This window comes from Musca domestica, unplaced genomic scaffold, assembly GCF_030504385.1.
Source record: "Musca domestica strain aabys unplaced genomic scaffold, Musca_domestica.polishedcontigs.V.1.1 11, whole genome shotgun sequence".
Taxonomy (NCBI): Eukaryota; Metazoa; Arthropoda; class Insecta; order Diptera; family Muscidae; genus Musca; species Musca domestica.
Genome location: NW_026712133.1, coordinates 13,988,971 through 14,511,092, shown reverse-complemented (window position 1 = coordinate 14,511,092; position 522,122 = coordinate 13,988,971). Strand labels below are relative to the sequence as shown.

Genomic DNA, 522,122 nt, shown 5'->3' with positions numbered 1-522,122 from the left:
TAGAAAACATCACAGTGCTACGGCCATGAAGCAATATTTTCAGAGTATTCTAAAGTTTGTTTGCCGGCGCTTACAAACGCCACTTGGCAGAAAATGATATTTTAAATTTTCGGTTGCCAGCAAGATCCAGCTCAATTAAAAGAGTTTTTGTGTTTGTTTTCTCTTTCGAGACGAGCTTAATGATCTGAAATTTGCAGTGAAAAGGAAAGCCAGATAGACACTATCACACAATCACCACTATGCGACGCGTTTCGCCGTTGGTTAAGCGGCTCATCAGGCATATTTGGTGTGGATGATGGCTTACAAGGGCCGTTCTCTGGAAAGTAGTATATATTTCGAACTTATTACAAATTAGCATATGCGAATTATACACTAGAAACTCTCCAGGTTCGACTCAAGTTCTATTGGCAGATCTTTTTCACAGCAAAGTTTTGTTTTTGTAGTGATGGATTTTTTGTCCACAACAACTACAGTGCTTCCAATGCATACACTTGTTTTAGTGCTTCTTTAGGAAGACGGGTTAATGGCTCTGAACGTAGAGACGGCAACTTTTAGTTGGCTGCACACCGAGGTCCGCGGTTCAAATCCCACAGCCAGGCTCGGCTGAATTTTTGAGTTTTGCCTTGTTAAGGCGAAACCATTAACCCGTCTTCCTAAAGAAGCACTAAAACAAGTGTATGCATTGGAAGCACTGTAGTTGTTGTGGACAAAAAATCCATCACTACAAAAACAAAACTTTGCTGTGAAAAAGATCTGCCAATAGAACTTGAGTCGAACCTGGAGAGTTTCTAGTGTATAATTCGCATATGCTAATTTGCAATAAGTTCGAAATATATACTACTTTCCAGAGAACGGCCCTTGTAAGCCATCATCCACACCAAATATGCCTGATGAGCCGCTTAACCAACGGCGAAACGCGTCGCATAGTGGTGATTGTGTGATAGTGTCTATCTGGCTTTCCTTTTCACTGCAAATTTCAGATCATTAAGCTCGTCTCGAAAGAGAAAACAAACACATAAATCATAAAACATATGATCTTCGCCTTAACAAGGCAAAACTCAAAAGAGTTTTTGTTTTTACTTTTGTTGACATCGTAAAGCCAGTTAAGGCTCTTTGTAACTTCTGAATTTCATTTTCAATATCATCGTACTTATATATAAAACATAACGGTACTTAATCCTAGATTTTGTTTTCTAAATCTATCCTTAAAAATAACAATAACAATCCTTACAACGACAGCTGTTAATCAGCTAAGCCTATTGATAGGTGATCACTATTAGGGTAGTTCGATTGCATAAATTTATATCGAATGGGGAGTCATGGCTAAAATAATTGTTTTTATACCACCTGTCCTTTCTTTCGCATGACTTTAGCCTCTTCATTTGATGTGACAAAATGTTAGACAGGGAAGGCACAGGCGATGATAGGTCCAATTACCTCCCAGTAATTCAAGAGCCAAACATACTCTAGATTCCAAAATATACGAAATACTGACGCTTGGTCCAGGACAGGACGGTTAACATAGGCAGATTGGCTCAAACCTAACTGTTTTATAAATAAACATGCATTTATTCAACGCCTATGATGGCAAACCAAATAGAGAAGGCACAGGCGTTGAGAAGTCCAATTACAAGTGACCTAACATCATAGGAAGGTTCTTCCCTCTATGGTGAAGTCTATTATGCACGACAGGGTGCGTCTCCACCATGCCTTAAGAATCACCCAGAGTTCTCTTAGGTAGTGCTAGCCCTCCACAGAGTTCCAAATCTATTCCGCATGTACCAATTTAAAGATTACCTGTATGGTCTTTACCTCTTTCCTGGTTAGGGGCCGAGGTCTATCTTACACCTCCGCTGTCGTACGCCTAATAATAAACATGCATTTATTCAACGCCTATTTCACAATAACTACGGATGGGATGCCGGCCTAGGCGAGAAGTGAGTCGTTCCTTTCGATGGGAGAAAATGTCAAACTAAATATAGAAGGCACAGGCGAGAGAGTTCCAATCAGAAGAGGCCTAACATCTTGGGAAAAACTTGCTCTCTAGGTTGAAGTCTACTATTATGCAACGGGATTACGATAGGACGTGTCTCCATCGCTCCTTTAGAATTACCCAGAGTTCACCTGTATGGTCTTTACCTCCTTCCTCGTTAGGGACTAGGGCTATCTTACACCTCTTCTGTCCTATGGATCACAACACGCGGCTGAGAATGCAACTCCACTTCGAGCCGAAGCTATTCCCTGATTTTAGGTATAAACCACAACCACCGAGTTGCGCCCAAAAAAAGGCACCCAACATACTCTGACTAGTTCAAACGATCTATGTGTCCCTGGTCTCCAGTCAGACTTCGTAATCGAAACTGCTAAAAGTTTTTGTTCCATATAACACGAGATTGGTCACCTGTAATGATAAATAGATATAGGCACGATCAGGGAATAGGACGAGATCAACACAAAAGTGTTACACTGATTGAGCAGTCTAAACACTACGTTCACATGGATCTAGCTTTGCCAACGCGAAGGGCGATGTGTATTATAGTTTTCCGCTCTAACGCTGGCCAGCAACAACATATTAATTTGAACGTACCACAGACAAAGATCACAAACATCTGTGTTGATAAGGCAGAGTGCTGAGATTTCCTGGGAATCCCAGCTTCTGCGGTACCAGAAAAATATCTCTTTTCAGATCTCGTAACCGAGTTACTTCCAGTTTCGGTCCCATGCAACCAAATGACTGATAACCCTCCGTGGCAAAAAGTCCCCCAAAATAACATAAACACAATACGACCTGCTTAAATCTAAAGGTGAGAATACATATAACGCTTATTTGACTGACTTAAGTCATCGGCTGTCTTCTTCGTAGAGGATGAAAGGAGTTTTTGGTTGACTTAGTTCGATTTTGGTCCTACGCTCCTTTGTTCTTTTCGGATGAAGCCAGCCGATGACTAAAGCCAGTGAAATAAGCGATTCTCACCTTAAAGGTGAGTGTACATAAGCAGCTTAGCATCATGGCTAGGCATATAAATGTCAAATTATAAGGCGCAACGACGACATTATTCGAGTGCGACTCTGGCATTCCTGTATAATATGTCACAAAATATGCCATGCAAAGACTTCAAGCTGCTTATGTAACCACACCTTAATGTTTTGCGACATGTGCACGCCCTACTTGCAAATTCTCCAAGACTAGCAAAAGAGGAGGATGAAGAATGCTCGACTCACATCCCATTGGTCATCAGCAGGGACGATACCCATGGAATTCAGATTCCTGTGATCCTCATACAGAGGTCACGAAACAGCACATGCAACCAGTCCTCGACTGGATCCCTACTACTAGACGCCTCAGTGACAAAAAGATTTCACCTATGTAAAAATGCATTGAGAGGCCCATTCCCGGCCAACAAATATTCAAAACGAAAATCGGTGTTAGTCGCGGCAAATGTAACATCCGGGATAAACGCAATAGTTACTCATATTCTACCGCCCAACCTGTGAAGATTGATAGACCAGAATTGTCATCTTATCCGAAAAAGGAACCTTTTTCTAAACCAACTTTAGAATCGGATGAAACATTCCAAAATTAGGGTAGATTATGCCTGACCGACAAAAGAAGTACATAGCACAACATTTTCCTACATTGACCTTAGGCGACATCAAACGAAGTACAGATGGAGTGTATAGAGATACACTTTAGAGCGTCTGCTGACCGATCTAGCAAGAGTAGCATCGAAACAGGCCTGGAGAAGAGTGCCAGAGAGAGAGAGAGGAGCCGGAGTGTCACAAGAAAATGATTGACTGTCAAAGCCAAACAACTAGAGTCAATACGGGTCAAAAATCCTGCCGATATCTAGGGTGACGATTTTATATCCACACTTTTTGCAGAAGCTTTTGTCACTTTTTATGTGGGGATACGATCCCTAAGAGAACTAGAGACCATTCTACAGGTTTGACTGTTAAAGTCAAACGACTAGAATTTATATAAAATTCCATTATGCCACACGGAGTCTGGCCACATCTAGAGAGACGTTAATATATCCGTACTTCCTGTCGAAGCTTTTCCCAACAAATCATCCCACGTGGAAAGAATCTCAAAGCCGGTTCTTGTAACCCTCACCAAAAAAAAGTTATTCGAATTACTTTCCTATAAGAACTATAAAGGACTTATCACAAGCTGTAGAAAGTATCCTAAATTCAGGCAGTGGTTATAGAGGAGAGGAATTTTATCCATACCGCAGAATTTACGGACTGGCCATCAAGAAAGTGCTGAACATATCGTCCTGGAATCGACTAACCCACCACCTTCTAAACAGGAATGTTGTCCATACAGGAGCCATTTGCAGTGAATTAACTGCTAAACCTACTTAAACTAAACCCTGCGAAAACTAGCGACCATTCTACAGGCTTAATTTCAAAGCCAAATAACTAGAATGGCACACACAGCCCTAGCCCGTACTTCCTGTCAAAGCTTTTGCCAACAAAACCAATAAAAACCGGTTTTGCATAGGTTGTGGGGAAACCAACCCTATAATCAATCTGACAATTCCATAGAATCCTCCTTTCTTCCACGGTCTTGAAATCCTCACCAAGATAAAAGATTCGAATTACTTTCCTATAAGAACTATTATTGCTTTCTTCCAAGAGCTATCATGGCCTCCTCCTAAGCTGTAGAAAAAAGCCTTGATTCTGGTAATGTTTGAAGAGGATAGCCAAAAGGACTGAACTACATTTTATGCCATTTTAAAGATTATGTCCATAATATTTTTTCTCACAAAAAATATGTTGTCCACTGAGCGGCCATTCGCAAGCCTTTATAAGGACGTCTACTTTCCTTCTATAAGAGATCCTTCTACAGATTCTTAATCAAATTGTGTATTCGAAATTGTTCCTCTTTTTTCCGCTGAATACAGTAATGGGGCATAACCATACATTGCGCACATAAATATTTAGAATACTATGAAAATATTTAATTTAGTATGTCTGTAGCATCGTGATGCCATTTCGGTACTGATTTAAATTTGTGCAATATTATTAAATGTTTCTTTGAATTTTATTATATTTAGTTATTTTTCTAAACGTAATTGTTGTATTTTGTTGTATGGCATAACTAATTTTTTAATAATTTTATTATTTTTATGTAAACTTAAATCAGATAATTGTGTCAAAATTATTTTTGACATGAGGTGGATGTACATTTGTTCCATTCCGCTTTTAGTTATAACTTATATTTACAAAAAAAAAAAACAAAATAGTAAAAAAGAATAAAATAAATCGGTGATATTTTTAAGTGTATAAAACCAAAATGTTATATTTAGAACAAAAATAATTAATAAATAAAGAAAACTTAATCGAAAAGAAAAAAATGCTACAATGTGGTTTTAATTAGGTTAAAGAGTCAACAAAACAGGAATTAAGTAGTCATGTTCTTGGTACTCTATATTCAACAAGTAAGCAAAGGACTTCAGTCGAGCGGGGCCGACCGTTGAATACCCTACAACACTATAATAAACCATACAGTTTATATAGGCGAGATACACGGAAGAATTCCACAAGATATTGTGACAAATAATAAAAGAAAACCATCAGGTCGCGTTCTCTAATTTTCGAATAATAGCAACTTTAACTAATTTGCTCATTTCCAATTTACTGGTAGATGTTGCACTTAAATGGTCTTCCTAGATCTGGAACAAATATTTCCCAAAGACCTATAATCTCGCAGAAGTGGCAAAAGATTAACATTTATTATTGGTTTTTGATTGAAACGCATCTATATGAGATACAGACATTTGACTATACTCTGCAACGAAATCAGCGTTAACGAAATAGTCAGAAGTGCATCTTTCCTGTATTTGTGAATTCTCCAAAAAGTCACTGGAGTCGACATTTTCGTATTTTGTCTACAAAAGTTGGCAAACTATTTCACACATTGAATATTTTTTGATGGCCATCCGAAACTGCTTGGCTTTTGCAATGTGCGGTAACCCCTATTCAAATGTGCGTGGGGATCGGGCGATAATTACGACCTGCTGACAATTCTGACCCTCATCTTATCCCCATGCAAAATTTCGTAAGGATCGGGCCATAAATGCGATCTGTATATGATATCCTGATATCCTAACTACTTAGTTTTGTTAGCTGTAGAAATATTACCGAATGTTTAATTCAAAATGAAAATATGCCAAAAATATGACAAAATTGAAAAAATATGAGAAAATGTTACAAATCCAATATTTTCATCTTTAGAGAGATATTTTTGTGTGATTTTTTAGACGCTTTTTCTTTCCTAAAAAGAGGCCATTCTGAATTAATGAGAACTGTCGAGATCAGTTCAGCCGTTCTCGACATATAAGAGATCTTTCAAGCATATCTTCTTTGATAGACATATATATCGCACATATTTTGCTATATATCCGATTTTTTGGATGTTAACATCAATGTAAAGGTCAGAAGTAACCTTGTCATGGCTTTGTGATTTCGACGGGATTTAAAATATTCACGGTTTAATGAAAAATGTTGAATTTTTTCAACACAAAAAATATTGTCTATTTTACCCGTTAAATATTATCCGATGACCACCCAAATTGGTAGGCTTCTTCCCCGCACTAAACTCTAGCTACATGCGAAATTCCGCGTCTATAATTGCGACCTGTATAGCTACTGCAAAATCCGACATTTTTTCAGTATTTGGTCCATTTCACCCATGGTAGAAGAATATAGGTAGATGCATCAACGCTTGGGAACATTGATATGTCAAAAATTTTAAAATATTTTATGAAAAATAAGTGGATTTTTAAATGTTTTTTTATACGGCGCGAATCAGAGATTGTTATAGTATGAATTTTTCAACAATTTTTACAAATTTTAATATTTTTTCATTCAAAGTTTTCAATTCCAAAATTGGTTTGACAGTTCATTGTCCCAGCACCTGTGTCGATGCGACTACCTGTATTCTTCTACCATGATTTCACCCCTAAACATTTGGCGATCATCTCCAAAAGAAATAGGCTTCTATTCTGACCCTAACCCCACCTTCGTGCAAAATTTCGTAAGGATCGGGCCATAATTGCGACCTGTAGCGTGTTTACAAAATAACATGGACAGACGGACGGACGGACATACATAGCTAGATCGACTCAGCTCGGCGAGCTAAGAAGATCCATATATACTTTCCTATGTGGGAAACCAATATTTCGAGGTGTTACATAAATTCTGGCCCAATCAAACTTATAATACCCCCAACACATAGTGTTGTAGGGTATAAAAATGGTAAAATTTAAAGATTCTTGTATGTAAATAAACAATGCTACTTTGTGCGCTCCTATGTGTTGTGTTCTATAAAAATGTGAAATGAAAACTTTTACAAAGGAAGGAAATGTCAAATGAAAATATTTTCATTACAAATGTTCATAAAACGGCAAGAAGCCCCTGCACTCAATAGCAAAATAATGTAAAAACGGCCTATGAAGCAAAATGAATAGTAACCCTGAAATACTGTTGTAAATGTCATATCTAATACTCAAACCTACACCGCAGACACAAACAATTAACAGTTTACACGCCACGTATTTATACGGTATTACCGGAGGAAAAGGTTATTTTTCCCCCTCAGATGTCGCCTCAATTGCTTTGCACACTTAGACCAAAAGATTGTGAACAAAATGCATTTGGCCTATTATGGTTTTGATGAGCCAATAGGCGCCCGACGACATGACACAAATGCATTAGAAAAAACAAGTAAAAAAGCTGTAAGTTCGGCCGGGCCGAACTTTTAATACCCTCCACCATACGGTACAAATTTGGCAATTTCCAAAAAACAAAAAAATAAATAAATAAAATAAAATCCGTTCGAAATTCTGTTAAAATCTTAAAAATACCGAATGCCTATACGACGACGTGGACCTGCATAGACAACTTTTGTCATAAGTTATTACAATATTTAAATGCGAAACTTGAAGAAAAATCTAATTATAATGTAGCTAATATCATCAAAATACTGAATATGGGGGTGCCGTTATATGGAGGCTATACGAAGACGTGGACCTGCACAGACAATTTTCTGGCATGGGCTGAAGTATCCATTACGGACTTCACACGCGAAATTTGAAACAATCCCGGTAAATAATGTCGCTAAAATCATCAAAATACCGAATATTGGGGGTATATGGGAGCTATACGAAGACGTGGACCTACATGGCCCATTTCCTGTTTTATGCTGAAGATTCTATTACGAACTTCAAATACAAAATTTGGAACGATTCCGTTAAATAATGTCGCTAAAATCATCAAAATACCGAATATCGGGGGGTACCGTTATATGGGGGCTATACGAAGACGTGGACCTTCACAGATAATTTTCTGTCTTAGGCTGTAGTATCCATTACGAACTTCAATTGCCAAATTTGAAACAATTCCGGTGAATAATGTCGCTAAAATCATCAAAATACCGAATCTCGGGAGGTACATTATTAGGAAAAAATAGAGCGAAATGTAAGAAGAATTCTGAATCATGAATGAACAATATACAAAACAGAACGACGAGAATTCGAAAATGTTTTCTTATTTTACAACTGAGTTTATTGAATTAAAGAGAAAGATTTGGACCTTCAAAACCGTATGTTAAGTAAGCCCTATTTCTACTTTTATTAAATTCTTAAATTGTTTAGCTACGGCGTTTAAAAAAAATCATCCCCATGATAATGCAAAGACATTTATAAACATATGAATATTTAAAATTTGTTTTTCAAACTAACGAGTTCATTACAACGTTTTCCTGGCACAATATGTACCAAAATACAAGAATATGTACTTTATTAGGTTCCTTAAAGGTTTGTATCTTAGTGTTTTAAACTATTTGATAATGTAGATCTTTTTTATTTCATTTTAATTATTTAGTTGCGGCATTGGAACACATTCCGGGAACAATGGAAGTACCATAGAAACACAAATTAAACATTTGTCAACTCGGCTAAAGATCTACTTAACAAAGGGCTACAATTTAAACGAAAAGAATGTATTTAAATTCTTTTAGAATTCATATGAAAGACTTTAATATACACTGAATTATAACTTTTTATGTTTTTTTATATTTTAATTTCCTTATTCCTTATATCGTACAAAAACAAAAAGGCAGAATAAAAATTAACTATAATTAAATTGAACAAGTTGAAAAGCAGTAAGTTCGGCCGGGCCGAACTTTGAATAACCTCCACCATTTGGAACGAATTTGGAAATAAAGTCCTGGCAAAACTCTGTTAAAATTTTAAAAATACCGAATATTGCCGTTATATTGGTGCCTATACGACGTGGACCCACACAGGCATTATTTGTCATAAGTCATTACCAAATTCAAATTCGGAACTTGAAATAAACGGTGTATAATAAAATCATAAAATATAGAATATAGGGAGGTACCGTTATATCGAAGCTGTGCGAAGACCTGAACCATGCGTAGACAATTTTTTATCATAGGCTGTAGCATCCATTACGAACTTCAAATACCAAATTTGAAACAATTTCGGTGAATAATGTCGCTAAAATCCGAATATCGGGAGGTACCGTTATATGGGGGCTATATGAAAACGTGGACCTTTTAGCCTCGTATCTCAATTCGTTCGAAAGATAGCGTGAGTACAACAGACAGACAGACGGACGGACATCGACTAAATCTAAACTAAATCGACTTAGAATTTTACGCTGATCAAGAATATATATACTTTGTTGGGTCTGACATGAGTATTTCGAGGAGTTACAAACGGAATAACAAAGTTATGTATAAACAATTATTTAATAAAAATAGATCACGTTTTAGTACTTCAGAAAAACCATCCAAAAATATTAAAGTTTTTTGATAATTTTCCGATTTTCGAATGAATTAACTTAAATTCTTCCCGATTTTCGGATAAAACTATTGAATAAATTCAAATTTTTTGCCGAATTTCGTATCAATCATCACAAAATCTTGCGAATTTCGTATCAAACATCCTATAATTCTCCGAATTTTTCTTTAGCAAATTCTATACAAATTTCAATTTTTTTTCAGAAAAATCTTTCAGAATCTTGGGAAATCTCACACAATTTTTGTTCGAGTTCGTTCTGAATTCGACATCAAAGTCGAAAACTTGTGCAGAGTTTTTTTCCGAATTCGGAGAAAAAGTATTAGCTGGGTACCATAATAAAGAGGTGAGGGTGTGGGTTCTTCAGCAAAGTAAGCTTGAAAATTAATCCTAAAGACCATGAAAGGGTGGTCAAGTGCGGGAGGAGAAACACCAACTCTACTTGTCTAAGTAGGTGTTGTCTTTGTTTAGTAATGTGAAAAGTTAAAATTACGTGTTCGCGGTTGAGAACCAGAGCCCGGCATTTCTCTCAAAGTCCCTAGTATACAAGTGTAAAGTTTGTCTCAGATAGTGGGATGTCAATCAATTTCTTTTATTTTCTTTACACAACTCATTTTTTCCCTTTTGAATTTGCTTCTTGTTGTTATACAAGGCAATTTTTGATTTGTCCAAGATCTACAAGAATGTAAACCTTTTTACTAACATAACCGATTTTCACTATATGAGACCCGTAGATTCTTGCAGTTTCTAGAATAGAGCATTGGTTTTATATCATTGTCTTTTCTTATATTGTTATTTATTGATCTGTTCCATGGTAGAAAAATACAGGTAGTCGAATCGACACAGCTGCTGGGACAATGAACTGTCAAACCGATTTTGATATTGAAAATCGTGAATGAAAAATTATTGAAATTTGTAAAAAATGTTGAAAAATGCATATCATTACAACGTCTACCTATATTTTTCTACCATAGTCTGTTGCAAAGCCTGCAAGAATCTGCAGTTCTGAGATATATCATATATTTTTGCATTAAAAAATCAATTTTCAAAAAGGGGTTTATAATGGAAAGAGGTAAGAGCATTTAACTCACAAATCCCATTCATACAAAAGACTCTCATCTCCACTGTAATGTCATCCCTCTATTTTCGGACAATGTAAATGTGCTATTATTTACACGAATTAATCGATATATCGATATTATTTCGATTTTTATTGTCAGTTCCGTTATGTACCACATTCTCTTGTTGCTCTTTTGCTCTCTGTTTTTAGCCTATCTCACAGTCTCTTCTTAGCTCCGCTTTGACCCTCATTCTTATTTTGGCCGTAGAACGAACAACAGCGACCAGCGCGAGTGAACAAAAATTAAAAACAACAACAACAATGTCATTTACAATTACATACCAACATCCATTACACAGATGAAATTGCAATATTTATTTTGTTTTTGACATCAAAAAGCAAAAAAAAGTCAAATTGGAAAACAAAACACACTGTGTGTGTGAGAGAAAAAAAACGACGTGAAAAAATTATAATTATGCAAAACAAATTGTGTTTGTGCAAATGTTTCGAGAACAAAAACACATGCGAGGAAAAGATTCGTTGTTGAAAATTTTTGTGAAATTGTGAAAAGAAACCTCGAAACAATTATATTGGATGTCAATGTGCTCTCATATTGGTTCGGTTCGTGGCCACATAATGCATACTGAGTAGAAACGCAGAAGAGGAGCCACAGTGCACATTTGGTGTGAAGGTGTCAATGAAAAAAGAAATTGTGTGCAAAAATTTCCGGGGCAACATCTTTCGAAACCAAACGACGATCATTGTAAATTTTTTCTTCGACTGCAATTACATAACTTGTGTTCTTTTTTCTAATTCGCATGAAAAAAATTACAAAATTTGCAGATCTCATCAACAATTCGATTTTGTTCATTTTTGTGTTTTTTGTCGGGTGCTCAAAAACGGTTTTGTGGTGGCGAAAAACCCTACCCCATCATCCAGCTCTTGTGTAATAACATTGAATTCTGATCGCAAAAGGAGAATTGTGACAATCGTAATCGAAAATAACAAGCAATCAAAACAAATTTAATGCAATTGGATTCGTCCCTCCCATGTAATTGGGAGTAAATTGATTTTCGGTTACTGTTGCCTCTGGCTCATTAATCGACCGTGATTTAGCAAAAAACGACGACACACGTACATACATTTTTACTTCCTCGTTGTCGCCTCCCCAGCCGAACCTTCTCCAACGTTATAAGTGAATGACAGTGTTTGGCTGCTGTTATCAAAAGAGGGTTACTGCGTATTTTCAGATAAAAACAAAACAACAAAAACAATCGTAACTCTTAACGTGTGCCGCCTAAAAAAATAACAACAACTACATTTTGGGCTTCCAAGCCAGGCAATTAACTTGTGACAGATAAAAACAAACAGCAGAGTAGTAGATTGCAATTTTGCCGTCGTCTATTTTGATTTCTTGTTATCGTAGCTGAAATTATTCCATCTTCTCAAGAAGATAAAGTGTCGTTTTAAAAATAAAAACAAAAACAACCTCAACACCACTAGAGTGCAAAAACAGAGCCCCCAACACAGCCACACCATAATAACTCAAATTTTTACCGGTTTTTTACAGTGTGTTTTGATTGCACATTCTTCTTCATCCCCATTCGTTGGTTTGTGTCGTTTCATTCGTTCTATATTTGTTGTGTGCGCAAAGAAGAAAAACAGCCGGTCGTCAGTCGTGCTTTTGTTTTCGATTTTGTTTTGCTAGTTGAAAACATAATAAAAATATTACGCATACCATCACCCAAAGTTAAAGTGCAAACCTACTCACACATATATATACGAACGCTCGCTAACGCATTCAATTTTGATAGTTCTTCGTTGTGCTTACTCGAAAGGAATTCTAAAATAGTAATAATAACTTTTGGAATTTTCATTTGGTGCTGGAATTTCGTTTTTCATAATCTTTGATAATGTCCCAAGGACAAAAGGATACCATCATACATTTGGTTGCTGGCGGGTAAGTAAACGAGAAAAATGAAGTAAATAATAATTTCAAAGTTTTGTGAAATAATTTACATGTTTCAACTTTCTTTCGGTTTAGTAAAATCTCAGAATTTTCCTAACAAATCAAATAATAGGTCATCTGATGTTGTTATGGTAACAGGAAGTTATATCGGTTTTTGGACTCGAAGAATTAATAAAACCCCCCAAAATATAAAAGTGGGCCTATTTTGGAAAATAATAAAAAGTACTGCAAAATATAACCATTCCAAAATGGTGATATAAACACAACAACACAGTTCACTGTTATACTGATTTGGGGAAAATATTCTGCAAAAATAATAAAATTTAAGTTCGCTGAACCGGTGTTGGGCACATGTCAGAGAGGACAATTTCAAAAACTGGCCAATGTCTTGCTATTTAAAAATAGTATGAAATTTAGAAAACTTTTGTTCCCTTAGCGCATGTTTGACAAATCACAGTGAAGAAAATAGCAAGTCATATTTTTTTTTAATATGTATATCACATAAAGAAGGGATTTGGTTTAGTTAGCTGGAGTTGGATATATCCCACTAAGAGAAGACCGACCTACTAGAGAATAAGTTATACAGGGTGAGATGGAAAAACTGCAACTAACTTTAGACCTCTGTCATTTCTAAGCCACTCGTCCGACAGCTGTTAATATTATTCCAGTGACAGCTTATTATATTGTTTACAAGCGTGCAAAAGCATTGTGAGAGTTTTTGAGAATTTTCCAGAAAATAAGTTATTCATCATGGAATTCAAGCGTGATAGTGTGATTTCTTTATATTTGACTGGAAAATAAACAAGTGGCTATCGTTAGAGCACTCCCTGTATGGTTTTTGCTTTTATAATTTCCCTCTTTGTAGACAATGTATTGTAGTCATGGCTCTATGCAAAAGTGGTGCAATTCCCATTCTCTATTTCAGTTTAATTAATATGACATTTTTTTTTTCAATTTTATCTTCAGATTTACACCAACTTGTGCAATTTGAGTGTTGTAAAAGTGAATTTCTAGAATGTCATGCCCTTTAGTTGTCTCATTTGAACAAAGGTATTATGTAAACAACATTTCTATTTAGATAATATGATATTATGTTTTCGTTTTACCTATGATAGTTGCACTTTATTGAGACACATTCTTATCTGTAGTTGTTTACTTTATGTGGCAATATTATAAATATTTACATTGAGAGATTAAGATAACATGACATATTAATCCTAAGGGAATTGAAATATTAACATTAAATAAATACATTCTAGCACAAAATAACACATAGAAAAAGGTAAATAAAGTGAACTGAGATAAGACAATTGTTTTTGGATTTTTTTTTTATTTAAAATAGTATCAAGTGTTGCAACGATAAGACGGATGGGAAAATATGAAACAGGGTAGCCAGTTTTGAAACTTTAATGGGTCCTGTGGCAATCTATATCTATAAAAGAGGAAAATGTTTGTTTGTTTTTAATTTTTGGACTCGAAAACCGCTGTACAGATTTTCCTGAACATTTCCAAGTATTTTACAACGTCGCATGAAAGTAACATAGGCTATATAAATTTTTGAAATTCCACTTGGAACTGGAGATATAGCAGCAGAATCGGAGGTACCTCCCAAAAATTTAGATTTTATTTGCACATATCTTGTCATCGATTACAGATACAGTCTCCAAATTTGGAATGCGTAACGGAATTTAAAACGAACATACATCTGCCAAATTATATAGAAATCGGTTCAGATTTGGATATAGCTCAAATATATATTTTCGGACGATTCCATGTATTTGAAGCATTAAACACGCTGTGTACGCCAAATTTGTCTAAAAAACTTACCAAATTATAATTATTATTATATAATTTGGATATAGCTCCCATATATATTTTCGACCGATTTCATTTATTTGATGCAAACACGATATCTATGTTCGATTCCAATGAAATTCAGTATGAGTGACTAAATTTGGTACAAAAATAAATTTGCAAATTAAATTTAAATCGGTTTAGATTTTTATATGGCTCCAATATATATTTTCGACCGATTTCGTTTATTCCATGCACCAAACACTATATGTATGTTCGATTCCAATGAAATTTGGAATGAGTGACGGGATTTCATCAGAAAATAAATTTGACAAATTATATTCAAATCGGAACTGATTTGGATGCAGCTCCCATATACATTAGAGGCCGATTTCACATATTTGAAATTCAGCAAATCGGTTCGACAAATGCGGACAGTGAGACGAAATTTGTTACCAAAAAAGATTTGCCAAATTATATTGAAAAATATTGCACAAAACACGATATGTATCTCCGATTCCAATGAAATTCAGAATGTGTGGCTGAATTTTGTTATAATAATAAAATTGGCAAAATAATTATAAATCGGGAAAGATTTGGATATAGCTCCCATACATATATATTCTCGGCCGATTTCACATATTTGATGTACGAAACACGGTATATACCAAGGCTAGGCAAAGAGTATCCCTTGGGATATCTGTGTGTTCACCAACACAACTGTAAAAAATAAATTGTTTTGAATTTTCTGTCAAATTGGTTTTGGGAGAATATTTAGTTTTATTCGAGCAGTCGATGAGGAAAGTGCTGTCGGATATTTTTATGAATACACCGTAAGAAATATTGGAGCACTATATATCTTACTACATATTCGGAACAAATATTTCCGAATTTGTAAAAATTATAAATTTTAATATTTATCTTTTTTAATTGAATTCTATTTGACAAAATTTGCATACGAATTCACATGTTGGAATAGAAATTCATTTCATATTGTTAGACAAATTTATTGTGCTTTTTTAAATTAATGGACATTTTCATATCCCTTGATTTCTCTGAAATGACATGTATTATTACTTTTTAAAGGGTCAACATAGATGGTTAGGATTTTAAGTCCAGAATTATTAAACACATATAACATCAAAATTATATAAAATTTATGAAAATGTCAACTTATAAAGTTTTTTTTTTATTTTAAATGAATCATAATTGACTGCAAAAACTGTGCAAATATATCTCCGAATTGTCTGATCAAAATATTAATTTTTACCATCGCAGTTGTTTTGAAAATAGAAAATTTTAAATTGAAAATTTAAAATTTAAAGATACCAATTATTTCTCACTCTGTAAAGAGAGGCAAAAAAACACTTTCAATATTTTGTTATTTCAAAACACATACAATCACAAAAAATTTTTTAGGCTCTCTGCCTAGCCCTGGTATATACCATGGTACAATGATATCAAGGTAGGGCTATGATACCATATGATTTTAATTTTTTTATTTTCTTGGCCTAATATGTCATCTTTATTTGTTTATGTATTTGTTTTATTTTCAATAACAAAAAAATTGTTCAGAAAAAATTCAAATTCGGGTGTTTTCAAAATGTTCATTTCAACGCATGCATCGACAAAATCTAGAGTTTTTGTAGCGAAATAATCCTTTAGAGATATATAGTACATGATTTTGAAAAGAAGTGTTGACCTTTCATTCAGTTATCGCGGTTTTCAATTATTTATTCAAAACAAATGCAACAAGTTGTTTGATTTTTTATTGTTTTGATACTAATTCTGACATTACAAGCCAAACAGGTAGACCTCTATACTTGCAATTTTTTCAAAGTTGACCTATCTTCTCTTCATTGTACCATGGTATATACCTCCAATTTCAAAGAAAAATTGGAAGATGTGACTGAATTTGGTGTAAAATGAATTTTGTCAAATTATATACAAATCGATTTAGATTAGAATTGATTTTTTTAAGAAGCATTGACCGACAACGCCTTTGCAATGGTATTAGGCAAACAGTAAAAAACTACACAACAATTTAATTGAGGGTACGATTGTTACGGGGAAATATATTGCTTCCTCGAAGTCTCTAATTACAACAGAAATGTCACTCATCTTCAAAAGATTGCAGTTTACTGGACGCTTGGCATTTGCTATGAAATTAATAAATCCGAAAGACAAACCCTTCGTGTTGCGGACTAAATTTGACATGTTCCTGCTTTTCTCATGATCAGCGCATTAAAGTATGACAATAATTATGTTTTTTAAATTCTTGATTTTTTTTTATATTTTTTAAATCAGTACATCCAATAGTTTCCCAGACTCAGTATTGTATCCCATATGAGTTAGTTGAAAAAATTTACAGAAAAAATGAAGAAGAATATATACACTGGTGGCCAAAACTAAAGCAACTTAAATCGCAAAGACAATAAATGTCCTGTAACTTTTACAAAAATGAACAAATCGTAATTATTTTTCCAGTTTTAAATGAGGAATTTAATTCACTTTCAAGAAACTAAAAATAAAAATACAAAAATAATTTTGTACGAAAATAATATTTGGAAAACTAAAATGACCCAATTTTTGCTTGGTCAAAACTAAAGCAACTTTTGATTTTTTATTTTAAAATAATTAAATTTTGGCTAGTAGTCGATAGCATAACCATTATTTTTGATAGCAGCTGCACACCTACGAGGCATTGAATCTATAACACGCTCAATTTGATCATTGGGTGTGCTTTCCCAGGCACCCCGAATTCTTTAGAAAATGTTGTGCTTATTTATTTCCGAATCTCTCTTGATCTTCCTATCTACGATACTCCAAAGGTTTTCTAAGGAGTTTAGGTCAGGTGATTGTGCCGGTCTTAACAAAACATGATTTTTTGACTCCCGCAACCAATATTTGACAAGTTTTGATACAAGTTTGGGATCATTGTCAAGCTGAAACACCCAAATCAGCCGAATATTTTACTCAGCGTAAGTGAACAACGTGATGTCCAACACATCTTTGTAAACAAACCGATCCACAACTTCCTTTATTTCATGGATAGGCCCAAGTTCATAGAAAGAAAAATAGCGCCACGCCATTTTTGACCCTCCCCCATGCTTCACTGTACCTTTGCAACACTGCGGCTTGAGTCCTTCATTTTTTGGTCTTCTCGCCGTAAAATTTTTCACGTCTGAGCCTTTAATATTAAACGTAGACTCATCCCAGAAATAATGTTTTTTCCATTGAGCTTGATTCCACTTAATATTATCGTTTCCGAAAGCCTTTTTGATTTTTTAAGATATAAATGGTTTTTTGATGTCTTACGGGCACGCAGACCAGCTGCCACTACTCCTCTACGCACTGATCTCGAGCTTATATCCAATGATTGCTCTCTCACCAATCCTGTTGAACTCTTAAATAGTTGTTTTTTATTTCAATTTGTGGATCAGTATGGGCTGAAGTTCTTCACGGCCTTCATCCGTTATGGACTGTTACTACTGATCCAGTTTCAAAAAACCGACTTAGTGCACAGACATAATTATGAAATCACATAAATATTTATGAAATATTTCTCGGAAATCATTTTCTGTGATATGTTGTTTTGATAATCACTGATAATTTGCTGTTTTATTCAGGTACAGTATTTGCTTCTAGCCATTTTAAATTTTTTTTTGGCAGTACTTAAAAAACGAAAAGAAAAACACATACTGTTGTAAAAAACTTCTCAAAAAGGATTTATGACAAGCGAAATTGTCGAAGGAAGCAAAAAGCGATAAATATCACAGTAAAAACCACTGAAATTGCAGCGGTTATATGAATGTACAACAGAGTTGCTTTTGTTTTGTCCAAGCCAAAATCGGGTTAATTGACTTTACCAAACATAATTTTTTATATAAAAATGAATTTTGGTTTTATGTTTTAGGTTTTTAAAAAGTGAATAAAGTACCTAATTTAAAACAAGAAAAACTTTCTCATTTTCTTAATTTTTGAAAAAGTTACAGGGCATTCATTCTCCTTGTAATTTCAGTTGCTTTAGTTTTGGCCACCAGTGTAGGTATTCAACAATTTCGCAATAGCCATTGTCGTCATTTTGATTATCCATCGGCAATAGCATGCGTTCTTCACGTGCGTTTTTCGTGAGATTATTTTCTTTTGTGTTCTTTCTTTAACATTTTGCCCGATAATAATAAACCTCAAAGAATAAACGTCAACAAACCAAATAAAAATAAGACGACTAACGCCGACGAGAAATACGCCACAGGCAACTAGGTATAAAAAAAGAAAACAAATTTCAATATAGAAAATCAAAACGAAAGCTAATAATTTTTTTGGCATTGAACTTTAAACGATTTCTTCTCTTCTGAGTAATATCTGAATGCTGCTATTATTACGTACAACGCTCAAAAACAACATATTTTTTATTTTTTCGTAATACATCTTGGAATGAAAATAATCTATAGATATTTATTGTTGTAATCTCTTTCTTATTGTATGTATGTAAAACTTTATTGTTTTGTATGAACGGATAGTTGTTTGAAAAATAAATATGTTGCTTTATGGTAGTTGTAATTTCAGAAACAAAATCAATCCATTATATTGTTGCAGTTTACCGGATTTAGGAAACCCAGCAAATTTGGCTATATACAATTCCTTTGCATATACGCATTTTGCATAAATTCTCATAAAAGATGTAACCCGAAAACGAAACCAAATCATCTGTTTATTTGTTTAATCCAAAATATGTATATTTTTTTCTTGTTGTGTCTTCTTCCATCGAGAATGTTTGGTATTTTGTTTGTTTTCCCACATTATTGTTTATCGGTGCAGTTGGCGACGCCGATGTCGACTTCGACGCCATGTGCATAGCCTATATAAAATTAAATAAAAAACGCAAAAAATTCATCAATAAGCAGCCACTCAAAATAAATAAAAAATAATTCGTTTTAAAAATAACTTGAGAATGCCGTGGCAAAAAAAAAAAAAAAAAAAAAAAAAAACACCGACAAATCAAACAAAACAATAATGAATACATACATATGTATATTCTGGTACAACAGTAATAGCTGAAGAAAATGAAATCAATTCATTGGAATTGTTTCTGGATAATTGAAAATGAACAAATATGTATGGAATAATTTGGATTATTTGTTTATTGTACAAATTAAACTAAAGGAAATTTTTTGATTAATTTTATTGATTTAGGAACCTCAAGCCCCCATTGGAATTCGCAATCGGCGACATTAAAAAACTAACATTTCAAAAGGTGCAATGTTCATATTTTGAAATTGTAAAATCTTGACATTTTGTCATGGTAAAATTATTCATTTTGTAACCATTCTTGGGTGGCGCGTGCTGAGTTCGATGGTGCTGAGAACTGTTGGAATGTCCAAGGTCTGCGACCAAAAGGTTTGCGTGTCCAAGGCTTTAATACACCCTTCAGAATATGTTCGCGATAATATTCTGCATTTATTCTTATGCCGCGGTCGATTAATACGAGCGGAGAGCGAGCATCGGCTGTTATGACCGCCCACACCATCACCATGGCCTCCGCTTGTGTTCTGGTGGCCAACCGAAGGTGCACATTTTTGAGCTGACCTCTTTGGCAAGTAAACACGACCATTTTGTTTGTTTACAAACTGCTGTTCAACGAATGTTTTCTCATCGGAGAAAGCCAAATTTGGCAGTTCACCACTTTCGGCCAAGCGAAGCAACTATTTAGCTCTTTTGAGTCTATTTTCTTTCTGTTGCGGTGTAAGTTCTTGCACTTTTTGAAATTTCAATGGCTTTACCTCGAGCTCATTTTTTAATATTTGCGGAATGGAATATTGCGCTATATTCAGCTCAAGAGCCATTTCCTGACCACTGCGACGCGGGTTTCGAAAAATTCGCTTCTTTGCCTTTTGAACCATTTCTGCTGATGTTGCTGTTTTCTTCCATCCACTTCCTGTATCACGATAATGAGATATGGTACGAGACACAAAAGATTTATTCACATTTAAAAAATTTTCACCAAAATGCTTTTGTACGATTTTAAACAATATGATGCTTTCATTGGAAACATTTTAACAGCTGTCGGATGAGTGGCTAAGAATTGACAGCAGTCTGAAGTTGTTTGCAGTTTTTTATCTCACCCTGCATATATAGATTTTTTAATGTAAATATCTGGGATTTGATACATGAAGTTCCTAAAACGTATTAATTGCTCTGACAGAAAATGAGCAGTTCTTAACAAAAATAGAATCTTTTTGCAATAATGAATATAAATTATCTATTTTAAATGGATATTTTTGTACTTATTACTCAACTGGTTTTTACTTATTTTAGTTAAAAGAATTATAAAACTATTTCTAATAATTTTTATTAAATAAAACTGGAATCTTCAAATTGACGAAAACCAGACCTGTATTACTATATGGAGACTATATCAAATGGTAGACTTTCATTGATTTTTTCCGTTAAGAGCCTTTATGCCTAATTAGAATCCGAAATGTAAAATTATAACTGATTCGTTTGGAAATCGTGGTTGAAACCTCCATAATGCCCTAAATAGGGAGGCATTTAAGGATGGTTATTAAGCAAAAAATAAAGTTGTTTCTTATTGCTTTATGAACAACTTACTCCTTCCAAGAACTATTTTTGCCAATGGAAAGTTATCAGAAAATACAAGGACGTTTGTGCAATAACTCTAAATTGGTATTAATCTATTCACGCTGCTTATTTCCGAATACTATACACTTTATTAGAATATTGCCTTTAATCTTAATCAATATTTCAATTTCATTTCATTCATTTCCCTAAACTTCCCTCTCCCTCTACTCCCCACTATATATACTTTCACGACTTCGCGGAGGGTGATATCAACAATAATAATGGCATTCTTGTGTCGACGTTAAGTGGAAAATATTTTACTTTAATTGAATTGATTAGCTTGGTTGGGTTAGGCGGTTGCAATATCACCATTGAGATTATATAAAAAATAATAATTCCACTAATTGGAGGCAGGATATGACGAGGATTGCAGTTTACAACAAAGATACTTGTATTACTCACACAGATGGCACCCACAACGACGACGACATTTGCCATGGCAATACTTTGTCTTGTTATTTCATAATAACAATTGGTAATTCCATCATTTATATATCCTCCTATATGTAATTTTATGTAATAACATGTAATGTTTTATTGTCATTTGACTAGGGTTGCCAGGTGTAGGGAGAAAATCATCAAAAATGTGACATTTTGGCAGAAGATAATAGTGCGTTTATATTTTACCGGATCTGGTACACTCACCGGAAATTTCATTGACTTGAAAATTCAATTATATATACATCAAAAAATCTGCGTAAAGTAGGGGCCCATAATGTAAACATACTATAACATTTTTTCAATATTGGACAAGTTTGCATTTTTTACCTATAGCGGGAGCTGACATAAAAAAGTCCCTTTTTAAAGAACTACTAAGATCTTAAAAAATCATTACTTGTTTTGAATCCTGGCAACCCTATTGTTGTTGACAACCAGCTAATACTATTTATACCCTCCACCATAGTATATTAAGTTTGTCATTCTGTTGGTAACAACTCGAAATATACGTCTTCGTATAGGCCCCATATAACGGCACCTCCGGATATTCGATATTTTGATGATTTTAGCGACATTATTCGCCGCAATTGTTTCGAATTTGGTATTTTTAGTTTGTAAATTTGGTATTTGAAGTTCGTAATGGATACTACAGCCTGTGACAGAAAATTGTCTGTGCAGGTCCACGCTTTCGTATAGACCCCATATAACGGCACCTCCAAATATTCGGTATTTTGATGATATTAGCGATGTTATTCACCGCAATTGTTTCAAATTTGGTATTTTTAGTTTGTAATGGATACTACAGCCTATGACAGAAAATTGTCTGTGCTAGTCCATGTCTTCGTATAGCCCCAATATAATGGTTCCTTCCTATATACGGAATTTTGACGATTTTAGCGACATTATTCACCGATTTTTTTTTTCAAATTCCGCATTTGAATATTGTAATGGCTTATAAAAAAATTGCCTATGCAGGTCCACGTCGTCGTAAAGATGGCTACATTCGGAAATTTTAAGATTTCAACAGAATTTTTAACGGCTTTTATTTGTTTTTTTTTTTATTCGTTCCAAATGGTGTAGGGTAATCAAAGTTCGACCCGGCCGAACTTACAGCTTTTTTTCTTGTTTCCTGTATATGAATTGTTTATATTTATATGGTTTTGGGGAGCTCTGCCTGCCAACCAGGCTGCATGTCATTTTTACATTTTTATCTCGTAATGCCAAAGAACATTTTTGCCCTTGAAACATTGCCAAGTTGTAAAGAAAACAAAAAAACGGTCATTTGCCATTTAAGTTGTAACGAGGAAAGGAATTAATCTATTGGTAGACATGAGTACCATCTTTTGTATTATTTATACGTACGATATGTTTGCGTCGTAAACGAACGTTTGCATTGGAAGGAGGGGAAACTAATACAATACACTTATGGAAATTGATGTTCTTAAGTTTATATCACACGAATAGATTAGTGATATGTTTGAAAAAGTTCAAATTGAATATAAATATAAGGATTAATTTTGATATTATATTTCTATGATATGTTTTCGAGTGTTACAATAGCTTTGTGAATTTAGTTAAAATTTTATAAATGAATGATTTAAAAATGACAGATTTCTTTTTATCATTGTCTCTTTATTTAAATACAGGTCTACAGCCTTGCTCTCACTTGTTTACATTACATACATACATATATTGTTTATGATGGGGGGAGAATTTATTATTTGCATTTAAATCCTGCGATGATAAACAAACATGGCAAAACAATTTAATTTTATTATATTTTCAATGAATTTTCCCATGAACCAACCAGACAACAACAATCAAAATCATTTTTTTTTAATTTATCTACCTTTGAATTGAATGCTATTTTTATAGACACAGCTTACGAAATATTTGCGAGCACGCAACAGCTGTTATATTTGCATTGAATGTGATGATGGCTTCTTTGTCGAATCATTTGTATTTAGATGATGAGGAAATGCCATTATTTTGTTGCCTTGATTTTGTTGTTGCATTTTTGTTAATTTTCACTCATCAGTGATAAATCACAGAAAATGTTTGAAAACAACACAAAATTTGCGTTTTAGAATTATTAGATTTTTTTGTTGTTGTGTCCACACAAAAAAATGTTTGGATGTGTTATGATAATTATACGCTCAGTCATATGGCCACAGGGGGAGGGGGTATATATCATTTGATACGACCAAAATTTGCCTCATCGAAATAACGGCTTTAAACCATAGGCCTCTTTGGATTAAATCCGTTTCAGGATATTTGCAGTTGATCTAGCTTGTCCGCCTGTCCTTCCATCTTGCTGGAGCACACGAAAACTCTCGAAATGCGAATGCAAACTTAGATCGAGTTCGGAAATAGGCAATAGGTCAATATTTTCACAGAAAATAATTGGGATTAAGAAGGAATCATCTAATTTTTGGCCAACTTTGCAAGTCCTAATATTATTTATCAGTGCAAGGTCATGTGTAAAAATTGGCTAAGTAAAAATGGATCGTGTAACTTCCCCACAAAGGTTCAAAATTTCGAAAAATTGTAATTTCTATAAAATGTAAAATAAGAGTCAGATTGTCTATTTCACACTTTTCAATATTTCTACCAACCCAAGAACTGGTATGAAGAACGAACCTCTCCTTCTGGTATCTCCCCCACAGCGATTCAAAATTTTGAATAAATAACTCTCGTAAAATGGGAAAATTTTAGTGTTTTATTGATTTAATTACTAAATTACAATCTATATGGGTTTAAATGCGACAATAGGGTATGTTGGCGAATTGACTTCAGAGATACTCGGTAATTCAATATATTTCAGGTGTAATTGATGATCGGAAATTCGATGTTTACGGCGGTCGAGAAGGTTAGTGTTGAAACTTAAATTCCTGACGATTGGTAGAAACACGGGATTGGTATGAAGTAGGGATGCCAGGTTGTCGACGATTTGTTGCGGGTAATCGGCTATCATGATGTTCATACTCGGGTTTTAGGCGAAGTGTAAGTGATCGAGGATAGCGCTCGGGTTTAATACGAATTTAGGATAATCGGAAACTAATGGGTGTTCGTTGGATGTTGTCGAAATTTGGCTCATCGGGGTATGCGATAATGACAATTTGTGAATAATCCAGAACTACGATGTTCGGGTTGTAGACGATTTGAAGGTAATCGGAAACTCTGATGAATCGATAATGATCTTCGGGTTGCTGACGATTGGATGATAATCGGGAACTCTGATAGATGGTGTCTGGGAATTGCGGGTCGTGGGCGATTTGAATATAATCGAAAACTCTGGTGAACGGTCGTCGGGACCTCGATGGATACCCAATTACATTTTAAATACTTATATATACATATATACAGGGTGAGATAAAAAACTGCATCCTCCAGAATATTTTCGCGATAATATTCGGCATTTATTCTGATGTCACGGTCGATTAATACGAGTGGAGAGCGACCATGGACTTTTATGGCGGCCAACACTATCACCATGGCCGGCGCTTGAGTTCTGGTGGTCAACCGAAGCTGACCTCTTTGGCAGGTAAACACGATCATTTTGTTTGTTTACAAACTGCTGGAGTTGTTTCTCATCGGAGAATACCAAATTCGACAGTTCACCACTTTCGGACAAGAGTTGCTTCTCTTTAGCTCTTTTGAGTCTATTTTCTTTCGGTTGTGGTGTAAGTTCTTGCACTTTTTGGGATTTCAACGGCTTTTCCTCGAGCTTATTTTTCAATATTTGCCGAATGGAATATTGCGATATGTTCAGCTCACGAGCCATTTTTCTGCTACTGCGACGTGGGTTTCGATCAAAACGCTTCTTTACTTTTCAAACCATTTCTGCTGATGACGCTGTTTTCTTCCGTCCACTTCTTTGACGTCGGGCTACGCTACCAGTATCGCAGTAACGAGGGATGGTACGAGACACAAAAGATTTTTTTCACTTATAAATGCTGGATTGCTCTAACGATAGCCACTTGTGGTTTTCCAGCCAAATATAAAGAAATTAAAGGAAATAATTTTAACAGCTGTCGGACGAGTGGCTTAGAAATGACAGCAGTTTGAAGTTGTTTGCAGTTTTTTCATCTCACCCTGTATACCGATGAATTTCCAAAGTAGCATTAGTTTTGACATAATAATGTTTACCCTTTCTAACCTTATCACCCCTTTAAGCTGTTATAATTTTCTTATTGATATTTTCTTATATATAATTAAATATAATCAATTGTTGTTGCTTCAAGATGCACACACTGTACGAACATCCCCATGATTTTTTCGTGAGTTTCTTGGCAAGTGTCGTTGTTCGTTTGCATATTGGCTTAAACGATTCATAGTTTTGTTTTGTTATATAGTCGCCGTAAACAAGTGCCGAGCCAGCGGAGGGGTACAAAAAACTATAAAAAGAAAAGGTTCACAAACTTTTTCTAGCACACTGACTTATTTCAATGCAATCGATGTGACAGACAGACAACATTGAAACAGCAACAACAACCGCAGAGCAACCAAAACAAACAACGGCAATACTTGCGCCAACTGTTAGCCCCTATGTTGGCGCTGACTGCCACTGTCGCAGCCCCATTGCCATCTCTCTGTCTTGGTTGGTCGCTAATAGAAACAAATATAAAAATAAACAAATTTAAAACAACAACAAATACGATGGCAGCAGAACAACAAAAACAACGTGCAGTATATAATTATGTACGTATGTATGAATATTTGTAAAAAAAACAATGTCAACAACATTTTATGTTTATTTAAAAGAGACTATCTTATTATTTGTTCTTCTTTTTATCGCCAATTACCGGTGGGGAAGAATTTCCCCCTTGTTAGGATGAAATGTAAATATGACAAGAAACTGGAATTGGAACCTCCATAGCATTGCCGGGGTAACAGGTCCCCGATAATAATAATAATTTTATTATTAATAATTATAGTAATAACAAGTAAAAAAACATTAAGTTCTGCCGGGCCGAACTTCTAATACCCTCCACCATTGGGTAATGAAAATATTTTTACACAAAAGTATCTGGATTCAAACCTGTTTCCACTTTAAACTACAAACTCCAGCAATGTGGGTAGATGAATGCAGTAAGAGTTTTCAAAAAACAATATAGTGGTTGGAGCCGTTATATGGGGGCCGTACCAAAACCGGAGCCTATATAGACGATTTTATACTACAAAGATTGTAATCTACTGAGAGTAGACATAATTTCGTGGGTAAATGTGACTAGGATTATCAAAATACCGAATATCGTTCTATATATCAAATACCGGACCGTTGTATGGAAGCCGTTGACCAATATATAGGGTGAGATGAAAAACTGCAACCAACTTCAGACTGCTGACATTTCTAAGCCACTCAGTCGACAGCTGTTAAAATTATTCCAGTGACAGCTCATTATATTGTTTACAAGCGTACTAAATCATTTTGATGAGAATTTTCCAGTAAAAAAGTTATTCGTGATGGAATTCAAGTGTGATTTCTTTATATTTGTCTTGAAAACCACAAGTGGCTATCATTAGAGCTCTCCAGCATTTAAATGTGAATAAATCTTTTGTGTCTCGTACCATCGCTCGTTACCGTGATATTGGTAGCGTAGCCCGACGTCAAGGACGTGGAAAATAGCAACATCAGCAGAAATGGTTCGAAAAGTAAAGAAGCGACTTGATCGAAACCCACGTTGCAGTGGCCGGAAAATGACTCGTGAGCTGAACATATCGCAATATTCCATTCGGAAAATATTGAAAAATGAGCTCGGGGTAAAGCCATTGAAATTCCAAAGAGTGCAAGAAAGAAAATAGGCTCAAAAGGGCTAAAGAGTTGCTTCGATTAGCCGAAAGTGGTAAACTGCCGAATTTAGTTTTCTCCGATGAGAAAACATTCGCTTTTTCAGGAGTTTGTAAATAAACAAAATGATCGTGTTTACTTGCCAAAAAGGTCAACCGAAAATGTGCACCTTCGGTTGGCCACCAGAACTCAAACGCCGGCCATGGTGATGGTGTGGACCGCGATTATAATAGCCGATGGTCGCTCTCTGCTCGTATTAATCGACCGTGGCATCAGAATAAATGCCGAATATCATCGCGAAAATATTCTGGAGGGTGTATTAAAGCCTTGAGCACGCAAACATTTTAGCCGCAGACCTTGAACATTCCAACAGGACTCAGCACCATTGCACTCAGCACGCGCCACCCAAGAATGGTTACAAAATGAGGTTCGTCGTTTCATTTCCAGCGCACAATGGCCACCAAAATCTCCAGATACCAATCCGTTGGACAATTGTGTCTGGAGTATTTTGGAAAACAAGATTGGCACTAAAAAATACCAAAGTGTCGATCACCTCAAGCAAGCGCTTCGCCGGGAATGGGCCAAAATACCGCAGAGCATCATTCGGGCAGCGTGTGATGGTTTTATTGGCCGTTTGAAGGCCATAATTTGTGCCAAAGGAGACCAATTCGAACATATCTAAACTTATTCCAAAATTTGATGCTATTTCCGACATTTTTTGGTTTTATTCAATAAAATTTAAAAAAAATGTAAAAATTATGGCTTTTGACTATGTTGGAGTTTTTTTATCTCACCCTGTAAGTACAGTTCCCTGCAAGGATGTTTCCTACATACTGGGAAAACATACTCCCAATTTACAGCAGATTCGGTTTGAAATTGTGACTAAAAACCTAAAAAACAGTACAGTTATATCCGGCCTGTAGCAAAAAGTAGAACTATATAGCGCATTTGTAATACCGAAAGTCCTGCAGACCTAAAATACATCTGAGTAAAACTTTATCAACCTAATTCATTTTGTTCCGAATCTAGGTTATTTTCCACAAACGTACGGACAGTGCTAAATCGACAGAGAATTTTATGCTGTTCAAGAATATAGATACTTTGCGGGGTCTAAAACGTATATTTCGAGGTGTTACAAGAAGAGAGTTTAAGCTTCCTTTATTTTTGGCCTTGAAATAATCTGTAATAATAACTTCATTGTTCTTTTTTAAAAAATAAGTAACTGAAATTCCAGAAAATTATACATCAATTTTAAAATCGTTACTAAATCCTGCAAATATGCAACTTCCTTTATGAAATAAAACCTTTCCCACTACATCTACGCATCAATCATTGTTCAATTTGTCAATTTTCTGATAAATGTAAACTCTCTCATCGGCAATTGTTGTCATCGAATTTTTAGCACTTTTGTGTAAATTGCGCTTATTTAAATTTACAATTACTAGTTGCAATTAAGCTAGAATACAACAAAGCTTAAGTAATTATGTAAAATTGTGAAATTTGCAATAATTTCAATTCAAATACTATTTTGACGTCATTCACATTTTACACTGGCCGTCCACAGACGCCGTAGACTTATACTTAAGTTTGCATACGGCAAACAGAAATTATTAGTCACATGCCGGTCCGGTCGGTAGTTCGGTCGATCACACCATTATCAAGAACCAAGCCAAGAGAAATTCAAATAGAAATAATTAGCAAAGTTCCTCTAACAGAATTTCACAAAAATGTGTCAAGGTTAGATAAGGCTAAATAAAAAGAGGGGGAGGGGCACGGAAATAGGATGATGAAAAAAAGCAGCAACACAAATAAGGCGAAGCTGGTTACCAACCAACAAGAAACGTTTCTCAGACATTATAGAATCGAAGTGGCTTGAAATTATTTATTTTTATAAAAATATCACATGATAATTAGACACATGTGATGGATTTGGATTAGTTCAAATGCTATGTAACATATTCAGGGTCATTATGTGGGAATGGATATTTTTATTCAGGATGAGGGAGGGAGAGGGAGAAATATTTTCTGGAAGACCATTGTCGACTTCGTCGGAGACCCCATGGAGTATATACAGGGTCAGATAAAAAAACTGCAACAAAGTCAAACGCCATAATTTTTACATTTTTTTTTAATTTTATTGAATGAAAGCAAAGAATGTCTGAAATAGCATCAAATTTTAGAATAATTGGTCACCTTTTGCACGAATTATGGCCCTCAAACGGCCAAAGAAACCGCTGCCCGAATGTTGCTCTGCAGTATTTTGGCCCATTCCCGGCGAAACGCTTGCTTGAGGTGATCGACACTTTGGCATTTTTTAATGCCAACCTTGAATTCCAAAATACACCAGATACAATAGTCCAACGGATTGGTATACGAAGATTTTGGTGGTCATTGTGCGCTGGAAATGAAGCGAGGAACCTTATTTTGTAACAAATCTTGGGTGGCGCGTGCTAAGTGCGATGGTGCTGAGTCCTGTTGGAATGTCCAAGGTCTGCGGCCAAAATGTTTGCATGCCCAAGGCTTTAATACACCCTCCTGAATGTTTTCGCGATAATATTCGGCATTTATTCTGATGCCACGGTCGATAAACACGAGCGGAGAGCGACCATAGGCTGTTATGGCGGCCCACACCTTCACCATGGCCGGCGCTTGAGTTCTGGTGGCCAACCGAAGGTGCACATTTTCAGCTGACATCTTTGACAAGTAAACACAATCATTTTGTTTGTTTACAAACTGCTGGACAACGAATGTTTACTCATCGGAGAAATCCAAATTCGGCCGTTCCCCACTTTCGGCCAATCGAAGCAACTCTTTAGCTCTTTTGAGTCTATTTTCTTTCTGTAGCGGTGTAAGTTCTTGCACTTTTTGGAATTCCAATCTTTTGTCTGCAGGCAGGTAAAGTTCGAAGATGAGCTATACCGGTCCACGATATCGTATAGCCCCTATAAAACGGTACCCTCGATATTCGGTATTTTGATTATTGTAGTCAAATTTGCCAATGAAATTGTCTGAAAATCCACAAAAGGAATCGGTTTTGAGTACTTTACCCCCTGGAAGAGAATTATCTATATAGGTCCACGATATCGCCTACCCCCCATATTAAGGTAGCTCCCTAAATTCGTTATTTTGATGATTTTAGCTAAATTGTTCAATGAAATTGACTAAAAATCCATACTAGAAGTTCTTTCTAAGCACTTTACCTGGAAGTGAAATGGGTATATAGGTCCATTATTTCGTATAGCCCACATACAACGGTACACCCCGACATTCGATATTTTGACAATTTTAGGGACATTATTCACCGTAGTTTTTTTTTAAATTGTTGTTTACGTTTCGATTTAGAGCTCGTAATGGAATCTGCAGTTTATGGCAGAAAATTGTCCATGCAGGTCCAGCTCTTCGAATGGGCCCGATATATCAGTACCTCCCTATATTCGGTATATTGACGATTTCAGGTACAATATTCACCGAAATTGTTAAAAATTTCGCATTTAAAGTTCCTAACAGGTATTACTGGCTGTGACAAAAGTAGCCTACGCAGGTCCACGTCTTCGTATAGACCCCTATAAAACGGTTATATTCGGTATTTTTAAGATTTTAACAGAATTTTTAACGCACTTTATTTTTTTTTCCTAAAGGCGGAGAGTATTCTTTTTACTTGTTTTACTTTAATAATGATGTGTTTATTTTCTCGTAGTTCTGTCAATTTACCCTTTGTCACCCTCTAATAACTAAGCATATTTATTACACACAGCTATGTTTTTACCATAATCCTCGTTTTAAACTCTTTATATTCTCATTTCCATCTTCAAACGTCAACCGTGCATGGCTCAAATCATCGCTAGACTCCCTCGCAAAAGCCCCGTTCAAGAGCAGTTCCGTTTGCTGCCTTGAATTCCTCATTATGTACTGTCTGTTGCTGAGACATAATTTGTCTGTTTTGTGTACTAGTCAGACGGAGTTTTTTAAATTGGATCTTCCTTATAGAAAAGAAATTCCTACATTCCGTTATCTTGTGCCCAAATTCATGGCAGACAATGCACAACTCCTGTACATGGTTGAGTATTTTTTCGAAGTTCGAGAGGCGGTCATTTAACCGATTCGTCCTCATGGGGATATTGCTGTATAGCCTCGCCCCTTCTGTCTGAATATAGAGTCGTTGAATTTTTAGTTATTTCATGCGAATCCACAAAGCTAAAATCGTTAAACCTTTTAAGATGTTTTTTTTAGAAAATCCGTTAAGTTGACATTCCGATTTTTGTATATTTTTTCAAGGACAGTGTTGGTATGTTTGTTCGGGATATTTTGTTCTTGCAAAATGGTCAGGCTTAATCCCTTTATTGATGTTTTTTAAAAACAACATTCGTTTATTAGTGTTTCATAACAATAATAGTCGTTTCGTTGAGAATATTTATTGGGAGATTCTACTCGTACGAATCTGCTCGATTTCTGCTACCACCCAAAACCGAGGAAAATATGCTCACTCATATTCGAGCGACATCGAACAATTGAGATTTCTCAATTTTTTTTCTGCATCCTAGCTAGAATTAGTTTGAGTTTCACTCTTTACACATATTTGAGCGAGTTTTTCAGAGGCATGTATTTAAGGTCCAACAAAGCTAAAATTCACTGTGCAATTTTATCATGAGCGTAAATTTTTAAAGATGGACTATCAGAGATAAAATCTCAGAATTTTAAGGATATTTTGTAAAAGCATTATCTTACATATAGTCGTGGATTTTAAGAAAATTTTGAAGCTCTATCAATACCAAAATCCTGAACATTCTTGAACAACTGAGAGAGCTGTGCTTTTTTGTAATTTTTTAAATGTTCAAAAAAAATGTGTTTGGAAAACGTAATAATGCATTCGAAATTAAAAACCTTAATTTTACCCACGACACAATTATTTTGGTCCAAAAATTCATTCTCATACCAGGTGTGAATTTTTGGAATATTTTTAGAATTGTATTTACATAACCTCAAGTAAAAATGAACTCAAAAAAATGAAATAAACCAAATGAAATCAAAAACCTTCATTACTTTGCATATGTTGCAACCGCTTTCCATATTCCGTATAAATTGTTGTTTGCATTTCAATTATCACAATAATGGAGATTACTAATCATGAGCCGTCTCGCCGGCTGTTGTTTGAACACATGTTTAATGTTTTAATTAGTAACACATATATTTTGTTTTTATTTTTTTTTTAATATAAAAATAAATTCCGGTATATCGTATTAAATGAATTCTTGAATCAGTCATCTGATATAATTTTATGCAGTGTTAATTCAAAGTGGCAGCTCAATACAGGGTGAGGTAAAAAACTGCAAAGTCAAACGCTATATTTTTTACATTTTTTTAATTTTATTGAATGGAAGCAAAAAATGTCGGCAATAGCATCAAATTTTAGAATAAGTTTAGATTTGTTCGAATTGGTCACCTTTGGCACGAATTATGGCCTTCAAACTGCCAATGAAACAAGAATATCTTCGCGATAGTATTCGGCATTTATTCTGGAGAGCGACCTTCGACTTTTATGCCGGCCCACATCATCCGAAGGTGCACATTTTCAGCTGACCTCTTTGGCAAGAAAACACGATCATTTTGTTTGTTTACAATCTTCTGGACAACGAATGTTTTCTCATCGGAGAAAACCAAATTCGGCAGTTCACCACTTTCGACCAAGCGAAACCTCTTTTTAGCTCTTTTGAGTCTATTTTCTTTCTGTTGCGGTGTAATTTCTTGCATTGTTTGGAATTTAAATGGCTTTACCCCGAGCTCATTTTTCAATATTTGCGAATGGAATATTGCGATATGTTTAGCTCACGAGCCATTTTTCGGCCACTGCGACGCGGGTTTCGATCAAGTCGCTTCTTTACTTTTCGAACCATTTCTGCTGATGTTGCTGTTTTCTTCCATCCATTTCCTTGACGTCGGGCTACACTACCAGTATCTCGGTAACGCGCGATGGTACGAGACACAAAAGATTTATTCACATTTAAATGCTGGAGTGCTCTAACGAATAGCCACTTGTGGTTTTCCAGCCAAATTTAAAAAAATCACACATCCATCACGAATAACTTATGTTCTGGAAAATTCTCACCAAAATGCTTTTGTATGCTTATAAACAATATAATGAGCTGTCACTGGAATAATTTTAGCAGCTGTCGGACGAGTGACTTAGAAATGACAGCAGACTGAAGTTGGTTGCAGTTTTTTCATCTCACCGTGTATTGAAATAACCATAGAGTCTACAGGTTAATACATACATATATAGAGCTTACCAATCTGACTGATATTTGTCTATTTTTGGGAAAAGTCTCATGACGATACCTATTCATTTTCTTCATTTTAGAATGGAGTTCAGCCATATTTTCCATGCAGAAAACGGCCAACACATAAGCATCATCTAGAAGAATTTTATTAGTATAAAGAGTTTGACCGCAGTTATGCCATTGAATATTAAATAAACAAATATTTTGTCATTCAATGACTTTATGTTTGCCGTTATAGGATTTTTTATAAAATGTACTCGTTGTTTGTGTATTTTGCTTTAAATAACAAGGAAAACAAAAAAATATGCAATTGAAGCCAACAACCTTATAATTCATGAAATATGAAAAAAAAAACAAAAATAAAGAAAAAAATAAAAATAATTGTATAGAAACACAAAGAGATGAATGAACGTCGCAAAAAAGAATTAAATTCACTTTATATTGTTACATTTGAAAATGTATTTCTTTTTAATTATTGAAGATGATTTCCTTCGTTGCATTGTTCTGCTGCAAGAAGTTAATGTACCGAGAATAGAATTTTTGTTGACAATTGCCATTTGTTCAATGATTTTATCAAATCAACATATTCATATATTTATCTTGAATTAATTTGCAGGCCATTTTGTGATAGATAATAATAGACTTAACGATGATGTTAAAAACAACGAAAACAACTTAAATGGAATCAGTCGGTATTGCCGACAGCTGCATACCCTCAGCCAATGTTCGGCTATTTAAATATGTTTTGACTTGCGTTATGATTATTCAAACTATTGACCCTTCATAGGAGAGGTTCCGAAGGAGCGGACCAATATTTTCCATTTCGCATCTGACATAAGTCTGAAAAAACGTATCACATTTGGATTTTATATCGACTACATGCTTCTCTTTATATGAGATATTTGATGACATATCGAAAAGTTCGCGTTTTATGAGAGTCATAATTATTTAAAATATTGATCCGTTGTGGGGTCCGATATTGTCCATCTTCACAACACATTTTGTGTTGGGATGTGCTTAGTTTGAAGATAATCAGATGCTCATTTCACGGCTTATGTGCATAATGGTTATTCTAAATTTTTACGAGACGGAATGGTCCGTTCAATCCGTCCTTCATACCAGACCTTGTGTTAGTGGAAATATTGAAATGTGCGAAATTTAATGATAATCGAACTTTTACTTCAAATTTTATAAACGTTATAATTATTCAAAATTTTGACCCTTTGTGTGGGAGGTACCAGAACGAATGATCCGATATATTCCATCTTTACACCATCTTGTGTTTTTAGAAATATTGGTATGTGCCGAATTTAAAAACAATCGAACGCTCATTTCGCGTTTTACAAACTTCATGGTAATTCAAAATTTTGACCTGTTATATCCCATCTTCAAAACAGGTCTTTTGTTAACAAAAATATCGAGATGTGTGAAATTCGAAGACAATCGGACTGTTATTATAGCCATATAGGTAGGGTCATGTCAATATCAAAATGTCAACATTTCCAAAGAAAATAATTTTCTGCTCAGAAAGAGAAAGGATAACCCGATTTAGCTCCAACTTTGCAAATATTAATATTTGCGTCAGGCACGGAAATGTATAATATTGGTCCACTCCATGAAGTACCTCCTCCACAAAGGGTCAACATTTTAAATAATAATAATTCTTATAAAATGTGATTGTCTTCAAGTTACGCACATCACAATATTTTTATTAACCCAAGATCTGGTTAGAAGGTGGAATATATCGGTCCACACCTTCTGGTACCATCCCCACAAAGGGTTAAAGTGATGAATCATCCGATTCCATTTAGACTTGGTACATTTCAATATTTCCATCAACACAAGATTTGTTATAAAGATAGTAGAGATCGGACCATTCCTTCTGGTGTCTCCCCCACAAAGGGTCAACATTTTGTATAACCAAAATTATCATAAAATCCGAAAGAAGCCCTCGGTTCACTTCAAATTACGCACATCACAATACTTTTATTAACCCAAGATCTGTTGTGAAGATGATATGTATCTGCGTACTGGTACCTCACCCACAAAGGGTCACAATTTCCAATACTTATATCTGTCATAACTTGCGAAACAAGTCAGCAATTCTTTACAGCTTTCTACATCTAAATATTTCTCTTAACCAGAAATCTGATATGAGTATGTAATTTATTGGAATTTATTATTTCGTATAAAATTGGATAAAAATACTCGATTTTCTTTACATTTTACACATATCAATATTATTATCTGTTTAGATGAAGTATGAAAATGGAATACTTCGGTCCGCTATATCTGTTACTCATGCATATTTCCATATTTTCCAAAAATTTGCACATATCTCAGGTAAAGTATAAGAAGTAGTCGATTCAGTCCAAATCTGTCACGTTGTAATAATTATATCAATCTTATATCAGATAGGAATTGGTCAATATTGGCGAACTGTTGCGGAACCTCCCCCATAAAAGGTCAACAGGGGTATACATCTGTCTTTTGTGGGGGAGGTACCAGAAGGTGTGGACCGATTTTGCCCTTCACCGAACACGATCTAAGTTTGACCACAATATTACGATGTACTAAGTTTAGACCAAATCTATTAATTTTATTTATTAATATTTATTTTTTTTTTTTTTTCATTGAGCTCATCACGTTGTTAAGATCTATAGGATCGTTTTTCAAAACAAAAAAAAAAAAAACAATTGAAATTTAAAAAAAAAACGTATGAAATCTTTATTTGAAGTGGTTTGATGCAAATGTTGACCGAGACTGCGCCTCAAATGGTATATCTGCTCAGAGTGAAATAAAAATGTTCGCCGAACTCGCCACTCAATAATTCCATTGTTACGTGGGCTGCGTGGCATGAGGTACCATCTTGCTGGAACCACATGTCATAAAAGTCAAGCTCTTTCATTTGGACAAAGAAAGTTGACGGATATCAACTCACGGTAGCACTCACAGTAACGTTACGGTTCGCAGCATATTTGAAAAAAAAAAACGGCCCATAAACCGCATCGAACTGTGACTTTTTAAGCATGCATTGGTAGTTTTTGCAATGCTTATGGATGATCTTCATTCCAAAACTCAGCCAAAAATGAGTTACGTCGCTGAACACAACTTTTCGGAAAAAAGTGGAACTTCGGATCACTCATTACTTTAAATGATTAATGTAAGTCATAATACCTAGTGATTTTTTGTAGTCTCCTGGTAAAGCAGGGGGTATATAGCTGTCTTTTATTACGGCCTACTGGTAATGATGGGTATATTTACATTTTAATAATAAATTGTCTGGACTACGTCTCAATAAAAATCCAATCAATTCTGGAATTTGTACTATATATTTTTATTTATATCGCGTAATAAAATGATTTTTCTGTCATAAAGATAATGCTATCACTATCTACCACCATTTCGAAAAAAATATTTCAAGGCTCCCTACGTTACTAATATCAGAGATTTTGTTATCTCAATTAGCCAAAACATGCAATAGTAATTAAAAATAATCAAATAAATATATTTTTGCTAATGATTTAGTATCGTGATTAAATAAAGGCCTTGAAACTTCAAAATGTACCAAATTCTGAAATTACAAAATAATTTGCATACAAATGTGGCTAAACATGGAAACTATTCGCAAAGGCGATATGATCAAGTTTTATACTTTCATTATAAATTGGTAGGTATACCAAATTTCTCGTCTCGTGAAATGTTGGTTTTTGAAGTGTTGAAAATGGAATATATCCGTCCACGTTTAGTTGTTTTAGTGCCTCCTGGTTTTTAGTATTTTTAGGGTTTTCCCACCCCTTCTAACCAAATGAACTGTTTTTTACACCCTACACCACATAGAGGTAAGGGTATTATGTCTTTGTGCATTTGTTTGTAACATGGAGAAGGAAGCGAGATAGACCCATAGTTACTTACCATAGGATCTTCATAGAATCTATTTCTGAGTCTGTCTGTCCATGTATTCTTGTGAACAAAATGCAGGTCCATTTATTAACCGGTTGAGATGAAATTTTCCAACCAATATTTGCTTGGCCCAAGGACGAACCCTTTTGAAATTGTTGAGAATCCATTCAAATTTAGATATAGCTCTCATATATACCTGAATTTTGGTACATCCGAGCGAATTCAGTCTAGAAGCAGTACATCAAATTTGGAGAAGATCGTTTCAGATACAGCTATAGCTTCCATATATGTGTTTCATCCGATTTGGTCTTTAAGTCCCTTACATTCGTAATATGACATTCGACAACAATTAACTTTGGTACCAGATATCTTATAGAGCTCGGAAATACCTTTGCCAAATTTTATCAAGATCGATTTAAATTTAGATAAAACTCTCATATATATCCTTAGTCCGATTTCAGGTTCATTCTGGAAATAATTAATAATATCAGCCCAAATGGAATGAATTTCGGGACGTAGGTTCCATTTGGCACCGATATATATATTTTTTAAAATGTGAACCTTCTCGAAGTGATATCATGCACCCAATAGCTAAGGTTATTTGGTGTAAACGATAAAAATGTCTCCGTCAAATTTACTGAAAATTGATTCAGAATTGGATATGCCCCCAAATATATTAGTTCCCTCTGAAACCAAATTATAGCTGCTCTAAAGCCAAATGTTGATAGGTGGTATGATCTACTTCAAATACATTATTTTGCTAGGGGAGCTCTACTAAATATGCGTAGTGGTGTAGCGTATTAAATAGTCGGCACCGCCCGACTTTTGACTTTTCCTTACTGTTTTTTTTTTTCTGACGTTTAGAGTTCGATTTTTAATTTACGTGACTTTTTTAGGTATAGTCCCTATATTACGCTACCTCCTAATTTTCTTTGAAAGTTTCTGTTCAATTTTCAAAAAAGCCAGCTGAATATTGGCATTTCAGCTTATCTGTGGGTAGAATTACTTCTCCTACGACGCATGTAACGAAACTTTCAAATTTTAGAGACGTTTTAAAATCTTTACAAAATTTTTGATCAACCAAATAAATTTGAAAGTTTGTAAATTATATTTATGTTAATACGTCTTGGTTTCTTTCTAAAATATTTTCAATTGCTGGTACATGAATCATTGACCCCACACGAATGAGTACAAGAAAACATCTCTGACACAGAAGTTAAACTCGCTTGATTAAATTGATTTATATATTTTCTTAACCCGTTTAAACCGGCTACCCAACTTAGATCCCATTGTCTGTGGCTAATCAATCATTCTATATTTTTTGTTTTGTTTTTTTTTTTTTTTTCTACATTTCATTAAAAAATGATTTTGCTTCTTTTCATTCTTTGTATAAAAACATTGTGTTATAAACTTTGCAAGTGTCTCAATTCCCCAGCATAACAACAGCAGAAAAGCACAATTTCATAATTTCAATATTATTTTTAATAATAATTTCAATGATTGTGAAAGGTCTTCGGAGGTTATCATTCTTCCCTGATGTTTTGTGTCAAATAAACTAGTTCAAACTGGTTCCGAAAAAAATTAATCAACAACCAAATAGATTTAATTTTTATTTTAGTTTGAAAAAAAAAATATTTCTTCGAACGAGGACTTTTTTCAAGAGAAAACTGGAAATTCTAAAGAAATGTAGAAAATTCTAATATAATTTCATATTTACCGACAGATGTATACCCCCAGCCTTGAGTTATTATTATTCAAATTGTTGACCCTTTATGGGGGAATTTTCTAAGCAGTTGGATAATATTGAACAATTCGTATCTGTCCCAAGACTGATAAAAATATCACAACGTACCAGGTTTGGGCTTGGTTTTGGACTATATCGACTACTTCCTATACTTTAAGTGAGATAAGTGCAAATTTTTGAAAAATGTGGAAACATGCGTGAAGTAACAGATATAGCGGACCGAAGTATTTCATTTTTATACTTCATCCAATACAGATAAAAATATTGGTGTGTGCAAAATTTGAAGGAAATCGAACATTTATATCCACTTTTATGCGAAATCATAAATTTCTATAAATTACATATTCATATCCGATTTCTGGTTATTTAAATATAGCAAGTTGTAAAGAATCACAAGTTATGACAGATATAAGTATTGGAATTTGTGTCCCCTTGTGGTTGAAGGGTCGGCTGATATATATGTTTGTTCGTATATGTAAAGTTTGAAGAGAATTGGATGCTTATTTAGCTTTCTTTGAGCGTTTTGTTTTCCAAAAATCTTGAACCCTATGTGAGAGAGGTACCAGAAGAAATAGTCCGATCCCTCCCATCTTTATAACAGATCTTGTGTTTATGAAAATGGATGTTAATGATGTTGTGGATGTTAATTTCTCGTTTTATAAGCTTTAGATCATTTGTGGGGAGGTACCAGAAGGAGTGGACCGATATATTCTATCTTCGCTCCAGACCTTATATTAATAAAAATATTGTGATGTGTGTAATTTAAAGACAATTGGACCCTTAAATCACATTTTAAAAGAGTTATAATTATTCAAAATTTTGACCTTTTGCACTTGACCGAGTGACCAATATTGTCCATCTCCGAACTTGATCTAAGTTTGAGAATAATATTATGATGTACCAGGTTGGATCAAATCAGATACCCACTTCGAGAGTTATCGTGCACACCAGCCAACCAGACGGACGGACATCCTAGATCGACTTCAAATATCCTGAAATGGATTTGGTCCAAAGAGACCTAAGGCCAACAAACGTTATTTCGATGAGGCACGTTTTGGCCGTATCAAATGATATATACCATCTTTAGCCGTATGGCTGAGGGTATAATAATAGTAGTAATAATTATAACAATTATGTGTGTAATCATTGAGCCGAAAATAAGCTGACCATAAAATGGAAGAAGCGCGCGTTAAACTTTCTTGACATAGCACGCATTTTGATAATAAAATTAAGTACTTGCAAGCATTGTTCGCTGGTAAGACGATGCATGGTTAAATTATAGATCAAACTGTTGAAAGTGAAACAAAACATGAAACGTGTGTGAGCTGTTTAATCCAACCAGTGTTATTATAAAAAATCACCCTTTAATTACAATAATAATTTGCAACGTCAACGTGTCTTCGAAGACAAGCTGCATACTATTGCTACAAAATGTATAGGCTGGAACCCCCGTGCCCTCCTCCTCACCTCTAGTGCATTGTTTTTTTTACACCACAGATATTGCAAACTACTTGTCATCAATAAAAAAATAAAAATAACTTTTTATTGCTCAAATTACGATGTGCACATATCATTTTTTTATATTTACGCTTGAGACACATAGAATTGCGATAATAGCTTAACTTGTAATACGTTGTGTTCTTTGTTTAGTTTTTGTATAAATACCCCGCCTCTTTGTTGTTCATTTATCAGTCTAGATTTCAAGCAAATTGGTATGAGGATTTGAATTTAAAAAAAAATGAGTCCCACGTTTCAGTATACCGTTGAAAGGAATTTCGCCGTGCAAAATATTGAATCACAACTGCCGTGAAATTGAAGACTTATTTAAAAGATACACTTCCTTATTAATATATTCAAATTGTGAACGGACTGTTACATCCAAATGAAATCAAAGTTGAAGGGGGTATAGAATATCAAAAAGACAAATTATTTAATATTAATCTGTAATACTTTCCCTATTTATACCGTACACCACATAGTGGTAAGGGTATTATGTCTTTGTGCATTTGTTTGTAACATGAAGAAGGAAGCGAGATGGACCCATAGTTACTTTTGAGGATCTTCATAGGATCACTTTCTGAGTCGATTTATGCATGTCAGTCCGTCCATCCGTCTGTCCATGTATTCTTGTGAACAAAATGCAGGTCGCATATATTATCGGATTGAGATGAAATTTTCCAAACAATATTTGTTTTGGCCCAAGGATGAACCCTATTGATATTGGTGATAATCGGATCAGATTAAGATATAGCTGCCATATATCTTCAACCGATTTCGCGTTAAGTGTGCACCAAATGGCTAATATAAGTTCAAATGACCTGAATTTTGGTTCAAATCCCAGCGAATTCCGTCAGAAGCAAGTAAATCAAATTTGGAGAAATTGGACTCAGATATATCTATAGCTCCCATATATATGTCTCATCACGTGCGTAATATGCACTCCAGAAGAACCTCTGTCAAATTTTATCGAGATCGGTTCAGATTAGGATATAGCTCCCATATATATCTTTATCCGATATCAGGTTTATGATGCACCAAATGGCTAATATCAGCCCAAATGGCAACTACGACTTAATTTATCCTATAAACCAGTACTTCAAATTTGGTGATCGGTTCAGATATAGCTATAGCTCCCATATATATATATATATATATATATATATATATATATATATTTCGTCTGATTTGGTGTTTAAGTCCCTCACATTCGTTACATGCATTCGACAATGATATTTGGTACCAGTTATCAGATACAGCGCAGAAAAACCTCTGCCAAATTGTATCAAGATCGGTTCAGATTTGGATATAGGTCCCATATATATCTTAATCGGATTTCGGCTTCATTGTGCACCAAATGACCACTATCAGTCCAAATGACCTAAATTTTGGCACATCCGACCCATGTATATTATAGAGCTCGGAAATATCTTTGCCAAATTTATCGAGGTCGGCTATGATTTGGATATAACTCCCTTATATAACCTTAATCCGATTTAAGTTTTATTGTGCAAAAAATGGCTAACAGCCTAAATAGAGTGAATTTCGGGATATACGTTTCCATTTTGTGGTACTCGACTCCGATATATATGTTTTTAATATAATACTTCTCAAAAGGATCATGCAATCTATAGCAATATTATTCGGTATAAAATACTAAAATGTCTCCGTCAATTTTAGTGAAAATCAATTCAGAATTGGATATGCCTCCCGTATATTAATTCCCTCTGAAACCATACTATAACTGCTCTAAAGCCAAATATTGAGAGGTGGTATGATCTACTTCAAATAAATTCTTTTTTACGGAAGCTCTACTAAATATGTATAGTATTGTAGGGTATCATATAGTCGGGCCCGCCCGACTTTTGATTTTTCCTTTCTGGTTTAGTTTACTTGTAATGCATAGAATACTAAGTTATTATTTTTTTGTTCCACTGGTGGTATAAATTGAAATAAAAAATATTTATATAAAATCATTGCTGTTATTATTCTTAATTTTATCAAGGACTAAGGCTGGAAATACATAAAGAGCATATTTGGATGGCTTAAGTCATCGGCTGGCTTCTTCGTAGATGAACAAAGGAGGTTTAGGTTGACTTAGTTCGATTTTAGCCCTAGGCTCCTTTGTTCGTTTCCGAAGAAGCCAGCCGATGACTCAAGCCATCCAAATATGCTCTTTATGTATTTCCAGCCTAAAGGATAGCCATTAAAAACTGATTATCACTCATTTAATTTATGAACCACAGCCTATCGTTTATTTATTGTTTACAAACGATAAACAACATAATATGACATTTGAAGTTATTTATTGATCAAACTACACAAAACTGACATATTAAATTTCATTATTTTTTTTTGTCTTACAAATCAATTTTAATAATAACAATTATGAGAAGGGTTATTATTACGTCTAATATACGTACGTGGACTCTATTTTGATTTCAACCAGACGATTAAAGAGTGAAACTCGTTCGAATTCAAGCGGGAGCACTCCTGGTATTTTAAAAATTCGGGTACATTCCATTTTTCGATGTCGCACGAATAAAAGCGATAACACTTTACGTTTTAGAGCAAAATTCTACTCTGGAGCAAATTTTACTCTTGCCTAGTACTCTCTTAAATTGTGATTTTTCAGGAGCTATAGGAAGCATTCAGAAAAATACATAAACTCTTTATTTTAATTGGTAGTACGGTCCATATAATTTAATATTTGAGGATTATTTCATGCCAATGTTGACCACGACTGCGCCTCAAATGGTGGTCCATCGCCTTAGTCCAATTTGGGCCCGTCGCAGTCCACCTTTCCGCGGCATACCTGCAGAACGGGTGCTGGAGTGTGACACTCTTTATGTTCGGAAATCTCAAAAAGTCAAAAAAACCATAGACGTATTGTTCACGAGGAATAACGTTAACGGTTCGGTAATTATATATGTCGATAGCCAAGCGACATTGATGGCTTAAAAACTTTCTACTAAAAGCGATGCAGAATCTGTCAAGATGAAGAAATTGAGACGATCGAACATTTGCTCTGTCACTGTCCAGCACTCATTGACGAGACATAGGTTAGTGGGGGAACAACTGTCACACGATCTGTTGTCTTCATTCTCTAAGACTGAACCTGCAGTAATTTCTCAATTAGCCAGAAGATTTAAGTGGCTAAAGACGATACGAAAGTTTCTTAGCCGTGGATTACCCTTATCATTCTTTATTCCTACTAATAATTTTCCTTTTTCCCCCAACCTCCTTCATTCTACTCTCCTCACTTTAGGATGAGCACAACGAACCAGCAGGTCTCTTTTTTAAGGAATTTGGACACATTTTTAAACGAAAGTTTTTCAAAGTTAGATTTTAATGCGGCAGAAAATTGTCTACATGGGTCTGCGTTATCTTATAGCCTCGATATATAGCAGTTTTCAGCGAAATTCTTTCAAATTTGGTATTTAAAACAATGGCATAAAATTGTATATTCAGATACACGCTATGCTACGGCTATCATGTACTGCCCACTATATGACATTTTGGAAATTTTACCCACATTCTCCAACCGATTTCACTGGCATTTAAATGGAATTCGTTTAAATTCTTTACCTCGTAATGAAAGTAGGGCATTAAAACTTCTGTCCGGCAAAAATGTACCCCTTTTTACTTGTTTTCTACCATTTTGATTTTTTTCGATCTGTCACTAGAAAACTTTGTATCTATATCTATTCAATATAATTGTATATACATCAAATACCTTGAAGAAAATATATTTATTGTGCCATTAGAATAATGTGAATATTATTCCAAGACCATGACCTTGTTCAATAAACACATTAATTTCCTCTTCGCTATTTAATGTTTAGATACTATATATTTTCCTATGGCTGTTAATATATAGACAACAGACATACGGCATTACTTGATTTGTTTGCAAAAAAATAAAGAACAACAACAAACAAAATATAGGCAATATAAATATGTATATAGTTTTTTTCTTTATTTCACATTGAACTTGCTACTAGAAAGAAAGTTGGTGGCGGCGGCATACGTTTGTTTCTGTGATTCAGACACGCAAAACGACGTTAGGCAAAAAACTCTTATCAAACCAAATTTGGCCAATGGAAATTTACACAAAATTTTCATATGTTTTGGCATTTGATAAGACGAACGGACGAACGACCAACAACATATGTTCCGATGACTGGCAGCGTTAGTTTGCAAAAAGACTATTTGCCTTTTTGCACACACACATATAAACATTTTTTATAGAAATATTTTCATTTTATTTTTTGATTAATTACCGTATTAGAAATTTGACTATCATGTGATATGAACTAAGTGCAGTATTTTTAAACTATTTAGGGAGTTAGTGGCGCCCAATAAAAGTAATAACCGGAAATTTTAAAATTACTTTCATTATTGGGAATGCTGAACTCACTATGAAGTCGTAAGGCATGCCTGAGTCCAGAAAAGCCCAGGAATCAATTTTTACTCGGTCTTTTTTCTAGCTCACGCCTAATAGTAATATAAAATTTCTTTCTACATAAAACCTGGCTGAAGAAGAAAAAATCTACACAAAACTTTCGCCGTATATTTTTGACCTTATATTTATAGGAAAAATTGTGGAAAATTCCAAGGGGAATCGATAATACTCGTTTAGAGATCAAAACCCCAAACAAATCTGAGTATATACAAAGGGATCCCCTATAGTTGGAGATATACTTCGAAACCTTTATGATAGAGCTTTGAAATTTTATAGAAATCTTTGGATTACATCAAGAACCATTGGTATAGAAAATGATCATATCGGCCCACTTTTTGGTATGGTAATAATAACTCCAACTCCGACAAGTATTTTTAACGTTTTCCGACAGAAGATGTTTAATATAAATATAATATAGAATATTATTCTATTGATACCAATATTATTGTCTGTGACAACAAAAAACTTAACCAATGTGCTAATTTAACCCTACAATGACGTCATTTAGAATTTTGTAGACTATTTATATTAAAACCAGTAAAGAAAGCCGGGCTGGACCGACTTTATGATACCCTACACCACTTTGCATATATAGTAGAGGTACCTAAAACAATTAAATGTTTTTATTGGGAATTTATGAGAATTAAAACATAACAACTAGCAGATATAAATTAAAGTCGAAAGGAACTAATATATGGCAGGCTTATATCGTATTCTACTAAATTTGACTAAGGCATTTGTGTCTGAAACGATATTCATTAAAATCCATCCTATTTGAGCTCATATTGCACTTTTTAATCACAACAAAGATGAAATCCGATGAAGATATATATGGGAGCTATATCCAGATCTGAACCGATCTCTAAAAATTTAACAGAGATATATCTATGCTGTATCTGATAGTAGGCACCAAATATCGTTGTTGTGGAGAGTATTTTACGGGTGTAAGGGAGTAAAATACAAAATCGGATGAAACATATATATGGGACCTATAGCTAACTCTTAACCGATTTTCACCAAACAAATGTTTATTTCACCTTGATCGGACTATAAATACGACCTGTACTTTGTATACAAAAAAACTTGGACAGACGGACGGACACGCATAAATCGACTTAGAATGTGATTCTATGCAAATCATCAAAAGAAACTATATGCCTGTTACAATAAATGCACAAAAACCTAATACCTTGACCACCTTGTGGTGTAGTGTGTAAATAGAGCAAAAGAAACCACTTTGTTGACTCGCTTTAGGGTTAAGATTTTCAACCAAAACAATCCTCGCATTTTTATCTACAATATTTCCGAAGACTATATACGTAAAATGCTCAAATTTCGAGGAATCTTAATCCGAAAACTTTCAAAAGAGGTAAAAAGGGGGGAGGGGACTACTCCTCTATTTAGGTTACTTTGCGACATAAACTTTAAAAACGCCGAAACGTGTGTATTCTATTTTTAAATCTACTTTAATAATCTTCTGTATTTCCTTCGTGGTTATTGAACGTGAAGTTTGTCGCACATTGTAATTGGCCACGTTTTGATATAGCCGGTATGTAACTGTACCGGCAGATTATTTCAAATTTGGACTGTGAAGTTCGTTTGTACAGATCCCATAAAATGGTATCTTTTTTACTAGTTCTATTTTACCAACAAATTCTCTTGGACTTTGGTTCCGTATAACTCATTTCCCACTTTTTGATACAACCAATCAAATCTTATCTGGAAACTACCTAATGATATTGGTTCTCACAAAAATGCATGTAATGAAGTTCAAGTGGCGCAAATTGTAATACTCTATTACATGGAAAATCATTGTAGTTTTATTAGCCGCCAGTCATTTAATTTTAAGTATTCGCATGCTGCTCATACGCTTCCGCGTTTATGGCTGAAGTGTGTCACCTGTTAATTGGGTGATAAAACACGTGAGATATTCTCATGATTATGAGAAATGTGGAACGTGTTATGACATGTGAATAAAATCTGAATATTAGTCTAAAGAAGCTGTAAATTTTTTTCAAACTAATTTTTCTATATTAGTCAATAACAACGCTTTTGAGTTCTACAAAAAAAGGGAAGGAAGGGCGGAAGTTGGTGTTTCTTATCAACTTTAGTTAGACATCAAAAATATGATTGAACAAAATCGAAAGAGCGTAAAGTAAACATTTTGGTTGAGTCGTCTTAAACTTAATTTTTAAGGTTTTAACTAAAAATAAATTTCAAACAAGGAAAAATGCGTCCCAAAATACAAAATCAAAAACAATATTCAATAGTCCATAACATTTTCTTTTTGTTAATTGCATAATTCAATGTTATTTTTTTTTTTTTTTTTTGCTTTTGATGACATAAAACATTATTTAGAATTTTCTTGTTTTTGCTCTTTTGCGGTACACGCGTGCCTCAAGATGATAATTTATTTTTAAAACACTTAAATAATCTTTGGGGGTACAAAACATACGTTGATAGCTACATTAGAATGGCTTTTTGAAAGAATTTAAAATATTTAAATTATTTGAAAAGAATGATTTTAATAATTTTAAATTTCTGTTACTAGCACTTGATTCTCGTTTTATGAAAACATTAAATGAAAGAAAGAAAAAGAAATAACTGTCAAATGAAAAATCCTAAAAATATTTTTCATTTCATATTTTTGCATTATTTTCATATTTTCTAAGAAAAAGGAACCACATCTTGGGACTCAGTTCTGATTGTATGAAAATGTAAAAAAAAGTTAAATGAATTTGAAATATGTTTTTTCGCTTTTTCATAGAACTATTTCCTGGATCTCTCAATCATTATTTGAGTTACCGATAAAAATCGGATCTTTGAAACCAAAATGTTGATATAAAAAACCAGTAAGGAAAAGTCAAAGGTCGGGCGGTGCCGACTATATAATACCCTACAACACTATGCATATTTAGTAGAGCTCCCGTAAAAAAACAGAATTCATTTGAAGTAGATCGTACAACCTATCAACATTTGCTTAAGCCAAAGCAGTTATTGTTTGGTTTTAGAGGGAACTAATATATGGGAGGCATATCCAATTCTGAATCGATTTTCACTAAATTTGACGGAGACATTTTAATCTCTTATACCAAATAACATTGCTACAGAGCGCATGATGTCACTTCGAGAAGGATTATATTACAAAATATTTATTGGAGTCGAGATGTGCAAAATGGAAACGTACGTCCCGAAATTCCATTATTTGCACAATAAACCTGCTTGAGGATATATAATGGAGCTAAGTCCAAATCAGAGGTATGTCGGAGTTTAATCTGTTATCTGGTACTAAATATCATTGTTGTCGAATGCATGTTACGAATGTGAGGGACTATGAAAACCAAAAATATATGGGAGCTATGGCTATATCTGAACCGATATTCGCCAAAATTGATGTACTTGCTTCTAGACTGAATTCAGTCGGATGTGCGAAATCTCAGTTCATTTGTACTGATATTGACCATTTTGTGCACAATTAACCCGAAATCGGTTGAAGATATATATGGAAGCTAAGTCCAAATCTGATCCGATCTCCATAAAATTTGACAGAGGTATTTCTGGGCTGTATCTGATATCTGGTACCAAATATCATTGTTGTCGAATGCATATTACGAATGTGAGGGCCTTAAACACCATATCGGATGAAACACATATATGGGAGCTATAGCTATATCTGAACCGATTTTCCCCAAATTTTGATGTACTTGTTTCTAGACTGAATTCGGTTGGATGTGCCAAATTCAGGTCATATGGACTTATGTTGGTCATTTGGTGCACAATTAACCCGAAATATATATCAAAATCTTATCCGATTATCGCCAATTTTAATAGGGTTTGTCCTTGCGCCAAACAAATATTGTTTGGAAATTTTCATCTCAATCGGATAATAAATGCGGCCTGCATTTTGTTCACAAGAATACATGGACAGATGGACGAACGGAGTGACATGCATAAATCGACTCAGAAAGTGATTCTATGAAGATCTTCAAAAGTAACTATGGGTCTATCTCGCTTCCTTCTCCATGTTACAAACAAATGCACGAAGATAAAATACCCTTGCCACTATGTGGTGTAGGGTATAAAAAAAGAAGTTAAAGTTGAATACATAGGTATCTATCGGTAGGTTTTAGCGACTACTTTGATTTCGTCGCTAACTTTCCGAATATTTTCTTAATTAAAGAAATTATAAACATTTGAACTTTATTATCTTTTGTCGGTAACTCAAAAAATGAGTTAGAGAATTCCTCTACTTGATTCTTGCTCTATAAAAGTTTAAAACAAAAAATATTTTCTTAAAAAAATTTTTCATTTGTTATTTTTTATATCCTCTATAAAAGTCTTCATTTCTCGTTTTCATAGAACGAGAAATGAAGCCCTGAGGTTGGATTCTTGTTCTATGAAAATTTTAAATGAAAATATCTTCTTTATAATTTTTTTTTCTTTTCGTTTCTTCATAAAACAAGATTATTGGAAAAATTTGTCATATTGGTATTTTCTCTTCATTTTTTAAACATTGACTTCTCATTTTCACAAAAAATCTATACCTTGATATTTAGTTATTGGTTTAAGTAGTAATTGTTACAATGACGAAACACATTATTAACTTAATTTAAAATTACTATATCTACATATTAAATCCACTATAAAAGTAAGCAATATGCAATATTCAACGATTAAAAATTATATTTGAAATCCTTTTCAATTTACGATCATTTTTGTTCTGCATTCCCACATCAATCGACCCACATTAACGTACCCTTTGACGTTAGCAAAGAAAACATTCTTACCAAAATGTTATTTAAGTCCAAGCCCAATTGATATGCGGATGATGTACATAAAACTTTTCAACAACAAATTTTAAGTGAAAAGAAATAAATAATTTAGTGGAAAAATACCAAACAAATTGTACAAAAACAAATAACAGAGATGCTTCTAGTCGCCGGATATTGCATTAGAATATAATTTTGTAAAATTTATTATCGTCATGCATTTTGCCAAAAATTCAATTATACTAATGAATCAAAAGTATTATAATCTTTAGATTATTCCAAATGCATTAGATGAGTGTTTTAAAGAAAATGTGGTATTTATTTTTGATAATGTGATGGATTGAAATATTACTAATTTCCATCAGTTTTGTAAACATTGACCAAAAACTTAATGAATCTCAACTCAATTAAATAAATGAGACAAAAGTGTCATTATATCTATTTTTAGACAATTGTCTTTGTAAATATTATTATTTTTTTTAATTTTATTTAAATAAATGCATTAAATCCCATCATTTTTTCCAATATTCAAAATAGATTTGGTATTTAATTTATAAGGCATGGTTGTGGTTGGCTTTAAGTAATGTGATAGCCTTGATTCCAGGATTCACGGTGGGCGGTTGGGCCACATTTTTAGTACCTTTTAGAAAAAGTAATTCTAAATGAATAAAAGTATCGGAACTCAATATTCGAAAGAACTCCATTTTAATCTGCAAATTTCAGTGAAATCGGTTGGAGAATTTCATAAAATTGAGGGGCTACGGTCCATGGGTGCTTTATCATACAACATACACAATTTTCTGTAATCGCGAGTTCCAAATTTGAAACAATACCGTCTGAATACCAAATATCGGAAGGTGCGGTTATATGGGGTCAATAGTTCATTTTTACCTATCATCCTAGATACATTGCGAACTATTATAACCAAATTCAAACTTATATTTTAGGGAAATTTTTCGTGTTTAATTTTCGTCTAGTTTTGCTAATTTTTGAAGCTAAAATGCAAGATTTTTTTTTTCAATAATCTTGGGTAATTTTGTACATTGTGTTTTACATAACCAACAGTAAACGAAATTAGGCTGTTTTGGTCCATTTATTACAATGAGCCTTGAAAATTCTTATGCATGGTGATGAAATTTGCAAACGTCACAGAACATTGCACTCCGAATTGTAAGCGGTTGTGTCTATTGTGGATACTGTCAATCAGACAACATAACGTCTTGTTGCCCATGGAAAGAACCTGCTTGCGACATCATACCATAAAATGATGAAGGCTTGAACTCCATGACACATCCGCCAAGTCTTTAGATGATATCGTGAAGGCATATAAGACGTTATTAAATCGGGCGTCAACAGCGAACACACTACGAAAAAAAGAGTAACACTTCCAAGCCACAAACAGCTATAAATGAAATAAAGTCCAAAACCAAAATCCTCCTGCAATATTAGGCAGCTGCAATTCCCTAGACATACAAATTCTATTCTGCCACAACTTCTTTCTGGATGTGGTAACGCCTTCTACGCCGGTAGACCTAACGCACATCTTGGTCAATTCGTGTTACGAACTCCAAAAACCTAATTTGAGATAATTCCATTGGCAAAATGTAGTTAAAAATCCTCAAAATACCGAATATTTTCATCACGAACTGCAAATACCAAATTTGAAACAATTCCAGTGAAAAGTGTGACACAAATCATAAAATACCGAATATCTTGGAGTACAGTTATATGGGGGCTATACGAAAACGTTGACTTCTATAATCATTTATTTGCCACGAAAAGCGGCGCCTATTACGAACTCCAAATACCAAAATTGAGATAATTCTCTTGAAAAATGAAACTAAAGTAATGAAAGTACCGAATATTGGAAGGTAGAAGGTAGGTGGAAGGTTTAAATATGTGACACATATTATCAAAATTCCGTATATCTGGAGGTAGAGTTATGCAAGGACTATATCAAAACTTGGATCTATATAGGTAATTCTACGCCAGGATGTTTCCAACATACTGGAAACACAAACTGCAAATTTAGAGCAAATTCGGGTTAATATTGTGACTAAAAGAACCAAAAGACTATAAATCTTACTGTACAGTTATATTTGAGTAAAATTTTATCAACCTCTGACTGTACAATTTTATCAGGGCTATACCAAAACGTGAACCCCCATGGTCCGTTTTCAATACAAAAAAATCTACGGTCCTAGAATACATTTGAGTAAAATTCTATCAACCTACTTCATTTCGTTCGGAAACTAGAATGATTTCCGCAGACAGACAGACGGACTGTCGGACATCGCTAATTACATAGATTTTTACGACATAGAATTTTATACTAATCAAGTTTCAAGTTTGTCGGGTCTAAAATGTATATTTCGAGGTGTCACAAATGGAATTATAAACTAAGTATGTAGGGTATATACTATGATGAATAATATGAAAAAGTGGTAATACAAGACCTGGGAAAATGTCACAAGATCTTTAAAATCCGTCCATAATATCAATATTTAGGTGAATTTTCAAAGCTTTGTTTAAAGTCTCTGTTTAGTCGGACATTACTAAATCGTTATATAACGTGAGTGGTTTATGAGATGTCCACATATATTTGCGTACAAACATTTCCCTCAATCTTATGGTGGAGGTTATACACCCACCATATCAATTGTATACATATCGTAGAACTACAATTATTTACAATTTGTATTTACTATGTCTGAATTTTATTTTAATCAATTTTCTTTTCTCCAATTTTTTCATTTTAGAACTGCTGGTACAGTTGGTGCTGTTGTAACATGTCCCCTAGAAGTTGTCAAAACCCGTCTACAGAGTTCAACAGCATTCTTAACACCGCCACGGATAGAACACAACTCAACGACAAATGCATCCTCCGAATTGCTGCGACCTGAACAAAGACGTAAACTTAGTACAACAATATTACGTAACAGGTCCCAACCACAGGTGATTGGGGGTGTTCGTAGGGTAGTACCAACACAATATTACATTATATTATATTATTACTATCAAATACATCTTAACTACTACCTTCATATTCTTGACAATAACTATCTATCTCTCTTTATCTTATGGCTCTGAACTTCCCTTTTTAAAAACTATTCTGATTTACTCTTTTTTTTTACATCTCTTATCTAAAACTGAATTTTATTTTTAAGCATTTGATTAATGTTGTATTTTATTATTTTTTAATTGTTATAGATAATGGCCATATCACACTGCGGCATCTCCTCAACATCCACCAAAAGTATGAGCATAATACAGTGTCTGAGGTAGGTCATGGTATTGAACGAAAGTAAAAAGGAAAAACAACATCTACAATGTCTGGTATTTAATTCCCAAACCAATAAGACCAATTATACAATGGTCTCAAGCGTAATAACCACCATTGCTCCATGAGGTGACAGTGGCTATTGTGGTCTGTGGTTTATGCCGTTGAGGCATATTGTAAGACATTTCCCTCGCATATTGTTACTAATTTCTCTATACATCTCGCATCACTTTTCAGACACATAGTACAAAATGAGGGACCTAGAGCATTATTCAAAGGTTTGGGACCGAATCTCGTTGGCGTGGCGCCGTCACGTGCAATTTATTTTTGCACATATTCTGAAACCAAAAATTTCCTTAATAAGTTAGGGTAAGTATGGCTTGGTATCCTTGGAATTTCTCTAATCGATTTACGTGACCATTCATTTCTCATTTCTTTATCCTATTGCTGTATTTTTAGATTAGTACAACCAGATTCTCCACAAGTTCATATTATGAGTGCAGCTAGTGCCGGTTTTGTTTCCTCCACCTTAACCAATCCAATTTGGTTTGTAAAAACACGTTTACAATTGGACTATAATTCAAAAGTGAAAATGACCGTCAGACAGTGCATAGAACGTGTTTATGCCAGTGGTGGCATAGCAGCCTTCTACAAGGGTATTACGGCGAGCTATTTTGGCATCTGTGAAACAATGATACACTTTGTTATCTATGAATTCATCAAATCCAAATTGGTGAGTATTGTTATATTAATATACCAGTAATGAGAACATTTAAATTTTGGACATATATTTTTTTGTAGATTGAACGACAAAATGAACGTACACCAGATACCACAAAATCCTCAAGAGATTTTCTAGAATTCATGATGGCTGGTGCCGTATCAAAGACTGTTGCCTCCTGTATTGCTTATCCTCATGAAGTAGCACGAACAAGACTGCGCGAAGAAGGCAATAAATACAACACATTTTGGCAAACATTGCATACTGTGTGGAAGGAAGAGGGTAGACCTGGTTTATATAGGTGAGTGGAAACAAGTAAAAGCGGCATAACTTTGAATAAGCGCTCATAACTTAAGGACATGTGACAGATGTAGTGACTCTGTTACATTCGAATCTAAGTAGTGTGGTGCTTAGGAATCAAAATATCAAAACAACTGTTCGAAACTGTTGTTTATCCTACAATAACACTGTGCGACACAAACAAATAACGACTAGGAAAATCGAATAGATTACGAAAATGGAACTAAAAATATTAAACATGTGTATCGTCTTTTTGACGTTCGAATTTTTTGTAAAACCAAATCGAGTCATTAAAGTTGTCTATCAGGTAATTTATTGCAAATTTTCAAAAACTCCATTAGGGTATGATCGTAGCAGATCAATATGATTATTAAAATTGTTTATCATAAAATTCTACTTTGGGTCTCACAACCAAAACTCCAAATCTTACGTAAACGTCAAAAATTGGTAAAAAAAAAACACGATATAGGGTTTAAGTTATAGTCTATCTAGAGTTTATGCAAAATTGTTCCACAAAACATCATTTTACGGAAATGACATTAAAGACAAAAATATTCTGTATAAAATTGCACTATAAATCACCCAAGACATAAAATCCATATCAACAAAGTATCCGTATCACACAGACAAAAATACTTCCTTATTTTTTGCTAAGAATTGAGTGGTAATTTTTGACTTGATACCTGAAAGTAATATAATAATTTCTATTAGTGATTTGACGCCTTTAGACTATTTATTGTGAGCCTATGTTAAATCTCATGTTTATAGAGACGAGATGGTTTTCTATTATTTCACAGAAGTAATCCTTCATTTTCCTTTACGGCTAGTGCATACAGGGTGAGATAAAAAAACTGCAACAAAGTCAAACGCCATAATTTTTACATTTTTTTTAAATTGTATTGAATGAAATAACATCAATAAGAAATAGCAATATATAGTTTAGATTTGTTCGAATTGGTCACCTTTGGTACGAATTATGACCTTCAAACGGCAATGAAACCGTCACACGCTGCCCGAATGTTGCTCTGCTGTATTTTGGCCCATTCCCGGCGAAGCGCATGCTTGAGGTGATCGACACTTTGGTATTTTTAGTGCGAACCTTGGTTTCCCAAATACTCCAGACGCAATAGTCGAACGGAGTGGTATCCGGAGATTTTGGTGGCCATTGTGCGCTGGAAATGAAGCGGGGAACCTCATTTTGTAACCATTCTTGGGTGGCGCGTGTTGAGTGCGATGGTGTTGAGTCCTGTTGGAATGTCCAAGGTCTGCGGTATTAAAGCCCAAGGCTTTAATACACCCTCCAGAATATTTTCACGATAATATTCGGCCTTTATTCTGATGTCACGGTCGATTAATACGAGCGACCATCGACTATTATGACGGCCCACACCATCACCATGGCCGCCGCTTGAGTTCAGGTGGCCAACCGAAGGTGCACATTTTTTGCTGACCTCTTTGGCAAGTAAACTCGATCATATTGTTTGTTTACAAACTGCCAACCAAAAAATTCGGCAGTTCACCACTTTCGGCCAAGCGAAGCAACTCTTCAGCTTTTTTAAGTCTCTTTCCGTTTTCTTTCTTCTTTCCGTTGCGGTATAAGTTCTTACACTTTTTGGAATTTCAATAGCTCATTTTTCAATATTTGCCGAATGGAATATTGCGATATGTTCAGCTTACGAGCCATTTTTCGGCCATTTCGATCAAGTCGCTTCTTTACTTTTCGAACCATTTCTGCTACGACGTCGGGCTACGCTACCAGTATCACGGTAACGGGCATTGGTACGAGACACAAAAGATGTATTCACATTTAAATGCTAGAGTGCTCTAACGATAGCCACTTGTGGTTTTCCAGCCAACTATAAAGAAATCACACTATCACTCTTGAGTTCCACAACGAATAACTTTTTTCTGGAAAAAAAAACTTTTTTCTTGTAAACAATATAATGAGCTGTCACTGCATTAATTTTAACAGCTGTCAGACGAGTGGCTTAGAAATGATAGCATTCTGAAGTTGGTTGCAGTTTTTTTATCTCACCCTGTAGTTCTTATTATTATTACAGCCACAAAGTTTTTACAAAAGGTGATAAAGTGACAATCCTTCCTTGGTTGAATAGAAATTTGATCATAACGGTTTTAATGGGGGACATTATTATATGGCTTAGACAATATATTTATTTTTTTTTTATTGTATTTATTGTAAGTAACCAACTTTCCTTTTTTTTTTCCTTTACAGAGGCTTAGCTACACAACTTGTGAGACAAATACCAAATACCGCTATACTGATGGCGACATATGAAGCTGTGGTTTATGTATTAACGCGACGTTTTAATAGTAAAAGTAATGAATTCTATGACTTTTAAGAAGGTTTATAATTAAGTCAACAACTCCCTACATCTTCCCCCTTCTTCGACCTAGCCGCCCCTTCTTAATACTGTAGTTAGGTTTATATAGTTATAGTTAACTAAACAAAACCGCAAAACAAATTGTTTATGTTTTAATTTTTTGTGTGTTTTCAAAAACAAACTTCTAAGGCCTGTTTTTAGAAGCTAAGCTGGTGTTTGTTCCGTATGGAAAATCCACACTGGCAAACAAACACTTTGAAAAAACAAAACATTTTAATAACAATTTTTTCGGCCTAATTTTAGGCCTTTCGAAACCAAAAAATTGAAACACCATTAAAAATTAAAACCCCCCTACCTTGTAAAAAATGAAAAATGAGCGCTTTGTAGTTTTAACTAAAACAAAGTTGCTATGCAACTTTAAAATTAAAAAAAATAAAACAATAAATTATTTATTATAAAAATTTTTGGAAAATTAAAAATTGTTAATTTCTAAACAAAGAAGATACTGAACAAAAAAAAAACAGAATATATACCAACGAAAATTATTATAAAAATTGAAAGATATTTGATTTAGGGCAGCACAAAACTAAATGCTTTTTTATGAACAACCAAAACAAAAACCAACACCAGCCTAAACGCACGAATTAAATTCTAAGCTCAAATCAAAGAAAAATCATTTTATTTTAGTTTCTCATAACATCCCACATTGAATTTGCGGACATCATTAAATGCGCTCTTAAAAAACAAATCAAATTTGAACATTTTGTGATTTTATCGATCTTTAGTCCTTATTATTTTTTGTTTTTATTATTCATTATTTCTAAATATAATGCATACAAACAACCTGTTATACATACTGTTACAATAAAATTTAAAATAAAAACAAAGTCTATGAACTTTTTGAATAAGCTTTTAATTTATAGAATAAACATTTTGATTTTTATTTACAAGAAAACTATGCATGTAGAAAAGGTTCCCAAGATTAAAATTTAAAAAAATATAACTGTTTGAATATCCTTGCATAGTCTTGTTTGTTATCTCTAAAATATGAATTTGGAAAAAAACTTTTTTCTATATAGCATAAAGTTCCTTTAACTTTAAAACATGTGCGCATTGATGCATATTTTAAGATGGATGATTGATATTTAACAATTTTGGGTATTAAAACTAAAAATTGCTTCAGAAACTACCTTTATGGACTTCTTTGATATATATTACACTACTTTCAAATATATCTTAACAAAAAAATAACAATATGTATTTCGAGGCTGTTTGCGTCCAAAAAACAACAACATCCAATATTTCAGTCATTAACTTTCATTAGGCTTTAGTTTTGATTTAAGCGTTTCGAAGAAAATAATTCATTTGTGTGTCATTATTCTATCCTATAGAAAACGAATATTGAAAATACGTTATGCTTTATGTAGATCATAGGCTTTTTGTTTATTTTACTTTTTCATTATAATAATTAGTTGATATGTTGTTAAGTTAATTTACGTATATACTCTGTTTCCATACTCCTTAATTATCATCTACACATATTGAACTTGTTTTGTTAAGGGAATAAACAATAAAAATCAAAACTGAAAAGAAATATATATTTGTTTGTTCTTTTTCTTTATTATTTCTAAAGAATTGTAAAAAATGTTAATATTATTATTATTTAATATTGTGAATTAAAAACATTGTTCACAAACCTTTGTCAAAATATTTTCACACGAATAAAGGTGAAAAAATAAAATACATATTATTAAAAAATACATATTAGTTTTTTTGTATTAATTAACTCCGTAGAAATAGTACAAGTAAGAAAATAATTCATTAAATTTCATTCAATTCAAAAAATAATATAGTTAGAGCAAAGTTTTGGAATGGACAATATGAGATATATAAAAACCGTTTTTTGCTGTTATAGCAGTAGTAGTTATAGCCAGGTATTACTCGAATCCTTAAGTTAAACTCGGCTGTAGTGGGAACAAATATAGTCCGTCTTGATATGTCATTGACATCTATAATCCTGAAGTATCGCTGACATCTCTAACCATCAAAGTAGGGTAATCGACATGAAGGCATTTAGAAAAACAAATTTACTAAGGAACAATTCCATTGAATTGAAAAAAGCTCAAATTGGTAAGGAAGTGCAATATAATTGTCCTCATGGTTAAAAATTGAAATCCAACTTTTGAGCAAATCGCAATCCCTGAAAATCACAACTACTATGGATGAAAAAATTATGACTAATTCAACCCAGTGCTCTTTGAAACGGTTTTCAAGTCGTGTTCAATATTCTTGTCCGCACCTCTCTTACCTAACTATCTTACCAAAGTGCGGGGTTGAAGCTAGTACATTTCTATATTTTTGGTTGAAATACTGGATTAGTATTGGGTTCGTGCTACAGGCCAGAGTAGAAATAGGATTATTATGATCGAACAGGGAAGTCTTATTTCCTCTTTACTGAAACGAGAACCCCACAGTAAAACTATAGGAACTAAGTTCACAGGTGGAAGGACCTTATCGGAGCTTGCGGATCACTATAGGCCCAAAAACACAATATTTCAACAATCTAAAATTATTGTCTAGTCATCGTGTATCAGCAAATGCCTACTTGAAGAAGTTGACATTTAATGTATTAGGTATGAAGATGGCATTTTTACCAGTCAAATTTATAAAGGGAAAGACAATGTGAACATGGAAAAGACACTGAAACGATTGAATTGTATCTATATATATCGTTCCTCAACCACAGAGACCCCGTACGTGATCAATAAAAAATTTAATATAATAATGTCCGCCAGTCTATCTATTGAAATCAAGATACAGCCCATATTATTTGACGTAGAGCTTTGGCATATAAGTCTGCATAGTGTCTAGAATGATTAATGCTGTAAATGAGCTATATCGGCCCACGTTTTCCTCTAGCCCCATACGACCGTACCTCTCGATATTCAGTATTCTTATGATATTAGCCGCATTACCAGATGGAATTGTTTAAAATCTGGTACTTAAAGTTTGTATTGGTTTCTACCAGGTTTCCTTAAAGCCACCATGTAACGCAACCTTCGAATATTTGGTATTTTGACGATGTACAGATTCCCACAAGGACGAAGGAGGTGTATTTTGGATTCTAAAGTACGACGTAATTTAAGCAAAATTTTCGAAAGGATTTTCGGTCAAAAGATACCAACCTCTGAATACTTCGACATATTTCGTTGACATTTACAGAATGTATACTGAATCTCGATACTTTTGTTTTTAAAGGTTTATTTTTTACCTCATGGTAGATGGTATTAAGAGTTCAGTCAGGTCAGTAATTTAATTTTACTTGTTTACATTGGTCTGCATAACTTCTAAACGACAATCCACTACATCACATAGTGGTAAGGGTATTATGTTTTTGTGCATTTGTTTCTAACATGAAGAAGGAAACGAGATGGACCCATAGTTACTTTTGAGGATCTTCATAGAATCACTTTGTGAGTCGATTTATGCATGTCAGTCCGTCTGTCAAAATCCAGGTCGCATTTATTATCCGACTGAGATGAAATTTTCCAAACAATGTTTGTTTGGCCCAAGGACAAACCCTTTTGAAATTGCTGAGAATCCGTTCAAATTTGGATATAGCTCCCATATATATCTTCAACCGATTTCGGATTAATTGTGTGCCAAATGGCAAATATCATTCTAAATGACCTGTACAAAAGCCTCCGTCAAATTTGTTGAAAATCAATTCAGAGTTGGATATAGTCCGAAATACGCATTAAAATAAGGTTCATAGTTGGTATGATCTACTTCACATTAATTCCCAACATAAACTTTTTTGTTACGGGACCTCTACTAAAGTTACATGGTGGTGTAGGGTATCATATAGCCGGCCCCGACCGACATTTGACATTTCGTCACTTGTTTTCTTTAAATACCGTCTCATTCTTTTTTCAAATATTCTATCTAGGAATGTCCCTACTTGTCAAGCATCCCGGTGAAAATCGTTCTGTTACGGCAAACCAATTATATCGGTGGTAATATATTAGGTTTTAAAGATGATGTTATACTGGGATGTTGCTAGTGTTGTTTTGCTGATATAGACTCCTCGCTATATAGAAGTTTTACATTTTTGACAATAAACATTAACAACGGCTCAAAATGCTATTTTAAGCTAAGAATTTCTACCACCTGGAAACAGTCGTTACTTGGGTAGCGGGCCACTATACAAAGGGACTCAAACTGTCAAATTACAGTCAATTCGGTTGAAACCCATAAGAAGCATTCACAATACGGACGACTTACTTGCTGATATTTTTACTAGTTTCCCCTTTGCGTTCTTTCTGGGTAAATCGCTTATTCAGAGCGATTTTTATCTACATATTATCTATAATGAAATTCGATTTAATACATTAAAAAAAATCAAACAGGTTTTTTTTAGATTTATGTAACAATAATATTTAATATTTAACAATAAGTATAAATCTAAACTTCATCTACCAAACGAAAACGTTGATGTTGTTTTTCAGGCACCACATTGAAGAATTTCTTATGAATAGGCTGACCTTCGCGACCAGCATAATGACGCTGCACCCACGTATGATCCCAGTTGGGATCTAATGGTTCACATGTAACGTAAACCTTACCATGATCCATTGCAAACAGAGTACCATTACGGCCGAAACCAACCTAAATAAGCAACAGTATCATATTATTAGTAGTAAGTCGTACAGAATAATCAATTTAAAAAACAAACATTTAAACCAGGATGAAATCTTGGTGTCAACTGTGTGGCCAATAATGTTCCCTGCGATACCCAATGTCCATCTTGCACACGCCATCCACGATGCTTTGGTCTGGGGTGGCCTTTCTTGTTACGAGTACTGCCACCGGTCTTCTTACTGGCGTTACGTATGGTGGCTAAGTAAAAATAAACATTTAATTTAAAGTACATTTAATGAATTAAAAACATTGATATTTACTTAGTAAAGGTTGCTCCGCCTTAAGGCAACCCAGTGAGAGTTTTTGCATTATTGTAAAGGACATGGTTTTGCCGAAATGTGTGTTTCCTTTATGCAAAATAAAATATTAGGAATTCTTCGAAATATCTGTGCACACAATTAATTAATGTCACGGCGATAACATTTTTATAGTGTTGCCGTATCTTTTAATGGCAATGACGTCCATACAAGGCAAGGGAACATTTAACAAGGTGGTTACACAATGAACTTCAAAAAAAAAATTAGGGTAATTCTAAACAAATATATATAAATGTAATTATGAATAAAAATGTGCTCAAATTTGAGTGTATTGTTGAAAAATGTACATAGTTTTATATTCTTGACATTTTTAAATTTTATTTTATAATTTTTCAGTAAATTTTTAATTTATTAGGGTTGTCATGAGCTGCTCAACTCCTAACGAAATTAAATAAAATATACCAAATAATGGTTATGGAACACACTGACATATCAAAGCTTTTCAGAAATAGGCGAGAGCTTTCAAAATTTTGATAAAAACCAAAAGAAGAGAAATAATGCGTTTGAATACGAACGATTCGAGTGAAAGTAACTTATTTTTACAAAAACAGGCCGTCATTCTTTAAAACGTTGTAAATATTAATTTTAAGTTGTAATATGACACTTAATTTCCAATTTTTATTTGAACTCCGTTTCAATACCCTAAAAATTAGCAATAGCTCTGGATGATTCTAATAAATTTATAATTTATATCATAAAGGGGAAATCGGTTATCGTAGTATTTTTTTTACATTCTTGCAGTTCTGGAACATACCAAATACCATGGTACAATGAAAAGCTGATTACATTTTTTCTAAGTGTGCCGGATTTTCTGCCAATTTTGTGTTTGTATTTATTGTTTTACAAAATATAAACAAAATAATTTTGAATAATTCTAGCAGAAAGCGGGCATGGATCATATTTTTGAGAGAAAATCCAGGCATTTCATTCATCATTCCCGCTTTTTAACACATTTTCCATATAATTTTGAATAAATCTGACAAAAAGCGGGCATGGCCTCAGAGGTGTATTTCTGTACTTTTACAAAGCTGTTTTACCTCCTTATTGTTCCATGCCAAAGAGTAGCAGACAAATGATCATAAAGAAAAAACGGTTATCCTAGCATTTTGGTGAGAATAAAGTTATTCGAGATGGAATTCAAGAATGATAGTGTGATTTCTGTATATTTGGCTGGAAAACCACAAGTCCACCGCAACAGAAAGAAAATAGACTCAAAAGAGCGAAAGAGTTGCTTCGCCTGACCGAAAGTGGTAAACTGCTGAATTTGGTTTTCTCCGATGAGAAAACATTCGTTGTCCAGCAGTTTGTAAACAAGTGATCGTGTTTACTTGCCAAAGAGGTCAGCTGAAAATGTGCACCTTCGGTTGGCCACCAGAACTCAAGCGCCGGCCATGGTGTGGAGCCGCTATAACAGCCGATGGTCGCTCTCCGCTCGTATTGATCGACCCTGGCACCAGAATAAATGCCGAATGTAATCGCAAACATATTCTGGAGGGTGTATTAAAGCCTTGGGCACGCAAACATTTTGGCCGCAGACCTTGGACTTTCCAACAGGACTCAGCACCATTGCACTCAGCACGCGCCACCCAAGAATGGTTACAAAATGAGGTTCCTCGCTTCATTTCCAGCGCACAATGACCACCAAAATTTCCGGATACCAATCCGATGGACTATTGTCTGGAGTATTTTGGAAAGCAAGGTTGACACTAAAATACCATAGTGTCGATCACCTCAAGCAAGCGCTTCGCCGGGAATGGGCCAAAATACCGCAGAGCAACATTCGGGCAGCGTGTGATGGTTTCATTGACAGTTTTTTTTATCTCACCCTATATTCTTACAAAATAGTAACCATGGCACAATTACAGAAGGTCGAAAAAAACTACGCCCTAAATACAATTTTTTGGTTCCGTTATTCTGTCAGATCACATACACCTTTTGTATAAGTGTGTGTATTGCCGTGAATTAAAAATACAATAATTTAAAATTATTCCAAATTCGGTTGCAAAATAAATGCATACTTTCGATTTTAATGGGCAATACATTGTACAATGTTGGAATAAAATTGAATTGTGGAATAACCCCAAAATTCCGTTCTTGTTTTGCGGGTTTCCCTTATTGTTGCCCATATTCGACGGACCCATGACTCTTTGGGCCCATTCCAATCGACGAGGCTTGTCCGCAGGCAACATTCTTTGCGTCAATTGAATTTTGTACGGGAACAAATGCAAATCAATGCGAATAATCCGTTGTAAAGTGGACCGAGCTATGCCCAACTGCTGAGAACGGCGTTTTTGGGCTCGTACGGCAGCGATATTCTCGGCCGATCGCCTTGTTCGACTTTTATATGGCCTCTTCGGATTAGAAAGAGCCTTACCAGTCGAAAATTTTTCGTATAAACGTTTAATGGTGTTCTTAGAAGGCGCACTTCTCACATTTTTTAATGTTTTAAAAGCACGTTGAGTTTTCACAATTGACTTCTTCTGTTGAATGTAAATTTCAACTATTTCGCGTGGCGTGTATTGGTTCATGGTAAAAATCTGCTTGGACTGACGCTTCAAACGCGGTATGTCATTAAGCGATGTGACATCTCTGTCAAAAGTTATGGCGTTGCCAGATGGGTCCGTCGAATATGGGCAACCCAGTATAAGAATTTTGTTAAAAAATAAACAAAACCAACTATTGCTTATTTAAAAGTATATTTGAGACTATGGCCCAATTATAAGGTCGACAAGTAAGACCAGCTACCTACCTACATTTTCTGTCGACATGATTTGAATTCGCCTGACAACTTTAATAAATGTCAATAAAACTAATCCTTTATTTTTTTTTTGTCAAACAATTTTTATTTGAAACAAAAACAAAACAATTGGGAATAAAAGAAATGAGTGGTCTTTGTTTTTACTTCGTAAAGAGCTGCTTGACAAGGTGAGGACCCCAGGTACAAGAAGCTAACAAAATCTATACACAACGTTATTTTAATTAACGATTTCAATCTTTGTATAGACAGAAAACCACCATTCGATATATGTTCTGAAGACACGACTGAATCTAACACCAAAGGATTCAAGGAAAAAGTTCAAAACCCCCCATACCTCCCATGTTTACAAACTTCTAGTGGTCACATGTGAGACACATTTCTAGAGCGCTAAGATGGCTACATGCTTGATTAAAAATACCACACTTTTTTCTTGGATGTGAATCTGAAAAACCGACTACCGCTAACTCAGGACAAACGGAAACTCCCAAAGCGTAAAACAATGTCTTCCTGTAACAATTTATGGTTTTAATTTTCATTAGAATCTTAACAATTTACAAAGAAAGATAAGCCCAGTTGTTTTTTTTTTTTTTCATTTCAATTCAATTCACTGTCAAAATTGACAAATTGGAAATTCGCTGCACTGTTATTGTGTCGAGGCGAAATACTTTCTTTTTCACTGTAATTACACATTTTGACAACATATGTAGATGAAGAGTTGTATTTAATTGGGAATTCGCTTTCTGGTCGACCTTATAATTGGGCCCAAGGTAGATCTACTAGGTATTCGCATCACCCCAGCTGACGGCACCTTTAAATGCCAAAACAAGTGGTTGTAATTCTGAATTCGCCTTAAATAAATGCAACGCAAAAACAAAGTTTGTTTATGCCAAGGTAGATGTACTAGGTAATCGCATCAGCCCAGCTGACGGCACCATTAAATGTCAAAACAAATTGTTGTAATGATGAATTCGCCCTAAATGAATGCAACAACAAATTTGTTTATGTTTTCTTCCCTAAATAATTTAATAATTAATTTAAGAGCAAGTTTAGAGTGAAACCAGTAAAAAAATTAAAAGAAAATGAAAAAGTGCTCGATTTGCAATAAGAAATATTGTGATGGAAATTTAACACTATTTAGTGTCCCTAAAGACAAAGGAAGGAGGTTAGAATGGAGTGCAGCTTGAGGAATTAAGTTAGCCCCAACATCTATGATTTGTATGGACCATTTTAATCCAAAGCACATCACGGGAAGTAGTGCAAGAATTCGGCTCCAATGAATTCTATCCAATTTTTTGCGATTCTGTTCCTGGATATTATGTTGTTGGCTATTGGCCAAATTATTGAGATTTTGATATTCATATCCTGCTGTTGCTGCTATTGAATATGTGGTGAATGTATGGCCATATGCTTCGGAGTGTTGGTACCCTGATTTTGCATAGAACGATATTGGTGCTATGTTTTTTTTTTTTTTTTTCTTTAAACCATTTTTTCTATATTTTCTATTGAATATAAATTGCGACGTTCGTTTACGACGAGAGGCACACAAAATAAAATGTAAACAAACACCTCGTTTCTGATTGGTTGAAACAAATTTGCCGCAACCTTTAAATGTCATGGCGAATCTATGTTTTTCGCCTTAGATGCCAATTTTGACATTTGAGGGGACCACAAAAGTTACTTTGTTGTAGCAATTCGCCGATGCGGTTACCTGTTAGATCTACCTTGGTTTATGCCTTCTTCACTAAAAATATTTTTTTCTGATATTTCAAAAGTTTAGAGCAAGTTTAGAGTGAATTATCAGCAAAAAAATTAAAAAGAAAATGAAAAAGTGTTCCATTTGCAATAAGAAGTCACGAGAGCTGTGACTCAGTTGGTATTATCCAAACTCCTACTAGCCTCAGCTCTCTGTGGTCTGTGAAAATTCTTTGTATGCTTTTGGGAATTTGCATCGGCTCTGCTACCAAGAGGGCTTTTAGTGGTGGCGGTGTAACCTCCCGTTACCAACAATAGCTGATATATTAGTGGTATTTGTCGATGACGTAGAAGATATTACAGTTGTAGGGGTTTTGAAAACATTTCGGAGGCTTACTATCAACTTGGGGCTGTTACAATGGTCCCTGAGAGTCGCATTATTATGCTAGGAACACAATTGGAGCGAACGACGAATTTTTTCGCGGCGTATGTTCGTCGTCAAAAATAAAAACCATGTGTGTATATGGAAGTGCACACAATCACGGCGCCGGCGAAAATTTCGTCGGTCGCCGCGAACTCAATTAGCTTTATTTCTATTTCATACGCCGGCGAACGGCGACAAAACAGTACAAGGTGGCCATACTTGTACGAATTTTATGTGTTTTAGTAAATAAAGTTACTTTTTACTTAAAAATTTGTTATGGTCACTCTACTATCTGTTATTCGTATAAAAAAACATAAATAATTTGTTTATTTATTTGTGCACTTGCGTCTGAGTGAAGATGGATATGAGTGAATTTATAATAGAGAAGATGGACATAACTGAAATTATAAAGAATTATGAGTTCTTGTATAATTTTCATTGTAGTCAACAAATGAGCAAAAAGTAAACAACTTCATCAGCTGTTTTATAATTTCGTCGGTATTGTGTTCCATACGACGAATTTTCGCGGCTCATTTTGTCGCCGCGTAGGGCGAAATTCGTCGTTCGCTCCAATTGTGTTCCTAGCATTACTTGTCTTAATTTCCACACACAACATAAAATGGAAACAAACACCTCGTTTCTGATTGGTTGAAACGAATTTGCCGCAAACTTTAAATGTCATGGTGAATGCATGTTTTTCGCCTTAGATGCCAATTTTGACATTTGTGGTACCACAAAAGTTGCTTTGTTGTAACAATTCGCCGATGCGGTTACCTGTTAAATCTACCTTGTGTTGAACTAAATTGGATATGTGGCCAATTGCCCTTTAAAAATAGAATTGCCAGCACCAAATAATTAGTGTTGGGAAATTTTTTTTTAGTTTATTGCAAGGCAGATCTACCTTGGTTTATTGTTTTCGGCCATATACATTTGCTCATTTTTGTAATCATGGACGCTGCACAATCAACATCACCGGAGTTATCATCCAACTCCCCTGAACCCAAACCATCCACTGTTCCAACTCAGCTATTGAGAGAAAAGATACGCGAATATACCAAAAAACATCGGGAAGCAATTCGCGCCGAAGTTTCAGACTCCTTGAGATTTCAGTTGGGCGAGATTAAAGAACGTATCCAAGAGTTGGACAATGTCACTGAGAAAGATGTTGCTGGTCTAGCTGCTCGCATAAAACGCAGAAAGCATGCCACAATCGAAGATATGTACAGACTATCTCATGCATTTCTACAGAATGTGGCCAATATACAAGCATTTAATAAAATTCCCGGTTCCATGCAGGTTCTGATCAAAGAACTTACTGGAAATGACTCGGAAAGACAAATGTCAGCTGCAGAGTGTCTGTGTAATCTTTCACTTGGCGAAGGACCGGTATGCGAGAAAATTGCATCGGCTGCGGGAAGTTATCTGGTAACCTATTTACATAGCACAGAATCTCAGTTGGTGCGTCTATGTTTGTGGATAATAGCGAATATTTTGGCAACAGGTCAAAAGTGTGCTTCCGTTCTGATGAAAATGCAATTGTTGCCACAATTATGGAAAATGTACTGTGATGATGAGATTGCAGATCCTCTGTTAGATTATAGAGAAGATGCTGCAATTTGTTTGCAACTTATGTCGTTGAACGCTCCAAATCTTATGACCCAAGAAGATCGCAACTTTGTACTGCAACAGATGGCCGATAAAAATCCAACTTGTGTGGCTGCTGAATATCACCTTTTCATCGTATTTCATATCCTTTTTACAGAACCGCATATAATTTCCACATTATATCCACCTGACGCTTTATATCTCCTGAACTTTTCCTTAATTAATTTAAACAATACCAACAATTTTCTCACCCAGCCACAACGCCTGAAGATCTTATATTCAATACGCGTTTTGGGTAATCTCTTAGTTGTCCAGCCCTTAATTTATTCAACATTATTATTACAAGTATCTTGTGTTTGGAAATCCAGCATCACTGCATTGTTAAATAAGCTGTTTGCATTCCATAATGAACATTTGTCTCAAGAGGCATTGTGGCTATTGAAAATCATTCTACATTTGGAAGAAGAAAATGCCTTTATGCAACCAAATATATTGGAAAGCATTCATATTTTTGAAGAGTGTATGCCATTTGATGATAAACCTATTGAAGAGGAGGCAGCGGCGGCAATGGCGGTTTAAATATTATGTTAATTGTTATTTCGTTTTAGATTTTTTGTATATACCTATGGTTAAAAAATAATTTATGAATTTGTTTGAAACAGAACTGAAGTTTGTATAAATCTACAAAATTTAAGTGAATAAATGAAAAATGATTTTTAATTGTAGTCTATAAATCTGTTGCAGAAGGGGAACTGAGAGCAGTAATCACATTCGGCAAATATTTTTCAGTACCAATTTAGAACATACCTGTCGACTAGATAATCATTTGGCAAATAAGTTGTGTATCAGACTTTCTGCATTCTTGATTCAATAAGATGCTTAAAACTTGAGATACGATTTTTAACGCTCCCAATTTAAAACACTTGTTGCATACTTATGTGCCCGCGCCCATACACCCACAATGTATCATGTTTTAAACCTCAAACAAAAGATAAATGCAACAATCAACCACTCGGCCATGGCCCAAACATTTTCAAAAAAAAATATAACTAGAACGTAATATCTTATTGTTTTTGCAAATCAATACAATATCCAATAAAAAAAACTGGTTTTATTCAATAACTTTATTGTTTTTTAAAATTCGACTGTTATATCTTACTAAAAATAAATGCATTCTTCCGCGAGACTTGACCCATAAGCAGCATCGATTTTCAGACAAGGATTCCCCAACTATGATCACCTATAAGCAAAAGAAAACATAATTAGTTTCTTTTTCAGTGCACTTATAAATAGAAGACATTTTTAAAAAAAGAGAAATGAATAATCTGAAAGGCTTTCGCTACATGGGAAAAGCAATTGTACGGTCGCATTCAGTCCGCCCGACGCCTTGTGGAATATCTTCATGCTGTAATTTTTCTCTTTTTTATGTATAAAATCTCAATTATTTCTCAACTTACCAAGACGATTCCATGTTCCTCAGTTGCTCGCCGCCTTATGACATCCACACCTTATTCTCCTTAAGACACATCCAGAACCTAAGATTTAATTCGGACCAAAATATACAAATATGCACAACACGCTCGTTGTTTAATTGTTAAAATGCTTTCTAAATCCTTGTAATTTACGGAAAAGCAAAACGTCTTTAAACAAACTTTTTAAGCAAGATATATCAAAAAATATTAACATACATAAATTATTAAATCAACGAGTGTGTTATGATATATTCATATATGTCGACATAATAAGTATTTAAAACAGCAAATCACAATTCATGTTAAGACAGTTTTTTTTTATTAAAAAACAAATACATTTTAGATGGTCGAATGTATTTCAAGTACTTAAGAGGTAAAAGTTGTGCTGCAAATAGAAGAATGTAAACAATAAAACTATTAGTAACCAGAATTGATTTTGCACTTTAAACATTATAAACTTTTAATATAAAACTCAGTTCAGTTATGGTAAAAACTAGAATCATTCAGCAAGGGTCTGACGCGACTAGTATCAATCGTCACTGTTTATAAACACTTACTTTTGCCTGCAAGATAGTCAAAAATATTTACCTTAATTTAAGCGACCAACAAACAGGCACCACCGGCCTTCTTGATTTTGTTTTCAGCCTTCTTGGTGAAGTATTTGGCCTTAACGATGACGGGCAAGTTGGGGAGGTGACCACGTCCCAACAATTTGTAGTAACCCTATATAAACAAAAGGAATTTATGTTTAATAAATGATAATAGGAAAAGTTTATAAAACAAAATTCCTTTTAAATGGAAAAAGTTATCTGAAAGGCTTTCGCTACATTGAATACAGCAATTGTACGGTTGCCTTCAGTCCGCCCGACGCCTTAGGGTATATCTTCATGTTAACTTTTTACATCACTATTTTTAAGGAAATTTATTTTAATATTAGTCACAAAGATATACTTACGAATTTGACCAAATCAATGACGGGAGCCTTAGGAGTCTTCTCCTTCTCCAATTCAGCTACTTTGTCGACACCGACCAAAGACCACAATTTGTCCAAGTTGAGGGTTGGGCAGAATTTGTGTTGACGGCGCAAGTGGAAGTTTCTCATACCAACCTTACCGAAGTAACCTGGATGGTATTTGTCGAAGTTGATGCGGTGATGGTGCATACCACCAGCGTTACCGCGACCACCAGGGTGCTTACGGTGCTTGCCGATACGACCGTGACCATGACTTACATGACCACGCAACTTTCTGGTCTTCTTCCTCTTGATATTCGACTAAACCGGATAAAAACAAAGCAAATATGAGTTTTTTTTTCGATAATTACTGAAGATCAAACACGTGTTGGACATTTTAACACGAGCCGCCACGAAAATGCATGCCAAACAAATTGCACAAAAACACTTCACGTGATTCACATTCTGCTCTCAGTGTAGCTTACATTTGTTTAATTCTTTTTCTAAAAACATTCCATAAATGTTAAATTTTATCGCTTGTCAATGTTTCTATTGTTTTTTTAAATAAATCACTTCATTTTTTCACTTTTGTGGCGACTCGGTAAACGAAAAACATCCACTCACCATCTTTAATTTTTCCGAAAGAAAGAAGTGAGCGAAGTTAGTTGCACACCCAAGTTGTCATCAATTTGTATTGAGCTGTGTTTAATACGCACATGGTTGTATTTGACAGTGCGACCTTCGTAACATCCGCCTTCTAGTATAAAATAATCTAATTTCAAAATACTTCAACTTGTATAAATAAAAGCACTGGTTATGCGCGTATTCTCCTTTCTCACTTTTACTCTGCTACTCTGAATTTATTAATAAAAAAGTTTTTATTACGATAACCGATTTTCCCTTTATGATATCCAAAAATATTGCAAAGCTAGTAGATTCTTAAAGGCTCTGGAACAGAGCATATATTAACAAATGCGACTTCACTTTTTTGGCGCAAAATCGGTAAAGGTAAAATGATAATTGGTAACGGTGAAACGATAATTTTCTCTATTCTAAAGGGATAAGTACATAAGAAGCTTGAAGTCATGGCACGGCACATTTCACAAAGGAATTACAGAGCCGCACTAAAATCCTGCCGTCGTTTTCCATTATAATTTGGCATTATTATGCCTAGCCATGACTTCAAGCTCTTTATGTATTTGCACCCTAAGTTCTGTTCCAGAACCTACAAATTAGTACTAATTCTGCTACAACGCGTTCCCGCAATCCAAAAAACTAGCAAAACTTGCAGCTCTCTCGAGAAAAAATGGCGCTGAGTGGTGCACATTTCTGCTTGTTTTAGCTACATGAATTTGGCCGAGCAGAAATGTGCATTTGTAAATTTGACATTTAATTGGCAGTGCTAACAAGGCTAACTAAAGATAAAACTATTATTTGTCGTGCAAAAAAACAAATAGAGAAAATATGGAGCAACTGATGTATTCACTTCTGGATGATTCCTGCAGTGAAGAATCTAAATAGAAAGAAATCTAAATAGAAAGACAATACAGTTTTATCACAAAATTGTACAATTTATTACCCATTTACGTCGAAAGTTTGCATTTATTTTGCAACCAAATTTGAAATGATTTCAAATTATTGTATTTTTGTTCAAAACAAGACACAGACATATACAAAAAGGGGAAAATGTTTTGACTGAATAAGGGCACCAAAAAAAAAAAAAGGATTTGAGTGATAACTTTGTTCTACCTTCTGTAATTGTGCCATGGTTGTATCTAAGCATGTGGTTACCTTTTATTATTTTACCATAAAACATCGTGTGAAGGTAAAGTCAAAACATATCCATCACTGCTTTTTATGTAATTTACCTTGCCAAATTTTACTGCATAAAAAATAGGCTCCCTTCTCTGATTTATGAAAATATAGTAGATTCATAAATAAACATTTAGACAATTTTTTTTCCTTCATGGTAGAATTAAGAAGTTAAAGTCATACAATCATATGTTTACAACTTTTTCAAAATTTATATTTATAAATCCATTGTAAAGATAGAAGTCAAAGATGGGAACCTTTTTTTCATGATAGAATCAAGGAGGCAAAAGTCATGCAATCATATGTTTACAAATGTTTCAAAAATTATTCATTTGAAAACATCTCATTGTCAAAATTTGTACTTATAAATCCATCGTAGATACACAAATCAGAGATGGTTTTTTGTGTACTGAAATGTGATAAAATAAATTACAAAAAATGCAGAGATGGGTATGCTTATTTGAAATGACTTTACCTTTTTAATTTTACCATGCTTTTTTTATTCAGTGAAATTTGACATGGTAAATTACAGATTATTTGAAGTGACTTTATCTTCTTAATTTTACCATGATTCTAGCGTCGTTTTATATATAGGATTTAATCATGGTCCAATTATAAGGTCGAAATGCAAGCAATCATCACAATGTTTTAAAGCTATGCAAATGACAACTACAACTACAACATCTCATTGCCAAAGATATATTTTAAGAGATATGCACCTGTTATCTATGCCGGGAAATTTGACTAGATAAATAACAGAATTTGACTGGGCAAATTATGTAAAATGCAGGGGTAAATATGCTTATTTGAAATGACTTTAGCATAATTTTAACATGGGTTTTTTACTCTGCGATAAAAATTCGACAAATATTTAATCTCTATAAAATAGTTATATTTTATTAATCCCCCTTCTTATCTGTATTCACGACCCATAAAAGTCAAGTTTTTATTCATAATTATAGAAAACTTATTTTACGTTTGTTTCTCTTTCAAAACGCTTGTTGGCACGTGTTCAGTTTTTCTTTCGAGTGTAAATACTCAAAACAGGTCGATTGATAGGTACCAATCAACATCAGCTGTTTTTTGTTGTGAAAGCAGAAAAAGGATAAAAAACTGTTGGCATAGTGACCAATTGACCTTGCTTAGGAGAACACAACTTGAAACAGTCATCAAATTTTCCTTAAACTTGAAACGAGCTGCAGGTCATCAAGGCGGTATCGTCAAAAAATTGTTTTTCCTATTACATACAAATAAACTTGACACATTTATTGCATTTGTGTCATACAGGCGCAAATAAAAAAACGTTTAATCATTCCCATTCAGTAGTTTCCGCAAACAACAGCGAAAACTTTTCTTCCGTGTTGTGTGTTACATCATAAGGCATAAGTTGAGTTTAGGGGCTATGCTTGGATTGACCTGAAATTTTTACCGCAGGTAGGTATTTGTAACCTGATTACGGCAATATAATTTTTTTGTGGGGGAAATACCCGGTTACCCGGTTATTCGACCCAAAAGTTCGGATACAACATCCGGTTTATATCCGGTTCTACGTAACCGATATCAATAATATGGGTATCATTTGAAAGCTTATGAAAATTCCTATCCAACAAGTGGTCATATGACGGGGTAACTGGAACCTGTTTCGGAGAAATTTAGGAAAATGTGCATTTTTGTATGAGTAATTTTTGAAAAACCCATAAAAACTCGAAAATGGACCCATTATAGGGTCTTAAAATCTATACACAATATTATAGCTAACACTATTGCCTTTCCAAAATGGTGTCATATGTGTTGATATCTTTTGTAGTTCCGAAGATACTGACTTTTAAAGTCGTTACTTATGAAAGCAGTTGAGTGAACCCAAGTTTTGTGTCGGGTTTAACGTTCTTGTTAATCTGCTTTGTTTTTAATTTGGTGTTGTTAGAATATTATGGATCGCGTAGTCGGTGTTGGACATATCCCAGAGGAGAAAATCTTAAGCCCCGGCCGAAGGCCGGCTACTTACAAAAATTACAATTTTTAGAAAAACTATGGATCGCGTAGCCGGTGTTGGACATACCCCAGAGGAGAAAATCTTAAGCCCCGGCCGAAGGCCGGCTACTTTCGAAAACTACAGTTTTTAGGAAACTATTGATCGCGTAGCCGGTGTTGGACATACCCCAGAGGAGAAAATCTTAAGCCCCGGCCGAAGGCCGGCTACTTACAAAAATTACAATTTTTAGAAAAACTATGGATCGCGTAGCTGGTGTTGGACATACCCTAGAGGAGAAAATCTTAAGCCCCGGCCGAAGGCCGGCTACTTACAAAAATTACAATTTTTAGAAAAACTATGGATCGCGTAGCCGGTTTTGGACATACCCTAGAGGAGAAAATCTTAAGCCCCGGCCGAAGGCCGGCTACTTACAAAATGTACAATTTTTAGAAAAACTATGGATCGCGTAGCCGGTGTTGGACATACCCCAGAGGAGAAAATCTTAAGCCCCGGCCGAAGGCCGGTTGCTTAAAAAAGCTATAAAGGTCAAAGTCAAATGCATCTAGACTGGAGAAAAATATAATTTAATGAATTCTATCTCTTATATCCACGGAACCACAAAAGATATCAACACATATGACACCATTTTGGAAAGGCAATAGTGTTAGCTATAATATAGTGTATAGATTTTAAGACCCTATAATGGGTCCATTTTCGAGTTTTTATAGGTTTTTCAAAAAGTACTCATACAAAAATGCAAATTTTCCTAAATTTCTCCGAAACCGGTTCCAGCAACCCCGTCATATGGCCACTTGTTGGATAGGTATTTTCATAAGCTTTCAAATGATACCCATTTTATTGATATCGGTTACGTAGAACCGGATACAAACCGGATGTTGTATTCGAACTTTTGGGTCGAATAACCGGGTAACCGGGTATTTCCCCCACAAAAAAATTACATTGCCGTAATCAGGTTACAAATACCTACCTGCGGTAAAAATTTCAAAATGATCCGAGCATAGCCCCTAAACTCAACTTGCTCCCATCATAATTACAATTTTCCATTAAATTTTTTTGATTTCGTATATCATCTCTAAGGATTCATTTATAAAATATGTCGGAAACGAAATTCAAGAAAGTAACCCACTGCATTTTTGATATGGATGGTTTGCTTTTGGGTAAGTTGTTTGTTTGTTAAATGAATCGGGTTGTTTTTTTTTTTCAATTCGTTAAGGACAAAGCCAGCAACAATGTACTTATAAAAATAACTTGTAGCGGCATTAGCCTTGATGTAATTTTGCCGTATATATGAAGATGTGCTTCTGTATGTAAGTATGACTGGGAGAATGTTTATTAGTTTTTCAGTTGTAGATACTCAAAATAATATGATATAATTTGAGTATCCGTTTACAAAATTTACTTGACGTGGCATATTTAATATAGTTTTGTTGCCACTATAGTCATAATGACGTAATTTAATGACCATATCGAAAATAGAAACAACATTGTTTTAGAATACTTTGACGTCTTAAAATTAGTTATATGCATGCGATAAACATTCTTATTGATTTGCTAATACAATCTAATCAAATTGGAAGGGCAAATTTTTCCAGTCCTGTTCCTTTACAAATCTTATTATAAATTTATTAAAATTTAAAATTAAATTATCTAGTTTTACAAAAATTTAATAAAATAGTAATTCAGTTCACATATGTCTGTAATTTTTACCATAATCTATTAAAGAATGGTTATCATGTTGGAGCCCATAACATTTGATTACCAAAAAAAAAAAAAAATTGGAATCAAACAATTGGAAACTGATTTATTATATTTTGAATACTACAGATACGGAACGTTTGTATACAGACGCCACACAACGAATCCTGAATAAGTTCGGCGACCAAGTTTATACTTTCGATGTTAAACTGTCTCTAATGGGCATGGTACATATGGATATGTGCCGCAAAATCGTTGATGTCTACAAACTACCCATTACACCGGAGGAATACTCCAAATTACAAAAGCAGATCAATTCGGAAATTATGACCAATGCCCAATTTATGCCAGGTAATTGCCAATAACAAACAAAACTAACATTTTCTTTGCTTTCTTTCTCTTTTTATCTATGCGGCGTGTGCTGTATCAACGATTACCAAAAACACAGACACTGAATCTGTGTACGAGGAAGTCATAAGGCAAATAGCACAAGAATACGATAAACCATATCCAATTGAAACACGTCTTAAGCTTTTGGGTACTACCGAACCACGTACAGCCGAAATTGTTGTAAACGATCTAGGTTTGCCCATAACAACGGAGGAATTTTTACAAAAGTTCCATAAGTTATGTAGGGAACGTTTAGCCGATTGTCCATTGCATAAAGGTTAGACACTCAAGGGATTGTGTTTATGATCGATGTAATTTCTTTTATATATTTACACATTGTTATCAAGCACGTTCTAAGTTCAATAATATTAAGATTGATAGGCTTATGATGATGCTTTATCAAGCTTAAAATTTGCATTTGCGTTATGTATTTGTAGTTTTAATTTTTAGTACACATACTATGTATATAGCTACCCGACTTTTTCGTGGATTTGGTTTGATTGTTTTCATTACTATATTTTATCTTGCAATGTAGAGACAAAGGTCTTGATTCTTGAATCTCTGTTTGCAAAACGTTATTTGCCTTTTGATTTCCATACTTTTTCTAACATTTTTTTGTAAAATAATAAGAGTATGTATAACAAGTAAGCTTTATACTAACTATAGACAAATATTTATACTATTAATTAATCTATATATAACATAACAGCATTAGTTTCAGTAGAAATAAAAACATCAAAAACCGACTATTTTTGATGTTTATTTGGCAAAATACAATATTATATGTTATTTTCTAAATGCATAATCAATAACAATTTAAAAGTAATAACAAATGTTCTGAGGTGCATTAGAATGTTCGTAGACATATTAGTAATACCCATTTACTGTTGCAAAGTTTGTCGTAGGGATAAGTGAGTTTTGTGAGAAAGAAAGAATTAAACTTTGAGCTTCTTTCTTCCGAAAAAAAATAAATTTTCCTTACGAAAAACTTGATTTAGTTTACAAAATCTAGTATATTCAGGTTATCTATACTTTCTAATTAGAATATTTTCTGATTTGATATATGATAGAGTCATTCAGTTGAACTAAGACAAAATGTCAAAAATTAGACCATCACGGGAATAAATTACCAAATTAATGGAAAGTGCATGCATTTTGTAAATCACTAAATATATTTCATGGTTAGCGTACTAATAGTGCTTGCAACTGACTATCGAGAAAAAAATATTTTTAAATTTTGAAAATTATATTTTAGTCACATACATGCTAATGTTTGAACAATTTTCTATTTTGTAGGTGCTGAAAAACTATTGCGTCACCTGCACAAACACAATATTCCATTCTGTTTGGCCACCAGTTCTGGCGAGGATATGGTCGAAATTAAAATTACCCATCACCAAGATGTATTTAAACTGTTTCACCATCGAGTATGCGGTTCTACCGATCCTGATGTTAAACACGGCAAACCAGCCCCAGATATTTTCCTTGTTGCTGCCTCGCGTTTTCCCGATAAGCCAGATCCCTCGCAATGTTTAGTCTTTGAAGATGCACCGAATGGTGTGAAGGGTGCCCACAGTGCCGGAATGCAAGTGGTAATGGTGCCTGATGAACGTGTACCATTGGAAATGTGCTCATTGGCCACACAAAGAATTCTATCATTGGAACAATTCCAACCGGAATTGTTTGGCTTACCACCATTCGATAATTAACGAATGATAACATTCTAAAACTTAAACCATAAATGATTTTCGACACTTAACAATTATTTTTTTGTGAAATTTCCATATAAGCTGTGTTTTTGGTGTCGTCCAACTAGTAGTGAACATTTTTAGAATGATGAAAACAATGTACCTTTTCTCAAAACTGGAATAGAGTATGTCAAGCTTAGCTTAACGTATATGTAAGTAGATATAATGAAATGAAAATCTATTGAATAAATAAATGTGCAACATAATATTTGGGTAAACATCCAGTTTTATTTATTTTTACAATATTATTGGCTTATATCGAATATTTCTTGTAATATTTAGAGTAGTTATTCTGCAACATTTCCCCAAAGCTTTATTTGCCTAGAGCTTCGACGTGTTTTTGGATATCCTGTGCAGATTGATTTGTCACTGGCACTGAGGTTTCTTTGCCCAAGGCTAAAAAGAATATAATAATAAATATGTATTATATCAAAGGAGTACTGTAAGTTTGAGATTACTTTAATACTTCTTATCGAATTTTTCATCAAAACATATATCAGTAAGTCTAAATTTGAGGTGTGAAGTAGTTTTCGCAGATCTTTGAAGACTGAAGCGACGTGCATAAGAACAATAAAAAACGAAGTGGGAAAATGTCATCTATCAGGATAAATATTGCAAGTTGAAAATGTATCTTATATTTCGTTTAAAGGGAAGAATGGGAAGCGATACATTTAAATATATATGTTATAATATATTTGTTCTGTTCCAGAAGTGCGAGAATGAAATACTTTTTACTACGATAGCCGATTTTTTCTTTATGATATCGAAGAAAATTGCAAAACTAGTAGATGTGATAATATATTTAAATATATTACTTTCCATTTTGTAAATTTTGAAACAAAACATAGGGTAATGCATTTCAAATTTGTTAATAAAAAGGCTGAAATATTGGGTACGGCCGAGTTTTAGATAAAAGTTATAACATTAAACGAAAACTAACGAATTTCAAAAAAATGTGCAAAACCGAGTTTTAGATAAAAATCAATAATACTAAAAGAAAACTAACAAATTCCAAAAGGCATGTAATTTTTTGGCCAAATACAAAGCTGTCTATGTTGATTTTATACGGAGTTATATCTGCCAATGGAAAAAGTAAGGAGAGTTATGTCTTCTCAGGATAAGGGCTTATTTATAAAGCTTTTTGGTTTGAATATAATCAAATAATGATGATACCGACCGGTTTTGGTCACCTGTACTCTGCAGCAACAAAACTCGAATTGCTTTGAAATGAACGGTTTGCGGGACAGCAGTTTTTTTTTTTACTATTGTCAACGATGCTCACTGCATCGAATACAAAATTGGGCATTAATAATCTGTTTATTTTTACTTTCAAGTCATAATGGGAAATATATATATATCGATACCAAGGGCAGCTACAGTAAACAGTTCATACCGGCTCAATACACGTCTACTTCGGTTTCACTCACTACATTTTTTTATAAACTAACACGCCAACTTACCATAACGAGCCCACAAACGAGGTTGAACACCTTCACATTCTCTGATCAAAATTGGCAGCTCAGGATTGCTCTTCTTCAACGCGGGATAAAAACGTTCAACATATTCCCTGGTAGTTTCAAGAAAAAGGATATTTTTCAATTGCTTTATTCAAACATTATGTAACCTCAAATTGAAACGATTTGCTGTGGCCAACAACTTACCGGGCGCCCTTTGAGGCTTCTCCAGTCTGACACAAATGAAGGCGCAACTCCTTCAATTTGGGACCCATTTTGGTCAATCTAGCAACAGATACACGCATCTTGTTAAGATTGTTTGAGAAATTGTCGCCTTAACGCCAAAGAAGGAGGATTTGTGTGTTCCTTCTCAGAACAGAAAAAAACAATATGAAATGTCAACTAACAGCTGTTAGCGTTTGTATTATTTGTGATGTGAAAGTATTCGGTGTAATTGCTAGATTACTTTGATAATGACAGGGGTGATTTAAAAGGTATTGAAATATGACCGTTATTTTGACGTTTTTTATAAGAAAAAAATGGCTCGTAGAAACCATGACAGAAACTGAGTAAAAAACTCAAAAAAGACAGCTTCAAAAAGCAGCAAAATCCATGAGTATATTTCTAAAGAAGTGAAATACGTTACTGAGAATCAATGCCCAGACGAAACGAATAAAACTTGACATTTTTCATGTGTGTCAGTCTTGCTGCGTTTTTGGGATATTCGACTAAAGGGTACGAAAAGTACTGAAATATACTGAATGCTGAAATATATATATATTGTATTGAACACTTTGTATAGGAAAAACTAAATGAGCTAAAATTCTGAAATTTGCAATGAGAGTCACTGATGGCGTGCAGGAAAGACGTACCAAAGGGGTTTTGGAAATTTTTAAAATTTGGTATAAGGATTACGGTGGGGAAAATACGTTTAATAGATGAAGGTGGTTTTTGAAATGTGCACTAAGTGGTTGGTATGAGAATCCAGGTCGGAAATAAGTTTGATGTATGAAGGTGGTTTTGGAAACGTTTACTAAGTGTGTAGACTGTTCTTAATGGTACTAAATTTAGAACCATTTTGTTTAGGGTTAATGTATGAAGCTGGAATTTTGAAACTTTGTATCGAAGTCCCTTGTGTAAAGTAGGTTTGTTTAAAAGTGGTGGTTTTGGAAATGTAAACTACAAGTACACGAAAAAAAAAACTAAAAATTACTATATTTGGTACAATTTCGTATTGGCTGAACTGATAGTACATGAAACCTGAAATTTGGTATTAGGGTTGTTGTTCGTGTGCAGCGTGGACATATGGCAGTATCTGTGTTTGAGATTTGGCGATGGTTTGGAAATGCGTCCTATATTTGTTCGGAAAGTATTATATGGTACTAAATTTGGGCGAAAGGATACGACTGGAATCCTCAAATTTGATTTAGAGATCTGTTTTGGTATGAAAGGAATACAGCTGAAATCCTAAATTTTATATAAATGTCACTGTTGGTGTCTGTGGTTGAGAAGAGTTGTTGGAAACGTGTAGGATAATTACTAAATAGTACTTAATTTAATATTAGTTGATTTAATAGGCCATGAATCTCGAAATTTGATATTGAGGTCTCTGTTGCTATCTGGCATTGGTTTTACAAATTCGTACTATAATTGTTCGAAAAATACTAAATGGTATATGTTTTTGGATCAGTGGATGGAGAGGTGTAGACCTCTTTTTGATATGCGTATTAGATCTTACCAAAATTGGGATGGGATTGGGTGAAGGGAAAGAGCTGAAATTTCAAACAGGTCATTGTTAGTTTCTAGGGTTTACATATGGAGAAATAGTTTGGGACATCAAAATTGGATTTGCACAATTGTTTTACTAATATCCTCCTAGGTAAACATCAAAACGAAATATTTTTACAATTTTTTTTGGTGTAAAAGATAAACAATTTCCTATTATTCTTTCTGAATAAGGAACAACTTAAATAATAAATGAAACCCATGTTAAAATTAAGAAGGTAAAGTAATTTCAAATAAGCGTTCCCGAAAAATAAATGAAATGAAGTTTCGATAAAAAAATATTGTTAAAGTGATAAAATTGCAATTTGCTGACGAATTAGCTGGCGCTTGTAATGGTATTCAAAATTTATTATTAACTAAGCAGCCCTTTAAAAAAAACAATCATGACAAAATTAACATATATTCTTCCTTAAACCTAAAAATAAAAGAGAAACACCTTGTTTTTTTTTTGTAATTTGATTATTATTGTTAAAATGTAAAATTTATTTGTTTGTGAAGAACCTAATATTAAATAAAATTAAAACCGATCTCAAATCGGTTGTCATGCATAGTATATAATAATATAACCATCTAAAGATTCAGAAAAAAGCAATAATTATTTGAACCTGTGTCACTGAATAATAATAGAATTTTTTTGTTTGAGAAATGTAAGTAAATGGTTTGAAATACTGTAAAAATATCAATAATTAGTGTTTCTCTTCGTCAGTGGGATCGCAATCCGCACAGTGCCAAGAGTAACCGCGTATTTTTGGAGATTTTTTGAGTGGCGGATCTAAGCAAGTAAAATGATAATGTTTGCGACATTCGTCACATGTAACCATATTCGTTGATGTACCATTCGTTTGACAGACACAGCAAGCGAGCACCTGATTAGAACTTTGTGTAGGTGTTGTCTTGGCACGGCAGCCGCCACCCGTACTTGCTCTACCGTTGCCGCCAAATGACATTCGCGCTTGTTTCGATTTTCGTGGACTACTTTTGCGTGGCGATGTTTTTATGGGAGAACTATTTGCTAATGTACTTGGTGAGTTTGTTGTAGTTCTTGTTGTAGATGTGTTAACGGATTGGGGACGGGTAGGTGTTGTATTGTGTTTAAGGGTATGTGCAGCAACAGGGTCATCTGGTAATGCAGTCGGAGTTAACTCTTCAATGGTTTCCACTGAGCCCGGTCGAGAGGCTTCATCAGCAGAACGCACCATATCGGCAGAAACATAAAAAAACTGTGCCTCCGGTGTTACTTCACCGGGTAGCGGTAATGTTTTGAATTTTATTTTTATTTTGGGAATCCCAGCCATGGTGTCTTGTGGGGCCTCCAAATCATGTTGTTTCTTTTTACGCTTACGTTTATGTTCCTTACTCATTGATCTTTCTGTGTCCGATGAAAGATTGTGTTTGTTTCTGTGTTTATCTTTCCGTTTTTGTTTGCGGGCTTGTTTACTATTTACATCTGTGGCTGAATCTTCATTAGTTGTAGGATTAGAATTACTATTGTTTGGGTTGATGGTTGTCGTCGTCGTACTACTGCTACTAGTAGTGGTTGCAGCACAAGGCAAAGTCAATGGGTCAGTATCGGCAATAGAAGGTATGGGTGTAGAAGTTTTAGATGTTTTAACTAATTCCAATGCTTCGTCATTATGCAATGATGTCTGCACCGGCGATGGCTGAGTATCTAAAATAAATGACAGTGTTAATTGTTTATTCGTTGTATATATCGTTATATTAATGCAAAAAAGTCCTAAATAATATTTCCTTAAAATAATGTGGAGGGAACTAAGTACTATAACTTTGTTATTTTGGTTTTTTTTTACCGGAGATGTAGAGGAGAGGATATTCTATGTATCATGTATATAAGAAAAGAGATTTGAAAAGCGACTTGACGTATCTTCGTGTCTCTCATTAGTCATACTTCTTATAACCCCGTCAGTTTTCAGCTCATATTTATAGCTCTTATAAACTCAGGCTGCTAGAAGGTCTCCAATTTAATTTTAAGTATTCACTTTATTCTATTTAATTTAAACATTAAAAAAGAAGTCTCCTATCTATCTGGAGGTAACTTACTTCGGTTTATTATAAATATTGGAATTATTGAGGGGATTTTGGCGGGAAAACGATATTACATTTGATTTTTTTAATTGGGAAGGAATAAACAAACTTTATAGTTTAGAAGGCCTATGACCAGCATCATTAACTTTCACACGTTGAGAGCAGGATATACGCGAGATACATTTCTTTGTATGTCCTTTGATTGAGGGATTAAAAAGTAAGTTAAGCTTGAACTATATAAAGGAATCTAACACATTCACTTAGAGAAAATAAAAATTAATTTATTTTATTTCATTTAATTCAAACAAATACAAATTATAATAAGAAGATAATAACATCCAATATAAGTGTCGTTTTATGTGTTTAAAAATAAATCAATAAAAGCGAAACAAACATTAATAAGTATATAGAAATGTGAATTATACATAAATAAGATGTGAGTAAATCATGTTTTAAAAACGGTAAACCCCCATATCACTTTAAGCGGGACTTCTCCGAAAGAGATGGCTAAGGGAAAGTGACCTATTTGCGATAAAAAAATCAGAAATAATTCGATGATTCAATAAACGGCCAAGCAAGTTTCCTACTGTTTACTCTATGAATGACCCAACATCAACAATCACACCCAGACAACAACCATTAATTTTCTATTTCCCTTACTCTTTGCGAGTTTTGAGATATGTTTTCCTAATTTACAATTTGTTGTTGTTGTTTTCATTAGAATTGCAGACACCTATATCTATCTATCGGGACATACCCGAAAAAATCATATTTTCGCGAGGTAATGGACTACTTGTGGTATTAATTTGAAAACAATTTGAGCTAAGTCCCAAAACTCCATGAAGGCCCTTAAAATGTTCATATAAAAATCAAACTCGTTCCAAAAACTAACAATTACTTGCCAGAAGTACACTTAATTCTATGACCCATCAACATTTGGATCCGTATGACAAGAAATTAGACAATTTTAATGGGATCAATTCCATTGCGGCTTTAAAAAACTATCAACTTACTTTCAGCTTTAGTTTTTGAGAGTTTTGAAATGTGTTTTTCCTTATTTACAATTCCTTGTTGTTGTTGTTGCTGTTGTTTGTTCGTTGGCGGGTGTAAATCCTGTTGAGATGCCGTTGATTTCGAATAGTTTAAACTTAATTTCGACTTTTTACTTAACTTCGGCGTAATGGAATCTGAACTGTCGTTATTATTATTGTTGTTGTTATTGTTACAGCCAATAACATTTTGTTCAGTACGTTCCGTTGCTGGCATTTCGATGGCATTCGGCAATGATTTGTTCAATAATTTCTTAAATGACGATGACGTCGGTGAACTCAGAGAATTTACATTTGTTGTTGTTTGATTATCTAAGGAACGTCTTTTAGCAGGACCAGGACCTCCAGTGGAATCTGTGTTAGCATGCTTTAAATGTTGCAAATAATTATCTTCATTAAATGGTGGCGGCGTACAACTTTTTGCTACGGGTACAATTATTCCGTCTTTATTGAAACGCGTTCTTGATTTCCTTGGTCCTTTGGGTAGTTCGGACAGACCATCCGATTGATCGGATTTGTCACATTCGGAACACTGCCAGCCATATAATTTCGATTTTTTAGGATGCCGTGTTAAGGGAGGATTTAGACAACCAAGATGATAGTACAATTTACAAGTGTCACATTTAGCCAATAAATGTTGATCTGTTGATTTTTTACATATGCCACAGTTGTGAGTTTCCACAGGCGGAGACGTTGACAAATGATGGTGTGGATTAGTGGTCTTATGTTTTTGACTGAGGAATGAAGGTGAGAAACCAGTTATAGGCGTGGAGTTACATGCAAGCGAAGGTGAATCCATTGCTTGTGTGCTGAGCAGTCTATTATTGTCGCCCTTAGTATTGGGATGGCCCAAACGAGCCAAAGGAAATCCAACTCCCATCTTTAAAGCCGCCGCTGTGGGAACACTAATCGGTCGATAAGGCGGTGTGCAGGCTTTTGCTTGATCTTCACTGATAGGTCTGCCTATATTTAAAGGATTCGGCAGATTTTTGTTTGGACATAAGGAGTTGATGTGCGTCTGCATTTGTGATATGGAATTAATAAGTGATTCGTGCTTCGCTTTCAGTTCTTTGTTTTTATCTAGCAGTCCGTCGTACTCCGAACGTAGATGCCCCTGTTCCTTTGTAAGTGTAGAATTTCTCGACATCATTTCCGTCAGCTGTTCTTTCAGTTCTTTAGAGCGAGATATGCGATCAATGTAGTATGCAACAAATTCTACACTAAAGGCTGGAGCTATGTGCCATTTCTTACGAATATCGGTTAGAGATTGGATTTGCATATCCTGTTCTTCCATAAGGTCTACATCAACATCCATAACCTTGGCTTTGGCTAAGAGTCTTCTACAGGCAGATGCAGAGGTAGTTATCATCCGCGACATTTTCTGAGTTGGAACCCAGGGTTCCGGTCGGGCCTGTTTGTGATTTGCATACTTTACTTGGTACTTTTGGAGTTTGCGATTTATCCGCATTTGTGCAGGACATGGATCATCAAGTTTGTGTAGCGTCTTCTCCCTCTGTTTTTCTTCCATATGCATGCGGAATGTATGGTAGTTTCTCTTTCTTTTTCGTATTAATTCTTTTTCGGAATGCACCTTACAATGGGCGTAGAATGGATCAGCAGCATCGGTATCCTCATGATGGGCCTCGGTTAGGAAACCAGCTGCTTGGGCGCAAGTAACATGGAAGTAGGTCTTACACATGCCAGCATCACAACCTATGCAAACGCCAGTGCGGGAAAATCGAGCATCGTCACACAGGGAGCAGACCTTTGCACCCCATTTACTGTATTGCATCTCAAACAGTGTTACGCATGACAACTGATCAACCTCACCAAACGCCACTCCTGGCACATATAGAGCACACACCAAATGTACCCATTTGCCAACATCGGTTTCCTTATAAATTCCACCTGTGTTGGGACATAATTCGCAGGTTGGTTCAGATACGCCAGCCCGACAGGCTTCGCAGAACCATGGCTCTGTTGAGCAGGTTGAGTTTGTACTGGATATACTATTATTATCACTAACGCCATAGCAACCTTCGTGGACAGAGACGCCACAACCATCACACTCCACAATTTCATTAGAATCATCACTACGATCACCCAAGCATACACAACAAATCGCCTTGAGAGGAATTTTCGAAACTGTAACCGGTTTTGCATCTAATTTTCGCAACACGCTTTCTATGTTGTCAACACCATTCACTAACTCCTCAGTTTGTTTGTTTGTTGTTGTTTTCTTCTTCTCATCGTCCTCCTTGACGTCTTCTGTAGCCTCTGCGAGTAATTGTTTCAACTGCAGCGTGGAATCATCTGTGTCACACTTATCATCATTATCCTCATCATCGTCGTCTTCGTCATCATCCGAGGATGAAGCAGAACTTGAATTATCACCACCGTCATCATCATCGTCGTCGTCATCTTCATCCTTTGGTTGAAAATCGCTGTCTGAAGAACTTTCGCCCAAGTCAAAATCCAAAAGAGCTTGTGTGGTCATTTTCGGTTGACGTTGGCGTTTAAACGGTGCCATCTTTGTACACACTTTTCTTACACTACTGACAATAATTTCATTTATACAATTTACAATAATTTCTCTTTATACAACTTATAAAACTTTTTGCAAAAAAGACACGGCGAAAAAATGTATGCAAGCTGATGCTGCTTCTTTTTGCAACTGACATTTGACAAATTACATTGAAGTGATAACACAACAACAAAAAACCGGTGGCCGTCACTACACCCTACCCTCTGACTGCAGTCAGCTGTTATCGTTGTATTTAATTGTATATTGTTGTATATCGTATTAGGGATATCTAGTCAATTTGTCAAAAATCTTAAATTTAAAGTTAGTCAACACATTATATATTATTTTGGAACAGACTTTATGCCACTACATACTGGTTCGATACATTCATGGTAAAACAAAACAATTTTGGAATTTTTTTATTTATTGTTTAAAGTTTAAATTGGAAAATTATTCAAATTTGCGCGCGTATTATTTTTTTATTAGTTTTGACATGGTCTTGAAAGGTCTTACAGTTTGGTCGATCATGGAAAATCCATATAATTCCTTCATATTAAATATAGCAAAATAACTTGTTGCATATAATTTTAGGAAGCTGTTCTACATCTTTTATGTACCATGGTTGCATCTATCTGTATTTTCTACCATAGGGACATAATATAATTTTTTTGAAGACAGTAAATGTTGTCAATTTTTGACATCCCAAAAAAGAAAAATCAAAATATTTTTTTGCGTTTTATGTAATTCACCTTGTCAGATTTCACTGAATAAAAAACATGTTCCCATCTCTGATTTCTGTGTATTCAATAGATTTACAAATATAAATTTTGACAATATGTTGTCAAATGAATAATTTTGAAAATTGTAAACATATGATAGCATGACTTTACCTTCATAATTCTACCATGAGAAGTAAACACGTATCTTTCTCGGATCATTTACCTGTTTTATTAAAACAATTGCCACATTATATCAAATAATGCAATTTATTCTCAATTAAAACACAATTGTGAAATATTCCAAATAAAGTCCATTTATTATTATTAACTTTAAAGTTTCTTATGCTGGGTTCAAAAATTTAATTTAAGAACGGATATTTCGCGACTTCGCATTATTGTATCTTTAAAAACTACTTCCATTAAAACTTGATGTGACTGTATAAACGTGGTAAGTCCTGTACTTATTTCCAGTCCCCGCACGAGTAACATCGTTAGGTATAGGCTTTTTTGTTTTACTTTTAAAAGTGTTAAAATTTGCAAAAGCAGTAGCATATAAACACGGCTCTCCATTCATTTGTGCCGCTACCTTGCAGAACTAATAGCATGTTTACATTAGAGCTTTTTGCCGAGTGATTCCCTCATGAGGATTTATCTGACGTATATGTAATGGAATGGCAGTTTACATCTCAACATTGTTAACGATTTGTTTATTGTATAATCAATCACAATATAATGGCATCTAATTAAGAAATTAGAGACTCATTGTTTGTTTTTTGAATATGAAACATTAAAACAAAGAAATTTCAGTTTAAGAATCTTATAATGAAAATATTTTTATGTGTTTGTTTTCTCTTTCGAGACGAGCTTAATGATCAGGAATTTGCAGTGAAAAGGAAAGCCAGATAGACACTATCACACACTCACCACTATGCGACGCGTTTCGCCGTTGGTTAAGCGGCTCATCAGGCATATTTGGTGTGGATGATGGCTTACAAGGGCCGTTCTCTGGAAAGTAGTATATATTTCGAACTTATTGCAAATTAGCATATGCGAATTATAGACTAGAAACTCTCCAGGTTCGACTCAAGTTCTATTGGCAGATCTTTTTCACAGCAAAGTTTTGTTTTTGTAGTGATGGATTTTTTGTCCACAACAACTACATTGCTTCCAATGCATACACTTGTTTTAGTGCTGCTTTAGGAAGACGGGTTAATGGCTCTGAACGTAGAGACGGCAACTTCTAGTTGGCTGCACATCGAGGTTCGCGGTTCAAATCCCACAGCCAGGCTCGGCTAATTTTTTGAGTTTTGCCTTGTTAAGGCGAAGATCATATGTTTTATGATTTATGTGTTTGTTTTCTCTTTCGAGACGAGCTTAATGATCAGGAATTTGCAGTGAAAAGGAAAGCCAGATAGACACTATCACATGACTGCATAGAAAACACGTTTCCATATCTGATTTGAGTGTATACAATGGATTAGTAAATATTAACTTTGACAATGAAATGTTGTCAAACGATAAAGGTTGAGAAAAAATTGTAAACATATGATGGCACAACTTTACCATGTCAATTTCAAATAATTTTAAAATTATTTCGATAATTATTTATAATTTATAAATGAAGTTATATAATGTTTTCATGTTAATTGGAAAATTTTCCTTTTTTCATACGCTTCTGTCTATTGACATTAATACAATAAAAAATCTGCTTTATCGGTTAAGGTAAAATTATAATTCTAAAACAAACTGCCAATGTACAACAAATTTGGATAAAAATTGTGTCCAGAACAACCAAACACAATAAATCTGTTATCTGTCAGTCACAAAAATGTGATCCTAAATGGCCCATTTTCAATACCAAAAGTTCTAAGAACCTAAAACAAGTCCATGGTACAATAAAATCAAGGTGGGCTATGGTACCATATGATTTTAATTTTTTATTTTCTTGGCCTAATATGTCAACTTTACTTGTTTATGTGAGTGTGATTTTTTTAATAATAGAAATTTTTTCAAAAATGCTCATTGCAACATATGCATCTACAAAATCTACCTCTATCTGCTTTTATAGCGAAATACACCTTTAAAGATATATAAATCATGATTTTGACCAGAAAATTTGACCTTTTATTCAGTTTCGGCGGTTTTAAATGATTCATTCAAAATCAATGCAACAAGTTTTTTTCTGTTTTGATAGTAATTCTGACATTACAAGCATTACATTAGATCTCCATGCTTGCATTTTTTTTTCAAAGTTAGCCTACCATGGTAGAAGAATATTGGCAGACGCATCGACACAGCTGCTGGAACAATGAACTGTCAAACCAATTTTGGAATTGAAAATATTGAATGAAAAATGATTTAAATTTGTAAAAATTGTTGAAAACGCAAATTATAATAACGTCCGAATGACGTCGTATTAGAAAAAATATAAAAATCTTCTTACCTTTTAAATAACATTTAATTTTTTTTGACATATCAATGCTCCGAGACGTTGATGCATATACCTGTATTCTTCTGCCATGTAGCCTACCTTGTCTTCATTGTACCATGTACAGGGTTGCCCATATTCGACGGACCCATCTGGCGACGCCATAACTTTTGACAGAGATGTCACATCGCTTAATGACATACCGCGTTTGAAGCGTTAGTCCAAGCAGAATGAACCAATACACGCCACGCGAGCGCTCTGAAATAGTTGGAATTTACATTCAACAGAAGAAGTCAATTGCGAAAACTCAACGTGCTTTTAAAACATTAAAAAATGTGAGAAGTGCGCCTTCTAAGAACGCCATTAAGCGTTTATACGAAAAATTTGCGACTGGTAAAGCTCTTTCTAATCCGAAGAGGCCATATAAAAGTCGACCAATGCGATCGGCCGAAAACATCGCTGCCGTACGAGCCAGTGTTGAGAGGTCCCCAAGAACATCCCAAAAACGCCGTTCTCAGCAGTTGGGCATGGCTCGGTCCACTTTACAACGGATTATTCGCATTGATTTGCATTTGTTCCCGTACAAAATTCAATTGACGCAAGGAATGTTGCCTGCGGACAAGCCTCGTCGATTGGAATGGGCCCAAAGGGCGCAAAGGTCCGTCGAATATGGGCAACCCTGTACTTGAGCCTATATCTACAGTTCTATACAAAAATATTTCCTATATATTAGGATCACAAACTGCCAATTTACAGCGAATTTGGATTAAAATTTTGACTAGAAGCACATTGAATCTGCTAGTACAGTTATATGGCGTCTATACAAAAATGTGATCCTGAATGGCCTATTTTCAATACCAAAGGTTCCAAAGACCCATGGTAGAAGAATACAGGTAAATGCATCAACCCTTGGGAGCATTGATATGTCAAAAAAAATTTAAATGTTTTTTTTTTCAAATATAAATAGATTTTCAATGTTTTCTTATACGACATCATTTGAAAGTTATTATAATTCGTGTTTTTCAACAATTTTTACAAATTTAAATAATTTTTCATTCAACAATTTCAATTTCAAAATTGGCTTGACAGTTCATTGTCCCAGCAGCTGTATCGATGCGTCTACCTATATTCTTCTACCATGTAAAGACCTAAAACACATCTGAGTAAAATTGTATCAACCTACTTCATTTCGTTAGAAAACTAGAGTGGTTTCCACAGACGGACGGACACCATCAAATCGACTAAACTACGTAAAAGTACAGCCCTGAGGCTATGTCCGCTTCCTGTCGAATTTGCATGCAAACGAGTTGTTTTCGCTTATTCAATCTTTTTCCTCATTTTTAAAATCAGTTAAACGATGAAATGCCTGGATTTTCATTCAAAAATATGATGTAAATAGCTCGATCTTTCAATTCCATGAAAAAACTGGTGAATAGCTTAAATGCGCGTCCCGCAATGTACGCCTCTTCTAATCAATGATTTTGAAAATATTTTTCAACACGATAAATACATACACGAAATTGGCAGAACTCAGGCACACTTAGAAAAAATTGTAATCAGCTGGTAGTTCTACCTTACCTTTTTATTGTACCTTGCTTCTACCTATATTCTCATGGTAGAAGAATACAAGTAGTCGCATCGGCACAGCTGCTGGGACAATGAATTGTCAAACCAATTTTGGAATTGAAAATATTGAATGAAATTTTTTTTAATTTGTAAATAATGTAGATAAACGCGAATTATAATAACCTCCGAATAACGTCGTATACGAAATCATATAAATATTTACTTATATTTGAAAAAACATTTAAAATGCAGCTGTGTTGATTCGCCTACCTGTATCATTTTATTATGTACCATGGAGGTAGATTTCAATAGGTATTACAAAAGGAATGACAAACTTAATCGTGTAAACCTTCTTTTAGAAGCAATTCCAGCTATCGTTAGATATGTTTTGTTCTTCAATTTCTATTTAAACAGCTGTTATGCTTTCCAACAACATTCGTAACACGGAACATATTTTTTATTTCCTCTCTCTGCCATTCGTTTAATGAAAAACGGTCGGTCGTGGCAATTCTCGAATTTCTTGATATGAATTGGCAATTGTTTTATTAAAATAATAAAAACTGGTCTTAGGAAGTTATTCGAGGCACCAGTATTAATCTATAAATAAAAACCAACACATTAATATATATTCTTGAAAGGTGCATATATACAAATTTTTGAAAGTGTTTTGTTAAAATGTTTCCTTGCATCCTGAGCTGACCAACAAAACCCTGACTGAGATTGACTTTGGGAACCAAAGCTGCTAATTTTGTTGCAGAATAAGGCAGACATCATGAGTATGGATGAAAAATTGAAATATTCTCTTTTAAGAAATGAATTAGTAGATACTCAATCGATATGGACAAGGTAATTATATTACTTTGCTTATGACGATTGTCCGGCGTTTATCAGTTCTCATCTTTTTAGACACGAAAAACGTATTTGGTTTATAACTCTAATCACCGGCACATGTATGCTGTACTCAACACGAACCACAATGCCTTTACTTGTGCCCGCCGTGGCAGGAGAAATGAAATGGAGCAAAACTGATTCGGGAACAGTATTAAGTTCATTTTTCTGGGGATACACATTAACGCAGGTGGGTTATCAACATAACACAGGCTAACAACATAAGTATTGACTGGGAATCAAGCTGAATTGGTTTAAATCTCCTGGGACCGTTCCATAGATGTCGAAACATCGGATAAGAAATAAAAGAGCTCTAGCTAGATTTTCAGAATTAATCCAGCCAATATCTGCTTAAATGTAAACTGCCATATAAAACTGTACCTTTACCATACTTCCTTCAATCTTTCAACATTGGATCATGCGTTACTGCGTTGCTTAATAGTATTTTTTAAAGAAGTAATTAATTAATTTCCCCCCCTCTAGGTTGTTGGTGGCTATTTCAGCGATCGCTTTGGTGGCCAACGAGTTATTTTGTTTGCAGCAATCGGTTGGTCACTAATAACATTTTTTATGCCCAACATAATATGGTGGGCACCAAATGCAAAAGGTTATGCCATTCCATTTATTGTGACTATACGTATTATTAATGGAGCATTTCAGGGTGTTCATTTTCCCAGTATGATAAGTTTAACAAGTCAAGTAAGAATTTGTTGAATGATTTGGTTCCTAAGAACTTTCGTTTTTTACATGCTTTCTTCTTTTCAGAATCTTTGCTCAAATGAACGCACAAGTTTTTTTGGTCTACTGACATCTGGCTCTGCCATTGGCACCCTACTGACGGGGATTCTGGGCTCGTTTGTTTTGGATTACTTTGGTTGGTCCTATGTATTTCGTGTCATTGGCTTTATGGGCATTGCATGGGCTTTAGTGTTACGTTATTATGCCATGGCTGGGGAGCGTAATCGCATTATTAACGTTTCGTTGCCTTCCCGGCTGTGCGTTAATAAGGCCAATGTGGACACTGTGCCATGGTTAAAGTATTTTAGTAGACTTTCATTCTGGGCATGTGTCCTAACACATGCCTGTGAAATGAATTGTTTCTTTGTATTGCTCTCTTGGTTGCCAACATATTTCCATGATGGGTTTCCCCACGCCAAGGGATGGGTGGTGAATATGATTCCCTGGTTGGCATTACCTCCAAGTACATTTTTTGCCAAATATCTAACTGGAAGACTGTTGGCACGTGATTGGTCCATGTCGGCGGTAAGGAAAATAATACAAAGCTGTTGTTTTGCTGCACAAAACTTGGCTCTTTTTATAATGAGCCGAACTACAGATTTTCATACAGCCTTAATATGCATGACAGTAATCATTGGTAAGTAAATCCTTTTTTAAACTTTATATTGTATTTTACAAGTATTCTGATTTTAGGTGGCACTGGTTTTCACAATAATGCTGTGACTGTAAACCCCCAAGACTTGGCACCTTCTCACTCAGGCAGTGTATTTGGCCTCATGAATACTGTGGGAGCCATACCCGGCTTTTTGGGCGTATATTTGGCTGGTCATATTCTCGAAGTAACCCAAAGTTGGCCAATGGTATTTAGTGCAGCAGCAGGCATTAATCTCGTAGGCTGGATAATATTTGTGGTTTTTGGCTCAGCTGAGGCTATTGTGTGATTTAATTTAGGTTAGCTTTATTTCTTGAGAAACGTTCCGCTGCATCACAATGCGCCCATCAATTTGTTCATTGTGTAAAATATTAGGATTTAATGTAAATGACTATAATAGCTTTCTTTAAATTATGTCACAAGAGTTAAGTATATCCTGATTTTAGCTGATATCTACTATGAATCTTTGTTTACCAAACTCATTTTTCCAATCTATCCACATTCTTCTTGATATAGAGTTTTACAAAGTATGTAATTTTACATTTTAAGTAGTACATAATATTTAAATAAAAAAAATTCAAATCACAACCGACAATTAAGCGATTTTCTTTGACATGTAGGGTCCATCTAGTTCATAACCCATTTTACGGTAGTAGTTTCTGGTTCCAACACCAGATATTACTGCTAGCTTTGTGCTGCCGTGTTCTTCACGGGCTATTCTTTCAGCTTCTTCCATTAGCAGCATACCAAATCCCTGACAAATTAAGAATTGAGAATTAACAAAATACAATTAAAGTAACGTTTTTAATCACAAAACTTACTTGATGTTGGAACTTGGTGGGGTCCCTTGCGTTAACTGGTACCACAGATCCATACACATGTAATTCTCGGACTATCGAACATTGACCTTCTTTTAACTCCGGCCTAAATGTTTCTGGTGAACATTTACGTAAACGTAAAAGCCCCACGAGTATGTCTTGCGTCGGATCCTCATATGATAGGAAAGTTTCCCAACCACCATTGGCCACATAATCCCGACGAATTAGTTCGATTTCGTACGGACGCACTTTGTTGTGGATTTCTTGAATGCCGACCTCTCTGGTACGCACATCTCGACATTCAGTGCCTAGATCTTTCATGCGAGCCAAAGCCAATTCTCGTAAATTGCCATGTTCAACTCCAGAGCTGTGAAAAGTAACCATGCAACCAAATTGTCTGTGACATTTCTAATGCCGTTAACTTACCTGACTAATGGCATAGGAATATCGCGCTGTACACGATATACACGCGTCCATGGTGGAACCAAAGCTAATATCTTGGCAACCAAATCAACCAACATTGAAGGTGGATATGACTTATAACGGCCAGTCTTCCACAACTCGTACAATCCAGTACCACGAATTACCAATGTTGGGTAAATTTTTAGACCATCTGAACGGAAGGCTGGATTCTCAAAATATTCCTTTAAACAAACAAATTATTAGCTTCAAAATGTTTTGTAATTAATCATCCGTTTCACTTACAATAAACTGTTCAATATCCCGTTCAAAGTCGACATTTGGCAAATCAGGCATCATGTGGGTTACAATTTTATAGCCTGCATCCTTACCCAAATGAAAACTTTCACATACAGCCTTGACGGTGTGACCACGATTTGTATCCCTGGCCACATCTTCGTACACCGATTGAACACCAATTTCCAAACGTGTGCAACCGTAGGATAACATATCCGATATATGACGTTTTAGACAATAATCTGGCCTTGTTTCAATTGTAATACCAATACACTTGGTTCGTGATTTTTCCGAATAACGAACAGCTTCAGCAACATTAGCACTTGTGTGACCCGACAAGGCATCGTGTAAGTTTCGTATGAAATAGTCACGATAATCCTCTGGCAAGCACATGAATGTGCCTCCCATAACAATGAACTCCACCTTATCAACGGAGTGCCCCAACTGTTTTAACTGTTCCACGCGATGTCTTGTTTGCAAAAATGGATTGTAGCGAGCTCGTATGGCACGCATAGATGTTGGCTCATAGCCTGTATACGATTGTGTCGAATACTCAAAATCACTGTCTGGGCCACCTGGGCAGTAAACACAAATATTGCCGGTCATATTGATATGGGGACAACGATGAGGTTTACACATTACAGCAACCACGGCAATCTACGGCAACAACAAAAAATGTCCTTATGTATGTCAAATGTTTACATTCTTGTTGCATACTTACACCACTAGCTGTTCTTATGGGCTTGGCCCTCAATTTAGGTAACAGAATTTTCTTGGCTTCTTGTGGCACTGCTGCAATAATATCAACCAAACGCGGAGAGCTTTCCAAACCATATTTGGATGATATTCGAGATTTCATGCGATTTAGATTAACATCCTTTTTATCTTCGTGTGCCTGTAACAGCTCCTGTATTATTTCACCAATAACGATAACCTGTCGCTCTTCTCGGCTCAATCCAACACCTGTTAAAGATGGTGGAACTTGTAAAATACTCGTTTATAACAAAATACACTGCGAAAGACATACCTAACTTCTTTTTCGGCTTCATTTTTGTAAATTAAAAGGACTTTTTCTTAAAGAACACACGTGTGTTCACAACAAACCGTTTGTTTTGTTTTCGTTAGTTGTCAAAAGCAGCTGATATATTTAGGGCTATATAGATGTTATTACAACAAATATATACAACTCTGCTTTAATTGGCTAGGCCAATTTAAAAAAGCTGTGTTCCAGAACTAAACATTTTCTACCATGGTACAATAAAAATACATGTTAGAGCTACCAACTGATTAAATTTGTTTTCTGAATGTCTACCAATCTTTTTGTCTATATTTATATTTTAAAAATTTCAATTACAGTAAAAATAAATGAAAATAAAAACCATAAATTAGCAATATCTTGAATGGAACTTCGGGGGTGCTCCACAAGATTGAATCTAAAATAGGACGACAATACAGTTTTGTCCCAAAATTGTACAATGTGTTGCCCATTATTGTCGATAGTATACATTTATCTTGTAACTAATTTCAAATTTTTGTATTTTTTATTCAAAAAATACACACACATACACAAAATTTGTATATGTTTTTATAGAATAATGGCAAGTAAAGTAAAAATTGTAATTAGGGGGTAGCGTAAGATGAATGAAATACCTGGATGTTCTTTGAAAAATATGATCCTAAGTGTTCAATCTATGGTAAATCTGGTTAATTAAGTAATATTAGTTTCTTTCAATCATTGATTTTGAAAATATTTTGTTTTTATTTTTTTTTTTTTTTTTTTTTTGTACTTCATACGTTGTCAAGTGTGTTGGTGGAACACGAAGTGTTCATTCACCAGTGCTAGTTGTTGGTTACTTGAAACCATATAAAAGTACTCTCTTTATTTCTCTTCTTTTTACATGAGGATACATATGTGTTAGTGCATCTAAGTATACATGAATATACGTATAAACAAAGCTTTTGTTTTTTTTTTTTTTGAAAGGAGTGTAGCAAAACAAAACAAGAAAAGCAATATTTTGATTTTGACAGGATAAAAAGATTAATTGATTTCATAAAACAATTTTACATTTGCTAATGAAATTCAGGAGATCATCTATGAGTTGAAAATCTTTGGCCATGAGGACATCCGGTAAGTTATTGTGTGTTTTAAAAAGGTTGTGTTCATTTCTTTCTCTATTAAATTTCTTGCAGTGGAAGATAATGTGATTTTCATCCTCGATCACATTGCAGGTCTCGCATAAACTGGAGTTGGAAATACCAACACGGTGAAAATATTTTTTGGTATATGTATGTCCAGTAAAAAGTCTATTAATGATTTTTATGTTTTCAGGTTTCATGCTAGAGTTTTTATACCATGGTTGTTTGGGAGGATTTGGGAAGAAGCGGAAGAAATAAGATCCTTTGTGCAGAGAAGTTTCTTTGAAACGTTCAACAAAATCGTTCCAGAGATTTGCTTCAATCTTTTGGATTGCATCTGTGACCGAGAGTTCATATGGTATAACACATCCAGCTTCCGTAGCTTGTTTTGCATAGAAATCGGCAGTTTCATTTAAGGAAATTCCAACATGTGATGGAACCCAAATAAAAGTCACTTTGCATATAGATGAGTTATTAATTTTTTGTATTATGTTGTATGTGGTGTAATTGTTGGAGGAGTTATCTTGTAAAAGAAGACACGCATTTTTACTGTCTGTGAAGATCGCAGCCATGCTGATTCCGTCTTCAATTATTATATCTATAGCTTTTTCTATAGCTCGTAGTTCTCCAGCTAGAGAAGATAACTTTTCTTCGATTTTAAATAAGAAGTTCTGACTTGAGGATATGTTACAGACAGCGCATCCTGTGTTATTATTTGTTACCGAGGCATCTGTTGCCCAAATGGAAACCCCTTGAGATTTTAGCTCGTTAAACATTTTGCGAAAATGAGATTGTATGCACTCAGAAGCAACATCATTTTTTGAGAAATTAAAAATGTTTAGTTTTGTCTCAATTTTTGACGATTTTACGTTGTAACCAATTCTTGTTTTATCAAATATGTTTTTGAAATTGTTGTAGACGTATCCAATGCTCGTTTTCTGAGATGAGTTCGTTGTGAAGTAATCATATAGAGAAAGATTATAAATTTTTAATCTTAACAACTCTTTAGCCGCAAGCTGTTGGGCTCTTAAATCCGTTGGAAGAATACCAGCGAGAGCACATACAACATGATTTGGCGTTGATGGCACCAGTCCCAAGTTTCTTCTTAAAAGTTGATTTTGAAAAGAAGTTAATTTTTTATTTATGTATGCTGGTCTGTGAGCCATTGATGATATTGCATATTCTGTCTTGGAAAAAATCAGAGATTTACTTAAATTTACTGCTTTTGCTGGATGTAATCCTTTCTTTGGGCCAGTTACCATCTTTAGAGCGTTTAAAGTGTTTTTGCAAGATAGTATCACCTCATCGTAATGTTCTTTCAAGGACAGACTGTTTTTAATGTGTCTACCCAAAAATTTTATGGATGTTACAACTTTAACCTGGTTTCCATTGATCATGACATGAGGTTTCTTACGGCCTCCTTTGGCAACATACATAACAGCTGTTTTTTCTATATTGACGCTAAGGTTTAATTTCATAAGTAAGTTGACGAAATTACTTGCTTTTTTTTGTAAAATTCTATTTGCCAGATCAAAGTCGAAGTCGTGAACTAATAGAATGAAGTCATCAGCGTATTGAAAAAGATTAGTGTTCCCATCTGAAATACCATGCAGGCCTAGTGTGTATAAATTAAACAGAGTTGGGCTTAAACAACTTCCTTGAGGAATGCCATTGTAAATATTTAGCAGGGAGTTTCCCATTCTGAGTGTTCTTTTGCATAGAAAGTTTAGGATCCAAGTTCTGATTTGCTCGGGAATATCCAATTGTTGCAAGATCATTCGTAGACAGCTGATGTCTACACATTCATAGGCCTTAGATACATCCATTGATAGTATAACAACTTTCTCATTTCTTTCCTTGTGAAAGTTTATTGTGTGAAGAATGTCGTTGATGCATGTTGATGTAGATACGTGTTTCCTATAGGCATATGATCTATGTGGAAGCAATTTGTTATCATCCATATAGAGATTTAGGCGTTGCTTTACCATTAGATTTATTATTTTTGCAAAAACAGAAATCAAGGCAATTGGCCTGAAATTAGTTGGAATATCCAGATCTTTGTCTTTTTTGGGAATGGGCACAATTTTGATTTCTCTCCATTCATCAAGATAATTGCAGTTTCTCCATAATTTATTATATGCGACTAAAAGATGGTGTTTGGATTGTATGGAAAGATTATTTACCATTTCATATGTTATGCCATCCAGGCCAGCTGCAGATGGCTTCTTCTTCATATCAAGAACTTTTTGTAGCTCTGCAAATGAAAAAACATCGGATTTTTTTAAGTATTCGTCATTGAAAATATTTTGATTGTTATTTGGAACTTGGTCCTTCAAATGTTGTAGAAAGACGATATTGTTGTCGGAACACCACTTTGAATGAGTTTGATTTTCAAAAAAGGACTTACATCCCTTGATGTAGCGGAAAAGAGACTTTGAGTTTGAGATGGTGTTTAACTCATTGATTTTGGAAACTTGTGCAAGGGCTTTGGCTTTTTTAACGGCATTTCTGAAATTATTTTTAGCTTCTATAGCATTTAAGGCATTTTCAGTATTTTTATAGCTTTCGAACTTTTTCTCAGCGGCATCTTTGAGACGAAGTAATCTTTTTAGATCCTCGTTCCACCATGAATTGAATTTTGTTTTCGGTCCAATAGCAAAAGTAGAATTCTTTACTTGATGACTTAACTCTGATTGTATTGTATGCATATCCGTTCCTATATGAAGATTGCATATATTATTCAAAAGGTGTTTTTTTGCAAGAAAGGTTTTTTCTTTATGTTTAATATTACTAATATCTAGTAGTATTGGCTTATGATGACTACCACCGATAGTAATGTTTTGCACCTTCCATGTAAAATGGTATGCCGAGTTAGTAAAAGTGAGATCCAGGACAGAACCAGGAGAATTGTCATACAAATTTTTCTTGAAAGTTGCAGAACCATCATTAATGCATCGGAATATTGAACCATCAAACAAAGTTTTCACAGTCGAACCACGAACAGTGTCAAAGATATCTCCGTAATCTCTGCATCTTGCATTAAAATCTCCAGCTATGAACACGTTTGGTTTTCCTTCAAGCAGTGTAAAAAGTTTAGATAATTCTCTCTTTAAATGATTGGATTTAACAGAATGAGGAAAATATACTGATACGAAGGTGAAATTGGGGCATAGATTAGTGGTTTCACAGACCAAAATGTCCAAATCCGTATTGAAAGAGATTTTTTTCATAAAAATATTGTTCTTATGTAAAAAGGCTACACCACCATAATTATCGCTTCGTTTTTTGCAAATCAAATTGTAATTCCTTAGGAAAGAGTTGTTATTTTTTTCGTTGACATTAAAAATTTCACTTAGTATACAGATGTCCACTGATAAATTATTTATGTATAATTCGAGATAGTTTTTGTTTTTACTAAGACTTTGAATGTTGTACTGCAAAATTTTCATTGTTTTTATTTGGGGGAACTTCAGAGTTTCCTTCTGAAGCTATCTTTAGTGCACTTGCAAAACAGTTTAACATGTCTAATCCTTCACTGCAATTGGCCTCTGATAAAATAATTGCCATTTGATTTGTAAAAGATGATATCATTTTTTCATATTCCGTAACTTTAGAAAAATTTCTAAAATCATATGATGGTTTGCTGGGAGTTATATTTTCTTCGTCTCCTGTTACGTGGATCCGTTTCGGAACCGAAGATACCACTTTACTATATTTAGTTTTTGTTAATTTCCGATTTAGCTCCTCATCCAGTGATTTGCGTACAGGCTTAGTCATTGTAGAAATCAAAGGAAAATCGTTCTCATATTGTGGGTCATCAAAAATTGCATAATAATTGGGCTTGCTTTTGCGAATAATTTCATTTCTGGACAAATTTGAGATAGCCATAGCCTCCCTAATATTTTTTTCCTCGGTGTACTTGGGACATTTTTTTGATTCCATGGCATTATGTTTATCGTCGTTACATAAAATACATCTGGGCATAGAACAAAAGTTATTGCATTTAGTGGTTGAGAGACAAAAGTCGCATTTTAATTCGCCACAATTATTAGGACAATCTATCTTCCTTCCACAGTGAAGACATCTTTTATATGATCGACATCTAATTGCAATGTGGCCCAGGCGGCCGCAGTTTTTGCAAAGACGTGTAGGTGGGGTATACAATTCACATTCAGCTAAACAATTGAACATTCGTATTTGTTTTACCATGAAGTTCGCTACAATTCCTATTTTAATTGTTTGTGATGGGACGTATTGTCCATTTTCGTTCTTATAATTGAATCGGTATACAGACACCGCTTTAAAATCATTATCGCTGTTATTGATTTGATCTATGATCATTTTGCCGCTGAAAAAAGTAGGTACCGATTTTACAACATAAAATTTTTGCACAAATGTATCCGGTATAAATGCATTAAGGCCAATTTGCTTTACTTTCGAATCCAAAACAAAACTATTCGCTGAATCGCTGTTGTTGAAAGTTAAACGGAAAGTCTTGTATGCTATGTTTTTTGAAACAAAATGATAATTTATGTTTGCATTAGTTAGCTTTGCATATAAATGAAGCTCAGAATTTTTCCTCTTTGAGCTGATGGGTTCATCAGTCTTAACTAATACATAAAAAGGACCAGGATGCAGTTTGTTGTAGAGAATCTGTGTATTTTGATATGTTTTGTAGTTGTGAAAATCTTCTTGATTGGTGTTAGTTGTGGCCGCTATGGGAGTGGGATGGTTGGAGTGTGAGTTGTTGGGATGAATGGATTGTGAAATGATGGATTTATCGGTGTTGGCGCTATTGTTTGGATTATTGGGATTGGATCTATTTGTGTTGGAAATAATGGTATTGGGATAATTGGTAGTGGGGTTATTAGTATTTTTAGAAATAATTTCATTTGTATCATTGTTTTGATGACTGGTGTCTTCAGTAACTTGTGCAGCTGTAGATGTTGTTGGTGTTGGTGAACTCGTTTCCGAAACAAAAACCATTTTGTTTTTTATTGTTGTTGGTGTTTGAAGATTTTTAAACTTCTTGCTGTCCGGGTTACTTCCAGCCTCATATTTCCTCCTCGGCAAAAAACGAGGAGGTGGGTCCTCGTCATCCATCCGGTGAGTTGGAAAAACACTTTTCTTCAGAAAAAGAAATTGTTTCAATAATATAAAAAGAAACCAAAAAACGATTTGTTTTGTATGAAAATGTTACTGCAGTGTGTGTGTATGTGTGAGTAAACAAAAGACAAAGCAAAAAAGTCTTGGTTGCGACCGGCGCGAAAAAGTCTATCGTCAACAAAAGTTGAATAGCGACTGGTTTTTATTTTTTAAAACATTTAGAAAAAAATTGTAATCAGCTGGTACCTCTACCTTACCTTTTTATTGTACCATGGCTCTACCTACGTAATTGCGCCATGGGTATAATCACACCCGCTCTGTTCCAGTACCTTTAAGAATCTACTATGTTGGCAATTTTTTTCCGATAACAAAAACGTAAAATCGATTATTGTACATTCACTTTTGTATCGTCATACATAAACAGGCCTTAAGTGATTTATTTTACTTACATAACAAACTTTATATTTTCCAGACAAATAAATAAAAACACATCAAAGGTTTAAAAACAAAAACAATTCTTTCAAACGTGAATTTTTCCAAGTTCAGATAATTGCAAAAAAAAATAAGAAAAAGAGTAAAATGAGTCGAAAAGCAAAACAAACAGATTGCCACATCCAAAATAAATAAGTTTTAAAATTGCTTGCTCAAATATAAATCCCCAGGATGAGAAGAAGAAGGGTTGCAGTTGATTGCATGAAGAAACTTGTCCAGTAAGAATTGGCAAATTCTCAGTGAAATAACTGTAAAAATTTTGCAATACTTATGTTCTAATGCAAAAAATATAATAATGTCAGATGGCCTCTTGTCCTTCTGTGTATATTTACCGAAACTTTTATCGGGTCACCAGGCGTTGTGCTTCAGTTATCTTGTGTTGTGAAAGCGATCTATAAACCCCTTATCGCTATCTGTTGGTCTCTCCCTTGTTCTCGATCTATGGAGCTCTTAGGTCTGTAGGCCATTCTGTTTTGATTCTACATCTTTATTCCCCATTTTCTCATGTTTTATTTTTCGTTTAGCAATAGCAGAGATGCCATGTCTCTGTCGATGAGTCGTTCGTTCAGTGGTGGTCGTGGCGTTCTTGAGAAAAAAAAATAACAAAATAATTTTAATTAAAAAGGAAGAGTATGGCATTTTTTATGCCATCGAACAAATTGCATGAAAATATAGTTCAACATTTGGAAACTGGTGCCGCGTAATTTTATTTTTCAATCAATAAACAATTGGAGAATACAATCAATAGTTGTTGTCCTGAAAACAACAATAAGCAATGGCATCATCTTGTATGCCGGACCATCAAGTGCCACAGAACAATATGGACAATAATAATATGGATATATCCGATGACGATATGGTGAATTCCGATGATGAAGATCAAAGCAAGCCAGAACAGGAGCATCAGGAATTACATGATGGCCACTTCAATTTTCCTGTAATTGTGAAGATATCTTTTCAATGTTGGGAATGTTCTCTCTAATGGTTTCCTTTTTTTATAGAACAATGCTACATGTTGGGTTTGCAATGGTTATTATGGACCTAATTTCGGTGAGCCTCTGTGTGGAACATGCCATGCCTTTCTCTATAATACCGAGCCTACAGAAGAATTGGAGACGACAATATCGGATGATGAAGATTCGGGCAATGATGAGCCTCCGTTTAAGGACAAAACTGAAGAAAATGACGATGATGAAGATGTCGATGTTGACGTTGATGTCGATGATGATGTAGAAGAAGAAGATCCCGATAATGATGCTGTTGAAGAAGATGTCATGGATGACGTTGAATTGGAGGCCGAAAACGACATGTTGGAAGTACGGGAGGATCAGCCAGAATTGCCTTTGGACAATGAAGTTGTGGAGAGACCACAAGTAGACCTCGTACTTCCTGTTGAAAGACCACGACCATCGGCTCCTCGCTCTCTGCCGCAACTTATGGAACTATTGTCGGAGGCTAGAGCAAATGCAAATGAAGTGGGTGTTGGTGCAATTACACCATCTCTAAGACCCTCAAACCATATTCTATCATTTCCAGTGGAGATAATGGTCATTATATTTTCTTATCTCGATGATATGTCCATGTGGAAGGCAAGTGAAGTTTGTAAACAGTGGCACGACATTATTGCCCAAAATACTTCACAACAAATGTGGCGTAAATATTTTAAGGAACGCTGGCCATTGTTTCAAAATCTTGTGGAAATACAGGATTGGATGAAACTGTATGGAGCTCTGATGAGTTCTTGTTTTTGCCGAACATGTCTTTTACAGATGGCGCTAAAGACACCACCAAGAGGACGTCAAAGTGCCATTAGAGCAAATTTCCTTATAAATGATTTTCGACTTCTTAATAGTTATGCCACTGAGGGCATAGAGGCTATACCATTGGATAAACAGAATACATACTGGCAGGCCAGTATATTGGGACCTCCAGGCAGTCCATATGAGGGTGGTAAATTTTTCATATTTATTTTCTTTCCGGAAAGGTAAAATTATACATTTCTTTAGAGTATTTGAACCATTCAACTAGGTTTTACTCATTCAATTGCAGATACCCCATGATTCCGCCTACAGTACGCTTTCTTACCAAAATTTTACATCCAAATGTTTCGCGGCACGGTGATGTTGGCATAGATATTTTCCAGCATAAATGGTCATTGGCATTGAATGTTTCCAAAGTTCTGCTCTCTGTACAAAGTTTGCTTACAGATCCTTATACAGAGGTAAATATATTTTCCCCTCAACTATCAAAATTTTTTTTTCAATCTCTGCAATAATGCTTTTAGGTTTGCATGGAACCAGACCTTGGCTATATGTATGAACACAATCGCTGCCGTTTTGAATCTTTAGCTCGTTCTTGGACGTGGAAATATGCCATGTTCGAACTAATTCCGCCACGTTAATATATTCAACTGTAGTATATAAAAAAAAAATAATTGGTTTGCTACTCCTGCTCCCAATTTTGTTTGTATTCCTTAAGCTTTAAAAGTATATTAACAAAAACAAAAAATACTAATGTAAGATTCCTTAATCTTTTCTCTTATATAATTTTTAAAAGTTAAACTTTTAACTATGACTTAGTAGTTACTATTAGTATTCATCTATTTGTTTAAGCTTGTATTAACATGTAAGTTAGTTTTCCACACTTCTCATTTTTCTTGATATGCTGTGCCATTTATTTCGGTTCCCAAAATTTATTTTCACAAATTTATTGCATTGTTAATTGAATTTCATCATTTATTTCTAAGTCCCATTCAAAAGTAAATTAGACATTTAAATTTATTAAATAATTTTTGCACAATGAAAATATCTCAAATAAATATTAACAACAATATAATTAAAAGTAAATAAAATAAACTATATGTTGAAAGCTTATTGAATATTTATTTAAATGTCTTGGTTACAGACAGTATTTTCTGGGATATGTAGGACCTTGAATTGCCATGACTCATATTTTAATGCAATGTTTCTTGAAGTAATCCAAAACCCTATACATTTACAAAGCTCTATATTTATTATTGCAGAATATAAGGTCGGCCAGTAAGCCCATCTGACAACTAATTTTGCTGTCAAAAGACATAATTGTGATTTGAAATTCAAATAAAGTCAAATCAAAGTAATAAAAAACTATTAAGTTTTGCTTCGTTAAAGAATTGTTTAAATACGCAACACGTCTTGGGTAATAATAAAATACTTGCATTTACGTATTATTTACATTACATTTTAAATAGTCGTACCTCACATAAAATTCGAAATGATTTCCCTGAAACGTTACTTATTTACTTATTTCAATATTTCTATTACCATTAGACATAAAAGGTGGGACATATCGGTAACAATTTCCGAAAAAAAGTCAAATATATCAAAGAAATCGACAATAGTATAGTAATATTTATACCAGACTTAGGTAAGGCGCGCAAAATGACAACATCGCCCAAATACTTCTAGGCAAGTTTTAGAAAAATCATAACTTCTAGAATGGCAAAATTATACCAGGTAATCTTATGCTAACATACGATATACTATTTATACCCTACAACACTATGTCTTGGGGGTATTATAAGTTTGATTGAGGCCAAAAATTATGTAACACCTCGAAATATTCGTTTCCCACAAAAGAAAGTATATATGGATCTTCCTATCTCTCCCAGCTGAGTCGATCTAGCTATGTATGTCCGTCCGTCCGTCTGTCCATGTTAATTTGTAATCACTCTACACGTCGCAATTATAGCCCGATCTTCACGAAATTTAGAATGGAGGTACGGCTAGGGTCAGAATAGAACCCTATTTCTTTTGGAGATGGTCGCGTAATATTTAGGGGTTGAAATGAATAATAAATCCTGATTTTTCAGTTGCTCTACAGGTCGCAATTATAGACCAATCAAAGCGGAAGTTAGCATGGGGCTAGAGCTTAGGGCTGGGCAGAAGCCTTCCAATTTTGATGGTCATCAGGTAATATTTAGTGGGTGAAATAGGTCACAGCATTTGTGTTAAATAAAAGTCAAATTTTCCATTAAACCGCGAATATTTTTAATCCCGACGAAATCACAAATAGACGAACAGGTCAATTCTGACCGTTACATAGATGCCGATAGTAAATATATCGGTTATATATAGCGAAATATATACAATGTGTATATACAAAGGAAGGGGATGTTAGTTAGAATGCTTATATCTCAAGAATGACTGGACCGATTTTGACAAATTTTGTCAATTCAGAATGTCCTCTTGACATAAAGGTATAAAATCTAAAAAATCGCAGAAAAATATGCCAATAAACATGTTAATATAGATTTTGTAGTATTTTGTGACATTTTTTTATTTTTTCATATTTTTATCGCATGCGATTTTTTCAATTTGACTTATAATATTTTGTAATATTTTTTCACCTTACAACACAGATTGGGGATATTATATAAGTATTGCAAATATCGTCCGATCCTCACGAAAATTTTCACAAGGGCAGGTTTGGGCTCAGAAGGATATCCGCAATATATTAGGGGGTTGAAATGGAACAACAACTAAAAATTTTCCTGATTTGACCGTAATAAAAGTCACAAAAGAAACCAAAGGACACGAAATCTCGCATAAAGTTAGAGTTAGGACAGCGGGTACAATGGACCACTAATTTTGTGTGAAAAATACCATCATTACTTACAGGCGATATCTGAAATAAACAAAAGGCGAATTTCTGGCTTTTTCATGCTGATTTTGTTGACGAATAATATAGCCAAATATCGTAGACAAGCAAATCTAAATTTGGAGATACAGAGGGGCTTCTTGCTTTTGGAGATGATTGCAAAATATTTAGGAGTTCAAATTAACCAAAAACAGAAATGTTTTTCCGATCACACAATTGAAGCCAATTGACACGCCTGTGAAGAGAGTTAAAGACAGGGAAGAATTCTAGCATTTTGGATGACCATTGGATTATATTTATCTGTAAATGTTGGGCAAATGTCCCTAGTCAAAATCCTAATTTCAAAAGTGAAATCTTCCAATATGGATTTGGACATAAGGGGGCTTCTAACATATTGTAGCGTTGTAGGGTATAACATAGTCGGCCCCGCACGACTATAGCCTTTTCTTACTTATTTTATTTATTATTTATAATATTTCAAAAATATTGCGAAACGTGGACCTATGCATATAATGTTCCACCACCGGAGTTAAAACCCATTATGACCTATAAATGCTAATTTTCAGATCAATCCATGGAAAAATGTGGCAAAAATCATTAAAATATGGAGTATCGGGAGGAACCGTTATATGGGGGCTAAACGAAAACGTGGACTTATACATAAAATATGTATTCCGCCACCGCTGCTAGAACCCATTATGATCTACAAATACAAATTTTTACACAAATCCATGAAAAATGTCGCGAAAATCATCAAAAGACAGAATATCGAGTGGTACCGTTATATGACGGCTTTACCAAAACGTGGATTAATATATCTCATTTTCAATACCAACCATCCTATACAATACAAATTGTTGTGCCAACAGGCAGACGGACGGACATCGTTAAATCAACTTAGAATTTTATGCTGTTACAAACGGAATGGCAAAGTTAGTATAAGGAGGGTATAAAAATGAAAACTTTCTTCTTCGAAATTTAGGTAAAGCAATACAACTGAAACTACATACTTCCCCGAAATAATCGTAGCGTCAATTACATTTCTGTGCAGTTTATTTTACTGTTAGCCTAATACCATTGTAAAGGCGTGGTGGGTCTATGTTTCTTAGTAAAATAATATCCGAATCTGAACTGATTTCAGTAAATTTGTCACTCATTTCGAATTTAGTTAGAGTCAGACATACACTGGTGGCCAAAACTAAAGCAACTGAAATTACAAGGAGAATAAATGCCCTGTAACTTTTTTAAAAATTAAGAAAATGAGAAAGTTTTTCTTGTTTTAAATTATGTACCTTATTCACTTTTTAAAAACCTAAAACAAAAAACCAAAATTCATTTTTGTATAAAAAATAATGTTTGGTAAAGTCAATTACCCCGATTTTGGCTTGGACAAAACTAAAGCAACTATGTTGTACATTCATATAACTGCTGCAATTTCAGTGGTTTTTACTGTGATATTTATCGCTTTTTGCTTTCTTCGACAATATCGCTTGTCATAAATCCTTTTTGAGAAGTTTTTTTGCAACAGCATGTGTTTTTCTTTTCGTTTTTAAGTACTGGCCAAAAAAAGTTTAAAAATGGCTAGAAGCAAATACCGTACATGAATAAAACAGCATATTATCAGTAACTATGAAAACAACATATCACAAAAAATGATTTCCGAGAAATATTTCATAAATATTTCTGTGATTTCATAATTATTTCTGTATACTAAGTCGGTTTTTTGAAACTGGATTAGTAGTAACAGTCTATAACGGATGAAGGCCGTGAAAAACTTCAGCCCATACTGATCCAAAGATTGTGAGAGAAATAAAAAAAAACAACCATTTAAGAGTTCAACTGGATTGGTGAGAGAACAATCATTGGATATAAGCTCGAGATCAGTGCGTAGACGAGTAGTGGCAGCTGGTCTGCATGCCCGTAAGACATAAAATTAAAGATATAAAAGCCATTTATATCTGAAAAAATCAAAAAGTCTTTCGGAAACGACAATATTAAGTGGAATCAAGCTCAATGAAAAAACATTATTTCGGGGATGAGTATACGTTTAATATTAAAGGCTCAGACGTGAAAAATTTTACGGTGAGAAGACCAAAAAATGAAGTACTCAAGCCGCAGTGTTGCAAAGGTACAGTGAAGCATGAGGGAGGGTCAAAAATGGCGTGGCGCTGTTTTTCTTTCTATGGACTTGGGCCTATCCATGAAATAAAGGAAGTAATGTATCGGTTTGTTTACAAAGATGTGTTGGACATCACGTTGTTCCCTTACGCTGAGTAAAATATTCATCTCATTTGGGTGTTTCAGCAAGACAATGATCCCAAACTTGCATCAAAACATGTCAAATATTTGTTACGGGAGTCAAAAATCGATGTTTTATCATGGCCGGCACAATCACCTGACCTAAACTCCATAGAAAACCTATGGAGTATCGTAGATAGGAAGATCAAGCGAGATTCGAAAACAAATAAGCACAACATTTTCTAAATAATTCGGGGTGCCTGGGAAAGCATACCCAAGGATCAAATTGAGCGGTTTATAGATTCAATGTCTCGTAGGTGTGCAGCTGCTATCAAATATAATGGATGCTATCGACTATTAGCCTAAATTTAATTATTTTAAAATAAAAAATCAAAAAGTTGCTTTAGTTTTGACCAAGCAAAAATTGGTCATTTTAGTTTTCCATATATTATTATACCCTCCACCATACTATGGAGGGTATATTAACTTTGTCATTCCGTTTGTAACTCCTCGAAATACTCATATCAGACCCAACAAAGTATATATATTCTTGATCAGCGTAAAATTCTAAGTCGATTTAGCGATGTCCGTCTGTCTGTCTGTCTGTCCGTCTGTCTGTCTGTCTGTTGTAATCACGCTATCTTTCGAATGAATTGAGATAGGTGGCTAAAATTTTGCACACATGTTTATTTTTCCAGTAGGCAGGTTAAGTTCGTAAATGGGCTATGTAGGTCCACGTTTTCATATAGCCCCCATATAACGGTACCTCCCTATATTCGGTATTTTGATGATTTTAGCGACATTATTCACGGGAATTGTTTCAAATTTGGTATTTGAAGTTCAAAATGGATACTACACCCTAAGACGGAAAATTATCCGTGCAGGTCCACGTCTTCGTATAGCCCCCATATAACGGTTCCTCCCGATATTCGGTATTTTGATGATTTTATCGACATTATTCACGGGAATTGTTTCAAATTTGGTATTTGAAGTTCAAAATGGATACTACACCCTAAGACAGAAAATTGTCTGTGCAGGTCCACGTCTTCATATAGCCCCCATATAACGGTACCTCCCTATATTCGGTATTTTGATGATTTTAGCGACATTATTCACCGGAATTGTTTTAAAATTGGTATTTGAAGTTCGTTATGGGAACTACAGTCTGTGACAGAAAATTGTCTGTGCGGGGCCAGGTCTTCGGATAGCCCCCATATAACGGTACCTCCCTATATTCGGTATTTTGATGATTTTAGCTACATTATTCACCGTTTATTTCAAGTTTCAAATTTGAATATGGTAATGGCTTATGAGAAACAATGCCTATGTATGCCCACGTCGTATAGACCCCAAAATAACGGCTATATTCGGTATTTTCAAAATTTTAACAGAATTTTTTAAGGATTTTATTTTTTGAAAATTTCCAAATTCGTTGCAAATGGTGGAGGGTATTAAAAGTTCGGCCCGGCCGAACTTACTGCTTTTTAACTTGTTTTTCGTTCAAAATTATTTTTGTATTTTTATTTTTAGTTTCTTAAAAGTGAATTAAAGACTCCTTTTAAAACTGGAAAAATAGTTACGATTTGTTTATTTTTGTAAAAGTTACAGGACATTTATTGTCTTTGCGATTTTAGTTGCTTTAGTTTTGGCCACCAGTGTACATATCGTGTTTGGTGCATAAAATTGTGAAATCGGCTGGCTCGGACTTTCAGATGATGCTGTAGTGTATGTGAAAAATTTCAGGAAAATGTGTTCATCAGTTTTTGCGTCTGTAAATTACAAACAATCAAACTTATATATAGATATGTTATAATCAAAGATAGATATATATATGTGATAATTTTTTGGAAAATATTGAAATATGCGTGAGGTACCAGATATATTGGACGAAAGCATTCCGCTTTATCTAATAGTGATAAAGACATTGCGACTTGCAACATTTAAAGCAAATCAAACATCTATAACAGATTTAGTGGGAATAAATGTTAATCATAATTTTGACCTCTTGTGGGGGAGGTACCTGAAGGTGTAAGCTAATAAATTTCATATTCACATCAGGTGTCTTATTTGACAGAAACATAAGGATATACCAAGTTTGTTTGGTAAGTGATGAGAGATGTTAATATCTCCAATTTGACCCTTTGTGGGAAAGGTTTCAGAAAGGCTGGGCCAATATCTAACATCTTCACTCCAGATCTTGTTTTATCAAAAATTTTGGGATATATGACATTTGAGGAGAATCGGATGTTTATTTCTTATCTTATGGGAGAAGTAATTATTTAAAATTTAAATCCCTTTGTGAGAAAGGTACCAGAAGGTATGGTCCGATATATTCCATCTTCACACCTGATCTTGTGTTGATGGATATATTGGTATATGTGATATTTAAATAGAGAATCGGATACTTATTTATCATTTTATGAGAGATAAAAGTATTCAAAATTTTGACCCGTGGGAAAGGTACCAGAAGGTATGGTCCGATATATTCCATCTTCACACCTGATCTTATGTTGATGGATATATTGGTATATATGATATTTGAAGAGAATCGACTACTTTTTCTCATTTTATGAGATATAAAATATTCAAAATTTTGACCCGTTGTGGTCTAGATGGATTGGTCCGACATATTCCATCTTCACACATGATATTATGTTGATAGAAATATTGGAATGCGCCGAGTTTGAAAATAATCGGATGCTCATTTCGCGTTTTGTGAGCTTCATGGCTATATGGAGTGAACCGATATATCGCATCCTCACACCAGATCTTGTGCTACTAGAAATATTCGGATATGTGAAATTTGAAGACAATCAGACGCTTATTTCACATTTTGCACAATTTCTGATTATTCAAAATGTTGACCCTTTGTGGTGGAGGTACTTTATGGAGTGGACTGAAATTGTCCAGTTGACCTAGCATTAATACAAATATTAGGATTTGCAAACAAGATTGAACGATCCTTTCTTTTTCTATGGCGTAAATTGTTTTCTATGAAAATATTGACCTTTTGTGGGGGACATACCATTAGGATTGGATCGATATTGCCCATCTCCAGACTCAATTTAAATTTGCCAATTATATTATGATGTACAAAGTTTGGATCACATCGAATGCTCCTTTCGAGAGTTATCGTGCGCACCAGCCAGCCAGACAAACAGATAGACGGATGGACGGACACCCCTAGATCGCCTTCAAATGTCCTGAAACGGATTTGGTCCAAAGACACGTAGGGTCTAAAACAGTCATTTCGATAAGGCACATGTTGTTCGTATCAAATGATATATAACCTCTGTTATGGGGTTAAGTTTAAAAGTATTAGAAAACAACAAAAAACACAGAATTTAATTTTTTCAATAAAAAATCCAGAGAGATTATGAAAGGAGAACTACCAATAGAAGACACGTTTTCAAACATTTATTGGAATTTTCGTATTATTAACGTATTACGCAGAATCTGTTGATTTTAAGTATAAACTGCCTTCGGCAGATAAGAATACGAGGATTATTTTTACACTTCATGCGATCCAACCAAGTTGTATATTTGGTTATGGTTAAAAACTTTAAACACTTATTGCGTGGCTTTTGGCAATTGCCGGCGCTTGAGTTCTGGTGGCCAACCGAAGTTTCATATTTTCAGCTGACCTCTTTGGCAAGTAAACACGGTCATTTTGTTGGTTTACAAACTGCTGGACAAAGAATATTATTCTCATCGGAGAAAACCAAATTCGACAGTTCACCACTTTCGACCAAGCGAAGCAACTATTTAGGTCTATTGAGTCTATTTTCTTTCTGTTGCGGATTAAGTCCTTTCAGCTCACGGTTTCGATGAAGTCGCTTCTTTACTTTTCGAACCAATTCTGCTGATGTTGCTGTTTTCTTCCGTCCACTTACTTGACGTCGGTCTACGCTACCCATATCACGGTAATGAGCGATGGTACGACACTCAAAAGATTTGCTTACATTTAAATGCTGGAGTGTTCTAACGATAGCCACTTGTGTTTTTCCAGCCAAATATAAAGAAATCCCACTATCACGCTTGAATTCCATCACGAATAATATTTTTTCAGGAAAATTCTCACCAGAATGCTTTTGTACGCCTGTAAACAATATAATGATCTGTCATTGTCGGGCGAGTGGATTAGAAATGACAACAGTCTGAACAGTCACTTTCTGCCCTGAACGACATTCCACGTTTTCGTATAATGCCATATAACAGTACCCCACAAAATTCGGTATTTAACTGGATTTTTCAACAAAATTTTTTGAAATTCTGCATTGTAAGTTCCCAGTGACAGGAATACTGGATCTCGGTACTCTCAAAATTATTATGTTCTCCTACCGAACTTAACTTCTTTTCACCCGCATAAGATTCATTTAATACTCATAACATATATTGGGCGCCAAATAACATTTGATGCAGAAGTTATCATTTCTTCAACTTTCACTGTAATAATAAAACACCTGCTGCTAACCGGAGATAGCTTTTAGCAAAAGCTCCATAAACAATGAGCATAAAGCTTACACTCTTCGCAGAAAATCAGCTGCTGGGAAAATTCTAAAGCGAATTGAATGCTCTCTCCTGGAAAAACCATGATGCCATTCAGGCACACACACGCACACCAACAGACATACACATGGAAAAACACACAGGTAGATAGACATGAAAACAAAATAAGCATAATCAGTACGAATTTGAACTTACATTGAATAGCGTCGTGTGGGTTAAAACGAATCAAAGAAAAGTGAATGTTTAACTACTCTTTTTTATGGTTGAAAATTTATTTAAAAGTGTAACTGAAAAAATTGTTTTAATAAAAAAAAATTGAGAAATAATAATAAAAAGTGAAAAATTAATGGCGTTTGCGAGTTGCAAAAATCAAATGTGCAAAATATTAAACGATTGAAAACGCGTCTCGGTTTCCAGTTTTCCTGTTCGTTTTTGGTACCTTTTGAAAAGGCAAAGGTGAAATTTCTGATACATTTCTTCTTGTTGCGCTCGGGTCTTTTGTTATGACGAAATTCACCACACTGAATTATGATTTTTTGATGGAAACTGGCTGTGCCACCTGATTCCTTTTCTCCAACCCCCCAAAATCACCTGCTCTTCTCTTCTCCGCGCCCCCCTTGTCAGTGGGTTTCAACCAATGCCAATTAGCAGTGATATGTGCGCTGATGTGTTTGTTTAGTTCTTACTTTCAAAAGTGTCAGTAGTTGCGAGAGATGTGGTGTTATTAGGTGTCTCTATCGTGTGTGTCTGTGTATTTTTTAAATATTAAAAATAAAAAAATATAAAAATGTGAAAAATATTCAAAAATATTCTTGTTAAGAAAAGTTACTAAAGAAAAAGAAAAGAAAACAAGAAAAAATAAATTCTATCCCCAAAAAAGTTAAATATCACAGTGCAAATAGTGTAACCTTAACATTTCATTTAATTAATTTATTCAACAGTTATTTGAATTCTGCCCCTCTCAACGTTTTATGGTTCCTGCCCGCTGCAATGGTATGCTGCTGTGGTTCTCTTCTGAATAATTAAACACACTTATATACCCATAAAGTTACAGTCATCTTTTACCTTTAACCATTACACCTATCACTGTAACAAAGTTTACATGTGTAGCTACTCTGCCATTCTCGCGCGCTCTCCCTCTCTCCCTCTCCCATCCATTCTTATAACCAACAAGTAACTAAAGCTTTCGGTTGCAACAAAAAGGTATGTTGCTTTTTCTAATACATTTTCACCTCAGTAGCTTTTTTACATCCTCTCTTACTCTCACTTTCACACGTCCTCTCTCTCTCGGTCACTTAACTCTTCTGCCAATTCTGTAATACATGTTCGCGAGACAAAGCACAAGGACTCTGGCTGGATAAATCCTCGTAGCATTTAGTTGGAGGGTTTCTTAAGGCACGAACATGTTTGTGGCAAATATTTATTTTATATTTCATTCGCTGTGTGCCAGTGCGAATGTATGTGTGTTTGTTTATGAATTTTGGTATGCGTATGTGTTTATAGTTTGGTGTAGTTTTTTTTCTTCTTCTTCCTTTTTACTAAAGCCGTTTTATTATAGTGAACGAACGAACGCAGAGGTCACCTATAGAGAACACACACAGTGTCAAATTTGTTTGAATAGGACAAAATTTGGTCCAGGTTGGGCGTATTTGGATATATCAGCAATACCTAACCACCCTCATCAAATAAATTCGAATCAATTCAAAGGTCAAGAGTTAAGATTTCAGAAGAAATAAGTGAAAAACGCGTTAGGTTCGGCAGGGTTGAAGTTTTAGAGGGAGTATCTACAGGGTGAGATAAAAAACTGCAACAAAGTCAAACGCCATAATTTTTAATTTTTTTTTTAAATTTTATTGAATGAAAGCAAAAATGTCGGAAATAGCATCAAATTTTAGAATAAGTTTAGATTTGTTCGAATTGGTCACCTTGGCTCGAATTATGGTCTTCAAACGGCCAATGAAACCGTCACATGCTGCCCGAATGTTGCTCTGCGGTATTTTGGCCTATTCCCGGCGAAGCGCTTGCTTGAGGTGATCGACACTTTGGTATTTTTAGTGCCAACCTTTCTTCCCAAAGTACTCCAGACACAATAGTCCAACGGATTGATATCTGGAGATTTCGGTGGGCATTGTGCGCTAAAAATGAAGCGAGGAACCTCATGTTGTAACCATTCTTGGGTGGCGCACTGAGTGCGATGGTGCTGAGTCCTGTTGGAATATCCAAGGTCCGCTGCAGTTTTTCATCTCACCCTGTATACATGGCATCTTCGCATTTTACTTAATTTTGATATATTTACGAAGTTTGAAGGAAGTTGGGTAGAAAGTATCACTTGGTCCGAACATAGGACTAAACATAAATCTGCTTTTGCTTGGACTCCCTTTTATGAATTTCTCAAAATCTTTAACGCTTTTTGGGTATTTATCAGAAGAAGTTGCCCGATATATAACATTTTCACACTAGATCTTATATTAATGAAAATGTGCAAAGTTTAAAGGAAATCAGACACTTATTCTACTATTTTGCGGAGATACTTTTCTAAATAACGTGTACTTTTTGTGGCATAATTACAAGAAGGATTGGACTTTAATTCTCGATCTATTGTTAGCAAAAATGGGCGAAATTTAAGAAAAGTTGGAGAATTATTTCTCATTTTATAGAAGTTATATAAAATGCTAAGCTTTGATGGGGAGGTATCCATATTCACATCAGATCCCTGATAAAAAATAATAAGACATACCAAGTGTGAAAAAAATCGTTGACTTGTTTCGCAAGCTATGAGATATATAAGAATTCAAAATTGTGATCCTTTGTGGGGGTAGTACCAGAAGGGTTGGGTCGGTATCTATTATCTTTACATCAGATATTGTGTATGCTTATTTCGCATTTTATGAGAGATAATATTATTTAAAATTTTGAAATCGTATGTTTTAAAGAAAATCCAGGCATTTCATTCATATTTCGGGAAAATATTTTATTATTTTAACAAGGGGATGTTGTCAAACGAATAATTTTGAAAAAATGCAAAACGTATCTAAGCGTGACTTTACTTGGTTGGAATATTTGCATTTTATACGTTAGGAGAATATTTGCAGTGATAAAGTTCAAATTTGTTGTATGCGGGGGGTTTGACTTTTTGTCACGGCTTAGGACAACTGTGCATTGCCTAAAATACTAGGATGCACTAGAGTTGTGTCAGTCTAGTTCATAGTTCAGTACACCAGTTCCTAAACGTATGAGTGATTTCATTTCTACTCATACGCAGAGTTTTCGGAGTCCACGGAATGGCATCTTTTAATACCCTCAGCCATATGGCTAGAGGGTATACATCATTTGAATCGGTCAAAACTTTCCTCATAGAAATAACGGTTTTCTTTGGACCAAATCAGTTTCAGGACATTTGAGGTGTACGTCCGTTCGTCTGTCTGGCTGGCTGGTGCGTACGAAGAGATTATCCAATTTGGTCCAAACTTAGTACATCGTAATATTGTTTTCAAACTTAGATCGAGTTCGGAGATGGGCGATTCATTCCCACTTCTGGTAACTCCCCCATAAAAGGTCGAAATTTTCAAAAAAGAAATTTCTTGCACAGAAAGATAAAGGATAATCCGAGTTTGCTTCAACTTTGCAAATCCTAATATTTGCATTAGTCCAAGATGAGGTGCGAAAATAGACAATATCGGTTCACTCCATTAACTACCTCCCCCAAAATAGGTTAAAATTTTGAATAATTTCTTATTAACTTTATTTTGGCTTAAGGTCAATTGAAAACATCAGTGTTTTATTTTTATAATTTTGAGACGTCGGTGAAACAAGACTGTTGCTTTTCTCAATAAAAATTTTTGCCTGAAGATGAGTGTCGAAGACAGTCGAAATGTCGGAAAATTAAAATATATAAATATATATATACTTAAATATATATATACTTATATCTGGCATAACTTGCTATATATATATATATATATATATATATATATATATATATATATATATATATATATAATTCTAATAAACTGTGACATAAGAGTCAGATTGTCTGCAAATTTCGCAAATCACAATATTTTTAATAATCCAAGATCTGGTGTGAAGGTGGGATATATCGGTTCACTCCTTCTGGTACCTCCCCCGTAAAGAGTAAAAATTTTGAATATCCGTGAAGCTCATAAAACAAACAACGGCACATCTCAATATTTCTATTAAACAAAGATCTCCTATAACAATGGTATAAATCGAACCATTCCTTCTGGTACCGCCCCCACAAAGGGTCCAAATTTTGAATAACCAAAACGAGTAACCAAAATCCGAAACAAGCATCAGGTTCTCTTCAAGTTTTTTATTCGTTGTGATGATGGAATACATCGGCTAACTCCTTCTGGTACCTCCCCTACAAAGGGCTCAACATTTTGAAATACAAAACGAGAAATAAGCATCCAACTCTCTTCACAAAAACTTCACACATTTTTGCTACCGGAAGATATGTTGTGAAGATGATGGATATCTGCCAACCCCTTCTGGTACCTCACCCACAAAGGGTCACAATTTCCAACACTTATATCTGGCATAACTTGCTATGTAATCAGGCGTAATTTGTCACAATTTTGTGATTCTCTATTCATTTCTATTTTCTATTCATTGTCTTTGACAACATCTCATTGTCGTCGATAAATCCATCCTGTATGTATATTATTAGAACTTGGAACCTGTTTTCAATGAAGAAAAATTTGACAAAGTAAATTACAGGAAATTAAGAGCTGATTATCCTTATCTGAAATTAGAATATCTTAAAATTAGTACCATGAGCATATACATGGTACAATAACAAGGGGTAAAATAAAGTCATCTCTTAAAAACAGTTCTAGTTAATACCTCAGCCGGAGAAGGAGATCCAACCTATTTATCTAAATTATTTACATAGTGTTAAGGGTAGACCCTATCAACCTATAGATTTTAAGAATGAAATTTCTATGCAAATTGCAAAGTTTTTTTTTATGGGCGAAAGAGAACAATCTCAATGCAACAAATCAAAATGCAAAATGGTTTTTGAGCCATTCTTATGTTGTTAATGTATCAAAAGAGCAAAAAACCTAAGTTATGCACAATTACAATGTTGTCATAATTTGTGTTTACTTTGTACTACAAATGAATTTAATTGTTGAATTATGTCGATTTGTTCCTTTTCAAAAAATGATTTTTTTTTGTGGTTTCGTTAATTTTCCATTGTTTATTTTAGCATTAATAATTGAGTTGAATATTTAAATAGTTGACAAATTATCATAAGCATATAAAATGGAAGTAGAAGGAAAAATTTGAAAATTCATTCAACTTCCATTCCTAGCTGACATTTTCTCTAATCCAGAAGCTGCAATTTTGTTTCATGTCAGAAAAAACTAATCGGTTATCATAGTAGCATTTTGTACATTATTACAGTTCTGGAACAGAGCATGTGGTGTGCGCCTTAAAAAGGGGTAACTATGAAAATAATTGATAGCTAGAAGAAGAAGAATGTTGCCAACCATTATTAGGGAACAGCTGATTATTCCAATGACTTAAATGTCAATAAGGGGGAATAATTTAAAAAGAAAATGGAAAAATTAAACGAGGAAAATGGCAGCCAGAATTTCCTGGCAGAAATTGTAAGAAAATTCTTTCCTTTTTATCTCATCAGCGAAGAAGATTGGATGCGTGGCTCCCAGCTCCCAGCGAAGTACAACACCCGGCATTTTTTGGCGATAAGTTCCATAAGTAAAAGGAATTACATTTATTAATTTGATGTGTTCAACAAAATAAATGAAAAGAATACAAAATCCAAACATTTTTTTAGCTAAAAAGGCTTTAAACAATCTTAACACAAAATATAAAATTTAAAAAGCTAAAATGTGAACATTTAAGAACTAAACCTGAAAGTATTCTTAATAATTATACGAAAACTAAATAAACATCTTAAAGTTTGGCAAAATTTTAAACAAAAAGGAAAGACTTGAAACTGAATTAAGTTTAAACAAAACAAAACTGAATTAAGTTTAAACAAAATGAAAATGAATTAAAGTTAAAACAAAACGAAACTGAATTAAGCTTGAAAAAAAACTTAATAAATACAAAGAAAAATCTTAAAAATTAAGTCCTGTCAGAATTTTTGGAGTAAAGAGCCACACCATCGCCCATCCAATCCATCGAGGGAGGCGCAGATTTTCCGTCACTGCTATTCCAGCGTGACTTGGTATCTTCCCTATAGACGTCACTATAAACTCCGGACAAACAGACGGACGACGAGGCGACATAATTAGATTCCGCGGTTTTCCTGAAAAGAAAAGTACAATTTTTAAATAAAAAGGGGTAAACAAAAGAAGTTTAATTTAAGATTTACTCGCCTGGTGTTGCAGTGCAGGAACCCTCGTTGAATTGAATTGGTGTCGACTTACTGCCTTTTGTTTGTCCTGGCCTGGAATTGGAAAATAAAGTATCATTTTTTAATCTTGAACCGGGAATGTAGTTATAAAGCTAAACTTCATACTATTACGTACTTACTCCTTGGGAAGAACCTTGTCCATTAGCTGCCATCAGTGGTCCTAACTCTTGATACCCGCCATCGAACCCTGAAAAGGAAAAAGAAAGAGAAGGAGCTTAGAGTTGGAATTAATTTTTTTATGGAATTAATAATTACGTTTCCTGCTTCTTTTCATTGATTGGTAGTATAAATCAATATGTAATGTACAATAGGTGTAATAAAATTGTATACTTCCAAATGAAGATGATGTCGTTGGCTTAAGGCCATTAAGAAGGTGGTAGGGATGGTTTAAACGGAGGTAAGTGAAGGGTCAAATTTGGGACGTCAGGGAGTGGTGACGTCATGGCGAGAGGTGTTCTCGGTGGGAGGGCTATCTCTTGGTCGGACAGCCGCCAAGAGAGCTGTTTCCGGAGGAAAGAATTGGGTTAAAGTGAGTTTAAGATTGAGTTTTTGGTAGGCAAGTGTAGTTTTTTTGTATTTTTAGGCATGTTTCAGGCTTCTAATAATATTCCCCTTTTAGATATTCGTGCAAGCCCGGTATGATATTTTTTTTTTGTGTTCAACCGAAAAGGTCTTCAAGTGGCAAGAACCACTCCTCACCCGACGAGCCATAGCCGCGCTAAACGCCAGCATACCGGCAACGCCACTTAAAGCCCAGTATTGCGATTTTTCGTCATCCTCGGAAAACGGTAGTTACAAGCATTTATGCACACATATACTTGTATAGTCTTAGTATATTATATGCTAACTTAGATAAAAAAACAAGTTTTAGACAAATGTATACCCTCAGCTTTGCGTTATGATTGTTCCAACTGTTGACCCTCCATGGAGTAGGTTCTGAAGGAAAGGGCCAACATTGAACATTTCGTTTCGGGCCTAAATAAATTTGATATAAATATATTGGCTACTTCCTTCACTTTATGTGAGATATGTGATGATTTTTAGACAATGTTTAAATGTGCGTCGGGTACCAGATATGGTCGACCGAAGTATTCCATTTTCATACTTCATCTAATGCAGATAAAAATATTGATATGGGCAAAATTACAACATCATCGAACATTTATATGCAATTTTATGCGGAATCATAAATTCCATATTCATCTCAGGTTTCTGGTTGAGAGAAATATTTAGATATAGCAAGTTGCAAAGAATCGTTGACTTGTTTCGCAAGTTATGCCAAATAAAAGTATTGAAAATTGTGACCCTTTGTGGGTGAGGTACCAGAATAGATATATATCATCTTCACAACAGAGCTGGTGTTCGCTAAAATGTTTACATGTGTGAAATTTGAGGAGAGTTGGATGCTTGTTTCGCTTTCTTTGGGGGTTTCGAAATCGTCAACTATATGCGGGGGATGTTTTAGACCCCACGAAAAAATGGTCCGATCTCTACCTTCTTTATAACATATCATGTGTTGATGGAAATAGTGAGATGTACCAAGTCTGAGTTGAATGTCTTGAAACAGATTTGGTCCAAAGAAACCTTGGGTCTACAATCATCACTTCGACTAGGCGCGTTTTGGCCGTATCAAATGATATATACCCTCTATTGTCATGTGGTGGAGGGTATAACAAGTTATAAAGTATCAGTCTGATTTGCCGACAAAAGTATACCCTCAACCTTGCGTTATGATTATTCAAACTGTTGACCCTTTATGGGGGAAGTTCCGAAGGATTAGGTCAATATTGTCCATTTCGATCTGATCTAAGTCTGATAAAAATATTACAAGATGCCAGATTTGGACTATATCGACTACTTTATTTACTTTATATGAGATATGGGATAATTTTTGGAAAATGTTGAAATATAGCGGGTCGAAGTATAGCACTTCATGTAATACTAATAAAAATGGTATGTGCAAGATTTAAAGAAAATCGAACATTTATTTATTTTATACGAATAATCAAAATGTAGAATTTTTGTGTGAGGGAGGTACAAGAAGGAGTTGGCTGATAAATTCCATAGTCGCTTCAGATTTCTGGTTGAAAAAATCGTAAGACACACCAGGTTTGAAAAGAATAGTTGACTTGTTTCGCAAGCTATGAGAGACATAAGTATTAAAAATTGTGATCCTTTGTGGCGAAAGTACCAGAAGGGGTGGTTCGGTATTTATCATCTTCACATCAGATCTTGTGTTAGTATAAATATTGTAATGTGCAAAGTTTAGAAATAATCAGATTCAGATTTCGCATTTTATGAGAGATACTATTATTTAAAATTTTGAGCACTTTGTGGGGGAAGTAGAAGGAGTAGACCGATACATCCCATCTTCACACCCGATATTTCCTTAGTAGAAATATGGGGATGTGTTATTCAAAATGTTGACCCCTTTGTGGGGAAAGTACCACAAGAAGTGGTCCGATATCTACCATCTTCACATCAGATCTTTTATTAGTAGAAATATTTAAATGTCTGACGTTTAAAACGAATCAAATGCTTCTTCCACCTTTTTTGTGAGATATAACTATTTAACATATTGACCCATAGTGGGGGAGGTAGACCAATATATGGGTATGGGTATGAGTGAATAACATTTTAAAAGATTTATAAACATTCTAAATGTTTACCCTTTGTGGAAGGTACTTGATAGATCGATATTGATAATTTTCGCTCCTGATGTGGATTTTCGGATTTGCAAAATTCGAACAAAATTGGATGATCCTTTCTTGTGCTATTAGGTAAATTATTTTCTATGAAAATGTTAACCTTTTGTGGGGGGGAGGTGCTGGAATTAGTAAACCAATATATCCGATCCGATCTTTTGTTAACAAAAATATTGAGATTTGAACACAATCCGACCCTTATTTCACATCTTATAAGAGTTATAACTATTCAACATTTTAATCCTTTTGTGGGGGAGTTACTTGAAATATAAATTTTACACACCACAAAGAATATATATTCTAGATCAGCATTAAATTCGAAGTCTATTTAAGGACGTCCATCTCTAGATTCTGAACGAATTAAAGTAGGTTGATAAAATTTTACTCAGATGTGTGTTTGTTCTGCAGTATTCTTTTTTTGGTATTGAAAATATGTTATATAGGGTGAGATGAAAAAACTTCAATCAACTTCAGACTGCTGTCATTTCTAAGCCACTCGTCCGACAGCTGTTAAAATTATTCCAGTGACAGCTCATTATATTGTTTACAAGCCTACAAAAGCATTTTGGTGAGAATTTTCCAGAAAAAAAATTATTCGTGATGGAATTCAAGCGTGATAGTGTGATTTTTTTATATTTGGCTGGAAAACCACAAGTGGCTATCGTTAGAGCACTCCAGCATTTAAATGTGAATAAATCTTTTGTGTCTCGTACCATCGCTCGTTACCGTGATACTGGTAGCGTAGCCCGACGTCAAGGAAGAGGACGGAAGAAAACAGCAACATCAGCAGAAATGGTTCGAAAACTAAAGAAACGACTTGATCAAAACCCGCGTCGCAGTGGCCGAAAAATGGCTCGTGAGCTGAACATATCGGAATATTCCATTCGGCAAATATTGAAAAATGAGATCGGGGTAAAGCCGCAACAGAAAGAAAATAGACTAAAAAACTAAAGAGTGGCTTCGCTTGGCCGAATGTGGTGAACTGCCGAATTTGGTTTTCTCCGATGAGAAAACATTCATTGTCCAGCAGTTTGTAAATAAACAAAATGATCGTGTAACTTTTGTTGGCCACAAAAACTTAAGCGTCGACCATGGTGATGGTGTGGGCCGCCACTCTCCGTTCGTACTAATCGACCGTGGCATCAGAATAAATGCCGAATATTATCACGAAAATCTTCTGGAGGGTGTATTAAAACCTTCGGCACGCAAACATTTTGGCCGCAGACCTTGGACATTCCAACGGGACTCAGCACCATCGCACTGAGCACGCGCCACCTAAGAATGGTTACAAAATAAGGTTCCTCATTTCCAGCGCACAATGGCCACCAAAATATCAGAATACCAATCCGTTGGATTATTGTGTCTGGAATATTTTGGAACGTTTTGGTATAGCTCCCATATAACGGTACCTCCCTATATTCGGTATTTTGATATCTTTAACGACATTATTCACCGATTTTTTTTTTAATTTCGTATTTTCAGTTCGTAACGGGTACTACAGTTTTTTAATTTCCAAATTCCTTCCAAATGGTGTAGGGTATTCAAAGTTTGGCCCGGCCGAACCTACTGATTTTTTACTTGCTGAAAGTAATTTGGATTTTTATGTTCTCAAAGACCATGAACCCATTTGGCAAAATGCTCTATTTATACCCTACACCACAAGGTGGTCAGGGTATTATGTCTTTGTGCATTTGTTTGTAACAGGCAAAAGGAAACGAGATAGACCCATAGTTCCTTTTGATGATCTGCATAGAATCACATTCTGAGTCGATTTATGCATTTCCGTCCGTCCGTCTGTCCATGTATTTTTGTAAACAAAGTACAGTTCGCATTTATTATCCGATTGAGATGAAATTTTGCACAAATCATTTGTTTGGCGCAAGGACGAACCCTGTTGAAATTGGAGATAATCGGTCAAAATTTAAATATAGCTCCCATATATATTTTCGTCCGATTTGCCTTTTATTGTGCACCAAACGTGTAATATCAGTCCGAATAGTATGGAATTTTGCACGTACGATCAGATTGGACCTGAAAATAAGTATGATAAATTAGATCGAAATCGGTTCAGATATAGCTATAGCTCCCACATATATATTTTTCATCCGATTTGTTATTTTTGTCCTCCGAAACCGTAATATGCACTCTGTAACAACAATATTTGGGGAAATATATCAAATACAGCTCAGAAAAACATTTGCTAAATTTTATCGAGATCGGTTCAGATTTGGATATAGCTCCCATATATAACTTCGTCCGATTTACTTTGATTGTGCCCCAAACGTCTAATATTTGTCCAAATGGGATGAAATGGCACATACGACCGAATTGAGTCTAGAAGCTAGTATGCCAAATTTGGTGAAGATCGGTTCAGATATAGCTATAGTTGCCATATATACTGTTTATCCGATTTGTTATATTTGTTACCCACAGCCGTAACATGCACTCCGTAACAACGATATTCAAGAAAATATATCAAATACAGCTCAGAAATATCTCTGCCAAATTTTATTGAGATCGGTTCCGATTTGGATATAGCTCCCATATATATTTTTATCCGACTTCAAATTAATTGTGCATCAAATGGGCAATACAAGTCCCAATTTAAAAGATACAAATGCTTCAGCATATTTAGTCCTTTGAACTTTAAATTATAATTATAATCATAGCGTGTATAATTGAATTCTCCCATAAAAACTTTTAATTGTTATGCGGAGGTCTACTAAATTAGCAAAGTGGTGTAGGGTATCATAAAGTCGGCCCCGCCCGACTTTAAGACTTTCTTTACTGGTTTATTCATGTTTTAGGGCCCATACAACGGTTCCGTCCACTTCATGGTATTTTGAAGACTTCAAACGATTAAAATGGTATTTGCAGCAATATCGATACTTTTATAAACAAAGTGTTTCTTTACTTTTTGGTGGAGGCTTATAAAAAGTTCGGCCCAACCAGACGTAACGTTTCTTACTGGTTTCAATATTTAAGAGAAAAAGGGTGATCGTGAGAGACACAGTGAAATATGTACTTATACATGTATGTTTCTTTAATATAACATTTTAACGTATTTTTTTAATTATTTAAATTTCCAAATTACTGATAAATAATTATCTATCCATTGCTTATTACAACGCCAGAGTTCTACAAGCACATATGCATGAATAAATTTCGAACATTTCAAAGGTCTGCAGGCATACATATATATTCGGACCAGAGCCATTTCTTTGTCAACATTCAGCTCATTTTCTAACCATTACCCAATTTATCAAAATCCTTTCATTCCTTTTACAATCAAAAGCAAATCAACAAAACAACTCAGTGAAATTATCAAATAAAAAATAAATATTTCAAGTAGGCCAGAAAAAAAAAAACAAAAGTCAATAAATAGAAAAAAAAAGTGAAAGTGAAAAACATATAAAAATTCAATAAGTGTTGGAGAAACCTAACCCAAGAGAATGAAAATTCCATAAGGCCAGGTATACAAAAAAGAATTCCAAAACCAACCAACAACAAATCAGGCAAAAAGGTGAAAACAACAATCATCTCAACCACAATTGAGAACGAGAAAACAAAATCTCCTTAGAGTGGCATTCATTTGTTGTGAAAAACGAAAAAAAATCACTCGGAAAAGTTTTATGGGAAAACAGAACAAAAAGTGAATATTACCCTACCTTTTAATAAAAAAAAACAACAACACGAATACGCACAATATTTGCGGTGGTTTCATTAAAATCCCTCTCTGCCGGCCCCGTTTTGTGAGTTCAACCAAAACAACAACAAAGGGGATTTATGGGGGCACGTGAGTAAATGTGTGTTTTATAATCAATTTAACTCAACCAACTTCAAAACTTCTCTTCAACGAAAGAGTCAGCAACAGCAACAACTTACACAATAACTCGACTAACGGCCAAACTGCCATTGAGGAAAATCACGCATACACACGCACGCAAACAAACATACCTGGGAGAACAAGGCGAGGAAAAACTATACTTTTTACCTCTAAACTTTATATGTTCCAGCAGCAGCAACAGAATCGGTAAAACAACATTCACAGCAACACTTGTGCGGTACTACCATCAGCATCAGCATCAGCAGCATCATCATCATCCTCGTCATTGGCAGTATCTGTAGTGGCTGGCAACAACAACAGCAGCAGCAGCAAGAACAACAACTCTAATACAAGGCATAAGGTAAGTTTCGGCAAGTCAAGTACAGTGAATGTTGTTTACACGCTATACGTATTTTTGCAAAGTATGTGAAAAAAAAAACATAAATAAAACAAGTGGTAGTAGCAGAAGGGGGGAGATGTAGGAAAGAAAGAAAAAGGAAATTCACAAATAAATATTGCTGCGAAACATGCTCGAAAAAATGTTTTGTTGGTCTCATATTGAGTGAAATATGAGGATGGTATGATAGGCCATATTTAAGGGGATTCTCATTGTTTCATAGATAAGAAGATCTTTGCCAGATCATCTATGAAGATAGGACCTTCAGTAGGTCTTCTATGGATAGAGGACCTTCAAGAGATATTCTTTGGATGGGAGACCTTCAAGAGGTCTTTTATGGAAAGAAGTCCTTTAGGAGGTTTTCTATGGATAGAAGACATTCACGACGTCTTCTATGTATAGAACACCTTCAAGTTGTCTTCTATGGGTAATAGACCGCCAAAACGTCGGCTACAGATAGAGGACCTTCAAGAAGTATTTTACTGATTGAATACCTTATGGAGGTATTTTATGGATAAAAGACTTTCGGGAGGTTTTCTATGGATAGAAGTGGTATTCTATGGATATAATGGACATGTATGGACAAAAGGCCTTCAAAAGACCTTCTATGGATACAACAGCTTCCACAGTTCTTCTATGGTCCTTCAAGAGGACTTCTTCAAGAGGTCTTCCGTGGATAGGAGACCTTCATCAGGTCTTCTCGAACAGAAGACCTACAAAAAGTCCTCTATTAATGGAAGAACTTCAAGCGATATTCTATGGATAGAAAATCTTCCAAAGGTCTGCTATAGATAGAAGACCTTCAGAAGGTCTTCTATGGATAGAAGACCTTCAGCATGTCTTCTATGGATAAAATACCTTCAGTATGTCTTCTATGGATTAAATACCTTCAGCAGATCTTCTATGGATATAAGACCTTCAGTAGGTCTTCTATGTGTAGAAAATCGTAATTAGGTCTTCTATGAATAGAAGACATTAAGTAGGTCTTCTATGAATAGAAGACATTAAGTAGGTCTTCTGTGGATAGAGGGCTTTCAAGAGGTCTTCTATGGATATAAGACCTTTAAGAGGCTTTCTATGGATATATTCTATGGATAAGAGACCTTCAAGAGGACTTCTATGGATAAAAGAACGCCAAGAAGTCGTCTATGGAAGAAAACCTTCATCACTTCTCTTATAGATAGGCGACCTTCAGGAAGCCTTCTATATGAGACATTCAGTAGGTCTTCTATGGATAGAAGCCCTTCAGCACGTCTGGGTATAAGGCCATCAAGAGGATAGAAGACCTTTAAATGGTCTGCTATGGATAGAAGACTTTCAGCAGGTATTCCATGTATAGAAGACCTTCAGCAGGTCTTCAATGGATATATCTTTTTCAAGATGTCTGCTATGGAAGGAAGACCTTCAGCAGGTCTTCCATGAATAGAAGACCTCTTGAAGGTCTTCCTTCCAAAGAAGAACTGTTGAATGCCTTATATTCACAGAAGCTCTACTGAAGGTCCTATATAGAAAGCTTGCTGAATGTCGTCTATCCATAGAAGACGTAATGAAGGTCTTCCTACTGAAGGTATTCCATACACAGAAGACGTCGTGAAGGTCTTCTATTCATTGAAGGTTTTTCATCTATTTAAACATCTATTTATCTTTTATCCATAGAAGTCTTCTTAAAGATCTTCTATCAAGGTATTTTATGGATGGAGGACCTATGGGTGGAAGACATTTAACAGGTCTTCTACGGATGGCAGACTTTCCGCAAGTTTTGTTTGGATAGAAGACTTTCAGCAGGTCTTTTTGAATAGGAGACCCCTAGCAGGTCTTCTTTAGATAGGAGAGCTTCAGCAGGTCTTCTATGGATAGAGTCCGTTAACAGCTCTTCTATAGATAGAAGTCCGTTAACAATTATCCTATGGATGAAATACCTTTAACAGTTCTTCTATGGAACGAAGGCCTTTGAGAGGATTTATATGGATAAAAACCTTCAATAGGTCTGGTATACGTCTATTGATAGAAGATCTTTTACAGCCTTCCTATTGATAACACGCCTTCTACAGGTGTCCTCGGGATAGATGACCTATGATAGGACTTTTATAAATAGAATATCATTACCAGGTCTTCTAAGGAGAGAACATTTTCTGTAGGTTTTCCATGAAAAGAAACTTCTTCACAAAACCCCTGCGACTCAAGGAGATTGAGAGGACTCTCTTATCTCTTCAAATTTCCGTTAACAACCCTCGTATACACTTTTTGTTCGGCTAATTTGTATGAGTAATACATTTGTTGCAAATACCTGTGCATATCTGCATACACAATCTTGTACACAGACATACCTACATACATACACCATTGTTAGAAATATTTACATTTCTTTTTGAAGTTTCGAGGCAAAGAAATGAATGCCGCAGAATGAAAATGAAATTTATTTCTCTCTTAATGATTTATATTCATAATCAGTGTGTTTCATTTCCATTTCCATATTCGTGGCATATTTTCTGCGTTTCTTTTTTTTCCTTTGAAGCCCATTTCCTTTGGCCTTTGTATAGACGGTTTGATGTGTTTTTTCCTTTGCTTTTCATCTTTGAGAAAAAAGAGATGTTCAGAGCCAAAGTAATGGTGGGAACCACGAATTTTCCCCGAAAACATAAAATATTTTCCAAGTTTCGAGGACTGAACCCCATCTTTATTACCTTTCCCACGCCCATGCCCAGGACTTATTGTTTTAACTTTGCTGACTTTTATTTGCTCTAAAAATAATAATAAATTATTTGTTCTTTTGTGTACTTGTTTTTTATATACAATAGTATATATGTGTATAGGCCCATTGCTTTTTGTACATTATGTATTATTCGTGCATTGTTACAGCGAAATTCATTCATACATCGTTTTGTTTGCCAAAGATTTGTTTTTGTTTATATTAGTTTTGTGATTTAAACGATTTCTTTTTTGAGTTTGCATTTTTTTGTTTCATTATTTTAATGACGCCAATAAATATTCATTAAAGTTCGAAATTTTTGTGCAGCGGATGGGAGAGGGAGATAAATTTTGGAGCATGATTAATTTCACCACATAGCGGTAAGGGTATTATGTGTTTGTGCATTTGTGACATGGAGAAGGAAGCGAGATAGACCCATAGTTACTTTTGAGGATATTCATAGAATCGATTTACGCATGTCAGTCCGTCTGTCGGTCCGTCCATGTATTTTTGTGAACAAAATGCAGTTCGCATTTATTATCCGATTGATTGAAATTTTGCAAACAATATTTGTTTGGCCCAAGGACGAACCCTATTGAAATTGGTGATAATCGGATCAGATTTAGATATAGCTCCCATATATATCTTTATCCGATATCAGGTTTACTGTGTATGTTATATGTATGTTTTGTCCGATTTGGGGTTTAAAGTCTCTCACAAACGTAATATGCATTTCATAACAATGATCTTTGGTACCAGACATCAGGTACAGCTCTGAAATAAGGGTATCAAATAATGTCAAGATCGGTTCAGATTTGGATATAGCTCCCATATATATCCTCAACCCTTTTCGGGTAAATTGTGCACCAAATGGCCAATATCAGTCTGAATGACCTGAATTTTGGCATAATCAATCGAATTTAGTCTAGCAAAAATTACATAAAAATCGGTTCAGATATAGCTATAGCTCCCATATATATGTTTCATCTGATTTAGTGTTTAAGTCCCTCAAATTCGTAATATGCATTCGATAACAATGCTATTTGGTACCGGGTATCAGATAAATCCCAGAAATACCTCTGCCAAATTTTATCAAGACCGGTTCAGATTTGCATCTAGGTCCCATATACATCTTCAACCGATTTCCGGTTAATTGTGCACGAAATTGCCAATATCTGTCAAAAGTCCTGAATTGTGGTACATCCGACCGAATTCAGTCTAGAAGCAAGTACCTCAAATTTGGAGGAAATCGATTCAGGTATAGCTCCCATATATATGTTTCATCCGATTTGGGGTTAAAAGTCTTGCACAAGCCTAATATGCACTCCACAACTATGATCTTTGGTACAAGATATCACATACAGCTCCGAAATAGTTGCATAAAACTTTATCAAGATTGGTTCATATTTGGATATAGCTCCCATATATCTTCAATCGATTTCGGGTTAATTGTGCACCAAATGGCCAATATCAGTCCAAATTACCTAAATTTTGGTACATCCGACCGGATTCGGTCTAGAAGCAAGTACATCGAATTCGGAAAAATCAGTTAAGATGTAACTGTAGCTCCCATAATTATGTTTTATCCGATTTGCTATTTAAGTACCTCAAATTCGTAATATTCATTCGATAACAATGATATTTTCTACCAGATATCTTATAGAACTCAAAAATACCTTTGCCAAATTTTATCGAGAACGGCTAAGATTTGCATATAGCTCCCATATATATCCTTAATCCAATTTCAGGTTTATTGTTCAAATAATGGCTAATATCAGACCAAATGGAGTGAATTTCGGGACATACGTTTTCATTTTGTGCAACTCGGCTCTAATATATATATATATTTTTCATATAATCCTTCTCCAAGTGATATCATACACTCTATAGCAAACTGTAACTGCTCTTAAGTCAAATGTTGATAGGTGGTAATATAGTCTTTTGTTACGGGAGCTCTACTAAATATACACAGTGGTGTAGGGTATTTGACTTAAATTCTTAATTATTTCATTTAAAATATTGAATTTTTATAACTTCTCGTATTTAAGAAAAAAATGCCCATATTCCTTATTTAAACGGATTTCAAAGCTTCTGCATCAAAATATGCCAACACTTTCAAAACTTTCCAAAAATGACAACAACTGAAACACAGCATTTCCTTTCAAAACTATAAATAAATACGGGACCGTTTAAAATTCATAGCTTAAAGTTTTGTTCCGAAACTATGACACTTTCATGATTACATGAGTCTACAAGTTTTAGAGGCGGTATATCATTTTCTCAACAACAGAGAAGCGTCGGCAACTATTCACTCCTTTCGCAATAAAACATATTTTGCAAATCTACGCAACTAGAAAACAATTTACGCGACAAGCAGCTTTGTTTTCTCCAACTTAAAATCCCTCAGAAACTACAACAACTTGCAGAACACGCAATGATTTATGGAAGTATGCGTTACCACTAGCTTGGTTACCATGTAACCATTCCATACCAAGAAGACTAGTACCATCACAGCCACATAAACAATTCGCTTTGTCTTGCCATAATAATGTAAAAGAAAAGAGAGCCACAAAAACAAGTTAAAACCAGTAAGGAAAAGTCAAAAGTAGGGCGGGGCCGACTATATGATACCCTACACCACAGTGCATATTTAGTAGAGTTCTCTTAACAAAAGAATTTATTTCAAGTAGATCATACCACGTATCAACATTTGGCTTAAGAGCTGTTACAGTTTGCTATAGAGTGTATGATATCACTTGGAGAAGGATTATATTAAAAAGTTGCACAAATTGGAAACGTAATGGAAACGTAATGTACCAGCAATATAAATATATATATATATATATACATAGATATAGATACCAACAATATTATAATATTATAGTACTCATTGGCACAAACAACTCCATATTATAACAGATTCACAGACACAGATACCAACCAACTGTGAAATCTATATCCAATTTCAGGATTTCAGATCTATTCCTTCATTCAATACCAAATTTAGAACTTCTCGTACAATTACAGTAAACGTTTCCAAACACATCCATATTTTAATTCCAGATATCAACAAAGACCTTAATATCAAATTTGAGGATCCCAGCTCTTCCCCTTCACCCAATACCCAATTTAGTAGCAATTATCGTCAAATGTGACAATTTTATCTCTGTCCCTTTACCCTATACCAAATTTAGTACCATTTAGTGCTTTTCGTACAAATATAATACACACTTCCAAAACCACCTTCATATGTCCAGACAACGTGAATTGCGACCCAAAAATACTAAGTTCGCACACTTAAAACATATTTCCAAAACCACCTTCACATTATCAAACTTACTTTACAACCTTTTTGGCTCTATTCATTCGTTCACTTGATACCAAATGGCACCATTTTAGAAATTTAGTGCCATTTTAGAACTTTTCGAAACCTTAAAGTTCGAAGTTCCAAGAACCCTTTAGAACATCTATCCTGCACTCCGTGATTCTCATTCCAAATTTCGGAATTCGTGTTCTATTAGTGCACCGAAATTCCAATTTGCACCAAATTTGGTATTATTTAGTACACATAAGTACAAATATCCATTACAACCTGCATCAACAATAGAAATCTTATTTTCCAAATTCTGGATTCCATCACATTTCAGGATTCTGGTTCACCCAAATCGAAATTGTTTCGAAATTAGTATCCTTTAGTACTTTTCGTGCACATAAGTACAAAATTCCAATCCCAATCATACACTCTGCCAATAATGTTAATTTAAAATTTCAGGATTCCAGCTCTATCCGTTCCTCCAAATTCAAATGTTACCAAAAATTGGTACCGTTTAGTACTTTTAGTATGGATGAGCACATACACCCAAAATTAACCCTTTACATCGACTCTACCTCACAATCTTGATTCCCATTCCAAATGTTAGCTCTAACCGTTCACATGATACGAAATGGTATCAAATGTAGTACATTTAAGTACTTTTCGTACACTTATAGTGCGAATTTCCAAAAGCCTTTGGTACATCTATTATACACTCAAATTTAAATTTTTTAGCTCTATCTGTTCACATGATATGAAATTGTACCAAATGTTGTACATTTCAGTACTTTTCGTACATTTATGGTGGGAATTTCCAAAAAAAACTTTGGTACATCTATCAGACACTCAATCAGTGATCCTCATTCCAAATTCAAGAGTTCTACTCGTAGCTCTACTGCTTCCTCAAATACAATGGGTACCATATTTAGTCCATTTTAATACATTTCGTACCGCTCTAGTACGATTTTCCAACAACCCAGCAATATTTAAAAAAATTGTTAGAACTACTACTAGAACAATGCAACCCATTGTCATTCTTCCACACGTAGGGTGTCACATGAAAAACAGTTAAAAAATGTCAACGTTTATTCCATGCTTCGCCCATACCATTTTTCAACACCACCAGTTGCCTGCCTTGCGTCTGCCTCCGTAGTTATCTAGATTTAGTCGAAACACTTAAAAAACAATTTGCAAATACAAAAATTACTCTTGGCTCATTAAAAAATATGAATGTTTATATTTCGTTCTTATTGTCGGGACTTTGTAGCGTAGCTTGAGCGCGAGAGAGAGACAGTCCTGCAAAACAACAAAATGCAAATGAAAGAAAAACTTGTTAAACACCAAACGGAGGATCCCTAAAGATTACAACAATACTATTGAAAGCATAAATTTCCACTTTGGAGGTGGGAAGGGGGTTAGAAAGACAGAGAGAGAGGCAAAGGAGGAAGAGAGTTCCATGACCAACCACTGCTCACGGTGGACGTTTGTGGTAATTACTTTTTAAAAATTATGCTGGACATTTTCTAATTTGTAGAACAATTTAAGTGACTTAGCAATAGAATTAGGGGATTAATTAAAACTTGAAGTATTTGTTCGAATGTTAATTTGTTGTAAGGCTAAACAACAATAGATTATTGAAATGAAATTGGCGGGGTGGATTTTTTTTTTGAGGTTTGGCAGTTTTGAACAGATTTTGTAAATTTATGAGAAATTAATAATGTCTTGTTAATCAATAAAACAGTGCCGTAAATTTTAGAGATTTTGAAAAAAAATGGCTGTCAAAATAATCTGTATAAAATATGACTACGGAGTATTTTACAAAAAGTGTGCTCGATTACACAGTGCAACACAAAAAATAATTACAGGAAAGAGAAGCTGAAACGGGAACGGGTATCGGCATTTTTAAAGTTTATATTGCAAAGTAAAACAAAAGGTGGAACCATTTTCCCATCTTTTTCTAATTTTTGGAATAAAGTTCCTTGGAGACCTTTTATTTTAGGTATATGGAAATATTGCTGACAACAATTTCAAGGATTTATTTGTACTATTCTAAAATATGATTTAAAACTTTCGTTAGACCAGAAGTCACGATATTAGAAACCAATTATTTGTCATAAAAATCTAGTAAAAACAGAATACATCAAAACTCTGAATTTTACTTATGCGCCTGGAATTTTAGGGTTAAATTCATACTTCAAAGTTCTCCCACAAACATTATTTTGGAAGGATGACGTCAAGGATAACCTGTAAGGGAACGTCAAAAGTTGGGCGATGTCGACCCTACACTACTATGCGTATTTAGTAGAGCTTCCGGAACAAAAAAGTTTTTATTGGGAATTTAAGTGAAGTAGATCATATGAACCTTAGACCTATGAAACTTTTTTGAGTACGTATCATGACTTTAGCCGCAATTTGGGAACTATATCGACTTCTGAATCGATTTTCAACAAATTTGACGGAGGCTTTTGTACCTCTAGTACCAAATAACATTGCTGTATAGTGCATGATATGACTTCGATATGAATTATATTAAAGAAGTAAAAAAGCAGTAAGTTCGGCCGGGGCCGAACTTTGAATATCCTCCATCATTTAGAACAAATTTGTAAATTTTCGAAAAAGATAACATTCGCCAAAAATTCTGCCAACATCTTAAAAATACCGAATATAGCCGTTATGTTAGGGTCTGTATGACGTGCACCTACATAGGCATTGTTTGTCACAAGCCATTACCATATTCAAATTCGAAACTTCAAATAAACGGTAAATAATGTAGCTAAAATCATCAAAATACCGTACATAGGGAGGTACCGTTATATCGGAGCTATGCGAAGATCTGAACCTGCATAGACAATTTTCTGTCACAGGCTGTAGCTTCCATTACCAACCCAATACGACATCTCAAACAATTTCTGTGAGTATTGTGCTGATATATGGGGCCTATACGAAGAATTGGACCTACATAGACTAATTTCTGTCACAGACTGTAGTTTCCATTACGAACTCGAAATACGTAATTTGAAACTACTACGGTGAATAATGACGCTTAAATCATCAAAACTCCGAATATTGGGGGTACAGTTATATGGGGGGGGGGGGGGGTTATACGAAGACGTGGACCTGCATAGACAATGTTCTGTCTTATACTGGAGTATTCATTACGAACTTCAAACACCAAATTTGAAATAATTCCGGTGAATAATGTCGCTAAAATCATCAAAATACCGAATATTGGGAGGTATATGAAAACGTGAATCTACATGGCCCATTTACGCCTACTGGCAAAATAAACATGTGTGCAAATTTTTTTTCCTTCTATCTCAATTCGTTCGAAAGATAGTGTGAATTTTACGCTGATCAAGAATATATATACTTTGTTGGGTCTTACATGAGTATTTCGAGGAGTTACAAACGGAATGACAAAATTAATATACCCTCCATAGTATGGTGGAGGGTATAAAATATTTATTGGAGCAATAGGTATACCGGACCGAATTTCACCAAAAGGAAAAATTTACTTATAAATTAAAAAAATCTATCCAATTTGGGCTGTTATTACATATATGGTGGACAATAACCGTAAAGTCGTATGAAGATGTATATCGTATGTATATAAAAATAACTGAATAGTAGAGGTATTTTCGAGCTGTATCTGATGTCCGGTATCAAATATCATTAATGTGGAGTGCATATTACGCAAGTTAAATCGGATGAAACTTATAAGTGGGAGCTATAGCTATATCCAATCCGATTTTCTCCAAATTTGAAGTACTTGCTTTTGGGCTGAATTACATCGGAAGTGCCAAAGTTCAGTCCACTTGGGCTGATATTAACCATTTGGTGCACAATAAACCTAAAATCGAATAAATATATGTATGGGAGCAATATTCAAATCTGAACCGATCTAATAGTAGACACTTATTTCTGAGCTGAATCTGATATCTGGTACCGAAGATCATTGCATATTACGCATGTGAGAGACTTAAAACCCCAAATAGGATTAAACATATATATACACCACCATGTGGTGTAGGGTATAAAAATAATCTTATCAAATCAAAGAACAGAAATTTTTAATTACATTGTATAGCACCAAAAGTATTTGATTCAAATTTGGCAAAAAACGCATAATTTTTTCATTTTATTCATTGATTTTTCCTCTCTATTTTCAAGTTGATGCATGAAAGTATCACAGGACTTCGTTGTAGACAGAAAACGTGAAAAAAGTAAATAATCTAAATTTTATATGGAGAACTTTAGGTAAGTCCAAGAATCATTGGTTTAAAAAATGGATTACGTCGGTTCATTTTTGGTATAGCATCTATATAAGTCTAAGCCCCGATTTAAGGTATTTCTTACACTTTCCATTTAATCTCGTCAATTGCCTGCATTTTTAACTCTTAATATAATGAAACAAGTAAGCAAAGGCTACAGTCGAGCGGGGCCGACCGTTGAATACCCTACAACACTATAATAAACGATACAGTTTATATAGGCGAGATACTCGAAAGAATTCCACGAGATATTGTGACAAATAATAAAAGAAAATCATCAGGTTTCGTTCTCTAATTTTCGGATAATAGCAACTTAAACTCATTTGCTCATTTCCAATTTATTGGTAGATGTTGCACGTAAATGGTCTTCCTAGATCTAGAACCAATATTTCCCAAAGACCTATAATCTCTAAGAAGTGGCAAAAGATTAACATTTATTATTGCTTTTTGACTGAAACGCATCTATATGAGATACAGCCATTTTACTATATTCTTCAACGAAATCAGCTTTAACGAAATAGTCAGAAGTGCGTCTTTCCTGTATTTGTGAATTCTCCAAAAAGTCACTGGAATGGACATTTTCGTATTTTGTCTATAAAAGTTGGCAATCTATTTCACACATTGAATATTTTTGGATGGCCATCCAAAACTGCTTGGCTTTTGCAATGCCCAGTTACCCCCATAATTACGACATGCTGCCAATTTTGCAGTTTTTAGGTCCATTTCAACCCCTAAATATATGGCGATCATCTCCAAAAATAATAGGCTTTTATTCTGACCCTCATCTTATCTCCATGCAAAATTTCGTAAGTATCGGGCCATAAATGCGATCTGTATATGATATCCTCATATCCTAACTACTCAGTTTTGTTAGCTGTAGAAATATTACCAAATGTTTAATTCAAAATGAAAATATGCCAAAAATTTGACAAAATGGAAAAAATATGAGAAAATTTTACAAAATCAATATTTTCATCTTTAGAGAGATATTTTTATGCAATTTTTTTAGACGTTTTATTTTTCCTGCCAAGAGGCCATTCTGAATTAATGAGAACTGTCCAAATCAGTTCAGCCGTTCCCGACATATAAGAGATTTTTCAAGCATATCTTCTTTGATAAACATATACACCGCACATATTTTGCTATATATCCGTTTTGTTGGATGTTAACATCAATGTGAAGATCAGAAGTAACCTTGTCATGGCTTTGTGATTTCGCCGGGATTTAAAATATTCGCGGTTTAATGAAAAATTTTGAATTTTTTCAACAAAAAAGATATGGTCTATTTTACCCGCTAAATATTATACGATGACCACCCAAATGGGTAGGCTTTTTGCCAGCCCTAACCTCTACCTACATGCGAAATTCCGCGTCGATTGGTCTATAATTGCGACCTGTAGAGCAAGTGCAAAATCAGGAATTTTTTCAGTTTTTGGTCCATTTCAACCATTAAATATTATGCGATCATCACCAAAAGAAATAGGGTTCTATTCTGACCCTATCCCCACCTCCATTCTAAATTTCATGAAGATCGGACCATAATTGCGACCTGTAGAGTGATTACAAATTAACATGGACAGACGGACAGACGGACAGACGGACGGATGGACATACATAGCTAGATCGACTCAGCTGGGCGAGATAGGAAGATCCATATATACTTTCCTATGTGGGAAACGAATATTTCGTGGTGTTACATAATTTTTGGCCCAATCAAACTTATAATACCCCCAACACATAGTGTTGTAGGGTATAAACATTCCTTGTGGAATATCATTAATATTGACTTAATTTTGATATAAATTTAATTTTCGATTTTTGTTACTTCGTGGATTTTGTTCCCATTTTACAATCAATTAGATTTTAACTTGATCGTAAACCACGACATCGCAATAAATTTCCAATGTAGGTTTATGTTTTTTGGAATTGCGCCCATGTAGACGATCCTCCTGATTTATGTGATTTCATAATCTTCTCGTTTTTATACCCCCAGCAATATGGCTAGAGAGGAGGGTATATATCATTTGATACGGCCAAAACGTGACTCATCAAAATAACGATCTTAGACCCTGTGTCTCTTTGGGCCAAATCTGTTTTAGGGCATTTGGAGTCGATCTAGTAATATACGTCCGTCCCCCCGCTGGCTGGTTGGTGTCCACGAATCTCTCGAAGGCAGTATCCAATATAGTCCAAACTTGGTACATCGTAATATTATTATCAAACTTAGATCGATTTCCTTTTAATACCTCCCCCACAAAAGGTCAAAATTTTAAAAAAAAAAAAAAAAAAAATACATATTTTATTGCACAGAAAGAGTAAGGATTATCCAATTTTGCTCCAACTTTGCAAATCCTAATCCTAATATCTTTAAGGGTCAAAATTTTAAATAATTATAACTCTTATAAAATGTGATGTCTTCAAATTACACACATCACAATATTTTTATAAACCCAAGATCTGGTGTGAAGAGATCGGACCATTCCTTCTGATTTAGAATTACCAAAACGATTATAAAATCCGAAATAAGAATCCGGTTCTCTTCATATTTCACACAACGCATTATTTCTACTAACACAAGATCTGCTATGAAGATGGAAGATATGGGTCCACTGTTTCTGGTAACTCCCCCACAAACTGGTCAACATTTTGAATATCCCTAAAGCTCATAAAAGGCGAAATTAACATCTAATTTCATTCAAACTTGCCACATCTCAATATTTATATCAGCACAAGATCTGTTATTAAGATGGTAGAGATCGGACCATTCCTACTGGTACCTCTCCCACATAGGTTTCAAGATTTTGAAAAACAAAACGCTCAAAGATGGTGAATAATGAAATATTTTTGCTAACGCGAGATCTGTTGTGAAGATGATGTACATCTGCCAACCCCCACTGGTACCTCACCCACAAAGTGTTACAATATCCAATACTTTTATCTGTCATAACTTGCGAAACAAGTCAGCGATTCTTTGCAACTTGCTATATCTAAATATTTCTCTTCACAACATATCGGAATTTATGATTTCGCATAAAAATTGATACAAGTGTTCGATTTCCTTCAAATTTTGCACATACCAATATTTTTATCTGTATTAGATGAAGTATGAAAATTTAATACTTCGGTCCGCCATATCTGATACCTCACTCAATTTTCCAATGTTATAAAAATTTGCTCATATCTCTTATAAACTATAGGAAGTAGTCGTTTTAGTCCAAATCTGGCCTCTCCTATAAAGAGTCAACAGTTTGAATAATCATAACTCAGGGCGGGGGGGATTCATCTGTCGGCAAAACCGGCTGATACTATTTTACTTGTTAGTACTATTTCGTAGCCTTCTCTTAGACATTTTAGTACACAGCGATGTGTTCGATTCTCTCAAACCAGAAAACTACATTTCCAATCTCAAAATTGTAGTTGTAACAGTACTAATTAAGTACCTCCCGATGCGGTTTTCTAAAAAAATAAGCTATAATTATCTTCAGTATCTTCATATTGCAATAAAATTCGTTTTTGTGAGGATAGATTTCCCTAATTTCTTAAAAATATTATTACACATGTGTTCGAAATGTCTTAATTGCCTTTATTTCGGTTTGACCATTAAACAAATAAACAAAACATAAAATAAAAAATGTTCATATTTATTTGTTTGTGGTTGGGCGGGCTGTTTGGCTATCAAAAAGCAAAATCATCGACAATTAAATCAATCAACAACAACGACATAAAAACAAAAATATGATAAATTTCTTTGTGGGGCGGGGATTTATTTATGCGGTAAACCAAATCATTTAGAAGACAAATCGACTACAAATTAATTACAATAATTATGATATCTGCGGAAGATAGATTTATAAATAACACTGGGCTACAATTTATATTAAAGGGGAGAGGTGAATTCAGAACATGGACGGTACTCAGCACATAATGTATAGATTACCAGAGAAGAAATAAATAGTGAATTGAAGAAACATCGAAATTAAAATTTAAAATTTTCGGAGCCCATTTTTATAGTTAGCCAGACCATAACTAAACTATATTCATGTTTTTAATGAAATATTATTTCAACCTCCTTAAAAATAGTACTTAAATTGAAGTGTAATCTATTAGAATATCGCATATATCGACTGTTGTGAACTCAAAATAAATGTAGAAACTTAATAATTTAGCATAACATCAATTTTAATTATCTGATATTAAAACAAATATCCGCTATGTTTTCTTTTAACGAAGTCATCAATTATGAACTGAAAAAGGCAACGAACACATTTTCCAGACACAACATTTGCACCATCACATCCCATTGCCCAAAATCCACGAATAATTTGGAAAATAATACAAATAAATAATTTGAAAAATGTTTTGGAATGTTTACATTCCGTAGACAAAGCAGAACCATTAAATAAATAAATCTAAATTTAATGTTGTACCGAAATATAACGCCGATAAAGATAAGCCGTGAATACATTTGCGGTCAAATAAAATTCAAGTTCGACAAAGTTCTGCGGTCAGGTTGTATGTCTTGTTTGCCTTTTTTCTGTTGTTTTTTTTTTTGGTGTATTCTTTGACCACAAACAAATATACAACACCAAATTTTATTATTGAGGAAGTGTGATGTTTTGTGTGGTTATTATGATAATAATACATACATATGGAAGTTTTGAACATTGCGAACGAATCGCCCCCCTCTGATAGAAACTTCTGATAGAGGGAAGTTTTTGTCGCTTTAGCTGAGGGATGACTGAATTTTTAGACATTCAAATGAAAAGTACCAAGAGGAATGAGACACCTGTAGATATGCATTGGAGACCCAAAGTTGTATATTATTGATCAGCATAAAATTTTATTAAGGTTAGCCAATGTCTCGGATGAATGGTATTGACGGCCCTGGTTTATGTATAGTCTCCATCCATAATTGTATACCCTCAGCCACATGACAACGGGGGTACATAGCATTTGATATGGCAAAAATTTGATTCATCGTTATTGCGGATTCTTAGCATGAATACCTTTTAGAACATTGGGGTTGAACTTGCCCACCACCATAGTATGGAGGGTATATAAGGTTTGTCATTCCGTTTGTAACTCCTCGAAATAGGCATTTGAGACTTCACAGAGTATATATATAAATATTCCTGTTTCTATGTCGATGTAGCCATGTCCGTTAGTAGGTGGAAAAAATTTCACTCAAATATGTTTTAGGTCCGCAGATATGTTGGTACTGAAAATTGGTCATATAGGACCACGTTTCGGTATAGCTCCATAACTATAACTGTACCGGAAGAATGAAGGTTTCTCCGTTTCAGTCACATTTTTAAACCAAACTTGCCGTGAATTGGAAGATTGTGTTCGTGTTACTACAGATCCAAGTTTGGGTATAGAACCAACTGTAACTCCACATATTTGGTTTTTTGATGATTTGTGTCTGACTTTTCACTGGAATTGTTTCATATTGAGGTTCGCAATAGGCGCTACCTCTCACGATGGAACATTGCTTATAGCCCCCATACAATAATGCCCCTATATTCGGCATTTTTATGATTTTAGAGACATTGCTCAACTAGCTGGAATTTGGTGTTGGCAATAGGTACTATCTCCTCTGATAGAAACTTATCTTCAAAGGTCCACATCTTCGTTAGCCCCTATATAACCGTACGTAACGATATGCGGTATTTTGATGATTTTTTATCATAGACGTACGGACAGACACCCCTAGATCGACTTCAAATGTCCTAAAACGGATTTGGTCAAAAGAGATCAAGAATCTAAAACAGTTATTTCGATAAGGCAAATGATATAGAGGGTCTATATCAGCCATATGGCTGAGAGTATAAAAAAGCTATAAAACATTACAAATTATACAGAAGAGGAACGGAAGACCCTCATCCCCGTGAAGCAAGTCCAGCTCGTTCAGCTTGAAAAAGTAGGTTGGAGGCAAATGTTTTCGAGCTCATAGCTGGTCTATGTTCTCGAAGCTGATATACTATTATCTATGAACTGGCATCTGTCTAAGAATGCCAGACCAGACGTTCTATTTTATATTTTTACGCCCTATCGTAGATTAGCCCACAGAAATAAACATATACAGGGTACAGATGAAAAACTGCAACAAAGTCAAACGCCAAAATGTTTAATATTTTTTAAACTTATTGAATGAAAGCAAAAATTGTCGGAAATAGCATCATATTTCAGAATAAGTTTAAATTTGTTCGAATTGGTCATCTTTGGCACGAATTATGGCCTTCAAACGGCCAATGATACCGTCACACGCTGCCCGAATGTTGCTCTGCTGAATTTGGGATAACCATGGGCGGCCCTTGAGGTCTGGTGGCCAACCGAAGCTGCACATTTTCTGCTGACCTCTTTGGCAAGTAAACATGATCATTTTGAATGTTTTCTCATTGGAAAACCCAAATTCGACAGTTCACCACTTTCGGCCAAGTGAAGCTACTCTTTAGCTCTTTTGAGTCTATTTTCTTTCTGTTGCGGTGCAAATTCTTACACTTTTTGGAATTTCAATGGCTTTACCACGAGCTCATGTTTCAATATTTTCCGAATGGAATACTGCGATATGTTGAGCTCACGAGCCATTTTTCTGCCACTGCAACGCGGGTTTCGATCAAGTCGCTTCTTTAGTTTTCGAACCATTTCTGCTGAAGTTGCTGATTTCTTTCTTCCACTTCCTTGACGTCGGGCTACGCTACCAGTATCACAGTAACGAGGGATGGTACGAGACACAAAATATTTATTCACATTTAAATGCTGGAGTACTCTAACGATAGCCACTTGTGGTTTTCCAGCCAAATATAAAGAAATCACACCATCACGCTTGAATTCCATCACGAATAACTTTTTTTCTGGAAAATTCTCACCAAAATGCTTTTGTACGCTTGTAAACAATATAATGAGCTGTGACTGGAATAATTTTAACAGCCGTCGGACGAGTGGCTTAGAAATGAGAGCAGTCTAAAGTTGGTTGAAGTTTTATCATCTCACCCTGTATATTCATGATCAGCGTAAAATTCTAATCCGATTTAGCCATGTCCGTCCGTCTGTTGTAATAACGATATCATCCGAAGGAATTGAGATAGTGAAACCAATTTTGTCACTATTGGTTTTAAAAACGACAAGAAAAAATGATTTGGTGTCATGAAAATCAATGTTATCAGTTTTATTTTCGAATTAGAATTTTATCGGATTTGGTTGTCATAGAAGCCAATGTTATTGGTTTTGTTATTGGAAATAAACCAAGTTGCTTAGAGCTGTCACTTTTCATTTGCTTTGGATTTTTTAAACAATATTTAACGGATATTCAAAGGACTAAAAAAATGTTTAAAACAATTTTTAAAGGATATTCAAAGGACTAAAAATGTAAATTATTTAAACAATTTTTAAAGGACATTCAAAGGACTAAAAATGAGAATTTTTTAAACAATTTTTAAAGGACTAGAAACTTGGATTTTTTAATGAATTTTTAAAGGACATTTAAAGGACAATAAACGTGGATTTTTAAAGAATTTTTAAAGGACTATAGACGTGGATTTTTTAAAGAATTTTTAAAGGACTATTGACTTGGATTTTTTAAAGAATTTTTAAAGGACTATTGACGTGGATTTTTTAAAGAATTCTTAAAGGACTATAGACGTGGATTTTTAAAGAATTTTTAAAGGACTATAGACGTGGATTTTTTAAAGAAATTTTAAAGGACTATCGACGTGGATTTTTTAAAGAATTTTTAAAGGACTATAGACGTGGATTTTTTAAAGAATTTTTAAAGGACTATAGACGTGGATTTTTTAAAGAATTTTTAAAGGACTATAGACGTGGATTTTTTAAAGAATTTTTAAAGGACTATAGACGTGGATTTTTTAAAGAATTTTTAAAGGACTATAGACGTGGATTTTTTAAAGAATTTTTAAAGGACTATAGACGTGGATTTTTTAAAGAATTTTTAAAGGACTATAGACGTGGATTTTTCAAAGAATTTTTAAAGGACTATAGACGTGGATTTTTTAAAGAATTTTTAAAGGACTATAGACGTGGATTTTTTAAAGAATTTTTAAAGGACTATAGACGTGGATTTTTTAAAGAATTTTTAAAGGACTATAGACGTGGATTTTTTAAAGAATTTTTAAAGGACTATAGACGTGGATTTTTTAAAGAATTTTTAAAGGACTATAGACGTGGATTTTTTAAAGAATTTTTAAAGGACTATAGACGTGGATTTTTTAAAGAATTTTTAAAGGACTATAGACGTGGATTTTTAAGGAATTTTTAAAGGACTATAGACGTGGATTTTTTAAAGAATTTTTAAAGGACTATAGACGTGGATTTTTTAAGGAATTTTTAAAGGACTATAGACGTGGATTTTTTAAAGAATTTTTAAAGGACTATAGACGTGGATTTTTTAAAGAATTTTTAAAGGACTATAGACGTGGATTTTTTAAAGAATTTTTAAAGGACTATAGACGTGGATTTTTTAAAGAATTTTTAAAGGACTATAGACGTGGATTTTTTAAAGAATTTTTAAAGGACTATAGACGTGGATTTTTTAAAGAATTTTTAAAGGACTATAGACGTGGATTTTTTAAAGAATTTTTAAAGGACTGTAGACGTGGATTTTTTAAAGAATTTTTAAAGGACTATAGACGTGGATTTTTTAAAGAATTTTTAAAGGACTGTAGACGTGGATTTTTTAAAGAATTTTTAAAGGATATTTAAAGGACTATGAACGTGGATTTTTTAAAGAAATTTTAAAGAATATTTAAAGGGCTATAAACGTGGATTTTTTTAAAGATTTTTTAAAGGATATTTAAAGGGCTATAAACGTGGATTTTTTTAAAGATTTTTTAAAGGATATTTAAAGGACTATAAACGTGGATTTTTTAAAGATTTTTTAAAGGATATTTAAAGGGCTATAAACGTGGATTTTTTTAAAGATTTTTTAAAGGATATTTAAAGGACTATAAACGTGGATTTTTTAAAGAATTTTTAAAGGACTATAGACGTGGATTTTTTAAAGAATTTTTAAAGGACTATAGACGTGGATTTTTTAAAGAATTTTTAAAGGACTATAGACGTGGATTTTTTAAAGAATTTTTAAAGGACTATAGACGTGGATTTTTTAAAGAATTTTTAAAGGACTATAGACGTGGATTTTTTAAAGAATTTTTAAAGGACTGTAGACGTGAATTTTTTAAAGAATTTTTAAAGGACTATAGACGTGGATTTTTTAAAGAATTTTTAAAGGACTATAGACGTGGATTTTTTAAAGAATTTTTAAAGGACTATAGACGTGGATTTTTTAAAGAATTTTTAAAGGACTATAGACGTGGATTTTTTAAAGAATTTTTAAAGGACTATAGACGTGGATTTTTTTAAAGATTTTTTAAAGGATATTTAAAGGACTATAAACGTGGATTTTTTAAAGAATTTTTAAAGGACTATAGACGTGGATTTTTTAAAGAATTTTTAAAGGACTATAGACGTGGATTTTTTTAAAGATTTTTTAAAGGATATTTAAAGGACTATAAACGTGGATTTTTTAAAGAATTTTTAAAGGACTATAGACGTGGATTTTTTAAAGAATTTTTAAAGGACTATAGACGTGGATTTTTTAAAGATTTTTTAAAGGATATTTAAAGGACTATAAACGTGGATTTTTTAAAGAAATTTTAAAGGACTATAGACGTGGATTTTTTAAAGAATTTTTAAAGGACTATAGACGTGGATTTTTTAAAGAATTTTTAAAGGACTATAGACGTGGATTTTTTAAAGAATTTTTAAAGGACTATAGACGTGGATTTTTTAAAGAATTTTTAAAGGACTATAGACGTGGATTTTTTAAAGAATTTTTAAAGGACTATAGACGTGGATTTTTTAAAGAATTTTTAAAGGACTATAGACGTGGATTTTTTAAAGAATTTTTAAAGGACTATAGACGTGGATTTTTTAAAGAATTTTTAAAGGACTATAGACGTGGATTTTTTAAAGAATTTTTAAAGGACTATAGACGTGGATTTTTTAAAGAATTTTTAAAGGACTATAGACGTGGATTTTTTAAAGAATTTTTAAAGGACTATAGACGTGGATTTTTTAAAGAATTTTTAAAGGACTATAGACGTGGATTTTTTAAAGAATTTTTAAAGGACTATAGACGTGGATTTTTTAAAGAATTTTTAAAGGACTATAGACGTGGATTTTTTAAAGAATTTTTAAAGGACTATAGACGTGGATTTTTTAAAGAATTTTTAAAGGACTATAGACGTGGATTTTTTAAAGAATTTTTAAAGGACTATAGACGTGGATTTTTTAAAGAATTTTTAAAGGACTATAGACGTGGATTTTTTAAAGAATTTTTAAAGGACTATAGACGTGGATTTTTTAAAGAATTTTTAAAGGACTATAGACGTGGATTTTTTAAAGAATTTTTAAAGGACTATAGACGTGGATTTTTTAAAGAATTTTTAAAGGACTATAGACGTGGATTTTTTAAAGAATTTTTAAAGGACTATAGACGTGGATTTTTTAAAGAATTTTTAAAGGACTATAGACGTGGATTTTTTAAAGAATTTTTAAAGGACTATAGACGTGGATTTTTTAAAGAATTTTTAAAGGACTATAGACGTGGATTTTTTAAAGAATTTTTAAAGGACTATAGACGTGGATTTTTTAAAGAATTTTTAAAGGACTATAGACGTGGATTTTTTAAAGAATTTTTAAAGGACTATAGACGTGGATTTTTTAAAGAATTTTTAAAGGACTATAGACGTGGATTTTTTAAAGAATTTTTAAAGGACTATAGACGTGGATTTTTTAAAGAATTTTTAAAGGACTATAGACGTGGATTTTTTAAAGAATTTTTAAAGGACTATAGACGTGGATTTTTTAAAGAATTTTTAAAGGACTATAGACGTGGATTTTTTAAAGAATTTTTAAAGGACTATAGACGTGGATTTTTTAAAGAATTTTTAAAGGACTATAGACGTAGATTTTTTAAAGAATTTTTAAAGGACTATAGACGTGGATTTTTTAAAGAATTTTTAAAGGATATTTAAAGGACTATGACGTGGATTTTTTAAAGAAATTTTAAAGAATATTTAAAGGGCTATAAACGTGGATTTTTTTAAAGATTTTTTAAAGGATATTTAAAGGGCTATAAACGTGGATTTTTTTAAAGATTTTTTAAAGGATATTTAAAGGACTATAAACGCGGATTTTTTAAAGGATATTTAAAGGACTATAAACGCGGATTTTTTAAAGGATATTTAAAGGACTATAAACGCGGATTTTTTAAAGATTTTTTAAAGGATATTTAAAGGACCATAAACCATAAATCTGCAAAGCAGCTTTATGAGTAATTTCACAATAAAAAATTTTTCTTACGCTATCTCCGGCAACTCCAGTGGGTTGCTGAAATCTCTAAGAGCTTTTCTCGTCACCTTTTCTTAGTGTTCTTAGTCCAACAACACAAAAACTACCACTGCTGATGCCATCTTACTTTATTTATAGCGACTTATTCCTTTTTTATTTACTTTACTTTTACTGATATTTCAATGACAAATAAACAAACAACACATGTAAGCAACAACAGCTGTTTCGAAAATTGGTTTTATTTGCATTCGAAATTGACAAAACCAAATTGGTTTCATGACACCAAATGAAACCAACATTGGTTTACAAAAACGACAATAAGCAAAACCGACATGGTTTCTGTGACAGCCCTGAGTGTGCTGAAATTTGGTACAGATTTGGGTCTGAAGCTTGATTAAGTTCGAAGAAGGGCTATATCGGCCATCTTTTTTGTACAGACCCCATATAACGATACCCCTGCATGGTTTTCAAAGGAATTGTGTGGAATTTGGTATTTAACATAGTTAATATCGGTCCACATTGTGCTATATCTCCAATATAACGGTACTAACCTATATTCCGTATTCTGATAGCTTTTTCAATTTTTTTCAACCGAATTTTCTGAAATTTTGTATTTGAAGTTTCTAATGTGTGTCTTACAGCCTTACAAAAAATTTGTTGATATAGGTAAACATTTTAACATTGTATATTTCATAATGGAGGGTATCAAAAGTTCGGCCCCGCCAAACTTATTACTTTTTTACACTTTTATATATACAGAGGATTTCTTGTCTGTAATAGTTCTATTTGAAATTCGATTGCATATTAATTCCAATTTACTCCAAGCGAAAGTTAAACTAATACCATTCCAATCTTCATGTCATTTGGGCCACATGCTGCTTTTGTTTTTCTTGACATGAAAACATGTTTTATTTTTCCCCGTCATAATGAACTCCCAAATCAATTTATGTTTTTTGTTCTATAGCTTGTTGTATTTTTGTTGCTGATCTTTGCAAATAAATAACCGATGGCCACTTTTAACAACAAGCTAATTTGAATAACAAAAGGTAACAACAAAAAAATCGCCAACATGACCATGTTATGACTGACCATCATAAAATAATAATGTAACAACATGAAGAAAAAAAAAACCAACAAAAAATGTAAACTATTCTTTGTTAACATTTACTTGACACTAAAAATTGCAAATTGTTTATCATCTCATTCATGGGGACATTGTTTAGGACAATGTATGGATAGAGCAGCTCCCATTGGCCACAGTAACAATTGTATCAAAAATGCATTCGCACAGACACACATACATATATGGAAAATACCCGTCACATAGTTCATCTCATATCCATACATGTCCCATATGTAATTTGACATTGTTTAGAGTAGTATATGTATACATTGCTGGTATGCAAGAGAATTGGGATTTCATGCTCAGCGTATTTGTGCAAATTTGCTAACATCTATTCATTTCATCTCCCTGGGGCCATAATATGTATGAAGTTGCACTTTTTAGTGCAACTTTTTTTTTCGATGAACATTGTTCGTTTGGTCGCCGGTTGTTGGCTGCATTACATTTTTTTATACCCTCCAACTTGGAAAGGAGGGTATATTAACTTTGTCATTCCGTTTGTAACATCCTTAAATATTCGTCGTAAACCCCATAAAGTATATATATTCATAATCAGCATAAAATTCTATATTGATATAACGATGTCCGTCTGTTGAAATCACGATACGCCAACATTTAGCAGAGCAATTTGTATTGTGCCTAGGATGGTTGGTATTGAAAATAAGATATATCAATATTCGGTATTTTGATGATTTATGCCACACTTTTTCAAGGATTTGTCTGAAAATTGGTATTTGTAGATCATAACGGGTCCCAGTTCGTGTGGCGAGACATTGCATGTACAGGGCCACGCTTTGGTATAGCCCCCCATATAAAGGTACCTCCGATATTCGGTATTTTGATTATTTTTGTCACATTTTTCACGGATTTGTCTAAAAATTGGTATGGGTTCCAGCTTCGGCGGCGAAACATTGCATGTATGAGTCCACGATTTGGTATAGCCCCCATATAACGGTACCTCCCGATATTTGATATTTTTATGGTTTTTGCAACATTTTTTTCACTGATTTGTCTAAAAATTGGTATTTGTAAACCAAAATGGGTCTTAGTTCGTGTGGCGAAACATTGTATGTATAGGTCCACGTTTTGGTATAGTCTCCATATAACGGTAGGTACCCATATTCGGCATTTTTATGATTTTTGACACATTTTTTCACGAATTTCTCTGAAAATTGGTAATTGTAGGTCATAACGGTCTTTAGCTCCTTTGGCGAGACATGCATGGTTCACGATTTGGTAAAGCCCCCATATAGCGGTACCTCCAGATATTCGGCATTTTAATGTTTTTTGCCACATTTCTTCGCGGTTTTTTCTAGAAATTGGTATTTGTTGGTCTTTTTGTATAGCCCCATATAGCCCCATTTCCCGATATTCGGTGTTTTGATGATTTTTGGCACATGTTCCCATGAATATGTCTAAAAATTGGTATATGTGAATCATAATGGGCTCTAATGTTTCCATTATTCTAAGGTGGAGGGTATTAAAAGTTTGGCCCGGCCGAACTTAATGTTTTTTACTTGTTTTGATATATAATCAGGAAATTTTGCATGAGGGACCCATTCAGGGAGGAGGGTTTCGAGAAGAATATATTTTTGGAAATTTGAACTAAAGGGATCCGAAAAGTACCAAAAGGAACAAAAAAAATTGGATGAGGGACCCATTCGGAGAGGAGGGTTTCGATTAGAATATATTTTTGGAAATTTCAACTTAAGGGATCCGAAAAGTACCATAAAGAAATGAAACGGTGGGACAATAGTATCTATGTACCGGTGATATCTAGAACTCTGAATGTGGCAAAAGTGTACTTTATCAGTATTAAACGTAGTATCGAAATAACTGACTGAAGGACCTAGAATCAATGTCCAGACAAACGAGGGCCAGCCTTGCTGCATAGACGTGTGATATGTTTTTTGGCAATTCGTACTAAAAGAGAATGAGAGTCACTGATTTTCTAAAAAGGTACTAAACTTCTAAAATGGTACCTAAAGGTATTATGAAATCTAAAAACTTGAAATTTGATATGAGAGTCAAGGTTGGAAACTAGCTTTGATATATGAAGGTGTTTTGGAAATGTCTACTAAGCGTGGGAACTGTACTAAATGGTACTAAATTTGGAACAGTTAGGTTTAGGGTGAACGGATGAAGCTGGAATTTTGTATTGTGGTCTCTTTTGGTGGTAGGTTTAACACAAAGGTGATTTTTTTCAGATTTTGGAGATTCGAACTTTAAGTTTAAGAAAATTTCTAAACTTCCAAAATGGTACCATTTTGTATTATGTGTGCAGATAAAGCTAAAAACTTGAAATATGGTATGGGAGTCAAGGTTGGAAACTAGATTTGATAAGTGGTTTTGGAAATGTGTACTATAATTGTACGAATAGTACTATATTTTGATATTGGGTGAACAGATAGTACTTGCAATCTGAAATTTGGTATTATCGTCGCTGTCCATGTGTAGCCTGGATGTATGGAGGTGATTTTGGAAGTGTGCTATGTGGAAATTTGTCCTATATGTGTACGAAAAGTGGTAAATAGTACTAAATTTGGTATTGGGTTAAGGGGTAGAGTTGAAATCGCGAAATTTGTTATTAAGGTGTGGAGGTGGTTTTGGAAATGTGTACTATGATTGTTCGAAAAGTGTGAAAGTGAATAGTACTAAATTTGGTATTGGGAGAAGGACAATTTTGAAACCGTGATATTTTATATTGCGGTAACTGTGGTTGTCCAAATGTGGAACAGTTTTGCAAATGGGTACTAAAATTGCACGAAAGGTACTAAATACGATATTGGGTGAAGGGGTAGGGCTGAAATCCTTAAAATTGATATTGAGGTCTGTATCTGGAATTGAGATATGGAGGTGGTTTTGAAAATGTGTCCTATATTTGTACGAAAAGTACTAAATGGTACTATATTTGGTATTAGGTGGTGGGATAAGTCTGGAATCCTAAAATTTGATGTCGAGGTCTCTGTTGGTATCTGGAATTGAGATATAGTGGGTTTTGGAAACGTGTACTATAATTGTACGAAAAGTACTGAGAAGTATTAAATTTGGCATTGAGTTAAGGGATAGAGATAAAATTCTGAAATTTGATATTTAGACTACTGTTGCTGTAAGAAAAGTACTAATTGGTACTTAAGTTGGTATCGGGTGAAGGGATAGGGCTAGAATCCCTAAATTTCATATCGAGGTCTCTGTTGGTAACTGGAATTGTGATATGGAGGTGATTTTGTAAATGTGTACTATAATTGTACGAAAAGAATTAAATAGTATTAAATTTGGTATTGGGCGAAGAAATAGAGCTGGAATCCAGAAATTGGGATATCGAGGTCTCTGTTGTTATCTGGGATTGTACGAAAAGTACTAAGTAGTACTAAATCTGGTATTGGATTGGATGAAATTCTGAAATGTGGTATTGAATTCGACGTTGGTCTCTAGGGCGTACATATGGAGACGTTGAAATAGTTTTGAGCAGAACAATTGGATGTTGGGGGGAGAACGACTCTGGTCAGACGTCCTAGCTTAACAAGTTCTTCGTTACACTATTTTTCTAGCTTTGATGTGACAATGTTTGAATTCAGTGCTAGGAGCGTCGCTTGACTGTCGGCAAAAATTTCTATTGAGTTTGGTAAGTGGTGCTGTAGAAGTATATTATAGGCTTCCTTTATGATTCTTTTCTACTTTGAAAGGCTGATGGAAAGTAAGTGCAGGTGTGCAGTAATCAGAATTTGTTGTTATTTTTCCGGGTAGTCAAAGAAGCATGCAGGTATGTCCCTAAAAAATTTTTACCAAATGTGGACCTTTCATAACAAATCCCATTTTTGTCGCCCCTTAAATTTTCCCTCATCACAGAAAAGTGTAAATATTTTCTGCCTTGTGGCGCCCAATTAATTCTTCGCTCTATTGTGTAAAATCCAATTGTAGAACAAAAAGTCAATCCCGTATCGCCATAGCCATTGGTGTCACTAATGTATTTATAGGACAAATAAATCCATTTACATCAAATTGTCCTTTACATCCGGTTGGTCTGGTCTGTCAACAAGTGTCGTTGCCATCGTCGTTTGTTGTTGTTGTGGCGTGGGAATATCTGTTGTTGTTGCTGGTGCTATTATTATTATTCAAAACGGAAAAGTTTAATGGGCAAGTGTTAATGTCATAAATATTCCCAAAATGAATTGAATACAAAGTGTGTCTGTGTGTGTGTCTCGAGGCGACAAAGGGATAAATGCAGCTAGGCTATGAAATTGTTCTTTTTGTTGTTGGGTTTGTCGCTGACAGCCGGTCGTTCGGTCGGTCGTTAGTACACTTGGATTTTATAAATTAATTCAATAACCATGTAAAATATCATCTCTGGGGATAATCTGCAAATAATTTGTATTTGTGTATGTATCGTATGGATGGATATGTTTGCAAACTGAACCGCAGAGAATATTACATTTTATAGTTGTTGATAGGTTAATTTGCAAATAATGGCGTAAGCGATAGGCGAGATAGGTTGTTAACGCGTATGGAAAACTATATGTGGATATGATATTTTTCCACGGAGGCCAGGACAGTTAAACATTTTAAAAAGTATTGCTCTGCAAATCTTATGAGGTTTTTGATCAATACCCTCTACAGAGATCTGGAATATTATCCTTTGGTGATCAGAGAAGGAACACTCAGAGAACTTCCGGTCCAACATGAGCGATTCATCCATGTTAGTAAAAGTGAGATCAATGACCTTCTTCCCGTCCCTATTCTGTTGAGATTCTATTTAAAAATACAACAAAAAGTGGACTGACCTTTGGTATTGGTATCCTTACTGCCCTCATTGAAAAATGGTGAGTTTGACATCACAATCATCAGTGAAGATGGCATAGCATAATCCAGGATCCTTATAATTATAAAAATAAGGTGACTTTGGCCTTTGTTTCACAGCTCCATGAACAGCCGCTTCATGGCCTGCCGGGTCGAATTGCGGGGAGATGAAGATAAGGATCCACCCGGAGTCCGTCTTTATCATCGCCGTTATATCTCATCTGCGGATAATACTAAGCTAGGTACGATACATGTCCTTACCTTATCTTGGTGTAAGTGATGTATCGCTCGCTACATAACCAAGACACCTTATTTTTATAAATATAGGGTTCTTGGACTAGGGCTATGTCAACTTCAGCCTTCGTGAGGGATAGGAGAAGTTCGGAAGTTACTGCAACGGCGTTAGACGAATCGGATTCGTCCTGTGCCGAAGTGCACTTTGCCCTCACGTGTCTACGGATATTCCTGGCCAATTATACTGAAATATACCTTTATCACCCTCCTTAATTGAACTGAACAGTCATCAGCTGTCCGTTCGGAGGTCGAAGTTTTTCTTACTCAATACTCATGTTGATATTCCTGCAGGAAATATCACTTTCTTTCCAAAGTCCGCAGAAGCCAACTACTGTGGTGACGGAGAAGTTCTTAGACTCCTCGTTTTCACAGCAGATGACCTTTAATCCTTGGTAAAGGGTGGCACAGTCGAACTGCAGGCTGTTAGGATCCCCTCCTCAAGAAAAATTATCTCCCTCAGTCATCGACTTTCGCTGATTTGGCCTTCCGGCTCAGTTTTATGGACTGCTCCCTTCATTGTTGAACGAGCGACTTTCGTTCGGTGCCCTTCGGAACCAACATATTGCCGATTGTCTCAGGTACCACCTTTTTCGACTTACGTCTTCTGCGTTTGTTAGCAATGGCTTTAGGTCCATGGGGACAGCGCCTGATTCCGATGCTGATACGACAGTGGAGATTCTCTTCAGCGGTAATATTGCTGGCCTCCACTCACCCTCACCAGAATGCTAGGTGGACAGCCTTTTTCATAGGTTGGAAAGAAGAGTGAGTAGTTCATTCTTAAGTTCCATCAAGCTTATTTTATATATTTGCGCCCTTATATCGACCTTCAGGTATAAGATCGATATGAGCCGTATGTTCTACTGGGATGTGGGCCCAGGCGAGAGGAAAGTATTTACCTTTTCCACAACATTATCCTTTCCATATGATAAGGCGAAACCAAATGGGGAAGTCATATGTGACAATAGGTCTGATCAGCTATCAGTATATCAGTAGCCTAACATCTTGGGAAAGACCACCTCTCATCCCCAAGATTCCACTGTATCCGAAATATAGAAGTTTAGCCCTAGACAGGACACATTCAGTTTGACGAATACAGACCATATCTAAATACTAACCCTAAGTATTTGTTTTATCCGAGACAGGAACCTGTTTCTAGCATTTCTTCAGAGTCGGCTGAAACCTTCTAAAATTACGGTAGGGTTATACAATTATATTATATACTTTGGACGCCATTTAACGAAATACCAATGTAGGACATGAAATTACTCGTTATTGCTCCTCTTGGCAAGAGAACCAGAAATGCAAGCGGGACATCATCGACATAGGTCAAGAGGAGACTGCCAGAGATGGGAGCCTTGACGTCACAAGAAAATATGTTGTAAAGCAGCGGTCCGAGGAGTGAAACTTGAGCAACACTGGATGGCGGCTAGAAAGTCGCTCACCCATTTTTAAACTGAAGAATCGATACCTAAGAGAACAGGCGAACATTCCGCAGGATTGATAGTCTAGACCAAACGATTGGAGTTTGTATAAAATTCCATTGGGGAAGCTAAAGCCCTGGTGATATCTGGGGACAGTGCTCTAGTTGCGTACTTCCTACCAGAGTCATTGCCAGCAAAGTTACTAAAAGCCGTCAAGCGATGGGTGGTGAAGATAGCAGACCTAAAACCGAACATATAATGCCGTTGAGTTCTTCTTTTTTCAGTGTTCTTTTTAACTTCGACAGAATAAAATAATTAGAATAACTTTCCAAACGAGAATAGAGGGAAAATAGGCCTATAGTTGCCACACAGAGAGGGATCAGAATCCCGCTTTGGTATGGGAACGATCATAGTGTCTCAATTGTCTGAAATGTTTTTTTTTTCTCGCGATATCAGCTGGTCACACAGAAACGCCGTAACAAAAAGGAAACACTTTTAACGCTGGGTAGCGGCTAGAGAGTCGATCGCCCTCTTTCATTCCGAAGAGTCGATTCCTAAGGAAACTAGCGAGTATTCCACAGGATTGCCTATTTAAGTTTGTATAAAATTTCATTGTGCCAGACAGAGTCAATGGCACCAACGATATCTAGGGAGACGGTCGAAACCTTTGAAAACAAAGCTGCTAAAAGCCCTAAAGCCATGGGTCGTGGAGAGATCAAACTTAACTTAGAACTTAATATCCGGTAGAATCCCCTTTCCTGCCAGGGTTATTATTCTAGGCTGAATATAGGATTTGAATAACTTTCCAATGGGGATGGAGGGGGTATAGGGTTATACGAGTAGTTACCATATTGAGATGTATCAGAATCCATTTCCTTAGGAAGAAGCCAGCCGATGACTTAAGTCAGTAAAAAAGTTGTTCTATGTGTTCTCACCTTTACTTAAGTAATGGTGAGAAGACTGCTGTCCAGATTAAAGTATTTTAGGACTTCCTGTTGTCTTGTACTGTTTTCAAAAATATCTCAAGCCTCCTGGCATATCTCAGTATTTCTTCTTATTTTTAGTAGACCTCCTATAGAACTACGTATTTATTCCTATGACGAACTTAATGTCATTTTAATTTTAAAGAATTTCCTCATTTAAATCATCGTCTACGTTATGACAGTTACGATTGACAGTTTGTTCCACGTGTGTACAACTTATTTCATATTCACTCTGTATATACCAAACGCGAGCACACATAAGGGCATGTTACTGCATACATACATCTTTGTATGTATTTGTATTTTAAAGTATCCTTTTTTTTTTCATTTTTGAATAATTTTTTTTTCGTAGTACATCCATTTGCTGTGCTGTGCAAATGTTTGGAAAAACATGACGAACTTCGTGAAATTGGATTTTCTCCGCAGTTCGCTTTTTTTTATTTGTATACCAAACAAAAAGAAACACACGCCCATACAAACACATTACCTCCAAAGTATGCCTATACATATATATGATAGCTAGTCGTTAACTTCCTTCCTAAATCCGAAAAACATTTTTTTTACTGAATAAGAGAATGTTGAGCACGAAGCAACCAGCGAATGGACCGAACAAAAATGGAAACAAGCCATGGGAAATTAGTAGTTACTCTGTGTTGCGAACAAAATTCGTACAATTCGTATTTTTCTTTTAATTGTACTTTAAAAATTGACCCATATTTGTCAGGGCCTCAGCGAAGCAGGGGGAAAAAGCCGCAACGACAGTAGTTAATACTGAAGAGCTAAAATGTTTTATTTGTATTGCCTGGCCGCCGCTAGTGGACAAAGGGTTGCCAAATGTGCAGCTTTGCATTTGGAATGGTGGAATCGGTTTGAGTACACACTTACTAGTATCGAAGTCGCACTAGTAAGTGGAATATTCAAAGTGGAAGATTAAAACGAAAATCTACATAACATGAGACTGATGAACCCCACATACTTGGTGACTATGATGAGCACCAAGCACGCACAAATCGAACACAGGAAATGAAATTGCATTAAGTATTTCAATCTTTACACGCTTTCGAGTGGTTAACTCTTCTTAGATAAACTCTTGGTACAAAATACTTTGTACATACCTTATGACATGGTTCAGGAGATTGAAAAGCTAACAATCAACAAGTAAGGAAAAGTCAAAAGTCGGGCGGGGCCGACTATATCATACCATACACCACTAGTAACAAAAGAATTTATTTGAAGTAGATTATACCACATATCAAAATTATATATATTGGTGCTATAGATATGTCTGAACCGATTTTCTCCAAATTTCATGTACTTGCTTCTAGATTGAATATGGTCGGATGCACAAAAATTGAGGTTATTTGGACTGATATTGGCCACAATTTATCCGAAATGGGTTGAAGATATATATGGGAGCTAAATCCGAATCTGAACCGATTTTGATAAAATTTGGCAGAGGTATTTCTGGGCTGTATCTGATATATGGTACTTAATTGCATATTACGCATGAGAGACACCAAATCTGATGAAACATATACAGGATGCGATAAAAAAACTGCAACAAAGTCAAGCGCCATAATTTTTATTTTTTTTTAATTTTATTGAATGAAAGCAAAAACTGTCGGAAATAGCATCAAATTTTAGAATAAGTTTAGACTTGTTCGAATTGGTCACCTTTGGCACGAACTATGGCCTTCAAATGTGATGTGATCGACACTTTGGTATTTTTTAGTGCCAACCTTGCTTTCCAAAATACTCCAGACACAAAAGTCCAACGAATTGGTATCCGGAGATTTTGGCGGTCATTATGTGCTGAAAATGAAGCGAAAAACCTCATTTTGTAACCATTCTTGGGTGGCGCGTGCTGAATGCGATGGTGCTGAGTTCTGTTGTAATGTCCAAGGTCTGCGGCCAAAATGTTTGCGTGCCCAAGGATTTAATACATCCTCCAGAATATTTAGGCGATAATATTCTGCATTTATTCTGATGCCACGGTCGATTAGTACAAGCGGAGAGCGACCATCGGCTGTTATGGCGGCCCACACCCTCACCGTGGCTGGCGCTTGAGTTCTGGTGGCTAACCGAAGGTGCACATTTTCAGCTGATCTCTCTGACAAGTAAACACCATCATTTTGCTTGTTTACAAACTGCTGGACAACGAATGTTTTCTTATGGGAGAAAACCAAATTCGGCAGTTCACCACTTTCGGCCAAGCGAAGCAACTCTTTAGCTCTTTTGAGTCTATTTTTTTCTGTTGCGGTGTAAGTTCTTGCACTTTTTGGAATTTCAATGGCTTTACCCCGAACTCATTTTTCAATATTTGCCGAATGGAATATTGCGATATTTTCAGCTCACGAGCTATTTTTCGGCCACTGTGACGCGGGTTGCGATCAAGTCGCATCTTTATTTTCGAACCATTTCTGCTGATGTTGCTGTTTTCTTCCGTCCACTTCCTTGACGTCAGGCTACGCTACCAGTATCACGGTAACGAGCGATGGTACGAGACACAAAAGAATTATTCAAATTTAAATGCTGGAGTGCTCTAACGATAGCCACTTGTGGTTTCCAACCAAATATAAAGAAATCTGGAAAATTCTCACCAAAATGCTTTTGTACGCTTGTAAACAATATAATGAGCTGTCAGCTGTCGGACGAGTGGCTTAGAAATGACACCAGTCTGAAGTTGGTTGCAGTTTTTTCAAACTAGAATTGAATCAACAGTCAAACAAGGCCCCCAATTCTTGTTCTATGAAAATATGAAATGAAAACTTTTATAAAGAAGAGAAATGTCGAATGAAAAATTTTATAAAGGAAATATTTTTCATTTCATATTTTCATAAAACCAGAATCCAGCCCCAGACGGCTTCCTTTCTCGCTAAACACTCTAACTCTGAGGGTTAAACTGCCTTAAAACTCGTTCTTTCCAAATAGTCCTTTCAGGGAGAATTTTTTCACTCGCTAGCAAATCCGATCACCTATTCATACCACGCACTCCTTTCCCGTTTCTTTTTTATTAAACAGTGGCAACTCTAGCTGACACGTGATAGTGCACAGTAAATAAAGGCCGGCCAGAGAAAGAACGAAACACATGCACATACTGTCCATGGAATTCTCACATAAATGGTTTTGGCCCAAAAACCAAACACACAAACTGGAAAGTAAAGTTTTGTCCATTGATTTTTTTAGCTGTCGTCGCTGCTGTTGGCCCTATGTTGCCTTTGTGAGAATTTGTGGAAATTGTCACTTAAAATGTAAAGACCTAGAGAAGTGAGTGGGAAGTGGAAAGGAGTGCATCATAAAATTGATGCCATTGACATGTTTTGCGTTGAACGGGTAGACTTGTCATGTGCGTACTCACGCCATCTATACGCCACATACCGAAACTCGTATAATTTTGTCTGTCACACCAAGTGACATATGGTTTGTTTATCCTGTCATTTCAAAAAGGGAAATTTTAAATGTGGAAAACATATTGGAAATAGGGAGCCAATAAGCCATGTAAAATATTCAAAGTTCTTTCTTTTTATTTCTGGAGTTCTTGGCAGCAGGAAGTGGATCGAGCAAAAAGAAAATAGTAAAGTTTTTACCCACGTTAAATACAACCGGTGTAATAATACCCGCATATCACAAAACAAAATTTTAAAAATATTTATTGCCTTTATTGCACGAAAAGAGAAAAAAAAACCTCAATAACTTTTGAACAAAAGGAAGTAATCCAGCACCAAACACCTTTGCCAGCATCGATAACGATATTTGGACCACCGATCCCGACTCCTCTGCCCATCGTTGGATACGCTGTTGAGCACCAGGCATTCCGCGGTGCTGAGGTACCTAAAAATAAAAGAATATAAAACTGATATGGTGTAAAACGAGCTATTGACTTTAACTCATTACTTACCTCCAAACTTATTGATAATTACTGGCGACGGACGGACTGCCCATAAACCTAGAATAAAAGGGTATAGAAAATACGTGGCCTTAAGGGTAGACATTTCCTTTTGTTTTCTTTATTATTCGAATTTTTATTCTCATATCCTCTCCGAATAGATAGAGCTCTCTCTAGGCAGGTAGGACAGGTTATTAACCACCAGGAGTTAGTTGCTCCCATACACAAAAGCTTAATGTTGTCCCTTGGCTTTTACTCCACTTAAAATAGAAGAAAACTTTTTATTCAGGGTTTGAACTATAAAACTAAAATACAACACTCATACTTACGAGATTAACTGACGGATAATAAGCTCCATTGCCAGCAATCACCGCCATAATAGGACCTCTGTTCAGCATCCCTGGAAAAGAAAGAAGAGCAGCCATCTTATATTAAATTTATTAAATAAATACCCAAAAGTGGTACTTACCTAAGTTTCGTTATTATGTACAACGTTCAAAATTATAATACTTACGATTTTCGAATATTTTACACTAGTAAAAACTCTTTGCACTAGTAATAACCTTTTTAACAATGTGAATTTCAAAGTTAAAATTATCCACAATTTTTTGTATTAAAAATTAAGAACCTTGAATTAAAAATAAAATTATAACGATGGATATGAATTAAAATGTCTTCTCCATAAGGAAATTTAATTGAAGGTTAGGAGGGTGACGTGCTAAAGAAGAGGTAGGTATGGGGGCAACATGAACATGTTTTGATTGCCAAGGTGGAACAAGTGTTCCAGTGGGAGGGAAGAGCTCGGTTTAACACCTGCCGAGTACTTTCATGATTTTTTTCCCATATAACTGGTTGCTTTTTCTTATTTATGCTGTGGTAAAAGTCATTAATAGTTTACTATTTCTCTCGGGCTCGGAATACCTTTTTTTTTAATTTTGATCAGTCTGGCATGATATTTTTTTTTGTTTAACGTATTGCCAACCTAGTCAATGTCGTCAAGAACCACCCCCATCCGGCGAGCACTAGCCGTGCAAAAAGCCAACATGCCAGCAATGACGATGTTTGATAGAAAACAGGAATTATGTGAAATCAACTGACGGTAGTACGTGACAAAATGGCGCCCACAACGTGGGGCCCGAGATGAAAGCAAAAAAATAATTGTAGCCATATATTATTTAAAGCAAGTAGGTCCCGTTTGAGTAACTCAAAGAGTCCTCCCGGCTGCCACTTGGTTTAAATAGTATACATTTTGAACGATATTTCTTCATTTTCAATATCACGGTCCAATGTTAAAATCTCAGTCCCGACCTAAAGTTTTCTAAATCGGGGTCGTGAGGTGGAGATTTAATTTTGAATCACCAAACCTTTAGGCTACATATAATCGTAGGTCTTATCGCCAGTGTTAGTAACACAACGCATTTAATTGCCACGATTGTGTGGAGTTTTTGGGTCACATCCAATTAGTTTTTCATTGCAATAGCCATTTTTAACAATCATTTTGTATTCGAAAGGAATTTCGTTGTCCGGAGTCAATTCTTAGACAGAAACACTCATAGTATAGTCAACGAGATTTCTTTCGATGTCACTAGGTTGTTAAACCAGATTTTCCATATCCACAGTATAAAAAGTTAAAGCACAGGATTGCAGGAGGTAATTATTTTGTTTACCTTATTTCTTTTAAATCTGAAAGTAACATCTACTCTTCTAATGGCCGTCACCTAGAATCCTACCTTATGATATATTGAAAGACTTTTTGATATTATTTAATACATCATTATTTTCCTACCTCGACAGAAGTAGAAGCATTACTACTAGTATATATGTTTTCTTGATTTTTAGTTTTTATTTTTAATATTTCTTAGGAACACAGTTATTAGTTTACTATTAATTTTGGAATGGTTTTGACTAGAAGTGGTAGTAAGCTACAGCCAAATAATATGGAAAACAACGAAGAAGCAGTTAATTCCGAGCCAAGGGTAGGGGCACAGAACACGCAAACTCAAGTTCCTACGAACAACCCACCAACTTTGCAAACCAACACTGGAACGGGAGGCATTGTCAGATCGTCAAGCGCTCCATCGATTGGCAGCGATGCATCGATCAGTCCGGATGAACTGAATAATACTATACTTTCTCCAGCATTTTCAAGTTTGACCGCTCAGAACGTAAGACGAGAATTTCGACAGGGGAATGGAGACGATAGATCGGAATTCAACCAGGCTAATAATCTACAGGAAATGATGGCATCCATTGGGTTAGCACAAGCTCAACTGATGCGCAGTATTGAAGTGATTCGGCAGGTTCAGCGTGATCTACAGCAAGCACGGCCAACCGTGAGAAATTCCACCGAGGAAGGTTTGTCGGCTGAACACGCAGCTGGGATACAGACTCCAGCTATAGCTCCAATGACGCGTGCGCCACCGCCACTAACACGTTATCCGACAGTTGTAGAAAACACTCAATCAATGCACGGAATTAGGGAACCTCCTCCATCGCAGGCAGTTCGAAATGAGGCATCAGGAGCCGAGAATAACAATCCTATCATTGCGGTGGATACCAGAGGTCAAGATTATACGGGGAATCCAACAGAAATGAGACCTCAGAAGCCGTCGAATGCATCATCCTATCACGGAAATGTAGCTCATCAAAGTAGCAATCGAAAATACAAAGTTAAAGATTGGGGAATGCGCTTCAATGGCAGTGAGAAAAACGCAGATGCTGAACATTTTATCTTCTGTTTGGAGTCTACGAGGCAAGACTATGGTTATCCATTTGACGAACTTCTCAGGGAGTTCCCACAGTTACTTGAGGGTAGTGCCGAAAGTTGGTACTGGCAGCAACGACGAATTGCCCCGTTTAGGCACTGGAATGAGTTGAGGGAAGCATTTTTAGCCCAATTTCGTCGGTACCAGAATGAATTTCAAATTCAAAAAGAAATTATGGGTCGTCGTCAGATGCCGAATGAAACATTTGATGAGTTTTTCGATGCCGTGCTCAAAATGAGAAACCAACAACGATCTCCATATGATGAAAACGACTTGGTAGAGATCATGAAAGGAAACTTAAAATCATCACTTGCTTCTCTTATTTTCCCTATTCAAATTAAAGGGTTGAACCATTTTCGGCAGGAGGTCAAACGGGCTGAATTGATGGTAGCTGGACAAAGACAAGCATACCAGCAAAGAACGTTTCAACCACAGAAAGTACACTAACTAGAATACACAGAGGCCGAATCTGAATTGGACGTAGACGCTTTAGCAGTGTCCAACCGCTACACGTGTTGGAATTGCAGAAAGGTTGGTCATAGTTACATTGATTGTCCTGTACCCATATCAAAGGTGTTCTGCTTCAAGTGCGGAAGAGAGGGAGTAGTTTCCCCAAAATGTCCAAGGTGCCAGGGAAACTTGAATCGGAGCGTTCCTCGAACTGGGGAGGCGCGCTCCACCCAGACGGAGTCCCAGCAGGAACAGTAGAGGGAAAGTGTAACGCGAAGAAGGTAATCTTATTAGTCAACGAAAACAAGAGGGTGAATGAAGAGAAGCCGATATTACGAGTGTTGAAACCATTGCATGTAAGGAAAAAGGAATACGAAGAAGCTAGGTCGAGAATTTTCGGTGTAGTGTCCAATAAAGTAAAACGGGCTAGAGAAAGATACAACAAGAGAAGGAAATTGAGAAAGGAAATTGCATCTACTACCCTATATGAAGGTGAAGATTCGAGATTTTACACCAAAATTCACATTAATGGCGAAGAAATTGAGGGTCTTCTTGACAGTGGAGCAACGGTGTCTTGTTTAGGTAAGGGTTGTCTAGATCTGGTAGGAAAAATTGGTTTAACTCCTCAAGATTTCTTTTCTTTTGTTAAGACTGCAGATGGAAGTCCACACAAGATAACCGGGAAAATCCGTGCAGATATTACCTTCAATAATATGACTCACCCAATAGATTTCTTTTTGGTTCCTACACTTAACCGACAACTCTTCCTTGGAATTGACTTCATGAAAACCTTTAAAATGTTTGCGTCTGTTGAGAGTCTCACCACCAACGGCGTCAGTCTTTGTGATGAGGCTGATAGTGGAACCAGTGATGACAGAACTGTTCATAAATTGTCTGATCCACAACGGAAACGTTTGGATGGGATAATAGCAAGATTTCCTTCTTATTCAACACAAGGCTTAGGCCGGACTAAGTCTGAGGTCCACACGATCGACACAGGTGACGCAACTCCAGTTAAAAGTAGACACTATCCTGTATCTCCAGCTGTACAAAAGCTCATGTATGCAGAGCTGGATAGAATGCTCGATCTAGGAGTCATTGAGCCGAGTGAAAGTCCGTGGAGTCATCCTGTCACTCTAGTCAGAAAGGGCGACAAAAATAGGCTCTGCTTGGATGCTCGTAAGCTCAATGCTCTGACGGTCAAGGATGCCTACCCACTCCCGCACATTGAGGGATTGCTTAGCAGGTTGGGAGATACCTATTTTATCTCAAGTGTCGATTTAAAGGACGCTTTCTGGCAAATCCCATTAGATGAGTCCAGCAAAGAAAAAACGGCTTTCACAGTACCGGGAAGACCACTCTACCATTTTACCGTCATGCCTTTTGGGTTGTGCAATGCGGCCCAAAGGTTGTGCCGTCTAATGGATAGAGTGATCCCTTCGGTACTGCGGGACCGCGTTTTTGTTTACCTGGACGATCTTTTGGTGGTTTCGCCAGACTTCGAAACCCACCTGGAGTTGCTGAAGCGCGTTGCCGATCTATTAGCTGAAGCAGGACTAACCATAAATGTAGCTAAATCTAAGTTTTGCTTCAAGGAATTAAGATATTTAGGCTACATCGTTGGAGGTGGTGAACTCAAACCAGACCCAGCAAAAATTGAGACAATAACTCGTTTTTGTTTTCCAAAAACCGCGAAACAGGTACGCAGCTTTACGGGGGCAACAGGGTGGTATCGTAGGTTCATACCAAATTACGCAATGATCGCCGCGCCCATTTTCGATACCTTAAAGAAGGGAAAAGTTTTCCATTTTACTGAAGAGGCAAAGATAGCTTTTGAAAAACTCAAGACTGCATTAATCACTAGCCCTGTCCTGACTCATCCTGATTTTTCTAAACATTTTTATGTGCAGTGTGATGCTTCTGATCTGGGAATCGGAGCAGTGCTATTCCAAAAAGATAGCGAAGGAGGGGAACATCCCATTGCTTACTATTCCCAGAAGCTCACATCGGCACAAAAGAATTATTCAGTCACGGAGAGAGAGTGCTTGGCGGTGGTTAATGCAGTAAAGAAATTTCGCCCTTATATCGAGCTTATGCCATTTACAATTATTACCGACCATAGTAGCCTGAAGTGGCTGATGTCGCATAAAGATTTAAGTGGGCGATTGGCTCGATGGAGTCTTCATTTACAATCATTTAGTTTCGATATAGAACATCGCCAAGGGTCCATGAACGTAGTACCTGATACACTGTCAAGATACGATATGGAAGAGTTGTCGGTAAATGTAGATGCTTTAATAGACCTTTCTTCATCAGCTTTTCAAAACGAGGACTATAAAGATCTTATAGATAACGTCAGTAAGAACGCGGATCGGTTGCCAGATATAAAAGTGATAGATGGATTCGTCTACAAAAGGACACAATTTTACGACGGCTCACCTACCAATGAAGATTTTGCTTGGAAATTGTGGATTCCATTGGAGTTAACCAATGGAATTATCGAAAAAGCCCATTGTCTCCCTGTGGCCTCACATGGTGGTTTTCATAAAACCCTAAAAAGAATCAAGGAGTATTTTTATTGGCCCCTTATGAATAAGCAAGTTAGAGATTTCGTCCTTAAATGTCAAGTATGTAAAGAGTCTAAATCAGCCAACATAACGCTACGTCCTCCCATGGGCAAAGAAGCCAATGTGGAGAGACCTTTTCAAAGAATTTTTGTAGATTTTTTAGGTCCCTATCCGCGTTCAAAGGCCGGCAACACTTATATTTTCATTGTCCTTGACCATCTTAGCAAGTACGTTCTTCTTAAGGCTATGAATAAAGCCAGTACTAAAAATGTGGTTAAATTCCTCATATCAGAGGTATTTCATAAGTTCGGTACACCCGAAGTACTAATTTCAGATAATGGACAACAATTTGTAGCAAAGGAATTTGAGGACCTTATGACAAACTTTGGTATCTCTCACGTGCGCACAGCAACTCATTCGCCACAAGCTAACTCTTCTGAACGAGTCAACCAAAGCATTTTATCAGCCATACGTTCATACTTAAAGGATAGTCAGACAGAATGGGATAAATATTTGTCAGAGATAGAGTGTTCTTTGAGATCATCGGTTCACTCCGCAATAGGTGTCACTCCATATTTCGCCCTTTTTGGAATGAACATGGTGAATCATGGTAGCGTATTTGCTCTAGCGCGAAAGCTTAAGGTTCTGCAGGATCCGGAGGCCAATGTCCTTCCACAAACAATAAAATTAGAAATAATCAGAGAGAAAATAAGAGAGAATCTCCACCGAGCATACCTAATAAATGAAAAAAAGTACAACGTGCGATCTAGGAATGTGAAATTTATACCGGGGCAGGAGATATATCGTCGTAGCTTTCAGCAAAGTGACTTCAAAAGGAACTTTAATGCTAAACTAGGACCTAAATTTGTAAAGTGCAGAATTGTTCGACCAATTGGAAATTGTCTTTATGAAATAGAGGATTTGAGAGGGAAATCCTTAGGAGTATTCCACGTGAAAGATTTGAAACAATAAGAAATGGTTTTTCTACCGCATCCCATAATAACAGAAGAAGTCCTCTCACGATCTGAATAACACCAGCAAAAATTTAATGTTTAATAATTATTCACGGAAAAATATTTTCCTTACGAGCTCATAGATTCATTTTCTCCTAAACTATATTTTTGTTATTATAAAGAAATAAAACGATTGTTCACTTACCGGCACAAATCCAAAAATAGATATATCATAAGATTACAGCGGCAAAGTAGAGATTTCTGCATGGTGGTTTTTACTCCTCATAGTTGGGCACAAAATCAGAATTTATTTGCTTTTCCACTTTAAAGTATAATCGCAACGTTGATTCGCCGTTAAATCCACAATCATTAACATTATTTTGTTTTGCTTTTATATTTCTTTTATGTTTTGATTCAAATTAGCCTTTGTTTTGATTTTGCTTCGCATTTGTTTTGATTCATTTCTTTCCTCACTTTCGTTATGTTTTTTTCCGTTAACCTTTTTGTGACTCTACACATGTACTCTTTATTCTCTCTCATAGCTGTATTTCACACTCTTTGATTTTACTACTCTTACACTTTTGCTTTTAAGAAATCATATCACAAGAAAAGTATGGTCGTATGCACAAATATTCCCACTATTACAACAACAGGAATAACGTAGGCTTTTAATTAATGAAAAAAACTTTTCTGATAGGCTTTTTTATTTAACAATGCTCACTTCTTTTGTTTTTCACTTGCATAGCCAATTAATACGCATATGAAAATATAAATTATTGGACTTTTATTGCATACACAGATTTAGTATTGATGAAAATTATATTAATTCCATTTATACACTTTTCAACATACATAATTTATATCTTTATTATTAATATAAAATTGAATTTCTATATTTTTCCTTAAAATTTATATTCTTAGGCAGCACACATTTATTTTAGTAATTAAACGATTTTCTTAACTTTATTCTCTATTCTTTTAGTTTTAGATTATTTTCTGTTTTTTTTTCAATTACACATCGCTTTGTTTGCACTGAAGATGATCGACGATTTCTAGAATGAAACGGTTATTTCAACCCAGCAACAAACCTATCACATAGTACGCAACTCGTTGTGGTACAGTCGTATGAAAGCACAGCACAGTTATATGACGCCAACTCGATATTACGTTTATAACACTTTTTCATTCGTCGTTTCTTCTTTTACCCGTTACAATTTTATCTTATTAGGAAATTTCAGATTTTGTTTATTTTAGGATTTATTTTTTGTAGCACATTAATATTAGTAAGACACTATTGGTAATCACAAAAAGTTTTTTTAAACAGCAAATTCTTGGTTTTTCTTTTATTCTTAATTGTATATATTTTTTTTTGAAACCCCGGTATTCAATTGTATCGCCCGCACTTCAAGAAATTCACTACATATGTATGGTCTGTCTATGATAACGTAGCCAGTTCAGTAGAAATAATGACGCAGGCATATTTCATTGACAAAGAAGAGCTGACAAGATCGACGTCCTATCGAAAATAAAAGCGCTCCATTCAAATGAAGCTTTCTACAAATCATCGAACTTATTTTTCGCACTTTTTCCCTCCCATCCTTTTACAGTGATGTACAAAGGATGGTTGGGTTTGTCATGTGCGTACTCACGCCATCTATACGCCACATACCGAAACTCGTATAATTTTGTCTGTCACACCAAGTGACATATGGTTTGTTTATCCTGTCATTTCAAAAAGGGAAATTTTAAATGTGGAAAACATATTGGAAATAGGGAGCCAATAAGCCATGTAAATATTCAAAGTTCTTTCTTTTTATTTCTGGAGTTCTTGGCAGCAGGAAGTGGATCGAGCAAAAAGAAAATAGTAAAGTTTTTACCCACGTTAAATACAACCGGTGTAATAATACCCGCATATCACAAAACAAAATTTTAAAAATATTTATTGCCTTTATTGCACGAAAAGAGAAAAAAAAACCTCAATAACTTTTGAACAAAAGGAAGTAATCCAGCACCAAACACCTTTGCCAGCATCGATAACGATATTTGGACCACCGATCCCGACTCCTCTGCCCATCGTTGGATACGCTGTTGAGCACCAGGCATTCCGCGGTGCTGAGGTACCTAAAAATAAAAGAATATAAAACTGATATGGTGTAAAACGAGCTATTGACTTTAACTCATTACTTACCTCCAAACTTATTGATAATTACTGGCGACGGACGGACTGCCCATAAACCTAGAATAAAAGGGTATAGAAAATACGTGGCCTTAAGGGTAGACATTTCCTTTTGTTTTCTTTATTATTCGAATTTTTATTCTCATATCCTCTCCGAATAGATAGAGCTCTCTCTAGGCAGGTAGGACAGGTTATTAACCACCAGGAGTTAGTTGCTCCCATACACAAAAGCTTAATGTTGTCCCTTGGCTTTTACTCCACTTAAAATAGAAGAAAACTTTTTATTCAGGGTTTGAACTATAAAACTAAAATACAACACTCATACTTACGAGATTAACTGACGGATAATAAGCTCCATTGCCAGCAATCACCGCCATAATAGGACCTCTGTTCAGCATCCCTGGAAAAGAAAGAAGAGCAGCCATCTTATATTAAATTTATTAAATAAATACCCAAAAGTGGTACTTACCTAAGTTTCGTTATTATGTACAACGTTCAAAATTATAATACTTACGATTTTCGAATATTTTACACTAGTAAAAACTCTTTGCACTAGTAATAACCTTTTTAACAATGTGAATTTCAAAGTTAAAATTATCCACAATTTTTTGTATTAAAAATTAAGAACCTTGAATTAAAAATAAAATTATAACGATGGATATGAATTAAAATGTCTTCTCCATAAGGAAATTTAATTGAAGGTTAGGAGGGTGACGTGCTAAAGAAGAGGTAGGTATGGGGGCAACATGAACATGTTTTGATTGCCAAGGTGGAACAAGTGTTCCAGTGGGAGGGAAGAGCTCGGTTTAACACCTGCCGAGTACTTTCATGATTTTTTTCCCATATAACTGGTTGCTTTTTCTTATTTATGCTGTGGTAAAAGTCATTAATAGTTTACTATTTCTCTCGGGCTCGGAATACCTTTTTTTTTAATTTTGATCAGTCTGGCATGATATTTTTTTTTGTTTAACGTATTGCCAACCTAGTCAATGTCGTCAAGAACCACCCCCATCCGGCGAGCACTAGCCGTGCAAAAAGCCAACATGCCAGCAATGACGATGTTTGATAGAAAACAGGAATTATGTGAAATCAACTGACGGTAGTACGTGACAGACTTTTACTCGTTACAACGGAGGAGTGCTTTAATTTGTACCGGAAGTTTTGCTGAAAGGATAACGGCCAATTCAATAAGGCAAATAAGGACCAATTAGTTGGAAATATGTGACAAACATGAGAAAATATTGTATAAGTTAGATACTTTACCAATCAGCTTCCCGAGTTCGGTCAATTACGGATGCTGATTGATATTACTGCCATTTGCTCTTTACCCTGCGAAAAAATGGATTATGGTTTGCCTATGAGCGGCGATTGTTGGTGTTTTGCTAGTCTTGATGTATACTTAATCTCTTCCACTTGGAAATTAGTATTAAAGAATTAGTAACAGACAAGAAGATCCCTTGCGATCAAAAAGAATGTCTAACTTCACTTGTCTTTCACTCTTGACAGCACCATAATCTAATTTATTTGTAATAGAAAAATGTAATCTGATACAGAGTAATGTCATATTAAGAGGTATTGCCAATGTTTGCGATTACTTAAGTGTAGGGAACTAACGACAAATGCAACCATGCACTAGTGACAGGGATTCTTAGGCACAATTAAAACAATGTCCAACAAAAAAGAAAAAAAAAATGGCAAAAATTAGCTTCATTTTCCCCTGTATAAAAGAGTAAAATACCTAAGGACGTAGTCAGTTATAAATTGGTACCCAAATTGTGAATTGTACGGTATGTTTTTTGGCAAAGAATTTGTTTCTTAATACAGGAGTTGATGGTCCGTGAAATACTGACGTTAACGGACATTCCTTCTAAACGGAATCCTAGAGCAATTACTGCTTGTGTGGATTTTCAGACAATTCCATTAAACAATTTTGCTACAATCATCAAAATACCGAATATCTGAAGGTACCGTTATATGGGAGATATACGATATCGTGGACCTATATTGACAATTCTCTTCCAAGGGGTAAAGTACTCAGAAAGAACTGCCGATTTAGTGTGGATTTTCAGACAATGCCATTGAAAATGTGTGTGATATGGGGGCTATACGATATCGAGGACCGATATAGCCCATCTTCGAACTTGATCTGCCCTTGCTTGAGGTGATCGACACTTTGGTATTTCTAGTGCCAACCTTGCTTTCCAAAATACTCCAGACACAATAGTACAATGGATTGGTATCCGGAGATTTTGGTGGCCATTGTGCGCTGGAAATGAAGCAAGGACCCTCGTTTTGTAACCATTCTCGGGTGGCGCGTGCTGAGTGCGATGGTGCTGAGTCCTGTTGGAATGTCCAAGGTCTGCGGCCAAAATGTTTGCGTGCCCAAGGCTTTAATACACCATCCAGAGCGGAGAGGGACCATCGGCTGTTATGGCGGCCCACACCATCACCATGGCCGGCGCTTGAGTTCTGGTGGCCAACCGAAGATCACGATCGTTCTGTTTGTTTACAAACTGCTGGACAACGAATGTTTTCTCATCGGAGAAAATTTTCAATTTCAACGGTTTTCCCTGGAGCTCGTTTTTCGATATTTGCCGAATGGAATATTGCGATATGTTCAGCTCACGAGCCATTTTTCGAACACTGCGACGCGGTTTTCGATCATGTCGCTTCTTTACTTGTCGAACCATTTCTGCTAATATTGCTGTTTTCTTCCATCCACTTCTTTGACGTCGGGCTACAAGTAGCGCAATAACGAGCGATGGTATGAGGCACAAAAGATTTATTCACATTTAAATGCTGGAGTGCTCTAGCGATAGCCAAATATATAGAAATCCACTATCACGCTTGAATTCCAACACGAATATCTTTTTTTCTGGGAAATTCTCTCCAAGATGCTTTTGTACGCTTGTAAACAATATAATTAGCTGTCATTGGAATAATTTTAAGTTTTTGTTTTTCATCTCACCATACATAGTGTGGAGGGTAAAAAAATGTATGTCGAGTGGCATATTTAACAAATAACATATTATTTTCGACGTTCCTTGGTCCGTAACTTAGTAGGACATAACTGAGTAAGACGCATTTTATTTATCTTTTGTTGCGCTTTATAAAAATATATATTTTATGTGAGTCTTTAAGGATCTAACCCCCTGAAAAATGTTTCCAAAATTTTTGAAATGTCTGTTATATAAATTCTGTGCTACAACGTAAAATTGACAATTTCACCAATTCGACTGAAATCTTCTACCAGTATTATGGCAAAACAAGGACGATATTGCCGATCTTTATACTTGCCCTACCTGCAGCAAAATTGTACTTTGAAACAAAATTCAACAATTCGATAATCAAGTCTCAAATTACTTATGCGGCTAATATTTTAATTTTCTGTTTTAAATTATTGTAACGGGACAGGTGTCATAAAGGTGCCGCGTACATACCGTAAAAGATACTAAATAGTATGTACATTTACAGCTTCATTCCTTGCATTGCATTTGACTGCTTTATTTATTGTGGTCAACTAATATAATTCTCATTCACCTCGTGTCACCTTAGCCTGTAATACTTTGGTATTTGCTACTTGATGCAGGCTACTGCTGTTATTAACGACTTTTTGGCGTCCCATGGTGGAAGCCTTATCAATACATAACACAGAGACTTCGGATTCCTGTATCACACGGGAGCTTCAGCTTTCCATCCCACTCAGAGACTTCGGATTCCTGTACCCCACGGAGACCTCAGCTTTCCCTCCCACTCAGAGACTTCGGTTTTCTATGCCACGAGGCGTCTTCGGTATTCCGTCCCATACAGAGTCTTCGGATTAGTGTACGAGATGGATGCTTCGGTTTTCCGTCCCACTCGGAGTCTTCGGATTCCTGTACCAGATGGAAGCTTCGGCTTAGCGTCCCACTCGGAGTCTTCGGTTTCCTGTACCACACGGAAGCTTCCGTTCGCCACAGAGACATCGGTTTACTGTACCCCACCAGCAACCACCACCTATATCATGGCAAACATACCTCGGTCTATCAACCCGTCGCATTTCACTTGACGTACAATTTTCTTATTCTTATATCAATAAACACTCATTTCTGGCCCCAAGAGGGAAAAATTTATTGTTTTATTCCGTGAGGTATAGTGGGTACTTATGGCTACCCCGGACAAAACCTCGTTATATTATATTCTTCCTTGAAAGGGATGAGAATAAAAATAATATTTTCTCGGAAGTAAATTAAAATATCTTGACACTTTAAGAAAAAAATTGAAAATATATGTTTGAAAATGCAGGGACATCAAATACACAAAAAATCGTGATCATATTTATTTGTACGAAAATTCTCAAATGATACAAAACTGGTATTGGTTGAAGGGATAGATCTGAAATCCTTAATGTTAAGGTCTCTGTTGGTATTTGAAATTGTTATTTTGGAAATGTGTACTAAAAATACTATATATTACTAAATTTGGTATTGTATAGAAAAAGCCTTAACCATTAAATTTGATATTGAGGTCTCGGTTGGTATCTGGAATTAATTATTCGAAAAGTACATAGTACTACTTAATTTGGAAATTGGTGAAGGAATAGAGCTGTAATCCAGAAATTTGATATATATGCTACTGTTGGTGTGTGCGGTTAAGATATGGAGGTGGTGTTGGAAATGGGTTCCATAATTGTTCGAAATGTATTGAGTGGTACTAAATTTGGTATCGGGTGAAGGGATATGGCTAAAATCGTAAAATTTTTTATTGATGCTACTGTTGGTGTCGATATTTAGGAGAGGTATGAAGGTGGTGTTGGAAATGTTTGTACATCCGGTAGCTTTATCTATCTGAAAGAGAAAAAGTTAAAAAGTATCAGCCGGTTGTGCCGACAAATGTTTACCCTCAGCTATTGTCCATTTATTTAAGTATATTTTGAATTCCGTTATTATTATTATTCAAAATGTTGAACCTTTATTGGGGAGGTTTCGAAGGACTTGACCAATATTGTCCATCATTTTTTGAAAATGTTGAAATGTGCGTGAGTTACCAGATATAGTGGACCGAAAAATTCCACTTCATCCAATATTAATAAAAATATTGAAATGTTCAAAATATAAAGTAAATCGAACATTTATTTCCAATTTTAGGCGAATAATTGTAAAAAAATTTGAATTTATTATCGAGGAGATACCAGCAGGAGTGGGCAGAAAAAATCCATATGCACATCAGATCTCTTGTTGAGGAATCTATTTAAATATACCAGGTTTCAGTAAGTTCGCTGACTTGTTTGGCAACTCCTGGTCCAATGTTGATAGAAATATTGGGATGTGCCAAGTTTGCAAATAATCGGATGTTCATGGATGTTTTATGTTCAAAATATTGATCCCTTTGTGGGGGCGATACCAGAAGGAGTGGATCGATACCATCTTCACACCAGATCATGTGCTAGTAGAATTATTTAGATGTGTGCAATTTTAATAGAATCGGCTGCTTATTTCGCATTTTATAGGAGTTATACGTATTCGACCCCTTGTGTGGGAGGTAAATGGTTGGAGTGGGACGATATTTCGCACTGATACAAATATTGGGATTTGCAAATTTTGCACATTATTGGATGACCCTTTCTTGTTGTATACGGAAAATTATTTTATATCAAAATTTCCTTTTTTGCGGGGGAGGTATAAGAAGAAGTGGATCGATATTGCCTATCACCGAAATCGATCTAAGTTTGCTTATAATATTAAGATATACCAAGTTTGGACCAAATCGGATACTCCCTTCGAGAGTTATCGTGCGACCTGCCAGACAGACGGACGGACGGACACCCCTAGATCGACTCCAAATGTATTGAAACGGATTTGATCCAGAGAGACGTAGGCTCTAAAACCGTTAGCCATATAACTGAGGGCACAACAAATTAATCCCAAATTAAATTTCGATTTAGGCCAAAAGTTTCTAAAGAAGAAACTTTCTAGACAAAATGTCACAAAAAAAAAAAAATAATTGCAAATTTTTATATTACTGTAGACAATTGCGGGTTTGCGTTTTTGTTGCTAATTGAAAATCTCTTTTAGTACTTAATTTTTAATGGAATAAATTTGTAAAATGAAACTAATTTTTTTCATAAATCTGAAATTTTTGGACACATTAGTCATTTGCTACCTTATGTTTATCTTAAAAACCATTTAAAGATATCCCAAGCATGTTTGTGTGTCAATCTCTTGTGTGCAATGATTTGTTTGACAGATCGATACCAAAAAAAGAAGAGAGAACAACAACAACTAAAAATCGTTCTAAGGTCTACTTGTGTGGTATTTTCTGACTTTTGGGTAATGAGGCCATGACACTGACAAAAACCATATGTGATGATGACTAACTAGTCAGACTGTATGTCTACGTCAATATTGCTGGCATATTTTGTTCTTACATACAAACATACGTATTTACTAAAATATTTGTAAATCTAAAAAATATCAATCGGTTTGCATCGATTATAGGGAAGATTAGAAAAAATTGTTTGGGGGTGGGAACATAAAATGTATTCCATGGAGGCAATCCATCAGCAGAACAAAATTTGCTATCTATTCATTGATGAATTTATTTTTTCATTCATATATTGTAGAAACCCGTTGCTTTGGAACAAATGAATACCTTAGTTGTTGAACTTTTAGATATGAGAGGCATAAAACATTGACTCTGATATATAAAAAAAGTGGCGCCCAATATATGGATGCAATCAACAAAAGGAAAATGATCTAAATATCGCATAAATTAGTCACACTTTTTTCGGTATCTTCTCATTTTCTTGGTAGGACGAATTCAGTCGGAACTGCCAAAATTCTGTCCAGTTGGGCCAATAAACCTAATATCGGATAAAGGTATATATAGGAGCTCTATCCTAATCTGATCCGATCTCGATAACATTTGATAGAGGTATTTTTGAGCTCCATAATTTATCTGATACTAAATATCATTCTTGTGGAGTGCATATTACGCGTGTGAGCGACTTTAAACCCTAAAAGGAATGAAACATATACAGGGTGAGATAAAACATAAAAACTGCAACAAAGTCAAAGGCCACATTTTTTACATTTTTTTTTAATTTTATTGAATGAAAGCAAAAAATTTCGGAAATAGCATCAAATTTTAGAATAAGTTTAGATTTCTTCGAATTGGTCACCTTTGGCACGAATTATGGCCTTCAAACGGCCAATGAAATCGTCAAAAGCTGACCGAATGTTGGTCTGCGGTATTTTGGCCCATTCCCGGCGAAGCGCTTGCATGAGGTGATCGACACTTTGGTATTTTTTAGTGCCAAATGTTTGCGTGCCCAAGGCTTTAATTCACCCTCCACAATATTTTCGCGGTAATATTCGGCATTTATTCTGATGCCACGGTCGATTAATAGGAGCGGAGAGCGACCACAGCATCACCATGACCGGCGCTTGAGTTCTGGTGGCTAACCAAAGGTGCAGATTTTCAGCTGACCTCTTTGGCAAGTAAACACGATCATTTTGTTTCTTTACAAACTGCTGGACAACGAATGTTTCCTCATCGGATAAAACCAAATTCGGCAGTTCACCACTTTCGGCCAAGCGAAGCAACTCTTTACCTCTTTTGAGTATATTTTCTTTCTGTTGCGGTGTAAGTTCTTGCACTTTTTGGAATTTCAATGGCTTTATCTGAACTCATTTCTCAAAATTTGCCGTTCAGCTCACGAGCCATTTTTGGCCACTGTGACGCGGGTTTTCCATCAAGTCGCTTCTTTACTTTTCGAACCATTTCTGCTGATGTTGCTGTTTTCTTTCGTCCACTTCCTTGACGTCGGGCTACGCTACCATTATCACGATGGTACGAGACACACAAGATTTATTCACATTTGAAAGCTGGAGTACTCGTGAGGTTTTCTAGCCAAATATAAAGAAGCCACACTATCACGCTTGAATTCCATCATTTTTTTCTTGAAAATTTTTTTTCTTGAAAATACTCACCAAAATCATTTCTACGCTTGTAAACAATATAATGAGCTGTCACTGGAATAATTTTAACAGTGGCTTAGAAATGACAGCAGTCTGAAGTTGGTTGCAGTTTTTTGCATTTCACCCTGTATATGGGAGTTATATATAAATCTGAAACGATTTTCACTAAATTTGATATACTTACTTCTAGAATGGATTCGGTTGGATAAGTCAAAATTCAGGTCATTTGGACTGGTATTGGTCATTTGGAGCTATATCTAAATTTGAATCGATTCTCACCAATTTCAATAGGGTTCGTCCTTGAGACAAGCCAATATTGTTTGGAAAATTTCATCTCGATCGGATAATAAATGTGACCTGCATTTTGTTCGCAAGAGTACATGGACAGACGGACGGACGGACTGGCATGTATAAATCGACTCAGAAAGCGATTCAATGAATATCTTCAGAAGTAACTATGGGTCTATCTCGCTTCCATCTCCATGTTACAAACAAATGCACTAAGACATAATATCCTTACCACTATGTGGAGTAGGGTATACAAATTCGAATCACAAATGAAATATTTCAAATAGAATTTTTAAAATTGAATTGTTACGAATTACAAATGGAATTCTGGAATTATAAATTAATTGCTCAGAATAACGACTAAATTGTTTTGAATTCTATCTGGAGATTTATTATTTATAGGTTAGTACACCATTTCCTAAACGTATGAGTGTCTTCATAAATTTCATATAACTCATACGCAGCGTTTTCATACAAACGACCGGAGTTCACGAAGCTAGATAAGGAACTAATTCGTTCGAACGAACGGAATTGGTTGCAATTGCCCATTTGAGTTCTTAATCTTTAGAAAGTTCCCACATGACTCATGGCGAAATAATCACCTTGCTCCTGCTTCCTTCCTAAACTAAAATGTAGATAACTCACCTCGTTGGATAATGAAACACAGATGTGTGCGTAATGAAAAAAACATTTTTTTTTCAAACAATAGATATCAGTTGATTGAAATTTGTTCAATACTTGACCCAAATATAAAACACTTAAGGACTTAGGGACTACAGACAAAGTACATATATGGTATATAACAGGTTTATGAGTCACAAAAAGCTTGTTATTTACTTAGGAATATGTGTATAACTGCAGATACTTGGAAAATCATTGTGTTAGAGAGGGGGAGGCAAAGTCCTCCCCCCTCTCTCTCTCTCTTTCATAACATAAGCCACAAGAGCTGCGTATGCTTTACGATGTAGTGTGTAGCCATAATAAAAACCACATTTTATTATGCTCGCTTCCCATGTGTCGGCCGCCCGTATGCCGTCCTGGCGTTTTATGCCCCAGCATATCAACCTGATTTGTGGTCACACGAGTCAATATTATTTACTCGGTAAATAATTGCTGGCCTAGGTTTCATGGCAATCTACCTGGAGGAATACGTGAATGCGCTGTGTGTGTTATGCCTTCCATCATTCGCTTGGATTAAATAATTCTAACTGTGTCTGTGTGAACGTGTAACTGTATGCGTTTATTTGCAATCACTTCAACAACAACTACCAAGGGGATGTGGCAATGGCATCGTGCCCTAATTGTTACCTTTATTGACTCCAAGGGCTTTTAGGGAAATTACGATTTCCTAATGAGTGATAGTTACACGTTGGGGAGTTTCAAATAAAAGTGCCGTCGACGACGCCACCACCGCCGCCGCCGCACTTGGCGTGAGTTCACCACTAAAAATCACAATCCAATTGAAGAGGTTAATAACAACGGCAAATGCAACAACAGCAATAACAACAGCAACAGTACACCTCAGAATTGTGGGGAGAATGCGATAGCTGCTTGTTAGTTAGTTAGTGATTTCATTGAATTAAGTAATTCAATTTTAGCAATTTGTTGATATAATCAAAATATGAATAAATGGAGAATAGGTGGGAAAACGGCAATGGAAAATTTGTGAAAGAATTTTCATGGTTGCTATGGTGAATTACCTTGGCAAGGGAGGTGAATATATTTATGTGCTTTATTTAAAGAAAGGTGAATAGAGATAAAGCGAAAATTATCCGCATTTTAAAAGTGAAGTGAAAATATTATTCAAACAATAAATTTATCCAAATGACTGGGGGAAATACTATCCACGTTGTCCAAATAATATGAAAGCATTATCCACATAAACCCAATGATAAGAAAAAAATATACACGTAATTGAAATAAAATGAAACTTTATCCTCATTATCCAATACTATGAAAATAATGCCCAAGTCATTTAAATGTCATTGAAATATTATCCACGTTATCCAAATGATATGAAAACATTATCCACGTTATCCGGATTACAAAGAAACATCAGCCACATTATCCAAATGCTGTGGAAACAGAAGAAAACGTTATCCACGTTATCCAAATGATAAGAAAACATTATCCACGTTATCCAAATGATAGGAAAACATTATCCACGTTATCCGGACGATATGGAATTATTATCCACGTTATCCAAATGATGTGGAAATATTATCCACGTTATTCAAATGATAAGGAAACATTATCCACGTTATCCAAATGATAGGAAAACATTATCCATGTAATACGGAAACATTATCCACGTTATCCAAATGATATGGAAACATTATCCTGGATATCCAAATAATATGGAAACATTATCCAGTGATAATGAAACATTATCCACGTTATATGGATGAAATGAAAACATTATCCACGTTATCCGGACGATATGGAATTATTATCTACGTTATCCAAATGATGTGAAAACATTATTCATGTTATCCAAGTAATACGGAAACATTATCTACGTTATCAAAATGATAGGAAACAAGTAAAAAAGAAGTAAGGTCGGCCGGGCCGAACTATGAATACCCTCTACCATTTGGAACGAATTAGGACATTTTCAAAAAAAAAAAAAAAAAAAAAAAAAAATTCATTAAAAATTCTGTCCAAATCTTAAAAATACCGAATATCCGGAGGTCCCGTCTATGGAGCTATATAGAAAATTCTTTTTCAGACAATTCCATTGAATAATGAGGCTAAAATCATAAAAATACCGAATATCGGGAGTCACGGTTATATGGGGGCTATACGGCATCGTGGACCGATATAGCCCATCTTCGAACTTGACCTGCCTGCAGACAAAATACAGATCTCTGCAAAATTTTAGCTTCCTATCTTAATTCATTTTGACTGTAACGTGATTAAAACAGACTGACAGGGCTAAATCGTCTTAGGATTTTACGCTGATCAAGAATGTAAACACTTTGTTGGGTCTAAAATTATTATTTCGATGAGAATATACAATGTATGGTGGAGGGTATAAAAATTATCAAAGATATCCAAATGATTATCCAAATGATATGGAAACATTATCCATGTTATCCAAATGATATTTAAACTTTATCCACGTTATCCAAAAGACATTGACAACAGACAACATTTGACAAATATCGCAAATATATTTGGAACATCGAAATGACCGCCCATTAACCTTACCCATCTTCCACTTGACCTAAAAACACCATACTCCTTATGCGGATTTATTGAAAATAATTTTTTTTTAAATAATATTTAAATGTCAAATTAAATTAAGAGAGAAAAAACTGAACCTAAATACCATCACACAAATGTTTGAAATACATGCGTGTGTCTTTGTGTGAAATTGTAATTTCTTTAATCCCAACGTATGTGCGTGCATGTATCGTTATGTAAATTGGTTGTATCGCTGCATTCATGTTATGTTGTTGCCACATTTACATACGAACAAATGTGTATTAATTTGTAAATAATGAATTGATGACCAGCAACATTATGAATGTATGCGCAAATTACACTATGCAACTAAAGGCAAACATATATGGTACATTTGTTTCTGGTGTAAGTCAGAGACTGGATTTTTAATGTAAAATAAGAAAGTAATGCAGGTCGATCTATTATTTAATTCGAATCGCAATTTTAACTGAAAATCCAGCTGATAGAATATGTCAGAAAAAATCGCCGATTTCTGCGAGTTTCGTTGAAGTTTCAGGGTACTTACATGTATTCACGAGACGGATTTCTGCAGATCCCTTTGCAAAAACAATCTGTAAGAGAAAATTGTTTATGCATCTCCAGGTCTTCGTATAGCCCCATATTTTGATGATTTTACCAATTTTTTTTAACGTGTATTTCTTTTTTGTAAATGTTCAAATTCCTTCCAAATGGTGCAGGGTATTTATAATACAACCCGGCCGCACCTTCTACTTTTTTACTTGTTAGTACTCAAAATGCGTAATTTATTCAGTTTGACCAGTATACCTTTTACACCACCAAGATTTCAAAATCTTTCATTGTAAAGTTTGTTGAGGGGGATAGCGGTACAACCATTGCACAATAGACGCGCATCTATTTTTCTATACAAAACTATATCAACGTCCCCATATGTAAAACCTTGAAACCAAGAGTGACCACAATACGAAATTTCAGAATTTTAGCCTATACCTTCACCCAGTACCCAATTTAGTACTTTTCGAACAATTATTTCCAAAACCACCTCCACATCTTAACCACAGACACCAACATAAACATTTATACCAAATTTGAGGATTTCAGCCCTCTTTCTTCAAGCAATACCAAATTTAGTACTATCTATTACTTTTCGAACAATTATTGTACATATTTCCAAAACCACCTCCATATCTCAATTCCAGACACCAACAAATGCCTCAAAATCAAATTTGAGCTGAAGGATTATCCCATACCAAATTTAGTAATATTTATACTTTTCGTACAATTATTGTACACGTTTCCAAAACCAACTCCATATCTCCATCCCAGATACCAACAGGAATTAAGCATCAAATTTAGGGATTTCCACCTTATCCCTACCCAATACCAAATTCAGTACCATTTAGTTCTTTTCGTACAAATATAGGGCTAGATAAAAAAACTGCAACAAACGCCATAATTTTTACATTTTTTTTAAATTTTATTGAATGAAAGCAGAAAATGTTGGAAATGTCATCAAATTTTAGAATAAATTTAGATTTGTTCGAACTGGTCACATTTAGCACGAATTATGGCCTTCAAACGGCCAATGAAACCGTAACACGCTGTCCGAATGTTGCTCTGCGGTATTTTGGTTCATTCCCGGCGAAGCGCTTGTTTGAGGTGATCGACACTTTGGTATTTTTCAGTGCCAACCTTGCTTCCCAAAATACTCCACACACAATAGTCCAACGGATTGGTATCCGGAGATTTTGGTGGCCATTGTGGAAAAGAAGCGAAGAACCTTAATTTGTAATCATTCTTGTGTGGCACGTACTGAGTGCGATGGTACTGAGTCCTGTTGGAATGTCCAAGGTCTGCGGCCAAAATGTTTGCGTGCCCAAGGATTTAATACACCCTCCAGAATATTTTCGCGATAATATTCGGCATTTATTCTGATGCCACGGTCGATTAATAAGAGTGAAGAGTGACCGTCGGCTGTTATGGCGGCCCTTTTTGGAATTTCAATGGCTTTATCCGGAGCTAATTTTTCAATATTTGCCGAATGGAATATTGAGATATGTTCACCTCACGAGCCATTTTTCGGCTCCGAGGAATCCTAATCCGAACATTTCTAAAAGGGTGGAAGATTCACGTGTAATTTTACTCGTATTTTTTGTGTTTCACAGTGTTATCCTAACCTCGAGACACGAGATATAAAAATTGTCCTGATTTGTGGACGAAAATTGTTGGAAAATATCGTTTTTCTCGAAGATACAGGGTATTACAAGTCAGTACAAATCGAGCTCAATTCAGCATACGGAAACATTATTTTGAAATTTGCTCTTTTGAATTTCTACAATTGCAATTCTACAATATATTCAAAAAAAGTAATTTATTCGAAAATTCTAAGAGAAAACCAGAGCAGTTTTCTAAATTGAAATTCCAAAAGACACCACTTTTTGTGTAAGGGGTCAGATTAGGCCGGTTTTTTGGAAATTTTCACTTAAATAGTGCGGATTGTAATTAAGATTAATTAATGTAAGAGACAGGGATTTTCGTTTTTGTAGGCAGTTCAATCCTCATGTGGATATCCCCATAAAAAGTTATTTTTATACCCTCCACAACACATAGTATGGAGGGTATATTAAGTTCGTCATTGTTGATCAGCGTAAAATTCTAAGACGATTTAGCCATATCCGCCCGTCTGTCCTTGTGTTGTAATCACACTAAAGTCAAAACGAATTAAGATAGCTAACATTTTGCACAGATCAGTCTTTTGTCTGCAAGCAGGTCAAGTTCGATGATGGGCTATGTAGGTACCCCCTCGATATTCGGTATTTCGATGATTTTAGCCACATTTTTCAATGGAATTGTCTGAAATTCTACACAAGAGTTCCTTCTGAGTACTTTACCCCCCTGGAAGAGAATTATCTATACAGGTTCACTATATCATATATCTCACATATAACGGTACCTCCCAATATTCACTACTTTAATAATTTTAGCCACATTTTTCAATGGAATTGTATGAAAATTCACACAAGAGTATCTTCTGAGTACTTTACCTCCTGGAAGAGAATTGTCTATATAGGTCCACGATATCGTATATCCCCCATACAACGGTACCCCCGATATTCGGTATTTTGAGGATTTTAGCTACATTTTCTATCCCAATGGATATTACAGCCTATGACAGAAAATTGTCTGTGCAGGTCCACGTCTTCGTATAGCCCTCATATAACTATACTCCCCTATATTCGTTATTTTGCTGATTTTAGCGACATTATTCACACATTATTTTTTGGTACTATCGGTAATTACATTTTTTGCCGAAAAAAGTCTACCCCATCCATTTGTAGCCTAGTGTAATAATATCCATATTTGCATATTCGACATTAAGATAATCCTTTTGCAAAACAAACAAAAAAGCGACAACAATGTTGATGGTGGTCAACCAGTATCAGGCCTGTTGCTGGCTAGGTACTGAGCTGATGTCCGTATTGATTACGACAATATAATTTGCAATGAAATTAATTAAACACAAATCATGAATGGATGGGCATTTGTCCATGGGGTACAATTAGAAATACATTTCCATTTTTACATTTCCATGTACATTATTAAAGCGGACACATACATGCACGCATGTTCATATACACATATAATGGATGTGGGTGTTTGTGAGTTATTAGTGTTTATAAATACATGCGTACAAAGAACAATTCAATTATCCCATTCCTGTTTAATGCTTGAGAGGATTTCTTGGCAGCAATGGTCTGGTATGAAAATGTGGTATTTTAATTTTTGACTATTAGGTATGTGCCAAAGTCGGAAATGTGAAATGTGTAGAAGTAAAAAATGTATAAAACTCAGTTATGTGGCTTTAAAAGGCATCAAATTATATTTTTGGTTTCCTTGGTGTTTGTAGAGAAAATTTACGCTGCTTCTCGAAAAATATAATCGATAGATTTTTGTGTAAACTTTATGACATCTCTAAAAATGTACAAAAATGTATGTCTACAAGTTAAAACGTATCAGTCGGTTTTGCCGACAGATGTATAGCCTCAGCCAATGTTCGATTTTTTAAATACATTTTGACTTCTTTTCTGATTATTCAAATTGTTGACCCTCTATGGAGTAGGTTCCGAAGAAATGGTCCACTATTGTCCATTTCTTATCTGACCTAAATTAATATGATACAAATATTGCGACGTGCTAGATTTGGACTACATTGGCTACTTTCTTCACCTTATATGAAATATGTGATAATTTTTAGAAAATTTTAAAATGGGTGTGAGGTACCTGATATAGTTGACCGAAGCATTCTATTTTAATCCTTCATCTAATACAGATAAAAATATCGGTATTGGTAAAATTACGAGGACATCTAACATTTATATCCAATCTTATGCGAAATCATAAATTTCATATCCTGTTTTTATTTATTTTCAATTTGTACAGTAACCTAGCCCATAGGGCCATGGACGGTTCTAAAAACTTCTATATTTCTATGACTGCTCCAAAATCGTCTCAGGTTTCTGGTTGAGAGAAATATTTTAGAAATAGCAAGTTGTAAAGAATCGCTGACTTGTTTCGCAAGTTATGACAAATAAAAGTATTGAAAATTGTGACCCTTTGTTTTTTGTGAGTTACCAGATGGGGTTCGCAGATATATGTCATCTTTGCAACAGATCTTGTGTTAGCAAAAGTGTTTTGTATACGTGATATTTGAAGAGAGTTGGATGCTCTTTTTTTTAATATATTTTTTTTTTAATATTGAACCCTTTGTGTGGGAGGTACCAGAAGAAATGGTCCGACCTCTAGTATCTTTATAGCAGATCTTGTGTTGATGGAAATATTGATATGAACCAAGTCTGAATGGAAACGGGTTTTAATTCTTCGTTTTATGAGCTTCAAGGACATTAAAAATGTTGTGGGGGAGGTACCAGCAGGAGTTGACAGATATATCCCATCTTCACAGCAGATCTTGTGTTAGTAGAAATAGTGAGATGTGTGAAATATGAAGAGAACCGAATGCTTACTTCGAGTTTTATAATCGTTTTGGTTATTCACAACTATGAACTTTTATGGGGGAGGTACGAGAGGCAATGGTCCGATCTCTATCATCTTTACAACATATCTTGTGTTGATAAAATATTGAGATCTATGAAGTCTGAATGGATTCGGATGTTAATTTCGCGTTTTATAAACTCCATGGATTTTCAAAATTTTGACCCTTTGTGCGGGAGGCAGCGTGACCGTTGTGCCACTAAAGTATCAATTTTGCCACCTTTTTTGGGCTTTGATACCTTTGTGCCACTTTTTTATTTTGATCCTAAATGAGCCACTTTTTTGAATTTTTGTGCCACTTTTTTATACATTGTGTCACCTTTTTTTAAACTACGTATATTTTAATCTAAATGCTGTATTTAAAACAATAAAATGAAATGAAACAATGAAAAGCGTCGTACGCTGCCATTTCCAATTTGCGATAGCAAATTTCAGAGCGAACGCTCTTATATTAGGTGTTTGTAAGTGGTTTTCGCATGCTCAAAGTTGTCAACATGGTTCTGTTGGTTTATTTCTGGAACAACTGTTAAGAGACATTTTTAATTACTTTACTACAGCCTATGACAGGTCCTCGTATAGCCCCCATATAACGGTACCCCCTGATATTCGGTATTTTGGTGATTCTAGCGACATTATTTACCGGAATTGTTTCAATTTTCGCATTTGAAGTTCGTAATGGATATTACAGCCTGTGATAGAAAATTGTTCGTTCAGGTCCACGTCTTCGTATAGCCCACATATTACGGTACCCCGATATTCAGTATTTTGTTGATTTTAGATGCAATTTTTACCGGAATTATTTCAAATTTTGTATTTGATGTTCGTAATGGATACTACATCCTGTGCCAGAAAATTGTCTGTGCAGGCTTATGACAAAAGTTGCGTATGCAGATCCACGTCGTCGTAAAGACCCTAATATCCGGCTACATTCGGTATTTTTAAGATTTTCACAGAATTTTTAATGGATTTTAGTTTTTTGAAAATTGCCAAATTTGTACCATATGGTGGAGGGTATTCAAAGTTCGGCCCGGCCGAACTTACAGCTTTTTTACTTGTTATACCCTACACCACAAGGTGGTCACAAGGAAACGTGATAGACCCATAGTCCCTTTTGATGATCTGCATAGAATCACATTCTGATTCGATTTGTGCATGTCCGTCCGTCCGTCTGTCTGTTCATGTATTTTTGTAAACAAAGTGCAGTTCGCATTTATTGCCCTATCCAGATGAAATTTTGTACAAATCATTTGTTTGGCCCAAGGACGAAGTTCAGGTTTGGATATAGCTCCCATATATAACTTCGTCCGATTTACCTCACCAAACGTCTAATATTTGCCCAAATTGGATAAAATTTGGCACTTACGACCGAATTGAGTCTAGAAGCTAGTATGTCAAATTTGGTGTAGATCGGTTCATATATAGCTATAGCTCCCATATATATATTTGTCATATTTGTTACCCACAACCGTAATATGCACTCCGTAACAACCATATTCAGGGAAATATATCAAATACAGCTCAGAAATAACTTTTGCCAAATTTTATCGAGATCGGTTCCGATTTGGATATAGCTGCCATATATATCTTTATCCGATTTCAAACTAATTGTGCACCAAATGGGCAATACAAGTCCGAATTTAAAAGATACAAATGCTTCGGCATATTTAGTCCTTTGAACTTTAAATTATAATTATAATCATAGCGTGTATGATTTAGTTCTCCCATAAAAACTTTTAATTGTTATGCGGAGCTCTACTAAATTAGCAAAGTGGTGTAGGGTATCATAAAGTCGGCCCCGTCCGACTTCAAGGCTTTATTTACTGGTTAAATATGCAATATGTACATACATATATTATTACTATATAGTATTACATATAGATGAATTTGTTGTTTTGTTCTAAACTGTTATTTTTTAAATAAAATGTGAAATATATTGTGCCACTTTCTGTGCCACCATTTAAAATGATATGTGCCACTTTTTTCAAGAAATGATACTTTTTGTGACACTTTTTGAAAATTTCCAGCGGTCACACTGGCGGGAGGTGCCAGAAGGAGATGACCGATATATCCCATCTTTACACCAGACCTTGGTTTAATAAAAATATTGTGATGTGTGTAATTTGAAGACAATTGGACTTTTAGATCACATTTTATAAGAGTTGTAATTATTCAAAATTTTGACCCTTTGTGTGGGTAGTACCTAATGAAGTGGACAGATATTGTTCATTTTCGCACCTGATCTAGCACTGATGCAAATATTAAGATTTGCAAAATTGTAGCAAAATTGGATTATCGTTTCTTTTTCTGTGCAGAAAATATATTTTTTGAAAATTTCGACCTTTTGTGGGGAGGTACCAGAAGGAGTGGACCGATATTGCCCATCTTCGAACTCGATCTAAGTTTGACGAAAATATTACGATGTATCGGATGATCCCTTATCGTGATCGACTCCAAATGTTCTGAAACGGATTTTGTTCTAAAATCATTATTTTGACGAGGCACGTTTTCAATTGATATACACCCTATCTTGTCATATGGCTGATGTATAATAAGTAAAATAGCAGTAACTTTGAATACCCTCCGCCATTTGGAATGAATTTGGAAATTTTCAAAAAAATACAGTCCATAAGCCATTATAAGCTAATATTCAAATACGAAACTTGAAAAAAAAAACCCGGTGAATAATGTAACTAAAAGCATTAAAATGCCGAATATTGGGAGATACCGTTTTACCGGGGCTATACGAAGACGTGGATCTGCATACACAAATTTTTGTCACTGGCTGTAGAACCCAATACAAATTCTAAATACGAACTTTTGAAACAACACCGGGGAATAATGTCCCTAAAGCTAAATTCGTGAAAATACCAAATATAGGGAGCCACCGTTATATGGGGAATATACGATATCGTGGACCTATATAGACTATACTCTTGCAGGGGGTAAAGTACACAGAAGGAACTCCTTTCGTGGATTTTCAGAAAATGTCATTATAAAATTTGGCTACAATCATCAAAATACCGAATATCGGGGGGTACCGCAATATGGGGGCTATACGATATCGTGGACCGACATAGCCCTCCTTCGAACTTGACCTGCCTGCAGACCTTTATTCGTTTTGACTTTAGCGTTTTATTCGTTTTGATTCTATTCGTTTTTACTCTAGCGTGATTACTACAGACGGACAGGGCTAAATCGTCTTAGAATTTTACACCGAGCAAGAATATATACACTTTGCTAGGTCTACAATTATTATTTCGATGAGTTACAAGCGGAATGACGAACTTAATATACCCTCCATACTATGTATGGTGGAGGGTATAAAAACCACAAGGTTTGCTACATCCCACATCTATCCCCAAAGCTGTCTATGACCTTGTATTCAACAAATGAATTGTCTAAGATGGATAATTACATACCAGTGGATATGGCCTCTCCCCAATATCCCTCTTCCTTGTGGACAAGTAATTGTTGTGCCTTGTAATTATATATCCCCATTTCGTGTCCAAAAAATTAATTTCCACAACAACTCTGTGCAGGACCTTGTGCACACACTGGACTACGTGTCCATTTGTCTAAGATGGGTAATTACATTCGAGTAGATGCTGGTCTTCCCTCTTCGTCATCGTCATCATCTTCTCCTTGGGTCTTGCTCTTAAGAATATAAATTCGCTGCCATGTGTATTTATGAATATTGTAATGTTAATAATCCAGCCTCATGTTTCTCCTTTACTGCCATTCATAATTAAGGCTTAATTAAATATGCATTACATCCTCTTTTCCGCCCACTCAATTTCTCTCCCTCTCTCTCTCTCTCTCGCCCATACTCTCCCACTTTGTCTTCCATTCAAATTAAGTCCGTATTAAAAGTAATACCTGTTGGTTGTTTGTGTTTGTGGTAGGTATCTGTTGTTGTTGCTGGTGCTGTTGTTATCTGAAAATTATGGGAAATATTTCGATTGTTTCCGATTGGAAATGAAACATGGTTTAGTGTATTCGAAACACGTACGACTTGTTAAAATTGATGAGGTTTCGCTAGGATAGGAGAGTATAGCTTTTTATTTCCCATCATTTCCTCGCACATGAAGTACAGGTAACATATATCTACCCAAATTGAAGAGGTCGAAATCTATTGATTACTAAATGCGATACATCTGGAATAATAATGAATTAACATAGGGATTTTCATAAGTGCATTTTTATTAATAAATTTATTTTTAGCTACGAATTGAATGACAGTAGATAGTGCCTAGTAAAAATAGAAATTAGGAGGCATATACATTAAATTCAGAAGTTTTATTTTTAGATTGGACTTCCATGGACCGTTTAGAGATTGAAGACTTTTTCGGGTCCCAAAAGTCCACTATATATTATCAACACATTAAATTATCTTCAAGATAGATGGTTTATGGGATGGCTGCTTGGTTTACGTTGTGGCTATGAATTTATGAAGTACTCAATTTTGTGTTAAATACTGTCTTTATAACAAGTCGTATGATGAATTTAAGGCTTAACTATACAATCGGGCGAAACATTTACAGAATTTCTTTAAGTCTGGAAGTTTTTATTGGATCATTTACTTCAAATTAGGGGGAAATGTATATAAGAGCTATATCCAAATCTGAGTGCAGGATAGTTGTACCAAAGGGTATTTGGAAATTCTAACTTTAAGTTTCAAAAAGTTCTGAAATGGTACTAAATTTCTAAAATGGTAGCATTTGAAGGTGCTAAGTCCATTCCATTCGTCTGTAAGACTTTTGGTATTGAAAACGGGCTATATAGGTCCACGTTTAGCTATAGTCCCCATATAACTGTAACTCCCTATATTCTGTATTTTCATGATTTTAGCGACGTTGTTCACCGGACTCGTTTCAAATTTCGTATTTGAAGTTCCTAATAGGTACACTGATCTATGATAGAAAAAGGTCCAGATCTTCGTACAGCCCCCATATCGTGCTACCTTTCTTTATTCGGTATTTTTATGATTCCACCGACACTATTCAAATTTCGTATTTGAAGTTCGTAATTCTCGGGAATTGTTTCAAATTTCGTATTTGCTCTTCGATATGGGTACTACAGCCTGTGTCAGAAAATTGCCTATGCGAGTCCACGTCTTCGTATAGACCCCAAAATAACGGCGACTCCCTAGATTCTGTATTTTTAAGATTTTAACAGAGTTTTTAACGGATTCTATTTTTTATTTATTTTTTTTTAAATTTCCAAATTCGTTCCAAACGGTGGAGGGTATTTAAATGTCGGCCCGGTCGCTCTTACTGTTATTGCTTGTTTTTTATTAGGGTTTCTGTTGATGTGTAGCCTTCACATACGAAAAGTACTGAATGGTACTATACTTGGTATTGTGTTAAATTTTGAAATTAGATATTTAGATTACTGATGGTATTTGTGTTTGAGATTTGGCGGTGGTTTGCAAATGCGTCGTATATTTGTACGAAAAGTACTAAGTGGTACTAAATTTGGCATTGAGTGAAGGGATAAAACTGGAATCCTGAAATTTGATATCGAGGTCTCTGTTGGTACCTTATGTTTAGATATCGTTGTGGTTTTGCAAATGCGTACTATAATTGTTCGAAAAGTACTAAGTGGTACTAATTTTTGATCACTGTTTATGTCTGGGATGGAGAGATGTAGTCTGTTTTGCACGTGTTTACCAAATAGTACTCAATTTGGTATTGGGAAAATGGATAGAGCTGAAATTTAAAAATTTAATATTGAGGTCACTGTTTTTTTCCAGGGAAGATGTTGAATCTTCAAAATACCGAATATAGCGAGATATCGTTATATGTGGGCTGTACGAATTTTTTGATGATTTTAGCGATATTTTTTACCGGAATCGTTTGAAATTTTGTATTCAAAGTTTGTAATGGGTACTACATCCTCTAACAAATGTATGTTCTCGTCATACATTTTTTAGAGGATGTAGTACCCATTACGAACTTTGAATACAAAATTTCAAACAATTCCGGTAAAAAATGCCGATAAAATCATCAAAATACCGAATATTGGAAGATACCGTTAAATGGTGGCTATTCTTAAACGTGGACCTGCATAGACACTTTTTTGTCATTCTTTGTAGTACCCAATACGAACTTAATCAAAGAAATTTGAAAAAAGTTAGTTAACATTGTCGCTAAAATCATCAAAATACCGAATATCGGAAGGTATCGGTATATGGGGGTTATACGAAGACTTGGACCTGCATTCGTGATTTTTTGGTATAGGCTGTAGTACCTATTACGAATTCAAAATAAGAAATTTGAAATATTTATGGTAAAAAATATTGCTAAAATCATCAAAATACCGACCATTGGGCTGTACCGTAATATGGGGGATATATGAAAACGTGGACCTACATGACCCATTTACGAACGGATTGGCAGACAGACGGATATCGACCTAAAATTTTACGCTGATCAAGAATATATATACTTTGTTGGGTCTGACATGAATATTTCGAGGAGTTACAAACGGAATGAAAAAGTTAATATACCCTCTATATGGTGGAGGGTATAAAAAGTACTAACATGAAGTGTTGGAACGAATGTGAAGTTTTTAGGTGGTAGCGGGCACTTACTAGTTTTATATATAATTTAATATCCTTTAAAGTCTTCCATTGAAGATCTTCTATTGGACGTAAGCGGCCTTTAAAATAATTCTACATTAAAGGAAGATCCTTCATATGGAATATAAGGTTTTCTATGGAATATAAGACTTTGGAGGTTTTGATAACATTTCAGGAATTATTAAAAGCAGCAGACCTCTGGATCATTTTTTAAAGAGTTGAGGACATTTTAAAGGTTATAAGGCAGAAGTGTGGTCTTCTCAAGAGAAGAGAATCCTTTAAAGGTCTTCCATAGAGTTGATGACTCTTAAAATTTCTTCTATGGTGTATAAAACCCTTTAACTGGTCGAGGACATTTTAAAATTTTGTAGATGATAGAAGACCGCTCAAAGTTTTCCCTTAGAGGAGATGAAACTTTAAAGGTATTCTTTAGTATAGAGTATTAAAGTTTTCTCCGGAGTAGAGGTATTTTATAGGATAGAATGCCTTCTGCAAAGAGAAATGTTTCGGCACAATATTCAGGTTTTGTTTGTATCGGAGAGCTATGAAAACCTATTTTTCCTCAATATTATGGTGCTAGTTTCTTAAAGGCTTTCCACAGCATAAAATCGTAGCAATTCTACTTTTTTATCGAAGATTTTCTAGGGGCCTTCAATATATTTTAGGTCTTTTTGATAGAAGATTTGTTACATTTTGAAAACAAACCCTGCATTTTGAATATTGTCCACTACCTATAGTTTAGTTTATCATTTATTCGGTTTTCCGTTGTGAAAAATGGTCTTTTCGATATGCTTTTTAAAAAAAGGTATCCGAATTCCCTTGGTCCTCGCTGAGAATTGGCGAAGCTTAACAAATTGTTTTACCATTCAATGAAAATAACTTCCATTGAGTTTTTTGGTGTCCGTGTTTTTTTCGGCATTTTATGACCATATGGGGACCACAATTTCCTAAATCGTTGTATACGCAACTAACATTTCCCATTTGTACATTGTTTTTTTTTGCTCCCTGCGGTGTACTACTACACGTTTCAATGTTGAGATTTTTGTTCGACTAGAAAATAGTTCCGATTCGGTTTTGTCATGCTTCCGGTGTAAGGCTTTTGTCACGGCGACCATATGGAAAAACATGTTCGAATTCATTAGTCATTTAATGGTTGGCATACATTTCAATAGATTTTCAAGACAGCAGAGGGGTGGGGGAGGAGGAGAGAAAGAAAAGGTGGGGGCAGAGGAGCGGCAAGAATGAAGCCATGTTCGCACACACCACTACATTAAGAGTCGAAGAAAAAAAAACCAATGAAGAGCGTTGTCCACAACAATGCCTTGTCCAGGCCAACATTGAATCAATGTGGAGTGGCAGCGGGTGTCAAATAATGGAGATGTTGTATACATGTATGGGATGGATGGTTGGTTGGTTGGATGGACGGATCATCAACATCCTTCGTCCGTCTACTGCTGCTCATTTTAAGGGAAGTGGTCAAAGTCACTCACTGACTACTGAATAAAAATGCGAGAGAATTGTTGGAATGTAGTTAGGTATGAGTGTGCCTCTCTCTGTGTGTGTATGTGTGGGTTTATCTTGGCAGCATATGTTATCACCAGTTTTGTTCATTTCAATTCGTCCTTTTTTCTTCTTCTTCTCCAGTTTTTTTTGTTTGTTGGTGGGTCGGTAGTTGCAAAAGTTCCAGTTACTACCTGACCGTGACCATTATTCACATATCAGAGTTATGTGTGTGTGTGTTTTTTTTTATTTCAGTAGCCTTCCATTCCATTCTTTTCATTATGAGATTTTTCTTGTTCTGCTTCTTCTTCATTTGTATTTTATGTCCATACACAGACTCGCATTGTATTCACATAGGTAGTAACAAATACAATGACTGTTGAAGAGAAAAAAACCTCCCCAACATGTCCTCAGATTACATTGATGACCGTAACATTGTGTGCGTACATACAATTGTTTACCTAACCCAGCGCCCCCTTGCGTAGGGCCACTTTCCATGGCTTTGGTATTGCATAGAATTTTATGAAAGGTCAGAATTTATTTTCAAATATTCAATCAATGTTTAAGGTTTGTAACCAAAATTCAACAGCAGTGTCCTCTTTTCATTTGGAGCTATTCAGGGTTATTTAAAAAAAAACAAGCTTAAAAGCAGTAAGTTCGGCCGGGCCGAACTTTGAATACCCTCAACCAGTTGTAACGAATTTGGAAATTAAAAAAAAATAAAATCCTTAAAAAATTCTGTTAAAATTTTAAAAGTACCGAATATAGCCGTTATATTGGGGTCTATACGACGTGGACCTACATAGGCATTGTTTGCCATTAGCCATTACCATATTCAAATTCGAAACTTGAAATAAACGGTGAATAATGTGGCTAAAATCATCAAAATATCGTATATAGGGAGGTACTATTATATTGGAGCTGTGCGAAGACCTGGACCAGCATAGACAATTTTCTGTCATAGGCTATAGCATCCATTACTAACGTCAAATACGATATCTCAAACAATGTCAGTGGGTATTGTACCTAAACTCGTCAAAATACCGAATATAGAGAGGTACTGATATATGGGGCCTATACGAAAACCTGGAACTGCATAGTCAATTTTCTGTCACGGATTGTAGTTGCCATTACGAACTCTAAATACGTAATTTAAAACAATTTTGGTGAATAATGACAACTTAGATCGACTTAGAATTTTACGCTGATCAAGAATATTTGTTGGGTCTGACATGAGTATTTCGAGGAGTTACAAACGGAATGACAAAGTTTATATACCCTCCATAGTATGGTGGAGGGTATAAAAATAAATGTTTTCAACTTGGTAACTCTAATATTAGCAATTGATTATTTTGTAGCATAATGTTGGGAGGAATTTTGAAAAAAAATTAAAATTATTTGATTTTTAGATATTTAATTCGACCTTTATTATATATTTTTACAAATTCAAATTTAATAAAAAATGAGCTCGAGGTCTTTGTTGTTGTTTAATTATTTATTATTTTCGATATTTCGTCCTCCAACGGAAGACATCATCAGGAACAATACTGTTTAAACATATAACAAAATTTTACAAAATATCGCTGAGCTTCGACGCCGACCTTGTGTTGCTGCCATCTGTTTTGTTATATGTTTAAACAGTATTGTTCCTGATGATGTCTTCCGTTGGAGGACGAAATATCGAAAATAATAAATAATTAAACAACAACAAAGACCTCGAGCTCATTTTTTTTTTTATTAAATTTGAATTTGTAAAAAAATTAAAATTTTTTGATTTAATATATTTATATCGAATATGAAAATTTTAATAATATTTGGAATTTATGTGCATCTATAATCGATTTAGAAAGTTATGAGAATTCCCGATGATACGTTGAAATCGGTTGCGATCCATTCATATCGAAACTGGGCGCAAACCGTCTTTATTTTGGACAAAGATACAGGCTTCATATGCAGAGTTAACTTGGTCGAAATCCGAAAGGCACTTTACAAAAGTGTTTCGGTTCAGGAAGTTTGGAGTCGATCTAGCGATGTCCGTCCGTTTATCCGTTCATCTGTCTGTCTGGCTGGTTGGTGCGCACGATAACTCTCGAAAGGATTATCCGATTTGGACTAAACTTGGTAAATCGTAATATTATTATCAAACTTAGATAGATTTCGGAGACGGCAATTTCGGTCCACTCCTTCTGATTCTGAGATTGGCATCATAGGAAGAGAAAGGATCATTCGTTTTTGTTTCAACTTTAGAAATCCCAAGATAGTGTGAAGATGGAATATAGCTGACCACTTCTTCTGGTAACTCATAAAACGGGACATCCAAATATTTCTACCAACACAAGATCTGGTGAGAAGATGGGATATATAACATCTCTCCTTCTGGGCCTTCCCCACAACGGGTCAACATTTTGAATAACGCATGAAACTCATAAAACACGAATTGAGTATGTTATTCCTTTTAATCTCCCCACATCGCCATAGATATCAGCCAATCTCTTCTGGAGCCTTCCCCACAAACGATAACAATTTTCAATACCTATACCGGAACTTGGAATATCTAAAAATATTTCTCAACAAGAGATCTGATGTAATTTTGGAATTTATCGGCTCACTCCTGTCTGGTAACTTCCCCACAAAAGATTTAAATTATTCGTAATAAATTCGAAATATATGTTCGGTTTTCTTTAAATATTTGTATCAGCATTCGATGAAATGCAAAACTATATCTGCTACCTCACACATATTTCAACTTTTTCCAAAAATTAACACATAAGATTTAAGTGAATACGCAAAACACTACTAGATCTCAACACCAGATACCAACAGAGACCTCAATATCAAATTTCTCGATTCCAGCTCTATACATTCACTCAATACCAAATTCAGTAGCATTTAGTACTTCTAAAACAAGTGTAGTACGCATTTGCAGAACCACCTCCATATCTTAATCATGGATAACAAAAGTGATATCTATATTCAATTTCAGAACTTTAGGTTTAGTGCCATTTAGTACACGCATATCGAAAACCAGCTCCTTCTCACAACCACAGACACCATGAGTGATACCCATATGAAATTTCAGGACTTCAGCTCCATTCCTTCGCCCAATACCAAATTTAGTAATATTAAGTTCTTTTCATACAATTATAATACATATTTCCAAAAACCTCCTCCACTTTTTAAACCCCATTTCCGACAGAGACCCTAGTAGCAGAATTCGGGATTTCAGCTCTATCTCTCTATAGGACGCACTTCCAAACCAAAGCCAAAGCCCAAACACAGATACTATCGGTAATCTAAATATGAAATTTCAGTATTATATCTGTATCCTTCGGCCAATACCAAATATAGTACCATTTACTATTTTTCGTATAATTATAGTACACATTTCCGAAACCATCTCCATATGTTCAGCCTACACATGAATAGCCACCTCAATCCATATTTCAAGTACAATCTGTCCACCCAATACGAAATAGTAGTACTATGTTTGGTACTTTTCGTACAATTGTATTACCCTTTTCCAAAACCTCCTCTTTATCACAAGCCTACCACCAAAAGGGACGCCAAACCATAATTTGAAAATTCCAGCTTCTTTCGTTTACCCTAAACAAAATTTAGTACCATTTAGTACTTAGTATACATTTCCAAAACCAGCTTCATATATCCAACCTTAATACCCTTACCAACTTTCAAGTTTTAAGCTAAGTATGGTACTATTTTAGTACCACTTCAGAATTAGAACGTAACCTTACGGTTTGAATTTCCAAAAACCTGTTAATACATCAATCATGTACTCCATGAGTTACTCTCATTTTACATAACAGTTAATTTTTTAGTTCGTTTTAGTACATTTCGAACCCTTGTAGTACTAATTTCCATATCACACGTCCAAGCAACAAAACTGACCCTTGTACAAAATTTCAAATTTCTAGCGTCAGTCGTTTCGTCTGGACGTTGATGCTCGGTCAGTCACTTTTTTCGAGTAATACAGGTTATCACATGGTTAATAGGATCGCCTATAAAAATCTTTTTTTTTTTACTTTCCTTGCTCTTTTCTATCACTCCACAATTTCCAGTCTTAGCCACATACACACATACTATCACAAAAGATGGAAATAACATGAATAAGGCAAAAAATGAAACTCAATTTTCCATGAAGCTACAAAATATTATTACTACGGATTAGGGTTATGACAATTTTCATCTGATGTTAGATACAGACACTCAAAGAGATGGGGGGAGAGAGAGAGGGACAAGAGGGATTTCCTTCGTATGTTTTTGGTGTAACAATGATTTCTAAGAAATCTACACCTTCTTCATTAAATTTGCCTTTTCATGCCGCTCTACAGTTTTTCTTTTATGACAAAGGTATTGCCGCTCATAGCAGCACTAGAAGTGGTAGTAATTTTTAATGTGAAATTGAATTGGGAAATTGCCTAAAATTACTTTTTATGATTTTGCGGGTATCAACATTACAAAAACCCTCGGTTAGGTTTGAGAAATTCTATACTTGTAGCTACAGGGGGAGAGGCGTTTTATTTTTGATGAGTACATATTTTTTTTATACCCTACACCACATAGTGGTAAGGGTATTATGTCTTTGTGTATTTGTTTGTAACATGGAGAAGGAACCGAGATTGACCCATAGTTACTTTTGAGGATCTTCATAGAATCACTTTCGAATTCGATTCATGCATGCCAGTCTGTTTGTCCGTCCGTCCATGTATTCTTGTGAACAAACTGCAGGTCGCATTTATTATCCGATTGAGTTGAAATTTTGCAAATAATGTTTGTTCCCACATATATGTTTCATCCGATTTGGGGCTTAAAGTTCCTCACATGTGTAATATGCACTCACAAGAATGATACTTGGTACCGAACATAATATACTGCTCGAAAATACCTCTGTCAAATTTTATCGAGATCGATTCAGATTAGGATATAGCTCCCACATATATCTTTATCCTATATCAAGTTTATTGTGCACCAACTGGCTAAAATCAGCCCAACTATACTGATGTATTTTGGCAATTACGATTGAATTCGTCCTAGAAACTAGTACTTGAAATTTGGTGTAAATCGGCGCAGTTATAGCTATAGCTCCCATATATATGTTTTATCCCATTTGGGGTTTAAAGTCCCTCACAAGCGTAATATGCATTCCAAAACAATGATCTTTGATACCAATTATCAGATACGGCTCTGAAATAAATGTATCAAATTTTGTGTAGATCGGTTCAGATTTGAATATAGCTCCCGTATATATCCTCAACCGATATCGGGTTAATTGTGCACCAAATGGCCAATATTAGTCCAAATGAACTGCATTTTGGCATATCAGACCGAATTCAGTCTAGAAGCAAGTACAGTAAATTTGGTGGAAATCTGTAGCTATGGCTACTATATATATGTCTCATCCGATTTTGAGGTTTTAAGCCCCTCAGATGCGCAATATGCATTCGACAACAGTCCAAAAGTCCTGAATTTTGGTACATCCAACCGAATTCAGTCTAGAATCAAGTACATCAAATTCGAAGAAAATCGGTTCAGATATAGCAAATAATGACCAATATCAGCCCAAATGGAGTGAATTTCGGAAAGTACGTTTCCAATTTGTGCAATTTGGCAACTTGGATATGCCTCCCATATATTAGTTCCCTCTGAGACCAAACTATAACTGATCTTAGGCCAAATGTTGACAGGTGATATGAACTACTTCAAATAAATTATTTTGTTACGGGAGTTCTACTAAATATGCATAGTTGTGTAGGGCATCATAAAGTCGGCCCCTCCCGACTTTTGACTTTTCCTTACTGGTTTTTAACATAAAATAACAAAAACAAGTAGAAAAGCTGTAAGTGCGGCCGGGCTGAACTTTAAATACTCTCCAACATGTGGAAAGAATTTGGAAATTTAAAAAAAAAAAAAGACAAAAGACAAAATCCGTTAAAAATTCTCTTAAAATCTTAAAAATACCGAATGCGGCGTAATATTAGGGTTTACACGAAGACGTGGACCTGCATAGGCAGGTTTTGTCATAAGCCATTACAATATTCAAAATAATATTCGAAACTTGAAAAAAAAAATCGGTGAATAATGAAGCTAAAATCATTAAAAAACAAGTAAGCAAAGGCTACAGTCGAGCGGGGCCGACCGTTGAATACCCTACAACACTATAATAAACCATACAGTTTATATAGGCGAGATACTCGAAAGAATTCCACAAGATATTGTGACAAATAATAAAAGAAAACCATCAGGTTTCGTTCTCTAATTTTCGAGTAATAGCAACTTAAACTAATTTGCTCATTTCCAATTTATTGGTAGATATTGCACGTAAATGGTCTTCCTAGATCTGGAACCAATATTTCCCAAAGACCTATAATCTCTCAGAAGTGGCAAAAGATTAACATTTATTATTGGTTTTTGACTGAAACGCATCTATATGAGATACAGACATTTGACTATATTCTTCAACGAAATCAGCGTTAACGAAATAGTCAGAAGTGCGACTTTCCTGTGTTTGTGAATTCTCACAAAAGTCACTGGGATGGACATTTTCGTAATTTGTCTACAAATTTTGGAATACTATTTCACACATTGAATATTTTTGGATGGCCATCCAAAACTGCTTGGCTTTTGCAATGTCCGGTAACCCCCATTCAAATGTGCGTGAGGATCGGGCGATAATTACGACCTGCTGACAATTTTGCAGTTTTTTGGTCCATTTCAACCCCTAAACATTTGGCGATTATCTCCAAAAGAAATAGGCTTCTATTCTGACCTTAACCCCACCTTCGTGCAAAATTTCGTTAGGATCGGACCATAATTGCGACCTGTAGAGTGATAACAAATTAGCATTGACAGACGGACGGACGGACATACATAGCTAGATCGACTTAGATCGGCGAGCTAGGAAAATCCATATATACTTTCCTATATGGGAAACCAATATTTCGAGGTTGTTGTAGGGTATAAATATAGGGAGGTACCATTATATGGGGGCTATACCAAAACGTGGACTTATACAGACACCTTTCTGTCATAGGCTGTAGTATCCAAATACTAAATTTGAAACAATTCCGGTGAATAATGTCGCTAAAATCATCAAAATACCGAATATCGGGAGGTACCGTTATAAGGGGGCTATACGAAGACGTGGACCTGCACAGATGTAGTATCTATTTCGAACTTCAAATACCAAATTTGAAACAATTCCGGTGAATAATGCCGCTAAAATCACCAAAATACCGAATATCGGAAGGGCTATACGAAGACGTGGACCTGCACAGATAATTTTCTGTCATAGGCTGTAGTATCCATTTCGAACTTCAAATACCAAAGTTGAAACAATTCCGGTGAATAATGTCGCTAAAATCTTCAAAATACCAAATATCGGGAGGTACTGTTATATTTTCTATATCAAAAGTTCTGCAGACATAATATTCATTTTAGTAAAATTTTATCAACGTACTTCATTTCTTTCGGTAGAGTGATTTCCACAGACGGATAGATGGACGGACCGACATCGCTCAATCGATATAGAATTCTATGCTGATCAAAAATATATATACTTTGTGTGGTCAAAAATGTATATTTCGAGGTGTTACAAACGGAATGACAAACATAATTACCCTTTATACTATGATGGAGGATATAGAAAGTAGGTGGTTTAGATTCTTCCCACTTTGTGGTTGATTTTATCTTGGCTCTTAAGTTTAATATCATTGTACTGTGTTTCGTACTTTTAAGTACATTTAGTACTCCTTTAATTTGTCTCCTTAAAATTGGATTTCGCCCCTTCATCAAATCAACAGTGACCCACCTACCAAATTCTAAGCTCGGTCTCGGCGTCCATATGCCAGCCGGTCATTCATTCTTTAGAGTTTTATATGAAAAAAAATTCCTGCAGATATTTTATATAGGACATACTTCTTAAAAAAACTTTTCCGGTCCTCTTCACTTAGTTAACTGTTATAAACGTCACACTGTGTTGTATGTATTTGTGTATGTATTTTATTCAATTTCCCTGTTTAACATTTTCTTCTCGAGTTTAAGGTACCAATACATGCCAACAAATACGCCTACAGTCTCGCAGGCAGGAGGGGGACAATCAAATGGCTTACTTTGCTTCCTTTTTTCCTCCTCCATCTTCTCCTTCGTGCCTGTTGCTTTTTATGTCCCCTTCACAGCCTTTAAAATTGTGGCAATCCAATTAGAGATTAACAAAAGTTCTTCGTCTTTTTTGTGAGTCGATGTTTTGAATATCTTTAGAATTAACCCCTTGAAATAGATTAGATGTATTATGTTGATAAGTAGGACGCCTGGGGATATGCTTCTGTGTGTGAGCGCTTTTACGACAAGCGTTAGAATGTGTATATTAACACTTTGCATACTTGGGAGTTAGAGAGTGAAAATTGAAATAAAAAATCGAGCTTGATAGTGACAAGCGGGGTAAAGAAAGGAAAATGTCTCCCCCCCCTAACCTCTCAAAAGAAAACTCAATATGTCTTTCATAAAACTTAGCATGAACCCGGAAGTATGTAAAAGTAAATTGGAACTATTCTTTATTTCAAATGGGTATTGCGGCTGGGTTCGAAATATTTTAGGCTAAGCCCAGGATGAACTTTGAACTTTGAATACTCTCTACTATTTGGAACGAATTTGGCAATTCTCAAGAACATTAAAATCCGTTAAAAAATTCTGTTAAATTTAAAAAAAATATTAGGGTCTATACGACGACATGGACCTGTATAGGTAACTTTTGTCATAGACCATTGCAATATTCAAATGCGAAACTTTAAAAAAATCGGTGTATAATGTTGTTAAAATCATCAAAACACCGAATATCGGGATGTACCGTTATATGGGGCTATACGAAGACGAGGACCTGCACAGACAATTTTTTGTCTTTGGCTGTAGTATCCATTACGAACTTCAAATACCCAATTTGAAACAATTCCGGTGAATAATGTCGCTAAAATCAACAAAATACCAAATATCGGGAGGTACCGTTATATGGGGGTATACCAATACGTGGACCTAGATGGCCCATTTTCAATACCAAAAGTCTTGCAGGCGTAATATACATTTGAGTAAATTTCTACATCAATTCGTTCGGAAGCTAAAGTGATTTCCACAGACGGATAGACGGACGGACTTTACCAAATCGACATAGAATTTTATGCTGATCAAGAATATATATACTTTGTTGGGTCTAAAATGTATATTTCGAGGTGTTACAAACGGAATGACAAACTTAATGTATCCTCCATACTATGGTGGAGGGTATAACAATATTGGTATGGGCAAAATTACAAGAAAATCGAACATTGATATCCAATTTTATGCGAAATCATAAATTCCATATTCATATCAGGTTTCTGGTTGAGAGAAATATTTAGTTGTAAGGACTCGATGAATTGTTTCGCAATGATTTTCGCTTTCTTTGGGCGTTTTGTTATTCTATTTCTATTCTAGAAATATAAAGATGTGCCAAATGCGAATGGAATTGGATGTTAATTTCGCGTTTTATGAGCTTCATGGATATTAAAAATTTTGACAGTTTATGGGTGAGGTACCAAAAGGAGGGGAGATATATCCCATTTTCACACCAGATCTTGAGTTAGTAGTAATAATAGGAAGTGTGAAATATGAGGATTACCGGACGCTCAATTCGGATTTTATAATCGTTTTTGTTATTCAAAATTCTGACCCTTTGTGGGGGAGGTACCAGAAGGAATGGTCTGATCTCTACCATCTTTACAGCATAGAAATAAAAAATCGGAAATCGGATGTTAATTTCCCGTTTTATGAGCTTCATGGATATTCAAATATTTCAACCTTTGTGGGAGAGGTACCAGAAGGAATGGTCTGATCGCTTCCACCTTTATAACAGATCTTGTGCTGATAGAAATAAAAAGAGGTGCCAAGTGCGAATGAAATCGGAAGTTAATTTGAGGTTTTATGAGGTTCATGGTATTTACAATTTTGAACTTTTGGGGGAGAGGTACTTGACGGAGTGGACCGATATATTTCATTTTCACACCAGAGAATGGGTTATTAAAAATATTATGATGTGTGTAATTTGAAGACAAGCGGACTCGTACAACACATTTTATAAGAGTTATAATTATTTAGAAATTTGAGCCTTTGTGGGAGAGGTACTTTATGGAGTGGGCCGATATTGTCCATTTTTGCACCTGACCTACCACTGATGCAAGTATTAGGATTTGCAAATTTGGAGCAAAATCGGAGTATCCTTTATTTTTCTGTGCCGTAATTTTTTTTTTGAAAAGTTCGACCTTTTGTGGTTGATGTACCAGAAGTAGTGAACCGATATTGCAAATGTCCGAGCTTGATCTAAGGTTGATACTACTATTACGAATTATCAAATTTGATACTCCTTTTGAGAGTTATCGTTCGCACCAGAGCAAAATCGGAGTATCCTTTATTTTTCTGTGTCTTATTTTTTTTTTTTTTTTTTTTTTTTTTGAAAAGTTCGACCTTTTGTGGTTGATGTACCAGAAGTAGTGAACCGATATTGTCCGAGCTTGATCTAAGGTTGCTACTACTATTACGAATTATCAAATTTGATACTCCTTTTGAGAGTTATCGTTCGCACCAGACTGACGGGCGGACGGTCGGACATTTCTAGATCGACTCCAAATGTCCTGAAACGGATTTGGTCCAAAGAGACCAAGGGTCTAAAACCGTTATTTCAATGAGGCACGTTTTGACCGTATCGGATGATATATAACCTCCCTAGCCATATGGCTGTGTTTATAATGACGATATGGTCCAAACTTGTCACATTGGCAATCTCTGTATTTCAAACCTTTCCCCAAAATTTCTAAATGTTTTCGCTATTTTAAACATATCCACACTACCCTAGGATGCATTTGTTTGTAACACGCAGAAGGAAGCGAGATAGACCCCTGGGTCAAATACTCACATTCTCGGTGCAAATATAGCTTAAGCTTCCATGTATATGTTTCATCCTATTTGATATTTAAGTCCCCCATAAAAATTATTCTCCGTAAAAGATAACAGATCTAGTGTAAAGGGCTGGACATGTTCTGGTACCTTCTTCACAAAGGGTATATATAAATTGTCAAACGCTAATGGTATATTTCAACTGATACTTTTTAACTTGATAAAAATAAATTGAAAATCAATATGTAGTTCTAGTTTCAATACAACAACAAACAAATAAAACAACAACAAAAGTTCTCAATAAAAATTCTCTTTTCATCTGAACTAAAACCAAGTTGACCTAAATTTATGTCAAACATAACAAGTTTATTACATTCACATAAGCATAGTCTTACATACACACTCTCTAGCAGTCTTACACTCACACACACACACACTTGCATACACCCACAGAATAATCGAATAACTTATTAAATAATTGACTTGTTAAACAATATGTTTCATATTTTATGGCGAAAAGGAGGACAAACACAACGGCCGACATTTTAATACCTATTTCTTAGGCAACAGAAAATATTCCTGTTCTGCTTGCCTTCTGTCGACCAATTGCCTTCTCTCCTCTTCCATCCATGTTTCAGCCAAACCTTGGTGTTATGGCTGTAAATGTGTTATTTAGAGTTATAGACCATAAAATAGGTTCAACAGACGCACCATAAAAATCCTGCTACACCTACAAAAATGGAGCAATGATGACGATGGCAAAGGGAAGGAACAACAACAATAACTAGGGTTTACATTAGTTAGCAACAGTTACACAAACACAACAATAATGGCATATGCCTTAAAATAGGCAGTGCCTCTTTTGTCACCTTCCTCGACAGCCCGTCCCAGCACCGAAGTTTGTTTGTTGAATGTCAACAGGAAAATGCGCAACAGCAACAATGAAATTGATGACTGTTATTGCTGTCGTGGCCATTACTGTTGTCGTTGCCGTTGTGTCGTCCTCGTCATTCTTGCCGTTGTTGCTGTTGTTGTTTTGTCGTAACACCATTCCACTCCACACTCGTAATGGCAACATCATTTATTTTGTTGGCTTTATCTGTATGTGTATGAGTGCGTATGTGTGTGTCTTCGTGTGGGAGTGTTTGCGTAGATATTTCTGTGTCGGTGTGGTTTACACCAAAAATTAACAACTTGTAGACGATAATTCCTTAACACGGAGGAGGTGGTTGACAGAAGAGTGCCTTGTTATTTGTTGTGCATTAAAATATAATTTAATGATGAAGATTGGACACGTTCGTATTTAGCATTAAACAAAAAAAAAAACGAAAAAATAATAATTCTCATTATAATTGAAAAGACTACGTGTTGTTGGATTATGGTAAATTGAAGTGGGTTTAATCATGGGAAAGGGGGAATCATGAAGGTATACCGGTCAAGTGGAGGAAAAATAAGGAAATATAGTTCCAAAATACACCTTTTTCAGATGTAATTCGAATAAGATGATGTTAAAATGTACCAGATATGGAGGGCTCACTGCTATACCGAACCAAGTCATGAAAAATAAAAAATGCCGAAACTAGTGCCAATGTCCCCGCATATGGCAACTCTGTTTACTCTGTAAAGCACAATGTTAAAAAGTGTTTCGTTCCAAAGATAACGTTAAAAAACCTAAGTCCACGACTGTCATTTTCGTTTTTATTCAAAGCAAAAATGAACCAAGTCAGTGTGTTTCACTTTGAATCAGCGTATATATAGATATCAGCAATGATTCAATGTCGATTTAGTGATGTCCATCCATCTGTCTGTCCATCTGTGGAAATCACTCTTGCTTCCGAGGCGTTTGTAGTAGGTTGATAAAATTTACTCAGATGTGTGTTTGGTCTACAGGGCTTTTGGTATTGGAAATGATCGGTATTTTGATGATTTTAATGACATTATTCACCAATTTTTTTCATATTTCGTATTCGGTATTATGATGTTTTTGCGATATTATTTACCGGATTTTTTCAAGTTTCCTATTTGAATATTGTAATGGACTATGACAAAACTTGGCTGTGCAGGTCCACATTTTCGTATATACCCCCATATTACGATAACTCTCTATATTCGGTATTTTAATGATTTTTAAAAGTATTTTTTAATATCCAAATCCTTTCCAAATGGTAGAGGGTATTCAAAGCTCGGCCCGACCGAACTTACTGCTTTTTTATTTGATATTATTTTTCCTAATACACATTAAATATTAGTATGGGCACAATTACAAGAAAATCGTACATTATTCCATATTCATCTCATGTTTCTGGTTGAGAGAAATATTTAGATATAGCATAAATAATCATCGACTTGTTTCGCAAGTTATGACAGATAAAGGCATTGAAAATTGTGACCCCTTGTGGGTGATGCACCGGAAGGGGTTCGCAGATTTATTCCATCTTCACAACAAATAGGGTAAGTGTGCCTATGTTCGGCATGTCCCAGTAGTCGGCACTTTTTATTTTTAAGCCCAAATAAATGAAACTATTATAACTAAATATATTTTGTTTACTTCAAATATATCGTCAGCTATCTTTGTGTACAATTTCGCTAAGAAAAGATTATTTATTCTAATAAAAATTAAATTTTTGTCTGTGAAGGTCCTCAACAATTCATATTCTTAAGAAAAGTACAATAAAGACGTCGAATCAGTCTAGCTAAACAAAAATATTGTATTTTAATGAATTAATTTATTATTATTATTAATTATTCTTACAAAAAAAATTGGTATGCCGACTGTTGGAACATGCCATACCGACAATTGGCAAGTGGTGCCGACTACTGGCAAAAAAGCATTGTTTTAATAAAACTACAAATTTATGAAATTTAATAAAAAGTTATTAAAACTTTATTTATTATTGCAAAAACAATACAAAATTTCGAATCTGAATAAATTAACTTTGTAATAATTGAAAAGTTCCACTCAGAATGGTGAGCGATTAAAAACGCGAAAATCCTAAAAGTGCCGACTACTGGTACACTTACCCTATTGTGTTAGCGAAAATGTTTGTATGTGTGAAATCTAAAGGGAGTTGGATGATTATTTCGTTTTCTTTCAGTTTTGTTTTTCAAAATCTTGAACCCTGTGTGGGAAGGTACCAGAAGAAATGGTCCGATCTCTACCATCTTTATAACAGATCTTGTGTTGAAGGAAATTTTTAAATGTACCCAATCTGAATGAAATCGAATAATATCGCGTCTTATGAGCTTCATGGATATTCAAAATGTTGACCCTTTGTGGGGATGATACCAGAGGTAGTGGAGCGATATATTCCATATTCACAGCAGAGCGTGGGTTAATAAAAATATTCTGATCTGTGTAATTTGAACACAATCGGAAAATTTCATCACATTTTATAAGAGTTATAATTATTCAACATTTTTACCCTTTGTGGGGGAGGTACTTGTTGGAATGGACCACTGGAGCACTGACCGAATAAGGATAACTTTCGTATATGTGATGAACTTAACATGAAAATAAAATTCGATGAAGACGAAAATACAAATTTAATTTGGCAAAAGGAACTTCACATAAAAGCAGCACAGCTAGCTCGAGACTCACTGAATACAGAAGTGCCATCTGATGAGCACTATTTCTGTACTTTCGACATTCAAAAAGCATTGCCTTTTCCAAAGCTATCAACATCAGTTGCTTATTACAAGCGGAACATCAACTATATTTAGTAATAAAATGAACAATTTATTTATTTTTTTGACTTGGTTCGCTTTAGCTGTAAAACCTTCAAATTTTATTCAGAGTAATAACGAACCAAAGCAGGTTTTTTGTTTTTGAATATTTTTTTAGTAATATATTTAAATTATTTTTCTTTTAACTTTATATCATTAGTTAATTTTGAATATAGACTTTTACATTTTCTTTTGGTAGACTAAAATATTGCTTCCAGAAATTAATTGCAGTACATTTACTTTACCTCTAAATATCTTGGAATTATGTTTTTATGACTTAGTTCGGTATAGCTGTGAGCCCTTCATATAGTAGATCGAAGTATTTCATTTTCACATGGCAAAATTACAAGAAAATCGAAAAATTATATCCAATTTTAAGCGAAAACGTAAACTTCATACTCATCTCAGGGTTCTGGTTGAGAGAAATATTTAAATATAGCAAAATGTAAAGATTGTGACCCTTTTGCGGGTCAGGTACCAGAAGGGGATCGCAGATACATATCATCTTCACAAGAGATTTTGTGTTAGCAAAAATGTTTGTATGTATGAAATTTGAAGAGAGTTAGATTCTTATTTCGCTTTCTTTGGCCGTTTTGTTTTTAAATCTTGAACCCTATATGGGAGAAGTACAAAAATAGTGGTCCGATCTCTACCGTATTTATAACAAATTTTGTGTTGATGGAAATATTGAGGCATACCAAGTCTTAATGGAATCCGATGTTATTTTCGCTTTTTATGAGCTTCAATATTCAAAATTTTGAGCCTTTGTGGAGGAGGTACCAGAAGGATGGACCGATATACAGGGTAAGATAAAAAACTGTAACCAACTACAGACTGCTGTCATTTCTAAGCCACTCGTCCGACAGCTGCTCATTACATTGTGACAGCTCATTATATTGTACAAAAGCATTTTGGTGAAAATTTTCCAGAAAAAAAGTTATTCGTGATGGAATTAGAGCGTGATAGTGTGATTTCTTTATATTTGGCTGGAAAACCACAAGTGGCTATCGTTAGAGCACTCCAGCATTTAAATGTGAATAAATCTTTTGTGTCTCGTACCATCGCTCGTTACCGTGATACTGGTAGCGTAGCCCGATGTCAAAGAAGTGGACGGAAGAAAACAGCAACATCAGCAGAAATGGTTCGAAAAGCAAAGAAGCGACTTGATCGAAACCCGCGTTGAAGTGGCCGAAAAATGACTCGTGAGTTGAACATATCGCAATATTCCATTCGGCAAAAATTAAAAAATAAGGTCGGGTTAAAGCCATTGAAATTCCAAAAAGAACTTACACCGCAATGGAAGGAAAATAGACTCAAGAGCTAAAGAGTTGTTTCGCTTGGCCGAAAGTGGTGAACTGCCGAATTCGGTTTTCTCCGATGAGAAAACATTCATTGTCCAGCAGTTTGTAAACAAAAAAAATGATCGTGTTTTCTTGCCAAAGAGGTCAGCTGAAAATGTGCACCTTCGGTTGGCCAGCAGAATTCAAGCGCCGGCCATGGTGATGGTGTGGGCCACCATAACAACCGATGGCCGCTCGTATTAATCGGCCATGGCATCAGAATAAATGTCGAATATTATCGCGAAAATATTCTGGAGGGTGTATTAAAGCTTTGGGCACGCAAGCATTTTGGCCGCAGACCTTGGACATTCCAACAGGACTCAGCACCATCGCACTCAGCACGCGCTATCCAAGAATGTTTACAAAATGAGGTCCCTCACTTAATTTCCAGCGCACAATGGTCACCAAAATCTCCGGATACCAATCCGTTGGACTATTGTGTCTAGAGTAGTTTGGAAAGCAAGGTTGGCAGCGTGTGACTGTTTCATAGACCGTTTGAAGGCTGTAATTCGTGCCAAAGGTGACCAATTCATACAAATCTAAACTTATTTTAAAATTCCATGCTATTTCCGAAATTTGTTGCTTTGATTCAATAAGATTTAAAAAAGATATCAATATTATGGCGTTTGTATTTGTTACAGTTTTTTTATTTCACCCTGTATTTAGTACTTTTCATACAATTATAGTACATATTCCCACCTACATATCTCAATTTCAAATACCTCAATGTCAAATTTGAGAATTTCAGAACTTTCCTTCACCTAATTTCAAATTTAGTACAATTAGTACTTTTCCTACAATTATAGTACACATTACCAAAACCACCTCCATATCGCAATTTCAGATAACAGATATATGGGAGCCGATCTTGATAAAATCTGGCAGAGGTATTTCTGGGCTGTATCTGGTACCAAATATCTTACGAATGTGAGGGACTAAAATGCCAAATCGGATGAAACATATATATGGGAGATATAGCTTTATCTGAACCGATTTTAGCTAAATATCTGAACAAATTTGAAGTGCTTCTAGACTGAATTCGATCAGATGCCAGTTTAGGTTATATGGACTGATATTGGTCATTTGGTGCACAAGGAACTCGAAATCGGTTGTATATGTATGGGAGCTATATCTACATCTGATCCGATTATCACCAATAGGGATCGTTCTTGGGCCAAACAAATATTGTTTAGAAAATTTCATCTCAATCGGATAATAAATTCGACCTGCAATTTGTTTACAAAAATACATGGACAGACGGACCAACAGACTAACATGAATAAATCGACTTAGAAAGTGATTCTATGAAGATCCTCAAAAGTAACTGGGGGCTATACCGCTCCCATCTCCATGTTACAAACAAATGCACAAAGACATTATACTCTTACCTTTATGTGGATTCCAGCTTAAGCCATATATAATATATCATACATAATTACATGAAGTATAATTATATGAAGTATGATTTAAGATTCTCTCTGTAAAATAATCTCTTGGCGACTATTTTAAAATTTATTTTAACTCCATATTTTTATCATTTCAGGTACGTTTTCCGATCAAGCCTCTTCGAAGGGTTACCGTAAGTTTATCAGAACACATTTTATACCAATTGGAAAACTTGAGGAAAATAAACCAATTAGAATTAACCGACCACTAAGTTATGACGGAGTCGCAACTCGACTCTAAAATTCTAAATAGACCACCGACTTCGTTAGCCACTCTCCTGGCCTCTCAACAGCTAAATAAACCATTTTTGAATTCAATTTAGTTCCAAATACCTTTTACTTTTTCGGAAAGTTCATTTACCTTAATGAAATCCCTAATAAACTCCCTAGTTCTCCACATCCTGGGCAAGAGACTCAAAGAAAATAATGTGTTCAACCTTTCTTTGCACCACTTTAGGGTAATTTGTAGTCACGAGACATGGCGAAAACAAAAAAGTACAGCAATAAATAGCAAAAGTTGTAGGAAAATGAAACAAAAAAAGAAGAGAAAGAGAACGCAAACCAAGAAACAAAAGTAAAAGTGTAATAAAATAAAAACAAATTGCCTTGCCAAATAAAAAGGAATTCTTAGCTCTTTTTTTTCTTCCAAACATGGCATCCTCATGGCAAGGGGACAACAACCAGAAATCATTAAGAATACCCACGACAAATATGCAAAGAACGTGTGTTAAGAGAGGGGTTGGAGGGGGTGGGGAATAGTAAGTGTCTTTGCGTGTTTACTAGTTAACAGCAGTAAAATAGCCCAAAATGGAACAACAACAAATTAATAACATCATTTGCAGAGGTCCCCCTATCTCTCTCCCCCTCTTCTTGGAAAGGAATGAAAGTATTTTCATTCCTCTTCAACATTTAATTAGGAATCTTCTGACAATTGCCAACTGCGTCACAAAAAAAAAAAAAAAACATAATTACTGCTAATGATGGCCGTCTCAGTGAATTGTGGCCACCAACAAATCTCAGATGCGAATAACTTTGTTAAGGATTTTCTCAAATAAAATTAGGACACAACAGGCCCTGGGGGAAGGACTAGGAGAAAATGTAGGTAAGCTGCTCTATTTTTTTGTACACAAAATTAGCGATGAAATTGGGATTTTTTGTTTTGCCTTTCGGGAATAATTTGAGTGTTGTAAATTTCTTGTTTAAAAATTTGATAAAACTCTAGTGAAAAGTATTTGTTGCAGACCATTGGTCTATGCTAATAAAAGATTTGAGAGAAGATACACTGACTGGATGGCCAGGCGAAATGTAGTGTCGTTGGAAATTCAATTTTCAAAAAAAGAAAGTTTTTCTAAAATCCCAAAAAATATTTGCGAAGATTTTGAGAGAATTGTATTTCCGTTTTTTTCCTCCAATTTTTCCCATTTTCGAAAATATGTACCACCTAAACTTTTCAAATTTCGAAAAAAAAAAAAAACTGAAGTAGTGGTCGGGTTAATGTATTTTAGTATCCCTACCCGTTTTCGAGATATATCAACTTTTCGTCCATACATCGCAAAGTTGTATCTGCACTCGTTACCGGTTAAAATCCGAAAAAAATGTATTGATGACGGAACATGGCTAAGAAACAAATAAAGATGGAAATGTATGGAAGAACAATTATTTAAGCGAGCACATCTCACCACAATTTTCATTTAATATTTATTATACCCTCAGCCATATGGCCATAGAGTCGATCTAGCGATGGCCGTCCGTCTGACCGTCTGTCTGGCTGGTGCGCATGATAACTCTCGAAGGGAATATCCGATTCGGTCCACACTTGGTACTTATCACACTTAGACCGAGTTTGGAGAAGGACAAAGGTCGAAATTTTCAAGTAAAAAAATTCCTGAACCGAAAGAAAAAGGATAATCCGATGTTGCTCCAACTTTGCAAATCCTAATATTTGCATCAGTGCTAGGTCAGGTGCGAAAATGGGCAATATCGGTCCACTCCATCAAGTACCTCCCTCCCAAAGGGTTAAAATTTTGAATAATTATAACTTTTATAAAATGCGATGTAAGAGTCCGATGGTCCTTAAATTACACACGGCACAATATTTTTATTAACCCAAGGTCTGCTGTGAAGATGGAATATATCGGTTCACTCCTTCTGGTACCTCTCCACAAAGGGTCAAAATTTTGAATATTCATAAAGCTCATAAAATCTGAAATGAACATCCGATTCCATTCAGTCTTGGTACATCTCAATATTTCCATTAAAACAAGATTTGTTATAAAGATGGTAGAGATCGGACCATTTCTTTTGGTACCTCCCCCACAAAGGGTCAATGTTTTGAATAACCAAAACAATCATAAAATCCGAAAAAACATCCTGTTCTCCTCATAATTCATACACCCCATTATCTGAGGGGGAGTATATTGGTTCATTCTTTTTGGTACTTCCTCCACAAAGGTCAAAATTTTGAATATTCATGAAGTTCATAAAACACGAAATTAACATCCGATTTCATTCAGACTTGGTACATCTCAATATTTCCATCAACACAAGGTCTGTTAATAAAGTTGGTAGAGATCGGGCCATTTATTCTGGTACCTCCCCCACAATATTTTGGAAAACAATACGCTCCAAGAAAGCGAAAGTAAGCATCCAAATCTCTTCAAAATTCACACATCCAAATATTTTTGCTAACGCAAGATCTGTTGCGAAGATGATATATATCTGCGAACCCCTTCTGGTACTTTTATCTGTCACATTTTCTGAAAATTATCACATATCTAAAGTGAAGGAAGTATTTGTTATAGTCCAAACCTGGTACGTCGCAATATTTATAACACATTTATTTAGGTCAGATACGAAGTGGACAATATTGGCCCATTCCTTCGGAACCTACTCCATAGAGGGTCAACAATTTTAATTATCATAACAGAAGTCAAAATATATTTAAATAATGAATGTTGGCTGAGAGTAGGCATCTGTCGGCAAAACCGACTGATACTTTTTAACTTGTTCTTATACCTTTCTCCTTGGTAAGGAGGGTATATTAACTTTGTCATTCCGTTTTTAACATCCCTAAATATTGGCCGAAGACCCCATAAATCCGTCTGTCTGTCCGTCTGAGGAAATCGCTCTAGCTTCCGAAAGAAATGAAGTAGGTTTATAAAATTTAATTTAAATCTCAAGTCTGCAGGACTTTTTGTATTGAAAATGGGCCATGCAGTTCCACCTCTCGACGTTCGGCATTTTGATTATTTTATCGACATTATTCACCAGAATTGTTTCAAATTAGGTATTTGAAGTTCGTAATGAATAATACAGCCTAAGACAGAAAATTGTCTGTGCAGGTCCACGTCTTCGTATAGCCCCCATATAACGGTACCTCCCGATATTCGGCGTTTTGATGATTTTAGCAACATTATTCACCGGAATTTTTTGAAATTAGGTATTTGAAGTTCGTAATGGATACTGCAGCCTAAGGCAGAAAATTGTCTGTGCAGGTCCACATTTTGGTATAGCCCCCATATAATTGTACTTCCCAATATTTGGCATTTTGATGATTTTAGCGAAATTATTCATCGGAATTGTTTCAAATTTGGTATTTGAAGTTCGTAATGGATACAACAGCCTATGCCAGAAAATTGTCTGTGCAGGCTTATGAAAAAAGTTGCGTATGCAGGTCCACGTCGTCGTAAAGACCTTAATATATGGCTACATTCGTATTTTTACCAATTTAGCAGAATTTTTAATGGATTTTAATTTTTTGAAAATTGTCAAATTTGCACTAATTGGTGGAGGGTATTCAAAGTTCGGCGCGGCCGAACTTACAGCTTCTTTACTTGTTTTTTTTTTTTAATAATTTTGAACTTCTGCAATCGACTACCTTTACCCATCTTGGAAATGCACCGAAGTTTCATATAAAAATTGCGATATATCAAGTATGGAATAAAACGGATACCCTCATGGAAAGTTATGTTTTGTACCAGACAGACATCGGTAGATCGACTCCAAATGTGTTGAAACGAGTTATATCGGAAGAGACACACAATTTACAGCTGTTATTTCGAAAAGAAACATTTTGAAATGATAAACACCTTCTGCAGTCCTCAGGCATATTGAAAAAGCAGTTCTCTAAATGGAAGTCCTCGTCGGGAGTCTCTTAAAGACTACCTAATTATCTCCCTCTGAAACAAATCCTCATTAAACCATTTTATTCCATCATCCACGATTATAGTGCGTATTTTTCGAGGGCCAATAAGCAGATTTAATCTCAAAAAACATCACGTTGACAATTTTTTTTTGTATGTCGTGTCACCAGTGATGCCGCTGTTTTTCTCCTTTTTTTGGATTTTATGCGTAATTAAAATTCAACAGCAACACGCTCTGAACCAAGCATAAAAATTATAATTTCAAAGAATTTTTAATAATATTTGAGTAAAAGTTGTTGTATTTCGTTTTCGTTTCTCCGAACAACAAAGCAGGGCATTTTAAATATTCATGAATTTGCTAAAGAAATACTAGAAGAAAGTTTGGTTGTTGTGTGTGTGTGTGTGAAAAAGTTTTTGCAAAACAGATTGTTTTTGTTGCTGTTAAACAAAGTAATTAGCAATGAAAATCTTGAACAAATTTTTCTTAAAGCTGCCAAAACAAATTTTCATTTAATTGAAGATGTTGTGAAAATAGGATAGCAGTTCATAGTAGAAATGGTGTAGATGGAAGGTTTTTAAAATCAAAATTAAAATATTTAATAATTTAATTTTCTAGGGAAAAATATTGATAAAAATAATTGTTTGATTGAATTCCGTTGACTTGTAGTTTCATTTGGGGCATTTGCGTTGTTGGTGTAATCCCCAACATGATCCGTCTTTATACATTTTTTGTACTTCATTTCAAAATGACATCTGTTCACATCACTAATTTGTGGTCCCTGAATGTGGTTAGGGTTTCGATACGAATTGAATGTGGTTGAATAGCTCTGGTTGGCCACAAAAACCGTTGAATTTAGATTTTAATTGCAATCAATTGGAAATTTTATTAATTCGATTGCTAAAATAAATTCCAATTCAAGTGTAAATTACAAAAAAAAGTATGTCAAGTGGTAGTATAGTGTACTTATCATACCCACCAATACAACTCCACATATACCATCATTCAAACAATTTATATATTTATAGCACTCATGTTTGATGAGTTGCAATTTTTCAAAATATCGATTTAAAAAAAAAAAAAAAAAACATATTTCTGCCTTAAAAGAAATTGCCCATTAGAGAGATGATAAAAAATACGTTGCCTATTTTAGGGCTGTAAAATTCCTTAAATATTGCAGTACTTAAATTTTATATTCCAATATTTTATTGGCAATCAAAAGATGACCCAGTTATGGGAGAATGTTTCTTTCCGACTTGAAGTGTTTTTTTGTAGCCGTTGAGAGATGGTGCCATAAACATGACACATCATTCCAACACTTAAGGCGACACTTGCTCCATACAAAGTATTTTGACAGTTGTCCGTGTCTGTCAATGCCAATGTCGTACATGGACACATACAACCAGTAAGGAAAGGTCAAAAGTCGGGCGGGGCTGACTGAGAATTTATGTGGAGTAGATCATACCAGAGATCAGAGGCATTTTTGAGATCCATAAGTTATCAGGTACCAAAAATCATTCTTGTGCTGTACAGTAAAAACCCCAAATCGGACGAAGCATATATATGGGAGCTATATCCGAACCGATTTTCACCAAATTTGAAATACTTATTTCTAGGATTAATTCAGTCGGGATTGCCAAAATACAATTCATTTGGGATGATATTAGCCATTTGGTTCATAATAAAACTGATATCCGATAAAGATATGTATTGGAGCTATATTCAAATTTGCACCGACTAAATCAAGTCAAATTATCCAGTGAAATTATTTGGACTGATATTGGCCATTTGGTGCACAGTTAACCCGAGATCGGTTGAAGAATATGCGGGAGCTATTTTTAAATTTTGAGCCGATTCTCACCAATTTCAATAGGGTTCGTCTTTGGGCAAAACAAATATTGTTTGGAAAATTTCATCTCATTCGGATATTAAATACGACCTACAAAAATACATGGATAGGCGAACGGAGAGAAGCACTGAAATGCATAAATCGACTCAGTAAGTGATTCTACGATGATCCTCAATAGTAACTATGGGTCTATCTCGCTTCCTTCTTCATGTTACAAACAAATGAAGAAAGACTAATACTCTTACCACTATGTGGTGTGGGGTATAAAAAAAACATACGTGCATACATAATGTACCCATAATAATATAATCCTAACTGAAAAAATTTCAGGGACTAGTAGGTCTAGAATCGTGGAATTCGTAAAGAACATTTTTCAGAGACTAGCAGAGGTATACTCGTGGATATTTTTTTAAAATACTAGCAGAGCTATAATCGTGGATTTCTGAAAGAATATTTATTAAGGACTAGTCGAACCATAATCGTGTATTTGTAAAGAAAGTTTTTTTTTTTCAAGGATTTGAAGAGCAATTACCTTGGGTTTCTTAAAGAATATTTTTCAAGGATTATCAGAGCTATAATCGGAGGATATTTTTCAAGTACTAGCAGAAATATAATCGTGGACCTCTTAACGACTGATAGAGTTATAATCGCGGCCACTTTAAAGAGTATTTTTCAAGGACTAGCAGAACTAGAATCGTGGATTTCTCAAAGAATATTTTTCAAGGACTTGAAAAGCTATGATTGTAGATTTTTTAATGAATATTTTTGAAGGACTAGCAAAGCTATAATCGTGGATTTGTTAAAGAATATTTTTCTAGGACTAGCAGTGCTATAATCATGTATTTCTTAAAGAATATTTGTCAAGGACTAACAGAACAATAATCGGGGATTTCTTAAAGAATGATTTTCAAGGACTAACAGAGCAATAATCGTGGATATTTAAAAAGAATATTTTGTCAAGGATTAGAAGATTAGAAAACTATTAGAATTATTATCGTATATTTTATAAAGAATATTTTTCAAGGACTAACAGCTATAATCGTGGTTTTCTATGGTCGGGGATTTTTTAATGAATATTTTTTCAGGATTAACAGAGTAATAATCCTGGATTTCCTAAAGAATAGTTAAATAATAATACTCCCGAATTTTTAAAAGAATATTTCTTTAAGGACTACCAGAGATATAATCATGGATTTCTTAAAGAATATGTTTCTAGGTCTAATAGAGCTATAATCGTGAATTTCTTAAAGAATATTTTTCTAGGTCTAGCAGAGCTGAAATCGTGAAATTCGCTAATAATATTTTTTGAGGTCTAACATAGTAATAATCGTGGATTTCTTAAAGAATATTTTCCTAGGACTAGCAGAGATACAAACTTGGATTTGTTAAGAAATATTTTTCAAGGACTTACAGAGCTAAAATCGTAGATTTCTCAAAAAATAGTTTTCTAGGACTAGCAGTGCTAATATCGTGAATTTCTCAAAGAATTCTTTTCAGGAATTACCAGGGTAAAGGTCCTGTATTTATTAAACAATATTTTTCAAGGACTAACAGAGCAATAATTGTGGATTCCTTGAAGAATATTTTTCAAGTAGGAGCTGAGCTTTAAATGTGGACTTCTTAAAGAATAGTTTTGAAGGACTAGCAGAGCTATTGTCGTAGATTTTTAAAGAATATTTTGTGGATTTCTAAAGAACATTTTTTAAAGTCTAGTAGAACTATAAACTTGGGTTTTTAATGAATATTTTCATGGACTAGCAGAGCTATAAACGTGGATTTTTTGAAGAATATGTTTTGAAGGACTAGCAGAGCTACAATCGTGTATTTCTTGAACAAGGTTTTTTTTTCAAGGACCAGCAGATATATACTTGCGAATTTTTAAAGGAATATTCCATTAAGGACTAGCAGAGCGATAATCGCTGATTCCTTACAAAATTATTTTTCAAGGAGTAGCAGAACTATAATCGTGAATTTTTAATGATTTTTAATGATGAAGAACAAGCAGAGCTATAATCGTGAATTTCTTGAAGAATAGTTTTTAAGGACCAGCTGAACTACAATTGTAGATTTCCTAGAGATTTTTTTAAACACTATAATCGTAGCTATTTTAAAGAATAGTATTCAAGGACTGGCAGAGCTATTATCGTATATTTTCTAAGGAATATTTTTGAAAGACTAGCAGTCCTATAAATGTGGATTTTTAAATAATATTTTTTCAAGAACTAGCAGAGCTATAAGAATGGATTTTTTAAGAGTATTTTTCGAGGACAAGTAGAGCTGTAATCGTGCGTTCTTAAAAAATATTTTTTAATGACTATTATCGTGGTTTTATGAAGAATAGTTTTCAAGGACTAGCTGAGTTATAATCGTGTATCTCTTAAAGATTTTTTCAAGAACTAGCAGAGCTACAATTGTGGACTTTTCAGGAATACATCATGCGTATAGGTATTGCCGATATTCATACGCCACATGGTTCGGTATAGATAATTTCTATTGAACTTTAATTTAAGAACTGCTCACCAAAAAGCCAAACTTATTTAGAAAGTGATCACATTAAATTATTGTTTTTCTTACAACTTTTGTTGCTGCAGAAAAGTTTTTTTTTAATACAAGTGTATTTTATTTTATTTTTGTAGACCTCTACCAAACAAATATTGTCTGACAAAAATTATATATAGACCATTTTGTCTATGCTGTTCTTTTCACAAAAAAACAACATTTATTTGCACACTTTACTTTGTCCCGCATTCATTTAAACACTTATTTAACCTTTGACCTTAGCAGCAATTTATTCATATTTGTCTTTGTCTAGAAACAAGGCGGGAGAGCAAGAGAAAAGAAACCCAAAATAAAACAAAATATTTTGTGGCATCTGTGTCGAATAGCATTTGAAGGATAAAATCTGTTTTGTATCACTTTGTGTTGTTGTTGTTGTTATTGATGTTGTTGTTTTCATTTTGCAAATAAACAAGAGTTGAATTTTAATGAATGGAAGCATGTACTCATCACATTCATTGTCCACTTGCGGTTGCGGCCATTGGATTCTTCGCTCGCTCCATTCACAAAGTGTAGACCATTCGCTCTGTTTTGTTTTTGAGGTTAATGCAAATAGTTCCCAGTAAGTACCACAATTTATTAAAGCATATTTTGCGGTGCGTTGGAAATTTCATTGATTATGGCATAATGATAATAAAGGTTGGAGTGGAACATAATGAGAAGTGAAGAGCTGGCAGAAGGGTCAAGTGTGGGTCATATTATTTGAAATATTTTGCAAATTAATTGTTTTGAAGGTTGGGGAGAGGTACATAGGAAGTTACACAGGAAAAGGGCAAGGACAATCTTAATAAAGATGTTTTGAAGAATTATACGAGCTATAGAAGTAAACTTTTTCAAGGACTATCAGGGTTCTAAAAATTCTACTTTAAATACGTTTTCGGACTATATTAAAGCATATTTTTTTAGGGGCTATAAGAGAGATAATCGTGTTTTTTTAAATATTTTTTAAGGATAACCAAATACATTAATGTGGATGTTTTAAAAATTTTTCGAATATGAAATTTTTACTAAATATTTTTTTAAGGATTTTTGTTGTTTTTATGGAATATTTTAAAGGATAATGAGAGATATAAACTTCTAATTTTTTAGACGATTGTTTGGACAATCGAGAACTTATTACATAATATTTTCTAAGGGCTATAATCTTCAATTTTTATAGCCCAATTTTAAAGGATTAGCAGGGCTATAAGCTTTTCTTTGGAATATTTTCAAAGAACCAACAGGGCTTTAATAGTAGATTCTTAATAGGAAATATTTTGAAGGACCATTATAATGTGGCATTGTAGAAACTTAGGTTTAACAGCACTATAATCACGAATTTTTTACAGAATATTTTCTAAGGACCAACAGGACTATATTTGTAGATTTTTATGGGATATTTTTTATTTATTGGATTTTTTTTAACAACTAACAGAAATATAGTCGTGAAATTTTCATAGATTTTTTTGAGGCCTAACAGGACTACATTAATCGTTTTTTATAGAATGTCTAAAGAGAAAATTTCAAAGAACTTACGTGACTATAGCCTTGGATCTTTTAAGGAATATCAGAGCAATAATCGTGGAATTTGTATAATTTTTTAAGAAACAACTGGGCCGATTGCATTGTTTTTTTTTTTTTATAAAATATTTTTAGGAAATAAGGAGGCTATAATTTAGGATTTTTTATGGAATAAGGACTAACTAGGCTATAATCTTGGATTTTTATACCCTAGATCATATAGTAGTAAGGGTATTATGTCTTTGTGCATTTGTAATAAGGAGAAGGAAGCGAGATTGACCCATAGTTACTTTGAGGATCTACTAAGAATCACTTTCTGAGTCAATTTGTGCATGCCAGTCTGCCCGTCTTTTCATGTGAACAAAATTCAGGTCGCATTTTTTATCCGATTGAGATGAAATTTTCAAAACAATATTTGTTTGGCCCGAGTTAATTGTGCACCAAATTGCCAGTATCAGTCCAAATAACCTGAATTTTGGCACATCTGACCGAATCCAGTCTAGAAGCAAACACGTCAAATTCGGTGTTTAAGTCCCCCACATTCGCAATATGCATTCGACTACAATGATGTTTGATATCAGACAAAATATACAGCCAAGAAATACATCTGCCAAATTTTATTAAGATCGGTTCAGATTTGGATATAGCTCTCATATATGTCTTCAATTGATTGTTGGTTAATTCTGCAACAAATGGCCAATATCTGTCAAAAAGACCTTAGATAATTTATGGAGCTCAAAAATACATCTTTCAAATTTTATTGAGATAAGTTCAGATTTGTATATAGAAGCCATATATATTTTATTGTTTATTGTGCACCAAATGGCTAATATCAGTCCAAACGGACTTAATTTTGGTAATTTCGACTTAATTCAATCTAGAAATAAGTACATAAAATTTGGTGAAAATCGGTTCAGATATAGCTTAGTTCCCATATATATACATTTTCTGATTTGGGGTTTTAAGTCGCTCACATGCGTAATATGCACTCCACAACAATGATCTTCGGTACCAGATATAAGATACGGCCCAGAAATAAGTGCCTAAAATTTTATTGAGATCGGTTCACATTTGGATATAGCTTCCATATACATATTTATCCGATATCAGTTTTATTGTGCACCAAATGGCAAATATCAGTCTAAATGGACTGAATTTTGGCATTTTCGACGGATTAAGTCTAGAAATAAGTGTATCAAATTTTGCGAAAATCGTTTCATAGTCATATAGTTATAGCATAATACCGGATATCAGATACAGCTCGAAAATACCTCAGCCAATTTTTGACGAGTTCTGTTCAGATTTTTTTTATAACATCGATATACATCTTCATCAGATTTTACGATTATTGTGAACCATATAGGTAATATAAGCCCAAATTGGATAGATTTTTTCACATTCAACCGAATTTTTCCACTTGGTGAATCTCTGTCCCGTATATCTATTGCTTCAATAAATATTTTTTAATATAATTCTTATCGAAGTCATATTATACTGGTTTAAGAATATTTATTTTAACGAAAGTAGAGAAATAATCATGATTTTTTGTACAATTTCTTTTCAAGGTCTAACAGGACTAGAATCGTGGACTTTTTAAAGGACTAAGAAGTCTATAAGCATTGACTTTTCATAGAATATTTTTAGGGACTAAGAGGGCAATAATCGCGTTTTTTATAGAATATTTATAGGAACTATTCGGGCTTCAACCTTGGATATTTTGAAAAAAAAAAATTTAAGGACTAGCAGGGCCATGATCGTGGAATATTTTTTAGCATTTTTTTCAAAGACAAATACAGGGCGAGAAAGCTTAAATAATATTTATAGGTATTGCAGAGATATAATAGCAAATTGTTATACAAAATTTTTAAGGGCTAGCTAAATTTAAATGGTAGAATCTTTAAAGAATATCTTGGAAAAGATTAATGGGGCTATAATCATGCACATTTCTTGAGGACTAACAGGACTTTAATAGTAGATTTCTCATTGAAAATTTTTTAAGCATTTGCAGAACTATTATCCAGGAATTTTTATAGATTTTTTTAAGAACTATCAGGGCTATGATCGATATTTTTTATAGAATATTTTTTATTGACTTAATGTGGATTTTTTAGGGATTTTTTTAAGGCCATAATCATTCATTTTTTAATCATCATTTTTCAAGGCCTATCAGAGCTTGAATTTTTGTGGAATATTTTCTAAGTAATAACAGGGTAATAATCGTACATTATTTATATACTATTTTAAAAGGTTTAAAGGAGCATAATCGTAGATTTTCTATTTTTAAGGACTTACAAGGCTCGCAGAATTTTTAAAGAATATTTCTCAAGAATTAGTCAAGGACATTTTTTAAAGAAACAAAGGTTATTATTAAAGAAACAAAGGTTATTATCTCGAATTTTAAGGAACCTAATCGTATATTTAAAAAAAGAAAGAACTTGCTAAATGGTCAGGCTTAATCCCATTATTGTTGTTTTTAAAAAAAACAACGTTTGTTTATAGGCAAGGCATAGTAAGGCAGGCAATACTTAGGTTTCGGAAAGAGCCACCAATCCTCACCAGTTCCCTTGTTTTTTGTCTGGGATATTCTCCACAGGAGTTATTTTAAAAATTAAAAAAAAAAGTTTTATAAAAACAACAATAATGGGATTAAGCCCGACCATTTTGCAAAAACATAATACTATGTTATACCGAACAAACATGGCAACAGAGTTCTACAAAAAGACATTTTTACAACTACTTACTGTGGATTTATCAACCAATATGTTTTTAAGAATCTTAATTGTGGAACTTTTAAAAAATTTATTTTTTCAAGGACCTTTATCGTGGTAATTTCAAAGAACAGTTTTGCAAAAAAAAAAAAAAAAAAAAAAAAAAACAAGGACTAGGTACTTATTGTAATTGATGTTTAAAAATTTTATTTTTTTATTTTTCGAGGATTTCTATTGTGGATTCATCAAATTTTTTCTTTATGGACCCCAATATTGAATTTATCAAAGTATTATTTACAAGGACTAGCATAGCTACAATTTCGATTTTTTTAAAGAATATTGGTTCAAGGACTGTCATACTTGTAATTCTGTATTTTTAAAAATTATATTCTATTGGACAAGCAAAGCATCGAACGTGGATTTTCTAAAGAATATTTTTTTAAGAATGATAATTTTTATTTGAAGGAGTAAAACATATGTTTATTTTTGAGGACTAGAAGGGCTGGGATGATGATTTTTTAAAGAATAATAGATGTGTTCTTGCGTATAAATATAGTTTTTTTTTTTTTTATGAAAAGAGTGTTTGTGCCATAAGAAGTGTTTGTGCCATAAAGGAATCTCCGTTAGGAATATAAATAAATCTATGGCAATCAGAGCTCTTCTTGTAGATTTTGTTAGAATGTTTTGTAATATTTTAGGAATATTTTTGAGAACTATGAGCGAATCGTATAACACGGTACAAAAAACAAAAAAAAAATTAAAAAGCAGTAAGTTCGGCCGGGCCGAAATTTGAATACCCTCCACCATTTGGAACGAGTTTGGAAATTTTCCAAAAATAAAGTCCTTAATAAATTCTCTCAAAATTTTAAAAATACCGGCTATAGCCTTTATATTGGGGTCTATACGACGTGGATCTACATAGGCATTGTTTGTCATAAGCCATTACCATATTCAAATTCCAAACTTGAAATAAACGGTGAATAATGTAGCTAAAATCATCAAAATATCGTATATAGGGAGTTACCGTTATATCGGAGCTGTGCGAAGACCTGGACCAGCATAGACAATTTTCTGTCACAGGCTGTGACATCCATTACGAACTTCAAACATGACATTTCAAACAATTTCGGTGGGTATTGTACCTAAACTCGTCAAAATACCGAATATAGGGAGGGACACATATATGGGGCCTATACGAAGACCTGGACCAGCATAGACAATTTTCTGTCACAGACTGTAGTTCCCGTTACGAACTCTAAATACGTAATTTGATTCAATTCCGGTTAATAATGACGCTAAAATCATCAAAATACTGAATATTGAAAGGTACCGTTATATGGGGACTATACGAAGACGTGGACCTGCACAGACAATTTTCTGTCATAGATTGTAGTTCCCATAACGAACTTCAAATACTAAATTTGAAACAATGAAAGTTGAATAATGTCGCTGAAATCATCAAAATACCGAATATCGGGAGGTACAGTTATATGTGGGCTATACGAAGACGTGGACCAGCAGATACAATTTTCTGTGATAGGCTGCGGTATTCATTTCGAACTTCAAATACCAAATTTGAAATGTCGCTAAAATCATCAAAATATCGAAAATAGGCAGGCTATACGAACGCGTGGACCTACATGACCCATTTTCAATACCAAAAGTCTTGCAGAAGTAATGTAGTAAATTTTATCAACCTTCTTAATTTCGTTCGGAAGCTAGAGTGATTTCCACAGATGGACAGACGGACGGACATTGCTGATTCGACATAGAATTTTATGCTGATTATAATATATATATGTACTTTGTGGGGTCTAAAATGTATATTTCGAGGTGTTACAAGCGGAATGACAAACTTAATATACCTTCCATACTATGTACTGTGGAGGGCATAAAAAGGGCCAAGAAGACCCATTTGTTGACTCGCTTGAGGGTTACAATTTTCGACCAAAGTTATCTTCGCCTTTTTTACTGCCGAAGGCACTTTATACCTAAAATCAACGGATTTCAATGAATCTTAATCCAAAAATTTCAAAACTTGTGGAAAATGAGGAAACTTTTTCTCCCTATGTTGGTTACTTTGTGACGTAAACGCCAATACACGTGTCTTCTATTTTTAGCTCTACTTTCATAATCTGCTGGATTTTTCCTGAAATTATTTTTTTGTGTTGCACAGTACTATTTTTACGAGAGACCTTTTAAAATGGATGTGTTTTTATTAAATATTAGTTACACTTTCAAAATTTTATCAGAATATTTTTCAAATAATTTTTCCCATATTTTCTCAACACTTTTGAAGTGTGCTCTGATAATTTTCCCTCCACCTAAGCTCGCACCACATCAGTTGGTTACTAATTATTTCAAATTCATAATACACCACGAACATAAAATCAAAAACTAAAAACACATCCCCATCCACAAATTGCATACGGATATGCGCGGATATTGAATGTGTAAACAGATAAAAAAAATGGTGGCAGATTCAATTGAATTGTTCAAACAAAATGAGTTAATTATGGATTTCATTTTAGCTCGGAATGCTGGCTAATATCTCCAAAAACCCCTCGGCACATGGACACCTAATACTGATGCGAGAGAGAGCCAAACAGGGCCAGTATTGCAATAATCACATGCCCCTTTGCTGGAAAGTTCATTTGCTTATGAGGGTCAATGTCGACGAACGAACGGACAACCGGTCCGGTGAACGAACAACAGAACAGATAACATCGCTAGCATCAGCAGCGTCATCACCATCTCCACCAGAAGCAATTAAAACATTACAAAGCAATAAATTGTTTGAGGCCAATTGTTGCTGACTTAATTTATGATCGCCTATCTACCTCTTCCACCTTTTCCAAAGCAAAAATAGAGATACTGTTAGATGGAGCGGAATATGTGCGGATGTGTGGATTTGATGCCGTCATTTGATATGGAAATTGACGAAATGAACACAACAAAAATTATGAATTTGAAAATTTCGCGATACACAAATATATATTATTCAATGAGAGGGAGAGGAATTGGAAGTTGTGTCTTTTTAAAACCTATACTAGAGGGCGTATAAGTATTGCGAACCGTGAACATTTGTGGGAGAGATACCAGAAGGGGACGGCCGATATCCATCATTTTCATTTCGCAACTTGCGTTAATAAAAATATTTGTATATATGAAATTGGAAGAGAATCCGATGCTTATTCCACAATTTATGAGAGATATAATCATTCAAAAATTTGACTCGTTGTGTTGGGTCTTGTGTTGATAAAAATATTGAGATGTGTCCAGTTTGATGCTCATTTCACGTTTTACGAATTTTATGGCTATTTTACATTTTGAACCGATTTGGACGAGTTCCCAGAATGATATACAGGGTGAGATGAAAAAACTGCAACAAAGTCAAACGCCATAATTTTTACATTTTTTTTTTTAATTTTATTGAATAAAATCAAAAAAATGTCGGAAATAGCCTCAAATTTCAGAATAAGTTTAGATTTGTTTAAATTTATCACCTTTTCACGAATTATGGCGGTCAAACGGCCCATGAAACCGTCACACGCTGCCCGAATGTTGCTCTGCGGTATTTTGGCCCATTCCCGGCGAAGCGCTTGCTTTAGGTGATCGACACTTTGATATTTTTTAGTGCCAACCTTGCTTTCCAAAATATTCCAGAAAAAATAGCCCAATGGATTGGTATCCGGAGATTTAGGTGGCCATTATGCGCTGGAAATGAAGCGAGGATGCTCATTTTGTAACCATTCTTGGGTGGCGCGTTCTGAGAGCGATGCTGCTGAGTCCTATTGAGATGTCCAAGGTGTGCGGATAAAATGTTTGTGTGCCCCACGCTTTAATACACCCTCCAGAATATTTTTGCGATAACATTCGGCATTTATTCTGATGCAACGGTCGATAAATACGTTCGGAGAGCAACCATTGGCTGTTATGGCGGCCCACACCATCACCATGGCCGGCGCTTGAGTTCTGGTGGCCAACCGAAGGTGCACATTTTCAGCTGACCTCTTTGGCAAGTAAACACGAGCATTTTGTTTGTTTACAAACTGCTGGACAACGAATGTTTTCTCATCGGAGAATCCCAAATTCGGCAGTTCACCACTTTCGGCCAAGCGAAGCATCTCTTTAGCTTTCTTGAGTGTATTTTCTTTCTGTTGCGGTGTAAGTTCTTGCAATTTTGGAATTTCAATGGCTTCACCCTGAGCTCATTTTTCAATATTTGCCGAATGGAATATTGTGATATGTTCAGCTCACGAACCATTTTTCGGTCATTGCGACGCGGGTTTCGATCAAGTCGCTTCTTTACTTTTCGAACCATTTCTGCTGATGTTGCTGTTTTCTTCCGTCCACTTTAGTCCAGTATCACGGTCCAGTATCACGGTAACCAGCGATGGTACGAGACACAAAAGATTTATTCACATTTAAATGCTGGAGTGCTCTAACGATAGCCACTTGTGGTTTTCCAGCCAAATATAAGGAAATCACACTATCACGCTTGAATTCCATCACGAATGACTTTTTCTGGAAAATTCTCACCAAAATGCTTTTGTACGCCTGCAAACAATATAATGAGCTGTCACTGAAGTAATTTTAACAGCTGTCGGACGAGTGGCTCTGAAATGACAGCAGTCTGAAGTTGGTTGCAGTTTTTTCACCTACTACCTTCACACCAGATATTGGGTTAATAAAACAATTGTGATGTGTGAAATTTAAAGACAATTCCAAATTGTGGAGTGAGCCGATATTTTCCAATTTCGCACCTGACCTAGCACTGACAAAAATATTGAAATTTGTTAAGTTTGAGCAAAATCGGATTATTTTTCCTCTTTTTTTTTGGAAATTTCGACTTTTGTGTGGGAGGTACCAGAAGGATTGGGCCGATATTGGCCATCTCCGAACTCCATCTAAGTTTGATAATAATATTACATGTATCAAGTTTGAACTAAATCGGATACTCGGTTCGAGAGCTATCGTACACACCAGCCAGCCAGACAGACGGACGGACAGACATCGCTAGATCGACTCGGGTAGACATATGGATGAGACATTTTTTTTTTTCTAAAAAATTCGGTCTACATTTGTGGATATCTCTAAAATTAGAGTAGATATCGGAAAAATTTCCGAAGGAGCATGCCAGAAAATTGTATACACCAGGAAAAGTAAAAAATTACATATGGAATACTTAAGTATGTCGCCGACGACAAATGTGTTCCAATAAGACATTTGCCTCCAACCGGTCAACACAATCGGAAATCGCGGTTGCATTAACAGTCATGTTTTGCACCAGAGACTCTGGAATGTAGTTTCAAACCATACGAAAAATTAGATAAAACATAAATCATCGCTCATAAATGACAACCTAAAGAATTATTTCCGGGAAAATTTTGAAGTCGTTTTATATCCATATCTTCCATCCAACCATATTTCAACAGTATTACACCTAAACTTGCCCACGACGTAGTTTAAAAAGTTAAATCCCCTTTTAAAATATTTTATGCAACAATTAAAATTTTAAAGAATATAAATGTATTTCAGTCATTTGCCAGGACCAAATGACTTCCTTGAATTTAACCTTTCTTTATGTGTGTGTGTGTGTGCTGGAAAAGAAGAATTACTCAAGAAGTCCTTTAAAGCCATTTCATTTACATTAAGTTTATTTGTTTTCTTCTGATGGTAGTGTTTCTTTTCTTTCCATTTGTGAGCATTTCTTTTTTGTTTTGCAATCTTCACTTTGTTGTTGCCAGTAAGACCGACCAACCACATACTTTGTGTGCACTTTAAGGACACAAGAATATGTCAGGAACAACAGCAACAGCAACAACGCCAACACCAACACCAGTAACAAGAACAGTCAGTCACAGCAGCAAGCGGTAACCTATAACAATAACAACAATAACACAGCACGACGATGGGGATGATGGTTGGCGGTTATGGCAATGTCAGTCATTCAGTCAGTCAGCATCATAACACAAATAAACAAACTCACACACACACACATACATGTGTGTGTATGTGTATCTGTGCTCGTGCTTAGCAAGAAACCAACCAGGCAAGCAACCAACACCAGCGTATAAAACAATTATCCTTGGCATTTAAAGTATTTGTGTATTATTCACAGTTTATTGTGTGTAAAACTACTTATGTGTGTGAGCGTGTGTGTGTTTTAATATATATAAACACACATATATATTTTTAATGGTTATTTTTGTAAGAGTACCCGTATTACTGGCTGCACTGGAAAAAACAACGCCATGACGAAGAAAATGAAGAAAAATAGATGACAAATGCACCCTGATGCATGACGAACACATAAATGTAAGACGTAATTACAAATACACACACACATGCGAGAGTCAGTGTATTAAGACGCCATACATTGAGAACTAAAAATAGATATAGGACAGCAGTCTTTTTTCTATAAATGAATTTCTTTTTCTTTATTGTCCTTCTGGAATGTTTCTGGGAATATTATTTTTACATCAAATAAGAAATTCAATTAAGAAGGTCGTTGATTCCTATTCCTGGCTCAAACTTCGTTTTGTACAGCCAACTAAGACAGATTTGAGAAATCAATGATCGTTAGGACCATTAAAACATTACGGCTTCACTTTTCACTTCCCGTCCGCCCACCACTTTTTATACCGTCCACCATACTATGGAGGGTATATTGAGTTTGTCATTCCGTTTGTAACACCTCGAAATATACATTTTAGACCCCACAAAGAATATATATTCCTGATCAGCATAAAATTCTATGTCGATTTAGCGATGTCCGTCCGTCTGTGGAAATAACTCTAGCTGCCGAACGAAATGAAGTAGGTTCATATACTTTTACTGGTATTGAGAATGGGCTATGTAGGTCCACGTTTTGGCATAGCCCCCATATAACGGTATCTATATTCGGTATTTTGATGATTTTGATTTTTTGATGATACAGCCTGTGAGAGAAAATTGCCTATGCAGGTCTGTCTTCTTTACTGAATAAGATATGAACAAGTAAAAAGCATTATGTTCGGCCAGGCCGAACTTTGAATACCCTCCACCATAGGGTAAAGGAAACATTTTTATATAAAAGCATCTGAATATCGGTTGTTCACGGATAAGTGAACATGTTTTTATAATAAAAGAGAATAGCGGGGCTAACTAGTGTAGATGAGAGGGATTTGTTAAACAGGGATCTTTTTAATACAGTCCATATTATATAAGATAAGAAAATGTGGTGAACAGACCTTTGAGTTAGAAATAAATAATTCAATTGCTGCATGTGGTATGTTTGAGTTAAATTACTGGATGAAATCTTAACTCATACTGATAAGGAAGTGCAGCATGTTTGCTTGCCACAAGTGAGATAGCTACGCATGTTTTATGACATCCCCTAGAATTTATGGCGGCATGGTGCACAGGCATGTGTAGATTTGTATCTCTCTATTTCTCTCTCTCTCTCTCTTACACTTTATGCTAGACTAGGTTAAGAAAAATTATCATAAGTAGAACTTAAGAATTATTTTAACTGAATAAAAACAGTGTAGTAACAAAAGTAAAACGGTGCATACATTTCTTCCGCGTACATCGGTATTGTTGTATGTGTGGTATAGGAAAATGTGCAACTAAATATTCAATGTTCTGTCACAGGGCTAGAACCCATTATGAACTACAAATACCAATTTTTATACCCTCAGCCATATGTCTACAGAGGGTATATATCATTTGATACGGCCTAAACGTGCCTAGTCGAAATAACGGGCTTAGACCCTACGTCTCTTTGGACAAAATCCGTTTCAGAACATTTGGAGTCGATCTAGCGATGTCCTTCCGTCCGTCCGTATGTCTGTCTGTCTGGCTGGCTGGTGCGCACGATAACTCTCGAAGGGAGTGTCCGATTTGGTCAAAACTGGGTACATCGTAATATTTTTGTAAAAATTAGATCGAGTTCGGAGATGGGCAATATCGATCCATTCCTTCTGGTACCTACCCCACAAAAGGTCGAAATTTTCGAAAAATGTATTTTCTGCACAGAAAGAGAAACGATAATCCGATTTTGCTCCAACTTTGCAGATCCTAATATTTGCATTTGTGGTACGAAAATGGAAAATATCGATCCACTCCGTCAAGTTCCTCTCCCACAAACGGTCAAAATTTTGGATAATTACGACTCTTATAAAATAAGATGTAAGAGTCCGATTGTCTTCAAATTTCACACATCCCAATATTTTTATTAACCCAAGGTCTGGGGTTAAGAGGGAGTATATCGGCCTTCCCCTCCTGGTACCTCCCCCACAAATAGGTCGAGATTTTCAAATAAAAAAAATATATATATATATATTTTCTGCACAGAAAATAAGCAATAATCAGATTTTGCTCCAACTTTGTAAATCAGTTCTAGGTCAGATGCAATAATGGATTATATCGGTCTCCTTTCAAGTGGTCCATCGTGTGCCTCCCCCAGAAATTGTCAAAATTTTGAATAATTATAACCCTTATAAAATGTGATGTAAAAATCCGATTGACTTAAAATTTCACACATCCCACTACTTTTATAAACCCAAGATCTGGTATTAAGATATATCGGTCCAATCCTTCTGGTACGTTCCCCACAAAAGGTCGAAATTTTGACTATCCATTAAGCTCATAAAACGCGAAATTAACACCTGATTCCAGTTAGACTTGGCACATCTGAATATTTCTATCAACAGAAGATGTGTTATAAAGATTGTATAGATCGGACAATTTCTTCTGGTACCTCCTCCATACATAGGGTTCAACATTTTGAAAAACAAAACGCTCAAAAAAGCGAAATATGCATGTAACTCTTTTAAAATTTCACATAACAAACATTTTTGCTTACACAAGATCTGTTGTACAGATGATTTATATCTGATAGGGTCACAATTTTCAATACTTATATTTGTCATAACTTGCGAAACAAGTCAGCGATTTTTCTAAAAATTATCACATATTTCACATAAAGTGAAGGAAGAAACCAATGTAGTCGAAACCTGGCACATCGGAATATTTTTATCATATTTATTTACGTCCGATACGAAATTAACAAATTGAAATTGTGGGGCGAAACCTTTAAAATACAGTACAGTTATATGGGGCATACACCAATAATAGTGTAGCAATCTTAAAATTATTTTAGCATGAAGAGATTATATCTACTCAGTACTTTAAATGTCAAGTTACGCATGATTTGGTTTAAAATCGTGGCCAAAACATTCAAAATACCAAATATCGGGAAATAACTCTATATGGGGGCTATACCGAAACGTGGACCGATATGTCCCATTTTTAATATCAAACATGCTGGGGGTAATATAAAAGTCTGAGCAAAGTATTAAAGCTATAGAATGCTTTCGTAAATTAATCTCCATTTTTGAGGATCTCCCCCACTGTGAACTTTTACCCTCAGTGGGAAGGAACAAGAAGTAATGGGACGACAAGTTTTATATCCACGCTAGATTTTGAACTATATGGCCGACGGTATAAATATATTTTCATATTTTGGACCAACCCATATATAACAGGAGCATAACGACATCCGTTATGTCTATGGGTTTCCCAATGGAATTGCCTGAGACTTGGTATTAAAATATCTTAATTGGAATGTAACCTTCTGGAATAGCCATATATGACATTGTGAATATTTTCTAATTAAATGTCTGAAATGTAGAAGTTTTTATATATTACCAAGTCCCCGGGAATAGCCGCAGTATACCATGGACAATGTATTTCGAATTTATTTTTCCATTATTTTTGGTATATCATGTCAGAAAAAAATAAGACAATGGTACAAAAGATTTTTCTTCCGTTTGGGTGGAGGAGATCTCAAGTTCGAACAAATTTGAAATTCAATACTTCCCATTTGCTCTTTCTTCTTTTTGTGTAAGATTTTTTACATTGTTGCATTCTTTTTGCCATTTGAGCATTTTATTGAAAGCGTGTTACTATCCAATTTCATGGACCTTTGTCTATAGACAGCCGTCAGTAAGAAACTACAAAATGAAAATGTGGAAAGCTAGAAGTGCATGTCATCAAGCACAAGGATGGTTACGAGAAAAAGAAACACAATTTCAGCGAAAGAGGTAACAGTTGCAGTAACTGAAACAAAAGTAAGAAACCATAGCAAAAATAACAACACTGACAACATGAAAAAAACCCAAGATATTACAGCATGAGTTGAAGGCAATTTTATGCATATTTTTTCGGTTGTCTCTCGAGATGAACAATTGTTCATATATAAACCAATAAGCAAATGTCAAAAGTTGGGCGGGGCCGACTATATAATACCCTATACCACTATGCATATTTAGTAGAGCTCCCGTAACAAAATAATTTATTTCAAGTAGATCATACCGCCTATCAACATTTGGCTTTAGAGCAGTTATAGTTTGGTTTCAGAGGCAACTAACATATGGGAGGCATATCTAATTCTGAATCGATTATCATTTGATGGAGACATTTTAATCTTTTATATCAAATATCATTTGTATTGAGTGCCTGATATCACTTCGAGAAGGATTACATTAAAAAAATATATATCAGAGAAAAGTTCCATAAAATGGAAACGTTCGTCCCGAAATCCACTCCATTTGGGCTGATATTATCCATTATTTGCACAATAAACCTGAAATTGGATTAAGGATATGTGTGGGAGCAGTATCCAAATCTTAGCCGTTCTCGATAAAATTTGGCAAAAGTATTTCTGGGCTCTATAAGATATCTGGTACCAAATATCATTGTTGTCGAATGTATTTTAAGAATGTGAGGGACTTAAACACCAAATCGGATGTAACACATACAGGGTGAGATGAAAAAACTTCAACCAACTGCAGACTGCTGTCATTTCTAAGCCACTCGTCCAACAGCTGTTAAAATTATTCTAGTGACAGTTCATTATATTGTTTACAAGCGAACAAAAGCATTTTAGTGAGAATATTCCAGAAAAAAAGTTATTCGTGATGGAATTCAAGCGTGATAGTGTGATTTCTTTATATTTGGCTGGAAACCCACATGTGCCTATCGTTAGAGCACTCCAGCATTTAAATTCTCTCCAACATAAATCAAATCAACAAATAAATCTTTTGTGTCTCGTACCATCGCTCGTTACCGTGATACTGATAGTGTAGCCGGAAGTCAAGGAAGTGGGCGGAAGAAAACGGCAACATTAGCAGAAATAGTTCGAAAAGTAAAGAAGCGACTTGATCGAAACCAGCGTCGCAGTGACCGAAAAATGACTCGTGAGATGAACATATCGCAATATTCCATTCGGCAAATATTGAAAAATGAGCTCGGGGTAAAGCCCTTAAAATTCCAAAAAGTGCAAAAACTTACACCGCAACAGAAGGAAAATAGACTCAAAAGAGCAAAAGAGTTTCTTTGCTTGGCCGAAAGTGGGTAACAGCCGAATTTGGTTTTCTCCGATGAGAAAACATTCGTTGTCTAGGAGTTTGCAAACAAACAAAATGATCGTGTTTACTTCCCAAAGAGGCCAGCTGAAAAATGTGCACCTTCAGTTGGCCACCAGAACTCAAGAGCTGGCCATGGTTATGGTGTGGGCCGCCATAATAGCCGATGGTCGCTCTCCGCTGGTATTAATCGACCGTGTCATCAAAATAAATGCCGAATATTATCGGGCAAATATTCTGGAGGGTGTATTAAAGCCCTGGGCACGCAAATATTTTGGCCGCATACCTTGGACATTTCAACGGGCACACGCCCCCAAGAATGGTTACAAAATGAGGTTCCTCGCTTCATATCCAGCACACAATGGCCACCAAAATCTGCGGATACCAATCCGTTGGACTATTGTGTCTGGAGTATTTTGGAAAGCGAGGTTGGCACTAAAAAATACCAAAGTGTCGATCACCTCAAACAAACGCTTCTCCGGGAATGGTAAAATTTGGCAGAGGAATTTCTGGGCTGTATCTGATAACTGGTACAAAAATTATTGTTGTGGAAGTAAGTACTGCTTTATAGGATGAATTCAGTAGTAATTGCCAACGTCCATTTGACTGATATTGGCCATTAACCCGAAATCGATTGAAGATTAAAGTGATTCAATTAAGATCCTCAAAAGTAGCTAGTGTTCTATATCGCTTCCTTCTCCATGTTACAAACAAATGCAGAAAGACACAATACCCTTACCACTATGTAGTGTAGGATATAAAAACGCCTTCGAGAAATGCAATTCACTGACTCAATCACTCACATATTCGCTCGTTCGCTCGCTGGCTCACCGCGTTCGTGGGCAACATGTGTTGGTAATAAATTTCACCCTGATTATATCTTAAATGGTCCCCATTCATGCCTGAGTCCTTCCACAGAAAGGGGCAGTGCGACAACGACAAAAAAAAAAACAGTAATTATTCGAATGTGGAAACGGCAAGCCATTTATGGATGGTTGTGGGTATTGTGAAGAGGTGTAAGGTAACAATAATTTGTCTGCAATTGTTGTGAATATAATTGTGTATAAATGCTTTTCTGAGATATTTATAGTTCTTTTTAAGGAAGCTTTTTTAAACATCATTTTTTTAAATGCAGAAGTTTTCAGGTGAAAATGTTTTGGAATATAAGACAAAGTTTGATTATAGTTCAGATAAACTGTTGTTATTTGGGACTCCTTTATAAGACGATTCATGGTTAAATTATACCCCAAACAAGATGTTTGACAGTGAAACAAGACCCGAAAAGTGCCTGACTTATTTAAACCAGTTTTGCAAACAAGATAGTAGCTAAAATCGCCCTTTTATAACGGAATAGGTTTTGATGTTCTCTGTCTTTTTTTTAGTTAAATTATTGTCTTTGAAATGTTTAGTCCTTTGTAGCGGATGTACCAGATGGAGTTGGTCGATATTGCTTAACTCGATCTAACTTTGATAATAATATTAATTTGTCAGGTTTGTTTCCGTGCCTTTCGAATGTTATCGTGCGCACTAGCCAACAAGACAGACGGACGGATATCGCACATCGACACTAAATTTTCTGAAACGTATTTCTTCCAAAGATACCTTGGGTCTTAAATCGTCTCTGCAGCCGTATGACTATCGTTAGCAAAAGCGGTAACACCTTGAGTTCTACAGATATCACCATGAAAAATAGAGTTGTGCCAATCTAGTTTATAGTTCAGTACGCCATTTCCTAAACGTATGAGCGATGTCATAAATTTCATATCACTCATACGCAGAGTTGTTCATACAAACGACTGGAGCGTACGGAACTACAAATGAAATGTCCCATCTCTATATGTTTTCGGTCATATTCACTTACTCGCAAATCTGCTTGTCAAAATCGAAATTCATTTACGTTAATTCCGATTTTAGCTACCCAACATACAATGTTTGTTTTCTTTCTATATAAAATTAAAAAACAAAACAGTAAATTTGAATTTGAATACCCTCCTCTACTTGAAACTAGTTTGGAAATATTCAAAAAAAAAAAAAAAAATAAAATAAAATCCGTTGAAAATTCTGTTAAAATTTTAAAAAACGCCGAATATAGGAAGTGGCCGTCACATTGGGGTCTATACGAAGACGTGGGCTTGCATAGGCAACTTTTGTCATAGGTCATTACAATATTCAAATACGAAACTTGAAAAAATTCCGCTGAATAATGTAGCTAAAATCATCAAAATACCGAATATAGGGAGGTACTTTTATATGGGGGCTACACGAAGACCCGTAATAATTTTCTGCAGTACCCATTAGGAACATCAAATATGAAATTTGAAACAATTTCGATGAATAATGTCGTTAAAATCATCAAAATTCCGAATATAAGGAGGTACCGTTATATCGGGGCAATACGAAGACGTGGCCTACGAAATTTGAAACCAATTCGGTGAATATTGTCCCCAAAATCATCAAAATCCCGAATATCGGGGGGGTACCGTTGTATGGGGGATATACGTTATCGTGGACCTATATAGACAATACTCTTCCAGGGTGTAAAGTACTCAGAAGGAACTTTTTGTGTAAATTCTCCGACAAATCCATTGAAAAATTTGGCTTAAATCATCAAAATACCGAATATCGGAGGTACCGTTATATGGGGGTTATATGCTATAGTGAACCGATATAGCCCATATTCGAACTTGGAGGGTATATTAGGTTCATCATTCCATTTGTAATTCATCGAAATAATAATTTTAGACTTAACAAAGTATATATATTCTTGATCAGCGTGAAATTCTAAGATTATTTAGCACCGTCCGTCCATCTGTTGTAATAACGCTAAAGTCAAAACAAATTAAGATAGGAAGCTAAAATTTTGCATAGATCAGTCTTTTGTCTGCAGGCAGATCAAGTTCAAAGATTGGTTCACGATTTCGTATAGTCCCCATTTAACGGTATCCCTCGATATTCAGAATTTTGATGATTTTAACTACATTTTTCAATGAAATTGTCTGAAAATCCACACGAGGAGTTCCTTCTGAGTTGTCTGCCCCAAGGTAGGATAAACGATATCGTATATCCTCCATATAACGGCATTTCCCGATATTCAATATTTTGATGATTTTAGCAATACTCTTTAACGGAATAGTTTAAAATTTCGTATGTAGATTTTGTTAAGGGCTCTACTTTATGTGGTACAATAGGTCCACGTTTTGTGGCATGATTTTAGCCTCAGTTTCCAAGAATAGTTTATAATTCGGCATTTCGAGTTCATAATGGATTACTGTCTATACAAGTCCACGTTTCCGTGCAGCCCTGATATAATTTAACGTGCCGATGTTCGGTATTTTGACTTTGCAACATTTTCTAACGGAATATTTGTAAATTCATCATTTAGAATTTACCTTATGTGACAGAATACCGTCTATATAGGTCTACGTTTTCATATAGCTCCCATATAAAGTTACTTCCCAATTTTCTAACAGAATTACTTAAAATTCAGTGCTTGGATATTTTTACATGAGTTAATTTTCAAATGGTGGAGTGTATAAAAAGTTTGATTCAGACGAACTTAACTACTTTTTTACTTGCTTTAATTGAGTTACGGCTTTAGGTTCGGTTTCGGTAATAAGTTGTATTTTGTTGTGGGAAAAATGTCGAAAAAAATTGATAATTTTTCTAATACACAGTCTTTATCGGTTTAGTAGATCCTGTTCTAACCAAATGAAATAGCCGGTGACCCGGGTCCATCCCCCAAGAAAAATACTCTACCGAAATTGGGTTAAAAATGTGTGACTCTTGCAAAAATTTAAAAAAAAATGGCGGGTTTTTGCTCCTTTATAGTTTCTCCTTCATTACTGTATAATGAAGAAATAACTCATTATTTCATAATCACCTGATAATGCAAGTTTATTAACATTACCTTGAAATGAGTTATTCTGCTCTCACAATTACATCTTATTAATTATTTTGACAAATTTTTAAAAATTTGCTTTTATTATACCCCCAGCTATATGGCTAAGTAGCAAATCCGTTTCAGGACATTTGGAGTTGATCTAGCGATGTCCATTCGTCCGTCTGTCTGTCTGTATGTTTGGCTGGTGTGCACGATAACTCTCGAAGGGAGTATCTGATTTGGTCCAAACTTGGTACATCGTAATATTCTTCACCCACAAATAGTCGAAATTTTCAAAAAAAAAAAAAAACTATTTTCTGCACAGAAAGAGAAACGATAGTCCGATTTTGCTCAAACTTTGAGAATCCTAATATTTGCATTAGTGCTATGTTACGTGCGAAAATTGACAATATCAGTCCACTCTTCTGGTACCTCCCTCACAAAGGGTCAACATTTTGAATAATTACAACTCTTATAAAATGTGTGTCCGATTGTCTTCGAATTTCACACATCTCAACATATTAATTAACTCAAAGTCTGGTGATAAGATGGGATATATCGGTCCACTCCCTCTGGTACCCAAAAGGTCGAAATTTTCAAAAAATATATTTTCTGCACAGAAAGAGGAACGATAATCCGAGCTTGCTTCAACTTTGCAAATCCTAATATTTGCGTCAGTTCTGGGTCAGGCGCAAAAGAGTCAATATTTTGAATAATTATAACTTTTATAATATATGATGTAAGAATCTGATTGTCTAAAAATTTCACACATCCTAATATTTTTATAAACCCAGGATCAGGCGTTGAGATGGAATATGTCGGTACACTCCTTCTGGTACCTCCCCAGCAAAAAGTCGACATTTTGAATACCATTAAGCTCATAAAACGGGAAATTAACATCCGTTTCCATTTAGACTTGGCACATCGCGATATTTTTATCAACATTGGATCTGTTATACAAACTGTAGAGATCGGACTATTCCTTCTGGTACCTCCCCCAGAGGAGATCAAAGTTTTGAATAACCAAAACGTTTATAAAATCCGAAATAAGCATCAGGTTCTATTTATATTTCACACATCCCATTATTTCGGTCCACTACTTCTGGCACCTACCCCACAAGGGCTCAAAATTTTGAATATCCACGAAGCTCATAAAAATACGAAATTAAAATCCGATTCCATTCCAGACTTGGTATTTTATTACACATACAAACATTTTTCCTAATACAAGATCTGCTGTGAAGATGATATATATCGGCGAACCCCTTCTGGTACATAACTCACAAAGGGTCATAATTTTCAATACTTTTATCTGTCATAACTTTCGAAACAAGTCAGCGATTCTTTACAATTTCATATATCTAAATATATCTCTCTTAACCAGAAACCTCAGATGGATATGGAATTTATTATTTTCCATTAATTGGATATAAATTTCCGATTTTCTTGTAATATTATTTTTATATGCATTTGATGAAGCATGAAAATGGAATACTTCGGTCGACTATACCGGGTACCTCACGCACATTTAAACATTTTCTAAAAATGATCACATATGTCATATAAAGTATAGGAAATAGTCAATATAGTCCGAACCTGGCACGACACAATATTTATATCACATTTATTTAGGTGCGATACGAAACGCACAATATTGGCCCATTCCGTCAGGACCTACCCCATAAAGGATCAAAAATTTGAATAATCATAACAGAAGTCAAAATATATATAATTAATCGAACATTGGCTGATGGTATACATCGTCGGCAGAACAGATTGAAACTTTTTAACTTGTTTTAGTTCCGAATTATAAGGGACTCTACAACAAATTCAAAAATGTTAATAGAATGTTTGTGAAATAAAAATTCAGTAAAAGCCTGTACCACAAGTACCTTCCCCGTATGAATGAGACCAATGCACCCTTTTCTGCGCCCACGGGTTCACAGAACAAAGAACTTGCCTCTATTTGTTACTGGGATCCCTTTCGATGTATTTCCCCCCAGATCTTATTGTTGGCAACGTGTTATTGTTCATAACCTGAGATATTTTGGTTACTTGAATTGCCTTGCCATTCGTGGCTAAGAGAGAATGGTTGGTTGGTCGGTTGGTTAATTTTAAATTTCACTTGTTTTTGTTGTTAGTGGTGTTGTTTTTTGTTTGGTTTGCCGGGGCTGCCAGCCAGGAAAGCTGCTTTTGTTCGCAATCAGTTGAAATTATCAGGATTTACCTTCCGTCCGTTTACTACCACGACCACTACAACCATTACTACTATAACATAAGTACAATGTTGTTATCGTCGTTACTACGATGAATAGGACGAGACTTGGTTGGGTCAGCACGTATTGTATTGTTGACTAGTTGGTGCTTCAGATGGCTGTTCGTTGCAGTCAGCCATTTGGGACGAGGAAGGGCTTTTGTTATTCTTAGAGTACAGGCAGTGCAACAGTAACATCATTCGCAAAATGTAGGCAGATGTGAGCTAAGGCCACCTAGACCACCTGCCTATCCACCCACCCATCCTCGATTGGTGATGGGTTGGTCCTTGTTAATAGCCTTCACATTGTTTTTGCCTCCATGTGTTGTTGTTGTTCCACGCAGATCGAAACGGTAAACAATATTGCACAGCTACATACATAGTTTACACAGTCCGCCACACATTTTGGAGAATACAACCTCCGACATACTTGTTACACAGCGCTTAGTGTTTTTCCTCTGATGCTTTTTGCTGTTGAAATGGATTACTTTCTAGTACTCGGTATTGTGAAAGAAAAGTACTCGATACCTCTTATCGAAACAGTTAAAAAGATATTCCAAATAGTTGCAAGAGAGAGAGAGAGATAGAGAGAGAGAAAGAGAGAAAGAGAGCGTAGAATGTCAAGGTTCTCACAGCATGGAAATCAATGGAATGAATACATAGATGTGAAGGTCAAGAGGTTTAATGTGTTATTGATTTGTGATTTTTGTAGTTTGCAGGTGGAAAATTTTTCAGAATATGAATATTTTCGATTTTGACATTCAAAATGTTCACACGAAGTGCAATTTGTGACATATTAGAACTTCTGAAGAAACTCAGTGTTATTCTTTATAGCCCTTTTTACACGAGACGGAGGGAGCTTTTTTTATACAAGCCTAAAGCGTTAATGTTTCAAAGAAGATATTTGCTATGTCTTTCGATTTTCTCTAAGATACGGTCTCATAATCTTATCAAATATATTTAAAAAACTACAATTTAATTACAAAAACTAAAGAAAAAACGCAAGTAATTTCAGGTAGCCACGGTTTTGTGTATCAATGCCTTGAAGGGGATCTTAAAGTCTAGATGAAGGGAGCAATTTTGAATTTAGGTGGATGGTATCTTTTTATAATTTCCATCATAGTATGGATGGCAAAATACGTTTGTCGTTCATTCAAAATATCAAAATGTCATTCATTTACATAGTATGATGTCCATCTGTATGGAGAAATCATTCTAGCTTCTGTACAAATTGAAGAAAGTTAATAACATTTTACTCAGAAATATTCTAGGTCCGTAGAATTTTTGGTTTTGAAAATGGACAATATAGGTCTACTTTTCGGTATAGCTCCTTCAGATATTTGGTATTGCATATTTTGATGATTTTAGCCACTATTCTAACCGGAATTGTTTTAAATGTGGTCTTTGGTGGCCGTAATAAAAACATCCTAAGACAGAAAATTAGTTATGCAGGCCCACATCTTTATACAGGGTGAGATAAAAAACTGCAACAAAGTCAAACGCCATCATTTTTATACCCTCCACCATAGTATGGAGGGTTTATTAAGTTTTTTATTCCGTTTGTAACACCTCGAAAAATACATTTTAGACCCCACAAAGTATAGTATATATTCTTGATCAGCATAAAATTCTATGTCGATTTAGCGATGTCTGTCCCTCTATCCATCTGTGGAAATCACTCTAGCTTTCGAACGAAATAAAGTAAGTTAATAAAAATTTACTCAAATGTGTATTATGTCTGCAGGACTTTTGGTATTGAAAATGGGCCATGCAGATCAACGTCTTCGTATAGCCCCCATATAACGGTACCTCCCGGTATTCGTTATTTTAATGATTTTAGCGACATTATTTACCGGAATTATTTCTAACTTTGCATTTGAAGTTCGTAATGGATACTACAGCCTCATACAGAAAATGAGTTATGTAGATCTACGTCTTCGTATAGGCCCCATTAAACGGTACCCCCCGATATTCGGTATTTTGATGATTTTATCGACATTATTTACCTGAATTATTTCAAATTTTGTATTTGAAGTTCGTAATGGATACTACAACCTATGCCAGAAAATTGTGTGTGCATGTCCACGTTTTATAACCCCCATGGTACCTCCTTATATTCTGTATATTATTTATTTTAGCTACATCATAAACAGATTTTTTTCAAGTTTAGCATTTGAACATTATAATAGCTTTTAACAAAAGTTGCCTATGCCAGGTTACCTATCCACGTCGTCGTATAGACCCTAATATACGGCTACATTCGGTATTCGGTATTTTTAACAGAATTTTTAACGGATTTTATTTTTTTTTGAAAATTGCCAAATTTGTACCAAATGGTGGAGGGTATTCAAAGTTCGGCAACGTTTTTACTTGTTTTTTTTTTTAATTTTATTGAATGAAATCAAAAAATGTCGAAAATAGCATCAAATTTTGGAATAAGTTTAGATTTGTTCGAATTGGTCACCTGACGGACGTGTGGCTTAGAAATGACAGCACTCCGAAGTTGGTTGCAGTTTTTTCATCTCACGCTGTATTTGTTTTGCCCATGGATGAACCCTATTGAAATTGGTGACAATCGGTTCGAATTTAGACATAACGCCCGTATATATCTTCAACCGATTTAGGCCAACATCACCAAATGACCAATATCAGTCCCAATGACCTGAATTTTAGCCCGTCGAAAATACCTCTGCCAAATTTTATAGAGAACGGCTAATATTTGCAATTAGCTCTCATATATATCCTTAATCCGATTTCTGGTTTATTGTGCGTCAAATATGTAATATTCTTCCAAATTGGCTGTATTTCGGCATATCCGACCGAATTCAGCTTAGAAACAAGTATAGCCAATTTGGAGAAAATCGGTTCAGTCACAAATGCCTCTGTCTAATTTGGCGGAAACCGATTCACAGTAGGATATACGTTCCACTCTAAACTGCTCTAAAGTCATAATATGCTTTAATAACGATCATAGTTGGGATTATCTACTATTCATAAATTCCCTATATTAATGTTTATTTATATTGCGGATAGCTCTACTTAATAAGCATAGTGCTGTAGGGTATACCGAATATCGGGAGGTGTCGTTGTATGGAGGGGGGGGGGGGGGGGGGGATTGTATACGAAGACGTGAACCTGCACAGACAATTTTCTGTCTTAGGCTGTAGTATTCATTTCGAACTTCAAGCACCAAATATGAGACAATTCCGGCGAATAATGACGCTAAAATCATCCAAATACCGAATATCGGGAGGTACCGTTATATGGGGGCCATACCAAAACGTGGACCTACATGACCCATTTTTAATACCAAAAGTCCTTAATAACCATAAATTAATGTTATCTCCTTTCTCTCTTCTTTTCAGGTAATTTTTTTTTTTTTGAAAATTAAATGAACCTCATGTAAGTAATGCCATGTTTACGTTAGAACTTTTTGTAGGGTTAACCTACTTTGAGAGGATTTATTTGAAGTAAAAGTAATGGATATGACAATTTAAATCCAAATGCAGTGGGTTAATCTCATATATATAAACGTACTGTAAGACTGTAAATTTCATATGATATATGACCATTTCTATAAAATATTGAAATACAGAGTATAACTGCCAAAATTTGTTGCCTCTCCCCTACCATACTCTGACATATCTGATTCAGTGAATCTGAACCCAATTGAATTAGAATTGAATAAATGTATGTTATAACACAAGTTGACACCTGTCACGCCATATTTGACATTAGAGCCAAAAATTACAAATTATAACAAATGCAATTATCAGCAGATTTTTGGCTAATTATCTATTTGCCAATAACACGACATGTAGCGATCCGCAAACAACCCTCCTTGCCAATTGGCTGGATGGAATAAAATGTTTCACCAAACGAAAAAAATGAACATAATTGTTAATTTTGATTTCTGACATCTCTTTTAGACATTCGAAATTGTTTCGGACAGAATTGTTGGCAGCAGGCCGTTTTGAGTTGCCTTCGCCTTCATTGTTGGCTTTGTGGCTTTTTGGGTATGTGAGTGTGTTTGCGTGTGCGGGCACTATAAATTTGTTCGATATTCGTTCGATTTCACAATTATTTACTCTCAGATTTTATCCATTTGGCATCTTTCCGATATCATATCGACAAGCGTACGAACCGACCGTCTGACAAATTCACATTCGTGAGCAGTGAAATTTTTGTGTGTTTGCTTTGCTCATTCGTCTATAAAAATGAACAGTAGAATCAATTGGTGTTTTTTTTTGTTGCCGATTTTGCCGGCTGCTGACTTTGCCGCTGAACATTATTTTGCCATAATTCGTTTAATAGACCAATAAAAAGTATAACAAGTAAAAAAGCTGTAAGTTCGGCCGGGCCGAACTTTTAATACCCTCCACCATTTGGTACAAATTTGGCAATTTCCAAAAAATAAAACCCGTTAAAAATTCTGTTAAAATCTTAAAAATACCAAATGCTTATACGACGACGTGGGCCTGCATAGGCAACTTTTGTCATAAATTATTACAATATTTAAATGCGAAACTTGAAGAAAAATCTGTTTATAATGTAGCTAAAATCGTCAAAATACCGAATATGGGGGGTACCGTTATATGGGGGCTATACGAAGACGTGGACCTGCACAGACAATTTTCTGGCATGGGCTGAAGTATCCATTACGAACTTCACACACGAAATTTGAAACAATCCCCGTAAATAACGTCGCTAAAATCATTAAAATACCGAATATCGGGGGGTACCGTTATATGGGGGCTATATGAAGACGTGGACCTACATGGCTCATTTTTTGATTTAGGATGTAGTATCCATTACGAACTTCAAATACCAAATTTGAAACGATTCCGGTAAACAATGTCGCTAAAATCATCAAAAAACCGAATATCGGGGGGTACCGTTATATGGGGGCTACAGGAAGACGTGGACCTGCACAGATAATTTTCTGTCTTAGGCTGTAGCATCCATTACAAACTTCAAATGCCAAATTTGAAATAATTCCGGTGAATAATGTCGCTAAAATCATCAAAATACCGAATATCGGGAGGTACCGTTATATGGGGGCTATATGATAACTTGGACCTACATGACCCATTTACGAACTTAACCTGCCTACTGGGAAAAAATACATGTGTGCAAAATTTTAGCCTTCTATCTCAATTTGTTCGAAAGATAGCGTGATTACAACAGACAGACAGACAGACAGACAGACAGACAGACAGACAGACGGACAGACAGACAGACAGACAGACACACAGACAGACAGACGGACATGGCTAAATCGTCTTAGAATTTTACGCTGATCAAGAATATATATACTTTGTTGGGTCTGACATGAATATTTCGAGGAGTTACAAACGGAATGACAAAATTAATATACCCTCCATAGTATGGTGGAGGGTATAAAAATGGCTAACGAATGAAGCAGAAGAAAACAAGGGAAAAAATGTAAGAAAAAAATCAATGTTACAACAAATGGCAATAAATATCGGATACAGATTCCCCAAACACCCAGTCGAGCAGAGGAGATGCAATAAATATTTGTTGTATCATTGACTTTGTTTGAACATCAAAAAAAATGAAAAAGAGGAGAATAAACGGAAAGAAATAACTAGTAAACAGATGAATGAATTTATTTTAAACATGCAATTCAGATATTCGGGGATGAATGGTTGGTTTGGGTATGTGAGCAACAGGGTAATTTAAATGGCTAGTAGAATCAAAAAAAATTCTTTGGTATATAGAAGGGTATGTTGTGGAAAGCAAAGCAGCAACCATCTGGGAAGGTCTTTAAGGTAATTTTATGTACTAGATATTGTATCTATGGAATATCGTTCTATAACTGTTATCTATTTCTTGTGTTTATATTGCAGGGTTTATGAAATATAGGATATCTATACCCAAACTTTTCTCGAGTGGAAGGCTTGGAAGATTTTTTTGGGTAACAGATAAAATGTTCATGATCTGTCGGACAGTCAACAATTTTCCTTAAATTTTTATTTCATAAAATTAGCACCAGTAATTCTTTAAACATTTGTGGAAATAGTATAAACTTAGTTTTTATACCCTACACCATATGGTGGTAAGGGTATTATGTATTTGTACTTTTGTTGTAACGCGGAGAAGAAAGCGTTAGTTACTTTTAGGGATCTTCATAGAATCACTTTCTGAGTCGATTTATGCATGTCAGTCCGTCCGTCCGTCTGTCTGTCCATGTATTTTTGAGAACAAAATGCAAGTCGCATTTATTATCCGATTGAGATGAAATTTTGCAAACAATATTTGTTTGGCCCAAGGACGAACTCTATTGAAATTGGTGATAATCGGTTAAAATTTAGATATATATATCTTCACCCGATTTGAGGTTAATTGTGCACCAAATGGGCAATATCAGTCCAAATGACCTGAATTTTGGCACATCCGACCTAATTTAGTCTAGAAGCAGTTTGTGAAAATCCGTTCAGATATAGCTAAAGCTCCCATATATATGTTTCATCCGATTTGGTGTTTAAGTCACTCATATGCGTAATATGCACTCCACAAGAATAAAATTTGGTACCTGATTTCAGATAAAGCCCATATATGCATCTGTCAAATTTAATCGGATCAGATTTAGATACAGCTCCCATATACATCTTTATGCGATTTCAGGTTTGAGTCCCTCGCATGCAAATTATGCACTCTCCAACAATTATCTTTTGTACCAGATATCATATACAGCTCAAAAAGAAGTGCCTAAAATTTTGTAAAGATTGGCCCAGAATTGGATATAGCTCTCATATATACAGGGTGAGATGAAAAAACTGCATCCAACTTCAGACTGTTGTCATTTCTAAGCCACTCGTCCGACAGCTGTTAAAATTGACTAGATGGAAACCAGTGTCGCGTTGGCCTAGAAATGGCTCGTGACCTGAACATATCGCAATATTCCATTCGGCAAATATTGAAAAATAAGCGCGGGGTAAAGCCTTTGAAATTCCAAAAAGTGCAAGAACTAACACCGCAACAGAAAGAAAATAGACTCAAAAGAGCTAAGGAGTTACTTCGCTTGGCCGAAAGTGGTGAAAACAAACAAAATGATCGTGATTACTTGTCAAAGAGGTCAGCTAAAAATGTGCACCTTCGGTTGGCCACCATACGCTCTCCACTCGTATTAATCGATCGTGGCATCAGAATAAATACAGAATATTATCGCGAAAATATTCTGGAGGGTGTGTTAATGCCATGGGCACGCAAACATTTTGGCCACAGATCTTGGACATTTCAACCGGCACTCAGCACGCGCCACCCAAGAATGGTTACAAAATGAGGTTTCTCGCTTCATTTCCAACTCACAATGGCCACCAAAATCTCCGTATACCCATCCGTTAGACTATAGTGTCTTGAGTATTTTGGAAAGCAAGGTTGGCACTAAAAAGTACAAAAGTGTCGATCACCCCAAGCAAGCGCTTCGCCGGGAAATGTGTCAAAATACCGCAGAGCAACAATCGGGCAGCGTGTGCCAAGGTGACCAATTCGAACAAATTTAAACTTATTAAAAATTTAAAAATTATGGCTTTAGTTTCGGGGAATAGTTTCAAATTTCGTATTAAAAGTTCGTAATGAGTAATAAGCCTATGAAGAAATTGGTCATCGTCTTCTTGTAGCCCCCATATAACGGGTTTCATTTAAACCGTATTTTCTTCTTTCCGCATGGTATTAAAAGTTCGGCCCGATCAAACTTAGTTGCTTTTTTTCTTGTTCATATTAGATTGGTTAGGTTGGGTTAGAGGATTTGCAATTGCTTAAGCAACCGCTCACTCGGAGACCCACTGGTTCGACCCTAATACCAAATTTCATCGTCCTTGTTTAGAGAGAAGGGAAAAAGGAAGCAGAGAAATTGTGGAAATTGAAAGGAACCCACGAAGTGATTATTGTGTTGCCTTTAGGCTATTTCGTCTTCTGGCTAGCTGCAGAATTACTGTTGGATCAGTTTTGGAGAGTTAAGAGATGTCACGCAGAATTTGCTTACCCGTGGGGCTCTGTCTAACTCCAAAAAGAGTTGGACAATGGCAGAGTAAGTGTTCCTATCTCTTCCTCCTCTTGACAAAGCCGACAATAGCCAGTATCGTCGCCCCACTTAGATGTCATGGCCCTAATATTACTATGATATCTTTTCGGAGATCACCGGTCAAATTTTCTTGGATGCATTGCAACCCCTTGATTTTAGTCAGTTATGTAGAAATCTCCCAGAATAATGTTTTGTGTATTATTTGGAAGAAGTGATACAAGGTTGGCTTCACCGAGCTCTTAATCTCAAGAACAGTTGAAGTCACGTCTTGGGTTTATGAATTGGCCCAGCTCTCTGAGATGAGGGTATGACGGTGACGTCCAGTTCCTCATAAGAGAGTGGTGAGTCATTTTCAAAGCCACATGGAACGCTGTCCTGGCTGAGCCTCAGGGTTTTAGTTTTCTTGAGAAAGGTGGACAACTGTTTACTCCGTCTCTGAATGGTTTCGCATACTACGTCTCTGTACGTAAGCAGAGTCGCGTCACCAAGCGTATTTAAAATCATGTCCGTGGCCTTTACCTTGATCGATGCCTCCGAGGAGGCGGTTGAATCATTGTCGGAAATTGTGTTGGTTTTTTCGTTGTTTGTTTAGTTTTGTTCTCCATTGAAAGTTTGGACAGTGGAGGTGAAAATGCCCGCCAGGACATAGCCTTGATATCAAGGTAAGGATTTGCCAACTAAGCTGCTACTCGTCGAGGCGTCCAAATATCGACGAGGCAACCGTTCGAATACAGTGGGTACCCTGATTGCAAACCTTGGAGCACTGATGGTTACGGTATAGTAACACACAGCATTAGGTAGTCCAATTGCGGTGGACTATTCCGCTCACTGGTTAGTCATGGGGCGCCAGTAGCTTGGTCTCGTCTAGTCCAGGTATCATAGGCACGAAGTTATTTAGTCCGTAACTCTCCCCACGGAAATCGCTGAGCTCTCCGCGACAGCTTATTTAATTCGCAGCTGCCCGATATATCTATCCGGCGTTCGGCTATCCGCAAACTGTGGCTGCGTCCGGTGGTACTCAGCTATGCATCCGCGAACGACCGGACATTTTAACAAATACCATGTTGACTTATTGTTATCAGAAGAGGTCCGTAGTTGATTTTGGATGAAGGCTATAAGCCTAAATGTTTAAATTTCATAGAGGAACTATGTTTTATCACCCATGACCCCAACTTCACAATTTTACATTTCAGCTGGTATTTTATTACCATGTAGATTTCAGGCAAAATATGTATTCTTTTCTTAGAAGAGCAAAAATATCAGCAAGAAATTTCCCATTTCCATTTTTTTTTTTGAAGTTGACGTTTTTCCACAGAAATTCATCTCACATCACTGGTGTTTTTTTTTTGTTTCTTTGGGTGGGTCAAAAAAGTAAATGTTATTGTATTTTATGAAATTCATTCATTCATTTATTCATTCGCCAGTATAAATAATTCAGTGTTCTTTTTTTGTATTCATTTTTACATCATTTCATTCTTTGTGTTCGTTTCCTTTGTTATTATTTTTTTCTTATTTTTTTGTGCCATAGATACTGTTGCTGTTCATGTTCTGTAGTTGTTCTTGTTGTTGTTATGCTATTATGGCTTCTGGACCATAAAACATGAATTGTCGATATTTAATGATAACCGAACATATCGTATAGTATTGGTTTGCAAATGCAATTCTTGCTTTCTCGGGCAAATGATATACAGTGGAACCCGATTTAAACATGATTTATCAAAATTTTAATAATTTTTGAAAATTTAATCGAATTGGTCTTTATTAATTGGGATAATATCGTGAATATTATGTGCACTTCTTATGTATGAATATAAAATCATACGTATCCACAAATGATACGTTTCACTGTACAAACACAAATGTCGCTCAGCGAACAAAACTGTCCGAGTTCGGTCCGATTTCGAACCAAAAATTTGGATGAAACTCCCGATGTCGGATGTGTGATTGACGTGTTGTCAGACCGAAGGGTCGGATGAAAGTCTACATTTTTGGCCAACTTTCGAAACAAAGTTGGACCGAATTCGTAACGAAGAGTCGACTATTCTTCAGTAATTACTGTTGAATATGTATAAAATGCATCGCTTCAAAAAAAAAACGTATGTCACAGTAAATCTTTAACAATTGACAAACTCATCGATTCCTCGACTGCTCGACAACGAAGTATAAGCACAACCTATAAGCAAAAAAATCTCAAAGAGAAACGCACTCTATTTATTTTCTTTTTGCTTGTCTACAACAAATGTTACTACACAAACAGAAGAGAAAGAAGTAAAAAAGCAGTACGTTCGACTGGGCCGAACTTTGAATACCCTCCACCATACGGGACGAATCAGGACACTTTCAAAACAAAACAAAACAAAAAAAAATAATAATAATAATAATAATAATAATAATAATAATAATAATAATAATAATAATAATAATAATAATAATAATAATAATAATAATAATAATAATAATAATAATAATAATAATAATAATTATAATAATAATAATAATAATAATAATAATAAAATAAATAAATAAAATAAAATCCATTAAAAATTCTGTTAATATCTTAAAATTACCGAATATCGGAAGGTGCCGATATATGGGGGATATATGATATTGTGGACCTTTATAGATAATTCTTTTTCAGGGGGAAAGTACTCACAAAGAACTCCTTGTGTAGAATTTCTGACAGTTCCATTGAAAAATGTGGCTAATATCATCCAAAAAGGCGAATAGGGGGGTACCGTTATATGGGGGCTCCACGATATCGTGGACCTATATAGATAATTCTCTTCAAGGGGATAAAGTACTTACAAGGAACTCCTTGTGTGGAATTTCAGATAATTCCATTGAAAAATGTGGCTAAAATCATCAAAATACCGAATATCGGGGGGTACCGTTATATGGGGGCTATACGATATCGTGGGCCTATATAGACAATTCTCTTTTCTTGGGGATAATCGTGGACCGATATAGCCCATCTTCGAACTTAACCTGCCTACAGACAAAAGACAGATCTGTGCCAAATTTTAGCTTCTTAATTAGTTTTGATTGTTGCGAGATTACAACAGACGGACGGACAGAGCTAGAATTTTACGCTGATCAAGAATGTGTATACGTTGGGTATATGTTGGGTCTAAAATTATTATTTCGATGAGTTACAAACGGAATGACGAACTTAATATACCCTCCATACTATGTATGGTGTAGGGTATAACAATTATACAAGATGTTTCGGACGTCCGACTTTTGGTTCGTTGGGTGATCATTCCTTTACATTCTGGGAATAATATTGAAATTTATGGACTAAAAGGTTTTGTTGTAGTAATTTAAATTTTTATATTTCATTGTAAACGTTTTGTGTGCATGCACAGACAAAGGAGCAATAGATGCTGTGTCATAAATTATATTTGTATAATTGTAGCAATTTTAAAAAATTATTATCAATTTCGAACATATTTATATTCAAAGTTTTTGCAGTGAAATTGAGCGTGAGGAAGATTTTTTTAGTTTATGAAAATTTTCCTAAAATGAAATCATTTTGTTCAAGGATCAAATTTTAATCTTATCAAATTAAAAAGTATGAGTCAGGTTTGCGGACAGATGTATACCCTCAGCCAATGTTCGATTATTTAAATATATTTTGACTTCTATTTTGATTATTCAAATGTTTCAACCTATATGGAGTAGGTTTCGAAGGAGTGGGCCAATATTGTCCATTTCGTATCGGTTCTAAATAAATTTTATATAAATATTGCGACGTACCAGGTTTGGCACTCGCTTTATATGAGATATGTAATAATTTTTAGATGAGTTTAAAATGTGCGTGAGGTTCCAGATATAGTCGACCGAAGTATTCCATTTTCATACGTCATCTAATACAGATAAAAATATTGGTATTGGCAAAATTAAAATAAAATCGAACATTTCTATCCAATTTTATGCGAAATCATAAATTCCATATTCATCTCAGGTTTCTGGTTGAAAGAAATATTTAGATATAGCAAGTTGTAAAGAATTGCTGACTTTTTTCGCAAGTTATGACAGATAAACATATCGAAAATTGTGACCCTCTGTGGGTGAGGTACCAGAAGGGGTTCGCAGACATATATCATCTTCACAACAGATCTTGTGTTAGCACAAAAGTTTGTATGTGTGAAATTTGAGGAGGATTGGATGCTGTTTTTGCCTTCTTTGTTTTTCAAAATCTTGAACCCTATGTGGGGGAGGTGCCAGAAACAATGGTCAGAGCTCTACCATCTTTTTAACGGATCTTGAGTAATACATTTTCAAATGTCTTTTCAAAATATTACCACAAAAACAATGAACTTTGAATCTATGCAAATACAAATGAAATTATGTTCCAACAAAACCATAACACTAATTCCATGTTACCGTCCTCCCAGTTCGAACATCAAAAACTTTATTAAAGAACTGGACTGCAGCATAAATAAAGTAAATAAAAAAGAAGACATCATATTAGTCGGCGATATGAACATTGACATCAACGCAAACACCAGGTCGGTTAAAAATTATTTAGACATGTGCGCATCCAATGGCCTTGAGTGTCTTGTAACTGGGATAACTCGAGAGGATGATCGTACTGGTAGTAAAAGTTGCATCGATCACTTGTTTATAAGACATAATGCAACAAACAATATTAAAACTGCCATAATAACCACAAAGATTTCGGACCACTTTTCAATATTTGGGAGTATGGAAATAGATGTTGTAACAACTAACAAATCTAATCATAAATCCATGAATGAAAAACCTAATAATAAAAAAGTAAATAATGAAATAAGGAAAATCGATTGGAACCAAATCGTAGTTGAAGCTAACGGGTCAAATGACCTTTTTAATAAAATTTTCAAGACATTTTCTGAAATATACGAAAAATCAACTAAACAAATGAAATCCAAAATGAAAAACAGAAATGGGCATCCTTGGTTGACTGATGAACTAATAAAATGTTGTTGTGTGAGAGATAAGTTGTACAAGAAATACCGAAAATCCAAAACAGTACTCAATCAAAGACTCTACAAAACTTTTAACAACCAACTTAATAAAACGATCATATTTGCTAAGAATGCATATTATTACAACAAATTCATCCAAAGACGAAATAATATTCGCTACACTTGGAAAACGATAAACGAGGTAATTGGAAAAAAAGAGTTACAGCATAGACGAGACCCTCAAAATTAATTTTGCCAATCAAAACACAGTGATAATTGCAGAAAACTTTGCAAAACAGTTTAAAAGAAATGTTGAAAACATTGTACACAACTGTACAAAGACTACACTGACATCGTTTGAAAATAGTGTACCAAATTCCATATATTTAGAAAATACAAATGTTGCAGAAGTAGCAAACGTTTTGAATAGCCTAAATACAAAAAAGGGTCCAGGTTGTGATGGTATAAGACCAATCGATCTCAAAAATAATTCTGAAATATTAGCACCTGTGATAACAGCTTTGATAAACAAAAGCTTCTTCGAATCAGTTGTTCCTGATGTCCTGAAAACGTCCATAATTAGACCTATTTACAAGAGTGGCACTAAATTGTCATACGAAAATTATAGGCCAATATCAATTCTCCCCATCATTGAAAAAGTTTTAGAAGAGATTGTGACACGAAGACTTAATAATTTTTTGAAAAAATATAGTATTATAAATAAAAGCCAGTATGGATTTCAAAAAGGAAAAAGCATTAATAAACTCTTGGGACACTTTTCAAACGAAATCAACAAGAATTTAGCTGAAAACAAACACTGCCTAGCAATGTTCATTGATTTCAGCAAGGCATTTGACACTCTGTCACATCAAAGACTACTGAGCATTTTAGAAAAAAACGGAATAAGAGGCCAATGTCTAAAATGGTTTGAAGACTACATAAAATGCCACACGTTTAAAGTCAAAATAGACAACACCACAAGTGATAAATACACCTCAGAGTATGGTGTCCCGCAAGGATCTAAACTCGGACCTATTCTCTTCATCATATACACAAACGACATGATCAAAACACTCAACGATAGCATTGCCTTCTCGTATGCTGATGATACTGCAATATTAGTATCAGATACATCCATACGTTCTGCAGAACGAAGGATGAAATCGGAGATGAATAAGCTAACCAGATGGTGTCACGATAATGGCCTGGTCATTAATGCTAGTAAGACGAAGCTTATGCACTTTCGAACGAGACACACACCAGGAACAGATATTTCAATAATATTTCACAATTATGAATGTATACATACAAATGATTCAACCAACGATCAATATGTCGATAACTGCACAACTAAGATAGAAGTAGTCGACACATATAAATATCTTGGTGTAATATTGGACACTCGCTTTAAATGGAAGTCACACATTGATAACGTCATAAAAAAGCTTAGAAAATCATCATATGCCATTTATCACCTAAGCAATTGTGCTCCATATCATGTCATCCGACAAGCATATTTTTCATTAGCAGAATCGTATCTGAGGCATGGAATAACTTCTTGGGGAAATTCAGCGAATATTTCAATATTACAAACTGCCCAAAACAGAGTTTTGAAAATACTTCAGAAAAGCCTTAATAAATTAAATTTATACGAACAACATTCAAACTCTGTAGGGAACGACATTACTCAACGATCCACAGCACGACAATGTAACGACAACAATATACATAAAAAGCTGCATATTCTCAACATAAAAAATCTCTACAAATGTGTAATCACAAACGAATTCTCTGATGATAACTCGCTGTTGAAACATATCGACCACAATATAAACACAAGAAGACAGGCAAAAGGAAGATACAAGATACCCAGTTTCAAAAACGAATATGGCAGAAGAGCTCTTGAGGTCAGCCTTCCAAGTGCCCTAAATGAACTGCCCCTGGAAATATTTAATATTAGAAATAAAATGAAAAGAAAAAAACTATTAAAAAACCACTTAATAAGCTTATAATTTTCGAATATAAGATTTTTTTTGGAAATGTTTGATACTCTACAGTTGAACTGCTGAAATGAAAATTGTAAAATGTATATATATAAATTATTACTAAGATCATCCTGCAGACAAGCTAAAAGCTTCGCGGGAAAATGTATTGTAAATTTTAATATACACTTCAATAAAGAATATACACTTCAAAAAAAAAAAAAAAAAAAAAAAAAAATTTCCAAAAATTTGGAAATATCTCATACAAAGTGAAGGAAGTAACCAATATAGTCCAAACCTGGCATGCCGCAATATTTATATCATATTTATATAGGTCCAATAGAAAATGGACAATATTGGTCCATTCCTTCCGAATCTATTCGATAGAGGGTTAACAATTTGTATAGACATAACGGAAGTCAAAATATAATTAAATAATCGAATATTGGCTGAGGTTATACATCTGTCGGCAAAACCGACTGTTTCTTGTTTCCATAATGGATTTTATCCAGTCTGAAAACTGTGAACGTTTCCTATAGCATTCCCTTAGGTGGTACATCTTTTAAAATACCCAAAAACCATGTGCAGAATGAGAAAAAAAAAAAACTGCAACAAAGTCAAACGCTGCCCGAATGTTGCTCTGTGGTATTTTGGCCCATTCCCGGCGAAGCGCTTGCATTAGATGATCGACACATTGCTTTCCGAAATACCTCAGACACATTAGTACAACAGATTGGTTTCCGTAGATTTTGTTGTCGAGGAACCTCATTTTGTAACCATTCAAGGGTGGCGCGAGCTGAGTGCGATGGTGTTGAGTCCTGTTGGAATGTCCAAGATCTGCGGCCAAAATGTTGGCGTGCCCAAAGCTTTAATACACATTCCAGAATATTTTCGCGATAATATTCGGTATTTATTCTGTTGTTACGGTCGATTAATACGAGCGGAGAGCGACCATCGGGTGTTATGGCGGCAAACATCATCACCATGGCCGGCGCTTAAGTTCTGGTGGCCAACCGAAGGTTCACATTTTCAGCTGACTTCTTTGGCAAGTAAACACGATCATGTGTTTGTTTTCTCTTTGGAGACGAGCTTAATGATCAGGAATTTGCAGTGAAAAGGAAAGCCAGACACGATCATTTTGTTTGTTTACAAACTGCTGGACAACGAATGTCAACAGAGAAAATCAAATTCGGCAGTTCACCACTTTCGGCCAAGCGAAGCTACTCTTTAGCTCTTTTGAGTCTATTTTCTTTAAGTAGCGGTGTAAGTTCTTGCACTTTTTGGAATTTCAACACCTTTTCCCCGAGCTCATTTTTCAGTATTTGCCGAATGGAATATTGGGATATGTTCAGCTCACGAGCCATTTTTCGGCCACTGCGACGCGAGTTTCGATCAAGTCGCTTCTTTACTTCTCGAACCATTTCTGCTGATGGTGCTGTTTTCTTGAAATGCTGGATTGCTCTAACGATAGCCACTTGTGGTTTCCAGCCAAATATAAAGAAATCACACTATCACACTTGAATTCCATCACGAATAACTTTTTTTCTGGAAAACTCTCACCAAAATGCTTTTGTACGCTTGTAAACAATAGAATGAGATGTCACTGGAAAATTTTAACAGCTGTGGGACGAGTGCCTTAGAAATGACAACAGTCTGAACTTGGTTGCAGTTTCTTCATCTCACTCTGTATATCTGTAATCGATCAATAGATATGTGCAGACAAAAACTAAATTTTTTACAGGGACCTCCGATTCTGATGCTAGATCTCCTATTCCAAGTGGAATTCCAAAAATTTATATAGCCTTTATTACTTTCAGGCTGTCCTGAATATGACGGCTGTTGTGCGTTTTTATAATTTTGTTAATTATTTTCAGCCAAATATTTAGAAATGCAAACACAATCGAATTAAAAATCAGTGTCATTTTCAGAAATCAAATGAATTTAATTTACATCACGTATATCTGTCCTTTTTACTTGAAAAGCAATTCTGTAAAAACTAAAAATTTATGTCAAAATCCATTTTCGATTTTAATTAAAAGCCCTCAGCTTAGATTTGCATTAAATAATTCATATTTAAATTGCAAACAGATTAAATCAGTTGTTTACTTAAATTACAAGTCATCCCAGGGAGTAAAACACATTTAAACGCCGCATGTCTAAAATTCTAAGCTGACAGTTTTGCCAATGAAAATGTATTCCATTATGGCCTGTAACCAGTTATTTTTCCAGTTTACCCCTTTTTTCCATTTATTTTTCTTCTCGCTGATAACTTTTCAACGGAACATCAATCATTCAAATGCGATAACAATGATAACAATGCGACCGGTAGGTCGGATGTCGGTGGGTCGGTCGGTCTGAACTTGCATAAAATTTCCATGCCGTGATTCCATTGACTTGAATATCGATAACTGATTATTTTATCTCCGTTTGTGCCAGTGGCAATTTTTCCTTGGGCCTTTGTTGATGTTATTGTCGTTCCTCTGGCCCCTTTTTGTATGTGTATGTGTGTGTAACTGTTTTTTTCTCTGTCTTTCCGTATCAAATCAATTTATATTTCATATGAAATGCAAAACATTTTTACAAACATAAACCCCCATCGTTATGTTCGGTATGTCGCTCTGTGGTGTATTGCCATCGCTTGCCATATGTGTATCGATATGTACGGCCCTATATGTGGTGGATTGTGTACACTTTGTTGGTTCAACAAATGGCGACCAATTTTCTACATCCTCTTTACAGTTTCTCTCGTTCATAGTTTGAAATCGTATCAGAAAAAAGCCATAGAAATGAAAACGTAGCAGACAATTATTATCATATTGAATGGAATATTCCCAGAAAAAACAAGTAAAAAAACATTAAGTTCGGCCGAACTTTTAATACCCTCCACCTTAGGGTAAAATAAACATTAGAAGAAATGTGGCAAAAACCATTAAAATGCCGATTATGGGGAGGTACCGTAATATGGGCGCTACACCAAAACGTGGACCTGTAATTACGATGCTTCGCCACACGAACTAGGACCCATTATGGCCCACAAATACCAATTTTTAGACAAATCAGTGAAAAATGTGGCAAAAACCATCAAAATACCGAATATCGAGAGGTACCTTTATATGGGGGCTATATCAAATAATGGACCCATGCATGCAATGTTTCGCCACCGAAGCTGGAACCAATTATGACCAACAAATACCAAATTTCAGACAAATCCGTGAAAAAAATGTGGCAAAAATCATCAAATTACCGAATATCGGGAGGTCCCGTTATATGGGGGCTATACCAAAACGTGGACTATAATTACAATGTTTCGCCACACGAACTAGGACCCATTATGACCCACAAATACCAATTTTTAGGCAAATCAGTGAAAAAATGTGGCAAAAACCATCAAAATACCGAATATCGGGAGGTACCGTTATATGAGGGCTATACCAAATCATGGACCCATACATGCAATGTTTCGCCACCGGAGCTGGAACCCATTATGACCAACAAATACCGATTTTCAGACAAATCCGTGAAAAAATGTTGCAAAAATCATCAAATTACCGAATATCTGGAGGTACCGTTATATGGGGGCTATACCAAATTTTGGACCCATACATGCAATGTTTTGCCACACGCTCAGGGACCTGCTATGACCTACAAATACCAATTTAAGACAAATCCGTGAAAAAACGTGGCATAAATCATCAAAATACCGAATATCGGGAGGTACCGTTATATGGGGACTATACCAGAACTTGGACCGATATATCTCATTTTCAATACCAACCATCCTAGACACAATGCAAATAGCTCTGCTAAATTTTGGAGCTCTACGTCAAAGAATGTGGGCTGTATCGTGATTTCAACAGACAGACAGACAGACGGACAGACAGACAGACAGACGGACAGACAGACAGGCGGACATCGTTAAATCGACTTAGAATTTTATGCTGATTATGAATATATATACTTTATGGGGTCTAAGACGAATATTTAAGGATGTTACAAACGGAATGACAAAGTTAATATACCCTCCTTCCCAAGGTGGAGGGTATAAAAATTGTATAAATATTAATGGGAGAGTATAACCAATGGGGACCTAACACGCAAAACAATAGCTTGAATATGAAAATTAGTTTGAATTGACAACTTTTTCATAGAATATTCAAATTTCTTGCTACATTATATGCTTTGAAAATGCAACGACTTGTGTTATACGGAGAAGAGGCTAGACGCAGCAGGATATTGGAATTGAGTTACATCGATCTGTTCTTTGGATATAGTATAAAATGAATCAAATGAATATAATAATAATAATAATAATAATATTAATAATAATAATAATAATAATAATAATAATAATAATAATAATAATAATAATAATAATAATAATAATAATAATAATAATAATAATAATAATAATAATAATATTAATAATAATAATAATAATAATAATAATAATAATAATAATAATAATAATAATAATAATAATAATAATAATAATAATAATAATAATAATAATAATAATAATAATAAAAATAATAATAATAATAATAATAATAATAATAATAATAATAATAATAATAATAATAATAATAATAATAATAATAATAATAATATTAATAATAATAATAATAATAATAATATTAATAATAATAATAATAATTTTTATTTTTTTTATTTAAATTTTTATTTAAATTCATTTTACAAACAATTTAAATTCATTTTACAAACAATATGTATATATAATATTTACAAAATGTATCTACATAATTTATTCCACGAAGCCCTTATTAGGCTTGTCTGTGGGAAATAATGTTGGATTACGTTTATCTCAATAGAATATATTTCATATAGGCTGTAGGCTTCCTTCACTTCTTGTATTATTATTTTTTACATATATTAACTTTATCATTTTTCAAAAATTATTATTAACAAAATAATTTTTTATATGTTTAATTTTTAATATCTTGTTTCTAATCTCTAAAATTTCCTTCGGTATATCATTAAGGATCTTTGGAACGGCCACTGCCAGTGCGAATTTACCATATTCATTTACGAACGTGGGTACTTCGTAGCATCCTTCGCTTCTTCTTCTTGTGCTGTACTGATGCCTAATTTTTCTGGCTAAGCTCGGATCTTCAGAAAATTCGCTTGCAATTGTTATTGCATAAAGCTGCTTAACGTTTAGTATCTTCTGTTGCTGGTATATATGCTTCACATTCTCATTGTGGTATTCTGTATTTTGTGATTTTTTATGTATTGATTTTAAAATTCTGTCTTGTGTAAATTGAAGTTTTTTACAACACCTCGCATTACCCCATGCAGATATACCATGCCGTAATTGCGATTCAACCAAGGAATAGTATGCTTGTTTTAGTACATTATAGGGTGCGCAATTGTTAAGGTGATATAGAGCGAATGAGGATTTACGCAACTTTTTTTCTAGATTTTCAATGTGTTTTTTCCACTTGAAGTTGTGGTCAAGGTGTACACCTAAGTACTTGTACTCTTCCACAAGCTCAAGTTGAGTAGTACATTTATCATTCGATGTCGGATTTCTTTCTCTATAATTGGTATGAAGGCACTCATTGCTATGGTAAATAATAGGTATGTTATGTTTGGGTACATGTCTGGATCTAAAGTGCATTATTTTAGTTTTTGAAGGGTTAATTATTAATCCCATATCGTGGCACCATTTTGTTAGGATATTAAAGTCTTCTTGCAAGAGATTTGTTGCAGTGTCGATATTTTTATGTGAGACTATGATTGCTGTGTCATCTGCATAAGAGAACGATGTGCTATTTTTAAGGATTTGCGTCATCTCATTTGTGTATATTAAGTAGAGTATTGGACCTAACTTTGAGCCCTGAGGTACTCCATATACTAACTGTTTTTTACTGCTGTTGATTTCATTTATCTTAACGCTGAATGCCCTGTGATTGATGTAATTTTTGAACCATTGTATGCACCGACCTCTGATTCCACTTTGTTCTAATACGTTTATAACTTTGTCATGAGCCAATGTATCAAACGCTTTGCTGAAGTCGATAAAGAGGGCTATACAGTTGTTATGTAGGTTGAGATTTTGGTTTATGTGGTTCGAGAAATATCCAAGAAGTTGGTTGATATTTTTGTTTTTTTGAAATCCGTATTGGTTTTTGTTTATAATTTTATATTTAGAAAGGAAACTAGTTAGCCTTCTTACCACGATTTCCTCTAGCACTTTCTCCAATACGGGTAATATAGAAATTGGCCTATAGTTGGCGTAATCCGATTTATTTCCACCTTTATATATTGGCCTTATTATTGATTCTTTTAATGTTTGCGGTATTGATGATTCCTTTAGGCTTGAGTTTATGAAATGTGTTACGATAGGTGTAAGAATGTCGGCATTGTTTTTAAGGTCGATTGCTCTTATATTGTCAATTCCGGCACTTTTTCTTGCATTTAATGTCTTAAGTATGTTATTTATTTCACTTTCCGTAGTGTATTCAAGATACATTGAGTTTGATATGATTCTTTGAGCCCGGGTTTCTAGAGTTGTTACATTACATGGATGCACAATGTTTATGACATTCTGATTGAAATTTATTGCGAATTTCTCTGCAATTTCATTCATATTTCTGTCGGTAAAACTGAGTTTAATCTGTTGATCTATGTTGTTAGTTTTTTTACCAATCACCTCGTTTATAATTTTCCACGTTCCCCTTATGTTGTTTTTATTATTCAAAAATTGTTGATATATATGCCTATTTTTTGACCTTATTATTTCTTTATTTAATTTATTGTTAAAATTTTTATAGATTATTTCGTTTGTCTTATTACTCTTATTTTGGGACCAATGCTTATAAAGTTTGTCTCTTATGTTGCATGAACGCAATATATTGTCGTTTAGCCATGCATGTGGTTTACGTTTTTTGTATTTATGTTTTTCAATTTTTGAATTTTCATAAATTTGATTGAAGATGTTATTTATGTTGCAAAAAAGTTCATTTGTATTTGTAGATTTGTTAATTAGTTCTTGCCAGTTTACTTTTATAATGCCATTATTTACTTTATTATTATTAATTTTATATTCTGTGTCACTCTGTATATTTTCTTTTGTTTTATGGCCTATTTCTGCTATGCTTCCGAAAATTGCATGATGATCGGATATATCTGTAGTAACAACTGCTGCGTAAGCTTCTTTTAATTTTTTGTCCCACCTGATAAAAAAGTGATCAATGCATGTTTTTGACCCGCTTCCTTCTCTTGTGGCGTTGTTCACCAGACTCTTTAATCCATTTGATGAAAGAATGCTCAGATACTTTGTTGTATTTGTGTTAGTTTTCTGGATATCTATGTTGATGTCGCCAAGTAGTATAATTTTGTTTATCTTGCTTACATGATATAGTATTTGCTCAATTTCATTTAAAAATTGTGAAATACTTTTATTTGGTGGGCGGTAAGTTGAAAAAACAGTCAAAGTATTGTGTGTTGCATATTGTATCTCAACTTGCAATATTTCGGCTGAGGTCATGTTTATATTCATAGTTTCATATTGCATATGATCTCTTATGTAAATTGCGATACCACCTCCTTTGCCTTCTCTGTTTAGGAATATGGAATTGAATCCATCAATTGAGTACAATTCATTTTCCTCATCTGCAATATTGGTTTCACATAGAATTATGATTTGAATTTTGTTTATGATACTATTAATGTTTGCTAGAAACGTAAGAAAGCTTTTTCTCAAAGATCGTATGTTTAAATATACCACGGAGAGAGAGAAATCAAGGTAATTTGGTTTAACTTCATTAAAATTTGTTAATATTTCTTCTGTGTAATTCATTTCTTTTAGTTGCTTTTAATTTTCAAATTCAGAAAAAAATGTATTTGCAATCCAATTTGCTTTAATATAGTCCACAATATTTAAAAAGAAATAGAAATTATAGTGTTTGTTTTTTGTGATTTATTTATAATTTGGATTTATTACCAAAAAATAAGAGACCGATATTTTGATTTTGATTTTAAAATGTTTTTTTTTTTCAATGACAAAATTTCTGCATATAAATTAAATTGCTTCGGTTAATTTATTTTGATTCTGGTTAGTAATATTTTCCAAATCAGCAGTGTTACGTATAATAGTGAATGGAGAATTTTCATTTTTCCTGGCGTATATGTTACCATTTTTCACCCATACGAATTTCCATCCGAATTCTTTTGCCTTAATCTTCGCCAGCCATAGCAATCTTCTGCAATGTGGTGTAAGTTCATCGTTTATGTATAAGAACGTGTTAGTACCACTAGATTCTCTTATTTCGACACGATGTCTCTTTATTTTATTCATAATCTCTCTTTTTTTTCTTAGCGTGGAGAATTCTACAATAATCTTGTTCTTCTTCTTCAATTTAAATGCTCTATCTATGTCATCTTCTTTAATATCAATTCCTATGGATTCGCTCATTTTATTCAACACCTCGCTCACCACAGCATTCTCATCTGTAACGTTCCCGATTTCAATGTTCCTAGCTATTGCTTTTTGTTCCAACATATCAACTCTTGTACATAGATCGTTTATCTGTTTATCTTTCTCTTGATCTCTCATTTGAAGCTCATTTATTTGAGTTCTGATTGTGGCTACATTTTTGCTAATATCGGCGATGTGTTCTTTTATTTCAACATTAGCATTGGTGATTTTTGTCATGTTTGCAACAAGTTCTTTCATACATATTTGGATGCTATTCACTCCTTCCTTTAGCTCAGCAATGTCTCTCTGTTGAGTTGATGTTTCTTGGCAGGCTTGTGATGTTGTTGGTGTTGACATATTTCGGAATCTCTTGCTTGCTTTACCCATATTCTCATCATCTCTTTGCTGTTTTGTTTGTGCTTGTTGTTCAATTTCATTTTCGGTTTCTTTTCCAAATACGTACGTTTTGTAAATATTGTTGGGAGATTTTGAGAGAGGTTTACACAAGTGACATTTCCATTCCGTTTTTCTTGCATGTCCCATGCCATTATACGTACTCTCCGCGAGAGAGCAGCACGGGCTAAAATGGAATTGTCTATTGCAATTATAACAGCGCACATATTGAATTGATTTTATTTGCAGTAAACATTGACCACAATTATTACTATTTGGCACTTCTAATTGCGACATTGTTCGGATTATTTTATTTGGAGTTATGGACGAGAAGTTTAAATAAAGTTTTGTATAAGATTTATTTACTTCCGATTTAACTTGTTTTACGATTTAAGATATGTATCGATGCGCTAAACAAAAGTACGTCCTTTCTGTTGAAGGCTACAGCGACGACTATTATAATAATAATATTATTATTATTATTATTAATAATAATAATAATAATAATAATAATAATAATAATAATAATAATAATAATAATAATAATAATAATAATAATAATAATAATAATAATAATAATAATAATAATAATAATAATAATAATAATAATAATAATAATAATAATATTAATATTAATAATAATAATAATAATAATAATAATAATAATAATAATAATAATAATAATAATAATAATAATAATAATAATAATAATAATAATAATAATAATAATAATAATAATAATAATAATAATAATAAAAATAGAACCACTGAAAATGAGATGTTTCCATTAGGTATGATGAACCATTTGAATTGGACGGTTTTGGCCAATTTACGACAAAAATAGATATACTTTGAAAGTTTGGGCTCTACTATAGCAATCCTCTAGAATTTTGATAGTTTAGAATCCAATTCAAACCAAATACGCTGCGATTTAAGAGTACGAATTTTAAATATATGTTGAATATTATCTAGATGTAAGAATTTTCAACCAATGTTCTTCTTCTTCTTACCCTTATTAATTAATTTTTTTTAAGCTTTCATGTCAGAATTTTCTGCCAATTGAGCTTATTATAATTCTTACCCACTTCTTTTTCAGAAGTCTCCTATAAATATCTATTTGAATGCATTTGTTTATACAGAACGATTTGTTTATACAAAAAATGAGTTAAAAACCATTAAGTTCGGTCGTGCCTACCTTTTAATACCCTCCACCATTGGGCAAAGAAAAAAAATATAAAATTTAAAATTCGTAATTATTGTAATACTTTAATGCGTAAACAAACAAATAGCTAAGCCTAATTAGCCTAATACAATTCCAAAGGCGTTGTGGGTCAATGCTTCTTAATAAAATCATATCCCAATCTGAACCATTTTCAATATAATTTGACAAAATTCACTTTTACACCAAATTCCGTCACACCTTCCATATTTCATTGAAATTGCAGGTACATCGGCCGAGAATATATATATGCAAGCTATACTCAAACCTCAACCGATTTCAATATAATTTTTTGGTACCAAATTTCGTCTCTCTGTCGAATTTCATTGGAATCGGACATACATATCGCGTTGAGTGCATCAAATATATAAAATCGGCCGAAAATATATATGGGAGCTATATCCAAATCTGAACCGATTTGAATATAATTTGACAAATTTATTTTTTGTACCAAATCTAGTCACTCATGTCGAATTTCATTGGAATGGGACATACATATCGTGTTTGGTGCATCAAATACACGAAATCGGCCGAAAATGTATATGGGAGCTACATCCAAATCTGAACCGATTTCAATATTATTTAGCAAATTTATTTTTGTTCAAAATTCCGTTATGCATTCCAAATTTGGAGACTGTGTTTGCAATCGATCAATAGATATGTGCATACAAAATCTATTTTTTTGGAGATAGCTCCGATTCTGATGCTATATCTACAGTTCCAAATGGAATCTAAAAAATTTATAAAGCCTATGTTACTTTCAGGCGATGTTGTAGTATACTTGAAAATTTTCAGGAAAATCTGTTCAGCTGTTTTCGAGTCCATAAATAACAAACAAACATACAAACATTTTAGTCTTTTATAGATATAGATTTCTGAATTCAAACGTGTTCCAGTAAGAACGTTCGGATAATGCTGTTAATCTTTTCAAAAAACCATAAAGTGGGTGAGGCCGTTGTTTGAGGGCCGTACCAAAACGGGAATATTTAAAGACAATTTTATACTACAAGTATTGTTATCTATTGCGAGTCTTACATACCAAATTTGAAACAATTTCGAGGGTAAATGTGACTAGGATTATCAAAATATCGAATATAGGTGGGTACCGTTATATGTGCGCTATAGGAAAACGTAGACCTATACATACAATGTTCTACCACCGGAGCTAGAACCCATTACGAACTACAAATGCCAATTTTTGGATAAATCCGTAAGAAATGTGACTGAAACAATCAAAATACCGAATATCGGTGGGTACCGTTATATGGGGGCTATACGAAAACCTTTTCAAAGTGGAGGGTATAAAAACGGCTCTTGTGTAATCTTACTAAATTATCCTTGAAAATGTAGACATCAGTCTGAAGGTCGGAAGTTGGCCTCGGTGAGATCACATCTGTTATCTTGGAAAACCATATTCAATTTTGAACCCTTCCACCATAAGATCTTGTATATACTATTTTTGTCTAGTAGAAATATTAGTCTGAAATCCCATGGTATATTCTTAATGACCAAGTATATATTCCCCTTTTTGGCTTACCTTATATGTGTAGGCATCATCAATCTATATATAAAAGGATAGTGAAATAAATGTCTGACTGACCGAGAATCAACGCCCAGACGAAACAGCTGATGCTAGAATCTTCAAACTTTCCACGGAGCCCGTTTTGGGGCATCGGAAGGAGTGGACCGTTATGGCTTTTCGAACTCATTCCAAGATTAACAGAAATATTACGATGTGCAAAGTTTGAACAAAATCCGAATATTGGGGATTACCAATCGCACTATTCTCTAAATGTCCCGAAATTGATTTCTTCCAAAGGAACACGGGTCTCGATCCATTTTTTCCAATGAGGTACATTTTGGCCGTATCAAATCATAAATATCCTCTGTCGCAACAACGCTGAGGGTATAAAAAGTTACACCGAACAGGTTTAGTGGATTTTTACAGAATATATTTCAAGGACTGTCACAGCTGTAAGTGTAGGAGTTTTAAGGGGTATTTTTCTAGGACAATCACAAGTACTTTAACGAATGTTTTGAGTGTTGAGACATATTTTTTTCGAGGTCGATCGCAGTTAAAGTTGTGGTTGTAAGGGAACATTTTCTTGAAGGACGATAGCTGCTACTAGCGTGTATTTTAATTTTTTTTACCCTCCACAAAACAAAGGTATATTAAATGTACCATGCCGTTTGCAATACCTCGAAATATTCGGCGGAGACCCCAAAATGTATATATATTCTTGACCTGCGTAAAACTTTAAGTCGATTTAGCGCAGTCCGCCTGTCTGTTGAAATCACGATAGAGTCCACATTATTTAATCTAGAGCCTTAACATCTGGTACAGAGCTTTATATTATACACAGGCTAATTGGTATTGAAAATGGGCTGCATGGGTTCACGTTTCGGTATAGGCCCCATGTAACAATGCCTCCCGATTTTCCGTATCTTTAAAATTTCTGCCAAAATTTCAAACCAAATGAGATGAAACTTGACATTTGAGGTTTCTGAAAGGTCTGTTCTCTTATTGAGAAAGATGTTTGATTCAGGTCAACTAATTGATATAGCCCCCATATAACAGCACCTCCCGATTTTCGGCATTTTGAAGTTTTCTTCCACAATTTCCAACCAAATTAGCTGGTACTTGACAACTGGGGTTTTCGGAAGGTCTGTTCTCTCCTTGCAAAAAATGTTCGGTATAGGTGAAACAATTGGCTTCAGCCACAACTCCCTTCTAAAAAAGATGATAATATGGGTTTCATAATTTTGGTTATTTTTATACCCTCGACCATAGTATGGAGGGTATATAAAGTTTGTCATTCCGTTTGTAACACCTCAAAAAGTATATACATTCTTGATCAGCATAAAATTCTATGTCGACTTAGCGATGTCCGCCCGTCTGTAGAAATCACTCTAGCTTCCGAACAAACTGATGTAGGTTGACAAGCTTTTACTCAAATGTGTGTTTGGTATGCAAAACTTTTCACATTGAAAATGGGCTATATAGGTCCACGTTTAGGTATAGCCCCCATATAAATGTACCTCTCTATCTTCGGTATTTTGCTGATTTCAGCGACATTATTCACTGGAATTGTTTCAAATCTTGTATTTGAAGTTCCTAATAGGTACTACAGCCTGTGTGGGAAAATTGCCTACGCAGATCCAGGTCTTCGTATAGCCGCCATACAACGGTGCTTCTCTGTATTCGGTATTTTGATAATTTTGGCTGCATTATTCACCAGAATTGTTTAAAATCTCGTAATTGCACTTCGTATCGAGTACAACAGCCTGTGGCATAAAATTGTCTATGCAGGTCCACGTCTTCATAAGCCCCCATATGTCCCTATTTTTGGTATTTTGATGATTTTAGCTACATTATTCACCGGAATTGTTTCGAATTTCGTACTTGCACTGCGTAATGTGTACCACAGCCTGTGACGGAAAATTGTTTATGCCGGCCCACATCTTCGCATAACCTACCTATATCGGTACCTCCCTATATTCGGTATTTTGATGATTTTGGCTACATTATTCACCGAAATTGTTTCAAATTTCGTATTTGCACTTCGTAAGTCAAACAAAGTCAAACGCCATAATTTTTATTTTTTTTTCGGAAATAGCATCAAATTTTAGATTTGTTCGAATTGGTTACCTTTGGCAGGAATTATGAACTTCAAGCTCTGTGAACTTCAAGCGCTTGCTTGAGTTGATCGATACTTTGGTATTTTTTAGTTCCAACCTTGCTTTCCAAAATTCTCCAGACACAATAGTCCAACGGAATGGTATCTGGAGATTTTGGTGGCCAAACAAGGAACCTCATCTTGGGACCATTTTTTGGGTGGCGCGTGCTGAGTGATGTTGGAATGCCCAAGGTCTGCGGCCAAAATATTTGCGTGCTCAAGGCTTAAATAAACCCTCCAGAACATTTTCGCGATAATATTCGGCATTTGTTCTGATGCCATGGTCGATTAATACGAGCGGAGACCTCTTTATCAAGTAAAGCTGACCTGTTTGGCAAGTAAAAATGATCATTAGGTTTGTTTACAAACTGCTGGGCAACGAATGTTTTCTCAACGGAGAAAACCAAATTGGGCAGTTCACCACTTTCAGCCAAGCGAAGCAACTCTTTAGCTCTTTTGAGTCTATTTTCTTTCTGTTGCGGTGTAAGTTCTTGCACTTTTGGAATGTCAATGGCTTTACCGGAGATCATTTTTCAATATTTGCCGAATGGAATATTGCGATATGTTCAGCTCACGAGTAATTTGTCGGCCACTGCGAATTTTCGAACCAGTTTTTTCATACCACCCTGTACAACCTTCTTTCTATGCAGGTCCAGGTCTTCCTATAGCCCCCCATATATAGGTACCTCCCTATATGAAGTATTTCTACAATTTTTGCGACATTATTCGCCGGAATTGTTTAAAAGTTCGTATTTGAAGTTCTTTATGGGTACTACAGTCTATGACAGAAAATTGCCAATGCAGGTCCAGGTCTTTCCATAGCTCCCATTGATCGGTACCTCCCTATATTCGGTATTTTGATGTTTCTGCGACATTATTCAAACAATTTCTTGTTGCTTTTTAATCCAACTATTTTAAGAATTTCTATAATCTATATCTATAAAAGAGGAAAATGTTTGTACGCTGAATAGATTTTCCTGAAAATTTCCATATATACTGCAACATCGCCTGAAAATAACATAGGCTATATACATTTTTGATTTTCCACTTGGAACTGGAAATATAGCAGCAGAATCGGAGGTACCTCCTAAAAATTTAGATTTTATATGCACATATCTATTGATTGGTTGAAGATACAGTCTCCAAATTTGGAATACGTAACGGAATTTGGAACAAAAATAAGTTTGCCAAATTATATTGTAATCGGTTCAGATTTGGATATAGCTCCCATATATATTTTCGACCGATTTCGTTCATTTGATGCCTCAAACACAATATGAATGTTCGATTCCAATGAAATTTGGAATGTGTGACGGGATTTAATCCGAAAATAAATTTGTCAAATTATATTGAAATCGGTTCAGATTTGGATATAGCTCCCATATATATTTTCGGCCGATTAAAGCATTTGATGCACCAAACACGCTATGTTTCCTCAATTTCAATGAAATTTGAAACGTGTGATAGATAATATCTAAAAAAATCGATTTCCCAAATTATATTGAAATCGGTTCAGATTTGGATATAGCTCCCATATACATTTTCGGCCGATTTCATATATTTGGTCGACCAAACACGATATGTATTTCCAATTGTAATGAAATTTAAAATAAGTAACGGAATTGGGAGCCACAATGAATTTGTCAAATTAAATTGAAATCGGTTCAGATTTGGATATAGCTCCCATATATATTTTCGACCGATTTCATGTATTTGATGCACCAAACACGCTATGTATCTCTAATTTCAATGAAATTTGGAATGTGTAGCGGAAATTAAAACAAATATACATATGTCAAATTATATTAACATCGGTTCAGATTTGGATATAGCTCTCATATATATTTTCGACCGATTTCATGTATTTTATGCACCATACACGATATGTATGTTCGATTCCAAAGAAATTTAGAACATGTAACGGGATTTTGATTAGAAAATAAATTAGTGAAATTATATTAAAATCGGTTCAGATTTGGATATAGCTCCCATATATATTTTCCGCCGATTTCACTTATTTGATGCACAAAACACGATACGTATTTCCGATTCCAATGAAATTCGGCATGAGTGGCTAAATTTGGTACAAAAATAAATTTGACAAATTATATGCAAATAGGCTCAGATTTGATTATAGCTCCCATATATATACTCAGCCGATTTCACATATTTGATGCACCCAAAGCGAGAGAGACAAAATCTGGCACCAAAAAAAAAATTGTCAAATTATATTGAAATAAGTTGAGGTTTGGGTATAGCTAACATATATATTTCGGCCGATTTCATACATGTTATGCACCAAACATGATATATATGACCGATACAAATGAAATTCAAAATGTGTGGCGGAATTTGGTTACAATAATAAATGTGACAAATTAATTGGAAATTAGTTAAGATTTGGATATAGCTCCCATATATATATGTTATCGCCCGATTTCACATGTTTGACGCACCAATTTCAATGAAATATGAAAGGTGTGGCGGAATTTGGTGTAAAAGTAATTTTTTTAAAATTATATTTAAACCGGATCAGATTGGGATATGATTTTAATAAGAACCATTGACCCACAACGCCTTAGGCTAACACTAAAAAACAAAACAACAATTGATTTGAAATACGCTTATTACGGCGAAGTATGTTGCTATCTCGAATTCACTAATTGCAATAGAAATGCCACTCAACTTCAAAAGATTGCATTTTACTGCACGCTTGGTATTTGCTATGAAATAAATAAATCCGGAGGACAAACCCTTCGTGTATGTATGTCATGTTACTGCTTTTCTAATGGTTTTGGTTATTTACGCATTAAAGTAGTGCAATATATATTTTTTTAATTTTTAATTTTTTTTTTTCAACCAACATATATTCGTAAATAAAATTTTGAATGCATATAAAATCAAAAGGGGTAGCGAAGCGCACCGGGTTCAGCTAGTATTTCCATAAATACAAATTCCACCACGTACTTTTATGACATCGATTTATCATCATTTACACTATCACTGTTATGTGTGTGTGTATGGGCATTTAACATAAACTCTCCCGTGTGTGTGTGTCATAGACACTGGGCGACACACATTGTGCCACAAAACGAATCAGACGTCCTTCGAAGTGGTGGCATGGTCGTCGCTTGCTGTTGCCGCTGTCGTCGTTGAGGTTGGTGTACAAATGAAAAGCCCTTGGGATGATTTTGTTTAATCGAAAAGCAGTAAAACCCATTGGAAGAGGAACCATAAAATACAATAATGTCGGTCGAGCATTGCTGTCACAGCGTTGTCCTCTTTTTCAATATCGAACAAGTGAATGAGCGAAAGAAGTGTGCAACTGAATTGAAGATAAAAGGCCGGAGGGACAGTTTGCGTGAGTGTCCCCATTCAATGTGAAGATGTGTGTGAGTGTGTGTGTGTGTGTCAGGGAAAGTAACTTGTAACAAACATTAGTGAAAGAGCGCGCGCGAGAGAGAGAGGGAGGGGTGGGGACTGCTTGATATTTAGATAAATCTATGGACAGTGGCATGCGATATGTATGCAGTGTTCTTGTCAACAACATTACTACAATAACCCAGCGTGTCCCGGTCGCTGGTAGCCCACGATAGCAAAGCTATTCAATGTGGTGCAATGCAGTGGCTGGCAATGGTCCACAATGAAAAATTACCCATTACCACCACTTTGATTGTCAATATCAAAATTGATGGAGTAGCTATTTAGTCGACCACCCTTCGTCCTGCTTAGCGGAATAGTTCTTTTTCAAACAACATTAGCTGGTCTTAACATCACGAACGACACTCAACAACAACAACGGCAACTACAGCCCGCACAGAAAAAGGAAAAATCAAACAAGCTTTTCATTTCATTCAAACTTTCAATCAAAACCTCAATCCAGCCATTCCAAGTATTCATTCCATTTATCATCATCATCGCCATCAGAAGCAGCAGCAGCAGCAGGACATGAAGAAAACATCCTTGGTTCGTTTGTTTGTTTTTTTATCTCTCTCTCTCTCTCTCTCTCTCTAGTGAAAAATGAAGAAAATCAAAAAAACGAACAAAAAATTGGGTGAACAACAACACCACACTCAGAGAGTGACACAATAACCTCAATGTTGCAGCCTGGCAGCCAGCTAGCCATCCAGCACACACACACAGCATCCAACCATCTAGGAATAGTTGCAATTCTTGGATTCCTTCCCACTTTATTTTCGTTTCGTTATTTTTGTTTCTTCTCCGAATGCCATTCAAAGTGCGTAACAGGTAAACATTTGGATAGATGAATACAAAAGAATGGGAAGAAAACTTCTTTTCCTTGCAATAATGACAGGAGACCAGTGCAAGTGGGTTAAGTGAATCATAAGATGACAATAAACCATTGCCGGGGGGAAGGAGGGTAGGAAGTAGATGGCAAGTTGTGAATGACACAAAGAAATGCCAAAGTAAATGGCAATGAATGTTGATTCAAATGCGCTTCCTGAAACATCAGACAAAGGCACAGTGAGATGCAGGAGAATATCGATTGGATAAAATAGGATTTGATTGAAGAAAAGTTGGAAGATTGGTTGACCTTTGTGGTGACCTTCAAATCTATACGAAAGAGGTAAACAATGCCCTTGAATGGTCAGAAAAACTGCTTAATTTAGAATTGCCAAATTTTGATTGAGTGTCTGTACTGGTGTGTAGGTATGATAAAGCAGAATTTTGGAAACATGTACAAGATTTAACAAGTAAGGAAAAGTCAAAAGTAGGGCGGGGCCGACTATATGAAACCCTACACCACTATGCATATTTACTAGAGCTCCCGTAACAAAATAATTTATTTCAAGTAGGTCATACTGCAAGTAAAGGGTGTTTTTTAAGGCCGATAGAAATTGAAATTGTAAAAAATAACACAAAAAATTAACTTTTAATCAATTTTTTTTATTCGAAAGATCCTACGTGATATTAACATTTGAAAATGATTTCGGGCATATGGGCACCGCGGCTGTTCTTGACGAAGTGCATTCTGAACGTCCAATTTTTGGCCACTTTTCGAGCACTGCTGGCCGTATGTCAAGAATAACACGAACAATGCTGGCCTCCAAGGCGTCAATTGTTGCTGGTTTATCAGCATAAACCAGTGACTTTACGCAGCCCCACAGGAAATAATCGAGAGGTGTCAAATCGCACGACCTTGGAGGCCAATTGACAGGTCCACCTCTCGCAATCAACTTATCGCCAAATTTTGATTTCAATAAGTCGATGGTTGTGTTCGCCTTATGGCACGTAGCGCCATCCTGTTGAAACCATATCTCCTCCAGATCAATGTCATTCATATTTTTAAACAAAAAATCATTGATCATGGTGCGGTAACGATCTCCATTGACGCGAGCTCCGGTCTCATTTTTGAAGAAATAAGGTCCGATGATGCCACCAGAGTGAAAACCGCACCATACGGTGCATTTTTATACCCTCCATCATACTATGGAGGGTATATTAACTTTGTCATTCCGTTTGTAACTCTCCAAAATACTCATGTCAGACCCAACAAAGTATATATATATTCTTGATCAGCTAATCACGCTATCTTTCGAACGAATTGAGATAGAAGGCTTAAATTTTGCACACATATTTATATTTCCAGTAGGCAGGTTAAGTTTGTAAATGGGCCATGTAGGTCCACGATTTCATATAGCCCCCATGTAACGGTACCTCCCGATATTAGGTATTTTGATGACTTTAGCGACATTATTCGTAGTGGAAGCTACAGCCTAAGACAGAAAACTGTCTGTGCAGGTCCACACCATCGTATGGCTCCCATATAACGGTACCTCCCGATATTCAGTATTTTGATGATTTTAGCGACATTAGTAATCAGTAATCACTCTACAGGTCGCAATTTTGGCCGATCTTCACGAAATTTAGAATGGAGGTGGGAATAGAACCAGAATAGAAGGCTATTGCTTTTGGAGATGATCGCATAATATTTATGGGCTAAAATGGACCGAATACTGAAAAATTTCCTGAGTTTTCAGTTGCTCTACAGGTCGCAATTACAGACCGATCGACGCGGAAGTTGGCACGGAGGTAGAACTTGAAGCTGCGCTGAAGCCTTCCAATTTTGATGATCATCGGGTAATATTTAGCGGGTGAAATAGACCATAACATTTGTGTTAAATAAAAGTCAAATTTTCCATTAAACCGCGAATATTTTAAATCCCGGCGAAATCACAAATAGACGAACAGGTCAATTCTGAACGTTACGTAGATGCCGGTAGTAAATACATCGGATATATATAGCGAAATATATACAAGTATATAAGCAAAGGAAGGGGATGTGAGATAGAATGCTTATATCTCAAGAATGGCAGCACCGATTTTGACAAATTTTGTCAATTCAAAATGCCTTCTTGGCATAAAAGTATAAAATCCGAAAAAATCGCATAAAAGATGTAAAAAATGATGTTAATAAAGACTTTATAGTATCTTGTGACATTTTTTGATATTTTCGTATGTTTTATCGCATGCGATCATTTTGTGTGAAAAAATACCAGAATTACATACAGGCGAAATCCAAAATACACAAAAGGCAAACTTCTGGCTTTTTTATGCTGCTTTCGTTGACGAACATAGCCAAATATCGTGGACATGCAAATAATATAGGTGAGTTCAAATTTGAAGATACAGAGGGGCTCTTGTTTTTGAAGTTGATCGCAAAATATTTTGGTCATTCATGACGGAGTGCGTAAATATTGGGCAAATGTCCCTGGTCAAAAAGCTAAGGGAAATATCTGGCCAGTACTCTATGACATAATTTCAAAAGCTAAATCTTCCAAAATGGATTTGGACATAAGGGGACTTCTACGATATTGTAGTGTTTTAGGGTATCACATGGTCGGCCCCGCACGACTATAGCCTTTGCTTAATTGTTTTGAAATAGGTTCGATATCGAATGTCTCTAATAATATTATGTTTTAAATTAAATACTTGTTGTCATGGTATACCCACCGTACACAACTACTCTTTTCATTTTCAATACGCGAACTGGGAATATCATTTACCAACTCAACTCAATTCAAATTAAATTGAATTGTTTTTGTCTTATCAGGGTATTTTATAACAATGAATGGAATGTGGTGCGCATTGTTGAAGAAATGAAAATGAATTCAATTGCTGTTTTTTATTCATTATTTTTTTGTGCTTTTTATATCAAATGAATTTATTTGGGTTTATTCTGTTGTTATTCCAATTCTACTTTACCTAAAGTGAACTATTTCGAGGGTGTTTTTCTGTTTTCACTTTGCACCTGAGCTTTGGGATGTAGTTTTAAATTTTCAACATTTTTCCAATTTGGAAATGAAGTAGCTCATTGATGATTAGAAATGGAAAGTAATGATGTTGTTTTCCATCGTCATGGCAATAAAAAGGGAAGAGCTTTAGATGGTATGATTCTAAAACAGAAGACCAAGATGACCTAAAAATGGCACAAGTTTCGAGTTGATGTCAATAAAGTTACAAAGAGGATAAGACTGACTAGCCAACAAGTTAAATGGTATCAGTCGGTATTTCCGGCAGCTTCATAACCTCAGGATATGTTCGCCTATTTAAATATATTTTGACATGACTGGAGCGGTTCCGAAGGATTAGTTCCAATTCGTATCTGACACAAGTCTGAAAAAAAATTGAAACGTATCAGATTTGGATTTTATATCACTTTATATAAGATATTTGATAATTTTTCGAAAAGTTCGCGTTTAATGAGAGTTATAACTATTTAAAATTTGGACCCGTTGTGGGCAGGTACCAGAAGGAGTAGTCCGATATTGTCCATCTTCACAAAAGATATTGTGTTGCCAGAAGTATTGGAATGTGCCGAGTTTGGAAGTAATCGGGTGCTGACTTCGCGCTTTATGTGCTTAATGATTATTTCAAATTTTGACCCGATGTGCCGGAGGTACTTGAAGGAGTGGTCCATTCAATCCGATCTTCATACCAGACCTTGTGTTAGTGAAAATATTAAAATGTGAGAAATTTTAAGATAATCGGAATCTTAGTTCAAATTTTATATAAAAGCTATAATTATTCAAAATGTTGATCCCTTGTGCGGTGGTACCAGAAGAAGTGGTCCGATATCTCCCATCATCATACTAAATCTTATTTAAGAAGAAATTTGGAAATAATCGGTTGCTTATTTGGCATTTTACAAGCATAATGGTTATCCAAGATTTACAAGCTTAATGCTTATATCGGTATACTCCCTCTCTCCCTCTTTGTGGGGGGAGGTACCAGAAGGAGTATACCGATATATCCCATCTTCACACCAGATCTTTTGTAACAAAAAAATTGGGATGCGTGAAATTTGAAAACAACCGGACACTTATTTCACACTTTATAAGTGTTATAATTAATCGAAATTTTGACTCCTGTGGGGGAGGTACTTGATGGAGTGGACCGCTTTAGCACCTGACCTAGGACATGGTATAATGAATTTGAAAATATCCAAATGAGGTGTTTGGAACCCTTAGGGTAACACCGAAGCTATTTTTATACCCTCAGCCATATGGTTACAGAGGGTATATAGAACCTAGGTCTCTTTGGACCAAATCCGTTTTAGGATATTTGGAGTTGATCTTGAGGTGTCCGTTCGTCCGTCTGCCTGGCTAGTGAATCCGATTTGATCCGAATATTATTATCAAACATAGATTAAGTTCGAAGATTGGCAATATTACTCCAGTACATCAGTACACCCCGCCCACACATACACACAAAGTCGAAATTTTTAGAGAAAATAATTTTCCGCGGGATGGGGCGGGGTGAGACGTTGGGACGATCGAAAAAATCAAAAACAGATTATCCAATTTTGTTCAAATTTTGCAAATCCCAATATTTTTATCAGTGCTATGTCAAAGCGAACAATATGCATCCACTCCATCATGTACCTCCCACACAACGGGTCAAAATTTTGAATAATTATATCTCTAATTATTTGCGAGATAAGCACTCGGTTCTATTCAAATTTCGTACATCCCAATATTTCAACTAGTACAAAACCAGGCGCGAAGATGGAATATATCGACTCACTCCTTTTGGTACCTCCCTACACAAAATGATTAAATTTTGATTAATTATTAGTATACACTTGGAAAGAAAAGTTAGATGCTCATCCCAATATTTATACCCTACAACACACAGTGGTAAGGGTATTATGTCTTTGTGCATTTGTTTGTAACATGGAGAGGAAGCGAGATAGACCTAAAATTACTTCTGAGGATCTTCATGGAATCACTTTCTGAGTCTATTTGTGCACGTCAGTCCGTCCGTCTGTCCATGTATTTTTTGAACAAAATGCAGGTCGAATTTATTATGCAATTGTCTAAATTTATTATCTAAACAATATTAATTTGGCCCAAGGACGAAACCTATTGAAATTGGTGAGAATCGGTTCAAATTTAGATATAGCTCCCAAATATATCTTCAACCGATTTCGGGTTAATTGTGCACCAAATGACCAATATTTGACAAAATTGCCTGAATTTTGGCACATCCAACCGAATTCAGTCTGTAAGCAAGGGCATCAAATTTGGTGGAAATCGGTTCAAATATAGCTATAGCTCCCACATATATTTTTCATCCGATTCGGAGTTTTAAGTCCCCCACATGTGTAATATTCACTCAACAAAAATGATATTTGGTATCGTAAGCCTTATCGAGCTTGAAAATATATCTGTCAAATCTCATCGGGGTCTGATCAGATTTGGATATATCTCCCATATATATTTTTATCCGATTTCAGGTTTATTGTGCACCAAATGGCTAATATCATTTCAAATATACTGAATTTTGGCGCTTCCAACGGAATTCGGCCTAGAAGAGAGTACTTCAAATTTTGCTGAAAATCGATTCAGATATAGCTCTCAGATAGTTCCCATACATATGTTTCATCCGATTTGGTCCTAAAGTAACATACACGCGTAATATGTACTCCACAACAATTATATTTGATACCACACATCAGAAAATACCTCAGCAAAATGTTATCGAGATCGGTTCAGATTTTTAGATACCTTCAAAATACCGATTTTACGGTTATTGTTCACCATATATGTAATATCAGCCCAAATTGAATAATTTTTTTCATATTTAACCGAATTTTTCCTTTTGGCGAAACTCGGTCCGGTTATCTATTGTTTCAATAAATATTTTTAATATAATCCCTATGGAAGTCATATCATGCACTATATAGCAATGTTATTTGGTACTAGAGGTACAAAAGTATCCGTCAAAGTTGTAAAAACCCGGTTCCGAGTTGGATATAGTTTCCAAAGCCATGATACGTACTCAAATAGGGTTCATAGTTGGTATGATCTACCTCACATAACTTTCCAATATAATCTTTTTTTGGTTACGGGGGCTCTACTAAATACGGATAGTAGAGTAAGGTATCATATAGTCAACCCCGCCCGACTTTTGACCTTTTCTTACTGTTTTTTGCAGTATTAGATGAAGTGGAATACTTAGGCCCACTATTCATAACGCACGTTTCTTAATTTTCCAAAAAAAATATTACATTTCTCATGTAAAGGTGAATGAAGTAGTCGATATGGCCAAAATCTGGCATAGACAACTTTGGGGCACTCCTTTGGAACCTCGCCCATAGAGGGTAAACAGTTTCAATAATCATAGTGCAATTCAAATAAACCAACAGTGGCTGAGAGTATTCATCAGTCGGCAAAATCGACAAATACTTTTTTACTTGTTCTGTCTCAATTTGACCTCTCAGATTCTCTGCATAGAAAAAACCCTCAAAATCTCCCATATTTTTCTAACACTCCCCATATATTAAATAGTTCCACTAACTAGGCGATAGATGACAAAAAAGTTTTCTTTAAAAAAAAACCTCCATATGAGTTATAGAGAAAAAATCTTCTTACCCGACATACATTTACACTCAGGTGTGAAGGTATGCCTTGAATGGTTGAATGGATTGGTGAAGAAAAAAAAAACTGAATATGAATTAAACTCTGGGCTTTTGTTCTTTCCTGCTCATTACTTTTGAGTGTGGGTGTGTTTGCTGGAGATAAGTATAAATTTATGTTAAATTATACCAATTTCTTTCTTTCTTTTTTCGTTTTGTTTGGCATTTTGGAAAGATTTTACTTGTATCCTTTTACGCTTTGTTTCGCTGTCTCACACCGATGTGAGAATAAATTGTGTAACTCACACACCTACACCCATCTCATTTGACATGCCGTATCCGTTTCACATACTCATACACACTTATAACTCCTTGAGCAAATTTTTATTTGTTTATGTAAATTACACAAACACATACACATATATAAACACACACCAAGTGCTATAACTTTGCACAAAGAAGCTCATCAGCCACAGAAGCGGCAGCATCAGCAGCATCGTGTGGCATGGAATTGTATACCAGAGCGCGATGTGTTCTTAATGTTGACGCGGCATGGTATTGAACTTAATTAAATACTTTTTTCCTCTTCTTTTGCTCGGCATATACAACTTATTATTTTTCTTCAAGGTTAGCAGAGGCGACGACAAAGACGGCGACGTTGACTGCAGTAAAAACAAATTAATTACAAACAACAATACCTGGCTGGCTGGTCTTGTGCTTGGGTAGCAAGTAAACGAAAATGAAACTTAAAATGAATTGTGAGGATAAACAAATGTTCCATGTGATCCACACGGCAGCCTCACAGAATCGGTGCTGATTTCAAACAGAAAGAAAGCGAAATTTGTTTTTCACATTTAAACGAAATAAATATCACCATATTCCAATGAATTTTATAGTTTTGCTTGGTTTTCTGCCTTGAAGCAAAAACATATGAGATAGTTCTAAAGCAGAGGGCGTTTTAATTTATTGGAAGGTTGCTGTGTTTTGAGGCATAAACATGATATCTATTAATTTCCGGCAGCTTTGTTACTACATCAACAATTAAAATAGTATCTGTTGGGTTTTCCGATAGATGTATACCCTCAGACAATGTCGGAAATATATAAATATATTTTTACCTGCGTTATGATTATTCAAAATTTTGACCCTTAATGGGTCCAATTTGCCTCTGGTAACGCCTTGTGGGGGAGGTACAAGAAAGAGTGGACCGACATCTTATAGCTATGGTTGGTAGGAATATCGAGAAATTTGATGAAAATCGCATGTTATAAGAGTTATAATTATTCAAACTGTTTACGTCTTGTGGATGCTTAATTCGGCTTTTATGAATGATTTGGTTATTCTAAAATTTAAACGTTTTGTGGGGAGGCACAAAAAGGATTAGGCTGATATATCCCATCATCGCAACAGATCTTATAATGGTAGAATTATTGGATTATGTGTGAACTTTTAGATAATCGTATGCTCATTTCGCATTTTATGAGAGTTCGGTATTGCCCATTTTCGCACCTGATCTTGCACAAATAAAATAATAGGACTTGCAAAGTTGAAACAAAATTCGATAATATTTTCCCTCTTTATGATGTAAGTTATTTTCATTGGATACTTTGTCCTTGAATACCCTCCACCATTTGGAATGAATTTGGAAATTAAAAAAAAATAATTTAATAAACAAATAAATAAAATCCGTGAAAAATTCTGTTAAAATCTTAAAAATACCGAATGTAGCCATTACATTGGGGTCCATACGAAGACGCCGACGGATAGGGCTATATCGTCTTAGAATTATACGCTGATCAAGAATATGTATAATTTTTATACCCTCAGCCATATGACTACAGAGGGTATATATATTTGATACGGTCAAAACGTGCCTAGTCGAAATAACGGTTTTAGACCCTAGGTCTCTTTGGACCAAATCCGTTTCAGAGCATTTGGAGTCGATCTAGCGATGTCCGTGCGCACGATAACTATCGAAGGGAGTATCCGATTTGGTTCAAACTTGGTACATCGTAATATTTTTGTCAAACTTAGATCGAGTTCGGAGATGGGCAATATCGGTCCACTCACTCTGGTACCTCCCCCACAAAAGGTCGAAATTGTCAAAAAAAAATATTTTTTTTTTGCACAGGAAGTGAAATGAAAATTCGATTTTGCTCCAAGTTTGCACATCCTAATATTTTGCGTCAGTGCTAGGTCAGGTGTGAAAATGGACAATATCGGTCCACTCCTTCAAGTACCTCCCCCACAAATGGTCAATATTTTGAATATTTACAACTCTCATAAAGTTTAATGTAAGATTCCGATTGTCTTCAAATTTCACAGATCCCAATATTTATATTAACCTCAGGTATGGTGTTAAGATGGAATACATCGGTCCACTCCTTGTGGTACCTCCCCCACAAATGGTCGAAATTTTCAAAAAACATATTTTTTGCACAGAAAGAAAAAAATAATCCGATTTTGCTCCAACTTTGCATATCCTAATAGTTGCGCCAGTGCTAGGTCTGGTGCGAAAATTGACAATATCGGTCCGCTCCTTCTGGTACCTCCCTCACAAACGCTCAAAATTTTGAATATCCTTGAAGGAGGAAGGAAATCAACATCTGATTCCATTTCAGACATGGTGCATCTAAAATATTTCCATCAACAGAAGATCTGTTAGAAAGATGGTAGAGATCGGACAATTTATTTTGCTACTTGCTCTACATAGGGTTCAAAGCGACATAAGAATCCAACTCTCTTCAAATTTCACACATTCAAACATTTTTGCTAACACAAGATCTGTTGTGAATATGCTATATATCTGCGAACCTCTTCTGGTACCTCACGCACAAAGGGACACAATTTTCAATACTTTTATCTGTCATAAATTGGAAACAACTCTGCGATTCTTTACAACTTTCTATATCTATATATATATGTCTCTCAACCAGAATCCTGAGATGAATATGGAATTTAAGATTTCCCATAAATTGGAAATAAATGTTCGATTTTCTTACATATTCATAATAATATTTATATCATATTTATTTAGGTCCGATATGAAATGGGCAATATTGACCCATTCTTTCAAAAACCATTCCATAGAGGGTCAAGAGTTTGAAAATAAAATATTTTTAAATAATCGAACATTGGCTGAGGGTATACATCTGTCGGCAAAACCGACCGATACTGTTTTACTAGTTTGGGTCTAAAATTATTATTTCGATGAGTTACAAACGGAATGACGAACTTAATATACCCTCCATACTACGTATGGTGAAGGGTATAAAAATATTGACTCTTTGTGGTGGAGTGGGCCGATATTGCCCATCTCCGAAATCGATCTATGTTTGGCAATAATATTATGATGTACCAAGTTTGAATCAAAACGGATGCTCCTTTCGAGAGTTATCGTCCGCACCAGCCAACCAGACAGAGAGACGGACGGACGGACGGACATCCCTAGATCGACTCCAAATGTCCTGAAACGGATTTTTGTTCAAAGGGATCTAGGGTCTAAAATCATTACCTTATTTAAATATATTTTGAATTCTGTGTTGACCTTTTATGGAGTAGGATCCGAAGAAATAAATGTGACATAAATATTGTGATGTGCCAGCTTTTGACTTTCGAAAAGTTTGCGTTTTATGAGAGTTATAATTATATAAAATTTTGACCCGTTGTTGGGCAGTAGTCCGATATTGTCGATCTTCACAACACATCTTGTGTTGATAGATGTATTGGGAAGTGCTGAGTTTGAAAGTAATCGGATGAAAATTTCGAGTTTTATGTGCTTAATGGTTATTCCAAATTTTGACCCTCTGTGGGGGAGGTACTAGAAGGAGTTGTCCTTTCAATCCGTTCTTCATACCAGAACTTGTGTTAGTGGAAATATAGAAATATGCGTAATTAAAAGATAATAGGACTCTTAGTTCAAATTTTATAAATGTTATATTTAATCAAAATTTTGATCCTTGTGGGGGAGGTACAAGAAGGAGTGGTCTGATATCTACTATTTTCACTCCAGATCTTGCTTAAGTAGAAGTATTGGTATGTGTGAAATTTGAAAAGAATTGGATGCTGATTTCGTATTTTACTAACTTCATGGTTATTTAAAATTTTAACCCGTTGTGGGGGAGGTACCATCTCCGAACACGATCTAAGTTTGACCATAATATTACCACGTTTGGACGAAATCGGATACTTCCTGCGAGAGTTATCGTGCGTATCAGCCAGACAGACGGACGGATGGACGGATGGACAGCGCTAAATCGACTCCAAATGTCCTGAAACGGATTTTGTAAAGAGACCTAGGTTCTAAAACCGTTATTTCGATGAGACACGTTTTGGCCCTATGAAATGATATAGAGGGTAGCCACATGGCTGAGGGTATAAAAATCCCACTTTTGTACAGAAAGGATAACAAAATTTGCTGTTCTCGTCTTAGCTTAACTCAGTCTAAAAGTAGGAGAGTGTAACTCTCATTTCCTTACTGGAGAACAAATATAATTATAATATATACGGATTAATGAGTCATTGAAGTCTCCTCGTGAGGTAAAACCATTTTGCTTCTCTTTTGACCCTGAATATAAAACACACAACCACACATTGAGAGTGGTCCGGGTGGGCTTGTCTTTTGCTTGAACTAATCACTCCAAAACAATGTTTTGAATCTTTGCCTTTCTTTTCTTTTTTATTTATAATACAGCTAATGCCACGGCATTCTCAGCGAGAACAACATTTCATCTCGCCACATCCGTTTCCGTTTGTTGGGTCGGTTGTTGCGGCTGTAGTTGTTCTTCTTCGTCTTGTTGTTGTTTTTTTGTGCATTCCAAAACAATTTAGCTGTCAGGGTGCAACAACAACAATTACAAAAAAAAAAAACACTTGGTTCATTGCTGCATTTGAGATGTAGTTCTGCTTGAATGTTTCGTTTTCGCTGCTGTATTTTGATTTTCCAAAAAAAAAAAAAAAAAAATAATTTTTTCTTTTGTTTTTATTTCCAACGGCAGCAAGTATGCCGTCATGTGTAAATTACCTTGGAACGTTTTAAAAACGTTTTGCTTTTGTTCTTGTTGTTACTGTTGGCACTTGTGTTTTTGTTTCTGTTCTTTATTTTTGGGTGCATTGTGTTGGGGAGTGCTGTTACGGATGTTGTTGAAGATTTCCATGATGATATTGTTCATCATTTAGTTTCCCCATTTTCTATTTGTTTCAGATGTTTGGTGGAAAGAATGCTTTTCCGACCTCTCGCTCATCCCTGCTGGGATTTCTGGAGGAGGATTGCAATGACTTTTGTTGTTTAATATTCAAATCGCTTACGTATTCCACATTAAATTAGCTGAGATAGCGCAAAAACAAAAATATTCGTGATTCTTTCAGAAATTACACTAGTCTACCAAACCGACATATTTTTCCTGAGGGCAGTGGAGATGAGATATTAAATTTCAATGTCCATTAACATAAGTGCTCAATGTTGACTCTGGATTTAGGTGAAGATAGTTTTTAAGTCTTAGGTTTTTTATACCCTCCACCATTTTGATGATTAAGCTACATTATTTTCCGGAATTGTTACAAATTTCGAATTTGCACATCATAATAGTTAGTACAGCCTGTGACAGAAAATTTCCTATGCAGGTCCACGTCTTTGTATAGAACCCATAATAAGGGTAATTCCCTATATTCGGTATTTTATAAGAATTTAACAAAATTTTCATTCGATTCTGTATTTAATATTTTATACCCTACATCATATAGTGGTAAGGGTATTATTATATCTTTGTGCATTTGGTTGTAACATGAAGTAGGAAGCAAGATAGACAAATAGTTACTTTTGAGGATCTTCATAGAATCATTTTCTGAGGCGGTTTAAGCATGTCAGTTCGTCTGTCCATGTATTCTTTTGAACAAATGCAAGTCGCATTTATTATCCGATTAAGCTGAAATTTGTTTGGCCCATGGACGAACCCTATTGAAATTGAAGGTAAAAGGATCCAATTGGCCAATATAAGTCCAAAGGACCTGAATTTTGGTACATCCCACCTAATTCCGTCTAGAAGCAAGTACATAAAATTTGGAGAAAATCTGTTCAGATATAGCTATAGTTTCCGTATATATGTGTCATTCGATTTGGTGTTTACGTCGCTCATATGCGTAATATACATTCGACAAAAATTATATTTGGTACCGAGCATCAGATACTGCTCGAAAACATAGGAGCTCGGTTCAGATTAGGGTATGGCTCCCATATGTATATTTATCCAATATCAGGTTTATTGTGCACCAAATGGTTAATATCAACCCTAATGGACTGAAATTTGACAATTATTCATCGTAGAAATTATTCATTGTTGGAAACAGTACATTAAATAGGTTCTGATATAGCTATAGCTCCCATATCTATATGTTGTATCCGATTTGGGGTTAAAAGACCCTCACATTCGTAAAATACATTGGACACCAATGATATTTGGTACCAGATATCTTATAGAGCTCGGAAATGCCTCTGCCAAATTTTATCAAGATAGGTTCAGATTTGGATATAGCTCCCATATATATATATATTCAATTGTTTTCCTGAATTTTGGTATATCCGACAGAATTCAGTCTAGAAGCAAGTACATCGCATTCGGAGAAAATCGTTTCAGATATAGTTCATCGGATTTGGTGTTTAAGTCTCTCACATTCGTAATATGCATTCGACAACTATGATATTTGGTACCAGATAGAGCTGGGAAATATCTTTGCCAATTTTTATCGGGATCGGCTAAAATTTGGATATAGCTCCCGCATATATCCTTAATCTGATTACAGGGTTATTTTGCAAATAATGACTAATATCAGCCCAAATGGAGTGAATTTCAGGACGTACGTTTTCATTTTGTGTAACTCGGCTCCGATATATACTTTTTTAAAATAATCCTTCTTGAAGTGATATCATGCACTCTATAGAAATGTTATTTGGTATAAAAGATTAAAATGTCTCCGTCAAATTTAGTGAAAATCGATTCCGAATTGGATATGCCTCCCATATATTAGTTTTCTCTGAAACCAAACTGTAACTGCACTCAAGCCAAATGTTGATGAATGGTATAATCTACTTCAAATAAATTCTATTTTGTACGGAAGCATAAATATGCATAGTGGTGTAGATTATCATATGATTGGCCCCGCCTGACTTTTGACTTTTCCTAACAGTTTATTATTATTTTTTTTTTGAAAATTTTCAAATTCTTAATTGAAGTTCGGCCCCACCTAATTTTCTGCTTCTTAACTTGTTATTGCAAGAATATACCCTCGTTATTGGGTCGATTATCTATATCAGTATATGGATCCTAATCTTTCCGAACAACATTGTCATTAAACTTTCGATACGTTCGTAAACTTTGAAATCTTGCATGCGGCGATGTTAGTTGGAATTTTGGGTCCTAATAGTTTAAGGGTACGAAAACTACTAAAAGGTAAGGTAAAAAATTGCAACAAAGTCAAACGCCATAATTTTTACATTTCCTTTTTTTTAATTTTTTTGAATGAAAGCAAAAACTGGCGGACATAGCATCAAATTTTAGAATAAGTTTAAACGACCAATGAAACCGTCACACGCTGCCCGAATGTTGCTCTGCGGATTTTGGCCCATTCTCAGCGAAGCGCTTGCTTTTGCTTTCCGAAATACTCCAGACACAATATTCCAATGGATTGGTATCCGGAGATTGTGCGCTGGAAATAAAGCGAGGAACCAAATTCGGCAGTTCACCACTATCTGCCAAGCGAAGCAACTTTTTAGCTCTTTTGAGTCTATTTTCTTTCTGTTGCGGTGTAAGTTATTGCATTTTTTTGAAATTTCAATGGCTTTACCCCGACCTAATTTTTTAATATATGCCGAATGGAATATTGGATATGTTCAGCTTACGAGCCATTTTTCGACCACCGAGACATTTCCGAGACACAAAAGATTTGTTCACATTTATATGCTGGAGTGCTCTAACGATAGCCACTTGTGGTTTTCCAGCCAAATATAAAGAAATCACACTATCACGCTAAAATTCCATCACGAATAACTTTTTTTCTGGAAAATTCTCACCAAAATAATAATTTTAACAGCTGTCGGACGTGAATGAGAAAAGAATACGACCGAATGGTTTGGTTGTTGATTCAATTCTGTTTTGGATCCTGCTCGGAGTATCAATGTTTTTAATGATAAGAATATAGTCCAATCTCCCTCTTCGATTGTCAACTCTATCCCTTTTTCTGTGAGAAAAGAAACACGACCGCTTCGTCTGTGTGTTATTTCAATTCTGATTTTATTTTTAAAATATGTTGCTTACGTACTACTGAAACTAATCTAACTTAACCTAGTCGCAGCCACACAATTGTTCTTATCTATTCTAATATTGAATGGAGAACATTGCAGGGCTGCTTGACATCTCATTCAAGTGGTCTTGTGCATCTACTGAGCGCATTGATATCTGTGCGTGTGGGTCATAACCTTTATTATCTCACACATTATCGTATGCGTCAGCACACAAGATCACCGAATTGTTCACATGTGGTATTTTATGGCGGCTGGGAAATATGTAATTTTAGAATATTTATTGTTTATTGCTAGATTTTCCCAGCGCCTCAACCGCACTCAAAAGTATGTACAAAGTATTTTGTACAAGACGAGTGGCTTTGAAATGACAGCATTCTGAATTTGGATGCAGTTTTTTCATCTCACTCTGTAATTAAAGAAAATTATTAATAATCGATAGAACTTAAATTTGAACAAGGTCATTATTCAGGTAGAACAATATTTTGGAATTTGTTTTTTTTTACAATTTTGTTCAAAGACTGCCTTTCAAATCTTTTTTTTTTTCGGTTTCATTGCCGTTTCCTTTATGCTTATGTCCGCCAGTGAAAACTAAATTAAGTTCTATTAAAATTATAGAATGAGGTTTGTTCAGCGGTTGAGTTGGTCTGGTTAATATCCAATATGTAATTTTTATCGAGTGTCCATTTATATTCATTTTTATGTTTGTACAGCAGTAGTATCTGACTGTTTGTTGAAAGTAAGAGAGAGAGAGAGAGAGAGAGAGAGAGGGAGAGAGCGCGAATGAAATTATATTGCAAACATTTGTGTAAACACGGACGACCAAACGGCAACTAGCAATGTGGGAACAAGTTGAACATTACACGAAATGTAAATATTTAATTGTTTCGAACAAATCAATTAAAAATTATAAAAGCCAAAACCTATTGAAAACGAAAAGCTGAAGAGTATTTTGTGGCCGTAATGTAAATTTGTTTATACGTACTTTCCTCAAATTAGTAGAGGGTCCCCTATTTACATTGGCAAAATCAAGGGAAAACTAGTTATTGGCCTTCAATACGAAGAAATCGCATTTTTATACCCTACACCACATGGCGGTATGGATATTATGTCTTTGTGCATTTGTTTGTAATATGGAGAAGGAAGCGCATAGACCCATACTTACTTTTGAGAATCTTCATAGAATCTCTTTCTGACGTTCTGTTCATGTATTTTTGTAAAAAAAAATCCAGGTCACATTCATTATCTGATTAATTGAAATTTTTGAGAATCGATTAAAATTTAGATATAGGTCTTATATATATCTCCAACCGATTTCGGGTTAATTGTGCACTTTATTGTGACCGAATTTCGTCTAGAAGCAAGTACATCAAATTTGGGAAAAGCGGTTCAGATATAGCTATAGCTCCTATATATATATGTTTCCTCCGAATTGGGGTTTTATGCACTTCACAAGAATTATATTTGGTACCAGATAAATTGTGGAGTGCATAAAATGAAGAATTCCAGCTCTCTTGAGAGAGTAACTGCTTGTGTGTAGAATTTAGTTATTTACGTGTTTTTGATTGAGTATTGTGGTTGGGCTGGAATTTTAAAAATTCGATATGATGATCACTGTGAGTGTGTAGAACTAGATAAGGGGTTGGAACGGAATGTAGTTTGAATTTTGAAGCAGGATTTATTCCGCATAGTATTAAAGACAATTGGTATTGGGTGTAGAGTTGGGCCAATCTAGTTTGATCGAACGAACTAGTTCCCTATCCAGTTCCATGGACTCCGGTCGTTTGTACTCTGCGTATGAGTGATGTGAAATATGTGGAATCACTCAAACGTTTAGGAACTGGTGTAATGAACTATGAATTAGATGGCTATTTCATATCAGGATAACTAAATGTCGTTCAATTGGTTTAATTAATAGTTCAACATTTCATTTCACATTTACAAAAAAAAAAAAAAAAAACAACAACTGAGGTCCCTAATTACTCAAATCACATACTCGAAAGTAGCGATTGTCTTTGTTTAATCATTTAGTGTTCTCATAGAGACGTGGATATATGGCGAACATTTTCTGCAATGAGGTCCTTAACGCCGTACGAGTTTTAGTCTGAAATTATATACTCGTTTTTATACCCTCCATCAGAATATGTAGGGTATATTAAATTTGTCACTTCGGTTGTACCTCCTCAAAATTTAGGCATCCGTTTCTCTGTCTCCCGAAATATGTGTGCTCAAATATATTTTGTGTCGTTAGAATTATTGGTATTGAATATGGACCATATAAATCTACGGTATAGCCCCATATAATTCTACCGGCAGAATTAAGTTGTTTGTGTGTTTTTTTATGTCTTTGTGCATTTGTTTGTAACATGATGAAGGAAACGAGATAGACCCATAGTCCGTCCGTCCGTCTGTCTGTCTGTCCGTCCATCTGTCCATGTCTTTTTGTAAACAAAATGCAGGTCGCATTTATTATTCGATTGAGATGAAATTTTCTAAATAACATTTGTTTGGCTCAAGGACGAACCCTATAATTGGTGAAAATCGGTCCAAATTTAGATATAGCACCCATATATATCTTCATCCGATTTTAGGTTTTTTGTGCCCCAAATGGCTAATATCAGTCCAAATGGTGTGAATTTTGGCACTTCAGACCCAAGTTAGTACAGAAATAAGTACTTCAAGTTTGGTGCACGATACAAGAATAATATTTGGTATCAGATATCAGATGCAGCCAAGAAATAGCTGTTTCCAATTTTATGAAGATCAGCTCAGATTTGGATATAGCCTCAATATATATCATTATTCGCACTAAATAGCTAATATTAGCCCAAAGGGAGGAAGAATTTCAAATTTCCTCCCATATATATGTTTCATCCGATTTGGTTCTTAAATCACCAACTTTCGGAATATGTATTCTACCATAATGATATTTTGTACCAAATATGTCATTGAGCTCAGAAATTGCAATATAAAATTTTCTTTAACCAGAGTTCTACTAAATATGCATAGTGGTGTAGGGTATCATATAGTCGGTTCCGCCCGACTTTTGAGCCTTCCTTACTGTTTTTTTTTTTGTTTTTTTAGTCATATTTTTAAATCGCAAATTGGGAGTTTGTGTTCTCAGCATTTAGGAAATATCCTTGCATACAGGATAAGATGAAAAAACTGCAACCAACTTCAGACTGTTGACATTTCTAAGCTGTTAAAATTATTCCAGTGATAGCTCATTATACTGTTTACAAGCGTACAAAAGCATTTTGGTGAGAATTTTCCAGAGAAAAAGTTTTTCGTTATGGAGTTCAAGCATGATAGTGCGATTTCTTTATATTTGGGTGGAAAACTGCAAGTGACTATCGTTACAGCACTCCAGCATTTAAATGTGAATAAATCTTTTGTGTTTCGTACCATCGCTCGTTACTGTGATACTGGTAGCGTAGCCCGACGTCATGCAAGTGGACGGAAGAAAACAACAACAACAAACAAAAATGGTTCGAAAAGTAAAGAAGCGACTTGATCAAAACCCGGTTCGCAGTGGCCGAAAAATGTCTTGTGAGCTGTTTTCCATCTCAAAATTACATTCGAAAATATTGAAAATGGTAAATATTGGTAAAGCCATTGAAATTCCGAAAATGCAAGAACTTACACCGCAACAGAAAGAAAATAGACTCAAAAGAGCTAAAGAGTTGCTTTGCTTGGCCGAAAGTGGTGAACTGCCGAATTTGGTGAACTGCCGAATTTGGTGTACTGCCGAATTTGGTGAACTGCCGAATTTGGGTTTCTCCGATGAGAAAACATTCGTTGTCCAGCGTTTTGTAAACAAACAAAATGATCGTGTTTACTTGTCAAAGAAGTCAGCTGAAAATGTGCACCTTCGGTTGGCCATCAGAACTCAAGCGCCGGCCATGGTGATGGTGTGGGCCGACCGTGGCATCAGAATAAATTGAGAATATTATCGCGAAAATGTTCTGGAGGGTGTATTTAAGCCTTGGGCACGCAAACATTTTGGCCGCAGACCATGGACATTCCAACAGGACTCAGCACCATCGCACTCAGCACGCGCCACCCAAGAATGTTTACAAAATGAGGATCCTCGTTTCATTTCGAGCGCACAATGGCCACCAAAATCTCTGGATACCAATCCGTTGGACTATTGTGTCTGGAGTATCTTAGAAAACAAGGTTGGCACTAAAAAATACCAAAGTGTCGATCACTTCAAGCAAGCGCTTCGCCGGGAATGGGCCAAAATACCGCAGGGCAAAATTCGGGTATCGTGTGACGGTTTCATTGGCCGTTTGAAGGCCATAATTCGTGACCAATTCGAACAAATCTAAACTTATTCTAAAATTTGATGCAATTTCCGACATTTTTTTGCTTTCATTCAATAAAATTACAAAAATTGTAAACATTATGGCGTTTGAATTTGTTGCAGTTTTTTTATCTCACCCTGTATGTGAATATGGGATTTATACACCAACATATATTGATGCACTTGTTCTAGTACCTGGTACCTCCGCACAAAAGTTCAAAATTTCCAATAAGAAAATCATATATCTCGTAAAAAGTGGAAAAATTAGTCGCTATAGTCCAAACCTGGCACACAATAATATTAATTTCAGAGTTATGGCATGTAAATGTAAAAATGGATTATATTGGCCTATTCCTCCCCAAAAAAATTAAAAAAAGAAAATGTAAAAATTATGGTGTTTGAATTTGTTTTTTTTTATCTCACTTCCTATATTGTAAATTTTTTCGTGGTGGCCCCTTTACCTCTTCGGCTTAAGAAAAGCCATACATATTTGTAACTTGATACGAAATCCTATTGAAATTTTTTATTATACCCTACAACACTATGTGTTGGGGGTATTATAAGTTTGATTGGGCCAAAAATTATGTAACACCACGAAATATTGATTTCCCACATAGGAAAGTATATATGGATCTTCCTAGCTCGCCGAGCTGAGTCGATCTAGCTATGTATGTCCGTCCGTCCGTCTGTCCGTCTGTCCATGTTAATTTGTAATCACTCTACAGGTCGCAATTATGGCCCGATCTTCACGAAATTTAGAATGGAGGTGGGGCTAGGGTCAGAATAGAACCCTATTTCTTTTGGAGATGATCGCCAAATGTTTAGGGGTTAAAATGGACCAAATACTGAAAAAATGTCGGATTTTGCAGTAGCTATACAGGTCGCAATTATAGACCAATCGACGCGGAATTTTGCATGTAGCTAGAGTTTAGGGCGGGGAAGAAGCCTACCAATTTGGGTGGTCATCGGATAATATTTAGCGGGTAAAATAGGCCATATCTTTTTTGTTGAAAAAATTCAAATTTTTTCATAAAACCGCGAATATTTTAAATCCCGGCGAAATCACAAAGCCATGACAAGGTTACTTCTGATCTTTACATTGATGTTAACATCCAACAAATCGGATATATAGCAAAATATGTGCGATATATATGTCTATCAAAGAAGATGGCTTGAAAGATCTCTCATATGTCGAGAACGGCTGAACTGATTTCAACAGTTCTCATTAATTCAGAATGGCCTCTTGGCAGGAAACAAAAAACGTCTAAAAAATCGCATAAAAATATCTCTCTTAAGGTGAAAATATTGATTTTGTCACATTTTCTCATATTTTTTCAATTTTGTCATATTTTTGGCATATTTTCATTTTGAATTAAACATTTGGTAATATTTCTACAGCTAACAAAACTAAGTAGTTAGGATATCAGGATATCATATACAGATCGCATTTATGGACCGATCCTTATGAAATTTTGCATGGGGATAAGATGAGGGTCAGAATAGAAGCCTACTCTTTTTGGAGATAATCGCCATATTTTTAGGGGTTGAAATGGACAAAAAAAAAAACGGCAAAATTGTCAGCAAGTCGTAATTATCGCCCGATCCTCACGCGCATTTGAATGGAGGTTACCGGACATTGCAAAAGCCAAGGAGTTTTGGATGGCCATCCAAAGATATTCAATGTGTTAAATAGTTTGCCAACTTTTGTAGACAAAATACGAAAATGTCCATTCCCGTGACTTTTTGGAGAATTCACAAATACAGGAAAGACGCACTTCTGACTATTTCATTAACGCTGATTTAGTTTGAAGAATATAGTCAAATGGCTGTATCTCATATAGATGCGTTTCAGTCAAAAACCAATAATAAATGTTAATCTTTTGCCACTTCTGAGAGATTATGGGTCTTTGGGACATATTGGTTCCAGATCTAGGAAGACCATTTACGTGCAACATCTACCAATAAATTGGAAATGAACAAATTAGTATAAGTTGCTATTGTTCGAAAATTAAAGAACGATACCTGATGGTTTCTTTTATTATATGTCACAATATCTTGTGGAATTCTTTCGAGTATCTCGCCTATATAAACTGTATCGTTTATTATAGTGTTGTAGGGTATTCAACGGTCGGCCCCGGTCGACTGTAGCCTTTGCTTACTTGTTTTATTAATGTTATTACTTGTAATACCTCAATACATGTACATAATGATATTAGCATTAAATTTCTTGAATTTTCAACATTGTAATAGCTTTTATTCTATTTCCTCCAGCTATTATCTGCAACAATGTGAATTTAAACACAATTTTTATTGCGTTTTATTTGTAAATTACAAAACTATCCCCGTTTTCATTCTCCATGAAAATGATATCATTATTTTAAAAAAAGGATTCCTAATTTCAATTCGTATCATGGAATAGTAGTTTTCAATTTCATCACGAATCATCAACTACATATTAATTTTAATCATTTCAATGAAATTCAAATTCAAATCAAAAATCCACATTGCCCTGGAGAGGCGGCATTCATTAACGCTGATGATTGGCGAACAATGATGGGTCATTGGGCTGGCCGAATGGATAGATGGACCGATGGATGGATGAATGGATGGATGTACACAAAACAATTAAGTTCAATTAAAGAGCCAAATCAACAAATAAGCCCCCCTCGGCCATAGGGAATTCTGTATTTTTGCTCTTTGTGCTGTTGCTGTTGTTGCTGTTCTCGTTGATTATTGTTGTTATTAAAAGTGCAGAACATTGCTTTTGTTATTGTTTAATGAAAATTTGTGTGCGTTAGAGTGTATGTTTATCGGGAAATTAGCAGCATCAGTACGCGGCGATTGCCACAGAGTAACCTTCATTTGTATTGGAATTTGTATTTAATATTTTTTATTTGTTTAAAATAGTGAAAGTTTATACATTGGGGTGAAACGAGCTATTGTCGGGGAAGAGAATTTAATAAAATGGAATTAACATTTCTGGGGTCCAATAAATAATTTTGAAGTTTTAGTTATCTGTTAATGATAATCTCTAAGATTGAAGAGTGAATTTTTTAAAGTTTTTTTTTTGAATTGCTTTGTGGCTGAAAGCTGTAAAAGAATAAAAAAATTAAAATTGGCTCAGTCAGATAGTTTTTATGAACTGATGCTATACTGCCGCCAATTTAGTTGGATCATGTGCAACTCTTTCCTCGTCTGATTGACTTCTCTCTGTATTCTCAACCGTTTTAGCCTTATCTGTCGTTTAGTCAATCCAGTGTCCATGTAAACCTCGAATTCACTTTTGAAGATGAACGTTGACATAAGAAGTTAGAATGCATCAGGAGGTTTTCGCAAACTCAGCCTATGTCCGTTTTTAAATATATTTTGACTTGCGTTAGGATTATTTAAAATGCTGACGCTATTATGGGGGAGGAATGGGCCAATATAGTCCATTTTTGTCCATTATAGTCTAAAACAATGGGGCTTTACGAAGTCCAGGGCCTATATACAACTTTTCTTGTCATAGGAGGTGGTTTCCATTACGACTTCCTAAATAAAGATTTCCCTGAATGTTATATCCTCAGTGAGGGTACAGGGTGAGATAAAAAAAACTGCAACAAAGTCAAACGCCATAATTTATAATAATTATCGGAAATAGAATCAAATTTTAGAATAAGTTTATATTTGTTCGAATTGGTCACCTTTGGTACGAATTATGGCCTTCAAACGGACAATAAACCGTAACACGCTGCCCGAATGTTGCCCTGCAGTATTTTGGCCCATTCCCGGGGAAGCGCTTGCTTGAGGTGATCGACTCCTCTTTCCAAAATATTCCAGACACAATAGTCCAACGGATTGGTATCCGAAGATTTTGGTGGCCATTGTGCTGTGGTGCTAAATTCCAAATACCATCATTGTAGTTATCAGAATTTTTATTTTTATTTGTTATACCCTACACCACATAGTGGTAAGGGTATAATATTTTTGTGCATTTGTTTGTAACAGGGAGAAGGAAGCGAGATAGATCCCTAGTTAATTTTGAGGATCTTCATAGAATCACTTTCTGAGCCGATTTATGCATGTCGGACGCACCGTCGGTCCATGTATTCTTGTGAACAAAATGGAGGTCGCTTGTGAGAATCGGTTCAAATTTAGATATAGCACCAACATATATCTTCAACCGATTTCAGGTTAATTGTGCACCAAATATCCAATATCAGTCGGAATTCAGCATAGAAGCAAGTACTTCAAATTTGGTGAAAATCGGTTCAGATATAGCTATATCTGTCATATATATGTTTCATCCGATTTACTGTTTAAAGTCCCTCGCATGCGTAGTATACACTCCACAAGAGTGATATTTGATACCAGATATCAGATACGGCTTAGAAATATCTCTGCCAATTTTTATCGAGATCGTATCAAATTAGGTTATAGCACCAATATATATCTTTACTCAATATTACGTTTATTGTGCAGCTAATGCCTAATATCAGCCCAAATGGTCCGAATTGTGGCACTTTCGACGGAATTCGGTAAAAAAGCAAGTATTTCAAATTTTGGTAAAAATCGGTTCAGATATAGCTATAGCTCCCAAATATATGTTTCATCCCATTTAGTGTTAAAGTCCCTCACATGCGTAATATGCACTGCACAACAATGATATTAGATGCCGGACATCAGATACAGCTCAAAAAATATTTTATCGAGATCGGTTCAGATTTTTATATACGTTCGATATGCATCTTCACCCGATTTTACGAGTATTGTCCGACATATATGTAATATCAGCCCAAATTGGATAGATATTTTCATATTCAACCGACTTTTTCCATTTGGTGAAACTCGGTCCGGCATATCTATTGCCCCAATAAATAGTTTTAAATATAATTCTTATCGAAGTCATATCATGCACTGTACAGCAATTTTATTTGGTACTAGAGGTACAAAAGCCTCCGTCGATTATTTTGAAAATCGATTCAGAGTTGGATATAATTCCCAATTTGTGACTACTCTAAAGCCATGATATGCATTCAAATAGGGTTCATAGTTGGTAAGATCTACTTCACATAAATTCCCAATATAATCTTATTTTGTTACGGGAGCTTTAATAAATACTCATAGTAGTGTAGGGCATCTTATGGTCGGTTCCGCCCGACTATTGACTTTTTGTTATTGGTTAAATAATAACAACTCATATAAAAAAGGAAATCGGTGTCGGATATTCTTAAAATTTTGTGCCATAATTTTTAATAATTTTCGGAAATAGCATCAAATTTTAGAATAAGTTTAGATTTGTTCGAATTGATCACCTTTGGTACGAATTATGGCCTTCAAACGGACAATAAACCGTCACACGCTGCCCGAATGTTGCTCTGTGGTATTTTGGCCCATTCCCGGCCAAGCGCTTGCTTGAGGTGATCGATTTCTCTTTCTAAAATATTCCAGTCACAATAGTCCAACGGATTGGTATCCGGAGATTGTGGTGACCATTGTGCGCTGAAATGAAATCAGGAACCTCATTTGCGATGGTGCTGAGTCTTGTTGGAAAGTCCAACGTCTGAGGCCAAAATGTCTGCGTGCCCTAGGCTTCAATTAAAAAGGAAATCGGTGTCGGAAAGGAAAGGAATTTTGTGCATCCTAATATTTTTGTTTATATTGCAGCTAGAGTGTAAATGGAATATATCACCCGCTCTTTATTAAGATAAAGGTCTTTACGGACGTATCAAATGATACAGTCATAATGCTGAGGGTATAAAAATATAAATTTGTCTTTGTTATGCATAGACTTCTGCCTTTTTAAATATCATCTAAAAAGGTTGTTTTTAAATTCAAATAATTTACAAATTATTTCTCTAATCAACCCCAATATTATTTCGACATCTATAATAGAGCGTCTAATAAAAAAAAAAAACTAGCAAGAATATTGAAAATAATATTTTACGACTTTATATATTATTCCAGTGCATTAAAATCAAAGTCAATTATAATTAAAAATTTTACGATCCTCATTGACTTGCGGATTATTAAAATGGAATATAAATGGACATCGTAAAACGCTTGAACAGAACGCAAACAGAATAGAAATCGATAATTAATATTTCATAAATCGGAGCGAAGATAAACCAAAAACAACAACAAACGTTTATTAAACCCTACCCCCCTGTTCTGGAATTTATTTTTGCAAAAAATAGAAAACAAAACCAACAAATATTTTACTACACTTTAATTTTATTTTTCGTTTGTTTTTAGTTTTGATATTTTAATAGCTGCAATGGCGTCACAGGACCGAAAAATATACGCCGCCATAGTCGATGAATTCGAATGAAAATATTTGGCATATCTTCCAGTCAGTGGATTTGCCATGGCATGGCATGGCATATTGCCGTACATACAGTTTTGCATAATTACAATTTCGAATGTTTATTTACTCAATTGTCAGCAAAAACGATGATTCTATTTTTCCATTCGATTTGAGTTTTTGTCGTTTTCTACCTCCTAGTTCTCATCCTCCTCCTCCTCCACCAAAATGATATTGAACAGGTGTTGTTTATTTACAGCCACAAGAACAACAATAACAACTGAAACTGAACAACAGCAGAACGTATGATAGTGTAGGGTTCGGAAATAGGTGAGAGGAAAAAAAGGGAAAGAGGAGGATACGGCAATGAAACGCATCGAGTTAATAAAATTTTCATTGGTCAGGGTTTTGAGTAGACAAAGCAGTCGCCATTAACTTGATTACCAGGTGTTGTAGGAAAATAAACAATGAGAGTGGAACCTCGTGAAATTGAAAAGGTGCAAAAGACAATGCCTAAAGCAAATCCTTTAAAAAGTCCTTTTTATACCATACACCACGTAGTGTTAAGGGTATTATGCCTTTGTGCATTTGTTTGTAACACGGAGGAGGAAGTGAGATGGACCCATAGTTAATTTTGAGGATCTTTATAGAACCACTTTCTGAGTCGATTTATGCATGTCGGTCCGACCGTCCATGTATTTTTCTTAACAAAATGCAGATCAGATTTATTATCCGATTGAGATGAAATTTTCCAAACAATATTTGTTTGGTCCAAGGACGAACCCTATTAAATTGGTGATAATCGGAACTATTTAGATATAGCTCCCATATATCTTCAACCGATTTCGAGTTAATTTTGCACCAAATGGCCAGTATAAGTCCTAATGATCTGAATTTTGATACATCCCACCGAATTGATACATCCCACCGAAGCAAGCACATCAAATTTGAAGAAAATCGGTTCAGATATAGCTTTAGCTCCCATATATATGTTTCATCCGATTTGCTGTTTAAACCCCTCTCTTGCGTAATATGCACTCCAAAAGAATTATCTTTGGTACCAGATATCAGATACAGCTCTGAAATAAGTGTATAAAAATTTGTCAAAATCGGTTCAGATTAGGATATAGCTCCCATATATATCTTCAATAGATTTCGGGTTAATTGTGCACCAAATAGCCAATATAAGTCCTGATGACCTGAATTTTTGTACATCCGACCGGATTCAGTCTAGAAGCAAGTACATCAAATTCGGAGAAAATCGGTTTAGTTATAGTTATAGCTTTCATATAAAGGTTTCATTAGATTTGGTCCCCACATTCGTAATACACACTCGACAAAAATGATATTTGGTAGCAGATAGCTCAGAAATACGTCTGCCAAATTTTCGGTTCCGATATGGATGTAGCTCCCATGCATATCTTCACACGATTTGGTGGAACTCGGCTCCAATATACAGGGTGCGATAAAAAAAAACTGCAACAAAGTCGAACGCCATAACTTTTTCATTTTTTTTTTTAATTTTATGAAAAATGTCGAAAATAGCATAAAATTTTAGAACAAGTTTAGATTTGTTCGAAGTGGTCATCAACCTAAAGTGCGCATTTTCAGCTGACCTCCTTGGCAGGTAAACACCATCATTTTGTTTGTTTACAAACAGCTCATCGAAGAATACTAAATTCGGCAGATCCCCATTTTCGGCCAAGCGTAGCAACTATTTAGCTCTTTTGAGTCGATCTTCTTTCTGTTGCGGTGTAAGTTCTTGCACTTTTTGGAATTTCAATGGCTTCAGCCCGAGCTCATTTTTTAATATTTGCCGAATGAAATATTGCGATATGTTCAGCTCACGAGTCATTTTTCGGCCACCGCGACGCGGGTTTCGATCGATATTTCGATATTCGATATTTCTGCTGATGTTGCTGTTGCTGTTTTCTTCCATCCACTTCCTTGACGTCCGGCTACGGTACCAGTATCACGGTAACGAGCGATGTTTCGAGACACAAAAGATTTATTCACTTTTAAATGCTGGAGTGCTCTAACAATAGCCACTTGTTTTCCAGCCAAATATAAAGAAATCAGACTATCACGCTTGAATTCCATCACGAATAATTTTTTTTCTGGAAGATTCTCACCAAAATGCTTTTGTGCGTAACAGAACAGGCTTAGAAATGACAGCAGTCTGAAGTTGGCTGCAGTTTTTTTAATGTAATCTTTCTCGGAGTGATATCATGAAGTCTATAGCAATGGTATTTGTTATAAAATATTAGAATGTCTCCGTAAAATTTAGTGAAAATCGGTTCAGAATTTTATATGCCTTCCATATATTAGTTCCCTCTGAACCAAGCTACTACTGCTATCATGCCAAATGTTGATAAGCGGTATGATCTACTTCAAATAAATTCTTTTGGGGAGCTCTACTAAATAATTATCGTGGTGTAGGGTATCATATAGTCGGCCCCTACCGACTTTTGACTTTTCCTTACTGGTTTATAGATATCTTTTTAATTTTTGTAGATCTGCTGTTTAAATTCTTAATTTTTCTTTGAAAGTTTTCCACTGTATCCATTATAAATTATTTATATGCACTATGACAAAAATAGCCACAAAATGTCATATTAATAGTTCTCCAATGAAATTATGCATTACTTCTCCGTGCTCGCCTTAACCCTTTTTCCACTGGTAGCTAATTCAATATTTCTATCTTTAGCATGCTTCCTATCATCTAAAATTAAATCTGACCATTATTTAGATTATATCCTTTCAATATGTCGATAAATGATGAGTATAAAATAAAATATATATTTTATGGCTACCCCATTTGGGGTTTAAGGGTTAAGAGGTCGTGGTTTTCAACATGGCATACATTATTTCTCCCTACCCACCTAACTTTGGCACAATTTATAATTAAATTGCAATTAAATTTACACTCACACACACTCCCACACACATACACATGGGAGAGCAATTAAACACGGGAGGTGGTATTCTCTTTGACTTTCGTGTAGGCAAAACCACAAAGCGCTACAGGTTTACAGCTAAAAGCTACCAGTTTATTTGTAGCACATTAAATATATAGTGTAGCGGACACACCATTATTATTTATATATTTATGTGTTATTTAATTTTATATCATGATTTGTTTGCATTATTATTATTATAACATCAATTATTTTACATTAACTTGAACTGTAATTTTGCTCGAGTGTTCAGATAATTAATTTTGTTATATGCCAAGAATAAGAGAATATGTTGTTTTGTGTTAAGTAACTGCATTTCGTTTATGATTATTGAGTGATGCTCTAATTGTTCTCTAGTGCTCTCGCATAAGTTCAATGAAATGAGTTTATTTTGACATTATTGTAAAATACCTATGAGAGATTGAGTGATTGTTTTTTCTTTCTTTCTTTTACAAGTGATATTGTTATTGTGATTATTTTGTTTACACTCAATCACGCTCAATATCATGTTTTAATCATTCCACGTGTTTATGATCTCGCCTATATAAGTACACGTATTAGGCTAAGTTTGTCATTCTTGGAGTTGCTTTTGGAAATAAAGTATCAAACACAAGAATATCATCGTCTTTTATTTTATAAAATCTCTAGTATTAAGTGGACGGCATTGGACATTTTGTGTCTGTGTTGACCCTTGATACTGAAAATATTATAAAGTGGATAAAAACGTTTCTAGACGGAAACGTCTGTCTCGTTATATCTACGATATAATATAAGATATTTTAATAAAATAACAAAGAGACAAAAACCCCTAAATATTAGGATTAGTGGTCTCCCCACGAACCCTACAAGTGGCGCCCAACAAAAAAAAAATATTGTTCCAGAAATTTAGCAGAAACCAAAATTGCCTATTTGACGCAAATCGTGTAGCAGAATCTATAATCTGTTGCATTTTACCGCCGGCAAACGCAAATTAGTACTGCGAGTGATTTGTTGTTGGTACACTGGTAAGGTATCATTTGGTTGTTGTTGTCATTCGGAATAATTGGGGAGAGAAGTTGCACCAGTTTTGTGAAAAAGGGTAACCAAGTCGGTGTTTTAAAAAGTGTGGAATATGAGACGAAGTCCCAGAAATACACCACCAGTCCGACAAGGTACTGTGAATCATATAGATGGTGAATTACCAGGTGTGTCAGGTAATGTTCAAAACTCTGTTCCTCAACAAAATTCAGATCCAATTAGAAATAGTGGAAATTCTAATGTGTCCTGGCAAAATGAAGCTCGAACTCCAACAAATTCCCCAATATTTTTTAATGTTACGGAGGAAATGTTAAGAAATCTTTTAGGTGGCTTAGCAGCTAGGGAAAAGCCAAAGAATAGTACTTTTAGCACATGCACATCTCGTTTTAATGGAGACAGAAATTCGACCAAAGTTGAAGACTTTATTGCGACCATATTGGTATATAAAGAATCCGAGAATATCACTGATGTCCATGCACTAAATAGCCTCCCGTTACTTCTAGAGGGTTATGCTTCCACGTGGTGGCAAGGTGTACAAGATGAAGCTAAAACATTCCCAGAAGCAATTGATCTTTTAAGAAAAGCGTTTGCTCCGCCAAAGCCAGATTGGCGCATATATAGCGAGATTTTTCAAGACAAAAAAAATGTTTGAAACTACAGATGCATTTGTATGCCGAAAAAGATCTTTGTTTGCTCAACTGTCTGACAAGTTGCCAGAGAAGATGATGATAGATATGATTTTTTCACAGCTAAATATACACATCAGGGAAAGAATACCCCGTAACAGTGTTTCATCATTTCAAGAACTGCTGGCTAAGGCCAGAGAAGTAGAGATGTTAGCCAACGAAAATAGAGAGGAGAAAATAGATCGAAAACTCGACATTGAAAATCCCAGTAAGAGGCAAGTGAAATGTTCATATTGTCGTAAAAAGAATCACACTGTTGAAAATTGCTACAAGAAAATTGAGGCAGATAAGCATTCTAATAATAAAGCCCCAGAAACAAAGCTGAATTGCTACGGGTGCGGTGCGGCTGGTTATTACCGATCTAATTGTCCTTTCTGTAATAAAGACAAACCCCGCGATAGTACTGGAAAATTGGATTTTAATTCTCTAAGTGTCGGAGTAGCAGGACGAAATATTCCAGTTGTAGATGTCAATATACAAGCCATGCAGGGAGAAGCATATTTTGATACAGCGGCGAGGACAAGTGTAGCAGGACAACTTTTGTTTGAAAAGTTTAAGGCAATCGGATTGCCATTTGAAAAAAGTATTGCTCAAATTGTCCTAGCTAACGGAATCGTCCGCAATGAAATCGTTTTTTCAACAACAGCTAGTATTATAATAGGAAAAAGGTTTAAACGTATTAAATTCATATGCCTGCCTAAAGCAAAAGGAAATAGAACTCTTCTCGGTATAGACTTCCTCGAAGAATGCGGTATTGTTCTAGATCTTGCACAAAGAGCATGGTATTTTAAAGATGAGCCTGGAAAATTTTTTCTTTTCAAAATGCAAGAAGCTGCTCCAATAAACAACATAATGGTTGAAGATCCGCAAAAAAAGTACAGAGATGATGTTAACATTTTTTTCAAGAATTTTGAAAATCTTAATTCTAACAATAATGACTACTCTCCAGGATATACAAACAAATTATTCGCTGATTCGCTTTCTGAAGAAGTAATTGTAGACAAGCCCTCAAATCTATTCCCTCCTATGAAAAAACAAAAGATGGAAGACTACTGTAAGGAAATTTTTGAGTCTTTGGAGCTAAATGCCATAGATTTTACTCTGAGGCATAATGAGGCAATTCTTCTTAATGATTCGGAAAAAGAATCTATTGAAAGTCTGCTTAAGGATGAGAGTCAAATATTTGAAGATATAGATGTGCCGATATCGGAGGTAGAACACTATATTAACACTAGCAGTCATAGTCCAATTTCAACAGCGCCATATCGCATATCCCCTAAAATGAAAACGTTGCTGAGACAAGAGCTGGATGAAATGTTGAAGAAAAATATAATAGCGGAAACGGAGTCTCCATGGGCATTTCCGGTTGTTTTAATTCCAAAGAAGGATAATAAAATTAGACTCTGCGTAGATTACCGACGCCTGAATGCTATTACAGTAACTGATACGTATCCTCTACCAAGAATGGATGATCTTCTACATACTGCGAAGACAACTCCATTCATGTCCACCCTTGATTTCAGATCCGGATATTGGCAGATTAAAATAGCAGAAAAGGACAAATTAAAGACCGCATTTACTACACCCTTTGGAATTTTTATCTTCAATAGAATGCCGTTCGGGTTAAAGAATGCTCCGGCGACTTTCCAACGCTTGATAGACAAATTTCGCACTGGTTTACCCAATATTACAATTCTGGCTTATCTCGATGATATAATTATATGCTCAAGTAGCCTTGAAGGTCACATAATCGATTTGAAGAAAACATTCCAGAGACTTCGAGATTTTGGATTCCATTTAAATCGTGATAAATGTAATTTTTGTTTACCGAAAGTTAAATATCTCGGTCATATATTAACAACTGAAGGATTAAAAGTTGACCCCGAGAAAACTCAGGCTATTATAAAACGTCCCAGACCTTTGAATCCTAAACAAGTCATATCCTTTTTGCAGACATGTTCGTGGTATAGACGTTTTATTCCAAATTTCGCAGACGTGGCGAAACCACTATCTGATCTCACAAAGAAAAATGCTAAATGGATATGGACGGAAAGGGAGCAAACTGCGTTTGAAAAATTAAAACATCTCCTAGTTTCACCTCCAATTTTGAAGCAAATTAATGAGACAAAGCCTTTTAAAATAATGACCGATGCAAGTAATTATGCCTTGGGAGCTGTATTGATCCAGGGGGAGAAGGATGAGGAACATCCTATAGAATATGCCAGCAGGTTGTTACTTCCGGCCGAAAGAAATTATTCAACCACAGAACGTGAAGCCTTGGCGGTGGTTTGGGCTATCCAGAAGTTTCGTGGATACGTTGAAGGGTCAGAAGTACAAGTGCTTACGGACCATCAACCATTGAAATGGCTCTTCAGTTTAAAAAGCCCCACTGGACGACTCGCCAGGTGGGCATTACAACTTCAAATGTATAATATTACTTTTGGTTATACACCTGGCCGCAAAAATGCTGTTGCAGATACGTTATCGAGACCACCATGTCCTGATGAAAATCACAATGATAGCACTTGTGAAATTTGTTCTATTAGAATTGATTTTCCGAGGAAAGGGGCTGAAGGGATTAGAAAGGCACAAATGGAAGATGAGGATATTAAGGATATAATCCAATCCTTCGAAAAGGATGATGAAAACGTGATTCGTTACATCAACAGAGGCTTCATCATGCAAGATGGAGTATTATATAGATTTTGTCATGAAGAAGATTCAGAAAATGGGCAACTGGTTGTTCCAAAACCCATGCGGCATATCATTCTTTATAATCACCACGATGAACCGACAGCTGGGCATTATGGTATTGAGCGGACTATAAATCGTATTACTCCTCACTATTATTGGCCAAAAATGAGATCTGAGATTCATCAATATGTAAAATCTTGCATAGATTGTAAAAGGTATAAGGCTAATAATATGAAACCTTCTGGCTTACTTCAGACTGTATCTAGTAACCAGAGATTTGAAATTGTTGCGATTGATCTGTTTGGGCCATTGCCTAGTACAAAAAGAGGAAATCAATGGATATTGATTGTTGAGGATTTGTGTAGTCGCTGGACTGAATTATTCGCTCTTCGAGAGGCATCGGCTGAAAATTGTGCCATTATATTATTAAATGAAATATTTCTGAGATATGGAATTTCAAGAAGGATCCATTCGGATAATGGTTCTCAATTTATTTCATCGGTAATGCAGAAGCTGACCTATTGCTTGAAAATTGAACAAAGTTTTACACCTGTCTATCATCCGGAAGCTAATCCAGTAGAAAGGAAAAATAGGGACTTAAAAGTGCAGTTATCTATTCACGTTGGGAAAGATCACACATTATGGGATACAAATCTTCCTGCGATCAGATTCGCCATGAACACTGCGAAATGTTCCACAACCAATTATACACCTGCATATCTTACGTTCGGAAGAGAACTAAGAACTCCACTGGATGTGCAACATGACCTCCGTGCTATAGTGAATGCCGAGAATTTTGTACCACAAATAACACCACACCTGCTTAGACTAGCAGATACTTTTAAAAGAGCTAAAGAGAACGAAGAAATGATGCAAGATAAAAATAAAACATACGTTGATGCAAAAAGAATCCCACAGAAGAAAATAAATATTGGTGATCGTGTACTCGTCTCAACACACATTCTTAGCAACAAAGATAAAGTCCTGACATCAAAATTTGTACCACGACGTGACGGTCCCTATATTGTCATGGAAAAGAAGGGATCTAATACATATTCGGTTGCAACGTTAGAAAATCCCACAATTCCACTGGCAACATACCATTCGTCGGATCTACTTTTATATGATGGACGTGAGGAGGTTCCAATATATCCCTTGCGACTAAGAGGAAGACCGAAGAAGTGCAACATAAACAATACCAATGATAACCAAACCACTGAAACTACAACAACCGCTAACAACACAACAACAGATGTAAATGCTCCAGATACACCAAACTTAGAAACTAATAATGACAATGTGCCATTGAGAAGATCTCTGAGAAAAAGAAAACATACAGGAGGTGTCTAGTACTGCCACATCATCAGAGACGATTTCTGAGGCAGAGGGGGAGGCTGTAGCGGACACACCATTATTATTTATATATTTATGTGTTATTTAATTTTATATCATGATTTGTTTGCATTATTATTATTATAACATCAATTATTTTACATTAACTTGAACTGTAATTTTGCTCGAGTGTTCAGATAATTAATTTTGTTATATGCCAAGAATAAGAGAATATGTTGTTTTGTGTTAAGTAACTGCATTTCGTTTATGATTATTGAGTGATGCTCTAATTGTTCTCTAGTGCTCTCGCATAAGTTCAATGAAATGAGTTTATTTTGACATTATTGTAAAATACCTATGAGAGATTGAGTGATTGTTTTTTCTTTCTTTCTTTTACAAGTGATATTGTTATTGTGATTATTTTGTTTACACTCAATCACGCTCAATATCATGTTTTAATCATTCCACGTGTTTATGATCTCGCCTATATAAGTACACGTATTAGGCTAAGTTTGTCATTCTTGGAGTTGCTTTTGGAAATAAAGTATCAAACACAAGAATATCATTGTCTTTTATTTTATAAAATCTCTAGTATTAAGTGGACGGCATTGGACATTTTGTGTCTGTGTTGACCCTTGATACTGAAAATATTATAAAGTGGATAAAAACGTTTCTAGACGGAAACGTCTGTCTCGTTATATCTACGATATAATATAAGATATTTTAATAAAATAACAAAGAGACAAAAACCCCTAAATATTAGGATTAGTGGTCTCCCCACGAACCCTACAATAGAACGGCTTGATCTAAAAAGGAGAGTGCTGGTGTGATTTTGTATTAAGTCTAGGCCATTTAAAAACGTTTATTATCAGGAGAGATTAAAATAAATTTGAAATTTAAAAATGGACATGTAAAGACAGTGTTACAGGGTTCTTGTAAAGTTGGGTCAAATAGAAGTCGTTGTCTAAAGTTAAGAAAAATCTTGATACAAATAGTTGATGTCATTCAAGTCTGATGGCGAGTTCCCAGCATGCAAAAATCGGTTATGTTTTGAATATAGACTTCCAATTATATGTTTCCCCTATAAAGCTCTAACTATAATTCGTACAGTTTGGAATGGTCTCATTCAAATTTAGAACGTATTGGATTTTCAACTATCTGGTAATTTTTGGAAAACCCCAGTAGATTATGAAAGTAGAGGGGTCGGCCTCAATTTTGTTTCCCAAAATTCTTTTCTCATTTGAAAGTGTAATCCTTCAGGTTGATAATGGAAAATAATTTCATGCCAATGGAAGGATGTGACAAAAATGTTTCTAAATAACTAATCGTTCTGGTTTTTAAGAGTAGCTTCGTAATGAGTAAGAAATAATGTAATGAAAAATATGTTTAGGCGTAGTCCCCACATAAGAGTCGAGAAATTTTAAGATTTTAAGTACATTTTTCATTGAAATTGACTGAAATTTGACATCTGGTGTATATATATAGAAAGCATTTCCAATTCTGAGTCGATTTTCACAAACTTTGACGGAGATATTTTAAATAACATTGTCATAGAGCGCATGATATCACTTCGAGAAGTATTAAATTAAAAAAAAAATATGTATCGGAGCCGAGTTTCACAAAGATGAAATTTACCCCGTTTGGAATGATAATGGCACAAAAAACTTGAAATCGGATTAAGGATATATATGGGGGCTATATCCAAATGTTAGCCGATCTCGATAAAATTTGGCAAATGTATTTCCGAGCTCTATAATATATCTGGTACCAAATATAATTCCTGTGGGGTGCATATTACGAATATTAGGGACTTAAATACCAAATCGGATGAAACCTATATATCATTTGGGTTTATATGGGCCATTTGGTGTACAATAAACCCGAATTCGGTTGAAGCTATATATGGGAGTTGTATCCATATCTGAACCGATCTCGATAAAATTTAACAGAGGTGTTTTCGATCAGTACCAAATATCATTCCTGTGGACTGCATATTACACATGTGAGGGACTCAAAACCTAAAATCGGATGAAACATATATATGGGATCTATATCTATAACTGAACCGATTTTCTGCGAATTCGATTTACTTGCTTCTGTACATCGGTCGGATGTACCAAAATTCAGGACTTTTGGACTGATACTGGCAATTTGGTGCACAATTAACCCGAAATCGGTTGAAGATATGCGAGAGCTATATCTAAATCTAAATCCGATTATTACCAATTTTAAAAGGGTTCGTCCTTGAGTCAATAAGTATTGTTTGGAAAATCTCATCTCAATCAATAATAAATCCGACCTGCATTTTGTTCACAAGAATACATGGAAATACGGACGAAGGGACTGACATGCATAAATCGACTCAGAAAGTGATTCTATGAAGATCTTAAAAAGTAACTATGGGTCAACCTCGCTTCCTCCTCGAAGTTACAAGCAAATGCACAAAGACATAATACCCTTACCACTATGTGGTGTAGCGTATAAAAAGTAAAAAAAATATATAAATATTATATAATGAATATTTTTTCTCGGATTCTGATCTTTAGATACGAAATCGTTTGCAAATTTTAAAATATTACCAAATACGAAAATATGCCCAAAATCTTAAAAAACAATTTTCCGGAGCATATTAGCTTTCTATGAAATGTTCTTCAAGGTCAAAGTAGCAAAAGAAAAAATCTCCAATCTTATACCCTCAGGCTAGAAAGGGTATACATCATTTGATACGGCCAAAACATGCCCCATCGAAATAACGGTTTTGAACCTTATATGGCGATTTGGAGTTGGTCTAGCGATGTCCGTCGGTCCGTCCGTTTGTCTGTCTGCTGGATTGTGCGCACGACAACTCTCCTAGGGAGTATCCGATTTGGTTCACACTTGGTACATCGTAATATTATTATCAAACTTAAATCGAGTTCGGAGATGGGCAATATCGGTCCACTCCTTCTGGTTCCTCCCGAAACCCTATTTTTTTGGACGGAAAGTGAAAGGACAATCTGATTTTGCCTCAACTTTGCAAATCCTAATATTTGCATCAGTGTTATGTCTGGTGCGAAAATGGATAATATCGGTCCACTCCATCAAATACCTTCCCCACAAAAGGTCAACATTTTGAATAACCATGAAGTTCATAAAAAGCTAAATTAACATTCGATTCCATTCCGGCTTGGCACCTCCCCAAAAAATCAGCGTTTTAAACAACCAAAACGATTATAAAATCCGAAATATACGTCCACTTCTCTTCATATCTCACTCATTCCATTATTTCTACCAACACAAGATCTGGTGTGCAGATATGATAAATCGGACCACTCCTTCTGGTACCTCCCCACAAAGGGTCAACATTTTAAATATACATGAAGCTCATAAAACGCGAAATTAACATACGATTCCATTCAGACTTGGCACATCTCAATATTTCCATCGGCACAAGCTTTGTTATAAAGATTGTAGAGATCGGACCATTTCTTCTGGTGCCACGCCACATAGGGTTCAAGATGTTGAAAAACAAAACGTTCAATGAAAACGAAATAAGCATCAAACTCTCTTCAAGTTTCACACATACAAACATTTTTGTTAACACCAGATCTGTTGTGAAGATGATATATCTGCGAATGCCTCCTGGTACCTCACTCACAAAGCGTCACATTGTCATTACATTTATCTCTCATGATTTTCGAAACAAGGCAGCGATTCTTTCTGATTTGCTTTATATAAATATTTTTCTCCACCAGAAACCTGAGATGAATATGGAGTTTATCGGAATTTATGATTTGGCATAAAATTGGATATAAATGATTTGGATTCTGTTGTAATTTTGCTCATATCAATACTTTAATTCTTAAAATTGTCACATATCTAATGTAAAGTGAAGGAAGTAACCAATATAGTCCAAACCTGGCACGTCGCAATATTTATATCATATTTATGTTAGTCCGATACGAATTGGACGATATTGGTCCATTGCTTCGGAACCCACTCCATAGAGGGTCAATCGTTTAAATAATCATAACGGAAGTCAAAATATATTTTTATAATCGAACATTGGCTGAGGGTGTACAACTTTCGGCAAACCCGACTGACTTTTTAACTTGTTTAGTCAAATTTGTTTCGGAAACAAAATGTAATATCAAATTTTAGAATCCTAGCTCAAACAGAACAAAATTTTAAACTTTCATATTCTAAATAACAACGCCTCATCTGATATCACGCACTGATGAAGATTTTAGGTGGAGTTGGGTGGATGGATGAAGAGAAAAAAATAAAGTTTTCAGTACTATGTTTGTGGTTTTAAGTTTTTCTTGTCCCCTCTCTTTTTTACAACCAAATTTACAAAAGACCCTCAAATACTATCCATCAACACACACACATATGGATGACAATTACCCAGAGCTCTGTTGGCAAACCAATCCAAAATATCCTCCACAATTCCTAGAATTCAATCCAAATAATTCGCAAAATATGTTCTATTTTGGTATGAAATGCAAAATAAATAAAACACAACACTCACCGCACTTTCTCTCTATCTGTCTCCCTCTTCCCCCCTCTTCTACTGCTCACGTGTAACGCATAAATTTCATTTGGGATCCCTTGTTGGGTGGATACATTAAAACAATAAATAAATGAGGTGCTGGCAGAAACTCTTAAGAATCTCCAAGTGGATGCCTATTTATTTACATTAACGATAAAGTTCTCGTTCGTCACTTTGCCTGTTTCTTCCCCAACTGTTGAGTTGAGTATTTTTCCTCAAGTATTTTTCTATCGACACCCTGAATTATTTCCAAGGTGAATCACACCTTGTCGTGATGAGAGGGCGATTGGGGATGGGGGGTATTGCCCTCGGCGTGATTGTGGCATTTGCCAATTCTTCGTCGTAGTTCCTAGACAACGTTGTAACAGATTCCGCATTGAGGCAGGTGGGGGAATGGGTGGGGAAATGAATAGCTGATGGAATATGGTTTACATTTCATTTGAATATTTATTTATTATTTGAAGAATTAAGTAAGTATCGAGTGGTGACTGTATGTGTGTATGTGGCTGTTGTTGTTTGGGGCCCTGTTAAGAGTGTTTTTTAAATGCCTGTTCTGGGAAATGAAACTCATGTAGATTTTTGCCATTCAAAATCAATGTTATTTATTTATTTATATTGAATTGTTAAGAGATTTACAGATTAGCTAATGTATTGCCATATAAAATTTAAAATAGTTTTTTTTTACAATATTTGTGTTTCACATGAGATTAGAAAGAAAAATTGCTAGATGTTTTGTTGAAATTATTTATGTGAAAATTTTATATGTTTAAAAAAAGAAAACAAAAAGTACTGTGGGTAGTATCTGATCCATAGCAAGATTCAGATCTTTGGGATATTATATGTTGAAGTTCCTTGAAATTAATGAAAGTTTCGCCTGAGTGTCATTTTTGGTGTAAATCTGTTTCATAAGACCAGCATTTAGGAAATTCGTACCTATGTAAGAAAAAATATGTTTCTAAAGACAACCAACCTCCTATTTAAAACAAATAAAAAAGCTATAAGTTCGGTCGAGCCGAACTTCGAGTACCCTCCACCGTTTGGGATGAATTCGGCAATTTAAAAAAAAAAGAAAAAAAATTAATTCGGTAAAAATTCTTAAATGTACCGAATGTAGCCGTTATATTAGGGTCTATACGACGACGTGGACCTTCATGGGCAACTTTTGTCATAAGCCATTACAATATTCAAATGCTTAACTTGAAAAAAAAAAATCGGTGAATAATTTTGTCTTAAATCACCAAAACACCGAATATTGAGAGGTGCCGTTATATGGGGTCTATACGAAAACGTGAACCTGCACAGACAATTTTCGATCTTAGACTGTAGCATCCATTACGAAATTCAAATACCAAATTTAAAACAATTCCGGTGAATAAAATCGCGAAAATCATCAAAATACCGAATATTGGGTGGTACCCTTATATGGAGGCTATACCAAAACGTCTTTGTGGGTCTAAAATGTATATTTTGAGGTGTTACAAACGGAATGACAAACTTAATGTACCCTCCATACTATGGCGGAGGTTAAAAAATACTAGCGATTTCCCGACACTTCGTCAGCGAAAAGCCCACCTTAAAATTTTAGATCCGTTCAAAAGTTCGTATTTGTTTTTTGTTTAAGTTTTTTCTTTTCCAGTAAGAATAATAGGAAAATATTTACCTTTTTCTCCAAAAAATGTTTACAATCTTTCATAATTCGAGGTTTACCGAGGAGTATATTCATACGAGTAAAGCCATTTTACAATTGACCCACATTCAATTTTTCTGTACAATTATACAATTTTTTTCGTACAATTATAGTATGAAACCACCTACAAATCTCAACTCCAGATACCAACAGAGACCTCAATATCAAATTTGAGGATTTCTGCTCTATTCCATAACTTAATACCTAATTTAGTACCATTTAGTACTTTACGTACAATTATAGAAAACATTTCCGAAATAACTTCCAAATCTCAACTCCAGATACAAACAGAGACCTCAATATTAAATTTCGGGACTCCACTCTATCCCTTCACAGAATGCAAAATATAGTACCATTTAGTAATTTTCGTACAATTCTAGTGCACATTACAAAAAAAAACACCTCCATATGTCCAGGCTGTCCACATGAGCAGTGACCCTATTACTAAATTTCAGATTTCAAGCACTATCTGTTCAACCAGTACCAAATTGTACCAAATGTAGTACTACTTAGAACTTTTATTGCAATTGTAGTACACATTTCCAAAACTACCACCAACAGGGACTCCAATACAAAATAAAAAAAAAAAAAAAATAATCTAATTTAATCTATATCGAAGTTTAGTACCATTTAGTATAGTTTGCACACATTTCCAAATTTGATACGAGAATCAAGGTTGAAAAGTAAGTTTGATATATGAACAAACTTACTTTTCAACCTTGATTCTCGTATCAAATTTCAAATTTTTAGCTCTATCCGTCACGGGAATCTAGCTTCACTACTATTATTTGCTTTAAATTTCGTACAATTATAGTTAACATTTCCGAAACCTCCTCCATATGTCAGACTGTCATGAGCAGCGACACTTATATTAAATTTCAGATTTCAAGCACTTTCTATTCACCTAGTACCAAATTGCACCAAATATAGTACTAATTCGTACTTTTCGTGCACTTAATACTAATACTACATTTTAAAATTCCAGCATCATCCGTTCACCTTAAACCTTATTGTTCGAAGTTTAGTACAGTTTGCACACTTAGTACACATTTCCAAAGCCACCTTCAAATATCAAACTTACTTTCCAACCTTCAAACTTACTCAAATTTCAAGTTTTTAGCTCTATCCGTTCTAAAACCCGTTTCGTACATCTAGCCTGCACTCAATCAGGGACTCCAATAAAAGTTATTCAACATTTTGCATATTTTAGCATTTTTCGTGCCCTCTAAGTATAAATGTCCAAAAACCCCGCCTTATCACACGACGCTTCCGCACCACGACTTCAATATTCTGCCTGCAGACGTGTCGCCTAGGCATTGATTCTTGGTCAGTCAGTCAGTTATTTCACTACTCTTTAATTGTTATACCCTCCACCATAGTAAGGAGGAGGGTATAAGTTTGTCATTCGGCTTATAACACCTAGAAATATAAATGTTATACCCACAAATTATGTATATTCTTGATCAGCATAACATTCTATATCGATTTAACGATGACCGCCCGTATGTCTCTCTGCCCGTCTAGCTTCCGAACGAATAGGTTGATAAAACTTTACGCTAATGTATATATTATACTATATAGGTCCACGTTTTGGTATAGCCCCCCTACGGTACCTCTCGATATTCGGTATTTTGATGATTTTAGTGACATTATTCACTGGAGTTGCCTCAATTTTAGTATTTGAAGTTCGAAATGGATACTACACTCTAAGACAGAACATTGTCTGAGCAGGTCCACGTCTTCGTATAGCCCCATACAACGGTACCTCCCGATATTCGGTGTTTTGATGATTTTAGCTACATTCAGAAAATTTCGGATTTTATTTATATTTTTAAAAATTGCCTCATTCGTTCTTAATGGTAGAGGGTATTTATACTTTACACCACATACTGGTAAGGGTGTTATGTCCTTGTGAATTTGCTTGTAACGTAGGGAAGGAAGCAAGATAGACCCATAGTTACTTTTGAGGATCTTCATAAAATCACTATCTGAGTAGATTTATGCATATCAGCCCGTCTGTTCGTCCATCCGTAAGTCCGTCCGTCTGTCCATATATCCTTGTGAACAAAAGCAGGTCGCATTTATTATCCGATTGAGATGAAATTTTGCAAACAATATTTGTTTGCCCCAAGGACGAACCCTTTTGAAATTGGTGATAATCGGATCAGATCTAGATATAGCCCCCATATATCTTCAATCGATTTCGGGTTAATTGTGTACCAAATAGCCAATATAGGTCCAAATGACCTGAATCTTGGTACATCCTACCGAATTCAGTGTAGAAGCAAGTACATGAAATTTAGAAAAAAAAAAAAACAGTTCAGATATAGCTGTAGCTCCCATATATATTTATTTTTCATCCGATTTGGGGTTTAAGTCCCTCACATATGCACTCCACAAGAATGATATTTGGTACCAGATATCAGATAAAGCCCAGATCGGTTCATATTTGGATATATCTCCCACATATATCTTCAACCGATTTCGGTTTAATTGTGCACCAAATGGCTAATATCAGTCCCAATGACCTGAAGTCTAGAAGCAAGTATGCCAAATTTGGTTTAGATATAGCTATAGCTCCCATATACACGTTTCAGCCGATTTGATGTTTAAGTCTCTCACATTCGTAATATGCATTCGACAACAATGATATTTGGTACCAGATATCATATCATTCACTCTATAGCAATGTTGTTTGGTATAAAAGATTAAAATGTCTCCGTCAAATTTAATGAAAATCGATTCAGAACTGGATATGCCTCCCATATATTAGTTCTCTCTGAAACCAAACTGTAACCGCTCTAAAGCCAAATATTTATAGGTGGTATTATCTACATGGAATAAATTTTTTTGTTACGGGAGCTCTACTAAATAATGGTGGTGTAGGGTATCGACTTTTCCTTACTACTTTTTTACTTGTCTAATAATGCTATATTACTATTGTTTTTAATCTCCTATAAACGTAAATAAGTTTTGCTGAGATATTCAAACACACAAACACACATTTATATAGTCATTGTTTTATTTTGCAATATTTTTGCTATGAACCCTTAATACAATTTCGAAAGCCCCTAAAGTCAAGAACAAGTACACATAAAAACCTTGTCATTTCCATCCGCTATGGTTTAAGACATTACAAGGTAGTTCTGCCTGGAAAGTGAAAACTATTTAATTACTATTTCTAGGAAAACAAAAGGCAAACTGCAAAGAAAGAAAGAAACACAAGAAGAAGGTATCTTTAAAATGATTCTGCTCCTTCCTCCCTTCCCAGCCTTTGCTTACCATTACAAAAATTAAATTGTTTTAGTTTTCTCCCTTCAACCAACTTTGTGGGAGTTTTCTAAGGTTTGCAATGAGCAGAGAAAAGAAAAAAAAAACGTTGAACACAAAGGAAAAACTAGAACAATGACTTTTGTGCCAAAGAAAAATCTTAAAATTTTGTCTAAACTACGAAGTTGTTTCTTTTTTTTTTTTTTCAACGAAAATCTCTGCTAAGACATCATGATGTGGCAACAAGTTAAGTAACATTGCCACAATATACGTTTGGGGCAACCAAAAAAAGTCTTCTAGTTGGAACTACTTTCTTTTTTAGAAGGGAAAAAGTTATGCTATTACCTCTAACAAAAGTGAGAACTGTGGTTGGAAATAGTGTAGAGATAAAATGTTTGTCTAAAAGTGGGTGTTTTATTAAATTCAAAATACCACATTTTTTGTAAAAAGACATTAGCTGGCGGAGAAGTTAACAAGCATTAAACAACTAACGTGCCTTTTAAAATTCAAAATCGTAAAGACAAGCAATTTTGGGTGTCTTATTTTAATGTTTTCCGACATTTGTTCCACCTTTGCCCCTTCACAGAATTTAGTGCCAGTAAGTACTCTTCGTATGCATCCTTTATAGAAAACGATGAACATCCAGATATATTCGTTCTCATATCACCAATATACACATTTTAGTACTATTTATTTCTGCTGGCCTTACATTAACATCAGGCAAATGCCCCCTATTCCGTATACGGAATAAGAATTTTACAATAAGTGAATTTATATAAATTTAGTACTGTTAAGTACATACACGTACCAAAGCTTCCTACATAACCCAATCTTACACTCAAACAGCAATCTTAATTCCAAATGTCCGGATTCCCGCTCTATCGATTCGCCTAAATCCAAATTGTGTCATTTAGTACACTCAAGTACAAATTTCACTTGTTTGCCAAATGTTAGCCTTCTATCTTAATTCGTTCCAAAGATAGCGTGATTACAACATACAGACGAACAAACATACAAACAGACGGACATAATATATATACCTTGTTGGGTCTCACATGAGTATTTCGAGATTACTATACTCTCCATAAAATGGTGAAGGGTATAAAAATCATGTATCGCATATAATATGTATGGTGTACCAAAGTTAAAGTCTCGTGATCTATTGAACAACACTGACCAACAATATCGTATCTATCCCATAAAAGTCCTCAATTTAGATCAGCTGTGGTCAATCTTGAAGGAAAAATATCAAGAAAGCACACGCACTCTCTCTCAATTTTCATTTACAATTGATATTGTCGGGCGGAAAAGTCTCTTACCATTACTATTGCATACAGGGTGAGATGAAAAAACTGCAACCAAATTCAGACTGCTGTCATTCCTAAGGCACTTCTTCGACAGCTGTAAAATTATTCCAGTGACAGCCCATTACTTCAGCAGAAAATGTGCACCTTCGGTTGGCCACCAGAACTCAAGTGCCGGGAATGGTGATGGTGTGGGCCGCCATAATAGTCGATGACCGCTCTCCGCTCGTATTAATCGACCGTGGCATCAAAATAAATGCCGAATATTATCGCGAAAATATTCCGGTGGGTGAGTTAAAGCCTTGGGCACGCAAACATTCCAACAAGACTCAGCACCATCGCACTCAGCACGCGCCACCTAAGAATGGTTATATAATAAGGTTCCTCACTCCATTTCCAGCCCATAATGGCCACTAAAATTTACGGATGATAAACCGTTGGACTATTGTGTCTGGAGTATTTTGGGAAGCAAGGTTGGCACTAAAAAATACCAAAGTGTCGATCACCTCAAGCAAGCGCTTCGCCTGGAATGGGCCAGAATACCGCAGAGCAACATTCGGGCAGCGTGTGACGGTTTCATTGGCCGTTTGAAGGCCATAATTCATGCCAAGGGTGACCAATTCGAACAAATCTAAACTTATTCTAAAATTTGATGCTATCTCCGACATTTTTTGCTTTCATTCAATAAAATTTACAAAAAAATGTAAATATTATTGCGCTTAACTTTGTTGTAGTTGTTTTATATAGCTATAGCTATAACTGAACAGATTTCCAACAATTGCGACACTGCCCTGTTCTAAAAGACAACAGGCTATGGAAGAACATTCGACTCATGATCTCAGTGTGCATTCAGAAACGTATAGTACCACTTCCGCCCGGCACATCGAAATCTATAAGCCTTTCTAATTTTCAAGGCTTCCTACCTTATAAACCATATAATCCTTGACATCATATTACAAATTCTTACTCTATATAAATGATCCGATTTGTTTTTTGAACCTTTAGACTTTTTCTTGATGTAGGGTATATGAAAATTCCCCATAACTAAACGGAACGCCGTACTTAGTTGCTACTTGTTATTACTGTTCATAATCTGAAATTCAAAACTACTACAAATTCGTTCTGCAACTGACCTTGTTGTTGTTGCTGCAGCTGTGGTTATGGGTCTGTTGCTTGTGGGTGCCGGTGGTCGACGACGATGTTGGTGGTGGTGTAACCAGTGCCAGTGGATTAAAAAGGAAACAATCATGCAATGAACAGCAGTGCCACAAGGAATGAAAGTAGCAAACGTCGACGGAACGAACTAACCAACTAAGAACCAGCATCAACAATAATTTTCAATGTCAAAGAAGAAGAGGCAAAAATAAAAAACACAAAAGTGGGTAATGGAAACACAGAGAGAAGCTCAAACCACATTCATACCCAGTAGCCAAAGTTGCTAACACATTCTGTGTTGCGTTTCTTTGTTTCACATCACATAAACCAGTGTGGGAACACAAAGCACTCTCACACATACATATATGAAACCCGCAAAATATTGCACAAACACACACATGAGTTTTATACAGGGTGAGCCAGTGAGAAGGTGACTATTGAGGTAAGACATATTTGGGCTTTGGTAGTTTCAGAGATATTTGTCTATAGTTGTCCAATTTCCTCAGAATGTGGATCAGATAGGCGGATTATTTGGTATGTATTAAAACTAATCAGTGACAGATAAGGGTGCGGGGGCTGATGCACAAGACCTTTCTGAATTGCATACTTGTCTGCAATTTTGTATATTTTCATGGAATTTTTTTTGTCTTGGGCCGCACCGAAATGGGTTCGAAACCAATTTCTTGGTAGATCATATTACAACTACACCTATTTCAGATTCAATTTGAATAAATTTAGTTGTTTTTCGAATTCCACTTGTAATTTGTAAGATTCGAGAGTTTCACTTGTAACTCAAATTAGTTCAAATCCTCATGGTGAAGGGTATCAAAATTCAGCCCACCTGAACTAAATTTTTTTAAATATTTCCAGCGACGTATATTATATGAAAAATATATAAAACCTTTCAGGATAGTAACCGTTTCCTAGGAGGAGACAGGACCCCTGTTCTTCTGCGTTTTTCCTGAAATGGTCAGGATTGGAGAGTGAATATCTCTCGGTATAGTGGCGTATTATGGCTCTAAAGCTGAAAGCGACTAATACGTGAGAGTTTTCTACAAAATTTGAAGGATGGATTTGTGTCTGAACTAAATTCACACTATCTGAGCTAATTCTTTCTCTCTGAAAACAAAAAAAATGTTGGAAATAGCATCAAATTTTAGCATAAGTTTAGGTTTGTTCGAATTGGTCACCTTTGTCTCTGCGGTATTTTGCCCCATTCCCGGCGAAGCGCTTGCTTGATGTCATTGACACTTTGGTAGTTTTTAGTGCCAACCTTGCTTTCCAAAATACTCCGGACACGATAGTCCAACGGATTGATATCCGGAGATTTTGGTGGCCATTATGCGCTGGAAATGAAGAGAGGAACCTCATTTTGGCGCATGCTGAGTGCGATGGGGCTGAGTCCTGTTGGAATGTCCAAGGTCTGCGGCCAAAATGCGACAACATGCTCGCGATAACATTCGACATTTATTCTGATGCCACAGTCGATTAATACGAGCGGAGAGCGACCATCACCATGGCCGGCGCATGAGTTCTGGTGGCCAACCAAAGGAGCACACTATCACGCTTGAATTCCATCAGGAATAACTTTTTTTCTGGAAAATGCTCACACAAAATGTTTTTGTACGCTTGTAAACAATATAATGAGCTGTTACTGGAATAATTTTATATAATTTCAGACGAGTGGCTTAGAAATGACAGCAGTCTGAAGTTTGTTGCAGTTTTTTCATCTCATCTGTATATGCGATCTATTTCCAAATCTTCCCGATCTCTATAAAATTTGGCAAAGGTATTTCTGAGCCATATTTAATATATTTCCTAGAATATCGTTGTTACGGGGTGCAAATTGTGGGTGCGGAGGACAAAAATTACAAATCGGATGAATAATATATATGAAGCTCTAGCTATACCCGATCCAATTTCCACCAAATATGGCATACTTGTTTCAGGGGTCAATTTGGTCGTATGTGCTAAATTCCATCAGATTTGGGTTATTATTACGCATTGGGTGCACAATACAAAGAAAGTCGGACGAAGATATTTATGGGGGATATATCTAAATTTCGACGGATTATCTCCAATTTCAATAGGGTTCGTCCTTGAGCCAAACAAATAATTTGTACAAAATTTGGACAGGCATAAATCGACTCAGAATGTGATCATCAGAAGGAACTATGGGTCGATCTCGCTTCCTTCTCAATGTTACAAACAAATGAACAAAGACCACAGTATGGTGTAAGGTATAAAAATCATCCACTCAATTTCCCCACCCTATACAATAAAATGTAAGACTATCGTTCGCATACATACTCTCAAAAGGAACTTGCCGTATAAAATATTGTTACTGTAACAGTACAAGCACCATGTTCCGTCTCGGTACAAAGTGTTATGTAAAGAACATGAATATAAAATCATGTTCTTGTTCCACCAACCTAACCTCAAAGAATGAGTTGTAAGTGTGAGAAATATTTCCACAGGCATAGGATACGCATGTACTCTCGCACATATTCGTATGCCAATTGGACAGACAATCTTTGAACCGATGTAAGTTGGCAATGTACATTTGTGGAGTTTCTTACTTCTTGTATCTATGTATGTGTGCGTATGCGTGTGTACATGTTAATGGTTGATTGTCTTTGGGGGGGGGGGGGGGGCAAGCATATAACATGGCCTGCTGGCCATTACATCTTCTGCCATGCAATATAAACATAATTTGGTAGATGACCCAGACACATTTTTACTTAACATCATTGAAAGTTGGTGAAATTGGCCGAATGCGAAAGATCAAATGTTTGGCAAACATTATTTAAGTGGAGTCTGGATGGACGATGCGGAGGAGCAGGGAAGATAACACGTGTTGCTATATTCAGTTTGGTGTACAATTTGTCTGCAAGCTATGATTTTAATTTTCTAGAATAATGTGTTAGAGACATGGAAAAGAAGTTTAGCTAGAAAAATTTAATATATTGGGTCATTCGGCGACATACTCAAAATAATTTTGAAAAATTTCCTTTCCCATGGTTTGGTCTTCTTCCCAGTTTAAGGTGATCGATAACTGAAACGAAGGCTTAGCTTCCTTTCAATTGGTCAGAGGTCAGAAATTTGAATATGAGTAGAAACAAATAAAAGAGCAGGTAAGTTCGGCCGCACGGAAGGAAGGAACTTGGAAAAATGTCAAAAAATTCCGAAAACTACCACTTAATAAAAAAACCGTTATATGGGGACTATACGAAGACGTGGACCAACATACGATTTTTTTTCATAGGCGGTAGCACCCTTTACGAAATTTATTACAATTACGGTGAATAACGTCGCCATGAAAATACCAAGTATCAGACATGGACCTGCATGCGAAATTTGTTGCCATAGGTTGTAGTACCCATTAAGATCTTCCGAAACAAAATTTGAAACGATTCCGGTGAATAATGTTGCTGAAATCATCAAAATACCGAATATCGGTAGGTAGGTAGGTGTTCTATGGGGACTATACGAAGACGTGGACCTGCATACAAAAATATTTGTCAAAGGCTGCAGTACCCATTACGAACTTAAAATATGAAATTTGAAATAATTCCGGTAAATAATGTCGCTAAAATCACGAAAATACCGAATGTCGGGAGGTACCGTTATATGGCGGCTATAGGAAAACGTGGACAGACATGGTCCATTTACGAACTTAACGTGCCTACTGGTAAACTATACATAAATGCAAAATTTTAGCTTTCTATCTCAATTCGTTCGAAAGACAGCGTGATTACAACAGACAGACGGACATCGCTAGATCGTCTTAGAATTTTACGCTGATCCAGAATATATATACTGTGTAGAGTCTATTATGAATATTTCGAGGAGTTACAAACGGTATAAAAATCTCCCCAATTTGGGCTGATACTACATATATGCTTAGCAATAACCATAAAATCGGATGAAGATGTATATCGAAGGTATAAAAAAATCTGAACCGATTTCGATAAAATTTGGCACAGGTATCAAATATCATTGTTGCGCAGTGCATATTTTACATGGGAGCTATAGCTAAATCTGAATCGATTTTCATTTCATTGCTAGGATAAGTTCATTCGGAATTGCCAAAATTCAGTCCATTTGGGCTAATGTTGACCATTTGGTACACAATAAAACTGAAATCGAATGAAGTTAAATATGGGAGCTATATCCAAATCTGAACCGATTTTGACAACATTTGAAACACTTATTTCTGGTTTATATCTGGCAACTAGTACCAAAAATCATTGCTGTGGAGTGCATATGACGCATGTGTGGGACTTAAACACTAAATCGGATAAAAAATGGATATGGGAGCTAAAGCTATATCCAAACCAATTTTCACCTAATTTGTACTTGTTTCATAGATGAATTGCCAAAATTCAGTTCATTTGAGCGATCTCAATAAAATTTGGGATGTAACTGATATCTGATACCAAATATCATACTTGTGGAGTACATATTACTCATGTGAGGGGCCAAATCGAGTGAAATATATGTATGGGAGCTATAGCTATATCTGAACCGATTTTCTCCAAATTAGAGGTACTTATTTCTAGGCTGAATTCGATCGAATGTGCTGAAACACAACCTCTTTGGACGAATATTGCGCATTTTGCGGACGAATATATATATGGGAGCTATATCTAAATTTGGACCTATTATCACCAATTTCAAAAGGGTTCGTCCTTGGGCCAAACAATTGATTTGTGGAAAGTCTCATTTCGAACTGTAATTTGTTTACAAAAATACATGGACATACGGATGGACAGGCATAAATCGACTCAGAATGTGATTCTATGCAGATCATCAAAAGGAACTATGGGTCTATCTCGTTTCCTTCTGCATGTTACAAACATATATGCACAAAGACATAATACCCTGACCACAGTGTGGTGTCGGGTATAAAAATATGGGAAAACTCCATCAAAGGTTTGAACACGGGGTAGAGTTCTAAGAAAGCTATATAAAATTAACTTTTGTTGAAGGAAATCAAATACTTTTTAAGAACACGAGAGACCAAATTATAGTCCATTTTACCAAAAGAAGCATGTGTATTAAATATTCGAATTTCTTAAAATTTTGACGGTATCTTAAAATTTATCTTCATAATTTGTTGGTTAGATCATTATAAAGCTTCACTAAAAAATCAGATTGATTAATTAATATAGAATAAATTTAGTCATACCTTGTCGTAAATGTGGGACACTGTACTGTGAGACGAAAGTGCTGAATGTTTATTCTTTTGAAAGTAATGGCGTATAATTTATGCAACTCTATTTCTGTTGATCATACGCAACCGTACTCTCGAGACATGCGTAAGACCAATAGTGGAATACTGGACTATATTCGTTGTTGATCAACAAATTTCGTTAAAAGAACTCTACTATGAAATAAGTAAAAAAGCTGTAAGTTCGGCTGGGCCGAACTTCGAATACCCTCCACCATTTGGAACGAATTTGGCAATTCTCAAAAACAATAAAATCCGTTAAAAATACTTTTAAAATCGTAAAAAAACCGAATGTAGCTGTTACATAAGGGTCTATACAACGATATGGACCTCCATAGGTAACTTTTGTCATAAGCCAGTACAATATTCAAATGCGAAACTCAAAAAAAAAAAAAAAAATCGGTGAATAATGTAGCTAAAATCATGAAAATACCGAATATCAAGAGGTTCCGTTATATAGGGACTATGCGAAGACGTGGACCTGCACAGACAATTTTCTGTCATAGGCTGTAGTATACATTACGGACTTCAATTTTCTCTGTAGTCAAGACAAAGCGATTACTTTATTTTCTTAGCTATTTTAGCAAATTTGTAACATATTAACGAAATTATATTCAAAAATATTTGTTTATCAAAAATTCTTTTTTCACCGGCTATTCACGTGCCAAATATTAATAGTTATTATTTTACTTAAATACTCTCACAAAACGTCCTCCTCACACATATAAACCTTGATATGGACGTCATAGGTCTAACAAATGTTTCCATCTCATGGTCATATTTCGATAGATATTCAGCCAAAATAAGAAATTCATTTCAAGTCAAAACATGATATCTTGAAAAAAATGACCTTTACACTTCGAATCACTCGACAAACTCAAATCCAAATAAAATGTAAGTCATAAAGATAACCTTGTATCTCATTAAAGAAATTCTAACAAAGGAAAAGTCTTGAGAAAAGGATTCATTTGCAAACGAAACTATTTACAATTCACAACACATTGCAAAGTGATTTGAGACATAACTTTTAAGGGAAACACCGGCAGAAACGAATAAGAAAAACTCGCGGATAGAAGTCGTTAAGCTGCAACATGCCATATTGATAGCTCACTGAGTCTGCCTGCCTGTTTGCCTACTAACCTACTACAAACTTTATTTTGTTTAGATGGATGTATGCCTTGCTGCCGTTATGGTTGAAGTGTTTTGCTTGGGACTTTTCTTTTGTTGACATTCTTTACTCCGTTCTAACCATCTTCGTTAGCCAACCAAGATATCAGTCGCTTTTTCGTTTGACTTTTTTTTCCCAACTGCTTTCATGAAGCTATGAGAGTAAATGCCTGGCTGCAACCAACCAATCCACAGAAAATTCTCCACACATACCAGTGGTTTATTTACAATAAATTTAGATACTTCAACTTAGACACAAATATGTGGCCATGTGTGGGTGTGAAGTAGTCACATTTTCTAGACGAACATCTTTTAGGAGACACGTACTAACCCTCTCATAGATACAAGCATATACGCACTCACACATTTATATGATCGCATTATTTTTGGGGGGCATTCTTGTCACGTCGTTTTGAATTCTAGCGTAACAACAGCAGTAACAACAACAATGTTGACTTTTACATTCTTCTTTGACGTGGAAGGCAAAACAAAGGTTAAACAAATGCCAAGCTGCCAGTAAGCGGCTCAAATTACTGTTGCCAGTTTGAAGAGGTATTATGACAATGGTGGACGGCTCGATGCTGTAAGGGATGTGTTTGAGACGATGTGTGAGGGAGGAATTCATTATGAAAGGTTGTAACATTTTTCCACCTACCGCAACAATTTTGATATCCCTTATAAGCGGCTAAGTTTGAGTTTGCACGAGGTGTCGCTTAAGTTGAAGAGGTATAGAGACAAGTCTAACTATAAGAAAAGGATTGATATCTGAAGTATAATTTCATCAGCCAGACGGACGGTAAGATACCCCAGATCAACTGCAAATGTCCTGAATCGGGTTTGGTCCAAAGAGACGGTTGAGGATTAAAATAAAAAAAACTCAAACAACATCGGTCTAAACAGCTCACAGACATTTCGTGTTTTGTTTCACTGTCATAAATCTTTAGTTGCAAATCATGTAATTTTCTTATCAAAATGATTGATCATTTTGCGACTATGCTCCTTATTGGCTCGGTGGGTACATAAATAAACAGAAATATCGATTTTGGAGTGAAGATCTGTCATAAATTTTGCAAAATCTACCAATGTATCGGGAAAAAATCGCTGTCTGGGCTCCTCTATTCAATTGACGCATTAGAAGGCAATATTGAAGCATTTAGTCCTGAGATACCGACAGAAATGCTGGAAAGAGTATGCCAAAAGTGGACTAAGCGGATGGACCATATGATAATTTCTCGTTTTTATACCCTACAACACTATGTGTGGGGGTATTACAGGTTTGATTGGGCCAAAACGTATGTAACACCTTGAAATATTGGTTTCCCACATAGGAAGGCACATATGGATCTTCATATCTCGCCGAGCTGAGTCGATCTAGCTATGTATGTCCGTCCGTCTGTCCATGCTAATTTGTAATCACTCTACAGGTCGCAATTATGGCCCGATCTTTATCGAAATTTAGAATGGAGGTGGGGCTAGAGCCAGAATATAAGCCTATTGCTTTTGGAGATGATCGCATAATATTTAAATGGACCAAAAACTGAAAAATTTCATAATATTGCAGTTGCTCTACAGGTCGCAATTATAGACTAATCGACGCGGAAGTTACCATGGAGCTAGAACTTAGGGCTGGGCAGAAGCCTTCCAATTTTGATGGCCATCGGGTAATATTTAGAGGGTGAAATAGGCCACAGCATTTGTGTTAAATAAAAGTCAAATTTTCCATTAAACCGCGAATATTTTTAATCCCGGCGAAATCACAAATAGACGAACAGGTCAATTCTAACCGTTACGTAGATGCCGATAGTAAATATATCGGATATATATAGCGAATTATATACAATGTGTATATACAAAGAAAGGGGATTTTAGCTAGAATACTTATATCTCAAGAATGACTAGACTGATTTTGACAAATTTTGTCAATTCAGAATGCCCTCTTGGCATAAAAGAATAAAATCTAAAAAAATCTCACAAAAAGATGCAAATAATGATGATACCATAGATTTTGTAGGATTTTGTGACATTTTTTTATTTTTTCATATATTTTTATCACATGCGATTTTTTCAATTTGACTTCTAACATTGAAGTATACATTTTGTAATATTTTTCCACCTAACAACACAAGTTGGGGTTATTATTACAGATTGCAATTATCGTCCGATCCTCACAAAAAATTTCACAATGGTAGGGTTAGGCTTAGAAGGGCTAGGCCTATTGTTTTCAAAGAAGTTCGCAATATATTTAGGGTTGAAATGGACCAACAACTAAAAATGTTCCTGATTTTGCAACCTCACAAATAGAAACAAAGGACACGAAATCTGTGGATAACAACAACTAATAGCACGACGGAGTGCGAAAATATTGGGCAATATCTGGGCAGTGATCCGTGACATAATTTCAAAAGCGAAATCTTCCAAAATAGATTTGGACATAAGGGGGCTTCTAACATATTGCAGTGTTGTAGGGTATCACATGGTCGGCCCCGCACGACTATATCCTTTGCTTACTTGTTTTTTTTTTTTAATTTTATGCTTTTTTTCTGTGGAAATCACTCAAGCTTTCATAAGGAATGCTGTAGGTTGATGAAAATTTTGTTGGGAAGTGCTTTAGGTCCTTAGAATTTTTCGGTATTAAAAATAGGCTAAATGTGGATCCACATTTTCATATCTACCCATATAACTGTACCGCCAGATTGAAGGTGTTTTGGAGGTTGAAGTCATATTTCTAAACAGGATTTGCATTAAATGAAAACTGATGTCCATAAAGAACCAAGTTTAGGTACAGTCTCCACATAAATGTACCCCCGATATTCGGTGTTTTGATGATTTCAGTCACATTTTTCACCGTAATTGTTTAAAATTTGGTATTTGGAGTTCGTAATGGGTCCTACCACAGAAAATTCCCTGTACAAATTATGTTTTCGCATTGCCCCACACAACGGTATTAACCGATATTCGGTATATTTTTAGCTACTTTTTTCAACACTTTTATCAGAAGCAGGTGTTTGGAGTATAATTGGCTGTAGAGCTCCACGTTTTCGTATAGCCCCATATAACTGTAACACCTGATGTTCGGAAATTTTAAAATTATAACGGCACTTTTTCATTCAATTCTTTATTCGGAATTTAGACGAAATTACTTAAAATTCGGTATTTGATTTGGATTTTTATATAGGTCAATTATTTCCAATTGACCAAATCCTCCCGATATTCGGTATTTTGATGATTTCAGCCAAATTTCTTATAGAATTCTTTGAAATTGGATTACATGTTCCTAAAGACACAAGTGACTCAAACTCCTCCAATACTAGAATTTTGACATTAACAGACATATTTTTACAATTTTTTAATTGTTTCATTTCAAACAATCGGGTATACAGTTAAGTTAAACTTATATGTGTTTAATTTTAAGACGATCCAATCAATTTTTAAGGAAAGTTTTTGCAATCTCAACTGTAATTGATGTTTATTAATTTTGTATTTTTCTCTCTAATTTTAGGTCAGTATAAATTTACCTGCAGAAATTTTTAACGCCTACGTCTGTAAGTATAACTATTTGTGTGAAATTGTAATATATTCGGTCCAACATTTTCATATATTGATATATTTATAAAACCATACTGGGATGGAAGATGGACTTGTGGTCTCATTTCTCATCTGAAACCTTTCCGACGTTGAGTTAATAGTTCGAGAAACCATTAACATTTGGTCGAAATATGGACGAAATATCACAAATCTCTTACGAAGCGAATGTAATACATTGAAACGATCTTGGTTTGTTTCTCCACTTCCGTAACCATAAAAACACTGACATTTAAAAAAGTTAAAAAAAAAACGGAATTCTCTGTTATTATTAAACTTTCCAAAGGTTTTCTAAATTGTTTTAAGCTAAGCGCTGTCTCTATTTAGTGCCACTAACGATTTTAGTTTTACACACGAATTACCAATGCCATCAAAATTTGCAAAATTGTTCGTACCACGCAGAGTATTGCAATATTTTCAACATCAAAAAATATTTTATTATTTTGTTCTACGTCCTATACGACAATGCTTGCAGAGTCCTCAAATTCCAACCCTTTAGGTGGTTTAAAATTTGCCGGTGTTCCTGTGTGAGTGCGTGTTTTTGTGACCATAATAAACCCAATGAAGCACTCTTGGCAATGGTGTATGAACAGTATGATATTCTATGTTTTTTTTTCCACATCTTGGCTTCCAGCCAAAAAATGTGGTTAATTCCACACATTTTGTGCTCTGCAATCTTGTGAATCCTTAAGGCTTTGCACAATTTCAACGTAAATCGAGCGATGTGAGTTTTTTCGTAATGAACATTTAGAAAAAAATCTTGTTAATTTTTTTCGTCTTAAATTTAAAAAAAAAAAAAAAAAATGTTTCAATGCTTACCGGAAGTCGACATGGCGTCAACCTTTTCCAACATTCCAAGGATTTTTGTTGTCCATTAATGCTTCCTCAATTTATTTTCAATTTCTGTTGCTGCCATCTCTCATCTCACTCCTCTGCACTCACCCAGTCAATTTTCATAAATTGAAAAAAAAAGGAAAAAAAAAATGAACAGGTGAGAAGTAACCCGTTTAGATTCCGAGCAATGGAATGGCATGGAGTGGAATGTCAAAGGTTAACATAAATGTGCCACTTGTTAAATTCTAGTAACGTGAGTTTTTGTACGTCCTCTCCCGCTTCGCTTTTCTTTCTCTTCCGAACTGTGGAAATGAATTTTGTGTTTGATGGTTTTGACAAGGATAAGCGTTTGACCTTTGGCAGTAATATTTGTAGCAACAATTATTTGGGTTCCATGTATTGTGAAATTCAAAACGTATTTAATCAATTTGAAATGGTAATAGAGAAAATGTTCAATACTTTTACAAATATTCCAATGTAAATAGTTGTATTGATTTATAAATAAAATAGTAAGTGCCCGAAACTTCGCCAGAGAAAAGTCCATCGTAAAAGTTTAAATCCGTTCCAACAGTTTATATTAGTACTCAAAAAGAATAATTTGTTCAATTATACAAATTTTCTTAATCAAACCCGTACTAAATTTTTTAAACTTTCAATATTTTTATATATAGGGTGCAACAAAGTCCAACGCAATAATTTTAACACTTTTTTAAATTTTATTGAATGAAAGCCAAAAATATCGGAAATAGCATCAAATTTTAGAATAAGTCTAGATTTGTTCAAATTGGTAACCGTTGGCACGAATTATGGCCCTCGAGCGGCCAATGAAACGGTCACACGCTGTCCGAATGTTGCTCTGCGATAATTTGGCCCATTCCCGGCGAAGCGCTTGCTTGAGATGATCGACACTTTGGTATTTTTTTAGTGCCAACCTTGCTTTCCAAAATACTCCAGACACAATACTCCAACGGATTGGTATCCGGAGATTTTGGTGGGCATTGTGCGCTGGAAATGAAGCGAGAAACATCATTTTGTAACCATTCTTGGGTGAGTCCTTTTGGAATGTCCAAGGTCTGCGGCCAAAATGTTTGCGTGCCCAAGGCTTTAATACACACTCCAGAATATTTTCGCGATAATATTCGACATTTATTCTGATGCCACGGTCGATTAATACGAACGGAGAGCGACTATGGGCTGTTATGGCGGCCCACACCATCACCATGGCCGTCGCTTGAGTTCTGGTGGCCAAACGAAGGTGCACATTTTCAGCTGACCTCTTTGGCAAGTAAACACGATCATTTTGTTTGCTTACAAACTGCTGGACAACGAATGTTTTCTCATCGGAGAAAACCAAATTCGGCAGTTCTCCACTTTCGGCCAAGCGAAGCAACTCTTTAGCTCTTTTGAGTCTATTTTCTGTTCTTTTTTTCAGTTGCGGTGTAAGTTCTTGCACTTTTTGGAATTTCAATGGCTGTACCCCGAGCTCATTTTTCGATATTTGTCGAATGGAATATTGCGATATGTTCAGCTCACGATCAAGCCGCTTCTTAAGTTTTCGAACCACTTCTGCTGATGTTGCTGTTTCCTTCCGTCCACTTCCTTGACGTCGGGCTACGCCACCAGTATCACGGTAACGAGTGATAGTACGAGACACAAAAGATTTATTAACATTTAAATGCTGGAGTGCTCTAACGATTGCCACTTGTGGTTTTCCAGCCAAATATAAAAAAAATTACCCTATCACACTTGAATTCCATCACGAATAACTTTTTTTCTGAAATATTCTCGCCAAAATGCTTTTGTACGCACGTAAACAATATAATGAGCTGTCACTGGAATAATTTTGACAGCTGTCGCATGAGTGGCTTAGAAATAAGAGCAGTCTGAAGTTGGTTGCAGTTTTTTTTTATCCCAACCTGTACATATTTTTCTTTTTCCTTTTCGGGAAGATTAATAGGAAAATGTTTACCTTTTACACCAAAAAGTATTTTTGAGGATACCCACATCCACATTGTACCCACATCCAATTTTTCTGTCCAAAACTATTTCTACGTTTCCATGTGTAAACCCTAGAAGCCAACAATGACCTCAATATCAAATTTCAGCTCTATGACTTCACCCAGTACCCAATCCCAACATAATCTATATTTCTCCATCTTAGACACCAACAGTGATCCAAAATTAGTGCCAGTACGCATTTGCAAAACCTCCTCCATATCTCAATTCCAGTTAACAACAGAGAGCTCAATATCAAATTTGGTAACTTTTAGAACTTTTTGTATAATTTTAGTACTCATTTGCAAAAGAATTCCATATCTCAAGCCTAGACATCAACAGTTATCGGAAACTTAAAGTTTACGCTATCCCATCACTCAGTACCAAATTTAGTGCTATTTAGTACTTTTTTAGAACTTTTTGTATAATTTTAGTAAAATTGCAAAAGAATTCCATATCTCAAGCCAAGACATCAATAGTTATCGGAAAATTAAAGTTTACGTTATCCCATCACTCAGTACCAAATTTAGTGCTATTTAGTACTTTTCGTACAATTATAGTACACGTTCCCGAAACCACATCGTAATCTCAATTCCAGATACCAACAGAATCCTTAATACCAAATTTCAGGGCTTTAGCATTATTTCTTCACCCAATACCAAATTTAGTACTAATTGGTACTTTTCGTGCAATTATAGTACAAATTCCCAAAACTACCTCTATATCTCAATTCCAAATACCAACAGAGTCCTCAATATCGAATGTCAGGACTTCAGCACTATTCCCTCACCCAATACCCAATTTCGTACCAGTTAATACTTTTCGAACAATTATAGAACATATTTCCAAAACAACCTCCATATCTTAACCACAGACACCAACAGTGACATCCAAATTTGAAGATCCCAGCCATATCCCCTCACCAAATACCAATTATAATACCATTCAGTACTTTTGGTACAATTATAGTATACATTTTCGAAACCACCGTCATATGTCCAGCGCAAGCTGTTCACCTAATACCAAATTGTACCAGATATAGTACCATTTAGTAGTCTTCGTACACATTTCCAAAACCAAGTTTAATTGTCAAACCTACCACCAATAGGGAACCCAATACTAAAACCTCGAAATTCCAGCCCTATCCCTTCACCCAATAGCACTAATTTCCGAAACCACCTCCATATGTCCAGGCTATACATGAACAGCGCCCGTAATAACAAATTTCAGATTTCAAGCAGTATCTGTTCACTCAATACCAAATTGTACCAAATGTAGTACTATTTAGTAATTTTCGTGCATTTGTGGTACACATTTCCAAAACCACTCCCATATCTCAATTCGAGATACCTATTCCTTCACCCTATTCCTTAGTACAAATTTCAGATTTCCAGCTTTTTGGTTTACCTAAATCTAAATTGTGCCAATTTTAGTACAGTTAGGTACAAATTTTTTTCAACTACCTTCATCAAACGGTCCAATAGAAATCTCATTTTAAAATTTCGTGATTCCGACTCTACCCAAAATTTGAATTTTACCAAATTTTTTACCATTTAGTACTTATAAGTACGCATTTCCAAAACTACCTACATACCTCAGTCCTACAATGCAACAGTAATCTAAATTCTAAATTTCAGAATTCCAGCACGATTGGTTCACCCAAATCTAAATTGTACCAAAATTTATTACCCTTTAGTACTTTTTGTAGACATATGTAAAAAATTTCGAACATTTCCTCCACATACCAATGCTACACTCCGCCAGTAATGTTAATTTTAAATTTCAGGATTCCAGCTCCATCCGTTTCTGCAAATTCAAATTGCACTAAATTTAGTACCGTTTAGTACTTTTCGCATACATGAGTAAATACTTCAAAAACTACCTCCTTACATCGGCTCTACTCATCAACCTTGATTCCCAATTCAAATTTTAAGTTTTAGTTCTAACCGTTTACATGATCAGAAATTGTACCAAATGTAGTACACATTTTGTACACTCATAGTACGAATTTCCAAAAACCCTTTGGTACATCTATCATACATTTCATCAGTGACCCTCAGTACAAATTTTAGCTCTACTGTTCCTCAAATGCAAAGGGTACCATATTTAGTATCTTTAAATACTTTTCGTATTGGTCTAGGACGAATTTCGCAGCCTTATCTGACCCATTCGGACCAAGAGGGACCCTAACCTAAAATTTCAATATTCAAGCCTCAGCCTCAGGCGTTGATGAATCATATAGATTTACTTATTTATGAATTTAATTATTTATTACCCTCAACAGCATAGCTCTCAATCTGCCACTCTAAAAACGTAATTAAGTGATATCATAATTGCTCGTAGTGAGAAAATGAAAACCCAACTTCTCATTATAAGTTTTTCTCGAAACTTTATTAGTTTCGAAAGGATTGATTTTATTGTCTCCTCTTAATATTGAAAAACTGAAAACTTTTCGTTATGCTATCAAAGTTGTGTCATGGCGCAAAAAATACACTTCTCCTTCTTCTTCTTCTTCTTCTTCTTCTTCTTAATGACATCGGAAATCGTTTAGGCAAATCGAAATCGAAAACAAATTTGTTAGAGACACTTAATTTTAAGTTGAGTATTCTACTTCACTGCACTGCCGATGGGCGAAGGATGCAGAAAATGAAATCGAATGCACGAATGCTTGACAACAAAACAAATTAACGCAACAACTTATTTCCATTAACTTCGGATAACTTTGTTGCCAGTTCTTTTATTGGAAAACTATATTGGCAAAACACCTTCATGGGAAGAGAGTACTGAATTTTACAATGGCACGGATGTAGGTTTATACATGGCTCCCATATTAAAGGATACATGGCTCCCATATTATAGAATCCGCTTCACATTGAAGGCTTAGGTAATTCGGATTCTTCCTGTTTTTAGTAAAACGTGAAACTATATCATTATAGCGTACTGTTATAATATACTTGGGCACCGTAGACAGTTGACAGAGTTGATATGCCTGCGTTTAATTAAAATTTAGGAAACTTAATGTCTGTAATTTCTTAAGCTCAATACAGAGGATCTTACAGTTTTGCATGGAGTAGCTAAAAAGAAGGAATTCAACCATCTCAATATTATACCATTTAAGTTCATTATGCCTCATGGCTATGGCTAGAGAGGGTATACATCATTTAATACGGCCAAAACGTGGCTCATCCAAATGATGATTTTAGAACATTTTATGAGCCTATTCCTAAATTGTAAATATACAATATATAATGGTATGATATATGGGAAAATACCAATTAATGAACGGTTACTCAATAGTAATATCGAGCATTGATTTTTATCTGATCTCGATCTTTTTTAACGAACCCGAACTTCAAATAGTGCAGATAGAGTGCAATTGTGCTTTATTAAATATTTTAAAAACATTTTAAAAACCAAAGGCCTTTTAAATGATTTAAAAAACTCAATCCCGAGTTGGAAGTCGATTGTCTTTAAATTACATACATCCCATTATTTTTACTAACACAAGATATGCTGTGAGAATGGGTTCACTTTCCGCAGAAAAGGATCATCCGATTTTGTTTAAACTTTGTATATCCTAATATTTGTATCTGTGCTAGGTTAGGTGTAAAAATAGACAATATAGATGGACTACTTTCAATACCTCCCTCACAAAGAGTCAACATTTGGAATAATCTCAACGCTTATAAAATTGTGCCTCCTCCACATTGGGTACATTTGGAACAATTTTAACTGTTATAAAATGTGAAATATGAGTCCGATGGTCATAAAATTACTCACATCTTAATATTTCCACCAACACAATATCTGGTATAAAAAACCGATAGAACGGACCACTCCTTCTGGTAACTCCCCCACAACGGGTCAAAATTTTGAATAACCATGAAACTCGTAAAACGTGAAATAAGCATCCGATTTCTTTTAAACTCGGCACATCTTAATATTGTTATCAATCCTAGATGTGATGTGGAGATCGGATATATCGGACCACTAATTCTGGTACCTTACCCACAACGGGTCAAAATTTTGAATACTCAGAGAGTGCGAAATAATTACCGATTCTCATTAAATTTCACACAACCCATTATTTTTACTAACGCAAGATCTAGTGGAAGATGACAGGTATCGGTCGATACCAGATATAGTCGACAGAAGTAATCCATTTTCAAACTTCATCTAATACAGATAAAATATTGGTGTTGGTAATATTACAAGAAAATGGAATACTTATTTCCAATTTTATGCATAAATTCCGTATTCATCTCAGTCTTCTGATCGAAAGAAATATTTATATTAGCAATTATTAAATAATGGCTGACTTAATAAAAAAATATTTAAAATTTTGATCCTTTTTTGGGTGAGGTACCAGAAAGCGTTCGCAGATATATATCATCTTCACAACAGATTTTGTGTTAGCAAAAATGTTTGTATGTGTGAAACTTGAAGGGATTTCGATGCTTATTTAGCTAATTTAGCTTTCTTTGGGTGTTTTGTTTTTTTTTTTTTTTTAAATCTTGAACCCTATGTGAGGGAGGTACCAGAAGAACAGGCCCGATCACTACAATATTTATAACAGATCTTATGCTTATGGAAATATTGAGATGTACCAAGTCTGAATGGAATCGGATGTTAATTTCGTGTTTTATAAGCTTCGATAACTCTCGAAGTGAGTATCCGATTTGGTCCAAATAAGATACATCGCAATATTTTTGTCAAATTTAGATAGAGTTCGGAGATTTTTATCAATACAATATCTGTTATAAATTAACATCCGTTTCCATTCGAATTTGGCACATCTCAATATTTCCATGGAGACAACATCTGTTTTAAAGATAGTAAATATCGGACCATTTCTTCCCCATACCTTCCCCACATAGGTTTCAAGATTTTGGAAAACAAAACTCACAGAAATCGCGAGATAAGCATCCAACTCTCTTCAAATTTCTCACATACAAACTTTTTTGCTAGCACAAAATATGTTTGTGGACATGATATATATCTGCGAACCCCTGCGGGTACCACACCCACAAAGGGTCACAATTTTCAATACTTTTATCTGTAATATCGCATGTTATGACATATTAAAGTATTAATCCTTTGCGCTCAAGTCAACGATTCTTTACACCTTGCTATATCTGAATATTTATTATTAAAATTAGTTATAAATGTTCGATTTTCTTGTAATTTTGCCCATAGCAATATTTTTATCTGTATTAGATGAGTTATGAAAATGGAACACTTCGATCGACTATAGCTGGTAACTCAAGCACATGTTAACATTTTCTAGAAATTATCACATATATCACATGAAGTGAAGGAAATAAGCAGTGTATTCCAAACATGGCGCGTCGCCATATTTATATCATATTTATTTAGTTCCGATACGAAATGCATAGAGAGTCAACAATTTGAATAATTATAATAGAAGTCAAAATATATTTAAATAATCGAACATTGGCAGAGGGCATACATTTGTCGGCAAAACCGACTGATACTTCTTAACTTGTTTTTCTAAAAAAATACAACAACTAACTACTCCAGATCAGCAAATAATCCTTCCCTCTTAAAAAAATATCGATTTGTTGTAGAGAAATAACTTTTGGCGTTGCCGTTCGTTCTGTTTGGTTTCTTTTCTCCCTTTCCGTCTCGATTCAACCTCGCATAACTCAAATAAATTACAACAATTTATCACCGATATTTGCCACCTTTATTTCTTGTTTTTCCCCAAGTCGTTCGTTCGCCTGCACAAAATTGAATGTGTAATTGTACTTCAGAAACAGTTTTTTTCGGTTTCACTTTTTTCTGAATCGTTTTTTCAATACTTTTTTGTTTACCCTTAACCTTCGATAACAACAGCTGTCAATAGTCGTCTGTATGATTTTTGTTTCTTTGTGCGGAATATACATATTTGGAAAGAATGCAAAGGTGAAAAAAGGAGAAACACGACAGACGACAAGGTAAAATAAACGAGAATCGGAACAAGAAAACAATGGAAAAGAGATGCAAAGGAAGAGAACACAAATCAAACTAAAATAATAATAAATTTCGTTTATTGAAAGTTCCACACAAAACAAGATGTATAGATATGTGTGTGTGGGTGTGTGGGTATCCAAAGTTTTGTTACAAAGGGAAATCGTATAAAATTTTGCCAAATGACTTTTGACTTGTTTGAACAAGTCTGCAGACTGTCACGTCTGTGCAAGCAATCCAAAAAAAAAAAGCCTCATGCCCAAATGAAAACACATTTTCTCTTTCTGTTGGCATGGTTCACTTTCAAAGTTTGTTGTGGCAGTTCACCAGAAATATCCTTGATTTAGCAAATTATCAAAGACGACTTTTTAAATCAATAACGAATTTCATGTTAACGACATACACACACATACATTTGTACTTGTGAACTTGGACCACATTCACTTGCGCACACACACACCCTCATACCCATACATTTACACATACTTGTGTATGAATTTACACAACTTTCCGAGACCAACATTTGTGGTTACTCGATTTACGACGAAACGAGAACATCGGAAAGTAAATACGTTGAAAAGAAAGTTTTTAAAAAGTAATCAAAGGTTTTGGGTTTTAACTTTGACATTATCTTTGGATTTTGTTGCAGTTGACAGAGAGGGAAAGACAGCGAGAGAGGGAATCGAAAAAGCTGTGATTTGCATTTCACATTCCTCCTTTCATTAGAACAAACTTTTTACCAATGGGTTATTTAATGCAATCATGTTAACCTTTAATGGATTGCAATGGAAATTGTATACGTGTATATATATGTAAGCATAAATAATCAAAAAAAAAAAAAAAATCATTTCCAATGCATTTATATACTTTTATCACAATTTTTCTCTCGTAGCTTTCAATTCTAATTTGGCTAAAAACCATGTATACGTTTTAAATGACTTGCTAATTTATCAACATCCCATTTAGAAAACATTGTTCAAAATAAAAAATCTTTATTTTTTTGTTGTTTAAAAATCCATTGGATTTTCAATTAGTTGTAACCAAAGCTAATTAAATTAATTAGCTATAGTATTTTCACTTTATTATTATTATGCCATTTTAGCCAGCTATGCATAATTTTGCAACAGTTTTTATTTATTAATTTTTAATGACATTTTTCATTGTTTCTTTTTTTCTTTGGTCACTATTGTTTGTTTTATACTATGTTTGCATTACTTGTGGACAATATGACACCGTGCAGTACAAAAAAAAAAAAAAAAAAAAAAAAAAAAACAGTAAGAGAGGTCAAAATTAAGGCGGGGCCGACTACATGATATTCTACACCACTAAGCGTTTTAATAGAGCTCCCGTAAAAAAAGAATTTATTTGAAGTAGATTATACCACCTATTAACATTTGGCTTTAGAGCAGTTATGGTTTGGTTTCAGAGGGAACTAATATATAGAGGCCTAACCAATTCTGAATCGATTTTCACTAAATTTGACGGTGACATTTTAATCTTTTATACTAAACTAGCTGAACCCGGTGCGCTTCGCTACCCCTTTTGATTTTATATGCATTCAAAATATTATTTACGAATATATGTTCGATAAAAAAACAAATTTAAAAATTAAAAAAAATATTGCACTACTTTAATGCGTTAATAAACAAAACCATTAGAAAAGCAGTAACATGACATGCTTACACGAAGGGTTTGTCCTTCGGATTTATTTATTTCATAGCAAATACCAAGCATGCAGGAAACTGCAATCTTTTGAAGTTGAGTGGCATTTCTATTGCTATTAGTGAATTCGAGATAGCAACATACTTTGCCGTAATAAGCGTATTTCAAATCAATTGTTGTGTTTTTTTAGTGTTAGCCTAAAGCGTTGTGGGTCAATGGTTCTTATTAAAATCATATCCCAATCTGATCCGATTTAAATATAATTTTAAAAAATTTACTTTTACACCAAATTCCGCCCCACCTTTCATATTTCATTGAAATTGGTGCATCAAATATGTGAAATCGGCCGAGAATATATATATGGGAGCTATATCCAAATTTTAAATAATTTCCAATTAATTTATCACATTTATTATTATAACCAAATTCCGCCATACATTCTGAATTTCATTGGAATCGGTCATATATATCGTGTTTGATGCATACCATGTATGAAGTCGGCCGAAATATATATGTTAGCTATACCCAAACCTCAACTGATTTCAATATAATTTGGCAATTTTTTCTGGTGCCAGATTTCGTCTCTCTCGCTTTAGGTGCATCAAATATGTGAAATCGGCCGAGAATATATATGGGAGTTATAATCAATTCTGAGCGAATTTGAATATAATTTGTCAAATTTATTTTTATACCAAATTTAGTCACTCATGCCGAATTTCATTGGAATCGGAAATACGTACCGTGTTTTGTGCATCAAATATGTGAAATCGGCGGAAAATATATACGGGAGCTATATCCAAATCTGAACCGATTTTAATATAATTTGACTAATTTATTTTCTAATCAAAATCCCGTCACATATTCCGAATTTCTTTGGAATCGAACATACATATCGTGTATGATGCATAAAATACATGAAATCGGTCGAAAATATATATGAGAGCTATATCCAAATCTGAACCGATTTTAATATAATTTGACAAATGTATATTTGTTTTAATTTCCGCTACACATTCAAAATTTCATTGAAATTAGAGATACATAGCGTGTTTGGTGCATCAAATACATGAAATCGGTCGAAAATATATATGGCAGCTATATCCAAATCTGAACCGATTTCAATTTAATTTGACAAATTCATTTTGGCTCCCAATTCCGTTACTTATTTTAAATTTCATTACAATTGGAAATACATATCGTGTTTGGTCAACCAAATACATGAAATCGGCCGAAAATGTATATGGGAGTTATATCCAAATCTGAACCGATTTCAATATAATTTGGGAAATCAAATTTTTACATAAAATCTATCACACTTTTCAAATTTCATTGAAATTGGGGATACATAGCGTGTTTGGTGCATCAAATGCTTGAAATGGGCCGAAAATATATATGGGAGCTATATCCAAATCTGAACCGATTTCAATATAATTTGACAAATTTATTTTCGGATTAAATCCCGTCACACATTCCAAATTTCATTGGAATCGAACATTCATATTGTGTTTGAGGCATCAAATGAACGAAATCGGTCGAAAATATATATGGGAGCTATATCCAAATCTGAACCGATTACAATATAATTTGGCAAACTTTTTTTTGTTCCAAATTCCGTTACGCATTCCAAATTGGAGACTGTATCTTTAATCGATCAATAGATATGTGCATATAAAATCTAAATTTTTGGGAGGTACCTCTGATTCTGATGCTATATCTCCAGTTCCAAGTGGAAATTCAAAAATGTATATAGCCTATGTTACTTTCAGGCAATGTTGCAGTATATATGGAAATTTTCAAGAAAATCTATTCAGCGGTTTTCGAGTCCATAAATTACAAACAAACATACAAACATTTTCCTCTTTTATAGATATAGAAGAAGATAACATTGTCATAGAGTGTAGTAGAAGGATCATATTAAAAACAAGGAAAAAACATTAATTTCGGCTGGGCCGAACTTTTAGTACCCTCCACCTTAAGGTAAGGAAACGTTAGAACCCATTATGACCTACAAATACCAATTTTTAGATGTATTCATGGGAAAATGTGCAAAAATTATCAAAATACTGAATATTGGGAAATACCGCTATATGGGGCCATACAAAATCGTGGACAAATGTAAACAATGATTCGCCAAAGAAGCTAGAATCCATTATGACCCACAAATACCAATTTTTAGATATATTCATGGGAAAATGAGCCAAAAATCATCAAAATACCGAATATTGAGAGGTAATGTTATATGAGAGTTATACCAAAACATGGACCCATACATACAATGATTCGTCAACGGAGCTAGAACCCATTATGACCAACAAATACCAATTTGCAGACAAATCCGTGAAAAAAATATCGGACGGTACCGTTATATGGGGACTATACCAAAACGTGGATCGATATATCATTTTCAATTCCAACCATCCTAGATACAATCCAAATTGTTCTGCTAAGTTTTGACGCTCTACGTCAAATAATGTGGGCAGTATCGTGATTTCGACAGAAAGACTGACAGACAGTCGGACACCGTTAAATCGACTCAGCATAAGATTCGCTGATTATGAATATGTGTACTTAATGGGGTCTGCGACGAATATTTAGGGATGTTACAAACGGAATGGCAAAGTTAATATACCCTCCTGTCCAAGGTGGATATTAGCCATTATTTTCACAATAAACTTGAAATCGGATTAAGGATATTAAGGAGCTATTTCCGATATATAAATGGCTATTACTAATTTGAGGTACTTAAACACCAAATCGTATGAAACATATATGGGAGCTTTAGCTATATCTGTACCGATTTTCTCTAAATTTGATATGCCTGCTTCATTTCATTCAGGACTTTTTGGCAGATATTGGCCCTTTTGTGCACAATTAACCCGAAAACGGTTGAAGATATGTATGGGAGCTATATCCAATCTAAACCGATCTTGATAACATTTGGCAGATGTATTTCCGAGCTCTATAAAATATCTGGTACCAAATATCATTGTTCTCGAATGGATATTACGAACGTGAGGGACGTATACACCATATCGGATGAAACATATATATGTGAGATATAGCTATATCTGAACCGAGTTTCCCAAATTTTATGTACCCGCTTGTAGATTGAATTTGATCATTTGGGCCGATATTGGCTATTTGTTGCACATTTAACCCGAAATCCGTTGAGGATATATATAGGAGCTATATCTAAATCTGAACCGATTTCGATCAAATTTGGCATATTTATTTTCAGGTCCAATCTGGTCGTACGTGGAAAATTCCATACTATTTGGGCTGATATTACAAATTTGGTGCACAATATAAGGCAAATTGGACGAATATATATATATATATATGGCAGCTATATCTAAATTTTGACCGATTATCTTCAATTTCAATAGAGTTCGTCCTTGGCTCAAACAAATTATTTGTGCAAAATCATCTGAATCAAGCAATAAATGCGACTACAATGTCTACAAAATTACATGGACAGACGGACGGACATGCATAAATCGACTCAGAATGTGATTCTATGCAGATCATCAAAAGGAACTATAGGTCTATCTCGTTTCCTTTTGCCTGTTACAAACAAATGCACAAAGACATAATACCCTGACCACCTTGTGGTGTATGGTATAACGATGCCAGGCAAAGTTCATAATCAAATTTCACAGTTCTAGCTCTAGTTTAAAATTTAGCACTTTCTAGCAAAAGATTTAGTTATTTTTGGACCTTATAGGTACACATTCCCCAAAAAGTACTAATACTATATATGGAGGGTATATTAAGTTTTTCATTCTGTTTGTAACACCTCGAAATATACCTTTTAGACCCTACAAAGTGTATATATTCTTGATCAACATAAAATTCTATATCGATTTAGCGATGTCCGTCCGTCTGTGGAAATCACTATAGCTTCCCAACGGTTGAAGCTAGGTTGATAAAAATGTACTCAAATGTATATTATGTCTGCAGGACATTTTGGTACTGAAAATTGACGTGGACCTAGTCTTCGTTTAGCCGCCACACAACGGTACCTCCAGATATTTGGTATTTTGATGATTTTAGCGACATTATTCATCGGAATTATTTCAAATTTGGTATTTGAAGTTCGTAATGGATACTACAGCCTGAACAGAAAATTGTCTTTGCAGCTCCACGTCCTCCTAGACCCCATAAAACGGTACCTCCCGATATTCGATATTTTTAAATTTTAACAGAATTTTTAACGCATTTAATTTTATTTTATTATTTTTATTATTATTATTATTATTTTTTTTTTTTTTTTTTTTTTTTGAAAATTGCCAAATTCGTTCCCAATGGGTATTCAAAGTTCGGCTCGGTCGATCTTACAGCTTTTTTACTTGTTAAATATTCAATTTTTTTTTCAAATTTCCCTAGCCGTTTTTTTCTCGGAACTGATGAGCAATAGATCAGTCATCTTTTGAACTTTTTACAGATTAGGGAAAATCAGTGGTGATCCTCTCCAATCGACGAAATAGTTTTCAAAACCTATTCAAATGTGTGGGCCTGTGGTGACCAACTCCAATTATGGGCCAGTCGCGAACCTATTCTCTGAATAATTTCGCTTACAAATTTTTTTTATTTATCATCCCGCATAATCTACGATTTTGACCAAAAGAAAGTTGTGGTTTCCTAATTATCAAAAATAACCAATATTTTTTGGAGATTATTGTAATTCTGACATTTTCCTATGTCCAGTGGTGTACACCTGCGGTTGTGTTCGGCAGTTTTGTTTACTTTTTCGAAAATTGTTCATCATTAATTTTTCAAACAATTCACATGGATGCGGTGTAATTAAGTTGGCTGGTATTACGTTCAGGCTTTTGTTGTTCTTGTTTCTCCTGTATTTGCAGGCGTATATTTTAATGCAATTTTGTGTATGTGTGTGTGTGTGTGTGTGTGTGTGCACGTGTGTCTGTACGAGTCTGTGTTGTGCTTTTAATTATTTACATAAAATTAATTGATTTAGAACGAACATCCCTAATTGCCCCGTCATTATAAACTGAACAAATAATGAAAACTAACCAACAAAACAACAAACTTTGTATAACCAACAATTAAATGGTGAGCTTTAATGGAAACAAAAAGTATGAACATTTTGAAAATAAAAACGTTAAAGTTAAATTTTGCGGCCATGCGGGGATAACGGAAATGATGTCCGAAAATAAAGTGGAATTAGAAGGTTGATAGCATGTTATAAATTGGGAGTTTGGTCAAAAGCTCCCAAATTTTGTTTTAATGCAAATAAATTTTATGTGGTTCTTTTTCAAGGTGGAGAGAGGTTATTCCAAACTTCCAATGGAAAAAGCCAGGGACATAACTTCATCAATCATATTTGGGGCGGTTGGATAGTTGAATAACGGATGGCTTATTAATTGCTCGTAGAAAATTCAAAAATAACCCGTCGATAGCTCCTCGATAACAAGTTGATATTTTTTCGATAGTTCGTCTTTAACTTGTTGATAACTAGTCCATCGATGTCTCATTAAAAGCGGTAGATCGTAGATAGTTAGAATCCAATAGCTAGTATATAGCTTTATGATAGACGGGCTTGTCGATAGCTCTTTATGAGCTCAAGAATTGTTGTAGTTTATCTCTTGTTCTTCGATGGCCCTCGATATTTTATTAATAACTCGCCAATAGCTCATAAACAAAACAATCGATACATATTCGACAAAATAGCTATCGACATCCCGTCATAATTCATCAGAACGTCATTATAGTTTTTCGATAACTCGTCTATAACTCAAAGACAGCTCATCGATGGTTCATTGATCGTAGATGGCTTGGCTCGACTTTGGCTTGTCGATAACTCGCCGTTAACTCATCAATAGCTCGATGGTAAACGTCCAATAATTCAGAAAATAGCTCGTCGATAATTCATAACTAGCTTGTCGATAAATAGTATAGTCGATAGCTCTGCGAAAGGTCAATGGTAGCATAGCTGTAGCTCATCGTTTGTTTATCGATTGATCGTCGATGTTTCATCGATAACTCACCAATTACTCGTCGATAGTTCATAAATAATACTAGTCCACATGTCTTCAATAGCTCAGCCATACCTGCGATACCTCACCACCAGCTTGCGAATGGCTCATGGAAAGTGGTGATAGCTTTTCATTAGCTCAACTTGGGATTGCCGATGCCTCGTTGATAGCTTATCAAGAGCTCGACGATAGAATATCTATAATTCGTCGATAAACCGTCAATAACTATTTAATATCTCGCCGATAGCTAGTCTATCTTAATACCTAGTAAATAGTTTGGCGATATACAGTGCCACACATAAGTATTGGCACAATCATCAATTTTTAACTTGACCGCTATTTTTCAGCACCGTCTCCCAGTCTACACAAAAAAAAATATTTTTCCGAAAGAACCCATGTTGTTACTTAACTAATGCAGAAATTTTTATTAATTTTTTTTTTTTAACTTTTTTTTATTTTATTTAACAAAAAAATAAGGCAATTTCAACGCACAAAAGTATTGGCACACTTATATTTATATCTTAAATATATAAAATATTTGTCTATTTAGTACTTTGTTGGCAAGCCCTTTTGCTTGATTACTGCGTCCAAACGGTTTGGCATGGAATGCACTAATTTCTTGGTAGTTTCCTCCCCTATTTTTTGCCAATCTTCTATAAGTGCCTGCTTAAGTTCTGACTTATTGGAAATGGGCCGCCTTTTTACACGTCTGTCCAGTTCCTCCCACAAATGCTCAATGGGGTTGAGGTCTGGAGATTGCGGTGGATGTGGCAGGACATGTGCGATATTAATTGTTAGCCACATACGCACATCATGAGCAGAATGTTTCGGATCATTGTCCTGTTGAAATGTAAATGACCTCGGTAGATTCAGTTTGTCCGCGCTTTTTTTACGTTTTCCCTTAAAATATTTAAATAAACTGTTTTGTCCATAATGCCATTTTTGAAGACCAGCTCACCGACCCCCGCAGACGACATGCAACCCCATATCATAACTCCTCCTCCACCGTGTTTGACAGTAGGTGCAAGATTTTTTTTTCATATGCCGTATTGGGCTTTCTCCATACAGTAGAGCGGCCATCAGAACGGAAAATGTTGTACTTACTCTCATCCGAGAATAGCACTTGGTCCCAGAAGCTGTTCGGTCGGCTCCCACATTCTCTTGCGTAGGCTAGGCGCTTCTTCTGGTTCTTTAAAGAAATACGCGGCTTACGTCTAGCAACTCGGGCACTGTAATCAGCCTCATGGAGCACTCTTCTGACCGTCATGGGATGAATTTTCTTTCCAGTCTCCTATTGAACTTCAGCTGTTAATTGTGTTGATGTTTTTTTGGGGTCCTTTTTAATTTATCGCATTATATTTTGACGCTCCCGGTCACTTAAAACTCGTGGACGGCCAGGGCGTTTTGCGTTTTGTAAATTTGATTCGCCTTTAAACCTGTTGACGATGCTTCGAATTGTGAAACGGCTTCTGTCCATCATTTGGCCGATCTCAGCAAACGATTTTCCTTGGCTGTGAAGGTGCATTATAATTTTTCGCTCAGATACACTCGTTTCTTTTTGCTTTGGGACCATTTTTTGTATTTTCTGCATTTAATTTTACTGTTTTAACAAAAAACTTTAAATAACGGTAAAATGACACGGTAGATAATTTCAGGAACAAATTGCTACGAACAAAGCAACAGGGTAGACAATTTTAGGAACCAATATTTTTGCAAAAAGAGTTGCCAACTGGCACAAATTAGGAAAAAATATAATAGATCATGTAAGTGTGCCAATACTTTTGTGCGATGAAATTGCTTTATTTTTTTATTAAACAAAATATAAAAAAGTTTTAAAAAATTTTTTTGGAATAAAAATTTCAGCATTAGTTAAGTAACAACATGGGTTCTTTAGGAAAAATATTTTTTTTTGGGTAGACTGGGAGACGGGGCTGAAAACAAGCGGTCAAGTTAGAAATTGATGGTTGTGCCAATACTTATGTGTGGCACTGTACAGTGTAGTTGATAGCCCTTCAAGAGCTCGATGTTAGCATAATTGTAGTTTATCTCTTGTTCTTTGGTAGTCCGTCGATATTTTATCGATAACTCATTAATAACTTGCCGATATTTTCACATAAGCAAAACGGTCGGTACCTATCTATATTTCGTCGATATTTAAGCAATAGCTCATAAATTACTCGTCGATATCTCACCTGTAGTTCATGGATAATTTGTCAAAAACTGTAGCCTAACGAGCTTTACTCATCGATAGCATACAGATGGACTGTTGAAAGCACACCAATAGCTAGTCGATGGCACATAAAACGATAACAAGTCTATATTTCACCGATAACTTATAAATAACTCTCATATAACAATAGCTATAGATATTTGTCAGAAACTCATCGATAGCATCGCATCGAAACTCATCGATAGCTCGTCGATAATTTGACAATTGTAATCGATAATTTATTGGTAGCTCGTTTACAGCTCTTTGATAATTCGCAAAAAGCAAGTCGATACATAATTGATCGCGCCTCGATATCTGATCGATAGCTCATAGACAACTTTACTATACTATAGCTAATAGACAACTATACTAGTCGATAGCCCTTCAGCAATTCGTCAATAGCTGGTCGTCGATGGTCGTGAGAAACTCATCTGTAGCATGCTGGTAGCTCGTCAATAGCTCATGCATGGACTTTTGAGAGCTCATCGAAAAAGTTAGCAATAGTTAGGCCAGTAGAAAGCTGTTTAGGAACACATCAATAGCACAATGATAGATTATTATTAGCTTTTCGATAGCTCGTCGAAATTTCACCAATAACTCATCGATAACTCGCATACAGTCTACAGCTTGTCAGCAATATGTTAAAAGCTTGTAGATATTTGTTAGAAGCTCATCGATTGATTAGCAATAGCTTATTCAGCTTTTCTTATCGAGAAATTCATCATTCCGTTTCCAACACTTCGAAATGTACATTTTAGACCCCACAAAGTATATTTATTCTTGATCAGCATAAAATTCTATGTCGATTCAGCTATGTTCGTCTATCCGTATGTGGAAATCACTCTAGCTTCCGAACAAAATGAAGTAGGTTGATATAATTTTACTCAAATGTATATTATGTATGATGGACTTTCGTATTGAAAAATAGCCCCCATATAATGGTACCTCCCCATTTTCGGTATTTTGATGATTTTAGCGACTTTATTCACGGGCATTGTTTCAAATTTGGTATTTAAAGTTCGAAATGAACTACAGCCTGAGATAGAAAATGGTCTGTGTAGGTCCACGTCTTCGTATAGCCCCCATATAACGGTACCTCCCGATATTCGTTATTTTCTTGATTATAGTGACATTATTTAATTTGGTGTTTGAAGTTCGTAATGTATACTAAAACCTATGGCAGAAAATTGTCTGTGCAGGTCTACGTCTTCGTATAACCCCCATATAACTGTACCTCCTTACATTCGGTATTTAGATGATTTTAGCTACATTATTCTCCGATTTATTTTTTTAAGTTTGGCATTTGAATATTGTAGTGGCTTATGACAAAAGTTACCTACATACAGGTCCACGTCGTCCTATAGATCCTAATATAATGGCGACATTTGGTATTTTTATATTTTGAAAATTGCCAAATTTGTTCCAAAAAGCGGAGAGTATTCAAAGTTCCCATCGGCCGAACTTACAGCTTTTTTGCTTGTTATTAGCTCGAAGATAACTCGACGGAAATTTTTTGATAGTTGGTCTGTATGCTATTCATAGCTTGTCAATAACGCGTAGTCGACAGCTTGGCCATATTTAATAAAACTATCGTCGATAGTTGATAAGAAGCTCATCGACAACTTGTCACTGACATGTCGACCCACGTCGATATCTCATAACTAACTTGTCGGTAATTAGCAATTAGTTAGCCAATAGCTCGCCGATTACAAATGTTATGCTCATCAATAGCTAGCATGAGATGCTAACGATAGCACATCACCATAACATCGTTAACTCGTTGATAGCTCTTCGGCAAAGTTAGTAGCTAATCATTAGTTCGAAGATAACTCGCCAGAAACTTACTAATAGTACGCCGATATTCCATTTATAGCTTTTCGATAGCTTGACAATATTTAATAGAAATTTCTTCGATATTTGTTTATAAGCTCATCAATAGTTCGTCTGTAACTACAAAGCTCAACGATAGCTCGTTGTATTGGTATCATGGTAGAAGAATACAGGTAGATGCATCACGCTTGGAAACATTGGTACGTCAAAAAACATTTTTTTTTAAACAATTTTTACAAATTTAAATAATTTTTCATTCAACATTTTCAATTTCAAAATTGGTTTGACAGTTCATTGTCCCAGCAGCTGGGTATATTCTTCTACCATGGTATCAAGGTAGATCTACTAGGTAGTCGCATCACCCCAGCTGACGGCACCTTTAAATGTCAAAACAAGTTGTTGTAATGCTGAATTCGCCCTAAATGAATGCAACACAAAAACAAAGCTTGTTTATGTCTTCTTCACTAAAAGTTGCTTTCAAAATTTAAGAGTTCAAGTTTATAGTGAATTGCCAGTAAAAAAAATTAAAATATGAATTTAAACTGCAATGTTAGGGAAACCAATGAAACGTGAGAATTGTCCATAGCTTGGAGCTGTATTCCAGAATCACTGTAATCAAAGGTTCCTTCATTTAGCAAATCTTTGATGGCAACCAAGCCGCGGCCACGAAGGCTTGCAGCATTGTATGGGTCCATGCAACCCCTTTACGGTCTTACTCTATTTTATAGCCATTTTACTTTGTTACCTTAACTTCTCATGAGAGCTATCTCAGTGGTCTTATCCAAACTTTCAGTAGCCGCAGCTCTGCCAGCCTTCTGTGGTTTGTGAAAACTTTGGTATCCACCAAGTGGCTACTAGCTTGATTGCTTGACATTCTTAAAGGGCTTCTAATGTTGGCTATATTGGTGCTATGTTCTTTCTTTAAAACCATTTGATCGGGAACATTTGCTACTGTTGTGCCATGTGCTGGAATCGGTGTAACCTCCGGTTACCAACATTGGCTGGAATATTTGTCGATGACGTAGAAGATATTACAGTTGTGGGCTTGTATAAACATTTGGGGGCTATCTATCAACTTGGGGCCGTTGCAATGGTCCCCGAGAGTTGTAATTACTTGGCTTAATTTCCACACACAACATCAAATGTAGACAAACGCATCGTTTCTGATTGGTTGAAACAAATTTTTTTTCGCCTTAGGTGCCAATTTTGACATTTGAGGGTACCACAAAAGTTGCTTTGTTGTAGCAATTCGCCGATGCCGTTACTTTGATTGGTATTGAGGAGTGTTCAGCTGTTTCCTCTCCTTCAGCGTCAAATAGATTTAGCATGGAATGAGAGAGTGAAAGACTTGACCTATTTTCCACTGAGACGCTGGTCACTTGGTATCGAAAAGCGATAAATCTTAACCGATTCTGTAAACGTAGGATGAATTCCCCTTGTGATATCCGACTTTGAACTTGTTTGCTTCTCCTCTCAATATCTGCAATATTTGCTAATTAAATTCAAATATTTTCCAATTCTTTACTCCCATTTTCTCTTACCTCCAACATGACTCAACATTTATATGTATATCCCGGGATACCACAACACATTAAGCTCAAAGTTCGCTAGATTTTTGTTCAATGCTTAGCATCTGTTTACATTGCACTGTTGTGTGTTGTAATCGAGCATCGAGCCATTGTTTGCTAGACCTTCCCTGTTTTGTGTTGTCTTTCGGAGAAGAAAAAGTTTTATAATTAAATTTCGCGTTAAAGGCAGAAGTTAATTAAGTTAAACATTAACGAGGATTATACATTGTTTTATTTTAGTCATTGTAGCAGTTGTTGTTGTTGTAGGTATACAAAATAGAATATATGTAGCTGGTTATTCGAACAAGACAACAGACAAAAACATGATATAAACATAATTATCTCTTGTATTTCTCTCTGAGATCTGATATCCGTTTAATTACAGAATCTACATGTGTGATGGCTAACCAGCAGGATATGTGAACAAGAAGGATATGCGGGTCTTTCTTTCTTTGTTTTTGAAAGGTTATCTCAAAAAAATACTTTTTGTGTATGCTCTAGAGCCACAAAATTATTAATATTTATTGGATGAATAATTTTCTTAAAGACGTCTGGGAAAGGGAAAATTTGGGAAATTTATATTAAAAAAAAAACTTAAATGTTGGCCGTTAAAGAAAATGTGAAATATTCTTATGCTGTTGGTTTTTTAATGGAATTTTCTTTGAAACATTTTAGAAATTGAAACAAAAGAAATATGCTAATTAAATTCTTAAAATTGTTGAAATATATTAGAGGGCTACTTAATTGAAAATATAAATTGAACGCATGAATGAACGAACGGTCATTCATACTTGCAATGGAGGGGTTTATTATTTTTATACCCTCCATAATACTATGGAGGGTATATTAACTTTGTCATTCCGTTTGTAACTCCTCGAAATACTCATGTCAGACCCAACAAAGTATATATATTCTTGATCATCGTTAAATTCTAATTCGATTCAACGATGTCCGTGTGTCAGTCTGTCCGTCTGTCTGTTGTAGTCACGCTATCATCCGAACGAATTAAGATAGAAAGCTAAAATTTTGCACACATGTTTATTTTGCCAGTAAATGGGGCATGTAGGTCCACGTTTTCGTGTAGCACGGATATAACGATACCCCTTCGGTATTTTGATGATTTTAGAGACATTATTCATAGGAAATGTTTCAAATTTCGTATTTGAAGTTCGAAATGGATACTACAGCCTATGGCCGAAAATTTTCTGTGCAGGTCCACGTCTTCGTATAGCCCCCATATAATGGTACCTCCCTATATTCGGTATTTTGAAGATTTTAGCGATATTATTCACCGGAGTATTTAGAGTTCGTAATGGGAACAACAGTCTGTGACAGAAAATTGTGTATGCAGGTCCAGGTCTTAGTATAGGCCCCATATATCAATACCTCCCTATATTCGGTATTTTGACTTGATTTTAGGTACAATACTCACTGAAATTGTTTGAAATGTTGTATTTAAAGTTAGTAATGGATACTACAGCCTATGACAGAAAATTGGCTGTGCAGTTCCACGTCTTCATACAGCCCCCATATAACGGTACCTCCCAATATTCAGTATTTTTATAGAGACCCCAATATAACGGCTATATTCGGTATTTTTAAGACTTTAACAGAATTTTTAACGGATTCTAATTTAAAAAATTTAAATTCGTTCTAAATGGTGGAGGGTATTCAAAGTTCGGCCCGACCGAACTTACTGCTTTTGAACTGGTTTTTTTCTCGTTTTGTATGGTCAAATAGGATCAAACCCTGTTTTTCGTGAAATTGGTAAACCTTTGGTACTTGTAGACAAAAAAAAAATAATAATAAATAAATAAATTTAAAAAAAAAACCAGTAAAGAAAGTCTTAAAGTCGGGCGGGGCCGACTTTATGATACCCTACACCACTTTGCTAATTTAGTTGAGCTCCACATAACAATTAAAAGTTTTTATGGGATAATTCAATCATACACGCTATGATTATAATTATAATTTAAAGTTCAAAGGACTAAATATGCCGAAGCATTTGTATCTTTTAAATTCGGACTTGGACATTTGGTACAAAATTAATTTGAAATCTGATAAAGATATATATGGGAGCTATATCCAAATCTGAACCGATCTCGATAAAATTTGGCAAAGATATTTCTGAGCTGTATTTGATATATTTCCTTGAATATCGTTGTTACGGAGTGCATATTACGGTTGTGGGTAACAAATATAACAAATCGGATGAATAATATATATGGAAGCTATAGCTATATCTGAACCGATCTTCACCAAATTTGACATACTAGCTTCTAGACTCAATTCGGTCGTAAGTGCCAAACTCCATCCCATTTGGACAAATATTAGACGTTTGGTGCACATAAAAAGGTAAATCGGACGAAGTTATATATGGGAGCTATATCCAAATCTGAACCGATCTCGATAAAATTTAGCAAATGTATTTCTGAGCTGCATTTGATATATTTCCGCAAATATTGTTGTTCCATAGTGCATATTACGGCGGCGGTGGACAAAAATAACAAATCGGATGAACAATATATATGGGAGCTATAGCTATATCTTAACCGATTTCGATCAAATTTGGCATACATATTTTCAGGCCTAATTTGGGTGAATATGCAAAATTCCATACAATTCGGGCTGATATTACACGTTTGGTGCACAATGAAAGGTAAATCGGACGAAGATATATATGGAAGCTATATCTAAATTTTGACCGATTATCTCCAATTTCAATAGGGTTCGTCCATGGTCCATGGATCTTTGCAAAGTTTCATCTGGGTCGGGCAATAAATGCGACCTGTACTTTGTTTACAAAAATACATGGACAGACGGACGGACGGACGGACATGCATAAATCGACTCAGAATGTGATTCTATGCAGATCATCAAAAGGAACTATGGGTCTATCCCGTTTCCTTCTGCCTGTTACAAACAAATACACAAAGACATAATACACTGACCACCTTGTGGTGTAGGGTATAACAAGTTAATAAGAATGAGTCGGCTTAGGCGACAGATGTATACCCTCAGCCAATGCTGGATTATTTAAATATATTTTCACTTCTGTTATGATTATTCAAATTGTTGACCCTCTATGGAGTAGGTTCCGAAGGAATAGGCCAATAATATCCATTTTGTAGTGGACCTAAATATATATGATTTAAATATTGTGACGTGCCAGGTTTGGAATATATTGGTTACTTACTTTTCCTTTATATGACATATGTGATCTTTTTTAGAAAATGTTAAAATGTGCGTGAGGTGTCAGGCCGAAGTATTCAATTTCCATACTTCATCTAATACAGATAAAAATATTTCTATGGGCAAAATTGCAAGGAAATCAGCCAGTTATATTCAGTTTTACGCTGAATCATAAATTTCACATTCATCTCAGTTTTCTGATTGAGAGAAATATTTAGGTACAGGAAGTGGTAAAGAACCGCAGACTTGATTCGCAAGTTGTGACAGATAAAAGTATTGACAATTGTGATTCTCTGAGGTACCAGAAGGGGTTCCCAGATATATATCATTTTCACAACAGATCTTGTGTTAGCAAAAATGTTTGGATGTGTGAAATTTGAAGAGAGTTGGATGATTATTTAGCTTTCTTTGAGCGTTTTGTTTTTCACAGTTTAGAACCCTATGTGGGAGAGGTACCAGAAGAAATGGTTCGGATGTTAATTTCGCGCTTTATGAGCTTCATAGATATTCAAAATGCTTGCTGTTTATGGGGGAGGTACTTGATGGATTGGCCCGATACTGTCCATTTTCGCACCTGACCTACCACTTATGGAAATATTAGGATTCGACAAGTTGGAGCAAAATCGGATAATGTTTTCTCTTTCAGTGCGGTAAAATATTTTTTTTTAAAACTCTTGCATTTGTCGGTGAGTTAATATAATAATACGATGTACCAAGTTTGGATTAAAACGAATATTCCCTTCGAGAGTTATCGTGCTTACCAGCAAGACAGACAGACAAACGGATAGATCGACACCAAATGTCCTGAAATGGATTTTGGTCCAAAAAGACCTAAGGTCTAAAAACATTATTTCGATGAAGCAAGTTTTGACCAAATCCGTTTCAGGGCATTTTTAGTCGATCTAGGGGTGTCCGCACTGTCTGTCGATCTGCGTGGCTGGTGCGCACGATAACTCTTAAAGAGGGTATCCGATTTGGTCCAAACTTGACACTTTATTGCCAAGCTTACATCGAGTTCATAAAGTTCACAGAAAATAATTTACTTTATAGAAAAAGAAAAGATTTAGCAATTTTGAGCAAACTTTGCAAATACCTATATTTTTATCAGTGGTAGATCGAACGAAAATTGATTATATCGGTCCACTCCATCAAGGACCTCCCCCACAAAGGGTCAAATTTGTTAATACTTATAACTCATATAAAATGTGAAATAAAACTCCGATTGTCTACAAATTTCGTACATCTCATGATCTTTTGAGAAGATGAAATATATCGGCCCATTTCTTCTGGTACCTCCCCCGGATAAAAACTTTGTATAGTCGTCTCTCTTATAAAATGTGAAATAATAGTCCCAGCATCTTCAAATTTTACACATACCAATAGTTTTACCAACACAAGACCTGGTATCAAGGACATATAGAATTGACTTCTTTTTCAGGTATCTACCCCACAACGTGTCAAAATTGTGAATATCCATGACGCTCATAAACGGCGAAATGAGCATCTGATTTCTTTAAAACGTGGCATATCCTAATATTCCAGCAACATAAGATCCAGTGTGGAGATTGGATACATCCACTTACCCCTTTTGGAATCTCCCCCACAAAGGGTCAAAATTTTGAAAAATTATAAGTCCTATTAAAGGTGAAATAAAATCCTATTGTCTTCAAGTTTTGCACATCTCAATATTTTTACTAATACAAGATTTGGTACAAAGATGAATACATCGGATTACTCCTGTGGTACCTCATAAAATGCAAAATAGGCATCTGATTCTTTTTAAACATCGCACATTCCAACATTATCCAATAACACAAGATCTGGCATGAAGATGATATATATCGGCCAACCCTTTCTGGTACCTACTCGGCGTTAACAGTTTTTAGGCCAATACTTCTATATTAAATTTTGAAGGAATGAACTAATTTTTATTTCGTTATACGAAGTTATTCTATTTCAACATCTCTTTATTAGACCTACAAACTTTAATTTCATTAAAATTAAATCCAATAATTTTCTTCACTTTGCACCCTGAACAATTAAATTTTCAAATTTGCTTCCCAGTAATTTGAAGCAGCCACCTAAGTAGCCAAAACAGAGTAACAGACAAAACCGCTGACAGCAATTTATGCAATTTTCAACCAATTGCGAATTCTTTCAACATCTATTTTAAGAAACATTCAAATAAATAATAAAACATTCAACAACAATTAAAATGATTAATTACGCAAGGCACCCACGCTACTGCGTGGCAGCAAGGCAGTGAAGTGAGTGATGGCTGACGGGGGGTGGGCGAGTAGGGAAAACAAACGCACAATTCATGGGGCACGCAATAGATGGACAAACCGACGGTCATACGGATAGATGGACAAACAGACGTGCAAATTAATGGAACGCAAACGAACGAAATTTGATACAAAATGTTTGCGTATGACTCACCTGCCAGCCTTCTCTCAGTCATACCCTGAGAGTAATACAATACGAAAAGCGTGGTGAGTCCAAACGGTTGTTAATGAACGATTTCTGCGTAAAAATACCAAAATGACGAAGTAGAAGAAGCGATAGCAGACAAAAACAGATGCTGTCATTGGCATTGCTGTCTGATATTTTAGCAGAAAAAAATAGTCTTGTCGAAAGATATGATGTTTGGGATGAGATGGGGGAAAATGTGAGGAAAATTTACGCTCGATTTAATGTTTGTCAGATTAGCCAAGGTGTTTTGCTTTAAAAGGATTCTTGACGGGGGGTGAGGGTCTTTGTCGAAAATGAAATGTGAGGAAATCATCGCTAATTGGTTGAGTTAAACGGAATTGAAACAGAAATAATAGATTCATAGATATTTTACATTGTCAGGAATAAAAGAATCATGCTATTTAAGGTAGTCAGAGAGATAAAATCGATAATTTTTATCAGTTTTTTTATACCCTACACAACATAGTGGGAAGGAAGCGAGGTAGACCCGTAGTTACTTTTGAGAATCTTCATAGAATCACTTTCTGAGTCGATTTATGCATGTCAGTTTTTGTGAACAATGGCATTTATTATCCGATTGAGATGAAATTTTCCAAACAATATTTGTTTGGCCCAAGGACCCCAAATTGGTTAGAATCGGTTCAAATTTAGATATAGCTCTCATATATATCTTCAACCGATTTCGGGTTGATTGTGCAGCAAATGGCCAATATCAGTCCAAATGAACTGGATCTTGGCGATTTCAACTGGATCTTGGCGATTAAATTTAGTGAAAATCGCTTCAGATATAGCTATAGCTTCCATATATATCTTCAACCGATTTCGGGTTAATTGTATGCCAAATGGAATATCATTCAGTCTAGAAGGAAGTAAATTAAATTTGGTTAAAATCGGTTCAGATATAGCTTTATGTCTCCCATATATATGTTTCATCCGATTTGGCGTTTAAGTGCCTCACATTCGTAATATGCAATCCACAAGATTGATTTTTGGTACCATATATCAGATATAGTCCAGAAATGCCTCTATCATTTTTTTCGAAACCGGATAAGATTGTTATAAAGCTTCTATATATATATATATTTATGCGATATTAGCTTTATTGTGCATCAAATGGCTTATATGAGCCCAAATGGGCTGAATTTTGACAATTCAGACTGATTTCATCCATCGATAGATATGTTTCATCCGATTTTGTGTTAAAGACCCTCACATGTGTAATACGGACTGCACAACAAGGATATTTGATACCGGAAATCAGATACAGTTAGAAAATACCTCTGTCAAATTTTATCGAGATCCGCTCAGATTTTTATATAACTTCGATATACATCTTCATCCGATTTTACTGTTATTGCCCACCATAAGTGTAATATCAGCCCAAATTGGATAGATTTTTTCATATTCAACCGAATTTTTCCATTTGGCGAAACTCAGTCCGGTATATCTGTTGCTCCAATAAATATTTTTTTTTTAATATAATTTTTATCGAAGTCATATCATGCACTATACAGCAATGTCATTTGGTACTAGAGGTACAAATTCCCATTCAATTTGTTTAAAATCGATTCAGAGTTGGATATAGTTACCAAATTGTGACTTCTCTATAGCCATGATACGCATTCAAATAAGCCCATTCCCGGTGAAGCGCTTGCTTGAGGTGATCGACACTTTGGTATTTTTTAGTACCAAGCTTGCTTTTAAAAATACTCCAGACACAATAGTCCAACGAATTGGTATTTTTGACCCAAGTTCTCTTTGAACTAAATCCGTTTCAAGACATTTGGAGTTGACTTAGGGGTGTCCGCTCGTCCACCTGTCTGTCTGGCTGGCACTACAACTCTCAACTTTAGTATTACCAAGCTTTGATCGAGTTCGGAGTAATTTGCCTGATAAAACAATAAAAGATCATCCATATTTGTATCTATGCTAGGTCAAGTGCGAAAATGGACAATATCGGTCCACTTCGAAACAAGCCCCGAATTCTGTTCAAATTTCATACCTCCCAATTTTATTAACTTTATTAACAAAAGATCTGATGGGATGGGATCTGAAGATGGAATATATTTGTCTGCTACAGCCGGTACACCTCCCCCACCAAGGGGTCCAGGATTTTGAAAAATTATATTTCTCATAAAATGTGAAATCAGCATCTGATTCATAAAAAAAATCGTCGAAAAATACCATCCATCTATGGGGGCTATATGAAGGCGTGGTCCTGCATAATTTATTGTCATAGGTTGTAGTACCGATTCCGAACTTCAAATACGAAATTTGAAACAATTTCGGTGAATAATGTTGCTAATATCATCAAAAACATAATAAGGCGATGTACCGTTATAGAAGGGATTTTCGGTTCCAAATATCGGGGATACCGTTATATGGGGGATATACGATATCGTAAACCAATGTAGACAATTCTCTTGCAGGGGCCAAACTACTCAAAAGGAACTCCTTGTATGGATCTACAGACAATTCCATTAAAAACATTTGCCTACAATCATCAAAATATCTAATATCAGGGCTGTACGATATCGTGGAACAATATAGCCCATCTTCGAACTTGACCTGCCTGCAAAAAAAAAAAAGATCGATCTCTGCAAAATTTTTTGTTTAGACTCTAATGTGATTACAACAGATGGACGGACGGGCAACCCTAAATCGTCTTAGAATTTTACGCTGATCTAGAATATACAAGGTGAGAAGAAAAACTTGGAATTCAAGCGTGATAGTTTGATTTATTTATGCAGCATTTAAATGTGAATAAATATTTTGTGGTTCGTACCATCGCTCGTTACTGTGATACTGGTAGCGTAGCCAGACGTCAAGGAAGTGGACGGAAGAAAACAGCAACATCAGAAGAAATGGTTCGAGAAATAAAGAAGCGACTTGATCGAAACCAGCGTCGCAGTGGCCAAAAATGGCTCGTGAGCTGAATATTTCGCAAAATTCCATTCCGAAAATATTGAAAAATGAGCTCGGGGTAAAGCAATTAAAATTCCAAAAAGTGCAAGAACTTAGACCGCAACAGAATGAAAATAGACTCAAAAGAGCTGAAGAGTTGCTTCGCTTGGCCGAAAGTGTCAAACTGTCGAATTTGGTTTTCTCCGATAAGAAAACATTCGTTGTCCAGCAGTTTGTAAACAAACAAAATGATTCTGTTTACTTGCCAAAGAGGTCAGCTGAACATGTGCACCTTCGGTTGGCCACCAGAACTCAAGCGTTGGTCATGGTGATGGTATGGGTCGCCATAACAGCCGATGGTCGCTCTCCGCTCGTATTAATCGACCGTGGCATCAGAATAAATGCGGAATATTATCGCGAAAATATTCTGGAGGGTGTTTTAAAGCCTTGGGCACGCAAACATTTTGACAGCAGATCTTGGACATTCCAACAGGACTCAGCACCTTCGCACTCATCACGCGCCACCCATGAATGGTTACAAAATGAAGTTCATCGCTTCATTTCAAGCCCATAATGGCCACCAACATCTCCAGATACCAATCCGTTAGACTATTGTGTCTGAAGTATTTTGGAAAGCAAGGTTGACACTAAAAATTACCAAAGTGTCGATCACCTCAAGCAAGCGCTTCGCCGGGAATGGGCCAAATTACCACAGAGCAACATTCGGGCAACGTGTGACGGTTTCATTGGCCATTTGAAGGCCATAATTCATGCCAAAGGTAACAAACTCGAGAAAATCTAAACTTATTCTATAATTTAGTACTATTTCCGACATTTTTTATTCAATTTAATAAAATTTAAAAACAAATGTAAAAGTAATGGCGTTTTGCTTTGTTGCAGTTTTTTCTCCCACCCTGTATATACTTTGTTATGTCTAAAATCATTATTTCGGTGAGTTACAAACGAAATGACGAATTTAATATACCCTCCACACTATGTATGGTGGAGTGCATAAAAATTATATAAAATTATAGTAGTTCAAACCTCAACACGAAGCGAGAAAAATTATGCAGAATTCCTATTTTATTAGAAGCAAAATAACTAAAACCGTATATCTTCTTGAACTGATAATAGTTACTACTTTTGACTAAAGTCTCAAGTGATTATATCGTATGTAAAGCAAATATGAGTTTAAACGCTTGTCTGAATTCAAATCGCCATCAAACTTCTTTCAAATTCAATAAGACAATCTATTCGCCAAAAAATGTGTACAAAACTTGCCTGTTTTACATCCGCCTACAAAACACATTTTTTCTTCTGTCAAAAACAAAAACAATAGAAATAAACCACAAAAGTTGTTGGCAACAATTATAATTTACTCTTTTGCAAAAACGTTCAAGTTCAGTTTAGTTTAGTTTCGGCAATACATGAAATAGAGTCTGTGAAGTGTAGTACAACGTGTCGTATCACATTGGCATCAAAGGCGAAGGAAGAACTTTCTCTGCTCTAGCGTTGGCCAGACTGGAAACGAGAGAGAACGGAAGAGTGAAAGAACGAACGGACGACTGAACAACTGGCTAGATGTACAAGACGGCCATGATAAATGGCAACAATAAAAGTTCATTAGAAGAAATTTTTCGAGAGGAGAACAAAAGTTATGAAGAATGAAAGTGAAATTGCCAAAATTGCATTTTGGCTTCGTTGATAGCACCCAGACACACACACACACTCAAACGACGACATACATCGATTCAACCATGTCCGAATAATAGGAAAAATAAATTTCCATTGTGGCAAAAGTCATCATTGTTTTGATGCTGTGAAGCTTGTCTACGGCAGAATGACATGGATGACACTGCGAAATCAGCTGCCGCTGCTGCTGATGATGATAGGAATGATGACCATTGAGTGTAATTGATTTAAATCGAGCATTGTAGGAAATGGAATATTTTAAGCAAAATGTGAAGAAAGGGGGGTGGGCTCTTCTTTGAATAGCAATGGAAAAGGAGAATTTTTTGAAAAAAATTGGAAATCAAACAGAATTTACAAATGTTTACGGATGAAGACAAATCAAAGGAATTAATTTAGGCATGGGGAGGGGTCGTATTTGAACAAAATATATAAAATTACATCAATGATTATACGATTTTTTCTAAAAACATGGAGGGAGAAGATTCCAATTCGAATATTAGAAAAAAAAACTATCTATTCACTCCCTGCAGCTAATGGAGACAAGAAGAATGGATCTTCCATGGGTCAAATTTGAATCTAGTAGTTCGTAATGAAAATTTGGAGTTTGACTTCGTTTGAGTTTAGATCTCCAAACACTTTACTCACAAGCGAAACAGTGAGTGGGAGTGCTTTAACAGTGCGAGTTTTCAATTTTTTTTTTATGTGAGAGCGATTACGAATACTCCAAAATAGAGTAACATTTTACTCCTAGAATGAAGTCGGTTGGTGATTTTTGTTTGATTGTTGTTATGTATTGGCGATAATGCTCATCAACGCATTTGTTTTTATACCCTTTACATTAAGAAGGAGGGTATATTAACTTTGTCATTCCGTTTATAGCATCCATAAATATTCGTCGTAGACCCCATAAAGTATATATATATATATATTCATGATCAGCATAAAATTCTAAGTCGATTTAAAGATGTCCTGCTTTCTGTCTGTTTGTTGAAATCACGATACAACCCACATAATTTGACGTAGAGCGTCAAAATTTACCTCCCGATATATCCGGCATTTTGATGATTTTATCGACATTATTCACCGGAATTGTTTCAAATTTGGTACTTAAAGTTCGTCAAGGATACTACAGCCTAAAAGAGAAAATTGTTAGTGCAGGTCCATGTCTTCGTATAGCCCCATGTAACTGCACCTCTTGATATTCGGTATTTTGATGATTTTAGCGACATTATTCACCGGAATTGTTTTAAAGTGGGTATTTGAAGTTCGCAATGATTACTACATCCTATTACAGAAAATTGTCTGTGCAGGTCCACGTCTTCTTATAGCCACCATATAATGGTACCTCCCTATATCCAGTAGTTTGATGATTTTAGCTACATTATTCACCGCTTTCTTTCACTTGAATATTATGATAAAAGTTGCCTATCCTGGTCTACGTTGTCGTATTTTTAACGGTTTTTAATTTTTTGAAAATACCAAATTCGTTTTATACCCTAAAATACATAGTGGTAAGGGTATTTGTATTTATGTATTTGTTTGTAACAGGGAGAAGGAAGCGAGATAGACCCATAGTTATTTCCATCCGTCCATGTATTTTTGTGAACAAAATGCAGGTCGCATTTATTATCCGATTGAGATGAAGTTTTACAAGCAATATTTTTTGGCCCAAGGACGAACCCTATTGAAATTGCGGATAATCGGATCAGATTTAGATATAGTTCCCATATATCTTCAACCGATTTCGCGTTAATTATGCACCAAATGTCCAATATAAGTCCTAATAACCTGAATTTTGATACATCCCACCGAATTCAGTATAGAAGCAAGTATATCGAAGTTGGAGAAAATCGGTTCAGATATAGCTACAGCTCCCATATATATGTTTCATCCGATTTGGGGGTTTAAGTTCCTCACATGCGTAATATGCACTCTACAAGAATGATATTTGGTACCAGATATCAGATACAGCCCAGAAGTACTTCTGCAAAATTTTAGCATTTTGGTGATAAATTTCCAGAAAAAAAGTTATTCGCGATGGAATTTAAGCGTGATAGTGCGATTTCTTTATATTTGACTGGAAACCCAAAATTGGCTATCGTTAGAGCACTCCAGCATTTAAATGTGAATAAATCTTTTGTGTATCGTAACATTGCTCGTTACGTGATACTGGTAGCGTAGCCCGACGTCAAGAAAGTGGACGGAAGAAAACAGCAACATCAGCAAAAATGGTTCGAAAGGAAAGTAGCGACTTGATCGAAACCCGCGTCGCAGTGGCCGACAAATGACTTGTGAGCTAAACATATCGCAATATTCCATTCGACAAACATTGAAAAATGAGCTCGGGGTAGAGCCATTGAAATTCCAAAAAGTGTAAGAACTTTCACCGCAACAAAAAGAAAATAGACTCAAAAGAGCTAAAGAGTTGGTTCGCTTGGCCAAAAGTGGTGAAATGCCGAATTTGGTTTTCTCCGATGAGAAAACATTCGATGTCCAGCAGTTAGTAAACAAACAAAATGATCTTGTTTACTTGCCAAAGAGATCAGCCGAAAATGTGCACCTTCGGTTGGCCATCAGAACTCAAGCGTCGGCTATGGTGATGGTGTGGGCCGCCTATGGTCGCTCTCCGCTCGTATTTATCGACTGTGTCATCAGAATAAATGCCGAATATTTTCGCGAAAATATTCTGGAGGGTGTATTAAAGCTTTGGCACGCAAACACTTTGGCCGCATACCTTGGACATTCCAACAGGACTCAGCAAGCGCCACCCAAGAATGATTACAAAATGAGGTTCCAGTGCACAATGGCCACCAAAATCTCCGGATATCAATCCGTTGGACTATTGTGTCTGGAGTATTTTGGAAAGCTAGCGCTTCGCTGGGAATTGGCCAAAATATCGCACAGCAACAATCGGGCAGCTTGTGACGTCTTTATTGGCCGTTTGAAGGCGATAATTCGTGCCAAAGGTGACCAATTCGAACAAATCTAAACTTATTCTAAAATCTGATGCTATTTCCGAAATTGTTTGTTTTCATTCAATAAAATCTAAAAAAAATGTAAAAATTATGGCGCTTGACTTTGTTGCAGTTTTTTATCTCACCCTGAGTGAAAATTTGTTATGGCGATCTACTCCTTTTGGTGTATCCTCTTGAAACGTTATAATTCCATAAGAAAGAAGTATTCGCTTAAATTAGCACCAAGGTCATGTGCGACAATATGGACCAACTCTTCATAGTACCACATACAATACGAAATGATTTCCTGACTTTTTTCAAACTTCGCACCTGAAAAATATAAAATCTAGTGTGAAGACCCACAAAGTTTGTCCATAAAAAATAGTCAAATGCTGGGACATATATCTAACAACAAACCCTCTAATGCTTACTTTTCCTAGAAAAATTATTTTTAATTCTGAGTACTTTAATGTCTCTTCTCCTCGCGTAGTTCTCAAATTAAAATACCAACTATTCAAAATACAGCGGATTTTATCAATCAGTTGAAAAATAAAAATACAAAATAAATATAGCAATTTTCTAAAATCTGCTGTCGTGATTTTATTTTAAAAATATTCGCATTTTCTTTTATTTGAAACAGATTTCGGCTATACGCCGGATGTTCAAAGAGAACCAATCAAGATGTTGTCCTTTTCCAAATAGATGCTGTGTGTGTTTTTTTTTTTTTTTTCATTTCACTTTTCACATTGTTTTGGGTCGAACGAAGGCCCATAGGCAATTGGGTAGACTATGATTATTAAGGAAAAGACTCACAACAATGGCCGCGGCAGCAGCAACAGCCACAAAAAAAATAATATTATGGTTCTCACAACACCTGTCATACACCCACAGGCCCACACACACACCTACCGAGCACTATGAAAATTGTTTTCCATTTCATTTTGAGTTGCTGGCCGACCCCCCTTAGTTGAGTCATAAAATGAAAATGTGAATTCAGTAGAAATTTGGGAATTTAAAAGAAGTAACACCTCGAATTTCCACTGGCAATGAAATTTATTTCATTTTTCGCATTTTTGGGGTTTGCTTGTCTTGCCAGCCCAAAATGGAACCCAAGCCAAAGCAAATAATAAGAAACCCATCAATGGCGTTTTTTTTTTTTTTGAGGGTCGAATTGGGCGGTTTGTATATTTTTGGTGGCATCGTTTTGTTTACCAAAAAAAGGTATTTTCGAGTTTTTTTTTCACGTTTTCTTTCGTTTTTTTTTTTTTGTTTGCTTTTTAAAGGGTAATAAAACAAACATAAATTCAAATTAATGGCATGTAACTGCAGATTCCAAAGCAATTTTATGTCGTTGTTGTTGTTATACGCGTGACATGTCATAAAGGCCACAAAGGAATGACAAACCAAAGGAAAAGTTTCGTTTTGTTGGGCAATAGTCTAATTGAAATTTGTCCAAGACCAGTAATAGTCGCAGAAAATTCGCAGAAATGAATTACGTTTTCTTGGCCATTATCCATCCGATTCTCGAGTTGAGTTGTTGCTTTTGTCATGTTTTAATGTATTTTCTGCTCCGACAAAAGGCACTGATTTTCCTTGGCCTCAGCGAATGAAGTTTAATTGTCCTTAACCTAAATAAAACGCTTGATAAATTTTTATAAGAACAAATTTCGTGGAAAACCGTAATTCTTTTTCGCTTTACAGTTGAAAGTCAAAAAGATTTTGAAATCAGAAGCAATTTTACAGATAATGGAGCACTTAGTTCAGATAAGTTAAAACGAGTAAAATATAAATAAAAGACATTGTACAGTGGCTCGCAAGTGTATTTTTTTGGTCAAAAAGACTACCTTTTTTCGCACAGAATTATTACTTTGTTTGACCAAAAAGCAGACTTTTAAGGTACCCTCCATAATATGGAGGGTATGTTAAGTTAGTCGTTTCCTCTCCTCGAAATACGAATTTTAGATCCCACAAAGTATACATGTTCATAGACATAAAATTCAATGCTGATTTAACTATGTCCGTCCGTCTGTAGAAATCACTCTAGCTTCCGACAAAATGAAGAAGGTTGATAAAATTTTGTTGAGTTGCATTTTGAGCCCGTAAAATTTTTGGTATTGAAATTATGCCACGTAGGTCCACATTTTGATATACCCCTTATATAACTGTACCACTAGATTTAAGGCGTTTTTGCTGTTCTAATCATATTTTTGAACATAACTTGCTGTAAATTGGCAATTTGTTTTCCCTATATGTAGGAAATATCCTTGGAAGGAAGTGTCTATAAAGATGGGCCCCACATAACTGTACCGTCGATATTCCGTGTTTAGATTATTTGTGTCACATTTTTCACCGGAATTCAAATCAAATTCAAATTCACCATATAACGGTTGCCCCCTATTTTCGATATCCTGATAATTTTACCTACACTTTAGCCCGGATTTATTTAAAAGTTAAACTTACAATATATCAGAAAACTGCCTGTGAAGATCCACGTCTTCGTATAGCCCTCGTCTCGTAACTTGGAATTTGGAGTACCTCGCTGGCCAATTGGCTTGTCACTCGGATAAACGATTTTTTTTACGAATTTGGGACATTTTTAACATACTATTTGTATACCCGACACCGCACTGTGGTACAGAGATTATGTCTTTATTAGTCCGAATCAATTTCATTTTAGCACACACGGCCAGGTTCAGTCCTGAAGTATATCTGGCGATTTTTGTGAATATCGGCTCACATTTCAATATATAGCTCCCACATATACAGGGTGAGATAAAAAACTGCAACAAAATCAAACGCCATAATTTTTAATTTGTTTTTTTTTTTAATTTTATTAAATGAACGCAAAAAATGTCGGAAATAGCACCAATTTTTAGAATAAGTATAGATTTGTTCGAATTGGTCACCTTTGGCACGAATTATGACCTTCAAACGGCCAATGACAATATCACACGCTCCCCGTATGTTGCTCTGCGGTATTTTGGCCCATTCCCGGCGAAGCACTTGCTTGAGTTGATCGACACTTTGGTATTTTTTAGTGCCAACCTTGCTTTCCAAAATACCATAGTCCAACGGTTTGGAGATTTTAGTGGTCAATGTGCGAGGAACCTCATTTTGTGCTGAGTGCGATTGTGCTGAGTCCTGTTGGAATGTCCAAAGTCTGCGGTCAAAATGTTGCCCAAGGCTTTAAAACATCCCCACAGAATATTTTCACGATAATATTCGGCATTTATTCTGATGCCACGGTCGATTAATAGGAGCGGAGAGGGACCATCGACTATTATGGCAACTCACCATAACCATGGCCGGCGCTTGAGTTCTGGTGGCCAACCGAAGGTCCACATTTTAAACTGATCTCTTTGGCAAGTAAACACGATCATTTTCTTTGTTTACAAACTGCTGGACAACTAATGTTTTCTCTTTGGAGACGGAGAAAACCAAATTTGTCAGTTCACCACTTTCGGCCAAGCGAAGCAACTCTTTAGCTCTTTTGAGTCTATTTTCTTTCTGTTGCGGTGTCAGTTCTTGCACTTTTTGGACATTCAATGGCTTTACCCCGAGCTCATTTTCCAATATATGCCGAATGGAATATTGCGATATGTTCAGCTCAAGAGCCATTCTTCGGCCACTGCGACGAGTGTTTCGATCAAGTCGCTTCTTTATTTTTCGAACCATTTCTTCTGGTGTTGAACTTTTTCTTCCGTCCAATTCCTTGACGTCGGGCTACGCTACCAGTATCACGGTAACGAGTGATGGTACGATACACAAAAGATTTATTCACATTTAAATGCTGGAGTGCTCTAACGCTTATCACCAAAATGTTTTTGTACGCTTGTAAACAATGCAGGGTTGCCCATATTCGACGGAACCATGTTTTTTTTTTTTTTTTTGGGCCCATTCCAATCGACGAGGCTTGCGTCAATTGAATTTTGTACGGGAACAAATGCAAATCAATGCGAATAATCCGTTGTAAAGTGGACCGAGCCATGACCAACTGCTGAGAACGGCGTTTTTGGGATGTTCTTGGGGACCTCTCAACACTGGCTCGTACGGCAGCGATATTCTCGGCCGATCGCCTTGGTCGACTTTTATATGGCCTCTTCGGATTAGAAAGAGCCTTACCAATCGAAAATTTTTCGTATTAACGCTTAATGGTGTTCTTAGAAAGCGCACTTCTCATATTTTTTAATGTTTTAAAAGCACGTTGAGTTTTCCCAATTGACACAATTGACTATTTCAGAGCGCTCGCGTGGCGTGTATTGGTTCATGGTAAAAATCTGCTTGGACTGACGCTTCAAACGCGGTATGTCATTAAGCGATGTGACATCTCTGTCAAAAGTTATGGCGTTGCCAGATGGGTCCGTCGAATATGGGCAACCCTGAACACGTGTATGTATTATTTCACAAAAAAAATACTTCTGGAGAAATTCCATTCTCCCCAAGTGCGAACAACCTCTCCTGCCTTCACGCGCTAATGTGACATTTGATGGTGGTTTCACCATCAATCCTTTGAGTATTCCTTGATAATCCATGCTTGATTGGTGTTTTAGTATTCCCCGACATTATGCCAGTTTATGTTTGAATTCAACGCCATGATACGTCCTCTTCTTCACCATCGTCACACAACATCATACAAACTTCATATGTATGTATGTACATTGTACATATTTATATTTGCATAAAGTTTTGTTAATCCCCGACTTATACAACTCTTATACGATATAATTAGATAAGCTCGGCATCTTAAAATCTCATAATAAGATGTTTCTCTCCTCCTACCCCCCCGGGGCCGCACAAATAACATTAATTTCTTCCAAATGAATTTTTAATTTTTAAACCTTTTTTCTTTTTTGTTTTTTTTTCGTGTTTTTAAGAGGATAATGAGGTTCAGCAGTCTCTCCATGTGGTGCTCGTTCGTCCGTCAGTCCGTCCGTCTGTTTGTTGTGTTGCTGCTTTTGTTCCAGTGTCGTTTTTCTAATTAAACTCTCATAATAACTGCGACGAAGATGTCGGCCTGTAGTTGTTCTTAGCGGAAAATTAATTAGCCCGTCATCTCTGCTTCGCGGGTAATGTCTTTCAAAGTTGATGCTGGAAATTGATGTTGTTTGTTGGGTTGTTGCTGGTGCTGTCGTTGTTCTTGGTGCTGCTGCTACTTCTATAAGCCAAGAAATTTCAACAACTCACATTATACGATTTATAATAATCTACTTTAGACTTTATGTCAAATTAATTTTATCTTTGATGCTTATTACGTTTGTGTTGCTTGCGAGAGAGAGAGAGAATGGTTTGTTGTTTTATTTTGTTTGTATTTTTCTCTCTCTATCTCTCTCGTTATACCCACTTTTGGTCCACCATGGCTGTTGCCGATTCCTTGAGGCATTTGGGTATGTTTTCATGTCAATTGTATGAGTTTTTCATCATCATTCATTCAATTGAAATGTTGTTGTTTGTTTTGTTGTTGTTGCAGTCAGAGCGTCTGAATGACAATCGCCAAGTCCTTGAATGAACACGAATGAAAAAAAATGAAGAAAAACAAAACTCTTTTAAAGCAAAAGTTGATTTAAATCCTTCAAATAAAGAAACCCAAACTTTTCTTAATTACGTTTCTTTTTCATTTTCAATTGCTTGTTTGGTTTCGTCTCTCTCTCTTTTTTGTTGTTGGATTTCCATTTATTTTCATTATTTTCCACCTAATGTGCATGTAAATGACAGATGGTGGAATCAATTTTTCTGTGGAAATTTTTGAGAAGAGCAAAGGGATGTAATTAAAAAGGCATTGAAGCCGGGTGCCTGTGAACAAGGTTTCTTAAATTCCTTTTCAAATTGATATCGGCATTCCGAAATCAGTAAGGAAAGGATATATGACAGGAGAAGGAGTTTGCTATGCTAAAAAATAATACATTATTACTAAGGCAAAATAAATCGGATGAAATTGACAGCTATTTGCAAATCTGAATCGATTTAGTTCAAATTTTGCAGACTTTGTTCTTTTCAGAACTTGTACTTATGTTCCGAAATTCCTGATGGGACCTTACCGAAATTCCTGATGGGACGACACAATTCAGTCGTTTGCAGCAAAATCTATATTATTTGTTTAGTTATTATGGTAATAAAAAAGTGAAATTCCTCGAAGATATGTATGGGAGTCTTATGCAAATCGGAACCAATTACCACTTCGACTTTGGACCAAATAGATAAACTGTGCTATGAATTGCATTAATCGGAGAATTAATACGCAAAAATACATTTACAGAAGGACGAATGTGCAGTCATACACCGAATCTGAATAGGGTTCAACGGCAACAGCAGTACCGCAAGGGCTTTCGACGATACCAATGATAACAGTATCAAAAAAACATCCTATTCTCTGTGGGCAATGCAACTGAAAATTTAACTATCAGCATTATGTCGATGACTACATAAGCAAATAATTCTCATTGCTTTGTAATGCTGGTCACATATAGTGTTCGGTTTGAGTTATGATGAGGCAGGCTTGTTACTGCAAGGTGCTTGTCAGACAGAATAGTAAGCTGGGAAAACTTTTTGAACTGGTTCTCATTTCATTCCCACAGGAGTATTCGGCTCATTGTCTCACAGGAATGAGCCTCGTTGTCCCATAGGAGTCTTCGGCTCCATTTTACCGTATCGCACATCAAACAATAAAAGTGAATTAGAGGTAGCCAAACCCGTAGTGCTACCTAGAATATTTTTCTAGCCATGTCATGCCTGTAAGTCACGACCATAAATCAAAGTTCAATTACCTTCAAATCGTCAACATCCCGAACATCGACATCAATCCCAACAGAAACATTCTAATTGTTGATCTCCCTAATTGTCAAACTCAGACCATCATTCAGGAGTTCCCGATCAACTTCGAACGTAGGCGGGTTTTTGAAAATTCATACTAAAAGAGTACGAAAAGTATTAAAATGTACTAAAAATTTAATACCTTGTGTTTCACAAACGGAATGAGCTAGTAGTCACTGATGGAGTGCAGGATAAATGTACCAAAGTGTTTTAAGAAATTCGAACTTTAAGGTTACGAAAAGTTCTAAGGTTCTAAACTTCCAAAATGGGTCATTGGGAAAAGTTCTAAATAGTACTATGTTTTGTACAATTTGTTATCGGGCGAACATATATAATGCATAGCCTGGGCATTTGGAGGTGATTTCGGAAATGTGTGCTATAATTGTGCGAAAGGTACTAAATGGTATTGGGTGAAAGGATAGAAATAAAATTCCGAAATTTGATATTTAGATTACTCATCTGTGTTTGAGATTTCGTTTAAAACGCGTTCTGTATCTGTACGAAAAGTACTAAATTTGGTATTGGATGAGGATATACAATTTTATTATAAATGTCACTGTCAGTGTCTTTGATTAAAATATGGAAGTTGTTTTGGAAATGTGTACTATAATTGTTCAAAAAATGATACTAAAAGCATTGGGTGTAGGAGTAGAGTTGAAATCCTGAAATTTGATATTAGGATCGCTGTTCATGTGTAGCCTGGACTTATGGGGGTTGTTTCGGAAATGTGTACTTTAATTGTATGAAAAGTACTGAATGGTTCTAAATTTGGTATTGGGTGAAATTAAAGGATAGAGATAAAAAATATCAGTGTTTTAAATGTGGCGGTGGTTTGGAAATATGTGCTTTAGTTGTTCGAAAAGTACTCAATGGTACTAAATTTGGTATTGGATCAATGGATGAATCCTCAAATTTGATATTGAGGTATCTGAATTTGAGATATGGAAGTGATTTTGGTAGTATATATTATAGTTGCACGCAAAGTACTAAATGTTACTACATTTGGTGTTGGGTGAAGGAATAGATATAAAATTCTGAAATTTGATGTTTAGATAATTGTTGGTATCTATGGTTGAGACTTGGACGGAAAAATTAGATGTGGGTTCATTGTGCAATGGTTTTACTAATATCTTCCTCGGTAAACTTCATAAAAAATATTTTCAAGACTTTTTGGTGTAAAAGTTTACAAATTTCCTATTATTCCTTCCGAAAAAAATCCAAATTTCTGAAACTATTAAAATATCGAATGGTACAGTGATATGAAGGCGACAAATATTGTAATTTCTAAATACAAATTTTAAGATAACTTCATTTAATTGTTTTCTAAAATCGGCAAAATACCGAAAATCGTAAGGTACCAGCAAGGATGGATATTTAAAGATCTGGACCTAGATAGGTAATTTTTTGTCGTAGGAAGAGGTCCCATTACGAACTTGAAATACATAATTTTAAATAATTCCGGTGAAAAGTGTAACATAAATCATCAAAATACCGAATATCGTTAGGTACAACGGGGTTAATGCATACAAGTTTCTGTCAGAGAAAATAATAGGTACTGGCAATACCAAATACCAACTTTGAAATACCGAATCAACAACCAACCATATACCGAATATCGGAAGAAACCGTTATATGGGGGCGTGTCGCATTACGAACTCGAAATATCAAATTTGAAACATTTTCGCTGAAAAATGTAATACAAATCAACAAAATACCTAATATCGCGAGGTACAATCCCAAAAATTTCTTCGATCACATTCGTCAACAAGTTTCAGAATTCAAATAAGAGTCCTGAAAGCTTTCCTTACCATAGACGTATATTTTCATACACTTACACTACAGGTCGGAATTATGACCCGATTCTCACGAAATTTAAAATGGTGGTGGGGTTAGGGTCAGAATAGAAGCCTATTGTTTTTGGATTTAATGTTTAGGACCAAAAACAGAAAAATTTTCCGGATTTTGCTGTTGCTCTACAGGCCACAATTATAAACCAAACGAAGCGGCATTTTGCGTGGAGTTAGAGTTAAGGGCTGTGCAGAAGCCTACCAATCTGCTAATATTTAGCGGGTCAAATAAGCCATATATTTTTTAATCCCGGTGTATTCCCCAATACATTAAATGGTCACATCTGACCATTACAGTGATGCTGATAGCCAAGATATCGAATTATATAGCAAAATAGGTACAATATATATTTAAAAGAAATTTATGTTGGTTATTCCGCTTATTTTCAAAATTCTTATCAGAAAAAAATCTAAGAAAACCGCGTAAAAATATTCCAATAAAAAAGTGAATATTCTTTATTACATTTTTTAAATTTTTTTCATATTTTTTATCGCATGCGATTATATACAGGTCGCAATTATCGTCCGACCCTCACGAAATTTGCATGGGGGTAGGTTAGGGTCAGAATTCAAATGTACCAAAAACAATTGAAATTTTCCTGTTTTTGCAGTCCCTCTACAGTTCACAATTGAAAACCAATTGACTCGGAATTTTACATGAGAAGAGAGGTAAGGACAGGGAAGAAGTCTAGCATTTAGGATGACCATTGAACTATATTTAGCTGTAAAATGGACCTCAATTTTCATGTGACATTGTTTTGAATACCTAACAACACAATGGAGTGCGTAAATATTGGGCAAATGCATCTTGGTCGAAAACCTAAGGGTAACATCTGGACAGGGATCTATCTTCCGAAATGAATTTGGACATAAGGGGGCTTTCAACATATTGTAGTGTTGTGGGGTATCACATGGTTGGCCCCGCACGACGATAGCCTTTGCTTACTTGTTAAGAATTGTATTTAGGCAAGTGGATATTCCCTCCAAAATGACTTCTTGCAATGACGTTGGATATTTTTGTAAGGTAATTAAAAACATAATCACAAATTGCTGATTTTAAGTATCTCCGTTAAGTAAGCAATTGCTGCACGTCACGTTACGTGTATTTGAGTGTACATATTCTTGAACAATTTCCTTGAACAAGAAAAATCTCAATAAATTTGCAACAAAAAATTGTAAATTTTTTTGACAACATTAGAAAACCACAAACTGCTCAATTGCAATCAATAATTAATTTATTTTTGTTTTCTCAACAAATCTTGCACATGTGGATTTGACAACTTCAAGCAAACGCAAAATTAATTAAACAAATTTGAACATTGAAAAATAAAATGAATATCACAAAAATCTACATAAAATATTTAAAAGTTAATTTTTGGGAGAAAATTTGAAATTAAATTCTATAAAAAATATGTCAGTCACTGTCGGTAAAACACAACCAGCACACGTACGCAGGCAGGCAGGCACTCATACATATTATTACTACCACATTCATTTCAAAAACCAATTACATTACTCCCCCATAAAGGACTCAGAAAAGGAACAAGAATAACAACAACAGCAGCAGCAACAACAATACACGGACAAATGAACGAATATGACAGAGTAACAGAGGTAAAGCTAATTCTATGTTCTGCTGTTTCTTCTTGCTCTTGCTGTTGTAGTTGTTGCTGTTGTAAGAGAGAAAAACTTCTTTACTTATTAATAACTTTTAAAGTACCATTTCTGTATTTTTCCAAGTTTTGCCCAGCTAATGTTTTTTTTCTGCAAGTTATCCAAGTTATTACTCTAGGCAGAGATATATGTATGTATGTTTGTATGTATATGTGATGATGATATTTGTAAACTTACTTTCGCCGAATCACTGAACAGTGTTACTACCAAGTCATATTTGATTTAGATTCTTAAACTTCTTTTCCAATACGGGAACTATACGATAATCTTGATTTATGTTTATAATCTGGACAAGATTATGAACATTAGCAACCCAAAAGGCCAACATATAGCCGAATTGGTTGTAAAATATTGCAAGAACATTCGGAGTTACCATTTATATGGAATCCATATTCCGACCGACATAGTCCCAACTCTTACGACACAATTATAGCTCCGATTTCATCCGATTTGGGGTTTTAAGTTCCTTACATGCATCGTATTCCCTCAACAACAATAATCTTTTGTACTAGATATCAGATACAGCTCAGAAATAAGTGTTTGAAATGTTGTCACGATCGGTTCAGATTTATCTCTACCGATTTCAGGTTTTTTGTGCACCAAATAGATAATGGCCTGCATTTTGACACACCAGACGGAATTCGGTCTTCTGGAAGCAAGTACATCATAATATGCCCTCCACAACAACAATACTTGATACCAGGTATCAGATATTGCTCGAAAATACCTCTGCCATATTTTATAGAGATCGGTTCAGATTTTTATCTAGCTTCAATATACATCTTCATCCGATTTCACGCTTATTGTTCTCCATATACATAATAGTCGGCCCGTCCGACTTTTGCCCTTTCCTTAGTGTTTTTTTGGGGGGCTATATGATCATAGAACCGCTGTAATAAGGCTCAAAAAATGAATGTAGTGATTGCCCGAACAACTACCAAAAGGTTAATATGCCATCATGCCTTCACTGGGTGAGATAAAAAACTGCAACAAAGTCAAACACCATAATTTTAAAATATATTTTTTATAAATTTCTTGAACGAAAGCAAAAAATGTCGAAAATAGAATTAAATTTTAGAATAAGTTTAGATTTGTTCGTATTGAATCCATAATTATGGCCTTCAAACGTCCAGTAAAATCGTCACACGCTGCCCCAATGTTGCTCTGCGGTATTTTGGCCCATTCGCGGCGAAACGCTTGCTTGAGGTGGTATTTTTTAGTGCCAACCTTGCTTTCCAAAATTCTCCAGACACAATAGTCCAACGGATTGGTATCCGAAGATTTTGGTGGTCATTGTGTCCTGGAAATGAAGCGAGGAACCTAATTTTGTAACCACTCTTGGGTGGCGCGTGCTGAGTGCGATGGTGCTGAGTCCTGTTGAAATGTTCAATGTCTGCGGCCACAATGTTTGCGTACCCAAGGCTTTAAAACACCATCCAGATTATTTTCGCGATAATATTCGGCATTTATTCTGTCGATTAATACGAGCGGAGAGCGACAATCGGCTGTTACCGGTTGGTACCTTTTGAATTTCAATGGCTTTACCCCGAGCTCATTTTGCAATAATTGCCGAATGGCATATTGCGATATGTTCAGCTCACGAGCAATTTTTCGGCCACTGCGACGCGGGTTTCGATCAACTCGCTTCTCGGTATTTTGATGATTTTAGCCTCATTATTCAACGAAATAGTTTGAGATGTTGTATTTAAAGTTCGTAATGGATGCTACAGCCTGTGACAGAAAATTGTCTATGCTGGTCCAGGTCTTCATATAGCTCCGATATAACGGTACCTCCCTATATACGATATTTTGATGACGATGATGTAGCTAAACATTATTACCGTTTAGTTGCGAATTTGAATATGGCAATGGCTTATGACAAAAAATGTCTATGTAGGTCCACGTCATATAGAACCCAATATAACGGCTATATTCTGTATTTTTAAGATTTTAACAGAATTTTTAACGGATTTTATGTTTTGAAACTTTCCAAATTCGTTCCAACTTACAGCTTCTTAACTTGTTATGACTGACAAATCCTCGTTAATAGTAGCATTGAATAACAATATTCTATCTTTTCTATTTCAGGTACTTAATAATTTTTGATCCTGCAAATAAGAAGCAGGCGATTGAAAATGTATGTATGAATTCTAAATATAATTATTCATTAAAACCAATGGAATATCTTATTATTGTCCCAAGATCAAGGCCCGTAAAAAGCAACATACCAATATTTATACCCTACACCACATAGTGGTAAGGGCATTATGTCTTTGTGCATTTGTTTGTAACATGGAGAAGGAAGCGAGATGGACCCATAATTACTTTTGAGGATCTTTATAGATTTACTTTCTTAGTCCATCGCCATCCATGTATTCTTGTGAAAAAATGCAGGTCGCATTTATTATACGATTGAAATTAAATTTTGCAAACAATATTTATTTGGCCCAAGGACGAACCATATTGAAATTGGTGATAATGGGATCAGATGTAGATATAGCTCCCATATATCTTCAACCGATTTCGGGTTAATTGCACACCAAATGGCTAATATAAATCCAAATGACTTGAATTTTGGCACAACCGATCGAGTTCAGTCTAAAAGCAAATACATCAAATACACCATATATATGTTTCATCCGATTTGGTGTTTAAGTCCCTCACATTCGGAATATGCATTCGACAACAATGGTATTTGGTACCAGATATTTTATAAAACTTTTTATAAAATTAAATTTTGCAAACAATATTTATTTGGCCCAAGGACGAACCATATTGAAATTGGTGATAATGGGATCAGATGTAGATATAGCTCCCATATATCTTCAACCGATTTCGGGTTAATTGCACACCAAATGGCTAATATAAATCCAAATGACTTGAATTTTGGCACAACCGATCGAGTTCAGTCTAAAAGCAAATACATCAAATACACCATATATATGTTTCATCCGATTTGGTGCTTAAGTCCCTCACATTCGGAATATGTATTCGACAACAATGGTATTTGGTACCAGATATTTTATAAAACTCTGATATAATTTTATTGAGAACTATATAGCTCCCTTATATAATCCGATTTCAGGTTTGTTGTGAAAATAATGGCTAATATGAGCCCAAATGGAATCAATTTGGGGACGTACGTTTTCATTTTGTGCAACTCGGTTCCGATATATATTTTTATACCCTCCACCATACTATGGAGCGTATATTAACTTTGTCATTCCGTTTGTAACTCCTGGAAATACTCATGTCAAACTTAACAAAGTATATATATTCTTGATCAGCGTAAAATTCTAAGTCGATTTAGCGATGTCCGTCTGTCTGTTGTAATCACGCTATCTTTCGATATTTATTATCATTTTTCTAGTAGGCAGGTATTTTGATGATTTCAGCTACATTATTCACCGTTTATTTCAAGTTTCGAATTGAATATGGTAACAATATAGTCGTATAGACCCCAATATAACGGCTATATTCGGTATTTTTAAAATTTTAACAGAATTTTTTTAAGGATTTTATTTTTTAAAGATTTTAAAATTCGTTCCAAATGGTGGAAGGGTATTTAAAGTTCGGCCCGGCCGAACTTACTGCTTTTTAACTTGGTTTGTATTATTCTACTCCAAGTGATATAATATAGTAAACTATAACTGCACTAAAGCTAAATGTTGATAAGTGGTATGATCTACTTGAAATAAATTTTTTTGTTACGGGCTCTACTAAATATGCATAGTTGTGTAGGATATCATATAGTCGGCCACGTCCGACTATTGACTTCTCCTTACCGTATTTTTTCTGTATTATGAATATTATAGATGAAGTGTTGAAATGGAATACTTCGGTCGACTATTTCTGATACCTCACGCACATTTTAAATTATCAATTTAAAAAATAAAATTAATATTTAGGTCCGATAAGAAATGGACAATGTTGGTCCATTCCTTCTGAACCTACTCCATAGAGCATTAACAATTTGAATAATCATAACAGGAGTCAATATATATCTAAATATTCGAACAGGCTGAGGGTATACATCTGTCGGCAAAACCGACTGATACTTTTTAACTTGTTGTAATGATAATTTTGTAACACTGTGCCAGCTACTAGTTTTCCACCACCAAGGAAACCAACCACTGGAAATTGTTGCAATCACAAGGACATAGTCCATCGTTCGAAATTTAATATATATTTTTTTTACTCCATGCATATGCATGTATGTGTAGGAGTGTATGTGTTTTTGTAGGTGTCAATTACATTTTGTTGTTCATTGCGGGTTTTTTTATTTCTGTTTTACTTTCCGTTTGACTTTACTTTTAGTTTTGTGTTTTAATTTCACTGCGAAACAAAACGAATAAATGTAAACATTAGAAATTCTCTCTCTCTCTGGGTAGGTGTAAATTTTTAAATCAAATAAAATTACAAGTGGAAAGTTATTAAACAAAAACTTTGAGTTTTTTATTTAAAAATTGTTGTCCGTGCTTTTCAGTTTAAAATATTTTTTTTTTGAATATTAAAAATAAGTTGGAAGAAAAAAAAAACAGTAAGGAAAGGTCAAAAGTTGGATTACACCACTAACCGTATTTAGTAGAGCTCCCGTAACAAAAAAGTGTATATTAGGAATTTATGTAGAGTAGATCATATCAACTATGGACTTCGTATCATGGCTTTAGAGTAGTCACAATTTGGGAACTATATCCAATTCTAAATCTATTAAAAAATGACGGAGACTTTTGTACCTCTAGTACCTAATAATATTGCTAATATGACTTCGATAAGATTTAAATTAAAAACTATTTATTAAAGCAATAGATATACCGAACCGAGTTTCACCAAATGGAAAAATTCAGTTGAATATGAAAAAAATCTATCCAATTTAGGCTGATATTACATACATAGTGAGCAAAAACCATAAAATCGGGTGAAGATGTGTATCGAAGCTACATATATACAAATCTGAATCGATCTCAACCATCTTTTTAGCAGATCTCGTGTTGATGGAAATATTGAGATGTATAAAGTCTGAATGGAATAGGATGATAATTTCCGATTTTATGAGCTTCATTGACATTCAAACATTTGACCCTTTTTGGGGGAGGTACCAGAAGGAGTAAACCAATATGTCTCATCTTCGCAGAAGGTTCTGTGTTAGTAGAAATAATTGGATGTGTGAAATATGAAGAAACCCGGATACTTGTTTCAGATTTTATAATCGTTGTGGTTGTTCAAAACTTTGATCCTTTGTGGGGAAGGTACCAGAACGAATGTTTGGACCCTACCATCTTTATAACAGATTTTGTGTCGATGATAATATTGATTGAGGTAAGAAAGCTGCACCAAAGTCAAACCCCATAATTTTTACATTTTTTTTTTTTTTAAATTTTATTGAATGAAAACAAAAAATTTCGGAAATATCATCAAGCTTTTGGAATAAGTTTAGATTTGTTCGAATTGGTCACCTTTTGAAGGAAGTATTGCCCTCAAACGGCCAATGGAATTGTCACACGCTGCCCGAATGTTGCTCTGCGGTATTTCGGCCCATTCCCGGCGAAGCGCTTGCTTGAGGTGATCGACACTTTGGTATTTTTTTAGTATCAACATTGCTTTCCAAAATACTCCAGACAAAAAAAAATAGTCCAACGGATTGGTATCCGGCGATTTTGGTTGCCATTGTGCGCTGAAATTGAAGCGGTGGTGCGTGCTGAGTGCGATGGTGCTGGGTCGTGTTGGAATGTCCAAGGTCTGCGGCCAAAGTGTTTGCGTATCTAAGGCTTTAATACACCCTCCAGAATATTTTCGCGATAATATTCGGAATTTATTCTGATGCCACGGTCGATTATAACGAGCGGAGAACGACCATCGGCTGTTATGGTGGCCCACACCATCACCATGGCCGGCGCTTGAGTTCTGGTGGCCAACCGAAATCCAGCTGACCTCTTTGACAAGTAACCACGAACATTTTGTTTGTTTACAAACTGCTGGACAACGAATGTTTTCTCGTCGGAGAAAACCAAATTCGGCAGTTCACCACTTTCGGCCATGCGAAGCAACTCTTTAGCTCTTTTGAGCCTATTTTCTTTCTGTTGCTGTGTAAGTTCTTGCACTTTTTGAAATCTCAATGGCTTTGCCCCGAGCTCATTTTTCAATATTTGCCGAATGGAATATTGCAATATGTTCAACTCACCAAACATTTTTCGGCCACTGCGAAGCTGGTTTCGGTCAAGTCACTTCTTTACTTTTCGAACCATTTCTGCTGATGTTGTTGTTTCCTTCCGTCCACTTCCTTGATGTCGGGCTACGATACCAGTATCACGGTAACGAGCGATGGTACGAGACAGAAAAGATTTATTCATATTTAAATGCTAAAGTGCTTGTAGTGGCGCATGTAGATAGCATATGGTTTTCTACTGTGTTTTCTTATAAGAAAATCTTTTGTTGGCACCCCTCAATCATGAACTTGGACACCTCTGACTGTAGTAAAAAAAACCGCTGTTAGCTAACCACTCTCCCTGATCGATACGTTACAGCATGATTGTTGGTGTAATCCATGTTTGGCATGTGGATTTTGTTATGTGGATCCCAATTCATCGTGTAACATGTTCCAATATGTAATGCTACAATTATTTTTTTGGAATTTTGTGATTGGTGGCGTGATGGTAGATGACGGCTAGTTAAGCGACCTATTTCAAGGGCTGGTGATAGCCTAGAGCTAGTTGTCTGGCTTGGAAGCCGCGAGGTCCCAGGTTCAATTCCTATGGTCAGCAAAGTTTTTTTTATTTATTTTTGTTTTTTTAACTTATTTCGTTTATTTTATGCATTTTTTGCCATTATAAGCATACAACAAAACCTAACTTACAACCAAATAAACAATTATAATTTTTGTATATTTTGCCTTTAAAGGTTGATAGCCATAAATTTGTAACCACACGTCTGGATAGTTTTTGATCAGCGAGTTAGATTTGTGATAACTGGTATAAAGTAAGTAGCACAGTAAAGAAATTGCCCGCTACTTTCTTTTGCTGATATTAGTATTTTCTTTTTATGTAGTTGTTCGAAATCAGGCGATTTGAACTTATGTGTATGAGTGTCAAGATGGCACTAAAAGGTAGCCATTTTTCAGTCTGGAAGTTTTTTTCCTGTGTGTGTGATTCCGCAATTTAGCCAGTATTGATTACCAAGGTTACAAAAAGGGGTCTCTTAAAAAATGTCTACCTCATTTGATTCAGATCTTTGATCAGTTCAAGCGTATAAATTTTGAAACTTGAATTTTTTTTTCTTGGAAAAAAAATTTACTTCCTTGAAAATTTCACAAGAAATCAAGTTCTAAAGTGATTGGGACAACCTACTACAGTGGATTCGTTTTTGCACTATGGTTATTTAATTATTGCTATCGCCGGAGGACGATTTCATATAGCTGTCTGTCTGCTGTTATTCTGGTGACTGGTGAAACTTAGATGTTAGGAGCTACATTTTTTTGTCTCCTAACAAAAACCCTAGTTTTCTGTTTGACATATTTTCACTGGTAAGATCATGTTAGGTGTAAACTTCCCCATAGTAGATAAACTAATTGTTCTCGGTTGTATTCTCATTTTGTTCTTAGGACTTCTGCTATTCCCCCCCCCAACACATGCATTTTTGCCCTTGTGTCCACATACTGCCTCAGTGGAGTCGTCGTTGGAAGAGAGCCGTTGTATTTAGTTATACTTTGCACATTTTTGTGATCGGTTCAGGGTATTGGATGCACACATAATAAGCCGACGGGCCATGTGATTTCTTAAATTTCTTTTAAACCAAAGAAAAGGGGAGAACCTAGTGGAAAAAGTGTTCTTTAATCGAATTTGGCATAAAAAGAACAAAACAAGATCGAGAAAAAACTCATAAACTTGTGTTAAAAAAAAAGGGAAAGAAATATAAATTTTTTGGTGTGTGTAAATTAATTTTTAATTAAAATCGATTTTCTCATTAAAAAAGATCACAATGGTAAAGAAACAATCAGTGGAAATAGTGTAGAGAGAAGTTATTTATTTTCTATAATTTCATTGCATATTATCGAAAATATATATAAAGTTGAAACTAAAATCTTAGTTAATACCCAAAAAAACTGTGCAATATCAAAAGAGTACAGAATTTGCCAAACATCATATTGCCGGAGTGTAAAGAGCTGTTTCAAACCTCACCCCCCTGAAAGGCCTTTCATCGTGGGAGCTACTCTTGAAACCAAGTAAGTGCAAATCTCTTATACAAGCCCTAAATGAATACAAAAAAAAAGTGATCAATACCTTGAGAGACTGGACGGACAATCCGTTATATGTTGGACAGTGCTCTGGTTCATGTGGAAGAAAATTTTAATAGTTTTTCTTAATTAAATTGAAGAAATATTAAAGTGTTCAAAGTGCCAATTTCAACACATTGAAAAGATCCCTTTATTTTTGTATTCATTCAATTATTTGTCAGGCTGTGCTGGTTTATTGAATATGTTAATGATAGTTGGGTTAACAGTGGATGGTATGTTAAGCAAATGATCGACTGTTAACGCCTGCCCTAGAGAAATTAAAGTTTGAAAATCACTGCTAAAATTAAATTTGTTTTCGTTTCTGCATTTCAATGGTCAAGTAATTTTCTTATTTATTAACATATTCAAATTAACCAGCTTGAGTGAACATTTTCTGTATTTCTTAGTATTTATTGGCAGTCAATGGTATTAACTATGTATATGAAATTTAAACCTACGAAAAAATTTAATTTTGAAAATTGAAGTTGCATGAAATTGTACGAAGGTCAACGACCTAACAGCTGTTCGTTGTTAACAAAAAAAAAAAAAAATGAATAACGTCGGTGTAGTTTACACAAACATACACTTCATTACTGCTCCACTGATCTAATTGCGCATATATTTTTTTATATACCGATTTGTGTTTCAATACCAAAATCAACCCCACTTAATTAAAATTTTATAATATGGATGAATTGTTGTTTAAGTAATAATCAGCCATTAAATTATCCTACATTTTAAATGCATGTTAACTTATATTTGATATCTTTATACACACATAGGGAATGATTTGTTTCGATTTGTCCTCTATTTATAATGAATTTTACTGTTGTTTCATTTTCTATCGTTAAAAATCTCAGGTCATAATTATTCTGGTTAAATTACCTTTAACTTTATATAATGAATTCTTTTTCTAATAAATATTCCTGTTGGTTAATTATGTTGTAAGAAAGTTTTTCTAGTTTGATTCGAAAGGGTTCGGAGCTGTAGGTGGGATAGGAAGAACTGGGTTTATCATGAAAATTTGTGGGGTTTCCCGTTGGTGTGGAATTTCTATGGTAACATGGATGGGTGGGCATATCGTGCAACTAACATCTGCGCGTAAATACTTCAATCCTTTGATATAATGGTTCGTGTCTTTACTTTTTATCGGACTGTGGTTCATCACTTTTCTTTAAATTTCACCTATCTTCTTTTGTTCATGTCTGTTTTCTTTTCTTTGATGAAGAGCACGCATATAAATCTTTAAACTGGTAGTTGTATACAATAATGAACTTTTGGCAAGATCTCACCCCCAAAACCACGAGCAATAAGGCTGGATAATGCGTGCCAGGCCAAAGGATCATTTTTAATCAAGAGTGGATATCTTCTGATATTACAAACATACAGTGCATACTACATGCTCTAACGATAGCCACTTGTAGTTTTCCAGCCAAATATATAGAAATCACACTATCACTCTTAAATTCCATCACGAATAATTTTTTTTCTGGAAAATTCTCACCAAAATGATTTTGTACACTTGTAAACAATATAATGAGCTGTCACTGGAATAATTTTAACAGCTGTCGGACGAGTGGCTTAGAAATGACAGCAGTCTGAAGTTGGTTGCAGGTTTTCATTTCACCCTGTATTCTCTTTAGACATATGGCTGAGGGTATATTAAAACATGTATCAAGTAACTCATTTTAATTACAAAATTTGCCAGAATCATAAAATATCTCTGCTAAATTTTAAGCTTATACTTGAATACTAAGAAATTTTCTACCGACTTCACTTCTAAAAAATAAATATTTAATGGACCATAAAACATTGTAATAAAATTTCGACCTGAAAAACAGAATTGAAATATTGCATGATTGATTTGCCAAACAGCAAATCACATTCGAAAGTCTCCATTAAAATTTCGAATATATTACTCTATAATTGAAACAGATCCCTTAATATACACATCTTGAGTAAAACATATTACACACCCTTATACACATGTAAGAGGTTACATGCATGTCGTGAATACATATTTATGGCCATACGAACATTAAAGTTAAGAATTTGTAATCTTTACAAAACAATTTTTCCATTAACTTTAAAGCCATAAAATCCTCAACCAAAAATAAAAGCAAACATGTTTGGATCGTTCGTTCGTTCGTCCGTTTTTATGCCGCAACTGCAGCGTCAACGAACAAAACAACAAACAAACATCAGCGACTACTGCGGCCGTAACAATATAAAAACAAAGTAAGAACTTGGCAGTAACTTAAAGTAAACAGAATACCAAAAAAAAAAAGAACGAAAAAAACACCCGCATAAAAAAGCAGCACCCCCCCAACACAACTTGTTCCCCCATCACCCACCCCTTCGAACAAAAGCCTTTCATTGTAATGCAGAGCTCCAAATTGTTTGTATGCGGACAAGCAATTCCTTGGTGTCTATATGTCTGTCAGCCAGCCTGCCGACCTGACTGCCTGCCTGCCTGCCTGCGGTTGTCTCTCGGTTTATAATGAAAATTTTGGCTGCATTTTGTATGAGACAAAGAAGCGACGCTCATACATATGTACATACATGCTGATGGTAGGTGTGTGTGTGTGTGTTTCATTTGATAATTTATATGTAAACACTGATGGTGCTACACCTACTACTATGCCCCCTATGACCTAGCCCCGGTGCACTATGGTACTTTTTTGTAATAAACAAAAATAAATTAATTTTCCAGGGGAGAGGTGTCCTGGAGGTGTCTCATTAATAATGCTCATTTGCCTAAATGAAAATTTACAACCATTGAAATTGAAGTGGGCATTCGAGGGCAACAAATACTAGGATGGAACTAGGTCGCGACTACTGGGAAGCCAAGGATATCGCTTTACGCAATAATTTTCATTAAACATTTGTCAGGATTTCTTTTACACATACGGTAGAAATTCCCTTTCAAAATTTTTGTAAAAACACTGAATATTTTTGCGAAGGGGTCTTCTACTCTCAATAAATAAATACCACACAATAACTCTTATAGTTAAAAATGTAATTAGGCTATCGTTACATGAGGTCTATCCTAAAACATCAATCAATTTTTTTGAGAAAATTCAAAAGATTTCAAAAAAATTCGAACGTTTAAAATTTGGTTAGGGCTGACTATATTGCACCCTACACCGCTACGCATGTTTATTGATGCTACCGTAACAACTAAATATTTATATTGGGAATTTATGGGATACACACTGAGTCCTAGGCTGACTTCGGCTACATTCAATATTGGCTGATATTACTCACTGAGGAACAAAAGACGTGAAATAGGATACAACAACATATGGATGCTATAGCCAAATCTGAGCCAATTTTTACAATATTTGGCACATGTATTCCTAAGCCATGCTGATGTCTTGTGCCGTCTTGTTCATTTTTTATTGACTCCATATTACGGGTATGGGAGGCTTAAGTCCCAAAATTCGGACCGGTGGTCATCAACTTCAACAGGTTTCGCCCTTGGGCCAATTAAATGATACGTACAAAATGCTATCTCAATTGGACAATGTATGCGATCTGTACTTTCTTTACAAAAAAAGTATCCTCCTTAATACCCTCTACCATTTTGAAGGAACTTGACAAATTTCCGAAAAATTCCGTTAAAAATTACCGCGCAGAGGAAACCCGTTATAAGGGGTCTATACGAAGACTCTGGCTCGAAATAAGTAATTTTTTGTCATCGGCTGTAGTACCCATTACGAACTTTAAATACGAAATTTAAACAATACCGGTGAATAATATCGCTATTATCATCAAAATACCAAAAAAAGGGAGGTGACGTTTATGTGTATAAAGAAAATTTTCTTTCAGAGGGAAAAGTGCTCAGAAGAAACTCTTGTGTTAATTTTCAGATAATTCCATTGAAAATTTGGCAAAAATCATTAAAATAACGAATATATAGGGGATATACGATATGGTGGACCTATATAGACAATTCTCTTCCAGGGGGTAAAGTGCTCCGAAGGAACTTCTTGTGTAAAATTTTAGACAATTCCATTGAAAGATGTGACGAATTTTATTAAAATACCGAATATTGGAGGCACCTTTATACAGGTGATATACGATATCGTGGATCTATGTAGAAAATTCTCTTACAGGTGGTAAAGTTCTTAGAACGAACATCTTGTGTGGATTTTCAGACAATTCCATTGAGAATTTGTCAAAAATCCTCAAAATACCGAATATCGAGATGTACGGTTATATTGGGGAACATACGACATCGTGGATCGATACAGCACACCTTCGAACTTGACCTGTCTGCAGACAAAAGACTGATCTGTGAAAGATTTTAGCTTCCTATCTTAATTCGGTTGACTCTATCGTGATTACAACAGACGGACAGACGGACGGACGGGCAGGGCTAAATCGTCTTAGAATTTTATGCTGTCAAGAATATATATTCTTTGTTCGATGAGTTACAAACGGAATGGTGAACTTAATATACCCTTCATACTATGTATCGTGGAGGGTATAAAAAATATTCATTGTGCGTAGTTAGGGTTAGACATCGAATAATTATTTTTATACCCTACATATATAGTATGGAGGGTATATTAAGTTCGTCATTCCGTTTGTAACTCATCGAAATAATCATTTTAGACCAAACAAAGTATATATATTCTTGATCAGCGTAAAACTCTAAGACGATTTAGCCCTGTCCGTCCGTCTGTTGTAATCACGCTACAGGCTAAACGAATTAAGATAGAAAGCTAAAATTTTGCCTAGATCTCTCTTTTGTCTGCAGGCAGGTCAAGATGGGCTATATCGGTCCACGATATCGTATAGCCCCATATAACGGTACCCCCGATATCCGGTATTTTGATAATTTTAGCCACATTTTCATTGGTATTGTATAAAAATCCACAAAAGCAGTTCCTTGTGAATACTTTATCCCTTGGCTGAGAATTATCTATATAGGTCCACGATATCGTATAGCCCCCATATAACGGTACCCCCCGATATTCGGTATTTTGATGATTTGAGCCACATTTTCTAATAGAATAGTCGGAAAATCCAACCCCTGAAAGAGAATTGTCTATATAGGTCCACGATATCTTATATCCACCCATTATATGGTGGATACGCAGAAACAGTACCTCCCGATATTCGGTATTTTGATGATTTTAGAAGCATCTTTCGACGGAATTGTCTAAAATTCTACACAAGAAGTTCCTTGTGCGCACTTTACCCCCTGAAAAGGCATTGTCTATATAGGTCTAAAATATCGTATAGACCCCATATAACGATATCCCTGATATTCGAGATTTTGATGATTTTAGCCACATTTTCCAATGGAATGGTCTGAAAACCCGCACAACGAGTTGTGAGTACTTTATTCATTGAAAGAGAATTATGTATATAGGTCCACGATATCATATAGACCACATATAACAGTACAACCCGATATGATGATTTTAGCCAAATTTTTCAACGGAATTGTCTGAAATTCTACAAAAGGTGTTATTTGTGAGTACTTTAGATTTGTCTATATAGGTTTATCCCCCCATATATCGTCACCTTCCGAGATTTTAACAGAATTTTTAATGGATTTAATTTTTATTTTTTGAAAACGTCCTAATTTGTTCCAAATGGTGGAGGGTATTCAAAGTTCGGCCCGGCCGAAGTTACTTCTTTTTTACTTGTTAATTCTATGACACTTGACTTTTTTTACCTCTTTTGGGGAGAGATACGAAAAAAGAGTGTTGAAAAATTTTATACTAAGTTTATAGAAAATAGGTTACTTGTTTCGCATATTATAAGGAATATAAGGAGACAAAATATTGGCTCTATGTGGGGGAGGTACCAGAAGGTGTGGTCAGATATTGATTTTAACCGAATTTGGAATGAAAAGTCAAAATTTAAAAAAATCAAGCTGAAAATAAAAAAGCGAACGTATTCCAGTATTCAGTTAAAACTGAAATGATAATGTGAGAAGAAAATAAGTCACCGTTTTTCGAATAGTTATAGTATGTTTGTTCGGGATACCATAGTATTTTGTTGTTGCAAAATAGTCACCGTTTTTCTTTAGACTTCATGTATTCGTGCCAAAATTCAACCCAATGGGATATTTCTAAAATCAAAAATTTCAAAAAAAAAAAAAAAAAAAAAAAAACTCGGAAAAATCTGGAAAGTCTCTAAGACGATTTGTATCTGGTCATCTGTTCGCTCGTGACAGTCCCCATATGATGGTATGACTAGGTTATAGAAATGTTTAAGATTTTTTAGATTTAGTGTTCCCATTGGATAGTCAATCCTGTGCAAAAAATGTTGAAAATATTTTAATACATTAGTTCCGAACGAGCTTAAAACTTTTACAGATTGTGTCTCTGTTTCCCAAACGTCCATTTGTTCAAAAAAAAAAAAAAAAAACAAGTATTCCCATTTCAGTATAGCCTCCATCCATTCAATTTGAGATAATTTAAAGACCCCCCTCGATTTCACGCATTTCAAGGATAATGCTTTATTTGAACCCCTTTAATTTTGCATTTCGACTTCCCAATGAATATTTAACATAGTACCACAAAGTGTTCGATACAGGCATAATCCGCATCAGCAATTAGAATGGTGAGTAAGACATAAATTTCTCATAAAAAACCAGTAAAGAAAGTCTTAAAGTTCGGCGGGGCCGACTTTATGATACCTTACACCACTTTGCTAATTTAATACAGCTCCACATAACAATTAAAAGTTTTTATGGGAGAATTCAATCATACACGCTATGATTATAATTATAACTTAAAGTTCAAAGGACTAAATATGCCGAAGCATTTGTATCTTTTAATTTCGGAATTGTGTTGCCCATTTGGTGCACAATTTATTTGAAATCGGATAAAGATATATATGGGAGCTATATCCAAATCTGAACCGATCACAATAAAATTTGGCAAAGATATTTCTGAGCTGTATTTGATATATTTCCTGAATATCGTTGTTGCAGAGTGCATATTACGGCGGCGGTGGACAAAATTAACAAATCGGATGAACAATATATATGGGAGCTATAGCTATATCTGAACCGATTTCCATCAAATTTGGCATACATATTTTAAGACCTAATTTGGGTGTATATGCAAAATTCCATACTATTCGGGCTGATATTACACGTTTGGTGCGCAATAAAAGGCAAATCAGACGAAGATATATATGGGAGCTATATCTAAATTTTGACCGATTATTTCCAATTTCAATGGGGTTCGTCCTTGGACTAAACAAATGATCTGTGCAAAATTTCATCTGGATCGGGCAATAAATGCGACCTGTACTTTGTTTACAAAAATACATGGACAGACGGACAGACGAACGGACGGACAGACGGACTCAGAATGTGATTCTATGCAGATCATCAAAAGGACCTATGGGTCTATCTCATTTCCTTCTGCCTGTTACAAACAAATGCACAAAGACGTAATACCCTGACCACCTTGTGGTGTAGGGTATAAAAATTGCAGCATAGGAATTCGGATATATTTTGTTAATGTTTTCACTTTCCCTTTGTGGCGGGATCAAAAGACGTATATCTCGCTCGCATAAGGTTAAAAAGGTTTTCGGATTGGTAGTGAATCTCAAACAAATAATTGGTTTTGCAAAATTAAGAATCTATAGAATGTTCAATATCATAATAGATTTATATATTCAGTGACCTCAAATAATTAGTTATTTTTCAAGAGGAATATATTAAAAATCACATTTTCAAATTTATGTAGAAAATCCTGGCATAAATCCACCCAATATATTAAACTAGCCCTTCCCGGTTCTATTTTTAACACCATACCACTGTGCAACGGAACAATATCACGTCGCCATGCAAAATTCAACGCACCCGCAACCTTATTGTTCGTTTTTTCTTTTCTTAGATATAAGGGATGTGTCTACATACGAATAATTTCTCGTTCTTCCCCATTTATTTTTTTTTTTTGGAAATCGTGCACATCAAACTTTGTGTGTAAGTCATATGTTTGTTTGTTTGTGAGTGGGTGGGTCTATGTATGTAAGTTTTGTCATCAAATAAAATTTACACTTCTCTACACATTTCTTCTTTACATATGTATGCACGTGCACTTATTCACTTATAAAGACACGTGTACAAAGTAAAATTTATTTCTTAACAGATCCTATTACGACGCCGATGTTGTTTTTCGTTTTATTGTTAACTTTTGGAAGGGAGGGTTCGTTACTTTTTGCAAGTCAAGAAAAAAATTGGGTTCGAATTTTCACTTGAACACACATTATGCAGTGGGCACGTTCAGCAGGAGTACATACATACATTTGTATTTCAATAAACACATCACAAACCCATTCGCCAAAGATATTTCGCATAAATTTTAAAGTAGTCGGGGTACTTCGTTAAATGGGGCAAAATGTTAGCGAATGTCAATGCGTATACTTTTTGCGACATAAAGTATACGCAATGGTGTACCGACACATGGGGTTTACAACCATTGGATGGGAAATAAATTGATATTGTGTGGAGGCGGCATTAGTAATTTAAGATCGAAATTCCGAATTTGTATTGCATGTCACCATAATCAATAGTCTTTTAAAGAATATTTCCTAAAAGTGTAGTCAGTACAATCAGGACTTCAAACGGAGAATTTAAAGGAAAATTAGGCCTAAAGACGAGAATGTGTTAAGGTTTTTGCTCACATTCTTGGATTTTTCAAAGAAAGCTTTCGTTATATCTAACGTGTGGATTTGAAAGGAAAATCAGGTATACAATCGTGGATTAAAAAGGATAATCTGGCGAGGATTTCTTGCAAGGATATTATGTTGCAAAGATGTGAATCCGAAGACTAAAGACTTCAATTAGCTCAACATATTTAAGGACAAACAACGCTGAAAATATAGATATTTTTGAGAGAATATGGGCTACAGGCTTGGATTTTTTAAAGACATGCGGGGCAATATGTGAGGATTTTTGAGGGGCAATCTGAGGTCAATACATTTATATTTTATCGGTAATCAAGGCTATCAATGTTGATCCTTCAAGGAGACGTGCATAAGAAGCTTTATATGCCAATTTTTAAGGACAGTGCAATTTTGTGTGTCTATAATATTTTTTCCAAATAAATATCTTATAGCGGTCCGTATCTGTATTTATATTGAAAGTTATGACAAAAACGTTGAATATAACTGACATGGAACCCTAAATCTATGAATATTCATCCTTAAAATGATAAGATGTACCTCCCTATTTTCGGTACAATGTGATACAAATTTTTCACCGGAATTGTAAAATTGCGAATTCGTATGGCATACTCGCTAGAGGATAACGTCTTCGTATAGCCCCAAACATAAATGTACCTCTCTTTATATTCCGTATTTTCCACATTTTTCAAAGGATTTATTTCTTTGAAGGTATTTGGTGTTGGAAATTTTTTTATGATAAAGCCGCACTTCATGGGAGTTTATGCAAATTTCTCTTCCCATTACATTACGAGCCCGGCAAATAAATATTTTAGATCAAATTTCAATAAGAGTCTCTGATGAAAATTAACTTAATGTTTATTATAAACAAATATCATCCATTTTGTTGACGGACTGACATAAGTCGACTCAGAAAGTGATTCTATGAAGATCCTAAAATGTACCTATGGGTCTATTTCACTTCCTTCTCCATGTTATAACAAATGCACAAATGTGATACCAGAAGGCGTTGGCAGATATATATCATCTTCACAAGAGATCTTGTGTTAGCCAAAATATTGGTATGTGTGAAATTTGATGAGAGTTGAATGCTTATTAAGCTTTCTTCGAGCGTTTTGTTTTTCAAAATTATGAATGTGGTATCTCCCAGAAAGAATGGTGCAATCTCTACCATTTTTATAATATATCTTGGGTTGCTAGAAATATTGAATATTTTATGAGCTTTATGGGTATTCAAAATTTCGACCCTTTGTGGGGAAGGTACCACAAGGATTGTACCGATATATTATATCTTCACATCAGACATTGGGTTAATAAAAATATGATGATGTGTGTAATTTGAAGACAATCGGACTCTTACATCACATTTTATAAGAGTTATAATTATTCACAACTTTGACAATTTGTGGGGAAGGTACTTGATGGAGTAGACCGATATTGCCCGTTTTCGCATCTGACCTAGCACTGATGCAAATATTGGGATTTCCAAAGTTGGAGCAAAATCTGATTATCTTTTCTCTTTTTGTGAAGTTTATTTTTTTTTTTTTTTTTTTTTTTTTTTTTTTTTTTTTTTGAAAATATTGCCCATCTCCGAACTCGATCTTAAGTTTGACAATGATATTACGACGCACCATGTTTGGACCAAATCGGATACTCCCTTAGAGAGTTATCGCGTGCACCAGCCAGCCCGACAAACGGACGGACGGACATGGCTAGATCGTCTCCAAATGTCCTTAAACGGATTTGATCCAAAGAGACTCAGTTTCTAAAACCGTTATTTCGATGAGGCACGTTTTGGTTGTATCCAAAATGGATGATATTTGTTTATAATACAAGACACATTTATTATCCGATTGAGATAAAATTTTCCAAACAATATTTATTTGGTCCAAGGACCATTGCCGAAAATCGGTTCAAATTTAGATGTAGATAATTTAATTTAGATAATGGCACATCCGACCGAATTCAGTCTAGGAGCAAGCATATCAAATTTGGTGATAATCGGTTCAGTTTAAGTCCCTCACACTCGTAATATGCACTTATATTTTGTACCAGATAACTTATGGAGCTCACAAATACCTCAGTCAAATGTTATTGAGATCGGCTCAGATTGGGATTTAGCTTTCATATCTTTGTCTTTATCCAATATCAGGTTTATTGTGCAGCAAATGGCTAATATCAGCCCAAGTGGACTGAATTTTTGTTATTCCGACTGAATTCATCCTAGAAGCAAGTACTTCAAATTTTTGTGAAAATTAGTTCAGATAAAGGCTATAGTTCCCATATAAATCCTTCATCCAATTTGGTTTTCAAGTCCCTGTGTAATCTGCACTCCACAACAATGATATTTGATACCGGCCATCAGATACAGCTCAAAAATTCCTCTGCAAAATTTTATCGAGATCAGTTCAGATTTTTATATAGATTCAATATACATCTTCATCTGATTTTACGGTTATTGTCCACCATATATGTAATACCAGCCCAAATTGGATGCATTTGTTCGTATTTAAGCCAACTTTATCATTTGGTGAAACTCGAAATCCTGATCGAAGTCATATCATGTACTATACAGAGATATTATTTAGTAATAGAGGTACAAAAGCCTCCTTCAAATTCCCAATACATACTTTTTACGGGAGTTCTACTAAATACTCATAGTTGTTTAGGGTATTATATAGTCGATTCCACCCGACTTTGACCTTTTATAATTTCACTGTCCTATAGTCAGTCTGAATTGTGAAAAGTTCCAAGTTTATTTAATGGTGCTCGATTTGGTGTTTGGTTACACCCCCGCCCCTCTATTTTATTTCTACTTTCATAACCTGTTGGATTTTTTCTGTATTTTTTTTTTTTAAATGTTGCACAGTGTTACTATTCCAAATGTTTAACTTTTGTTGGTGAGATACAAGACCAATTTTCAAAACTTCCAATCCTATGCCTTACATAAGTATTAAGATATGCCAAGTTTAAACTATACTGGGCACTCACTTCGCTTCATATGAGGCTTTGATGTTTTTATTTCAAAATGTTTGATTTTTTGTGGGGAAGTACCAAAAAGAGCGAACCGATAGATTCGATTTTCACACTGGCTGCAACATAGGCAAACTGATTTCACATTTTACGAGTGTAAACATTATTAATTTATTTTTTTAGGATTTTTGAGGGGGAGGTATAAGAGTATGTGGGCCAATATTTCAGATTTTCATACATGACCTAAGTCATTAATATTAGCTTGTGTTGTATCGAGTAATTTTATCATTCAAAAAGTGTTGAAATTTTGTAGGCGAGAAGTGGGCCTTTATTGTCCATTTCCGAGCTCGATCTTAATTTTGTAAAGATATTACAAAGTACCAAGTTTGGCACATATCGGATTCGAGGGAATCGAATACATCATTTCGCTCGTAGTTTCCAAAAGCTTTGACTGTTTTTACCAACCTAAACTACCAATTCCCTAAGCATTGGTAGGTAGAGTGTGTGTACCAGTGTCCAGACAAATCTTGCTATTGTAGACAACCCAAACAGCTAACCCCGAACATACCCACCGTGAGCTGTCGAGCTCGAGCTGCCGATCCCAAACTATTATACAACGAGTTTCTGATGCATCTTAGAGGACCTGGACATATGTTCCTGTTACACAATGAGTTCCCGATTCATATAATACCACCGGGACTTTAATACAATAGAACCCCTGATTGTCTTCATCCGACGACTTTCGATCAAAATTCCCGATTATATTAAAATCGTTAACAATCTGTCTAAAGCTGAGCTTGCCTCAACCGACCGAAATAACCATGTTGCAGGGCGACTTCCAATGTCCTAAAATGAATATTCTCCATTTTTAGATCCATTTCGCTAACGCTACAAACATTTTATGCCGATTTTAGAGATTTTCACTATTTTCCTGACAAATTGACAATATTTTCCAATCGAATTGCATCAAATTTGACATCTAATATTTTTAGCGGGCATTAAAACTTGCCGTTCTCTAAAGTTGGAATTTTACTAAAATATTATACCTAAAATAACTAAATACCTCATCTCGTGAAAATACTTCAAAGATTTTCTAACCGTTGATTTACGACAATAGTCCTCCTTATCCAAATGAAATAAACCTTTTGCCGATAATAAAAGATTTCGACAATATATACAATTTTGAAATGCCTATTGCATTTTGAACGTTAACCTCATAAAGATAAATTCCACTGCTAGCTTCATGTTTATCACTTTCGAAACTGGACTGCGCATTTGGAGTCTGTGTCTTTGAGAGGGAATCGAAAAATTAGACCTATTTGAGTAAAGCCTCGTGTAACAATATTACCAACTACGCTTTATGGTCCTCATTCCATAAAATTCTGTATTTATTCTTCTTTACTTTTTCTCCAGTCTGCATACCCCGTAGTGCGGCCAATACCCCTCTGACAGAACAAAATATTCAACACATTTGTAATTATTAAAACATCTTTAAAACACATTTTTAAACAGTTTTTTTTTTTTTAAATCATAAAAACACATTTAAACTTTTTAAATGCCAACCACCATCCTCTACCCACACAGACAAACATCCTGACACAGACTCACACAACCATAAAACAACTTTTGCCATCTATGTGTGTGCAAATGTAAGAGAATTACTTCCGCTTTCATACTTGTGAAATATTCCGACTTAACCACTCTATGACAATGGCAGTAATTTAGATTGCCATAAGCATTTTCGGGCCATAATGTTCTGTCATTTCGACGATGGTATTTTGAAAAGGGAGGACGTTTAAAGCCATGCAAACAGAAACACACTCTTACACACACACATTGTGTAATGACAAGCACTGGAAGTGTGCACATACGAATATCAATGTCAGTGTGTAATGTGATAGCCATGCGTATGTGTAAGTGTGGGTGTGCGGTAGGTAAATTGTAGCACAACAGTAGAACGAACATTAGGCATATTTGTTAACTTTACAAAACGGATGTTGACAACTTGCTAAATACTCAGATGCCAGCGCAGTGAAACAAATAGACCTTGAGACATTTTACAGGGTACATACATATCTGCACAGATACTTTCACGCTTAATTGAGAAATGAAGAAAAAACGCATAATCGTACTTATACCGATCTAAATTAAAATAGTATGAAAGTTTAAAACTCCAAACTGCCGAACGGTATAAATTCAAAAATGTTTCAAATTTGGTGTTTGTAGTTCGTAATGATTACTACAACCTAAGACAGAAAATTGTCTCTGCAGATCTCCGTCTCCCATATACGGCACCTACCGATATTCGGTATTTTGATGATTTTAGCGACATTATTTACCGGAAATGTTTAAAATTTGGTATTTGAAGTTCATAATGGATTCTACAGCCTAAAACAGAGGATTGTATGTGCAGGTCCACGTCTTTGTATAGCCCCCATATAACGGTACCTCCCGATATTCGGTATTTTGATGATTTTAACGACATTACTCACCGGAATTGATTCAAATTTCGTATTTGAAGCTCGTAATGGATACTACAACCTAAGACAGAAAATTGTCTGTGTAGGTCCACGTCTTTGTATAGCCCCCATATAATGGTACCTCCCTGTATTCGGTATTTTCATGATTTTAGCTACATTATTCACCGGAATTGATTAAATTTCGTATTTGAAGCTCGTACGTATTTCACGTCTTGGTAAAGCGCGTATGTAACGGCTTTACATTGAACGATATTTTTCGACGGATTTTTTTGGAAATTTAAAAGAACTTAGCTGCTTTTTCTACTTATACAGGGTGAGATACAAAACAGCAACAAAGTCAAACGCCATAATTTTTACATGTTTTTTTTTTTAAATTTTATTGAATGGAAGCAAAAAAAGTCGGAAATATCATCAACTTTTAGCATAACTTTAGATTAGTTCGAATTGGTCACCTTTGGCTCGAATTATGGCCTCAAAACGGCCAATGAAAGCGTCACGCTATTATGGCGGTCCACACCATCACAATGGCCGGCGCATGAGTTCTGGTGGCCAACCGAAGGTTCACTTTCTCATCTGACCTCTTTGGCGAGTAAACACGATCATTTTGTTTGTTTACAAACTGCTGGACAACGAATGTTTTCTCGTCAGAGGAAACCTAATTCGGCAGTTCACAATTTTCGACCAAGCGAAGCAACTCTTTAGCTCTTTTGAATCTATTTTCTTTCCGCTGCGGTGTAAGTTCTTGCAATTTTTGGAATTTCAATGGATTTACCCCGAGTTCATTTTTCAATATTTGTCGAATTGAATATTGCGATATGTTCAGCTCACGAGCGGCCACTGCGACGCGGGTTTCGATCAACTCGCTTCTTTACTTGTCAAACCATTTCTGCTGATGTTGCTGTTTTCTTCCGTCCACTTCCTTGACGTCGGGCTACGCTACCAGTATCGCGGTGCCGAGTGATGGTACGATACACAAAAGATTTATTCACATTTAAATGCTGGAGTGCTCCAACGATAGCCACTTGTGGTTTCCAGCCAAATATAAAGAAATCAACTTTTTTCTGGAAAATGCTCACCAAAATGCTTCTGTACGCTTGTAAACAATATAAAAAGCTGTCATTGGAATATTTTTTACAGCTGTCGGACGAGTGGCTTGAGTTGGTTACAGTTTTTTTCATCTCACCCCGTATATGTATTGTATAAAAAACCCATTCCAAAGATACTTTTCATGATGATGCCATCTAACACATACGAGACTAAATTCCAACTCAGCAAAGAAAACTTTCCTGGTGCATTACAAAAATTTAATGTGATTTGCATTTGAAAAAAAAACACAATTTGAAATACAACAAGTTTTTCGTTTGCTGAGCGCATTTCATCCCCTTAGAAAATCCAAAATTCATATGCACTTTTTTCGGTGTATCGCCTCTTCAATGTTTTTGATAGTTTGTTGTTGTTGCTGTTGTAGTTCTCATCTAAAAGGACAAACTTTACTTTCACTGCAATGATGAAATTCAGATGGACAAACTTAAACTGTGAAATGCCATAAAACGACAGCAAACTTTGTAACACAAAATAGTCGTAACGGGTTTGGGAGATCCAGTTTTTTCCTTTCTTCTTCTTCTTCCCTGTTATAGGAAACAAGTTAACTTTAATGGTCATTTTGGCAACAGCAAACTGGTGATAGAGTTAAAAAAATAAAAACAAAAATAACAAAATCATTAATAACCGACTTTATTTAGGTAAGGCTAAGTTGAGAAAAAATACGTATAAAAATCCAAGCTGAATTTATGATGCTGTTTATAATAAAGTTTCCAGTGAAATACTCTGAATCAGAATTTGAGTAACTTTTCGGTAAAGTGCAATTAGAAATAAACTAAAAAGTTAAATGTGTTCTTGGGGGGGGGGTTGAGAGGAGAATGTGTAAATATGCTTTAAGATTTCAAACGCATTGATGTTGGCATGACATCATGGGCTGAAGTGTAATAGATATCAACATATAAGAAAACCAGTAAAAAAAAGGTCAAAAGTCGGGCGGGTCCGACTATATGATACCATACACCACTATGCGTTTTTAGTAAAGCTTCCCGTTACAAAAGGTTTATATTGGGAATTTAAGTGAAGTAGATCATACCAACTTTGAACCAAATAACATTGCTGTACAGCGCTTAATATGACTTTGATAAGGATTATATTAAAGAGATAAAAAAACACCTTCACCATTTGGAACGAATTTGGAAATTTTCAAAAAAAAAATTGTATCGGTTAAAAATTCTGTTAAAATCTTAAAAATACCGCATGTAGCCTTTATATTGGGGTATATACGAAGACGTGGACCTATATAGGCATTGTTTGTTATAAGCCATTAACATATTCAAATACGAAAATTAAAAAACCGGTGAATAATGTAGCTAAAATCATCAAAATACCGTATATAGCGAGGTACCGTTATATCGGAGCTATACGAAGACTTGGGCCTGTATAGACAATTTTTTTACAGGCTGTAGCATCCATTAAGAATTTCAAATACGACACCTCAAACAAACTCGGTGAATACTGTACCTAAAATAGTCAAAATACCGAATATGGGGAGGTACTGATATATGGGGCCTATACGAAGAACTGGACCTGCATAGACAATTTTCTGTCACAGACTGCAGTTCCCATTACGAACTCTAAATACGTAATTTGAAACTACTACTAATGACGCTAAAATCATCAAAATACTGACTATTGGGAGGTACCATTATATGGAGGCATTACGTAGACTTGGGCCTGCATTCACAATATTTTGTCATAGGCTGTAGTACCTATTACGATTTTTAAATACGAAATTTAAAACAATTCCGGTGAATAATGTCTCTAAAACAGTCAAAATACCAAATATTGTGGATATACGAATATCGGTGTATATAGACATTTCTCTTCCAGGGGGTAAATCGCTTAGAAATAACTTCTAGTATGGATTTTTAGACAATTCCATGGAAAAATGACTCCGTTATATGGGGAATATACGAGATCGTGAACCGATAGAGATAATTCTCTTCCAGGGGATAAAGTACTCACAGACGGACAGAGCTAAATCGTCTTAGAATTTTGCGCTGATCAAATATATACACCATGTTGGGTCTAAAATTATTGTTTCGATGAGTTACAAACCGAATGGCGAATTTAATATACCCTCCATACTATTTATGGTAGAGGATATAAAAAGGGCCAAAAATACCCCTTTTTTGACCAATACAGGGTGAGATGAAAAAACTGCAACCAACTTCAGATTGCTGTCAGCTGTTAAAATTATTCCGGTGACAGCTCATTATATTGTTTACAAGCGTACGAATGCATTTTGGTGAGAATTTTCCAGAAAAAAAATTATTCGAGATGGAATTTATGCGTGATAGTGTGACTTCTTTATATTTGGCTGGAAAACCACAAGTGGCTATCGTTAGAGCACTCCAGCATTTAAATGTGTATAAATCGTTACCGTGATACTGGTAGCGTAGCCCGACGTCAAGGAAGTGGACGGAAGAAAACAGCAACATCAGCAGAAACGGTCCGAAAAGTACAGAAACGACTTGATCGAAACCCTCGTCGCAGTGGCCGAAAAATGGCTGGTGAGCTGAACATATCGCAATATTCCATTCGTCAAATATTGAAAATGAGCTCGGGGTAAAGCCATTGAAGTCCCAAAAAGTGCAAGAACTTATACCGCAACAGCAAGAAAATAGACACAACCGTGGGATTAGAATAAATGCCGAATATTATCGCGAAAATATTCTGGAGGGTGTATTAAAACCTTGGGCACGCAAACATTTTGGCAGCGCTTCATTTCCAGCGCATAATGGCCACCAAAATCTCCGGATATCAATCCGTTGGATTATTGTGTCTGGAGTATTTTGGAAAGCAAGTTTGGCACTAAAGAATACCAAAGTGTCGATCACCTCAAGCAAGCGCTTTGCCGGGAATGGGTCAAAATACCGCAGAGCAACATTCGAGCAGCGTGTGACGGTTTCATTGGCCGTTTGGAGGCCATAACTCGTGCCAACGGTGACCAATTCGAACAAATCTAAACTTATTCCAAAATTTGATGCTATTTCCGACATATTTTGCTTTCATTCAAAAAATTAAAAAAAAAGTAAAAAGTTTGACTTTGTTACAGTCCAAACTTGGTACACGTAATATTGTTATAAAATATAGATCAAATTCGAAGATAGGTCATATCCATTTCCTCTAGTACCTTCCCCATAAATGGGCAACCTTTCCACAAATAGAAATTTTGTGCAAATTTTGCAAATCTTAAAATTGACAACCCACAAATGTCAAAATATTGAGTAGTAACAACTTTCATAAATTTTGAAACTCGATTGTCTTCAAATTTCACACATCAGCATATTTTAAACACCTCTAGTCTCATACGAAGATAGGATAGATCGGACCACTCTTTCTCCTACCTTCCCCACAAAGAGTCAAAATTTAGAAGACACACAACTCTTTTAGAAGCTTACCAAATAGAGTAGATCACTCCAATTATGAATCAACTACATTTGAAATAAGTCAGCGATTTGCTTCAAACTTAAAATCTCAGATCTGTCCTTTGTCTGCAGGCAGGTCAAGTTCGAAGTTCGGTCCACGATATCGTATAGCCCCCATATAACGGTACCCCCCGATATACGGTATTTTGATGATTTTACCCACATTTTTCAACGGAATTGTCTGAAAATCCACACAAGTAGTTCCTTGTGGGTACTTCATTCCTTGGAAGAGAATTATCTATATAGGTCCACTATATTGTATAGCCCCCATTTAACGGTACCCCTGATATTCGGTATTTTGATAATTTTAGCCACATTTTTCAACGAAATTGTCTGAAATTCTACACAAGGTGTTCTTTGTGAGCACTTTACCCCCTGAAAGAGAATTCTCTATGAAGGTTAACGATATCGTATATCCCCCATATAACGGTACCCCCCGATATTCGGTATTTTGATGATTTTAGCCACATTTTCCAATGGTATTGTCTGGAAATCCACACAAGGAGTTCCTTGTGGGTACTTTATCCCCTGGAAGATAATTATCTATATACGTTCACGATATCGAATAGCCCCCGTATAACGGTACCACCCATATTCGGTATTTTGATGATTTTAGCCACATTTTTCAACGGAATTGTCTGAAATTCTACACAAGGAGTTCTTTGTGAGTACTTTATCCCCAGAAATAAATTTGTCTATGTAGGTCCACAATATCGTATATCCCCCATATATCGGCACCTTCCGATATTAGGTATTTTAAAGATTTTAACTAAATTTTTAATGGAAAAGGAAATTTGAAAATTTCCTAATTCGTTTCAAATGGTAGAGGGCATTCAAAGTTCGGTCCGGCCGAACTTACTGCTTTTTTTTTTGTTATATTTAGTTTTTAATCATATTTTGAAGAAGAACCAAAAATACTCTTTTTCGACTTTCTTGAGGGTTACAATAAATAACACAAAATATTCCTCGCACTGTTATCAATAAAACTGCAAAAGACACTATATAGCTGAAATGCATGGATTCCGATGAATCTTAATCCGAAAATATCAAAAAATGTTGATGGTGGTTTGTGATCTAAACTTTCAAAACACCGATACAGGTATCTTTGACTTTTTCGCTCTACTTTCATAATCCGTTGTAATTTTCCTGCAATTTTTGAAAACAATTAATTTTGTCGCACAATGTAACCTACTGTTTTTCTGTAATTATTGTTTGTGTTGCAGTGTATTTATGAACCAATTATTATTATTATTATTTTTCCATAAATCACCTATAAATAAGGCCATAATATTTGAAATACCGTATTTCTTAGAAAACCATTGCACACGCATATTTCATAATCTACCCTTTCGATAGAGGGGTATTTTTTCACTGCCTTCTATATTGAATTCAATTGACACTAACTTAAATTTCTTACCCCAAAAAAAATCCGAAAAACAATTTGTCATTTGTCGAACAACAAAATTACAAGTCACTTTTTCTCCGCTTTGTCCTTAAAAGCGTCTTACAATTTATCGCTTCGTTTAACATTTTCAATTACCCAGCAGCATTCGATCTATGGTGATTAGAAGCCATTTAAAAGCAATTTAAGGAGTTTAGACATCTTGTTTTTTTTTTTTTTTAATTTTATCATAAATAACATAATGAGTATTAAGAGAAGTGAACAACAACATGCTACTACAGCAATATAGAAAACGTACCAGACAAAGAAGACGAAGTAATTTAAGCCAGAATAGAATTTAATCTCACATTACATGGACGGGATGTGTAGTAAGTGGCCAGTAGCAATGTCCTTATTAAAATAACAGCAGCAGCAACAACAAAGTATATATCCGATGTTGCCGTATTTAAATATGGCGTTGGCGTTTACATTCAAAGGACTTGTCTAGACGCTATTCATAACATTTTTATCACTCATTAGGCTAGGCTCAGAGGGTAACAGAGAGAGAGAGGGACAACAAGAAAATATAGAACAATGTAATGGCAATCTGTTCGAATGAATTTTCTTTGCTGGTTGACTGGATAACGACATCATAAAATTATTGCCAACAACATTAAAGCCAATGAATTTTCATTATTTGCGGCCAAACTGATGATAATGACATTGTTACTGTTGCTGCTCTTATCTTGTCTTGCCAAATAAATGATTGCAATTGAATTTAATGACAAGGCTTAACAACAACACAAAAAAAACAACACTTTGTTTTGTTACACAAGATGTTCTTTTGCGAATTTACAATTATAGACGAAATTGCCGACAAGGACTTGTTTGTTGATACAACAAAAACGACAACAACAACATGAAAGCACAAGAAAAAATTCTCTTGTCCTTGACAGAGTCTTGAAATCGAAAGCAAATATTTAATATGAATTTAACCATATGGAATGTGTTCGTTTTAAATTTTAATTACCGAATTTGCATAAATATTTTAATGACCTAAATTAAATGGGAAAGAATGTCCTTTTTTGAGAATTGATGAGTAGCCCTTGACACTGGCCAAAACAAGTACTTACAAACAAATAGTTACAGGAAAACATCCAACAGATTATGAAAGTAGAGCTAAAAAATAAAAAAGCAGCTAAGTTCTAAGTTCGAAATTTAAAACCCTCCCCATTTTTAAGGAACTTTGGGAAATTTCCAAAAAAAATCCCTCGAAAATACAACTCTCACGAAAACCTTTTATAGGGACTTTACGAAGACGTGGTCCTGCATAAGTAATTTTTGTCATAGGCTGTAGTACCTATTACGAAATTTGAAATAATTCCTACATAGTCGATTTTCCGTCATAGATTGTAGTACAAATTACGAGTTTCAAATACGAAAAAAAAATCCGATGAATAATGTCCCTATAATCATCAAAATACCGAATATTGAGAGGTATCGTTTTATGGGGACTATGCGATTACGTGGACCTGCATATGCAATTCTTTGCTATAGGCTGTAGTACCCATTACGAACTTTAAATACGAAATTTGAAACCAGTAAAAATGTCGTTAAAATCACAAAATACAGAATATCGGGGGTACCGTTGTTTGGAGGCTATACGATATTGATGTCCTATATAGACAATTATCTTCCAGGGAGTTCGAAGAAGGAACGCTTTATGTGGATTTTCAGACATTTCCATTGAAAAATGTGGCTACAATCATCAAAATACCGAATATCAAGAAGTACCGTTATATGGGGAATATACGATATCGTAGACCTATATAGATATAGAAAGTACTCACAAACAACTCCTTATTTAGAATTCAAGAATATGGCTATAATTTTTCAATGGAATATTCTTGAATCACTAAAATACCGAATATCGGAACTATAGGGACTATACTATATGGGACCTATAGGATTTCGTAGGCCGATATAGCCCATCTTCAAGCTTGACCTGCCTGCTGGCAAAAGATTGATCTGTGCAAAGTTTAAGCATCCAATTTTAATTCTATTTGACTCTATCGTGATTAGAGCAGACTGACGAACAGGGCTAAATCGCCTTAAAAATTTACGCTGGTCAAGAATATATATAATTTGTATGGTCTAAAATCCTTATTTCGATGAATTGTAAAAGGAATAAAAAACTTAATGTAATGGACAATTAGGGCTACAGACGTGCATATTTAAGGACATGATTTGAGAACAATCAAGCTTACAGACGTGTACCTTTAAAAACAGTGTTGGGATTCAGACGACGACCTTTTGAGGTCAAAAAGTTTTCAGTCCCGGATATTTAAGGCCATTTGTTTAAAAATGTGAATTTTTAAGGACAATCGGGACAACAGACGTGGATTTTTCAAGGTCAACCAGGGCTACAGTATTGGACTTTTAAAAATGACAATCAAGGCTACAGATGTAGATCTTTTAAGGACATGGATTTTTATGGACAGTAAAGCAACAGACTTGAACTTTTTAAAGCAATCAGGGCTACAGGCGTTATTTTTTTGAGATAAGTTTTAAAGAAAATCGGGTTTACAGACGTATATCTTTTATGGACATTTTCAAAGACATGAGGTTTTGAAACGTGCAGTTTTTAAAGGTAATGAGGACTACATTGACTTTTTAAGGCCAATATGGGATTTCGTGGATTTTTTAATGAAATTTGTTTATGAACGTGGATCTACTTTATAGTCCCGGGTTCTTAAGGAAAATCAGGGCTAAATACATGGATTTTTTAAAGATGTTCAGGGCTACAAACCTTGATCTTTTAAGGAATGTTTCCTAAGAACGTCGATTTTTAAGGAGAATCAGGGAAATCAGGGAAAATCTGAACTACACGTGTAGATTTTAAGAGAGTACATATTCAGCAAGAATATGCAATACCAATTATACCCAATGTAGTACCATTCAGTACTTTTCGTACATTTATAATACCATTTCCGAAACCACCTTCATATGTCTAGACTAGATTTGAAGCACTATACCAAAGTAGTCAATACCAAATTGTACCAAATATAGTACTATTTAGTACTTTTCGTACACTTGTAGTACACATTTGCGAAAGAGAGATACCATCAATAATCAAAATATCAAATTTCAGAATTTTATCTTTATCCCTTCGCCCAATACTAAATACAGTACTTTTCGGTACTTTTCGAACAATTATAGTACACATTTCCGAAACCACCTACATACATGCTCCGGGCTACAAATAAAAAGCGACCTTAAGATTCCAAGCAATATCGGCGCCATTTAGTAGATTTCGTGCGCTTGCTGAACGAATATCCAATGCCAACTTTTTATCTTAACTCAACCAACCAGCCGTGAGCCCAACATTTCCGTTCATCAAAACAAAAAAAAACCGGAGTTGTACCAAATTTATTACCATTTGGTACAGTTCTTACACTTAGTACATATTTCCAAAACCACCTCCTTACATCAACCCCATTTTCAAGAATTGATTTGCATACCAAATTTAAAGATTTTACCACTATCCGTTCATATAATACCAAATGGTACCTAATGTGATGCTTTTAGTACTTTCAGTACACCATTGTTACAATTTCGAAGAACCCTTTACTTTAACTATCCTTAACAACATCAAAGAATCTCACTCCATATTTCAGATTTCCAACTCTATTCCTTTGCCAAGTACCACATTTAATACTATTTAGTACTTTTCGTACTTTTTAGTATGTATTTCTAAATCCCCCACCATGTATCAACCAAACAAAAGGTGATCCTAATGTCAAATTTTGGACTTTTAACTCAATTCCTTACCAAAACACCAAATTTAGTGCAAAAAGACGAATATAATACCCTACACCACTATGCCAGTAGTAGAGCTCCCGTATAGTTTATATTGGGAATGTATGTGAAGTAGATCATACCAACTATGATCCTTATTTAAATGCGTATCATGGCTTTAGAGAAGTCACTATTTGGAAACTATATCCAATTCTGAATCGATTTTCAACAAATTTGACGGAGGATTTTGTACCTCTAGTACCAAATAACACTGCAATCTGAACCAATCTCGTTAAAGTTTGGTAGAGGTATTTTCGAGCTGTATCTGAATATTCTTGTTGTGCAGTGCATATTACGAATGTGAAGGACTTTAACACCGGATTTAAAACAAATCGGATGAAACACTTATATGGGAGCTGTAGCTATACCTGAACCAAATTTCACCAAATTTTTAAATACTTGCTTCTGGGCTGAACGGAAGTGCCCAAATTCAGTCCATTTGGGCTGATATTAGTCATTTGGTGCACAATAAACCTGATATCGAATAATGATATAAATTGTATATTCAAATCTGAACCGATCTTAACATAATTGTAGGCACTTTTTTCTGAGCTGTGTCTGATATCTGGTTTCAAAGATCATTGTTGTAAAGTCCATATTACACATGTGAGGGATTTAAAACCCGAAATCGGATGAAACATAACCGATTTTTCCGGTGAATTTGATGTACTTGCTTCTTGGCTAAATTCCGTCGAATGTGCCAAAATGCAGGTCATTTGGACTAATATTGACCATTTGATGCACAATTAACACGAAATCGGTTGAAGATATATATGGAAGCCATATCTAAATTTGGACCGATTATCTCCAATTTCAATAGGGTTCGTTCTTGGGCCAAATAAATGATATGTGCAAAATGTCATCTCGATCGGACAAAAATTCGACCTGTACTTTGTTTAAAACAATGCATGGACAGACGGACGAAGGGACGGATATGCATATATGGACTCAGAATTCGATTCTATGCAGATTATCAAAAAACATGGCGAATGAAGCGAGATAGACCTTCCTTCACCATGTTACAAACAAATGCCTAAGAATACCCTCACCACTATGTGGTGTAGGGTACAAAAATTAATTTTTTTACCAAATGTCAAATATACAAAAAAGGTAAGAAATTTAGTGCTTTGTAGTACATCTAATACACTTCAAGTCCGAATTTCCAAATTTCCCTTTTACACTTATAATTCGAGTTTCTACATTTCCTTTGGTACATCCATTATAAACTCCATCATTCCAGCTCTACTGGTTCGTCAAACACAAAGGGTACCATATTCAGTACCTTTTAGTACTTTTCGTTACGTTCTAGTACGATTTTCCAAAAACGCACCCTTATCTGACATTTTGGATCAAGAATGACCTAACCTAAACCTAAAAACCTAAAAATTCAAGATTCTAGCTCAGGTGTTTCGCCTGGGCGATTACTTTACTCTTTCATTAATACAGATCGTTTTTTAAGACATAGAAATGAGAATCTTTCTGTGTTTTTTCCTCCTGCCTCTGGGAGCACTACTATTAAATTGCAGGGAATTTGCTTGACAAAGGTATATTAAGGTGCTATATGAAAGAGTGGACTTTCAATACTATATGTTGCCAATAGAAACTAAAACTACTGAGAAACCCATATGCCAAGTTAAACGGTTGGAAATTTCGACTGTTCAAAATACCGAATATCTGGAGGTATCGGAAAATTAGCAATTGCAAATGTTTGAGTTCATACCATAAACGTATGAGCTTCCTAGGCTTGGAACTACGTTATAGCACATAAAAAGTAATTCTCCTCAAAAATTTGGCAACCCATCATTTCAACATTCAGTACCATTACATCTGAAGACAAATCCCTATCCCATACCTATGAAAAAATCAGGTGGAATTTATTCGTTTTAAAGCAAGAGTTATTACCCCAGTTAGGCGAACAAAGAACCGCCACAAATCTAAATAATGCAACAAAATTAATATCCTCCCATGTTATATATAAAAATAAAAAGACAATTGAACCCCTGAACACCACATTCATATCTTTAAAATCATTAGCAATAATCCGCTAAATATATATGAGCTACTTAGGATCTATGGGTGTGTGTTTTGTTTTCTTACATTTCCATAAATTTCTAATGCTTTATTTGTCGCTTGTAAGGAATAATCTACGCTTCATATAAAATGGCGGCAATAAATGTTGTGCTTATTTGCATGTGTCCCCAGGAGAGGAACCGAAAAGGAAAAAAGAAAAACACAAGCAAACCAACAAACGAAAAACAATTTCAACGCTACACATCAACAAACGATGAGACGAGGAAAGCATTGCAATAATGTCGTTTCCTTTTCCCATTTCCCAGGGTTATGAATAACAACAAAAAAATAGTAAAAAATATAAATATTTACCACCTACTTTTGGGGCTTAGCAATGGCCTCAAAATTGTTGCATATCCTTAGGTGATGGAAGCTGAAGCAAAGGCAAAGCACACAGCACCACAGCGGCGGCGTCATGCATAGAGACATGTGAGACCTCAAAGAGGCAATTTTGTAGAATAGATATTGTATGGATGTTTGTGTGTTTCTATCTCAAGCTTTTAAATATTTATTGTAGATATTTTAACGTTTATTCATTTTATATTAGAATTTAAATGACACGTAGAAAAAAAATGTCAAGTGGGGACTAAAAATTCAAAATTGTAAAAATTATTAACTCCTTCCCATTTTGTATTGTAGACCTGTTGTAGTCTTCCACAAAAAAGTTATTCGTGATGGAATTCAACCGTGATAGTGTGATTTCTTTATATTTGGCTGGAAAACCACAAGTGGCTATCGTTAGAGCACTTCAGCATTTAAATGTGAATAAATCTTTTGTGTCTCGTACCATCGCTCGTTAGCGTGATACTGGTAGCGTAGCTCGACGTCAAGGAAGTGGACGGAAGAAAACAGCAACATCAGCAGAAATGGTTCGAAAAGCAACGAAACGACTTGATCGAAACACACGTTGCAGTGGCCGAAAAATGATTCGTGAGCTGAACATATCGAAATATTCCGTTCGGTAAATATTGAAAAATGATCTCGGGGTAAAGCCATTGAAATTCCAAAAAGTGCAAGAACTTACACTCAAGCGCCGGCCATGGTGTGATAGTTGGTGGTGTCGGCCGCCATAACAGGCGATGGTCGCTCTCCGCTCGTATTAATAAACCGTGACATTAGAATAAATGACGAATATTATCGCGAAAATATTCTGGAGGGTGTATTAAAGCCTTGGGCACGCAAACATTTTGACCGCAGACCTTGGGCATTCCAACAGGACTCAGCACCATTGCATTCAGCACGCGCCACCCAAGTATGGTTACAAAATGAGGTTCCTCGCTTCATTTCCAGTGCACAATGGCCACCAAACTTTCCGGATACCAATCCGTTGGACTCTTGTGTCTGTAGTATTTTGGAGAGCAAAGTTGGCACTAAAAAATACCAAATTGTCGATCACCTCAAGCAAACGCTTCACCTGGAATGGACCAAAATACCGCAGAGCAACATTCGGTCAGCATGTGACGGTTCTATTGGCCGTAACGGTTCGAAAGCCATAATTCGTGCCAAAGGTGACCAGTTCGAACAAATCTAAACTTGTTCTACAATTTGATGATATTTCCGACATTTTTTTTCATAATAAAAAAAAATGTAAAAATTATGTTTTTTACAGTTTTTTTATCTCACCCTGTATGTAAAGATAAAATATGGAAATGCTGGTAACGAGGTCACTGCTAGGGTTGAAATGAAGAAATAAGATAGTTGGAATCAGGTGAACGAATAGTGCTTGAAATTGAATATTTGATTTTATAGTAACTGTTAGTGTGTAGGATTGAGATTTGGACTGGTTTGGGAAATACGTACTAAAAAGTTCTAAATCAGGTATCTATGGAAGGAATAGAGTGGGAAATCCAAAACTTTTGTGGTTAATATATGGACGTTGATCTGGAAATATGAACTAAAAAAGGCACGAAAATTACTAAATGGTTTTAGATTTGATATTTGGGTAAGGGATAGGACTGGAAATCTGAATTTTATGGTTGGATTTGAAGGTGGGTTTGAAAGTAAAAAACGGTACCAAGTTTGGTATTTGTAGAAGGAATGGAGTTGGAAATTTAAACTTTGTTAATTGGATCACTTTTTATTCGGTACATAGTCAGAAGAAGGGATAGAGTTGGAAATCTGGAAATTACAATGAGAGTCTTTTATGTTTTGTAGGATAGCCGAACCAACGTTTTTTTGGGAAATTCGAATAACAAGTATACCAAAGTTCTAAAATTTATTAAATTGATAAAATAAATTTGCATTATGAGAACGTTAGAGGTATAATCTTTAAATTTGGCGAGGTTTTGTTGAGTAGGTTTGATAAAAGAAGGTAATTTTGGAACTGTGTTCTAAGTGTAATGTTAGTACTAAGAGGTACTACATTTGGTATTAGGTTAACGGGTAGTGTTTAAATTCTGAAATTTTATATTAGTATCAATGTTAGTGTGTAGGGTTTAGATTTGAAGGTGGTTTTGGAAATACATATTATTGGATTTGGCATTTCGAGAAGGGGTTGAGCTGGAAATTTGAAAATTAGAATGAGGGCATTTGAAGTTGCATAGGATAGATGAAAGGGTTTTTGGAAATTATATGTGAATTATGTGTACTAAAAACACTATAATGCACTAAATCTGGTACCATTTTGAATTATGTGAATCAAGTGTGGAAAGTTGCAAAATGTGCGTGCGTGAAGTATCAGCAGTAACAAGTAATAAAGCAATAAGTTCGGCCGGGCCGAATTTGAATACCCTCCACCATTTGAAAAGAATTTGGAAATTTTCAAAAACAAAAAAAATCCTAAAAATACCGAATGTAGCCGTTATATTGGGCTCTTTACGATGACGTGGACCTACATAGGCAACTTTTGTCATAAGCCATTACAATGCGAATGCGAAACATAACAAAAAATCCGGTGAATAATGTAGCTAAACTCATCAAAATACCGAATATAGGGAGGTACCGTGTAGTTTCCATTATGATTTATTTAAAATTGTGACCATTCGTGAGGGATTTACCAGAAAGGGTGGGCCGATAAAATCATCTCCACGTAAGATCTTCCATTAGTGAATTATTGGAATGTGTGCAATTTGAAGAAAATCAGAAGCTTATTCCGCATTTTATGAGCGTTTTGTTATTCAACATTTTGATCCATTTGTGGAAGAGGTACCAAAGGAGTGGTCCGACATACTGCGTCTTCACAATAAAATTTGTGTTAGTAGAAGTATTTTGGGGGTGCCGAGTTTAAAAGGAACCGGATGTTAATTTCGCGTTCTATGATCTTGATGTTTTTTTTTTTTTTCAAAATTTGGACGAATTGTGGGGGGATACCAGAAGTAGTGATCCCTTCTATCAAATCTTCATATTAGATCTTGCGTAAATTAAAATATTGTGATGTGCGGAATTTGAAGACAATCGGGCTCTTATTTCCTATCATATAGTTATTCAAAGTTTTGACTCTTTTTCTGGGGGAGGTATTGAAAGGAGTGGCCCGATATTGTCAATTTTCCCACCTGATCTAGGACTGGTAAAAATATTAGGATTTGCACAATTTGTACAAAATTTAATGGTCGTTTCTTGTTCTATGAGGTAAATTATTTTCTATGACCTTTTATTGATGAGGTAGTTGAAGGAGTGGACCGATATTGCCCATCTCCGGACACGATCTAAGTTTGGTAAAAAAAATCGGATACTCCTTTTGTAAGTTATCGTGCGCACCAGCCAGACAGATGGACGGTTTACGTACAAACCTAGGGTGTCGACTCCAAATGTCCTGAAACGGATTTGGCCTAAAGAAACCTAGGGTCTAAACCAGTGTTTTCGAAAAGGCAAGTTTTGGCCACATCAAATGATATATAGACCCTCTGTAGCCATATGGCTACAATTGTGTACTTCTTAGCTCCAATATTTGAATAATTTTATTTAATACGAAATAGATTGTCCTTCTCAAAACCCCACTATGCTAATATTTGTTTTTGTTTTCTTTCTATATTTAAAAGAATGTTACAAATACTTCAATGCAAAATGTATTTCAAAGTGAAGGTTTAAAGTTCAGTTCTGTTTTTAATGTAACTCTTCCAATCCCTTTTTAAAATCGAAAAATTTTCTCAATTCTACGAGACAAAACGAACTAAGCAAATGAACATGTTCCACAAAGATTTTCATCTGCCCAAAGAAACTTTAACAAACAAAGTGCTCTTCCCCCCACATTCCATGCATATTTCAGTTAAAGATTTGTCATCATCAAGAATACGATAACCCCCAGAAACAACAATGAATTACAAACAGAGATAACAATAACAAAAAATCGAAAAACCTAAAAAAATCCCATATCCCCAAAAGAAGGGAAACTTGTCCAACAGACAATAGCTTAAGGTCGAAGAGAGGGACAAGGACTGTGACAAAGACAATGGCACAAACCAATAGACCTTTGCATGATATCCTTGCCCTAGCAAAACTGAACACAAAGGTTATAAAAATCCCAAACAAGGTCAATGGTTTCATGTCAAAAGGGTGAGAGAGAGCGGTATAGGGGAGAGGCTGCAAAAACTTCAAACATTCGAACAAACATCAAAATATCAATGGCAACATCAAACCCACACAGAGTGGCTCGACAAACTATTCAAATAGAATGAAAAATTGTTTGCCCTTTTTGCTCTTTGTACCGGGAAGAGGGTCTTCTACACGACGATAGCCAATGTGATGGCTAGGTAGCATTTAAATGGCTCTAATCTTCCAATTCAAAATGGTCCAGATGAGCTAAAGTAACCAATTGTACATGTTATACCCATGTCAAACAGGTTCGATGATAAAAAAGAATGATTTGAAGAGAAGTGTTTAGTGCTGCTGCTTGACACAAAATATTATCTGAAGGGCTGATGGATTGCAAAGATTTTCAGATTTAAATAATTTATCTTATTTCCTTTTACATATAGAAAATGTAAAAAAAATATTAAGCACGTGTATTTCAAGAGTTAAATAGCTGGTGGAGACATGCAACGGAAGGGACAGCACATCAATATAGGAAAGAGAGCTAAGCGATGAGTCAGTGACTGTCTAACAAATCAACGACCAGAGGAAAACTCTGACGGAGAACTTTAAAATTTGATGTATGTGTTACTGTGGTGTGTGTGTGTGTGTTTGGACTAGTTGAGACTGATTCTTGGCTAACCCTACACTAAAACAACTTAACCAGGTCTTACGTTAAATTATAGAAATTTGTCATTGAATTTGAGAAGTGTTTCATTATTGTTTCCAAATAATATTTGTGTGGCCCAAAGACGAACCCTATTGAAATTGGTGGAATCGGTTCAAATTTAGATATAGCTCCCATATATGTATATTTTCAATAGATTTCGAATTAGTTGTGTTGGCCAATATCAGTCCAGATGATCTGAATCTTGGCAATTCCGACTGAATTCATCCTAGAAACAGATACTTGGTGAAAATCGGTTCAGATAGAGCTATATCTCCCATATATATGTTTCATCCGATTTGGGGTTTTAAGTCCCTCACATGCGTAATATGTACTCCACAGTAATGATCTTTGGTACCAGACATCAGATACAGCTCAGAAATAATTGCCTAAAATTTTGTTAAGATTGGTTCGAATTTTGATATAGCTCCCATATATATCTTTATCCGACTTCAGGTTTATTGTGTAACAAATGGCTATTACCAGTCTAATGAACTGAATTTTGGCACTTCCGACGGAATTCAGCCTAGAATAAATTACTTCAAATTTTGGTGAAAATCGGTTCAGATATAGCTATAGCTCTCATATATATGTTTCATCCGATTTGGTTTGGTTTTAAGTTCCTCACATGCGAATTATGCACTCCACAACAACGATCTTTGGTACCAGACATCAGATACAGCTTAGAAATAAGTGCCTAAAATTTTGGATATAGGATTTGGATATTGGATTTGGATATAGCTCCCATATATATCTTTATCCTATTTCAGGTTTATTGTGCAACAAATGGCTAATTTCAGCCCAAAGGGACTGAAATTTGGCACTTCCGAATAAATTCAACCCAAAAGCAAGTACTTCCAATTTTGGTGAAAATCGGTTGAGATATAGCTATAGCGCCCATATATATTTTTCATCCAATTTGGTATTAAAGTCCCTCACATGCGCAATATATACTCCATAACAATGATATTTGCTACCGAACATAAGGCACTGCTCGGAAATACCTCTGGCAGCTTCTATATACAACTTCATCTGATTTTACGATTATTGCTCACTATACATATATCAACCCAAATTGAATAGATTTTTTCATATTCAACCGAATTGGTGAAACTCTGTGCGGTATATCCATTGCTCCTATAAATATTTTTAATATAATTTTTATCGAAGTCATATCACGCACTATACAGCAATGTTATTTAGTTCATTGTTGAATGATCTACTTCACATAAATTCCCAATATAAACTTTTCCTGTTACGGGAGCTCTATTAAATACGCACAGTAGTTTAGGGTATCATATAGTAGGCATCGGACGACTTTCGACTTTTCCTTACTGGTCTTTTTCTAATTGACATTGACAAGTCGCTGACTCTGTCTCACGCTTACTCACTCGTACTTCTACGTCCTCATCAATACTTGGAAGCTGGGAGAATCTTAATCAGCTTATTTTACAATATTCCAACGAAATGGCAACCACATCCATTCTCGACGGGAGTATCCGATTTGATGCAAACTTGGTACATCCTAATGTTATTGTCAAACTTAGATCGAGTTCGGAGATGCGCAATATCGGTCCACTCCTTCTGGTACCACCCCCACAAAATTTCAATATTTTCGAAGAAAATAATTTACTGCACAGAAAGAGAAAGGATAATCCGGTTTTGCAAATCCTTATATTTGCATCAGTTCAAGGTCAGGTGCGAAATGGAAAATATCGGTCCGCTCCATCAATTACCTCCCCCACAAAGGGCTCGTAGACGCGAAATGAGCAACCGAATCTTTTCAAACTCGGCACATCTCAATATTTCTATCAATACAAGATCTTTTGTGAAGATGATAGGTATCGATCGATACCCTCTGGTATCTCCCCCACAATCATAAAATGAAAAATAAATCTTTGCACATTCCAATATTTCCACTAACAAAAGATCTGGTGTAAACAAGGGAGATTTTGAATTAGATTTTAGACTTAAATTTAATTAAACAAGTAAAAAAGGTGTAAGTTCGGCCGGGCCGAACTTTTAATACCCTCCACCATTTGGAACGAATTAGAAAATTTTCAAAAAAATAAAATCCATTAATTTTTTTTTTAAATCTTTACACTGTGTAATATAGGAAGGTGCCGATATATGAGGGTGTATATGATATTGTGGACCTATTAAGACAAATCTATGTCTGGGTGTAAAGTACTCACAAGGAACTCCTTGTGTGGATTTTCAGATTATTCCATTGGAAAAAGTGGCTAAAATCATCAAACTACTGAATATCAGGGGTTACCGTTATATGGGGAATATACGATATTGCGGACCTATATAGACAATTCCCTTTCAGGGGGTAAAGTGCTCACAAAGAACTCCTTGTGTGGATTTTCAGACAATACGATTTGAAAATGTGGCTAACATACCGAATATCGGAGGGTACCGTTATATGGGGGCTATACGATATCGTGGACCGATATAGCCCATCTACGAACTTGACCTGCCTGCAGACAAAAGAGAGATCTGTGCAAAATTTTAGCTTCCTATCTTAATTCGTTTAGACTTTAGCGTGATTACAACAGACGGACGGACAGGGCTAAATCGTCTTAGAATTTTACGCTGATCAAGAATATATATACTTTGTTGGGTCTAAAATGATTATTTCGATGAGTTACAAACGGAATGATGAACTTAATATACCCTCCATACTATGTATGGTGGAGGGTACAAAAGTCTTAAATTATCGGCGCAAAAAGCTAAACAATTTTCCCCTAACCCGAAATGTCATGTTACTTTCAGGCGTCAACTGCTTCCTTTTTTGGGAAAGCTTCGGTTGTTGAAAATTCCGAGTGGATTTGGCAGTACTCGATTGGTAGATAAAATTCTAAGAGTTTCGGGTTCATAGGTCAAATATTTAAAAGGCTATTATATTGCCGAACATCAAATACGAAATTTGAAGGAATTCTGGTGAATAATGTCGCTAAAATCAATAAAGTACCGAATATCGGGAGGTACAGTTATATGGACCTGCACAGACAATTTTCTGTCATAGGCTGTAGTATCCATTACGAACTGCAAATACCAAATTTGAAACAACTCCGGTGAATAATGTCGCTAAAATCATCAAAACACCGAATATTGGGGGGAGGGTGACATTATATGTGGGCTATACGATATAGTGGACCTATATAAACATTTCCCTTCCAGGGGGTAAAGTGCTTAGAAAAAACTTCAAATATGAATTTTTAGACAATGTGGCGAAAATCATCAAAATAGAGAATATAGGGGGTCCGTTATATGGAGGATATACGATATCGTGGACCGATATAGCCCATCTTCGAACTTGACTTGGCTGCAGACAAAAGACAGATCTGTACAAAATTTTAGCTTCCTACCTTAATTCGTTTTGACTCTAGTATGATTACAACAGATGGACGGACGGACAGGGCCAATTCGTCTTAGAACGCTGAACAAGAATGTATATACTTTTTATGTCTAAAATTATTATTTCTATGAGTTACAAACGGAATGACGAACTCAATATACTCTCCATACTATGTATGGTGCAAAATGCAAATCTGCTATAACATTTGCAGAAAACACACGTTAAAGCTTTTAAAAATATTTAAATCAGAAGATGCCTTTCCACAGATACTATACCCAAATGTTGACTAGATCGTTATTTCAAAACTCCTTAATATCGACGGCTAACAAATATGACTTCTACTTCTGCTTTCTACATCTGCGTCCAGGTCTTCTTCATCATGAGACATGTCCATCAAACAAAGCTTCCATCAATTATTTAGATACGCCCTTGGCCTGTGTGCAATCCCTTCCATTTAACCTACTCTAACCAGAACTGCTGTGTCGTCCTTGGGGAAAACTGATTGTCCTTATAACTATCATTTAAACACTTCTTTAACTTTCAGCACTAATTTCCCTATTATCTTTATATTTCTGGCGAAACGAGACGAGATGTGTTAAAATTATATTCAGTGGGGGTAATAAAAGAAGGATAATAGCATCTTAATAAAAACAAATACAACAACAACAAACAAACAGAGAGACAAACAAAAGGATATTATCTTCGGAGAACGTAAAGAGAAAATAAACATCAAATAAAATGTTATCTAGCGTCTTTATAGTCAAATGAATGAATGAATGGATGAAAGAAAGAACAAATGAATGAATGAAGAAAAGAACAATAGTGACATGGGGGGATATCAAGGAAATTGAAACGCTTGAATGATTGAAACCAATAGAAATCTCTAATAAAAACAAATGTACCAGCATTAAAGCCATAGTCTTGGCAATATTTACGGTGAAACTTTTCTGCTGTGGCAAATTTATTCTTTTCCATGGCATCGAATATTTCCCAAAAAAATGAAGCAACAAAAAGCTTTCGCCAATTTTATTTTCATACCACATTTCGAAGTTCATCCAACCGTTTAAAGCGTTCAAAGATAAGCCGCAAACAATGGCGACAACAAACAATCAGACAACATTTAACATTTATGTTTGGCATGGATTATCGAAGCCCGATGAGAGAGAGAGGGAGATAACGAGGGGGAGAGCGAGAGGGAGGGCCAGTTCTTAGTCCATCGCAGCAGGCGTAATAAAAGAGCTTATTTCACAAGAGTATTGACCAACAGGATTTACGTTTTTTAAGGGTGGGGGTGATGGCGTAAGTGAAAGTTGTAGAACTCCATGTAAGACCCACCCACCCACACACAAAAATCAAATGTGAAGCTTTTAAGCCTTATTATGGCTTTTGTTAAGCCAAAAATGTAAGTTGGTGATTAAGGCAATCATGTGACGCTGTATGATTGTGTACGAGGGTGTAATGAACGTTTTTGGAGATTATTGAATGAAAAGACCTCACCAAAGGGGAGAAACATATAAAAATGCATAAAAACAAGTAAAAAGCGGCTAAGATCGGCGGGCCGAACTTTGAAGTATCCACTACGAACTTTGAATACGAAATTTGAAACAATCCAGTAAATAATTTCGCTAAAAATCGTCAAAATAGCAAATGTATGTAATTTCTGCAGGACTTTTTGGTATTGAAAATGGACCTAAATGTCCACGTTTTGGTATAGCACCGGTATTTTGGTGATATAAGCGATATTATTCACCGGAAATGTTTCAAACTTGGTATTTGAAGTTCGCAATGGATATTACAGCCTATGACAGAAAATGTCTGTGAAGATCCACGTCTTGGTGTAGCCCCCATATAATAGTGCCGAATATAATTTTAATGATTTTAGCTACATTATTCATCGATTTTCGGCTTATAACGGATTTTATTTTTTGAAAATTTTTTGAAAATCGTTCCAAATGGTGGAGCGTATTCAAAGTTCGGTCTGGCCGAACTTACAGCTTTTTACTTGTTTTTTTAAGGCTTTAGTAACCACAGCCGGTCCATAATGTGTCTAAAATCATAAAAATACCAAATAAAGGGAGGTACCGTTATATGGGTGCTATACGAAGACCTGGACCTGGACAATTTTCTTTCATAGATTGAAGGATTAGGAACTTCAATTACGAAATTGAAAACAGTTCTGGTGAATAACGTATCTAAAATTCCGGTAAAATACAGAATATAGGGAGGTACAGTTATATGGGGGCTAAAAACTCGTATAACCTATATATCCCATTTTCAATACCAAAAATCCTGCAGATGAAACACACATTTGAGTAAAATGATAACATTCTTTCGGAAGCTAGAGTGATTTCGACAGACGAAAAAAATAGACAGACGGGCGGTCGTTGAGACATATAATTACCAAAACTGTTGATCTTTTGTGAAAGAGATACCCAAGTATAGATGGGGGGAAGTAACAGTGGGCTAAAACTTTTGGTGCTCGATCCAGACTTTAGTATGATAAAGATGTTACCACCTGCCAAGGTTATACTTAGGTTTATATGAGACACCAGCAAGTTTCCCCACTTTGTCAACGAAAAGTCCACCTCAAAATTTTAGATTCTTTCCAACAGTTCTTGTCAGGCCTTTTTAGTACCCAAAACACATAATTTGTTCAGTTTGACAAAATGTTGTAATCAAAACTTCATAAATCTTACTAAATTTTCAGACTTTCAAGTTTTTCTTTCTTCGAAAAGAATAATAGGAAATTGTAACCTTTTACACCAAAAAATCTTTCATTATGAAGTTTACCAAAGAGGAGGCTATTAGTAAAACCATTGCACAACCGACTAACATCCAATTTTTCTATCCAAAATTATTCAACGTATCCATTTGTAAACCCTATAACCCAACAGTGACCTCAATATAAAATTTCAGAATTTCATCTCTATCCCTTCACAAATACCAAACAATGTACATTTACCATCCTAGACACAATCAGTGATCCAAAATTAGTATTATTTAGTACTTTTAGAACAATTATAGTATGCTCATCCACCAGATATCAACATCAGATATCAAAAGAGACCTCAATATTACATTTCAGTATTTAATGTCTTTAATTTCCCCCATTACAAAATTTAGTACTTATTAAATACTTTTTAAACAATTATAGTACGCGTTTTTAAAATCTTCATATCTCAGCCTCAGATGCCAACAGTGACTTTCATGTCATATTTCAGCATTTCAGCTCTTTAATATCCCCCATTGCAACATTTAGTACAATTATAGTACGCTTATCCAAAACCAGCACCTTCTATCAACCACATATCCCTTCACCCAAGACCCCATTAAGTACTACTTAGTACTTTTCGAACAATTATAGTACACATTTCCAAAACCACCTTCACATCTTAAGCACAGAAACCAACAGTGGCATCCATAGTATTCCAATTCTGTTCCTTCACCCATTTTAGTACAAAATTTCCACAACCCCCTCCATATCTAAATCCCAGATACCAGCAGGGAGCTAAATATCAAATTTGAGAATCCCTGCCCTAGCCCAATACCCAACTGCATATTTTGTGGCATTTTGTACTTTTCGTACGCTCATAGCACGCATTTCCAGAACCACCTTCTTTTCTCAACTACAGGAACCAACAGTGACACCCACATTCAATTTCAGGATTTCAGCTCTATCCCTTCTCCAATACCACTTAGTACTTTTGGTAAAATTATAATACGCATTTCCGATACCACATCCATATCTCAACTCCAGATACCAACAAAAACCTCAATACCAAAATTCGGAATTTCACATGTATCCCTTCACCCAACCCCCAATTTAGTACTTTTCAGTTATATCCCTTCACCAAATAACAAATTTAGCACTTTTCGTACAAAAATAGAACGCATTTCCAAACCACCGCCAAATCTTAAACACAGACACCAACAGGGATCTAATTATAAAATTTCAGAATTTTATCTCTATCCTTTCAACCAAGACAAAATTTAGTACTAATTAGCATTTTTCGTACAATTAAAATGCACACTTCCAAAATAACCTCCTTATATCAAGGCTTCATATGAACAGTGACCCTAATACAAAATTTCAAACTGCAAGCACTATCTGTTCTCCCAATACCAAATTATACCAAATATAGTAATATTTAGTACATTTCGTTCACTTGTAATTCCCACTTCGAAAATCATCTCTTTTTCACAAACCTTTAGCCAACAGGGTCCTCAATACAAAATTTCACAATTCCAGTTTCATCCGTTCACCCTCAATTAAAGTGTTCTAAATTTAGTACCATTTAGTAGAGAACGCACACTTTGTACACATTTCCGAAACCACCCTTACCAACCTTGATTCTCATACAAAATTGCATGTTTTTAGCTCTATCCGTTCGGATAATACCAAATTGTACCATTTCAGAAATTTAGTAAAATTTGTAGAAGTTTGATGGGTATATTAAGTTTGTCATTCCGACGGTATCACCTTGAAATATACATTTTAGACCCCACAAAGTGTATATATTCTTGATCAGCAAAAAATGCTGAGCCATGTCCGTCCCACTTTCGGTCTGTTTGTCCAAGGAAATTACTCTAACTTGCGAACGAAATGAAGTAGGTTGATAAAATTTCACTCAGAAATGTATTGGGTCTGCAGGACTGGTATTGAAAATGGGTCCACGTATAGGTCCACGTTTTATGTAGAACCGCTATATACAGGATGAGATGAAAAAACTGCCACCAACTTCAGACTGCTGTTATTTCTAGGCCACTCGTCTCACAGCTGTTTGGCAGGAAAACCACAAGTGGCTATCGTTAGAGCACTCCAGCATTTAAATGTGATACTGGTAGCGTAGCCCGACGTTAAGGAAGTGCACGAAAGAAAACAGCAACATCAGCAGAAATGGTCCGAAAAATAAAGAAGCTACTTGATCGATACCCGCATCGCAGTGTCCGAAAAATAAATGCCGAATATTATCGCGAAAATATTCTGTAGGGTGTATTAAAGCCTTAGGCACGCAAACATTTTGGCCGCAGACCTTGGACATTCCAACAGGACTCAGCATCATCGCACTCAGAACGAGCCACCCAAGAATGGTTACAAAATGAGGTTCCTCGCTTCATTTCTAGCGCATAATGGCCACCAAAATTTACGGATACCAATCCTGTCTGCAATATTTTAAAAAGCAAGGTTGGCACTAAAAAATACCAAAGTGTCGATCACCTCAAGAAAGCGCTTCGCCGGGAATGGGTCAAAATACTGCAGAGCAACATTTGGGCAGCGTGTGACGGTTTCATTGGCCGTTTGAAGGCCATAATTCGTGCGAAAGGTGACCAATTCTAAACTTATTCTAAAATTGGATGCTATTTCCGACATTTTTTGTCCACTTTTTGTGTAGAACGCCCACATAATTGTAATGACAGATTTAAGTTTTTTTTTTTTGGGTGTTTTATACTCCATTTCAACCCTAATTTGTTGTAAATTGGCAGCAAAATACACACTTGCTCTTATGTTCCAAATCTGATTTGTGGGAGCCCACAGATGACGAATATGCCTTTGGTTTTCTGGTTCACTTTGAAAATTGATTCTATAACAGTAAATATAAAATCCGAGTTTCTTGGATCTCCAACGTTACACAAGCATAACTTTTATTTTTAACAAAGATTTAGCGACATTATTTGCCGGAATTGTTTCAAATTTCGTATTTGAAATTGCCTATGCAGGTCTAAGCCTTCGTTTAGTTCCCATGCAACGGTACCTTCCTATATTCGGTCTTTTAATGATTTTAGCGACACTATTCACAGGAATTGTTTCAAGTTTCGTATTTGAATATCGTAATGGGATATGATAACGATAACTCCCTACATTCGGTATTTTTGTGATTTTAGCACTATTTTTCGACGTAATTTTTTGAAAACTTGCAAATTATGCCTAACCCCTAAATACAACTGACTTCACAACAAATAAATAGTTAAGTTCAATTTTCCCCCAGGAAGGGAAGGATAACCATCAATGAAGGGGAACTAAAATGCAAGTGTCTTTTACAAAAGCCAAGCCATTACAACCTAATATTTCCCAATGTTTTTATCTCATTTATTTAGAAGAAAAAAAATTATTTTGATTTCGCATTTTATAGTTCAACAATTGTGTCAATGTGCGTGTGCGTAAGCTTTTGCGTGCTAAGCTAACTGAAAATATACTTCAAACGATTAAATGCTAATGATAATGTTTTTATTGCCTTTGACAGCCTAAATTAAATGTCACAATGTTTTGTTGTGTTTATTTGACACACACAAACTTAACTGGTCTTAATCGGCTTCTCGCTCTCCCTCCCTCTCTCTCATTGACCCACTTATTGCTTGTTATTTTTAACTGGTTGTTATGCTGGCCACGTTATTTGTTGCCATTATCCTTCGGAGAAATGTTTTCGTTTCCTATGGACGTCCTAGAAGTTCTTGCCGCTGTCAATTATCCTCTTAAGTGTGTTTCGTGCTTTTGGTGAATTAGATTTTATTTTTATTGACTATTTTGGCTGTTGATTCCATTCAAAGTGTAATCAAGTCATTTGACCTTTTTGAGCAGGGGGTGTGGGTGTGTGAGTATTTCTTGGGAGAATAAAATTTAGAGAGGGTTAATAGACAAGTTAAGAAGAGCTAATTCTATTTTTAAGCACAATTGCGGATTGTGCAAAGACATTGAAGTGGGCAATTGAATAAAAGGTCTGTCTAGACAATATAAATTTGGTACTGAACACTGATGTTATCGAAAATAAAAAAATAATAAAAATCTACTATAAAAGACGAAACGGCTAAATCTAGAATCTGGAAATTTTGGGTGAAAGTCACTCTTGGTCCGAAGTAGTCAGGTAAGGGTTTTTGGAAATTCTTACTAGAACGAAATATTTTACCCTTGGTATTTGACGAACCAGTAGAGCTATAAATCGTAAATTTGTAATGGAGATCGACGATGTAGTGTATGATGGCTGTACTAAAGGGAAATTCGCACTATAAGTGTACCAAAAGTACTAAAATGTACTATATTTGGTACCATTTCGTATCATGTGAACGGTTAGAGCTAAAAGGTAGTTGGGAAGTAGGGTCGATGTAAGTAGGAAGTTTTGGAAGTGAGTTCCGAAGTAGGGTCTACTCATGTATACGAAAAGTGAAAAACGATACTAAATTTGGTACAAATTGAATTTGGAAGAACGGATTAAGATAGCAATTTGAAATTAATATTACTTGAGGAGTGTAGGATTAGGATATGGCGGAGGATTTGGAAATTCGTACTAAAAGCAGTAAATAGTATTAACATTGGTATTTGGGGAAGGAATATATCTGGAAATCGGAAATTTGGAGTAAGATAGACAAACTAAAAAGATTTTTCAAAATTCTAACAAAACGTGTACCAAAAGTTCTAAAATGCACTGAATTTGGTACCATTTCGAATTATGAGAACGTATAGTAGTGGCATCTTTAAATATCGCATGAGAATCAATTATTAGAAATGTGGTTAAAGTAAGGAGGTGGTTTTGGATATGTGTACTAAATTTAAGAACTGTACTAAATTGCACTTAATTTGATACCATTGGTTCCGTGTACTATGAGTGCACGAAAAGTACTAAATTTGGTATTGGATGTTCAGATAGTGCTTGAAATCTGAAATTTATTATTAGGGATGTTGTTCAAGTGCAGCCTGAACATATGGAGGTGTTTTCGGAAATGTGTATAATAATTGTACGAAAAGTACTGAATGTTACTAAATTTGGTATTGAGTGAAGGGATAGGGCTGAAATCCCCAAATTCGATATTGAGATCTCTATTGGTATCCGGAATTGAGACATGGAGGTTATTTTGGAAGCGTGTATTATTATCATATGAAATGTACTAAATATTACTAAATTTTTTATAGAGCTGAAATCTTGAAATTTGGTATGGATGTGACTGATGGTGTCGAGAATTAAGATATGGAACTGTTTTCCAAATGAGTACTAAAATAATACCAAAAATACTAAATGGTTCTAAATTTAGTATTGGTTTATTTTGGTATCTGGGTTTGAGATATTGATATTGTTTTGGAAATGTGTCCTATATGTGTTCTAAAAGTACTAAGTGGTACTAAATTGGACATTGGGTGAAGGGTTAGAGCTAGAATTCCGAAATTTAATATGGAAGTCTCTGTTGGTATATGGGATTGATATATGGAGGTACTAAAATAGTACGAAAAGTAATAAACAATACGAAATAGTTTTTGACAGAAAAAATAGATATGGGTCCATTGTGCAATGGCCTTACTAATATCATCCTAGGTAAACTTCAAAATTAAAGATTTTGAAAAAAGGTAAACATTTTCCCATTATTCTTTCTGAAAAGGAAAAACCTTGATGGTTTTGAAAATTTTGTAAGATGTATGAAGTTTTGTCAAAAAAAGAAATCATCAAACTTAACAACTTATGCATTTTGCATATTAAAAAGTATTTAAATGGACTGTTGGTACGAATCTAGATATAAGTATTGAAAATTGTGACCCATTTTGGAGGTATTTCCAGAAGGGGTGGGCCGATATACATCATTTTCACACCCGATCTTGTGTTCGTAAAAATATTATGAGCGTTTTGGTTATTCAAAATGTTAACCCCTTTGTGGGGGAGGTACCAGAAGCAGTGGACCGATATTGTTCATCTGCATACTCGGTCTAAGTTTAACAATAATATTACCATGCACCAAGTTTAGACGAAATAGGATGCTCCCTTCGAGAATTATCGTGCGCACCACCCATACAGACGAACAAATGGGTGGACACCTCTCCTCTACTTCGACTTCTAATGTTCTGCATAGGATTTGGCTAAAGAGACCTAGGATCTTAAACCATATTGGTCGTTTCGAATGACATATACCCTCTCAGGCCATGATACTGTGATACTGATAGCGTAGCCTGACGTCAATGAAGTGGACGAAACATATCGCAATATTCCATTCGGCAAATATTGAAAAATAAGCTCGGGGTAAAGCCATTGAAATTCCAAAAAGTGCAAGAACTTACACCTCAACTGGAAGAAACAGAAAATAGACTCAAAAGAACTAAAGAGTTGCTTCGCTTGGCCGAAAGTGGTAAACTGCCAAATTTGGTTTTCTCCAATGAGAAAACATTCGTTGTCCAGCAGTTTCTAAACAAACAAAATGATCGTGTTTACTTGCCAAAGAGGTCCGCTGATAATGTGCATCTTCGGTTGTCCACCAGAACTCAAGTACCGGCCATGGTAATGGTGTGGGCCGCCATAACAGCCGATTGTCGCTCTCCGCTCGTATTAATCGACCATGGCAACAAAATAAATGCCGAATATTATCGCGAAAATATTCTGAAGGGTGTATTAAAGCCTTGGGCACGCAAATATTTTGGCAGCAGACCTTGGACATTCCAACAGGACTCAGCACGCGCCACCCAAGAATGGTTACAAAATGAGGTTCCTCGCTTCATTTCCAGTGCACAAGGAATACCAATCCGTTGGACTATTGTGTCTGGAGTATTTTGGAAAGCAAGGTTGGCACTAAAAAATACCAAAGTATCAATCACCTCAAGCAAGCGCTTCGCCGGGAATGAGCCAAAATACCGCAGAGCAACATTCGGTTTCATTGGCCGTTTGAAGGCCATAATTCGTGCCAAAAGTGACCAATTCGAAAAAATCTAAACTTATTCTAAAATTTGATGCTATTTCCGCTTTCAAGCATTCATTCAAGAAAATTTAAAAAAAAATAGAAATGGCGATTGACTTTTTTGCAGTTTTTTTTTATCTCACCCTGTATTTATTTATCCACCATTTCTACTTTATTCATGTAATGATATTCCTTTAATCCTACCCGATATATTTCTACAAAAGCACATACCTTGACACATGTCTCATTAATAACACATTATCCGACATTATGAGACATTTAATAGAGGGAACCTCTTTCACAACATTTGGCCCCAAACATCTAGGCAAGCAAATATGCCAACCAACAGAGCAAAATTGCGACAGATGAAAGATAAAAAACCCAAAACAAAGGCAATAGTTGTCAGCAAACGACAATATTTGCAAATAGAAACAACGACGACGACGATGACGACAACTAGTAGACATTTGAAAGTAGACCATTTAACAGATGGGGACGAGAAATTAAACAAAAAAAGAAAAACAACAACTCTCAAGTAGCATTGAATCGAAGAGAAAGCGAGAGGGAGAGAAAACAGCAACACGTTTCCACATTTACATCCTTTTTGGGGAACAACAAAAGAAAAGAACAAATTCAGCAGTCCTCCCTCCCCGTTTGCATTTAACACCCTGGCTGCTTGACAATGCCTCACTGCAGTTTGTAATCGTAAAGGGCAAAGAAGGGGTTTGAAGGGAAAGGAGACAAAAAAATACACACATAGTTTTCTTCTAAGCCATGTGATGTAGTTGTTGCTGCTGCTGCTGTTTACCTTGTTTAAATCCTAAGGATGTAAAACATGAAATTACGATACGTGCCATCAAGGACAAAGAACGATGATGTCGATGATGGCTAAAGATGAATGCCATGAGAGGAGGAAAGCGATGTTCTTTATAAATTCATGGGTCTATCACAGCTAGACAGGTGATTAGTTTAAAAATGAAACTTTTATTGACATATTTTACAGAAAAGGGAAAGGATAAAATCTAAATATTTTGTTGTGATGCATTTTTAAAATACATTTTTGCAAAAAAAGAATGAAAAACGTTTCATGTTAATATTTAAATATAATTTTTTTGCTTTCTTTTTAGGTGAGTTCCTGGGTCGTATAAACAAATCAAGCTTGATGCAATATTTTGATTGACATATCTAAGGTAATTTTTAATACTCATACGTTATGAAAAAATGTAATTTTTTCAGCTAATTAAAAAACATATCCATTTATTCAAAGAGCAGCATAAATCTAACAAGTAAAAAGGCAGGTAAATTTGGCCGTGCCCACCTTTTTATAAAAAAAAAATCATTCGAAAAATACGGCTCAAATGAAAACCTTTATATGGGGTCTACACGAAGACGTGGTACTGGATAAGTAATTTTTTATCATAGGCTGTAGTAACGATTCCGAACTTCAAATACGAAATTTAAAACAATTCCCGTGAATAATGTCGCTAATATTACCAACATATCGAATAAAGGGAGGTACTGTTGTATGGGGGCTATACTAAGACGTGGATCTGTAAAGACAATTTTCCGTCATAGTAGTACCAATTACTAACTTCAAATACGAAATTTGACTCAATTCCGATCAATAATGTCGAGAAAATCCTGGAAATACCGAATATCTCGGGATAGCGTTATATAGGTGCTATACTAAAACGGAGATCTATATAGACAAATCTTTCCCGGAGGGTGCAGTACTCAGAGCATAGATGGTCTGTCAGAAATTCTGACGTATGTGACATACTTTTCCGACATATCATACATACGTCGAAAATGTCGTAAACCCAGACAAATATTGAGTGTTTTTGACAGAAACGTGGTGGTTGAATACAAAGGCATATAAAAAGATGGGACATTTCATTGTTGCATTCATTCGATAGATGGCGTTGGTAGTAGAAAACAAGTAAAAAAACAGTAAATTCGGACGTGCCGAACTTTGAATACCCTCCACCATTTGGAACGAATTAGAAAATTTTCAAAAAATTCTGTTAAAATCTTTAAAATATCTAATATCGGAAGGTGCCGATATATGGGGGGATATACGATATTGTGGACCTATATAGACAATTACCTTTCAGGGGTTAATGTGCTCACAAGGAACTCCTTGTGTGGATTTTCAGACAATACCATAGAAAAATATGGCTAAAATCGTCAAAATACCGAATATCGGGGGTACCGTTATATGGGGGATATACAATATCGTTAACCTATATAGAGAATTCTCTGTCAGGGGGTCAACTGCTCACAAAGAACCTCTTGTGTACAATTTCAGACAGTTCCGTTGAAAAATGTGACTAAAATCATCAAAATACCGAATATCGGGGGTAGCGTTATATGGAGGGCTATTGATATAGTAGACCTATATAGATAATTCTCTTCCAAGGGATAAAGTACTCCCAATGAACCCCTCGTGTGGAATTTCAGAAAATTCCATTGAAAAATGTGGCTGAAATCATCAATATACCGAATATCGGGGGGTACCGTTATATGGGGGATATACGATATCGTGGACCTATAAAGACAACTCTCTTTCAGGGGGTAAAGTACTCAAAAAAAAAAAAAAAAACTTCTTGTATGGAATTTCAGACAATTCCGTGGAAAAATGTGTCTAAAATCATCAAAATACCGAATATCGGGGGGTACCGTTACATGGGGGCTATACGATATGGTGGACCTATATAGATAATTCTCTTCCGAGCCATAAAGTACCCACAAGGTACTCCTTGTGTGGATTTTCAGACAATTCCGTTAAAAAATGTGGGTGAAATCATCAAAATACCGAATATCGGGGGTACCGTTGTATGGGGGCTATACAATATCGTGGGCCTATATAAATAATTCTCTTCCGAGGTATAATGTACTCACACGGTACTCCTTGTGTGGATTTTCAGACAATTCCGTTTAAAAAGTGGGTAAAATCTTTAAAATACCGAATATCGGGGGGTACCGATATATGGGGGCTATACTATATCGTGGACCTATATAAATAATTCTCTTCCGAGGTATAAAGTACCCACAAGGTACTCCTTGTGTGGATTTCATACGATTCCGTTGAAAAATGTGGGTAAAATCATCAAAATAACGAATATCGGGGGGTACCGTTATATGGGGACTATACGATATCGTAGACCTATATAGATAATTCTCTTTCAAGAGATAAAGTACTCATAAGGAACTTCTTGTGTGGATTTTCAGACCATTTCATTAGAAAATGTGACTAAAATCATCAAAATACCGAATATGAGAGGGTACCGTTATATGGGGGCTTTACGATATCGTGGACCTATATAGATAATTCTCTTCCGAGGTATAAAGTACTCACAAGGTATTCCTTATGTGGATTTTCAGACAATTCCGTTGAAAAATGTGGGTAAAATCATCAAAATACCGAATATCGGGGGGTACCGATATATGGGGGCTATACGAAATCTGAGACTTATATAGATAATTCTCTTCCAAGAGATAAAGTACTCACAATGAACTCCTTGTGTGGATTATCAGACAGTTCCGTTTAAAAAGTGGGTAAAATCATCAAAATACCGAATATCGGGGGGTACCGTTATGTGGGGCTATACGATATCGTGGACCTATATAAATAATTCTCTTCCGAGGTATAAAGTACCCACAAGGTACTACTTGTGTGGATTTTCAGACAATTCCGTTTAAAAAGTGGGTAAAATCATCAAAATACCGAATATCGGGGGGTACCGTTATATGGGGGCTATACGATATCGTGGACCGATATAGCCCATCTTCGAACTTGACCTGCCTGCAGACAAAAGAGGGATCTGTGCAAAGTTTTAGCTTCCTATCTTAATTCGTTTAGACTGTAGCTTGATTACAACAGACGGACAGACGGACGGACAGGGCTAAATCGTCTTAGAATTTTACGCTGATCAAGAATATATATACTTTGTTAGGTCTAAACTGATTATTTCGATGAGTTACAAACGGAATGACGAACCTAATATACCCTCCATACTATGTATGGTAAAGGGTATAAAAATGATATTTCGAAATATGACAAATTATGACACCAATTATGACACGTAACATAGCATTATGTCATAATGTAACGGACAGTAATAGGATTTTCGCTGATTTTTATATACGTATTAAAGTTCATATCTATCACATTTATTGCTTTTCTCCACAGTTTAAGGTCATTTTTTCGCGATATCAATAATACGTCCTCAACGTTTATCAACCAATTTGTTATGTATTATGCGGGATATTACAGTATTTTAGAAGTTTATGACGTTTTTTTCTTTGTCTACGTTTTATACAGATATATGACGTTTCGACAGTCGAAAACCTAAAAAACTTTCAAACAGACCATCTCTGACTCAGAGGGAACTCCTTGTGTGTATTTTCGACTATTCCATTAAAAAATGGCTAAAATGATCAAAATGCCGAATATCGGGGGTACCATTGTATGGGGCTATACAATATCGTAGACCTTTACAGAAAAATTTTATTGAGGAGGTAATGTACTCACAGAGAACTCCTTGTGTAGAATCTCAAATAATTCCGTCAAAAAATGTGGTTAAAATCATCAAAATATCGACATTATTCACCGAAAATTTCGTATTTGAAATTCGGAATCGTTAATACAGCCTCGTCCACGTCTTCGTATAGACCCCATATAAAGGTTTTCATTTGAGCGGTATTTTTCGACGGAATTTTTTCTTTTAAATGTTTTAAGTTCCTTCCAAATGATGGAGGGTATAAAAAGTTCGGCCCGGACGAACTTAGCTGCTTTTTTACTTGTTTTTCTTATGAATATTAATTTATCCATCTATCAAATTTTCATGTTAATATATGTAATACTCAAGTCATTAATTAATTAGGCCTTTAAAACTTCAAACCAAACTTGATCTTAGCACCTAATATCTTGTGACCGCTTTCAAATAATCTCCATATATATATTTATACTAGCTGAACCCGGTGCGCTTCGCTACCCCTTTTGATTTTATATGCATTCAAAATTTTATTTATGTTGGTTAAAAAAAAAAAACAAATTTAAAAATTAAAAAAAATATTGCACTACTTTAATGCGTTAGTTAATAAACAAAACCATTAGAGAAGCAGTAACATGGCATGCATACACAAAGGGTTTGTCCTTCGGATTTATTTATTTCATAGCAAATACCAAGCGTGCAGTAAACTGCAATCTTTTGAAGTTGAGTGGCATTTCTATTGCAATTAGTGAATTCGAGATAGCAACATACTTCGCCGTAATAAGCGTATTTTAAATCAATTGTTGTGTTGTTTTTTAGTGTTAGCCTAAGGCGATGTGGGTCAATGGTTCTTATTAAAATCATATCCCAATCTGATCCGATTTAAATATAATTTAAAAAATAAATACTTTTACACCAAACTCCGCCACACCTTTCATATTTCATTGAAATTGGTGCGTCAAATATGTGAAATCGGCCGATAATATATATGGGAGCTATATCCAAATCTTAACTAATTTCCAATTAATTTGTCACATTTATTATTGTAACCAAATTCCGCCACACATTCTGAATGTCATTGGTATCGGTCATAGATATCATGTTTGGTGCATAACATATAAGAAATCGGCCGAAAAATATACCTCAACTGATTTCAATATAATTTGGCAATTTTTTCTGGTGCCAGATTTTGTCTCTCTGGCTTTGGGTGCATCAAATATGTGAAATCGGCTGAGTATATATATATGGGAGCTATAATCAAATCTGAGCGTATTTGAATATAATTTTTCAAATTTATTTTTGTACCAAATTTAGCCACTCATGCCGAATTTCATTGAAATCGGAAATACGTATCGTGTTTTGTGCATCAAATATGTGAAATCGGCGGAAAATATATATGGGAGCTATATCCAAATCTGAACCGATTTTAATATAATTTGACTAATTTATTTTCTAATCAAAATCCCGTTACATATTCCAAATTTCTTTGGAATCGAACATACATATCGTGTACGGTGCATAAAATACATGAAATCGGTCGAAAATATATATGAGAGCTATATCCAAATCTGAACCGATTTTAATATAATTTGACAAATGTATATTTGTTTTAATTTCCGCTACACATTCCAAATTTCATTGAAATTAGAGATACATAGCGTGTTTGGTGCATCAAATACATGAAATCGGTCGAAAATATATATGGAAGCTATATCCAAATCTGAACCGATTTCAATTTAATTTGACAAATTCATTTTGGCTCCCAATTCCGTGACTTATTTTAAATTTCATTACAATTGGAAATACATATTGTGTTTGGTCCACCAAATACATGAAATCGGCCGAGAATGTATATTGGAGCTATATCCAAATCTGAACCGATTTCAATATAATTTTGGAAATCAATTTTTTAGATAAAATCTATCACACGTTTCAAATTTCATTGAAATTGGGGATACATAGCGTTTTTGGTGCATCAAATGCTTGAAATCGGCCGAAAATATATATGGGAGCTATATCCAAATCTGAACCGATTTCAATATAATTTGGCAAACTTATTTTTGTTCCAAATTCCGTTACGTATTCCAAATTTGGAGACTGTATCTTCAACCAATCAATAGATATGTGCATATAAAATCTAAAGTTTTGGGAGGTACCTCCGATTCTGATGCTTTATCTCCAGTTCCAAGTGGAAATTCAAAAATGTATATGGCCTATGTTACTTTCAGGCGATGTTGCAGTATATATGGAAATTTTCAGGAAAATCTATTCAGCGGTTTTCGAGTCCATAAATTACAAACAAACAAACAAACATACAAACATTTTCCTCTTTTATAGATATAGAAGAAGAAGATAGATGAAAGAGTAGTGAAATAACTGAGTGACTGAGAATCGACTCGCAGACGAAACGGTTGAAGAATTCTCAAATTTTCACGATGGTTTGTCTTGGTGCGTAGGCGTGCAATGAGGCTGGGTTCGTTAAAAAGGGGTCCGAAAAATACTAAAATGTTATACAATTACCAAATAGTACTATATTTGTTACAATTTTGTATTGCGTGAAGCGATGGTGCTAGAAATCTGGAATTTGATATTAGGTTTGCTGTCCATGTGTAGCCCGGACTGGCTGGGGTCTGAAAATGCGTCGAAAAGTACTATATGGTACTAAATTTGGTATTGGGTGAAAGGATAGGGCTGGCAACTTCATATTTTTATTGAAGTCTCTGTTGGTATCTGGAATTGAGATATGGAGGTGGATTTGTACTTTAATTGTACGAAAAGTACTAAATAGTACTAAATTTGGTACTGAGTGATGGAATATTGCTGAAATCCTGTACTAAGTGGTACTAAATTGGGTATTGGGGGAAGGAATCCCCGAAATGTGATATTGAGGATGGTATCTGGGACTGAGATCTTGAGGTGGTTTTTAAAATACAGGGTGAGATAAAACAAACTGCAACAAAGTCAAACGCCATAATTTTTAAATTATTTTATAATAGCATAAAATTTTAGAAATAGTTTAGATTTTTTCAAATTGGTCACCTTTGGCACGAATTCTGGCCTTCAAACGGACAACGAAACCGTCACACGCCGCCCAAATGTTGCTCTGCGGTATTTTGGCCCATTCCCGGCAAAGCGTTTGCTTGAGGTGATCGACACTTTGGTATTTTTTTTAGTGCCAACCTTGCTTTCGAAAATACTCCAGACAGAATAGTCCAACGGATTGGTATCCGGAGATTTTGGTGGCCATTGTGCGCTGGAAATAAAGCGAGGAATCTCATTGTGTAACCATTCTTGGGTGGCGCGTACTGAGTACGATCGTGCAGAGTCCTTTTGGAATGTCCAAGGTCTGCGACCAAAATGTTTGCATGTCCAAGACTCCCTTCAGAATATTTTCGCGATAATATTCGGTATTTATTGTGATGTCACGGTTGATTAATACGAGCGGAGAGCGACTATCTGCTGTTATGGCGGCCCACACCATCACCATGGCCGGTGCGACTTGATCGAAATCCGCGTCGCAGTGGCCGAAAAATGGCTCGTGAGCTGAACATATCGCAATATTCCATTCGGCAAATATTAAAAATGGGTTCGGGGTAACGCCATTGAAACTCCAAAAAGTGCAAGAACTTACACCGCAACAGAAAGAAAATAGACTCAAAAGAGCTAAAGAGTTGCTTCGCTTGGCCGAAAGTGGTGAACTGCCGAATTTTGTTGTCGTCGATGAAAAACATTCCCCGGCCAGCAGTTTGTAAACAAACAAAATGATCGTGTTTACTCGCCAAAGAGGTCAGCTGATAATGTGCACCTTTGGTTGGCCACCAGAACTCAAGCGCCGATGGTCGCTCTCCGCCGAATATTATCGCGGAAATATTCTGGAGGGTCTATTACAGCCTTGGGCACGCACACATTTTGTCCGCAGACCTTGGACATTCGAACAGGACTCAGGACCATCGCACTCAGCACGCGCCACCCAAGAATGGTCACAAAATGAGGTTCTTCGCTTCATTTCCAGCGCTCAATGGCCACCAACATTTCCGGACACCAATCCGTTGGACTATTGTGTCTGGAGTATTTTGGAAAGCAAGATTGGCAATAAAAAATAACAACGTTTCGATCGCCTCAAGCAAGCGCTTCGCCGGAAATGAGCCAAAATACCACAGAGCTGTTGCGGGCAGCGTGTGATGGTTCCATTGGTCGTTTGAAGGCCATAATTCGTGCCAAAGGTGACAGTTCTAACAAATCTAAACTTATTCTAAAATTTTATGCTATTTCCGACATTTTTTAGCATGCTAGAGTCAAAACGAATTAAGATAGGGAGCTAAAATTTTGCACTGATCAATATTTTTTCTGCACGCAGGTCAAGTTCGAAAGTAGGCTATATCGGTGCACCATATGTATAGCCCCCATACAACGGTTCAGTATTTTGACGAAATTCAGTATTTTGACGATTTTAGCCTCATTTTTCAAAGGAATTATCAGATCTCCTACACAAACAGCTTTTAGGATTACTTTACAGCCTTAAAGAGATTTGTCAATATAGGTCTCCGATATCGTATACCCTCCATACAACGGTACCCCCCGATATTCGGTATTTTGATGATTTAAGCGACATTATGCTACGGAATTGTTTCAAATTTGGTGTTTGAAGTTCGCAATGGATACTACAGCTTATGACAGAAAATTGTCGGTGCAGGTCCACGCCTTCGCATAGCCCCCATATAACGATATTCGGTATTTTGATGATATTAACGACATTTTTAACCGGAATTGTTTGAAATTTCGTATTTGAAGTTTTTGACTGAAAATTGCTCATGCAGGTCAATGTCTTCTTATATCCCCCATATTACGGTACCTTCCGATATTTGGTATTTTGATGATTTTAGCCGCAATTTTCAATAGAATTGTCTGAAAATCGACAAAAGGAGTTCCTTCTGAATACTTTAGCCCGTAAAATAGAAACGTTTATATAGGTCCACGATATCGCGTACCCCCCATACAACGGTGCCCCCCGATATTTGGTATTTGGATGATTTTAGTGACAGTATTCACCGAAATGTTTTCCTTATTTGAAGCTCGCAATGGGCACTTGAACCCTTGACTGAAAATATTCTACGCAGGTCCACGTCTTTGTATAGCCCACATACAACGGTTTTCATTTAAGAGGCATTTTTAGACGATTTATTTTTTAAATTTCAAGTTCCTTCTCAGTGGTGGAGGGTATAAAAAGTTAGGCCCGGCCAAACTCAGCTTCTTTTTTACTTCTTTGTTTTTATTTAACATAAATAGCGCTACTAACAACTTTAAGAGTGTTAAATTTTTGCTATTGTTTTGTGTGTTTTTCCTTTTCTTCTTCCCTACAGTGCCACCGTTTCCATTATCTTCAAACGGGTATTGTGTGTCTTTTTCTCCGTTTTCCGGTATGTGAAAGTGTCAGTTTGAATTAAGTTCTGTTTTGTTTTCAGTTTTCGAAACCGGTAACATATGTTGCACAATTACCTACGTATGTTTGTTGTGTAACATACCACCGAAGCAAGAAAAGTTTTTTCTTTTGTCTCTAAAGAAGTGAGCACGTGGACATTAGGGTGGATTACAAAACGAAAGTAAATGATAATTTCTTAAAACGTCCTTTACGTAGATAGTTCTTTTTGAGAGCTTCTAAAGATAGTAGATATTTTTCAGGATTTCCATAGTTAGAAGTTGGTCCACAGCTTCTTTTTAGCAGAAGAAGACCTTTTCTGTAAATTACATTTCTAGTTGGAAGCTCTTTTGCAGGTATCTAATAACAGAGAATAATTTAATAGTTATTCTCTGTAATTAGATACCTGCAACGGCCTCTACAGGTAGAACATATTTACACATCGTCTATAGGTCTGTTCATATCCTAATGTCCCACCATCACCATCTACCTCCTCTTAGACTCCTCGACTTTGGCATTGTCTTTTAGTGTTCTTGTTTGCGTAACAGTTGTGTGGCAAAGCTATTGTTTCAGTTCCACAGTTACACACATTCATCCTCTCTAGAACACCTATGCATCTGAGTCCCTTTTTCCACTCTCCTCTTCGGCTTCTTTTCTATATGGTTTCCTACATGTTGTTGTTCATTCATTCAGTTTTTGTTTTGTTTTAATTTTTATTATTGTTGTGGTTCGAGTTCGGTTTTTGTTGTTTTCCCATTTTGTTTTGTTGTTTGTGAACACATAGTAGTTATTGTTGTTGTTGTTGCTGGCTTGCTGCCTTTTATGCCGCATGTCGAGTTGTTTAACATGCCACAGTTTGCGGTTCTTTTGAGCGCCACTTATTTGCTACTAAATACACTTTTGGGGGCATTCGTTATCTCGAAATTCAATTGTTTGCAGCGCCAGGCTGCAAGATGACAGTCAATGGAAAACAAACAACAGCAGCACCCCCAACCATTACAATGTTGCACCAACATGTTGCCCTGTTGCACAAACAAACCGAACAGAATCCAAACTGAAACTAAACGAACCGCAGAAACGGTGAAGTGAGTTGAAAAAAAAACTAAAATCACAACTTAAGGCAAAGGAAGCTCCGACGAGCGTTGTGGATATCACGGCAATGCAATCTCATGGAATTGCAAAGGATATTTGTTCAATTGTTTCAGGGAATGAAGTGTCATGGATCTTCTGCTTCTTCTTCAAACAAACAATAACCCTAATGGATGGTATTTATCTAGGTTGTTATATGTGAACGTGCATATCTTAAATTGGCTTTCTAATGGCTTGCTAATGGCCCACATGAAGAATGGATTTTTTTAAATAAATAAGAAATGTAGTAAAAAAAAAATCTTAGTGGAAAACTCTAAAAATATCGATTTTGCATGTTATGACATGATTTGATTTTGGTCGATGTAAATTCGTTTCGAAGCTTGGCAAATTTCGGATAATTATGAAATTCAGCACAAAAGAAGGTTTGCGTGAATTTTGGGTGAAAAAAAGGGGGGGCATATCAAAACGGGATCCTCTATAGACAGTTTTATACCTCAAGGATTGTCATCTACCAAATCTTTTTAAATACCAAATTTGAAACCATTTCATGGGTAAATGGGACTAGGATTATTAAAATACCGAATATCGCTGGTTATCGTTATATGTGCTCTATAGGAAATACTCAATGTTCTTCCACCGGAGCTAGAATACATTATGAACTACAACTACCAATTTTTAGACAAATCCGTGGATAAATGTGGCAAAAATCATCAAAGTACTGAATATCTGGTGGTACCATTATGTGGGGGCTATACGAAAACGTGGACCTATATATACTATGTTCCGCCAACGACGCTAGAACACATTGCGAACTACAAATACCAATTTTTAGACAAATCTGTATAAAAATGTGACTAAAATAAAAGTCCTGAATATCGCGAGGTACCATTATATGGTGGCTATACCAAAACGTGGACCTATAAATACAATAATTCGCCACCGGAGCTAGGACCCAATGTACCATTTATTTAGATAAATCCGCCACAAAAATGTGGCAAAAATCATCAAAATACCGAATATCGGAAATTACCGTTATATAGGGGCTATGCATACAAAGTTGCACCACAGGAGCCAGAACCCACTATGACATACAAATACCAGTTTTCGGACACATTCGTGAAATAATGTTTCGAAAATCATCAAAATACCAAAACGTGAAATTATATATACTATGTTCCGCCACAAATCCGTAAAAAAATGTGGCAAAGATCAATAAAATACCGAATATCGGGAGGTACCGTTATATGACGGCTATATCAAAATGTGGACCTATATATATATACATATATATCATTTTCAATACCAACCATTCTGCACACAATACAAATTGTTCTGCCCAATTTTAAGACTCTATGTCAATTAATGTGGGTTGTATCGTGATTTCAACAGACCGATATTCCTTTTTTATGATTTTTGCGGCAATATTTATTGGAATTGTTTCGAATTTTGTATTTGAAGTTTGAAATGAATACTACAGCCTATGACAGAAAATTGTCTGTGCAGGTCCACGTCTTCGTATAGCCCCCATTCAAAGTTCGGACCGGCCGAACTCACTCCATTTTTATTCGTTTCTATTTCATGTTTATTATGAATATATATACTTTATGGAGTCTGTGACTTTATGCATATTATGCCTGCAGGACTTTTGGTATTGAAAATGGGTCATGTATATCCACGTTTTGTTATAGCCCCCATATCCCTTCCCTTTTTCGGTATTTTGGTGATTTAAGCGACATTCTTCACCGTAATTTTTTCAAATTTGGTATTTGAAATTCGTAATGGATACTACAGCCTAAGACAGAAAATTGTCGGTGCAGGTTCACGTCTTCATATAGCCCCCCCATATAACTGTACCTCCCGATATTCGGTACTTGGTTGATTTTAGCGACATTATTTACCGGAATTCTTTCAAACTTGGTATTTGATGTTCGTAGTGGATACTACAGCCTATGACAGAAAATTGTCTGTGCATGTCCACGTCTTCGTATAGCCCCTTATATAATGGAACCTCCCGATATTCGGTATTTTGATGATTTTACATTATTCTCCGATTTTTTTTTTCAAGTTTAGCATTTTAATATTTGACAAAATTTGCCTATGCAGGTCCACGTCGTCGTATAGACCCCACTACAACGGCTACATTCGGCATTTTCAAGATTTTAACAGACTTTTGAACAGATTTTAATTTTTTTTGAAAATTGCTAAAATCGTTCCAAATGGTGGAGGGTATTCAAAGATCGTCCCGGCCGAACTTATAGCTTTTTTACTTGTTTAGCTCTACTTTCAATCGATATCGATCAACTCCTTCTGCCATCCCTCCCAAAAAGGTCCAAAATCTTTCAAAACAAGTTAAATAGTATCAGTCGGTTTTGCCGACACATGTATACCCTTATTCAATGTTCTATTATTTAAACATATTTTGACTTCTGTTATGATTATTCAAATTTTGTAGATTCCTAGAAATGGGTCAATATTGTCCATTTCGTATCGGACCTAAATAAATATGATAATATGATAATAATAATATATTGGTTCTACCTTCATGTTAAAATGTGCGTGAGGAACCGGATGATAATTTCACCTTTTTTATGAGCTTCATGGATATTCAAAATATTGAGCCTTTGTGGTGGAGGTACTTGATGGAGTAGACCGTTATTGTCGTTTTCGCACCTGACCTAGCATTGATACAAATATTGGGGTTAGCAAAGTTGGAGTAAAATTGGATCATCCTTGCATTAAAATATTTTTTTTTTTTTTAAATTTCGACCTTTGGTAGGTGGGTTACCAAAAGGTGTGACTGATATTGGCCATCTTCGAACTCGATCTAAGTTTTATAATAATATTACGATGTATCATGTTTGGACCAAATCGGATACTCTCTTCGAGAGTTATCGTGCGCACCAGCCAGACAGACGGACGGACATCGCAAAATTGACTCTAAATGTCCTGAAACGGATTTGGTCCAAAGAGGCCTAGGTTCTAAAACCTTTATTTCAATAAGGCACGTTTTGGCCGCATCAAATGATATATTCCCTCTCTAGCCAATTTACTTCAAACTTTGCAAATTGTAATATTTCTACCCACATAAGATCTAATGAGACTTGTAAACTCACTTCATCTCCTAAAGCTGCACAAAGGTTGCAAACGAATAAATGGCCATAAGGCTAAGGGTATACATATTTTTGCAACCGACTGGCATTTTCTAACAGGTTTTGGGACTGAAATGTTTCTAAGCTTCTTTAACCTACGGAGTGAGCTTAACTATGTATTTCTATGAAATTTTGATGTGTGATTTTGCGGACGAGATACTTATCACAGAAACCTGAAAACATTTATTTATTTTCCTCCACAGGAAATGGCGGAATTTATATTCCTTAGAAAAGCCTCACCTTTCTGCTACCACAAAATTTATGTTTGTTTTACAAGACCACAATCGCAGTTTTACACAAAAGAATTTTTCACTCAACACCATCTCCAACTACCTTCACCTGTTGATTGTGTACTCCATGCGTTGGGGTATCTTGACTTTTTGCTAAATTTAATTTCATAGTTTTTTGCTGTTGTTTTCAAACAATTTAAAACAAAAGCAAGCAACCTCAAGAACAAAAGCTTCGAAATAATATGCATTGTTTGCGAAGCAACAGTGGCGGTGGTGGTGATGCAGCGGCAACATGAAGGTGCAACATTTGCACAATGCCGTCTAAACTCATTTAATGGTGCATATGTCACTTGGGCACCATGCGAGAGAGAGAGAGTGCGTGTGTATGTGAATGGCGAATACACGCACACACACTATAACACTTCATGCTTTCATCCTTTGTTCATTGGGCTTTGAAGATGTATGACATGAATTGTAACTATAGGTGTGTGTGTGAGTCTTTTTCAGTGTTCCACACAGGATGTGTTCCGTAGCCATGACTTCCATGAAGCGAATAACGGCAGCTAACATGTGCATCGTATGTCTGTGTGTGTGTGAGCGAGCAAGCACAACGTGTTTGTTCAACACATAATAGTGTTGGCGTGCTGCATAGCAAAGTGTCTATGTCCGTCTTTTGGCTTTGTAAGCTTCTCAAAGTTTGTTTGAACGTTCGTTGTCTATTGTTCGTTCGTACGTTAGTTCGTTCGTTGGTTCGTTGGTTGGTTGTTGGTGATGATGTTGATATAATGCCATTGCTGCTGCTGCTGTTGGTTTTTTCGCCATGGCTGTCATTGTTGGTAATGGTGACAGTGTTGTTATTGCTGCTGCGGTTGATACCCATAGTTTAACTGCCTAACATATTGCAACAGATTTTTAATTTAATTTTGCAGATTTTTCATATTTTCTCCACGCTTCTCTGGCTCTGCTGCAAAGGACATGCTCGCACATCCATATGTTGGCCGTTGTTGTTGACAAACAATTTGATATTCCTTATGAGCTACGGTTTTTTGTTTAGTTTGACATTTTTTTACATATCGTGCTGTTGATAAAATTGCAGCAACCGCTTTATTAAAAACAACGCAATGTATGTTTTTCTCATTTATTTGATCACAGCAGGTGAAATTTGTGACAGCGCTATTCTATTTGGGGGAAAATTGTTGAAAATTATCTCACAAACTTCCATATTTTTTTTAAATGAAAAAAGAAAAAATCAAGGAAAATTGCCGATTTTTTCTGAAAATGTTTAAAGTTATTTAAATTTAAAATTCTACTATGAAAATCCTTAAAATTAGATATGGGTCTACACGCTTCCTTCTCCATGTTACAAACAAATGCTCAAAGACATAATACCCTTACCACTATGTGTTGTATGGTATAAAAATTTGACCCCGACGTGATTTGAACACGCAACCTTCTGATCTGGAGTCAGACGCGCTACCGTTGCGCCACGGAGTCTTATAGACCCTGAATACACACCATATAACGGTACCGATTGATTTGACCTATGTTTGCTACCTGGAAATCGGAAGAATCGTTTCGTGGCTGGGGCCCAATAGACAAAATATTAACTTTCCATGTAAATATGATTACAAAAAAATTAATAAAAATTTATCACAAGGTAGTTGTAGAATAGGAACACATAAACTTCCAACCAATCTGGCTGAAAAATTTAAAAATCTTAAAAATTTGTATTTTATGGGCTTTACCTCAATAAGTATAACAATATTAACTAAGAGGCGTTTCTAACTCTTTTATGCCGTTTGAAATCAGTTCAGTATGAAAATGTGGCTAAAACCTTAAAAATGCTGAAAATTGGAAATTTTTAGGAAGTCTCCTACCCCTGGAAGTCAAAAATTGTTATTTCATATCGTCGGAGAGTATAAAAAATGAATTAACTTTTTTGACCCCGACGTGATTTGAACACGCAACCTTCTGATCTGGAGTCAGACGCGCTACCGTTGCGCCACGGAGTCGATGAGGATCCAAGGATATATCACTTAACGGTACCACCTATCAATATTGAGAACCCATGGGCAAATAAACAATTCGCTTCATTAAAATATTCTTTTAGGTTCTACAGCCTACGAAATCTTACCTAATGAATTCAGAAATATAAAGATATTAAAAGAGGGAGAAAAGAAAACGATATCTCGATCTATATTGCAGATTAGTATAATGTAAATTAGACATACTTGTTTTAGGTTCTAAATTTGGATCATCTCCCGTAGTTTAGTAAAGGAAAAATTTCTCTTACCCACTACTATTATACCAACAATTTTGAGCAACACTGTTAAACACATGAGTAGAAAATCGGAGAGAAACAGTTAGGGAGAATGTCAATAAAACGATGTTTAAGTTCTAATTCATTTGATGCTCTCCAAGCAAAAAAAAAAACGTTAGACACAGTATTGACCCCGACGTGATTTGAACACGCAACCTTCTGATCTGGAGTCAGACGCGCTACCGTTGCGCCACGGAGTCTTACGTTTGACCCATTTTTACATAGCCATACTTCAATTATCCTGTTTCAAATTAGGGACATTAAAATATTCTAGAAGATAACTGAATTGAATGTAGTTATCCCAATAGGTCCCATATGTTTTATACATTTATATTCTCCGTCTTAACTTTGTCTGCTGTTCTTCTTATGTTTGTGTTTTGAAGCATTCACTTAGACTTCATTCAACGATTTTAAGATCGATATCCACGTTGTGATTTAGAAAGTTCAAAATTAACCCAATCTTCACGTAATATTCCTGTAATATTTTTTACCAAAAAGCCACATCGCCAGAATCCCCCCAAACAGTTTTGAACAAAAAATAAGTAAAAAAGCTGTAAGTTCGGCCGAGCCGAACTTTCAATACCTTCCACCATTTGGAACGAATTTGGCAATTCTCAAACATAATAAAATCCGCTAAAAATTCTGTTAAAATCTTAAAAATATCGAATGTAGCTGTTACATTAGGGTCTATATGACGACTTGGACCTGCATAGGCAATTTTTTTCATAAGCCATTACAATATGCAAATGCGAGACTCAAAAAACTGTAAATAATGTAAAATCATCAAAATACCGAATTTAGGGAGGTACCGTTATATGGAGGCTATACGAAGACGTGAACCTGCACAGACAATTTTCTGTCTTAGGCTGTAGTATCCATTTCGAGCTTCAAATACCAAATTTTTAATACCAAAAATCCTGCAGATATATATGCATAGGCAATTTTTTTCATAAGCCATTACAATATGCAAATGCGAGACTCAAAAAACTGTAAATAATGTAAAATCATCAAAATACCGAATTTAGGGAGGTACCGTTATATGGAGGCTATACGAAGACGTGAACCTGCACAGACAATTTTCTGTCTTAGGCTGTAGTATCCATTTCGAGCTTCAAATACCAAATTTTTAATACCAAAAATCCTGCAGATATAACATACATTTGAGTAAAATTTTATCAATCTACTTAATTTTGTTCGGAAACTAGAGTGATTTCCACAGACGGATAGACGGACGGACATCGCTAGATCGACATAGAATTTTATGCAGATCAAGAATATATATACTTTTTGGAAATGTATATTTCTGGGTATTAAAAACGAAATTACAAACTTAATATACCCTCCATACTATGGTGGAGGGTATAAAAATCGAAATCTTGAAATGATGACCCCGACGTGATTTGAACACGCAACCTTCTGATCTGGAGTCAGACGCGCTACCGTTGCGCCACGGAGTCCTACTGTGGGTGGTATCGATCGCAAATTGCAGCAGCGTGAAACAATGGAACTGATGACCCTAGTTTTCCCATCCGAACAATTCTCTCATTAGTGCATTGTATTGTCTAGCATTGCATGGCAAGCGTATCGATTGTCCGTCTTATCTATTTTTGGATGACAATGACGCGCGATATAAATAAACACATTGTTCTTGGCCCACTGTTGTTAGCCGTTCACAGTAACAGCAGCATAACATACTTAGCGCTGTCAATTCTAGACGCCAGCACATTCTTATCGACAGAAATTGTTTAAAATTGGCTAGAAACGAATGCTTATAAAAGGCCGGCGGTGGTATGGAATTGTGCGGTGCGAGTTTTAAGTAACAGATGAAACCTAAGTTTCTAGAAATTGAACACTCTTTCATTTTAATTCTTATTCTTGGAGAAGAGCTGTATGATTAAAAAAAATTAAAGATATAGCACACCCTCTTCTATTTGGTTTGTATAGCTCACAGAGTTCTTATATTAAACTACCCAAAAAATATAGTTTTTTGCCCTCTACATCATACTATGGGTATCATATGATACAGCCAAAACCTTCATAATCGAAATAACGGTTTTAGACCCTAGGTCTCTTTGAACCAAATCCGTTTCAGGACATTTGGAATCGATCTAGAGGTATCCGTCCATCCATCCGTCCGTCTGTCTGGCTGGCTAGTGCGCACTTTAACTATCGTAGGGAGTATCCGACTTGATCCAAACTTGGTACATCGTAATATTTTTGTCAAACTTAGATTGAGTTCGGAGATGGGCAATATCGGTCCACCTCATGTATCTCCCCCACAAAAGGTCGACAATTTCAAAGAAAATAAGTTTCCGTATACAACAGGAAAGGATCATCCAATTATGTTCAAACTCAAACGCAAACGGTAAACATTTTGAACAAGTTCATAAAACACGAAATGAGCGTCCGATTATATTCAAACTTGCAACATCCCAATATTTCTAATAACACAAGACCAGGTGGAAAGATGGAATGTGTCGGACCACTAATTCTGCTACCTCCCACACAAAGGGTCAAAGTTTTGAATAAATATAACTTCGACAACTAAATATAACTTCTAAAAAATGTGAAATGAGAGTTCGAATGTCTTCAAATATCGTATATCTCAATATTTCTACCCCACACAACATATCTTATGAAGAACGGATAGAACGGAGCAATATTTTTGGTACCTTCCCCACAACTGGTCCAAATTTTGAAAAAAACATAAATTTTATAGAGCACGAAATTCGCATCCGGCTTCTTTCAAACTGGACACACCTTAATATTTCATATATCAACTCAAGATCTGGTATGAAGATGTGATATACAGTGTAAGATAAAAAACTACAACAAAATCAAACGCCATAAATTTTATTTTTTTTTTTTAATTTTATTGCATGAAAGCAAAAAATGTCGGAAATAGCATCAAATTTAAAAATTAATTTAGATTTGCTCGAATTGGTCATCTTTGGCACGAATAATAGCCTTCAAACGGCCAATGAAACCTGCCCGAATGCTGCTCTGTGGTATTTTGGTCCATTCCCGGCGAAGCGCTTGGTTGAGGCGTTTGACACTTTGGTATTTTTTAGTGCCAACCTTGCTTTCCAAAATACTCCAGACACAATAGTTCAACGCATTTGTATCCGGAGATTTTGTTGCCCATTGTGCGCTGGAAATGAAGCGAAGAACCTCATTTTGTAACCATTCTTGGGTGGCGCGTGCTGAGTCCTGTTGGAATGTCCAAGGTCTGCGGCCAAAATCTTTGCATGCCCACCCTCCAGAATATTTTCGCGATAATATTCGGCATTTATTCTGATGCCACGGTCGAATAATACGAGCGAAGAGCGACCATCGGCTGTTATGGTGACCCACACCATCACCATGGCCGGTGCTTGAGTTCTGGTGGCCAACCGAAGGTGCATATTTTCAGCTCTCTGCACCTCTTTGGCAAGTAAACACGATCCTTTTTTTTTTGTTTACAAACTGCTGGACAACGAAGGTATTCTTATTGGAGAAAACTAAATTCGGCAGTTCCCCACTTTCGGCCAAGCGAAGCAACTCTTTATCTCTGTTGAGTCTATTTTCTGTTGCGGTGTAAGTTCCTGCACTTTTTGGAATTTTAATGGCTTTGCTCCGAGCTCATTTTTCAATATTTGCCGAATGGAATATTGCGATATGTTCATTATTCGGCCACTTCGACGCGGGTTTTAATCAAGTCGCCCCTTTACTTTTCGAACCATTTCTGCTGATGTTGCTGTTTTCTTCTGTTCACTTCCTTGACGTCGGGCTACGCTACCAGTATCACGGTAACGAGCGATGGTACGAGATACAAAAGATGTATTTACATCTTTTTGATGATATTAGCCACTGAATTTTTTCAAATTCGCAATAGCTAACAATCTCTGCAATAGAAAACTATTTTCAGTAGGTTCAAGTTGTGGTATGTCACACATATAATAGTGCCGACCACTTCATAGTATTTTGATTATTACACCATTAACTGCATTCTCCAACCGATTTGGCTTGCATATGTTAAAATTAAATAGAACTCGTCCGAATATTAAATCCCGATTTTTTATTTTTATGGGGACTATTATCCTTATGATGGAAAATATTAAAAGTTCATCCCGTCCGAACTTCATTTTTCGTTCTGCTTTAAAATTTATTAATATTTGAATCAATGTATATTAATATTCACTCATACTGATTCTTTTATATGGCAATCAACACGAGTATTGTGCATATTTTCACAATTTTTTGGTAATAATTTTCGGCTCTCCAGTGAAACATTCCAACAAGTTCAAGTTTTGAATGCATTATATTAGCCTGCACCGGTTTCAAATACATTACTCGGTGATTTAAAAATTGTGCAAAATACAGCTGTAAAAATGGTAAATTACATCATAACAAAGCCTTTACAAATTCGTTTGTTTCACAAGTTGAGTGAAGAAATTTGTGTTCTACATATATCTCTTTGCCTCCATACCGAGATACGTTGATTATTCAGGGGAAAGTTAGTTACGGATTGATGGACTACGAATCTACAAAACGAAGATTTCGTTTTGGCGCACATTTTTTAAGTTAAACGAATTTGACATTTTTGCAGTAAACATTAAAATTCGAGCATTCACGAATGTGCTATGTTTTACCCGCCTAAATATATGCTAACAATTTTCAGTTTATTTTAGTTAACTTATTGACAATTAAGAGTTTCGCTCTAAATCATTCAAGAATATACAATTTATACAATTTTCACTAGGAAACCATTTCTTTACCCAGACCTGTAAGGAAAGACAAAAGAAGGGCGGTGTCGACTTTTTGATACCCAACACTTCTATGAATATTTAGTAGTCACTTTTAGCAAATAAATGTTCATATTGGCAATTTAGATATTATTTTTGAGCGATTTAAATTTGAAGTAGGTTAAAACTAACTTATTAAAGCTATATATTGATCGATTTCCACTAAACTTGACTGAGGTAAATTTATGTTGTATATGAACTCTCGAACCAAATATCGTTGCATGTTATGACTTCCTAAATATAAAATCGGATGAAACAACTTTATTTGGTCAAATGGAGCGTGAACTTGATGTATTATTTACATCAAATTAGAGGGATGTATCAAAATCTGAAGCGATCTCGACAAAACTTGGAAAAAATACATTTACGATGTATCCAAAATTTTGCCAGCGAATCCTTGTTATGAAGTGTATAATACGGATTAGGGTGACTTCGATATAAAATCGGATGAAATATATAGCTATAACTATATCTGAACCGAAATCAAGCTTTCCATTTCGACTAACGTAACACATTTGTCGAAGAATATACTTGAAATCAAATGAAGATATATATGGGAGCTATATCCAACCTGAACCGATAAAATTTGTCAGAAGTATTTCTGAGCTATATCTGATATCTGGTTCCAACTATCTTTGCTGTGAAGTGCATATTACGAATGTAGTGGACTTAAAACACCAAGTCGAATGAAACATATAAATGGGAGCTATGAACCGATTTTCATCAAATTTAGCATACTTACTTAAAGGCAAATTGTGCTAAAGTTTGCCAAATTTTGGCTTATATTACGTATTTGGAGCACAATAAAGCTATATATATGGGAGCTATATCTAAATCTGGACCGATTACCACAAATTAGGATCGATAAATAAATGCGACCTGCAATTTTTTCAAAAAGTACATTGGCAAACAGACGTGAAATCTTATGCTGATCAAGAATATATAGACTTTGCGGCGTCTAAAATACTTATTTTGACGAGTTACAAACGGAATGACACTTAATATAACCTCCATAATATGCGTAGTGAAGGATATACAAATCGATTGGAACTTTTATATATGTATATACTAAGTATTATTTCCATTTTTAATTCTTGTACAAATAAAGACACGTTGTCGAAACGTTTTTGACTTTTAGACTTTTCTCGGTATTTAACCGTACCCTCATACATGTCTACAAAGGGTATATATCATTTGACAAGGCCAAAACGTGCATCATATAAATAACGGTTTTAGGATATTTAGAGTCGATCTAGAATGGTGTCCGTCCGTCTGTCTGCCTGGTGCGCACAATAACTCACGAAGGTAGTATCCGATTTGCTCAAAACTTGGTACATAGTAATATTATTGTCCATCTTAGATAGAGTTCGAAGATGGTCCACTCCTTCGGCAATATAGGTCCACTCCTTCGGGTATATCCCCCACAAAAGGTCGAAATAAAAAAAATATATTTTGTTGTTGCAAAATGGTTAGGCTTAATCCCTTTATAAAAACAACAATAAAGGTATTAAGCCTAACCATTTAGCAACAACAAAATACTATGGTAACCCGAATAAACAAAGCCAACACTGTTCTAAAAAAAAAAAAAAAAAAATATATATATATATATATATATATATATATATATATATATATATATATATATATATATATACAGTTGCGGTCAAAAAAATAGCAGCGCACCCTATCATCAATAATTCATGCTTGTATTTTCTAACCTGTGCTTTTTTTTAATTCCACTACTGTATTAACCGTTATAGTATGTGAGTGCAAAACAAAACGAGTAATAATTTTGACATTTTTATTGCACTTGTTGTTGTATTATTGGATAGTTTCAAATAGTCCACTTATTAATGCAGTCTAAAAAATAGCAGCAGGTTATCAAAATCAGAAAATATCTTTAAAATCTCAAATTTTTCTTAATCAATCGAATTAAAAAGTAAGGAAATATACAAATTGTTGTGTTTTTAAATATAATTAGTTTTTTTTTTCTTGGTAAGTGGGACGAGGAAAGCACTGCAGTGAAGATACCCGGCGTTTGATAAAAAAATTAATATTAGAAGGGAAAACTTACAAAGAAATACAACATTTGTTGAACTGTTCTGCCAAAATGATCAGAAACGCAAAAATATATGAAAAGAAAATCGAAACTAGAGGTAGAAAGTCTGTGGTGTCAGAAAAAACCAGACGGATGATAAAAAATGCTAGCACCAAAAATCCGTTAGTGCCCGCCACAGAAATAAGAGACAGTGTTTGTCCTTCTGTTAGTGTAGAAACTGTTCGCAGAGTATTACGCGAAAACAATCTGTATGCACGGAGTCCGAGAAAGGTGCCACTATTGAAAAAAATACACGTCACAAAGCGATTGAAGTTTGCAAAATCACATATTGAATGGCCAATTGAAAAATGGAGAAACATATTATGGTCGGATGAGTCAAAAATTGTTTTATATGGTGGTACTGGTTCCCGACAGTATGTAAGACGTCCACAAAATAAAGAATATGATCCTAGATATACAACTAAAACGGTCAAACATGGCGGATCAAATGTGATGGTTTGGGCATGTTTCTCGTACTACGGAGTAGGGCCAATTTTTTGGATCAAAAATACAATGAATGCCACTCAATACGTTGAAATATTGCAAAATATTATGCTTCCATATGCGGAAGATGAAATGCCTTTAAAATGGACATTTCAACAGGATAATGATCCAAAACACACCAGCCGCTTAGCAAAACAGTGGTTTCAGGACAACAAGATAGATCTCATGGAATGGCCCGCTCAGTCACCGGATCTAAATCCAATTGAAAATTTGTGGTGCGATATAAAAAAGGAGGTGGCCATAGCCAAACCCAAAAATAATAATGAACTATGGAGCGTAATTCAAGGAGCCTGGCTAAAAATTCCATGCGAAAGATGCCAACATTTGGTCACTTCAATGAAACGTCGCTGTGAAGCAGTGATACGCAACAAAGGTTTTGCAACAAAGTATTAATTTCTAGGGAATAATGCACTTTACATTAATAATAAGGTTTACAGTTTAATAGAAGGAAATTAAATGAATTTATGTTAAGTTTTTATTACAACTGCTATTTTTTTGACCGACTTCATTTCGAAAATGAGTTCTATTTAACACAATATTTTGAAAAAACAAAACTTTTCGGTTTTATTACAATATAAATAATAAATGATAATGTAATACCATTAAATATTGCAACGAACATTACGCCATTTCAAAGAAAAAATTGGGTTTCTTAAGTAGGAATATTTCAATGCATTGCGCTGCTTTTTTTTTGACCGCAGCTGTATATATATAGTGCTAGGCCAGGTCCCACAATGGATAATACCGATCCACTTTTTCTGTAACCTCCCCCACAAAAGGTCTAAATTTTGAATAACTATAACTCTTATAAAATGAGTCCGATTGTCTTCAAATTATACACATCACAATATTTTTATTAACTCAAGCGAAGGGTCAAAATTTTGAATAGCCATGAAGTTCATAAATCGCGAAATTAACATCCGATTCCATTCAGACTTGGTACATCTCAATATTTCTATCAACACAAAGCCTGTTATAAAGACCGTAGAGATCGGACCATTTCTTCTGGTACCTCCCCCATAAGGGGTTGAAAATTTTGAAAAACAAATGCTCAAAGAAAGCGAAATAAGCATTTAACTCTCTTCAAATTTCACACATACAAAAATTTTTCCCACAAGGGCCATAATTTTCAATACTTATATCTATCATAACTTGCGAAAGAAGTCGGCGACTCTTTACAACTTGCTGTATCTAAATATTTCTCTCAACCAGAAAACTGAGATGAATATGGAATTTATGATTTCGCATAAAATTGGATATAAATGTTCGATTTTCTTGTAATAACAATATTGTGTATCTTTATTAGATAAAGTATGAAAATCGAATAATTCGGTCGACTATATCTGGTACCTCACGCATATTTTAACATTTTCTAAAAATTATCACATATATCATGTAAAGTGAAGGAAGTAGTTGATGTAGTCCAAAGCTGACACTTCGAAATATTTATATCATATTTATTAAGGTCATATACGAAATGGACAATATCGGTGCATTCTTTGGTAACATACTCCATAGAGGGTCAACAATTTGAATAATCCTAACAGAGTCAAAATATATTTAAATAATCGAACATTGGCGGAGAGTGTACATCTGTAAAACCGATTGATTCTGTTTAACTTGTTATGCTCTACACCACATAGAGGTGAGGGTATTATGTCTTTGTGCATTTGTTTGTAACATTGAGAAGGAAGTGAGATACTCGTAGACCAATAGTTATTTCTGAGGATCTTCATAGAAAAACCCCGTCTGAGTCGATTTATGCATGTCAGTCCGTCTGTCTGTCCATGTATTCTTGTGAACAAAATGTAGATCGCATTTATTAACCGATTGAGAATTTTTCAAACAATATTCGTTTGGCCCAGGGACGAACCGTATTAAAATTGTAAAATAATCGGATCATATTTAGATATAGCTCCCATATATATCTTCTAACTATTTCGGGTTATTGTGGATCAAATAGCCAACATCAGTTCAAATGACCTGAATTTTGGCATATCCGACCGAATTCAGTCTAGAAGCAAGTACATTTGTACAAATTTGTTGAAAATCGGTTAAGATATAGCTATATCTCCCATATATAGGTTTCATCCGATTTGGTGTTTAAGTCCCTCACATTCGTAATTTCGGGACGTACGTTTCCATTTTATGGAACTCGGCTCCGATATATATTTGGTTAATATAATCCGTCTCGAAGTGATATCATGCACTCTATAGCAATGTTAATTGATTGGTATAAAAGATTAAAATGTCTCCGTCAAATTTAGTGAAAATCGATTCGGAATTGAACATGCCTCCCATATATTAGTTCCCTTTGAAACCAAACAATAACTGATCTAAAGCCAAATGTTGATAGGTGGTATGATCTACTTCATATAAATTATTTTGTTACGGGAAATCTACTAAATATGCATTGTGGTGTAGGGTATCACATAGTCGGTCCCACCCGACTTTTGACTTTTCTTATTTAAATGCAAATTGAAATAACGAAAAACGATTTATTTGTTCGACAACATCATTTTTTTATCTATCAGAAAGGTGTAAAAATCCGGCCATAACATTATAATGAGCACATTTTAGACGTCTGCGTCGATCCCTGTAAATGTCTGCATGAATGCCATGGGAAAGGGATATGTGTTAATTTTCTTAGAATTTTCGGCTGATTGGCAATCTTAAAACACCCTCCATGCCGTGTATGGTCAAGGAAAATAAAAATTTTTGTGATCTTGAAGATACTACATTTACTAGCGAAAAATTACGCAAATTAAAATTACCAAACAAAAGTTAGTCTTTTTTACAAAACACAAAATTTTAAATGTAAGGAAATAAAATAAATCTACCAAAAATGGCAACACTGTTTCAAACCGACATAGTTAATGTGATTATCATCCATCCATCAGTCAATCGTACGAGTGTGAGGCCACGAAAGCACACAACACTTGTACGGCCACTAAATTATCAACTGAAAAAAAAACATTTATAAATAGAATTTGTTTAAAAGTAATTTTATGTGAGTCACAAACAAACATACGATTGAAATTGAAAGCGTGTGAGGGGAGATCTTGTGTTTGGCGGAATGTGTTTGAAATACAGTAATGAGAAACGTGCTGACACGGTAGACTCCGTGGCGCAACGGTAGCGCGTCTGACTCCAGATCAGAAGGTTGCGTGTTCAAATCACGTCGGGGTCATAATACAATAACCGAAATAATAATATTTTGTTGAAATTAACGAGGTGTTGGTTTATTTTTAAAAAAATTATGCAGTTAACAGACTAAAGGTTCGCATTTAAATTTGAATAACCTAAAAAATCAGAATTTGTAAGAGGCCGTTAAAATATGACAGGAAGTATATTGTAGAAAAATGTTTAATTTATACTAAAAACCTGTTGTTATTTAACCAATTATAAACAGGTAAAATAGCATCAGTCAGTTCTGCCGACAGTTGTATATCCCCAGCCATAACTTATGATTATTCAAACAGTTGACTCTGTATGGGGGAGGTTTCGAAGCAGTTGGCCAATATTGATCAATTAATATCTGACCTAAGACTGATATAAATATTAAAACTTGACAGATTTGGACTATATCGAACACTTCCTATGAGCTTTGTGCAAATTTTTGGAAAATGTGGAAATATGAGTGAGATAAGAGATATAGAGGTCCGAAGTATTCCATTTTCATACTTCATCTAATACAGACAAACAAAATTTGTATGTGCATAATTTGAAGGAAATCGAACATTTATATCTAATTTTATGCGAAATCATAAATTCCGATAAATCACATATTCATATCAGATTTTTGGTGAAGATGTAGCAAGTTGTAAAGAATCGCCGACTTGTTTTGCAAGTTATGACAGATATAAGTATTGGAAATTGCGACCCTTTGTGGATGAGGTACCAGATCTTGTGTTAGCAAAAATGTTTGTATGTAGGACATTTGAGGAGATAGAGGATGGGTTTGGACGCTTTTTCGCTTTCTTTGACCGTTTTGTTTTCAAGATCTTGAAACCTATGTGGAGGAGGTACCAAAAGGAATGATCTGATATCTACCATATTTGTAACATATCTTGTGTTGATGGAAATCTTGAGATGTGCCTGATCTGAATGCATTGAAAGCATTGTGTATACTCAAAATTTGTACCCTTTATGGGGGAGGTACCAGAAGGAGTAGACCGATATATCCCATCTTCAAACCAGACCTTGGCCTAATAAAAATATTGTGATGTGTGTAATTTGAAGAGAACTGAATGCTTATTTCGGATTTTATGATCGTTTTGGTTATTCAAAATTTTAACCCCTTGTGGGGGAGGCACTTGATGGAGTGGACCAATATAGTCCATTTTCGTACCTGACTTAGTATTGACGCAAATACTAGGATTTGCAAAGTTGGAGCAAAATCGCATTATCGTTTCTCGTTTCTGTGCAGAAAATATATTTTTTGAAAATTTCGACCTTTTGTGGGAGAGGTACCACAAGGAGTGGACCGATATTGCCCATCTCCGAACTCGATCTAAGTCTGACAAAAATATTACGATGTATGTTTGGAACAAATCAGATACTCCCTTCGAGAGTTATCGTTCCCACCAGCCAGCCAGACAGACGGACGGACGGACATCGCTAGATCGACTCCAAATGTCCTGAAACGGATTTAGACCAAAGAGACCTACGGTCTAAAACCGTCATTTCGAATTGGCACGTTTTCACCGTATCAAATTATATATAAAACTGCAACCAACTTTAGACTGTTGTCATTTCTAAGCCACTCGTCCGACCGCTGTTAAAATTATTCCAGTAGCAGCTCATTATATTGTTTACAAGCACTTTGGTGAGAATTTTCCAGAAAAAAAGTTATTCGTGGATGGAAGAAAACAGCAAGATCAGCAGAAATGGTTCGAAAAGTAAAGAAGCGACTTGATCGGAACCCGCGTCGCAGTGGCCGAAAAATGACTCGTGAGCTGAACATATCGCAATATTTCATTCGACAAATATTGAAAAATGAGCTCGAGCTTAAGCCATTGAAATTCCAAAAAGTGCACGAACTTACACCGCAACAGAAAGGAAATAGACTCAGTAGAGAACTAAAGAGTTGCTTCGCTTGGCCGAAAGTGGTGAACTGCCGAATTTGGTTTTCTCCAATGAGAAAACATTCGTTGTCCAGCAGTTTGAAAACAAACAAAATGATCGTGTTTACTTGCCAAGGAAGTGCTGGGAGCTGAAAATGTGCACCTTCGGTTGGCCACCAGAACTCAAGCGCCGGCCATGGTGATGGCGTGGGCCCCCATAACAGCCGATGGTCGCTCTTCTCTCGTATTAATTTACCGTGGCATCAGAATAAAATCCGAATATTATCGCGAAAATATTCTGGAGGGTGTATTAAAGCCCTGGGCATGCAAACATTTTGGCCTCAGACCTTGGACATTCCAACAGGACTCAGCATCATCGGATTCAGCACGCGCCACCCAAGAATGGTTACGAAATGAGGTTCCTCGCTTCATTTCCAACGCACAATGGCCACCAAAATCTCCGGATACCATTCCGATGGACTATTGTGTCTGGAGTATTTTGGAAAGCAAGGATGGCACTAAAAAATACCAAAGTGTCGATCACCTCAAGCAAGCGCTTCGCCGGAAATGGGACAAAATAAAGCAGAGCAACATTCGGGCAGCGTGTGACGATTTCATTGGCCATTTGAAGGCCATAATTCGTGCCAAAGTAACCAATTCGAAAAAATCTAAACTTATTTTTAAATTTGATGCTATTTCCGCATCATTTTTCCACAGGCTTGTCTAAAAAATGTTATTTGTAGCCCGTAATGAGTTCTAACTCCGGTGGCAGAACAATAAATATTTAGATACGTGTTTTCCTATAACGCACATATAACGGTACCCACCGATATTTTCTATGTTGATAATCCAAGTCACAATTACCCACGAAATTGTCTCAAATTGAATATATAATATTCGCAATAGTTAACAATCATTGTGGTATAAATTGTCCCGTTTTAGTATGGTCCCCATAAAACGGCGACACCCCTCTTTATGGGTTTTTTTAAAGGTTAACTTCATTATCTAATAGGTCTTACTTGTATGTGTAGTTTAAATATTAACACGTTTAAATCCCGGCACCGCCGAACGTCATGTTTTTTACTAGTTTGTTTTTTACATTACCATGATGGGTAATATGCGACATATACGGAAAAATTCCGGCTTATGTTTGTAACCTTTTATAGGAGGATTGTAAATCTTACGACCTAATAATTGCAACTAAATTCTTTGAATGCTACAAATTGGGCGCCACTATTATGACTCGATACAAACCAATATCAAACATACGAAAAAGTACAACAAGCCGAAGTCAAAATACTTTCCTCAATGTTGTGTGGTCTTACATAAATTCTTCCGACAGGTAACCTATCCCTGGCCGTTAACTTAAAAATTATTAAAAAAAAAAAACAACAAAAATTATTAAAAATTGAGACAGTAGAAAAGAAGAAGTTTCCAAAGAAATAACCCTTTCGTCCAGCCAAAATATTTGCCACACTTAATTCCTGGAAATGACAGTTTCACAATTTCTCGCATCATATATTTCGAAAATTAATATTTTTATAATATTTTGATATGCCACTAACGTTTAACCCTCCAATACAAATTATTTTACAACATATGATCTATAGATAAGAAATTGGCATAAAAATATAAATACATGCACACACACACACACACACACACACAAGAAACAAACCCTATTTGTTATGACTTTTTAAAATCCATCCATCCATCTCATAGTTACTAGCTGTCTGCTTCATTCTTGTTATCTCTTATTAAATATGTTATTATGTTTTGTTCATAAATACCCATCAAATGCAAAAGAAGGAGACAAGAAAGAAACTGAAAAAAGTAAAACATAAAATCAAAACGTTATTTATAGCCGACAGGGTGGTATTTGAACGGATATTGCATTTATTATACACAATTTGATTGATTGCTTACCGCAATCACATTGAATTAGTACACTCGTCGACATTTGAATAGGTACAGTAATAACGGAGGTGGATAGGGAGGAGTAGAAAAGCCTCGGGTAAGGATAGACTCTTTTTTTGGCATACATTGGGAATAAGCAAAAGTCATGTGTTTGTTTCGGAATTAAAGCTCTCAAACAAAATCCTTAAATTCCAAACAGGAGTCATTGAAGAACTGCAGGATAGATGTACCAAAGGGGGTTTTTATACCCTACACCACATAGAAGGAAGCGAGAAAGACCCATAGTTACTTTTGAGGATCTTCATTGAATCACTTTCTGAGTCGATTTATGCATGTCACTCCGTCTGTCCATCTATTTTCGTGAACAAAATGCAGGTCGCATTTATTATCCGTTTGAGATGAAATGTTCCAAACAATATTTGTTTGGCCCAAGGACGCACCCTATTGGTGAGAATTGTTCAAATTTAGATATAGCTCCCATATACATTTTTAACCGATTCCGGGTTAAGTGTGAGCCAAATTTCCAGTATTAGTCCAAATTACATGAATTCTGGTATATCCGACCAAATTCAGTCTAGAAGCAAGTACATAAAATTTTGTGAAAATCGGTTCAAATATAGCTATAGCCCCCATATATATGTTTCATCCGCACTCCAGAAGATTAGGATATAGCTCCCATATACATCTCTATACGATATCAGGTTTATTGTGCACCAAATGGCTAATGTCAGCATAAGCGTAACAATGATATTTGGTACCAGATATCATTTACAGCTCTGAAATAAGAAGAAAGTGCATCAAACTCGGAGACAATCGGTTCAGATATGGCTATAGCTCCCATATATATGTTTCATCCGTTTTGGTGTTTAAGTCCCCCACATTCGTAATATGCACCCCACAACAATAGTGTTTAGTATAAGATACAGCCCAGAAATACCTCTGCCAAATTTCATAACGATCGGTTCAGATGTGGATATAGGTCCCATATATATCTTCAACCGATTTCGGCTTAATTGTGTACCAAATGGCCAATATCTGTCAAAAAGTACCAGATATCTTATATAGAGCTCGGAAATACCTCTGCCAAATTTAATCGGGAACGGCTAAGATTTGGATATAATTCCCAAATATATCTAATATGGTTAATATCAGCCCAAATTGAGTGAATTTCGGGACGAACGTTTACATTTTGTTGATCTCGGCTCCGATATATATTTTTTAATATAATCCTTCTCCAAGTGATATCATGCACTCTATAGCAATGTTATTTGGTATAAAAGATAAAAATGTGTCCGTCAATCCAATTCCGAATTGGATATGTCTTACATTTTCCCTCTGAAACAAAATAATAACTTCTGTAAAGCCAAATGGAGCTCTACTTAATATGCATAGTGGTGTAGGGTATCATACTGGTTTCAAATGGTCTACTTGGTGATCGTAAAGGGTATTACTTCGTAATTTAAAATTTATATTTGGTGTCAGGTGTCAGTATTAGAGTCAGGGAGCTAAATATAGTTCCGAATATGGTGCATTAGGCTAATTATTTAAATAATTTTATCGTCATCGGCATATTTACTTAAAAGTTCATCAGTATATTGCGGAACAACCTTACCTACTCCCAATGATCCAAGGGCCCATTGAACAGGTCGTGTAAATCACAATGAAAAAATACAATTGAAATCAAAAGCCCTCATAAAGCCAAAGTGTTTTTTACGTTTTCATAAATTAATATCAGAATTGGCTTTCATTTTGAAAATTCAGATGAAATCGGCTGGTCTTATCGGATACTTAGATGGTCGTGATTAGTCAATTATCAGGGTTAATACTTTTCTTGACAAATACCCGACAGTGTATTTTATTGGCCCTAGCCATACGACATGGTTGCGATTTTCTATCGAAACGAACAGATGTATCAACAAATAAACAAACCTTAATATTTCGACAGAAAAAATATTGGCTGTGGTTGTCGATGGAGTTGGCCAAAACAACAAAATCCCTGCACAATAAATGTGCCACCAACATATGTACATGAATACGTTATGTGTTTGAAAATACAAAAGTGTTAGTGTCGAAATATGAATGCTGCATAAATAAGGATTTTATTCAGAGGACTAACACTACATACATACAATTGTGTGTGCACATATACATACATATGCCCCCATCATAATCGCATCAATGTCTGACAATAATTCTATGGACATACCAGCAGCAGCATTTTTCTGCGGTGGGTGTCGACAACAGAAGCCAACTATACAAAAATAAACAGAACGGCAACGGCAAAATGTCCTGAAAATTTTGGGTAAAGTGAAATCAAATATGAAAATATGAATGTGTCTTTATATCCTTTGTTGTTGTTATTGGTGTGGCTGCTCTTGTTGTTGCAAAAGAGTGAAGGGTGGTGGCTTCAATCCTCTTTATTTATAAGTCAAATGTTGCACAATGGGGTGGAATTTATTTTTTTATTTATTTATATATTATATATTTATAATATTATAATATTATATTATTTATTTATTAATGGAAATCAAAGATAATATATTGGGATATTCAGGGTGAGATAAAAAAACTGCAACAAAGTCAAAAGTCATAATTTTTACATTTTTTTCAGATTTTATTGATGAAATGTCGGAAATAGCATCAAATTTTAGAATAAGTTTGGATTTGTTCGAATTGGTCACCTTCGGCACGAATTATGGTCTTCAAACGGCCAATGAAACCATCACACACTGCCCGAATGTTGCTCTGCTGTATTTTTAGTGCCAACCTTGCTTTCCAAAATACTCCAGACACAATAGTCCAACGGATTGGTATCCGCAGATTGTGTGCTGGAAATGAAGCGAGGAACCTCTTTTTGTAGCCCATTTTGTGCGGCGCGTGCTGAATGCAATGGTGCTGAGTCCTGTTGGATTGTCCAAGGTCTGCGCCCAAAATGTTTGCTTGCCCAAGGCTTTAATATACCCTCCAGAATATTTTTGCGATAATATTCGCCATTTATTCTGTGCCACAGTCGATTAATACGAGCGGAGAGCGACTATTGGCTGTTATGGCGGCCCACACCATCACCATGGCCAGCGCTTAAGTTCTGGTGGCCGGCCAACCAAAGGTGCACATTTTCAGCTGACCTCTTTGGCAAGTAAACACGATCATTTTGTTGTTGTTTACAAACTGCTGGTCAACGAATGTTTTCTCATCGGAGAAAACCAAGCGTTGCGGTGTAATTTCTTGCACATTTTGGAATTTGAATGGCTCTACCCCGAGCTCATTTTTCAATATTTGCCGAATGGAATATTGCGATATGTTCAGCTCACGTGCCATTCTTCGGCCACTGCGACGCGGGTTTCGATTTAGTCTTCTTTACTTTTCGAACCATATCGTTACCAGTATCACGGTAACGAGCGATGGTATACCATCGTATACGAGACACCAAAGATTTATTCACGTTTAAATGCTGGGATGCGCTATAGATAGCCACTTGTGGTTCTCCAATATAAAGAGATCACACTATCACGCTTGAATTCCATTACGAATAACTTTTTTTTGGAAAATTCTCATTCTTAAAATACGTGTAATAAATTTTGTCCAGGTCGATTCAGATTTGTATATAGCTCCCATATATATCTTCAACCCATTTCCGGTCAATTGTTTACCAAAAGGTCAATATCAGCCCAAATGACCTGAATTTTGGCATATCCGACCGAATTCAGTCTAGAAGCAAGTTCATCGAAATCGGAGAAAAACGGTTCAGATATTTGGCGATTGGGCGTTTAAGTCCCTCACATTCGTAATATGCACTCCACAACAATGATATTTGGTACCATATATCTCTTAGAGCTCGGAAATACGTTTGCCAATTTCGAGATCGGCTAAGATTTGGATACAGCTTCCATATATATCCTTAATCCGATTTCAGGTTTATTGTGCAAATAATGGCTAATATCAGCCCAAATGGAGTGAATTTCGGGATGTACGTTTCCATTTTGTAGAACTCGGCTCATATATATATTTTTAATATAATCCTTCTCGAAGTGGTAAAATGCCATCTATAGCAATATTATTTGGTATAAAAGATTAAAATGTATCCGTCAATTTTTGTGAAAATCGATTCAGAATTGGATATGCCTCCCATACATTAGTTCCATCTGAAACCACACTATAACTGCTCTAAAGCCAAATGTTGATAGGTGGTATGATCTACTTCAAATAAATTCTTTTGTTACGGGAGCTCTACTAAATATGCATGGTGGTGTGGGGTATCATATAGTTGGTCCCGCCCGACTTTTGACTTTTCCTTTCGTTGCATATTAAACAAATTCCAATCTTTCAATTTATGAAAAATTTAAGATTTAAAAATTCCGACTGTTACAAAGGTAAAAAATTACATATATCGTATATTCACACCAATTTCAGCGAACATTCTAACACCCTTTCTAGTCTTGCTCAAGTCTATAAACAATCCCAATGTGCACATATTCCTTAGTAGCTTGAAATTGTTGTTATGCTTGGGGTATTGATTTTTGGTTTCTGTTTCGAATGATGAATGATTTGTAACAACATCAACAACAATGGCGTTATACATATAAACATACATGAGTTGTTACAGTATACACAATTTCCAACAGCATGTGGTGGCGAAATTTAAAAGTCGAAAAAAGGCTCTGACCGTTATGTATCTATTTATTCTATCTATGTATCTATTTATTTATTTATTACTATGATTTATAATTGGGGAAATAGTTGTGGAAATAATATTAAATCAATAAACTAAAGCTTTCATTGAAAACCGAACAAGTTAAAATTCTTGAATTATTGGAATATTCCTAAATTAAAATTAGTTAATTCTTTGCAGTTTCTCACTGTAAAGATTCGACACAAATTGTAAGAATAAGCCGTTAATCCTAGTTCTTAATTTTCATATTTGCCAAGCTGATAACTTTGTATCAAATCCACTTCATAACATGTCGGAACATTGTATAAGTAGCAGCACAATAACAAATAAAATTTAATCTTCTTTCCTAGATAAGAGACCACATAATTTGTGATGTTTCTGGCTAACGTAACTCCTTCTCCTACTCACATAACAGATAATAAATGGTTAATTTAACCAGAGATTCCAAATATTTCATTTAACACCGATTCATTTCGAGGTCATAAATTTCATTTACCAGATGTGGAAAAAAATGGAAATGTGATTAGAGAATAAATAATACTTCAATGACAGAATAAAAGGAACTTGAAACATGGTTTAACTTAAATTGAATTCAAAATATGTGGAAAAATATATCATCTACTGTATTTGTTTTGGTCAGCTGTTTTATCGTATGATATTCAAATCAATGTATTCAATTTAAAAGATAATTATTCAAAAACAAAATAAAACCAGTAAAGAAAGTCCTAAAGTCGGACAGGACCGACTTTATAATACCCTACACCACTTTGCTAATCTAGTAGAGCTCCACATAATAATTAAAAGTTTTTATGGGAGAATTCAATCATACACGCTATGATTATAATTATAATTTAAAGTTCAAAGGACCAAATATGCCGAAGCATTTGTATCTTTTAAATTCGGACTTGTATTGCCCATTTGGTGCAAAATTAATTTAAAATCAGATAAAGATATATATGGGAGCTATATCCAAATCTGAACCGATCTCGAAAACATTTTGCAAATATATTTTTGACCTGTATATGATATATTTCCTGAAATATCGTTGTTACGGAATGCATATTACGGCTGTGGGTAACAAATACTAGAAATCGGATGAACAATATATATGGGAGCTATAGCCATATCTGAACCGATTTTGATCAAATTTGGCATACTTATTTTCAGGGATGATTTGGTTGTATGTGCAAAATTCCATACAATTCGGGCTGATATTACACGTTTGGTGCCCAATAAAAGGCAAATCGGACGAAGATATATATGGGAGCTATATCTAAATTTTTACCGAATATCTCCAATTTCAATAGGGTTCGTCCTTGGGCCAAGCAAATGATTTGTGCAAAATTTCATCTCAGTCGGATAATAAATGTGACCTGCATTTTGTTCACAAGAATACATGGACAGACGGACGGACGGAGAGACGGAGAGACGGACTGACATGCATAGATCAACTCAGAAAGTGATTCTATGGAGATCCTCAATTCGGTCGTAGGTGCCAAATTTCATCCCATTTGGACAAATAATAGACGTTTGGTGCACAATAAAAGGTAAATCGGACAAAGTTATATATGGGAGCTATATCCAAATCTGAACCGATCTCGATAAAATTTGGCAAAGATATTTCTGAGCTGTATTTGATATATTTCCCTGAATATCGTTGTTACGGAGTGCATATTACGGTTGTGGGTAACAAATATAACAAATCGGATGAATAATATATATGGAAGCTATAGCTATATCTGAACCGATCTGAACCAAATTTGACTTACTATCTTCTAGACTAAATTCGGTCCTAAGTGCCAAATTCCATCCCATTTGGACTAATATTAGACGTTTGGTGCACAATAAAAGGTAAATCGAAGTTATATATGGGAGCTATATCCAAATCTGAACCGATCTCGATAAAATTTAGCAAATGTATTTCTGAGCTGTATTTGATATATTTCCCCAAATATTGTTGTTGCATAGTGCATATTACGGCGGTGGTGGACAAAAATAACAAATCGGAAGAACAATATATATGAGAGCTATAGCTATATATGAATCGATTTCGATCAAATTTGGCATACATATTTTCAGGCCTAATTTGGGTGTATATGCAAAATTCCATACAATTCGGGCTGATATTACACGTTTGGTGCACAATAAAAGGCAAATCGGACTAAGATATATATGGGAGCTATATCTAAATTTCGACCGATTATCTCCAATTTCAATAGGGTTCGTCCTTGGGCCAAACAAAAGATCTTTGCAAAATTTCATCTGGATCGGGCAATAAATGCGACCTGTACTTTGTTTACAAAAATACATGGACAGACGGACAGACGGACGGACGGACAGACGAACGGACGGACTCAGACTCAGAATGTGATTCTATGCAGATCATCAAAACAGAAACAAACAAATGCACAAAGACATAATACCCTGACCACCTTGTGGTGTAGGGTATAAAAACAATTAAAAAAGGACCTAAATTCGGCCGGGTCGAACATTTAATAGCCTTCTCCATTTGGAGGAAACTTGAAAAACTTTTAAAAATTTTCGTCGAAAAAAACGATTTAAATGAGCTCAGTTCGCTATACTATAAAAATACCGAATATTGCGAAATATCATTATATGGTGGCTATACAAAAACGTGGACCGACATGACCCTTTTACGGAACCAACCTGCCTATTGGCAAAATACACTTGTGTGCAAAATATTCATATTTATATATTTTGTCTCTGTGTGCCAGTTGATTAATATAAAGCATTTTGAAGCGATGGTCGGTAAAAAATATTATTTACAACAGTTTAAGTTCGGCCGTTCGGAACTCTGAATATACTCCACCATTTGGAACTAATTTGAAAATTAAAAATTCTGTTAAAATCTTAAAAATACCGAATATAGCCGTTATATGGGATGCATACGAAGACGTGGACCTGCATAGACAATTTTGTCATAAGGCATTAGAATATAGAAATACGAAACAGGGAAAAATCCGGTGAATCTTAAAAATACCGAATATAGGGAGGTAGTGATATATGGGGCCTATACGAAGACTTGGACCTGCATAGACAATTTTCTGTCGCAGACTGAAGTTTCCATTACGAACTTCAAATACAAAATTTGAAATAATTCCTGTCGCTAAAATCATCAAAATACCGAATATCGAGAGGTACCTTTATATGGGGGCTATACGATATCGTGGACCTATATAGACAAATCTCTTCCAGGGGGTAAAGTAAATAATTCCTTGTGTAGTAGTTCAGATAAATCGATTGAAAAATGTGGCTAAAATCATCAAAATACCAAATATATGGCGGTACCGTTGTATGTGGGATATACGATATCGTGGACCAATATAGACCTTCCCAATTCCAAATTGTAAAGTGCTTACAAATAACTTCTAGTATGGATTTTTAGAAAGTTCCATTGAAAAATGTAGCTAAAATCATCAAATGAAGTATAGTTATATGGGAGATATACGATATCGTGGACCTATATAGACAATATTTGTCTATATATACTTCTATTAAACTTATTAACAATGTTTTCTCTTTTTCTTCGCTTCCAGAAAATGTTCCTGTAGAAATGGCCAAAATTTCACGACGTGCTGTGGCCTCGTCGTCGTCGTCTGCATCGTCAACTTCGTCCTCATCATCAACTCCTAGCACTGTTGTTGGTCCTTCGGCCTCACCATTATCGTCCACTGCGGCCTCATACTCTGCGTCCATTTCGAATTTATCGCCGCCATCCGAACAGACTGCTTCAGCCGCGGTTACTCGCCTAAATGCCAATAACAATATTGTAAATGGTCGAAAAACGATACGTTCCATTCCCACATCGGGGTTATCTTCATCTCGTTTCATTGACACTTCTTTGGACAATGGCCGGGATGGTTATGGAAGCAATGGTGGTGAAGCGGACAGTGCAACGGTGGATCCTCTGCGCAATGATGGTCCACAGTTTACAACAAGCGCACACAGTAATGTTTATGCTTATACAACAACGACTGGGTAAGTGAAAAGTGGAAATTTTCTAGGAAAACTGAAAATACAATTATAATAACCCTACTTATTCCAGACCCAATAAACATGCACCATATACTGCCTCACCAATGCCTCCGGATAAATACAATCAAACAGCCGCACCAACTCCCACACTCAGCCCCCGTGAACTTATACGCGCCCAATTCTTTGCCACATATGATGTCATGACTGGTGTACGCATAGCAGCAACCCTGGGTGGATTCTTTGGTCTTATGGTGTTCCTGATAGTCTATAAAAGTCGCAGTAGTTCGAATGAAACTTTGAAAGTGTTGAAGGTAATTTTGAATGTGAAATTTTGAGTTTCGAGAGTAAAACTGAAGGAACCGATAGATCTCATAGATATGGTCCTGCCGGAAACATTCGTGGTTTTCCAGGTCCTCTCTCCCCTAAAAAACGGAGTAGTAATTGGCCTTCATCTTAGAGATAACGCACTAGACCGATCTTTATATTCGCGAAAGTGTCCGACATAAGGAACTTGAACGCCTATATATCCGAGACAAGGATATGGCCAGAGCTTTTCTCAAAGATAATGAGCCTTTTCTCGGAATTTTGGAATGGCAGTAGCATTATCTTGAAAATAAGGCCCAGTCAGGTCCCTATTCTCGGGAATATGGGCTGTTCAATTTCACTAATTCGGAAATAATCAGTGCTTATCTTAAAGTTAACGGATCTTTTCTCGGAGATATGAAATGGACAAGATCAATATATCGGAGATAAAGCCCTGTCAGGTCGATTATCTCGAAGAAAAGCTGCAGTCAGATCCATTATCTTGGAAATACAGAGCAAATCCGTAGTATCCCAGATAATGATCGACCTGGTACATTGCTCTGGAGACATGGATCAGACAGGTTTATATCCTATATGAATGCTAGTCATGTCGATTATAAAGTAGATCAAGGTCGATAAAGTTTATTATCTCAGTGATGAAGGGTGTTCAGGTTCCTTATGTCGGAAATTATCTCTAAGATGAAGATCGGTCTGACCGTTCAGGTCCATAACGTCGAAAATAATGCAGATCTAGGCCCACAGATATGAGTCCAAGAGATTCCCTGTGTTTAAGATTAGTGCCGGTTCAGTCTATTACCTCCGATTGTTTCCTTCGTCTTTCTCTAAGATCGAAGAGCCTCAGCTAATCTTTGAAATTTATTTTGTTTTTTTAAAAGGATCCCAAAATGGCAGCTGTCGCTGCGGTATGCATGCAGGAGGAAGAAGAACGAGAAATACAAGAAGCCATGGTTGCCACGGGAATGTCCATTTATCCGGATGAATATGATGCCATATTGTATAGACGTCAACGTATGCTCTCCTTGGGTAATGTTAGTGCTCCACCCATGTTGAATCGAGGTTTTCGTTTCTCCTCAGTCGGCGGTGGTTACAGTAGCCTATTGGAACCGCCACGCCGATTTTCGTTTTCCTCAGCCTCGGGTGCATTGAGTATAGGTGGCGCCACCTATGCTGGGAGTCGCAGACGAAGTGGTTCGGACACTTCACGCATCTTTAGCAATTACCCCATGGGTAGTAGTTTTGGTACCGACGACTATTTCGTGGAGACCGATGATGAGTTCGACAACGGCGACTTCCAGCAACGGGTGATGGCATCTACACTGGGCGAAGAGGTGGTGGGGAAACATCAGCACAAACGAAGTGATTCTACCAAAAGCAAACAAGGGTTTCTTGAAGTGCCATTAATGGTAAGCATTACGTTACGTTGTGTCGTCGGTGGGTTTCCACTTCTAAATTCCCATTTCATTTCAGGGTCAAGATTCACGACGCAGCAGTGCCATGACATGCTGTAGCACTGATAGTTCTTACCTAGAGAGACGTTGTTCTGCCTTTACATTGGGTTTGTCAAACCTGCCGCCTTCATTACAGCGAAAATGTTCTACAGCATCACGGGCGTCCAGCACTGAGATGTGGGACTATTACTATCCCGACATCCAAGTGATACAGCCCACACCCAAGCCATCACCATTGTCCTCGGAACGTAGTATCTATGAACAATTTCAGCAACAGACTCAGGCCACGAAATCAGGAACAGGAACAACGACTTTAGCGACGACAACAGTGGGGGCGGGGGCGGCGACTCCCCTGAATATGGAGACAACGCTGAAGGGTTTATCAACGATTACGACCACTGCAGCCAGCAGTGGCAAGTTGGCCAAACCGGTAACCACTCTAACTACTGCCAATGGCAAAACAACGGACAAAACTGGTGGAGGAGGTGTATCACCTTCTCAGAAATTTATACGCAAGCATAGCATTGCCTACTATGATCCGGAGAGTGCCCAGTCGGGCCGTAAACAACAAATACACTCCATAAGTGCTGACACGGTAGATGTGTATCCCTACAATCAACCCCTGACTGAACGCAGCATCTATGATGCGACAACACCAGCACAATCAGCACCGCCGGTGGGCGTGCATCAAGGCTTCCGTTTCAGCGATTCGCCCACGGAAGAGTTGCGTTTGAATGTCAGACGCAAAATAGCGGTGGTCGAACTTCCACGAATTCCCTACCCAGAACAGGACACACCGCCCAGTTTGGCGGCAGCTTTAACGTACGACAACAACAATAGCTTCCCCTACACGAATTCAGCAGCTGCCAAGGCTGCCGCCAATGCAAATTCCAGCAGTATTAGCATAGACAGTACCCCGCTGAGCATTGACAAGCTCAATGGTAGCGGTAGTTTGGGTACAGTTTCTGCCAAGGCATTGTTCAATGCCGAGCGAAGAGCACCATTGGCCTCGTTAAGTTCCTTTAAGATCTCATCACTTGAATATCAGGATTCCGAAGCACGTTCCATGGATGAGGATTCGGTGTTTTTAGATAGTGTGGCTGATACCGAGGAAGATTTGCGCCAGATGAGCAGTGACAGTGAGGAGGCCAGTCTACAAGACTATGTGGCGGAAGGAGAAAATCAAGTGGCGCCCAATGTAGCGCATCAAGAAAATGATTCAGTAGCAGGTTTAGCACCATCGCAGCTTAGATATCCCCTCGAGAGACATTATAGTCTGGGTGGAGGTGGAACCGCAACGACCACAACAACCAATTCCAACACCACCTGCGTTGCACCTCTGACAAGTGGTATTGCCGGAACTGCCAGTGCGCGTACACGTCGTTTGTTGTTGCAGCGCAATCGCACCATTAGTGTGTCTTCCAGTGATCGTGTGGCCTTGTTAGGTCATCCGCTGAAAGATTTTCATTCACCCGCCTCGTCTGTGGACTCGAAGCAAATGCCATTGGAGACACATTTCGGGGCCATCATCTGTACAAATAGTCCTCCCACACATCCCAGACGGGCCCAGCTGTTACAGCAGTACAGCGATCCACAAAGTCAGCCAACGACCACAACCACGACGACAACAACCAATACCACGGAAGACGACACCTGTTCCACGCTCAACACCGAGGTGGGTATGGGCGTGGAAACGCCGGGCGAGACCATTGATTTCATGATTACGGGTAGCAATGAGACCATAGGTTTAAGTACCACCACAAGAGGTTCAAGTCTAACACACCACAGTAGTCTGAATACGGTGGTGAGTTTTGGGCGCATTAGTCCTCTTACCGACAGCGCGCAGGCGACCACAGGTCCTGAACGACAATTTCAACAGCAACGAGATCGTGATCAACAATATCAACAACAGCAACTGCCAATTTCTTCTGCAACAAACACAACAACAGCAACAACACCAGTCAATATAAAACACCCCGTAGTAGCAACCCAATATGATCCTTGTGCCTCTTCTATATCTGATTCTTTTATACATACTAAGGAAACTCTAATAAAAATGCCTTCTTCTCTTAAAAGCCTGATTTTACACAAACCTTCCAAAGCAACAATCTCAGATCCTACGACATCGACGACAACAACACTACTACGATCACCGGCATCATTTTCATCACTACAACCGATAACCACAATAAGTCGCAGTGCCACAGATTTGTCCTTTGGCGACAATTCGCCCCAACAATCGACGGTGTTCTACTCCGCCCTGGAAGAGAAACCGCTCTATGAGACGCGACAACACTCACCATGTCCATCCGTGATGCTCGAACTACCTCTGATACGTTTACCCACCACTGAGGAGGATAGTTCATCGATCAAATCCGCCACGGAGCTGAGACGTGAAAGTGAGAGCGGCGATCACAGTCGCAGCTGTAAAAGTGACGAGGCGAGTCATCATCAGACACCATTCGATCCCAGTCTACCCAGTTCATCGCGTAAATGGTCCAAAGAAACATTGTTCTAGCTAACAGTTTTTATACGTAGTAATTCAAAAATGTCATCACTGCTGGTCCAGATCATGGTGTCGTACAATTAATTTATAGAAAGAAAAAGAGAGAGAGAGACGCGCACACACAAACATTCTATCAATGTTGTAGGTACAGTTTGCCACGAAAGTATTTCAATGAAAATGTTAGCAGATAGATAAATAAATGCAAGGGCATACCCATGGTAAAATTAATGAGGTAAAATCATTTCAAATAGACATGCCCATCTCTGCATTTTCTGTAATTTACCTTTTCGAATTTCACTGCATAGAAAAGAGGTTCCCATCTCTGATTTATGTATGTACAGCGAATTCATAAAAATGCATTTTGACAATGAGATGAAGAGAAAAAATGTAAACATATGATTGGATGACCTTCTTAATTCTACCATGGACATACCTTAATATATAGGTGATTTACTGGCTTTTTTGAAATATTTTCTTTACAAACTGTACACATAACTTGATAGCGGTATTCAGTTACTTTGCAAGCTAAACCAAAGAGAGTAAAGGTTAATTATCAAACAAATGATCGATCTTAGATAGATTTTGATGCTTTAAATTCAATGGTCATATATGAAACCTTTTATTTATGCTATAAATGAAAACTGTTTTTTTATTTCTCAAGCTATACCTGTCAATCTCTTATTCTAGGTTATTTAAGGCTCTATCAGATGGAATACGTTTTACAATAACACAGGTCGCGTAAGCAGAACGAAAAACGACTATTGTGATTGAACACGTTTTAATACGTTTAATTAACAATTACGTGATTTTACACGAATACTGATGAAATCACCTGGTCTTATCGATGGTCAGCTGGTCTTGTAGGGTGACCATGTGAATGTCACACAGGTTTGGGGCTTCTTATTAAGGATTCATTTACGATATCAATTCAAGATATGCTTTCTGCACTTTTACTCCCTAGGTTTCTTCATTTTATAGAACAGCTTCTTTAAAATTCAAAAATACAGCCCTGAGGCTATGACCACTTCCTGTCAGAATTATTCAAAATTGTATGCAACAAGTTGTTTTTGTTTACTTCATATTTTCCCTTTTGGGAAAAATAAATTAAAGAGCTCGAAAAATAAATGATATTTCTAGTCTCAAAAATATGATGCAAAGTGTTTAATCTATAAATTTCATGGCAAAATTGGCTAATATCTTTAAGTACGCCAAGCAATGTACGTTTCTATAAATCATTGATTTAAAACAAATTTATTTTTATTTTTCTAAATACACAAAATTGGCAGAAGTCCGGCGCGCTTGTAATCAGCTGATAGCCATGTTAAAATTAAGAAGGTAAATCCATCTCAAATAAACATACCCATCTCAGCATTTTCTGTAATATACCTTGTCAAATTTAAGTGCATAAAAACTAGGTTTCCATCTCTGATTTTTGTATTTAAATGACATTTATAAATATATATTTTGACAGTGGGATGTAAACATATGTTTGCATGACTTTACCTTCTTGATACTACCCTGCTGACCTTTTTTATTGTACCATGATAGTATCTAGTTCAGCTTTGTAGAGCACTCTATATTTACCCATCCAATGACGATGAAATATTTGACATTAAATGCCTAAATTATGTACCGTCTGATAGCAACTTAACTCTGTTCAAAGACCTAAAATGGTAAAGACTAGACAAAATACATTCTGAGCAAATGGTTTGTGTGCATAAATCTATGTAACAGTTCATGGCAGGAAAATGTTAATATCAAAAACACATTTATAGAAAAATATGAACATCAAATGTTTGAAAAATCCAAAAATGGGGTTTAAAAATTGTATTCCATAGACTTTCCAAATTAACTGCATATTGCCTAAGCGGTTTAAATCGCATAACATTGCTAACTATGTTGTTACAATATCATAACAACAGAGGTATTTTCACAGGATTACCATATCTTGGCTCTATCTTGTCCCATCTTAATACTTCTATGTCTTTGCTCTGTTTTCTAAAAATTGTCTACAGATCGGAAATTACAATACGCCAAGGCAAGTGTACTCATAATTTTAATGGGCCGAGGCGGAAAGACGAAAAGTGAGAGTACATAAAAAGCTTTCTTTGACTGGCTATCGGCTGACTTCTTCGTAGAGGAACAAAGGAGTTTTAGGTTGATTTAGTTCGATCTTGGACCTACGCCCATTTATACTTTTCCGAAGAAACCAGTCAAAAAAGCGGTTTATGTATTCTCACCTTAACCCTAACACTAGTCAACTCAAATTCTTCGTCGAAAAGATTCAACATCGAATCCCAATATTCCGGTGATATGTTCCACACATGGCACAATTATAAAGGTAATCTCATGCAATCATACGATTAAAATTATTTATTTGATGTCCATAAATTGTCAAATGCTGTAGTTCTTCCTTAAATATGAGCGTACCAAATATTTTGTCATTTCCGCGCCTTTTTGAGGATCAAGCAAGCATATAATCTAAAACAGAAGACTTAAATATTAGCATCATAAATTTTGAAATATCAATATTTCCAAGCGTTAATACATCTATCTGCATTCTTCTACCATGTTAGAATTGATAAGGTGACCTCAAGTTACATGTTGGCCAAATATGTGAAGGCTCTTTCAGACGAAATATTGTTAACATATGTAAGTCAAATTTTCCATATGTAGAAGTTTCACGTTTCGTGTAATACGTGGTAGAAGATTGCAGTACGCTTTGGAACATTGATATGTCAGAAATTTTAAAATGTTTTTTTTTTTTTTTTTCAAAAATAAGTAGTTGTTTTTATGTTTTCTTATACGACACAAATCGGAGGTTGTTATAATATGCATTTTTTAACAATTTTTACAAATTTCAATAATTATTCATTCAATATTTTCATTTCCAAAATCGGTTTGACATTTCATAGCCCCAGCAGCGGTTTGAAAAGTGTTGTTTAAAAATATATGAAAATTTAACTTACAGTAAGAAACTCATCCATAAAGTATTATAATTTTTTAGATAAGACAATGTAATCAAAGGAAATATATAATGTCAATTTGACATACGCTTAGGAACATTTATATGTCATTTTTGTAATATTTCTTTAAAAACAAGTATATATATGTTTTCCTACACGACGCTAATCGGAGATTGTTATAATATGCAGTTTTTAACAATTTTTTACAAATTTGAGTAATTTTTCACTCAAAATTTTCGATTCCAAAATTGGTTTGACAGTGTATTGTTCCAGCAGCTGTGGCGAAGCGTCTACCTATATTCTTCTACCATGGCACATATTTAATATTTATGATCTGATAGCAGTCACGGTAAAAGAACACAGGTAGATATATCAACGCTTGAGATGTTCTCAATTTTGTGTCAATTTTTTTTATTATTTCTTCAAAAATTAGTTTATTTGTATATGTTTTACAATACGACGCCAATCGGAGGTTGTTATGTTATGATTTGACAATTTTTACAAATTTGAATAATTTTTAATTCAAAAATGTCCATTCCAAGATTGATTTGACAGTTCATTGCCGCAGCAGATGTGTCCATGCGACCAGCTGCATTATTCTAAACAAACGTTTTAAGGCTTGTTTACATATAATAAATCCGGTTATTTTAAAATGTATTTTTCATAAAATGCCAATTTCTTTGAATATAAGTTTAATAGTTTATAAACTCCATAAAATGGGCGATTTAGGTGCCGGTATAAAGCCTGCTAAAGGGAAAACAAATTTTAAAATTTCATTTGATTTTAAAAATGTGGTGGAACATCCGATTATTGCACCATGGTCTGATTACATAGAGACCTTATAAGACCTTATTATTGCATCATAAATCATATGTTCGATCTGTAGTTTGATTGTAGGTTTTAGGATCTTAATGCAAACGGAAGGCCACGTTTACATACAACTACCTGAAAAATAACATCTTAGTTTATATTTGTCGTATTTTCATATAAAATTACCTGATAACAGCAATACTAACGACAATGTAAACATAGCTCATGAGACCTACTCTCTGCGTTGCTCTCCCTTGTTTTGTGCAATTAATGGAATTTATTGAAATCGAAATTTGTTAAAGAGCTTGTTGTTGATTTTTTTTATTACAAAACAAAACATACGAAACACACACACAGAAACCAAGAAAAAAATCTAGAAAAAGAAAACCTATATTATTATAAAATAAAAAAACTATATTAATGTATAAAACAAAATATATAAAACTAGTCTTTAATTAGTTTTTAGTTAAATGCAAATAATGAGAATTGTATGTTAATGTTAAATGTGAAGTGGATGCCATTAAATGAACGAAGATCCAGTCCTTTTTCTTTTGTTCAAACAAAAGCAAAAAAACATAATAACTAATTATAAACTAAAAAATGAAACAAAACATCAATGAAAACAAACCAAAAAAAAAAAAATGTTAGACATTAAGATCATTGTTTAAAGTAGTAGTTGACCAAAAGAAAAAATGTTTTTTGAATGTTTGTTTTTAGTAACGAAAATTAGACGAGACGACAATGAGTATTAAAATATCAAAATAAATGAAAACAAAAAAAAATAGAAAAACAAATAATAAAAATTATGAAATTTTATTTTCGTTTTTTTTAATTAATACATTTAATAGAAATGAGACTGTTATTATCCTGGGTCTTTTAAAAGAGTAATAATTAAAATCTGGAATTTAAAGGATACATATATTAAGTTGCAAAGGCAAGCAAATCAATTTAGAAAACAAAAAATTCAATATTTTATGGTGATGATACATAAGCATCTTGGCATCGTCGCCTTACATGTTATCTAACAAATTATAAAAGGATTTCAGAGCCACGTACTCGAATTCTGCCGTCGATGTCCCTTATAATTCGATTAATTAATTAATTAATATTAATTATGCCATGTTTACGATAGAACTTTTTTCAAGGTTAACCTACTTCAATGGTATTTATTTGAAGTACAGTAGTGGACAATGACAATTTTAATCCAAATCCGGTGTAAACGTGCTGTTAGATACGATTGGCAACTCTCATGGTAGAAGAATACAGGTAGATGCATCAACGCTTGTGAACACTGGTATGTCAAAATTTTTAAAAAATGTCAAAAACAAGTATATTTTTATATATTTTCTTATACGGAGCCAATCGGAGGTTATCATGATATGCATTTTTCAAAAGATTTTACAAATTTAAATAGTTTTTCTTTGAAAATTTTCAATTCCAAAATTGGTTTGACAGTTCATTGTCTCAGCAGCTGTGTCGATGCGACTATCTGTATTCTTTTACCATGGTAACTCTATAATACATAGCTTAATTATAAGGTCGCCCTACATAACCAGCTGACTACCACATTGATTGCGATCACATATATATAATATATATATGGCCTTACTTTTCAAACTGGAAATGCCCAGCAGCTTCTTTCATCCTTGTAAAAATTTTGCAGGAAAATTTTGACAAAAAAAAAAAAAAAACAATTTGTTAGCCTTAAAATTGTGTGTTTGTTTAAAAGGATGCATTTTCCAATATGTCTTATAAACAATAGAAAGTAATTTTGATATTTTAGCCACTAGGAGTTGAAAATTCTTACTAGAAAAATGTCCTTATAAAAATTTATAAACATCGACTGACACCTGTTTTATTTTTGCGACATAAATTGGTTTCTTAAATTTCAACAGTTTGGATATTTTTTGTTTTGATGACAAAGGGAGAAAAACTTTTCTCAGCGAAAGTTACTGAGTAGTTTTTTTTATTAAAATAGTTATCATACCGACCTATTAATGTGCAATGCGAACATGATAATATCTTTACACGAGACAAATTGTCTTAAATCAGAGTTGACGTTTACTTCCACACATGATAAAAGAAAACAGGTAGTCGCATAGACACAGCTGCCGGGACAATGAACTGTAAAACCAAATGTAAAATTGAAAATTTTTAATGAAAAATTATTCAAATTCGTTAAAATTGTTGAAAAATGTATATCATAACAACCTCCGATTGGCGCCGTATAAGAAAACATAGAAATCTACTTATTTTTGAAAAAAAAAATAAAAATTTTGACATATCAATGTTCCCAAGCGTTAATGCATCTACCTGTATTCTTCTACCATGCTTTAAAACATTGATATGTCACCATTTTTTTTGAATTATTTTTCAAAACAAAAGTAGTTTTTTATATGTTTTCCTATACGACTTCAATCGAAGGTTGTTATAATATGCATTTTTTAACAATTTTTACAAATTCGAATAATTTTTCATTCAAAAGTTTCAATTCCAAAATTAGTTTGACAGTTCATTGTCCCAGCAGCTGTGTCGATGCTACTACTTGTATTATTCTACTATGTGTACATCATTTACACAAGACATATTACATTGTAGTACTCCATTTGCAGCAGACGAGTTTGCAAAACACTTATTGTGGTTGGAATAACATTTTGACATGTCTACTAAAATTTTGACATTTGTGCCATGCTGCTCAATATTAAAATACAATGTTGTGATTTGAAATGCTTAAATCGCAATAGAATAGTAACAACTACAAAGTTAAAGTCCTTATGTGCAATATGTATGGACCTTTGTTGGAATGTGATACAATGAGCCAGCCTAACCAAATCACAATTTTTTACATTCCCGATTTTTAAACAATAACAAATATATTTATAATCTGATTGGCAAAAATTAGGCCAAAATATTTTACATAAGTTTAGGCGTGAACTGTTCTAAAAAGCCATAGCAGAATGAACGCGCCATGTGTTGTCGATATAACAACTAAAGGGAGACGGATTTGCCGACTCTGGAGTCCGTTTTGTGGTTCTTGTTCTAAAAAAATCTTAGTTGGGTTAACCATGAAAATAGACAAATCATAATAAATCTGACATTAAAAACATACATTACGTTTATTGTGATTGGTCAATTATCAGGGTTAATCCGGGAAGAGATTTTGTGTGTAAACGTTCTTTTATCATCGATATAAGAACGTTTACACACAAAATCACGAATATAACATGCGTTGCACATTCATTCTGCTTTGGCTTATATTATTTTATATTATAACAATCACAGGAAGACGTTCAGTTTTATCGACAAACCTGACTTCCCGTGCTTTTTGCTTTATCAAACATATTGTGCACCAAGTGACCAATATCATTCCTTAATATGCACTCCACAAGAATGATATTTAGTACCAGATACCTTTTAGAGCTCGGAAATACTATACGTAATCCGATTTCAGGTTTATTGTGATATCATATCATATTTTAACTTTTCCTTACTAGTTTTTACTGTAATTGGAAAACACATTTTAATTGGAAATAAAAAACTACGATAATGATAAAATAAACGAAGAAAAAGAGAGATTCTAATGAACAATATTCAGTTGAAACTTTTTGGAACAAAGAGTCTATAATTAGGATATATAAAGGAATGAATTTCCAACTCTAGTCGCAATTACATTTGACAAGTGTTTTTTCTTTTATAGTATCAGTTCTTTATCTGGGTAATTGACCCATTACTATAATATGAATTCAAACGTTAAATTGATAAAGATTGGTCAATTATTAGGCTAAGCTCGCATAAAGATTTGTATGTAAACGTACTTTAACAAGTAAAGAACAGTTTTACACATGGTAGAAGAATACAGGTAGATGCAACAACGCTTGGGAACATTGATATGTCAAAAAATTTTAAATGTTTTTTCAAATATAAATATATTTTATATGTTTTCTTATACGACGTAATTCAGAGCTTATTATAATACCAGTTTGTCAACAATTTTTACAAATTTAAATAACTTTTCCTTCAGCATTCTCAATTCCAAATTTGGTTTGACAGTTCATTGCCCCAGCAGCTGTGTCGATGCTTTCTGTTTATCTTTCGTACTGTGATTCCAATCGCAACAAGTATTTTGACAACTCGTCTAGCTGATCATACAGTACCTACTGACTGATTGGTAAGCCCATGGCGCAAGAACAAAGTATTCCCGTAAATTTTAAAAACCAGATGAAAAACAAAGTTGGTTTATTAGTGGAGAAGGATGCTAATGTTTAGCAGGGGTAAGGCAGGGAATACCTGGGTTTCGAAAGGAGCCACCAATCATCATCGGTTCCCTTGTTTCCAATTTTTACTATTTGTTTATGATTTGTTCTCTGACACCAATCACAATAATGCATTGTAACATTCCATTTGGTAGTCAGCTGGTTTGACAGGGGGTCCTTATACTTGGGGCATGGATAAGCCTTTACAACGAGTTTTTAATCCAAAATGCATTTCCGCGTTAACCATGACAATAGATCATTCACAATAAATGTATGTCATATTTTTAATTGTAATTAATTGTGATTGGTCAATTATCAGAGTTTGTGTGTAAACGTACTTATATTCTGGTATTTTAGCTTTTTGGAAAACCTAAATCGACTTATAAATTGCCCATGTTATCGACAATTTTATTATATCCAATAATTTACCAAACTTTAATCAAAAGTAAATATTAAACAAAACAAAAAATCAATTCTACTGTAACTCATATACCTGAACAAAAGCACTTTACAAAAATAAAATAAAACCTAAAAAATAAAAATCAATAAAACAAATACCAATGCACCAATAATAAACGAATGTTATAACAAAAAAGTATAACCCCTAAATGTAGACATTTTTAATAAGACAACCAAAAAATATAATAAATATTTTCATACCACTTCATACAATAACAACAACAACCTATAAAACAAATATTTATTTATTTAGTCACTAAGATTCTGTAGTAATGGAATAGAAAACAAGAAAATAAAACAAAATACAATTTCCTAACATCATCCCACCTATCAAGCATCTATTTTTCTACTGAACAATACAAAATGAAATAAAAAAAGAAAATTAAAAAAATAAACAATAAAACGAAATAAATTAAATATTAGAATGTTAAAAAAAAATAAAATAAATAAAAATACTTAGAGAAAAAAATAAAGAAGTCTCACAATATTAGGAAGATATTTTTTATTCAATTACAAAGAGGAAGAAACACAAAAAAACTAATAGTCTGTTCATCTTTTTTCTAGGCAAACAAAAACACAAACATAAATACACAAACAGAAACAAGAAGTAATTATAAACAATTTAAAAAAAAAAACATAATATTTTTACATCTATTTTATACTGAAATCTCCCAGAGGAATTTACTCACAAACATACACACAGAATTTTCTATTCTAAGCTTCAAAAGCTTATCTTTACATAAAGTTCGTTATCATACACAACATAATAACTCGTTCAATTTCTTTTAGCTCAAACTTCATAAATTTCAATCTCGGGGGTGCATCTCAAATTGGCTTAAAAGTAAGTTTACATAGAAATATTTATCTGATTTAATAATAATAATTGACAAATCACAATAAATTTGACAATGGAAAACCAAGGCCTATATAAAGATGCTATTAGACGATACGGGTTTACATATTTAGTGTCAAATTGTACATATGTAGAAGTTGCACACAACGTGTGATACATGGCCGACATTTAAGTTGTGAAATACTTGAAAAAAATACATATCATAGTAGAAGAACACAGGTACATTGGGAACATTGATATGTCAAAAAAAAATTATATTTTTATAATTTTTCTTATATGACACCAATAGGAGGTGGTTATGATATGCATTTTTCAACAAGTTTTACAAATCTAAATAATTTTTCATTCAAAATTGGTTTGAGAATTCAGCAGTTGCGTCCATGCGACTACATATGTACTTTTTCGATCACAGCGTTTTCAGTGTTTTTTGTGTGAAAATATATAAAATTAAATTTGCGGTAAAAAGTCACCCATAAAGTGTTATATTTTTTAAGAAACACAATGTAACCAAAGGAAAAAACATATGCAAGTGTGTGATAGCAAAACTTATGAGTCATATGTAAAAAGCCAACTGTACATATGTAAAACTCATTCCGTCTGATTATTGTCAATTGACATAATTGTAATTTGAAATTCAAAGGAAATCAAATCACAATGGTGCAAAAACTCCTAAATTTATTGTCAAATTCATCACTCAATAAGAAAGGTTGCTCAACTTCAAATAAACTAGGAAAAATGGAACTCTATAGTGGAGTATAAAAAAATTTAAAATCACCTACTGATTCCACCAGCATTACAATCTTTCATTCATTGCCTTTTGGGGCTTCCTGACCTGGAGATTTCGTACAGACCAATTTGAGATGCAACCAGTATGAGATATGTATATCAACACATTATTCACACTGTCCATTCTGTCCCCAAAACAAAATCTCTCTTTTTATATGTGTAGTTTTTTTATTTTCCATTCATTGTTATTATTTTGAAACCATATCAAATTGACTTCTCATTATCGAAAAAAATCAAATCATTGTTGAATAATATAAAATGAATAAATACCAAAAAGTAAACTACATATAAATATAAATTGTTTTTAATTTTAAGATAAATGCTGAATGAAGATCGTATTATTATAACTATTATTATTATTATTATTATTAGCTACATAATGAATATATTTAAAAAATATATATTAACAAATAAATAAATACAAATGAAATGTTGTAGTCCCAAAAATAAATATTACTAAGAAATTGTTCAATGAATTAGAATTTAAAATGTATAACTGAATGAAACCAAAGCAAAAAAGCAAAGTGTATAACTGTTATAAAAACAACAAAACAAAATAAGCATCAAAATAAAAAAATAAATAAAAAAATACTTAAAGTAGTGGAACCAATTGTTTGATAACATCGTAACAGCAACCAAAAATAAAGTAGCATTTAAGTGAACTATAAGTAAATTACAAATAAATAACTTCAATCCAAAGCAAAACAAAGAATTTATATAGAAAAGCAAGACAAAACAAGGAAATACATTTAATTGAATACGTCGGTCGGTCGGTAAAACCAATTGACTTGGTAAACGGTGTCCTGCAACAATTGATGGAGTTTGTGATAACATTGCGGTGTGTTACAAGTGAGTGGTACATTTTTCCGAGCCATGTTTTTGGATTGGTTTCTAAAGGTTGCCAGATGGCATTGGTCCTTCTCTGATCTTTTCACAAAATTATATTCTAGGAAAATGTTTTCTTCATAATCCTCCTAGCAAAATTGTTACAGTTCCTGTAGGTGTATATTCTTAAATAGCAGTTTCTTCGTACTGAGCAGTCCATCAAAATGTTCTTCTAAAAAGCCCATGTTGCTGACCTTGTCATTCGTATATGTTATATTCTTCTATTCCTTCTACTACCGTATTTAATTTCAATTTTAAATGAAATTTTTGAGCTTTTGTAGGGGAGGTACCAGAAGGAGTGAACCGATTTTGCCCATCTCCGAACTCGATCTAAGTTTGAACAATATTACGATGTACTAACTTTGGATCAAATCGAATACTCCCATCGAGAATTATCGTGCAAAAACTCTAAGAAGCTGTAACTTCATCATTTGTTGCAAGTCATTAAGGGGGATGCGGATATTGAAAACGAATGATACATATTGCAGTATTAAGGAAAATCAGTTAAGCATTTATTATAATTTAATAAAACAAAATTTAAAACCAAAAAATTAATAATTCTGAAATTTTAAGAAATCTAATAATTTTGTTATTTTTAACAAAATAAATTTATTTGAAAAAAAAACAAAACCTGAATAATAATTGTCTTTAATAACTCCAAAACAAAAACACCACACAAAATTGTTAAGTTTAGAACACATATGTATATGTATATTTTGGTCCTAAGTTTTTATAATTTTAAGTCCCTGATATTAATTTAAATAATAGAAAAACATCGTTGAAAGTGTAATAATAAAATTTAATATAAACTAAAAGAAAGCATTACATTATTTAATAATATAACTAAGTTTAAGTATAAAGCTGAAATACAGAGAAGTGACAACATATTAAAGTAATTATAATTTAAAATAAACTACCAAAAAAGGAAAGGAAAATAAATATAATTTCTTTTATGGTTGCTAACGATCTGATGAAATAAAAACAAACCTATGTTAAAATTTAAATTTGCATACGTTTAGGATTTGAAAGACCAATAAGGATTCAATGCCAAAAAGTTTTAGGATTCTTGACATTTTTAACGAGGTTTGCAAATAAATTTCGTTAATCCTAACGAATATCCTATATGAGAGGAGAGACATTGCGCCCTTAATCGATTTCACTTCCTAAACATAACAAAACCAACCGCAGCAAAAAACGCTAAATATGTATGGGTAAAATTTTAGTTAAATGTTATCAAAAACAAAAAAGAATACAAATGTAAAAAACAACAAATATCTTTTGAAACATAAATAAAAAATGAAATTAATGTAAATGTTAGCAACAATTTAATAAAGATGAAGAAAAACAATCAAACAAATATATGAAATGAAAATAAATTTAAAAAATTGGCTTTTATTGCAATACCTGTTTCAAAATGTAAGGTAAGATTACGTATTGTACAAGGGCATCCCAGGAAATAGGAGAGCCAACCCAAGTTTTTAGTATCAAACGCTGTTTTAAATAATTGATTTTATATGATTTAAGCTCTCTAAAAGCTCTTATCTTGACTGTTATAATGTTGGCTAAACTGTTCCGAATATATATTTAATGTTAATATTTTCAACACTGTTATTAGTTGTGAAATAAGTTTTATTTTTTTATCAGTTAAAAAAGAGCCATCATAGTGAGTTATCAATTATTTCCGTTTTCCATAACCCATCACTATAAGATGCATGACATGTTTGGTTACGTGCTGAATATAATACTATTACAGGGTGAGATAAAAAACTGCAACAAAGACAAACGCCATAATTTTTAATTTTTTTTTTTAGATTTTATTTAATGAAAACAAAAAATGTCGCAAATAACATAAAATTTTAGAATAAGTTTCGATTTGTTCGAATTGGTCACATTTGGCACGAATTATGGCCTTCAAACGGCCAATGAAACCATCACACTCTGCCCGAAAGTTACTCTGTGGTATTTTGGCCCATCCCTTTGGTATTTTTAGTGCCAACCATGCTTTCCATAATACTCCTGATTCAATAGTCCAACGGATTGGTACCCGGAGATTTTTGTTACCATTGTGAGCTGGAAATGAAGCGAGGAACCTCATTTTGTAACCGTTCTTGGGTGCTATGGTACTGAGTCCTGTTGAAATGTTCAAAGCTTGACAACACCCTCGAAAATATTTTCGCGATAATATTCGGCATTTATTCTGATGCCACCGGCACATAATACGAGCGGAGAACGTCCATCGGCTGTTATGGCGGCCCACACCATCACCATGACCGGCGCTTGAGTTCTGGTGGCCAATAGAAGGTGCACATTTTCAGCAGCCATCTTTGGAAAGTAAACATGATAATTTTGTTTGTTTACAAACTGCTGGACAACGAATGTTTTCTCATTGGAGAAAACCAAATTCGGCAGTTCACCACTTTCGGCCAAGCGAAGCAACTCATTAGCTCTTTTGAGTCTATTCTCTTTCTGTTGCGGTGTAAGTGCTTGCACTTGACTTAATTTGTCAATATTTGCCGAATGGAATATTGCGATATGTTCAGCTCACGAGCCATTTTTCGGCCACAACGACGCGGGTTTCGATCAAGTCTCTTCTTTACTTTTCGAACTATTTCTGCTGATGTTGCTGTTTTCTTCCGTCCACTTCTTTGGCGTCGGGCTACGCTTCCAGTATCACGGTAACGAGCAATGGTACGAGACACAAAAGATTTATTTACATTTAAATGTTGGAGTGCTCTAACTATAGCCACTTGTGGTTTTCCAGCCAAATATAAAGAAATCACACTATCACGCTTAAATTTAATCATGAATAACTTTTTTTCTGAAAATTTTCACTAAAATGCTTTTGTACGCTTGTAAACAATATAATGAGCTGTCACTGGAATAATTTTAACAGCTGTCGGACGAGTGGCTTTGAAATGACAGCAGTCTGAAGTTGGTTGCAGTTTTTTCATCTCACCCTGTACATACAATCATATATTTAAAAATCCCTCTCCATGAATTCTCAGTTCTCTTATATCTACCTTAATATGGTAAAACATTAAACAAAGTGACATATTTTTGACATTTGATCTTCTCGAGGTTGTGAAGTAATAAGCGACTTTCAAAAATGGAGTTTTTTTGTAAATGACAAATATGGTTTTTAAATGTTTCGGCCTCATCTTCTTGTTTTTATTGAATGGCAGTGAACGTTACGTAGGAACCCACCGCTATGAATTTAGACAGATTTATTCGAATGATCAGGGCGGTGTATACTTAAGTAGTAATTTGACCAGGTATACTATGAAGTACTTGAAGTTGTCCTATTTAACGAGAAGTTGCAACTCTGGCATATCCGGGGTCCGAAGTGAGCGCATTTCTTACCAGACGTAGTGACGTGAACAGTTCTTTTTGACATTCTTTATCAGTTATTGGATGGTATTTGTGATTTTTGAATCAAATTCAATTGGGATCGTATCTGGTATCTCCCATATAAATGATTCAATGTTGTCTTCTAATGTGACAATTGAAGCGGGTTCAACTGTATATACATGAGCTTCAACATAGGTTAACAAAAAAATTTCCAAACCACCACGAAGTCTCAAACACTGATACCAAGAGTTATCTAAATATCAAATTTCAAAATCTTATCTCTATCCCTTCACCCAATACCAAATATAGTACCATATTCAGTACTTTTCGTACAATTATAGTACACATTTCCGGAACCTCCTTCATGCCTTCAACAATACCAAATTGTACCAAATATAGTACTATTTAGTACTTTTTGAGCACTTATGGTACACATTTCCACAATCAACACTATAACAAACCTATAACCAACAGGGACACAATACAAAATTTCAGTTTCACATTAAACAAAACTGTTCCAAAGAACACTTATTATTTCCAATACCACCTTCATATATCAAACTTAATTTCCAACCTTGATTCTCATACCATATTTCAAGCTTTTTGCTCTAACCGTTCACATAACCATTTTAGAACCATAAAGCTCGAATTTTCAAAAACAATTTTGTACACCCGCACTTTCAAATTTCGGAATTCTAGCTAATTCCCTTTGTTAAATGCAAAGTATTCAATTTTTAGTATATTTTTGTATTGTTTTTACCCTTTTAGTACGAATTTCCAGTCACAAGCCTACGCACCAAGACTAACCTCATAAAATTTATTAAAGCCACCGAAATCTCGCGGTAGTATTGACATTGTCTGAATTCGTCTTAGTACGCTACCAGACTTTTTGATCATTACCTATTCCGTTTCTCCCACAGTAATAATTTTTACAAATTCAGTGTAAAAATGTTCGAATGTTATTTCTTCCTAAAAATCCCTAATCCCAATCCAACAACATACCCAGAAATTCATTTTTGAGAGACCGACTAGCAAATATAGCATTTTCAGATTAAATGAAACCTTTTGCAATTCAAATGAATCTTTTTGCAGCGGGAATAAAACCTTTTGCAGTGGAATTGAAACCTTTTGCAGTGGAAATGAAACCTTTTGCAGTGGAAATGAAACCTTTTGCAGCGGGAATGAAACCTTTTGCAATCGAAATGAAACATTTTGCAAACGAAATGAAACTTTTTGCAAATCAAATGAAACTTTTAGATTTTTAGAAGGAAAATTAACAAAACATTTTTATTTTTAGTAGGTTTAAAATTAAATCAACTAATTATAACTAATATATAGTTAAAGAGGAATTTTTATAGATTATAAATATCTATGTTTTTATAACATTTTTTCTTAAAGCTTCCATAAAACACAAGTGTAGATGCAGAAAGATTGAAAAAAGTTTTTCAAGGTATTTTTTTCAAAGGACCCGAATTAGGTAAATTTTTATAAACTCCTCCATGTAAAGGAGGATATATTATATTTGTCATTCGGTTTGTAACACCTCTAAATATTCGTCGTAGACCCCATAAAGTATATACAATCATGATCATAGTTGATTTAATGATTTCCACTTATCTGTCTATTGAAATCACGACTGCTCTATCTCCATAATCAATAAAGTTGCGAAGCGGAAATCCTTTATTAGGTTAGATTAATAGTATACTATAACTATAAAAAATTGTGGTAAAGCTTTGTTTTTAGGCTTACCTTTTTTGCCCTTTCTAAATTATAACAAATTTATATGGTTTTTTTTATTTATTTCAAATGGTTCGTTTTTATTTGTGTTTTTATGGGGGTGCACTTAGATTTAAGGATAATTAGGTTTAAAATTTGAATAATTTATTTTAGGTTTATTTCATGGCGTTTTTATTTTGTAGACTTTAAATTTTAGTTAATTAGTATTAATTCATTAGATTTTAAGTTTTTATGTACAAGTTTTATATGTATGGTGTATGTGTTTTTTTTTTATACAATTTTGTTTTTCACCTTCTTGTTGTATGTTGTTGAACGTCTTTGTAATTTATTTTAACAATTTTAACTCGTTTTGTAATGTTGATACTTCTTGTTGTTGGTTAGATGTTCACTGTTGTATGTTAATATCAATGTAATTAGATTTGGTTCTCTATTTTATTTTGCACTGACACTTGTCACACGGGGGGAAACTTGTTTTCGCGACGAAAATTAAATCAGAACTAATTATTGTCCAATTTGCATCGTCACATTAAACCAGTTTTGGCTGTTGACGATGCTTATTTATTGGAATTCAGCATTGGAATTTACCGGTGGCTGCATGAATGTATGTGTGTATATGTAAGTGTTTCAATCATTTACATCATTCCGTTTTGATGTATTTTATGCAGCCGCCGGTAAATACCCAACCAACAGTGTTGGGCAAAATTGCGTAAATTTATGAACATTTTCTGGGCCCCGAATGACAAGTGTAAGTATTCATTTGTAGTATACCATAAGAATTCTCGTTCATCCGTTCCTCGGCATATTCTTGATGGGTCCGGCAAACACGTAGCCCAGTTGTGTGTTGTAGGCCAGGACATCTCCAATTCCAGCTGCTGTACACCCTTCTTTTCGTATGGCGGAGTACGTGTCCGCTCCCAGTTCCACATCGATCGGACTATTTCCTCTGGGATCAGGGTCAGCAAGCGCATAGTTCGTAAAACATCTCGTGGGGTCTTCTAATATCGGGTCTGAGTAAATGCGTCTGGGGAGGTCTTCAATTATTAAAGCATTTACCTTCAGACTCCAATCAGAGTTTGTGCGGCGGGGCGAAACGGTGAAGGTGGTGAATCGCTCCCCTTTGTAGCTCCGCGACTGCAGACCCAGGCGACGGAAAGCTGCATACGAGATCTTGGACATCGTCGCCGATTGGCTAACTATGGCTCGCAACATGCTGAACCCCTCCATGCCCTCGGCCGTTATGCGCACCATAGCCGTCGGTACAAATACTAAGTCCCATGCGAAAGCTGGGGTGGTGACGGCTTCTATATTTAGGGATACCTCTTCCAATTGAGACGCCCCGTGCAATAGGGTATGGTGCCGGTAGTTGCATCTCCGGCAACCAGTTAAAGACGGGCAGTCGGGGGCCAAATGACTTCTCGCCAGGCAATTTCGGCAATACCCCCGACGCTCCACGGTCTCATACCGCTGAAAGGGCGTCTGCCGGCGGAACCTCTCACAGGCACTGAGGGCATGGTCTTCTTGGCATAGTCCACATGAATATTGCCAGTAGCTTGGTCTTTCTTGGCGTTGGCGGGGTCTTGCATCGGATCGACTTCGTTGACGTCTTTCAGGGGATGTGGAACTGGGACGTTGGATTGGCCGTAAGGGTCTGTTGGCGCTTCTTGCTGTAGGACGGGCAGATGAGGCTGGGCTACGGCTGCGATCGTCCAGACGGTAGTCCTGGTTGGGCAAGTAAGCGGCCATATCTGAAAGAAAATGAAGGCGAGTACTAAATTCTTTTTTGGGTGTGAATCCGACTAGTCAGTCGGAAAACAATTTGACAATTTTTGTTATGGGTCTGCTAATGTTGCCACTTGCCGTCCGTATGTCTACAACCCTGGTATTTTGATCACTGCCTGGATACGTTTTTTCGATACGACCTAACTTCCATTCATGCGGAGCCAATCTATCATCTTTTACGACAACTAAATCTCCCTCTTTGATATTCTCTTTTTCATATTTCCACTTAGTTCTTCTGTGAAGTTCGTGAAGATATTCTAATTTCCACCTGTTGCAAAAATATTGAGAAATAACTTTGAGTCTTTTCCAACGATTGACTAAGCTTAGATCTGTATCTGAAATGTCTGGTTCAGCTGGGGTAAGGATAGATGTTCCTATTAAGAAATGGCCAGGAGTCAAAGGGGAAAGGTCATTTGGGTCATCGCTAGCAGGACTTAAGGGTCGCGAATTAAGACAGCCTTCAATTCTTGCTAAAATAGTTGTAAATTCTTCAAAAGTGAAATTCATTTTTGGGATGCTTTTTCGTAAATGAATTTTAAATGATTTAACACCAGCTTCCCACAAGCCGCCCATGTGCGGAGCACCAGGAGGAATAAATTTCCAAGTAAGATTTTGAGTGAAGTTGTTTTGAATAGTGCTATGTTGAATATTCTTCATGAAAGCTAATCGATCTCGCTTTAATAGATCAACCGCTCCTACAAAGTTAGTTCCGTTGTCAGAAAATATACAAGATGGACAACCTCGCCGACTTATGAACCTAGAAAAAGCTGCAAGAAAGGCATATGTCGACAAATCGCTTGTGGGTTCTAAATGTATAGCCTTCGTGGCGAAACAAACAAACAGGCACACATAGCCTTTTGTAATAAAGCAGGCTCTTCCTGAATAACTTTTAATGTTAAAGGGTCCTGCGAAATCTACCCCTGTGTTTGTAAAGGGTCGAGAGAGAAAAGTACGTTCGGGTGGTAGCGAAGCCATTATTTGAGTTTGGGTTTGTTTTTTGTGAATTAAGCAGATTCGACATTTTCGTATGGTTTGTTTGATTAGCGATTTGAGTCCAAATATCCAGAATTCGGACCTTAATACTCGGGTCATTAATTGATTACCACCGTGCAAGGTGATCTTATGAGTGAATTCGACTAACAAATTGCTAAGCTTTGCGCCATGTGGTAGTATTATTGGATGACGTTCGCTATATGTAAGGGCTGGCGATTGTACCAATCTGCCATTTGCTCTAATAATACCCTTTGAGTCTAGAAACGGGTTGAGTGTCAATAGAGGACTTGAAGGAGAAATTTGAGTCTTTTTCATAAGTGAGTTGTATTCTTCGGCATATACGAATTTCTGGGTACGAATTATGCAAGATCGTTTTCCATCTTGGATTTCGGCTGCTGTAAGGTCTTGTGATGACGTGCGAAGATGTTGCCTATTTGCTCCAGTATTTTTCCAGAGTCTTAGAGCATATGCGTATGATCGATAAACTTTAGATAAAGAGGAGAAATTTTTTAAAGGGTCATCTCTTTCCGCGAAAAGAGTCATGACTTTTGCCGTTTTGGCTTCGGCGTTTGTGTCTTGTGGGATATCTTGTGTTGGCCAACGGTCTTTTGGCATTCTGAGCCATTGAGGTCCCTGCCACCAGAGTTCATTGGTCTTTAGCTCGGCGGGTGAACATCCACGGCTCGCAATATCAGCTGGATTATTTTCCGAATCGACATGTCTCCAATTTTCTTGTCCAACATTATCAGAAATTTCCGAGACTCTATTTCCAACAAATGTGCTCCAGTGACAAGGAGGCTTTTTTAACCATGCTAAGACGATGGTAGAATCGGTCCAAAATTGTGTCGAATATTTTGATATTTGTAGGCTATTAACAATGGATTTTGCTAACTTGGAGAGTAATACTGCCCCGCATAACTCGAGTCTGGGTATTGACAGTTTTTTAATTGGAGCGACACGAGTTTTTGCTGCTAGTAAGAATGTATGTGTGGTATGGTCAGTATTTTCCACTCTAATATATAGAGTGGCTCCATACGCGCTTTCCGACGCGTCACAAAATCCGTGAATCTCTACAGAACCATCTAGCGTGTATTGAATCCATCGAGGAACTCTGAGATATTCAATATCTTTGCTATTTTTGACAAAATTGTTCCAGTTCATTTGAGTTATTGGTTTTAATTGATCATCCCAGTCAATTTTGTCTAGCCAGATTTGTTGCATTATTAGCTTAGCTACAACAACCACCGGTGCCAGCCATCCACATGGGTCAAACAATTTGGCTATCGTTGATAAAACTTCTCTTTTTGAGGATATATTTTTATTTTCCATAGAAGGTGGTGTGAAAGAAAAATAATCGCCTGAGATATTCCATCGAATTCCAAGGGTCTTAGTAGAAGCATCTTCGGAAATGTCTAGCCAATTGAGTGGTAGTAAATGTTCATGTGGAATATCTTGTATTATTTTGTGATTATTTGACGCCCATTTCATTAGTGTAAAACCGGCAGAGTCTAAAGCGTCAGTTAATTCCTTTCGAGCTTTTATTGATTCATCCTCAGTGTGGCCGCCAGCTAATACATCATCAACATACAAATTATTCAAAATTATATTTGCGGCTCTAGGGTATAATTCTTTTATATCTTCTGCTAGTTTGAGAAGAGTTCTCAATGCTAAATATGGTGCGCAGTTAACTCCAAATGTAACTGTTAGCAGCTCATAATCCTCTACTGGGTTTTCAGGAGACTGTCTAAAGAGAATTCGTTGATATTTTGTTTGCTTTGAATCCAAAAGTATCTGTCGATACATCTTTGTTATATCTGCATTGAAGGCATATTTGAAGAATCTCCATTTTAAAATTTGCAATACCAAATCCTGTTGAAGAATGGGTCCAGGATATAGTAGGTCATTGAGACTTGTTTTGTTTGATGAAGGACAAGAAGCGTTAAATACGACTCTTAACTTCGTCGTGAGTCGATCGGGTTTTATCACAGCGTGATGTGGTAGATAATAATTTGGCATTTTATCTATTTCATTCGGATTGATTTTCCTCATATGACCAAGTTCTAAGTATTCAAGAATTGAGGCATCATATTGTTCTTTGATCTCAGGTGTTTTCATAAGTTTTTTCTCCATTCTGTAGAATTGAGCTAGGGCGATGTTTCGGGAATTCCCCAATTCTTCGCATTTTTTGAATGGGAGAGTCACCACATATCTTCCATCCTTGTTTCGTATTGTTGTTTCAGTGTAGTTTTGTTCGCAAAATTGGTCTTCTTCTGACCGTAAAACTTTTTTAGGGGTCTCTTCCACCTCCCAAAAACGTGTAAGTACTTTTTCTATTGAAGTTGTATTTAGAAGTGATATTTGTTTTCGTTGAAGGGTGCTTCCTGGTATGGGTCCTCCAACTATCCATCCAAATTTGGTTTTTTGTGTTAAAATTGATCCAAATGTTTTCATTGGAGTTCCAATTGTGAATATTAATGGTCCAATGTCCATTCCAATAAGTAAATCGATTGGTTGACTGACGTAAAATTTCGGGTCAGCCAGTTCTAATGCTGTTACATCTCGAAGTTGTGATTCATCTAAGTTTTGCGGTGGCAAATTTGTAGGTAAGTTCTTTAAAACTGGAGCCCAGACTTCCAGTTTAAAGCTAGGGTCGTATTTGGATCTCATAGTAAACAAGCAAGATTTCGTTGAAGTCTCAGAAACAAATTGACTTAAGCCAGTGACATGAACTAAGTTGTTCCGTGTAGGTAACTTCAAAAAGTTTTTCATCTTTTCAGAAATAAATGTGGATTGTGATCCTGAGTCTATTAGAGCTCGGGCATCGTAAAGTTGTCCTTTGGTTTCAATTTGTACTATTGCTGTGAAAAGTAGCGTTCCTCCAGATTGTCGCTCACTAATTTGCTTATCTTGGAGGGTCAAAGTAGTAATAGTAGTTGGTTCTAGGTTTGTAGTGGACTGTATTTGATTTGTAAGAGCGGCAGCACTAGTACTAGGTTGTGCTTCCACTCGAGCTAGGTATGTATTTGTTGTTTGGGTTTCCGTTCCCTTATGTAACAAAGTATTGTGTCGCATAGTACAAATCCGGCAGCCAAAGCGACTTTTGCAATCCTTTACTCCGTGATTTGATGACAAGCAATTGTAGCATATGTGTGATGTTTTCACGATGTGAATTCTGTCATTCACACTCTTTTTCAAAAATTCGCTGCAATCTCTAATGAAATGATTTGATTTGCAGACTTGACATGTTTGAGTATTTTTTGGTTTATTTTGTTGAGGTTGTGATACAGTAGTAGGTCTTCCTCCAAAATTGTTTGTATTTCTTGAGACATTTGTTTGAAATGTTTTCAAAAATCTAGGCGTTTGATTGTTAGTTGGTTTTTGTTGAGCAAATTTCGATATAGAGGGCTTTATATTTCCAACTGATTCCAAAGTTTTGAATTTGTTTGTTAAGAAAGCGTCAAACTGTTTCCATTTTGGAATCTGTTTGCAATCGCTTAATGAGTTCTCGAATTCTTCTAAAAAGCCTCTAGGTAATTTTGTTGAACAAATGTATATTAAAATCGGATCCCATCCTTTAACATCGACATCAAGCATCCCCAGTGTCTGAATGCAGCTATTTACCGTGCGTTGTAGTTTTTGAATTGTGTGACTTGATTCTGTAGAAACTCCAGGTAGATTAAAAAGTGTCTTGATTTCTTCATTAATTTGCATCCGTTTATTCTCGTAACGATCTATGAGATTTTTCCATGCTAATGTAAATCCATCATTTGTTAGTGGGACATGCGAAATAATTTCTCTAGCTTCTCCTGCGGTCTTCTGCGTTAAATGGAATAATTTTTCGACATTGCTTAATTTTGAATTGTTTATGTAAATTGCCGAAAATAGATCTCTGAAAGTTGGCCATTCTCTATAACCACCTTTAAATGTGTCGGTATCGCATGGAGGTAGCCGCGATACATTAGTAAAATCCACTTCCCTTCCTTGTTGTGATATCTCTGACTCTCTTTTCATTTTTTCCTGTGCCTTTTCATCCAAAATATTTTGAATTTGTCCATTTATTGAACTCAGCGCCTGTTTATATGATCCCATGGTATCCATATAATGTTTCCTCAGTTTATTTTTGTCGATGGTTTTTCCTCCTTCCTCTGGAACATAATCACGGCAGTCTAAATATGCCCTTTTGACCTGGTCCCATGCAGAATCCAACTCCATACGTGTTGTCTCCAAAGTATGAACCGTGTCATCCGGTTTGGTTATTGAAAAAATTGAAATATAATCCTGAAGATCGTTGACGCAGTTTGCGAATTTTTCGCTTAGGGTCTTATCCATTTTGATGCCTGAGTATTAACCTTTACCGAAATTTTGTTGTGTTGCAAAAATGAAAGGTAACCCAATGAAAAGGATTGACTTGGAATAAGATTCAAACTTTTATCCAGATTTTTATTTTTAAAAAATAAGGATAAGCTATCTTCTTCAATTTGATCAACGAAATCTATGTTCAATTATTGGTTTGGTTCGAATTATATTTCGTTTTCTTCCCAAAAGTTTCAAAATATTTGAAAAATTTCAACAATTTTCTTTGTATTTGACGCCGGTTTGATTTGATTAAAAATTGTTTGTTGGGTTGCCAAAGGGTCAATTTTTTGCCAAAAGAAGCCGAAAAAGAAAATAAAATCTCTTAAAGTCCACTTACAGGAGGATTTTATTTTTGCAAATCGACAAATAATCCAAAAGTTTTTTTTTTTTTGTAACAAAATTGTGGAAACAAGAATTGCAAAAACAGAAATTACCAGAGATGTATTGTTACAATAAACGATTTTTTTTTCCAAAAAACAACGAGAGTCTAGTTTGATAATCAAAGAGAAGTTGAAAATTCCAAAAAAAATTCCAGAAAATCCAAAAATATTTTCAACGACGTAAAAATGTGTGTTGGGTTGTCGAACAAAAGTTTCAAAATTTTTACTTAAAATCGCTTAATATCCTATGACAGGAGGATTTTATTTTATAAAAGCCAATAACTTTGATTATTGCTGTGAAAATTTGTCTGATTCAACAAATTTTCTAAATTCGCCAAATTTTTTCGATAAAATTCGCAACGAGAATTAGAGAAAATTATGTATGTATAAATCCAAATATTTCAGAAGAAATATTTCAAACAAATAATTTGGGTCAAAAATCCAAAAATTTGAGCAAAAATTTCCAAAAAATTTGATTTGGGTCAAGGTCCAAATATTTCAGCGGAAAATTTTATGTCCCAGCAAAATATTTCAAAAGAAAATAATTTGGGTCAAAATCCAAATATTTTCAGCATAAATTTCAAGAATTGCAGAAAAATTGAAGAAATTGCAAAAAATTTAAGAAATTGCAAAAAAAATCCAAGGAAGAAATTTTTCCCAAAAAGTCGTGTAATGTGTCACAAAATCAAAAAAGTTTACCAGCAAAATATTTCTGCGAAAAATGCAAGAAATTAATTTTGGGTCACAGAAAAATTTTTAAGCTCCTTAGAGCAATAGATATTGTGCTAAATGGGAAAAAGGGTTAAAATTAGAATAAAAATAAAAATTGTAAATATATGGGATCGATTTTATGTCTGTCCACCAGACTCCGATATAAAATTTGTTCTCCAAAATTTCAAAAAAATTTGTAGTTTAAGTTTCAAATGTATGTCTGTCCACCAGACGCTTGCTTTTTTGCCAATAATTTTTTTTTTTTTTTTTTTCAAAAATTTCAAAAAAAATTTGTAGGTTTTGTATCACATGTGTGTCTGTCCACCAGACGCTTGCTTGGTTTCCAAAATTTTCAAAAAAAATTTAGGTTATTTTTTGTCTGTCCACCAGACGCTATTTTTTTTTTTTAAACGGTTGTTATTTACTTCTTTATGTTATCGATAGGCGCCAAATATTTCCAAAAAATATGGCGACTATATTTTGCAAGTGACGCTTTGTTTCCAAAAAATTGTATATACTTTTTGCAATATGGCGTTTATATATTTGCCAAGTTTGGTGACGCCAATTTTCCAAAGTTCAAAGCTTATGTATTTGTGTCAATATGGCGCTTATGTATTTACCTGAACTCCACGTTCAGAAAATTCCAAGATTTTTAGTATATATATAGTTATTTATGGCTGAAAATTCCCGCTATTTTTGAAAAAAATATGTGTCTGTCCGCTTTTTTCCTTCGGGTCAATAGCCAAATGTCCGTCCACAAAAATGGCTCCAAATTGGGAAATTTTCCGTCACAGTGTCTAAGTGGGCAACTAGCAGCTTTGAATATGGGTCAAAGTGTTATTGCAAATTATGGGAATATGCGGGTCAATGCAAATATTGAAGATTTGCCTGCTCCCGAAATGCCCTTTTGTGTCAAAAAAGAAATTTAAACGAGTACTCACTTTGATTTTGGGTTTTGGGTCTCGGTTGTTGTTGGTGTTGTTGTGCTGCGTGTGTCCGTCCGTCTCTCCTTGCTGCTGGTTCCACAATTTTCCTTGTTGTTGCTCTCTGTGTCACTGTATATTGTCTCTTTTTTATCACTTTCTATTGTCTTTTTGGGTAAATTAATCTTTAATGTCACTTTTTTTTTTATGTCACTCTTCTTGTTGTATAAAAAAATTAATGTCACTTTTCTTGTATAAAAAAATTAATGTCACTTCAAAATTTTGTTAATTTGTTGAAAAACTTTTTTATTTTTCTTTTTTAAAATTGAAGAAAAAATTTAATTTTTCTAAAATTTTAAAAATTTATTTATTTTCTTGTAGCACTGTGTAACTTTACTTTTTGTTGCACTGTGTAAAGTCTATTTTTTGTTAATTATTTTTTTTTTTCAACTCTTTTTAAACTTTGCACTTATTTTTGAACCCCACTGTATTTTTTTCTATTTCACTGTTCTTTTTTCTCACTGTTCTTTTATGCGTCCACTCACAAATTGTTCTTTTTTGTTTTTAATTATTTAAAAAACTTTCACTTTTTGATCCGGCTCTGGAGGACCAAATGTTTTTAGGCTTACCTTTTTTGCCCTTTCTAAATTATAACAAATTTATATGGTTTTTTTTATTTATTTCAAATGGTTCGTTTTTATTTGTGTTTTTATGGGGGTGCACTTAGATTTAAGGATAATTAGGTTTAAAATTTGAATAATTTATTTTAGGTTTATTTCATGGCGTTTTTATTTTGTAGACTTTAAATTTTAGTTAATTAGTATTAATTCATTAGATTTTAAGTTTTTATGTACAAGTTTTATATGTATGGTGTATGTGTTTTTTTTTATACAATTTTGTTTTTCACCTTCTTGTTGTATGTTGTTGAACGTCTTTGTAATTTATTTTAACAATTTTAACTCGTTTTGTAATGTTGATACTTCTTGTTGTTGGTTAGATGTTCACTGTTGTATGTTAATATCAATGTAATTAGATTTGGTTCTCTATTTTATTTTGCACTGACACTTGTCACACGGGGGGAAACTTGTTTTCGCGACGAAAATTAAATCAGAACTAATTATTGTCCAATTTGCATCGTCACATCAAACCAGTTTTGGCTGTTGACGATGCTTATTTATTGGAATTCAGCATTGGAATTTACCGGTGGCTGCATGAATGTATGTGTGTATATGTAAGTGTTTCAATCATTTACATCATTCCGTTTTGATGTATTTTATGCAGCCGCCGGTAAATACCCAACCAACAGTGTTGGGCAAAATTGCGTAAATTTATGAACAGCTTAATTTCACATTTCAGTCCTGGCCATACCTATAAAGGCCAAAATTTGTTTAAATTTCTCTTTATAGCGTTAAGCATTTGGAATTTAATAATATGGAAGCATTTTATATCAAATCAATAAAGAAACATTTGTTATTACAATAATTGGAAATTTAAGGAATAATATAAATAAATGTAGATATTTATAATCAATAAAAAATCCTCTTTGTCAATATATTAGTTATAATTAATTGATTTAATTTAAAAACTACTAAAAATAAAAATGTTTTGTTATTTTTCCTTCTATAATTTTAAAAGTTTCATTTGATTTGAAAAAAGTTTCACGTGGTTTCATTTCGGTTGCAAAAGGTTTCATTTCCGCTGCAAAAGGTTTCATTTCCACAGCAAAAGGTTTCATTTCCACTGCAAAAGGTTTCAATTCCACTGCAAAAGGTCTCATTTCCTCTGCAAAAAGTTTCATTTGAATTGCAAAAGTTTTCATTTAATCTGAAAATGCTATAGTTAACTATGTAAGATGTACAAGTCTCATTTATTGTCTCTTCTCTTGTTTGGTACAAGTCGAACACTATTGAAATTGGTGAATATCAATTTCATGTTTATTGTACTCCAAATGTCTAGTATCGGATCAAATAGGATTGATTTTGCCTAGAAACAGTTATGTAAAAATTGAAGAGATATAACGATAACTTCCATATAAATATTTTATCAAATTTGATGTAGTTCTCATTTAAGTTATAGATCAACAACGCTATATTTGTCCAAAAAGGCTGAATTATTGATCATACAACCCATTTCCTTCTCCAATAAAGGACAGTTAGACAACCTATAACTATGATATATATGTTTAACTAAGTTTTATATCTAAGTCTATTCAAAGTCATAACATGCAATCTTAAGTAATAATATTTGGTACGGGATGTCACGTACAATTCGAAAATGTTCATGTAAGTTAGTGTAAATCGATTAAGATATAGTTATCATTTGTTAGTTCTATCCGATTTCATATATAAACCGCTCTAAAGCCGTCAATTGAGATGATTTAAAAGGTCCAATATAAACAAATCATTGTAAATTTTCTTATCCCACAGATAATCCATTTGTAACGACATGTAAGTTAAAGATTTGTATATTATTCTAAACACTATTTTATTTTTAAAATATACGAATTTTACCTACAATAATTTAGTCTTATTGAAATATTTCCGTATCCACCAAATAACCTAGTATCTGTATTTTGTTGAATAATCTTTGGGTGATACGACCAGACCACGACCTTTTCTCGCTCCTCGATAGACCGTTTCCACAATATCAATCATTTCCTGTTTATCCTCTAGTGGCCAATTGATTTTGTTGTTATTACCGGTGCCCAAATCAATCATTATGTGTTTGTTGCGGAAGAAGAACATTACCGTGCAGGGGTCGTACAATTCGTACATTTTATTGAAATCGGGAACTTCCGTGATGTCTACCAAATAAATTACAGCGAAATTTTTCACTTTCTCGGCAATGCTGTAGAGGACCTCATCCATTTTCATGCACGCGGGATCCCAATCGTGACCAAAGCGAATTACCTGCAATAGAGGAGGTGGCGGCAAAGAAAAGTCGAGATAAATCTAGCTTTTGCCAAATACAACAATCATTTTACTTACCACAACACGATCTTCCTCCGATAGAATGGCCTGGTCCACTTGCCATCCATTGTGTAAATGAGGTAACATATACGACATGGTGGAACTTCTTTGGTTTTACAACGTTTATCAAGGAAAATTGTATGAAAATGCGAAAAGCGGTTTGTGGTTTTGTTGAAAAGCTGCTGTGCAGTTCAAAGGTATGTTCAATGAAAGGAACTTTGTAAACAGCAGTTGAGTGAAGTACAATGCCATTATGCGAAATCTGTCGCCGTCTACAAATATGACCGTGCTAACCACATGAGTAATAAAAGTGTGGAAATTAAAGTCAAGCAGATTAATTAGAGATTAGGAATAGTAGATACAAAGAGAGCAAATATGGTACTGTTCAGAATTGTGCTAAAGTTATAAATTCCTTGTTCGTATGTATGAAATAATCTGAAACGTTTCTAAACGTTTCACAATCTAACACAATAACAAACTCGCAATGCTGCCAAGTTTCACGAATGACACTTCATTTCATTAAGTTTTAATTGGCTTACTCATAGATGGCGCTAACAGATTTGTTTAAATTTAAAAGAAAATAGGAAAATATTGGCGTATATTTAAGATGGGACAAGACAGAGTCAAAATATTGTCACCAGGTGTAAATACCTCTGTTGTTACGATATCATAACAACATACTCACCAATGTTAAAGGCATTTAACAGCAAATGCAATTTTCAATTAATTGAAAACGTCAAGGAATGCAATGTTTAGTCCAAATCATGATCCAAGTATAAGGTCCCCCTTCCAGCTCACCTGATTACCAAACGATCTGTCACTTAAATTTGAATTCGCCGCATCCAAAACAAACGTCAGACAAATGTCAAAACATGATTTTTACTGTTATGCGAAAAGATTTGTTTTGCCATTTTAAATTTGTTGTAAAGAGAAAAAGGAGAAAAAGAAAAACATACAGTGAGCCACATAAACGTTGCAATAAAGTAAATTTAATTTATAAAAAAGAAACTAATTTCTTTTTATTTTAAAAAATAGAAATGAGAATATGCAAGATTTGCAAAAAGAAAGAGGTGCCAGGGAAAAGTTCATTTTTTTTCCGCCCCCAAGGACGAAAAAATGAGGGCAAAATGGAGTGAAATTTGTCAAGTGAAGTTTACATCCACATCACAGGTGTGTTCGAACCATTTTAATATGGAGCATGTGGTAAAATCCGGCAGCAAATATAGATTATTGCCTATCGCTGTCCCGGAATACCGACCACCACTGAAGGGCATAAGTAATACTCCGAATTTGAGGTGAGGGATTATGACAATATGTTATTCAATTTCTTAAACGCAATATTGGCTTATTTTTATTTATATTGTGAAAATAGAGCACACATTTTTAATATTATGGAAACGGCTTCCGATATGGATATGTCATTACAGGAATGTACAAAAAGTGTCTCCCAAGAAAATCCGACCAAAAATTGTAAAGACCAGGAAACACAGACTGAGTAATATGAAATAAGTTCCAATAAATTCATAATAATTTTAAGATTGTTGTAAATGTTTACAGTCCCGTCATTTTCGCAGCTGAAATGGACACGTACCTAGAATATAATAGTTATTATTATTCCAAATGTTGACCCATTGTGGGGTAGGTATTTGATGCCATCAGATCTTGTTTTGCTAGAAATATTGGTATATGCACAGTTTGAAAATATTCGGAAGCTTATTTCGCATTTTATGAGCGTTTTGGCTACTCAAAATATTGATCTTTTATGGGGGAGGCACTACTTCGAACAAGATATATGTTTGATAATATTACGATGCACCAAGTTTGGATCAAATTGGATACCCCCTCGAGAGTTATCGTGCGCACTAACCAGCCAGACAGACGGATCGACGGACATCCCTGGATCGACTTCACGTGTTCCGAAACGGATTTGGTCCATAGCGTCTAAAACCGTTCCATTTTCCATTCCATTTCCAAATTCCAAATTTAATGCTTTTCGCATAGTTATTTTTTCCAGAATGAACGTCAAAAAATAAGAGAATTACTTGTTTTGTTTTTCGATAGACTGACTCTCGCGGCAGCAGCACTATTATTCATACATTTCCCAGTCCAGTCATAGACAAATTAAGATATAGACAACGAAAAGTTAGTTTGGTCTTTTTTTCCAGGTGGCTCTCATCATGTTTTGCATAGTCAACATGCTCATTTACGCGTTCAAGCCACTCGACTTCGAAAACACATTTCATCGTTTTTCAAGAATTTCACTTGATTATTGCTGAATTTTTCGATGTCATCACATACTTTTCACATTTCTTTTATTATGATATAATTTTCAACTGACAAATATCCTACAGTTTTTGTTATTTTTAACGTTTTAGAATTGAGTGACTTCAATATTCCCACTCAAACCCCTGAAACGATATAGACGACATCTGCTGATCCGATTTTTTTCGAAGATAAACGGTGAGAGCATTTCGTTGTCTATATTTTCATTTGTCTATGGTCCAGTTGTCAAAATTTGGCAACAAGCATATTCGCCACAAAATTCTTCTGTCAAGGCGAAAAATTTTATTTTCGCCTCGAGCATGAATTTTGACATTTCATCTGGTAAAATAACAGCTGTTTTTCGATTAATTCGCTCGAAGGAAGACCTTATAATTGGGCCATGGTCCAAATTTTTGGTTTACAGAAAATGTTATTCTTAAAATTGCTCTGTAAATATGATTTTTATGCCAACATATCACTGTTGTAAGCAGCGCCCCTATATATTTTTCACATTAACTATTTTTCAATTATGTATTTTGTCCAGTCTTTACCATTTGAGGCATAGACAAATGAAAATATAGACAACGAAATGCTCTCACCGTTTATCTTCGAAAAAAATCGGATCAGCAGATGTCGTCTATATCGTTTCAGGGGTTTGAGTGGGAATATTGAAGTCACTCAATTCTAAAACGTTAAAAATAACAAAAACTGTAGGATATTTGTCAGTTGAAAATTATATCATAATAAAAGAAATGTGAAAAGTATGTGATGACATCGAAAAATTCAGCAATAATCAAGTGAAATTCTTGAAAAACGATGAAATGTGTTTTCGAAGTCGAGTGGCTTGAACGCGTAAATGAGCATGTTGACTATGCAAAACATGATGAGAGCCACCTGGAAAAAAAGACCAAACTAACTTTTCGTTGTCTATATCTTAATTTGTCTATGTTTGAGGTCTTTGTATATTTTGTGGCAATAGTAGGAATTTAAGAAATGACATGCCATCGTTAAATGTTAAAAAAATCATTCCATATGAAATCAATAAAGAACAATTTATTATTACAATAATTGAAAAATTAACAAATAATATTATTAACTATAATTTATTTAAATAGACCTTCTATGCGGGCTTGTTTAAGCATTTCAACAATACCATCAGTTACTTCGGCACAAACTTCCACGATTTGGGAGACAGGCAAGAAGAAGCCATATTTCGAGCCATCATCACGCAATTCAATGGTGGCAGTAAAGGGAACTTTCTTAACACCATAGGCCCAATCCTTGGCGGAACCGGAGACGGGATCTAATGAGAACAACGTATTGTATAGATTAGGGTTTCAAGAGTTTAAATCGTCTAGTCTATTTACAATTCAAAAGACCACTGGCTCCACTCTTAAACTGAGTTCCGTATTTTACTTTGGCACCAGCAGCAAAGGCATTGGCAATACGCATCATTTGATTGTAGTTGGGAGGAAATTCCTCAGTGGTGTGACCATAGGGCAGCAAGACTAAATTACCATACGAATGAAAAGCCAAATACATGCGAATGTAATTTTTGGGAAAAGAATTGACAAATCTTTCCAAAGCCACAACTTCAGGTTCACTGTCAGGGGCAGCACCACCATACCAATGGTCACAGGGGACATCGATGTTATAACCGGCACCTAAATATCCAAAATAATATCGAAACGAAAGGTACGTTATATCAAAAAAAAATATGTTCTATTAACAAAATTGCTTCCTACCTCCCCACATGTAATCAAAGTTACGATTCAAGTCAGTGCCATAGCAAATTCCAGAGGAATTAGAGAAACGTGTGGGCTTACGATTCTTGCGCCACAAACGTTCTACATTGTGGGTGTATTCCAAACCATCGGGATTTAGAACGGGTACATAAATCCAATCATAACTTTTCAATAGCCTTTTCATTTCTTTAGTTTCGGCCTTGAGTAAGTTGTTGATGAAACAGGTGGTGGTGGCCGAAGAAATCCATTCAATGGCATGAATGTTGGATTCAATGAAAATGGCTTTGTTTCCAGGACATGTTGAAATTCTGACAGCTTTAATGGGACGTCCTTCATATGACTTGCCAATAATGAAGGGAGTCACCATAAACATATTTGCAATGGCCAAGTTATCTAACCAATCATAAATATCAGCCAATTGATGGTATTTTGTCCAGGTCATTGTGGCATTGGAAGATTCCACATTTGCGGGCATACTTTGTTCTAGGACTCTGTAAATTAGAGGAAAATAATGATTTTTTCGATTATTTTGAAGTTAGTGAATATGTTTTTGAGGTCCGTGTATTGGAGTTGGAACAATGCAGGATCTAGTCATTTTGATTATATTTAATGAATATATTTCTGAGGAGAAGTACAGGGATGGGAAATTATTAAAATAACCTGCCAACAATACCTCCGATTGTAATAAAGTTGAACATAAATTGTTTTAATTTTCTTGCAATTGTCGTGGGACGGATTATAAAGGATCTACTGTGTTTCAAAATAAAATACATCATTTTGTGCCACTTACTCTTGCAAATCATCGATGGTGCGTTCATAATTAAATTCAAAATATTGCATTTGGTCTTCCAAAGCCATTTGATTGGCAGGATCAATAGTCAAATCATAGCTGCGTCCAGGGCCGCTGATATCATTCAAAAAGCGAACCTTTGGTACAAATTATAATGTAAAGAAATTAGTTCTCCTAGAGAATAAAGAACTCACTCCAATTGGTCTACTTACCGGAAGATTGTTGGCCAATTTTTTAAATTCTGCCAATTGCTGCTCATCCTTTACATGGACTTTATAGACTTTGAAATCATCATAACGTACCGCTGGTGGTTTGAAAGCCGACGCCAGCCCAAAGACTACTGCTGTAATTGCCAATAGTACAAATATCTTCATGGTGCTGTTCAATGCTCGAAATGTAAGACTGATATGCCGATATATTACATTTCCCTTTATATAGCCAATTTCAGAATGCATCACCCAAAAGAGATTCATTGTTGCAAAGGCAAACGGGCAAACCTTCTTATCTTCATAATTGATATCATAATTCTACAAGGGGGCCAATTTGGCAAACAATGGCATTCTATTTGATATCTAATTTCAATATCTTTTATATTATTTGGGCGATATTATTTTATAGCTTGAGGCCATATTAATGGGGATATTGTTTTTTGGTTATTTTTTTATTTGACTGATCAAATTCGCAAAATTTCCCCGATGTTAGTATCTTATTCGAACGAACTGTTAGTGAAGGACTTACGAATTAAATATATTTTGTAAGTTGTTTTAGAGATATATATTTTTTAAGGTGAGAAAACATTGAACCTTTTTATAAATATCGGTGAATAATTTGAGTTTGATTTTCTTGAGCACCTGTACTTTTACGAAAAAGCCAGTCGGTGACTTAGCTTATGAGTTTTCACCGTAAGGTCTGAATTCGTCTTTATGTGACTTTGGTATTATCTACTCAGAAGTCCATATAAGCTAAAAAAGTTATACGGCGCCGGCTTTAGGTTTTATCAAAAAATTGGCGGGTCTTAAAATTTTCTACAACAATGGTCTTATTGATTTTCTCATTATGAATTTTTAAGGGGGAATTCCCTATAGTCCTACTTCACCAAATGTTTTCACAATTTTAAAATAAGAAAAAAATAAAAATAATAAAAATAACTGTTTTATACCCTAGATCTCTTTGGACAAAATCAGTTTCAGGACATTTTGAGTCGATCCGTCCGTCCGATTTGATCCAAACTTGGCATCATAATATTATTATCAAACTTAGACCGGGTTCGGAGATGGGCAATAATTATTCAATTATTATTCTTCCCTTCTGGTACCTCCCACAGAAAAGGTCAAATTTTTTATATTAAGTAATTTACCTAATAGAACAAGGCAAGATCTTCCAATTCTGTTAAAACTTTTTATTCGTATCAGTACTACGTCCCGTGCGAGAATGGACAACATCGGATCACTCCCCCCCAAAGCGTCAAAATTTTGATTAATTATAGCATTCATGAAATGTAAAATAAGAGTCCGATTGTCTTCAAGTTTGGAACTTAGCAATATTGTTACCAAAACAATATCTGGTTTAAGGATAGTAGATATTGATCCACTTCTTCAAATACCTCACCCACAAAGTTATGAACATTTTGAAAATTATATCTCTTATAAAATGCGAAATAAGCATAAGACACAAATACCAATATTTTTACTAACATAAGATTTGGTGTGAAGATGGAGTATGTCGTTCATCCCCCTCAAAGGGGTCAACATTTTCAATACTTATTTCTCTCATAACTTGTGAAACAAGCCAGCTGTTCTTTCAAACATGGTGTGTCTAAATAATTCTCTCAACACGAGATCCGATTTGAATATAGGTGCCACTACTACGCTTCTAATCCTAATAATTGCGATAGTATGTACATTTACAATAACAAAACTATTGTTGTTAACTTTCTATCGTCAAGTAGTTACAACTTAGTGGCACGAAGGACGATAAGAGAAGGTGTAGTGTGTGCAGACACTTTTTTGTGTCATCCATCGGATAAAACAGCGATAATTTGCAGTTACTTACGAATAGAACAAAAAAAAAAGACTTTATTCTAACTGAAAATTATATGACATTTAGGTGCAGTGGTAGCCATACCCGCTTTGCCCTCTGAACACCTAGTTTCGATTGCCAAGCCAGATATCACTTTTTTAAAACGAAACAAGTTAAAAAGCAGTAAGTTCGGCCGGGCCGAACTTTTAATACCCTCCACCATTTGCAACGAATTTGGAAATTTTCAAAAAATAAAATCCTTAAAAAATTCTGTTAAAATTTTAAAAATACCGAATATAGCCGTTATTTTGGGGTCTATACGACGTGGACATACATAGGCATTGTTTGTCATAAGCCATTACCATATTCAAATTCGAAACTTGAAATAAACGGTGAATAATGTAGCTAAAATCATCAAAATATCGTATATAAGGAGGTGCCGTTAAATTTGAGCTGTGCGAAGACCTGGCATAGACCAGCATAGACAATTTTCTGTCACAGGCTGTAGCATCTATTACGAACTTCAAATACCACATCTCAAACAATTTCGGTGGGTATTGTACCTAAAACCGTCAAAATACCGAATATAGGGAGGTACTGATATATGGGGCCTATACGAAGACCTGGACCAGCACAGACAATTTTCTGTCACAGACTGTAGTTCCCATGACGAACTTCAAATACTAATTTTAAAACAATTCCGGTGAATAATGTCGCTAAAATCATCAAAATACCGAATATAGGGACGCACCGTTATATGGGGGCTATATGAAGACGTGGACCTGCACAGACAATTTTCTGTCTTAGGGTGTAGTATCCATTTTGAACTTCAAATACTAAATTTGAAACAATTCCCGTGAATAATGTCGCTAAAATCATCAAAATACCGAATATCGGGAGGTACCGTTATATGGGGCTGCACGAAGACCTGGACCTGCACAGATAATTTTCCGTCTTAGGGTGTAGTATCCATTTTGAACTTCAAATACCAAATTTGAAACAACTCCCGTGAATAATGTCGCTAAAATCATCAAAATACGGGATATAGGGAGGTACCGTTATAGGGGGGCTATATGAAAACATGGCCCATTTACGAACTTAACCTGCCTACTGGAAAAATAAACATTTGTGCAAAATTTTAGCCATCTATCTCAAATCATTCGAAAGATTGCGTGATTACAACAGACAGACGGACAGACAGACAGACAGACGGACATCGCTAAATCGACTTAGACTTTTACGCTGATCAAGAATATATATACTTTGTTGGGTCTGACATGAGTATTTCAAGGAGTTACAAACGGAATGACAAAGTTAATATACCCTCCATAGTATGGTGGAGGGTATAAAAAGCTGTAAGTTTCAATGCAAGCGTACATTGGAAAAAGTAAAAAAAAAACAAGTTAGCAAATGCTATAGAAGTGCGGGGCCGACCATATGATACCCTACACAACTATAATACATTGGAAACCCTCCTTAGGTTCAAACACATTTTAGTCGATTATTTGAAATAATTCCATACTGTCCTGCACAAATGTTACCTTTGTTTTTACCGGGGATATTTTCCTTATACAGGGTGAGATGAAAAAACTGCAATCAACTTCAGACTGCTGGCATTTAAAAGCCACCCGTCCAACAGCTATTAAAATTATTTCAGTGACAGCTTATTATATTGCTTATAAGCGTACAAAAGCATTTTGGTGAGGATTTTCCGGAAAAAAGTTATTCGTGATAGAATTCAAGCGTGATAGTGTGATTCCTTTATATTTGGCTGGTGAACCAAAAGTGGCTATCGTTAGAGCACTCCAGCATTTAAATGTAAATAAATCCTTTGTGTCTCGTACCAACGCTCGTTACTGTGATACTGGTAGCGTAGGTCGACGCCAAGGAAGTGGACGGAAGTAAACCGCAACATCAGCAGAAATGGTTCGAAAAGTAAAGAACCGACTTGATCGAAACCCACGTCACAGTGGCCGAAAAATGGCTCGTGAGCTGAAAATATAGAAATATTCCATTCTGCAAATATTGAAAAATGTGCTCGGGGTAAAGCCATTGAAATTCCAAAAGGTGCAAGAGCTTACACCGTAACAGAAAGAAAATAGATTCAAAAGAGCTAAAGATTTGCTTCATTATTTTTCGATGTCGTCATGTATGGGACAGTTTTTTTTTATTCGAATGCACCATTTACAGTTTGTAATTCTCTTATAGTGGTTAATATTTTTAACATTTTAGGTTTGAGTAACATTAATATTTTTACTCATACCCCTGAAAATTATAAGCGGTGAGAGCATTTTTTCGACTATATTTTCATTAGTCTATGGTAGACGTGACAAGGCTCTATTCAGAATTATGACAAAATCAGGATATAAGAGTTCTATGTTATTAAAAATGTTATATTGAAAGAAAAAAGCCTTATATAGTTTTAATTCAATGTAAATGCATTTTATTAACCTCATTGGAATTTGGGTATTTTATACAACCAAGAAACTAATTTGGAATTTATTTGAAGAGACCCTCCTTGCGGGCTTGTTTAACCATTTCAATAATACCATCCGTTACTTCGGCACAAACTTCCACGATTTGAGAGGCAGGCAAGAAGAAACCATATTTCGAGCCATCATCACGCAATTCAATGGTGGCAGTGAAGGGAATTTTCTTAACACCATAGGCCCAATCCTTGGCGGAACCGGAAACGGGATCTAAAAAATAAGAATATATTTAAATTTAAGATTCGATGAACATTTTGCCAGAGTGTGGAATTACTTACAATTCAAAAGACCACTGGCACCACTCTTGAATTCAGTTCCGTATTTAACTTTAGCACCGGCAGCAAAGGCATTGGCAATACGCATCATTTGATTGTAGTTGGTAGGGAATTCCTCATTGGTGTGGCCATAGGGTAGCAAGACGAAATTACCATACGAATGGAAAGCCAAATACATGCGAATGTAATTTCTGGGGAAGGCACTGACAAAATTTTCCAAAGCCAAAACTTCAGGTTCGCTGTCAGGGACGGCGCCGCCATACCAATGATCACAGGGCACATCAATGTTGTAACCGGCACCTAAAATCCAACAAAAATGATCAAAATAAGAGCCATTAGTTTTTGTTATTGTCAAAATATCGGTAACCTACCTCCCCATTTGAAATCAAAGTTACGATTCATATCAGTGCCGTAGCAAATACCAGAAGAGTTGGAGAAACCGGTGGGCTTGCGATTCTTGCGCCACAAACGCTCTACATTGTGGGTGTATTCCAAACCATCGGGATTTAGAACGGGTACATAAATCCAATCGTAGCTTCTCAATAGCATTCTCATTTCCTTGGTTTCGGCCTTGAGCAGGTTGTTGATAAAACAGGTGGTGGTGGCCGAAGAAATCCATTCAATGGCATGGATATTGGATTCAATGAAGATGGCTTTGTTTCCTGGTTTTGTTGAAATTCGAACAGCCTTAATGGGACGTCCTTCATAGGACTTGCCAATGATGAAGGGAGTTACCGTAAACATATTTTCAATGGCCAAATTATCTAACCAATCATAAATGTCAGCCAATTGATGATATTTGGTCCAGGTCATGGTGGCATTCACCGATTCCACGTTGGCGGGCATACTTTGTTCAAGGACTCTACGGAAGAGAGAAGTAAGAGAAATTAGGACATTTCCATGATTTTTAATCTTATTCAAATATTTTTGAGTTCCAGATATAGGAATTGGAACACTGTATAATCTTGTTGGTTTAAATATATATATTTATTTATTGTATTGTTGAGGAGTAGTCCAGGGATGGGAAAAGGAAAAATGTAGAAACTAGCCCAACTGGAAGCGCAATGGTTCCATAAATTATAAATGCATACCATGGTTCTCTCCAATTATAATGAAGTTAAAACTAAAATTTCTGGATTTTTGACAAGGTTTTTTTCTTTTCCAATTGACATGGTACGATTTATAAGGTTTCTACTGTACTTTCAAATAAAATAGACAATATCTGTCACTTACTCTTGTAAATCATCGATAGTGCGTTCATAATTAAATTCCAAATATTGCATTTGGTCTTCCAAGGCTTTTTCATTGGCAGGATCAATGGCCAAATCATAGCTGCGTCCTGGACCGCTGATATCATTCAAAAAGCGAACCTGTAACATGGTGAATAATTAAAATATTAGTTCTTTCGAAGAATAAGGAATTATTTCCAATAGCTGTACTCACAGGAATATTGTTGGCCAATTTCTTAAATTCCGCCAATTGCTGATCATCCTTGACATGGACCTTATAGACTTTGAAATCATCATAACGTGCCGCTGGTGGCTTGAAAGCCGTTGTCAGTCCAAGGACTGCTGCTGCGATTGCTAATACTGCGAATATCTTCATGTTGCTGTCCAATGCCTGAAAGGTAAGACTATGATTTGGCTATAAATCACAACACGCTTTATATACAAAATCTTAAAACAGATTTGTTATTGCAAAAAAAGAGAATTTTCTTATCTCGATAATTGGTATCATAATTTTATAGGAGGGGAGGCAATATCACAAACAATGAGATCCAAAATTACAATCTGACGGCATGTGCCAAATCTTATTGATATCTAATTTCAATATCTTTTCCATTATCTGTGTAATATATGTTTTTTATGACTAGGGGCCATGTACAAGGAAGTATTGCCATTTGGTTATTAAATTTGTTTGCCAAACCATAAAAACATAACCATAAACCATAAAACTCACCCCTAGTCGATTTATCTACATTTAGTGTTAGGGTAGGACTTGAGAACGGAAAGTGTCGTGAATTATCGATATTGCTAATTACTTTGTCAAACTCGGAGAAATTAACATCGTGCGGGCTGACTAAGTTCAATTTCATTGTTGTTTTTTCAAAGTTCTAAAAGGAAAGCAGACTGAAGATATGAGGTTGAACGTACTACTCAAACGATATAAGATTGAGAGTGGGTGCGTTTATACAAATTATATTTGCCTTTTTATTCCGAGACTTCACACCTGTTTTAGTTTGTTTATAGCCTCGATCTGAGGGCTGCAGCGAGAATATCACACTGTGGGGAGGTAAAATAAGATGAAGAAAACGCATTACGAGTTGTTCCAATATTTCATTGTTGACCAAGTTCTTAATGGTCTTCTGATGGTCCTTCAGCAATTTCCCCGAACCACGGCTGCCGATCATAACGAATTTCGTGCCTTTCCTAAACCAGGCCCGCCTTTTTATACCATCAGCCATATGACTAAAGAGGGTATATATCATTTGACACTGCCAAAACGTGCCCCATCGAAATAACAGTTTTAGACCCTTGGTCCCTTTGGGCCAATTCCGTTTCAGGACATTTGGAGTCGATGTCCGTCCGTCTGTCTGGTAGGTGCGCATGATAACTCTCGAAAGGGTTATCCGATTTGGTCCAAACTTGGTACATCGTAATATTATTATCAAACTTATTATTATCAAACTTAGAACGTATTGGGCAATATCGGTCCACTTCTTTTGGTACTTCCCCCACAAAAGGTCTACATTTTGAAAACAAATATTTTACTGCACAGAAAGTGAAAAAAAATAATGCGATTTTGCTCCAACTTTGCAAATCCTAATTTATGCATCAGTGCTAGGTTAGGTGTGAAAATTGACAATATCGATCCACTCCATCAAGTACCACCCCCACAAACGGTAAAATTTTTTAATAATTTTAACTCTTTTAAATTGTGATGTAAGAGTTCGATTATCTAACCTAAAGTCTGGTGGGAAGATGGAATGTTTCGGTCCTCTCCTTCTCCCTCTACTTCTCCCTCACAAACAACAACATTTTGAATAACCAAAACGATCATAAAACCCGAATTAAGCATCCGGTTCTCTTCATATTTCACACATCCCATTATTTCTGCTAACACGAGATCTGCTGCGAAGATGGGATATTTCGGCAGATTCCCTCTGTTACCTCCCCCAACAAATGGTCAAATTTTTCAATAACCATGAAGCGAAATGAACGCGAAATTAACATTCGATTCCATCCGGACTTGGCACATTTCAGTATTTCTATCAACACAATATCTGATGGTAGATATCGGGATATTCCTTCTGGTACATCCCCCCCAAAAAGGAACAAAATTTTGAATATCAGTGGCGCTCATAAAACACGATATTAACATCCGATTCCATTCGGACTTGGTACATCTCAATATTTCCATCAACGCAAGATCTGTTATAAAGATGGTAGAGAGCGGACAATTTCTTCTGGTACATCCCCCACATAGGGTTCAAGATTTTGAAAAACAAAACGCTTAAGGAAAGCGAAATAAGCATCCAACTCTCTTCAAATTTCACACACATAAACATTTTTACTTTTATCTGTCATAACTTGCGAAACAAGTCAGCGACTCTTTACAACTTGCTATATTTAAATATTTCTCTCAACCAGAAACCTGAGATGAATATGGAATTTATGATTTCGCATAAAATTGGATATAAATATTCGATTTTCTTTTTTCTTTAACATTTTAAAATTTTCTAAAAATTAACACATATGTCATGCAAAGTGAAGGAAGTAACCAATATAGTCCAAACCTGGCACGTCCGATACGAAATGGTCAATATTGGCCATTCCTTCGGAACCTACTCCATGGAGGATCAACAATTTGAATGATTATACTAGAAGTCAAAATATATTTAAATAATCGAACATTGGCTGAGGATATACATCTGTCGGCCAAACACACTGATACTTTGTAACTTGTTGTTATATATTTCATCGCATTAAAATAAGATTTTTATACCCTCCACCTTGAAAAGGAGGGTATATTAAATTTGTCATTCCGTTTCTAACATCCCTAAATAGTCATCTTAGACCCCATAAAGTATGGACAGCATAAAGTTCTAAGTCGATTTAACGACGTCCGTTTGTCTGACTGTTGAAATAATGATACATTATTTGACGTAAAATTTGGCACAACAATTTGTATTGTGTCTAGAATGGTTTGTATTGAAAATTTGATATATTGGTCAACATTTTGGTATTTTTATGATCTTTGCCACATTTTTTTTCGCGACTTTGTCTAAAAATTGGTATTTGTAAGTCATAATTGGTTCTATCTCCGACGGCGGAACATTGTATGTATAGGTCCACGTTTTCGTATAACCCCCATATAACGGTACCTCCCGACATTCATAATTTTGATGATTTTTTCAATATTTTCCACGAATTTCTCTTAAAACAATCCTTGTAGTATAAAGTTGTCTATATAGGTTCTTGTTTTGGTATGGCCCCCCATATATTGGCCTCACTCACTTTATGGTTTTTTGAAAAGTTTAACTCCATTATCCAAACGGTCTTACTGATATTTGTAGTGTAATGTTGAACACGCTTGAATTTAGATAATTTTATGTAAAAATGTTTTTCTTTTGCTGCAGGGTATTAAAAAACTTACTGTTTTTTACATGTTTCAATATGATTACACTATCGAATTGTACATTTTGTAATATTTGTTTCACCTTACAACACTATCTGTTGGGGGTATTATATTCAGGTCGCACTTATCGTCCGATCTCCACAAAATTTTACATGAGGTAGGGTTAGGCTCAGAATTAAAACCAAAAAATAAAAATTTTCCGATTTGTCGTCGCTCTACAGTTCACAATTAAAAACCAATCGACACGGAGTTAGAGTTTAGGACTGGGCAGAAGTCTAGCATTTTGAATGACCATTGAATTATATTAAGCGGTTGAAATGGACCACAACTTTTGTGTGAAAATTGTTTTGACTACCAATAAGCACGATAAAGAGTGCCAAAAACCAAATGTAATATTTGTGCGAGGCTGTACGGCATTATTAAAAAACAAGTGAAAAACCTGTAAGTTCGGCCGGGCCCAACTTTTAATACCCTCCACCATTTGGTACAAATTTAGCAATTTCCAAAAAAAAACCGTTAACAATTCTGTTAAAATCTTAAATATACCGAATGCCTATACGACGACGTGGACCTGCATAGGCAACTTTTGTCATAAGTTATTGCAATATTTTAATGCGAAACTTGAAGAAAAATCTGTTTATAATGTAGCTAAAATCATCAAAATACCGAATATAGGGGGTACCGTTATATGAGGGCTATACGACGACGTGGACCTGCACAGACAATTTTCTGGCATGGGCTGAAGTATCCATTACGAACTTCACATGCGAACATTGAAACAATCCCAGTAAATAATGTCGCTAAAATTATAAAAATACCGAATATGGGGGGGTACGGTATATGGGGGCTATACGAAGACGTGGACCTACATGTTTTATGCTGCAGTATCTATTGCGAACTTCAAATACCAAATTTTAAACAATTCCGGTTATATGGGGGATATACGAAGACTTGGACCTACATGGCTCATTTTTTGACATATCCATTACGAACTTCAAATGCCAAATTTGAAACAATTCCGGTGAATAATGTCGCTAAAATCATCAAAATACCGAATATCGGGGGGTACCGTTATATGGGGGCTATACGAAGACGTGGACCTGCACAGATAATTTTCTGTCTTAGGCTGTAGTATTCATTACCAAATGCCAAATTTGAAACAATTCCGGTAAATAATGTCGCTAAAATCATCAAAATACTGAATATCGGGGGGTACGGTATATGGGGGCTATACGAAGATGTGGACCTACATGGCCCATTTTCTGTTTAATGCTGCAGCATCTATTATGAACTTCAAATGCCCACTTTGAAACGGTTCTGGTAAATAATGTCGCTAAAATCATCAAAATACCGAATATCGGGGGGGTATGGTATATGGGGGCTATACGAAGACGTGGACCTGCACAGATAATTTTCTGTCTTAGGCTGTAGTATTCATTACGAACTTCAAATGCCAAATTTGAAACAATTCCGGCGAATAATGTCGCTAAAATCATCAAAATACTGAATATCGGGGGGTACGGTATATGAGGGCTATACGAAGATGTGGACCTACATGGCCCATTTTCTGTTTAATGCTGCAGCATCTATTACGAACTTCAAATGTCAACTTTGAAACGATTCCGGTAAATAATGTCGCTAAAATCATCAAAATACCAAATATAGGGAGGTACAGTTATATGGGGGCTATACGAAGACGTGGACCTACATGGCCCATTTTCTGTTTTATACGAAGATGTGGACCTACATGGCCCATTTTCTGTTTAATGCTGCAGCATCTATTACGAACTTCAAATGTCAACTTTGAAACGATTCCGGTAAATAATGTCGCTAAAATCATCAAAATACCGAATATAGGGGGGGTACCATTATATAGGGGCTATACCAAGACGTGGACCTACATAGATTATTTTCTGTCTTAGGCTCTAGTATCCATTACGAACTTCAAATGCCAAATTTGAAACAATTCCGGTGAATAATGTCGCAAAAATCATCAAAATACCGAATATCGGGAGGTACCGTTATATGGGGGCTATATGATTTCTTGGACCTACATGGCCCATTTACGAACTTAACTTGCCTACTGGCAAAATATACATGTGTGCAAAACTTTAGCCTTCTATCTTAATTTGTTCGAAAGATAGCGTGATTACAACAGACAGACAGACGGACACACAGACGGACATGGCTAAATCGTCTTAGAATTTTACGCTGATCAAGAATATATATACTTTGTTGGGTCTGACATGAGTATTTCGAGGAGTTACAAACGGAATGACAAAATTAATATACCCTCCATAGTATGATGGAGAGTATAAAAAAAAGTACCACAAGGGATTTCGACCTAAGGAGCTTCCAACATATTAGGGTGTAGTTGTATGCCATCAAATGATGCCGGCCCCATAGCCATTTCTCATTCGGATGGGATATTGTATAAAAGTTGATTGCCATTTTAACTTGTTATTATCTAAAATTGCCGTCTGTGACCCCATGGAGAACACATATTACATACAGACCAATTAATGTGTAGACAACGAAATGTTCTCACATATTATCTTCGGTACAAATCTTGTCTAATCGAAATTTATATGAGTTGTAAATTTATTAAATTTCAAATCTGAGTATACCGATATCATAATGACCCCATTATTGTACGATAAAAAATAGAAAACGTTTACGAGCAATATTCTATAAATAATAAAAACACACTCTTTTGAAATTTCTAATAAGGTTATTGGATTTACGTTATTTGGTTTGTTTGCCGGATTAAACAAAATTACACTTTGGAAAAAATTAGAAAATGATGTTAGTTACTGCGCTTATAGCTAAAGAACGGCTGAACTGATTGCGACAATTCGCACCAATTCGGAATGGTCTGTTGACAGAAAAGATATATATATATATATATATATATATTTTCTGTCTTATATATATATATATATATATATATATATATATATATATATATATATATATATATATATATATAACAGAAAGACAGAAAATTGTCTGTGCAGGTCCACGTCTTCGTATAGCCCCCATATAACGGTACCTCCCTATATTCAGTATTTTTATGATTTTATCGTCATTTTTCACCGGATTTGTTTCAAATTACGTATTTAGAGCTCGTAATGGGAACTACAGTCTGTGACAAAAAATTGTCTATGCAGGTCCAGGTCTTCGTATAGGCCCATATATCAGTACCTCCCTATATTCGGTATTTTGACGAGTTAATGTACGATAACCACCGAAATTGTTTGAGACGCGTATTTGAATTCGTAATGAATGCTACAGCCTATGGCAGAAAATTGTCTATGCTGCTTCAGGTCTTCGCACGGCTCCGATTTAACGCTACCTCCCTGTATACGATATTTTGATGATTTTAGCTATTTTATTATTTTTTGTTTTTTTTTTTTTTAATTTATTTCAAAAGTGAAAAAATCAAAGTTTTGTACAAGAAGATGGTAAATCGATCGACACATCTATGTGGAGCTTAAATCAAAACGTGGCCTTCTATTGTCGCATTGAAAATGTTCATCCAATAAGAACCCAAAATATTAAATTGTTAATGTTAAATTACCGTATATTTTGGTATTGTGGCCGAAACTGAAAACGTCAATTTAATATTTTTTTTTTTTTATCAATATTAAGTAAAGAGTAAAGTAATTGGCTGACTGACTCAACGATTCATCAACGCCCAGACAAAAAGGCTGAAGCTAGAATCTTGAAATTTTGGGTGAGGGTCACTCTTGTCCGAATGGATCAGATGAGGCTGGGAGGCATACTAGAACTGTACGGAAAGTATTAAAAGGTACTCAATATGGTACCCTTTGTATTTGAAGAAGCAGTATTGGAGGAGGAGCTGAAATTCTGAAATTTGAAATTAACATTACTAGCGGAGTGTACGATTGGGATGTGGAGGAAGTTTTCGAAATTTGTAGTTATGAGCCAGAAAACTACTAAATGGTAATAAATTTGATACGATTTCGATTAGAGCAGGAATTCTGAAATTTAGAAATAAGATTTCTCTTGCTTTCAGGGACTGAGGAATGTAGTTAGTTTTAGAAATTCGTACTTATGTATGTGTACTAAATTGAGTGCAATTTAAATTTTAGGAGAACCAATAGAGTTGGAATTCTGAATTTTGGAAATTAGATTGATATTGCATTGTAGGACTGAGGTATGTGGGTAGTTTTGGAAATTCGTACTTATGTGTAGTAAATTTGATACAATTTACATTTTGGGTGAACCGGTAGAGTTGGGATCCTAAAATTTGGAAATTAGATTGCTATTGCATCGTTTTGGAAATTCGTACTTAGGTGTACTAAATTTGATACAATTTAAATTTCGGGTGAATCGGTAGATTTGGAATCCTGAAATTTAAAATTTGGTACAAATTCGATTTCAAATTTAGAAATAAGATTACTATTGCAATAAAGGACTGAGGAATGAAGGCAGTTTTGGAAATTCGTAGTTATGTGTACTAAATTTGGTAAAATTTATGAAATTTGAAAATAAGATTTATATGGACTGTACGATATAGGTAGTTATGAAAGCGTACTAAATGGTACTAAATTTGGTACATTTTGGATTTGGATGAACCAAATGAGCTGGTATCCTGAAAATTGGAAATAAGATTACTGTCGGAGCATAGGATTGGGATATGTAGGAAGTTTTGAAAATTTATGCACTTTAGATTTACGTAAACCAAATATCTAGAATTCTGAAATTCGGAAATAAGATTGTCGTATAGGAAATGTGTAGGAATGGGTTATGAAGGAAGTTTTGCACTATATGGTACTAAATTTGGCGCAATTTGTATTTAGGTTAACCGATAAGGAAAGAATTCTGAACTTTGATGAGTGTAGGATTGGGGTAGGTAAGAAGCTTTGAAATTCGTACTTATGTGTACATAGTGGTACTAAATTTGGTACAATTTAAATTTTGGGAGAAGCGGTATAGTTGAACTCCTGAAATTTTGAAACAAGACTTCTATTGGATTGTATGATTGGA

General features: G+C 35.2%; 16 protein-coding genes, 1 long non-coding RNA gene and 5 other non-coding genes across 36 annotated transcripts; 8 read left to right on the top strand and 14 right to left on the bottom strand.

Annotated features, from left to right (window-relative positions):
- The first annotated feature begins 11,136 nt into the window (after positions 1-11,136).
- LOC101897678 (mitochondrial carrier protein Rim2) lies at positions 11,137-58,414 on the top strand. Of its 4 annotated transcripts, none has more exons than XM_005180756.4 (8): positions 11,137-11,621; positions 12,705-12,850; positions 52,937-53,153; positions 53,388-53,458; positions 53,695-53,826; positions 53,917-54,190; positions 54,259-54,479; positions 56,712-58,414. In XM_005180756.4, exons 2-8 carry the CDS (start codon positions 12,804-12,806, stop codon positions 56,836-56,838), a joined length of 1,089 nt encoding a protein of 362 aa, XP_005180813.1. In that variant the 5' UTR covers positions 11,137-11,621; positions 12,705-12,803; the 3' UTR covers positions 56,839-58,414. The 4 variants fall into 4 exon arrangements, with proteins under 4 accessions (XP_005180813.1, XP_005180812.1, XP_005180814.1 ...); XM_005180755.4 differs by having other exon boundaries at positions 11,137-11,653; XM_005180757.4 differs by having other exon boundaries at positions 11,137-12,850; positions 52,937-53,132.
- Positions 58,415-61,229: 2,815 nt separating this feature from the next.
- LOC101898184 (large ribosomal subunit protein bL27m) lies at positions 61,230-61,949 on the bottom strand. The gene is made up of 3 exons (XM_005180758.4): positions 61,782-61,949; positions 61,556-61,719; positions 61,230-61,488 (listed from the first exon to the last, which is right to left on the bottom strand). The coding sequence occupies exons 1-3, from the start codon at positions 61,843-61,845 to the stop codon at positions 61,285-61,287; spliced, it is 432 nt and encodes a 143-aa protein (XP_005180815.1). The 5' UTR covers positions 61,846-61,949; the 3' UTR covers positions 61,230-61,284.
- Positions 61,950-67,569: 5,620 nt separating this feature from the next.
- On the top strand, positions 67,570-69,037 carry LOC101899969 (uncharacterized). The gene has a single exon (XM_005180769.4). The coding sequence runs from the start codon at positions 67,661-67,663 to the stop codon at positions 68,894-68,896; it is 1,236 nt and encodes a 411-aa protein (XP_005180826.1). The 5' UTR covers positions 67,570-67,660; the 3' UTR covers positions 68,897-69,037.
- A 1,048-nt stretch (positions 69,038-70,085) lies between these two features.
- LOC101898357 (large ribosomal subunit protein uL15) lies at positions 70,086-71,509 on the bottom strand. The gene is made up of 4 exons (XM_005180759.4): positions 71,366-71,509; positions 70,745-71,062; positions 70,378-70,512; positions 70,086-70,174 (listed from the first exon to the last, which is right to left on the bottom strand). The coding sequence occupies exons 1-3, from the start codon at positions 71,366-71,368 to the stop codon at positions 70,384-70,386; spliced, it is 450 nt and encodes a 149-aa protein (XP_005180816.1). The 5' UTR covers positions 71,369-71,509; the 3' UTR covers positions 70,086-70,174; positions 70,378-70,383.
- A 2,129-nt stretch (positions 71,510-73,638) lies between these two features.
- Positions 73,639-78,597, top strand: LOC101898708 (probable pseudouridine-5'-phosphatase). 4 transcript variants are annotated; one of them, XM_020035794.2, is made up of 4 exons: positions 73,639-73,767; positions 75,624-75,703; positions 76,690-76,908; positions 77,928-78,597. In XM_020035794.2, exons 2-4 carry the CDS (start codon positions 75,640-75,642, stop codon positions 78,338-78,340), a joined length of 696 nt encoding a protein of 231 aa, XP_019891353.1. In that variant the 5' UTR covers positions 73,639-73,767; positions 75,624-75,639; the 3' UTR covers positions 78,341-78,597. The 4 variants fall into 4 exon arrangements, with proteins under 4 accessions (XP_019891353.1, XP_005180818.1, XP_058987583.1 ...); XM_005180761.4 differs by lacking the exon at positions 76,690-76,908 and adding an exon at positions 76,371-76,592; XM_059131600.1 differs by lacking the exon at positions 76,690-76,908 and adding an exon at positions 76,371-76,592 and having other exon boundaries at positions 73,639-73,932; positions 75,577-75,703.
- Positions 78,588-80,234, bottom strand: LOC101898534 (NADH dehydrogenase [ubiquinone] 1 alpha subcomplex subunit 2). Its single transcript, XM_005180760.4, has 3 exons — positions 80,041-80,234; positions 79,840-79,946; positions 78,588-78,775 (listed from the first exon to the last, which is right to left on the bottom strand). Exons 1-3 carry the CDS (start codon positions 80,136-80,138, stop codon positions 78,693-78,695), a joined length of 288 nt encoding a protein of 95 aa, XP_005180817.1. The 5' UTR covers positions 80,139-80,234; the 3' UTR covers positions 78,588-78,692.
- A 1,824-nt stretch (positions 80,235-82,058) lies between these two features.
- On the bottom strand, positions 82,059-87,398 carry LOC101900141 (PHD finger protein 14). Its single transcript, XM_005180770.4, has 2 exons — positions 84,675-87,398; positions 82,059-83,287 (listed from the first exon to the last, which is right to left on the bottom strand). Exons 1-2 carry the CDS (start codon positions 87,238-87,240, stop codon positions 82,305-82,307), a joined length of 3,549 nt encoding a protein of 1,182 aa, XP_005180827.2. The 5' UTR covers positions 87,241-87,398; the 3' UTR covers positions 82,059-82,304.
- Positions 87,399-92,380: 4,982 nt separating this feature from the next.
- LOC101899121 (voltage-gated purine nucleotide uniporter SLC17A9) lies at positions 92,381-94,568 on the top strand. Its single transcript, XM_005180764.4, has 5 exons — positions 92,381-92,793; positions 92,854-93,025; positions 93,319-93,534; positions 93,601-94,210; positions 94,267-94,568. The coding sequence occupies exons 1-5, from the start codon at positions 92,720-92,722 to the stop codon at positions 94,512-94,514; spliced, it is 1,320 nt and encodes a 439-aa protein (XP_005180821.1). The 5' UTR covers positions 92,381-92,719; the 3' UTR covers positions 94,515-94,568.
- Positions 94,569-94,738: 170 nt separating this feature from the next.
- LOC101899293 (elongator complex protein 3) lies at positions 94,739-96,916 on the bottom strand. The gene is made up of 6 exons (XM_005180765.4): positions 96,767-96,916; positions 96,461-96,702; positions 95,749-96,396; positions 95,470-95,687; positions 95,047-95,410; positions 94,739-94,979 (listed from the first exon to the last, which is right to left on the bottom strand). The coding sequence occupies exons 1-6, from the start codon at positions 96,786-96,788 to the stop codon at positions 94,821-94,823; spliced, it is 1,653 nt and encodes a 550-aa protein (XP_005180822.1). The 5' UTR covers positions 96,789-96,916; the 3' UTR covers positions 94,739-94,820.
- A 617-nt stretch (positions 96,917-97,533) lies between these two features.
- On the bottom strand, positions 97,534-103,174 carry LOC109613695 (conserved oligomeric Golgi complex subunit 8). 9 transcript variants are annotated; one of them, XM_059131559.1, is made up of 3 exons: positions 102,082-103,174; positions 99,861-101,851; positions 97,753-99,807 (listed from the first exon to the last, which is right to left on the bottom strand). In XM_059131559.1, the coding sequence occupies exon 3, from the start codon at positions 99,699-99,701 to the stop codon at positions 97,788-97,790; it is 1,914 nt and encodes a 637-aa protein (XP_058987542.1). In that variant the 5' UTR covers positions 99,702-99,807; positions 99,861-101,851; positions 102,082-103,174; the 3' UTR covers positions 97,753-97,787. The 9 variants fall into 6 exon arrangements, with proteins under 9 accessions (XP_058987558.1, XP_058987562.1, XP_058987542.1 ...); XM_059131546.1 differs by having other exon boundaries at positions 97,753-101,851; positions 102,082-102,223; positions 102,310-103,174; XM_059131539.1 differs by having other exon boundaries at positions 97,753-101,851.
- On the top strand, positions 97,551-98,345 carry LOC131806825 (uncharacterized). Its single transcript, XR_009344193.1, has 4 exons — positions 97,551-97,653; positions 97,721-97,867; positions 97,930-98,003; positions 98,069-98,345. It is a non-coding gene; the product is annotated as an uncharacterized LOC131806825 (long non-coding RNA).
- An 814-nt stretch (positions 103,175-103,988) lies between the features above and the next one.
- On the top strand, positions 103,989-106,530 carry LOC101899468 (uncharacterized). The gene is made up of 4 exons (XM_005180766.4): positions 103,989-104,410; positions 104,475-105,457; positions 105,523-105,694; positions 105,758-106,530. Exons 1-4 carry the CDS (start codon positions 104,249-104,251, stop codon positions 105,872-105,874), a joined length of 1,434 nt encoding a protein of 477 aa, XP_005180823.1. The 5' UTR covers positions 103,989-104,248; the 3' UTR covers positions 105,875-106,530.
- An 8,524-nt stretch (positions 106,531-115,054) lies between these two features.
- Positions 115,055-479,232, top strand: LOC101898782 (serine-rich adhesin for platelets). The gene is made up of 6 exons (XM_059131527.1): positions 115,055-115,851; positions 127,262-128,153; positions 469,967-470,408; positions 470,476-470,716; positions 471,605-472,132; positions 472,197-479,232. Exons 3-6 carry the CDS (start codon positions 469,984-469,986, stop codon positions 474,693-474,695), a joined length of 3,693 nt encoding a protein of 1,230 aa, XP_058987510.1. The 5' UTR covers positions 115,055-115,851; positions 127,262-128,153; positions 469,967-469,983; the 3' UTR covers positions 474,696-479,232.
- Positions 446,474-446,545, bottom strand: TRNAW-CCA (transfer RNA tryptophan (anticodon CCA)). The gene has a single exon. It is a non-coding gene; the product is annotated as a tRNA-Trp (tRNA).
- On the bottom strand, positions 446,992-447,063 carry TRNAW-CCA (transfer RNA tryptophan (anticodon CCA)). The gene has a single exon. It is a non-coding gene; the product is annotated as a tRNA-Trp (tRNA).
- Positions 447,500-447,571, bottom strand: TRNAW-CCA (transfer RNA tryptophan (anticodon CCA)). Its single transcript has one exon. It is a non-coding gene; the product is annotated as a tRNA-Trp (tRNA).
- Positions 448,757-448,828, bottom strand: TRNAW-CCA (transfer RNA tryptophan (anticodon CCA)). Its single transcript has one exon. It is a non-coding gene; the product is annotated as a tRNA-Trp (tRNA).
- Positions 457,876-457,947, top strand: TRNAW-CCA (transfer RNA tryptophan (anticodon CCA)). Its single transcript has one exon. It is a non-coding gene; the product is annotated as a tRNA-Trp (tRNA).
- A 12,331-nt stretch (positions 479,233-491,563) lies between the features above and the next one.
- Positions 491,564-500,068, bottom strand: LOC131806809 (uncharacterized). Its single transcript, XM_059131524.1, has 2 exons — positions 499,941-500,068; positions 491,564-492,525 (listed from the first exon to the last, which is right to left on the bottom strand). Exon 2 carries the CDS (start codon positions 492,521-492,523, stop codon positions 491,564-491,566), a length of 960 nt encoding a protein of 319 aa, XP_058987507.1. The 5' UTR covers positions 492,524-492,525; positions 499,941-500,068.
- Positions 500,069-502,381: 2,313 nt separating this feature from the next.
- LOC101898432 (thioredoxin-like protein 4A) lies at positions 502,382-503,122 on the bottom strand. Its single transcript, XM_005183431.4, has 2 exons — positions 502,910-503,122; positions 502,382-502,831 (listed from the first exon to the last, which is right to left on the bottom strand). The coding sequence occupies exons 1-2, from the start codon at positions 502,985-502,987 to the stop codon at positions 502,481-502,483; spliced, it is 429 nt and encodes a 142-aa protein (XP_005183488.1). The 5' UTR covers positions 502,988-503,122; the 3' UTR covers positions 502,382-502,480.
- Positions 503,123-506,183: 3,061 nt separating this feature from the next.
- Positions 506,184-508,109, bottom strand: LOC101898951 (zinc carboxypeptidase). The gene is made up of 5 exons (XM_005183434.4): positions 507,901-508,109; positions 507,689-507,825; positions 506,899-507,389; positions 506,521-506,817; positions 506,184-506,456 (listed from the first exon to the last, which is right to left on the bottom strand). Exons 1-5 carry the CDS (start codon positions 508,060-508,062, stop codon positions 506,257-506,259), a joined length of 1,287 nt encoding a protein of 428 aa, XP_005183491.3. The 5' UTR covers positions 508,063-508,109; the 3' UTR covers positions 506,184-506,256.
- A 4,033-nt stretch (positions 508,110-512,142) lies between these two features.
- On the bottom strand, positions 512,143-514,098 carry LOC101899130 (zinc carboxypeptidase-like). The gene is made up of 5 exons (XM_011294200.3): positions 513,915-514,098; positions 513,705-513,841; positions 512,843-513,333; positions 512,475-512,771; positions 512,143-512,406 (listed from the first exon to the last, which is right to left on the bottom strand). The coding sequence occupies exons 1-5, from the start codon at positions 514,074-514,076 to the stop codon at positions 512,207-512,209; spliced, it is 1,287 nt and encodes a 428-aa protein (XP_011292502.1). The 5' UTR covers positions 514,077-514,098; the 3' UTR covers positions 512,143-512,206.
- Positions 514,099-522,122: the final 8,024 nt, after the last annotated feature.

Coding starts and splice junctions, on each gene's coding strand:
- LOC101897678 (XM_005180756.4), top strand. CDS start 12,804: ATGTCCCAAGGACAAAAGGATACCATCATACATTTGGTTGCTGGCGG. Junction 12,851..52,936: donor ATACATTTGGTTGCTGGCGG/GTAAGTAAACGA, acceptor TTTTCATTTTAG/AACTGCTGGTACAGTTGGTG. Junction 53,459..53,694: donor AGCATAATACAGTGTCTGAG/GTAGGTCATGGT, acceptor ATCACTTTTCAG/ACACATAGTACAAAATGAGG.
- LOC101898184 (XM_005180758.4), bottom strand. CDS start 61,845: ATGTCCTTTACAATAATGCAAAAACTCTCACTGGGTTGCCTTAAGGCG. Junction 61,720..61,781: donor GGCGGAGCAACCTTTACTAA/GTAAATATCAAT, acceptor ATTTTTACTTAG/CCACCATACGTAACGCCAGT. Junction 61,489..61,555: donor GATTTCATCCTGGTTTAAAT/GTTTGTTTTTTA, acceptor TTGCTTATTTAG/GTTGGTTTCGGCCGTAATGG.
- LOC101899969 (XM_005180769.4), top strand. CDS start 67,661: ATGGACGCTGCACAATCAACATCACCGGAGTTATCATCCAACTCCCCT.
- LOC101898357 (XM_005180759.4), bottom strand. Junction 70,513..70,744: donor TCATTGATTTGGTCAAATTC/GTAAGTATATCT, acceptor TTGTTTATATAG/GGTTACTACAAATTGTTGGG.
- LOC101898708 (XM_005180761.4), top strand. CDS start 75,640: ATGTCGGAAACGAAATTCAAGAAAGTAACCCACTGCATTTTTGATATG. Junction 75,704..76,370: donor TATGGATGGTTTGCTTTTGG/GTAAGTTGTTTG, acceptor TGAATACTACAG/ATACGGAACGTTTGTATACA. Junction 76,593..77,927: donor CAATGCCCAATTTATGCCAG/GTAATTGCCAAT, acceptor TCTATTTTGTAG/GTGCTGAAAAACTATTGCGT.
- LOC101898534 (XM_005180760.4), bottom strand. CDS start 80,138: ATGCGTGTATCTGTTGCTAGATTGACCAAAATGGGTCCCAAATTGAAG. Junction 79,947..80,040: donor GAAGCCTCAAAGGGCGCCCG/GTAAGTTGTTGG, acceptor TGAAACTACCAG/GGAATATGTTGAACGTTTTT. Junction 78,776..79,839: donor TCGTTTGTGGGCTCGTTATG/GTAAGTTGGCGT, acceptor TATTCTTTTTAG/CCTTGGGCAAAGAAACCTCA.
- LOC101900141 (XM_005180770.4), bottom strand. CDS start 87,240: ATGGCACCGTTTAAACGCCAACGTCAACCGAAAATGACCACACAAGCT. Junction 83,288..84,674: donor CTCAAAAACTAAAGCTGAAA/GTAAGTTGATAG, acceptor CATTTATTTTAG/ATACTCAGCCATCGCCGGTG.
- LOC101899121 (XM_005180764.4), top strand. CDS start 92,720: ATGAGTATGGATGAAAAATTGAAATATTCTCTTTTAAGAAATGAATTA. Junction 92,794..92,853: donor ACTCAATCGATATGGACAAG/GTAATTATATTA, acceptor TCATCTTTTTAG/ACACGAAAAACGTATTTGGT. Junction 93,535..93,600: donor TGATAAGTTTAACAAGTCAA/GTAAGAATTTGT, acceptor TCTTCTTTTCAG/AATCTTTGCTCAAATGAACG.
- LOC101899293 (XM_005180765.4), bottom strand. CDS start 96,788: ATGAAGCCGAAAAAGAAGTTAG. Junction 95,688..95,748: donor GGGATATTGAACAGTTTATT/GTAAGTGAAACG, acceptor GTTTGTTTAAAG/GAATATTTTGAGAATCCAGC. Junction 94,980..95,046: donor CCACCAAGTTCCAACATCAA/GTAAGTTTTGTG, acceptor TTAATTTGTCAG/GGATTTGGTATGCTGCTAAT.
- LOC109613695 (XM_059131539.1), bottom strand. CDS start 101,324: ATGAAAATTTTGCAGTACAACATTCAAAGTCTTAGTAAAAACAAAAAC.
- LOC101899468 (XM_005180766.4), top strand. CDS start 104,249: ATGGCATCATCTTGTATGCCGGACCATCAAGTGCCACAGAACAATATG. Junction 104,411..104,474: donor ATGGCCACTTCAATTTTCCT/GTAATTGTGAAG, acceptor CTTTTTTTATAG/AACAATGCTACATGTTGGGT. Junction 105,458..105,522: donor TTTATTTTCTTTCCGGAAAG/GTAAAATTATAC, acceptor ATTCAATTGCAG/ATACCCCATGATTCCGCCTA.
- LOC101898782 (XM_059131527.1), top strand. CDS start 469,984: ATGGCCAAAATTTCACGACGTGCTGTGGCCTCGTCGTCGTCGTCTGCA. Junction 470,717..471,604: donor AAACTTTGAAAGTGTTGAAG/GTAATTTTGAAT, acceptor TTTTTTTAAAAG/GATCCCAAAATGGCAGCTGT. Junction 472,133..472,196: donor TTCTTGAAGTGCCATTAATG/GTAAGCATTACG, acceptor ATTTCATTTCAG/GGTCAAGATTCACGACGCAG.
- LOC131806809 (XM_059131524.1), bottom strand. CDS start 492,523: ATGGCCGCTTACTTGCCCAACCAGGACTACCGTCTGGACGATCGCAGC.
- LOC101898432 (XM_005183431.4), bottom strand. CDS start 502,987: ATGTCGTATATGTTACCTCATTTACACAATGGATGGCAAGTGGACCAG. Junction 502,832..502,909: donor CGGAGGAAGATCGTGTTGTG/GTAAGTAAAATG, acceptor CCTCTATTGCAG/GTAATTCGCTTTGGTCACGA.
- LOC101898951 (XM_005183434.4), bottom strand. CDS start 508,062: ATGAAGATATTTGTACTATTGGCAATTACAGCAGTAGTCTTTGGGCTG. Junction 507,826..507,900: donor AATTGGCCAACAATCTTCCG/GTAAGTAGACCA, acceptor TTTGTACCAAAG/GTTCGCTTTTTGAATGATAT. Junction 507,390..507,688: donor ACCATCGATGATTTGCAAGA/GTAAGTGGCACA, acceptor TCTAATTTACAG/AGTCCTAGAACAAAGTATGC.
- LOC101899130 (XM_011294200.3), bottom strand. CDS start 514,076: ATGAAGATATTCGCAGTATTAGCAATCGCAGCAGCAGTCCTTGGACTG. Junction 513,842..513,914: donor AATTGGCCAACAATATTCCT/GTGAGTACAGCT, acceptor ACCATGTTACAG/GTTCGCTTTTTGAATGATAT. Junction 513,334..513,704: donor ACTATCGATGATTTACAAGA/GTAAGTGACAGA, acceptor TCTCTTCCGTAG/AGTCCTTGAACAAAGTATGC.